The sequence below is a fragment of the Geotrypetes seraphini genome, chromosome 7 (genome assembly GCF_902459505.1).
Source record: "Geotrypetes seraphini chromosome 7, aGeoSer1.1, whole genome shotgun sequence".
In the NCBI taxonomy this organism is placed as follows: domain Eukaryota; kingdom Metazoa; phylum Chordata; class Amphibia; order Gymnophiona; family Dermophiidae; genus Geotrypetes; species Geotrypetes seraphini.
Window position 1 is genome coordinate 105,670,211 of NC_047090.1, and position 541,976 is coordinate 106,212,186.

A 541,976-nucleotide genomic window follows, 5' to 3' on the forward strand; every position below is an offset into this window, starting at 1 on the left:
GGAGGGCTCGTTACAGGGAACAACCCAGAGTGATTCTCTCCTCTGGAAAGAACCAGCGATTGGGGCAACGTTGGCTGAAGGAACTCAGGACTTCAGAGAGGTAAAGCACTCAAGTGAACAACATTTAAAGACACAAGTTACGTTTATTCCACCTGACAAGCCCTCTGAAGTCACTTTAGATTCTCTATGGGACTTAGTATCTAATTTAGGGAATTCCCTTAATCCGCAAATAAAATATTTGGATCAAGAAATAAAAATCCAGAAAGGAGAAATTAATTTATTAAAGCAAGATATGGTATTGTTGAAGTCCGAAATACAAGAAGAAAACAAGGAACTTAAAACAATTAAAAGTAATCAAGATCTACTTGTTAAAGATAATTTAATTATGAAAACAAAACTGGAAGATCTTGAAAATAAGACTCGGGCTAATAATTTGCGTTTAATCAATTTTCCAAAAATTTCATCAATTTCTCCACGAGAAATAATAAAGCGCTACTTTCTGGAGATACTAACAATACCTGAGGATTCTTTACCACCTCTTACAAGGGTATATTATTTGCCTACAAAAAATCAGGATCCTCAAAAGAAAGAAGATGAAGGAATACCGCAGGAAGCACCCTTGGACGTTTCCACTTTATTGGAACAATCAGATAGAGAATTGGCTACTCCAGCCACCCTCTTACTGACTGTAGCTTTGGCTCCAGATAAGGACTGGATACTTAAACTTTTCTTTAAAAATAGGTCTAAGGACTTCCTGGGTCTCCATATTCAAATATTTCCTGATGTCTCTAGGGAGACTCAGAAGAGAAGAAGGGAATTCCTAATGTTGAAGCCAGGTGTGACTCAGATTGGAGCTTTTTTCTTTCTTAGATATCCATGTAAATGTGTCATCAGATATCGTTCCTTTAAATATGTTTTTGCAGAACCAGCTCATTTGATTGCTTTTCTTTCTCTGAAACGTCTTGAATGTGGAATACCAACTGTACCTAAGTGATAATGAGCTCTGCATCAGCACAGATTCAGTAAATTTTCCTTGTAAAATTATTCTTCAATTTAATTACTCTTTTCATTAATCTTGGATTCAAATTGAGGACTAGTGTGTGATTAAGATAAGGAATGTTTTCTTTTTTCCTTTTTACTTTGATCCATTATTAGGATTGGAAGTTAACCTAAATGTTATATTTTCTTGATTATACTTTCTGTACAAGTTATGCTTGATAATAATGTAAAATCTTATAAATAAATTAAAAAAAAAAAAATGGGAGAAACTACCATATGTTTATAAAAGCTTATGACCCCTCTGTCCCCTGCCTTTAAACTGCAGAAGGGGGGGGGGGGACACTAACAAAATGGGCTGGAGGTGGCTGTTTGGCAACACAGGAAAAACTAATAGTACAACAGTACTCAAGGTTTTCTGCATATCAGACTCTCTCATTAACAACTGAGGTTAGTAACTCTTGCCTCTGTTCTCAGAGATGGAACTTTTATTAGACTGTAGCATGATGACTGGTACAGTAATCTTGGCCTTAGAATTAAAAGAACACTTACTTTAGCTAAGCAAGAAAAAATCATTTATTATGCTAAGGTCAAATGCAGTTTTACATTTTTTCAAAAGGACCCTTTCTCTTAACTAATCAAAAATCAGAAAAATACCAATTACAAACTATGCTTCTAAGAACAGCAAATGCTATTTGCAGTAGAAACACAATGATCAAAACAAATCACATATTCAGCAAGTTTAGACAAAATAACCTCTTCAAGCCTTGACATTACCAAATTATTCTTTCACTAACAGAGAAAAGTCTACACTGAAATCTACTCTTAGAATACCCTCACTTTTAGTCAAGAGAAACTTTATATTATCTACTTACTTTATTTTTTTGCAATAGTGCATAATTTCTCCTAAAAGGGAAAAATCCAGAGCGTTAGCTCATTAACCTCTAAATGTATACTGGGGGTTACCCACTAAAAGTGGGAAGAACAGAGCTGGCTTAGCCAAGCACATTCACCCCATGCCCATGTGTTACACCTAACAGGAAGAAAATTTCAGCTGTACTGAAAAAATGATCTTGGCTATAATTGAATTTAACTTCTTTGGTGCTAGTACTTATATGTTTCTCTTTACCAAAAAGTGAACTATTAAGATGCAGACACCCTAACATGATAGGGTTAATGGAATGTGGAATCACCACTGCATTTAATTAAATAACCTCAGCTAACAACTACAGAAAGTAATGTCAGAGAATATCAGCTGTAGCCCCTCAGAACTGGATATTTACAGTGTGATGGCTGGCAGTGCCAAGCAATTAAACTACAGAGGAGAATCCCTGACATTTTAAAACAAAATAAAGACTAATTTGTGATCATCAAGTAGGGTAGATTTGTTAAGTATATTTATATTTTTTATAATTGCAAGTCAAATACAGAATTTATTTTGAATGGGAAGACCATTAAAATCAAAGATAGCTAAAGCAATTGTACACACGGTATATGAAGGAGTGGGCCCCCTTTCTAGGAATTTTACAAGTCACAGGCTGATTGAAGTGCTTGCTACATGAGATACACTGAAACCAGATGGGAATTCTGTCTATCAAAATGCATTTTGTGTGTATCTGGAATGCTGACGTTTATTTAAAAAAAAAAAAAAAATCAACAAAATGAATCCATTAACACACTTGTGTGTGAATTCTTATTGCAAATCTTTGTGATTTGACCATATTTTACAAACTGGGATCAATTTTTGGTTTCTCTAGAGAGCCTGACATCTTTGCCTTATAATAACTATCATTTACAAAGTAAAATCAGGCTATGGAATCTGTTTGGCGACCAGAATTTTGGTAATGAGAAAGGAGATGAGCCCTTATCACTTCATGCTTCCAAACCAGCCTCTACTCCCCAAAAATCTTATCAAAATGGAATCCAGAAATTAAACTTTTCAAACTAACCACGGCTCTCTGCAGAGCCTGACCTAGAACAAGATCTTCTCTTTGATGAGCGAGGAGAAGGAGAGCCAGGAGGAAGGTCTGAATGGCTGTTTTTCTGTGTGGATTTCTTCTCTGGTGTGCGACTGGGAGAGCGGGATCTACCAGCAGATCTGGAAGAGCCAACAGACCTGGACTTGCTACGAGACCTGGAGTAGCTCTTTGAACGTGATCGGCTTCTTAGAAGAAAAACAAAGAAAACCAAAACAGCTTTTAGCAAGGAGTACATTATATGATTAATAAAAAAACAGGCTTGCTTGATGTGTAATTTTTTTTTTTTTTTTGGAGAGGCACAGAAGCACTCATTTTACCTTCTCTCTGTATAAGCATACTGGTGTAATATTCATTGCAGTAGCTCATATATAAACTTCAAATACCAGATTCATTTGGGATAATTTTAACACCTGAAAATTATTTGAAATTTTTCCACCACCTTCAAAAGAAGTGATGTGTTAGATATTAAGCAATTTTACCAAGCACCCAGTCTGCTTTAGAGCAATCTCCTCAAACCGTTCCTGGAAGCATACCTGACCAGCTAGGTCTTCAGGATTACCATTATCTATTGCATGTACACAATGAAATAAGATTAAGGTCTCTTTTACACATATCTATTCCATGCACATCCATTGTGGTAATCCTGAAAGCCCAAATGAATAGGCATGCCTCCAGGAGAGGGCTGAGAAGCACTGCCTTAAGAGCAAAGGGATTTTGGAAGCACTCTGTCCCATTAAGAGAAGGGCTCTCAACCAGTCAGATATACCCAGTAGTCAGGTTTCCAAACTACCTTCAAAGATACACAAGACCCGCATTTAACAGATGCATACACTGCATGGATGTACCCTAAAGACTTGGTTGAGAAACAGTGCTTTGAGATAACACTTTTGATGACTATTAGTTGAAATTGTAACATAGCAATGTATATTTCTCAGAACATAATTCAAAATTACTGGCAGCCAACGGCCTGATGACAAAATTCTGAGTCATGTCACCATTTCTTTATTCCCAATTTCACAGATGCTCTTAAAATTTTACATTTTAATTAATTTTGAGTTTCCTGTGAATCGTTCAGCAACAAGACTGACATTTGGCTACATGGTGGTTTGCACGGGGCTTCAAAGGAAGGAAGGGGGGTGGCAAGTGGCCCCAAGGCAAATCAGTACGGAGGTAGAAAGATATTTTTATCAGTGAAACATCTGGGAGACTGTGCACATAAAATACGAACAGGAAATTAAGACAAATATTAAATATTTGTTAAGAAACTCATTGCTGTTTCTGACCTAGGGACGTCTGTTGAGATGCGAAAGAGGACTCTTTTGGAGGGTGGTTTGGGGGAATAGTTACAAAATGGAGAGAGTAACTCCTCCTTGATGACTCTGAGGACCCAGGAGTCTGTAGTGATGAGATTTCAGTGCTGAAACAAGTTAAATCGACCTCTGATGGGTTGGAGGAAGAGGATGAAAAGGAGAAATTTTGGCCATACTCTATTTTATTCTCCAAGGGGACCCAAAGTGTTTTTATATCATGTAAGATAAAATACATCCATAAAATATGGTTTAGCACATATTACCTGCGCTTTTTGTTATCTTCAATTAATTTAATTTTCCGTCCATTCAGTTCTGTGCCATCCAGTGTGTCCAGTGCATTTTTCATATCATCAAATGATGCAAATTCTACAACTCTGCAACATTAAGAATACATGTTATTGACAACCACAAAAGGAAAAAAACCCCAAAAAACATCACTAAAAGGTTCAATGAATGCGGAAGCATATAAAAAACAGTGGTTACCTATTACTAAACTAACCTATCTAAAGGGTCTGAAGAGTGCAGCAGTGGGAAGGAGGTCATGCTGAGGGAGGACAGCTGGACTCAGATTATGGGGACACTGCAGGATCCATTCTATGAGTCCACCTGCTCTTGAACTGAATGGAAGATTAGGTTTTCACCTTTAATAATCTTCTGTTAACCCCTGGAGGATTCAGTACACTAGATGTTCAATCCCTTCCCGCAATCCAGGAGTTGCAGAAATCCTAACAATTTTCTGAGCACATGCTTAGAGAGAGAGTTAGAGCCCCCTGCAGTTCAGTCTCAAAGCCAAGCAACATGCCTGAACAAATCCATAACAAGTAAAGAGGGTACTCGGAAAGCTCCCCATCAACAAACAATTTTTGAACTGGTCTGCTCTGTAAAACATGAAATTAAGAAATAACTGGCACAAAGGCAATAAAGAAAAACATTGAAGAACAATGTAGAACTAACATGCTGTGTGCAACAAGCACCCACATGAAATAGCCTTCGGCAATATGCATACACAGAAGAGCGAACTCACCACAGGATCTGTCTATTGGCTGAAAGATCCTCAAGCTGTAAGGAGAATAATCGAGGTATAAAACAGGTGATTCAAAACAACTGAGCTTACACAGAGAGAGACGGTCATACTGAATCCTCCAGGGACTAACAGAAAGAAGATTATCGAAGGTGAAAACCTAACTTTTCATTTTGTTACGCCCCTTCCAGATTCAGTATGCTAGGTGACATACCAAAGCAACAGCAGCGTCTAGGGAGGGACAGAAGAGCCTGCCCATAACACCGAAGTCACAAAAGTGGCATCAAAGCGTGCTGCCACATCCACCCAATATAACCAGGTAAAGGTATGAAAAGAGGACCAAGTAGCCGCACAGCAAATTTCATCTGGATGAATCGTGCGAAATTCTGCCCACAAAGCAGCAACACTTCTAGTCGAGTGGGCCTTAGGGGGAACTGGCAGCTGCTTGCCGCAGGTGATTTAAGTCGCGGAAATGGTCCATTGAGCGATCGAGGTCTTAAGACACCGGCCAACCACGTTGAGGCGGAGCAGTGAGGACAAAGATGATCAGACAACCCCAAAATCATTAGTCCTCTCCAAATAGTGGAGCAAAACTCTCTTGATGTCCAATTTGTGCAAGATCTGATCCTCTGTCTCCGAGCCTGTGGAATGAAACATAGGCAAATGAACCTCCTGGCTGACATGGAAGGCGGAAACCACCTTTGGCAGAAAGGAAGGCACAGTACAGAGAACAATTCCTGTGTCCTTGATTCTGGGACAAAAGAGCATGAAGCTCCAAAATACTCCGTGCCGAGACAATGGTGATCAGAAAGATGGTCTTGATTGTCAGGTCCTAAAGAATAACATCCTTTAGTGGCTCAAATGGGGATTCCACAAGACCCTGTAGAACGATGTTAAGATTCCACGAAGGGAAAGGATGACGCAAGAGAGGCTGCAAATGAAGCACTCCTCTCAAAAACCTGGTCACATCTGGCTGAGCAGTAAGCGAACTAGAACCCCTGTGAGCCCTGAAGCATGAAAGGCCTGCTACCTGAACTTTAAGGAAGGTCACCACTAAACCCTTACCTAAATCTGTCTGAAGAAAGGCCAGGACCACCTAAATGAGAGCTAACTCAGGCTCCACCTGATCTTTAGCACACCACTGTTGGAAAGCCTTCCAGGTTTTGGCATAAGAAGCCATAGTTGAAGGTTTCTTGGAATTCAAAAGTTTCGAGATGACCCTATCTTAAAACTGCGCCTCATCAAGGCTGAGCATTCAAGAGCCATGCCGTAAGACCAAAGCGCTGTGGGTTCTCCATGGGCACTAGACCCTGACTGAGAAGGCTGTGATGAAGAGGGAGTTTGTGCTTCCTGTCCCACTGAAGACAGACGAGATCCACATACCAAGGGCGACGAGACCAGTCCAGAACAACTAGAATTATGAGGCTGGCATGTGTCTCTATCCGGTGGATGACCCGACCAACTAGAGGCCATGGAGGGAACATAAAGAAGCCCTTGAGCTAGCCAAGGCTGAACCAAGGTATCCAGCCCTAGACTTCCATTCTCTGTTCTTCGACTGAAGAAGCACCTGACCGAGAACTCTGAAGCCATAAAGTCCAGCATTGCTGACCCCAGCATTGTACAATCAGACAGAATGCTTTCCATGAGAGGGACCATTCTCCTGGGTCCCGAACCTATTGGCTAGGGAAGTCTGCCTGTATGTTGTCGACACCAGCCATGTGTGAGAGATACAAAAGATGTTAACTGCACCCAGCGAAACAATATGTGAGCTTTCTAGCCCAAGGGAGTGCTTCTTGTGCCTCCTTGATTTACATACGCCACCACTGTGGCATTATGAGAACACTTGCACCTCTCTGCCTTCCAGAGTGGGCTGGAGAGAGAGCAACGCCAAATTGCCTGAAGTTCCAGACGATTGATCGATCAATGCCTCTGACAAGGAATCCACTGCCCCTGAATGGAGCAGTCCCCGCAGTGAGCACCCCACCCTGACCGGCTGGCATCTGTCTGAGATCCGAAGAAGCTTGCCCTGGCAGAGACCCTCCCTCTGAAGCCACCAGCACAGACAGCTGCACGCTGGCTCCGTCTAGGGGAGCGCAATCTAAAGGGGATGACGCTGCGGAGACCACAGAGTGGAGGGACTCTTCAACAATTACATTGGCTGCCTGTTGTTTTTAGATTTCAGTATAAAGCAATAATGATTTGCTATCAATTCTTGTATGGTGTCTTACCTGAACTGTTTAAGAGCAAGATGTCTAATTATTTACCATCTAGGTCTCTGCGTTCTGAAAACTTAGCCTTATTAAAAACAAATGCTAATCTAAAATATGTTGAGACCATCAAAATGGTCTGCTGTGCGGGAGTTAAACTGTGGAACTCACTTGTCAGTCAGTTACGAAAATGCTGTGACAAGGGTAATTTTAGAAAAATTACTTTAAAAACGCAGTTTTTTGTAAATGCATTTTTCTAGATACCATTTTTTTGCGATTGGTTGTTTGTTGAACAATTTCTGCATGATTTTCTGAGGATTATTTATTCATGTTTGTTTGATCTTATCTGCTTTATTTAATTATGTACGTAAAGATATGTAAACTGTTTGGGACTGCTTTAACGGAGGCTGCCATGGACCCCAGCACCTGCAGATAATGTCAGGCCGTGAGAGCTGGAAAGTCCAGGAGATCTCTGATCTGCTGTTGAAGTTTCTGTCTGTCTCTCTCGGGAAAAAACACAAGATCCTGCCAGGTGTCAAAGAGAAGGCCCAGATATTCCAAGGTGATGGTATCAACTGGCTCTTCTTGAAGTTGAGAATCCAACCTAAGTCATGCAACAGAAAGACCACTATATCCACTGCACGTTCTCACTCCTGTTGAGACGAAGCTCAGATCAACCAATCATCCAAGTAAGGATAGACCTGGACACCCTGCCTGTAGAGAAAAGCTGCTACAACTACATCACCTTGGTGAATGTGCAGAGAGCTGTCACGAGCCCAAAGGAAAGAGCCGTGAACTGGAAATGTTGCAGAACATGGAAACGCAGAAGCCTGTGATGCTCCAGGAACACTAGAATATGGAGGTAAGCCTCTGTGACATCCAAGGTCACCAGAAACTCCCCAGGAGAAACAGCAACAATGACTGTGCGCAGTTTCTATTCGAAAAAGAGGAATCTGCAGGAAGCAATTGACCAATTTGAGATCCAGAATGGGTTTCCTGTCCTCTGAGCCTTTCTTTGGCACGATGAAGTATATATAATGAGTATCTGCCTAAGCCCAATTTGTGTTCTGGAATGGGTTCTCTGGCTTAGATGTCCAGGAGATGCTGTAAGGTAACATAGATCTTCGACTCCTCCAGCCAACCTGCCAGCAAGTCCAGAAATAAATCCGGAGGCAGGCAAAAGAAATCTATCTGGTGTCCCTTCCTAATGATATCCAGCACCCATTGATCCAAGGATATGCGAGTCCACTCCTGGTAAAACTGAGAAAGCCTGCCTGATTTCTGGTGTCATTGGGGCATTTTAGGAGCAGTAGCTGCCTGCAATCTGGAGGCCTGAGGATGTCTGGCATTGGAATTGTTGTAATAGGGACAATATCCCTGGGAATATCTCTGGAAAAGCCCGAGGATCCTTGATGAAACTGGAGGACGGGACGAAAATTACTACAATCCCTTCCCGAAGTCCAGTGAGACTTGTTCACTGGGAGAGACTTAGGGTAGTGATCAGCAACACTGGCCATGAGGTCATCCACACCTTTCCCAAAAAGAAGCTGCCCCTTGAAAGGAAGTCTGCTTAAAGTTGCCTTGGAGACAGCCCAATGACGGATGTGTAGAAACCGCATAAGCTGAGACCTTACTAAGAACTCGAATGCGATCATAAAAGGCATCCGGCACATAATCCACACCATCCATCACTAGCTGGGGACAGACATTCACTACCGCAGAGAGCATACTGCGAAATCTCATGCGATAGGCACGTATCGCAAAGGTGGCTGTGGCTTCCGCCATCTTGATATCCGAAGCTGCCATTTCAAAAAGCTTTTCTTCAATATAATGTCCACTCTGTGATCCTGGGAGTCCTTAAGCATTATTCCCCCATCACTAGAGAGGGCCATGCGCCTGGTAACCTGTGCCACGGCAGAATCCACCAGGGTTGCTCAAAAAACTGCTGAAAATCAGGAGCCAGCAGATTAAGCTTAGTCATAGCTTTAGAGAGCCTGAAAGAGCTTTCTAGGGTATTCCAATGTTCCATAACCAAAGCAAGAAGCTGTGGATGGGATAGAAAAAAGGAAGACAGCACATTAGAATGGTCCATGACCAAACACTGTGATGTGGAAAGTGGAAATTCCAATTTGAGCTTTCAGAAACTCAACAAGATTAAAAAGTCTGCAGACAGAGGGGTTCTCACCCAAATCCAGATTCTCAGGGGGACTAGTTCCAGCAAGGGTATCAGCCGGATCCAAAATAGAAGCAGTGTCAGGAGACAAGAAAAGCATAATATCCATATGGCAACTAATGCAATTGAGCTCTATCATAGCCGGACAAGAAGGCCCCTGAAAAGGGTTCTTGGCCACCAGTGCAACCTGCCCGACGTGTGCGCCGGCTGCATCAAATGACCTAGATCTGAAGAACATGCTTTCCAGAGGAGCCGAATAAAGTCCAGTGAAAAGTCACACCCCTTGTTCACTGTAGGGCCCTACAGAGGTGCATGCACCGTGTCAAGAGTCCCCAGACTCAGAATGCAGGCGTTTGGGCGAGACTTTTTTCCCAAAATCATGGCCCCAGACTGGCTCCTCAGGCCTGGAAGACCTGGAGGAGGCAAAGCCCGAAAATCCTGCCCCTGCGCTGTGACACGTGTTACACAGTCACTGATCCAGTACCAATCCAGTGCCATTAATGTACACATTCGTCAGTTAGGGACTAAGGAGTCCATCCCAAATGATTTTTAATGAAATTGAGGAATTTTGAGGCAGAAATAAAACTTTGAAAAAAAGATTGATAAAAAAAAAATCACAATTGCTGCCTGCGCCCTGAAACTTGAGAGATTTTTTTTTTTTTTTAACACTAAGGATGCGCTTAAACCCCTGACAAGATCAGACGGTAAACAAACTCCCAGGGGAATGGACCCAGAGTCTCAGAAGAGTGGCACACAGCAGGTTGGCTCCACAGATCTTCCAAAGTTTATCTGTGAAGCAGCAGTCCAGTTCCGCAGGACTGCACTCTTTCCTCCAACAGAAGGGGATCTGATGGGACTCAAGCCACCACAAAAATATGAACTTAAGTGGAAAAATTAAGAAAAAGAAGCAGAGCAGAGGACTTCTGAACAGATTGCTTGCAGAAATTGAAACTTCAGGGGGCTCTAACTCTCCCTCTAAGATGGGACGAGCATGTGCTCAGAAAAGTGTTAAGATTTCTGCAACTCCCGGATTGCAGGATGGGATTGAACATTTGAACACCTAGCGTACTGAATCTGGAAGGGACATAAGAGAAGAGCCAGAATGCCTCCCTGGAAGTGGAGGAGATGAGAGCATCTCAGTGAGACAACCACCAGAAACAGTCTTCAACAAAGTCCTTCTTGGTGGGGTGGGAAAGACGACTACCGCAAGGTCTTGAACACCAGGTTAAGATTCCATGGAGGGAATACTATGCACAGAAGGGGTTTTAGATGGATGACTCTTTTGAGAAAAGGAAACGCATTTCAAATGAGCAGCCACGGAGGAATGAATGAGCCAGGTACCCCTGATAACAGGCAAAGGCATTCACTTGAACTTGCAACGAGTTGTATGCCAGGTCATTCTTGAAGGGCTTCCTGTAAAAAGACAATATGTGAAGCAAGAAAGACTTAAAAGGCAAAAGAGCCTTTGCTGCACACCAGGCCTCAAAACACCCTTCAAACTTGAAAATAGGCCAATGATGTGCAGTGTTTCTTTGCTCGTAACAAGCTGGTAATCAAGTCATCTGAATAATTTCTCTTCTGCAATTGTGGCCTTTCGACAGCCAAGTTGTAAGATCAAACAGAGATTTGTCCATGGGCACTGGCTAATGGGAGAGTAGATTCGGGTGCAGTGGCAGCCAAAACAGCATGTCTACCAGAAGGTACATTAGATCTGGTACCATGATCTGCGTGGCTGGTCCACCAATATCAACTAACTTGGGTGATGTAGTATAAAGTGCAAAATTCTGCCAGTCACTGGCGGGGGTGCGAAAGATATGGCTGAAGAAGTGCCTTGATCCCCTCAGAACTGAACTCTCTTCCTCTGCCAAAGAAGCGAGGGACTTTTGTGTTGCGAAGCAAGCCCATAACATCCAGGGCCAAAGTCTCCCACCTGTTGACCAGGAGCTGAAATGACTTCATGAATAGCTCCCATTTTCCAAGATCTAGGGAGTTCCTACTCAGGAAATCCACTTGAACATTTAGTGCTCTGGCAATGTGAGCTACTGAGAGGATGGAAACGTGATAATATGCCCAATGAGGCAGAAAACAGACCTCTACTGCAAGCTGAGTGCTTTGAGTGCCCACTGTGTGCTGATTTACCCACTGGTCCGATGTGATCTAGGTCTACTCTTTGTAAAAATCAGCTAGGTGACCCGACTAGTAGGGAAGGATCTGGCAGGCTGGGCGGGGTTGTGTTTGTCCAATCAAAAGGACTAGTATGGTTGATATCTTGTCTTCTGCAGTCCCTGAAATCCCCTGGCCTGTATCTCCCGAAGTCCTTAAGACGAGGGTGCGACTGGTCACCATCCTATATCAAAGCTCAGTATTGCCCCCTATCTCTACCTTAAATGTCTTCCTCTCCTATTCGGAAATGTAGTTCTCGCCTCTAACCCCTTGTAATCAAATGTATATGACTCAAGCATTGTTTTGTCTGTTTGACGTCCTGTAAATCTTAATGTTTGCTTGCCATTTATTTATACAGTGGTGCCTCACACAACGAACTTAATCCGTTCCAGGAGCAAGTTTGTTATGTGAAACGTTCGTTGTGTGAAACGCGTTTTCCCATAAGAATACATGTAAAACAAAATAATTCGTTCTGCAGCCCTGTTTTCCCATAAGAATACATGTAAAACAAAATAATTCGTTCTGCAGCCCTACATTTCCCTCCCTCCACCTCACCTTATATGCAGAGTTTGCCAGCTTTCTTTTTCACCCAGCCGCACGCTTTCAAAAAGCTGTGCACGCGCAGCTGCTGAAGTTGATCAATGTTCTCTCTCCTGCAACTTCCGGTTTCCGGTTGCGTCAGAGGAGAAGATTGAACAACAGAGCATGCGCGCATGTGCTGCTCTTTGAAAGTGTGTGGCTGGCCGAAAAAGAAAGCCGGAAAACTCGGCATCTAAGGTAAGGTGGAGGGAGATGATGGAACACTGCATTCAGACAGGAGGGTGCTGCTGTTCCCGGCTCACATTAGGAAGCGGCGAGAGTAGTTCCGCCCCCCCCCGGGCCCCTCGGGCGACTTCGTTGTGTGAAACGAAGTTCGTTATAGGGAGCAAGACAAAAAGTTCGTTATGCGCAGCGTTCGCTGTGCGAGGCGTCCGTTATGCGAGGCACCACTGTAATTTTATTATTGCAAACCAGAAGTTACTATAGGTGGTATAACAAATTTTAATAAAACTTAAAACTTTGTAGATGGGCATAACTCACTAGCCCCTCTTCTACAAAGCTGCACGGTAATGGCCCCGAAGCCCTTTAAATCTCTATGGGCTTTGGGGCTGTTGCCGTGCGGTTTTGTAGAAAAGCGGGTAGGTCTCTGGACTCATCTGCTTGATAAGAGAAGAGCATATATCCACTTCCATAGTTGCTGGAGTAATTAAAGACTTCTGCTGATCTTCTATCTTGGGGTCATTCCATGTTGAGGTCTAATTTTAGAAAAGTGTCCCACCTCACCATCAAGGATTTTAAAGAAACTTTGTATGCTGAATCTTACATGACTCAAACTTTGGTAAAATTTAAGATTCACAAGTGGAATACTTATGGAGATATAGCTTTTTGAAAGGTACCAAACTGTGATCATGTACAGCAGAGGTGTCCAACCTTGGGCCTGAGGGCCGCATGTGGCCCCATGAAGTATTTTGTATGGCCTCAGTTGAGGGCGATGCAGTGTTTTCCTCTGCTGCCCCTGGGTGTTTACTGTCTTGCCAGCTCCCTCCTCTGTTTTACTGCAGCGTTTGCGCATTTGTGCGGCCCCAGAAACATTTTTTCAGCCAATGCGGCCCAAGGAAGCCAAAAGGTTGGACACCCCTCATGTACAGCCCCTGCAAAATTTTTGCAACTTTTGAGTCAAAATATTTCCTTGATTATATAAGCAAAACAAAAGAAACTTGGCAATTTTATACAACATTTTATGATCTATTCAATGGAACTAAGGAAGATTTTCATTTTTGCTTCAAAGGCAGCCCAAAAATGGATGCACTAAAAAATTTCAAAGTTTAACCTTCTATGGCTCCTGTAACAATGAAGCTATCCCCATAAAATTTTGTCCATTATTTTGTGACTTGGCTTTGTTCTCAAATAAAAAAGCTAATCTCATTATAATTTCACTTTAAATTGTGATTTTTTTTGAAAAATGTAAAAAAAAAATTAAAAAAAAATCGGGTATTTAATCAGCTTTTATATATATATATATATATATATATATATATAAAAAGGTCATTTAGAAAAAAATTTCAACTATTAGAAAGAGCATGTTTCAAACCCTATAAAAAAAGATGGTTTTGTTTTCCATCATCAGCATATAATGACAAAAAATAAGGGTCAAAGTTTAACAAGCCACTGTAGACTTATAGAGTATCTTTCAATGTTTATGATAACTATATAAATGTATAATGGGAGGTTACATGATGCAGTGAGGAATGCGGACTTGCTTGGCTGCAGCTCCCTTGGCCCCGCTCTACATCGCAATTATTTTCTGTATATCTGCTTTGTGGCACCTTACTGAATTGGGCATCTGCTTCTTAGTCTATCGACAAATATCTGAAATCTAGCCAAAATACGAAGAAATATAAAGATAAACCTTGCGGAGTGGATGACAATATGGCAGCCCCCTCACCAACCCTACTTGGGGACTTTACAGAGGGTCAGTTGCAGCAAATTACTCTGGCAGTCTCTAAGGCTCTACAACCGCAGATGGAGAAATTGTTGGGGCAGTTAACTCATTTTGAAAAGCTTTTGGTAGAAACGATTCAGTGCATGGGTGAGTTAGAAAAGCACAGTTATTTACCGTAACAGTTGTTATCCAGGGACAAGCAGGCAGCTATTCTCACATATGGATGACATCATCCACGGAGCCCGGATGTGGACAGCCTCGCAGACTTGCTTGTAGAAACATAGAAGTTTAGAGTCAGCCGCACCGTGCATGCGCGAGTGCCTTCCTGCCCAGTGCAGGGTGAGTCTCCTCAGTTCAGATAGCTAGCAGAGAAGCTAACCAGGGGAGGTGGGTGGGCTGTGAGAATAGCTGCCTGCTGTCTCTGAGTAACAACTGTTACAGTAAGTAACTGTGCTTTATCCCAGGACAAGCAGGCAGCCTATTCTCACATATGGGTGACTCCCAAGCTAACCAGAATGGGATGGTGGGAGTGTTGGCAACTTAGGAGAATAAATTTTGTAATACTCTCTGGCCAAAATGGCCATCCTGTCTGGAGAAAACATCCACACAATAGTGAGAAGCGAAAGTATGAACTGAGGACCAGGTAGCAGCTTTGTAAATTTCCTCAATAGCTGTGGATCTGAGGAAAGCCACTGAAGCTGCCATTACTCTGACTTTGTGGGCTGTGACTCGACTCTGTAGTTGTAATCCAGCCTGGGCATAGCAGAAAGAGATACAGGCAGCCATCCAGTTGGAGATAGTATGCTTAAGAGATTGGATGTCCCAACTTGTTTGGATCGAAGGAGATGAAGTTGAGGAGCAGTTCTGTGTGGTTTGGTGCGTTCCAAGTAGAAGGCCAAAGCACGTTTACAGTCCAGAGTATGAAGAGCTGATTCTCCAGGATGAGAATGAGGCCTTGGAAAAAACACTGGAAGTACAATAGATTGATTGAGTTGAAATTCTGAAACCACTTTAAGTAAGAATTTAGGATGAGTACGGAGGACCACCTTGTCATGATGAAAAACTGTGAAAGGTGGATCAGCAACTAACGCTTGCAGCTCACTGACTCTTCAAGCAGATAACATAAGAGATGCTGCTGCTGGGTCAGACCAGTGGTCCATCATGTCCAGCAGTCCGCTCACACGGCGGCCCTTTTGGTCAAAGACCAGCGCCCTGAGACTGGCCCTACCAGCGTACGTCCTTGTTCAGTAGGAACTTGTCTAACTTTGTCTTGAATCCCTGGAGGTGTTTTCCCCTATGACAGCCTCCGGGAGAGCGTTCCATTTTTCCACCATTCTCTAGGTGAAGAAGAACTTCCTTACGTTTGTACGAAATCTATCCCCTTTCAACTTTAGAGAGTGCCCTCTCGTTCTCTCTACCTTGGAGAGGGTGAACAACCTGTCCTTATCTACTAAGTCTATCCCCTTCAGTACCTTGAATGTTTTGATCATGTCCCCTCTCAATCGCCTCTGTTCGAGGGAGATATGAAGGCAATGAGAAACACCAGCCGTAGACATTGGTTCAAATGGAGGCTTCATCAACTGAGCAAGAACAACATTGAGATCCCAAACCACTGGAGGCGGTTTGAGAGGAGGTTTGACACTGAAAAGTCCTTTCATGAATCTGGAAACCACTGGATGAGCGGAGAAGGGTTTTGCTTCAATAGGCTGATGGAAAGCAGCAATTGCACTGAGATGGACTCGGATTGATGTAGACTTGAGGCCAGAGGTGGATAAATGCAAAAAATAATCTAGAACAGAAGATAAAGAAGAATCTTGAGGCTCCTTATCGCGAGAGATGCACCATGTAGAAAATCTAGTCCATTTTTGGTGGTAGCATTGTCTAGTGGCAAGCTTCCTAGAAGCCTATAAAATGTCTCTTACAGGCTGAGAAAACTGAAGGAGAGTTATGTTGAGAGGTACCAAGCTGTCAGGTTTAGAGACTGCAGGTTGGGATAAAGCAGCGATCCTTGACTCTGTGTAAGCAGAGATGGAAAAAATGGTAGAAGGTATGGCTCCCTGCTGCTGAGTTGAAGTAGAAGGGAGTACCAAGGTTGTCTCGGCCACCCGAGGAGCTATCAGAATCATGGTGGCATAATTGTTCTTCAACTTGACAAGAGTCTTGAGAATGAGAGGGAATGCATAAAGAAAAAGATTTGTCCATTCCAGTAGGAAAGCATCTGCCTTGAGGCGATGAGAAGAATATATCCTGGAGTAGAACTGGGCCAGTTTGTGGTTGTGGGGAGCTGCAAAGAGGTGTTCCCCACTGCGAAAAAATGTGATGAAGAGGCGAGAAATTGAGTGTCCATTCGTGAGGTTGCAGAAGACGACTCAATTTGTCCGTCAAACAGTTTTTCGTCCATTGGATGTAGACAGCTTTGAGGAAGATGTTGTGGAGGTTTGCCCAGTCCCAAACCTTCAGAGCATCTTTACAAAGGGAGGGAGATCCCGTCCCCCCGTTTGTTGACATAGTACATGGCGACTTGGTTGCCCATCCGAATGAGGACTTCCTGGTCGTGAAGATGATGTTGAAAATCTTTGAGAGCATTGAAGATCGCTCTGAGTTCCAACAGATTGATGTGACACTGATGATCTGTACTGGTCCAGTGGCCTTGAGTACAAAGACCATCGAGAGGAGCCTCCCAAGTGTAGGTCGAGGAATCTGTTGTGAGGGCCTTCTGATGAGGGGGCGTTTGAAACAGCAAGACTCTGGAGAGATTGGAAGAGAGCATCCACCAGCGGAGAGATTGTCTCAACAAAGGAGCGACTGTAATGTGTCGAAAGTGGGTCGCAAACCTGCGTCTACTGAGATGCCAGGGTCCACTGAGGAATTCTGAGGTGAAGTCTAGCAAAACAAGTCACGTGTACTGTGGAGGCCATGTGACCTAGGAGCACCATCATGTGTCTTGCTGAGATTGAAGAGCGGGAAGACACTGCATGACAGAGTTGAAGGAGAACTTCCAGACGTTGTTGCGGAAGGAATGCTCTGAGTTGGATAATGTCCAGAACAGCTCTGATGAACTGTAGATTCTGAGAGGGCTGAAGTTGGGATTCGGGAAAATTGATTTCGAATCACAAACTTTGTAGGAACCACGTAGTCCGTTGGGTCGCTACAATAATCCCCCGAGATGTGGAATCCTTGATGAGCCAGTCGTCTAGGTAGGGGAAAACCTGAAAACCATGGTTCCTTAGAGCTGCTGCTGCTACCACCACAATGCACTTGGTGAATACTCTGAGTGATGAAGCCAGGCCAAAGGGTAGCACTCCGTATTGGTAATGCAGATTCCCCACCCAAAATCTGAGATATTGACAGGAGGCCGGATGAATGGGAATATGAGTATAAGCCTCCTTGAGATCCAGAGAGCATAACCAGTCATTGTGATCTAGAAGGGGGTAAAGGGACGCCAGGGACAACATGCAAAATTTTTCTTTGACTAAAAATTTGTTGAGAGCCCCAAGATCCAGAATGGGTCGCAGATCACCTGTCTTCTTCGGAACCAGGAAGTAACAGGAGTAAAACTCCCTGTTCTGCTGTTCCAAAGGAACTGGTTCGATGGCACAGAGATGAAGCAGAGCTTGAGCTTCCTGAAGAAGGGTGGTCTGGGATGGACTGGAAGGATACTCTCTTGGAGGAAGCTCTGGTGGAACCTGAGTGAAATGAAGAGTATCCTTCCCTGATGATTGACAGCACTCAGAGGTCGGATGTAATGGTCTCCCATCGGTGATAAAAAAGATTGAGACGACCTCCTATGTGGGTAAGAGAGGACAGAGACAGAACGATGGAGGTTATGCTCTGTGTTAAACAGTCAAAAAGGCTGCACAGCCTTAGGTGCAGCAGAAGGCTGAGGTTTCTGTTGCTGCTATTTCTTGGGAGGTGCTCTATTGTAGGGAGACGGCATTGGAGTATAACGCCTCTGGAAAATTGGAGGAGGGCATGAAGGTTTCACAGGAGCTAGTTTAGGCTTTGATCTGACAACAGAAGCAAAAGACTTTTCATGCTCAGACAATTTCTTAGTGGCTGCCTCTATAGATTCATCAAAGAGGTCATTGCCTGCACAAGGAATGTTAGCCAAGCAGTCCTGAAGAATAGGGTCCATGTCAATGGTGCAAAAGCAGTGGCTCTGGCTGATAATTCAAAGGCATCATAAGAAGACTGAAGATGATGTAATCCGAGTTGTGACAGAGTAGTGATGACTTCTTGGAATTCGAAGTGCTTCTGTGTATCCAAATAGTTGAGAAATTTGGGAAGAAGATCAATGAGGAACTTGAGGTAAGTAATGAAATTAAAATTATAATTAAGGACTTTGGAGGACATCATACCATTTTGGTAAAGCGACGTCCAAACTTGTCCATAGTTTTCCCTTCTCTTCCAGGAGGAACGGTAGCATAAACCCTGGAAGCGTGGGATCTTTTTAAGGACTCCACAAACAGAGATTAGTAAGACAACTGCGAATTCTCAAATCCTTTGCAATGTAGAGTTCTATACCTGGAGTCCAATTTGCCTGAAACAGCAGGAATGGTATAAGGAGTCTCCAGGCAGCATGTGAAAGTTGAGACAAAAGCTTGTGAAGAGGAAGCTTAAGTGACTCTGCAGGAGATTGAGGGAGATGCATGACCTCGAGATACTTAGAGTATTTAGAACCAGCATCTAATTGAAGTTCCAGGTTATCAGCCATCTGGCGAAGAAAAGAAGAGAAAGACAGCTGATCCGCCAAGACCTTGCCTCGAGAGAGACTCGATGACTTCGAGGCAGCCTGGGTAGGAGGTGAAGCCTCACCAGGGAAATGATCATCAAAAGAATATGGAGACTTGGACGAGGCAATAGAAGCAGCTGAGTCCTCGAAGTCTGGAAGCGGAGATCTCGATCGAGGAATCGGTGGTCTGGAAGAGCTGGAAGGTCTGGAATGAGGCTTAGATGAAGAAGGACGCTCGTTGGAAGAAGAGCTATGCCTGGAGGTGTGCCTCAATGAAGGCCTTGATCGACGACAAAAGTGCATAGAAGCAGGTCTCGAGGATCGATGAGACTTTGCCCTAGATATGGAAGCAGGCAATGTTACCGGTGAATGGATAGGGCTAGAAGCTGTAGATCGAAACTCAGGAGGTTTGATGGAGGAATCTCGAAGCACTCCCCAAGACTCTGCTCCTTGTATGGAGTGTGAGGATTCCTGTCGAGGCACTCGCAAAGAATCTACTCCTTGCATAGATGCCAGACCAGACACTCGCAAAGACTCTGCTCCCTGCATAGTGTGTAAAGGGTCAGCTTCAGGCATAGGTAGAGGCTCGACCTCGCGGGAGTCTGCAGGTTGCCCAGGCTGGATTAGAGAAGACCGTGTCGGTCCAAATTTGGTCAGTAACTGAACAAATTGCTTCTCTATCATGGTCTAGAAAGAAGCCAGCCAAGATGGATCTGCATCTGAAACTGGACCACTTGCTGCGGCTTTGCTCCAAGGTGGCAGTGGAAAGTCTTAGAAGTCTTGGAAAGCTTGAGGACTACTGCCGGAACTTTCTGCTGAGCTATCTGAACTGAGGTTTCAGGGGAAGATATAGCAGGTTTACTTGAGGCGAGACATCCCAAACGAGGAAGGTCTGATGAGGCTCGAGGTCGGAGTCGTGGAAGCAGGAGAACCCTTGGTGGAAGGTGGGACCGAGGCAGCGCTCGAGGTCGAGGGTGTGACTTAAGAGTCCATCCCGAAAAGTTTCTCCACTAAAATCCGACGACGTTTAAGGGCTCAAGGTTGAAGAGTAGCACAGTGCTCGCACGACTTCAGATTATGGTCAGCCCCAAGGCACTTGGAGGCACCAATGGTGTGGGTCTGTGAGGGAAATCGCACGCTGGCACTGGCTATACTTCTTGAAGCCCGTTGCTGGCCGGGACATTGGAGGGAAGATAGCCGCAGCGAAGTCGAATGCCAAAGGCTGCAGCCTAGCGGCCTGCTCCGCCAGTCGAACGGAGAATAAAATAGTCTTTTTTTTTTTTAACTGAAAAGAAAGAAATTAACACAGCGATTCGGGAAGAAAAGAAACACAAACCGTGGTGAGAGAAGGCACAAAGTACCAAAGTTAAATGCAGAGTGTCAAAGACGGACTTCACGGCTCTGCGGAAAACTGAGGAGACTCACCTGCGCTGGGAGGGAAGGCACTCGCGCATGCGCGGTGCGGCTGACTTGAAACTTCTACGTTTCTACAAGCAAGTCTGCTTGCGAGGCTGTCCACATCCGGGCTCCATGGATGACGTCACCCATATGTGAAAATAGGCTGCCTGCTTGTCCTGGGATAAGTATAGTATCACTAACTCTTCAAAAATCTTTCCCACCCGATGTCGGCTCACAGGACCATCAGTTCAGTAAAAAAGATGAGACGCCAACTAGGAGAGGTGGGAGGATTGTAGGAATATTTTATTTATTTATCTATTCAATTTTCTATACCGTTCTCCCAGGAGAGCTCAGAATGGTTTACATGAGTTTATTCAGGTACTCAAGCATTTTTCCCTGTCTGTCCCGGCAGGCTTACAATCTATCTAATGTACCTGGGGCAATGAGGGGATTAAGTGACGTGCCCAGGGTCACAAGGAGCAGCGTGGGTTTGAACCCACAACCCCAGGGTGCTGAGGCTGTAGCTTTAACCACTGTGCCACACTCCCCATATCTGCCTGCTGTCCCTGGTAACACCTGTTACTGCTGTTTCTGGGTAAAGGGATTTTCATCGTGATATATTGCTCAGCAAACGTGTCCCCAGGCTCTTAGTTTTATAGGCCGAGTCATCAACCAAGAGGAGCACGACTCGGTTAACAATAGTGTAATACATAAACTTGACAAGGAAAAGTAGACAAATAATTAATTTCCAAACTGTTTAGCAAACAAAAAAGTTTTCAGAACTTTCTGGAATAAAGCAAAAGAACCTAAACTTAATGTAAGCAGTAAAGCATTCCAGAATTCGGTTAATTTAAAAGCAAAAGAATGATTAAATCTCTTAAAGGTTGTTTTTACCACTGAAAGAGGGACATGTAAGTTTTAATTTTTGAGAACTTCTGGCAAGATGAGATCTATGAACATTACAGTCTAAAGGAATCAAAGTAGCAAAAATGCCAAATAGGATCTTAAATGCAATACAAATGCACTTAAATTGAATTCTGAGATACACTGGAAGCCAGGAATGAAGTTCGGTAATACAATGGTTAATATTGGGTATCAAATTATCAAGATGTGGATCAACCTCAAGTAATATGAAGATATAATCAGCGTATGTTAGTAAAATTTCTTGGGTATTCAAATCTTAATGTTTCAATGAACTCATGTAGATGTTAAATAAGATTGGAGACAATGGAGAGCCCTGGAGAACACCACAGAGGGCTCTCCACGATTCTGAATTGGAACCTTTCATACTGACTGAATAAGAGGGAAGATAGAAATTTGTCAAAACAGTCTAGAACAATTTGATCAAGGCCAATTTCTGAAACCAGGTAATGCAGAATATTGTGATTAACTACATCAAAAGCTGCAGAGAGATTGAACTGAAGTAAAATAGCATGCTTCTTACTGGACTGTAGCTATTGAATCTTAGAAACCAGAAGAGTTTCTGTACTGAAATTTGGGCGGAACCCATGCTGAAAAGGCAAAAGAATAGAAAATTTCTCCAAATAACTTGAGAGTTGGGTGGCTGATCGCAAACAAATCCTCATTGGGGTAGATTTAAAAAGGGATGATGGGCATGAGGCACAGATCTCTCCATTTGCCTGTAGGACTGATTCCAGTACTACTTGGCTTACACTTAATGCATAGCATCAGAATGCCTTAATGCTACAACTAAAAAGCACAGTTACTTACCGTAACAGGTGTTATCCAGGGACAGCAGGCAGATATTCTTGACTGATGGGTGACGGCACCGACGGAGCCCCGGTACGGACAATTTTAGAGTGATTGCACTCTAAGAACTTTTTAGAAAGTTCTAGCTCGGCCGCACCGCGCACGCGCGAGTGCCTTCCCGCCCGACAGAGGCGCGCGGTCCCTCAGTTAGTATAAGCCAGCTAAGAAGCCAACCCGGGGAGGTGGGAGGGACGCAAGAATATCTGCCTGCTGTCCCTGGATAACACCTGTTACGGTAAGTAACTGTGCTTTATCCCAGGACAAGCAGACAGCATATTCTTGACTGATGGGTGACCTCCAAGCTAACAAAAAGAGGGATGGAGGGAAGGTTGGCCATTAGGAAAACAAATTTTGTAAAACAGATTGGCCGAAGTGTCCATCCCGTCTGGAGAATGCATCCAGACAATAATGAGATGTAAAAGTATGAACTGAGGACCAAGTAGCAGCCTTGCAGATTTCCTCAATAGGAGTGGAACGGAGGAAAGCTACAGATGCTGCCATCGCTCGGACTCTATGGGCCGTGACAGAACCTTCCAGTGTCAGTCCGGTCTGAGCATAACAGAATGAAATGCACGCTGCCAGCCAATTAGACAACGTACGTTTAGAAACAGGACGTCCCAATTTATTCGGATCAAAGGACAGAAAGAGTTGGGGAACTGATCTGTGGGGTTTCGTACGCTCTAGATAGTAAGCTAGAGCCCTCTTACAATCCAAAGTATGCAGAGCCTGTTCCCCAGAATGAGAGTGAGGTTTCGGAAAGAAGACAGGCAGAACAATGGATTGGTTGAGATGGAATTCAGAGACAACCTTAGGGAGAAACTTTGGATGTGTACGCAGAACCACCTTGTCATGATGAAAGACCGTAAAAGGTGGATCTGCAACTAGTGCATGTAGCTCACTGACCCTCTTGGCAGAGGTAAGAGCAATAAGGAAAAGTACCTCCCAAGTGAGAAACTTGAAAGGAGTGGTAGCCAAAGGTTCAAATGGAGGCTTCATTAAGGCGGAAAGAACCACATTGAGATCCCAGATAACAGGAGGGGCTTTAAGAGGTGGTTTCACATTGAAAAGACCTCGCATGAACCTGGACACCAGGGGATGAGCTGAGAGAAGTTTTCCATGAACCGGCTCATGGAAGGCAGCAATGGCACTGAGATGGACTCTGATGGAAGAAGACTTAAGGCCAGAGTCAGACAAAGAAAGCAAATAATCCAACAATGTCTCCACTGCCAGGGAAGTGGGATCAAGATGGTGAAGAAGACACCAGGAAGAAAATCTTGTCCACTTCTGATGGTAACATTGCAGAGTGGTTGGTTTCCTGGAGGCATCTAGAATGGAACGAACGGGCTGAGACAAAAGAGTATCATGAGAAGTCAGCCCGAGAGATACCAAGCTGTCAGGTGCAGAGACTAGAGGTTGGGATGTAGAAGGGTCTCCTGATGCTGTGTAAGCAGAGAAGGAAACAGTGGAAGAAGAAAAGGTTCCCTGGAACTGAGTTGAAGTAGAAGGGAGAACCAATGTTGCCTGGGCCACCTCGGAGCAATCAGAATCATGGTGGCTCGTTCCCTCTTGAGCTTGAATAAGGTTCTCAACATGAGAGGCAGAGAAGGGAAAGCGTACAGGAACAGATTGGACCAGTCGAAGAGAAATGCATCCGCTGCCAGACGGTGAGGAGAGTAGAGTCTGGAGCAGAATAGGGGCAGCTGGTGATTGTGAGGAGCTGCAAAGAGGTCTATCTGAGGAGTGCCCCATTGAGCGAAGATGGACTGTAGAGTGAAAGGATCGAGTGTCCACTCGTGAGGCTGGAGAATTCTGCTGAGCTTGTCCGCTAAGGAATTCTTTTCTCCCTGAATGTAGATAGCTTTCAGGAATAGATGGTGATTTATGGCCCAAGTCCAGATCTTCTGGGCTTCCTGGCACAAGAGGCGAGAGCCCGTCCCACCCTGTTTGTTGATGTAGTACATCGCAACTTGATTGTCTGTGCACAGCATGAGAACTTGAGGAAAGAGATGTTGGAAGGCCTTGAGGGCATAAAACATCGCTCTGAGTTCCAGGAAATTGATGTGATGCTTCTTTTCCTGGGCTGTCCAAAGGCCTTGAGTTTGGAACTCGTTCAAATGAGCTCCCCAGGCATAAGGGGAGGCGTCGGTGGTGATGACTAGTTGATGAGGAGGTAGATGGAGCAGAAGACCTCTGGAGAGATTCGAGGATATCAACCACCATTGTAGAGACTGACGAAGAGATGATGTGACAGATATGTGACGTGAGCAAGGATCCATCGCTTGGGACCACTGGGTAGCTAGGGTCCATTGAGGAGTGCGCAGGTGAAGACGTGCGAAGGGTGTGACATGAACTGTGGAGGCCATGTGACCCAAGAGTATCATCATTTGCTTGGCAGAGATGGAAAGTTGTAGAAGCACCTGCTGACACAGAGATTGAAGCGTTTGAAGACGGTTGGATGGCAGAAACGCTCTCATGAGGACTGTGTCCAAGACAACTCCGATGAATTGAAGTCTCTGAGTGGGGATGAGATGAGATTTGGGTAGATTGATCTCGAACCCCAGAAGTTGAAGAAACATGATGGTTTGGTTGGTGGCCAGGAGAACAGTCTGAGATGAATTGGCCTTGATTAACCAGTCGTCCAGGTAAGGAAAGACCTGAAGATGGTGAGATCGTAGAAAGGCAGCCACCACAATCAGACATTTGGTGAACACTCTTGGAGAGGAGGCAAGACCGAAGGGCAGCACCTTGTATTGGTAATGACAACAATTGATCATGAAGCGTAGGTACTGTCTGGAGGCCAGATTGACCGGTATATGAGTGTATGCTTCTTTGAGATCGAGGGAACATAGCCAGTCGCCTTGATTGAGAAGAGGGTAAAGAGTGGCCAGAGAAAGCATTTTGAATTGCTCTTTGACCAAGCATTTGTTTAGATCGCGAAGATCTAGAATGGGTCTTAGATCTCCTGTCTTTTTGGGGACTAGAAAATAACGGGAGTAGAATCCCTGCCCTCTCTGATCTAGAGGAACTTCCTCTATAGCGTTCAGAAGGAGGAGGGATTGAACCTCTTGAAGAAGGAGGGAAGACCAAGGAGTGTTGAAAGCAGACTCTCTTGGCAGACTTTGGGCAGGAGGTGTCTGAAAGTTGAAAGAGTAGCCGTGGCGGATGATGTTGAGGACCCACAGGTCCGAGATGATGATTTCCCAACGGCTTATGAAATGTATAAGGCGTCCTCCTATGGGCTGTGGAAGATGAGAAGGAGGAAGATTGGCTATGTTCAGGAGAACCAAGTCAAAAGGGCTGAGTTGACTTTTGAGAAGGAGGAGGTTTCACTTGCTGTTGCTGCTGGGCAGGTCGAGCAGGTTGCCTCTGTTGCTGCCTCTGACGCCTGGGTTGTTGCTGTGTTTGAGGTAAGGGATGAGCCACAAACCTTCGTTGGTAGGCCGATTGTTGATGAAAAGGCCTAGAAGGTGGGGTCTTCTTCTTTGTCTTAAGGAGAGTATCCCATCGAGTCTCATGAGCTGAAAGTTTCTGAGTAGTAGAGTCCATGGATTCTCCGAACAGCTCATCTCCTAAGCAAGGTGCATTGGCCAGTCAATCTTGGTGATTGACATCGAGTTCGGACACTCTGAGCCAGGCCAGTTGTCGCATAGCCACTGACATAGCCGTGGCTCTAGAGGTCAGCTCAAAAGTGTCATAGATTGATCTGACCATGAACTTGCGCAGTTGCAAGAGCGATGAAGAAGTTTGGCGAAAGGCTGATTTCTTACGGTCAGGGAGATATTTCTCAAAAGATGACAAACTTTGAATAAGATGCTTAAGATAAAAGGAAAAATGGAAAGCATAGTTTCCTGACCTGTTCGCTAGCATTGCATTTTGATACAGCCTTTTGCCAAACTTATCCATGGCTTTACCTTCCCTGCCAGAAGGGACAGAAGCATATACACTAGCCCCCGTGGATTTCTTTAAAGTAGACTCTACTAATAAAGACTCATGGGGGACTTGAGGCTTGTCAAAGCCTGGAATTGGTATAACCTTATATAAGGAGTCCAGTTTACGGGGAGCTCCTGGAATAGTCAAGGGTGTCTCTAGATTTTTGTAAAATGTCTCTCTTAAAATGTCATGGAGAGGCAGCTTGAGAAATTCCCTTGGAGGCTGGTCAAAGTCAAGAGCATCTAAAAATGCCTTGGATTTTTTGGATTCAGCCTCCAAGGGAATAGATAAAGAGTCACACATCTCTTTAAGAAAAGAGGTGAAAGAAGTTGCATCAGGTTTGGAAGATGGATCAAAACCAGAAGGATCCTCGTCCCCTGATGAACACTCTCCCTCAGAGAGGAAAGGCTCTTCTGAATCACCCCACAGATCAGGGTACCTCACCTGAAAACTGCGGTCTCGTGACTCCGGTGTGGAGGGTTCTAGGTGTCGAGTTTTATGAGTCGACTTACCAGACCTCTGTGAATCGGTACCGGGAGATGTTAAGGGTTGTGCCGGTGTTTGAACAGCCTGGTGTCTCGGTTCCGGTGCCAAGACTGGCATTGATACCGAAGAAGTGATGTGCCCCCGGTACCGACAAAGTGGATGCCGATAAAGGGGGCTGCTGCACCGTCGGCTCAGACCGGACCGGGACTGGAAGGCTCGGAGTCAAAAGAGCAGGGAGTAGCTGTTGGAGTTGTTCCTTTAGCTGGACCTGCAGGACTGCGGCAATGCGCTCGTCCAATGAAGGCACCGGTACCGCTTTTTTCTTCTGCGGTACCTTGGGTGCCGCTCTACACTCCGAAGAGGAACCCGATGTCGAGGGGCTCACCTCAATCGGAGCGGAGCGCTTCAGTGGGCGCCTCGTGGTCGGCAGGATTGGACTCGCTTCTACTGAGACCGGAGGACGCTCCAACGGGGAAGGCTTCTTAGCCGGCTTACCTGCGGGGTGCGACGCCGGCGCGGTATCGCGCAGTGTCGACGAAGTAGGTGCCGACTGAGATGGAGCCGACGTCGGTGCCGGTGGTGCGGAATCAGACATCTCGGCGCCGAACAATAACTGCTGCTGTATCTGGCGGTTTTTAAGTGTTCTCTTCTTTAAAGTCGCACAGCGGGAGCAGGTAGACGCTCAATGGTCAGGACCAAGACACTGCAGACACCAGTTGTGTGGGTCTGTCAGTGAAATTGGTCGAGCGCACCGCTGGCACTTTTTAAACCCGGGTTGAGGGGGCATGAAAGTGAATACGGCTTCTGCCAAATCGAAGGCCGAGGCCTCAATGATGGCAATAGGCCCCGCCGGGGCTAACCGAAGAAAAAAATTAAGTTTTTTTTTTTTTTTTACGAAAAGAAAAGAAACAACGGAAATAAAATTTCCAAAAGGGTTTACGCGAGCGGGAAGGCGATATTTAGTAGAAAAAAGAACTTTCAACAGCCGTTGAAAAAACGCGTCTTTTTAGCTCCGCGGAAACTAAGAAACTGGGGACCGCGCACCTCTGTCGGGCGGGAAGGCACTCGCGCGTGCGCGGTGCGGCCTACCAGAACTTTCCAAGTTGTTAGAGTGCAATCACTCTAAAATTGTCCGAACCGGGGCTCCGTCGGTGCCGTCACCCATCAGTCAAGAATATGCTGCCTGCTTGTCCTGGGATGCCACTTTTGTAAAACTTGTTTTTCAGAAGGCATTTGACAAGGTTCGGCATGAACGACTACTTCAAAAAATTGAGAGCCATGGAATAGATGGTGAAATACTCGCGTGGATTAAAAACTGGCTAGCGGATAGGAAACAGAGAGTGGGGGTAAATGGACAATACTCGGACTGGAAGAACGTCACCAGTGGGGTGCCGCAGGGCTCGGTACTTGGAGCCATGCTCTTCAACATATTCATAAACGATCTGGAAATGGGTATGACGAGTGAGGTGATAAAATTTTCCAGAAGATACGAAGTTATTCAGAGTAGTGAAGACGCAGAGGGATTGTGAAGACTCTCAAGAAATGGGCAGCGACATGGCAAATGAGGTTCAACGTGGATAAGTGTAAGGTAATGCACGTCGGTATCAAAAATCCTATACACGAATACAAGATGTCCGGGGCGGTATTTGGAGAAACCCCCCAGGAAAGAGACTGGTCGACAAGTCAATGAAGCCGTCTGTGTAATGCGCAGCGGTGGTGATAAGGGCGAACAGAATGCTAGGAATGATTAAGAAGGGGATCACGAACAGATCAGAGAAGGTTTATCATGCCGCTGTACCGGGCTATAGTACGCCCTCACCTGGAATACTGCATCCAGCACTAGTCGCCGTACATGAAGGACATGGTACTACTCGAAAGGGTCCAGAGAAGAGAGACTAAAATGGTTAAGGGGTTGGAGGAGTTGCCATACAGTGAGAGATTAGGGAATTTGGGCCTGTTCTCCCTTGAAAAGGAGGAGACATGATCGAAACATTCAAGATAATGAAGGGAATAGACCCTCTCCGAGGTAGAGAGAACGAGAGGGCACTCTCTGAAGTTAAAAGGGGATAGATTCTGTACGAACGTAAGGAAGTTCTTCTTCACCCAGAGAGTAGTGGAGAACTGGAATGTTCTTCCGGAGTCTTCCGGGAAAACACGCTCTGGGGATTCAAGCCAAGGTTGGACAAGTTCTTGCTGGACTGGAACGAATGCAGGTAGGGCCGGTCTCGGTTAGGGCACAGGTCTTTGACCTGGGGGCCGCTGCGTGAGCGGACTGCTGGGCGCGATGGACCACTGGTCTGATCCAGCAGCGACAATTCTTATGTTCGTATGTTCTCAAAATATTAGTCAACTTCGTTTTCTCACAAGCTTCCTTCCGATTCTTTTTAGAATTCCAGTTCAATTCAAATGAGCATCTTCCTGGCCTCCAGATGCAATTTCAAAGACTTGTCTATAATGCATATTCACTACAAAACAGGATATCTCAATGTTCCAAGATTCTATTATGCTAATACAGTGGTGCCTCGCATAACGGACGCCTCGCACAGCGAACGCTGCGCACAACGAACTTTATGTCTTGATCCGTACAACGAACTTCGTTTCACACAACGAAGTCGCCCGAGCTGCATCCTTCCGCGCAGGCACTGCGCTTAACTGCCCTCTCTCCGCCTGGTTCCCTCTTGCCCCCCCCGACTCCCCGACACGATCGGGGCAAGAGGGAGCTCAAGCCCTCTTGCCCCCCCGACTCCCCGACACGATTGGGGCAAGAGGGAGCTCAAGCCCTCTTGCCCCCCCGACTCCCCGACACGATCGGGGCAAAAGGGAGCCCAAGCCCTCTTGCCCCGCCGATTCCCCGACACGATCGGGGCAAAAGGGAGACCAAGCCCTCTTGCCCCGCCGATTCCCCAACTCCCCGACAATATCGGGCCAGGAGGGAGCCCAAGTCCTCCTGGCCACGGCGACCCCCTAACCCCACCCTGCACTACATTACGGGCAGGAGGGATCCCAGGCCCTCCTGCCCTCGACGCAAACCCCCCCTCCCCCCAACGACCGCCCCCCCCCCAAGAACCTCCGACCGACCCCCAGCCGACCCGCGACCCCCCTGGCCGACCCCCACGACACCCCCAACCCCCTTCCCCGTACCTTTCTGTAGTTGGCCGGACAGACGGGAGCCAAACCCGCCTGTCCGGCAGGCAGCCATCGACGGAATGAGGCCGGATTGGCCCAACCGTCCCAAAGCTCCGCCTACTGGTGGGGCCTAAGGTGCCTGGGCCAATCAGAATAGGCCCGGGAGCCTTAGGTCCCTCCTGGGGGCGGGGCCTGGGGCACATGGGCCCAACCCGACCATGTGCCTCAGGCCCTGCCCCCAGGAGGGACCTAAGGCTCCAGGGCCTATTCTGATTGGCCCAGGCGCCTTAGGCCCCACCAGTAGGCGGAGCTTTGGGACGGATGGGCCAATCCGGCCTCATTCCGTCGATGGCTGCCTGCCGGACAGGCGGGTTTGGCTCCCGTCTGTCCGGCCAACTACAGAAAGGTACGGGGAAGGGGGTTGGGGGTGTCGTGGGGGTCGGCCAGGGGGGTCGCGGGTCGGCTGGGGGTCGGTCGGAGGTTCTTGGGGGGGGCGGTCGTTGGGGGGAGGGGGGGTTTGCGTCGAGGGCAGGAGGGCCTGGGATCCCTCCTGCCCGTAATGTAGTGCAGGGTGGGGTTAGGGGGTCGCCGTGGCCAGGAGGACTTGGGCTCCCTCCTGGCCCGATATTGTCGGGGAGTTGGGGAAGCGGCGGGGCAAGAGGGCTTGGGCTCCCTTTTGCCCCGATCGTGTCGGGGAGTCGGGGGGGCAAGAGGGCTTGAGCTCCCTCTTGCCCCGATCGTGTCGGGGAGTCGGGGGGGCAAGAGGGCTTGAGCTCCCTCTTGCCCCGATCGTGTCGGGGAGTCGGGGGGGCAAGAGGGCTTGAGCTCCCTCTTGCCCCGATCGTGTCGGGGAGTCGGGGGGGGGCAAGAGGGCTTGAGCTCCCTCTTGCCCCGATCGTGTCGGGGAGTCGGGGGGGCAAGAGGGCTTGAGCTCCCTCTTGCCCCGATCGTGTCGGGGGTGCCAGGGACTACACGGAGTCACCCACCGTACCACCCGATTCGGGTAAGCGCAGGTATCGGTGGGTGGCTTATTTGCGGGGGGGTGCCTTATTTTACATTTTTTTCTAAAAAGGGGGGGCTGTCTTATTTGATGGCCCTGCCTTATCATCGGGGAAACACGGTAGAAAAAAAAAAAAATGAACAGTTAAGTCCCAGTTTTTGCCACTGAGACTCTGCCCTCTCACTGTAAAATTAGACTCTACTTAGTCTGTCTTTAAATTTAAAAAATGTGTGTTGTTTTAAAAAACAATTATGTTTTTAGATGTATCTAAATAAAAATAATAACCAAAAATTTATCTTTTTTATGTCATCTTAGCATATTTTATGCTGCAGAACGAATTATTTTTTTTTACATGTATTCCTATGGGAAAACGCGTTTCACATAACGAACGTTTCACATAACAAACTTGCTCCTGGAACCAATTAAGTTCGTTGTGTGAGGCACCACTGTATATTCAAATACATACGTGTCATACTCAGATCTGGGAATGAAAAAGTGCTTAAGAAATTTTGGACATTGTGTGGCTACCAAAATAATAATAAAAAAAAGTTATTATAATTTAATTTTAGAGCCTTCAAACAAAAATTAATCTTTTTATTCCTTTACAGTATAAAAATATATGTATTGTTGGATTGCTTCTAAAGTCAAAATTGTATAAAATTGCAATAATACCATTAAAAATGTAAACTAGCAGTTCAAGACATTAAAAAAAAAAAGATTTTAATTTGTCTTTCTTCTGTCAAAAATTTTCCTTTCTCCTCTCATTTAGTCCAACCATCACAGCACCAGTCATGCCTCCCTCCACAACAGTATTTGCACACCCTGAGTCTGACTACTAGGTGTTAAACTAGCTGGGACTCCCTCTCCAAAAAAGAATTCCACATTAGGAGTCACCACCCAGGAAAAGGATCTAGGTGTCATCTTTGAGGATACAGTGGAACCTTGGTTTGCGAGCATAATTTGTTCCAGAAGCATGTTCGTAAACCGAGTACTCGTATATCAAAGCAACTTTCCCCATAGGAATGAATGGAAACGCGGGTGATTTGTTCCACATCCCAAAAAGACCCCCCCCCCCAACGAGGCCACTAGAACGCTTCATCCCACCCATCTAAACAGACCCCCCCCCAGGCTACTGGCATGCTTACATCCCACCCCAACACATCTGAAAAAGACCCATTCGTCTAGCATGCTTCCATTCCACCCCCCTGCCCAAACCCTTACCGCGACCGGGCACTGGCACGCAGCACCAATCCACAGGGCGTGCCGGTGCCGAAGGAGCCTCCTGGTGATCTCTGCTGGGCCTTGAGCACCTTCACATACTTAAGGCCTTCTGGCTCCCGCTCTCTCCGAGATTCTAATGAGATTATCGGAGAAACCCGAGAATCTCATTAGAATCTTGAGCGAGCAGGAGTCAGAAGGCCTTGAGAATGCGCAGATGCTCAAGGCCCAGCAGAGATCACCGGCAGGCTCCTTCGGCACGGCACATCCTGTGGGTTGGTACTGCGTGCCGGTACCCGGTCGCGGTAAGAGTTTGGGCGGGCGATGCTGGTTCTCGGGGGCTCGCAATTCAAGTCAATGCTCAGTTTGCGAGGCAAGATTTGCTCATCTTGCACACTCGCAAACTGCGTGACTCTCAAACCGAGGTTTGCCTGTATATTGAAACCCTCAGGTCAATGTGCGGCAGCGGCTAAGAAAGCAAATAGAATGTTAGGAATGCTCAGGAAAGGAATGGAAAGATGAAAATGTTATAATACCCTTGTATCACTCTATAGCAGTGTATCTCAAACTGTGTGTTGAGGCACACTGAGGAGGAAGAGATGCGCCTGCCAGCTGACTTCCCTATGCGCTATAGCGCCAGGACTGACCGATTCACCGAAGGCCTGCAGGTTCCCCCTTCTCTCTAGTGTCCTCCAGCTTCCCCCTGGCCTCTCGGTCTCACCTTTAAGTTAATTACAGCAGCCTGCAGAGGATAGCCGGTAGGTAAAATGACTTTATTTTCAATACAGTGATTGAAATGTGTCAGTTTTGAGAATTTATATCTGCTGTGTATATGAAAAATGATTGGAAAAAATTGCATTACAATTAGTAAAGGGATGGGATCTGATACAGAGCTTGGATGGGCCTAGGGAAGTCAGTGATTGGGGTACTTAGTTGATATTTGTTACACTTAGGGGTACTTAGCTTGAAGTAGTTGAGAAACACTGCTAGAGGCAATCAGCTGGCGCCAGTGCCTCCCCTTCTCTCTGGCCCTCTTCCCTGCTGGCACCCCCTACTGGCGTCTCAGGGCCCATCTGGAAGGCATCTGCACATGCGCAAACGTCGACGTGATGATGTCACACACATGTATAATGTCATCATGGCAACATCTGCGCACTTCTGGGTGCTTCAAGCTGTGGCCACTACCTTTAGTGTGCCCTGGCTCGAGAAAGTTTGAGAGACACTGCTCTATAGTATGGCTGCACTTCGAATACTGTATGCAATTCTGATTGCTGTTTATCAAAAAAGATTTAACAGAATTAGAAAAGGTACAGAGAAGGGCAAAGAAATGATAAAAGGGATGGGATGACTTCCCTATGAGGAAAGGCTAAAGCAGCTAGGTCTCTTCGGCTTGGAGAAGAGATGGCTCAGGGGTAATATAGTAGAGCTCTATAAAATACTGAATGAAGTGGAAAGGGTAGATGTGAATCACTTGTTTACTCTTTCCAAAAAGCACAGTTACTTACCGTAACAGATGTTATCCAGGGACAGCAGGCAGCTATTCTCACTAGTGGATGACGTGATCCAACGGAGCCCTGATGCGGACGCCTCACAAGCAGACTTGCTTGAAGAAACTAGAAGTTTCGAGTCGCCTGCACCGTGCATGCACGAGTGCCTTCCCGCCCAGCACAGGGCGCGTCTCCTCAGTTCAGACAGCTAGCATAGAAGCCAACCAGGGGAGGAGGGTGGGATTTGAGAATAGCTGCCTGCTGTCCCTGGATAACACCTGTTACGGTAAGTAACTGTGCTTTATCCCGGGACAAGGAGGTATTCTCACTAGTGGGTGACCTCCAAGCTAACCAAAGTGGGAGAGTTGGCAACTTAGGAGAATAAATTTTGCAATACTGTTTGGCCAAACTGTCCATCCCGTCTGGAGAAAGTATCCAGACAATAATGAGAAGTGAAAGTATGAACCGAGGACCAAGTGGCAGCCTTACAAATTTCCTCAATAGGTGTAGATCTGAGGAAAGCCACAGAAGCTGCCATTGCTCTGACCTTATGGAATGTGACTTTACTGTGAAGAGGAAATCCAGCCTGGGCATAGCAGAATGAGATACAAGCCGACATCCAATTGGAGATGGTACGCTTAGAGATAGGACATCCCAACTTGTTCGGATTGAAGTAAAGGCTGCTTTGTTTACCTCATTGGAATAACTACAAGACGGCATTGTATCTTCCAAAACAGACAATATTCGTTTATTGTTAGTATAAAAACTTACAGTATTACAGCAGCAGAGACATATCTGAAAAATGTATTGTCAGTTCAGAATATGCAATGGAGAGAAGAACTTGCACCCATATGCTTAGCAGGGGGCTAGCAGATCCCCGTAGCATAAGTAAGTGAATCTCTCTGGCTTTACCTAGAATGCACGTGATTTTTATACAGAGAAATTCTTCCTTTGTTCCAAAAAAGTCCATCCCCGAATTCTGGTTATGTAATTCCCTATTGGTACATAAAATAATGTATAGCTAACTCCTCCTCCTCTCAGTCCATGCCTCTCTCACCTCCATCCCCCCCCTCAGTAAGGGGGGGGGCTTGCAGACACAGAGAACTCTTGGTGAACTTTCTTTCCCAAGCGCTGAGATCACTTTATCACTTTGTAGATGTTAATTAGTGGTTTTACAATTCTGTGCATCTTGGGATGGTGTCCTTGTATGCTGAAAGTTGGCAAAGGTGACCTTTCAACAATCCAGCTGCTTGGTTCCCATAACTTGGTTCAGAGACAGGGAGCAAATGTTTTGGTACCAAGTTCTTTCATCTCGTTACACCCACATGAGCAGGGATCCTTGCTCATTATAAATGTTTTATGGCTTTCCAGGGTGCCTGGCATATGAAGTCATACAGCACTGATAACAGTTCAGCAGAACCTTGGAGGGATATCCTCCCAGCAGGGAATGGAAACAAGAACATCATTGTTAGCATTGCAAAGGCTGCAGATGTTTACAGACAGCAAGGTACCGGCTGGGCCTGGCTATGGGAAAATATAGGTCTGTAGTGTCCAGCATACACAAGTGAGAATATAGGTCTATAGTGTCCAGTTGAATCATCTGTATGTCCAGGGTATGCATGTCAGGATCAAAGGAGGCAAAAAGTTGAGGAGCAGTTCTGTGCGGTTTGGTGCGTTCCAAATAGAAAGCCAAAGCACGTTTACAGTCCAGAGTATGAAGAGCTGATTCTCCAGGATGAGAATGAGGCTTTGGAAAAAACACTGGAAGTACAATGGATTGGTTGAGATGAAACTCCGAGACTATTTTAGGAAGGAATTTCAGATGAGTGCAAGGAACCACCTTGTCATGATGGAACACTGTAAAAGGCGGATCCGCAACCAACACTTGAAGCTCACTGACTCGTCGAGCAGAAGTGAGACCAATGAGAAACAACACTTTCCAAGTGAGATACTTCAGATGAGCCTTGTCAATTGGCTCAAATGGAGGTTTCATCAGTTGAGTAAGAACAATATTGAGGTCCCAAACCACCGGAGGCGATTTGAGAGAAGGATTGACAATGAAAAGTCCTTTCATGAATCTGGAAACCACAGGATGAGCAGAGACAGGTTTCCCCTCAATAGGCTGATGGAAAGCAGTAATTGCACTAAGATGGACTCGGATCGAAGTAGACTTGAGACCAGACTGAGAAAGGTGCAACAGATAGTCCAAAACTGAAGATAAGGAGGAAAGTTGAGGCTCCTTATGATGAGAAAAACACCAAGTAGAAAATCTAGTCCATTTTTGGTGATAGCACTGTCTAGTAGTAGGCTTCCGTGAAGCTTCCAAAACATCCCTCACAGATTGAGAAAACTGCAGAGGAGCTATGTTGAGAGGAACCAAGCTGTCAGGTGAAGAGACTGCAGGTTGGGATGAAGCAGAGATCCCTGATGCTGCGTAAGCAGAGAAGGAAAAACTGGTAGAAGGTAGGGCTCCCTGCTGCTGAGTTGAAGTAGAAGGGAGTACCAGGGTTGTCTGGGCCACCGAGGAGCAACCAGAATCATGGTGGCATGGTCGGACTTCAGCTTGACCAGCGTCTTTTGAATGAGAGGAAACGCATATAGAAAGAGATTCGTCCAGTCCAGAAGAAAAGCATTTGCCTTGAGGCGATGAGGAGTGTAGATCCTGGAGCAGAACTGAGGCAGCTTGAAGTTGTGGGGAGCTGCAAAGAGATCTTTATCTGTGGGGTTCCCCACTGAGAGAAGATGTGAGGCTGTAGAAAATGACTCAAGTTGTCTGCTAAGGCATTGTCCGCCCCCTGAATGTAGACAGTTTTGAGAAAGGCGTTGTGGTGAATTGCCCAATTCCAAACTTTCAGAGCTTCCTGACAGAGGGAGGCAGATCCCGTGTCTCCCTGCTTGTTGACATAATACATGGCGACTTGATTGTCCGTGCGAATGAGGACTACACGGTCGTGAAGCAGATGCTGAAAGGCATTGAGAGCATTGAAAATCGCCCTGAGTTCCAGAAGATTGATGTGACACTGACAATCCGTACTGGTCCAATAGCCTTGAGTACGGAGATCATCTAGATGAGCCCCCCAAGCATAAGTTGAAGAATCGGTCGTGAGAACCTTCTGATGAGGGGGCGTGTGAAAAAGTAAGCCTCTGGATAGATTGGAAGAGAGCATCCACCAGTGAAGAGACTGTGTCAGAGGAGTGACCTGGATGTGTCGAGTCAGAGGGTCGGAAACCTGCGTCCATTGAGATGCCAGGGTCCACTGAGGAATTCTGAGGTGAAGTCTGGCAAAAGGAGTCACGTGTATTGTAGAAGTCATGTGACCCAGAAGAACCATCATGTGACTCGCCGAGATGGATGGGCAAGAGGAGACCGAATGACAAAGACGGAGAAGAGCTTCCAAACGTTGTTGAGGAAGGAACGCTCTGAGTTGGACAGTATCCAGAACAGCTCTGATGAATGGAAGAGTCTGAGAAGGTTGGAGATGGGATTTCGGAAAGTTGATTTCAAACCCCAGACTCTGCAGGAACTAGATAGTCCGTTGGGTCGCTAGGACGACTCCCTGAGACATGGAATCCTTGATGAGCCAGTCGTCCAGGTAGGGAAACACCTGTAGACCATGGTTCCTGAGGGCAGAGGCCACCACCACCAGACACTTGTTGAAGACTCTTGGCAACGAGGCCAGGCCGAAAGGGAGCACTCTGTATTGAAAATGAAGATTTCCCACCCAAAATCTGAGGTATGGCGGGAGGCCGGATGGATGGGAATGTGTGTGTAGGCCTCCTTGAGATCTAGAGAGCATAACCAGTTGTTCTGCTCGAGGAGGGGATACAGGGATGCTAGAGTCAACATTACATTACATTAAGGATTTCTATTCCACCATTACCTTGCAGTTCAAGGCGGATTACAAAATAATTATCCAAGATGTATTACAACAAGAACTTACAAAAAAAAAAAAAATAAATAAAAAAATTGGCCATTTTCAAAAAGAGTAAGAAATGGGTAAGGTTTTTGTTTGGGGTAGTTGGCTTTAGTGAGAGGTGGAGTTTGAGACTTGCAGTATTATTTCTTTTTTCAGAGTTTTCTTGAAGAGTATGGTCTTTATTTCTTTTCTAAAAATCTTGTAGTCGAGGGATGCAAAACTTTTCTCTGACCAGAAATTTGTTGAGCTCCCTGAGATCCAAAATAGGGCGCAGATTGCCCGTCTTCTTTGGAACAAGGAAATACCGGGAGTAAAAACCCTTGTTCTATTGAGCCAAAGGAACGGGCTCGATAGCTCGGAGCTGAAGCAAAGCTTGAGCTTCCTGAAGAAGAAGGGCGGTCTGGGCCGAGTTGGAAGGATACTCTCTTGGAGGATGTTCCGGAGGAACTTGATGGAACTGAAGAGAGTATCCCTCCCTGACGATGGAAAGGACCCAAAGGTCGGTGGTAACTGTCGTCCATCGGTGGTAAAAATGATGGAGAAGACCTCCGATAGGGGGAAAAACGGGAAAAGGCAGAATGACTGAGGTTATGCTTTGTATCAGACAGTCAAAAAGGCTGAGGAGCCTTGGGTACAGCAGGCGTCTGAGACTTCTACTGCTTCGGAGGATGTTGCCTCTTGACCGGCTGACAAATGGCAGGAGCCTGTTTTGGTGGAAAACGCCGCTGGTAAATCAGAGGAGGGCGTGAAGGTCGAGGAGAAGCCGGCTTTGGCTTTGGATGGAGAATGGATTGAAAAGACTTCTCGTGGTCCGAAAGCTTCTTGGTGGCTGCCTCAATGGACTCGTCAAAGAGGTCATTGTCAACACAGGGAACATTGGCTAGCCGGTCCTGCAGGTTAGGATCCATGTCGATGGTACGGAGCTACGCCAGCTGCCGCAGGGCCACCGAGCAAGCTGTAGCTCGAGCAGACAGCTCAAAGACATCATCGGAGGACTGAAGAAGCTGCAGCCGAAGTTGGGACAAGGATGCAAGGACTTCTTGGTACTCAAACTGCGCACGAGAATTCAAATAAGGCATGAACTATTGAAGGATGGAGAGAAAAAACTCAAAATAGGTGATGAAATGAAAATTATAATTGAGGACTCTGGAGGTCATCATAGAGTTTTGGAAGATGCGATGACCAAATCTGTCCATCGTTTTGCCCTCCCTGCCCGGAGGAACTTTGGCATACACCTGGGAAGGGTGAGACCTTTTTAAATAAGATTCAACCAGAAGGGATTGGTGAGACAATTGAGCAATGTCAAACCCCTTGTGATGAACAGTCCTGTATCTGGAATCCAATTTGCCTGGAACAGCTGGAATGGAATAAGGAGTTTCCAGACAGCGGACACTGGTTTGATCCAAAAGCTTACGAAGAGGAAGCTTGATGGATTCAGCAGGAGGTTGAGGAAGATGCATGGTCTCGAGATACTCCTTGGAAAACTTAGATCCAGTGTCAAGTTGAATATCCAAATCAGCTGCCATCTGACATAGAAAAGATGAAAGACAGCTGATCTGCTAACGCCTGGCCTCGAGAGGGACTCGAGGATGTCGAGGCAGCGTGCTCCACTGAAGAAGGAGATCTGGATGGAGAAAAAGAACCCACCGGGCCTTTGAGGTCCGGAAGCGGGAGAGTCGAAGCACGTGGTGGGGAATATTGAAGAAAAGGCAGCTTCTGATGAGGTGAAGCATGCCTGGATGAATGCTTCGAAGAATGCCTCGAGTGATGATGCGAGCTGTGCTTTGAAGCAGGCCTCGACAAACGAGGCAAGTGTGTCCCCACCGAAGCCCCCAGAGAATGGATAGGGCTGGAGGCTTTGGAACGAAGCAGGGTAGGCTGAGTGGAAGAACCTCGAGGCACTCGCAAAGACTCTGCTCCTTGCATCGAGTGCATGGGTTCCAATGGAGGCATGGGCAAAGACACTGTTCCTTGTGATGCATGCCGAGATGCCAGACCAGACACTCGCAGAGACTCTGCTCCCTGTAGAGAGTGCATACGACTGAGGCACAGGAGGCGGCTCAACCTCGCGGGAGACCTCCGCATGCCCAGGCTGGATTTGCGAGAGAAGCTTCGGCCCCATGGTAGTAAAGAGCTGAATGAACTGCTTCTCTAATAAGGTCTGGAACGAAGCCAGCAAGGATGGATCTGCGTCTCCAACGGGACCACCTGCACGGGCTTCAATCTCCCTCGAGGCAATGTGAGAGTGCTTGGACTTAGAAGCCTTGGGCACTTTAAGCACCACCGGGGGAATGGGCTGCTGTGCTACCTGACCTGAAGAGACAGAGGAAGGCACTGCAGTGGTACAAACGAGGCAGGTTTGATGAGGCTTGGAGCAGAAGATGTGGAAGCCTGGGGAGCCTCGGATGATGTCGAGGGCGAAGCACCCTTCGAGGACGAAAGCTCCATCGATGACTCCATGCTGAAAAGCTGGTCCCACAGAATGCAACGACGCTTGAAGGCAAGGGACTTAAGTGTTGAGCAAGGCCGGCACGATTTTGGGAGATGTTGAGGCCCGAGACACCGAAGACAGCGTCGATGAGGGGCCGTCAGGGAAATCACGCACTGGCACTTGGAACGCTTTTTAAAGCCGGTTGCAGGCCGGGACATAGGCAAAAAAGCTCCACCACAAGATCGAAGCCGCAGGGCTGCGGCCACGTGGCCTGCCCGGTCGAACGGATGGAAGAAATTTTTTTTTTTTAAAAACAAGAAAAGCACCACGAAAATCAGCGATTCTGAGAAAAATAACCCAAAACCGCGGACTAAAGAAGGCATAAGTGAAAAACACTTCACGCAGAGAGTCAAAGATGGACTTCTTGGCTCCGCGGAAAAGTAAGAACTGAGGAGACGCGCCCTGTGCTGGGCGGGAAGGCACTCTCGCATGCGCGGTGCGGGCAACTCAAAACTTCGAGTTTCTTCAAGCAAGTCTGCTTGTGAGGCGTCCACATCGGGGCTCCATTGGATCATGTCACCCACTAGTGAGAATACCTGCCTGCTTGTCCTGGGATAAATATTAGGACTAGGGGGCATGTGATGAAGCTACCAAGTAGTAGATTTAAAAGAGACTGGAGAAAATATTTCTTCACACTATGTGTGATTGAACTCTGATTTGTTGCCGGAGAATGTGGTGAAATCAGTTAGCTTAGCAGGGTCCTAAAAGAGGTCATGTGGTGAAATCAGCTTAGCAGGTTCCTACATTGCTGACCCAACATTAAGCTAACTGTGAAGTAGAATACAAACTTTACAAGAGAAAAACATTTAAGAATACGTTTAGACCAAAAACACTATTCAAGCAGGGTTCTCTCTATGGGTGCATTCTCATTGTGCCAAAGATCTTTATCTTCATGGAAAAATGTATAAGACATGGCTTACAGGACAACATGTATATTAGAATACTGAGCTATAAAACCTAGACATTTTGCTTAGTTCCCTCACTTTTCTCAAAATTACTGTACCCTTTTGTAAAGGGACTCTGGCCACATGACATCTTGCAGAATTGTTTCGTACACTGATGGTAGTATATAAATTGATTTACTAGTAATCCCAACAAAACTGACAGTGGAAAGCAAAGCCTTACCCTTCATTCTTGTTACTTCTGTGTGCATCCACGTAGGTTACTTCTCCAGCCTTTCTCATAAAATCTTTTAGATCCTGCATTGAAAATATACCATTGAGATAAAAGATCATCATGCTTACACAAAGTGATTTTATACTGGATCTACTGTTAGTAACCTCTATTTTAAATTTGTGCTCTACCAAAAGACAGGCTGACTTAAAAAAAAAAAAAAAAAGAAAAACACAAAACAAAAAACCTCAGCCTCCTTGTCAAGCTATCACCTATAGTGTGTTCCCCAAGCAATAACCCATCTATTTATCCCATAAGCGGTTCAATACTGAAAATGTAGCACACCAAATACCGAAAGATTAAGCTAATGACAGCTTTAAGAAGATACTATAAAGACAATAGTGCTAGAAACATATTACACCAACGCTTAACTTAAAATTTCAATGCAAAATAGGAATAAAGCAACTTCATATGCCATGGAATTAGATTAACACGCTAATGGCATTTTTAAATAAAATATATAAGCTGCCAAATTTAGTTAGTGTATATTAAAAAATTTCCCAAGTAATCACCAGCATTTTAGAGCCCCAAACTACTTACCACAACAAACCATATGCGATGAGATGGTTTAAAGCAGGTACCTTAAGCAAAGAGTCGCTTGTCCAATACCTAGCAGGTCAAGTAGAACTGCTTTTCAGAAATTCTCCCTTACATGAGAAGGGCATACCAAAATGCTGCAGGTAGGATGCACCAGAGCCCCAGTAAAAAGTAGTCTGAGGACACCCTGAAACCACTGGACAATCTCCGGATGTGGCTACAGAACCTGAGGCTGACCTGTGCTAGCCAATCTTGCTCACAACTGGCCAAACCAAGAGCTGGTTTACCAAAACGGGAGGATCATAGGAACCAAAAGGAAACTTCAGAACAGGCCCAGCCCTAGAATTTCAGCCATTAGGAAACCCCAAATTCTTGGGCTGTCCTCCACACAAGAGAAACGAAGGTTAACCCAAAGAAAGGCTGTTAAGAGAGGTTCAAAATGCACTTGGTTAGATATTTGAAGGAAAAAATAAACAAAAAATAAGTAAAAATCTATAAAGCATTATCACTACAAAACATAGGATGGCTCAATGTTCCAAGTTTCTATTATGCTAATATATTCAAATATGTATGTGCAATACAATACATAGATTTAGCGATGAAAAATGTTTTAGAAATTTTGGACATTGTGTGCCTGCCAAAAAGTTGGCATAATTTAATTTTAGAGTCTTCAAACAAAAATCCATCTTTTTATTCCTTTGCAGTATGAAGATGTATGTATTGTTACATTGCTTCTAAAGTCAGAATTGCATAAATTTGCTATGGTACCATTACAAATTTAAACCAGCAGTTCAAGACATAACCCCCCCCCAAAAAAAAAAAAAAAACCCACAGATTTCAATTTGTCTGACTTCTGTCAAAAATTTGGTTTAAGAAAATCAGTGCTATGTACACTTTTGAAAAGGGCACAGTATCTAATATATCTCTCAAATGTTGCTTACTTTTTGAGATTTTACATATTAAGCTACTTTCTGATCATTGCTAGGTCAGCCATTCCAAAAAACACCACCAGGTCATTATACAGAGATTGGTCACTAAGTGAGAGATAATAAAGATCATAGATACCAAGCTACTGTTTTAATAACATACCTCAAACCATAGCACTATGGCTAGGGATGTGCATCCGGACTAGAGGAAAGAGTTAGGGTATGAAGTGCTGAAGCTGCCAGGCTCTGTCTAAATAAAGGAAACCTGAAGGATGTGCAATGAGCAAAATGCTCTCTAATTTTGGTTCAACTTCTTTATAGGTTGAATTAAAATGTGTGTGCTACTAGCCAAGTGTATCTTAGCAAGCAATGTTCTCTCTAAGGTACACGACTATGCACCCCTTTTCACAACCCTGTGCATTTCTGGACTAGAGCACACAAGAGCAGCACTGCCCAACCTCCCTCGTGCCACCACCCCAGCCGATGCTGCTGGTTTTCCAAACAAGCAGCAGCAAAACAGCCTGCCTTACTCTCCCACAGAGCTGCATCAGCAGCCTGTTATGCTTGGCAGCCGACTCTGTCCCAAAACCAAAAGAGGACATCTGAGAGGCGTGACCAGCAGCTGTGTATACTGAAGCTGTGCAGTCCTGCGGGAGACAGGTAGGCTGTGTTGCTGCCACTGCCGATTGTTTAGAGGAAAAACAGCAGTGGTTGGGATGGCAGGAAGTGCTGATCTTGGTGCAAGGTAGAAGCAGAAGCAGCCAGGGTATCAGGTGGGGAGGAGTCAGGAGGGAGATGTGATGAAAGGGGGGGGGGGGTGAGCGAGAAAGGAAGATGTTAGAAGGAAAAAAGGAGCAGATGCTATATCGAAGGAAGGAAAGAGACACAAGGGAGATGGGCAGCTTTATATTAGGAGAAAACAGAGGGCAGATACTGGATGGAAGAAGGGAGAGAAGACAGATGGCGTGGGGAAGAGGAGAAATATGATGGGGAGACACTGGATGGAAATGAGAGAGTTGGGCAGGCGCTGGATGGAAGTAGGGGGAGAGACAAGAGGAGGAAGATACTAATGGAACGGGAGAGAGAAAGGGCAGATACTGTATATAACAGTGAGAGAGCAGATGTTGGGGAAGGGGACAGATAGGAGAGATGCTGGAAGGGGGAAGCGAAAAGGGAGATGCTGCATGGAAAGGTGAAGGAGAGAGGGAGCAAACATTGTATAGAAGGGGAAGATACAGAGAGGAGGGAAATATTAATGGAAGGAGATACAGGGGAAAGAAACTGTAGAAGGAGGGAGACTATTGGGGGGGGCAAACTCTGTATTGAAGTGGGGAGACCAAAGAGGGAGATAACTGATGGAAAGGTAGAGGGAGTATGGAGGCATTGGATGGAAAGGGGGCAGATGCTGGATGGAAGAGGGGAAGGAAAGGAAAATATATTTGAGGGGAGAGACAAAAGAGGGAGATGATGGAAGGGGAAAGAAAGGAAAGATATAGTGGGCAAACATATACAACAGAAAGGGGAGAGAAATACAGTAGAGTTATTGAATCCTGGGAATAAGGAGGATGTACAATGCAAGAGCCAGGGTGAGAGAGAAAGATGGAAACCTGCAGGCAGATCTAGTAAAAAGGAGAGACCTTGAAGACTAGGTATACTTCCCCCTCCAAATTCACAGGGGTTAGGGGCAGAGCCAGCATGCAAATATGGAAAAATCATGAATAACTTTAGGGCTGACTTTGACCCACCCCCACCTCCCTCCCAGACTTCTCCATACCTTGCCTGGTGGTCTAGTGATTCCATTTTTATATTTAGTTGCTGCTATTTAATAGCAGTTTTGTAATGAGTTTTACTTGCCTCTGCCCAGTTGGTTTTTCACCTTAAAACATCTTTCTGGAGCCAATAGTAAAAGCCCAGTTCTGTTGCGATGGTACTGGTGGAGATTTGGCTATTTCACTCAACCCAAAATTGGACTATCTCCCCACACATGGGCTCTGTTCTGGCCTCTGGGTAAATGTGTCATTGAAGCTACAATTTCCATTGAGTCTCCACAAAAGCTTTGAGGTTTTTTTCTGAAATAAAAATCACATGTACGCGCAATGCTAAAGGCGATGAATTCTGCAAAACTCTGGCCCTGAAACAGAAAAAGGCCTATAGAGTGAGAATTTAAAGACAACCAATGTCAGGACTTACAAAAGATATAAATCAAGATGAGAATGTTTGAACATGGTTTGGAGAGGCAGGAGAGGAAGAATTATTGGATGCTGTGGTGGAGAGAGAAGGGTGGGACAGATGGAAAGGGATGTTGGACATAATGGTGGAGGGAGAGATGTAGCATGGTGCAGGAGAGGGGTGAAAGATGGAGAAATATTGAGCAAAGAGCTAGTGGGCAGGGGTGAAAGATGCTGAATATGGTCCAGGAGATGAGATGGTGAGAATGCTGAATGTGGCAGTAGAGGGGGTGGAAGAGATGCACTCTGGAAAGAATGAGAGAAAGAGAGATGGTGGACAGTGACAGAGGAGATATGTTGCACATGGGGGTGGAGAAGGGAGGACAAAATGCTCTGAATTGGTTGGGAAAGGAAATATAGGAAGATTGATCAAGGACAGAAGGGAGTGAGGATGCTGTACAATGGGAGAGAAAAGAGAAATGTTAGACCATGGTAGAAGAACCAATAGACAGCAACTGAAGAATTTGCAGAAGAGAGAGAAACTGAAACCAACTTGATGGAAAAATAAATCTCCAAACACCAAAGGTAAAAAAAAAAAAAAAAGGAATTTATTGACTGAAATATGTTAGCTTTGGGAAATGTTTATTGCAGATGTCTTTGTATTGTGTTCAACAGAAAGGTTTTATTTCTCCAGTGAAGTAATTGCTGACCCTTGCTTGGGGACCCCAAGCACCGCCAGCTGAGGACCTCCACCAAAGATGGCCAAAACTCTACCAAGTGTAGCAGTCACTTTAGCATCCTTGAGCCATTAAGGTGCCAGCATCTGTGGCTTAGGGATGTTGCTACTGCCTGTCAAGCTTGGTAAAAAAGGATTTTTGGCTACTTTCAGAGGAAATCTTCAGCTGACATAGCTTAAGGGTCTTCATCAGGTGTAGTATTTATATTTTATATTTACATTAGAGGCTCTGGAAGAGACCCATTTACAAAGTGTGTATTCTTCCCAATTAATAAAGTGTCTTTGATTACACTGGTCAACATTAAAAAAAAGTTTTTCTTTGCTACTGAGAACTTAAGAAGTATTCTTAGTTAATTCAATGATGCCATGTCAGGTTTCTGAGATACACATTACTGATTTTTTTAGATAGTTTGCCAAATTGGGTATGGCGGTATACAAGAATAAAGTATTATTATTAAATCGGCACAATATTGCGTGTTTGAATTGGGTCTCACCAAACTTGTGTTAATGAGTTTACTCTGAAAACAAACATGAAGACAATAAGGATAAATGTTACAGCATATATTTACATCTCTCAACTCACACAAAAGGGATGTCAGTATGTTCAGAAATGTTTGAGACACTTCCTTTTACGCTTGTACTGTACATTTGTCTCTCTTTGCAAGAACAACAATAGTCTCCCTTTCTCTGATATCTGCTTTCCATCACCTTGATATCTTGATGAAATCTTTCCCCCTGCTCATTGCTGACATCATCAAGATTGGGTGGGAAGAAGTCTATCATTAAGATCTTCTTCAGTTAGAAAGTGAAGTTGTTTTTCATCCACTTCAGGTTCATACAACTCCTCCACAGCAGCAGAGGCACATTCTTCATCTGAACTTTCGGCACATTGTGCTGCAGATGTGGAAGGAGGAATTGGAACTGGATTCTCTGAGTCATGAGGAATGGGTTTAATTGCTGAGGGGCAATCTGGATACACAATTTTTTATTTATTCCTCTGTGAACCAGCAATTTTTGTCATGCAAAAACACAGTCTGAGTGATGATTTGTTGATTCACACTACACCATGGGTACAGTGAAAGGCATCTATTTTGCCTGTAAAGTTGGCGATCAAGATAAAACGTGGGCACCTCATGTGTGCTGCACTATCTGCTATTCCGGATTAACTGTTAATCCGGAATAGCAGACAGTGCAGCACACATGAGATGCCCATGATTTATCTTCGTCGCCAACTTTACAGCCAAAATAATGCTTGAACGCACTTTGAAGTCTGCTGGATAGATTATTTTGCTGATCTTGTGCAGTAAATTGTCCACAGACAAAACAGAAATTATCTAGATGGTTAACACAATCTCATCTGTTCATAATAATTATATCATCTCAAGACAAAAACAAAATATAAAAATTCACAGGTAGAAAAAGCAACACAATCAATTTTTAGTATAAACTTTTAAATTACCAGTATATGTGATCGATGAGCTGTCCTAAAATGCAATATTAAAAATGCAGTTATTTGTTAATGCATTTTTCTAGGAACTGATCTTTGTGATTGTTCTTTTGATGGACACTTTATGTAATTTTCTGATGATTATATGTTAATGTTTGTTTGATCTTATTTGTCTTACTGAATTATGTATGTAATGATATGTAAACTGTTTAGGTTTAAATGGTATATAAATTTTTAAAATAAATAAAAATAAATATTGTGTTACATAAACAGTAAAATACCGATGCGTCATGGTAGAGTTATGAGGAAAATGATATAAACACAATAGTATCTGCCCTTTAAAGTGGCTTTGGAGGCTGAATCGCCTTCCCGTTGCCTGATCCAAGCATCCTGTGGGCAGAAATGGCATATGCCAACACCTTGCTCATGACTGATGATGTCATATAGAGCATCTGCCACCTAATCCATCCCTCCAGTACCAGCCGGGGGCAGACATCCTCCTCCCCAGCAGGACTCCACCTTTACTTGGTATGGCAGGCACGTGCAACAAACGAGGCTGCCACTGCTGCTTTGATCCCCAAAGTTAGCACTTCAAATGGCCTCTTACCTTGCAATCTTGTGCATGCTTAAACATCACTCCTCCCTTACAAGGAAGGGAGTGCATTTAGTTGCTTGAGCCATCGTGGAATCCACCTCTGGCTGACTAATCAGCTGCTGAAATTCTGGAGCCATAGGGTACGTGTGAACTTAGTTTTTGCCACCTTTAGGGAGCTTTCCAGAGTTTCCTATTGCTCAGTGACCAGAAAGGATGTCTGGATGATTAGGAAAAAAGGTGGTCTGAGCATCTATGCTGCTCATAATCATCCACTGTGAAGTGGATGATTGTTGGGGCTCCAACATAAACTCCCTGAGCGTATCTGTAATAACATGTGGGATGGTAGCAGACCTAAAAAGCTGCCTCAACGATCGATGTTCTCCCTGGTCAAGTGCAACTATTGCCTCTTGACTTCTAGTCCCTGACAGGGAACTGGAATCCTCCAGGAAAACCCTGTGCCCTTGGATAATAAAAGGCATGATCTCCAATCCTCCCAGTACTCTCTGCTTGGTCACACAGACTGGGGATCCAGCTTTGGAAGAGGGATCTCCCACTGGTCCAATGCCTATGTGCCCCCAGGCAGTGCAGTGCGCCCCAGACCCATCAAATAAGCTTTCCACAGGAGATTCACAAACTTTAGGGTAAATGCTTAAATAGGTAGCCCTATAGACCCCTGCAGGACCACAGACTGGCTTCTCTTGGACTCCACAGCATCCACAGCATCCACACTTGCATTTCGTGCCTTTGTTGTTTGTGGTCTTTGGAAGGGATTTCCTCCCTACCACTTGGACCCCCTGCAGTTCCCCAGCCCTAGAGGAGGCTGAGTCGGAGGCTCCCATGGCACATAGACACTCCCTCAGTAACCATCTAGTGCAAAACTGGCATCATATAGGGGCAGAGCAAAGCTTAGGTGGGTCTTGGGTGGAGTTTGGGAGGTCTTTAGTTGGGGGTATTCAGTTGATATTTGTTAGACTTCCTTGCTGGCACGCCCTACTGGCATTTCAGGGCCTGTCTGGAGGGCCTCTGCGCATGTGTGGATGTCAGCGTGATGATGTCATGCATGCATGTGATCACAGCAACATCCACGCACTTCTGGGTACCTCGAGCAGTGGCTACTACCTTTAGTGTGCCCCGGCTCAAAAATGTTTGAGACACACTGTCCTAAGGTAAGTGTCACTGAGTTTCCGAAATGCACAGAGCAGGCAGGTATACCTGGGGGTTGCCCTGGGAGCTGCAGCCTGCCTTTGCAGAGTCTGCATCCTCTCCCAGGCAGAGTAGCTTCAAATATGGAGTTCTCTTGGCACCAAAGCCTCACAAAACGGAAGAAAAATACTCCCAAATAATAATACCCAAACAGAACAGATCAACACACCTTTCAGTTCGCTTGCAGAAGGAAAAACTCAAGAGAGCACTATACTCCACTGGTGAAGGAGCTGAAAGATGTGATTGACATCCTTCTGCAACAGTTCACAAGCACGGATTGATCACCTAATGGAACAAATTATTTTATGGTTGCCAGTAACCTCAATATCTGTATTACATTACTGCAGAACACCACTGTTCACATGATCAACAGGAAGATGCTGGACTGGGGAGCTAAGGCTGCATATATTTCTGGAATACTGCTTTAATATGTTGTATTATTTTGGCATGCATTAGTTTGATTTTTTTTGCACATAATTCTCTGGCTCGTATACAGTGTGCATAATACTACCAGTAACAAAGCTACTGGGGAGAGGCAGCTGGTAGATAGAAAGGGTCCTTCCCTATTATATTCCAAAGTGCCCCTGTTTCCCCCCCCCCACCTTTATTTTTTTGCTCTTATAGGGAGAGCAATGTTCCCTCTAAGCAGCGCTAAACATCCAGTAGCAGCATAAATTTTAGGGAAAATATAAGGAGCATGGCTAATGAAATTCTTTCCAACTTCCATGCGTGTGTATGTGTCTGTCACATCAACTTAGTTCTTAGAGGGAACACTTTTGACAAGTATAATGCAAATATCATCAGGATTTCAAAAGTGTCATTTGTTTTAATGAAAGTTATTTTGCATTGTTATTTTAACATGCAATATGTTTTAAATTATTTAAAAAAACCATCAAATAGTTCAGTTTCTCAGTGGTACTTTATAACACTTAGCTGAAATGGTTACAGAATTATATTGTCCTACAGAACTATGTTTGAGTACATGTGAACACAGCTTACAAGGAACATTGGTGATGAAAAGAAAAAAACCTAAAGAACTCATCCTGCAGTAACTACCAAATATGCACATGCTAACTGCTTGCTAAATTATTTTGGAAGTGGTGTGTCTGGGGACCGAGTGGCCATTCCTGTGCTAACCAGTTAGCACTGCTATATCACGGCATGTTAACTAGCCAGCCCACAGATACTTACAACGTAAAAAAATGGGTTGCATTAAGTGTTCACGCAGTAAATTTGATGTTTTGTTTTTAATGGTTGCATGCTAACGGCAAAATTAGAGCATGGCTATTAATACAAAAAGGCCATTTTTATGGCTGCGGTAAAAATGGCTTTACTGTGTGGGAAAACTCAATGTGAGGGTACACGAAGGCCACTTTTTACTGCAGCTTAGTACATCTGAACAAAAGGAGATGACATAAGACAAAAATGAAACCAAAATATGCTACTACATATCTATTTTTGAAGTCTGGCTGAGGCATCTATTGTACTACTGAAAGACTGAAGTCCATAAGGCCTGCATGCCTAGCAAATAACTTCACAGTATAAAGAAAAATTTAAAAGAACACATTAAAAATCTGGAAGTTTCTTCACTTTCCTTTACCTCTAGAAGTGTATATAGAACTGTTGCTTTAAAATCCTTGGGCACAGTCATTTTTAACTGCTGATTTAAGTTTAAGATAAAATTAAAGACATACATACATTTACTTTAGTAAATGTCTTATCTTAAAATGCCATTTACTGTGTTACTATATGTTACTTTAAAAAGGACTAATATTTTGAGCCATCCTAAATACATAATACTTAAAACTTTGTTTTGCTAAGGATCATGAGCAATTACGCTTTGTAACAGACTTATAAGAGATTTCATGTTACTTTTTAAAAATTTGTTTCCCCCCCACTTAATTATGTTTTATGTTTGTTGTCACAAAGAAGCTTGCAAGCATGATTCTTAACACTGCTAAAACAAAAATTTGTTATTTTTAATAAATCAAATCAAACGCACTAGAAAAGTTATAATTCCCTCCTGATTTTTGCTTCATTTTTACCCTCACTATAAAGCAAAAAATAAAATAAAGAGGACAGCAAATGCCAACCTAACTGTAGAGAAATGGAAGCAAACTGAAAATTAATAGGAGACACATTGCCATCTCTTCTTGATTTCGTGTTCTTTTCTCAGACATTAAAAACTGCTTAGAAACACATGCATTGGATAAGAAAATAGTATGCTGGCACTAGAAATGTCATGTAACGTAGCAGCAGCCCAAAGTGAATGGCCAATGATCATTTCTAATTAAAATTGAAGTTCTTAATTTTATTTTCAGCCTATGATGAATTTGTCAGTATTTTATGAAAAGCAACTACTGGTTATTTCATTTTAATGGAGATTCAAATGCATTCAAAAGAACTTTTCTATTTAATAAATTCAAGGCCCTTATAATCAAAAAAGATAAGATCCTCAATTTAAGCCCTACTTTCAGCCAAACTTAGGTAGAAAAGTTTTCAGCTGAAAATTTATCATAATTTAGAAGCTTAAAATTCATGCTTATAGTCATAAATCTAGGCCTTTAAATGCTCCAAAATTAAATTAAGATAAATTGGAAGGTTGAAATATTTAGCTGCATCTGTGCGCTTCTAATTAAGAATATATTTGGTAGGGCTGGTATTTCTGATAGTCTGATGACAAAAACCACACTATTTTGGGGGGGACAGTTTGGTTGTATTGTGCTTTATTAATTTAGGCTAATAATTTGCTTTAGATTTGTAAGCATAATGCTGGAAGAGATAAAATTATTTCCTTGCCAATATCTTTTCAAAGATAGGGTGTATCATTCTGGACGGACGTGTAATATCACCATGCTTGTGAGCCGTGAAGAAGGAATCCACTTCAGCTTTTGAATCCCTCCTCCAGAGGGATCTGCTGCCCCTTCCGTTTGTACCAAAGCAGGCGACAGCCCCAAATAGAAACACATGTGAAGTAGGGGTAAGGGGAAACTCCCTGAATTACAACTCTGTCTGCTCTAAAATTATAACAAAATGTTAAATATTGCCACTGAACAATCAAAACAGAGAAAAAATCATGCCAAACATTTATGGATCTCAAATAATAAGAACATGAGAATAGCCTTACTGGGTCAGACCAATGGTCCATCAAGTCCAGTAGCCCATTCTCACGGTGGACAATCCAGGTCAATAGTACCTGGCTAAAACCCAAGGAGTAGCAATATTCCATGCTACCAATACAGGGCAAGCAGTGGCATCCCCCATGTCTTTCTCAATAACAGACTATGGACATTTCCTCCAGGAACTTATCCAAACCTTTCTTAAAACCAGCTATGCTATCCGCTCATCCTCTGGCAACACATTCCAGAGCTTAACTATTCTGAGTGAAAATGTTTTTCCTCCTATTGGTTTAAAAGTATTTCCCTGTAACTCCTTCGAGTGTCCCCAATGTGTTATACAAATAGATTATTCTTTATACCCTTAAGGTTTGACCGACATCCAAAATTTCAGTTTTGACTCAAATGTTCTGAATGAAACAATAGGCAAGTGCAGGAGAGATAACTGACAGGGCGGGGGTCTGAGCACAAGAAATTCTGAAAAAAGGGACAAAAATAGAAAATAATAAAAATGAAGGAGCAGAAGAAACACATTCCTGTTGGCACGTGTGCAGAAGGGGAAGCTAGGTGGAGCTAGGGAGCACACTGAAGTAGAACAGTCTGAGAAAAAATCTGGATTGGATTCCTTCTGCATATGGCACGAGGCCATTGGGATACCACTCACTTGTCTAGAATGTCTCCCCTATTGCACTGGAAAAGGTTTTAAAAACATCCCCCCTTTCTCGATTACCCTCATAGGCTGTAACAGCTTTACTCATTGTGACTTGTGCTGGAATGTGCTGCAGCCTTTCTCAGCTCCAAAGGTAGCTGGATCTAGCGGAAGAGATCACTGCCTCAAATGAACCTCTCTTAATGAATCTCTTTTCCAAAGTTGAATCTTCAGGCTGCCACAGTTGGACTGGTGTCTGACTGAACCTCCGCGGACATGAAAGAAGTAGGCAAAACATCGCCAACACAATGCGGAACCCCTCTGAGCCCCCTACAGATGCCTGTCAGTCTGCACTCAAGCCCCTACAACGCAGCAGGTCAGCAAAGCTAAAAGGGGAACAAGCCCCTGCAATGCAGGCTATCCAACAGGTACCACTGAGGGACTGGCCTGTCAGCTGCAGACCTCAACCCTCAACGAGCAGAGCGCCAAGCGCTGAAAGAAGTAAAGAATTTGAGAAAAGACCAAAGAAATAAATGGAACAGATCAGAAAGACTCTTTCTGGCTCATGTGCAGAAGATAAAAAAATGAAGGGGGTCACAGAGCCCTCTGGTGAAGGACAGATTCAAAAGCTGGAGTGGATTCCTTCTGCATAGCTCACGAGCATGAGAATATTGCCCGTCCATCCAGAATGATATACCTGTTGCACTAGAAAATCAGTGCTAAGCCCTATTTTTCTCTATCCCAAATCCACCTGTTGCCACCCATTTTTATGCTCTAAATTTAGGAGTTTCAGTGAAACCTTGAGTGTAAAAGTTGGGCATTCAGGCTTGATAAATTTTCCAAAGAGGCCAATTTAGGAGCATAACAAATCCTTTGAATATCAGGCCTTCAGTAATTACATAGGTTTATTTACTTCCAGTCCGATCAGTTTTTAGGAAACAAGTCAAAATCCATTAAGATAGGCACAGTGTTGGTCAACATTGATGAAAGAAAGTTCCCAAGATGAAATTGACTGAAAAGGGCATATCAAGAAGCAGAGCATGAAAAGAAAAAGTGTCCACCAGGATTGAAAACTACACTCAGGGAACTACACTCAGGTACAGATAAATAAATCTGAAGCAAAACTTAAAAAAAAAGGAATTGTACAGGGATTTTAAAAAAGTCTCTTTCACCCTAATCTGAAGAAAAAGGCATTGCGAAATTTGAATGGAGCACTAAAAAGACGCTTTTTGAAATAAAGCAGCACACCTCTGAGAAGAGATTCAGGAAGTGCATTGCGGATGTGGCTGATAGGAAAGAAATTCTATCTGGACTCAAGTGTCTTAATTTGGAACAAATATATATGAAGAAAATTAAACCAATATTTAAAAAACAAAACAAAACTGCCTTCCATCTCAACCTGCAAGCAAATGTTATCACAAAACTGAAATCCAATTGAAGAATGCTTCATACACTGAAGAAAGTCAGAGCACTGAACCACCTATCTAGCTGCATATTGATTTTTCTACTAAAATACCTCATTGAGCAGCTTTAAAACCATACTCCATAAGTATTGGAGAAACAATGTTAGCTTGATACCCCCTTCACCTCAAATGGGGATCCTGCAACTACTTGAAAATGCTTAATTGGATAAATTTTAAATAAAAATCCACAAGCATTCATTACAGATACAGTATGTTTATCTGTACAATAAAAGTTTAAATGACTTTTGGTTTTGGGTTACTGCAGTTATTCTTTACCTACCACAGGGTTTCTGATAGTTCAATGGCTTCCATGGAATGTTAATCTTATGTCAACTATTCTATAAACTATTCCATTTCCCTTCCAAACTCACAAGAATGTGTTCACTGGAATCAAAACTGCAAGTCAAATAGAACATATCCATGTTGTGAGCTCAAAGCGTAAAATTTGTTGAGGGACCTGGATCCATTTTTAGATATGTTTTTACCAATGTAATACTAAAACTACACAATATGTATTAATCTTTTAAAAATGTTTTTAAAATAACTGCCATATTATTTTGTGTGTACATTTTAAAATTTGGTATTGATTTTATCTTTCAACTATCTACCCCACTAATAAAATCATACATCATTGAAAAGCTAAAAGTAAGTTTTCAAAGTTTACCTTCACTGATAAGATAAATAATTTTGGAGATATGCTTAATATCCATAGAAGAAAAGATAGATATTCAGGAGACAAACTGATCCACAGAACAAGTCTTCAGCAAATGGGAACATGGATATCTTAAAGACTTGGGACTATTCATGCTGGTTATCCAGACTGATGCTTCAAATATCTGGTTTCTGCACACAAAAAAAGTGATTTGAAACACCATCCTAAATATAGTTTACAAAATCTTTAACAGGAATACCTTTCTACCACTCACCAGAAACTTGCACTGTGGAGATCTTTGTTTAGATTTAACTATACAAGTACATTTTATACAGACTTAGGCTAGAACTAATAATGGAAAAAAAATCCCAGTTTATTGTGGTAATTCAGTAAAAGTATGTTGTGATGCCATTTGTCAGTGTATTCCACATATATATCAAATGAATATTCAATTTGTTCCCTGTCACGGTAAAAAAATATTCAGGTTATTATATATATTGAAAATGATCACCATGACACCAAAGGAACACAACATTCTTTGTAACTGATATTGATTTTTATCACATCAGTGGAGGGAAAAGCAGGAGGAGGAAAGATAAAAGGCTCACCTGCCAGCTAACACGAGAAGAAAGGTTTTCTACAATAATTCTGTGTTTAGTACGAAGAGGAGGGCCATACCTACTAAAAGAACAAAAAGTAAAATTAATGGATGAGACATGTAACAGTAAATTTCAGCTAGTGATACAAAATTAGAAATTATTTTGATGGAGAAGTTAATCTGGTTTAAATCTGATTCAGCACATTCCTTCTCATCTAAGGATTTATCAGATTTTGTTTTCATTAAGAAATACACAAGATCATAAAACTACTGATAAAGGCACTTCAACACCAGAGCTATTTTCTAAACTCTGACCTAAGTTCCAGACTGAAACTGAACTTTTCAATGAGGAATAGTGTTACTAGAAGGCACTGAATAATGTACTCAAGTGTACCATTTTTAGTATAAATCTCACAGTTGTACATGCATAAGAGGAGTTTCAAAAGGGAGTGCAACATAAAATTCAACAGCAGCAAGTGGACTGAAGTGCATCTTGATGGGGAGAGAATAAAATTTCCTCTTGAAGTCTTGCTGAGTACAGTAGAATCTCAAGTTATCCGGAACCCACGGGAATTGGTGGATACTGGATAACTGTTTTTCTGGTTAATTAAGAGTGTGTTAGAAACCTCATCTAACACTCTCAATCCCCCCTCCCCCCCTGAAGCACCAGGGCGGTAGTGGTCCTGAGCTGAAAAGCCCTCCTCTTTCCCACCCTGAAGTGGCAGAAGCAGGCAGTGGTCCAGAGCTGCAAACTCCCTCTTTCTCTCCCTTCCTTACCCGAGCACAGCCAGTAGCCTCCAAACAGGCTGCTCGTGGTCAGCCCTAGCAGGGCCTTTCCTCTGATGTGTCGGGAACGTGTCAGAGGAAAGTCGAGCAGCCTGTTTTGAGGCCACCTCCTGCTGACTACGCTCGATTAAGGAAGGGAAAAGAGCAAGGGAGTTGGCGGCTCTGCACTGCCACCTGCTTCTGCCACTTCGGAGTTTGAGAGAGGGAGGAGGGTTTTGTGGCTCGGGACTGCTGCCATGGTGGTGCTTCGGAGCGGGAGGAAAGGGGGGGTAGGATTGTGGCATAGGACATTGCCACTAGTGCTTTGCGGGCCTTTTTTTTTATACCAGCAATTTTTTTTTACCAGTTGTATGAGAGTCCCAGTTAATTGAGATCCAATTAACCAAGACTCTACTGTACTTTCATGTTGTGACTACATTGTACAACAACTATACTGAATCTCAGCAAGGCAACATAACAATTGAAGTAAAAGGAAGGCAGGATTAGGTTTTTACCTTGACAATTCTCTTTTATGTAGAACAGCATACAATTCATTATGGATGGGTTATGTACCCAGCTTATAAGAACATAAGAAGTTGCCTCCGCTGAGGCAGACCAGAGGTCCATCTCACCCAGCGGTCCGCTCCCGCGGCGGCCCATCAGGCCCATTGCCTGAGCAGTGGTCCCTGACTAGCTCTATAGCCTACCTCTACTCCTATCCCTATAACCTACCTCTACACTTATCTATTGTAGAAGACACCAATCAATTTTCTCAGATCAACCTCCTTGTCTCCCTGGGCAGTGCCCTCTCTCTTCAGTTTGTACCAAAGCAAGCAATAACCTTTAAAAGAGGAAATGATAACACGGAGGGGTTCGCAGACTACCAATCCTCAATTTTTTAACATCCTTTGCACTGTTAGTCTGACCTTGGCAGCCTTCTCCAGTCTTCCCGCCAGAGCCCACGAGGAGGACCTTGAGTGGGCGATAAAATTCGAGGACGTAGACCCAATTGCAGACTCCCAATCCCCAATAACGTTAACTTTGCTCTGCAATAGGAACCAAAAGGCAGTAAGCGGACATTGCAATTGCAAAACTAAAGGTGGAACTAATTCACCACTACTGGTGTGCAACCAGCACTAAAACTGGAATAGCTCTGTAAAAGCAGTGTGCAGTGGAATTCTAACCCACTGCGGTACAATAATTTTCTCTTCTCTTTTGGCTGCCACAAGCCAAGCCACTGGAAATTCAATCCACACTATTATTCAACGCAGGTTGTATTCATCTCCGACAGGGCAGGACATAAGGAATCATATGCTGTTCTACAGGAAAGAGGATTATTGAGGTGAGAACTTAATCCTTCCTTCCTGTGCAAACAGCATATGATTCCTTATAGATGGGATATACCAGAGCCTAGGGCGGGACAGATTAGCCTGCAACAAGAAATGAGGACCCAAAGGCCATGTTTGCTTGTGCTGACATGTCCACTATGTAAAACTTCGTAAAGGTAGGAAGAGTAGACCATGTGGTTGCCCTGCATATTTCATCAGGCGGCACTGCCCTGTACTCTGCCCAAGAAAAGGCACTTTTGGAAAGTGAGCTTTCAAGGTGACTGGCAGTTGTTTACCACAGCCAATGTATGCCGAGATCGCCATGCAAATCCATTGGGATATAGAAGCCTTAGAGGCTGGTCTTCCCAGAGGATTAGAGTTGGATAAGATAAAGAGATCAAGATATTGGAGAAGCACCCTCTACACGTCCAGTAACCTCAAAACCTTGACCTGTTTTTTTTCACATGTGGGCTGAAATGCAGGAAGCCTTACTTCCTGAACAACATGAAACACCAAAACCACCTTCGACAGAAAGGAAGTCACTGTGCACAAAGACACTCCTGCTTCCATGAATCTCGAGAAAAGGCTCTCTGCATGATGTCAGCAGCTTGGGCACAATACTAGCTGAAGTAATTCCAACCAAAAACACAGTCTTCACAGTCAGATCCATGAGAGACATGTCCAATAATGGTTCATAGGAAGCCTTAGTGAGGGCTCAAAATATAATACAGTCAAACCTCAGTTTACAAGTGCCATGGTTTGTGAGTGTTTTGCAAGATGAGCAAAACATTCTCGCAAATCGTGACTCATAAACCGAGCATTGACTCAATTTGCGAGTCAACCCTGCCCGCAAACGCCGCCCCTGCGAGCCGGCATCGCCCCCCCCCTCGTGAATGTTCACATACCCCCTGCGCAAACCGGCATCCCTAGCCCACACTGAATGCTTACCCCCAATGTGGCACCGGCAAGCAGCACCAACCCACAGGAGGTGCCGGTGCCGGAAGATCGTGACTCTCCCCCAACTGGGCCTTGAGCATCTGTGAAGAGAACGAGAGGCAGAAGAAAGAAAAAGAGAAAACCTCATCACCTATTGTTCAAACTTATGGCGTCCCTCAAGGCTCTATTCTTTCTCCTTTACTATTTAATATCTTCATTGCTACTCTTCTCACATAAGAACATAAGCAATGCCTCTGTTGGGTCAGACCTGAGGTCCATCGTGCCCAGCAGTCCGTTCACACGGTGACCCAACAGGTCCAGGACCTATGCAGTAATCCTCTATCCCCCTCTATCCCCTTTTAAAGCAGGAAATTGTCCAATCCTTTCTTGAACCCCAGTGCCGTACTCTGCCCTATTACACTCTCTGGAAGCGCATTCCAGGTGTCCACCACATGTTGGGTAAAGAAGAACTTCCTAGCATTCGTTTTGAATCTGTCCCCTTTCAACTTTTCTGAATGCCTTCTTGTTCTTTTATTATTTGAAGGTTTGAAGAATCTGTCCCTCTCTACTCTCTCTATGCCCTTCATGATCTTATAAGTCTCTATCATATCCCCTCTAAGTCTCCTCTTCTCCAGGGAAAAGAGACCCAGTTTCTCCAATCTCTCAGCACATTAAAGGCTTTCCATCCCCTTTATCAGACGCGTCGCTCTCCTCTGAACCCTCTCGAGTAACGCCATGTCCTTCTTAAGGTAAGAGTACTCCAGATGCGGACGCACCATCGCCCGATACAATGGCAGGATAACTTCTTTCGTTCTGGTTGTAATACCCTTCTTGATTATGCCTAGCATTCTGTTTGCTTTCTTAGCGGCCGCTGCGCACTGTGCCGTCGGCTTCATTGTCATGTCCACCATTACCCCCAAGTCCCTTTCTTGTGTACTCTCATTTAATAACATTTTTCCCATCGTATAGTTGTACCTCGTGTTTCTGTTTCCCACATGTAATACTTTACATTTCTCAACGTTGAACTTCATCTGCCATCTCGTCGCCCATTCCCCTAGTTTGTTCAAGTCTCTTTGCAATTCTTCGCAGTCCTCTTTAGTCCGAGCTTCACTAAATAGTTTGGTGTCGTCCGCAAATTTTATTATCTCACACTTCGTCCCTGTTTCTAGATCATTTATGAATATATTAAATAGCAGCGGCCCGAACACCGAGCCCTGCGGGACCCCACTCGTGACCCTCCTCCAGTCCGAGTAGTGGCCCTAGCTCAGTCTATTGGCTTTACTATTTTTGCATATGCAGACGACATTCAATTACTCCACCCTGTTGATTCTTCAAATATAAACGAAATACAAGAAATTTAATACCAAACTGGACAAAATCAGTGATTGGTTCCACATAAATAAACTTTCCCTTAACATCAATAAATCCTGTTGCATACTCTTTCCAATCAGGAACAATGAAATAATAAAAGGAAAAGTCTTTATTAAATCATGCCCAATAAAAATGGAATCAAAAATAAAACAACTTGGTGTAACTATAGACAAGGATTTAACTTTTCATGACCAGATAAGCTCCGTCCTAAAAACCTGTTTCTATAAACTTCGGCTTATCCGTTCCCTAACTTCATTTCTCAAAACTATCTCAACCCTTGTTTACTCATTGGTTATTTCTCATTTAGACTACTGTAATTCTCTATATAATGGAATTCCTCAAAAAGAATTACGTTGTCTGCAGCTCATTCAAAATACAGCAATTAAACTTATTCATAAGGTAGGGAAATATGATCATGTTACTCCTCTTCTGAAAGAAGCCCATTGGCTACCCATTGCACACCATATCACTTATAAAATCTTAATGTTGGTCTTTAAAATCACACTTTCCAGTCTTCCATCTTTTCTCGATAAACTCATCGTTCCTCTTCGCCCTTCTCGGACACTTAGATCAGCAGATCAGAATCTATTGACCATCCCTTCCATCAAAGAATTCTACTTTACCAGGAAAACTAACTTCTCCGTAGTTGCTTCAATTTTATGGAATGCTATGCCACCTCAACTCCGCCTTGAAAATTTCCTCGACAAATTTAAGACTTAAACTAAAAACGTTCTTATTTCAAGATGCATATCACAGCCCTTAAATACTTCTTCTCCAACAGCCAGTAAAACTTATCATCAACCGCTTTTAAGAAGCGACCCCCACTCCTGATGTCATATTCCTCCCCCTCTTCACTGTTCTTTTTTGTTGTTTTTAATAATGTATTTATCGACTCCCCCTTCCCCTCTTTCCCCTCAAGTCCAAGTTTATATTTGTAAATTGTCTTTTAATGTTCACTCTTCCCCCACTTATAATTATTATTTTATATATATATATATATATTTTTTTTTTTTTTTACTTATAATTTTTTTAGCATTGTAAACCGGCTAGATGCACATCAATGGTCGGTATATAAAAATTAATAAAACTTGAGCATGCGCAGATGCTCAAAGCCCAGTCGGGGGAGAGGCACGATCTTTGGGCACCGGCACCTCCTGTGGGTTGGTGCTGTGTGCTGGTGCCACATTGGGGGTAAGCATTCAGTTTTTTTTTTTGGGGGGGCGAGCGTTTGTGAGGGGGCGATACAGTTCATGGGGGGGTGGGGGTGATGCCGATTTGCGGGGAGATGTGGAAGTGGCCTCGGGGGTGGGAGGATCTTTTGGGGATGTGGTGGGGTGGAGCAGCACCAGGGGGGGGAGGGAGGTGGAACCAATCAAGCGAGTTTCCCCTACTTCCTATGGGGAAACTCGCTTTGATATACGAGTATTTTGGTTTACGACCATGCTTCTGGAACGAATTATGCTCGTAAACCAAGGTTCCATTGTATTAAGATTCCACAATGAAAATGGATGTTTCACCGGAAGGCAAAGCCTCAGTGCTCCCTTTAGGAACCTGGAAACATCTGATGAGAGGCTACAGACACTCTACCTACTCTAGCCTGAAAGCATGGAAAATTAACTACTAGAACTTTAAGAGACCCAACTACAGTGTTCTCCCTAGGGCATTTTAGCCGGGCGCTCCGCCCGGCTAATTTAGATGACCGCCCAGCTGTTATCTCGATCGCGAATCCTGCTGCTCAACATTTTTTTTTAAAAAACCCTCTCACCGGCTTGGAAATTTTTCTGGGCTGACTCAGCCCAGCCTGACTCGCCGCTGAAAGATCATGTGTTTGACTCCTGCCTGTGAAATAGATACAAATCAATGCCAATTTATAAGCATGGGATGGCACATCAGAAGCCGATCTGAAGGGCACTCCTCAGGTTGCCTCCAGTTTCGCTCAGGAGGGTTACTGAGCTATTTTGTTGTTTCTTTAACCAGGCTTGAACAGGAATATGTCCTCTGCTTGGGAATGTTTCCCTGTCTCCAGAAAGCAGAATAATCCTGCTGTGTTGAGTGTAAACCTACCTCCCACCTCCACAAAGCTGCTGGTAATGCCTCTGCTCGTCAGTCTGGGGACTCCTCTGGGAGAAAAAAAAAAAAGTGTCAAGCTCCCTTTGGTTCCAGCAAGGAGGGTGATCAAGACCATGTGGGGGGTTTCTGCGTCGGGAAAGTTTAGTTTTTGGTCTCTCGGATTGTTATTCGGTTTGCAGCGTCATTTTTCTTTTTCTTGAGAGGGAGCAGAATCCGAGTTGTGCCTCTCCCATTTGAATTTCCTGGCGAAGGAAGGGGGGGGGGTCTGTTGCTCTGCTCTTTCCTAAGTCACAGCAAATGCCCATCGACCCCCAAAAGAGGCAGGATGGCAAGTCATTATTAATCACTTGTATGCATCTATGGGTAGTTTTCTCAATCTCACTGGGTTCCAGTGCTGTTTGCTATTTGAACTGCAGCACTTAACGTTGGCAGCTCAGAAGACAGGTAGTTTTTTTGTGGGTTAAAAAAAAAAACCCCCAAAAAAACCCCCCAACCCTATCCCTTACAATCCAGGGAAAAAATCTTGGCAAATCATCAGATGACAGCTGCTACTTGAAGCTCCTATGCTGGTATGATTTGAAGTGCAGGGATTTTCATGCTGTGCATTGTGCACAGATGTTGGTATGAGTTAATGGTCGCGCAAACAGGGCTATGTGTATGGCTGCTGTTTCCAAGTCCTGCAAGAAGGTAGAGTCGTAGTTCCATGACAGAAATCAAGCTTTCTTTGGGCTATTTTCAAAACTTCAGGCCGATGAAAAGTTTGTGGATGCTTTCTCTTTGGTACACCACATCCATCATGAAACTAAGAGCACTGAGCACTTTCTCTTTGAAAAAGTTGTCCAAGAAAATAAGTATTCCTAGATTTAAACCTTCCTTTTCTGGCAAACAGCATCTGGGTAAATAGCTTAAAAAATTGCTCTCAATACATAGACTTTCTTAAGTTTGGGGACTGGGTAAAATAAGGATTGCCCGAAGGCCACAGACCTCGCACATCTGTGGCATGGCGTCTGCAGGGCATTTTAACACTCACAGACCTCACAGTTCCCACTCACCCTTGAGGTAAGCAAATTTTTAAGGATGTGAGGTAGAGATCCGTGAGGTTCATGGGGCCCGCAGAATCCTCGTTTTACCCAGTCCTCTAGGTTTGTGTGTTGTCACTATGCATGTAATGCACAAAATACATATTTTTTTGTGGTGTTTTGGGGGACACGCATGATTAATTATACTTTTCTTGGGTCTCTTGGTATCAAACAAAGTTGTTCCTTAAGGATCTTTTTCCTGCATATGTTCTTGCCCTAGATGGAAACACTAGGGATTGACTGTCATAGGAAAGGAAGTGTAGAGAGGGTGGACAGTGGATGCAAGGGGCAGAGAGAGGGGTGGCCGTTGTACAGGGCCATGGTGAGACCTCATCTGGAGTACTGTGTGCAATTCTGGAGGCCACATTACAGTAAAGATGTGCGCAGAATTGAATCGGTTCAGCGGACGGCCACCAGGATGATCTCGGGGCTCAAGGGTCTCTCGTACGAACAGAGACTGAACAAATTGCAGCTCTACACTCTCGAGGAACGTAGGGAGAGGGGAGACATGATCGAAACATTTAAGTACCTCATGGGACGTGTCGAAGTGGAAGATGATATTTTCTTTCTCAAGGAACCCTCGGCCACAAGAGGGCACCCGCTTAAACTCAGGGGCGGAAAATTTCATGGCGACACCAGAAAGTATTTCTTCACAGAGAGAGTGGTTGATCATTGGAACAAGCTTCCATTGCAGGTGATCGAGGCAGACAGCATGCCAGACTTTAAGAATAAATGGGATACCCATATGGGATCCCTACGAGGGTCAAGATAAGGAAATTGGGTCATTAGGGCATAGACAGGGGGTGGGTAAGCAGAGTGGGCAGACTTGATGGGCTGTAGCCCTTTTCTGCCATCATCTTCTATATTTCTATGGAAGGGGTAGAGAGAGAGGGCAGAGGCTGGGTGGAAGGGGCAAAGAGAGAGAACAGATATTGCATGGAAAGGAGTGAGGACAAACGCTGAATAGAAAGAAGAGAGCGAAGAGAAGATGATTAAAGCAGAAACAACAAAAGGTAGAAAATTTTTTTTGGTTGCTTTACGTAGAAATCAAGTAGAATTGTAACGGTATTGATTAAAATTTATACACAGGAAATGGAAATAAGGCAGTTTTTTGGGGACTAAACCCCTTTCCTTAGGTCAGGACAGGATACCATAACAGCAGCATACTGTACTGTCTTGAAGAAAGATTTGGCCTCTGAAAGCTAATTGAAAAATGGATTAGTCCAATAAAATGGTATTTTCTTATTTCTCATTATTTGTTTTATTTCTATTTGTTAATTTGTAAAGTAGTGATTTGTTATAGCAGTTTTTTTCAAATTCACATCAACTGTCTTTATATTTTGCACAGTATTAGGGGACGTGTCACTGTTTGTGGTGTTGCACTGTATGCAGAGTCTGGTTTCTTGGTTCAGTTTAACTTTTGTCTACATATTTCTATTTTTAGTTTGTGATTATTCCATATTGGGCAAGGGTGTATCTGTATTCTGTGTGTATGAAAAGGACATGGCTTTCTGTTAGCATCAACTGTACAGGATCAATTGACTGTGCAGGATCTGGCTTGTTTAGTTTTACAATGCGTGTGTTGGTGTTCTAGTGCTCACTGTAGTGTTTAAGATGCTGCCTTTTCCTAGGTGCACCCTTGTGTGACTCATGGATTATTACTAAAAATATCTTTTTTATATAGGAGGAGGGGGTTGTTGAAAAAATGATCAGCACTGGATTGTCATATATACTAGGTATGCCACTGGATTTAATGACCCTATTCTAACTTTTACTGTTGACATAGGTGTTGTCCCACACACACACACACCCACTATAAAGAATTAAATTAAAGTTGTATTAACATCAAGCAGCTTTCAAATAACATTATAAGCAAATAAAAATAAAATATTTTTAATACATTGCTAATTATTACCTGCATCTTTACCTAAACTGTTTTGCCCTAGCTCTCACTTTGATCTTTATCTGCTACTTTTTTATTTCGCTGTAGTGCAATCACACAGGTCTCCTTCAAGGCTCAGTAACACCTCTCCATAAATTATGTGGAAGAGGTCTGGAAGTGGGGATCGCATCTATTTCATATTCTCGGAGAGACCTCAGGAAGGAGCCTAGTGATCAAAACATTATTAGAGGTGCTGTAGAGCCGTTTCTTGTATGACTGGATGAGCTATATTTATTTATTTTTAGTTGTTTAAATTCACGCAAAAATAAATTGAACCTAATGACTTCATTAACGCATTTCTCTTTTTTAAACCTCTATACCATGTGAAAGAGGGCACTTACCGAATTATTCACTTCTAGAATTGGATACTTCTTAAATTTAGTAAAAATATTCTGGCACAAGTGTTAAATCTTAAAAAAGGAAGTCATATTGAGCATTGGAAAATAATAATAATTAACTAAAAAACAGTACACATTTAATTTTCCCCACCACCAAATTTTCCCATCCCGCCCAGTTACTTTTCCTTGCCATGCGGCTGGAAAAAATTTCTGGGGAGAACATTGCAACTACCAAGCACTTCTCCAATCCTTCCTGCAGGAATGAGATCCTACAAGGCATCCTTCCTCCCCTTATGCCACTATCTTGGAACTCCTCGAGTCCTGATACCACCAGATCCACCCAAAAATTTAAACTATCCTTCCCCTCGTCAAAATGTGTCATCTATGCGGGAAAATTAGGGACATCTCTCTCCTTAAGAATCAAAGAGCTTTGGAATAACCTTACTACCCCACTTCAGAACCTGGGCTCCTTTCAACTATTCTGAAAACATCTGAAAACTTGGCTATTCTCAAAAATGTAACACTTTCTTCTCTCTATATTCCTCCTCTAACCCTTACTACGGTGTTCCCTCTTTATACCAAGTTCCTTTAAACCTTCTTTATACTAAGCTCCTGTAACCCTTACTATGGAGTTCCTTCTTCTTACTAAGCTCCTGTAAACGGTGCCGAGCTCTACGATTGTGGAGATGATGCATTATATAAACTTAAGGTTTAGTTTAGTTTATCTCAGGAATACAAGCCCAGAAAGAGTCCAACTGTTTATCCTTGTACCAATGCTGAAAATTATTCCATGCTTTAGCATAGGCCGCCACTGTTGCTGGCTTTCTAGAACTAAGGAGAGTCAACATCACCATCTCCAAATATCTTTTCTGTGCTATAGTTGCTTGCTCAATAGCCATGTCATTAAGACCAAAGTGCTCTGGATTGTCTATTACTATGGGCCCCTGTGACAGAATGCCGTGATGCAGTGGTAGTCTGAGGTGGTTGTTGCACTGCAAGTGGATCAGATCCATGTACCATGGACAATACAACACAGTCAACTTGGGCCTATGAAACTACCAATCCCCGATGGGTTGCTATTCTGCAAATTACTTGGCCTATCAGCCATGGTGGGAAAATGTCAGCAGTTCTCTTGCTAGCCAAGGTTGCACAAGTGTCTAGTCTGATGCTTCCTGACTTGAATCTTCGACTGAAAAACTGAGGGGGCATTCTTCTTGTCTGCTGAGTTTCAAGTTTATTAAAAATATTTTTAAACCGCTTAATTGTTATTCTAAGCGGTGAGATCGAATGCTGCTGCCCCCAGCATCTCACAATGCAGTTGAATGCTCTTTGGGATGATCATTCTCCTGGATCCAGCGTCTGCCCGCTGAGATAGTCAGCTTGGACACCGTCTACTCTCACTACATGTGTTGCTGTGATCGCCTGTAGGTGGACTTCCTCCCGAGATAACAATTGGGCTTCCAGATTTTCCCTTGCCTGTTTGACGTACACCACTGTAGTAGCAATGTCCGAGAATACTCCGACTGCTTTGCCTTTCAGCCATGTCTGGAAAAGGTGGAGAATTAACCAAATGGCTCAACTCCAGTCTATTGATGGACCATGTTTTCTGCGATGGCAGCCATTGGCCGTACACTGGGGAACTCTCACAAGGACCCCCCCCCCCAGCCATAGAGACAGGCATCCGTTGGTAGTATCAACCACAACTATGTGGAAAGGAAAACCTCTCGATAACAACTAGAAAATGACACGGGGACCGTTTACTATGGCAAACCATGGTCACCGCAGTAAATCTGCAGGAATAGACATTTGCAACTGGTTTATCCCAGGAATGGGGACAAGACCTTTCACCGCCCCGCAGGAATTAGGACAAGACCTTTTACCACTCTGTGGGAATGGTAAAGTCTTGCTCCTGTGGTAAAAACTGCACCTGTGTCAGACTCTGCATCACCTCCCCAACTCTTATGCCTATTTTACCTTCAGGAGCCAGACATGCCACGATGAAGACAAAAGGAACCCAAACCAAAGCCTGAGACCAATGTGATTTAAAGAATAAAATTACCAGACAACAAAAGGTAGAAAAAAAATAAATTTTATATTTTGTGATTAGAATATTTCAGATTTGAAATATGTATCCTGCTAGAGCTGGTATAAGAAATAACTGGGGACCGCAAAGCCCAGGCTGTGCTGCTTTAGCTTCCAGCTGGCTTAGGTCTCTTTCTCTCTGACCAGGGGGCAGTTGCCCTAGTTGCACTCTCGTAACACTATTTCTGCCACGTGTGACTGAAGTATTATGTTAGCTTGATTTTTCTATATAGCATTCTGTAGTAATTTGGTTTGTTCAGTTTTAACAATAGTGATGGGGATATTTGTGAAAAGGACGGAAGACAGGGGCTTTGCTGATCCTTACTCTGTATTATTTGGGTTTATAAAATGACAATTATACAGAATATTGTCTCTTTTTATACTTTAATAAAATAAGTTCAGTATAAAATCATAACTATTCGAGGCTTATGTGGATGGAATCTGACAGTATGGGAAGGCGGGGACCAAGCTCGTGGGGACGGGGACCGAGCTCACTGGAACGGTGATAAATTTTTTCCCCCGTGTCATTCTCTAATAACTCCAGCCAGAGCCATAAATTTTTGCTCTGTCACACCTCCAATGTCCAGCTACCTCTTCCTAGAGCGAGTCCGACTGAAGAGGCCAACATGTCAGCAGTGAGCTCTACAGGGGATGCAGGTGCTTCAGTTTGCGTGACTCTGGAAGAAACACTCAGCCCTCTGTGTTGAACAGGATTCTCAGATATTCCAGACACTGGGTTAGTTGGTTGCTCTTTCTGAAATTGATAATCCACCCTAGATTCTGTGAGAGCTGGACTACCTCAGCAACAACTGCCTGGTGGCAGTCCAGCAAGGACAATGCCCTGATTAGCCAATCATTCAAGTAAGGATAAACCTGGATTCCTGCCTTGCGCAGATGGACTGTTGCCAGCACCATTACTTTTAGTGAAAGTGCATAGCGCTGAGAACTGAAAGCGTTTCTTTAGCTCATGGAATCTGAGAAATTTTCTGTGATCTGGCATGAGACTTGGAAAGTAAGCCTCTGTAGGATCCTGACAGGCCAAAAAATCGCCTAGAGCCACCAAAACAATGACTGATCTGTTTCCATCTGAAATATGAGCACTTTCAAGGTCGCATTGACAGCCTTGAGATCTAGGACTAGCCTCCAATTGTCCAAGTCTTTCTTGGGCACAATGAAGTATATAGGGTATCTCCCCCAAGTCCGGAACCTATGGCTCCATTTTTTTAACAGCCTTTGCACTGTTGCTCTGACCTTGGCAGCCTTTTCCAGTTTTCCCATCAGAGTCCAAGAGGAGGTCCTTGAGTGCATGATAAAATTCGAGCTTGAAGCCCCCTCAAATTATGTCCAGCATTTATTGGTCTGAAGAAAGCTATGCCCAAGTTGCCCAGAACTTCAAAAGTCTCCCTCCTATGTGGAGGAGCTCAGAGGCCGACCTGGTGTCATTGTAGAAAGCAAAATAATAATAATAAAAAGACCCCACCCCCCAATTTTCCTCATAGGTTGTTAACAGCCTGTGCTGGAAATGTGCTGCAGTTTGCCTCAGCTCTAAAGATAGCTAGATGTGGGAGTACAAATCATGGCCTAACAGACCACTCCTCCAACGCAGAATGTTTGGGCTGCCAGTCATTCCAGTGTCTCAATGAACCTCAAACCTCCTCCAGACCTGTAAGCATGAAAGTGGAAGGCAAAACACAGCCGGCACCCTGGCTGAGCCCCCTATGGATGCCTGACAGCATGTGCTCAAGCCGTTGCAATGCAGTAGGTGAGCAATGCTACCAGGGTAACAGACCCCCAAGCTCCAAAAAGATTCTGTAGGCTGGCCAACAGGTACCATAGAAGGATTGGCCTGTCAGCTGCAGATCTCAGTCTGCTTCTCCTCCTCACAGGCAGCGCTGAACCCTTAATGAGGGAAGCTCTGAGCACTGAAAACAGTCAAATTCTCAAACAGAACAGAAAAAGACTGGAAAAAAAAAAACCAAGCACAGTTACTTACCTATAACAGGTGTTAAGGGACAGCAGGCATATATAGGTATCATCATCCATAGAGCTGGGAACAGATAGTGCAAATGCGTACTCTCACTTTAAATTGCTAGATGTCTCGTGACTACACGTACTACGCATGTGCGAGTGCTTTTCCACCTGGCGTCAGCTCGTGGGACCATCAATTCAGTAAAAAATCTAAGAAGACAACTAGGGGGAGGTCTGAGGCCTGCTGTCCTGGATAACACCTGTTATAGGTAAGTAACTGTGCTTTATCCCAGGACAAGCAGGCAGCATATTCTCACATGTGGGACTCCCTAGCTGATATGTAAGGGATGGAGGGAAGTTAGTATCTAAGTAGAAAATAAATTCTACAGAACTGCTTGGCTGAACAGACTATCCCGTCTGGAATGAACCTCCAGACAGTAGGAGGATGTGAAAGTATGAATTGAGGACCAGCTTGCTGCTTTAAAAGTGTCCTCAAGGGGAGTCAAAAGGAGATAAGCTACTGATAAGATAAGATAAGATAAGACGATTCACGTGAATGGCAGAGATTATGAAATTGACCAAACTATAAAAATACTAGGAGTTACCCTTGACAAACACCTAACCCTGGAAAAGCATACAGATCTAATGTTCAAAAAAAGTATATCAGTCTTACGGAAGCTCCGCACCATTAAAAAATTCTTCGATGAATCGTCCTTTCGATTACTAGTTCAATCATCTATCTTGAGTACGCTGGATTACTGCAACATTATATATCTAGGAGCTTATAAAAAGACACTTAACAAGCTGAGATTAATTCAGGACACCGCAGTCCGGCTTATCTTTGGTCTAAAAAAAAATGGGAACATGTCACCCCTTACTTCCAGATACTCCACTGGTTGCTGGTAGAATCCAGAACACTCTTCAAGTTTGCTTGAATCAGCTACAAAGCTGTCTTTGGGATGCTACCAACTTACCTCGCCTCTCAATTCATCCTCAACAGCTCTAATAAGAGCTCTCGCAGAATAAATCTCTTTAATTACCCATCCCTGAAATCATGTCATTACAAGAAGTTCCTTGACAGAATGTTATCATTCCAGGCAGCCAAACTGAACACATGGCTCATAAAACCCATACTCGAGGCCACTTCATACGCTGACTTCAGAAAATCACTGAAGACCCTTCTGTTTAACAAATTCTAATCCCAATTCTTGTCCAATCCCCCTCAGCTATCCTCATCCCAATCCTTAATTCTCTTGATTTTAGATTAACTCACGATGGAGAATATAACCACCATTCCGGAACCCGAGGAGATCGTAATAGGAGACCAAGACGATAAGCTGGTCGATTTAGAGGTAAGCCAAGAGGATGTACTCAAGCAGATCGACAGACTAAAGAGCGACAAATCGCCGGGTCCGGATGGCATTCACCCAAGGGTACTCAAGGAACTAAAAGACGTAATAGCGGAGCCACTTCGACAGATATGCAACCTATCCTTAAAAACCGGAGAGATCCCGGAGGATTGGAAAATAGCAAATGTCACGCCCATCTTCAAGAAGGGCGCAAGGGGGGACCCGGGAAACTACAGGCCGGTGAGCCTGACCTCAGTCCCGGGAAAGATGATGGAGGCACTGATTAAAGACAGCATCTATGAGCACATCGAAAAAAATGGGCAGCTAAAACCGAGTCAACATGGCTTCTGTAAGGGTAGGTCATGCCTCACAAACTTATTGTACTTCTTTGAGGGAGTGAACAGCCAGGTGGATAAAGGGGAATCTATAGACATCATTTACCTTGATTTCCAAAAAGCTTTCGACAAGGTGCCACATGAGAGACTGCTTAAAAAGATATGGAACCACGGGGTACAAGGGGAGGTCCACCGATGGATCAAAAACTGGCTGGCAAACAGGAAGCAGAGGGTTGGCGTAAAGGGCCACTACTCAGACTGGAAAGGGGTCACGAGCGGAGTTCCGCAGGGGTCGGTGCTGGGACCACTCTTGTTCAATATCTACATAAATGACCTAGAGGCGGGAACTAAGTGTGAAGTCATTAAATTTGCAGATGACACCAAACTATACAGCAGGGCTCAAACCAAGGAAGACTGCGAGGATCTCCAAAAGGATCTAACGCAGCTGGAAAAGTGGGCCGAAAAGTGGCAGATGAGCTTCAACGTGGGGAAATGCAAGGTCATGCACGTGGGGAAAAAGAACCCGATGTTCACATACAAAATGGGGGGAACATCACTAGGGGTTAGTAACCTGGAGAGAGACCTGGGAGTGATGGTAGACGCAACACTGAAGGCATCGGCGCAATGCGCCACAGCCTCTAGGAAAGCAAACAGAATGCTGGGTATCATTAAGAAGGGTATTACGACCAGGACGAAGGAAGTCATCATGCCGCTGTATCGTGCAATGGTACGGCCGCATCTGGAGTACTGTGTCCAGTACTGGTCGCCGTACCTCAAGAAAGACATGGCGGTACTTGAGGGAGTACAAAGAAGAGCAACCAAACTGATAAAGGGAATGGAAAATCTCTCATATTCTGACAGATTGAAGCAGTTGGGACTTTTCTCCCTGGAAAAGCGAAGACTTAGAGGAGACATGATAGAAACCTTCAAGATCCTGAAGGGCATAGAAAAAGTAGACAGGGACAGATTTTTTAAATTAAGGGGCACCACAAGTACAAGGGGGCACTTGGAGAAATTGAAAGGGGACAGGTTTAGAACAAACGCTAGGAAGTTCTTCTTCACTCAGAGGGTAGTGGACACATGGAACGCGCTTCCAGAGGCTGTTGTAGACAAGAAAACATTAAATGGTTTCAAAGAAGGTTTGGATATATTCCTAGAAGAAAAAGGGATTGGGGGGTATAGATAGGTATAGACCATTGCTCAGGCAATGGGCCTGATGGGCCGCCGCGGGAGCGGACCGCTGAGCAGGATGGACCTATGGTCTGCCTCAGCGGAGGCAACTTCTTATGTTCTTATGTTCTTCCCATTTGTAATTGTATTCCACCCAAATTGTTTTTCCCTTGTACCTCAATCTTTGACTAGATACATCCTTTATATTCAAACCAACTTGGTTCTCTTCCATTTGTAATTTGTATCCCAGAAAGTATCTTTGTTTTCTCCTTACATCTCATACTCTGTATGTATCTTGTTTGTAAACCGCTTTGAACTTATGGTATAGCGGTATATAAGAAACTAGTCTTATAGCCCGTTACATTAACGGGTGCTAGAATATATGTGTGTGTATCTGTCTTTATTTCTTTCTCTCTCTCTCCTTAGCCTCTTTCTGTCTTTCTTTTTCCTCGGCTGTCCACCCCCCCCCTTGCCTGCTCCCCACGCAGCCATAGGGAAACAGTGATTTAATTCCCAAAAAATCACCAAAAGATCTCCACCTAAATTTCTGCACACTCCCCCATCTACTAAAACAAAATGGGACCACAATCCATTCATCTTGAGTCAGTTTCAAAATTAGAATGCTGCCTGCACTGAACTGTGAGCAAAAAAAAAAAAAAAAAAAATTAATGAATCAGGAAATGTGACATGAGCAGCAAAATGTTTTTGCTGAGTGAGTTATTCACTATTAATGTCAAAATTCACTGCAGATCTTTGCACAAAAAATAAATTCCAAAAGACAATTGGTGGAAAAAGTGTTCAATAGTAACTGATTTGGTAATAAATTCTAAGATAGTTTCTTATCAAACTTTCTTTAGCCCTGATAACCAGAAGCTTACTATGCTTTTAGCCTTCGTACAGTTTCAAGACTGACACTGCCACCCCCCCTTCCCACAGTACCGACTACGAACCTGGTGATTCCAGCAGCGTGTGCAGCAGTTTTCACACGCTGCTTCAGGCCCTTCTACTGCCCTGATTTACTCTGGCACATCCCTGATGACATCATAGTTCGTAGTCGGGACCGCGGGAAGGGAAGGGGGGGGCGGGCGGCAAAGGACTCTGCAGCCGCCGCGGCCTTCAGACGCCGACAGCCGCCACAACCTACATCACCTCGGAGGGGGGGATTCTCGCGCATGTGCACTCCTACCTGTGGTGTCCTACAGCGCACAGAAAACGGGCGCACGCAGGTGGGAGTGCGCATGCGCGCTAAGGGCTTTATTATATTAGATAAAATTATTATTATTACTGAAGTCACCGTCGCTCTAACTTTATTTTCCAGTGGCAGTCCAGTCCGAGCACAGCAAGGAGATGCATTCGCTAACTACGTAGAGATTGTTTTTAGTAACAGGTTGTCCTAGTCTGTTGGGATCAAAGGAGACGAAGAGCTGGGTAATTCTGTAAGGTTTTGTTCAATCCAGATAGTAAGCTAAGGTGCATTTACAATCCAACGTGTGGCACACCGCTTCACCAGGATGAGAATGCAGTATTGGGAAGATGAAAATCCGAGACAACTTTAGGAAGGAATTTTGGATAAGTGTGATAAACAATTCTATCTTAATAAAACGTTGTGTAAGGTGGATCAAATACTAATGCTTGGCACGCAGAAGTAATACAGCTTAAGAAGACTACTTTCCAAGTGACGTATTTAAGAAGTGTAGTCGCCAGAGGTTCATATGGAAATTTCATCAAAGTTGTGAGAACAACTTTGAAGCTCCAAGCAACTAGAGTAGATTTGATTTGAGGTTTTGAATTCATGAGCCCTTTCATGAACTGAGAAACCAACAAGTGTTTAGCTAGAGGTTTGTTGTCGAAAGATACATGAAAGACACTGATAGCACCAAGATGAACAAGCTCTGAAGTGGTTTTGAGACCAATGTCGGATAGATTAGAGAAGGTAATCCAGCACTGATGGCAAAGGGCATATGTGTGGTGATAAATTCTGTAGGCGATACCAGAGGGAAAACTGTGCACAAAGTGGTAGCATTGCTGTGTGGAAGGTTTTCTGGAGGTATCTAGGATGGCTGACACTAGAGCAGAGAGGTGGAAGTCATCTATACATTGGGAGCCAAGAACCAGATGCAGAGACTGTAGATTGGGATGAAGAAGGGATCCTTTGTTCCGAGTCAATAGAGTTGGAAATAATTGTAACTGAATTGGTTCCTTGACACAGAGCTGAAGTTTAAAAGGGAACCAGGGTGTCTCAACTACTGTGGATCTATGAGAATCATGCAGCTGGTTCCCGCTGTAGTTTGAACAGAGTCTTCTCTATCAAAGGACTTAGTGGGAACACATAGAGGAACTTATCTGTCCAGTCTAGAAGGAATGCATTGGACTCTAGATCAGTGTTCATCAACCACCGGTCCGCAAAAATTTCCTGCCAGTCCATAAAGGATTCGGGTCCCTCCACAAACTGCGCACTGGGCAGGAAGAGAGGCTCCAGTGCCGGCATCAGCTGACTTGCAACTTCCTATTGCCATTGCGTATGCCGGGCCTCCTGCCGCATATGACTCCTGCCTTTATCTTGTCTCTGCACCCCCGGACCAGCACCAGCAGCTCTGTGTGCTTTTAACTTCACCAGCTGCTTCTAAACAACTGCTAGTGGTAGCTGTGGTGAAGTTAAAAGCACACAGAGCTGCCGCTAGGCTAGAGAGGAAAAATTTGCTGGAGAGGGAAGGAGGGATGAGAGAAGGGGTACTGCTGGACAGGGAAGGAGGGAAAGGGAAGGGAGTTACTATTGGATAAGGAGGAGGAGGGAAGGGGGAAGGGGTACTGCTGGACAGGGAAGGAGGGAAATAGGAAGGAAACAGCTGGCAGGGAGATTAGAAGAGGGGAAGGGGTCAGGATGGAATGGAGAGATCAGATTAAGGAAAGGGGAGAGACAGAGGAATGAGAAAGTAGAGAGAGATTGATGTTGGGAAGGGGGTCAGAAAAGAAATAAGGAGAGAGGGACAAAGATGGTATAGGAGAGATAAAAATGAAGAGAGCAGTGAAGCTGGAATGAATCATGTAAAATGGATGAAACGGGGAGAGGCCCATAGAAAGAAGGCAGATACCATATGGAAAGGGGAGAGGGCAGACAGTGAATGGAAGGGGCAGATGCTGGATTGAAAAGAAAGAGAGAGGGCAGACGCTAGAAGGAAGAGAGTGAAAAGATGATGAAAGGTCAATAAAAGGTAGAAAAAAATTAATTTACAGTGGTGCCTCACACAACGAACTTAATTGGTTCCAGGAGCAAGTTTGTTATGCGAAAAGTTCGTTATGTGAAACGCGTTTTCCCATAACAATACATGTTAAAAAAAATAATTCGTTCTGTAGCATAAAATATGCTAAGATGACATAAAAAAAGATAAATTTTTTGTTATTATTTTTTTTAGATACATCTAAAAACATAATTGTTTTTTTAAAACAACACACATTTTTTAAATTTAAAGACAGAGAGGGCAGTTAAGCGCAGTGCCATCAGTTATCCTGCCCCTCTCAGTGAATTGCCTGGGATGGAGGGAGGGAGAGAAGAAGGCAGATGATGGAAGTGGGAAGAACTTGTGTCGTCAGCATCAGGCACAAGCGGGAAAGCAGCAGTGGTGAGGGGCTAGAAGTTATCTTCCTTTCATTCATGTCCTTGCCACCCCCGTCCCTTGGTCGGTCCCACAATTTCACAATTTCCTGCATATCTCCTCCCTCCATTCTTGTAGCCCATAATCTCCTCTCCTGACATCTCCCTGTCCTTTTACTTCCACTATCTTCCTATCCCATCTCTATTCCCTTTTGTCCCTCTCCCCATGATCAATCATCTCACCACCTCTCTCTTCCCTCACCCTCAGGGTTCAAGATTGCTTCCACTCTTTTTCCTGTTGTTCTCTCTGCCTGTCACCCTATGATTTAGCATCCCTTCTGTCCTTGTCCAATATTTCCCCTTCTCTCCCTCCCTCTCATCCCCTGCTCCAACATACCGTATTTCGACTGCCCTTCCATCCCCAGGCCTGCCAACTTCCACTCATTTACTGCTTTCTCCCACCTCTGCCAAAGCCCGCCCCCCCCCCCCGCAGTGATCGGCAACACCAGGCACCCCCCCTCAATCGGCGAAACAGGGCCCCCCCTCGATCGGCGAAACAGGGCTGGCGACTGCTTTCTCCCGCTGCTGTTGAAGTCTGTAAACAACTTTAACACAAGCCACGGGGCTCTAACAGTGCGTATGCTGCCAACTGCTTCCTTCCTCCTTCCTCTCCCCTCATGATGTAACTTCCCATTTGGTTGATGGAGGAGGAGGAGGAGGGTAGCCGGTAGCGTCACGCACACTGCGCGGAAGGATGCAGCTCGGGCGACTTCGTTGTGTGAAACGAAGTCCGTTGTACGAATCAAGACAAGAAGTTCGTTGTGCGCAGCGTTCGCTGTGCGAGGCGTTCGTTATGCGAGGCACCACTGTATTTCTATTTTGTGATTAGAATATATCAGATTTGAAATATGTATTCTTATAGAGCTGGTATTAGACAAAACTGGGACTGCAAAGCCCAGGCAGTGCTTATTTAGCTTCCAGCTGGCTTAGGGCTCTCTCTGTCCAGAGGGCATATGTGACTGTGGTATTCTGTTAGCATGATATTTCTGTGTAGCATTCTGCAATAATTTGGCTTATTCAGTTTTCTTGATAGTAGAGGGGATATATGTGAAGGGGAGGGGAGACAGGGGTTTTGTTGATCCCTGCTCTGTATTATTTGTATTTATAAAATAACTATTGTACAGAATATTGTTTCTTTTTATACTTTAATAAAATACGTTCAATATAAAATCATAACTATTTGAGGCTTGTGCGGGTGGGATCAGATGGTTTGCAGGGACCGAGCTCACGAGGACAGGCCGGAGACGGGGGGGTTTTATGCTATTTCCGCTGGTCCATAGGTATAAAAAGGTTGAAGAACACTGCTCTAGATGAGATTACAGATGGGAGTAGAAATGTGGAAGTTTGTGATCTATTTGTGGAGTTCGCCAATCAAGATTTCATGTGATACAGTCAAATTGAGTGACCACTCATGAGGTTGAAGGAAACTGCTTAATCTGTCTGCCAGAGTATTCCGTTTGCCTGCTAAGTAAACTGCTTTTAGAAAAATGTTGCAGAAAATTGCCCAGACCATACATGAACTGCCTCCTGACAAAGAGGGCAAGAGCCTGTATCTCCCTGCTTGTTGATGAAGTACGTGATTATTGATCGCCTGTTCTAATTAGAATTACTTGACTGAGGAGGCGATCTTGAAAAGTACGGATAGCATTGCAAATGGCTTGGAGTTCCAACAGATTGATATGGAGGGATCGTTCTTGTGGGCTCCAGGAACCTTGAGTGTAAAGGCCGTTCAGGTGAGCCCCCCCCCCCCAATACATACATGGAAGCATCTGTCATAAGTATCTTCTGATGTAGAGGAACAAGGAATAGGAGGCCTCTGGACAGGCTGATGGGTTGCAACTACCAGTGAAGAGAGTGACATAGTGGGGAGGTGACCTGGAGGCGTTCTGAGAGTCTGTAGCCTACGACCACTGAGAAGCTAAAATCCATTCAGCATCACTGATATGTAGATGTGGAAGCGGGGACACGAACTATGGATACCATGTGACCCAAGAGACACATTAACCATTGAGCTGTGATGGTTCAGAGAGTCAAGACTTGTTGGAAAAGGGGAAGAGCGTCTAGTCTCTTTTGAGGGATGAATGCTCGAATTTGTAGGCAAGCTCAGATAAAGTCTAGATTCTGGGTGGTTGAAAGATAGGATATCTGATAATTCACAGCAAAACCAAATAGTTTTAGAAGATATATGATTACACTGGTTGCAGACCAGGCCGCTTGAGGCGAGGATTTTTTTCCAACCAGTTGTTCAGATAAGGGAACATAAAAGCCATAAGAGCGGAGTGTTGCAGCCACTATAACTAAACACTTTGTCAACACTCTGGGAGCTGGGGCAAGGACAAATGGAAGCACCTTGTATTGGAGATGTTAGCCTATTCAAAATCTAAGGCACTGTCTGTGGGACTGCAGAATGGAAATGTATGTATACGCTTCCTTGAGATCCAGAGAGCAAAGCCAGTCATTCTAGTCTAGTAGGGGGTATAAGGTTCCCAGAGAGAGCACTCAGAACTTTTCTTTGAGCCTGACCTTATCAAAGAGGACCCAAATTCAGTATCCCTTCTCACTGCTACATCCACTCTATCTGGCAATGGTCGTCTTGAATGCTGGCTTGCCTTGCTGAGCTGCATTTGTTAACACAATAAAGAATCTGAAAGGCAAAAATCATTTGTCATTTCTAAGTATCAAGGAGAGATTTCCTCACATCCAATAATTTCAACTCTGTTGTTCTTCTGGGATCCAATGGACTGAAAGGCAGGTAGCCTGACCTCGATTAATACAAAAACGCAGAGACCACCTTTGGTAAGAATGAGGGCAGTTATCACTCCCACTTCTGTAATCTTGGTACAACAGTCAGTCTAGAAGAGGTATGCAGACAGATTGATAGGCTTATAAACGATAAATCCCTGGGACCAGACAGCATCCACCCGAGGGTAATCAAGGAACTGAAAGGGGTTATAGCTGAACTGTTCCAAATAATAGTCAATCTGTCAATCAAATCAGGAAAGATTCCGGAAGACTGGAAAGTGGCGAATATTACACCGATCTTCAAGAAAGGTTCGAAGGGAGATCCAGGAAACTACAGACAAGCGAGTCTGACTTTGGTACCGGGAAAGATGGTAGAGGCGCTGATAAAGGACCGCATCATCGATCACCTTGATGGACACAAACTGATGAGGATCAGCCAGCACGGCTTCAGCAAAGGAAGATCTTGCTTGACAGACCTACTGCACTTCTTCAAGGGAGTACCGTATTTTCACGCAAATAACACGCACCCGTATAAAACGCGCACACGTGTATAGCGCGCAGAAATCACGATGATAAGCACAAAAACTTTGGTATAACGCGCTCACGATTATACTGCGCATGCTGCCCGACTCTCCGTTCACCCCCCTGACTTCCGTGCACTGCCCCGCCTCTCCGTGCGCTGTCCCGACTCTCCGTTCACCCCCCCCTGACTTCCGTGCACTGCCCCGACTTTCCGTGCGCTGTCCCGACTCTCCGTTCACCCCCCCCTGACTTCCGTGCACTGCCCCGCCTCTCCGTGCGCTGTCCCGACTCTCCGTTCACCCCCCCCTGACTTCCGTGCACTGCCCCGCCTCTCCGTGCGCTGTCCCGACTCTCCGTTCACCCCCCCCTGACTTCCGTGCACTGTCCCCCCTTGAAGGTCTGTCCCCATCCTGAAAGCCTGATGCCCCCCCCCCCCGACGTCCGATACATCCCTCCCCCCGAAGGACCGCCGACTCCCCAACAATATCGGGCCAGGAGGGAGCCCAAATCCTCCTGGCCACGGCGACCCCCTAACCCCACCCCGCACTACATTACGGGCAGGAGGGATCCCAGGCCCTCCTGCCCTCGACGCAAACCCCCCTCCCCCCAACGACCGCCCCCCCCCAAGAACCTCCGACCGCCCCCCCAGCCGACCCGCGACCCCCCCTGGCGACCCCCACGACCCCCCCACCCCCCTTCCCCGTACCTTTGGTAGTTGGGCCAGAAGGGAGCCCAAACCCTCCTGGCCACGGCGACCCCCTAACCCCACCCCGCACTACATTACGGGCAGGAGGGATCCCAGGCCCTCCTGCCCTCGACGCAAACCCCCCTCCCCCCCAACGACCGCCCCCCCCAAGAACCTCCGACCGCTCCCCCAGCCGACCCGCGACCCCCCTGGCGACCCCCACGACCCCCCCACCCCCCTTCCCTGTACCTTTGGTAGTTGGCCGGACAGACGGGAGCCAAACCCGCCTGTCCGGCAGGCAGCCAACGAAGGAATGAGGCCGGATTGGCCCATCCGTCCTAAAGCTCCGCCTACTGGTGGGGCCTAAGGCGCGTGGGCCAATCAGAATAGGCCCTGGAGCCTTAGGTCCCACCTGGGGGCGCGGCCTGAGGCACATGGTCGGGTTGGGCCCATGTGCCTCAGGCCGCGCCCCCAGGTGGGACCTAAGGCTCCAGGGCCTATTCTGATTGGCCCACGCGCCTTAGGCCCCACCAGTAGGCGGAGCTTTAGGACGGATGGGCCAATCCGGCCTCATTCCTTCGTTGGCTGCCTGCCGGACAGGCGGGTTTGGCTCCCGTCTGTCCGGCCAACTTCCAAAGGTACGGGGAAGGGGGGTGGGGGGTCGTGGGGGTCGGCCAGGGGGGTCGCGGGTCGGCTGGGGGGGCGGTCGGAGGTTCTTGGGGGGGGGGGCGGTCGTTGGGGGGGAGGGGGGTTTGCGTCGAGGGCAGGAGGGCCTGGGATCCCTCCTGCCCGTAATGTAGTGCGGGGTGGGGTTAGGGGGTCGCCGTGGCCAGGAGGGTTTGGGCTCCCTTCTGGCCCGATATTGTCGGGAAGTCGGCGGTCCTTCGGGGTGGGGGTGCGAGTGGTCCTGCCGGGGGGGGGGGGATGTATCGGACGTCGGGGAGTCGGCCGGGCAAGAGGGCTTGGGCTCCCTCTTGCTCCGATCGTGGATGCGGGTGCGGGTGGGAGCGCGTGCGAGTGGTCGTTCGGGGTGGGGGTGCGAGCTGTCCTGCTGGGGGGGTGAATCGGGCGTCGGGCGGGGTGGGAACTATGTTTGAAAACTTTCGTATACCGCGCTCACGCATATAACGCGCGAGGGGTATGCGCGGTAGGTAAAAACGCGTATAACGCGCGCGTTATATGCGTGAAAATACGGTAAATGGGCAGATAGACAAGGGTTTTCCAGACAACATCATATATCTAGATTTTCAGATGGCGGTCGACAAGGTTCCGCATAAACGTCTACTTCAAAAAATTGTGAACCATGGAATCGAGGGTGATATACTCATGTGGATTAAAAACTGGTTGGCAGATTGGAAACAGAGAGTGGGGGTGAATGGACAATACTTGGACTGGAAAAGCATCACAAGTGGAGTGCCGCAGGGTACGGTGCTCGGGCCTGTGCTCTTCAACGTATTTATAAATGACCTAGAAATTTGCACGATGAGTGAGGCGATTAAATTTGCAGACAATACAAAGTTATTCAGAGTAGTGAGGACACAGAATGGGCCACAAAATGGCAAATGAGGTTCAACGTGGATAAGTGCAAGGTGACGCATGTCAGTAACAAAAATCATATGCACGAATACAGGATGTCCGGTGCTATACTCGGAGAGAGCCCCCAGGAAAGAGACTTGGGAGTATTTGTAGCCAAGTCAATGAAACCGCACAATGCGCGGCGGTGGCAAAAAGGACAAACAGAATGCTAGGAATGATTAAGAAAGGGATCACAAGCAGATCTGAAAAGGTTATCATACCGGGCCATGGTACGCCCCCACCTGGAATACTGCATCCAACACAGGTCGTCAACATGAAAAATGACATAGTACTACTCGAAAGGGTCCAGAGAAGAGCGACAAAAATGGTTAAGGGACTGGTGAAGTTGCCGTACAACAAGAGACTAGAGAAACTGGGCCTCTTCTCCCTTGAAAAGAGAAGACTAAGATTGGACATGATCGAAACATTCAAGATATTGAAGGGAACTGATTTAGTAGAGAAAGAGAGATTGTTCAATCTCTCCAAGGTGAAGAGAACGAGAGGGCACTTGTTAAAGTTAGAAGGGAAAAGATTCCGTACAAACGTAAGGAAGTTCTTCTTCACCCAGAGAGAGGTAGAAATCTGGAACGCTCTTCTGGAGACTGTTATAGGGGAAAACACCTTCAGGTATTCAAGACAAGGTTGGATAAGTTCCTAATGGAACAGAACATACATAAGTAAGGCTAAACTCAAATAGAGCACTGTTATTTGACCTAAGAACCACTGTGTGAGCGGACTGCTGGGCACGATGTACCACTGGTCTGACCCAGCAGCGGCAAATCTTATGTTCTTTTTGTTTTATTTCTATATATTATATTATAGAGTGGACTAACACAGCCACCATACCATTTCACTCAAGGAGATTTTGAAATTGAATGATAGCAATTAGAGGCTTTTTTCCTGTGACTTCTTTGTAAATGTTTAAGATTGGTGAAGCTTAATAGGTATATTTTGATCCTTCACAATTTCAATGATTTCCAATTGATAAAGAAATTCCATAATGAGGAATAGTATTCATGAATTGGTAATCTCGCAATGAAGTTAATTTGGATTACATGATCCAAATTTGTTAGTTTACTATAGGTATTTTTCTTGTTTTCATTACTATGGTCTATCATATTATAGATTTCTTTATTGAAATGTTAATTTCATAAAATAAACCAACCACCAAAGAAAACTCTAACCATTACCAATCAGCACCAATGAAAGATTTTGGTTTTAGGTATACGATAAAAGAGCAGCCATGAATAACAGTTGAAACCAGTATCTCCCGAAGATTTTTCCATTTTAACAACTGAAAATTCAAATGGCCCCAGATGATGAAAACAGGTTTCCATCTTCTCTCGTCTCCACTTATCCAAAGTAGAAGGGCAGTAGGAGTGGTAGAAACAGTGGTAGCAGTCAGTAAAGGGCCTTGGGTCAGCACATTCTCAGGAACCCAGTCTTCTGCATGAATTTTCAATTCAACAGGAAGTGCATTTATGAAGGACAGGTCGTGTGATGTTCATCAACTCACAGACATTCCCCCCTATTTACTATTATTACCAGACACAGGGCTCCTTTTACAAAGCTGCGCTAGCATTTTTAGTGCACGCTAACACTGCAATATTAGTGCGCGCTAACCCCACGTCAAAAACTAACACCAGCTCAATGATGGCATTAGCGTCTAGCGCTCGTGGCAATTTAGCGCGTGCTAAAACCGCTAGTGCAGCTTTGTAAAAAGGAGCCCCCAATCTGCGTTTCCATTTAGGGTACCACTAGTTTAAGTATTCTTGCAATATATAATTTTGATCTTGACTTTGGGAGACAAAACTATTGTCATCTTAAGTAAATTTGATATTCAAATTTATATTGAAAGCATCCACTTAAATAAAAGCATCCACTTAAATAAAATTAATTGCAGTAATTAGACTTTCATGTTTCATGTACAGCCTTTTTCAGAATGTTTTGAATAAGGATGCAAATTTGCGGCAAAAATTAGGAAGATGAACAGCAAGATTTAAGCAGATAGTCTCTCCAGTTTCTTTCATCAATACCTCCACCTATATTATTTATTGGTATTTATTAACTGCCTTTTTCATGAAGAAATTCACTCAAAGCAGTTTACAATACACTGAATAGTAATCAGGTACTTGGTATTTTCCCTATCTGACAAGCAGGCTCACAATCTAACTGTGGCACCCAGGGCAATGGAGGATTAAGTGACTTGCCTAGAGTCACAAAGAGCAGGCTGGGATCAAACTCGCAACCTCAGGGTGCTGAAGCAGCAGCTCTAACCACTAGGCCACTCTTCCACTCCTATTTCTAATGACCCAGTAGGCCTCATTCTGAGTCACAAATAGTTTATTTAGGTCTTATGTTAGGACACAGTAGAATTTATTGTTCAGTGTGGCCTGGTATTTTTCTCTTGCAATTTATGAAAATTGCAATTTATCCCTCTCAGTGTGGTATTGTAGATACCAAGAATGAGATTTTGGTTAACTAGATATCTCAATTTTTTCACTTGACCTATATTTTCTATGCTCAGTAAAGTATAACTACTAGACACCGAGAAGGCCTAGTTTACACAGAAATGCCTATTACAGGTAGTAAAATACATGCCTACTGTCTTCCTATAAAATAAAATCCACAAGTTACCTGGATCCACTGCTACGATACTGATAACTAAATCGTGTAGGAAATCTGCCTCCTCCTCCAAATCTACCTCTTCCCCTACGATTCCTGGCATGTTCAATTGTGACCCTTCAAAAAGGAAACATGTTATTATTTTTTTTAGAAGACAAGACAAACCAATTTTTACTACTGAAAAATAAAGTAAGATGAAAATATAGCTATTGTGAATGTTTTAGAAAGCAAAACTACCACAAAATAAGCAGCTTGCTCTACTAAAAGGCACATGGTCACTCATGTAGTTTGCACTACCACATTTCTATAGAATTCAATCTACAGCAGTGTTCTTCAACCACCGGTCCAAAATTACCTGCCGGTCCACAGGGCCAGCATGTGCATCAGGCCCAAAACAGTGTTCTTCAACCGCTTGTTCGCGGTGCGACTGATGCAGTGTTATCTTTGGGCCGGCTCCCTCTTCCTCACTGATTCAGTGCACAAAGCCACGGGCAGCGGCTCCTACGCACGTCCTGCGCCAGAACTGGAAGCCTTCTCTCTAACGTCGCAACATCAGAGGGAAGGCTTCCAGATGACCCACAACTTAGCTCAGTGTTCTTCAATCGCCGGTCCATAAAATAATTATTTTATTTCTGCCGGTCCATAGGTGTAAAAATGTTGAAGAATTCTGATCTACAGTGATGCCTTGGAATCCGAACTTAATCCGTTCCAGAACTCCTTTCAAGTTCCGAGACAATTTTTCCCATTGAAAATAACGTAAACTGGATTAATTCGTTCCTGGGCCCCACAAACTCAAATTTTAACAGTAAATACACTGGATTTTAGGGGCAGAAACACACACATACAGGCCCGTATTCTGTATAGGATGCCTGTCCCATCCAGAATCGGGCCTACACCCGCCCAAAGTTAACCTGATTCTGTAACAGACGTCCATGTTTCAGACGCCGGTTACAGAATCGGGTTTTAAATGCTCCAACCCTCTCCCCGGACCCCTCCAATGGCCCCCCCCCGAAGATCGCCGGCAGGAGGGTGCCCATCTCCTCCTGCCGACAAAACCCTCGGGGTCCGGCAGGAGGGGTTGGGTACCCTCCTGCTGGCGATCTTAGGTGGGGCCGCTGGCGATCTTAGGTGGGGCCATTGGGGAGTCCAGTAGGAGGGGGTTGGGTACCCTTCTGCCGGTGATCTTCTTGGGGGGCGGATTCTGTCGGCAGGAAGGGTTGAGCACCTTCCTGCCGGCGATCGCAGGTTTTGTCGACATCGTTGGTGGGAGGGGGCTGGGGAGTGGAGACTTGCGGCCGTAGCTGCATCCGCTATACCTGAGGAGCATTTTTTTTTTTTTTTAAGAAAAAGTGCCTCCTGATTGGCTGATTAGACAGCTGTAGGACGTCTACAGCTGCCTACAATCAGGAGCACTTTGCAGAATCAGGGCCACAATGTGCAGGGTGTTCGGATTCCAAAGCAGAGTTTGGATTCTGGGGCAAAATTTACTACAAAAAAAAAATTCAGATTCCAAAATGTTCGAGTTCTGGGGCGTTCGGATTCCGAGGTACCACTGTATACATGTAGGCCACTACGTTACAAATTGCCATTTGTCAAACAAGTAGGTGTAACAGGCACATGGGATCTCTTAGGGAGAGGAGGAGATAGTGGATACTGCAGATGGGCTGACTAGATGAGCCATTGGGCCTTTAATTGCTGTCATGTTTCTATGTTTATTCCATTTGGATTAACCGCTTAGAGAAAATCTGAAAGTGGAGTACAAACAAACACAACAGACACCCTCATTTTAATTAATTTTTTAAAAGATCCTAATTTTACCTTCATATTCTACAAACCACCCCTCCCCATTACCACTCAACTCTGAGAAAACGTTCAATGTTCCAAGGACTTACCACCATCTTGTTTCATAGCTAGGCCTACATCTTAATGAAATTTTTTTTACTGAGCTTGGAAAAACATTCACATGGAATATAATATGATATGCAAACCAATACACTAAACCATCCAAGTGATTTCTTTATTACTATATAATCCCCCACTCCTTCCCAGCAAAAACTGTTGCTTGCCACAAAGAGAACCTGTACACTACTGATAAGTTTCTAAAGTAAACAAAGGCAAAAAAGGGATCACTAATAGCATGGGAAACAGAGCAATACATATGAAATGGACCTAAACCTAACTAATCCTGAAGCTTCAACCAAAACAAGAAAAATGACTACACAGGATAATATGATTAGGGAATGAATGATTTAGGTAAAGGATCACTTACAGGTCATGGACCTGGGGGGCCGCCGCAGGAGCGGACTGCTGGGCACGATGGACCCCTGGTCTGACCCGGCAGAGGCAATGCTTATGTTCTTATGAGTGCTGTGTTCTTATATCCCCTGGCCATTATTAGAGTGGATAACAAATCATGACTAATAATAAATGGTTATCATGAAGGCCACAGTTGTGATATTTTATTGCTGTCTAACTGATATTTTGAGACAAGCCATGGATGCAGATGTTTCATGCTGTATAGTTCAAAAACAAAAATAAAAGCCACACTCTCATACACCTTGATATTCTAGATTTTACTTGCTTGCTTCTATTTCTTCTCGTATAATAAAATAACCCTTTTATTCTTTTCACTCAGCAAGAATATAATATTATTCAATGTTTACGCTTTCTAACCAATAGCCTAAGTGGCTACACTTGAACATCATGTTTCATGTAATGTTCAAGCTTTCAGTAGCCAGCCTCCTCATCGGCCTTTAACATATAGTATTTTATAATATTTCTAAATATTTTTTTTGTCGTGACGCCTTCTACAGTGGACATTTCCTTTGGGTGAAACCTATATCACATTGGTGTCCACCTGGGCCGATGGATGTGAGACTAGCTACTTTTAAAGATCTGATACTTCGAGATCTTGAGAAAATTGAACAAGATCCTCTAATAAGGAAAATCGATCATCATTTAGATTTTTCCATCAAAGGATTGCTCTTAAAGATCTTAAAGGAAAATTGGACATCTCTATTTTAAGAGCTGATAAAGGTGGCTCCACTGTAGTGCAGTCTCGGCAACAGTATGAACTTGAAGCACAGCGAAAGCTGGAAGATCAACGTTTCTATAAACCTTTGGCTAGAGATCCTAAAGATGAACTATATGGGATGATTAAGGATTTAGTGGATTCAGTATTGAAGAAAGGCATGATTATTACTAAAGAAGCTACCTTCCTTAATAACACATATTCCTGTATTCCTTCTTGGATAAAGGGTCGGAGGTCTGAGACCACCGAGATGCCAGAGACCACTGAGGCACTCTGAGATGTAGACAAGCAAATGGGGTAACATGGACTGTGGATGCCATGTGGCCTACAAGTTACATATCTTTCTGGTTGGCAGCGTTTGCAAAGTGGAGATTTGATCACAAAGATGAATTATATTGTCTTGTCTCTGTTGAAGAAGATAAGCTCGCAACTGATTGGTGTCTAATATGGCTCCTATAAATTGGAGATATTGAGAGGGTTGTAGTTGAGACCTTAGAAAATGGACTTTGAACCCCAGCTGTTGAAGAAATTCTATGGTCAATTGTGCTGCCAAACTGCCTGAGGAGACGTGGCTTTGTCTAGTAAACACTTGAGGACCATAAGTTTGAAATGTTACTGCCACAACTACCAGACATTTTGTGAAAACTTTTGGAGAGGACTCAAGGCCAAAAGGAAGAACCTTGTATCGATAATGTTAATGAGCTATTCGGAATCGAAGAAACTTCCTGTGGTCTGGAGGTCTAGAGAGCGTAACCATTTTTTGTGATCCAGAAGGGGATATGTCGTCGCCAGAGATAACAAACAAAACTTTTCCCTGATATTTGTTGAGAGTTCAGAGGTCGAGAATTGGACATATACCTCCCGTGTTCTTTGGAATTAGGAAATACCTGGAGTAGAACCCTTGATTTTTCTGGGTAGGAGAGAACTTCCTCTATGGCACTGAGTTGAAGTAAAGCGTCTATTTCCTGAAGAAGAAGGGCTGTCTGAGATGAAAGAGAAGACTCTTGGAGGGTAGTTTGGAGGAATGGATTTGAAATGAAGAGAGTATCTCTCCTTTATGATTCTTAAGACTCACATATTGTTGGTAATGAGAGTCTATCATGGGTAAAAATATTGAAGATGACATCCAATGGGAAGAAGAAGCTGTAAAGATGTTAAATGAATTATGCTCTCTAGAAACAGGTCAAAAAAGACTGGGCCGGTTTCTGAGACATAGATGGTTGCTACTTCTGAGATTTTGTTGTCTCTCTTTCTTCTGTGGTGGAGGTTTAGCTGAAGAGGTAACAGTATACTGTCTCTTATAAGAATAAGATGACGACTTCTCAGCAGGTTTAGTAGAGTGAGGCCTCTTGGTTTTATTAAGTGTTCCAATTCTGCTCATGTTGAGTCACCTTCTGTGTGGCAGACTACTTTATCTCCAAACAGCTAGTTGATCTTTAAGACTCAGCCATGCCAACCTTCTCGTAGCTATGGCCATAGCTGAAGCCCTAGATGTTACGTCAAAAGCAGTATGAGCCATACAAGGGCCGTTCAAATAGTATCAGACCTTTATTCATAAAAAATACTCGTATTCAGATACAACAATCTTATACTAATCTCCTTCAAAGTAGTCCCCTTGGGCTGCCACACACTTCTTCCAACGGTTCTGCCACTGTCAGAAGCAGCGCTAGAACACCTCTTGAGATTACTCGCTAGAAAATGACATGGTGGCTGTTACCTGCGGCTAACCCGCTGAAACAGTGAAGGGGGGTAGTGCTCATTGCGGGCAGTTAAGGGAGGGAACGAGAGCAGTCACCGATTGCGCGCGACCCCCTCCCTCCTTTCTACCTACCAAATCTATCTTCCTCCCTCCCCCTTACATTCGTGGCGCGTTAGTAAAGTAACTTGCTAAAGCTGGCCAAGCCTGCCTGCAGTCGCGTGTGTGGGCGGAAGCTTCTCCTCTGATGCAACTCACTGTGCTGACGCTTCCTCACTGTGCTGAGGAAGTTGGGATCGCTGTTCACAGTCTCCAGCATGTCCTGTGTGATCTCCAAACAGAGTTACTTCTGCTCAATCGTTAGCAGCTTTGTCACAAACTTCGCTGAAATTCTCCTGAAGCCCAAATCCTCAATCAAAATGGAATGAATGGATCAAACGCTAATGCTTGCCTCGTCTGCAAGTTCTCTGATCGTGATTTGATGATCCTGCATCACTAGGGTCCTCACTTGGTCAATGATGATCTCATTTATGGATGTTGAGGGCCTACTAGAACGTGCTTCACTCTCCACTGATGTGCAGCCATTTCCGAAGCGGTTGTACCACTCCTTTATCTGCGTGGTGCCCATTGCTTCGTCCCCAAAAGCCTGTTGAATATTGCGGATCATTTCCACTTGGGAATCGTCAAGCTTTACATAAAATTTAATGCAATAGCGTTGTTAAACTTTTTCTGTCACTTTGTCAAAAACGAAAATTAGACGGTGCTCACTTACACTTCCTCACTCATCGGTGGTCTGCAGGTGACTGACAGCTTCTGTAGGCGGGAAAAAATTCAAGCATGCGCATTAGGGTCACCTACATATGTGCACCAAACCACACCTCCCGAGCTTTGTTTACGCAAGAAAAATTAAGGTTCTATACTTTTTAAACGGCCCTCGTATACTTTCTGGTTTGAATTAGGGCATAAGTAATGTACTTAAACTCAAGATGAGCTACTCAAATACTGGTGGAATGTACTACTCAAATACTGGTTTCTTTTTTAACAACTGCTTGAAATAAAAAGATATGAAAAAATTGTAATTCAAAACTCTATTGGCCTGCATTGAAATTTGATATAACAGATGACCAAATTTGTCCATGGATCTGCCTTCATGGCCTAGAGAAGCTGTGGAATAGACTCTGGAGATAGATAACTCCTATATAGAATCTAGCTTCCTAGGGGCAATAGTTACTGACAGTGGAGTCTCCCAATTCTTCAGAAGAGACTCTTTCAACAGATTGTGAAGAAGCAATTTCAAAAGTTCCTTGGGAGGCTTATCAAAGTCCAGTGCCTCCAGTAATTCAGCCCTGGGTTCAATATCTGCTTCCAATTTTATGTTTATTAAAATCTTTATATACCGCATATAAAGCCAAAAAGGATCAAAGCAGTTACAATATGATTCAATCAAAATTATGAAAAGAACTCCATTTAAATAGAAAAGAAGAAACATTTCTAATACATAATATCCTATAGCATCCAAATTAATAAAATGAAAATCGTCCCCCCCCATTCTGAGACACTATGATTTGAAAGTAAATCAGAGTCTTGGTCAATGTTTGCAGATTCTTTGCGATGACAGTACCGACCTGATGATACTGAAGGGGCTCATCAGTACCATGATGATCTAGCTGATGTATGCTTCGAAGTGGAATACCAGAATGCTGACATTTAGATAAGGATCATCGATGTCTCGAAGCGCATCAACGTTTCGATGAAGCTTCTCGGAGTCCCAATGAAGACCTTCGAGACCTCGATGTACAGCTTCGATGTGAAGAGTGTTGATGCTTTGATGACGAACGATGCCCCGAGGAAGACAATCGCTGATGCAAGGATTGAGAGAGTCAATGCCTCTTGGACATAGAATGATGCTCCGAAGATGGAGCGTCGACGTCAACTTGAGGAACGTTGATGTGAAGCAGAGCAACATTTAGGAGACAGACTCTGAAGCGGTACCTTGTGGCCTATGAGAACTACGCTCAGGCTGGGCTGGTACCGATGTAGACACTGGCATGGAAATTAGTTTAAACACGTCATCACTCTCTCTGTGTAGAAAGTCATCGACCTTGGAACAAATATCCTGTACAGATACCTGAGACTAAGCAGGTATCAATGGTACTGCAGGGTGTCTGGGGGTGGGAGATCTCAATGAGAATGCGCGCCAGCAGGAGAGAGAGCCTGCACTAAAGGAGAATGCTGATTGAGGCTTGGCCTGCATTGAGGGACTCTATGCTGAAGAGGCCTGTGACACCAGCTAAGAAGTGGTCAACTTCTTAGCAGGCTTACCAGAGGCAGGAATGTCCGATGTTGATGCAGTCACTGTCTGTACCAAAGGTTGCAACTTTTCCTCCATTAGAGAACCAAAAATTCTCTTGCTGAAGCATACGGGCCTTCAACGAACATTTCTGAAGAGTGGAGCAAAGAATGCAGAAGTCCACCTGATGTTCAGGCCCCAAACAATGGATACACCAATTGTGCAGGTTGGTGATAGAAATATGCTGTTGACTGTACTTTTTTAACCCGCTCGATGTCTTAGACATGGACGGGAAAATTTGAGTAGCTAAATTAAACTCAATTTTTATATGCAACAGAAAACTGTTAAATCAAGACCCCAGGCCTTAAAAGAGGACTAGGGGAAATGATCAAAAAATAAGAAAGTCTCTTTTTTTTCTTAGTAATGAAAAGAAACGAATAATCATTAAATACCCGAAGGAAAAATTTGTGAAAATATATTTCACAAACGAACACACTTAGGGAAGGCAACACAGCACTAGAAAAAAATAACTTCGCTCTGCGGAAAATGAAGAAATGAGGTACCACAAGCCCTTGTTGGGCAGGAAGGCACCATTTGCGGGTAGTCTAAAATCTTATGAATTCTTAAAGTGCCGGTGCACTTTTCACTGTCCGTACCAGGTTCCGTGGATGATGTCACCACATGTGAGAATATGCTGCCTGCTTGTCCTAGGAGAATCAGAGCACAGTGCAGAAACAGAGGTGACACAATCGAAAAGTGTAGGGGATGTCTTCTACACAAACTTGTGAATAGATGTGAATAACCCACTGGTTTTTTTTTTGCCTTTTGCACTAGAAGCACCATTAGAAGCATCTGGCTTCAGACCTCAATAGGGAGACAATTCTTATATTCCTTCTTTATGATCTCTGCAGGAACATGAGAGGGGATCTGCCTTTATACTAATGCTGCTGAAAATTCTCAGAAGCCTTTGACATTAGAGTGCTTATTTTTGAAGTACACAGACATCTCATAATGGCCAAAAAAAGCATTCATCTGAACATTTTACACTGCAGTTTGTCCAAAATAGCTAAGAGGCATGTTTTGGGTGGGACTACTACTACTACTACTATTTCTATAGTGCTACCAGACGCACGCAGCGCTGTACAGAGACTAGGACAGGCCCAAAATTAGGACACCTTTCAGCGATAATGGAACAGGAAAAAAAGGGCATTTTTGTTTAGATCGTTTCAAATCACATCCAGGTAATTAAAAGGTGCCCTGACTGAGCAGCTGACCACTGGAGGAATGAGCCCTCCTTAATCTCCAAGTGATTATTGGTCCCTTCCTATCCCCTTAAGAAGGAAAAGTGACAGTTTTATGACAGCTTCAGATATTATGGTCATTCTTAATAAAGCAGCAAGCAAATGTAAAGAGTAGTAGAGTGGTCAGTGCAGTGGACTGTTAACAATAGAATGCAGGTGTTGTGTTCCTTTTAGGGATTTCATTTTACTGAGATTTATGAACTATCTTTAAAGAGATTCACCCAAGGCAATGTACAGCTACAGTTTGGCAAATAACTTACAATTTTATTAAGCATCGTTACAATAGTAAAATAATCAAAAACTGAATCCTAGAAATAGGGATAATATTATACAACAGTGTTTCTCAATTAGGTCCTATAGTACCCCCCCCTTGCCAGTCAGGTTTTCAGGACATCTACAATGAATATGCATAAATTTGATTTGCATACACTGCCTCCAATATATGCAGATTTCTTTCATACATATTCATTATGGGTATCCTGAAAACCAGACTGGCAAGGGGGATACTCTAGGACCAAACACTGTGATACAATATCAAATATAAACATTAAACAGATCATAGCATAAATAGCACAATTACTTAACGCAACAGGTGTTATCCAGGGACAGCAGGCAGCTATTCTCACATATGGGTGACGTCATCGACGGAGCCCGGATGCGGACGCCTCGCAAGCAGACTTGCTTGAAGAAGCTCAAAGTTTCAAGTCGCTCGCACCACACATGCGCGAGTGCCTTCCCGCCCAGCACAAGGCGCGTCTCCTCACTTCAGATAGCTAGCAGAGAAGCCAACCAATGGAGGTGGGTGGGTTGTGAGAATAGCTGCCTGCTGTCCCTGGATAACACCTGTTACGGTAAGTAACTGTGCTTTATCCCAGGACAAGCAGGCAGGTATTCTCACATATGGGTGACGTTATCCAATGGCGCTCCGATGCGGATGCCTCACAAGCAGACTTGCTTGAAGAAACTCGAAGTTTCGAGTTGCCCGCATTGCGCATGCGCGAGAGACTTCCCGCCCAGCACAGGGCGCGTCTCCTCAGTTCAGATAGCTAGCAGAGAAGCCAACCAGGGGAGGTGGGTGGGTTGTGAGAATAGCTGCCTGCTGTCCCTGGTAAGTAACTGTGCTTTATCCCAGGACAAGCAGGCAGGTATAGCACAGTTACTTACCGTAACAGGTGTTATCCAGGGACAGCAGGCAGATATTCTCACATGTGGGTGACGTCATCCACGGAGCCCCGACACGGACAGCTTTTCAAGCAAACTTGATTGAAGCTTTCAAGTTTGCTAGTGCTGCACCACGCATGTGTGTGCCTTCCTGATCCACTAGAGGGCGCATACCCTCCTCATGGTCCTCAGTTCAGATAGCTAGCAAAGAAGCCAATCTCGGGGAGGCGGGCGGGTTGTGAGAATATCTGCCTGCTGTCCCTGGATAACACCTGTTACGGTAAGTAACTGTGCTTTATCCCAGGACAAGCAGGCAGCATATTCTCACATGTGGGTGACCTCCAAGCTAACCAAAAAGGGACGGAGGGAAGTTGGCAATCCAAGAAAACAGATTATGCAAAACCGACTTGCCAAACCGGCCGTCGCTCCTGGACAGAGTATCCAGGCAATAGTGGGAGGTGAAAGTATGAACCGAAGACCAAGTGGCAGCCTTGCAAATCTCCTCGATAGGCGTCGACCTGAGGAAAGCTACAGAAGCCGCCATCGCTCGGACTTTATGTCCCGTGACTCGATCATGCAGCGCGAGACCAGCCTGAGCATAGGAAAAGGAAATACAAGCAGCCAACCAGTTGGACAAGGTGCGCTTGGAAACTGGGCGTCCCAACCAATTAGGGCGAAGGACAAAAAGAATTGAGGAACCGTCCAAGGAGACTGATGTGCGTTGAAGACAAAAAGCCAACGCCCTCTTACAGTCAAGTGTGTGAAGCGCCACCTCGCCAGGAGGCGAGTGGGGCTTCGGAAAAAAGACCGGAAGAACAATGGAAAGATAGAAAGGAAAGTCCGAAACCACCCTGGACAAGAACTGGGGTTGAGCACGCAGGACCACCGTGTCATGATGAAATACAGGAAAAGACGGGTCCGCAACCAGAGCTTGCAGCTCACTGACTCTGCGAGCAGATGTGAGAGCAACCAGGAATACCACCTGCCAGGTGAAATAATTCAAAAGACCTCCATCAAATGGAGGTATCACCAATTGAGCCAGGAACACACAAAGATCCCAAACCACCAGAGGGGCTTTGAGCGGAGGATGTACAATGAAGAGATCCCTCATAAAGCGGGAAACCGTCGGAAGGACGGAGAGCAGCGTCCCATTCAGCGGCCGATGAAAGGCAGCAAATGCACAGAGGTGGACTCGAATAGATGTAGATTTGAGACCAGACCGAGACAAGTGCAACAGATAATCCAGCACTGAAGGCAAGGAGGCAGAGAGCGAATCCATGCGGTGCTCAGCACACCACGCAGCAAATCAGGACCATATCTGGGAAAAGCATTGCCGAGTGGAGATCTTTCGAGAGGCCTCGAGAACAGGAACCAAGCTGAGAAGTGTAGAGACTGCAGATTGGAATGCAACAGAAACCGCAACACTGAGACAGCAGAGACGGGAACATAGGTAGAAGCTGAGTCTCCCTGACACGCTGGAGGAGCAGGGAGAACCATGGCCGCCAGGGTCACAGAGGAGCCATCAAGATCCTGGTGGCGCATACCGACAGGAGGTGTATCAAAGACCCGAGAATCAGAGTAAAGGGAGGGAACGCATAGAGGAACCTGCCCATTCCATCGAGAAGGAAAGCATCCACCTCGATGCGAACTCGGGAGAACATCCTTGAGCAATATCGAGGCAACCAGTGAGTGAGGGGCGAAGCGAACAGAACTACCTGTTGGGTTCCCCACCGAACAACCACATGCCGCAGAGTCTGAGAATGGAGCAACCATTCATGCGGCCGAAAAGGGCGACTCAACGTGTCCACCCGACAATGCTGCACGCCCCGGAAATACACCGCCCGAAGAAAGCAGCAGTGGTGTAACGCCCCCTGCCAATGACGAAGGGCTTCCCTGCAAAGTAACAGGGAACCTGTACACCCTGGCTTGGTCACAGAATACATCGCCACCGAGATGTCGGGACGCACCAGGACCCCGCAATCTTGCAACCAATAACGAAAATCCACCACGGCATTGTAAATGGCCCGGAGCTCCAGCAGATTGATGCGGCTGCGACAGTCCGCACCCGACCAAGGACCCTGAGTCCGAAGGCCGTCGAGGTGCACCCCTAAGCCAATGCCGAGGAGTCCATCGGCAGAACCTTCTGATGCGGGGATACGAAGAGGTGGCCCACCAACGAAACAAGCGTGTCAAGGAGGGAGGCACCACAATGTGCTGGGAAGTGGGATCCCGATCCTGCCATCACTGAGTTGCTCGGGTCCGGCGGGGAACACGAAGATGAAACCAGGCGAACATCGGGACATCCACCGTGGAGATCCCTGATCCCAAAAGGATCAGCATCAGCTCGGCCGAGGCCGAAGACCGCTGAGACACCAGCCGACTCAAGCGCCGACAGGCAGCCTGCCGAGGCAGAGGCAGAAAAGACCGGAGGCGGACCGAGGGGCCACCTTCCGGCATAAACAAACAAGGGCCTTCCCCTGAGGCCGAGACAAGAAGGAGCGCAGACAAACTGGGTCCAGGTCCGCCCAGACGGACTCCCGAGACTGAGGGGGCAGAGTCTGACCCACTCCCTTACTAGAAACTAGTGCAGGTCACGAAGGGCCAGGACCAGACGCAGATGGGAGGATGGGAATGCCCGACTGACAGAAGTGAGGCTATACTCCCGGTGCGTAGACACCCCTCCCGAAGGGAGGGGAGGAATCCCCAGAAGGAGAGCAGCCCGGAGGCTATGCGAGAATAGACAAAAAGACGGCCAGGAGTCGCCGAAGCCGGCGGCTGAACCCTAACCCGGCGCTGCTGCAGCTATTGCGGCTGCTGCGAAGGAGGCCGAGATAACACAAGAAAGGTATCCGGAGGGCCCCTCCGGAGAAGGAGTCCAAACCACCAAGGCAGACGGGATTTAGCTGAAGGCGTCCCGATAGGCGAAGGACCGGTCGCGTTCTGAGAGGCGGTTAGTGGCCACTGCAAGAGAGGCCTCAATAAGCGCAGAACTCACGCAAGTAAAAGCGGCGAGACGATCCTGGAGGTTCGGATCCTCAGCCACACTCTGCGCCAAGCGAGATGACGCATGGCGGGTGCAATAGAGCCGGAGCAGGGAGAGAGTCTCCTCCAGGAAACCAAACTCCGCACTACAAGATTCCGTCACGGCTGCCCGGAATGAACCGAAGAGAAAGCAGGGAACCCTCTCGAACCGGAGCTGGAGACGCCGAGGCGCAAACCCGCAGTCGACGCCGAGGCCCAAAACCTCAGCCGCTGCCGAGGTAAAAAGCCCCCAGCGACGTTGCGGCACCAAGCCACAGACGACTTCGAAACACAAGGCCACAGCCAACCAAAGGGCACAAAGCCCCAAGCGACGTCAAGTCACAAAGCCCCCGTCGACGGCACGAAGCCTCGGCACTGACGAGGCACAGAGCTCCAGCCGACGATGAGGCCCCCAGCCTCAGTCGACGTCGAGGCACAAGCCTCAGGCGACGTCGAAGCACAAGCGTCAAGTGACGCGGAGCACACGGCCGCAGCCGAAGGTACAAAGCATCCTCTGAGACACCCAGCCTCCGTCGACATCGAGACCCCAAGCCCCAGTCGACATTGAGGCAGAAAATCAAAGCACAAAGCCTTAGACGACGTCGAGGCACCCAGCCGCATTCTACATCGAGGCAGGAAGCCCCGGTCGACGCCGAGGCAGGAAGCCCCGGTCGACGCCGAGGCAGGAAGCCCCGGTCGACGCCGAGGCAGGAAGCCCCGGTCGACGCCGAGGCAGGAAGCCCCGGTCGACGCCGAGGCAGGAAGCCCCGGTCGACGCCGAGGCAGGAAGCCCCGGTCGACGCCGAGGCAGGAAGCCCCGGTCGACGCCGAGGCAGGAAGCCCCGGTCGACGCCGAGGCAGGAAGCCCCGGTCGACGCCGAGGCAGGAAGCCCCGGTCGACGCCGAGGCAGGAAGCCCCGGTCGACGCCGAGGCAGGAAGCCCCGGTCGACGCCGAGGCACGAAGCCCCGGTCGACGTCGAGGCACGAAGCCTCGGTCGACGTCGAGGCACGAAGCCCCGGTCGACGTCGAGGCACGAAGCCCCAGTCGACGTCGAGGCACGAAGCTCCAGTCGACGTCGAGGCACATCGAGGTTCAGAAGTCGGCACCGTACCAATGAAACTGGTAAGAAAGGTGCAGCAGTGCGCTCCATAAAGGGCAACCTCAATATGAGTATTCCCATGAAAGGAGGCACGCTTCGAAGGTCTCGTAGAGGCGGGCACGACTGCACTCGATGCCTGGAATGCCTGAGACTCAGCCGATGGCATTACCGAGGTAACGCAGCTAGAAGACAGAAAGAAAGAAAGAAGACTTACCGGGGATCGAAGCTACTCAGTCCGATTCCAACGAAGGAAAAAGGGTCCCCGGCCATCCTGCTCACACGAGGTGAGCCCAGAGAGAGGCCAGGGAAGAAGAAAATACAGCTGCAGCCAAATGAGGCCTAGCCGCATGGCTGAGGCCCAAGAAGGGCCTGCCGGGCAGAAACACAATAAAAAGTCCCTTTTTTTTTTTTTTTTTTTTTGAAAACAAAGAAATACACGATCAAGCAACAAACGCACAGCGACTCCCTAACAAAATAAAGAAGCCGCGGTGCTAGAAAGGCGCTTAGAAGAACGCAGAGAAGAGAGACAGGGCTTTCTGGCTCCGTGGAAAACTAAGAACTGAGGACCATGAGGAGGGTATGCGCCCTCTAGTGGATCAGGAAGGCACACACATGCGTGGTGCAGCACTAGCAAACTTGAAAGCTTCAATCAAGTTTGCTTGAAAAGCTGTCCGTGTCGGGGCTCCGTGGATGACGTCACCCACATGTGAGAATATGCTGCCTGCTTGTCCTGGGATAATCTCACATATGGGTGACCTCCAAGCTAACCAGAATGGGACGGTGGGAGTGTTGGCAATTTAGGAGAATAAATTTTTTAATACTGTTTGGCGAAACTGCCAATCCCGTCTGGAGAAAGTAGCCAGACAATAATGAGAAGTGAAGGTACGAACCAAGGACCAAGTAGCAGCCTTGCAAATTTCCTCAATAGGAGTAGATCTGAGGAAAGCTACCAAAGCTGCCATAGCTTTGACTTTATGGGTTGTGACTTTACTGTGAAGGGGTAATCCAGCCTGGGCATAGCAGAAATTGATTCAAGCCGCCATCCGATTGGAGATGGTACGCTTAGAAATAGGATGTCCCAACTTATTTGGGTCAAAGGAAACAAAAATTGAGGAGCAGTTCTGTGTGGTTTGGTGCGTTCCAAGTAGAAGGCCAAAGCACATTTACAGTCCAGAGTATGAAGAGCTGATTCTCCAGGATGAGAATGAGGCTTTGGAAAAAACACTGGAAGAACGATGGATTGGTTGAGATGAAATTCTGAGACCACTTTAGGTAGGAATTTTGGATGAGTACGAAAAACCACTTTGTCATGATGGAACTCCGTGAATGGTGGGTCAGTAACTAAAGTTTGCAGCTCACTGACTCGTTGAGCAGAAGTGAAGGCAATAAGAAACACCACTTTCCAAGTGAGATACTTCAGATGAGCCTTATCAATTGGTTTAAATGGAGGCTTCATGAGTTGAGTAAGGACAACATTGAGGTCCCAAACCACAGGAGGCGGTTTGAGTGGATGTTTGACAATGAGAAGTCCTTTCATGAATCTGGAAACCACCGGATGAGCAGAGAGGGGTTTCCCTTCAATAGGCTGATGGAAAGCCGCAATTGCACTGAGATGGACTCGTATAGATGTAGACTTGAGACCAGAATTGGATAAGTGCAAAAGATAGTCCAAAACAGAAGATAAGGAGGAATGCTGAGGCTCCTTATGATGAGAAAAACACCATGTAGAAAATCTAGTCTATTTTTGGTGACAGCATTGTCTAGTTGTAAGCTTTCTAGAAGCTTCTAAAACGTCTCTTGACAGATTGAGAAAAATGAAGAGGAGTTATGTTGAGAGGTACCAAGCTGTCAGGTGTAGAGACTGCAGGTTGGAATGAAGCAGAGATCCTTGATTCTGTGTAAGCAGAGAAGGAAAAACTGGTAGAAGGTATGTTTCTATGTTTCTAAGGTATTGTGACAGGGAAGCTCCTGTCACAGTGAAAATTACTGCTAAAACTCCCCAGAATGCAGCACAGGGCTCTGTAAAACCCGGCATGGAGCCAGGACAACTGGCTCAGCCAAAAGAATACAAGCCAGGGCAGGTCCCAGCACAGCTGAAGAGCCAATTAGGGAAGGCTCTGAAAACCACTAATTACCCCTATCACTCCTTTCCAGAGGTCAGGGAGAAACCTGAGACCAATTTAGAGAGGGGTGGAGTCAGACCTGGGAGTTTGCCTTATAGGCAAAGTAAGTTGGCAGACTTAGGAGGAGGAGGGAGAAGGAGAGAGCGAGAGAAGGAGGACACAGCTGTCTCTGATGAGAGAAGCCAAATCACTCAAGGAGTTTCCAGATCACAGAGGGTGCCTAAGACCCAGCATGAGCGTATGGCAGGAAGCCAGCACCTAAGGAAAGGTGGTACAGCACTTGGAAGGTACAGTGACTGGCAGCTTAAACCCCAGAGAGAAAGGCTGGGAAATTATCCCCAGGGAAAGGCTGCAGGTATTTTGGCAGACTTGCAGAGAGGGGGATGGGAAGCACAGCCTGGGAGAAATGAGGAAACGTTAAGCCAGAGTTCCCATGAGGGTGAATGGGAAATGTGCAGTGTCCTGAGTGATAATATGAGTGAAGAGGACATGGACCTGGGGGAATACAGTATTTGAAAGTCCTCAGCTAATCTCCTGAAGAACGTTCTCCCATTGTGTACTTGTTTCACACGGAAGCCAGAGCAGGGCTGGCAAAGCTAATGAGGTGATAAAAATGTGTTAAGAAGATAAAGAGAGCTGAGAGGGGAAAAGGCTTGACGCAAGCCGTTCTCAGCTAGAAAAGCCAGAAGGTGTTAAGATCCAGGGAGATCAATGAATCCCAGTGGGGATACGAGCCAAGGAAGGCATTGAACTGATATAATATTTTGATGTGATAGTATTTTTGCTTTTGATAAGGAGGTGCAATCCCGCTCCTCAGTAAAACACCTGAGACTCACCTGGACTGTAATATAATAGTGTGCAGGATACACCCAAAGGACTGTAACCAACCAAGGTGAATGTTTTCTTTTTGCTTCTGTTTTCTTTTCTTTGTACTTTGGGACACTGAGGAATTCTGAGGTGAAGTCTGTCAAAAGGAGTCACATGTACTGTGGAGGCCATGTGACCCAGAAGTACCATTATGTGTCTCGCTGAGATGGAAGAGCGGGAAGACACTGTGTGACAGAGTTGTAGAAGAGCCTTCAGACATTGTTGTGGAAGGAATGCTCTGAGTTGGACAGTGTCCAGAACAGCTCCAATGAATTGTAGATTCTGTGAGGGTTGAAGTTGAGATTTGGGAAAGTTGATTTCGAATCCCAAACTTTGTAGGAACCAAGTAGTCCGTTGGGTCGCTACAATAACCCCTTGAGATGTGGCATCTTTGATGAACCAGTTGTCTAGGTAGGGAAATACTTGAAGACCATGGTTTCGTAGAGCTGCCGCTACCACTACCAGGCCCTTGGTGAACACTCTGGGAGACGAGGCCAGGCCGAAGGGTAGTACTCTGTATTGATAATGCAGATTCCCCACCCAAAATCTGAGGTATTGATGGGAGGCCGGATGAATGGGGATGAGATCCAGAGAGCATAACCAGTTGTTCTGCTTGAGAAGGGGATAAAGAGATGCCAGGGACAACATTAGAAACTTTTCTTTGACTAAAAATTTGTTGAGAGCCCTGAGATCCAGAATGGGCCGCAGATCGCCCGTCTTCTTCGGAACAAGGAAGTAATGGGAGTAAAACCCCATGTTCTGCTGTTCCAAGGGAACTGGTTCGACGGCATGGAGACGAAGCAGAGCTTGAGCTTCCTGAAGAAGAAGGGTGGTCTGGGATGAATTGAAAGGATACTCCCATGGAGGAAGATCTGGTGCAACCTGAGTGAAATAAGAACATAAGAATCGCCTCTGCCGAGTCAGACCACAGGTCCATCATGCCCAACAATCCGCTCCCGCGGCGGCCCCCTAGATCAATGATCTGTAAGTGATCTATTACTCTAAAGCATTTGTACTGTATAGTACCCCTCTAATTATACCCTTCAATCCCCTTTTCCTTCAGGAATTTGTCCAGTCCCATTTTGAAACCCAGAGATCGGATGTAATTATTGTCCATCGGTTGTAAAAATGATGGAGACGACCTCCTATAGGGGGAAAATGAGACAAGAGACAGAACGGTGGAGGTTATACTCCGTTGTAAACAGTCAAAAAGGCTAAGAAGCCTTAGGTACAGTAGAAGGTTGGGGTTTCTGTTGCTTCTGAGGTTGTTGTTTTTTCAGAGGAGGGCGAGTATAAGGAGCCGGCTTTGGAGCAAAACGCCTTTGATAGATAAGAGCAGGGCGTGCAGGAGCTGGCTTTGGTTTAGGTCTGATTATAGAAGCAAATTATTTTTCATGGTCGGATAATTTCTTGGTGGCTGCCTCGACCTGGACCTGGAGGCTGAGCTGAGGCAGATATGCAAAAGCGGAAGCGTGATGGTGATGGGAGACTTCAACTACCCTGGGATAGACTGGAGTATTGGACACTCAAACTGCACAAGGGAGACCAAATTCCTGGAAACCACGAGGGACTGTTTCATGGAACAGCTGGTCACGGAACCAACACGGGGGGATGCAACTCTCGACCTAATCCTCAATGGGCTAGGGGGACCTGCAAAGGAGGTGGCGGTGCTAGAACCCCTAGGAAACAGCGATCACAACATGATCCAGTGCAAGCTGGAAATTGGACCATCAAAGGTGAAAAGATCCACAGCGACAGCACTCAACTTCAAAAAAGGGAATTATGATGGCATGAGGAAATTGGTGGGAAAGAAACTCAACGGTAGCGAAAGGAAGATGGAGTCTGTAGAAAAAGCCTGGTCCCTACTCAAGGGCACGGTGCAAGAGGCACAGAACCTGTACATCCCCAGATTCAGGAAGGGGTGCAAAAAAAACCGAACAAAAAACCCAGCGTGGATAACAACTGCAGTAAAAAAGGCGATAAGTGACAAGAAAGCATCGTTCAAAAAATGGAAAAAGGACCAAACAATGGACAACCAAATGGAACACAAAGAACACCAAAGGGAGTGTCACCGTGTGGTTAAAAAAGCTAAAAGGGAATATGAGGAGAGACTGATGGGGGAAACAACAAACTTCAAATCGTTCTTCAGATATGTGAAGGGGAAGCAACCGGCAAGGGAAGAAGTGGGGCCATTGGATGATGGAGACAAAAAAGGAGTGGTAAAAGAGGAAAAAGAGATAGCAGACAGGTTAAATAAGTTCTTCACGTCAGTCTTCACGAGGGAGGACACATCCAATATTCCGGAACCGGAGGACATTGTAAATGGGGATCAGGATGAAAAGCTGGTCCAACTAGAGGTAAGCCAAGAGGATGTCCTCAGGCAGATAGACAGACTAAAGAGCGACAAATCGCCAGGTCCGGACGGCATTCACCCAAGGGTACTCAAGGAACTAAGGAACGTAATAGCAGAGCCACTTCGCCAAATATGTAACCTATCCTTAAAAACTGGAGAGATCCCGGAGGATTGGAAAATTGCGAATGTCACACCCATCTTCAAGAAGGGTTCAAGGTGGGACCCGGGGAACTACAGGCCGGTGAGCTTGACCTCGGTCCCGGGAAAAATGATGGAAGCACTGATTAAGGACAGTATCTGTGAACACATAGAAAACAATGGACAGCTAAAGTCGAGCCAGCACGGCTTCTGCAAGGGTAGGTCATGCCTCACAAACTTATTGTACTTCTTTGAGGGGGTAAACAGACAGGTGGATAAAGGGGAATCCATTGACATCATTTACCTTGACTTTCAAAAAGCCTTTGACAAGGTACCGCACGAAAGACTGCTTAAAAAGCTGTGGAGACACGGGGTGCAAGGGGAGGTCCACCGATGGATCAAAAACTGGCTGGCGGACAGGAAACAGAGGGTTGGAGTGAAGGGCCATTACTCGGACTGGCATGGGGTCACGAGCGGAGTTCCGCAGGGGTCGGTGCTGGGACCGCTCCTGTTCAATATATTTATAAATGACCTGGAGGCAGGAACAAATTGCGAAGTTATTAAATTTGCGGATGACACCAAACTCTACCGCAGGGTTGATACCATGGAAGACTGCGAAGATCTGCAAAGGGACCTAACGACGCTAGAAGAATGGGCCAAAAAATGGCAAATGAACTTTAATGCAGGGAAATGCAAGGTCATGCATGTAGGGAAAAAGAACCCGATGTTCAGCTACAAAATGGGAGGATCACTGCTAGGGGTAAGTAACCTTGAAAGAGACCTGGGAGTGATGGTGGACACGTCTCTGAAGGCGTCGGCACAGTGCGCCACAGCCTCAAGAAAAGCAAACAAAATGTTGGGTATCATTAAGAAGGGTATCACGACCAGGACGAAGGAGGTCATCCTGCCACTGTATCGTGCAATGGTGCGACCGCATCTGGAGTACTGTGTCCAATATTGGTCGCCGTACCTCAAAAAGGACATGGCGATACTTGAGGGAGTCCAGAGAAGAGCAACTAAACTGATAAGAGGTATGGAAAACCTCTCATATACTGACAGACTGAAAAAGCTGGGGCTGTTCTCCCTGGAAAAGCGGAGACTTAGAGGAGACATGATAGAAACCTTCAAGATCCTGAAGGGTATAGAAAAAGTAGACAGGGACAGATTTTTCAGATTATGGGGAACCACAAGTACAAGGGGGCACTCGGAAAAATTAAAAGGAGACAGGTTTAAAACAAATGCCAGAAAGTTCTTTTTCACCCAGAGAGTGGTGGACACATGGAACGCGCTTCCGGAGGCTGTGATAGGCCGGAGCACGTTACAAGGCTTCAAAGAAGGTTTGGATAGGTTCCTAGAGGATAAAGGAATTGAGGGGTACAGATAAGAGTAGCGGTAGGTTATAGGGATAGTCTGGGACCATTGCTCAGGCAATGGGCCTGATGGGCCGCTGCGGGAGCGGACCGCTGGGCGAGATGGACCTCTGGTCTGCCTCAGCGGAGGCAACTTCTTATGTTCTTATGTTCTTAAAGAGGTCGTTGCCCTCACAAGGAATGTTAGCTAAGCGGTCTTGAAGGTTAGAGTCCATGTCAATGGTACGAAGCCAGGCAAGACAACGCATAGCTACAGAGCAAGCAGCCGCTCGGGCAGACAACTCGAAGGCATCATAAGATGATTGGAGGAGATGCAGACGTAATTGAGAGAAAGAAGCAATGACTTCCTGAAACTCAAAATGCATTTGGTTATCCAAATAAGCCAAAAACTTTGGTTGAAGAGAAAGAAGAAATTCAAAGTAAGTGATGAAATAAAAATTATAATTGAGGACATTATAGCATTCTGGTAGATGCGACATCCGAATTTGTCCATAGTTTTCCCTTCCCTTCCTGGAGGAACTGTGGCATAAACCTTGGAAGGATGGGACCTCTTCAAAGAGGATTCAACAAGCAGGGATTGATGAGATAACTGTGGGTTGTCAAACCCTTTGCGATGAACAGTTTTATACCTAGAGTCCAATTTTCCTGGAACAGCTGGTATGGAAAAAGGTGTTTCCATGCATCGACCAAAAGTCTGATTCAAAAGCTTATGAAGTGGAAGCTTAAGACACTCTGCCGGAGGTTGAGGAAGATGCATGACTTCTAGATACTCCTTAGAATACTTGGAACCAGTATCCAATTGAATATCCAAGTCTACAGACATCTGTCGCAGGAAAGACGAGAAAGATAGCTGATCTGCCAATGCTTTGCCTCGAGAAGGACTCGAGGACATCGAGGCAGCCTGTGTCAAAGAAGAAGCTTCGGCAGGGAAAAAGGCATCAAAGGAACCTGGTGACTTGGAGAGGCAATCGAGACCGGAACATCCTCGAGGTCCGGCATCGGAGACCTCGAAGGAGGAGTCGGTGGTCTGGTCGAGGTTGGAGTAGATCGAGGCTTCGAGGAAGATGGTCTGTCTTGAGAAGAAGAACGATGCCTGGAAGGATGCCTCAATGAAGGCCTCGAATGTCGATGAGAACCGTGTCTGGAACCAGATCTCGAGGATCAAGGAGATTTCGCCTCGGAAATGTAGGCAGCCGATGCCGATGTATGAATAGGACTAGAGGCTGTAGATCGAAGCTCCAGAGGCTTGGTGGAGGAACCTCGATGCACTCTCAAAGACTCTGCTCCTTGTTTAGAGTATGAGGATTCTCGTCGAGGCACTCGCAAAGAATCTGCTCCTTGCTTGGATGGCAGACCAGTCACTCGCAGAGACTCTGCTCCCTGCAAAGAGTGTGTAAGTTCAGACTGGGGCAAAGGAAGCGGCTCGACCTAGCGGGAGTCTGCTGAATGCCCAGGCTGGATAAGAGGAAGCAGTTTGGGTCCCATGTTGGTAAGGAACTGAATAAACTGTTTCTCTAACATGGTCTAGAAAGAAGCCGGCAAGGATGGATCTGCGTCTGAAACCGCTTTGGCTGGAGGTTCCTTCGAGGTAGTGTGAGTGTGTTTCGACTTAGGAGTCTTGGACACTTTAATCACCACTGGCAGAACCGACTGCTGAGCTATCTGACCTGAGGAAACAGGGGAAGATACAGCAGATGACGTCGAAGCAAGAGCCGCTGCAAACGACGAAGGTCTGATGAGGCTCGAGGTGGAAGCAGTAGGCGCAGAAAGCAATGTTACTTACCGTAACAGTTGTTATCCAGGGACAGCAGGCAGCTATTCTCACTAGTGGGTGATGTCATCCGACAGAGCCCCGATACGGACATCTTGCAAGCATGTCTTGCTTGAAGAAACTCAGAAGTTTCGAGATGCCCGCACCGCGCATGCGCCAGTGCCTTCCCGCCCGATGTACCGGGCGTGTCTCCTCAGTTCAGGTAGCTAGCCTGAGAAGCCAACCCAGGGGAGGTGGGTGGGACGTGAGAATAGCTGCCTGCTGTCCCTGGATAACAACTGTTACGGTAAGTAACATTGCTTTATCCCAGGACAAGCAGGCAGGTATTCTCACTAGTGGGTGACCTCCAAGCTAACCCCAATGGGATGGTGGGAGAGTTGGCAACTTAAGAGAACAAATTTTGTAACACTGTTTGGCCAAACTGTCCATCCTGTCTGGAGAAAGTATCCAGACAATAATAAGAGGTGAATGTATGAACCGAGGACCAAGTGGCAGCCTTACAAATCTCCTCAATCGGTGTCGATCTGAGGAAGGCTACAGAGGCTGCCATTGCTCTGACCTTGTGGGCTGTGACCTTACAGGGAAGGGGTAATCCAGCCTGGGCATAGCAGGAAGAGATACAAGCCGCCATCCAGTTGGAGATGGTGCGCTTCGATACAGGTCGTCCCAACTTGTTTGGATCAAAGGAGACGAAAAGTTGAGGTGCAGTTCTGTGTGGCTTTGTGCGATCCAAGTAGAAAGCTAAAGCACGTTTACAGTCCAGAGTGTGTAAAGCAGATTCTCCAGGATGAGAATGAGGCTTTGGAAAGAACACTAGAAGCACGATGGATTGGTTGATGTGAAATTCGGAGACCACTTTAGGCAAGAATTTTGGATGTGTACGTAGAACCACCTTGTCATGATGGAATACAGTGAACGGTGGATCCGCCACTAGGGCCTGAAGCTCACTGACCCGGCGAGCAGACGTGAGGGCCACTAGAAAAACCACCTTCCAGGTGAGATACTTAAGTGGAGCCTTGTTGAGAGGTTCAAACGGAGGCTTCATGAGATGAGACAGGACAACATTGAGATTCCAAACCACAGGAGGAGGTTTGACAGGAGGGTTGACATGAAAAAGACCTTTCATAAATCTGGAAACCACAGGATGAGCAGACAAAGGTTTCCCCTGTAGAGGCTGATGGAAAGCCGCAATAGCACTCAGGTGGACTTGTATAGAGGTAGACTTGAGACCAGACTGAGATAGGTGCAGAAGATAGTCCAATACAGAAGAAAGGGAAGCTCGCTGAGGTTCCGTGGCATTGGAAATACACCAGGAAGAGAATCTAGTCCATTTTTGGGAATAGCATTGTCGAGTAGCAGGCTTCCTGGAAGCCTCCAAGACCTCCCTCACTGCTTGAGAGAACTGGTGAGGAGTTACGTTGAAAGGAACCAAGCTGTCAGGTGGAGGGACTGCAGGTTGGGATGAAGTAGTGAACCTTGATGTTGAGTAAGTAGTGAAGGAAACACTGGAAGAAGTACTGGCTCCCTGCTGCTCAGTTGAAGTAGAAGGGAGTACCAAGGTTGTCTGGGCCACCGAGGAGCAATTAGAATCATGGTGGCATGGTCTGATCTCAACTTGACCAGAGTCTTTTGAATGAGAGGGAATGGAGGAAATGCATATAGTAAGCGATTCCCCCAATCCAGTAGAAAGGTGTCTGCCTCGAGGCGATGAGGAGTGTAGATCCTGGAGCAAAAGTGAGGCAGTTTGAAGTTGTGGAGGGCTGCAAAGAGGTCTATCTGAGGCGTTCCCCACTGAGCAAAGATCTGATGAAGGGGGTCGGAGTGGAGCGTCAATTCGTGAGGCTGGAGAAGACGACTCAATTTGTCTGCCAAGACGTTGTCTTTCCCCTGAATGTAGACAGCTCTGAGGAAGGCGTTGTGGCGGACCGCCCAATCCCAGACTCGAAGAGCTTCCTGGCAAAGAGGGGCCGAGCCCGTGCCCCCTTGTTTGTTGACATAATACATGGCGACCTGATTGTTGGTGCGAATAAGGACCACCATGTCGTGAAGCAGATGTTGAAAAGCTTGGAGAGCATTGAAGATGGCTCGGAGTTCTAGAAGATTGATTTGATGGAGTCGTTCCGCACTGGTCCAGAACCCCTGAGTGCGAAGACCATCCAGATGAGCCCCCCATGCATAGTTCGAGGAATCGGTTGTGAGAACTTTCTGGTGGGGAGGAGAGTGAAACAGCAAACCTCTGGATAGATTCGAAGAGGTCATCCACCAGAGAAGAGACTGCCGTAGAGCAGGAGTGACTACAATGTGACGGGACAACGGGTCGGACACCTGAGTCCACTGAGATGCCAGGGTCCATTGAGGAATTCTGAGATGAAGTCTGGCAAAAGGCGTCACATGAACTGTAGATGCCATGTGGCCCAAGAGGACCATCATGTGTCTCGCTGAGATGGATTGGCGAGAAGACACCGACTGGCAGAGTAGAAGGAGAGCATCCATGCGTTGAGGAGGAAGGAATGCTCGAAGTTGGATAGTATCCAGGACAGCCCCGATAAAGGGGAGAGACTGGGTGGGCTGAAGATGTGACTTGGGAAAGTTGATCTCGAAGCCCAAGTTCTGCAGGAAACAAATTGTAGTCAAGGTCGCCGAAATGACCTCTGGAGCCGACGGTGCCTTGATGAGCCAGTCGTCGAGGTATGGAAACACCTGGAGACCCATGTTCCGGAGTGCAGCGGCCACCACCACCAGACACTTCGTGAAGACTCTGGGTGACGAGGAAAGGCCGAAGGGAAGCACTCGATACTGCAGATGCAGATGTCCCACCCGAAATCTGAGGAACTTGCGGGAGGCCGGATGAATCGGGATATGAGTGTAGGCCTCCTTGAGGTCCAGAGAGCATAACCAATCGTTCTGCTCGAGGAGGGGATAGAGAGAGGCAAGGGTCAGCATACGGAACCGCTCCTTGACCAAAAACTTGTTGAGGACTCGAAGGTCCAAAATTGGACGCAGATCGCCCGTCTTCTTCGGGACCAGGAAGTACCAGGAGTAAAACCCCAGGTTTTGCTGATCCAATGGAACCGGCTCGACGGCCCGAAGCCGAAGCAGAGCCTGAGCCTCCTGGAGGAGAAGAGCGGTCTGCGTCAAGTTTGAAGGATACTCTCTTGGCGGGTGGTCCGGGGGGACCCGTTGGAAATGAAGAGAGTATCCCTCTCTTACGATGGTAAGGACCCAAAGGTCCGTGGTGATTGTCTCCCATCGATGACAAAAATGATGGAGACGACCACCAATGGGAAAAACGGGTGGAGACAGAACGAGATCGGTTATGCTCCCTGGAAGAGAGTCAAAAAGGCTGAGTAGCCTTGGGTGCAGCCGGGATCTGAGGCTTCTGCTGAGGCTTCTGGGGAGGCTGTCTCTTCGCAGGCTGTCTCGTAGGAGGAGTCTGCCTCGGTTGATAACGCCGCTGGTAAATTAGAGGCGGCCTGGAGGGACGAGACTGTTGAGGCTTGGGCTTAGGCCGCAGAATAGACTGGAAAGACTTCTCATGGTCCGAAAGCTTTTTAGTAACAGTCTCGATAGACTCATCGAACAGATCCGCCCCCGCACAAGGCACATTTGCAAGCCGGTCTTGGAGGTTAGGATCCATATCAATCGTACGAAGCCATGCCAGGCGACGCATGGCGACCGAACAGGCCGCAGCCCGAGCCGAGAGCTCAAGGGCATCGTAGGAAGATTGCATCAGCTGCAGGCGTAACTGGGAAAGGGTCGCCACCACCTCTTCAAACTCGTATCGAGCCTGAGCATCGATAAAAGGGATGAACTTGCGGAGCACCGGCAAGAAAAAGTCCAAATATGAAGAAAAGAAGAAATTGTAATTGAGCACTCGAGTCGCCATCATCGAGTTCTGGTAGATACGTCTACCAAATTTGTCCATCGTCCTCCCCTCACGGCCCGGTGGTACTGAGGCGTAAACCTGGGAGGGATGAGATCGTTTGAGGGAGGATTCGACCAGAAGGGACTGATGAGATAGTTGTGCCCCCTCAAATCCTTTGTGGTGTACGATGCGGTATCGAGCATCCAACTTACTGGGAACTGCAGGGATGGAATACGGTGTCTCAAAACAACGCATGAAAGTCTGGTCAAGCAGTTTATGCAGAGGAAGCCGGAGCGTCTCCGCCGGAGGATGAGGCAAATGCATGGTGTCCAGATACTCCTTAGAATATTGAGAACCCGTGTCCAAAGTTACATCCAAGTCATCCGCCATTTGTCGGAGGAAAAGGACAGTTGGTCCGCCATCGCCGGCCGGCGCGACGGACTAGAAGAAGTGGAAGCCTCCGGGTCCAGAGAAATCTGAGAGCGGCAAGGAGAATAAGAGGTAGATGGTTCCTCATACTCCGGCCCCTCAGGCGGGGATAAATCCGACGAGGAGTATCCCAAACGCTGTATCTTCTTTTGCGGGGACACCTCCGAATGACGTGAGGAGTGGCGAGATGAGTGTCGAGATCGATGCCCCTCTTGGTGTCGGGATGGGGAACGAGATCTTCTATGCATCGCACGATCCCCCGAAGCTTCCAAGGAATGAATGGGACTAGAAGCAGTGGATCGCAGAGGTGGTAAGGATGCGGACTCACGCAGTGCTACCAGGTCTGGTATGGAGTGCGGAAGAACTCTTCCTGCGAAGCAGTATGCCCAGGACTTCGATTATCAGGGGCTGACCCAGCACTCTGCTGTCGAGGAGGCGTAATGGGCTCCAAAGGCGGCATATCACCAAATGAAGGCCGTCTCGAGACTCCCGCCGCCCTCCGCCGATCCTCCTCGTCGAGCAGAGAGATCGAACGACGAGGAGGAGGGGGAGGGGGCGGTCCGCCCCCCTGGACCGGGACGTCACCCTGAATGGAGGCGATAAGCCGGGGTCCCATAGACTGCATAAGCTCGACAAACTGAGCTTCCAGCAGGGATCGCAGCGAAGCCGATATGGAGGGATCCGCACCGAAAGGGGGTCCTCCAGCACGGTCTTCGCGCTCCTTCGCGGCCAAGTGCTTCTGCTTGCTAGCTTTAGGCACTTTGATGACCACCGGAGGGACAGTGGAAGGCGGTACCTGAGCCGAGGAGACGGAGACAGGCACCGATGCCGAACCAGAGGCAGAAGTCGGAGTGAACGATGCCGGCTTCACAATGCCAGATGCAGGAGTCGTCGATGCAGGTTTCGACCGGATCGGCGAAACATCAGTAGAAGTAGAAGCAGACGGCTCTTTGGCAGACTCCATCTTAAACATCGACTCCCAGAGCAAGCAGCGCCTTTTGAACGAGCGCGCAGTGAGCGTGGAACAAGGCCGGCACGCTTTCGGAACGTGTTCTGGACCAAGACACTGAAGACAGCGTCGATGCGGGTCCGTCAACGAAATCGCACGCTGGCACTTGCTGCACTTTTTAAAACCGGTGATTGGCCGGGACATAGGCCGGAAAATCGTCGCTGCAAGGTCGAAGGCGCTAGGCCTAAGCCACGAGGCCGGCCCGGCCGAACCGCCGGAAGAAATAATTTTAACTTTTTTTTTTTTTTTTTTTTAGAAAATATAAAGTAAAAGTGAAATAAATCAAATAAACAAAAAAACGCGGTAGAAAGAAGGCAAATTACTGAAATTCAGTCAGCGCAGAATGAATTGAAACTTCTCAGCTCCGCGGAAAGAAAAGAACTGAGGAGACACGCCCGGTACATCGGGCGGGAAGGCACTGGCGCATGCGCGGTGCGGGCATCTCGAAACTTCTGAGTTTCTTCAAGCAAGACATGCTTGCAAGATGTCCGTATCGGGGCTCTGTCAGATGACATCACCCACTAGTGAGAATACCTGCCTGCTTGTCCTGGGATAAGAAGCCTTGATGGAAGTCGAGGCCGAAGACACCTTTGAAATCGAGGGATCAGTAGGAGACTCCATCTCGAAAAGCTTGTCCACCAGAATGCAACGATGCTTAAAAGCATGAGGCTGAAGTGTTTGGCAAGGCAGGCATGACCTAGGATGATGTTTCAGCACTTGAGGCAGCGTCCGTAAGAGAGATCGCGCGCTGACACTTGCTACACCTCTTGAAGCCTGTAGCAGGCCGGGACATAGACGGAAAAATAGCCGCCGCAAAGTCAAAGCCCTCGGGTTGCGGCCGAGCGGCCTGTCCCGGAAAACGAACGGAAGAAAATTTTTTTTTTTAACTAAAATAAAAGAAATAAAATAAAACAGCGATTCGTAAAGAAAAACACAGAAACCACGGTTGAGAGAAGGCACAAAGTGAACGAAGTTAAAACGCAGAGAGTCAGAGACGGACTTCTCGGCTCCGTGAAAAACTGAGAAGATGCACCCTGTCCTGGGCGGGAAGGCACTAGCACATGCGCGGTGCGGGCAACTCGAAACTTCGAGTTTCTTCAAGTAAGTCTGCTTCTCACGTCGATGACATCACCCATATGTGAGAATACCTGCCTGCTTGTCCTAGGATAAATGATATTATGATATCACTTATACTATGCTGACATTTTAATAGGCAGCATGTAAGCATATTTATATAAACAGATATCATACCCACGAAATCAGCACAGTACAAATGAAACACCTTGTTTTACTCTAAAGGTTACAAAAGATCCTTTAAACTCTGACATAAAATTTCGATGAAATCTGCATTGTGCCATGCACTGTTATGTTCCTGCCATGCACTTATATGTATTGCGAGGCACACAATGAACTGTCATGCATCATAATGCACTGCCATGTTCTGTTATGTGCTGTCTTACCACACTTTGTACTGTCAGGCACTATAATGTACAGTGTTCCCCCGGTCGTTCGCAGTATTTTCCGACTACTAACTACCGACAAGGAGAGGGCAGTGGGAGAGGCAGGCGAGAGAAACCGGAGTGCCGGCGAGTGCAGGAAATCAGTCGCTGTATGCTCTGACCGCCTCTTCCTGCACTAAGTCGGGCTTTATCCAATCAGGAGCTGCTTTCACACGCAGCTCCTGATTGGTAAGGCCAGACTTAGTGCAGGAAGAGGCGGTCGGAGCATACAGCGAGTGATTTCCTGCACTCGCTGGCGCTCTGGCTGCTCTCTCCTGCCTCTCCCATTGCCCTCTCCAGTCTCTCCCATGAAACACCATATTCGCGGTTTTTCAAGATTCGCGGGGGTTCTTGGAACAGAACCCCCCTCCCCCGAATATCGGGGGGAGTACTGGACTGTCAAGCTCTATTAGTTACCACAGTGTCATACCAAATTCATAACTTCACCACCCCATGCTGTAAAAGTCCTAAGTCATCCTATTCAGCCATGCTTCTGAGTACTGAGTTTTATTTTATTTTCCTTTCCAGCTTATGATTTATCTTTAATCTTATCTATTGTTTTGCCTTTTGTCTTTGTTTTGTTCTATTTCTATCATTTAAATTTCTCCAGAATTCTACTGTTCAATGACTCCCCCTTCTGCTTCTATTCCTTTCTCTCCTCTCTTCTACCTTCCAAAGTATTTAGATCAATGCTGTCTTGTTAAAATGTTTATTTTATTTTTATTTTTCCTCTAACTCTACTTTTCACTTCTCTATTACCCTCCAGGTACTTTAGTTAGATTGTGAGCCTTCGGGACAGTAAGGGAATTTTTCAAGTACCTTTCTTATTTCTAATCTTAATGTATATTTTCTGTAAACCGCTTAGAACCTAACGGATGTAGCGGTATATAAGAAATAAATTACATTACAAATTACATTACATTACTATCATGATCCCCTATGTATTGTCCTATCATGTCATGATCTATAATATACAGTTATGCTCTACATTACTATATCATGTTATGTTTTATTATGTATGTAAACTTGTAACACATTCTGAGCTTTCTAGGATGGGATATAAATCCAAATAAATAAATATAGCATTTCATGATTTGGGAAGTTTTTATGAGCTTATGTTGTCTCTCTAAACATGTTATAATAAAATTAATGCTGCTCTTATTAATCAAATTTACCTTTCATTGCACAGTTCTTTACCATTCAGTTCATACACTGCATCATCAGCATCTCGGTGATCCTCAAACTCCTAAAAGACCAACACAAGTATCAAAGCTGGTTTGCAACCCCAACATATCAAAAGTATTCTGTTCTTCCAAACTACCTAACTAAACTTGGTGAAATCATCTATGCAGGTACTAAAAAGGCCAAAGGCAAAAAAACAGCTAACTTTACAAAAATCAATTTCTTAGTAATATGTAGAAATAAAAACAAACACACAAAGGAAAAATATACCTTTTTATTGGACTAAATTAATGTAGCTTATGATTAACTTTGGAAAGTAACCGCAATTTCTTTGTAGTGGGAAAGCCAAGGTCTTTGTCGAGTCCTATCAAATGTTTTATCATTTTGACTTCAAAAGTCTTATGCTCTTGGATTGTCTTAAAATTTCCTTTTAGTATTCTTATCATAAAATCATTGGGGTAGTGGACAGTTTTCCCAAAGTGCTGTTCGACAGAGGTGGCATCCAGATTGGCATTGTAATTTTTAATATCATATCTGTGTAAGTTAATTCTAGTCTTTAGCATCTAGCTTGTTTCATCAATGTAGAACCCTTCTTTGCACATTTTGCATTGGATGATACATACCACATTGGAAGATAACCATGTGAACCCTTATGTAGAATGTAAGAGTCCATGCAGGACAAGGCTTGCAGTTCGGAGACACGCCTCGCAGAAGTAATGGTAACCAGAGACACCGTCTTGACAGTGAGGTCCATGAGGGTGGCATCTTGCAAGGGCTCAAAAGGAGGCCTTGAGAGCCCTTTCAACACGATGCTCAGGTTCCAGGTTAGACAGGGCTGCCGAACCAGAGGACGCAGTCATAGAGCACCCATAGAACATCCAGGTGCAAAGAGAGATTATCTGGCACCCTAGGACCTCAAAGAACAGTTACTTACTGTAACAGGTGTTATCTGGGGTCAGCAGCCAGTTATTCTCACATATGGGTGCCGTCATCCATGGAGCCTGGTCCGGACAGTATGAAAAGTGAACTGTCACTTTAAGTTTTAAGAAATTCCGTGACTGCCCGCACCGTGCATGCACAACTGCCTTCCAGCTCACTGAAGCTCGTAGCACCTCAGTTCCGTTAGCAAGATAAGAAGCCAACCAGGGAGATAGGAAGATTGTGCGAATATCTGCCTGCTGTCCCCGGATAAAACACAGTTACTTACTGTAACAGTTGTTATCCCAGGACAAGCAGGCACCTCCAAGTTAATCAGAATGGGTGGGTGGGAGAGTTGGCAACTTTGGAGAATAAATTTTGTAATACTCTCTGGCCAAAATGGCCAGCCTGTCTGGAGAAAACATCCAGACAATAATGAGTGGTGAAAGTATGAACCGAGGATCAGATTGGCAGCTTTGCAAATTTCCTCAATAGGAGTGGATCTGAGGAAAGCTACTGAAGCCACCATGGCTCTGACTTTGTGGGCTGTGACGCAACTCTGTAGTTGAAATCCAGCCTGGGCATAGCAGAAATAGATACAAGCAGCCATCCAGTTGGAGATGGTACGCTTAGATATTGGATGTCCCAACTTGTTTGGATCGAAAGAGACAAAATGTTGGAGCCGATCTGTGTGGTTTGGTGCATTCCAGGTAGAAGGCCAAAGCACGTTTACAGTCCAGGGTATGAAGAGCCAATTCTCCAGGATGAGAATGAGGCTTTGGTAAAAATACTGGAAGTACAATGGATTGATTGAGATGAAATTCTGAAACCACTTAAGGCAAGAATTTAGGATGAGTACGGAGGCCCACCTTGTCATGATGGAAAACTGTGAAAGGTACCGTATTTTCACGTATATAACGCGCGCGTTATGCACAGTTTTTACAAACTGTGCATAACCTTGTGCGTTGTACAAAACTTTTTTTTCATAGTTCCCCCCCCCCCGACGTCCGATTCATCCCCCCCGCAGAACCGCTCGCACCCCCACCCCGAAGGACCGCTCGCATGCACCCGCACTCCCAACCCGAAGGACCGCTCACACGCACTCTCACCCGCACCCCCACCCTGAAGGACCGCTGGCACCCCCACAGCCTCCCGACCCCCCCCCCCCCATCATGTAGAAGCTCCTACCGGTGTCCTGCTGCTTCCTCTTGGCGGTCCCGGCCCTTCTGTGAGCCCTACGCTTGCGCTGCTTCTTCAAGCAGTCCCGCCCTTTCTCTGACGTCAAGCCCTCTTGCCCCGCCGACTCCCCGACACGATCGGGGCAAGAGGGAGCTCAAGCCCTCTTGCCCCAGCCAACCGTGGCACCCCCGACACAATCGGGGCAAGAGGGAGCCCAAGCCCTCTTGCCCCGCCGACTCCCCAACAAAATCGGGCCAGGAGGGAGCCCAAGCCCTCCTGACTCTGGCGACCCCCCCCCCCCGCCCGCTAGTTGTTCGGGCCAGGAGGGAGCCCAAGTCCTCCTGGCCCTGGCGACCCCCCCTACACCCACTAGTTGTTCGGGCCAGGAGGGAGTCCAAACTCTCCTGGCCACGGCGACCCCCTACCCCCATCCCGCACTACATTACGGGCAGGAGGGAGCTCAAGCCCTCCTGCCCTCGACGCAAACCCCCCTCCCCCCAACGACAGCCCCCCCCCAAGAACCTCCGACCGCCCCCCAGCCGACCCGCGACCCCCCTGGCAGACCCCCACGACACCCCCACCCCCCTTACCTTTGTGTAGTTGGCCGGACAGACGGGAGCCAAACCCGCCTGTCCGGCAGGCAGCCAACGACGGAATGAGGCCGGATTGGCCCATCCGTCCCAAAGCTCCGCCTACTGGTGGGGCCTAAGGCGCCTGGGTCAATCAGAATAGGCCCGGGAGCCTTAGGTCCCTCCTGGGGGCGGGGCCTGAGGCACATGGGCCCATCCCGACCATATGCCCTTAGGCCCCACCAATAGGCGGAGCTTTGGGACGGATGGGCCAATCCGGCCTCATTCCGTCGTTGGCTGCCTGCCGAACAGGCGGGTTTGGCTCCCATCTATCCGACCATATGCCCTTAGGCCCCACCAGTAGGCGGAGCTTTGGGACGGATGGGCCAATCCGGCCTCATTCCGTCGTTGGCTGCCTGCCGGACAGGCGGGTTTGGCTCCCATCTGTCCGGCCAACTACACAAAGGTACGGGGAAGGGAGGTGGGGGTGTCGTGGGGGTCGCGGGTCGGCTAGGGGGGCGGTCGGAGGTTATTGGGGGGGGGGGCAGTCGTTGGGGGGAGGGGGGTTTGCGTTGAGGGCAGGAGGGCCTGGGATCCCTCCTGCCCGTAATGTAGTGCGGGGTGGGGGTAGGGGGGTCGCCGTGGCCAGGAAGGTTTGGGCTCCCTCCTGGCCCGAACAACTAGCGGGGGGGGGGGGTCGCCAGGGCCAGGAGGACTTGGGCTCCCTCCTGGCCCGAACAACTAGCGGGGGGGGGGGGTTGCCAGAACCAGGAGGGCTTGGGCTCCCTTCTGACACGATATTGTCGGTGAGTTGGCGGGGAAAGAGGGCTTGGGCTCCCTTTTGCCCCGATCGTGTCGGGGAGTCGGGGGGGCAAGAGGGCTTGACGTCAGAGAAAGGGCGGGACCGCCGGAAGAGGAAGCAGTGCAGGCGCAGGGCTCACAGAAGGGCCGGGACCGCCAAGAGGAAGCAGCAGGACACCGGTAGGAGCTTCTACATGATTGGGGGGGGGGGGGTCGCGAGGCTGTGGGGATGCGAGCGGTCCTTCAGGGTGGGGGTACGTGCGAGCGGTCCTTTTGGGGTGGGGGTGCGGGTGCGTGCGAACGGTCCTTTCAGGGTGGGGGTGTGAGCGGTCCTGCGGGGGGGGTGAATCGGACGTCGGGGGGGGGCATCAGGCTTTTAGGGTGGGGACAGAACTTCAAGGGGGAGAGGAGAGTCGGGGTGGCCAGAGGAGAGTCGGGGCGGGCGAGAGGAGAGTCGGGCGGCGACGGGAGAGCCGGGCAGCATACGCGGTATACGGGTGTGTGCGGTATACAAAATTTTTTACATATATTTCGGTTTCCCGCACGCTATACCCATGTGCGCGTTTTACACGGGTGCGCGATATCTACGTGAAAATACAGTAGATCAGCAACTAAAGCTTGCAGCTCACTGACTCTTTGAGCAGATGAGAGGGCAATGAGAAACACTACTTTCCAAGTGAGATATTTGAGATGAGATAAAGCCATTGGTTCAAAAAGAGGCTTCATCAATTGAGCAAGGACAACATTGAGATCCCAAACGACTGGAGGCGGTTTGAGAGGTTTGAAACTGAAAAGTCCTTTCATAAATTTGGAAACCACCGGATGAGCGGAGAGGGGTTTCCTTTCAAGAGACTGATGGAAAGCAGCAATTGCACTGAGATGGACTCGAATGGATGTAGACTTGAGGCCAGAGGTAGACAAGCGCAAAAGATAATCCAAGACAGAAGCCAAGGAGGTATCTTGAGACACTCCATGTTATGAGAGATGCACTACGTAGAAAATCTAGTCCATTTTTGGTGGTAGCATTGTCTAGTGGCAGGCTTTCTGGAAGCCTCTAGAATGCTATTCTTCAATCGCCGGTCCACGGACTGGTGCCGGTCTGCAGAAAATTCCTGCCGGTCCGCATAGGACCGGCGAAATCAACATCTTCAATTTCCTGTCGGTCTGCGCAGGGCCGGCAAGATCAACGAGCTAAAGTCTGCGCAGGGCCGGAAGGATCATGGGGAGCCTCCGACAGTGGCTTTCTCCCCTCCCAGCAGTTCTCCTTACTTATCAGTGCAGCGATTCAGGAAGGCAGCCTTGGGGCTTTTGCTGAGTTGCAGCCGCCTCTTGAAGATGCAACTTCCTCTTTCCTCAGAGGCGGCGCGACCCATCAAAGGACATGAGGTTGCCTTCCTGAATCACTACGCTGGCAAGTAAGGAGAGCTGCTGGGAGGGAAGAAAGCCACTGTTAGAGGCTGGGAAGCTGCTGGGCATGGAAAAAAAAAAATGGACAGCTGCTACCGGACCTCGAGGGAAGGATAAGGAGAGATGCTGCTGGGAGGGGAGGAGGGAAAGGAGTCTGGGAAACTGCTGGGCAAGGGAATAAAAAGGGACAGCTGCTACTGGACCTGGAGATGCTGCTGGGAGAGGCAGAGGGAAAGGAATCTGGAAAGCTGCTGGGCAAGGGAAAAAAAGGGGACAGCTGCTACTGGACCTGGCGGAAGGATAAGGAGAGATGCTGCTGGGAGGGGAGGAGGGAAAGGAGTCTGGGAAGCTGCTGGGCAAAGGAAAAAAAGGGACAGCTGCTACTGGACCTGGAGGGAGAATGAGATGCTGCTGGGAGGGAAGGAGGGAAAGGAGTCTGCGAAGCTGCTGGGCAAGGGAAAAAAAGGGACAGCTGCTACGGGGTCTGGAGGGAAGAATAAGGAGAGATGCTGCTGGGAGGGGAGGAGGGAAAGGAGTCTGCGAAGCTGCTGGGCAAGGGAAAAAAAGGGACAGCTGCTACGGGGTCTGGAGGGAAGAATAAGGAGAGATACTGCTGGGAGGGGAGGAGGGAAAGGAGTCTGGGAAGCTGCTGGGCAAAGGAAAAAAAGGGACAGCTGCTACTGGACCTGTAGGGAGGGAGAATGAGATGCTGCTGGGAGGGGAGGAGGGAAAGGAGTCTGGGAAGCTGCTGGGTAAGGGATAAAAAGGGACAGCTGCTACTGGGCCTGGAGGGAAGGAGAAGGAGAGATGCTGCTGACAGGGGAGGAGGGAAAGGGAAGAGAGTTACTGCTGGACAGGGGAGGAGGGAAGGGAGGAAGAAAAAGGAAGGAAACAGCTCACAGGGAGAGACAAGAATAAGATGGGAAGGGGTGTCAGCAGAGAAATAGAGAGGGACAAAGATGCTAGATCTGGTGTAGGAGAGATAAAAATGAAGAGAGCAGTGAAGCTGAAATGAATCATGTAAAAAGGAGAGAGGGCACAGGCTGGATGGAAAGGGGAGAGGGGCATAGAAAGAAGACAAATACCATATGGAAGGATGATAAGTCAGACAGTAGATGGAAGGAGGAGATGCTGGATTGAAGAGACAGAGGGCAGACGCTGGAAGGAAGAGAGTGAAAAGAAGATTAAAGCAGAAACCGGAGACAACAAAAAGTAGAAACAAATAATTTTATTTCTATTTTGTGATTAGAATATATCAGATTTGAAATATATATTCTGCTAGAGCTAGTGTTAGACATAACTGGGTACTGCAAAGTCCAGGCAGTGGATTAGGGCTATCTCTGACCAGGGGGGGCAGTTGCCCTAGTTGCATTCCCTAACCCTGACTGCGGTATTCTGTTAGCATGATATTTCTGTGTAGCATTCTGTAATAATTTGGCTTATTCAGTTTTCTTGATAGTAGAGAGGATATATGTGAAGGGGAGGGGAGACAGGGGTTTTGTTGATCCTTGCTCTGTATTATTTGTATTTATAAAATGACAATTGTACAGAATATTGTTTCTTTTTATACTTTAATAAAATACATTCAATATAAAATCATAACTAAGGCTTGTGCGCGTGGGATTCAATGGTTTGCGAGGACCGAGCTCGCAGAGACTGGGCGGAAACCAGGTTTTTAAATTTCAGTCCTAGTAGTTTGCTGGTCCACAAAATAATTGGGGTTTTTTCGCCGGTTCATAGGTGTAAAAAGGTTGAAGAACACTGCTCTAGAATATCTTGAACAGGTTGAGAAAACTGAAGAGGAGTTATGTTGAGAGGTACCAAGCTGGCAAGTGCAGAGACTGCAGATTGGGATGAAGTAGAGATCTTGGACTCTGTAAGCAGAGACGGAAAAACTGGTAGAAGGTATTGCTCCCTGCTGCCGAGTTGAAGTAGAAGGGAGTACCAAGGTTGCCTGGGCCACCGAGGGGCTATGAGAATCATGGTGCATGATCATTCTTGAGCTTGACAAGAGTCTTGAGAATGAGGGAAATGCATACAGGAAGAGATTCGTCCATTTCAACAGAATCGCATCTGCCTCGAGGCGATGAGGAGAGTACTACTCTGTTAGTACTACCCAATCTGTAAGTTTTTAATTATTGTAAACCGCATAGAACTTCACGGTCCTGCGGTATATAAACTGTAATTATTATTATTATATCCTGAAGCAGAACTGAGGCAGATTGTGGTTGTGGGGCGATGCAAAGAGATCTATCTAAGGAGTTCCCCACTGAGAAAAAATGTGATGAAGAGGCGAGGAATTGAGTGTCCATTCATGAGGCTGCAAAAGACGACTCAACTTGTCCACCAGATAGTTTTTCTCTCCTTGAATGTAGACAGCTTTGAGGAAGGTGTTGTGAAGGATAACCCAGTCCCAAACCTTTAGAGCTTCTTGGCAAAGAGGGAGAGATCCTGTTCCTCCCTGTTTGTTGACATAGTACATAGCTACTTGGTTGTCCGTCTGAATATGGACTACCTGGTCGTGAAGTTGATGTTGAAAGCTTTGAGAGCATTGAAGATCGCTCTGAGTTCCAACAGATTGATAACACCGACGATCCGTGCTGGACCAGTGGCCCTGAGTACGGAGACCGTCGAGATGAGCTCCCCAAGCGTAGGTCGAGGAATCTGTCATGAGTAACTTCTGAAACAGTAAACCTCTGGAGAGATTGGAAGAGAGCATCCACCAGTGGAGAGACTGTCTCAATGAAGGAGTGAGTGTGATATGTCGAGAAAGTGGTTCGCAAGCCTGCGTCCCCTGAGATGTCAGGGTCCACTGAGGAATTCTGAGGTGAAGTCTGGCAAAAGGAGTCATGTGAACGGTCGAGGCCATGTGACCAAGTAGTACCATCATGTGTCTCGCTGAGAGTGAAGAAAGGGAAGACACTTTGTGACACAGTTGAAGAAGAGCATCCAGACGCTGCTGAGGAAGGAATGCTCCGAGCTAGATAGTGTCCAGGATAGCTTCAATGAACTGTAGATTCTGAGAGGGCTGAAGGTGGGATTTTGGAAAGTTGATTTTGAATCCCAAGCTTTGTAGAAACCACATAGTCCGTTGGGTCGCTACAATAACCCCCTGAGATGTAGAATCTTTGATGAGCCAGTCGTCCAGGTAGGGGGAATACCTGAAGACCATGGTTCCTTAGGGACGCTACTACCACCACTAGGCACTTGGTGAACAGTCTGGGAGATGATGCCAGACCGAAGGGTAGCACTCTGTATTGAAAATGCAGATTCCCCACCTGAAATCTGAGGTACTGACGGGAGGCTGGATGAATGGGGATGCAAGTGTAAGCCTGCTTGAGATCTAGAAAGCATAACCAAAAGGGGATAAAGGGATGCCAGGGATAACATGCAAAATTTTTCTTTGACCAAAAATTTGTTGAGAGCCCTGAGATCCGCGGTGAAGAGAAGGCACGAAGTGAACTAAGTTAAGCGCAGATAGTCAAAGACGGACTTCTCGGCTCTGCAGAAAACTGAGAACTGAGGAGACGTGCCCTGTGCTGGGCGGGAAGATACTCGAGCATGCGCGGTGCGGCAGACTCGAAACTTTGAGGTTTTCTACAAGCAAGTCCGCTTGCGAGGCTGTCCACATCCGGGCTCCGTGAATGACGTCACCCACATGTGAGAATAGGCTGCCTACTTGTCCTGGGATAAAGCTCAGTTACTTACCGTAACAGGTGTTATCCAGGGACAGCAGGCAGATATTCTTGACTGATGGGTGACGGCACCGACGGAGCCCCGGTACGGACAATTTTAGAGTGATTGCACTCTAAGAACTTTAGAAAGTTCTAGCTAGGCCGCACCGCGCGTGCCTTCCCACCCAACAGAGGCGCGCGGTCCCCAGTTAGGATAAGCCAGCTAAGAAGCCAACCCGGGGAGGTGGGTGGGACGCAAGAATATCTGCCTGCTGTCCCTGGATAACACCTGTTACGGTAAGTAACTGTGCTTTATCCCAGGACAAGCAGGCAGCATATTCTTGACTGATGGGTGACCTCCAAGCTAACAAAAAGAGGGATGGAGGGAAGGTTGGCCATTAGGAAAACAAATTTTGTAAAACAGATTGGCCGAAGTGTCCATCCCGTCTGGAGAATGCATCCAGACAATAGTGAGATGTAAAAGTATGAACTGAGGACCAAGTAGCAGCCTTGCAGATTTCCTCAATAGGAGTGGAACGGAGGAAAGCTACAGACGCTGCCATAGCTTTAATCCTGTGGCCCGTGACAGAACCTTCCAGTGTCAGGCCCGACTGAGCATAACAGAATGAAACGCAAGCAGCAAGCCAATTGGACAGAGTGCGTTTAGATACAGGATGACCCAACTTGTTAGGATCAAAGGACAAAAACAGTTGAGGAGATGATCTGTGAGGTTTGGTGCGATCAAGATAGTAAGCCAGAGCACGTTTACAATCCAAGGTATGCAAAGCCTGTTCACCTGGATTAGAATGAGGCTTTGGGAAAAAATCAGGTAGAACGATGGATTGGTTAAGGTGAAACTCAGACACAACCTTAGGAAGGAATTTTGGATGTGTACGAAGGACAACCTTATGGTGAAAAACAGTGAAAGGTGGATCAGCCACCAGTGCATGGAGCTCACTGACCCTCCTGGCAGAAGTGAGAGCTATCAAAAAGACCACTTTCCAAGTTAGAAATTTAAAATGCGTTGTGGCCAAGGGCTCGAAAGGAGGCTTCATTAACGCAGAAAGAACCACATTAAGATCCCATACAACAGGAGGGGCCTTAAGAGGTGGCTTCACATTGAAAAGGCCCTTCATGAACCTTGAAACTAAGGGATGAGCTGAGAGGGGTTTTCCATGAATCGGCTCATGAAAAGCTGTAATAGCACTCAGGTGAACTCTTATCGAAGAGGATTTAAGACCAGAGTCAGATAATGACAAAAGGTAGTCCAACACCAGTCCCACTGCTGTAGATATGGGATTATGGTGATGTAACAGGCACCAGGAGGAAAACCGAGACCACTTTTGTTGGTAACATTGAAGAGTGGCCGGTTTCCTGGAGGCATCAATAATGGAACGGACAGGCTGAGAAAGGAGAGCGTGAGCCGAAGTCAGCCCGAGAGATACCAAGCTGTCAGGTGCAGAGACTGTAAGCTGGGATGAAGTAGCGTTTGCTGATGCTGTGTAAGTAGTGAAGGAAACAGTGGAAGAGGTATTGGTTCCCTGGAACTGAGTTGAAGCAGAAGGGGGAACCAATGCTGTCTTGGCCACCGTGGAGCGATGAGAATCATGGTGGCTTGTTCCCTCTTGAGCTTGAATAGTGTGCGCAGCATGAGCGGAAGAGGAGGGAATGCATAAAGGAAGAGATTGGTCCAATCCAGGAGAAATGCATCTGGTTCCAGACGGTGAGGAGAGTAAAGTCTGGAGCAAAACAGGGGCAGTTGATGGTTGTGGGGAGCTGCAAAAAGATCCACTTGAGGTGTGCCCCATTGAGAGAAAATGGACTGGAGAGTCGAAGGGTCGAGAGTCCATTCGTGAGGTTGAAGAATTCTGCTGAGATTGTCTGCTAGGCAATTCTGTTCCCCTTGAATGTAGACTGCCTTCAGGAATAGGTGACGCGCAGTCACCCAGGTCCAAATCCTTTGAGCTTCCTGACACAAGGGACGGGATCCCGTCCCTCCCTGTTTGTTGATGTAGTACATTGCAACTTGGTTGTCTGTGCAAATGAGAAGTACCTGAGGAAAAAGAAGATGTTGAAAAGCTTTGAGGGCGTAAAACATCGCTATGAGTTCCAGGAAGTTGATATGGTGTTTCTTTTCCTGAGTGGACCAAAACCCCTGAGTTTGGAACTCGTTCAAGTGAGCTCCCCATGCATAGGGGGAGGAATCCGTGGTGATGACCAGTTGATGAGGAGGTAGATGGAACAGCAGACCTCTGGATAGATTTGAGGATGTCAACCACCAAAGAAGCGACTGTCGAAGAGACGAGGTCACAGATATGAGTTGTGAAACAGGATCCGTCGCTTGGGACCACTGGGTCGCTAAGGTCCATTGAGGAGTACGCAGGTGGAGACGTGCGAAGGGTGTGACATGTACTGTGGAGGCCATGTGTCCCAAGAGCACCATCATGTGATTTGCAGAGATGGAAGTTTGCTGGAACACCTGCTGACAGAGATGAAGGATGGTGTGAAGGCGGTTTGGAGGAAGAAACGCCCTCATCCGAATAGTATCCAGAATGGCTCCAATGAATTGAAGTCGCTGAGTTGGAATGAGGTGCGACTTGGGTAGATTGATTTCGAACCCCAACAGTCGAAGGAAGTGAATGGTCTGATTGGTGGCTATGTGAATGGCCTGAGGAGAAGGAGCCTTGATGAGCCAGTCGTCCAGATAAGGGAAGACTTGAAAGTTGTGGGAGCGGAGATAAGCTGCGACCACAATCAGACATTTGGTGAATACCCTGGGAGAGGAGGCTAGGCCGAAGGGTAACACCTTGTATTGGTAATGATGTTGGTTGACAAGGAAGCGAAGGTATTGTCTGGACATCAGATGAATTGGAATGTGAGTATACGCCTCCTTGAGATCGAGGGAACATAGCCAGTCTTCCTGAGAGAGAAGAGGGTATAGGGTGGCAAGAGATAACATCTTGAACTTCTCCTTGACCAGACATTTGTTGAGGTCTCTGAGATCTAATATTGGTCTGAGATCTCCGGTCTTTTTGGGTACGAGAAAGTACCGGGAATAAAATCCCAGTCCTTGCTGGTCTTGTGGAACTGGTTCGATGGCATTGAGAAGAAGGAGGGATTGAACCTCCTGAGCGAGGAGGAGGGACTGAGCCTTGTTGGAAGCAGACTCTTTTGGCAGACTTAATGGTGGAGGAGTCTGAAAGTGTAGGGAGTAGCCGTGGGCGATGATAGCAAGGACCCACTGGTCGGAGGTGATTGCTTCCCAGCGAGAAAGAAAAACCTGTAGTCGACCTCCTATGGGTTGAGGAAGAGGACATGATGGAGGAAGACTGGCAATGCCCTGGAGAAGAGAGTCAAAAGGGCTGTGTCGGCTTAGGTTGAGGAGCAGGCTTTACAGCAGGTTGTTGTTGCTGACGGGCCTGTTGCTGCTGTTGACGCTGTCTGTGAGGTTGAGGGGGATGAGGCTGAGCCGGTCGAGCAGAAAACCTCCTTTGGTATGAAGATTGTTGCCTGAATGGACGAGGAGGAGGAGGTTTCTTCTTGTTTTTCAACAAGGTGTCCCACCTAGTTTCATGGGCGGAGAGCTTTTGCATGGTGGTATCCATAGATTCCCCAAACAGCTCATCCCCTAGGCAAGGCGCATTGGCAAGCCGGTCCTGGTGATTTACATCCAGGTCTGAGACCCGTAGCCATGCCAATCTTCTCATTGCCACAGACATAGCAGTAGCCCGTGATGTCAATTCAAAAGTATCATAAATTGAACGGACCATAAACTTCCTGAGTTGCAGAAGACTAGAGGTACATTGCTGAAAAGCAGGAAGTTTATGGTCCGGGATATACTTCTGAAAAGAGGTCACTTGTTGAATGAGATGCTTCATGTAAAAAGAGAAATGGAATGTGTAATTACCTGAACGGTTGGCCAGCATCGCATTTTGGTAAAGGCGTTTGCCAAATTTATCCATGGCCTTTCCTTCTCTGCCAGGAGGGACAGAGGCATATACACTGGCTCCTGCAGATTTTTTTAAAGTTGACTCTACCAACAGAGATTCATGGGGAAGTTGGTGCTTGTCAAATCCTGGAATTGGAATAACTTTATACAGAGATTCCAGTTTTCTTGGGGCTCCTGGAATCATCAAAGGAGTTTCCAGATTCTTATAAAAAGTTTCCCTCAAGATGTCATGGAGGGGCAACTTTAAAAACTCTTTAGGAGGTTGGTCAAAATCCAAAGCATCCAGAAATGCCTTGGATTTTTTAGAGTCAGACTCCAATGGAATAGACAGAGAGTCTAACATCTCCTTTAAAAATTTGGTGAAGGAGGAGTGCTCTGGCTTAGCAGCAGGATCCTGCACCGATGGTTCATCCTCATCAGATGTGTAATCTTCCTCGGTACCGAGGGGATCATCTGAGTCGTCCCACAAGTCAGGGTCCCGTACCGATTGGAAATGGCCCTGGGACAATGGAGTAGATGTTTCAGTATGCTTAGTCTTGCGTACCGATTTACCTGAACGGGTGGAAACGGTACCTGGGGAATGTAGTACGGTACGGGGTTCAGAGAACGGTACCGGGTCAGAAACCATAGGAGTAGTACGCCGCTTCGGTTCCGCTGACAGAACAGGCATGGATAAAGATTTGTGCGGTGCCGAAACAGTCGATGTCAATAAAAGAGGCTGATCGACAGACGGCACCAAAGGCTCAGTCGGTACCGATACTGGAAGGTTCGGAGTCAACAGAGCCGGGAGCAAGTGTTGGAGTTGCTCCTTAAGCTGGACCTGGAGGATAGAGGCAATGCGCTCATCCAACGTTGGTCCCGATGGCACCGGTACCGGTTTTTTCTTGCTCGGTACCTTCGGTGTCGCTCAACGCTCGGGAGAAGTCGATGCCGATGACGAGGCAGTGACTTCGATGGGAGCGGAGCGCTTACGGGGCCGGCGCTCAGTCTGCAGGACTTGGCTCACTGCATGCTCGACTGGCGGGCCTAGAACAGTAGGGGAAGGCTTCTTAGCCGGCTTACCTACAGGAGTCGACACCGGCGATGTATCTTGCGGTGCCGAGGCAGTCGGAGTCGATTTGGAGGAAGTTGTAGACGTCGATACCGGTGCAACTTCCATAGCGGTACCGAAAAGGATCCGCTGCTGAATTTGACGATTTTTTAAAGTTCTTTTTTGTAAAGAACTACAGCGGGTGCAGGTTTCAGCCCTATGGTCCGGACCCAGACACTGGAGGCACCACTTGTGCGGGTCGGAGAGGGAGATAGGGCATGCACACCGCTGACACTTTTTGAAACCCGGTGACGGGGGCATGAAGGGAAAAACTGCTGTAGCAAAATCGAAGCCCGAGGCTTCGATGGTGCCAACAGGCCCCGCCGGGGCAGATCGATAAAAAATAAAAAAATAAAACTTTTTTTTTTTTTTTTACACAAACGGTAAATGAAAAAGAAAGAAACAAACTATGAAGAGAAAAATACGCGCGAGCGGGAAGGCAAGTGAAAAATAGAAAAATCTTCCAACAGCCGTTGGAAACACGCGTCTTCTTAGCTCCGCGGAATTAAGAAAACTGGGGACCGCGCGCCTCTGTCGGGCGGGAAGGCACTCGCGCACGCGCGGTGCGGCCTAGCTAGAACTTTCTAAAGTTCTTAGAGTGCAATCACTCTAAAATTGTCCGTACCGGGGCTCCGTCGGTGCCGTCACCCATCAGTCAAGAATATGCTGCCTGCTTGTCCTGGGATAACACCTGTTACAGTAAGTAACTGTGCTTTATCCTAGGCAACGAAATATTAGGTTCTTACCTCTGCTAATCTTCTTTCTTGTAAATCCACACTTTATTCCAGGACCAGTGGGTTTTATGCATCTCTGACCGCCAGGCACAGTAGAAAGTTTCAAATGATCGAAGCCATAACCCTCCCCTCTGTTAGCATATGCTGGAGCATGCTCAGTAGAATCCAGTCAGTCTTCAAGCAGCCAGGAACATCTACAGAAATAATCAACAAGAGAGAAGGAAATGGGGAACTCCCCGCCAAATAATTAATTCTGCTCACAATAATATATGCAAAACAGCAACAATTAAAACTGAACTACAAAACAATGCTATAGGTAGCCCCAGCCTGCACTGTCAGAAGGGGGCACTAACCCAAGGACCCCCCAAATATAGCGCTACATCTAGGCAGATGGTACTCTTTTTAAAGGCTGATCCGAAACATAAATCCTTAGATCAGACATACATAGGGCGGGTTCCCAGAATAAAATGTGGATTTACAAGAAAGAAGATTAGCAGAGGTAAGAACCTAATCTTTTGTTCTTGTACAATCCTACTTTATTCCGGGACCAGTGGGACACAACAGAGCAGTCCTGAAAATTCATGGTGGAACTGACGAGCTCTCTGCCAACACCGAAGCACCAAAAGCGGCATCCCACTTAGCCACTACACCAACCCTGTAAAACCTGGAGAAAGTATACAGAGTACCATGTAGTAGCCCTGCAAATCTCATCTGGAGGCACAACCAATGACTCAGCCCAGGAGGAAGAGACTCCCCTGGCAGAATGAGCCCGCACCCCAAGGGGGAAAGGGGCTTCTTTCCTACCATTACATAAGCTGCAGAAACGGTCGCTCAAATCTACCTCAAAATGGAAGCCCCAAAGGCAGGCTAGCCCTTGGGGTTAAGACCCGCCAGACAAATAGGTGATCTGAGATCCGAAACTCATTGGTTACCTCCAAATACTGCAGCAAATACTGTCCAGATGGCCCCTGCAGATGCTCATGAGCTCCTTTCTGGGGTTATGCAGAAGTGCCATGACTGTGCTTTGCTGGGGGATGCACTTCTGTTACTCCCCAGCTCAAAACTGGACTTTTTTCCCTGGCCCTCACACCATCTGGGTACTAAGACTGCCCCCCTCCCCAAGACACCAGAGGAAGCTTAGCCAGTGGCTTCCACGCCCCCCCCTCCAATGCACTGCACTGTGTATGAGAGACAGATATCCTCAGTTGGCCATCTCCAATCTGGCATGAATCCAAGGTATCGTGGACTGAGGAGTTCATCACACCTGTTTTAAACACAATTGAGGTGTTTTGAGGCAGATAGAGGTTTTTATTTTCAAATCAGGAAATCCAAGAAAGCCACCGCTGAAGCAATTTTAGTGCCAAAAATGACCTGTGGAAGCTACACTGGGGTCCAAAAACTAGCAATTTGGGGATTTTAGGGGTGGGGCAACCTAACCCCTGAACCCCCCCAAAATTCCAATTTTAAAATATCACCTCCCCCAACCGATTTTGTTATACAGGCTGTCAGTCTGTTACTGTGCCATGCTGTGTGCTGGGAGCTGCATTATGCTGAAGCTGCAGACAGCTTACAGAGAAAAACTTCTGCCTCAAGCCTAGAATCCAGATTGCCTCTTGAAACTAACAAACCGGCCAGAGACTTCAACCCCCATCTTAGCTCATGTAAGCAAAACGGGAAGAGGAAAGCAGTCAGCCCCGATCCTGGAAAAACCACCATGGAACCACAGCCTACGCTCAAGCCCACTGCAGATGAATCTTGAGACAGCCTTGCTCCCAAGGGATCATCCCTGAGCCTTTGAACTTTAGTGCAGGCTGTCCAAGTAACAGACTCCTGAACTCAGAGTCTGCGCTCTCCTGCAGCCAGAGATGCCCCAAGATTGGGATCCTCTGCAGCACCATAAAGCCTCACGACCAGTTAGCAAAAACTAAATTTAATTTAAAATAAACATAAGCAGAAAAGACCAACTCCTATCATCTCGCTTGTTGAGAGACAACTGATGAATTGGAGAACAGCCCAGAGGGATGGGAGGCAAAGCAAAAGAATTCTAATGAGGCTCTCTACAAGAATTCTCACAAGAAGAGATTGACTACTCACAATTTCAGGAATAAAGCATCTGTCGCACTAGAAACCTGGTTTTTCAGTTTCAGCTAAAACCAATCTGCAGCTGAAATTCACCACATAGTTTTGGCCAAAGCAGAGGTGGGCACAATGCTCAACCCCATTCCCCGACCAAAAGCACCACCCTCACAGATGGTAGGGAACAGATTTGTCCACCTATGGTCCACAAGCCTGTCCACCTAGTGCTTTTTTATGACCTTTAGAATTTTGGTCATTCTTGTGGTCTTTACAGTGGGATTCTTGCTTCCTTGCCACAACTCAGCTCTGTAAGATATGAAAACGAATAAAGATTTTTAAAAAAACCAAAACCAAAACTCAGCTCTGTAAGCATGAGACATGTTCAGGGTGGATAAAAATCAATGATTTTTATAAACAAAAATAAGAAAAAAAATTAATTTTTTTAAAATGAAATTTTTTTGAGGAGAAAATCTATCCAAAGATAGTTTTCTATCTAAAATACATTATAGTCCAAAAGTTATTCAACAGGAAATAAGGATTTATTTTTAGGTGTGTAGCATGAGGCTGTATATTCATGCAACGTTTAAATATTTTTCTTAAATTCCATTAACCCATTGATAATGTTACAGGCATAATTTAAATCAAGTCTTTCTGATTAGTGGGGACTGTGTAGCACAGTGGTTAGAGCTACAACCTCAGCACTCTGAGGTTGTGGGGTCAAATCCCTCACTACTCCTTGTGACCCTGGGCAAGTCATTAAATACCCGCATTGCCCCCAGGTACACTAGCTAAGACTTTAAGCCCGCCAGGATAGATAAGGAAATACGATAAAACTAGATGTTTTAGCCCGTTACATTAACGGGTGCTAGAGACTCCTCTTCCTGTATAAAGTTCTTTTTTTTCCCCCACGTTGTAGGTTCCTCCCCCTCCCTTTCCGTCCCACCTTTCGCTTTCTCAACCCCCTTGCATTTCCCTTTGCACGGTCTCCCTCATGCTGTGATCTTGCTTCATCCACTCCTTCTCCTGCGCAGGCCACCGGAGCAGAGAGGACGGGGCAGAGGGGGCTGCCGGCAGGGGCCGGTGGAGAGGAGCTAGGTGGCTTGAGGAGCAGCAGCCACCACCGATCGCAGCCTCCTCGTAAGCTGCTTGCAAGCACGGGCGCTAGAAAGACATGCAGGGATTTGTGAGGTTGCAGCCGGAGAGCAGCGAGATGTAATGCTTCCCCGCGCTGTCCCATCTTTGCCTACCTGGCTTTGCTTTTTTTTTTCTTTTAGTTTTCTTCGCCGATCCTATTCTTTCGTGCATTGTGGATGGCATGGTTTGGAGACGGTGTCTTCAGTGAGTGAGGGGGAGCCATGCCGGGCGTGAAGTGTAAGGGAGCCAACAAGACCGCAGCGACCGTTGTATGCGCGCATGCACACTCCTGCCGGCCACAGACCTACAGATCACGCAGGTAAAGAGTGCGCATGCGCGCTTACCGTTTTATTATAGTAGATACCTGAGTGTAAACCACTTAGGTTAAACTAAACTAAACCTTAAGTTTATATACTGCATCATCTCCACGGATGTGGAGCTCGGCACGGTTTACTTAAAATATAGGAAGAGAAGGAAAAAAAAGGTTTACATGAACTTATATATAGAAGAGAAGAGTAAGGGGGGATAGAATTACATTTTAATGAAAAGCCAGGTTTTCAGTTGCTTGCGGAATAATTGGAGGGAGCCCAGGTTCCGCAGCGGGGTAGTAAGGTAATTCCAAAGACCTGTGATTCTGAAGAGAAGGGATTTTCCCAGTTTGCCTGCATAGCGAATACCGTGTAGAAAGGGGAAGGATAGTTTATACCTTTGGGCAGGTCTGGTAGATTCAGGACTCGAGGAATTATAAGATAGGGGGATTAAGGGAGGAAGGATGTTGTGAATGATCTTAAAAGCCAGGCAGGAGCATTTGAAATGGATTCTGGAAATCACTGGGAGCCAGTGAAGTTTGGCTAGGAGTGGGGAGACATGGTCAGACTTGCGTTTTGCAAAGATCAACTTGGCTGCAGTATTCTGGATTAGCTGGAGTCTTTGAAGACTTTTTTTTGATAGGCTTAAGTAGATGGCATTGCAGTAGTCTAGTTTGGAGAGGATGATGGATTGGACAAGGACGACAAAATGTTGTTGGCGAAAATAAGATCCTACTTTCCTCAGCATGTGGAGGCTGAAAAAGCATGATTTAGCCAAGGAGTTGAGGTAGTCATTGAGGGAGAGAGAAGAATCAATAATGATGCCAAGGAATATATAAATAAAATAAACTAAAACCTTGTTTTATGAGAATAATTTGTTCCAGAAACCTGCTTGTAATCCAAAACATTCATATATCAAAGAGAATTTCCCCATAAGAAATAATGGGAACTCAGATGATTTGTTCCACAACCCAAAACTTTAATACAAAATACTATACTGTATAAACTAAAAATATATTAACCTGCACATTAGTTTTGAAAAGAATCGTGGCTGGTGTGAGGAGACGAGAGAGAGGATAAGGCTTATTGTGTAGCACGACTTTCACTATGACACGACACACGTATTGCAAGATCTTGCTCATTTAGAACAGTCACTACACTCCTGCAATGTCAGAGAGAGAACAACCATCAGCTCAGGGCAAGACTTGTGGACCTAACTGCACGTTGCTGGCCCTTCTCTTCCTTTCCTGGGGTAGCGAACAGGTAAGAGGGCCTGAGCAGCACCGGTGGCGGGGGGGGGGAGAGGGGGGGACTGGCAGCAGGGGGGCGGGGCCACGAGTAACAGCAGAACGCCGGGGGGGCGGGGGGTGGAGGTGTATTTGCTCCATAAGAAGCACCCCCTTTTTGGGGGTAGAAAAAGTGCGTCTTAAGGAGCAAAAAATACGGTAAATCAAATCTACCTTGATCATGTGGAAGTTCAGTTTGATCTCAATTTCAAGCTTCATTAGAGTTGAAACTGAAACCAGGTGACTCAAGTTTTCAGAAAGCCAAGCCATAAGCAAGAAACCCATTGTTTCTTCTACAGCTAAAGCCAGGTGAGGGAAAAGAATTGAATGAAGGCTTTAAGACTTTGCCCCCCAAGAAAAAGGTGGAGTAAGCCTAGTCTAGGATATTAGATACTCGGGCTGAGTCTGGAAAAACACTACAAAACAGAACTCCCTAGGGCCTTCTAGATTGATACAGTTTCAACTACTCTGTCATCTCAACCATGTATGTCTATGCTCACCTAAAAAGCAGCAAAAGCCCAAACTACCGTGTTTCCCGGAAAATAAGACACTGTCTTATATTAATTTTGGGCCCGAAAAGGTAATTCTTTTTTTTTTCATGTACAATGATCATCTCTCCCTTCCTCTCCTCCACCCCAATTCTTCCTTTTTTCCTTTCTCTTTACACATGTGCAGCATCTTTCCTCCCCTCTCACTCATCCCCTTGTGCAGTATCTTTCTATCCCTCCCTCCCATCCCCCTGTGCAGAAACCTTGCAGCGTCTATCCCTCCCCTTGTGCAGCAGAACCCTTGCAGCTTCTATCCCTCCCCTTGTGCAGAACCCTTGCAGTTTCTATCACTCCCTTCCTCCTAACCCTTGTGCAGCAGAACCCTTGAAGCTTCTATCCCTCCCTTCCTACCCCTTGTACAGAACCCTTGAAGCTTCTATCCCTCCCTTCCTCCTATCCCCCTGTGCAGCATCTTTCTATCTCTCCCATCCCTCCCCCCACGCCCCCTGACCCTTTCATCTCTACCTCCCTCCCATCCAAACCCCGACCGCAAGACCAAAATACCTGGCAACAAACGACAGTGTCAGCAGCACAGGCTGCATTGCGGCCTTCTCATGCCCGGGCGTTCCTCTGCCGTATCACTGATGATGTCGTCAACAACGCGGCACGAAATGCCCAGGCGTGAGAAGACCGCGATGCAGCCTGTGCTGCCGTTTGTTACCAGGTCTCGCAGTCAGGGTTCGGAGGGAATTATGGAAGGGTCAACAGGAGACGGGGAAGGGGGGGGAGTGCTACTGCCAGCAACTAGGGCTTATATTAAAACCTACCCCGAAAATCATGCTAGGGCTTATATTCAGGGTAGGTCTTATTTTCGGGGAAAACGGTATGTTTTGTTTGTTTAATCCTGGGACGGTAAATCTCCACTCAAAGACCACAACCCAGCTGAGTTTTCAGGATTTCCCAAATGAAGATGCATGAGTTTGATAAACAATGGAGGCAATGTATACAAATATATTTCATGCCTCTTCATTGAGGAAATCTTGAAAACCTGAATAGATTGTGGCCCTTAAGGACCATGGTTTATCACCCCAAATTAATCTATAGGAGAAAGAGATTCTTAATGAAATTGTATCACATTGACTGCTTCCTTCTCATTAGTAAGCCTGTTAATGTGTTAGAAATAGTCTTCACATAAAAACAACTACAAAACCAAAAGGTTACAAAATTAGACATTGTGAAAAACAAGTTTATGAAGTAGAAGAGCATACTGTAACTATAATTGCTCTATTAATCATTTTTTTATCCTTGTTCCATAATTATTTAACTTCTATTACTATGAAAGACCAGCACCCCATTAAAAGATCCTAACCAAGACTTAACTGAAATTTTAAAAAAGGGGGTCTTTTGAACTAACCAGTTCTTCATGAAAATGTTACTTCATGAAGTTTTTTCAGGGTTTTTTTTTTATTTTAAGCATGAGTACTTGATTATTACTGACCCTTGTTTATCAGTATTTTCTTTGAATTGCTCTGATGTTTAAGTTTAGCATTCTTGTGTGTTCCCGAGTTCCCTTTTACAAAGCTACAGAAGCAATGCTGTCACGGTAAATGCACTGATGCCCATAGAACTGAATGGACTTCACTGCATTTACTGCATCGCTACTGCAGCCTTGCAAAAAGATTCTAAATGACTTACCGTTTCCTTGGGGGGAGGGGGGGTTAAGTATTATCTTCTATTTTCTAGAAAAATCTTCCTTTAAATTTAGTTTAGAAATAAAAAAAATAATTTGTTTTTTAAATGTCAAAGTCTTACCACAAACCCGAAACCATTTTTCAGATTGATCTCTTTTATACGTCCATAACCTTTGAAAAATTTTTCCACATCTCTTTCCCGAGCATGTGGACTCAGGCGCCCAATAAAAACCCGACAGCCACTCATTTCTTCTTATAAGATGAAACTGTTGAGCAGAATATTTAGTATTAGTATAGCAAATATTCAGTACTTTTGCGACTTACAACATTCCTGTGCAAATGATATTCAGTGACCTAAATCAACCCTTATTTAATGGTCACACTGGATCGCCTTGACAAAAGATAAAACATTTCTATATAATTTTTAATTCCTTATGGTTAGAAAAGTAACAGTGATACAGGTAAGGAACACACAAGCAGGCTGGAAAAATGAATGAAAAACAACTATACCTTTGTTTTTTAGTCTTGCAAGATAACATTGAGTCCCACAGGATCAGAATTACAAACCATCAATGCTTTTCCAACCTGCCTGAGTGCTCAGGTGCATCTACTGTCACCTGAATTACTTAACTTCTATAGATTACTCTGTCAAGACAGGTACAACTCTTGTTTTATTTTCTGCTCTTCAAAACGGCTGAGAATGTGACTGCAATTGCTGAAGCAAGGAGAACAGTAACCACTGAGGTTAGAATTCTAGCCTCTGGCCGCCTTTACTCTTTCTTCCCGGCCCCATATCTTGCACCTGGCAGCTTATGCAGAATTTTAGCTGCCTTGGTCACCTTTTCCTAGCCCTGTTCATCAACATAACAGGTCTAACAAATAGGTTTTAAAAACCAAGCTTACAATGCAAAGAATAAATCTAAATACTGATAAATTTCTTGCAACAGTTTGCTCAACTCTTGTTTCAAAGTAAGAGGCACTAAAGCACAGTTACTTACCGTAACAGGTGTTATCCAGGGACAGCAGGCAGATATTCTCTACATGTGGGTGACGTCATCCACAGAGCCCCGATCGGATACTCTCGCAAGCAAACTTACTTGAAGATCTTTAAGCTTGCGAGTGTACCGCGCATTCGTGTATGCCTTCCCGCCCGAGTTAGGGCGCGCGTCTCCTCAGCGTGTCCTCAGTTCAGATAGCTAGCAAAGAAGCCAACCCGGGGAGGTGGGTGGGTTGCGAGAATATCTGCCTGCTGTCCCTGGATAACACCTGTTACGGTAAGTAACTGTGCTTATCCCAGGACAAGCAGGCAGCAGCATATTCTCTACATGTGGGTGACCTCCAAGCTAACTATAAGGGGATGGAGGGAGAGTTGGCAAATTAGGAGAACAGGTTTTGTAAAACCGACCAGCCAAAGTGGCCATCACGCCTGGAGAAAGCATCTAGACTGTAGTGAGAGGTGAATGTAGGAACCGAGGACCAAGGACCAAGTGGCAACCTTACAGATTTCCTCAAAGGGAGTCGAGCGAAGGAAAGCAACAGATGCCACCATCCCTCTGACCTTGGGCCTGTGACTCGACCCGGCAGGGAGAGGCCAGCCAGAACGTAACAGAGAGAGATATAAGTGGCCAACCCGTTAGAAATGGTCCGCTTAGAAACAGAGCAACCCAAGCGAGCAGGATTGAAAGAGAGGAACAGCTGTGGAACAGAGCGACGGGGAGCGGTGCGCTTCAAGTAGAAGGCTAGTGCACACTCACAACCAAGAGAATGCAGAGCCACTTCTCCAGGGTGAGAAGGGGGCTTCGTAAAAAAACACAGGAAGAACCATGGATTGGTGGAGGGGAAACTCTGAAACAACCTTAGACAAGAATATAGGATGGGTACGGAGGACCACCTCATCATGATGGAAGACAGTGAAAGGTGGATCCGCTACCAGGGCTTGAAGCTCACTGACCCGACAGGCTGATGTGAGAGCAAAGGAAACACAACCTTCCAGGGAAGAAACTGCAAGTGAGCCCGCGCTAGCGGCTCGAACGGGGGTTACATGAAAGGAGCAATAACCACGTGAAAATCCCAAACCATCGGAGGAGGTTTAAGGGGCGGTTGAACGCGGAAAAGGCCTTACAGGAAGCGGGAAACCACAGGATGAACAGAGATAGGCTTCCCGTCAAGCGTCAGAAGAAAGCAGAAATCGCACTAAGGTGGACTCGAACCGAAGAGGACTTGAGTCCAGCGCCAGACAAGAGTAACAGATAATCCAGGACAGCAGATAAGGAGGCAGATAGCAGCTCCTGCTGCCGAGTAGCACACCAGGAAGAAAATGGGGTCCACGTCTGATGGGAATATTGTCTAGTAGACTCCTGCCGAGATGCCCCAGGACATCCAGCACAGTCTGGGAAAGCTGGCACGAAAGCATTAAGTCTCGAGGAACCAGGCTGTCAAGTGCAGAGACTGCAGGTTGGAATGAAGCAGGGAAACCCGACTCAGCGAAAGCAGAGAAGGAAAACAGGCAGAAGAAGAGGCTCCCTGGAACTGAGTTGTAACAGAAGGGAGAACCACGGCAGCCGGGGCCACCGAGGAGTTAACAGAATCAGGGTGGCCCGTGAGGACTGGAACCTGATGAGAGATTTCAGAATCAGAGGGAATGGAGGGAACGCATACAGAAAAAAGTACGTCCAATCCAGCAGAAAAGCATCCGCTTCGAGCCCGAGAGGGGTGTAAACCCTGGAGTAGAAGCGGGGTCACCTGTGATTGAGGGGGGGCGTGAATAGATCGACGTCTGGAATCCCTCAACGAGTAAACAATTGACGCAGGGTTACGGAGTGGAGGGACCAATCACGAGGCTGCAGAAGACGACTCAACCTGTCCGCCAGACAATTGTGCTGGCCTAGAACAAAGACCACCCGAAGGAACATATTGCGGCGAATGGCCCAAACCCAGAGCCGCAACGTCTCATGGCACAGGGACAGGGACCCCGTGCCCCCCTATATATAAGACATGGAGACCCGGTTTTCCGTGCGGATCAGCACCACCCGGCCGCGAAGCAGTTGGCAAAAAGCTTTCAGAGTGAGGAGAATTGCACGAAACTCCAGCAGATGGATGTGACAAAGGCGGTCTGCACTAGACCAAAGACCCTGAATGCGAAGACTGGCCAGACAAGCCCCCCCAAGCATAGGCTGCCGAGTCCGTCGTGAGGACCGTTCGCGGAGGAGGAGCATGAAACAGAAAACCTCTGGAAGAGAGCAGCCACCAACAGAGGGAGTTCTCCGACAAAGGAGACACGACAATGCGTCGAGAGAGAGAGTCTCGATTCAGATTCCAAGGGGTCTCAAGAGTCCACTGGGGAATGCGGAGGTGAAGTCCGGCAAAAGGAGTCACGTGAACCGTAGAGGCATGTGACCGAGGAGGACCATCAGAAGTCGAGCCGGGGCCACCTTCCGACATAAACGAACAAGGGCCTCCTACCGAGACCGAGACAAGAAGGAGCGCAGACGAATTGTGTCCAGGCCCGCTCCGATGAACCGCAGAGACTGGGATGGGCAGTGGTGAGACTTGGAGAAGTTCCCCTCGAAGCGAGATTCTGAAGGAGCAAAATGGCTTGAGTTGTCGCATGCAGAACCTCCCGATGAGAGGAAGCTTTGATAAACCAGTCGTCGAGGTAGGGAAACACCTGCAGGCCATGGAGACACAGGGCAGCAGCTACCACAACCAGGCAGTTAGTGAAAACCCTGGAGAGGCTGCCAGACCGAAGGGAAGAACACGATACCGGAGATGGAGATCCCCCACCCGGAATCTCAGAAACCGGCAGGAGGCAGGGTATATAGGAATGTGCGTGTACGTCTTTTTGAGGTCCAGTGAGCACAGCCACCTTCGTCCAAGAGAGGGCACAACGGTGGAAGGGTGAGCATACTGAACCGTTCCCGGACTAGAAACTTGTGCAGGGCACGGAGGTCCAGGATCAGAAGCAGATCCCCCATCTTCCTGGGCACCAGAAAATACCGGGAGTATAATCTCATACGCCACTGATCTGGAGGAACCTCATCGACCTCTCGGAGGCGAAGCAGGGCTCGAGCGTCCTGCAACAGAAGGGACAGTTGAGAATGGCCCGAAGGACACTCTCCGGGAGGCAGGTCTGGGAGTACGTGACTGAAGTGAAGGGAGTACCCTTCCCGGATGATGGAAAGCGCCCAACTGTCAGAGGTAAAGCTGTCCCACCATGCGTAAAAATGATGTGAGACGCCCCCCGAAGGGAGGGGAGAAGACTCCAGAAGGAGAGGAGCTCGGAGGCTCATACTGGAATAGTCAAAAAGACGGTCCAGGCTTCGCTGGAGTAGGCGGCTGGACCGTGGCTCAGCGCTGCTTCAACCGATGCGACTGCTTCAAAGGAGGCCGAGAGATTGCAGGAGTGGTATCCTGTGGGTACCTCCGGAGAGGGATTTTATACTGCCAGGCTGGATGGCCTTCGGCTTAAGGCGCACCAGAGAGGCGAAGGACCGTCCGCGTTCGGAGAGGCGCCGAGTGGCCGCCTCGATGGAAACATCAAATAGCGCAGTACCCATGCAAGGGAGATTGGCTAGACGATCCTGGAGATTCGGATCCATAGCCACACTGAGCCAAGCGAGATGACGCATGGCGATCACAAAAGCCGTGACCCTCAAGGATAACTAGAAGGCGGCATAGGCCGCCTGGAACATATAGAGCCAGTGCTGGGAAAGAGTCTCCTCTAGGAAATGAAACCCCTGACTACGAGAATCCGGCACGTCTGCCCGGAATGAGTGGAGGGCTTCCACACAGAACCGGAAAGAGGACGCGAAGATAAAGTTATAATAGAGGACACGGTTCGCCATCATTGAGAATTGATAAAGACAGCGACCAAACTGGTCCATTGGACAGCCTCCTCCTCCCCCCGCGGGGCGGCAGCGTACACCCTCGAGGGGTTGGACTTCTTCAAGGAAGACTCAACCACCAGGGAGTGGTGAGAAAGTTTAGAACCTTCAAATCCCTGACAGGATCCGGTAGACGTCGACGGCAAGGCACAAAGCACCAGGTGACGTCGAGGCACAGAGCCCCCGTCGATGTACAAAGCCCCAGTCGACATTGAGGCGCAAAGCCCCAGTCGACATTGAGGCGCAAAGCCCCAGTCGAGGCTTCACAAGGTGGCACCATACCAATGAAACTGGTAATGAAGGTGCAGCAGTGCGCTCCATAGAGGGCAACCTCAAGGATGAGTATTCCCATGAAAGGAGGCACGCTTCGAAGGTCTCATAGAGGCTGGCACGACTGCACTCGATGCCTGGAATGCCTGAGACTCAGCTGGCGGCGTTACGGAGGTAACGCATGAAGGAAGGAAAGAAGAGACTTACCCGAGGATGGAACCCTTGAGGCAAAGCAGACGGGACCAGAGGGATTAGATGAGGCCACCACTGGGGATCGATGCCACGGCAGCTCGATACCAAGGAAGGAAAAAGGCCCGGCCGCTCTACTCACACGTGGTGAACCCAGTGAGAGGCCAGGATAGAAAGGAAAACACAGCCGCAGCCAAACGAGGACTAGCAGCAGGGCCAAAGCCCAAGAAAGACCCTCTGGAGAAAAACAAGTGGGAACACAACAAAGTTTTAATTTTTTTTGTTTATTTTATTTTTAATAAAAGAGACGCCGTACAGCAACTTGAAGAAAATTAAAACAAAAGAAAGAAAACCACGGTACGAGAATGCAAGTAAGAAACGGCAGAGCTATAGAACAGGGCTTCTTGGCTCCATGGAAAAACAAGAACTGAGGACACACTGAGGAGACGCGTGCCTTAACTCGGGCGGGAAGGCACACGCGGTACACTTGCAAGCTTTTAGATCTTCAAGCAAGTTTGCTTGCGAGAGTATCCGATCGAGGCTCTGTGGATGACGTCACCCACATGAGAATATGCTGCCTGCTTGTCCTGGGATAAAATTGTATCAAGCATATCTAATATTTTTAAGAACCCAATTATTGGTTTATGTTGTGTCCATATACGATTTCAACAAGACTCTACTGTATGGAATGTCAGTGTTTTAGAAACATATTTATGATGAACATACATTAAGATTTCTAGGCTTTAAAAATACAACCATCTTTTCTCTCATAAACCAATACAAAAACAGCTTCCACATGCTTGACATTTCCTTTGGCTAACCTAACACTATATTTTGCTCATGTATGACTATAAATTCCTCTTCTAGAGTATGTATGTTGGATGTGGCAATACAAGAAAACTGGGATGCTGTTGAACAGATTTAATGTATGCAGAATGGAAAATTTTATTCCCGTTTTCTGTATTGCATTATACAGTAGTTATTGGCATTGCTTTGTAACCCATCCTCAGCCAAATGACTAGACATAAAAAAATAAATAAAAAGACTCCAATATGTAAACAAGAAAAGTAGCTCATTTTAGATATAAAATTCTGCTGAGCTCATATCTATAAAAAGAAGATAATAATTTCCTTTTTCATACATTAACTACATTAAAAGATATATTTCAGCAACCCTGTTCACTTTTTATTTTTACTTCAGCCTACCTTTCATCTATTTACAAAAATTTAGTGCAAGAGAAATGAATAGGAAGGCAGAGCAGTGTACAACACTTGCCATCTGAGCCCATACATTTTTTTGTTTTGACTGTTGCTGATGCTTTCAGTATGCGGGCACCACAGCACTAGCATGTTCAGTCCTCCTCTGGTGGGTCAATCTGCTCTCTCTAACATGTTCTCTTCCTATGAGGGCAAGACCTAAGAAAGTAACTGAACAAGATTGGTTCAGATACTTACTATATCACAAAGCAGCAGTCAAAAAGTGTGCCTTGCTTCTCAATTTTTCGTTGAATTCAGTTTAATATCAATATCTATTTCCCGCTTAACTGCTAAGTTCAAGCAGGATACAAGCAGCATAAAACCTATACATATAAAGGATTATCTATAAAAGCATCATAATTTACAACACATCACAACAGTTGAGTTTGTTGTTGCTGAGAGAGGGGAATCTCCTGCCCAGGGCAGAAAATGGGGAAAAAATAGCCTCCTTGAAGGAGGAAAGAGACATTCACAAACGGTTGGGTAGGGGCAAAGGAAGAAGAATGACACGTTATAAAATGTTGGGAAGCAGTACACATTGTGGAGATGAAGGGGAGAAGGACTAGGAGGAGAGAGCCACTAATCCAAGCCACAGGGCTAACCCGGATCCAGCAACCAATCCCACCAAGAGGGCTGTATCCACCCAGATCCAGCACCCAATCAGTCCTACAGGGCTAGATCCACTTGAATCCAGCTATCAATCCCACCAGAAAAGCAGTCGTGTATCCTGATCCAGCACGTGGAGGGGGAGGGGTACAGGACTTATCAGAGATGGATAGAACGTTAGTGCAGGGGCTCACCGCATACCGAAAGCAGCAGCAACAGTCAAAGTAGTACAGCACTCCATTTAAGGCAGTACCGAGAGAATCTGGGCGAGCAGGATGACCCGTGGGATGCGACTTTCACCTTTTCCCCTACTTTATTTAATAAAAATGTACTGTATATTGTGCATATCCCAGATTTTTAGGTGGCTCGTGAAGGTAATATGTGACCTTATAAACAGCGCAATCGCCACCACACTAATAACAAACAATCCGTATTACTGAAATCACGGCAGAGAACCATGTAAATAGGTTAGACAATTATGTAAATCCATTCAGAGGAAACAAATTTCTTAAAATTTTAATTGGGGTGTTAACTCATCGGAAATAGTCGGGTTGTTTGCTCAATATTGATGGTGCTCAAGCACCCACAACACCGGCTCCTAATAATCCATTTGTTTTTTTTTTTTCATGCATCCATTACTATATCCCATTTCTGGTTTCAAAAACGACAGTAACGTACACTTATAACAGTAGAAGTGCCAATTCATAGAAAATAAAATATTCCAAGCGTTAACAGTAAACCAGATTGCCAACAGGAAAACAAACATTTAAACTGGAAATTTTTAATCCGCGTAGCAAAAAATAACGAAGGTTAGTGATGCTTTAAAGTAAAAAAAAAAAAAACATGAACAACCACCCAATTTACTAAGGCCTAGATTTTCCAGCACAAAACAGCAATATGTCAGAACTGAGATGTTTCCTCCAAACAAAACCACGAGCACAATTCTTAACTCCGGGAAACCTCTTGCCAGGACCAAAGCGGCGGCGCCAACGAAAACGTGCTGGTCCGCCTTCTCCGGTTTCTCTCGAAAGCGGAAACGCGAAGGTGAAAACATACACGAAGTACATCTTCTCTCTCCCCCCCCCCCCTTTTTAAATTTTATTTTAACTAACACCGGCAGTAATTTATCTCCCATCAAGTTTGAAGAAAACCCACCGTTTACAGGTTCTTCCTGGGCCTACCGAGCACCCCTTTTCCCAAAGCCAAATCCAAACTCGGCCGGAAACCCCGGACGCTGCACTCCCACGCGAACATGTCTCCTCAGTCAAACTCCGTGCAACCAGCTTTCATCAAATTAAAGCGTGGGGGGGAGGGGGGGCTCGTGGGCTTACCGAAAACACTATTTTTTTAAAATGGGGTTTTTGTTTTTGTTACAAAAGGACCAAGGGAGCCGAGGCCCTCCACATATAACTGCAGAGTCACAACCGTCGTTTTGGTCGCAGCGGGTGTAGCCTTTAAAAAATGGAGTAAGCTGCTGCTCCCCCCCTCCCCTCGAAGCCGCGTGCCCTCTAAGCCAACAACTTACCCGCTTTAAGACAGAAAAGATGATATTTACTTCACCAACTACCGCCGTGAGCTTCTACACCGTAAAAACACCTCAGGCTCGTTGGAGAAGGAGGAGGGCGCAGGCCTGAGTACCCGTAGCTCCGCCTTTGCTGGATGTGACGTCTTGGGAAACGAGCCCGTCCAACCTGTCGTTACTTAGTAACAACGGAAATGTGATCTTTTCTGTATTTTCATATGCATAATTTTAGTTTTGTGTTGTTTTCTAGTGAATGCTATTGTTAGTTACAAAAATAAATGCGATATAAAAGGGGTGTTTTTTTCAATTCACGAACAACTTATTGTGAAGTAGGCGGCTTTGTAGAGTTTTCACTGCATTCTAGTAGCTGAGGATTACCTGTTCTTACCTAAGCACCGGCTAAGCTCTTTGGGTAGGGTACGCTGACCAGGATTTGCAAAACAGTTCTTGCTTTCAAATATATTTACAGTTTACACTCGAATATAAGTCAATAGGCATATAAGTCTAGACTCCCATCCCCCCCCCCAAAAAAAAAAAAGGGAGGAAAAATGGTTGACTCAAATATGACTGCTCTTAATTTTCAACTGCCCCACCCTGCCCGGATCTGCAGTCTGCCCAGCCACAGTAATCATTATCTCTTCCTCTGTCTAATACAGGGTTGCCCACACTTTTTTGACTCGCGAGCTACTTTTAAAATGACCAAGTCAAAATGATCTACCAACAATAAAATTTTTAAAAAACACAACGCACACTGTACGCATAGAATTGTTAATTATCATTCCTATTCCGGGGTTTTTTTTCAAAGAGGTCAAAGCAGATGACTCTCTGCACTGTCACCTCAGTAACAACCACACAAAAATAGACAAATACCCACCCCCCTCCCTTTTTACTAAACCACAATAGCAGTTTTTAGCGCAGGGAGCTGCGCTGAGCCCAGCGCTGCTCTCGACGCTCATAGGCTCCCTGCGCTAAAAACCACTATTGCGGTTTAGTAAAAGGGGACCATATTGTAAAATATAGACAGCAGATATAAATTCACACATTTTGATCACTAAATTTAAAATAAAATCATTTTTCTTACCTTTTCTGGTGATTTCATGAGTCGCTGGTTGCACTTTCTTCTTCTGACTGTGCATCCAATCTTTCTTTCAGCCTGTATGCTTCCTCTCCTCCACACCTCATTCCCTCCCCCAACTTTTTCTTCCTCTCTCCCTGACCTTTCTTTCTTTCTCTCTTCATGCCCCCTTTCTTTTTTTCTGGTTCTCTTCTTTCCTTCTGTCTCCCTGCCTGCCCCCTTTCTTTCTTTCTTCCTGCCCTTCCCCAAGCCAAAGCCACAGCCACTGCCATCGGGGAACAGGACCCAAACCGCCACCAATGGATAACAGGCCCCGACGCCAACGCCGCCCCATGCTCTCCCTGCTTCGGGCCAACCAGCATTCCTATCCCCGACGTCAATTCTGCCCAGCCAGGCAGTGATTGGCTGGCCAGAACTTCCTCTCCAACGGCAGAATTGACGTCGGGGAGAGGAAGACTGATCGGCCCCATAGATCGCCAAGGCAAAGTGAGTCCTGGGTGATCGACTCACTTTGCCGTGGTGAGCTACTTGTCGATCGCGATCGACCTATTGGACCACCCCTGGTCTAAGAGATCCCACATGCCTGTCCCTTGCTTTACAGAATTCAGACACAGTATCTGTCTCCACCACCTCTTCTGGGAGACTATTCCACTCATCTACCACACTTTCTGTAAAAAAGTATTTCCTTAAATTACTCCCGAGCATATCACCTCTTACCTTGATCCTATGCCCTGTTATTCCAGAAGAACATCATATCTCCCCTCTCCCGCCTTTCCTCCAAAGTATACCTATTGAGATCTTTAAGTCTGTCCCCATAAGCCTTATTATAAAGACCACGCACCATTATAGTAGCCTTCCTCTGGACCGACTCTTTTTGAAGGTGCAGCCTCCAGCATTGTACACAATATTCTAAATGAGGTTTCACCAGAGTCTTATACAGGCGCATCAATACCTCCTTTTTCCTACTGACCATACCTAAGGTGACCATATGTCCTGTTTTGAACAAGACCGTCCCGTTTTTGGATCCCCTGTCCTGTTGTCCCCATACACAGCTTCAGGATGCCGAAATGTCCCATTTTCAAGGACAGCGTCCTGAAGCTGTGCACGGGGACAATGGGATAGGCAATCGCTTCCCCTCCCTCCCTGCCACGCCAAAGTTAGCCTCCCTCCAGTGCCCAATTCACCCCCCCCCCCCGCCTCCCCCCATGTTCTGCCGCTGCTTACCAGTCTCCCTCCAGCACCGATTCAAACCACCATCACCACCACCCCCCTCCCGGTCTGCTGCCGCTGCTTCTTGCCGCCTAGAAGTCTTCTTCCCAACGTCAATTCTGATGTCGGAGAGGAAGTTCTGGGCCAGCCAGGCAGCAATTGACTGGCCCGGAACTTCCTCTCCTATGTCAGAATTGATGTCTGGGGGGAGGGGGGGCGCAGAGAGAAGACTTGTAGGCCTGGTGCTTGTACGGTGCAGTCACTGCACGAGCCTTGATGTTCCTTGGTCAGGGAAGTAGGGTGTGTGGGGGCAGGGGAAGAAGAGTGGCTTGTCGGGGGGCAGGGGAAGCAGGCTGGCTTGGCTTGTCAGGGGACAGGGAAAGCAGGGTGGCATGGCTTGGCAGGGAAAGCAGGGTGGCTTGGCTAGGGTGCGTCGGGGAAGCAGGCTGGCTTGGCTAGGGTGCATGGGGGGGACCAGGGGAAGCAGACTGCGTCAGAGAAGCAGGGTGCCTTGGCTAGGGTGTGTCAGGGAAGCAGGGTGGCTTGGTAGGGCAGTGAGACAGAAAGAAATGAAAGAGAGGATGCACAATCAGAAGGAAGTGCAACCAGAGAGTCATGAAATCACCAGATAAAAGTAGGAAAAATGATTTTATTATAAATTTAGTGATCAAAATGTGTCACTTGAGAATTTATATCTGCTGTCTATATTTTGCACTATATTTAATGGGATCTGGGAAGGATCCGGGGGGGTGGGGGATGAGGAAATGGACCTGGGGGGTCCTGTCCCGTTTTGAGGAAAAATAAATAAATGGCCACATTAGCCATACCTCTTCCTATGCACCCTAGCATCCTACTAGCTTTTGCCACCACCTTAAGATCATCACATACGATCACACCCAAGTCCTGCTCTTCTGTTATGTACATAAATTCTTTATTCCCTAAACTACCGTTCCTTTGGGTTTTTGCAGCCCAAATGCATGACCTTGCATTTCTTAGCATTAAATTTTAGCTGCCAAATTTCAGACCATTTTTCAAGCTTCACAAGGTCTTTCTTCATGTTATTCACACCATCTGGGGTATCTACTCTGTTGCAGATTTTGGTATCATCCTCAAAGAGGCAAATCTTACCTGACAGCCCTTGAGTAATATCGCTTATAAAAATGTTAAAAAGCACAGGTCCAAGAACAGAACCTTGAGGCACACCACTGGTAACATCCTTTTCCTCAGAGCGATCTACATTAACCACTACCCTCTGTCGTCTTCCACTCAACCAGTTTCTGACCAAGCCTGTCACTTTGGGGCCCATCCCAAGGGCTCTCAGTTTATTTATTATAGTCTGTGTGGACCACTGTCAAAGGCTTTGCTAAAATCTAAATACACCACCATCTATGTAATTCTCTGGTCACCCAGTCAAAGTAATTGATCAGATTTGTCTGACAAGATCTACCTCTAGTGAATCCATGTGGCCTTTGGTCCTGTAATCCTTTGGATTCCAGAAACTTCACCATTCTCTTACCTATGGAGAGGACCATGAAGCATAAAGCATAAACAGGCACATCAGAAATTATTGGGCAGGGGGTTAAGCATACCATTTCAATCTATTGGAAAAGATATTAACAAGGGAAGAAACTAATCTCTTTTTCCAGTGCAATAGAAATGATATGCTGAACCTTAGGGACAAACATAAGCAGTTCCCAAAGTCCCGGGTGGGAGAAATAAGCCTGCTTTCAGTACTGAGGATCCAAAAGCAGAATCCTCTTGCGCTGCTACATCTTGCAGATCTACATATCTCTTACGGAGGTATCGCTCTTGATTCCGCCCATGAGGAGGCTACTCCTCTGGTCGAATGTGCTTACTGTGACACCGGCAGTTGGTTGCTGAAGATAATGTAGGTAGAGATCACTGTCTGAATCATTTGGGAAATGGTGGCCTTGGTCTGCCTCGGGTTGACTCTTTGGTTAGTACAAAGAGATGGTCTGATAGATGAAACTCATTAGTCATTTCCAGGTAACACAAGAGAACTATGTGAACATCCAGCAACTTTAAAGCCTTGTCTTTCTTCTTAGAACCTGTAGGTTGAAAGGCTGGTAGCCTGACTTCCTGGTTGGTGTGAAATGCTGAAACAACTTTTGGCAAAAAGGAAGGTAGTGTACACAAGATTCTCAGAAATGGTTCCTCAGAAACGGTGATCCTCAGAAATGGTTCTTTGAATGACAAAGCTTGCAATTCTGAGACTCTTTTGGCTGAGGCATAGGCATTGGAACGGCAGTGGCCACAGGGGCCATGGCCCTCCCTAAAATTGGCAGTCAGAGGTCAGAAGAGTTATGGCTAACGTGAGCATTTATTTTTTTCATCAAAACAGGACCTCTATTAATTTTCAGTCCCGCCCCCAATCCCACCCTAGCCCCGCCCCCAATCCCACCCCCAATTTCTTCCATTCATTTTTCATGTACACATATCTTATTAATTCATAATGGTAACCATAAAATTGAAAAAACCACAAAGCACAGAGACAATGTACGCAGAGAAAATGTTAATTATCATTTATATTGGAGGTTTTCAAAGATGTCAAGGCAGATGACTTTAAAATATGCAATGTCACCTCAGTAACTATAAAAAAAATAGACAAATATAGTGCAAAATATAGACAGCAGATATAAATTTTCAAAACGGACACATTTTGATCACTAAATTGAAAAAAAAAATCATTTTTCCTACCTTTGTTGTGTGGTGATTTCATGAGTCTCTGGTTGCACTTCCTTCTGACTGTGCCTCCTTGGCCATCTGTAGGGTGGTGGTAATGACCATGTCTGAATATCCTTTCTTTGCTAGTGCCATGTGCTCAAGGGCCATGCTGTAAGACTGAAGCAACCCAGATCTTTTAGAGTAATCAGCTCCTGCGTGAGCAAGTCCAGAGACATTTGTCCACTTGTAGGCATACTAGATCCGCAAACCAAGGATGCCTGGGCTTGCACATTGTCCACTTTGGCTACGTGTGCTGCCATGATGGCCAGCAGGTACTTTTCTGCCCAAGCAAATAGTGGTTTTGCCTATAGTTGGAGCGATGTACTTCTGGTACCTCCCTACCTGTTGTCACAGGCTGCTGCTGTGGTATTGTTTGAGAATACTTTTATAGCTCTACCTTCCAGTACTGATTGTAAGTTTCGCAAAGCCAGCCAGGCTGTTCTAGTCTATCAACCACTTCCGCTGAGAGAGTGTCTAATTCCCTTGCACCAGGCAACCACTGTAGTGCGCCCTCCAGACGAACAGGCTGCATCCATTGACAGTGTGACCCAGTAATTGATCTGAAGTGGAATCCCTTTTTATAGAGACTCTGGGTGGAGCCAACAGCTCATGCTGTTGCAAGCTGCTTCTGTCCATATAGAGGAGCCTATAGGGAGTCTCTGGGGAGACCAACAAGACAACAATGCATCCTGAAGTGGACGCATATGTGCCCTTGTCCAGGGCACTACATCTATGGCAGTTGCCATTGAGCCCAGAACCTATAGGTAGTGCCACGTTATAGGTCCTGGCTATGATAATAGGTTTGTAATTTGCCCCCAAAGCTTCTGTCTGTGTGCCTCTGGTAGATAAACTCGGCCTTCTGCTATGTTGAACTGAACTCCCAGGTATTCTAAAGACTGAGTGGGGACTATGTGACTCTTTCAAAAGTTTACAATCCATCCCAGACCTGCAGAGTTTACACAGCTGCCACCACTGCTTTTTCTCCCTCTTCTTGAGAGGGGACTCTGATTAGGATTAGGATGAACCAGCCAGCCCACCCTGCGAAGATGAGCTGCTACCACCACCATCATCTTGGTGAACATCCAGGGTACCATTGCAAACCCAAATGATAGTGCTAACAATTGAAAGTGATTCTCCAACATGTGAAATCTCAGGAACTTTCTGTGTGCTGGGAAAATTGGAATGTGGAGATAAGCCTCCATCAAATCCAGGGTGGCCAGAAACTCTCCCAGCTGGACCACTGCAATGACAGATCTCACTGTCTCCATCCAGAAACACAAAATCCTCATGGCAGCATTGACATGTTTTAGATCCAGAATGGGCCTCCAGTCATCAGAGTCTTTCTTGGGCACAACAAAGTATATCAAGTATCTGCCCAAACACGAGTGTTCTTCCAGAACTGGTTCTATGACTTGAATATCCAACAATCTGTTTAATGTTGCCCAGACTTGGACCACCCAATCCGGTCGGCCCGCTAGAGAATCCATGAACCAGTTGGACAAAAGGTATGCAAACTCTATCTTGTAACCTTCTCTATCAATATCCAAGACCCAGAGTTCTGCTGTTATGCTTTCCCAGGCCTCCAGAAAGTCTGAAAGCCAACCTCCAATTTTCTGAAATGTGGCTGGAGGCCTGGCATCATTGCGGCTTCTTGGCTGCCATTGTGTCCCAGGAGCCTGTATTTTGGATTTTCTGGCTTCCAGAATATCTCTGTCTGGGACCTTGTTAGGTTCTCTGAGGCGAGCCTCCTGAGGCATACTGGCAAAAACATTGGGACCCCCGAAAGGAGCTCCGGTTCTGGTTCTAGATACTTGAGGTCTGTTCAGTAAAGTCCTAGGGCATCGATCTTGTTCACTAACCAAAAGATCATCCAGGCCTTTGCCAAAAAGCATCTGTCCCTTGAAGGGGAGCCTGCATCACCCGCTCATTGTCTGATCCACAGCATGTGTCGGGCAAAAATGCAGTTTGCGGAGACTCTCACCATGACTCTAATTGCATCATAAAGTGCATCAGCCATATAGTCCACCCCTGCCAGCACGAGCTGAGGTAATGGCTCAGTTGTTGTCATGTCCATGTCATGCCATGCCATGCCATGTCATAGCCATGAATGGCAGGTGCATACTACAAAAGAAGCAGCTGATGCTGCCTTAACTCCTAGGGCCAGGGCCTCAAATTGCTTCCCGAGGACCATATCCACTCTGTGGTCCTGTATATCCTTCTGCACGATTCCTCACCTACTGGGTAAGAATGTGCATTTAGTTACCTGTGCCACCAGGGAGTCTACCTTTGGCATAGCAAACATTTGCTGGAACTCTTCATCCAGAGCATACAGCTTAGACATGGCTTTGAGGGAGCCTTCCAGGACCTCCCAGAGTTCTGTAACCAGGAGTTTCATGTCTGGATGCCACAGAAAGGACATGGGCTGAGATCAGATCCTACTAAGAAGACTGGGGCTAAGGCGGATCAATCTAGAGCTCACAAAGAGACTCTGTAATATCTGGCAGGGCCAAAGACTTGAACAGCTGCCTTATGGAGGGATCTTCTCCCGGGTCCGCAGCTGGGATTCCATTCTGATCTTCAACATAAGAGACCGGGTCTCCCAACAGGGAGGCCTCACTTTGAAACAGTAAAGGGATCAAGACTGAATTTTCGTCCTCTGCTCCACTCCCATAGAAGAAGCACTCTGAGGATTCTTAGAGGCATGCTCCAAGGGTTGCTCTTTAGCAGACCTAAATTGCATATTTTAGCCATGTGCATACACCTGCCGGCCTTAGTAGGCAACTCTCCTTCCTCTTTAAAAGGGAGGATATGCCTCTTCTTTAGCTACAAAGCCCCTGTGCCAGTTCAGCACTCCATGCCACTGTTCTGGGGCTCCTGGGGAAATTTTTGCTCCCTAAACAGGCTCAAAAACCATGTGCCATTCCCCAGAGGCCATGTGGGAGCTAAACTTGAAGTTCCCACCTCCCCACTTCTCTCAGTGCTGTACATTGCACAAGGGCACTCTTTTGTCACCCATCTTTTGCAAACAAAGCATGATATAGGGTTTTAGAGTCAAAGAACTCCATCTCTGGCATTTTGGAAGCAAAACAAGGTATTTTGGAGAAGTTTGAGAACTTAGAAAAAAAAACACCCCAAAATCCATTGGGAAAATCCAAGATGGCTACTGCCAGTGAATTATAGTGCTAAAAAGCAGCCTAAAATCACCTTGGGGCTGACCAAAAATAAAAAAAACCAGAAATTTAGAGGAGGGGGTGGGTCCAAGGCCCTAGCTGTAGAAACGGTTAAAAATAGCTGTTGAAGACCCCCCCCCACTTGATTTTTTCCCACAGGCTTTCACAGCTTTACTCGCAGACCATGTGCTGGGGAAATGGTGCTGCTGCTGCTGCTGCCTGTTTCAGCTCCTCTGAGATGTAGCTGTTTTAGGAGAGCCATCTGCTTCCAGTCATTCTTCGGGCTGCCAGTCGGACTTTCACGGACTGATCCTCAACTCCCCCAGCCCACAAATGAAAAAAGGGGGAGGGGAGATGAAATGCAGCCGGCACCGTACCTCGAAGAAATGCTATTAGTGCCTAAACAACCTGTGTTCCAGTCAAAGGGGTGAGCAAACGCCAAGGGAAAGGATCCTGAGCTCCACTGATATTCAGCAGATTGGCTGAAACAGGTCCCTGAAGGATGCATATGCTAGATGCAGATTTAAAATCTGCTCTTCTCCATGCAGGCAGAGTAGACCCTTCATCAAAAGGGATCTCCGATTTCACAAAAAAGACCACGACTAAATCAAGAAACCGCAAAACTATTGCATAATAAAAAAGAAGAAACCAAGCAGATCAGAAGACACCTTTCATGTTCACCTGCAGAAAGAGAAAACGAAGGGGGCAGCAAACTCCTGGGAGAAGGAGGAGATTTTAAAAGCTGTGGTTGACATCTTTCTGCAGTATGCTCGTGAGAATGGACAGAGTACCCTAAGGCAGTGTTTATGAACTCGGTTCTGGAGTACCTCCATGCCAGTCAGGTTTTCAGGATATCCACAATGAATACGAATTAAAGAAATTTGCATATAATGGAGGAAAGGGATGTTACCAGTGGTGTGCCTCAAGATTCTGTTCATGGTCCTATTTTTTTTTTAACGATATTGCTGCAGGGCTGTCGGTAAAATTTGCCTCTTTGAGGATGATACCAAAATCTGCAATAGAGTAGACATCCAAGATGGTGTGAATAATATGAAGAAAGACCTGGCGAAGCTTTAAGACTGGTCTGAAATTTTGCAACTAAAATGTAATGCTAAGAAATGCAGTCATGCAATTGGAAAGCAAAATTCTGAGGGAACGGTACAGTTTAGGGGTGAAGAACCTATGTGCACGACAGAAGAGCAGGATTTGGGTGTGATTATATGTGATGATCTTAAGGTGGCCAAACAGGTTGAAAAGGTGATTGTGGAAGCTAGAAGGATGCTAGGTTACATAGAGAGAGGTATGGCCAGTAGGAAAAAGGAGGTATTGATGCCTCTGTATATTATGTATTTTAATGTTATACTCTGCATAGAACCTTGATAGAAGATTTTAAAAAATTAAGTATAACAGTGAAGAACCAGAGAGAGAGGAAAAGAGGGACTTAGCTGCCAGGAAGTTAGGATTATGATGGCCAGGGTCACTGGTTCAGCGTGCATGGTGTATGCACGCACTTTCAGTTTGTGAGCTTGACAGGATGTATTGGTTTTCTTTGACTACATTTAAAGTTTTCCTCTCTTCAGCTATTGCCGCCCTAGGCAACCTCCTAGTCTGCTTGGTGGTTAAGCTGACTCTGATGATGGCAGAGAAACCCAGGAGAGCTCTGGAAAAAGTACAAGGACAGTCCAGGAATAGAAAGGGAAGCAAGAAATTCCAGCTAAAAGGAAAAAATGAAACCTAAAACACCTGAACTGTGTTATTAAGAATCTCAACAGCTCAAACTAGATAGACCAATTTGTTTTTATTTCCAAGGGGATTTCACCTGGTAAACAGGTATCAATCCAGAGTACTCGCCTACAAATTGTTCAGCAGGGACCTCAGTGGGGAGAAGATTTGGCATTAGCAAGTATGGGGATATAATTTTGAAAATCTGTGCTCCTGGTTTTGTAGATGTAGCCTGCCAACACTGTTCCAGCAAGTGGCACTGCAGCCTGTGAGATTTTTGAAAGAGACACTACCATCTCTTTGACAATGACTTTCGCAGGTGTGGAGGAATAGCCTAGTGGTTAGAATCTTTCTCTTTGCACCCTGAGGTTATGGGTTCAATCCCTACACTACTCCCTGTGACCCTGGGCAAGTCACTTAACACCTCATTGTCTAAGGTACTATTTATTTATTATAAAAAAATTTATATTCCGCATATCCTGCAATTATATGCAGAGTACAATAAGAAATAACAAATTACAACCTTTATATACAACACATATTGCAATAAGACAAGAAAACAACATAGTACAATAAGCATATTACAATACAACAATGCTACCTACAATAAACAACACAAACAAAACTACTTAATTGCTGTTACTTGACTGCTGGTTCATTACTCGCTGTTACTGATTGCAAAAGCACAGAAGAACAGAGAAGTTTTCAGTTGCTTTCTAAACTTTAAAACTGAAGCTGCTCGCTTAAGATCCATAGAAAACCTGTTCCAACAAATAGGGCCCTGAACCGAAAACGTCACTTTCCGGTGACTCAAAAGTTTAACCACAGACAGGGAGGGCACATCAAGACAAAAGCTGATCTCTAGAGCGTAAGCTCCATGCCAGAACATAAAATGTAATGTAATTTATTTCTTATATACCGCTACATCCGTTAAGTTTTAAGCGGTTTACAGAAAATATACATTAAAATTAAAGATATGAAAATAATAAAGGTACTTAAAAAAATTCCCTTTCTGTCCCGAAGGCTCACAATCTAACTAAAGTACCTGTGGATTAATAAATTAATTAAAATAAAGTGTACCAGTGATCATAGCAGCTCTGGAACACCATCATTCAAAAGTTTAAAAGTTAAACACAGAATCTTAAACTCGATGCGAGCCCTAATAGGCAGCCAATGCAAATCTTTTAAAACTGGTGCAATGTGCACAAACCAAGAAACATGTGCCACCAAATGTGCAGTGGTGTTTTGAGCAAGTTACAAGCACCTATGAACACATTGAGATAAACCTAGTTACAAAGCATTGCAATAATCCAGCACAGGATTAATCATCAGCACTATGGTGGTTTTAAAATTAACCTCAGACAGATCATCTCTCAATCCACGTAAAACGCGTAGCCGATAGAATACCCCCGAGACCACTGCTTTTATTTGCGCCTTAAAAGGCAATGCAGAATCCAGTATAGAAACATAGAAACATAGAAGATGACGGCAGATAAGGGCCATAGCCCATCAGGTCTGCCCACTCTACTGACCCACCCCCAAGTCTACTATCTTAGGGATCCCACTCCTGGTGACAGGTTCCCTTGGCTTAACCCTCTAAGGGACACCCAAATATTTGCATTGCCGCAACACAGGGACAGTCGCATTATCTACCATGACGATGACCTCAGAAGGAAATGCTTGTAGCCGATTCTGTCGACCGAAACAGAGAATCTCTGTTTTAGAGACATTCAGCTTGAACTGATTACTATACATCCACCCTTGAATCACCTGAAATGCGCTATGAAGCACTCCAAGGGCCTCAGTCATAGAATGACGAATCGGAATCAAGAACTGTATATCGTCCGCATAAAGTTAGAAATTCAAACCCAGATCTTTTAAGTTCAATCATCTTTATTAGCATTTTAGAATATACATACAACCAAAGGCATGAATGACAGATTCCATGACAGTGATAACAAAATGCATATGGATTAACATCCATGCCTCAGTGCATAATCATAGTAGCAATGAAGCAACAGGAACAAACAACAAAACCAGAACTAATAGAACTGGTCAGACATGATAATGAATTAAACAATATAAATCAAAATATAATGTGATATATCAAAGCTTAGAGGCTAGCTTCAGTGAATAAGATCATCATATCAGCAAAACTATCATAGCATCACAGTAGCTACAGCAGTTGTATCGTTTATAACGATGTAATCACTAGTGTCTTAGCATTGGTAAAGACAGTAGATCCACAGGGGCCACAGCAGTTCATGACTCACTTCCCAGACTCCGTAAATGTAAGAAGAGGCGCCCACATTTTTTCAAATCTGGATAGACAACCTTTCCTAATAGCTGCCACTCTTTCGTATTTGGCGTACAGGCATACAGTGTTCCACCACTCAGCGTGTGACACATTGGAAAAGTCTTTCCAGTTAGTAAGAATGATGCGGAGTGCAACTAACAGTAGAAATTGAAGTAACGGGACTTTATCAGTAGGAATTGACATATATGAACTAGATAGACTAATAATTAATGTCGGATAGGACAATTGCTCCCTGATCTCTAGAAAAGAACAAATTTGTGTCCATACTGAATGCCAATAATCTTGTAAAAAGGGACAATCATAAATCATATGTCGTAATGACCCGATGGAGAGTTTACATGACCAACAAAGACCATTAATCTGCTCTTTTTGTACTTTCGATAGTTTACTTGGTGTCCAAAAAGCTCGATAAACCAGAAAGAAAAAGGTCTGGAATAATGCTGCTGAACTAGTCAGTTTATAGAACATAGTCCACCAAACCCAGATCTTTTAACATTTTGCAAAGTGGTAACAAATATATATTAAATAACAGTGCGGACAACGCTGATCCCTGAGGGACCCCACAGTTAGACTGAGTTAGTTAGATTGTGAGCCCACCAGGACAGATAGGGAGAAATACTTAGTACCTAAATGTAAACCACTTCAAATAGAAGCAGTATATAAGAAATATAAATAAAATACTATGTGTTCCTGTAGAAAAAATAATTTTTGCCACAATCATAACTTAAATGCATAAATACTTTGGGGCTTATCTTTTTCTATTGAGTTATTTTCTTAATTTTATATTTGTTTGTGAACTACTTTAACATAAAAATATGATGGCAGATAAAGGCCAAAATGACCCATCCAGTCTGCCCATTCACAGCATCCATTATCTCCTCCTCTCCCTAATAGATCCCATGTGCCTGTCCCACACTTTATTGAATTCTGTGTCTCCACCACCTGTACTGAGAGACTATGCCACACATTTACCACTCTTTCTGTAAAAAAAGTATTTCCTTAAATTACTCCTGAGCCTATCACCTCTTGACTTCATTCTATGCCCTCTCATTCTAGAGCTTCCTTTCAAATGAAAGAGAATCACTTCATGCACATTTATGCCACATAGGTATATAGACAAAAGCAAATGTATGACACAGATGTTCACAGCCAAATTCTGAATCATCAAAAGCAATCTTTATTGGAAACAGATGTAGATTCGACACAGACAGTGTTTCGGCTAGAAAAAGCCTTTTTCAAGAGTCTGAACAAATCAAAGTACACATGCATAAAGAATAAATTAAAATAAAAGCAATAATTGTAAACTGTATATGCATAAAACATAAATAAAATATAGAATAAAAACCTATTACAATATACATTAAAAAAAACCAAGGCTAAAAACAGATCTTGCTACATAGGTAGTTAAACATTTCTTTGAAAATTAAACTCTTATTCTGCTGTAGGCTAACAGGAGTAAAGAAACTCGAGAGCTAACAACCAGGATGGCCAGAGAGTGGTATGAAGACTTGGGTAAGAAAGTAGAATTTAAGAACATCTTCAAATATAGATATCTGATATATTTAAAAAAAATATAACTGTCAAGTTTGAAATCATGATTTATTCATTTATAAACTTCCCCTCCAACAAAGGCTTAGCTGGGTAACAATACGGAGTTAATTTAGAAAGGACTTTTGTATGCAGTGGAGGCATGGCCTAGTGGTTAGAGCTGTTGCCTCAGCTCCCTGAGGTTGTGAATTTGATTTCCACTGTAGCTCCTTGTTACTATGGGCAAGTCACTTACAAAATACTGTCTAAAATATGTACACTGCTTTGATTAAGTAAACTACACAGAAACAGTAGTATATGAAGCTGTTTTAATAAAATTACATGACATGTATAAGTATGCACTATGAAAAGTATGTGTGTACTTATATACAGCCCAGTGTAGGAATGTTTAGGAGAGGAGCATGGGTGGAATTAAAGTTGCAGACACATGTATTATAAAATACAGACCTACATATAGACTTAAGTTTATTTGGAATTTATAGACCACATTTTGTTTTAACATCAATGCAGTTTACATAAAAACGATTAAAGGAAAGCTTTCATTAAAATAAAGCTAAAAAGGATAACCCCTCCCCCCCAAAAAAACCCTAAATAAAACAAAAAGGTTTAATAGTGGCTACAAAAACAGAATCCTGAAAATATCTCGTAAGTAAATGCTAAATTAAAACGATAAGTTTTTAAAAGAACTCTAAATTTAGGATAAGATGATTCAGAGTGAATTTCAAATAGATAGGGAGTTCCATAAAAATTGAACAGAAGCAAAAAAAAGCAGAATTACAAGTTGATGTTAATTTAACTAACCCCCTCTTTTATGAATGCAAAGCGTGGGTTTTAGCGCTGGCAGCAGCGGTAACTGCTTCCGACGCTCATAGGAATTCTATGAGCGTCAGAGCAGTTACTGCCATTGCCAGCGCTAAAACCTGCATTATGTATTCGTATAAGAGGGTATAAATGCACTGAAGGCGATGACAATTGATGAGCATTGGATGATCTCAAATTCCGATCTGGACAATATGGAACCAGACGTTTTGATAATAACAAGGTTGGCCTGAATGTGTGTAAATGCTAACGTTAAAGCCTTATAGGTCAGTCTAAATTAATTGGAAGCCAATGATATTCCATAAAAAGAGGAGTAATATGGTTATATCTACGCATATTAGTAAGAACTCTATTAGCAGTATTTTGCAGTTTGTGGAAAAAGTTTAGTAATTTCTGTTGCTTTTGTTCTGGTATTTTACAAAAACATCTAGGTGCTTATATCTTTATAAATTAGGCTTAAAATAGGCACCTACCTAGCCTTCCAATGTAAGCAAACCATTTTAAAATTACCCTCCACATGATTGTTGCAGTTGTCTGGGTCTTGCCACGTCTGGGTAGGTAGAACTGACATTTCTACCTACATCATGCTGTGGCTTTCTTCAGGGTGTGCATAGCAGTTGAATTGACAGGATCTGCTGTGATGGATCTTCTTTAGCACCAGATTTTTTTCTTGAAAACCCAATAACTACTTCTTGTGACTTTGGGCAAGTCACTTAACCTCCATTGCCCTAGGTACCACAGCTAGATTGTGAGCCTTCCGAGACAGATAGGGAAAATATCTAGACTAGGACCTGATTTTTAAAAAAAAACACAACTCGCTGTACACGGCCTTGGGTGAATCTTTTTTCATACAGGTGGTTAATAAGTCCAACTAAATAAATAACTGGGATGGTGAGGGACTAGAGAATGAGATGCAGGACAGCAAGCAATCAGAGGAGCAGATATAGGACAGCTGAGGACCAGCAAAGTAGATACAGGGTAGCAAGAGACCATAGGAGATGCAGGATGCTGGGAGACCCATGAAAGAAATGCAGGTTAAGAGGGACCAGATGAGATGCATTTCCTCCTCTGCTCTCATGACATCATACAGGGCTGCAAGGGACCAGAAAAGATACAACATCGCGAGGGACTAGAGAGAAACACTTAGAACAGTAAGGGACACAGGGCCGACATTAGAGGTGGCAAACTGGGGGCCCCCAATCCTCCCTCAAAATGAAGAAGGTATAGGCTGAAGACTAGCTTTGGGACTCCTTCCTCAATTGAAATTGGCTATGACATGACAACTAATTGTGCCCTTGAGAAGTCAAATTGCATTCTGTTTTTATGACCAAAGCAACATTGTCATTTGCTGATCCTATTAAATGGAATGAACTGCCGGTAAGACTGCATCTACTTCAAGATTTAGGCAGTTTTAAGAAATTGAAAGCATTTTTGCTCTGGCATATTGCGGGGTATGATTATCTGCTATAATATGTGTATTTTGTAACTCGCCTAGTTAATAGGCAGGATATAAATTTTAGAAATAAATAAATTTTCTGCTCTGAGCCCCTGAATATCTAATACCAGCCCTGAAGGGACAAGAGAAGATGAGAGACAAAAAACTGACAGGAGAGTGACAGGGAACAAGCAGCTACCGAATAGCCAGGAAACCTAGATTGTGCTTGCAAATACAGATTTTAAAGCCCATAGGTTACCTTTTTCCCTATCTAATATATTAGTAGAAAGAAAGCAATTCTAACGCTTATGCTTTCTCCTCATTTCTTTCCTACTAATCAGGAACAAATGTTGGATCAACTATTCAAATATCTGGGCCAAATAGGAGTTTCATTTCACTTTCTTATAGCCCTTTGCTCCGTCATACAGTGATGTGAAAAAGCATCTCCCTCCCAATTTTCCCAATTGTTGCATATATAGCAGGGGTGTCCAACCTTTTGGCTTCCCTGGGCCGCATTGGTCGAAAAAAATGTTTCTGGGGCTGCACAAACGTGCAAACGCTGCAGCGAGACAGAGGAGGGAGCCGGCAAGACAGTAAACACCCGGGGGCAGCAGAGGAAAACACTGCATCGCCTTCGACCGGGGCCACACAAAATACTTCACTGGGCCACAGGTTGGACACCCCTGATATATAGTATGTTATAATTTATGATCTTTAAACAAAATGGAATATTAGACAAAGGGAACCCAAGTATTGTATACACAATTCCATATATATTAGACTATGAACCCTCTGTGGGAAGAGAAATCCTACTGTACCCAAATGTAATTAGCCTTGAGCCATCAATAAACACAGGACCATATGCTAAATGCAAACAAATCATGTTTGGAATTATCCAAGAAACTATATAGAGTGGAGAAATCTTTTTTTTTTTTTTTTTTAAGTGCTTGTGAATATATTAAGAATGTCAAAATTCAGCAGTGACATTTCCTAGGAAGACCTAGAAAAAAAAACCCTCTTATGAAAGCAAATGAACCTTAAGGGGTTCCCCCCTCCGCTAAAAATCAATAAATCACTTGCTAAATGAAGTGATGAACAAGGAATCATAAAAGCTTATTGAAAAGTCTCTGATTTATATCTTTTAAAGGTTGGCAATGATGACACACTTACCCTCACTGAGAACCCTGTTCACTAATATCTTTTAAAGGTGCAGTCTCCAGAAATGTGTTTCCTTTTGACAGTACTATTCACATAAAGCGAACACTTCAGTGGATTACAGGTCATGTTGTTCAAAGGCAGAGGTTGAAAGTTCTGAAACAATGTAATATTCAAGGCAGGATGATAAGTAGTTGTCAGCTGGCATTGTACAAAAAGCCAGTGTGCAAAGCAGAACAAACAGTATCAACTTTGGAACCAATAATAACAGATGACAATTTTATCTCTGGAGGCAAATTAAAGGAAGGTAGGGCCAGTAACTTTAAAAAAGGTTCCGAGTTTAAAGAGAGAGTTGGAAAATTCTCAGAGAAAAAGTCATAAGAACATAAGAATAGCCTTACTGGGTCAGACCAATGGTCCATCTAGCCCAGTATCTTGTCTTTGCGGAGGCAAATCCAAGTCACAAGTATCTGGTAAAAACCAGAACATGTGAAGCAAACCTGCAGGGGTGGACTGGCACTTAGGGCACCCATCATGAGAGGCATACCTGGAAACATAGGCCCGGTAGGAGACACATGCAGCTGCAGAAGAAACTTAAATTGCTGCTCCTGCAACACAATGAAACGAGTCAGCTGAGGAAGATGTTTCATAAGAAGACAAACTCCTTCCCCTGTAACATGTTGTGAAGGGGAAAGATCCTGGTTCCACACAGCTGCCACAACCTCATAGTCCCAAGGTGTATTAAAACTGCCCAAACTGACTTGATGAAAAGATAAACTGATCCGACTCAAGCGGGATAGGGTCAAGATCTCACACACCACCTCCGCTATGTCTTCGTTCAAAGTAGCAGTATCTAAATATTGAAGATAATGAGACACCTGGCGGTAGAAGAGCCAATCGCTAGCCTCTAGGTAACCCTCCACCTGTAAGATATGGAAAGAACGAGACACTCCCTCCGCAGACACCACATCTTGTACGTAGCAAAGTCCCCGAGCACTCCATCTTTGCAAATAAAGTTTAGAAGCATCAGGATCCAGGTCTCGGTTACCCCACAGGGGCAGCAGAACCATAGATGTAAAAGGCAGATGCATTCGTTTACACAGTCATTGCCAATATTGTCTCATAGATCGCAGCAAAGAATGACTCCTGATAGGAAAAATCTGATGAGGGCACTTAATATGAAGATAATGAAGCAGGTGAGTAGGAGCCATCAATTGTTGCTCAAGAGAGACAGGTGTGTAAAACTGGGTGTTCTTGATCCAATCCGCCAGGTGTTGAAGAAGGCAAGCTATGTTGTATCTCCTTAAATCCGGAAGTGCCAATCCCCCCTCTCTCCCCCAGCCCTACAGATAAAGATAATTGAGCAAGGGTCATTTGAGGTTTTCTATTATTCCAAAGAAATTTGCATAATACAGTTTGATACATACTAATATCCTTATTGGTAATATACAGTGGAAAAGTCTGCATCACATAAACCCACCTGGGAACAAAACCATTTTATAGAGTGCAATTTGACCCCTTAAGGATAGAGTGCAATTTGACCCCTTAAGGACAAAGGAAAATGAGTCCAAAGACCCAGAAGATCCCTTGTCCTGCCCAGTAACAGTGAAATTTTCCTTATAGGCCTGAGATAAATTGCCAGTTATATATACCCCCAAGTATTTAAGTTTGTTCGTCATCTTTTGCAAAGGGGAGTCGTCCAATCCGCATAATCATACCCATCAATAGCTAAGGCCTCCGATTTTTCCAAGTTTAATTCCAATCCCATGATTACCAACTAACTGCAGCGCCCTCTGAAGAGACCGACCGGGCTGAGTCAACAGGAGCAAGATATCATCCGCAAATGCCAGACAAAGCACCTCCTCCCGCCTCACTGATAGTCCGGAAACCAACCAATTCTCACGTATCTGCCTCAATAGAGGTTCCAAGGATACAATAAACAATAAAGGGGAAAGAGGACAACCCTGTCGGGTGATAATTAGTTCTTAATCCACAATTGAACATTGCCTCTTATCCCATGACTTTTTAATTTTCTCAGGAGCCTCTCATGAGGAACTTTGTCAAAAGCCTTCTGGAAATCTAGATACACTATATCAACAGCTTGCCTTTATCCATATGTTTATTCACACCTTCAAAAAAGTCAAGCAAATTGCTGAGGCAAGACCTCCCTCGGCTGAACCCATGCTGACTCTGTCTCATTAAATCATTTTTGTCTACATGTTCCACAATTTTATTTTTTCAAATTGTTTCCACTATTTTGCTTAGCATCGAAGTCAGGTTTACCAGTCTGTAATTTCCTGGATCTTCTCTGGAACCATTTAAAAAAATCGGCGTAACATTGGCCGCCCTCCAATCTTCAAGTACTACAGTTGATTTTAATGACAGGTTACAGATCACTAACAGCAGATCATCAATTTCATGTTTGAGTTCTTTTAGTACCCTGGCATGTATACCATCCAGTCCAGTTGATTTATTACACTTTAACATGTCAATTTGGTTTAGTATGTCTTCCAGGTTCACTGAGATTTCTTTCAATTCCTCTGCCTCATCACCCTTGAAAACCATTTCCTGTTCTGGTAGATTTCTTACGTCTTCTTCTGTAAAGACCAAAGCAAAGAATTCATTCAGTCTTTCTGCTATGGCTTTATCCTCCCTGAGCGCACCTTTTTCTCCTTGATCATCTAAAGGTCCCATAGATTTCCCCACATGTTTTCTGATTTTGATGTACCTAAAAAAATTGTTACTATGAGTTTTTGCCTCTTTGGCAAGTTGTTCTTCATATTCTTGTTTAGCTTTCTTTATCAATGTTTTGCTTTATGTCTCTTCTTATTTTCTTCATTGGGATCCTTTTTCCATTCTTTAAAAGATGCTTTCTTGGCTGTAATAGCTTCTTTCACTTTGCTTTTAAACCATGCCAGCTCTCATTTTCTCTTCTTTCCACCTTTGTTAATACCAGCTCTCGTTTTCTCTTCTTTCCACCTTTGTTAATACAGTAAAACCTTGGTTTGCGAGCATAATTCGTTCCAAAAGCATGCTTTTAATCCAAAACACTCGTATATCAAAGCGAATTTCCCCATAGGAAATAATGGAAACTCAGACGATTTGTTCCACAACCCCAAAACTTTAACACAAAATATTATACGTACTTGTATTGCAAGACCTCGCTCATTTAGAACAGTCACTACAATCCCGCAGGGTCAGAGAGAGAAGAACCATTGGCTCAGGCGTGATGATGTGACACGTGTAAACTGTATGTACTCATATTGCAAGACTTTGCTTGTTTAGAATAGTCACTACACTCTTACAGTGTCAGAGAGAGAAGAACAAGTTTCAAGTTTATTAGCATTTTATGAATCGCCTATCGAAATATCTAGGCGATTCATCAGTTGTGATGATGTGATGCGTGTATACTGTATGTACTTGTATTACAAGACTTTGTTTGATTAGAACAGTCATAGTAACATAGTACATGACGGCAGATAAAGATCTGAACCATAAGTTATACTCATTAAAAAATACATGATTAGATTAACATGTTTCTTCTTTGATATTTCTGGGCCCGTAGACTGTAAGTCACTACACTCTTGCAGCGTCAGAGAGCGAAGAACCATCGGCTCAGTTGTGATGTGTGTATACTGTATGTACTTGTATTGCAAGACATTGCTTGTATATCAAGTTAAAATTTAATCAAATGTTTTGCTTGTCTTGCAAAACACTTGCAAACCAAAGTTATTTGCAATCCATGGTTTTACTGTACTTGGAATACATCTGGTTGGCACTTCCACAATGGTATTTTTAAACAACATCCACATTTGGTTTACACTTCTGACCTTTGCCAAAGACCCTTTTAGCTTTTTAACCATTTTCCTAATTTTATCGTAGTCGTCCTTGCAAAAATTAAATGCTGCTGCAGTAGATTTCTTTAGTGACATCACTCCAGTTATCAGCTCAAATTTGATCATGTAATGACCACTGTTTCCCAGTGGGCCCAACACAGTTACCTCCCATGCTTTGTCCTGAATTCCACTAAGGACCAAATCTAAACTAGCTCCCCCTCTTGTTGGTTCCTGAATCAGTTGCTCCAAGAAGCAGCCATTTATGATGTCGAGGAATTTTACCTCCCTAGCACTCCCTGATGCAGCATTTTGTCCAGTCAATGTTGGAGTAGTTGAAATCAATCTCTACAAAAATAACATACTCTATAGAAACATTTAAGAAGCCCCCCTGGCTATGATATATAACTGATAATTTCCCTCAATGGTATACTCAAACTCAAACTACAGGACACACAAAGGAAAACATTTATTGAAAGTGGAGAAAAAACCTCAGTTGGGCTTCATTGGTTAAAAAAAAAACCCCTCCACAGCTCTAATCCACAGTGTCATGTAACAGTTCACTTTTACTCCTGTGAGCTCATGAGTTGAAGGGCAACACTCTTAGCACAGGGGGGGGAAATATTCCACATAAGTGCAGACACAGTTCAAACAACAGCTTTACATCCAATACCAGACAAAGAAAAGGAAAAGTATTTAGCTGCTGATAATGCTCATTGAATGGCCCCAAGTCTCTCAATGTCCATACCCAGGAACTAGAGCACTATCCCACAAACATGCAAACTTTTTTGAAGAAGTACCCAGGTAGCACAGTGTCCCATTGATTGCCTCAGTGGTGTAGTGAGGATTTTAGCTGTCAGAAACACCCAACAGGTCAGCCTGTTTTTGTTTTTTTTTTTCCCCCCCTTTGGTACAGATATTTTGCGTCTGTTACATACACAAAATACTGTATCTGTCCCATAAAAAAAGCAAAAAAGCCCCCCCCCGTCAATGACGGCCCTCCCTCCCCGATGAACTAGCACCGTGAAATGGCCCACCCACGCCAGCGAAAACAGCAGGAGGCATACCCATTTCATTCTGCCATGCCGAACCCCTCCCCCCAGTAGCAATGCAGCAGGAGGGATGCCCACTCCCTCCTGCCACCGAAGGCCCATTCCCATGCTAGTTGCCCCACCAAACATTCTCTAACCTCTCCCTTTCCTCCCCCAGAAAAAAGGCAGGAGGGATGTCCACTCCCTCCTGCTACCAGAGGGCCCTCGCCATCCCCCACCACCCCCCAAACCCTCCCATACCTTCACAAAGCAGTTGGAGCAGGACAGAAGCTCAGTCCATCCTGCTCTTAGGCTTGCCACTTCAGAATGGCGGGGCTTTCCCTCCCTGATGCATCATGTGAAGCACAGGGAGGGGCCTAAGGCCCTGATTGGTTCAGATGCCTAAGGCCTCTTGTTGAGGGGGTTAAACCTGCACTGAATAGCAACTGGTTAGGGAAAAGAGCATTGGAGCATGCTGGGGAGTGTAGGGAAATAGAAGTCTGGGTAAGGTTACCAGATGTCCAGGAAAACCCGACATGTCTTCTTTTTAGAGGCTGTCTGGGTGCTTGGACGGACTTTCCTAATAATTCCTAGCATCTTGTTTGCTGTTTTGGCTACATCTGTACACTGGAAAGATTTCAGCATATTGTCTACAATTACACCTACATATTTTTATTGGGTGCTGACTCAATTTAACTATGATTTGGATTATTTTTCTCAATATGCATCACTTTGCATTTGTCCATATTAAATTTCATCTGCCCAGTCTTCTAATTTCCTAAGGTTTTCCTGAAGTTTTTCAGTCCATATGTATTTTAACAACATTGAAAAGTTTTGTGCCATCTGCATATTTTAATCACATCACGTTTAGTTCCATTTTCCAGGTCATTTATAATATGTTTTATAAATATGTTAAATAGCACTGGTCCCTGTACAGATCCCTGCAGCATTCCACTATTCACCTTCCTCCATTGAGAAAAATGGCCATTTAATCCCACCCCCTGTTTTCTGTCCAATGACCAATTTCTAATCCACAACAGACCATTGCCACCTATCCTACGACTCTTTAATTTCTTCAGGAGTCTCTTATTTGTTAGCTACCCCTAAACAAAAAGACACAGCAAAATGGAAAACACAGTAAACACAAGATCAAAAAAATCTGTTAGGTTCTAGAACATTGGACAGCGTAGATCCTGAGACTTTGCTGGATGGTATCCAACCACTTGCAACCTCTTATTATCAACTTTCCTGTTTGTTTGTTTGGGGGGTGTAGAAAAGACCTTGGGGACCTCTGCAGTCTAATACTCAAGCGACAACCGCACTAGAGGATAAGGGGGATGGGATTTGCTGTCATCTTATTTATAAACATATTCCAATAAGTTTTGATTTTGTAACCATTTAAAATCAAGGAGTGTTTTTGTGGGCACCTTGTACTGGGAAGCAGCACTCGAATAGTTACGAGTGTTATATTGCTACTGTACTGTTGTAACTAATTATCAGTGAGTACTTCCTCAACTTGATGATCATGCCTGCCTTCATATAGTACTGAAGGCATGCTAACCCTCCAGTGAGGGGCACAACATTTGTAGAAGACTCCTTCACTCTGTGGAAATAGGGTCTGGTAGTCTTTAGCTGCATTCATACTCTGGTTCTAGATGCTTTAGCAGCAGCTGTTTGTAGCAGGTGTCTTAAGACAAAATCTCATTACTAGCAGTTGTTTTCTTTTGGGGTTTCAGGATCACAACCTTGTTTTCTAGCAGAAATAATTACAGTAAATACCATAATCATGCATGCTAAACAAAGCTCAAAGGAGCTCCCAAGCAGGCCCCAAGCAGGTTAAATTTTTTTTTTTAATAGAAACCAGCCATTGCTGTCAATATGGAGCACACATATCTTTGCCATAGTTTTTGTTTTCTTTCCCTCCAAGGATCTAAATATGTCTTTATTATAGTTAAAAGCCGAATGAGTTTAGATGTTTGTATTTTGAATTAACTGAGCATACAGTATAATAAGGAACCTTGGCTTTCATTTCTCCTGGTGGAGGTAGGGAAAGGGATGGAATCTATGGAAATTCAAGTAGCTTTTGAGGGAGGATTAACTCTGCTGCCAAAACAAATAGCCACTTTCTACAAAACATACCACTTGCAGAGTTGCAGACCCTTCATTTCATTTATTAGGACCTGTGCAGTAATCCTCTATCTATACCCCTCTATCCCCTTTTCCAGCAGGAAATTGTCCAATCCTTTCTTGAACCCCGGCAAAATACGGTACTGGGGTTCAAGAAAGGACTGGACAATTTCCTGCTGGAAAAGGGGATAGAGGGGTATAGATAGAGAATTATTGCACAGGTCCTGGACCTGTTGGGCCGCCGCATGAGCGGACTGCTGGGCACGATGGACCTCAGGTCTGACCCAGCAGAGGCATTGCTTATGTTCTTATGTTTTTAGTTTCTAAAATAATTGATCTTGATCTAAAGTCAGCTTTTTGTAATGTTGATTTTTTTGTTATGTATGTTTTATATGGAATCCGTCCAGATATAGATGGCATATAATCAGGGATCTCAAAGTCCCTCCTTGAGGGCTGCAATCCAGTGGGGTTTTCAGGATTTTCCCAATGAATATGCATTGAAAGCAGTGCATGCACATAGATCTCATGCATATTCATTGCGGAAATCCTGAAAACCCGACTGGATTGTGAACCCTCAAGGAGGGACTTTGAGACCCCTGGCATATATGTTAAAAAAAAAAAATTAAAAAAAATCTGGATTACTTATCTTGACCCAATAAAAGGCATCAGACCCAGAAAGATTGCTTACTCTGACTTTCAAGACCGCACAGGTTCTGTGTGAAGAACCAAACAAGCAGAGCATCTTTGAGATTGCATTTTCTTGGTTTTATATAGGGTCAAATATTGTTTCAATAACAAAGTCTTTATCACTAACAATTTACAGAATAACAGATGTTAAAAAAAAAAAAGACACATCCAACTCATCCTGTGCGCCCAGCTAAGGGCTCCTTTTACTAAGGTGCGCTAGCGTTTTTAGCGCATGCACAAAATTACCACGCGCTACGCTTCTAGAGCAACGCCAGCTCAATGCTGGCGTTAAGCTCTAGTGTGCGCAGCAATTTAGCATGCACTATTCCGCATGTTAAGGCCCTAACGCACCTTTGTAAAATGAGCCCTAAGTTTATATCTCACCTGCCGTAGAGCGTGTGCAAGATTTCTCCTTTTCCAGAGCTCTTAATTATTTCTACTATTTGATATACCAACCTTCTAATACAAACCAATCAGGGGGATTTACAAATATGATCCAGTAGTAAAATTGCATACTAGTATATTACCATACGTAAACATCTTACTGATATGACATCACATTCTTTAATTCCACAAATGAATCCCTTAAACCTCTAAAATGGACAGACAGGAAAAATACTTGAGTACCTGAATAAATTAACGTAAACTGTTCTGAGCTACCCTGGGAGAATGGTATAGAAAATTGAATTAAAAAAAAGTCTTTATTAAAAATTTTGTTACGACTCATATCAGTACGAAATACTTGTTCAAAGCAGTTTACATAAACATGTTCATAATCAAAGCATCAATACAGTAAAAGTACAATATAACATTCCATATACAACTGTAATTACCATATTCCCAGACTCTGAGGGGGCCACTGAAAAGTTCTCAGCCCAACCCACAACGCAGGGACAGTCTCCACTGAGGGCAATGCACTTACTCCCTCTTCTACTAAGGTGCGCTAACTGATTAGCGTGCATTAATCGAATTAGCATGCACTAAACCAGGGGTGCCCAATGTCGGTCCTCGAGGGCCGCAATCCAGTCGGGTTTTCAGGATTTCCCCAATTAATATGCATGAGATCTATTAGCATACAATGAAAGCAGTGCATGCAAATAGACCTCATGCATATTCATTGGGGAAATCCTGAAAATCCGACTGGACTGCGGCCCTCGAGGACCGACATTGGACACCCCTGCACTAAACGCTAATATGTCCACAGACTAACATGCACGCATTAGCGGTTAGCGCACCTTAGTAAAAGAGGGCCTGAGCCCAGCGATTTTCCACGTTTGTCATTCCCTATTTTTCTGACAGACCGAAGAGTGTCAAATCACTGGACTACATGTATAACTCTCAGTGGAGACTGCCTCAACTATATTGGTTGAGCTGAGAACTTTTCAGCAGCCCCTCATAGCTCCTCTTCATTAAGCTATCCAACCTGAAAAGGTCAGGTTTTTAACTTCTTTTTGAATTGCTATAAATTAGTTCAATCCTAGACTTTCTTACTCTTCAAAAGATGCCTACTTTCTTACTTCATCCACCTTCTACAGGACTAGTTAAAAGGCTCTTATCTAAATAGACAGCAATTTTACTATGCCTGTTGCCCAAGCATTGGGCCTCCTTTGTCTCTTGCATAATCTACCAGACACAGCCAGACACTTGAGCACTAGCATTTTTGTTAGGACCTGACCTTCAGTTTATATCAGTGGTTCTCAACCCTGTCCTCTGGACACACTTGGCCAAGTTTTCAGGATAACCACAATGAATATTAATGAGACAGATTTGCATACAGTGGAGGTAGTGCATGCAAATTTATTTTATGCATATTTATTGTGGATATCCTGAAAACCTCACTGGCTGTGTGCGGCTCAAGAATTAGATTGATAATCCCTGGTTTATTTAAAGATAAACAGCAGCACTGGGATGCTATGGGCTTTGGGGGAATTCTATAAATGGCACCCAAAAATGAGCACTGGAAAAGGTTGGCCCTAAGGGGGATATTCTATAAAGGGTGCCAAAACTTAGGTGCTAGTAGCAATTGAAAAATGCCATTTAAATGGTGAAAAATGGGAAAAGTAAAGTACCTACCGATGCCTTAATAAAAGGTGCCGGAATTGCGCCTACATAGGTGCTTTAGGCTGCTTAAAACCAAAAAAAGGCATGGCCTGTGCCAGAAGTAGCATTAGGCGGTCTGAAACGACTACATAAGTACGATTTATGCAAAGATAGGCACCAGAAATGTAGGCCCGGAAAGTCCTGCCAGGGAGTCCTGCTGGCTCAGCTGATTGGGGATTCCCCTGCTGCAATCAGCAGAACCAGCACAGAGATCCCCATTTTCTCTCTCCCTCCCTCCTAATGATCCCCCAGCCCCCCTCCACAGCCCCCACCTACCAAACCTACACCACATCCCTGACACCATACACACATCCCTAATACTCCTCTGTCATCCCCAAATACCCCTCTATACCCTCCCTGTAACTTTAGATAAAATATCGGCAGGAGGGATGCCCACCTCTCCTGTTGATAGAGACGGCTCTTCAAAATGGTGGTCCTTCCCCCTCCCAGTGCATCTTGGGCTGCACTGGGATGGCACTAAGTCCCAGACTGGCTTAGGGCCTGAGGCCCCTCTGAAGGCATCCCAAAATGCACTGGGAGGGGGAAGGGCCACCATTATGAAGAGGCAGCCCAATTGGCAAGAGGGAGTGGGCATTTCTTTTGCCGATGTTTCATCCAAAAGTACAGAAGGGTGTGTGGAATTGGGATGTCAGGGGTGTGTGGAGTGTTGGGGTATTGGACTCAGTGGGAGAGGGCTCTCTTTGGAGAGGGTGGGGGGATCTTATAATATAATCTTATTAACGATATATAATGGAACCACAAAATTAAACTACACAAAGCACACTGTATGCAGAGAAAATTTTAACTATCATTTATAGTCTGCTTTTTTCATCTACTGGATGTATAATGAAGCATAGAGGAAACACAACTCCCCTTGTACAAGCACTACCTCTTTTTTTTTTTTAAGGGGGGGGGGTCAATAGGGGTACTTCTGAACATAGGAGGGAAGGACTCCTTCATTGTCAATCAGCTGCCTCCCCTAGTACCTCTGTTACTGATGGTACAGGTACAAGATCCTTTATCCTAAAAACAGAAAAGCTTACTTTTACCACCAAAAGCGGAACCTGGCCCCAAAGTCATTTTAAAGACTTCATTCTAAATTGATACTAGTTGAGTTTTTTTCATTTTACCTCACAATGGTGTGCTTCTGAGGTGTTGCCAGTGGCCACAGCAATTCATATTCATAGCCTGCTGCAGCCCTGCTTGCTTTTCTCTATCGTGTCCAGCCAGGAAGGAAAGAGGAAGAGCTATCAGCAAGGCAGGAGGCAGCAGAGAGAAGCTTGTAAGGCTGCAGCAGGCAATGAATATAATCACTACAGCCACTGGTGACACATCATTCCAAAAACCCAAATTTTCTAAAATCTGAAATGTCTCTGGTCCTGAGCATTTCAGATAAAGGATCTTGTACCTGTATTATGCACACTTTAATACACTTCAAGGAATTATGTAATAAGAAAATCAAAACAATACAACATATTAAAACAGAAAAATATTTGCAGTATTCTGGAAATATATGCAGTTACTTTAACACTTAGCTCCCCAGTCCAGCATTTTCCTGTTGGCCATGTAAACAGTGAAATTCAGCAGCACTGTAACAGAAATTTTGAGGGTTTCTGGCTACCATAAAATGATTTACATATTAATGTTTTTGATAGGTTACCAAATAGCTTCCAGGATCCAGCTCAGCTAGACTTTATTAAGCAGTTGAATTACCAAACATTAGGTAATATACAGTAGACTGACCAGGGGCTGGCTTGAACTGGTCAGTTGCACAGGAGGGCAATTTCCAGGGTGAGCGTTCTTCTCCTAAGGGGATAGAATTCTCAGCTTGCAGTCACAAATTAACTAGACACAAAGGGGTAAATTTTCTATTACTGCGTTTAACTTAGGCGTGCTTTGGACGTCCGATGTAAGTGAATAATTACGGAGTTAAGGGTCTTAATTAATGTTAATTGGGTAATTAACGACACATAGACGTCCCTATGAGGTACTTGACGAACTGACGTCTATCAAAAGCATAGTCCCGTCTCCAGCTCTGGACATGGGCGTTCCGTGGGCGTGCCAAATGGGGACGCTAGATGAGCACTACCTGAGCGAGCAACTGCGTCTAAATATCGAGTATTATGTAGACGTAAGAAACCCTGGTCTAACTTGGATTTCAATGCCGTTTCAACTATCGTAATTGCAGCTCTTTGTTAGACGCGAGGCAGACGTCCGCTGTGTTTTTTCATCAATAATTCCAATAGTGAGTTTGAATAGGTAATTTTCATCTTTTCTCTGTCCTAATAAATATAATGACACCATAACAATGGAACACATTATATTGCATGGATAACAAACCACATTTCTGCCCAAACAATAATATAATTTACACATGGCTTTTACAACCCCCTTTTTTTTCTCAACAAACAGCACTGCAATCGGCTCTCTTTTGAAAGCTAAGAAAAAACAGCACACATTATCAACACTTAAAAAGAGAATAAACAGATACACACCTTAACATTCAGCTTCCCTCATTGCAAAATGGAGGTCTTCAGTTGCACAAAACTGACCTCATTGTGACCTCATCAATCTGCACCTTCAAAGTAGTATGCCACAATTAAAAGATGTGCTGGGTGTAGAACTCACAACCTCTGGATGTTAGGAGCACAGGCTGGCGCCTAACACATAGAGCTACTTCTACTAAGGTCCATCTCACCACCCGTTCATATCATACTTGACTGAGCTGTCTATGCTCATTAGCGATCATATCAGGATGAACTCAAATAAGTTTAAGCAAAGGAATGCCTAAAGATTTGGAAGGCTTTCAAGTAGAAAACAAATATCAACTATGTATTAAAGAATTGCAGCACAAATGACGCTGATCGGCAAGGGCAAAAAAAACACCACTTTTCCGGTATGACGCCTAAACGGAACAGATTACTTACAGTCATATATGCATTAGTACAGTGCTTAGAATGAAGATTAGCGTGTGAGAAAAACGGAGCTCCACCTCACATGTATTCAAGCACACTTGGGAATATGGGTTTGGGGCTCAGTGAAAGCAGCGCTTTTAACCATTGAGCTACCACTCTTTTGTCTCAGCCTACTATGACATTATAGCTAAACTCCTTTTCCCTTAGCACTTCACTAAGATATGATATGACAAGGGAGCCAGAGGCATTGGAGCTGTAGGTCAGTGAGGAAAGGCACTCTCTACCAATTTTCTGGCCTTTGAGGGTTCAAATCCCAGCCTGTATTTTACTTGTGGCATATCTACCTTCCAGGTGCACTTTGATGATGCTTTCCACTTCTTATAGGAGTTGAATATAACATTACTGTACAACTTTGCTGTGTAGCAGAAAAATAAACTTTTCCCCCTTCCATGCTAAGAATTTGAGTTCAACTCATCTTATATTTCTCCTTTTAAACATGGCATACTTTGTTAGTTTATATCATGGTAAAGTATACATTTCTGAAATGGTGAAGAAACAATAATATACAACTGCAGTGTTTTGTCTCACCAAACTGCTATAAGCAGAAGAAAGCATTTGTAGCGCAACACGGTAATGCTTCTGTTCCGAGCTTTGACCTCTGAAACTCCCCGGTTCGACTCCCACCTTTGCTCATTTTAATAAGGTCCTAGTTTTTTCCTATTAGCTCTTATAACAGGGTCTACATGGTGGACTTTGCCATTTGTAAGGTGCACATTTCCCTTTCCAGGCAAACCTAATTTCAACTTACCATGGCTCGGACATCCTAAGCAGTGATGAGAGGAAACCTTTCCTCTGACAGCAAGATGACATTTGTGGATCGCCTGGTTAATGTGCTCTCTTTTTTAAGTACCTTCTTACTTCTCATTTATAATCTTAATGTATATTTTCTTCAAACCGCTTAGAACCTAACGGATGTAGCGGTATATAAGAAATAAATTACATTACATTACATGATCGCTAATGAGCATAGACAGCTCAGTCAAGTATGATATGGAAGGGTGGTGAGATGGACCTAAGTAGAAGCAACTGTAGCTCTATGTGTTAGGTGCCAGCCTGTGCTCCTAACATCCAGAGGTTGTGAGTTCTACACCCAGCACATCTTTTAATTGTGGCATACTACTTTGAAGGTGCAGATTGATGAGGTCACAATGAGGTCAGTTTTGTGCAACTGAAGACCTCCATTTTGCAATGAGGGAAGCTGAATGTTAAGGTGTGTATCTGTTTATTCTCTTTTTAAGTGCTGATAATGTGTGCTGTTTTTTCTTTGCTTTCAAAAGAGAGCCGATTGCAGTGCTGTTTGTTGTTCACTTTTGTTTCCTTGCATCCTAACAGTTCTCAGAAGTGGTGGAATTTGCTGTTTCTCCTCAGCATTCTGCAGCCACAGGTGCATGAGATACTTTCATTTACTCCTAACTACAAGCCATTCTAGTAGGAATGTGTTTCTTTTGATGCAATATAGGCATTGGCCAACAGCTATGAGTTAAATCAAACTTCAGAGGGCTTGGACAGGTGTTGAAGAATGATCCAGTTAGGGGGGGGGGATGTTTTTGGTGGGGGAGGGTGTTCAGCATGAGAGAGAACAGGTTGCATTAAATATTAGACAATGGGCTGCACATAATAAAAGCTGAAGCAAAATATTGATATGTAAAGGCAAGGCTAAAGAGTTACCAGGTGTCCTGGCTGAGAAATGAATATAACCTATTTGCTAACCTTACTCAAGACTTGAACCCCCTGATGTATGGAAGATGAAAAGCAATGCCTTAAGGCATAGAGCTATAGAGGTAACTTTGTTTAGAACATAGAGCTTCGTATCAAAGCTTAGAGATGTGAAGGAAATGACTACAACGTCACTACAGCTGTATATTGCAAAACGACATCCAATGCACATCCAATTAGATTTGAATCCTAACGGTTCCTATGACGTCAGACGCTAATTAGGCGTGCTTTAGTATATAGAAAGCTTTGGCACAGCCATTTTTCCTATGTAAGACCCCCTCATGTGAGTTGGTGTTTGTGGTGTTCCGTTTCCTCAATGATGAAACTTTGTGCTATGACTTGCCTGTTCTCCTTTATACTCCCTTCTGCCTTTGACACTCCTCCCCACCCCCATTATCTGTATTTCTTTAGTTTATGGATTTTTCTGGGTGTTGGTGTGAGGGATTGTTGAGGACTTAGGTTTTGTGTTAAGTGTGGAGGGGAATCAATTGTTAGGGAAAAGAAGGGGCCAGGTCAGGTTACACACAGATGCCCACACCCACCACTCTCCCTGCTTTCATAATGTCATGGTCTGCCCCACCTCCATTTTCCATATCTGCAACTCTCCATGCAAGAAATTCGTTTTCCGTTTTGGAGCCATGCTGTAAGGTGAAGACATCTTTTCAGGCTACTTGTAGAACACGTTCAAACACCCCCCCCATAGGACAGCCAATGAGGTGTGTTGGGCGTGGTTAGGAAGCGGGCCAAGGAACCGCGCCCGAACGGCGCCCAATAGGCATTGAGAAAGTTTTCCCGCCCTACTGACGTCTGACGCTACATAGGCGTGCATGGGTATAAGAAGGTCCAGGTGAGCAGTGTTTCCTTTCTATTCTGTCCTATTGCTTATGCAGATGTTTGAGACTTTACTCTGTCTTAGTCTTTTACATTTTTTTTTCCTATCTCTGCCTCCCATTTCTCTCTATTCCACAGAGCAATTAACAAGCTACATGTCATTCTAATATGTTGTTTTATCTTTTCTAGAAGCAGCTCAGATAGTAAGTCCAGGTGAGAATGATATTTTGTAAGCTACTTAGGTGTCCTTATGATAGAACTAAAGAAACCAACCAGCAAAAACTGACTTCTCTTTATGGGCTTTCATTGTGTGCTATTGTTTATAATAGTTATTTTATTTCTGATATCTCTTACTCTTCATTCCACAGGGCTGACAAAAATGACTGAGAAGACTGATAAAGACCATGCTGGTAGAAATTTTGCTGGTAGAAATATGGATATGTAAGTAAAATGGATGTGTTCATACATCTGAGAGGGTTTACTCATAGAGCTAAAGTTAATTCTTTGTAGAATCAAATTACAGGCAAGTTAAAATCAGGTGAGGAATGGTTCTGTGTACTAACTCATTGATAAGAATAGGTTGGGTGTGTTGGGGGGGGGGGGGAAACACTGCCATTCAGTGGACATCCAATCAGTGTACATGGTTCAGGTGGAAAACTCCTAATGAGTGCCTAATGGCTGCCATTTTTAATAAGGAGTCTAAAGGTATGTTAGCACCTCTGTTACTTCTAGGTGTATGTTCTGCCACAACTTCAGTGTTTAATTTTGGAGACATAGGTCTTTGTTAACAGTTTCTCTCTATTCTTCATTTCAGGTTAACTCTGCTCATCACCTATGTGTTTGCCAGAGAGAGACCAGACGAGCAGCTCAGCACACCAGCTTGCACCTAGCCAAACAGTTGTAGGTGAGAATGATATATGGTAACCTTTATTTGCTTACTCTACTATTCTTCACTTGAGTCACTCTTCTGATGAGTGAAATAAATGTTTCACACTTCTATTGTTCTCTTCACACAGGTATCCTTGATGACTTTCAGGAACAATAGTAAATTGATAATGTTGGCCTCATACCCTGTTTCCCCGATGGTAAGACACTGTCTTATTTTTTTTGGAAGGCCAAAATATGCTCTAGGGCTTATTTTCGGGGGGATGCCTTATTTACCCATGAAGAAGACTACAGTACACAGTTATTGTTGAAAAAAAACAGAATTTTATTACCTGTATATGGTACAGTATAATGGTAATAACGGTAGTTGTCATTACAAACCAGCATAACCAGACAATGTCTCCGACTCTCCAGTCGCCCACCCCGACTCTCCTCTGGCCACCCCGACTCTTCTTTCGCCCGCCCCGACTCTCCTCTCCCCCTTGAAGTCCTGTACCCACCCTGAAAGCCTGATGCCCCCCCCTCGACATCCGATTCATCCCCCCCCCCGCAGGACCGCTCGCACCCCCACCCCGAAGGACCGCTCACACGCACCCCCACCCTGAAGGACCGCTCGCATCCCCACAGCCTCCCGACCCCCCCCATCATGTAGAAGCTCCTACCGGTGTCCTGCTGCTTCCCCTCTTGCCCCGCCGACTCCCCGACACGATCGGGGCAAAAGGGAGCCCAAGCCCTCTTGCCCCGCCGACTCCCCAACTCCCCGACAATATCGGTCCAGGAGGAAGCCCAAGTCCTTCTGGCCCTGGCGACCCCCCCTAGTTGTTCGGGCCAGGAGGGAGCCTAAATCCTCCTAGCCACGGCGACCCCCTAACCCCACCCCGCACTACATTACGGGCAGGAGGGATCCCAGGCCCTCCTGCCCTCGACGCAAACACCCCCCCCCCCAACGACCGCCCCCCCCAAGAACCTCCGACCGCCCCCCCAGCCGACCCGACCCCCCTGGCCGACCCCCACGACACCCCCACCCCCTTCCCTGTACCTTTCTGTAGTTGGCCGGACAGACGGGAGCCAAACCCGCCTGTCCGGCAGGCAGCCAATGACGGAATGAGGCCGGATTGGCCCATACGTCCCAAAGCTCCGCCTACTGGTGGGATCTAAGGCGCCTGGGCCAATCAGAATAGGCCCGGGAGCCTTAGGTCCCTCCTGGGGGCAGGGCCTGAGGCACATGGTCGGGTTGGGCCCATTTGCCTTAGGCCCCGCCCCCAGGAGGGACCTAAGGCTCCCGGGCCTATTCTGATTGGCCCAGGCGCCTTAGGCCCCACCAGTAGGCGGAGCTTTGGGACGGATGGGCCAATCCGGCCTCATTCCATCGTTGGCTGCCTGCCGGACAGGCGGGTTTGGCTCCCGTCTGTCCGGCCAACTACAGAAAGGTATGGGGAAGGGGGTTGGGGGTGTCGTGGGGGTCGGCCAGGGGGGTCGCGGGTCGGCTGGGGGGGCGGTCGGAGGTTCTTGGGGGGTGCGGTCGTTGGGGGGAGGGGGGTTTGCGTCGAGGGCAGGAGGGCCTGGGATCCCTCCTGCCTGTAATGTAGTGCAGGGTGGGGTTAGGGGGTCGCCTTGGCCAGGAGGGTTTGGGCTCCCTTCTGGCCCGAACAACTAGCGGGGGGGTCACCAGGGCCAGGAGGACTTGGGCTCCCTCCTGGCCCGATATTGTCGGGGAGTTGGGGAATCGACGGGGCAAGAGGGCTTGGGCTCCTTTTTGCCCCGATCGTGTCGGGGAGTCGGGGGGGCAAGAGGGCTTGAGCTCCCTCTTGCCCCGATCGTGTTGGGGAGTCAGGGAGTCGGCGGTCCTTCGGGGTGGGGGTGCGGGTGTGTGCGAGCGGTCCTGCGGGGGGGGTGAATCGGACGTCGGGGGGGGGGGGAACTATGTAAAAAAAATTTTGTAGGGAGGGATGAGGGAAGCTGCCTGTGTTTCCTGGTGCGGAGTCACGAGCGAGCGCTGCAGTCCTGTCACTTCCTCCTCTTCACTTCATGACGAGGTGCGGCACGCAGCCATGGAGGCAAATAGGTAGACGGAGGGACCACACGGAGTCACCCAGCGTACCACCCGATTCGGGTAAGCGCAGGTATCGGTGGGTGGCTTATTTGCGGGGGGGTGCCTTATTTTACAATTTTTTCTAAAAAGGGGGGGGGCTGTCTTATTTGATGGCCCTGCCTTATCATCGGGGAAACATGGTAGAACACCATGGCACGCATTCCTGCTGTTATATGCACACAAACTTTTTGTTTTCAGTTAGTCTATTCCCTCACATGAGTTCTAAACAGTAGCAGTGGAGGATTACAGGTGATATTAACCCACACCATCAGCGAGTTAAGGCTATTGCTTTAACAACTATACCACGGTGACATCTAAGCAGCTCAACATAAATGAGGTTAACACATTGCTTCAGGGAAGGGAGGACAGATATGGACCTTGGGGGTTGAACCCCCTGTTTGTGAACCTTGTGTAAACCAGCTTCTCCTCTTTTCTGTTTTCAGGTGTCTAAGACAGGCAACTGCAGTATTGTCAGATGGAGTTTTGTATTACTGAGAGCAGTGCAGCTGTGAGCATCTTTGTGGTTTCCACACCTGCTTAACCAAAATAGTGCAGCTCAAGAACCAGGAGGATAGATTGAGGTATTTGGCCTTTACTTCCATCACCTTCCGTGAAAGGAAGAAAAACCCACGTCTCATTTGGATTCTCCTGGTGTGGAGCCAACTTTTACTAGCAGTAACCCTATTCCTCAACAACAAATCTACCACAGTGACTTATATTCTCTTCCTTATGTAGCCATTTACTTTGGAACAGGGACTGGCTTACTTTGCACATCATAGCTGAGATGTCGTCATCTACCTACAGTTGCATATACCCTTGCATTCACTTGCTTCTTTCCTAGATTATGCAATGATTTGACATCAGAGTGGCTAGCAGGTAATAGAATGAATGACAGACCCCAATAAAGATTGTTAAACTTTCTATATGTCACCTTGTTGTTATATTGAAAAGGGCCCATTCAGCAGTCCCTCCTGAACCCCTATCTACCTTGGACTCTGTCCACTAAACTGCTGATGCTACAAGGTTAAAACCACACAGGAAAGTTTAAACTATAAAAATTTTTTTAATTCAAATATAAAACTTTTAAAAATTTAAACTTTTGAAAAATATAACTATTTACATACAACACATAACGCAGGGAAAGTGGGTGGGTGCCCCCCAAGAGTAGCTTGAGCTACCTCAGGCGAGGGGGGCGGAAGAGGTGCAGTTATTGAGAGGGTGTATGGCTGCTGGCACCATGCCCTCTTTCGGCTACCAGCCGCAAGAGGGCATGTTCCATCCTCTCAACACACCCTCTCAATACCTGCACCTCTTCCAAGAGGGCAGAGTAGGGCTCTATCTCCCTGACCGCCCCCTCCTGAGGCTGGTCGGGCTGCTCCTGGGGGGGAACAGCAAGGAAAGGGGGTGGGATGGGAACAGGAAGGGCAGGAGAGTGAGGGGAAGGGCTATGGGTGGGGGAAGGGGAAGGTCCAACAGGGGATGGTGGTGGTGGGGGTCCAGGGGGCAGTGGTGGTGCAGGCGGTGGAGGTCCAGGGGGCAGTGGTGGTGCAGGCGGTGGAGGTCCAGGGGGCAGTGGTGGGGCAGGCGGTGTGGGTGGTCCTGAGGGCTCCCAGGGAGAATAATCCCCCCCCTCCTCCTCCCCTTCTTCTTCTTCCCTCTCCTCCTCCTCCGCCGAGAACCAGGGTGGGGCTCCCTCCATCAGCTGCGGTGCCTCCTGAGGGGGTGCCTGCGCTGCTGCTTGACAAGAGGGAAACAGGATACAGTCAGATATGTCCACAACACTTTTGAACATGACATTCTTTACTACGTTATTTTCTTCAAATGCTAATAACAGGATGCAAAGCACCTACTCCACTGTAAACATCAAAATGTAGCGTAAGTAAGTAAGGCAAGTAGAACACCATAAAGCCATTGTGACATGATATCACAATAGCAACTTTACTGCAGATTTTATGATTAAGAATGGTTTACAGCTACTCAAGCATTTTCATCTATTTATTCTGGTAGGCTGATCACAAAGAAACACACGCTGGACTCATTACTCACCGGCTTCAGTGTGCAATTCCTCCATCACCCCCTCAAGGAAGGCCCGCTCCTGGCGCCTCAGCAGCCGCCCGCTTTTCCTGAGATCCTCAACCTGGATAATAGAGAGAGAGAGGGAGGGATATGATGAGTGCCATCTAGCACTGTGGCATAACATGTTTACTTAAGTATTGACCTCTATAAGCACATAAAAATGGAGTATACTGCCCTCCAAGAGCCCCTATCAGCTTTGCTGCCTGCCTCCACCCCCTTCTGCCACATGTTTTACATGAATGTATTCACGTACTCCAGCATTTTCCCCTTTCTGTGCTGGAGGCATCACTATCTCTCTACTGTACCTGGGACAGTGGGGGTGGGGGGGGGTTTGAGGTGACATGGGCAGCATCACAAGGAGGAGTGTGGGATTGAACTCACAACCCCAGGGTGCTGAGGCTGTAGCCTATCAGCACTGCCCCACATTACAGCATGTCCTGGTGAGCTTACAATCATGCAGCAGGGGCAATAAAATAGTTTGGTCAGAAGGAGCAGCGTGGCTTGAAACCCCTGACGTCAGGGTACTGACGCTGTCACTTTAAACGTCATGCCACTATCTCCCTAGACCAGCAGATTGATACAGGAAAGGTGAAGGTATTTGTTTTCCTTTGGCAAAGTTGATTTCAAGATGTTTCTATTACAAATGTGAAGCTTGTGACCCAAAAATTAGTTGTGTGCATGTTGTGAATGGAATAGATGCCTTCTAGGAGCTGAATTTGTCATTTGAAATCCTACTACTGCTCCTTTGGATGTGCTTTAATTTCAGTATTCAATGTAAAAGATTTATTATGCACAATTGTAGTTTTTAAAAGGAATCAAGATTTATCCACAAAAACATGACAATTTGATTGAGACAGGTTTCCATCATCATTACATTTGACATGATTATTTGTGAGGGCCTGATTTGGAATACTTACTTCCCTGGCACATGAGGCTCTTCGATTGTACCGCCGGGTCAGGCAGGTCCAGGACTCTCTATACTGCAGGTATGACCTGCGGTGGCCAGGAATCACGAAGTAGTGATGCTCCCGGGGGAGAAACAGCCTGGCCAAGAGTCTGGTGTCAGCTGTAGAAAAGTTTGGCTGTCTCCTGGCAGCCATTTTAGGAGAAATAACTGCGTATGAAGAACGGGTGATTCTATGACGTCACAACGCAAAACAACGCGATGACGTTTTTGTGCCGCTTGGGCGTGCTTCCGCTCTGCGCTACATCTACACTGTTGATTACATCCTAAACCACGCCGATATCGCTGTTATACAAAAAAGTATAGCAGAATGCTTAGAAGCTTACCATGTAAACCTAATGAAACTTCACCTCCCCCAAACACAATGACAAGTTTAGCTTAGCTATGCATGTTTGGGTGTGTGGAAAAAAAAAGAATATTATGTCTTTGGTAACCTTAGTCAGGACTTGAACCCCTGACCTTTGGAAGATACATGCAGTGCTTTTAAGCACTGAGCTATGTTGGGGATTTGGGAATGGGAGTCTCCAGAAATGACTTTAGGTACAAGCTTAGAAGCTTACCATGTAAACCTAATGAAATTTCACCTCCCCCCCATGTATTTAGGTTCACACTATCTACATTTGAACAAACACAATGACAAGTTATAAATTAAATAAATGAAGATTGGGAAGTGAGGTTCACATAGTTTAGCTTAGCTATGCATGTTTGGGTGGGTGGAAAAAAAAAATAATATTATGTCTTTAGTAACCTTAGTCAGGACTTGAACCCCTGACCTTTGGAAGATACATGCAGTGCTTTTAAGCACTGAGCTATGTTGGGGATTTGGGAATGGGAGTCTCCAGAAATGGCTTTACGTACAAGCTTTGACAAGGGGTAATCATTGCAAGTATCTACAGGTGTATTTGATCTGAGAACACCCAATGAACGTCCAAAACGATTTCAAAATTCTAACGGCGTCTATGACGTCAGACGCTACTTTATGGCTAGGGTTAGGGCTAAAGTTAAGTAGCTCAGTAGCTCAGTGAGTAAAACGCGCTGTACCAATCATCCATAGGTTGTGAGTTCAACTCCCGGCTTGTCTTTTACTTGATTATAACATGAGGGGTTTATGCTGCAGGAGTGTGTTGTTGGGGTGTTGCAGGGGTGTCTAGGATGACAGAGAACAGTCACTTGCGTTTTCAACAACGCATTTGAATTTCTTAAGACGAAACCTTAGTGAGCCGGGGGAGGGAGGTCACCGCAGCCTCGCGCCTCAGATGAAAAGGTTCATTTTTTAGGGACCGTGTAAGCTGATCTGGGACAGTCTTCAGCGACTCGGAGCCCTCTTCCCGGCTCGGCAGAAGGAGGAGGCTTTGGCGGTGGTGGTTTTGGTGGTGAGTGAGGGCGGGAGGGGGGAGTCACCTGGCTGCTGCATCTGCACTGCTGCTGGCCACAGACCTACTGATCACAGAGCAGAGATCACAGAAGCACGCAGGTATGTGCGCATGCGCGGCTAGGGTTTTATTATATAGGATATACACCTATCGCATCTCATTTTCATCACAAACACATTAGCGAGACTATACACAATACATTACAAAGTTGAGCTTGGGTTTGATAAAATAAACAGCATAATTTTGACTCTGTATTACATTTATTGAACCATACTTAAGAATATGGGTGTTGCATCCGTGACAACAGTGCTTTACACCATTGAGCTACCAGTCTTTTGCCTCAACTGACTGTGATATGATAGCTAAGTAGAGTATACTTTAGCACATCACTAAGGTATGCTATGACAGGGGAACCAGAGACACAGGTGTAGGTCAGTGAGTAAAAGCATTATATCGATCATCTGTAGGTTGTGAGTTCAACTCCTGGCTTGTCTTTTACTTGTGGCATATCTACCTTCCAGGTGCACCTTGATGATATCACAATGAGATCAGCATTGTGCTGCTTGCTACTTCCTCTTCCTGTGAACTGGAAGCCACATTCAGGTCTAATCTGTGTTTTGATTCTGTTTCTAAGTTGGGCCAGTGTAAGTTATGGGATTTACCTTTGTTCTGAAGAATGAGCTGATTGTTGCAATGTTTTAAGACCAGGAGAGAGTTCTTTCGAGCAAGATATCACTTCTAAACTATCCTCTCTGAAATAATGTCTCTGTGAAATCGAGAGAAAGCTTATTGGATGACTTAGGGTGCCTTTCCTGCCAGTCTTTGTGGAAGTTAAACGAAGTTTATAAAAAGTCTATATGGTGTTCAAAGTCCTATCCTTTCTACTTCTAATAGGAGGTGAGTATGACATTCCTGTACAGCTTTCTGTGTAGCACACATCTACCGGTTCCCATCTTCCATACTGATAATGTAAGTTCAACACCCACTCGGTACGTTTCATCTTCTAGTTCTCCTTTAAAACATAACATATTTTTTTCCCTTGTATTAATGGTAAACTGTAGAATTCTGATATCCTAGAAGAAAAAGATACAACACAGAAGTGTTCTCTGCTAGATTAACTAATATATAGTTTACAAAATGGTATACTGTGTTTTAGTTATCTTTTTCATCATCCTATAATTACAATGCTGAATGAGTGATAATAAAGAGTATAAATAAAGTATAATTAAAAAAAAACAAAAAAAACAAAACCGTACCCACGTCTATCACAGGTCCATAGGAGACGTCTTAATGACGTTTCAGAAACCTGCGTCTATTTTGCGCAAAGAGGTTGTAGGGACGTCTACCGCACGCCTAAGTACCGTTTAATTGGCACTTCCGTTTCCCGGACGTCTAAAGCACGCCTAATTTAGACGTACTAATAGAGAATTTACCCCAAAGGCTGTAACATGATAATTCAGAATCCGATTTATTAATAAAAGATAGTAAATAAAATGGCAGTGTTTGTGCCTGGAGTATAGTTCCCCTTCTCTCCTGTCTCTATACTCGGAGGTTGAGCTTCCAGACTATTACATTTATAGTTTCTTAAACATCGTATCTGCTGTTTAACATCTTTAGATAACACAATACCAAAATAGATCACATGATCTTAGCTAAGAGCTGACTGTTGGAAAACAGCAAAAACATCTTCAATTTAATGCATATATTTATTAATGTGGAGGGGCATAATCGAAAGGGAAGTCTAAGTCCGTTTACGTCCATCTCGCAAGTTGTCCAAAGTAAAAAACAGCTTAAGACACATTTTCGAAAGATATGTCCAACTTTTTTTTCATTTCAAAAATCATCTAATTATACGTCCTGTCGATCTGATTGTCCAAGCCACTAAATCGTCTATCTTTATACCACATTTCCATCCAACTTTCCGTCCAAGTCCAAAACGCCTAGAACAAGCCCTGTTGGACGTGGGAGGGGTCTGCAAAGTGATTTATGGAACACCCAGACATGGCACATAAATAGTGGGGTACCTTACAGGGCACTGCTGTGAACTTCACAAAAAGGGTGCCATGTCTTCTCTTCCCTACAGCTCCCTTATAGGTCATGATGAGCCCCCCAAACTACCTCCAGCATCCCCAAACCCACTTATCTACCACCCCAATAGCCCTTATGGCTGCAGGAGCCACTTATATGCCAGTAAAAAAGGGTTTTGGGGGTGTATAGGGGAGTGCACATGTTTAAGCATCGATGCAGTGATTACAGGGGCTTATGGGCATGGGTTCTCCTTTCCATGAGTCCCTAACCCACCCCCATGATGACTTAAGCTGCCTCTGGGCTGGACGACTAGGCTTTCCTATGCCAGGCGGCCAGGTAATGATGATCTGGAGGCTGAATTTTAAAGTTATGATTAAAATTTTTAGGGGGGGTGTTGGTGATCACTGAGGTAGTATGTGGGGGTCAGTTTTATGTGTTTGCAGTGCTTATCTGGTGACTTTAGGTGGGTTTTTGTGACTTAGACCATGTTTTACATGGTCTGTCACAACGTCCAAGTTCCGTCTAGACTCTGTTGTAAAACTTTCGGTTATAAATGCTATACGACTAAGTGTAAGCCGGCCCACGTCCTGCCCAACTCCCGCCCTCGACATGCCTCCCGAAATGTCCCGTTTAGCTTTGGTCGTTCAGCAGCACTATGAAGGCCTAGGTCGTTTAGAAATACGTCCAAAACCCATTTTTATTATTGGCACTTGGACGGTTTTGAGAAATGTTCGTCCAAGTGCCGACTTAGGCCGGTTTTTGGACATTTTTCTCTTTCGATTATGAGTCCTATAAGCTTTTAATGATCGTATCCCTTATTTCATCTTACCTTAAATATTAATATATCTTACTACTTCCATACCATTACAAACTTACACATTATCACATTTCTTTGTTAGAATATTCTGTGTACATACAATCTTATAATTTCTAAATTTAAACAATGTTTCTTTAATCAGTGTTTTGTATCTATCACTCTGAAACACTACATAATGAGTTTACTTCCCACCTTACCTTTTAATTTATCACTACTCTTTACTAAATATAAATCTTGTTTCCAACTTTAATTTGATTTTCTCTGCATATAGCTGTACAATGCAATTAAGGCATTTAGGGGTCCTTTTATTAAGGTGCGCTTACTGATTTAGCGCGCGCTAAATGCTAAGGCATTCATTATATTCTATGGGTGCCTTAGCATTTAGCGAGCGCTAATCTTTAGTGCACGCTAAATCAATTAGTACACTTTAACTCTAGATAGCAGAAGTGAGCTTCAGAATGTCTTTTTCTCTGCCCTTGTGAACCTATGTGAAGTAAATCATTGTTTATCAGAGTTGGTTATTTTTAAAGGAAATATCTAAGGGAAACATCTGAGCTTTACTTCCCTTCTAGCTAATGACCCTCACCATATTTTACAAAATGCCTTCTGTTGACTACTTCTTTCAGTTCCCTAAAATCTGTTTTTCTGAAAACAACAACAACTTTTATAATGGGATTTATTGTTACATGATTTCTTATAATTCTGAGTCTATTTTCTCTTCCTGGTATCGGTCGACTTCTACAATGGGGTTTTCCCCCTAATATCAATACAGAATATAGTATTTTATTCAATTACCTGTTACAGCCTATTTAACTTTTGATACCATAGTATAGGCCTAAGTATGGAATAAAGGTGGATTAAATTTATTTCCTTATTCCACTGCTCCATATCTCACCTATAGTCTTATTTACCCCATATAATTTTAAAAGTGCTGCTTTGTCTATTCCAGGGATGGGCAACAAGGGCTGCAATCCAGTCTGGTTTTCAGGATTTCTATTTGCATGCACTGCCTACCATTGTATGCAAATGAATCTCATGCATATTCATTAGGGAAATCCTGAAAACCTGACTGGCTTGCGGCCCTCATTGCTCACCCCTGGTCTATACCTTCACATGTTATATTTACCATTTTAGTTCAGTTATACAGCACTGATCTCAGTTTATAGCATGTTTATCCATGTTATTGTCTGTAGCCACATCTGTAAAACTTCGTGAAGATAATGTGTTACCTCTATTAACAGTACCTAATAGAGCTGCAGGCTGAGAGCCATGGGAGCCACTGCTGCTCCCTAACATCTTGGACAAGTCAATTAACTCTCCATTGAATCAGGTACAAACCTACAGTCCTTGAATGTAACTTGTCTTGCGCTAATAATGAGAAAGGTGTGATCTAAATCCAAAACCCAGTACCAGACACATTTTACTGTGAAGTAATACAAAACACTATAAATGTCAACAGGGCTTATAGAGCAATTCTACCGTACCAAAATAACAGTAACTTCCACAAGTCACATAACAAGCACCTATGAGGGGGTGCTGAAAAGTTCTCAGTCCAACCAAGAGAATGACGTGGATATGGTTCAAACAATGATCTGAAACAAAGTCAAGACATAGAATTTCATTTCTGCAAATTGGTACTTAATGAAATAACACTCTTTTCAGCTACAGTGGCAAAATAACATTCAGAATTTAGGAAGCTGGTTGGTTGATCTGAGAACTTTTCATTACCCCCTCATACTTAGGAAAACGTAGCACCGCAAACATTGCAATCAGTACACTTCTCCCTCCGGATTTGCGGGGGATAGGGGCAGAGCCGGACCGCGAATGGTGAAATACTGACCAATCCCCACCTGCCTCCTGCCTTCCCCCCGGCATCCCGGCCTTACCTGATGGTCTAGCGGGCTTTCGGGGCAGGAGAAATCTTCCTACGCTCCTGCCCCGTGCAGATTGCCAATAGGAAATAGCTGCCGTGAGTTCCCGTAGTCTCTTGACTACGACGGGAACTCCCCACACCCATTTTCCCTATTAGCGATCTACACAGGGCAGGAATGTAGGAAGATTGCTCCTGCCCCGAAAGCCCGTTAGACCACAAGGTAATGGTCGGGACGCTGGGGGGGGGGAAGGCTAAACTGTGGGTTTTTTTCTTTTTTTTCCCCCTCCCCAAAAAATCACGAATATGTGAAATCGCGATTGCCGAAACTGCGAATGGGGAGGGGGAAATGTACTAGATATCAATAAACCTATCAGAAAACTAAAGAAGCCAGATTAATACAGATCCATCTTGCACAGTTAATGCTACCAGAAAACCATGTCTCTTTCATATATATAGAACACAGACAGACCCCTCATGCAGTATAACATAACTAACCATAAATTAAAAATAGAAATATGTAGACAAATATTAAACTGAACTCCCAAGAAGCCACAAAGCAAAACCAAAGAAAGAGAAAAAAATGATGCACTTTACAAAATGTAAAGATAGTAGAAGTAAATTTTACACTATAAGTTAACAAATAAAACAATTTGGATAATATGATGATACCAATTTATTGGAATAAATATGTTTTTCAATTCGGTTTCAGTAGCCCCAACCTCTTTCCTCAGGTCAGCACAGTAAATAGCTGTTCTGGCATCCTGTTCTGACCTGAGGAAAGAGGGTTTGGCATCCAAACACTGTACATGAATGTATTAAAATTAGTCCAGTAAAGAAAGATCACCTTATTTCCATGTTCATTATTTATTAACATTTATTAACACAGATATCGCACTACTTTATTCTAAACTAAAAATAAAATTATTTTTCTACCTTTTTTGCCCATTTACTTTTTACTAATCATGTTGGTCCCTAGTCTCTGTATTCTGCTTTCCTTGTCTTCCTCTTAACTCTCTTGCCTTGCCAATTTGCTTTGACTTCTTTGAAGGTGTAAATAAACATGTGGGTAAAGGTGAGCTGGTTGATGTAGTGTTATCTAGATTTCCAGAAAGCTTTTGACAAAGTTCTTCATGAGAGGCTCCTGAGAAAATTAAAGAGTCATGGGAAATGTTCAGTTGTGGATTAGGAATTGGTTATTGGATAGAAAAACAGTTTGTAGGGCTAAATGCCATTTTTCTCAATGGAGGAGGGTAAATAGTGGAGTGCCACAAGGATCTGTAGTGGGACTAGTGCTATTTAACTTTATAAATGATCTGGAAACTGGAACAATGAGTGAGGTGATTAAATTTGCAGATGACACTAAACTGTTCAAAGTTGTTAAAATGTACACAGATAGTGAAAAATTGGAGATAGACCCAGTAAGGCTATTCTTATGTTCAAATGGCAGATGAAATTTAATGTGGACAACTGCAAAGTGATGCACATTGGGAAGAATAACCCAAATCATAGTTACCAGTTGCTAGGGTCCACCATGGGAGTCAGTGCCCAAGAAAAAGATTTGTGTCATTGTAGACAATATGCTGAAACCTTCCAGCCAATGTGTGGCGGCGGCCAAAAAAGCAAGCAGGATGCTAGGAATTATTTAAAAAGGATGGTAAACAAGACTAAAAATGTTATAATGCCTCTGTATCACTCCATGGTGCAACTTCACCTTGAGCATTGCATTCTGGTTGCCTTATCTCAAAAAAGGATATAGCGGAACTACAAAAAGTTCAAAATAGATCAACCAGGATTATAAAAGGGATGGAACGCCTCTCGTATGAGGAAAGACTAAAATGGTTAGGGATCTGCAGCTTGGAAAAGAGACAGCTGAGGGAAGATATGATTGATGTCTATAAATCCTGAGTGGTGTAGAACGAGTACATGTGGACCAATTTTCTACTCCATCAAAAATTCCAAAGATTAGAGGACACTTGAAGTTACAGGGAAATATTTTTAAACACCAATAGGAGGAAATATGTTTTCACTCAGAGAATAGTTAACGTGTTGCCAGAGAGTATGATAAGAGCGGTTAATGTAACTGGTTTTAAGAAAGGTTTGGACAATTTCCTGAAAGAAAAGTCTACAGTCTGTTATAGAGACAGAAATGGGGGATTCCACTACTTGCCCTGGATTGGTAGCATGGAATTTTGCTAGGTACTAGTGACCTGGCATAGCCACTGTGAAGGCAGGCTACTGGGCTAGATGGGCCATTGGTCTGCCCCAGTAAAGCTATTGTTATGTTACTGCCAATTTGTAATTTTTCTTTCCTTTCTTTTTTTCCACTGAACTTTCTTCAATTCATTTTTCTGCCTCTGTCCAGAGTTAATTCTTTCATACAATACACTCTACAATCCTTCCCCCTCTATCTCTTTCCCTTACTCTGGTTCTCCTATTTCACTTCCTCTTATTTCACAGTCTCTCAATAACTCTGTCCTCTTTCTTCCCCCATCCAGCATTTGGCCATCTCTCTTCCACTTCCATCAAGCATCTGCTTCCTCCTTTCTTTCTCTGCCATCTAGTGACTGCCCTCTCCTCTTTCTCCCCCTCCTATCCAGCATCTGTCCCCTTTCTTCCCCTTCCACACATCATCTTCCCCTTCTCTTCAACCCACCATATCCAGCATCAGCCTCCTATCTTCCCCTTCCATTCAGCATCTCTCCACATCTCCCCCCTTTCATCTGGCATCTGCCCCTTTCCTTCTCATCCAAGGTCTATCCCCATCTCCCCCTTTCATCTAGTGTCTGCCTCCTCTTTCCCCTCCCACATCCAGTATCTGTTTCATCTCCTTCTTCAATCCAGCATCTGCCCCTCTCAAACTCCCTACATACATCATCTGCTTCCTCTCTTCTCCTTCCATTTGGCATCTACTCCTCATCAGCATCTATCTATTCCCTTCTCCCTTTCCATCCAGTGTCTGCCTCCTATCTCCCTCTTCCATCCAGCATCTGCTTTCTCTCCCCTCTCACAGTCAGCATCTCTCCTCTAATCCAATGCTTGCTCCCTTTCTTCTATCTTCCACATCCAGCATCTCTCTCCTTTATTCCCCAATTCAGCATCCACTCCCTACCTTATACAGCATTCATCCCCTTTCTTCCCCTCATCTAGCATCTGTCTTCCCAATTCAGTGCCTGCACTCTTTCATCCCCCCACCAACCTGACACCCCACTACCACTGTTGCTTTTAGTCTGGAGATCAGCAGTCATGGCATAAAAAAAGACCGCTTAGCTGCACAGTTCCTGGTTGTCTGTCCCACCCACCTCTGACATCACTTCTTCTGGGGCAGAGCCTTCAATTGGGAGTAGGAACAGAGTGGCTCCATGGTCTTTTTTTCTTTGTTTTGCTGCCGTGGTGATAATGGGAGATGGATTTTTGGGGGTGCCATGGCACCCATGACTCCCCCTGTTCTGACACCTATGTGATATTGTCAACATTTCAGGACACCCATCCTTTTCTATAATGTCTTTGATTGTATCTTGAATCTTCCTGCTGCACAAATTCTTTTAAACCTTAAGAACTGTGAATGATAAAGGGGATGGAACTCCTCTCGTAGGAGGAAATGGTTAGGGTTCTTCAGCTTGGAAAAGAGACAGCTGAGGGGAGATATGATTGAAGTCTACAAAATCCTGAGTGGAATAGAACGGATACAATTGGATCGATTTTTTTACTCTGTCAAAAATTACAAAGACTAGGGGACACTCGAAGTTACAGGGAAATACGTTTAAAACCAATAGGAGGAAATTTTTTTCACTCAGACACTAGTTAAGCTCTGGAATGCATTGCCAGAGGTTGTGGTAAGAGCGGATAGCATAGCTGGTTTTGAGAAAGGTTTGGAAAAATTATTGGAGGAAAAGTCCACAGTCTGTTATTGAGAAAGACATGGGGGAAGCCACTGCTTGCCCTGGATTGGTAGCATGGAATATTGCTACTCTTTGGGTTTTGGCCAGGTACTAATGACCTGGATTGGCTACCGTGAGAACGGACTACTGGGTTTGATGGACGATTGGTCTGACCCAGTAAGACTATTCTTATGTTCTTATGGTCTTTTTTTCTTTGTTTTGCTGCCACGGTGATGTTGGTGGGAGATGGATTTTTAGGGGTGCCATGGCACCCATGACTCCTCCCTGGTTCTGACGCCTATGTGATAATTGTCAACATTTCAGGATACCCATGCTTTTCTATAATGTCTTTGATTGTATTTTGAATCTTCCTGCTGCACAAATTCTTATAAACCTTAAGAACTGTGAATATGGTAAACTGTCCTTCAAAAACATCAGGTGGCAGCTATTATAGTGCAATCTGTTGGTTACATAATATTTTCTATAAGATATTTTCAAAAGGTCTATGCTGATTTGAGAGGTATGTTACAGATAACACTACATCCAATTGGCTCATTTTAAAGGTTGGGATCTAGAACAACATTAGAGGGCTATGAAGATCTGAGAGAATAGTCTGAACAATTAAGTGATTGAAGGAAAGTGAAAAAGAATATGTAAAATTTGAAACTGAGACATGCCTGAATGTTTATAAGAATGCTGAGTAATCAAGTTATTTGTTCTCTCAAAGAAGGCAATACATGTTACAGCCCCTGATGAAGCCTTTTAGCAAAATGGCAGGTCTCCACTAGGCAACATCAAGCTAAGTTTTGGGTTTAAAAAAAAATCAAAGTCTGATACTAAATAGATGAGAATAAACAGGGGAAGATTTTTAAGACCTATTATTGAAACTATGTGTGCCAACCTTTGGGTGTTACGAGACTGCTGAAGTCTTTTCATCCCAAAGTTATATAACATTATATAACAAATATTTACAAAGACTGCATGTTTTCAGGCTTGTTTACAACATTTGGCAAGCTTATTCCAAAAGCACATCATTGGGGGTGTTTTTGGTAGCATCTAAAAATTGCTAACACAAAATAATAAATTGAAATTTTGCTAAGACGTAGATTCACTATACTGGCAGCCTCTAAACATAGATGGCATCAATATGTGCAATAAAAATAACATTAAAAACAAATATTAACTGAATATTACTGCGATTAACTGAAGTTAATATTCTAGAACCAAATTTACCTCTTCAAAAGTGAACTTTAAAATGGTTTTGCCTCTTATGACTAGAGCCATCTTCTCTAACCAAGCCCCAGACATAGTCCCCATTATTGCTTTGTTCCATCGGCTCTGGTATCTTTTCCACTGCTTGAATATTCTGGTGGAAATCCTCTCCGTATTCTAACAGCACCCAAGTTTGGTCCAAAGAAATCCAAATGGGAGTGTAAATAGTTGAGCTCGCGTGACATTCTGCACCCGAGACCTGTAGCTCTTAATCAATTCTCCTATCAGACTTTGTAGTTTTCTGCTTTATTTCTTAGGAAATTGCTATTTTCTTGAAATTCCAAGCTCGTCTTTCTACATTAATCATTGCATCTCCCAACATTTGTGACACCAGCATCTGTTTGACTTGCAGACCAATACATATGCCTCCAGAGAATTTAGCAGCAGACAATTTAGAAAACATTTGACATATTTTCCAACATGTCATTAGGATTTAGCGCTCCTAGAACTACTTGATTAGCCTCCAACTTGAGATGCAGTGGTGGAAACAAGATCTTATCTACTGTAACTAGGGAGCACCTGACATTGGGAGCATCAGACTGCAATTTGTCGCTCTGCAGACAGTTTCCTAAGGCTGGATTCTGTAAAGGGCATCTATGTCGGTGCCCGCCTTAAAAGCAGCCATCAATCGTGTATCAAGTCACTCGACAGCACTGGTTAAAGAATGCACCTAAATTCAGCCAAATTAGGCGGCTGAAATATAGGCCTAGAAAATCCTAGCCTACATTTCAGCCACCTATCTATGTCACCGTGGGATCCTAAAGTCAAGCCGCAGCAGCCATAAGCTGATAGTGACAAAGGAAGTTATTTTTTATATATTTATTCAATTTTATATACCATTCTCCCAGGGGAGCTCAGAACGTTTTACATGAATTTATTCAGGTACTCAAGCATTTTTCCCTGTCTGTCCCTCCAGGCTCACAATCTATCTAATGTACCTGGGGCAATGGAGAATTAAGTGACTTGTTAAGGGTCACAAGGAGCAGCATGGCTGTAGCTTTAACCACTGCACCACACTTCCCTGCAGCTTCGGGGAGTCCTGCTGGCTCAGCTGAAACGGGGGGAAATACCCCTGCCATAATCAGATGAGCAGCTGTGGCATGGGGACCCCCCCCCCCCAACTATGATAGGCAGGAGGGATGCCCACTCCCTCCTGCATAACCCCCAAAGTACACCCCCAACCGAAATAGGCAGGAGAGGCCTTAGGCACCCGGGTCAATCAAGGCCATAGACCTCCTTCAGGAAGGCCTGCCATTGTGAAGAGGCGGGCCTGCCGGCCGGAGGGTGTAGGCAATCCTCTGGCCAGCCACACTACAATAAGTACAGGGGGAGGGTTCGGGGCTTGGGGGGGTGTCAGGGTGGGGGTTTGGGAGTATCAATGGGGGTTTAGACTTTGGGGGGTGTCAGAGTGGGGGTTTCAGGGTTAGGGTGGGTCATGGGTTGGGGAGGGCCTGTTGGCAGGAGGGAGTGGGCACCCCTCCTGCCTATTGTTGGGGAGGGTGTAATTTGGGGGGTTACGGCAAGAGGGAGTGGGCATCCCCCCTCATGCCCCCGGTCCCCTGACACAGCCGCTCAGCTGATCTTGGCAGGGGTAAGTTTAGGCGCTGGTTATTGAATTTCCCTGTTATTGTCTCTACGGTTCCAGGTACAAAGGCAAGGGTGCTTGGTATAGCCACTTTGCAGCCCCAGTAGAAACCATAACATGTTGAACTCTTCTATTCATCACACTTAACTTTTTACAACATTCTAGTAATCTGGGCTGCTCAAACGGATCCACAGTTGTGAAGCAGTATTGCTTCTAAGACTCCTTGATGAGCTGTCGATGAAGAGTCAATACTTTCCGGCGCAATATTTCATGCCAATTTCTTCAAATAGTACAGAGACATCCACACACAGTAACACACAGAATTGGCAACCACATCAAAAATCTAGCAAATGCTATGTATCTTTTTCAGAATGTGGATATTTTGCAACTAGGATCCCAAAACATTTACTTTCAGTCAGGACATTAATTGCTCTGCACCCAATTTGGTAAAATACAAATTTCTTGCTAAATCATCTATTTTCTTCTAAATTGGAAAATGTGGTTGTCCGCAAAGATCAACATCCTGTCCTTCCTAACCAGCGTCATGCTCTTCAATTTCCTCAGTAGTTTCTTCAGTTAGTTTCTAAAAGGAGGAATTAGTAAGTCTTTATTGGGAAGCACTGGAGCAATAGAAGACAGAATATTTGGATAGATAAACTTTTTTTTAAATATCAGTTTCTTGCACATTGTTATATCTACCATGCAGAAGTGGCAGTCATCTAGATGATTGGTAGACTCCTTCTATAGATTTTGGGCATTGACTTTCTGCTGCCTTGAAACTATCCTTCCAGTGCCGATCTGCACCATCCACAAATGACATGAGGCTCCCGTGATTTTTCCGGATCACCCGATGACATCCCAAAATAGATTTCATATGCTTTGTGAAGTTTTGTGTCTCGAGTTTACGTATGTCACCTGTTTTACTACATGCACGACAGTTGCACTCGGGTAATAACTGCAGGTTCTTGTAGCTATAGTTATAGGGGAAAAAATACGACTCAAATATCATTCACTGTCTTCTGTTTGCTAAGTTCTTCCTACTACACTTCCAGAGCCCACATGAACCTTTTGGCTCAGCTTTGGGAACCTATAAAACGCCATCCATGGAACTTGCACTCATGTGAGAATCCATGTAACATTTTTTATAGTCTAAGGATACTTCTTTACAACATTATATATAAAAATCTTTTTTGATCACATGCAACTATATCAGGAAGAAAACACATTTTTCACTATTTCCTACGTTGATGGTACAGAAAAATGAACAGCATCATTAGCATCAGCACGTTGAAATCATATGAAAGATATACAAATCAACCCAAACATTTTTTGTTACACAGTGTAGTGGACTTTACAGATCCATTTCTTTATCATTTGGTTTTATACCTGTGAGCTGTTGACCTCTAGTTTCAATTCTGATTTGGATGTTTTATGAAATTAAAATGTACAAGTGGACTGACCTGGTAGCATATTGGCCATGCTGAGGAAGGTCCTGAATTTCTGCTTCTGGGACCAGAAGGGGCAAGGTGCTATAAAGGCAGCATGCATGGTCAGGAGTAGAGGGTGGAAGGGGTTGTCATTGCAAAAAGGTGACACCTAGTGGCCAGATTCAGGGCTTACCATTACAGGTTGTGAGAAGAACCTTAATATATGGGTTAAGAATCAAGAACATTATTACACTGACCAGACAAGGTACAGTAAGTAGGATATAATACAAAGGAAAAAAAAATCTCCAGATAGTTGAAAATGAAAGTTCTTGGTGCCAAATTCCAGCCCTGGTTCCAACTGAGTTTGATATACAAAAGAGCAGGAGAAACTGCTATGTCAAAAAAAAAAAAAAAAATAAATATATATATATATATATAATTCTAGGCCCATTTCACAGTAGAAATGTTGCAAAAATTTTGCATACTATCTAGTTTATTGTGGTTCATACTACAAATTTGTTTTGGTAGAACTGTTTCACCTGGTTTCAAAACTAAGTGCATATTGAATAAATAAGGCAATGGAAAAAAAAATCTGGATTTTGTTATCACAAGAATGTTTTTAATACGGTCTGTGACAAGCAATATCAAAGTATGTCTCGTTTTAAGCTTCATGACTGAAATCCATAACAACTTCAGCAACATAAAAAATAAAATTGTGTACTGATAACATTGGAGGCATAATTGCATTTTTTTTTTCTTTTCTAAATTAAATATTGAAGACACAGGATATCTTTCTAGAAAATACACATAACTTTTACAAGTTTACTTTTTTGTCCTTAGAAAATATTTGCATTAAAATCAGGAACCATGGAATCCAGGAGCATGTGCAGCCATATGCACTTCAAAGTAGACATATGACAGCCTTAAGACATGCAGGCAGAAAACTCTTTAAATGCTGACATTTTCAAATAATTAAAAAAATTCAATACCAAGAGAAAGCCACAATTGTAATCTGACATTGTGCTCTGTTACCTACTGTATCTCAATGTAAAAAAAATTACATATTTGAACGTTTTTTTTTCCTTTTCTATTATGCTTTCAACTTACCAGCGAAAAATATCATCTTATAACAAATTAGGTGGCTCTTTTTAAATGTCATTTTTCTTAAAATGCTTTGAAGAAAACATTTGTAAACTGGTACCTTATAAGGGCAGGCAGACCTGGTAGAATTAGTATCCTCCCCCAGAATGTGATACAGTATCTCATTATTTAAAGCAACAGGGGGAGAGACAGACAAAAGGAGATGTGCAGAGGCCATTTCTGCATACAGAGAAAGGTGCACCAGGAGAACAAGAAGGTAAACTAGAGAAGGTGGGGGTGGGAAGAGGGGGTTAAAGTCACTTTCGCCATAGAGTGCTGTGGAGAAGGACATGTAGTCTAGTGCGCTGGCACAGCATCATGCCCACTGTACTGGTGCCATTCGAGCAATGCAGTATCTGCTTGATCCTGGTGGCAGCTCCCGGCGCAGCCTCATCAGCAGTAATGTAGTTCTACAGAAGAAAAATTCAACACTCATCAACTTAATGTTCCAATATGAAGAATACAAATAATTAGATATTGTTCTTGCTTAATTGTTGGTTAAATATTATATTTGCAAATGGTCAACAGGCACATAAGCTATATTAGTTATATGCTTGTTTATACGTGCCTCTCAGGTAACAGAAATATGATACATATTCCTGGCCATAATTAGTATAAACATTATTTTTATACAATGGCAATGAATCACCAAGACAATCAAACAAAACACCACTAGATACTATGCATTAATGTCCCCTCTGAAATACAAACCAATCACAGATGACAGAATATGTAATGATTTTTCCATTGAATGCAAGGTTCGTTCATACTGTTGACTCATAGAAATTAGTGCATTGCACATGCTCATTGTGAATAGTTACAGTAGTGTCTTCTGACTTCATTCTTTCTGCAGAAACCACTGCAGAAAAAGCTACAGTCCCAAAGTTCTCTGGCCGAAACATCCAATTAAGAAGAATAAACTCTTCATTCAAAGCACTCTTTCTGCTCCCTTTCCCTATAAAATCAAGCCCATGGTCTTTTATGTCAAGAGAACCTTGCTTGATAAAATCTCCCTCCCCCCCACCCCAACAATCTTATCTTTCCATAAGCCCAAGAGTCCAGTGTTCTGCAAACAAAACCAGATTAAACTAAGTCACAACCAAGAGACCAAAAATGTACTGATCAGCCCTGTAGAACAGGTGAACCATTACAATTCTAGATGGAGACCAGTGTTGAGGAGTAGTGGCTCGTGGCCAGTAGGGGGTGATGTTTATGGGACGGTAATGGAATGGATATCAGAACATGATAGTGCAGTATTTTTGTGGAGTTTTTCTACAAAAGTGCCTGTTTTTCGTATGATTCTGCGTACTTCTAGTTAGATACAAGCACATATGTTAGTTAAGGCCACGCCCAATAGAAGCGTATGACAAACTGGTGAATAAAAATCTAAATCTAAATGTAGCTAAAGCCAGAAAAACACACTACAGATTAATATAAGGGAAAGAATGGTGTTCTTTTTATGTACTTTGCTGTTGGGCCAGATCATGAAGGAAACCAGGGTTACATGGAATCCATTTTGGTTCTCTGTCTTTTCTATATCTTCTCTGTCTTTGGAATCCATTTTTGTTTTCCAAGTCTTTGTTCTCAGCATCGTGGTGTTAATTAATACCACATGTGCTTTAGACTGGTTAGGAAGATAACATGTCCCAAACTAAGATATAACAGGAATTAAATATAGTTATGAATGAAAATTAAGAATGAATGCTTGGCCAAGCAAATATGACTGAAGTATGTGATTGTATAACTGTGTATTGAACAAAAGAATGGGTTTTGGAAAAGCATGTTGTGTATCTTTGCAACCTAAAGAAATCCTAAAACATCTGGAAATGAGTAACAGTTTCTAGTGAAGAGAGGGGGAGACCAGCCCCTCCTCCTCCTTTTCCAGGAAGGCTTCTGTGTAATGGCTATGTAATTTGAACCTGTCAGTTTAGGGAGAGCCCTCTTTTCCTCTAAGGCTGAGAACTTTTCAGCATCTTTTTAACAAATAATGTTCTTAATATACTTTTGTGAAAATTATTATTTATATTCAGAAATGAATATAAGTAAACAAATGTAATGTTCTAATACTTTGTCTAACTTTTAAGACCACCCATGTTAATTTTTATTGGTTGTCAAACTGATGATGTCACAATGAGCCAAAAGTATATAATAGAGGATCTGGAGATCCTGAGGTGAGCTCGTTATCAGAAGGCCAGCATTTGGCAACTATAACTATCTCCCATTAATGTAATGGCTAATGCATTTATGCTGTATTCTTTTGGTGTGCCATGATTGGAGAAAGAAAACAATAAAGTTACTGGTAACTTTACATTAGTGAAATTTTGTATTTTTTATTATTTTTCACACCTTTGAGCTTTCAAGAAGGCATCATGTCCCTTGCTCAGTGTCTAACACCCACCTTGTCTCCAGCTAAGATCTTGAAAGAGGCCATGACTTGGTCGGCAGTGTCTGTATCTGCCGTCTCACGAGACATAAAGTCAATGAAGGCCTGGAATGTCACAACACCTAAGCGGTTGGGATCAATGATGCTCATGATACGAGCAAACTCGGCTTCTCCCTGGAAATGCAAACAAATGTTAACAAGCCTAAGAGAAACAACTTGGCTAATCTCAAAGCAAATGATAGGGAAGGTAGCAACGCCAACATTAGAGCCACAAAAAATGAAGAAGCACAGCAGTATTTTTGAGGTTTTCCTTTGATCCAGTTAGGCTTGTATTCATTTCTGCCTGTCAGCCTTTTGCTATTTCTTTGTGCTTCTAGTTTAATTCTGCTTATTTTACGATGATGTCTCCAGATATATTAAATTTTAAAAACCCCGCAACAACCATAATCCTAAGTCCTGCCTACATAGATACATAGAGTATGACGGCAGAAAAGGGCCGATGGCCAAACAAGTCTGCCCACTCAAAGAACCCTCCCCCTAAAAGAACCCACGTCTTTGGAGGCTGCATTTAAATCTTAAAAACCTACTCTACAGTGGCATAGCCACAGGTGGGCCTGGAGTGAGCCCACCTCACTTATTTTTTCCTCAGGCCCACCCAGCAGCTAGACACACCTGTATGGAATTGTCAGGAATCCCCAATTCCCACCAGCTGTAGAAATCCAGAGCCAACCCAACTACAGCTATCAGCGGCTCAAAAGTGCCGCTGCTTATTTACCTCGCAGTACAAAACTCTACTGCAGAGTTGAAAAAAACAGCGCATATTTGCTTCATGGCCCATGTGAGAGTCAGGGATTCTCCCTCAATAATGATATTATACCACCAGGCAGCAGGGGGCACTGTTCAGAGAGAGAAGGAACCACAACCCCCAGGATGCACTGGGCTCAGCAGCTTTGGGCTGAGCTACTTGAGAAGAGGTGGAAGAGCTGCTGAGTTACAGGGGTGGGACCTGGCAGACATAAATATATCTTTTCCAGTTTAAGATTCATTCAGGGAGGTCCCAGAGTGAGAGGAGGCTTCCAAATCTAGAGGCTGATACAAGCCTCAAGAAACAGACTCTGAGAAAGGAGTCCCTAACAGAGGTCATGAGCTGATACAGAGCTCTGGAAAGACTAATACTTATGAGGGGAGAGTGAAAGCAGAGTGGCTGAGGTAAGCCCAACTTATTATTCTGAGAATTGTGGAATATGTTCATGAGTCTGGCTGGGACTGTTTATTTGAACAGAGAAACAACTTCTTCCCTGATCCTGTAAACAGAGAAACAACTTCTTCCCTGATCCTGTGAGTGAACAGGTTCATAAAGAGTATCTAAATAAAAGTTTTCCTTATACAGTGGTGCCTCACACAACGAACTTAATTGGTTCCAGGAGCAAGTTTGTTATGCAAAAAAGTTCGTTATGTGAAACGCGTCTTTCCCATAACAATACATGTTAAAATAAAATAATTCGTTCTGTAGCATAAAATATGCTAAGATGACATAAAAAAGATACATTTTTTGTTATTATTTTTTATTTAGATACATCTAAAAACATAATTGTTTTTTAAAACAACACACATTTTTTAAATTTAAAGACAGGACTAAGTAGAGTCTAATTTTACAGTGAGAGAGGGCAGAGTCTCAGCGGCAAAAACTGGGACCTTAACTGTTCATTTTTTTTTTTTTCTAGCATCGGGGAAGCGGCAAGAGTAGCTCCGCCCCCCCCAACGCATCAGCAGTAGGCGCCGGGCCCCTGCGAGCTGACGGTCCGCCACTGCACAGGGAGCCAGGCGGAGAGAGGGCAGTTAAGCGCAGTGCCTGCGCGGAAGGATGCAGCTCGGGCGACTTCGTTGTGTGAAACGAAGTTCGTTGTAGGAAGCAAGACATGAAGTTCGTTGTGCGCAGCGTTCGCTGTGCGAGGCACCACTGTACTTTCCAACCATATCTGCCTAAGTGTTTGTGTGAAGGTAAACAGGGGGGTTCCTGGAAAACCCAACAAGGATCTCCCACAGCCCACCCAAAATTTTGGTTCTGGCTATGCCTACTGCTGTTCTTCTGATTATACTGTATACCTGTTGTTGTGTTAACAATATTAAACATAATTATATTAATAATGCCTCATTTGGTGTATCTCTGTGTCTTGACTAGATTATAAATACAACTTCTATTTTTAGATGCTTATCTAAAATTACAAGTTATGTCAGTTACAATGAAGAAGAAATTAGTTCTACTTGTTAAATTTCTTTCCTTAAATATGAACTGACCAGTCCAGGACTTACATGTTATGCCTACTGTCTCCAGCAGATGGAGACAGAGAACAGAACTGTGCTGTATCCTATAGGACACTGTGCAGGTAAGATGAATTAGTATTTCAATAACAAAAGCAGAGGAACACCAAGGTGTATCAACTGTATAAACACCCCTTTCTTCTTCCGTTTCATTTTATCTGTCTCTTTTTGTCTTAAAAAGCCACCCAAAATGAATTCAGCTCCTAACAGTAGGCTCAAAGAGTTTTAAAGTTTCACTGAAATATGTAGAAAAGACCTGGTGTACAGAAAGAGCGGGAGGGGGGATGAGTAATCTAAATTGGTCTGTTAGGTCTAAATAAAAAAATTAGCAGTAAGACCTAATTTCTCCTTCCCTAGCATCCTCAATAGGACAGACCAGAATTTGTAGGATGTAACAGAGCAATCATGGGAAGGAAATAAGAACACATGCAGAAAGAACTGTAGCCCAAAGGAAGACTCTTCTTTGGTCAAAGCATCCAATCAATGTTTTGTGAAGGTAAGTAGCACCAATCAAGTTGCTGCTCGATAAATTTCTGCCAGGGTGATAGCCCACAATTCTGTCCACCAAGAAGTAGTAACCTCTCCCTTTGTGACCCTGGGCAAGTCACTTAATCCCCCCATTGCCCCAGGCATATTAGATAGATTGTGAGCCCACTGGGACAGACAGGGAAAAATGCTTGAGTGCCTGAATAAACTAATGTAAACTGTTCTGAGCTCTCCTGGGAGAACGGTATAGAAAATTGAATAAATAAATAAATAAATAAATATTTGTCTTCTAAAATATATGCAGGGGAAGTCTTCTCTTTCAGCCATCAGACTATAAAAGCCTTGGAAGCTGGTTCATCTTCCTTTGTGTAAACACTAAATACACAACTTCCAATTTAAATATGATAAAATTAAATATAATTATTGTGAAGTGTTCAGACCAATACCCTTAGATTCAGTGATCTCACCAAACTGGGATATACTTGGGACCATCATATCACTCCAATGTCCCTTTGCCATCCTGCTCCATTTATTTAATACAATAGATCTTTCTGTATGTAACGATAAGTAGATAAATTTCACTTATCTTTGAAATGACTTCAATGGGCTTGACGGCAATCTCCTTAACTTCCAGCTGCGATGAGAGTAAAGTGCAGTAAACTTAAAGTGCTGTGTGCTACTTGTGCTTGCCTTAACGGACGTGCTTGCTAAAATTGTTGATACTAAGCCCGACCCCCCGACTCGAGTTTCGGGTCCTTTGTCAGGAGGGGTTCCTGTTAAAAACACAAATTTAATTAAAAACCTAGCTAAAACTTAAATATTTAGATATACTGAATCAATACTTGTATCACTCTTATTTATATAAAGCTCAATCTACTTGTCCAATAAACCTACAATGATAAATCACTCTTACATACCTGTGAGGCTTTCTACTACTGGGTTAACACCGAAAAAAGAGCACGCTGAAATTATGTCCACCTATGTGCATTATATATGCACCACTATGCTTTTAGTCACTCCCCCTACTTCTACAATTGACTAACCGGAAATGACGTTACTTATTTACCGGTAAGGTTAATTCATTAAAGATTTAACCATTCAATTTCTGAATTAAGGCCATGAAGGTGTAAAGTATTCTTATTGAAGATGAGACGTTGTTCCTTTTGCTGTAAGTATTTTGTAATATCCCCTTCATATAAGTCTATATGAATCAAAACCATGTATTTTAATTCCTCCAAAGAGTGAGACTCTTGTAGCCAATGGGCTACCAGGGGGGCGGAGACTCTTCCCGTACGTATGTTGCTTAGATGTTCTGTTATTCTCACTTTGATCTTACGACTAGTCTGGCTAATATATGGAGGACCACAAGGACATACAACATAATACACCACTCCCTGGGATTCACAATTAGTGCCCGTAGACAACATAAATTTTTTCTCTTTGGAGGCTGGAAAAATTACTGATGATTGCTGTAAAACATAACTGCATAAACGACAATGCCCACATGGTTGATGTGGAGGAAGAGAATAATTTCTAGATGACCTATTAGTTTTTTTATATTTCAACATCTCCCCCAGATTACGAGCCCTGGAAAAAGCAAACTTCGGTTTTTCTGACAGAGCTGGATAAAATTGGACAATGGGCCAATGTTTTAATATAATCTGTTTGATGGCATTACTATTGTTAGTATATGGTAATACACATACCGTATGTTCTTCTTTATTTTTAACTTTTGGTTGCATTAACCAAGACCGTTGACAATATTTGGCACGTTTCCATGCTCTCTTAATGATTTTATTTGGATATCCATGTTCAGAAAATTTCTGATACATGATTTTTGCTTGCGTATCAAAATCTTGTTCATCTGAGCAAATCCGTCTCAATCGTAGGAACTGTCCTATTGGTATGCTGTTCCTTAAGACCCGTGGATGGAAACTTTGATATTGGAGGAGGGCATTTCGTTATGCAGTTATGTTTTGCAGCAATCATCAGTAATTTTTCCAGCCTCCAAAGAGAAAAAATTTATGTTGTCTACGGGCACTAATTGTGAATCCCAGGGAGTGGTGTATTATGTTGTATATCCTTGTGGTCCTCCATATATTAGCCAGACTAGTCGTAAGATCAAAGTGAGAATAACAGAACATCTAAGCAACATACGTACGGGAAGAGTCTCCGCCCCCCTGGTAGCCCATTGGCTACAAGAGTCTCACTCTTTGGAGGAATTAAAATACACGGTTTTGATTCATATAGACTTATATGAAGGGGATATTACAAATTACTTACTGCAAAAGGAACAACGTCTCATCTTCAATAAGAATACTTTACACCCTCATGGCCTTAATTCAGAAATTGAATAGTTAAATCTTTAATGAATTAACCTTACCGGTAAATAAGTAACGTCATTTCCGGTTAGTCAGTTGTAGAAGTAGGGGGAGTGACTAAAAGCATAGGGTGCATATATAATGCACGTAGGTGGACATAATTTCAGCGTGCTCTTTTTTCGGTGTTAACCCAGTAGTAGAAAGCCTCACAGGTATGTAAGAGTGATTTATCATTGTAGGTTTATTGGACAAGTAGATTGAGCTTTATATAAATAAGAGTGATACAAGTATTGATTCAGTATATCTAAATATTTAAGTTTTAGCTAGGTTTTAATTAAATTTGTGTTTTTAACAGGAACCCCTCCTGACAAAGGACCCGAAACTCGAGTCGGGGGGTCGGGCTTAGTATCAACAATTTTAGCAAGCACGTCCGTTAAGGCAAGCACAAGTAGCACACAGCACTTTAAGTTTACTGCACTTTACTCTCATCGCAGCTGGAAGTTAAGGAGATTGCCGTCAAGCCCATTGAAGTCATTTCAAAGATAAGTGAAATTTATCTACTTATCGTTACATACAGAAAGATCTATTGTATTAAATAAATGGAGCAGGATGGCAAAGGGACATTGGAGTGATATGATGGTCCCAAGTATATCCCAGTTTGGTGAGATCACTGAATCTAAGGGTATTGGTCTGAACACTTCACAATAATTATATTTAATTTTATCATATTTAAAATCATATAGCTGTGATTAAATTGAAAGTTGATTTAATAATCATCACAGAATAATATTGTATATCTCCCCAGTTGTTAGTGTATAACACTAAATACACAAACATTTTCAGAATAACACCATAAAGAAAAAAACATGCTGTATGGAGTACTCTTTAGACACACACCTTCCAATCATTCACGATTCATAAATAGTGGAGACAAAAAAAGACCACAATAACACAGCTCCTGAATCATCAATAAATCCTTTGGGGCTCTCATCATTGGTCATAATAAATCTCTAAACCTACAATTGCAGCCATTTCGCTCCAATCAATAACAGTGCTCATACATTTACTAATAGTTGATAGGTAAGGTGACCACTCCACAATTCAAATTTTTCAGGCTCAATTAAAAGTGAATTTACAGAATGAGTTTAAGCATAAACACTGGGCATTATTAATCTCAATTAATTAATCTCAATTAACTTTACAATCATTATCCCGTTCAATACTTCTCCCTCTGAAACCACCCCCATGGCAACAGAAGCACTAAACCTGATGGAACAATGGACCACAGAATTCAGACTGAAGCTTAATTCAGATAAAACTAAATTCTTCATAGCCTCCCAACACCCACCTGTCACCACAATACCACTACGCATCAACAATCTCAGCTACCCCATTCAACCTACAATGAAGGTTCTGAGGGTAATACTGGACCAAGGTTTAACCATGAAAGACCATGTAGACTCCCTAGTCAGAAAGGGGTTTTTTACTCTCTGGAAACTTAGATCCATTAGAGCATACTTCGACACTTCATCATTCAGAATTCTGGTACAATCCCTAATACTAAGCCATCTTGAATATTGTAACATTGCCCATCTGGCAATCTCCCAAAAGAAAATGCAGAGACTACAAATAAGTCAGGTTGATCTTTGGGTTGAAGAAGTCCGATCACATTACCCCTTCCTACCGACTCCTGCACTGGCTGCCAATGGAAGCACGTGCGACGTTCAAGTTGGGATGTCTCTGCTTCAAGGTACTATCCGGTCTAGCCCCTAAATATATAACTGACCTCTTCTCCTTCTCAACCAACAGACATAAGAGAAGAACACACCTGAAGTTCGTTTCCCCATCAGCTAGAGGATATAAATTTAAGAGACACCATCAACAATTTCTATCGTATCAAGCAGTCACATGGGGCAAAGACCTGGAAAAACTAATTATACATGCAAATAACTGTGGTGAATTTAGGAAACATCCAAAAACATACCTGTTCTTGAAGTACCTAGGTAACGAATCTGCACAATCGACAATCTCACCCCCCAAATCTGATCCCGTAAACTGTTAACCACTAATCTCTAACTATGAATGTTCCATTCAATTTGTAGAATCTTCTAATTCATTGTAAACCGCATTGAATCTTTCTAATTCATTCTAATTCATAGAATCTTTCTAATTCATTGTAAACCACATAGAACTTCACGGTCCTGCGGTATATAAACTGTTATTATTATTATTATTACTTTGCTCCCTGACCAACTTAGTTCGTTCAGTAAGCTGTGTGTTTTGTTGTCTTTTTATTTATTTATCAGTTTTATACAATATTTTCAAGCATAACATCTTGTACAGTAAGATTGCAATTGGAACTTCAAAAAGAAAAAGAAAGAAAAGAAAAAACACACAATAGGATAGATACTAACATATTCTCCTACATTTAAGCAATCTGTAGTCCACAATTATGATGATCCAAGACTTCAAAAGAGTGACACTATAACAATCAAGAAAAATCAATTTGAAGAAAATCTACATGACTGAAGTCGCAGGGAGTAATTAAACATGTGTCTCAGTTGTTACTTCTATTATTCCATCTTTCTCAAGACGTTTCAAAGCTACAAACTTTGTTAGGTGTGTCGGATCAAAGAAAACATATTTATCTGAACCATAATGAACAATATATCTACAAGGAAACCTAAGGAAAAATTTTCTCCCCACTGAAATTACTCCAGAATTTAATAACAAGAACTGCTTTCTCCGTTTTTGAGTCTCTTTGGTAACATCTGGAAAGATCTGTACTTTCTGACCCAGAAACTCTTTAGTTCTATTTTAAAAGAACATCTTCATTATTTAGTTCTTATCTGGTGCCAATGCAACAGTCACCAACAATGTTGCTGGTTTAGTCAATTCACTTATTGAAGTTTCCATAGTGTAGTAACACCCAATTGTGGTTCCTGTTGTCCCTCATTAGTCAAATGCTGGTCCAATTTTCTAACAGACAAGTAAAATACTTGTGTAAATGGTGGAATTAGTTCCTCTGAAATTGAAAAAATCTCCAGGAAATATTTCTTTAACATTTCCCTGGAGGACATAGAGAGAACCCTAGGGAAATTTAGGAACTGCAAATTATTGGCACGGTAGCCATTTTCAATCATTTCCAGTTTCCGCCTGATATTAATACTGTCTTTAATCACAGCTTCTTGTACTTGTTTGACCTCTTTTTTCAACTTCATTTTTTTGAAACATAGTTTTAACTGAGGTCATTTCTAATTGTAATGCATTCAGTTCTTGTTCCTGTTTATCAATTTTCTTTTCCAGCACTTTGATTTGTGGATTCAGGGAGTTTCCCAATTTAACAACTAAATCTCAGAGAGACTCCATTGTAATTTAAGTGTGGTTTTCAACGGTGAAAGAAGAAATCTCACCTCCCATGATTGTAGTTTGTTGGTCTTGTTGAGCCTCCCTTTTCCTCGATGTTCCAGCCGCAGTATCACTTTCCAGACTCAAAAAGTCTTTTGGTGTGTCCGTCACAGAGCTCCCAGATGAACTAGCCTCCTGGGTTACAGGCACTGTCTCGTTGAACACGCCTGGTTCCCACGGTGAGCTGGTACGCTGCAGTTGGGGAAGGGAGTGTCTCTTGCGTCAGGGCTCAGCGTAACCTCTAACCCAGGGATTCAAGTGGTGTCACTCTATGCCGCCGAGTCCTGCAGGCGATTTCCTGAAGTTATTGACTCCCTCTGAAGGCAATTCAGGAGCTGCTCGATAGTAAGAGGAGGAGGATTTTCATAGCGTCGCGAGGCTCCAGCGGCACTTCTCCCTCTCTTCTTAGGCATGGGGAAACACTCAGACCAAGCTGATAAAATGCGATAAGGTAAAAAATCCAATTTCTACCGAATGCTCAAGAGACGCTTTCCGACATTCAGCCACTCGTGGCCATCTTGGATCCTCCATCATTTTGTTGTCTTTTTATCTCCACTGTTAGATCATTGTGAAAGTAATCAGCAGTTCCACAATATGTTTTGTGTGCAAAAAAAAAAAAATGTTTTGGGGAGGTTTATCTCCAAATATATCATTACGGCTCAAAGGACTTCAAGGCCCTAAAATTGCCTCCCTAATCCTCTTGTCTGAAAGAAGGAAGAATCAAGGTCTGATTTAAATGAATTAGAGATACTACCTGTGAGAGAAAAGAGGGGACAGCGTGAATATAAACCCCAGCTTATGTAAAATAAAGAAAGGGACCCCTGTATTCAAGGCTTGAATCTCCATCACCCTTCTGAAGAATAAAACAGCTAACAAAAACACTGTCTTCAGAGTAAGATCCTTTAGGGTACAACTTCAGAGAGGATCATAAGTAGCTTTTTGTAATGATTTAAGAACTAGGTTAAGGTTCCATTCTGAACAAATAGCTCTAATTGAAAGCTTGAGACAATTTACACCTTCCAAAAGCCACCACATCATCAGGGTATGCGAAGAAAGAATTTTGAAAATAGCCTCTGAAAAGTCAGAGCTACTACCTGGACCTTTAGGGAACTCAGAGAGGAAGGCAGAAATATGTGCTACTGAGGACTGAAAGGGAGAAAGAACTCTTTCAGAACACCAAGATGACTCAAACTCTCAAGTCTCTCACATATGCCACAGATATAGAGCACACCCTACCTTGAAGCAAGGTGGTAATAACTAATTCAACAGAGCCCTTCATATTTAGACTTGACCTTTCAAGAGCCAGGCCATAAGATCAAAGTGAGACGATCCTCCATTTGAACTGGATCTTGAAATAGTAGCCTCCTGTGAGCAGAAGCCACAGCAGACAATTCTCCTAGAGATGAATCAGGTCTGCATACCAAGACCTTTTTGGTTAGTCTGGAGCTATCAGAATCACCTGACTTTGATCTCAAGCAATTTTCCTCAGAATTCTGCTTACTATGGGCCATGGAGGAAACAAAGAAAAGCATGGTATAGCTATGACTGCAGGAGAACATCCAACCTCTCTGAACTGTATTCCTTTTAGCAACTGAATTCTTTGGCACTGCAACTTATGGCCTTAAGAGCTAGATCAGAAGATCCCATGTTGTTATGATGCTAGAGGCTTTGAAAGAATTGATTGGATCTGTGAGTATGACAAGTGCCTCCTTGACCTCCAGAAAAAATACTCTGTCCACAAGTATGTTGAACTGAGCTCCAAAGTATTTTAGAGACTAAGTTGACATCAGCTTGCTCTTGGCCAAGTTGATCACTCAAGCCTGAGATTGCAAAATGTTCACAACCTTGGAGGAGTCTTCAAGACTCTGCTGAAGAGAAGCAGCACTGATTGATCAATAATTAAGAGTAGACTCTAATGCTGTTGTATCACAGGAAGGCTGCCACAATTACCATAATCTTGGAAAAGATCATGGTGGTTATGACAAGTCCAAAAGGCATTGATTGGAACTGATAATGGCCTCCTAGAATTGCAGTGCACAGAAAACACTAATGCAGATTGGAATATGGAAGTAAGCTTCCTCGAGGTCCAGAGAAGCAAGACCTATTTTAAGTAAGATCTATTTTACAAAGCCTCCTGTGTTTAGGAGCTGTAATTCCAGTTTCAAAGAGCATTTGGGGGCCTAGAAATGTATTCAATTTATTTTGTGGTTTCCAAGAAAGATGGTTCCTTCCACCTTCTTGGACCTCAAGAAGGCAAACCATGTAAACTCATGTCAGGGTGAAAACTGTTTGCTCAGTAATAGTCTTGATTTAGCTAGGTGATTTCCTTGCTTCTCAGGAGACCAAGGAGGAGTTCAAAGAGGGCAGAAAACACATTTGCAAACCTCACTGATTAAATCCAGAATCCACTGATCAATAGTCATTCTGGTCCATTCATTAAGAAACCTCAACAGACAACAACTTACCAAAGTTTCCGAGGAATGGACCTGGATCCCATCACTGCGAGGCCTGGAGGCACCGGAAGGACAAGAGCTATGTCCCGGTCCTTTTTATCCCCCTGAAAGGAGGGCTGCCTCTGCTGACAACATGGTCACTGAAAGGACCCAAACCAGCCTATAACACTTCACATCCCTGTATCTCAAATGTGCAGAGGCAAAGCAAAATGTAGACTTGGACTTGTCCTTGGATGCATTAAGGCCTGGGCTTCCCCAGACCCTTCATGAATTTTTCCAAATCTTTGCCAAACCAAAGTTTACTTTGAAAGGGAAGCCTGGCGAGATGAGATTTGGATGCTGAATCCACCACCCAGTTTTGAGCCACAAAAGACATCTTACTGACACCACTAAGGCCATCTCCCTCACACTCAAAGTACTGTAGATTATACAACGCATTTGCCAAATAGGCTAATCCTGTTTCCATCTTTAGAAATTCCAGGGAAGATCAAATCTCATGATCCTACTCACAGACACTGTCCTGCTGGATCCAGCAGAGAAGAGCTCTGGGAATGAAGCAGCACAAACTCACACCTTTACTCCTAAGGAAGCTTTATCAAAGGAAAGTTTAAGAAGATTCTATTCTGCAGTCCTGAATATTCTTAAGTACCATGCCTTCTTCTGTCAAGATGGTTGTCTTCTTTATCACAACAGTTACTAAGGCAATGACATCAACCTTATGCTGTTTAAGCTTCTCTAGTTCATCCAGCATCGAGGGATATAGCTTGGATATGGAATGAGCCACCCTAAGACCAGCATTTGGGAAGTCTCATTATGCTGAAATTAATTCCTGCATAGCTGGATGGATAGAAAAAGCTCTAGGGTTTTCTTAGTTCCTGCCATAATACAACTGCCTAGAAAAGCCAGCTGCTCATCTAACAGAGACAATATAGAGTCCTTCTAAGGATTTCATAATCAGCACAGGAAATCTCTTCTTTGTGAAGAGACCTTAGTGGGAATTTCTCTGTCCTCCAAAGGATCATTCAGACAAGAAGATCTAGAAGTCAGAGAATGTGCAGTTTCAGACTGTTTCCAAGAAAATAAGGATTTTGCATTCCAGTCCTGCAGCTGAACCAATCTTTTCTTAGGAGCCAGATTGAGCTGAATTTGTACAGAATGAGAAGGAATCTCCTGAAGGACCCAAGCTCTCTAAATATTTTCCTAATGGAACAGCAAGACAAAATCTAGAGAAAAAGGAGCAGAAATACCAATTTCCTCCATAGCTGGCAGAGATCCTTCTAGAGAATGAAGTAGTAGTATATGGAAAAGAATCTCAGCAGCATGAGCATAGGAAGGCAAAATGGCTGCCACACCCACATATTCTGAGGGAGGTAAGGTAACCACCAAAGCAGCATTCTTGCCACCTCTGAGCACCAGGTCTCACATAGAGCTGGGACCAGAACTTGCCTCTAAAGAGTTGTCCGACTCCATTTGCACTGGGAGACAAAGTCAAGACCAGCATGGATCTGATGCAGGCCATCTAGGACCATATCAGGAACAGCGCTTAACAGTGTTGGTGCAATGAAAAATAGAGTTGCAGCTTTAAAGGGTAGGCTGGAGCTCATACACAGCCAGCATGAGAGTATCTGTACCCACCACCGACAGCAGCAGCAGCCTGAGCAAGAGGTTTCCTCAGAAATATGTCTTCAGCTCTGAAAGTTTCGGTGTGAAAAAACTAAATGAAAAGCTTCAGCATCTACTTGTCAACAATGTCTCTCTCAATTTTTTTTAAGGGGGGGACCCAGCATCACCAGGTGTACTCTCTAGCCTTGAAGACTATACCCAAATTGTTTTCTATCCCAGCTCAAATGAGAACCAGAGTATTGGCTCAGGAGCAACCTTGACAGAGCACTCCAGGAGCTGCACAGCAAACCATCTTCTACCTGCTGGCAACAAAGAAATACCAATTCAACTGAGCTGCACAGTGCTCAGTGGGACAGATCATAATTCCGTTCTCCTTGCCACCTGCTGTTTTTTAATTGCATTTCAGAAATAAAAAAACACAACATACAAGCTACTGCTTGAATAGGAAAAGGCATATATTGCTAGAAATATAACAAGAAAATATATAAAGAAATAAACACACGATACCCTGGAGACCCCAAAGAGGAGTTCAAGAAAAATATTGGAGAACTAGCAGGAGATTATAGCCCCCCTCCCAAAATAAAGTAATAATAAATAGAAAAAGGGAGGTGAGCTGTTACCATCTTCATCTACTGGATGATAAGCATAACCTGCAAAGTACTGGATTGGTCTCTTGAGAATGCTAAAGGGTTGAGGTTTTTCCCAGGCATGAATTTGTTAGAGAATCAGGCTGCCTAGAGTTTCTTTGGCAGTGTTGGTGAGGCCTTTCTGTTTTTGAGATGTACAAATCATTATTTTGTCAAACAGAATCCTCCAGAGGACTTACTCCCCTCTTCTCCCAGACAGGAATTGTTAGATAAATGTCATGGATTTTATTTCTCCTTTTTTTTTTTTTTTTTTTTTTTAGTATTTATATACCACTTCTAGCCTGAGTGGTTTACATTCAGGTACTCAAGCATTTTTTCCTATCTGTTCCAGTGGGCTCACACTCTATCTAATGTACCTGGGGTAATGGGGGGTTAAGTGACTTTCCCAGGGTCATAGGGAGCAGCATTGGATTTGAACTCACAACCTCAGGGTGCTGAGGCTGTAGCTCTAACCACTGCATCACATCACATCCTCCCACCACATCAATAAAAATCTTATACCCCCAATAGGCAATCCTTGAGCATAAGATAGATGTTTCATTTTGTCGTTCACCACCGATATAGAGAAGGGATGTTAATTTGCGAGGATGATTTATCTTATATGATTATAAAGCACCATGCATTTGGATAAATGGGAAGGATGACTCTGTACAATTTGCATTCATCTACTCCACTCAAGAATGGAGTTTCATTTGAAATGGTAATAAAGGGCATGTTTCAGTGCTAAATTACATTAATCTGCAGTATGCCATGGGCTCTCTCCTGCCTCTCTTTCCTCACACACATACGCTCTAATTTTATATTCAGCTGGGAGAAACTAGAGAAATAATCAATGTACAAATACACAGAAAACTTTGATGAGCTGACGGCAGCTTTTATTATTCACTCCCATTCATTGCTGAAGGCGCCAAATAATGTACACTAGAGCTTTCCAAACTGTGGGTTGGGACCCCAAATGGGCTCACAAAACTCACATTTGGGGTCAAAACAAGCGGGCTCTTCATAGGTGCAACATTATTCTGTACCTCCAGCGAGTCATAGAGTTTTATTTGGCTGCTATTTGAGGATCATAGTCACAGAAAGATTGACAAGCACCAACATATACTTTCTTACATTGTACCAAAATCACCACAAAGAATGGGTCTTAATTCAGTCTACTGGACACTTATTTCTGCATGTGTTAAAAACAAGGAAACACAAGCTGAGTGTTAAACAGACAATATGTAGCTTTCCAAATAATCTTACAGTGACTGAATTTCAGACTGGTAAAATTTGGCAAAACATTTATTTCTCGCATTTCACAATATTCATGTCATGGCTCTTGTGGCCATTTCCGATTTCTTATGAATTTTTTAAGAAAAGCCAAAATTTTACCTTTCACTACATTATGGCCCTTTTCACCACAGGATGCCACACACGTATAATCAACAAATGAACAAGAGCTGGTTTTACTTTACCATGTTGTAACCCATGGAGATAAGGCAGGCACGGAAGTCATCTGTGTCCATGATGCCGGTCTTCTTCTGCGGAGGGGAGCAATGCAAGGAAGAGAAGCATGGCAGAAAAAGCACGAGGCAAGGGGAGGAAATGGAGTGATGGCATGTATGGACAGCAAGAATTATTATTTTTTTTTTTTAAATAGAGGGAACAAGAAAAATGGCATGGAGCAAAGATGGTAGACATTTTGGGGGAAACCAGATGAAGCAGAGGAAGGCAAATTCAGAACAGAAGAAATGGAATGGATTTAAAGAGGGAACAAAGTGAGGAGGGAACTCGCCAGGATGAGCAGGAAAGAATTGTTCAGAAATGAAAGAAAAAAAGTAACAAACAGTGCAGATCAACATAATAAAATGTAAAGATAAAGAGTGATCAAATAGAATAAAGGGAGGAATGGAAATGTCAAAGCAGGACAGATGGGAGAAATAGGGAAAGGAATAGGAAAGGGAAAAGCCATAAAGGTAGAAGAAGAGGAGATATGGGAAACCAGAGTAACACATTACATACAAAAATTCCATCAGTGAGTAGAGACCAGGGAGCATGGAACATTAATATATATACAGTACATATAAATGTTTGATAATGGAAATGGTAGATGGATTGAAAAAAAAAAGAAAAAGGAGAAAAACAATGTTATTTTCTTTCCCTATATTCAACAGTGAGCTGCGTTCCACACTAATATTCAGTACCTGGGGGTCGTTTCCAATATCGTAACCCAAGCTGATGAGGCAGGCTTTGAACTCGTCTGGGCCCAGTGTGCCGGAGTGGTCCTGGTTACGTGTGGTGCCAGGCAACATGACATGCAGTGCCGGGATGGTGAGGAGTGGGGGGGGGGGGAATGAAAAAAGGAGTGGTGAGAAGATGCCAGATATACCATGCGATGGAGGAAAAAGAAAATGGGAGGGAAAAGGATGCGGAGAGATAGGCATGCAGGTGAGAAAGATAGGGAGAAAAAGAATAAAACACAAAGGTGCACAAAGTTAGATTACATGTCAGGTTGTGATCAAAAGCTTTTTGGAAAAAAGTATGCTTAAATATAGGGTGAACGTTAGCAGTGCCTTTGTAAGATTCTCTCATACCCATCTCAAGTTCAAGGCCAGAGACATCAAAAATCACTATTAGATAAAGTAACAGCACCGTCAATGTAAATTATTATTTCTCTTCACTATCACACTAATTTAGGCTGCACTATCAAGTAATGGTACCCTGCATTCCTCTTACGTATGTCCTTCATGATGGAAAGGGAACATCATGTTTTCTCACCAAAACAGACTAAGTAAAAGAAAAAATGGCTTTCTCCCCACCAAAAAAGCTAATCACAGATACACTGAATTGATCCAATAAAAATTTGTCTATAATTTGTTTGTTGACCCTTATTCCCATTGAGATACACAACAAATCAGCCTACTATATATGACACAATTTATTTTAAAGCCATCATCAGATGGTGCTGATTTGTTCTGGAGTTGAAGCACTGGATGTTAGTCACTTTCTATTCTAACTTATCTTTTTACTGTGGAGATGCTACTCATTCCCTGGAAAGGCCTTCACATGAAAAAAAGCCCTCATCTGGATTCCTGCAACATCTTGTCCTTAAGAATGTAAAAAAAAAAAAAAAAAAAAGCCCACTCCGCAACATTATCTACATATTTAAGAGGACTAATTGGCAAACTTGATACCTTCCTCTACAGAAAGGCATGTCAGCTTCAGCTGTACAAAAATCTACGAGGGGCCGCTGTAAAGTTCTCAGACCAGCCAAACAGAGAATGATGTGGAGCCTTGACATCTACAAGTTATTCCACACTTTTCTCGACATTTTTCGTTTCGATGATATGAAACGAAAGGCGTCAAGAAAAGTGTGGAATAACTTGCAGGTTTCATGGCTCCACATCATTCTCTTCTTGGTTGGGGCTGAGAACTTTTCAGCAGCCCCTTGTTCTTCTAGTTCATTTTCTCTTGCAAGGATGTCTTGGAAGCCTGCACTAGCTCAGTGGCTTGATCTGATGCTAACACTGGATGAAAACACCTAGTTCTGCAGTTTAGCAGATGTTAACTTGGGCATAAAAACAGAACCGTGAGAGGCAGTTTTTAACATTTTACTGAGAGAGATGGAAAAGTTTAGGTCTTAAGAAACAATGTCCAAGAAAGAAACCCAAAAACAAATGTAAAAAAAAAGGTGCAAAGCCACATATATCACTAACTAATGAGTGCACCATTAGTGCAAAGGTGCCAAAGGTGCAAAGCCACATATATCACTAACTAATGAGAGCCTGACTCTCACATTCATCTCCTGGTTGATAGTAAGCTAACTGCAGCACCTTCTGTTAAACTTTCTTGAGGATAGAATTTAAAAGTAATCATTCCAGTTCATTGCTAGGGAGGGAACAGATAAGTGAAAATAGTCCTAGGAAAGCTGAAAAGGGCAGGGTGTTTTAATAGTTAGTGGTGTGCTAGGCACGTGCAGCGGCTGGTGGGTGCTAGAAGCATAGAGGAGAGTAAGGGTTAATATGGGGCGTGACAGGTACAGTGGCACAGCTGCCTGCAGCCACTCCTGCCTTTGTCAGCTTTCTAAAAAGAAACCAAATCAACAACAAAAAGCACAAGCCATAACCACAGTCTCTGAAGGATACACATTATCTGTCAATATTTCTTTGTTTGTGAGGATATAGACAGATTTTTATCCATTCAAAGTTAGAAAGATCAATGGTGGCAGAGACAGGGAAGTCCCTATTTCACGGAAAGCAGCAAAGCAAGGGGAAATGCAAATTCCTGGCTCTCTAAAAGCACCTTTCATGCCTGAAGGTTCTCCTTGTTTTGTTTTGGGGTTTTGTTTTTTTTACATTTAATTTTTTTTATTATTCTAACCAGGAAGGTAACGAGCAGAGTGGTTCAAGTCATGCCTGCTCTCTATAGGGAAGCAGACATGGGAAGTAAGCTTTTGGAAGAGCCAGTTTTAACTAAGAAACCTTAACCTGTTACCAGGAAATCACGTCACTAAAGCTGTTCCATCCTGGGCAACCAACCATTGAGAGTAAAAGAAAGTTACAATCTAACATATAACCAGAAAATATTTGGCCCATGAAATAGCCTGACCCTGGTTCTTTTTCCCTTCACTTATTGGGATGAAGGAGAATGTGGGATGAAGGAGAATGTGGAATGAAGGAATTCTTCATTTGTTCCCATGTATTCAGTGGAAGCGAAGAACTCACATTTTTCCCAATATATCTATGCACCGTTTCTCTTTTTCAAGAAAGAAGCCTTCCCTCCATCTCTCCCCTCTCCTTCTCAAAATCTATGTTAAAATCATGCAACAAACTCTTATTATGATGAAACTGTGAATTAGGTTTCTGATGTTCCTTTAATTACATAACAAAAGAGAGACAGGAATTTGGGAGTTCTACTATACTTAAAATAGCCTGCATCAGTCCAGTAATGTTTTACTATAACTGGGCTCTTTCCCCACTGGAAGTAGATGAGATATCAAGATAGAATGAAGTGACCATAACAGTTGCTCTAATGGAGTTCCATGGCACATCACTGGCTCTCATGGGTTTCCCCTTGTAATACCATCAGAAGCCATATGCTGGAACTATTATGAGCTGTGGTCTACTTCAACAGGGGCTATTCTACTCTTCCTGCTACCAATACTACATGTATCATGCTGTCTGACGGACTCATAACTGCTTTCTTCTGCTATTAAAACGAGGCACCTGGATCCTGGCAGTCATTCAGAAGGGACGGGCTTATTGCCTCTGGCAGAGATTCTCAATACTGTTGCTCAAAGGATGCAAACAGGCCCAGTTTTCCAATGTCTACCATGAACATTGGTGAAATATAATTGCATACTGATGGCCCAAGTGCCAGCTTAATTTTCAGACCTGTTAGCACCCTTTCAGGATGGATGTTGAGAAACCCTTGGTCCAAAGACGTCTACATTGGCCACTTCTTGAATGACAAAAGCCACGGGTCAGTCCTCTGTGGATATATAATACAGAAAGTGATTATATAAGCAGTGTTCTCTCCTTATGTACTTTTCATGATACCAATATGTCTTGTGTCCTGTATGACTCTTAAGAATGGGGATATAACTTAACTTTTCTGTTCAGACACAGATATTATTAACTATTAAAGTTAGGCTAACCATTTTGCTGTTCCATTTCTTGAAGTACATACAGGTTGGATGGTCCCTCCCTTCAACATCCTTACATGAGGTAGAAGCCATGAGCTAGAAATTTCAGTCTTTCACTAAAATCTGAATAATCACTTGTGCTGGGGATTTTTGTTTTCACTGTGACTAGAATAGCAGGAAGCAACACTTACCCTATCAAAATGGTTGAAGGAGGCCCTGAATTCATTCATTTGCTCCTGGCTGATGCCTTTGGCGTCCCGGGTTAAAATCTGATTTTCTACTTCATTGATGGTTCTGGCTATGGTGGTGTGTAGCTGTTCCCAGCCCACTCGAATGTGCTAAAAAAGCAAGAGAAGAGCTTGTTGTATTGAGCGCATTATTTCTCCCTTTGTAACAAGGATCAAAGTGAGTAATGCAATCAGGGAAGGCGATAGTCAAAGGCTGTTCCATGGCTAAAGCACGGTTTTATCTGCTGAAGTAGGCTCTTAATTTCTCAACTTCTGTGCAAACTGCAGAAATGGGATGCACAGCAGGTCATTTTGGATAATCAAAATTGTACGCATTGTTTTAGATTGAACACAGGCGCAATCTCCATGGGTAAATTTTACAGGGGCATTAATCACAGCAAAAGTCTGTATGGAATTTGCTTTGATTAATGAGGTAAACCATGCAGGTTAACATAACTGAAATTACATTGAAGCACCCAATTTTGATTAACCCCAAGTTTCTGAAACCCAGCTGACATTTGGAGATGCTGAAATAACACAACGCCTTGCACAAGTCTTTGCCCTTTTAAAGGCTGGATTAAACTGGAAAAGGGTGCTTGACATCACACCATGAGTACAGTTCATATTCGGAGGGGGTGTGGGGTATGCACTTGAGTATAAAGTCCTGAACTGTTTCCATCAATATCCTCTCAGTTGATAGGTGCTTCAGCAGGGGAATAGCTACCATTGAGCAAGTCTGGCGAAATGCAAAGGGTTGGCAAATGGTAGTGGCTGCATGCAGCTGATCCCTCCCTCTTTGTGCCCAGGTCTGGTGTCACTGCAGCTCCTCATTGATCCACCCCCCAGTCCTCTTTCTAGCAGGTCGCGGCAGAGAGTTGCATTAGAAAAACTGGACGCAGAAGAGGAAAGGTCCGAGGAAAGATCCTGCTAGAAAAAGAAAGGCAGCTTTACCACAACCCGCTGCAGACTTGGAAGACAGGAAGATGAGTGAATGAAGTGCTGCAGCGAAGCCAGACCTGGTGCAGGATGGGGAGAGGACCTGCATCAATGCTGGGTGCAGAGCAGTGGGGGGAGGAAGAGGAGCTGGAGTGATGCCAGGTAGTGGGACAGAGGAAAGCAAAAGTCTTGGATCAAAGGAGAAAAGGCAAATGCTGGACTAGGAGGAGGGGCTGATGAGAGAGAGAGAGAGAGAGAGAGAGAGAGAGAGAGAGAAACCTGGATCAAGGAGAGCAAGGAGGAGATAAGAGACCCTGGATCATGGGGGAGAAGGGGGGGAGAGAGACAGACACCCTAGAGCAAGGAGGAAAAAAGAGAAAGAAGGAAGAGAGGCTGGATTATGGAAGATGGCAGTCAGGGCTGGGGGTTGCAGGCAGAAGAGGAAGTGGACACAGGGAGAGGCAGTGAGATAGAAAAGAGATACTAGGTATGGAAGGAGCATACAGGCAGGGACATAGAGGGATGACGCTGGATATAAGGGGAGGAACAGCAGCACATAGGAAGATGCTGGAGAAAGTGAGATAGAGACAGTGAACATGGGGAAGGATAGGAACACAGAGAAAAGACACTAGATAGAACAGATAGGGATAAAGAGGAGACATGGATAAACAGCTAAGAAAAACACAGAGAAAAGTAGGAGACAGTAGGACCAAACCAATGCTTAGTCAATAAAAGTAGAAAATATTTTTTGTTTCTGAATCTATTAATTGTAATATATAAGATTTTGAAAATTACATTTCAATTTTTATTACTGTGACAGCTTTGCTTTTCCAGGGTTTGACGTGGAGCCATGAAACTTACAAATTATTCCACATATTCAACACACTTGGCACGTTGTGTCTGAAGTTTCTGTAACCCTTCCAAAAAATACTCCAATGTCTGGTCTCTGAAATACTACTCTGCTGCTGAAATCATCTCCGAATCACTTGAAAATTGTTACACTTTCAAACCCTTTTTAAGGTTTGAAAACGAAAAATAGTCAGATGGAGCAAGATCTGGTGAGTATGTGAATGAAACAGTACTTGTTTACTTCATAAAAGGACACAAGCAGAAGTTGTGGACCCACAGCTCCTGCTTGTGTCCTTTTATGAAATAAACAAGTTGGTTTCACATCAGTGATCTTCAGTGGAGTGCTCATTGTCCATTCCCACTTCCTTTTGTACTGTTTTATACCCGTGGGTTCTATGTCCTGTTGGACTTTCTGGTGTTTACTATGAACTGAAATCCCAACTGCGTCAAAACATCCATTGTTTTGCCAGCCTTGTGAGCATTGTCTTGCCAAAAAAGAACTTCTTTCCACAGCTTCCCTCCTTTTTTCTTTCAATGCCTCCTTTAATTGGCACAGAAAGTTACAGTATTAAGTGTTTGGCCCCTTAAAAGATAGTCAGTCAATCCTAATTCCAAAATACTGTGGAGAGAGTGCTAGGACCAGTGGGTGGGGGAGAGGGCTGCTGACCTGAAGGGAAGGGAGAGAGGTGCTTGATCTGCAGGGAGGGAAGGAGAGAAAGAGATGCCGATGAACTAAGGGGATGAAGGAAAAGGGCGCTAAATACTGAAAACCCAGGAGAGGGCGAGAAGGAAGAGAGAGGGAGGTATATAGAAGCAGATGGGAAATGATGGGCATGGAGGGAGCATAGGAACAAAGGGAGATGCTGCATGTGGATGTTACATGGACACAAAAGGGCAATGCCAGACGTGGGAGGAGGATATCGACATAGAGGGAAGATGCTAGACAGAGAATAGGAGCACAGAAGGGAGATGCTGGACTTGGGGGAGCATAAGTGCACAGAAGAGTGATCCTTGGCACATGGGGAGGGGATAGGGACATTAATGAATACAGGGAAATGAACTCAGGGAATATGCTGGACAAGGAAGTATAGGAGGCAAAGAGAAGGGAAAGAGAGGTACCCCAAGATGGATGATGAGCATGGAGAAAAAAAATGACAAACCTACTGATCCTGTGACTAGAAAGTGACATCAAAGGGAGAGCTGATGCCGGTGTGAGCAGCAGGTTAGAACTGCCAGTGAAGAGCTAGAGGTACAGGGTGGGGAAGTGAACGTGGGAAGGGGTGGGAAGGAGCAGGGAATGGAGAGGAGAGGTGCCAGTGCCCCCATGAAGAAAGCACCTGAGGTGGTCTGCTCCCCCCCCATCCCTCACGGCAGTGCTTCCATATATTCTGCATGTTTAACTCTCAAAGACTCAGTTCTTCACTATTAAAGTGCCTAGTGAACAAATGAAAGTTTCTCTTCACAGCACTTGGATCTATCTTTTTTTGTGGTCACTACGATGAGAAGCCAAGTCCTGACAGGATTTTTGGGTGAAGACAACTGCTGACTGTCGAGGCCAGCATCAGGGTCTATTGAAGCGGTCTCAAACTCAAAGCCTTTGCAGGGCCACATTTTGGATTTGTAGGTACTTGGAGGGCTGCAGAAAAAATAGTTAATGTCTTATTAAAGAAATGACAACTTTGCATAAGGTAAAACTTGTTATAGTTTATAAATATTTCCTTAATTGCTTCTGATAATTTCAGCTATACACAGCTGAAAGCAGCGCAACATGCAGAAAGTGAAAAACTATCAAAGTATCACCTGTAAGAGACAAGATTTTGGACCAACTATTTTGAGGCCCTCGGTATTATAAAGAATGATTCTTTATGAAAAACTTGTGGCTTCTTCAGCTCTCACCTCCTCCAGCACCGGACACACGCACAAGCTGCACTGCCTCCAATGGTTACCTTACGTTCTGGAACGTTGCCTGCCTCACTGCTGTAACCTCACACAAGCGCTTTCCTGCGTCTGTACGTGATTGTCCTCTCCACTCCAACTCACATTCGCAGATGCAGGAAAGCACTTGCATGAGGTTACAGTGACCGCCGGACGCAACCGCCAGACACTTAAGGCACACGTTTTCCATAAAGAATCATTCTTTATAATACCGAGGGCCTCAAAATAGTACCTGGCGGGCCACGAGTGTATGTGTGGAGGGAACAGAGGGAACAGCAAGGCCATTTGGGCTCACACAGAAAAGGGACCTCTTTGGGAAAAATATTTGCTTCATTTTTTTTTTAACTGAATATGAAATTAACTTGGGAAATTTTCCCTTAATTGTAAACAAGTTTGCACAGCTAAAAATTTGCCTCAACTGCTTCTCTTTCTTATAATTATACATGCGCTCCAGACTCTAGAGCCTTGTAATTTGCATTGGCCTGGGCCTCGGTGCTTCCCTGGTCAGCACATCGCTAGCAAAGAGTTTTGGAGGCACTTACTTCCATGGTATAGTTGGTGTGTTTATTGTCAAAGATAAGTGCTTCCTGGATTTGCTGGTGGTCTCCTTCAAGCTGGTCAATCTTTGGTTTGTAATTCACTATGCTCTTTTCGTATTGTCGCAGGTGGTTAATCTGGTCCTCCAGAGTCCCATGCATCTCAATGGAAATGCGACCAATCTCCTATACAAAAAAAAAACAACACAAAACCAAAAGAGATGCACTATTAGAGGGCAAGCCTCAGCATGACTTTCAACATGTTTACCAGTAGCTAATCCCAGGAAGGAACAGAAAATTGTAATTACATATTATGTAGCCTGGGGGAAAAGATCCTAGGATGCAGAAACAGAATATAGCCAGGATAACTAATTCCTTGCCAGCTTGGGGTTGGAAATTGAAGGTTATTTAGACCAAGAGGTGAGAAAAACTCCTTCTTTAGATACCAATATTCACTGCCATTTCTACTGGTCAAGGTGTTTTATAAGTCTATCTCCTATATGCTTCAGCTTGCATGCTTTTCAATAATCTCACCTCTACTTATACATTTTAAAATAGCCATAAAGACCTGGCTATTCCAACAGGCTTATAGTGTATAGGAGACACAGAATTATCCGTGGTCACCTCTTCCTTTCTCTTCCTTCTATCTAGCTATCCACCACCCATTCCCCTCCCATTTTCAAGCTCTCTATCTCTTCTTCTAAATTGGTTCTTGGTGTGTGATCTTTCCTATTTGGATTATTGTAGAATGACTCCTACAACCCCCAGTGTTGAAGCAATTGCATTGGTTACCTATACAGCAAAGAGTACAGTTTAAGATTCTTTCAATACCAGTATTACAATGCCAGCATCTATTAGACTTAGAACTATCTATTTTATTTAATCAAACTGGGGTCCAGAAAATCTTATGTAACAAAAAATAACCATGTTTGTCTCATAGATGCCGACGCTGTACATTTCAATCTCCAAGCCCAAATTCGTGGCCAACGAGACACAGAAATATACTGTTTTATCTCGATGCTCCAGATGTCTCTTAAGACTATTTTTTGGCTTTTTATTCAAAAATCCGGAAATCAATTTGTACCACTGAGCAGCATACTGGTATAGGGACTTTGGATCATCTGTTGTATTTTTGTCCGTTTATATTAATATATTGGAAGTCAATTTGCGGACAAATAAATTTAGTACTAGATTCAAATGTTCCAATGTCATATGAGGCTATAATTTGTGGAACAATTTTACATGTGAAACCCACTCTAGATAAATATAAGAGTTGTCTATTTATGATCCTAACAGGTATAGCCATTCAATTGATTACAAGTAATTGGAAAAACCATGATAGAATTAATTATACATTTTGGCGGGTGAATGTGTGTACTATATACAAATATGAACGAATTAACGCAAAATGTAGGGGTATTTAATAAAATTTGGAGCCCGTTGACTAAATTTGTAAAAACATAATAATGTACAAAAGGGCTTTATATAATTGCACAACAACACGTGTATAAAAAGCAGGAACAGGGAAAGAATGCATCTACTTTTAAATGATCTTCATGTAGGCATTCCTGAGTGCATAGTCTGCATAAAGTGGAGGCAGAGCTGGAGCTGTGACGTATGCATATCTTTTATAAAATATGTCAGTACATGGAAATATAAGTGTGTGCACTGGCATATGTGTGCTGTTGGATCTGGTTCTGGGTACCTATGTTGCTTTTCCAAAATACAGCGAGGGACATTTTTTTTTTTTTAATGGTCTAAGTCCAATTTGGACGTTTCCTGCAAAATGTCCAAAATCAGAAGGGGAAAATAAAGGTCATTTCTAAAAGTTGAACTGCTAGACATTCAAAAATACATATATTTTGAAAATCATCTACTTGATGTCCAGGTTGCCAAAACATCCAACGTTATACCCCATTTTTGACCCCAAAAAATCATCCAAATTGGAAGCATCCAAAATGGTCTGCATTTGGATGTGGGAGTAGCCAGCAATGTAATGGACTGGCCACCTAGACATGCTAACAGAGCAGTAGGGCACTGCTGTGAACCTCACATAAAGAGTGCCTTGTGTACATCTCACCATAATCCCCTTTTAAGTTATGGTGAGCCCCTTCCCCTCCAAACTCCCCCCAAATCCACTATATCCACCAATAGCCCTTATGGCTGCAGGTGGCACCTATATGGCAGAAGAGTAGGGTTTTTTTTTTTTGTTTGTTTTTTTTGTGGGGTAGCTCACAATTTTCACCATAAATGTTCTGGTTAAAGTGCCTTATGGGCCTAGGTCCTCCTCTCTATGATTCACTAACCCATCCACCAAGTTACTTAAGACTGATACTCTAGTAGGCTTTTCCATAGCAGATGCTGTTGTTCTACGGACAGGTATATACTGTTTTACTCACACTTTTGTGGGGTGGGAGATGATCTGTGACCACCAAGAGAGTTTTGGGGGGCCAGTATTTAATTTATCTAGTGGTCATCTGGCCAGTTTGGATAATTTTATGGCATTTAGACGCTTATAAAACAGGTCTAGCCCAAAACGTCTAAGTCCTGTCTAGGACGTCTCAGCAAAGGTTCTATTATGGCCTGCAAAATGTCCAAATTAGGCACACCCAAAGTCCGCCCATAACATGCCTCCCAATACGTCCACTAAAAAACACCCCAGCGGATTAGAAGTCCCGCTAGATGTCCAGAAAGTAGGTTTCAAAAATCGGCACTTGGACATTTTGGGTCAGCAAAACATACAAGTGCTGACTTAGGCAGTTTTTTTTAGACAATTTGAGATTTTGATTCTGCTCCCAAATGTATTCTTGTTATCTGCATATTCCATATTCACAAATTTGCTTATTCGCACAAAATTGTGTAACTCATTTTCAGTATTCACAGGGCATTTTCACTTATTCACAATCATGCAGAGTGTGTTTCTGGGAGATGTGCTGCGAATTGTGCGAGTATTATTACATAAGAAGATTATTTTTTTTTTTGTAAAAACAGTGCATAAAATACATTTACAAAATGCAGAAAAAACAAGCTATTCTTTACAAGAAGGGTAAACAAAATGATGACTTTATGACATTAGACAGCAAAAATGTACAATAAGCTGGGTTGCACAGGAACCTAACCCCCTTTTTCCCATAAGAACTATGGTTTCTTATTTGTGGTTTTTGTATTCATGGGGTTTTCTAGTAACCTAATCCAGTGAATAGCAAGAATGCACTGTTGGTTTATATCTTAATTGTTACCATATAGGTAGTTCTGTTTAGTATAGAAACTATAGTATAGTTTCTATTCCTGGCCACAACCTTTGCTTCTGGCTGCTCCTGTGAGATTGCAGCATGTTGCAGACAATTCCTCAGAGACCAAGAATCTACTTTTCACTAAACAGAGGGAACTAACTTCACAGAGAATGGGACAGAGGGAATCTCCTCATACACATATCCAGTCAGTGGATAAGACGTTCAGGGAGAACTACATAAAGTTCCAAAGGAATAGCTTTTAAGAACAATATTTGAAAATAGATTACCGAGAAAGAATGGTGGTGGCCTGGAATGCCCACCCAGAAGAGTTGGGACAAACATGTTAACAAATTTTTTTTTTTTAATAAAAGCATGGGATAAGCACCACAGATTTCCAGGAGAAAGGGGATAGTGATAAAACACTTGAGCACAAAGCAGTAGCTACAGTCCAAAATTGCAATATGACATGACTGCATTGTGCTTGCATGGCAGATAAACTGCAAGGGGTGATTAAACCCCAAAACAAATAGATTTGAGAAAGTAGTGGGTTAACCTCATGGTGCAACAGTTACAAGCATCTGCATAGCTAGGGAGGTTGGCGCCCGGGGCGATAACGCCCCCATCCCTTGAATGCCCACCCCTGAGTACCCCTTGAAATCTTTACCGGTGCGAGCAGCATCTTCCACCTGCTGTTCACACTGGCTTCAGCTCCCTTCTGATGTCATATCCAGGAAGTGACATCAGAAGAGAGCTGAGGCCGGCATGAGCAGCAGGTGGAAGTTGCTGCTTGCTAACATTTCAAGAAGTACACCGGAGGGGGTGGAGAGGAGGAGAGGCACTAGTGTTGGTGCCCCTGAAAAGATAGCGCCAGGGGCGGTCTTCCCCCCCCTCCCTGCACTTCCTTACTACGCCACTGGTTACAAGAAGGTGACAGTGCAGAGGTTGGGTGAGATGAAAAGGAGTGTGGGTATCGGGTTCCTTTGGGAATGTGTATGTTTGTTTATCCAAGCTGGACAAATTGCTTCTTGGCCACTCTGGTTTTTCACTTGTCACCATTTACTATCTAATATAATAAAGCCCTAAGCGCGCATGCGTACTCCCACTTGCGTGCTCCCGTTTTCCGTGCGCTGTAGGGCACCGCAGGTAGGAGTGTGCATGCGCGAGAATCCTTGAGGTGGATGTCAGCCGCTGCGGCTGTCGGTGGCTGCAGGCCGCGGCGGAAGATGGCTGGAGCCTGGCTGGAGGAGGACGAGGAGGAGTTGTGAGAGCTCCAAAGAGGCAGGAGGTGAGGAGAGAGAGACAGATGGATGAGAAGGACAGAGGGGCTACTAGGGGGACCAGGAGAGATGGTAGGGGATAGGGAGAGATAGACTTCAGGGAGTGTGGAGGGGGCAGGAGAGAGAGATGGTCTTGGGGTAGGACAGAGGGGGACAGGAAAGGGAAAGATGGCAAAAGAGGTGAAACAGGGTTAGAGAGAGATGGTAGAGGATGTGAAAGGGGGGAAAGGGAGAGATGGAAATGGTAGGACCACTGCTGCTTTGGGGCACTGAGGGAGGAAAGGTTGGTACGTCAGGACTGCTGCTGCCGCCTCAGGTATGTAAAGACCCTGTAAGGAGGGCCAAAAGGGTACAAAGGAAATGGTGAAAGGTGAGGTGGTGGGACTGGGATCAGTGGGAGGCAGGGTCCGGGCATGATAGAGGCGGGGCATGGGTGGGGTCAGAGTCAGGGTCAGGGTATAGGTGGAGCTATTCTAGCACCCGTTACTGTAATGAATGTATCAGGCTAAAACACTAGTGTTATAATAAGAGTGTTATAATACAATGCTTTAATGAAGGTAATTGCATAACAGGAAATCTAGGATAGAGGTAATGGAGGTGCCTATTCCAAGAATATTTTATAAAGAAAGAATAGGGCATTTACTTTCCTATACAGTGGCAGAAAACACACTTGTATTTAAGGCAAGATAATTTATGCCAGCCCTATAGCTGGTGTAAATACCTGAGCCTGGATGTTTGTAAATTATATTCTATAATTTATGCATGTACAATTTGCATACTCTACCTAAACTTCCAGTGCTGCGAGCCTCACACCTCTTATAAATTTCACATGTGCAGGTCCATTTCATATGGGGGAAAGGGAATGGGACTTGTATATTGTCTTTAGAGCATACAGATCACAACTGAGATATCATGCTCAGTCCCAGCAGTATTTCACAACAGGTTCTGCCAATGCAGAGCCTTTTGCAAAATACCTGCAGGAGTGCACATGTATTTTCTTGGCACATACAAGCAGGGCAGCTATTTTGCAAAATATTTACATGAATAAAAATGAATGGCATGACAGCGTTGGCATGTCCACATGGAATGGTGGTTTTGCAACTTCCATGTGGAAATTGCAACGCTCCTATGTGCAGCTGCCCCGTTTTGCAAACCTTCTCATGTAAGTGGTGGCATTTAAGCAGTGAAACTGCAATTGAAGAGATGAGTTCCAAAACCTGTGTAAGTACATTGTTTCAAAAATAAATTCAAACTGGAAACAGATTGACTTTATAGATAGCCATAGATGATATTCAGTGAAAAAAAAAAAAAGTCTGTTCTCTAGAATTCTTAAAAACAAAAACTTGCATTTATACAGAAGCTGTGTATGGCCCTGAGCTGGTATAATAGTTGACTTGGATACTCGTAGTTCTCCCCCTCCTCCAGACCAGGACATGTATTTTTTTGTGAAGTGGAGAATACACGTGTAGATTTTTGCCCCCCTCAACCCCTGACCAAATCACACCTGCTTGAAATCTTTGCAGTGTGGATCTCCATGTATTAAACAGCAGGCTTTCTAAAATTGCAATTTAGTCATGGGCTAGTTTTAAAATAGAGGCACTACAGTATGAAAACAAAAGTAATATTATCAAAGTCAGTCATGAGAGGCCCAGCCTTCAATTTTGCTTTTGCATCGTTATTCCAGCTTGGAAGAAAAAAAAAAAAAAAGAGAGAGATTTTAAAATGTATGCATAAGCCTGTGAATTAATTATGAATAATTAGCAGATCTGTAAAATGCAACTACATTTATCACCAAAGAAACCTATTATATGGTCAAGATGTTATGGACAAGCATGCCTCACTGCTGGGAAACTGCACTATGGAACAGAACAATGAATTTTTGTGACTTCTGTCATCACCATACCTGCATCTTGGTCTGTATCCATGGTCCAATGATGTTGGCCTGGGCGGCAAACTGTTTACGCAGCCGCTCATTCTGCTGCTGGCGAGCGTGTTCCTCCATCAGAGCCTGGTCCCTCCGGGGCACCAACTGCCGCACCTGGGATCAAAGCAAAAGCACTGTTCAAAAGGCCTTCGGAGTCACTTTTGAAAAGAAAGAGACCTGCATGTCTTATACCAGGCTAGGGATGAGCAGCCTGAAAATTTTTAGGTTTTATTCTTCCTTTAAAAAAAAATTTAAAATAAATGTTGCTGCTAATATGCACTTTTCTTGAAGAATATGGACTATGAACTAATTACAGTAGATGGTGCCCAAAATAAGGTGCCAAAAAATCCATAGTGAGTGCTATTCTATAAACGGCGCTCAGAGCCGGGAGCCATTTACAGAATAGTGCTCAAAACCGACTTCCACACCAAACTTTGGACACTAGGATTTACACCAACTGAAACTTGGTATAAATCCTGGTGTGTAGTTTAGGCGCAGATCCCCAGCCTTCGGTAATACCTCACACATGTTTAGTGAACGCCTCTGACCTGTCCATGCCCCTTCCATGGCCATACTCCCTTTTGAGTTGTACCTATATGATTTGTGTACGGATCTGTATAGAATAGCACTTAGTAAGATGCACGCGCAAATCAAAATTGTTGCCAATTAACACCAATTATTGGCTCTTTAGCCAAGTTAGTCGTGTAGATTCTAGGGGTATACAGACATGGGAGAATGAGAAAATCAGCACTAAGCATGATTCTATAAAAGACACATGCAAATTTTAATGGGTGCCAATTAATTTCAAGAATTCATCGTTGGCTCTCAATTATTGACATTAATTGGCTCATTAGCCAATTCATTTAAACATCTTGAGAATGTGGCCAGATTTTGATGTACAAATTTGAACACCATGTATAGAATCTGGAGGATAATATCATCTGCAGATAAGACTATGTGGCCATATCATCATTTTTGTTGACCATATACCTTTTCCAAGATGACACACCCAGAACCACACACAACGGTCTAGATGTGGTCACATCATAGGTGGATACCAAGGCATAATACATGTTCTCAGCTTTGTTTAGTATTCATGTACTTCTTTTCTGTGCACTCATTGATTATTATCTGAAAGAGCTTTGGAAGAAGATGGACTTCCAACTAGAACCCAACTATCATCTCCACGTGCTGTTTTACATGACACCAGAAAACTTCTCTCTATATAGCTGTCCAGCACACAACTTTCTGAGTTTTTAGATTAACATTCGGTATTTCTCACATATCAACATGGTTTTCAGTCAAACTATAGTACAGAGACTTTGCTTCTCTCCCTTATATCCAAAATTCATAATTTACTTAGTAAAAAGTGTTTTGCAATTCTTCTCCAATTTGACTTGTCTATGGTGTTTGATGTTATTGATCATGATATTTTAATACAGCTTTTCTCATCACTGGATTTGAATGGTAATGTCTTAAATTGGTTTAAAGGTTTTCTCTCTCAAAGGTCTTATATAGTAAAGTTTGGTGGGAAAACTTTTCCTTCTTGGGAATCTAGCTGTGGAGTATCCCAAGAATCTCCACTGTCCCCAATATTGTTTAACATTTATATGACTACTTTGAGTGTTTTATCTACTTCCTGGCAAAACTCTACGTAACATAAGAATTGCCGCTGCTGGGTCAGACCAGTGGTCCATCGTGCCCAGCAGTCTGCTCCCGTGGCAGCCCATAGGTCAAAGATCAGTTCCCTGAGTCTAGCCTCACCTGCATATGTTCTGGTTTAGCAGGAACTTGTCTAACTTTGTCTTGAATCCCTGGAGGGTGTTTTCCCCTATAACAGCCTCCAGAAGAGCATTCCAGTTTTCTACCACTCTCTGGGTGAAGAAGAACTTCCTTACTTTTGTACGGAATCTATCCCCTTTTAACTTTAGAGAGTGCCCTCTCATTTTCCCTACCTTGGAGAGGGTGAACAACCTGTCTTTATCTACTAAGTCTATTCCCTTCATTATCTTGAATGTTTCAATGATATCTTTATTTTACAAGAGGAAAGCCCAGATCTGAGAAATTCTTCATCAAATATCTGTCCTGTATTTCCAAATTATTTCATTGGTCATCGTTATTCCAGATGAAATTGAATCAAAACAATGTTTCTGTGGAAATTGGAACAACGAGTGGGGTGATTAAATTTGCAGACACTAAACTATTCAAAGTTGTTAAAACACATGCAGACTGTGAAAAATTGCAGGAAGACCTTAGGATATTGGAAGACTGGGTGTCCAAATGGCAGATGAAATTTAATGTGGACAAATGCAAAGTGATGCACATTGGGAAGAATAATCCAGATTAGTTACTACGGTCTACACCTTGGGGGGTTAGCGCTCAAGAAAAAGATCTGTGTGTCAAAGTGGACAATACACTGAAACCTGCCCAATGTGTGGCGGCGGCTAAAAGAGCAAACAGGATGCTAGGAATAATTAGAAAAGGGATGGTAAACAAGACTAAGAATGTTATAATGCCTCTGTATCGCTCAATGGTGAGACACCTTGAGTAATGTGTTCAGTTCTGGTCTCCTAATTTCAAAAAAAGTTATAATGGCACTAGAAAATGTTCAAAGAAGAGCAACCAAGATGATAAAGGGGATGGAACTCCTCTCGTATGAGGAAAGACTAAAGAGGTTAGGGCTCTTCATTTTGGAAAAGAGATGGCTGAGGGAAGATATGATTGAAGTCTACAAAATACTGAGTAGTGTAGAACGGGGACAAGTGGATCAATTTTTTACTGCATCAAGATTTACAAAGACTAGGGGACACTCGAAGTTACAGGGAAATACTTTTAAAACCAATAGGAGGAAATTTTTTTTTTCACTCAGAGAATAGTTAAGCTCTGGAACGCATTGCCAGAGGTTGAGGTAAGAGCAGATAGCATACCTGATTTAAAAAAAAAATGTTTGGACAAGTCCTGGAGGAAAAGTCCATAGTCTGCTGTTCAGACAGATATGGGGGAAGCCACTGCTTGCCTTGGATCGGTGGAATGGAATGCTGCTACTATTTGGGTTTTTGCCAGGTACTGGTAATTTGGATTGGCCTCCGTGAAGATGTGACACTGAGCACTGGTCTGACTCAGTAAGACTATTTTTATATTCTGGGTCTACCTATTAAGATCTCTCTGCATACTGGTAAAAGTTTACAAATAGAAATATATTCTAGAGTGAGCAGATAAACAACTTAGTTAGAAAATGCTTTTTGAGCTTACGTTCTTTGAAATCAGTGCACTCTTTATTTTATAATCAGCATTTCTCAATTTTAGTTCAGTCAGTTATCTTGGCACAATTGGATCACTGCAATTCAGTGTATAGTGGCTTAAGCAAAGGTAATATGAAGAGATTGTAGTGATTAACATGGCAGCTCGTTTGATTTTCAATAGGACAAAATATGAGCATGCCACACCTCTTTTTAGGACTCTTCATTGGCTGTCAATACAAAAAACAAAAAAAAAAAGACTTGTTTAAATGCACTTGCATGATTTTTAAAATCTTTTATGGCCAGTTATCAAACTCAGTTGTTCCATTAATACCACACTCATTTGCGTCAGAGAAGTCGAAGATCTATAACTGTAAACTATGCTTTATCCTTTCCTTTTTAAAAGGTGTTTACATTAAAATCTGTTTCTCAATCTCTCTTTCTTTTTATGTCTATTTGGAATGAGCTGCCTCTCTGCTTAAGAATGTGTTCGTCTTATCAAATCTTTCAAAAACAATTGAAGACTTTGCTATTTGATGCCCTTTCGAATATTATTTGATTGCCTATTAAGATTTTCTTTTTTAATCTAATTGTAAATCGTGGTGGTGGTACTAGCACCATTAGGGAACAGCGATCACAACATGATCCAGTACAAATTAAACATGGGAACATCAAAGGTGAAAAGAACCACAACGACAGCACTCAACTTCAAAAAAGGAAACTACAAGGACATGAGGAAAATGGTAGGAAAAAAGCTCAGCAACAGCTCAGGGAAGGTGAAGACCGTAAAGGAAGCCTGGACACTGCTAAAAGGCACAGTGCTCGAGGCACAAGAACTGTGCGTCCCAAGGTTCAGGAAAGGGTGCAAAAAAAATCAAACTAGAAACCCAGCATGGATAACAACTGCAGTTAAAAAGGCGATAAGCGACAAAAAATCATCCTTCAAGAAATGGAAAAAGGAACCAACAAAGGAAAACCAGGAAGAGCACAAAAGACACCAGAAAAAATGTCATCAAGAGGTCAAGAAAGCAAAGAGAGAATATGAGGAAAGACTGGCAGGAGAAGCAAGAAACTTCAAACCCTTCTTCAGATATGTGAAAGGGAAACAACCAGCCAGAGAGGAAGTGGGACCACTGGACGATGGAGACAGGAAAGGAGCGATAAAGGAGGAAAAAGAGATAGCTGACAGGTTAAACAATTTCTTCTCGTCAGTCTTCACCAGAGAGGACACATCCAATATCCCAGAACCCGAGGTGATTATAAACAGAGAACACGACGAAAGGCTGATACAACTAGAGGTAAGTAAAGAGGATGTCCTCAGACAGATAGACAGACTAAAGAGCGACAAATCACCGGGCCCGGACGGCATCCACCCAAGAGTACTAAAAGAACTGAGAAACGAAATAGCAGAGACACTTCGCAAAATATGTAACCTCTCCCTAAAAACTGGGGAGATCCCAGAGGACTGGAAAATAGCAAATGTCACGCCCATCTTCAAGAAGGGATCAAGGGGTGACCCGGGAAACTACAGGCATGTGAGCTTGACCTCGGTTCCGGGAAAGATGATGGAAGCAATGGTAAAGGACGCAATCTGCGAACACATAGAAAACAATGGACAGCTGAAGGCGAGCCAGCATGGCTTCTGCAAGGGAAGGTCGTGCCTCACGAACTTGCTGTACTTCTTTGAGGGAATAAACAGCCAGATGGATAAGGGGGAATCCATAGACATCATTTACCTTGACTTCCAAAAAACCTTCGACAAGGTACCTCACGAAAGGCTACTTAAAAAGCTGTGGAACCACGGGGTGCAAGGGGATATCTACCGATGGATCAAACACTGGTTGGCAGGCAGGAAACAGAGGGTTGGAGTAAAAGGCCAATACTCAGACTGGCAATGGGTCACGAGCGGAGTTCCACAGGGGTCGGTGCTGGGACCTCTACTGTTCAATATATTTATTAATGATCTAGAGACGGGGACAAAATGTGAGGTTATCAAATTTGCTGATGACACCAAACTCTGCAGCAGGGTTAGAAACACGGAAGACTGTGAAGACCTGCGAAGGGACCTAACGAGACTGGAAGACTGGGCAAAAAAGTGGCAAATGAGTTTTAACGTACAGAAATGCAAGGTCATGCATGTAGGGAAAAAGAACCCGATGTTCAGCTACAAAATGGGGGGAACACTGCTAGGGGTGAGTAACCTTGAAAGGGACCTGGGGGTGATGGTCGACACATCACTGAAACCATCGGCGCAGTGTGCGACATCCTCAAAGAAAGCAAACAGAATGCTGGGCATCATCAAAAAGGGTATCACAACCAGGACGAAGGAAGTCATCATTCCGCTATATCGCGCAATGGTGCGCTCGCACCTGGAGTACTGTGTTCAATACTGGGCGCCATACCTCAAGAAGGACATGGCGGTACTCGAGGGAGTGCAGAGGAGGGCGACTAAACTGATAAAAGGTATGGAAAATTTTTCATACGCTGACAGGTTAAAAATGCTGGAGCTGTTCTCCCTGGAGAAGAGGATACTTAGAGGGGACATGATAGAAACCTTCAAAATCCTAAAGGGCATAGAGAAAGTGAATAAGGACAGATTCTTCAAACTGTGGGGAGCCACAAGCACTAGGGGTCACTCGAAGAAATTGAAAGGGGACAGGTTTAGAACAAATGCTAGGAAGTTCTTTTTTACCCAGAGGGTGGTGGACACATGGAACGCACTTCCGGAGGATGTGATAGGCCAGAACTCTGTACAAGGGTTCAAGGAGGGTTTGGATAGGTTCCTGGAGGAAAAGGGGATAGAGGGGTACAGATAGAACTTGAGGTAGGTTATAAAAGTGGTCAGAAACCACTTCACAGGTCGCGGACTTGATGGGCCACCGTGGGAGCGGACTGCTGGGCGAAATGGACCTCTGGTCTGACCCAGTGGAGGCAACTTCTTATGTTCTTATGTGTCGAGCCCTATTTTTTAGGGATGATACAGTATATAATAGTGGTCTTAAACTCGCGGCCTGGGGGCCACATGTGGCTCACAAGGTACTATTTTGAGGACCTCAGTATGTTTATCTTAATCACAAAAGTAAAATAAAACAGTTTCTTGATCATATGTCAATTTAGCTGTAAATTACAATATTATTATTAAGATTTAGCCAAAAAGAAAGATTTATAAACTATAAAGAGGTTTACCTCATGCAAAATTGACATTTCTTTAATCAACATTAACTATGCCCTCCAAGTACCTACAAATCCAAAATGTGGCACTGCAAAGGGTTTGAGTTTGAGACCACTGGTATATAAGATGAAAGATTAGATTAGAAAACAGAGCCTGTTGAGGATTCTTTACTATTACTACTACTACGAGTTATTTATTTCTATAGTGCTGAAAGGCGTATGCAGCGCTGTACATTTTAACATACAATAGACAGTCCCTGCTCAGAAGAGCTTACAATCTAATTTAGACAGGACATTTCAGGGTTGGGGAGATTATAGTGGGTATAAGTATCTGACAGCAGTGAGGGGGAGTTAAGAGTTGAAAGCAGTTTCAAAAAAGTGGGCCTTTAGATTGGATTTCACGTTGAGGAGCAGGGCTGGCACAACAGTAAGCATAGCGGGGTGGGGGTAGTGGGGGCGGGGCACAACCTACCATGAACACAACTCAACTATCATGTGTACTGGCCCTGTTTGAACAAGGGGCTCGTCTCTTTAGTTTTAAGCCATGTGGTGCAGGCAGTGGCGGAGCAAGATTAAGAGGCACCCGGGGCAGTGGCGCCCCTCCTCTACCCTCCTCTCTGCCCTCACACCGCCACACGCTCTTTCTTGCCATGTGTGTGGTGCTTCCCTTCCCCCAAAACTGTAATGTTCCTGGTGCGAGCAACCCCCATCCTGCTGTCGTGCCAGTGTCGGCTTGTCCTCTGACGTCACTTTCATGGCGCGGGTCCAGGAGGCGACGTTGGAGGAAGAGCAGACGCTGGTGTGACAGCAGTTTGGGGGTTGCTGCTCATGGCAGAAACATTACAAAGGTACGGGGGAAGGGAAGCGGCGCACACGCATGGCAGTGGAGGGGGGGGGTGCGGTCCACCACTGGCGCTGTCTTGGTGAGGTTGCAGGCACCCGTTCTACTCTTCGCCCCCCCCTCCGTACCCCCTCCCCCTTACTATGCTACTGGATGCAGGAAGGAACTCTAGTGCCAGTCTCACATGACTGAAGCCTTACACTGGAGTGGGGGTGATAGTGGCGGCAGCTGCAGCAAAAGCAACCCCTTGATAGAGAGAGGTGCAACAAAAACCCTGGTTCTGTCTCTGCTGAGAATTGCTGTGGTGTTTTATTAACCTTAAAACAAATGTCACCGTGAAGTGCCAGGAAAAATAGATCAGTGAAAAAGTGTCACAATCATCTTTCCACAGCATTTTTCTTTGCTAGAATAGATGCCACTGTTTGCCTACAACAGATATTCTCATCATCCCTAGAGCTGTACTGCCACTCTATGGTTGGCAATTCTCTTTCGGAAGAGAAACTCCCCTACTTCTGATTAAAATTCCTGCCATGCTTTTCTCTGTCTGTAAGACTAGACTTTCAATAAGATATTTGTGGTAATGTGAATGAGGGTGGGCCCTGGAACCAGGATAAAACAGGTTAAGGTAAACAAAATATTTTATTGAAAGCGTCTTATTCAATTCACTGGTGGGAAAGAAAAGTGAGCTTAAGATAAGTCCTTCTGTGCAAGAGTGTCCCCTTGTGGCTTATTCTTGTGGGCCACAACATGCAACATATGTAGCTGGGTTCTGGTCTGACTCCCCTGAGTTACCAGCACAATTGTTAGCAGTTCACAAAGGCTGGCCTGTGACCAGGCAGATCAAAGATATTAAAGTACAAGCTCCCAAGTCAAATTTGACCTACCTGACTAACAGATGCAACTCGGGGAAGAAGAGACAAAGCTTTGGGGTGGGGCTGGGGGGAGGAACAAGGCAGGGCCTTGTGTCTGGGTTTTTGAGTCTCAAAATATGGTAACCCTAGTTCTTACACGAATAGGGAATATCCTTAAGGGGAAGTGGCAGCGCCCTGTAGACTCTCTCGCAGCATCTAAAAACTGATGCACTGCTTTCAGCCCACATAAACCAACCTGACCACAGAACACAAACTGCTCAGAGATCCGGAAGCCTTCCCTTTGATGTCAGAGGGAAGACTTCTGAATCAGCTGTCAAACAGCTCCAGCACTGTTACCTCTTGCAATAGCTCATGCAGTTCACTAAAGATTACAACTAGAATTGCTCCTCGCTTGGTTCTTTGACCAACTGCTCCTTAAATCTGCCCTCAATTTCATCTAGAAACTTCACCTCCGTAGCATACTCTGATGTTACATTTATCCAGTCAATATTGAGATCAATACTGACGTTTGATTGTGCTTTTGGCAATGTACGATGGTCAAATGCTAGCTGCCATTTAAGTCTGAGGTCTTCTTTCTCCATCTTGGAATTTCTATAATTTTCTGTACAACTGGAAATTTGATTTCCTCTGGAAGATTAGGAGAACAAGAACCACAAATGTTTTTCATAGATGGGAAGGCAGTAGCACTAAAGGACGTAAATTGATGTTGGAGAGGGTGTAGATACCTGGAATGCTCTGAATTTCTGAAATTACAATTTGATCTAAATTTTTATTAAACTTGAAAGAGCAGTATATAATTTTTAGCAGTATATAATTTTTAGCATTGTGGGTAATTGAAATGGCCCAGGGAATACTTTCTTTACCCATCTGAAGCTTCTGAGCAAACCTCTGTGGAACATTTTGCCAGGACATATGACAAAGGAAAAATACATGAACTTAACAAGCACCCACGAGTAGGAAACTGCCCCGTTAGTTACCTAGCTCTGCCTGTTTTACTTGATTTCAAGGAATTTTTTTTTTTAAATAAACCTCTTGCATATTAAGGCACTTTGGGGCTGATTCTATAAACAGCACCTACATTGGCTGGCACCTAGAAAAATGATGCTGGCCACATGTCAATCACACTTAGGTTCCATTTACAGAATCGTGGCCAGCAGCACCTATGTAAAAACTTAGGCACCTGAAATGTAAGCGAGGGTTTTAAAGGACTATCTTTCAGGCACCTAAGGTTTTGGAGAATTGCGCTTAGCGGTGCCTAAGTCACGCTCTACCCATAGAAACTCCCACTTAGGCATTAGGTACTGCTTAGCACCATGCAATAGTCGCCTACCTTTTATAGAATGAGATAGGTGCCTATCGCCCAATTAAAATTTTTTTTTCAATTATTGAGACTATTTAAGGGTATTTTACCAATTAAGTTAGGCGCCTAGAGGTGTCTAATTTTAGGTGCCCTTTATATAATCAGCCCCTTTATGCCTTTTCCTGCATTTCTAAACAATGAACCAAATCCCTGAAAAAACAATACAAATCACAAAGCAAGCATGTGAGAAGGTGAAGAACCTTACATGGTCCCATTTGTTGTTGATTTCCTGAGGGCCGATTGTAGTATATGGATTCGATCCAGCTATGTTCACATGGTAGGTCTGGACAATCTTGGAGACTTCATTGTGGATACCCAAAATAGCCTGTCGCTCCTTGTCAGCATCAGGCAATGTGGCCTTGAACTGTTCATGGGCCGTAGTCAATCCCTGGATGGGGAGAGAAGAGAAGAAGAACATAAAATCTCCATGTCTCTTTCATATTGCTTCAATGATCAAAACCTAAACTGTTACAGCCAGTACATTTTTCCAATCTTTGTCCATGTATAATTAATTATGAATCACTTTCCTCTACCTGAGTTCAGTGGCGTACCAAGGGAGGAGGAGGCGGTCTGCCCCGGGTGCAACCTTAGTGGGGGTGCACAGCTGGCCAGGTCCGGAAAATTCTACCGGGCCGATCAGTCTGCCTCTCCCCGATGTCAATTCTGCCGTCGGAGAGGAAGTTCGGGCCAGCCAATCACTGCCTAGCTGGGCGGAACTTCCTCTCCGACGGCAGAATTGACGTCGGGGAGAGGAATGCTGGTCGGCCCGACACAGGGAAGGAGAGCTAAAATCCACACTACAGTTTTGTAAAAGGGGGAGGGGTTAGTTTGTGATGACATATTCCATTCTAGGCGAAGGTGTTTTCTGTGTTCTGTGTGTTCGAAAGACATGGTTTTCTGTTAGGATTGACAGTGTAGGATTGATCTGTACTAGTCTGGCTTGTTTAGTTTTACAATGGGTGTATTGATGTTGTATTGCTCACTGCAGTATGTAAGATGCTGCCTTTTCCTAGGTACTCATGTGTGACACGTGGCTTGTTACTAAAAATCATGTTTTTTGTAAAGATAGGGGGGAGGGGTACCAAAAAATGATGGGCCCCGGGTGTCACATATGCTAGGTACGCCACTGCCTGAGTTGGAGCAATCCTCTCTCCACTAATTGAACATTTAACTTTTGAAGAAGGCTTGAATGGACACATAGGAGTCTGAATGGACAGTGGGTAGGATCAAAGAAGTGGCTGTTAAAAATTACCAAAAAACTGGCAGTTCACACTTGATTCTTTGGAGGTTACAACTGCAGCATAACCTCCAAAGAAAGAACCATGGTGGGCTGAAAAGCTCTTTGGATAATTTGATGTTGGCCTTATAAAAAGGTATCAGAACCTGAAAAGTTGCATTTTCTCCAGGACTATCATAGGCACTAAAGCTCTGCACAAAAGTGGCTTAATGGTTAGGTTCAATCGCATGACTCTGCTAATGTTTCATATCACTTATGACTACTATTTATCATTTCTATAGTGCTGAAAGGCTTACACAGCACTGGACATTTAACATTCAATAGATTGTCCCTGCTCAGAAGAGCTTATAACCTAATTTTGACAGACAGACAGGACATCTCAGGGTTGGGGAGTTTCTAGCAGAAGGAATGATATGATGGGTATAGGTATCTGGCAGTGAGTGGGAATTAAGAGTTGAAAGCAACTTCAAAAAAATGGGTTTCTAGCTTGGATTTGAATATTGCTAGAGATGAAGCATGACGTATTGACTCTGGCAGCCTGTTCCAGGCATACAGTGTGGCAAGAAAGAAGGGACGGAGTCTAAAGTTGGCGGTGGAAGAGAAGGGACTTACCAGATGAACAAAGTTCACGGGGAGAGTATAGGGGGAGATAAGTGAGAGATATTGAGGAGCTAGCTAGAGTGAATGCACTTGTAAGTCAGTAAGAGGAGTTTGAACTGCATTTGGAAATAGATGAGGAGAGGTAATGTGAATGTGGTGATTTTTGCAAAATATGAGTCATCCATCAGCATGTAGAATGAATCGAAGGGGAGAGAGATAGTTGAGCGGAATACCTGAGAGAAGTACGTTGCAGTAGTCTAAGTTAAAGGGGATGAGAGCATGAATAAGGGTTTTGGTAGTGTGCTTGGAGAGGAGATATCGGGTTTTGGTAATTTTATAGAGGAGGAAGCGACAGGTTTTAGCAGTTTGTTGGATCTGACCAAAGAAGGAGAGAGTGGCATCCAAGATTATCCCAAAGTTGCGAGCTGACAAGATAGAAATAGAGAATGGCGGGAGGGGGGAGGTGGGTTTAGGCAGAAAAATAAGGAGTTCGGTTTTAGCCATATTTAGTTTTAGATGGTGGCGAGACATCCAAGCAGCAATATTGGACAGACAAACTGAAATTCGGGCCTGAATTCCTGTAGAGATATCTGGTGTGGGGAGGTAGATCTGGAAGTCATCAGCATAGAGGCGATACTGAAAACCATAGGAGGAGATCATTGTACTGAGAGAGCAGGAATATATGGGGAAGAGGAGAGGGCCCAAGACAGAGCTTTGAGATACACCAATAGACAGTGGGATAGCAGCGGAGGAGGACACACCATTACATACACTGAAAGTACAATGAGAGAGATAGAAAGAAAACCAGGAGAGAACAGAATCCCAGCAATGACAGAGTATCGAGGACTGGTGGTGATCAACAGTATCAAAGGTAGCAGACGTATCGAGAAGGATGAGTAGAGGCCATTGGATCTGGCCAGGAACAGGTCATTAGAGACTTTAGCAAGGGCAGTTTCTGTAGAATGGAGAAGGTGAAAGCCCAATTGAAGCAGGTCAAGAATATCTTGAGAAGAAAGGAAGTCCAGGCAAACGCGGTGAACAGCGTGTTCAAGTGGCTTGGATAAGAAGGGGACGAGGGAGATGGGGTGTTAGTTGGAGGGGAATGTGGGGATCAAGTGAGAGATATTTTGAGGAGAGGTGTAACTATGGCATGTTTGAAGACATCAGGAACTGTTGCAGTGGAGAGTGATGGGTTGAGGATGTGATAGATGGGAGGGATGACAGTGCGAGCGATGGCTTCAAGTAGGCGGGTTAGAATCTGATCAGAGGAACAGGTGGTGGGTTTGGAGGAGGAGAGAAGGTGAGCAGTTTCCTCTTCTGTGACTTCAGAAAAGGAGGAAAAGGTGGCAAGGGTTGTTGAAGGGAGGTTGGCAGAGTAGACAGCTGGAAGGGGTGGTGGAGGAGGTGACTTGGTTGAAAATTCAAGGTTCATGGGAATCTTGTCATAGAAGAACTCTGCCATCAATGGGGGGGGGAGTAAGGAGGGGGGTACTTTGAGTAGACAGTTGTGTGGCAAAGAGACAGTGAGGGTTGGCACTAAGAAAGTTAGTTAAATGGTTGTAGTATTCTTGTTTGGCAAAAAAGAGGGTAGATTGGAAGGATGTCAGCATGAATTTGAAGTGTATGAAGTCAGCATGTGTGTGGGATTTAAGCCAAAGTAGCTCAAACATCTTTGGCACAGGAGAGCAGGTAACGGCTGTTGGGGGTCAGCTAGGACTGGAGTTTGTCACATCTTACAGAATGTGAAATGGGAAGGGGCAAGGGTATCAATGGAAGAAGAGAGAATGGAGTTATAGGAAAGGACTTCTGATTAAGGGCAGTAGAACTCCTGTTTGGTCAGGAGGACCAAACAAACCAATTTCCATTTCTGCTCACTAAAGTTCTTGGTTGTTGCCATGTGGGAAAGAAAGTTGGTTGTGTCTTGGCCCCAGGGGTCCATTATCAATGCTAAATTTTTAAATGCACCACTGAAAAGTCATAGTGAATATGGCTCCTTTACCTGACTCTTTCTACTCTTTAATATAGTGAGCAGATAAACAGTGTAATAGCAACATTATGCTAAATGAACAAATTTACGTCAAGTATTTCTTGCCCTAAAACATCTCTCCCTGGAGAGCTTGGTGAACTTGCGCAGAAGAAATCAGAGTACCTGGATCTCTTCTATGGTGTGAACAATGAACGTGTCTTGCAGGTCTTCCATAGCTCCCTCCATCCAGTTATTGAAGGGTGCAGCTCTCTTAGCAAACTCCAGATACAGCTGGTCAATAGTCTCCAGCAGCTTTTCCGTCCTCTGAGTGATTCCAAACAAAGAGAAAGTTTTAAAGAGAAAGATTTTCACAACATGAACTTAAGGCCAAGTTTTTTCTTTCTGTCACTTGGCATGCTTAATTGGCTGAGAGAGTAAGACAAGGTTGTACAGTAAACATCAGTACAACAGGGGCAATCTGGGGATCTTTAGGTTAGGAAGGCCTCTCTTACCTCCAAGGCCTCTCTTCGTTTTTGGGTCAGAGCCCCCAGGTTGTCCCACTGATCACAGATCTTCTGACATCTTGCGTTCACACTCGGAGAGTCATAATAATCCAGCTCACTGCCATGAGAAAAGAGCTAAATTCAGAGGAACCAAAAACATGTAGCCTTTTCTGGACTGCAAAGAAGCGACAACTACCAGCATAACGCTGAGAGAAGGAAGCACTATTAAAGGAGTCCCACATTTAGTAGAAGAGGACAAAAATGTGTAAAAGAAGATTCATGATATCCTGATCTTGTATCATTTTACCAAAACCTCTAACATTTTTGGTCATATTTTTGATCTTTTTGGATCTAAAATCTCATGATGATATAGCCTCAGCCTGGCTTTCATTTACATATTTATAGGCAAAATTAGAAATTATTAATTTTAACTAGTGGATTTTATCTAATTAAGAGAGCAATAACCAGGCCTGTGGAGTTTGCACCAATGATCAAAGCAAAACTACACTAGGTACTCTTTCCTTGATTACACCTGGAAAAAAGTATCTGCGGAGATATGTGCCAGCCTTCCTCATGGCATTTTTGAAAATGCAAAACCACGCATGTTGCTGCCTCCCTTGACCTAAGCCTATCTTTGGGAACACTTCTACACAATGTGGGTTAAATCCAATGTATGTCAACTGACCTCCATAGGAGAGTAGGCATTAAAAAAAATAACAACTCATTTCTGAAGGTAATAAAAGTGTCTTGGAATATTGTCATCATAGTTTTTATGTTAACCACTAAAGAGGCACTCTGCTTTTTGTGCTATTTTGCTTCATTACTTTGGAACTCGCTGCTCATGAGTCAAGGGATGATAGCTTCCATCTTAAATTCAGCCCTAGGATAAGATCTGGCTAATTTTCCCTTTCTTTTTGTAGTAAATGAAGGTCTGATTTGTGGATTCCTAAACCCTTCCTGTTTCCACCTTGAAATCTGCATAGAAAATGCCAACAGAAGAGACTATCTTAACTTTTCTTGTCACGTTCCTATGGTCCCTCTATTGTGGCCGATTAGAATCCTGAAAGTTAGATTCCTATGTTAGCCTCTTTGAAAATATGACCGAGTACCCAAAATGTAAGCCCCTAAGTTAGGAGACTGAAATGTGAGATGCAACAAAGGTGAATTTAGGGTGGGAGAAAAAAATTTTGGAGCTTAGCACTGATTTTCAGCACTAGATATCTAAATTGAGCCCCTAAACATCAAACAATTTTAGTGACATTGTCAGGTAGTGAATTGATTTTAGATGCTACATTCCAGGTGGATGAAAAACATATAGAGGGGCATAATCATAAGGAACATCTAAGTCCGTTTTCATCTAAGTCACAAGTCGTCCAAAGTAAAAAACAGCTTAGGACACATTTTTGAAAAATACGTCCAAATTTTTTTCCCTTTCGAAAATCGTGTAAGTATACGGCCTGCTAATCTGATCGTCCAAGTCGCTAAATCATCCATCTTTATACCACATTTTCATCCAAGTCAAAAACGCCTAGAACAAGCCCTGTTGGACGTGGGAGGGGTCTGCAAAGTGATGGACTGAACACCCAGACCTGACACCTAAATAGTGGGGTACCTTACAGGGCACTGCTATGAACTTCACAAAAAGGGTGTCATGTCATCATCTCACTACAGCTCCCTTATAGGTCATGGTGAGCCCCCCAAACCACCTCCAGAATCCCTTAGACCCACTTATCTGCAGGAGCCACTTATATGCTAGTACAAAATGGTTTTGGGGGTGTATAGGGGAGTGCACATGTTTCAGTAACAATGCAGTGATTACGGGGGTCAGTGATCACTGGAGTACTGTGTGGGGGGTCTATATTATGTGTTTGCAGTGCTTTTCTGGTGACTTTAGGTGGGTTTTTCTGACTTAAACCATGTTTTAAATGGTCTAAGTGACAACATCCAAGTTCCGCCGATCCTGTGCTGTATAACTTTCGGTTATATATGCAGTACGACTAAGTCTAAGCCTGTCCACATCCAACCTCGACACTTCTCCTGACACGCCCTGTTTAGCTATGGTCATTCAGCGGCACTATGATAGCCTAGGTCATTTAGAAATACCTCCAAAACTCGGGTTGATTATTGGCACTTGGACGTCTTTCATTTATGATCGCCCAAGTGCCGACTTAGGCCTGTTTTTGGACGTTTTTCTCTTTCGATTATGAGCCCCATACCATCTCTTAGGGATATATTTTGGAGAAGAATGTGAAGTACACTAATGAACTGCTTTTAGGGGATTTTAATATATCCGTTAATCCTGATCTAGGTAGGTAAATCTAGAATGCTATGCAGCTCAGAGAAAATAATGTGCAGGTTGTGAGAGACATTGTACACGATAAATGTAATATTTCAGTGTCGGGAGCAGCGCATAGCATTCAGCGCGCCGGCCTGTGCTAAAAACCGCTTCTGCAGTTTTATAAAAAAAAAAAAAAGGGGGGGGGGGTTAAATTAAAATAATTGCAATAAAATTAATTTAGTGTGGGCTGATGAAGAAGCAGGTGAGTCATGTTAAGAGTCGCCACTGAGGTCTGAAGTAGCTCTGGGTGTAGGAAAAGGATGAGTGTTGGACTTAGTTGATATATTCAGTTCCAATGTATGCCAATCTGTGCCATGCATATTCACTTCAAATCTCCTGAAAACATAGTTCACAAGGCCCAGAACCTTCTCACCATTCAATTAAAGAAATCACAACCTGCAAAGAATCCAGCTTTCTACTCATTCAACTGGACAAGTAGAACTCTGCATATTAGATGGATCTCATCTTGTTCTCAAGCAGGGAACACTTGTGTGTCAGTCTCTTACCTCTCCAACAGGGCAGAAAAGTTTCTGCAGCTACAGAAATGGCAACTAAACATCAATTGTGTACATTCCTTTTAAGTAACTCTCCCACTACACAGTGCTGCTGCAGCAGTGGCTTGTGGGAAAAGTAGATGGATTGGGACTCATACTTCAGTTCTTGTGCAATAGCAGCGATCTGTTCCACACGGTCCTGGTGAGCAGCCAGGTCACTCTCAAACGCTTCATGTTTCTTCAGCAGAGCCTTGATTTCCGACAGGGAGGCCGTTTCATAATCTTTCTGCTGCAGCATCCCTTCTTTTCCTGGAGAGGAAGCCAAAAAATAAATAAAAAAATAAAGAGAGTAGTCCCAGAGTTACATTTACAAGTCATTAGTGAAGCTGTAAATAGCGCAAAGATAGGGTCCCAGAATTTTATAGAATTTTTTTGTTGGCTTTTGTTTTATCCCAAGACTGGCAATCAGATGGGTTGGATGGTCTACCATATCAGTGAGTGGTCAAATTAGGAGCAAATAGATCCTAAAGAAAATACCTACTCTGAGAAAAGAGCTCTTTAACATCCATCCACCATGTTGAAGAAGGACCCACATCTGCTACAACTACTCTACGTTGTGATCAAAAGGTATTCTCCTGCCCCAGAAGAGACATCTTCATATCTCAACAGCATTCATTATAGCTACGATGACCTATAGATGCCTTTTCTCCCCCTTCTCTGGGATGAACTATCCACCAGCAGACTCGGATCAGAAAGTCTTGTACCACAATACTGTGGCTTAAAATGTAGGACAATGGCAGATGAAGAATGGGAATTTTGCCTAGTAATTTTCTCTTCTGGATTTCCAGCTCTGCTGGAGCCAGCCTCTGTTGAGGTATAATACTTCATTCTTAGCTATCCAGGATTTTTCTGTATTTATACATTCTCAAATTCTATCTCTAGCTCAGTCATTGCACCAATAGTCCTTGGTTACAGGAATCCAGTAAAATGCTCCTTAAGCCTTTCCACTACATTTCACTGTTCGGCAACAGCAGTAACTCCCTCACCCAGCAGGAGGGGGGGGGGAGGTGGAAGAGGAGCTACAAACGCAGCCTCTTCAGTACTGGTTTATCTGAACAACAGCTGACACACGACTGGGAATCAAACCTAGATCTTCTGCAAGGTAACGTACAGCACCACCCCAGACAGAAAACATATGATAGCTGGACTGTGTATTTTCTGACAAAAGGGAAGAATGAATCGTATGGCCTGAAGTGGAGCCGAAGTAGGCTGTGAACCAATGACTCATGAGAAGAGAGCAGATGTGAGAGCAGGCGTAACTGTCCATGCCTGCAAGGTAGGTGCAATTGCTGCCATTTTCACTAGCACTTTTTTTTTACACCACTATATAACCATCTACTTGCCCTCTTGAACCAGGTGACTTGTTATAATTACCCTTTTGATAAGGGCTTTTTTAAAGGTGCCAAGATGATATAAGTTTCCTTTATAGAATACTAGAGTAGAAGGGCAAATGTGAGTTTCAAGTTTATTTAAGGCTTGATATACCGACCATCACGTGTATCTGGATGGTTTACAATATTAAAAATTAGAAGAAAAATCTAATAAAATTTAAGATTTAAGTGAAATAAAATAAGAGGAGGGTAAAACTAAAACTATGACAAATTAAGACTTATTAGAAACGAACAGTACTAGAGGATAGGGAAGTTTTAATTACAATGAGTAAATAAAAATAAAAAGGAGGGGTAGAGGGATAGGGAGTAACGAGAGGGAGATGGGGATGTCGCTTCTTAAAAGCTTTTTTTTTTTTTTACTTATTGATAGGCTTCTTTAAAAAGAAATGTTTTAAGATTTGTTTTAAATTTATTTAGGGAATTTTCATTGTGGAGATAAAGTGGCATTGCATTCCAGAGTGAGGGTGCGACTACAGATAAAATGGAGTTTCTAGTATAGTATAGGTCCTTGATTGAAGGTAATGTCAATAAGTTTTGATTCGTAGATCTCAGGACCCTAGGAGGGATATGTGGAATGATATATTTGTCTAGGAAAACAGGGAGGTGGGTGCCACCACATTTACACCAGCCACAGAGCTAATACAAATATTCATGCCTAGATTGCTAACCCCCCTAAAAAAAAATAACCCCCCCAAAACCCACTTGCGTAAATTCTAAGATGTTAAAATTTAAATATGTAACTGTGCATCTTGCCCACACTCTGTCCATATGCACACTCACTTTCAAATTACACACCATTTTGTGGCGTAGCGAAGGTGAGAGGCATCCGGGGCAGTGGAGCCCTTCCGCTGCCCCCCACCCGCTCCTTCCCCGCTCCCTCCTGCCACGTGCACCCCTTCAATGTTTGGGGCGCGAGCAGCAATACCAATATGGTGCTCGCATCATCAGCTCTTTCTCCGACGTCACTTCCTAGGTGCTGGTCCAGGAAATGACGTCGGAGGAAGATCCGATGCTGGCCGCACCCCGAACTTTAAAGAGGTATGGGGAAAGGAAGGGGTGTGCGTGCATGGCAGTGGTGGGATGAGAAGGAGCGGGGGAGGCGGAGAGGAAGACAGGTGTTAACACCCCTATCAAGACAGCACCCGGGACGGACTGCCCCCACCCCCTTATTATGCCACTGACACCATTGCATGTAGATGTCATTTTATAGAGAATAGCGGCATTTATGCCCGTATGGCTGTGGAACTGGAAAAATTCCACCTTAGAAATATACTTATTAATATATCTCTAGTATTAGCTAGGATTATTCTGGAACTAGTAAGATCTTAACTACGTGTACTATGTATGGCCTCTTTGCTGAATCTACATTTCACTGCCCTTCTGGAGAGGAAAATCATAAAAGGTCACTTGTATCTTGGGTAGTGGCCAGTTTATAACCCTAACAAATACTAGGCCTCCAGATCTTCAAAGGGGTGAAGGAGAGTATCATGGAAGAGTAAACTAACCTATGTACCTGTAATAATGAATCTATTTTTATGTATTCATGTGATCCCATTGTGTAGATGCTAAATTCCCTATATAAGGGGCTGGCTTTTATCCAGTGTTTAGAACATACTTTGTCTGCCTTTAAGACTTATGTGTTCTCATATATCGATATATTAATATACAATTGTTAAACTGAGCACAAGCTAGTGTTTATTTCCACATGGCCACACCCATGTGGGCATATCCTGATATTCTGATCATTTGAGAGTGTGTTCTTCATGTCTAAACATAGGCACTCATCTATAGAATTATGACTCAGAATTCCACATTCATCAAATCAGTATCATTAACCTTAGCTGATCTTGTCTTTTCTTCCCAAAAAAATAAAAAGTACATTACCTGCTAGTCAACATACAAATCTCGTTACCCACATCTTCCCTCCCCCATTACAACCAAAAATGAATATTTTGAATTCAAGGCAAAACAACAATGAAGACTGTTGTTTACATCTACAATTACTTAGAAGAAAAAAGAATATTAATACACACACACACAAGGTCAAGTAACATTATATGGATGATGGTGTAACTTGAAAAGAAAACTGGGGCCTACATCCTCTGAGAACTGACTACCATAACATGCAATTCAACAGCCAACAGTATCTGATTCAAGCGTTGAGAAAATACATGCCAAAATGCCAATTACGCTCACAAATGGCAATGAGATTGTCACTTGAACAAACTCATGATGTGCACTATAAAAAGACCTGGATGGCAGCGATCTCGGTAGAATGCAATGAAAGGTTCTTGAGATTATGTTCCGATTTCAAACCTTTAAAAAATTGCTGAAAACCCATCTATTTGTTAAAGCTTTTTATAAATAAGGAGATGTCAGTAGTTCTTTCACAAAGACCAAATTTTGAATTGAGGCCTTGATGTTATTGATCTTATTTTAGATTGTGCATAGATGTAGAATTTGTACATTTTATGTATGCCATTTAAATTATGTACAGTATGTGAATTTGTAATCCGCCTAGTTGATAAATGGAATAGAAAATTTTAAAATAAATAAATAAACTTCTCAAAGGTTGTAAATATTTTAATAGAAAAGCTAGATTCAGAATTACCATCAGTCCAGGCCTCGTGGATACAAGCCTTCTGCCGAAACTTATCAGCCAAGTGGTCCAGTCTCTCTAATCTTCGAATTTCATTCAGCAGCCACTCCTCGTAGCCCTTTTCAGCCTGTTCTAAGCCACCCCAAGCATTGTTTATGTCCTATGCCAAGACAACCAGAAGAACGTTAAGTGGAGAAGGACAGCCTAGAGGTCATGTTTCAGCTATTCCATAAGAAAATAAGAGAATACACACAAGCAGCTATATGAGACATGTTTGAAAAGTGACCTATAGAGAGTGGAGCTATAGAACATAAGAATAAATAGAAGGAAAAATTTGGGGAGCTAATTTTATTTTTTATCTCCTCCCCAGGATGTCTTATCTGAGTGATACAGGTTCAAGCATTGGCTGAGGACTCCTCGTTTTGGCATAACCTTCGTAAAGGGCACTGAATCACCACCCAGTCCTTAGAAAAAACCCAGCCACTCTGGTTTTCAGTATATCCATCAGGAATATGTAAGCGAGAATGTATGCAAATCTTTCTTGCATATTCATTGCAGATATCCTGATAACCCTGGCCGTGTATGTCCTGAGGACTGAGTTGAGAACCACTAAGTTAGTCAGGTTTTCAGGATACCCACAATGAATATGCATTAAATTAATTGGCATGCACTGTGTCCATTGCATGGAACATATGAAGTCCCCTGCCACTGTGCTGTGGCCACGCTACAAAGACAGTCCCATAAATAGCATGGTAGTGGAGTATACAACAGGGCATCAGAGACTTACTCTGATTCAGAGCGAGAAAGACAGAGTGTAGGCAAAGGGAGAATTACAAAAAAAAAGAGACATAGAAGTGGCTGACAGAGATCGGCAAGGGCATTGCCTTAGCGAGAAAGGATATAAAAGGTACTTGTGATCAAACCCATGGAAATGGCAGAATTTGGAATGCAGTTGGAGGAGGTGGAGGGAAAGAGAGACCAGAAAAAGATCTGTTAAAAGAATTACCTCTAAATCACACCATGTGACATGAGAGACAAAACAAAGACCTAGAAAACAAGTCATAGTATAGCAACATCAGAAAAAGGGGAGTACCTGAATCAGAGGCCTATATTGATTATGTATGCATGGTGAAGTGAATCTAAATAAATGCTGGCCCAGGAGATGAGGAGAACCTGATTAAGGTGAACAGAGCACACAGGAGTCAAGGACTGACATGCAACAAGGTGCAAGTAGGGCCCATGTGTTATGTCTTCCATCCAACATATTGAAAAATGCCAGGCAATTGGAAGGTAATTCAACTGAGATTTATAAAGGTATGTCCCCAGTCATCCTACAAAAACACAAAGCAATGAAAGAACTGACATTTTGAAGAAGGACAAATTACAAATGACTGTTTCCATTTGGAATTCTTTTCAGCATAAATGGCCAGACTACATAAGCAAAAATGGCGACAGAGGTCTGGGAAGCCCAAGCAGTGGCAGGAGTGAAAAACTTGTCAAAAGGGAAGGAAGGAAAGGAAGGACCAAGGGAAAAAGAACCAAATCCCTTGGACCCATTGACAGCATATCCAGGAGGGAAGGGAGGGAAGAAATATTCAAATTGTTGTTGAGTGGGAAAAGTGGAGGAGCCTGACCTGTGACACATGGACAGGAATCCTGAATTCTAGCTGAAGAATCTAGAGTCCTGAACAGTTAAGAGGAGGACAAGACTTCTGAAGCTGTGTTTTTAATCATTCCCATAATAAATTTAACTCCCTAATCCCTTATTTGTCACATTTGTCTACTTTGACTAGATTGCAAACTCTGTAGAGCAGGGACTGTCTTGCATCTTTGTGTATAGCGCTGCATCCATCTACTGCTGCTAGAAAAATATGTAGCAGTGGTAGCTTCTGTTGCAGAACTGCCAATTAGTTCACACATGGGAGGGTCCGTAGAAGGAGATGACCATCTGTTAAGAAAGAAGTGGGCAATGATTGAGGGGGAGTAAGAGGGAGGGAAAAATCACTGTGAATACCATATATCTGAATGAGTGGAGACAGTGAAACAGTGTTCAGAGATATTGAGAGGTTGAATTGGAATGTAGTGATGTCACAAACAGCGCATCTAAGAAGAATGGATGAAAAATGATTGAAAGAGACTGTACACCCCAATACGGTGCTAAGTGAGCAGTTCAAGGTCAAACAGGAGTGTCAACCTTGATTTTAAAAAATGTCCCATCCAAGTACAGCTATAGAGGGATGGTGTATGCTTGTGAAACTCAATGAGGAAAGCTGGATTATGTGTAGAGAAACTGTAAGGGAAAGCCTAGACAATGTTGAATATCTACATTTCTAAAGAGAATTGGAATATTTTCTTTTTCAGACGATCTGGTAAACAGGGGGAGGGGAACTAGTTATTTTAGGAAATTTCAACCTTGCTATAAACCTGAAAATCAAGGGGGAGCCAGGAGACATTCAGTTACATTAGTTGCTAGACCTAGTTAACCTAATAAGATTATCTGGAGAGTACAGCATCCCCTGCATGGAAGACTGCTTTTTCTCATGCCGACATAACCTTTATACCCGGATAGATAAGATTATATAATGTTACATAATTTTAACTTAATACGTTTCCCTTCTCCAAAGGGCAAAGGGAGATTACAATTATTGGAACTCTTTTAGGCAGTGTATCGCAAATTGTGTGCCACGGCATGCCAATGTGCCTCCTGAGATTTCAGCTGTGCCGCGGTACACTGGAGAAAAGGAGAGGTGCCTGGCTGACTGTCTATAGGACATGCTTCTCGCAAAGAGAGGCACGTCCTGTATGCAATCTCCCTCTGCTGGCCCTTCTCTCTGCCAGCTCTTCTCTCCAGTGCAGGTCCTTCTCTCAACGCAAGGCCCATTTGAAGGGTCTTTAAGCATGCACCGACATTGGCGCACTGCTTTGTGCATGCATATGATGTCATGACACCAACGCCAACGCACTTGAGGGTGTCTCGAGCCGGGGACACTAGGTTTAATGAGCCCCGACTCAAAAAAAGTTTGCGACACAATGCTTTCAGGTGTTTCAGTTTGCCAAACTTTGGCAAGATATTTTGGGAATATTTCAAAGTTAACACTCTTATTTAGATTTGAGGAAAAATAATACATATTTTCTGGATAACCAAATTTTAATATGTAATGTTTTGAAATTTTTGATTCTTTGATTGTGTACAATTATCCTGGAGGTAACCACTTAGAACAACAAGGTATTAGTGGCATATAAGATTATGTTTTGTGTTATGTTATGTTATCAAATGTGGCCGACTCAAAAGTAAAGCACATTCTGCTCTCAGATCATGCTCCAGTATAAATAAGTTCCTTAGGAATTAGGCAGGGGGAGAGAATGAAGGCTGAATAGTTTGTTTCTTTGTATTCTCCTGGACCCTTCAGTTGTAGGTACAGTGATCTGGCAATACTTGGAACTTAGGGCTAGATTCACTAAGCAAATCAATCATGTACCAATTGGTTTGTGAGCCCTTTGCGACCCGATTTCCCTCCGACCCATTCTTGATCTGTGCATGCAAATGAGGGGAATCGGCATGCAAAGCAGGAAGGATGCAATTCATGACACTTTTTTCCTGACACACCAACTGGCTGGCCGATCAAGAACAAGTGAGGGTCAGTTGCTCTCCTGCTCTGGCCACCCTGTTCTCTGCCCCAATCAGGCTTCTCTGCTCTCTGCCCTGCTCATGCATAGAAAGGTGCTATTTTTTTTTAATTCTGTCTCGGAGTACTGCCTGCCCCGACTCTTTCTCTCTCTCGCTCTCTCTGGCTCCCCGGCTCTCCTGCTCTCTGCCACGACCTGCTCTCTGCCTTCCCCGACTCTCTCTCTGGCTCTCCCGTTCTCTGCCTTCCCTGACTCTCCTGCTCTCTACCGCCCTTTCCTGCAGCACGAGCCTCTGATTTTAACCCACTTTTAACCCGCAGGTTAAAACCACAGGCTCGCACTGCGGGGAAGGGTGGCAGAGAGCAGGATAGTCGGGGACAGTAAAAAAGGTAAACAAACAAACAAAAAAACCAGGCAGCAAACACATGCGCAGACCATCTACAGGCAAAGTAGATGGTCTGCGCATGCATTGGGATCGCTACCTAGCGATCCAGGTCGGCGGGTGGGGACATGCCTCTGATCGCCCCCATTTGAATGTTCTTGGTTCCTGAATTGTTCGGCCCTGCACGGATCGGACACGGATTGGTCACGATTGGGCAGGTTAGTGAATCTAGCCCTTAATGACAATGGTGGGACTAGAGAGCAACATTGTATGGGATGTGCCAAGGTGGTTTTTCAGGGAAGATTTATAATGGGAGCACAATCAAAAAAAAGAGCAAAAGAGAAAACAGGGTGTTATCCCATTTCTCTTTGCTGTGATGATGGGGCTGTTAAGTAAAAAGGTGGCCAATAGAACATAAAATTATGCTAGTCACAGACAATGGCAGGCTGAGGATCATAAACCCTACACCGTTCCTGCTTGTATTGATGGAAGAGTCACATATATGTGAAGGATGTCTGGATTTAAGTTTAAGCACAATAAAATGGTGGCATTGAACAAGAGGAAGAAATGGTGAAGACTTGAGGGAAGCTTTCCTTTCAAGCAAGAAATTCCTTAAACTAACTGGCAGTAAAGCATTATAAGTGACCTCTCTCCAAACCATGAAAGAGAACTACCCTTCAATCTTCAAGATGACAGTGGTCAAAATTATCTAATAACAAAAAACTGCCATCTTTCTACTAGATGCTTACTCTTCCATTCTATATATAAGCTCATGTAAACCTTTTCCTTTCTCTTCTTATATTTTAAGTTCTTGTAAACCGTGCCGAGCTCCACTTCCGTGGAGAGGATGCGGTATATAAACTTAAGGTTTAGTTTAGTTTGAGAGCCTGGGGGAAGCTTTGAGGAAGGTGCAGTGGGAAGTCAACAAATTTGTTTGGGATAGAAAACCACTATCGTTGGGGGTGGGGGAGTACGGTGGGAATTACTATTTAGCAGTCCAACTGAAACACATATTAGAGTGGAAGGTGGGTGGTGTATGCTGATGTCCTACTGAAGCAGGAGTTAGCAGGGGTGTGCCCATTAAGGCGGTATTATGATTGTCTAGGAAAGGGATTTGAAATCTTAATATTTCCAAATCTGTTTACCCTGCATCTATTAAAGGTCTAGATGAATACAAGGAGAAAAAAAGATAAAAGGGGACATAAAGATCTGTTTTGGTCCTATTAAGATATAATATCAACTTCCTCTAGGAAAATAATTTGGCACATATTAAAGGTGGAATAAACAGGGCTAATAGCTTTGACTAAATTTTTTTTCTACAGTTGGAGAAACATCTGAGGTTTTGGAATCTGTAAATAAAAGATGAACTAAGATTGAGAGACTTTCTGTCCTTATTGGAGGGCCATCATTACTTGAGAAGGAGTGGGATAAATGATGGAAGATGCCCAGATTCTAAATGAGTTAAGGGTCAGATTGAGGAAATCAAAAGGTGTGATCATAATGTTTATAGTGATCTGGTCAGAAGTTAGGTAGTAAAGTTTAACATAGTTGGAAAAGATTTAGGAATGGTGATCAGTGACAATATTTTTATGGAGACAAGGAAGGGCACAATCTCAGCCTATTTAAAGGAAAGCTATTATACAGTGATATATGACATCCATTAAATTGAAGATATTTCCAAAAGACTCAGGGCTAGATGCACTAAAGTGTCCAATTGTCTAATGATCATCGCTAAACCGGTTTGACTGGTTTAGCGACTGATTGTATTTGCCGACCCGATGCCCAAAATGGCTCACAGTGTGGTTTTCTGTGCGGTCCTACATTCTCTGATTCTGGCATGCAAATGAGGACATTAATATTAAAACCAGGCATCCGATCGATGCCTTAAACTTGCATGCCAGAATCAGGTCGGTAGGACCAACCCGGAAAAGCCGACAGTAACTATGTTGACAATAGGTCTGCCTGTTCTTTCAATTTTTTTTTTCTATTGGCACAGATGTGCCCATAAAATAAAATGCTGTGCTGTACCAGCACCCCCCTGATGACCCATCCCCCCCCCCCGGTGACCCAGTTACCAAAAAATCAGCAGAAGGGATGCCCACTCCCTCCTGCTGCTGAACAATACAATACAATAAGCTGATTTGGCTCACAACTTTTTGAATTGTAGCTCAATTAGGTAAATAAACCAAACTGCGTTATATTTAGGTACAGTGGGTATATATGTCTGGAATAATTTTCCTTCGTATATTTAAGATGTAAAATTTTAAATTGTTCCTAAATATGTATTTTTTCCAGGTGGCCTTTGGGTGCTCACTGCCAGGTAGTGATGTGCGATTGGTCTGCCTTACTGAACCTGGTGCTGTTTATTAAATGTTGCTCTATAAATGGTAGAATAAGATTTCTTTGCTTTTCTATGATTAATTGGCATTCCTTTTCAGGTTTAGTATGTAAACTGCTTTGACCTATATTTCAGTAAACATTAAAACACCAATGCCAACGTACTGTGGGAAATCTGCATTTTCCACCTTTTTAAGCAATCAGAAATGCCAGGGTGTATTTCACTCTACTTGAATATGATATCTCCTGAAAGAATCACCTGAAGCAGCTATTGCTGTAGCATGTGGTGCCAACTGCAGTACTAGCCTCGGTCCCAAGCAGTAATGGACCGTAATGTATGTTGTTAAATCATTTCTCCTTGTGTAGAGGCAAGTAAATTAAAAAGGGTATGGATGCTCACCGAGACCATTTTGCCCTCTGAGGGCATAAAAGCTGGCCTGTTACTGAGTCGAAGCTTGGTCTGTAGCGTGTTAAAGTTGATTTCCAGTTGGCATTTCTCCTGGACCTTGGGAGGTTTATGCAGCCGCCGGTAATCCCGGAAGTCCTCCAGCTTCTGCTGCATTGCTTGCATAGTGTTCTCGGGGGCTCTGTTCTCCAGCCAGGGGATGGTACGGCGAATCCACTCCAGCAGCTACATGAAAAACAAACAGCAGGAAAAGCAGGATACTTCAGAACGAATGGATAAAGGTAGCCTGATGGCTCAATTGATTTATCTTACTGGTTAGGCTAGTTGGGGGGTTGTAGTGGAAAGTGCCAGGCCCACAAATACATGAATGTAAATTTAAAAATACAATATCAAAGAATTTGTAAGCATCAGTGATATATTTTTCAACCCCAAAATGCTTTCTAGTAAACTAAAGGTCCTTTTATTAATCTGCATTGACTGTTTAACTATGGGAATTACCCCAAGCTAACTATTAACACTGAGGGCTGGCTGCACTAAAGTCTCTGATCATCTAACGATCATCGATAAACCAATTTGACTGGTTTAGCGACTGATCATATTTTCTGACCTGATGCACAAATTGGCTCATTGTGTGGTTTTCCGTGCAAATGCTCATTCTCCAATTCTGCCAGAATTGGGGAAAACCTGACCCTGAAAAGCCCACTCCCTCCTGCCACAGTGACACCCCCCTCCGCCCCAACCAACCCCTCTCCTTCCCCGCAGAAGTAATACCGTAAAATACATGTCTTCTACCCTGTTGAGGAACACATCACTTTGTTCCACCCCAACAGGGGCTTTTGGCATTGCTTTCACTGGCTGCCATCGATAAGAAATAGAGCTTTCAGTTATATAGCCCCAAAAGTGCAGAACCTTTTGCTCATGGAGCTCATGGATTTGAAGGAAGAAATGATACCCCACCCCCACCTGCCATTTTTAAAAGAAACACACCTGGCTTCTTCAGGAGAAATCTTATGCATTTGGTTTATTTACTTGATACACAGCTAATCATACCAAAAGATCAAGCAGTTCTAAAGCCAAAAGTGTTATTAGCTGCTTCTGTTTAAGTTCATGTTTTGTTTGTTACTTGACTTTAGTGGCGTATTATGTAATGAACAGACTGTGGGCTCCTTTCACTAAGCCACGTTAGGGCTTTAACACGCGGAATAGCGCATGCTACTTTGCCGCGCGTGCTAGACCTTAATGCCAGCATTGAGCTGGCGTTAGTTCTAGAAGCGTAGCGCGCGGTAATTTCCTGCATGCGCTAAAAACGCTAGCGCACCTTAGTAAAAGGAGCCCGGTATCTCAATCTGCTCTAGTGCATGGCAAGGGGCAGACATTCATAAAACCAAACTTTATCTAAGCAGGATGACCATCTGGCATAACTGCTGGTATCAAGGAAAAAATGTGTTTTGGGAGAAAATCAACTGAAAATATATAGATCTTCATATAAATAAATATTCACATAGGAAGATCATTTATTTAAACCCTCAACTCATTATACAAAATATATAGATTATGCTCAGTTAAAAGATTAACACCATATTGGCAGTGGTGCAGGGAGAGACATTTGTTTGAGCTCCCCGAAGAGGATCGATTGGCGGTTAGAAGATGAACTCCTGGTTAAATCCGTCGATTGTTCAAACCTTTTCTTACTTTACATTTAGGAAATTATTAAAAACTTACTTATTTGATAAACAAGAATGCTGATTTTTATATTTACAATGAGGCTTTTAAAACTAAAATAAAATCTTTTTTAACCTATGTTTTAATTGATAGCAATATTGAAATTGTATTTTAACCAATGTTGTATCTGATTGATGTATAAAGCAATGCGTTTATGAAATTGTATCTTTCGTTGAAATGTTTTAGTTTTTTCTGTTGTGAACTGCCTAGAACTGTTGGCAGGGCGGTATACAAGAAAATAAATTGTTTATTATTATTATTTCACAAGGCAGCATGGAATTGTGAAACGCTAGCCATCATTGGTGTGCCAGTCCTCTGCACAAGATAAGTAGTTTTGTATTATCTTGTTTATCATTCTTTGCACTGCATAGAGTCATTCTGAATTTGGCAAAAAGGAGGTTTTTTTTTAACGTCCATGAGGTTTTATTGGGGCAGGTCTTGAGCCGCTGCGGAGGCCGGCTTGTGCTGCATTTTCCGAGGCTTTTTTGGGATTGCTTTGTGATTGTTAGATTCCAGTGAAGTTTCAGTTTATTGCACCACATTTGGTGAAAGTGTTATGTTGTGAGTGGCATAATTACTCACATCATAGCACTTTCTGCCTCCTGCCATCTAATATAAAAAAACCCAGTACTTAACTTATAAGATCTTGTAAGTGAAAGACCAGACGGAAGATGCGAGTGTAAAGTTCCACCACAACAACCTGCCAGCATCTGTGTCTTTTCCAGATCCACAACTCCAAGTGACTGTGCTTTTGTATTTGATTTGGAAAATTGCACTGAATTCTGTATTTTATTCTTTCAACTTGCATTGTAATTTGTCTGGAATCAATTTATTGCTAAACAAACAGTAACTAAATTAAATACATATATGAATTAACAAGGGGGGATTCTAAACTAAACTAAAACTTAGGGCTCTTTTTATGAAACCGCATTAGCGGTTTAACGCGCGTAATAACGCGCTAAACTGCTGGCCGCACTAGCCACTACCACCTCCTCTTGAGCAGGCGGTAGTTTTATGGCTAGCATAGGGGTGAGTGCGTGCTAAGGCCGTTAATGTGGCTTCGTAAAAGGAGCCCTTAGCTTTGTATACCAGACCATCTCCAAAGAAGGAGCTCAATTCGGTTAATAGTATTTAAAAAAAAAATCAAAATGAAGGGAAGAAAAAAGAACCAATGAGTGAGAGAAGGCAAAGCTAGGAAAGATTTCTAAGGTGGTTAGAAAACAAAATTGTTTTTAAAGCTTTACGAAAATATTGAAAGGAACTAGAAACCCTTAGGATATGGGTAATTCCATTCCATAATTCTGTTAATTTGAAAATAAAGGATTGACTGTGATTCCTAGTTGGTTTCATCCCCTTGACTGAGGGAAAGGAGAGTTTGTATCATTGGGTGCTTCTTGCAGGATAGGATCTAGCTGTCAACTAAATTCTCTACAATGTTTTTTCCTGTACTGCCACTTTAAGGACTCGGCTTCCAGTTTCAAAAGTGATTATGTTGTACATAATGTTGAGACACTTACATCACTAGCCAGTTTCTCATAGTCTTCCATGAGTTGCTCATTCTCCTGGTTTACAGCTAGTACCTTGCAGATTCGATTAGCTGCCGTCTCCGCCTACAAAGGGAAAAGAAAGGGAGATGGAAAGAGAAAGAAAACAGCCAATAAACATCAAAAGAACCAGGAATCTTTTTGTTTCATGTTACATACCTCGCGGGGAAAAGAAATCTGAGGTGCGTGGAAGGGGAACTGTCCCTGATTTTCCCAACCTCCCATCTGATTTCCCTCACTAGAATATAATTTACCACTTTTTCTATGATTTTTGGGTGGTTCACGTAGCTTTCTTCAAGATGGAAGCAATTTGCTAAAATGCTTGCAGAACAGGACAAGTCCTGCAATGTAAGCCCTCAATAGAGATGGTAAAGGAATTCACAATGCCTTCTTTGGAAGAGAGCAAGGCAAGGTGGATAAGATATTTATGGAGAGAAAAATGGCTAAAGAGTTGAAAAAAAAGCGTGGGATGAACACAAAGGATCTAGAATCAGAAACATAATAGTAAATATTGAAGAACCAAGGCCAGTACTGGGCAGACTTGCACGGTCTGTGTCTGTATATGGCCATTTGGTTAAGGATGGGCTGGACAGGGCGTCAATGGCTGGGATGGTGTAGATGCTGGACTGAGCTTTGACGGAGACTTCAGTAGTTGGAACCTAAGCACAGTACTGGGCAGAGCCTTGGATTGTTGCCCAGAAATAGCTAAGAAGAAATTTTTTATTTTTTTTTAAATTGAATCAGGTTGGGCAGGCTAGATGGATCATTTGGGTCTTTATCTGCCGTCATCTACTATGTTGCTATGTAAATCGAAAGTGTGATTTTCCATAGAAAAGCAGTTTTCCAGAACAAAGGATCATGATACAAAACTGGAGATTGGGGAAATTCATAGGAGAGATTGTTTTACTGAGATTGGTAAATGCTTGGGACAACTTACCAACAGAACAGTAGCAACCAAAACCATGAAAAAACATAGGCAAGTCTGGGACAGATGACAATGATAGCAGCAAATGTTGGGGGCCTAGGTGTTGGACTGAGAAAGCTCATCATACTAGCAAGATAGAAGGCCAGAAAGGAGATAATACAAACGTATGGTATAGCTACATCAAGTTCCCTTGAAAGAAGTCACTCTGTAAGGTCAAAATGAATGAACCAAAATTTAATATATTTGAACTCCTAATCGAACTCTGCTCAGAGACATGAAGGCAGAAAACTCCGCCTCACCACCCAATCATCGAAGTATTCATTACGAATTTGAATTGTTACTGATAGTAGTTCATTATACTCTCACAAACTACTAAAGGTAAGAAGAAACAGATTATTGGAGAATACGTTACTTCGTCCATAGCTATTGAGACTTCACCCCCAGTTTGAAGTTGAATCGGTTCCCTGAAGCAGTACCGAAACGTGGCACGTCGGAACCAGTAAATTTCCTAAGTTAAGTCTCATTTATTTCAATACATCTTCAAGTCATCAATAAGAGACGTTACTCTATTCCTTTAGTAGTTTGTGAGAGTATAATGAACTACTATCAGTAACAATTCAAATTTGTAATGAACACTATGATGATTGGGTGGTGAGGCGGAGTTTTCTGCCTTCATGTCTCTGAGCAGAGTTCGATTAGGAGTTCAAATATATTAAATTTTGGTTAATTCATTTTGACCTTACAGAGTGACTTTTTTCAAGGTTTACTTATCCAGGGTAAGCAGAGGCTTCCCCCATGTCTTAATAACAGCCTATGGACTTTTCCTCCAGGAATTTGTCCAAACCTTTCTTAACACCAGCTACACTATTTACTTTTACTACAACCTCTGGCAACCTGTTCCAGAGCTTAACTATTCTCTGAGTCAGGGGTAGGCAATTCCAGTCCTCAAGAGCTGGAGCCAAGGCAGGTTTTCAGGATATCCACAATGAATATGTATGAGATGGATCTGCATGCACTGCATCCTTGAGATGCAAATCTATCTCATGCATATTTATTGTGGATATTCTGAAAACCTGACCTGGCTCCGGCTCTCAAGGACCAGAATTGCCTTGCCTCCCCTTGCTCTGAGTGAAAAAATATTTTCTCCTATTGGTTTTAAAAGTATTTCCCTGTAACTTCATTGAGTGTTCCTCTAGTCTTTGTAATTTTTGACAGAGTAAAAAATTGATCCACTTGTACCCGTTCTACTCCACTCAGGGTTTTATAGTTTTCCTGAGTGGAGTAGAACGGGTACAAGTGGATCGATTTTCTACTCCATTGAAAATTACAAAGACTAGGGGACACTCGATGAAGTTGCAGGGAAAAACTTTTAAAACCAATAGGAGAAAATATTTTTTCACTCAGAGAATAGTTAAGCTCTGGAACGCATTGCCAGAGGTTGTGGTAAAAGCGTAAGGGAAACTAGGCTGACTTTGTGGGACAAAGGATCCTTAACTACCACCTTCTGCTAAGTTACTAGATCAGCAAAACAATCATATTAAAATTTTTTAATGTGATGCACACAATCTCAGTGAAAAGTAGTGTAAAATGCCATACATTTGTTTATCAACAAAGAAAACCAGTAAGAGGAGTACTGAAAAATTATCGAAAGAACAAGTCTCCCCTGGCATTGACCCAAGAAAGGGGGTGAGGGGAAGAGATAGCTCAACGAGGCAATCTAAAATATTTTTGTAAGTGAATGGGAAGCCCTCAGTGGGGAACTAGCCCCTAATGCACCATCTGTCACAGTCATACACCCAGAAGGGTATTAGCTGTGAAACATCCCCGGGCTGATCCAAGTGAAACTTAAATGTGAATTAACTAGTGCACAAACTAGTGTGCTAAAAGTGAAATAATTAAATAAACAACACGAAAAGCTAGTTAGGTTGTCTCTGCCCCTCATCCGAGGGTACAGCAGTGTCCAAAATCGTCCAAGCCAGCACAGTGGAAACTCCTCAGTCAATTTCTGCTGGTTATCTGGGAAGTGGCCTTAGGCACCTTCTGCTATATCCAAGATACTGAGGGAGGAGCCTAAGGCCCTGATTGGCTTGACCAATCAGGGCTTTAGGCTCCTCCCTCAATATCCTGCTGCTTACAATCTTCTATCAGTCGTGCTTCAGCATCCTAAATTAGTTGGAGCTGGTAGAAATCCTTTATAATCATGTCAATGTAGAGTACATTAAGCAAAATGAAGTTTGGTATATGTTGTCTAAGGGTAAAGAGATTATAGTGTTTCAGTTTGACATGTTGCCTGCTTTTGATATGGTCAGTCATAATATATTGCTCACTAACACCCCCTTTTAGAAAACTGTAGCGCAGTTTTTAGGGCTTTGGTGGTAATAGCTCTGACGCTTATAGGAATTCTACGAGCGTCGGAACGGATACCACTGTGGCTAGCGCTAAAAACTGTACTACGGTTTTGTAAAAGGGAGGGGAGGGGTTTGGTAAATTATCTGAGCTTGGTTTCAATGCAACAGTGTTTAATTGGCTTGAGTCTTTTTCTGAAAAATATAGACTTTATTTGGTGTTCAAAGAAAATTTTCCTTTTCTTGGAAACCTCTGTGTTGTGCCACAGGGTTCTCCAGTATCTCCACTACTTTATAACATCTATATGAGCACACTTTGGGCTATTCACTTGAAAACAGATGAAATAATTTATTCCTGTGCAGATGATATCTTTATACTTATTCCAGCTAGTAATGTTCGAGATCTTACATTTCTCAAGTACCGGTATAATAACTGCATAACAAAAATTAGTTTCTGGACTAAATTCTTCTGTTTTCAACTTAAATGCAGATACAGCCAAGATTCTCTGACCTAGCCTGAATATTGACACTATTCCAGCTCATGTCGTTTGTCACAATACAACTCAACATCCGATTGAAAGCTTGTCATTTCTCTGCACAGCTGCCAGCAATTGTGCAGTGATTTCCTCCATCAGCTTCAGGGCCTTTGCTATAGGCCGGGCCCACCTCCAATGATGTAACTTCCTTTCTCCTCTGAGGTGGGCCCGGCCTAGCAAAAGCCCCAAATCGCTAGCAGCTGTACAGGCAAGTTACAAGCTGTTGCTCATGGGAGGGAGGGTAGGTGCTGCTGTTCATCTGGGTGGGGGAAAGAGTTGCTAGAACTCTTTGAGGGGGAGGGAGAGGTGCTGGCAATACTGCTACTCGTTGCAGAGATGGGGGAGGTGGGAGGAAGGGAGAGATGTTGCTGTTGTTGGACCTGGGTGTTGGGTGGGAGAGGTGCTGCTGGACCTGGATAGCATGAGGGAGAAGAGCTACTGGTCTGGGGGCAGTGGAGGTGAGAAGGCGAGGTGTTGCTGGACCTGGGTGGTGGGGGAGGTGGGAGGGTGAGGTATTGATGGCCTGGGGGCAGGGGGAGGATGAGATGCTGCTGGCCTGGGGTCATGGGGAGGTGGGAGGGCAAAATGCTGCTGACCTGGGGCAGAGGAAGGTAGGAGGGTGAGTTGCTGCTGGATTGAGGGGAGGGGAGAGGTGCTGCTGGACCTGGGAGGTGGGAGGGCAAGGTGCTGCTGGACTGGGGGTGGGGGGGGGGCAGGGGGATGTGGGAGAGCGAGAGAGGTGCTCTTGGATCTGGTGGTGAGAGGAAGGGGGTGCTATTTGACTGGGGAGAGGGCATCTGATCTCAGAGGTGAGACTAAAGTTGGTGATCATTCAACACTTTACATATCAAAATACTAGAAATCACCATATATCTTCCTAGAAATGATGATAGTTCAAGGAATCGCAAAGGCGATCAATTCTCCAATCCATGAATAAGGTCATATATTGCAGGATACCATGTTTAAGAGTTCACATTCCAGAACACCAGGATAGTGGTGTTGAGACAATATCTTCATCATGGATTGACCATTTTCTAAATAAATTTTCTCTAATTGACCACCTAAAGCAGATGGCTTCTTTCAGAGTCTGGAAGGAGATCAGAGACCCAAAACATCTTACTGCTGAAAATTTCTTTGATGTTTTGGACTATCCCCATGTGGATGAAAAGATAACTATAGTGTCAGCGAAGGTTGATATTTGGCCTTAGATAAGGCCCTAGTGAAAACTGCACCACTAAAAAAGTCCTGTTCACAAATGTTTATCTTGGTTCTCTCAAATCTTTAAATACTAAGGACAGAAAAGGCAAAGTCTTACTTGGAAGAGGGCAAGCTCAATTGTAATAAACATGCGACAAAGCACTGCCAAGCCTTATCAGGAGCTAAAAACAATCTCCTCAATGCACTGAGCAGGCTATAGATTCAATGAAGCACCTATTCAGTGCCATTTATTCAATAAATGGCCTGTTGCAACCCCGACAACAGAACTGACTTGCAGAGTCAAAAATGAACTGCATACTTTACCAACAAAATTAAAAGTCTTCACCGGGACCTCCAGCCAGTCCTACCCAGTAGTATCCTACTGGTTAATTAGGAGAACAAAATCTTTGCCATCTACTTACACAAACATTTGGGATTCTTTTATCTCAAAAACAGAGGAGGGCCTTAACAAAAAACACTAAGAGACCTTCAACCAACCACTTGTTCTCTCAATCTTTGCTCATCAAAGATAGTGCAGTAAGCGTGTAGGGATCTCCTAAAAGGGGTCAAACTGTAAATTCTTCCTTTTCTGATGAGCAACTGCCAACAGCATTATAAAGGGCAGTGATGAGCTTTATGAACAGAAAAACTTAACTTGGACGAGCTCAAAAGTGATGTCGCGGGACTGCGGCAGAGAAGACGCTCCAAAGCCGTTCAGCAGCTTGCAAAGATTGCTAGCGCCAGCGATCTTATTGCAGGCTGCTGAAGTTAGAGAGATTGATTCGGGAGGCCAGGGGGAAGACGGAGAGCACAGCAGCGGGTAAGCCACTTCCCGACTGACCCTCCCCACTCGCCCTCTAAAGCAGGAGCAGCAGGCCAGCAAAAGGCAGCGCTGCCGCTCCTGCTTTAAAGGGCAAGTGGGGAGGGTCAGTCAATGAATCGGGAGGTTGATTTTTTGGCAGGGTAAATTGATTCAAATCGATTCACCTGAAATGAATCAGTGAATCGATTCGAATCGTGAAATCGGGCAGCACTAATATCTAACACCTTATATCTAGAAAAACTTATATGAGAACAAATATTCTGCATTCAGCTCAATGACTGACTAGAAGATCCATGTTAATCTAGATTCAGACCCAGTAATGAAATGGAATGTGTCTTCATATTCCTGTTAGGCAGTCTTTATAGACACTGACAGGGGATCACATTACCTTGAGCACAGACCTGTGGGGTACCTCAAGGAGCCATACTGTTGAATATTTTGTTTAATTATCTTAAGCCATTAGCAGAGCTGATCTATGCAAATGACATGCAGTTTCTCACACTCACTGAACCAGACTTATCTAAAACCCTGAATAAATTGACCATTTGAATTACAGCAAAGAATGGGCGATTGTGTGAACTTACTGTAATTAAAACAGAGTTCTTGTAGGTCCCTAACTCAAACAATCACATACCAGACATCAAAATCTTTTTTGGGAGCTATGAACTTCCTCTTATATCAGAAGCCAGGAATCTTGGGGTACAGTTGGAGTCAACATTTATGCTGATCCCCTACATCCAAGCAACCTTCAAGAGCTGCTTATATCATCTGTGACAACTATGCTGTCCCTCATCATACAATGAAGGCGACAAATCTTGTCATAGTGGCTCATGCCATAACATCCATGGCACGATTAATGTCATGTACTCTTCATTGACATCATTATAAAGGATTTCTACCAGCTCCAGCTGATTTAGGATGCTGAGGAACGATTGATAGAAGATTGTAAGCAACATGATCACACCATACAATTTTTACAACACCATCACTGGCTACTAGTACAACATAGGGCTAAATTTAAAAGTCTCTGATCTCTGTCTGTCCTATCAATTAATGTGCTTCCTCCTTCTCTCATATCTCTGTCTCTTTTTCTCCTTCTACTATCTAGCTTATTTGATTGTATGTAAACCGCCCAGATGCGATGTAACGGGTGGTATATCAAGAATTAAATAAACTTGAAACTTGATCTTCAAGATCTTTAAAGGAAATAAGCCAGAGTACTTGAACAACAAGATATCTTTATAGCACCTCCAAAGTTGCTACAGTCCTCCCAAGGAGTCTCCCTAACCATGCCTTCTCTAAAGGAAATCAAATGATATGACACATAAGAACATAAGAATAGCCTTACTGGGTCAGACCAATAGTCCATCAAGCCCAGTAGCCCGTTCTCACGGTGGCCAATCCAGGTCACTAGTACCTGGCCACAACCCAAGGAGTAGCAACATTCCATTCTACCAATACAGGGCAAGCAGTAGCTTCCCCCATGTCTTTCTCAATAACAGACTATGGAAAATATGGAAATACTCTCACACTGGAATGCATTTGACAAAACCTCTCTACTTCAAGAAACAGATGAAAAAAAAAGGCTCTTCTTCGTAACCTTTGATGGAAGAACTAGATCGTTAGTTCTTGTATGTGTCTAACATTGGCTGCACATGCTTGCTTATGAAACAGCAAACAAGTCAGCAAACCAACAAACATTGAAGCAAACAATTTATTAAACAAAGGCCTGATGTGACCACGTTTCTCCTAAGGCTGTGTCAGGGGTAAAAGCTGTCAAAACAAACAATAAATTAAAATCATATAAATGATAGCAAATTATATATTCATACTAAAATTCAAAGAAAAAGCACCCGTGATTCTTTATACATACACAGTACAAATAAAATGTGCCAATTAAACATTAATAGTGAACGAACTAAAGAATACTATAGCCTGTTTTAGAATGATTACCATATTTTTCGCTCCATAAGACGCACCCTAGATTTAGAAGAGGAAAACAATAAAAAAAACCATTCTGAACCAAATTCTGTACTAATATATACCAGGCACTGCATCCTGTGCCCCCTACATACCAGGCTCTGTCCCCTCTCCCCTCCCTGTCTAACACCAGCTCTGGCAGGAATTTCAAATCTGACATATTGTAATTACAAAACAGAAAATAAAATCATTTTTCTACCTTTTGTTGTCTGGTCATTATTCAAATTATGTTGTGGTCCCAGGCTTTGGTTGTCTTCTGATAACTCATTTGCCAAGGTCTCCTTCTTTCTTTTTCCCTTCCCTTCCTCCATCTCAGCAGCTGAAGACAGGCATCTCCCCCAGTGGTCTGAGACAGGAGGTAGGAGAGGGCCAGAGGCCAAAGAGGGGCCCAACAGCTGAAAACAACCATCCAGGAAGAAGGCAGGCCCTGTTGTTAGCATCAATCCAATCATGACACTCAGGCAGGCCCTGATGGCACCAATCAACTGCACAACCATCTCCAGGAGCAGCGTAGCTCCGGCAATGTAAAAAGGAGCTGCATCGAAATCAGAGGCTGAGCCCCATATAGCTGTGTCGCAACCACCAATGTTCATTCACATTCCCTCCCCCAGGGCCCAAGGAAGTTGGCGGAGACTGGAAGGAAACCTTTGAAGTTGGCAGAGGCGAACAGGATCACTACACCTTCTCCTCCCACCTCAACTACGCCGCAGAACGAGGTCCGTACCAGACTCTCAGAAGACTTATGTCCACCTGCCCTACACAGCCTTCTCTACTGATTCTAAACAGCCCTACTGCTACCGCAGCATCTTCGATCTGTCGCGATCCCGCCCCTCCTCTGACGTACGGGTTCATGGCAGAGGGAACATGCTACGGTAGTGGCAGGGCTCCGATTTTGACACAGCTACTTTTAACATTGGCGGAGCTCCGCTGTACTGTTGGAGGGACAAAAGGAACTGCGGGCCCATGGGCCTTGACTTAAAGGTACCGATGGGGGGGGGGGAGGGGTTGGTTATATTCGCTCCATAAAACACACTCTTATTCCACACCCTTTTTGGGGGTAGAAAAAGTGCGTCTTATGGAGCAAAAAAATACGGTAAGTTGTTCAACAAGCATGGGCTTATTTCTTCATATGCTAGTTTCAAGTTTATTATGATTTTATATACCACCTATCAAGGTTATCTAAGCGGTTTTTTACAATCAGGTACTCAAGCATTTTCCCTATCTGTCCCGGTGGGCTCACAATCTATCTAACGTACCTGGGGCTATGAAGGATTAAGTGACTTGCCCAGGGTCACAAGGAGCAGCGCGGGGTTTTGAACCCACAACCCCAGGGTGCTGAGGCTGTAGATCCAACCACTGCGCCACACTCTCACTCTCCCTGACACACTATTAATTTTCATAAGATATAAAGTATGTATGTTTTACATACTGTCATTTTATTCAATTCTTAAGTTTGTTCACTATTAACATCTAATTAGCATATTTCCCCCCTTTCAAAACTGTAGCGCAGTTTTTAGCGCCGGCTGTGGCAGTAATAGCTCTGACACTCATTGTCAGAGCTGTTACCGCTGTGGCTGGCGGCTAAAACCCGTGCTATGGTTTAATAAAAGGGCGGGGGGTTATTTGTATTTCATTGTGGGTTTGCTGCCTTGTTTGCTGTATTATCTGAAGATTAACACCTCGTTTGTATTTTGTTTTGCTTAAGAAACATGCCCCTTTTATGACTTGTCACTTTAGATCTTTTGGGGGGGGATTAAGCGGGTAAAAATGTCAACATTAGATTAGATTTTTCAAATCTAATAAAACAAACAAGAAATCTAGTAGCAGAAGAAAGAATCTTTTTTTCAGTCACTGTACTATTAATCTCAACTACATCTTCTGACAAATTCCACAGCTTAACATGGCAATGGAGTTTAGAAAAGATATGAACGGTTCTTGGAGCAGAGATCCATTAACAATGGTTAGTCAAGTAGATATATGTCTTAGAACATAAGAATAGCCTTACTGGGTCAGACCAATGGTCCATCAAGCCCAGTAGTCTGATCTCACGGTGGCCAATCCAGGTCACTAGTACCTGGCCAAAACCCAAGTAGTAGCAATATTCCATGCTATCAATACAGGGCAAGCAGTGGCTTCCCCCATGTCTTTCTCAATAATAGACTATGGACTTTTCTTCCAGGAACTTGTCCAAACCTTTCATAAAACCAGATACGCTAGCCGCTCTTACCACATCCTCTGGCAACACGTTCCAGAGCTTAACTATTCTCTGAGTGAAAAATATTTCCTCCAATTAGTTTTAAAAGTATTTCCCTGTAACTTCATCAAGTGTCTCCTAGTCTTTGTAAATTTTGACAGAGTGAAAAATTGATCCACTTGTACCCGTTCTACTCCACTCAGGATTTTGTAGACTTCAGTCATATCTCCCCTCAGCCATCTGTTTTCCAAGCTGAAGAGCCCTAGCCTTTTTAGTCTTTCCTCATATGAAAGGAGTTCCATCCCCTTTACCATCTTAGTTGTTCCTCTTTGAACATTTTATAGTGCTACTATATCTTTCTTGAGATAAAGAGACCAGAATTGAACGCAATACTCCAAATGAGGTCATACCATGGAGCGATACAGGGGCATTATAACATTCAGTCTTGTTAACCATTCCTTTTTTAATAATTCCCAGCATCCTGTTTGCTTTTTTGGCCGCTGCCGCACATTGGGCCACTTATTATGTCTCTTCCTTAGATCTGCCAGGCGTTGCCAGAGAAATGATGCTGGGCTTGACAAACTATTGCACTGACTCAGCATGGCACTTGCATGTTTTTCAAAACAAAACAAAGAGAAATCCAACAGGTCTGCAGTAAAAAGGCAAACACCAAAAACAAAAAAAGACTGCAGAATTGAATGTACAAGATACAAGAATGTTTATTAAAAATCTATACAAAATTGTAATCCAAAGAAATGGCTCTCATATACATGGAGTAAGGACCCAACACGGTCTGTGTTTCGGAGAAACACTCCTTCCTCAGGGGGTCAGTCTCATATACATTGAGTACGGATTCAGTGTTCCAATCTATTATATTATGCCGGTTAGATTATTGCAACGCCATTTATCTTGGCATCACTAAGAACTGCCTTCAAAGACTACAATTGATTCAGAATACCGCCGCGAAGTTGATCTAAGGAAAGAGCAAATTCGACCATGTGACTCCTTTGCTTTTCTCTCTCCATTGGCTCCCAATTTATTTTAGAATTCAGTTTAAGTGTTTTATGTATTGTTTTAAAGATTTTACATGGCATCTTTGCTCCTCTTGTTCCTCTGCTATGGAACGTTTATAGATTTTCATATGCAAGAGGCATTCATCGATTTAAACTTTCTCTTCCTTCTAGGAAAGGAATTCAAGGCGTTAAGAATTTTAGCAGCTCTCTGGCGTTTAAATTTCCCCAATTATGGAATGAAATTCCCCTAATTTTGAGGTGTCCCAGCTTCTTCCAACTCTTCCGTAAACTTCTAAAAACCTTTTTATTCGCTAAACATTTTGAAAACTAACTCTCTTGTATTTCAGTGTACTTTATTTTTTTAAAAATTTATTGTTAACTGTGTCAAGCTTCGTTTGGTTGAAGACCCGGTATATAAGGTTTTAGTTTAGTTTAGTTTTTCACAGGAGCTTAACAAACAGACAAGAACTAGTTCAGTGGTGTCATTTGTTAACTCCACTGCACCAGAGTAGCACCTGCTGCTAAAAAGCCATCCTGTTGGATGACTGCCCAGCTAGTCAAGTTAAGAGGCATTACTGGAACAACTGCTTAAAAGGATTTTGCTGGCTGATTCAACACCACTCTATAATTCCTTCTTTTGTGGACCAGCATGGCAAATCAGGATACACAAAGCAGCAAAGCTTCACGTGATATCAAGATTGATGGCTGGATGAAATGGGACGCATCCACACCTTTATTTTGGTATTTATGTCCTGAGTACTTCCCACTGTATTAATTAACTGTTCCCAGATTTAAGCTCCCAAACTGTTCGGTTTTAAAAGATGTGCACTCCCATAACTCTTAGCCTGTGCTAGCTGAATGCATGACTGAAGACATATGGAGGATTTAAGCTGTGATTCATGTGACCAGATACAGTGGTGGTATTCGACCAAGTTTCTACCCAGAGCATGCTACTTTTACGTTGGTATTGTAACCATAAGTATCTGCACCCGACAAGTGTTTGTACTATGTAGAAGAGAGGTAATGGCTCTTTTCCCCTGATGCAGCTATTATGTGAAACAGGGGGCTCCTGTCAGGAATTTATGAAGTCTCAAGCCTTTCTATTTAGCAGCAAGAAGCAAACTCTTTGTTAAGTAAGATGCAAGCGTTGCCTTGTTGTCCCTGGCCAATTTAATAGACTTCATTCTTTCCCATCATCTCTACATTAGTTTTGCCATTTTGGCCTGAGCATTTTGTTAAATTTGAATTTGCAACTTTTTTTTTTGATAGTTTGACTTCTTATGCATTGTGGAGCCATCTTCTGACCAAAGATTAAATGAGCATATAATGAATGCAAACAATGCTCTTCACCTTCAGCTATTACAAGAAAAAGCATCAGCTAAATTTAGAATCCCTTCCATTTTTATGTTTGTAGTATTACCGTACTGTGACATTCAGATCTTGGCTTCTAAGGTTACAAGTCAAGGGTCACTGGGATGTCACTCTAGAACAGTGGTTCCCAACCCTGTCCTGGAGAATCACCAGGCCAGTCGGGTTTTCAGGATAGCCCTAATGAATATGCATGAGAGAGATCAGCATATAATGGAGGTACCAGGCATGCAAATCTGCTCCATGCATATTCATTAGGGCTATCCTGAAAACCCGACTGGCCTGGTGGTCCTCCAGGACAGGGATGGGAAGCACTGCTCTAGAAGGCAGCTTTTTCCTATAACTGTACAACCTTAGAATTATAGCATGACTTACTTTAAACTAAATAACTGTGCACCTTTACAGTAGTATTACTCCTGTGGGAATTCTGTACAACTGTGCAGTGCAGGATTCAAGAATTCCCTTCCTGATCCGAACTCTGTGCTTACTATGCAAACTTCTGCACAGGACAGAGGCAACAGAGATGGCGGCAGCTTGCATGGGTCCTTTCCTCCTCTATGCCACATCAATCACACAGCGAATGAAGGAAGAGTGTGGGCTGTGGGTTTTTCCCCCCCCCCCCTGCTGCCTTAGAACTGGCTGCAAATTTGAACCACCTACGTGTGGAGATGTAGCCTAAAGGTTAGGGTAAAGGGCTAAGACCTTGAGAAACCAAGTTTCAAATTCCAGTGATACTTCTTCGCTTCCTTCCGTGAAGAAACATACACAGCTCATTCTATAGACGGAGGCTGATGCACAATCCAGCAAAGGTCAACTCTAGCTTCCTGCTGGCCCTGATACACAATGAGGTATTGAACCCTGCTGGCTGGCAGGTGAGGAAAAATCTAAATGGATAACCATAGATGTAGGATTTCATTTTGGCCCTTAGCCAGTACATGTATTTAGTTCATTCACTACAACTGCTAGAAGCACTGGTGGTGAGGTGGGGAGACAAACCATGTTCTTGTGTTTCAAGTTTGTCAGCTTTAGATATCTGAATATGAAGCATCTGTAATATTTGTATTTCTTACTGTACAGGAGGAAAAGCATTTCTGATTCTGTTTCTCTAGTGTTGTACTGCAGACACAGTCCACCTTCTTAGGATTTCCAATTCAGATTTTATCTGCATATTTTTATTTCTAATATTTGGTCATTATTTTGTTTATGGTAAGGCCCATATTATGCATATATGCCCAAGGTGAGGTACTTTAAAGCATGCATTTTCTGCATAGGTATTGGTAGCAGTCTAGTTTGATTTTTTTTCCTAACAAGCAGTAGATAATATTTGCAGTGTTGCCTTTTCATTGACTTGGTGGCTGGTTTCAGGTCTCTATGTGGTTACTATAACTCTTAAGGAAGGTTCTGTATTTGAGTATCAGTACCTCTTTTTGCTAGGTATGGTTATATATTTCTTTTAGCAAACTTGGGCCCCCTTTTATCAAGCGGCGTTAGGGGTTTTTTTTATCCGGGGTCGCTATGGTAAAAGCTCTGACGCCCATAGGAATTCTATGGCAGTGGCGTGTGATAAAACACCCTAATGCAGCTTGATAAAGGGGGCTTTGGTTATTTAAGTATTTCAAATTCTCTGCACTAAATTCTTCCTATAGAAAAATAAATCTCTAAGAGGAACTAAAGTGCACTTATATCAGCCGATAACTCATAGCAGTAGAGTTGGCATCCTTAACTCCACTTTTTCCAAGATATTCTTACTTTTTTGTATCAACAGATCTAGGCCCACTTTTGTGAGTTTTAATGCAGGTTATTTATCTGTAGGCTATTATTATATTTAAGATTCTTGATATCCCGCATTTCTGTGATACATCCAGGTAATAGGTAATGGAGTTGCTTTGCAGAGCTTTACCTCTCATTGCCTCCAGGTTTTAAATTAAAACTTTCAAGAGCTAATCAGTGCACAAAAATCATTCACAAACAAAATTCTGCATGCTAATTGTCACCCGATTGTTTTTGCAAGCATTAGCATACAATGATGCAATTTAGTACCTTGGCTTCTTGGTATGCTTAGCAAGTTGTTAGGAGCCTCATGACAAAGATCTAATTTGTCAAAGCTACTCCAGTACTGTTATTGCTAAGGAAATATAACTAGTAGAAAAATCCATGCAGACGCTTTCACGACTCCGTGCTGTGTAAGTACAAAGTGGTTAGGACAACTCAAAACCAGAGATGTGGGTGCTCTGAATCTACAAACAAAAAGGAAAACAGCACAAAGGACCACACACCTCAGGCTGGGGCCTATACCTTTAACACTCAGCAGAGCAGCTGATCATGTGACTTCCCCTTCCCAGCTGGCAGCCTGAAAGCATCTAGGTGAAAAATGAGCAAAGAGTAAGTTTCCTGGTTCAGCAAGAGAATCAAGTACTAAAACGCATTGGTTGATCCTTCATACAGACCAACCAGCATATGAGTACTGTCTGGCTTTTGTAAACAGTCCTAGAGAAACTCACCAATGGATGAGCAATGGTGCACCTGCACAGAACAACACTAGAACAAGGAAATATCTTTTAAAGTGCCCCCCAATCAAAGCATTCAGACTAGTTGTCCTCCTCTCTTGGGAAAGTGTGATGCTTTGGACGATCTTCCCCCCATCACCCAAGACAACTGGAATGATGTCAGTGTGACTCTGAGCCAACTTTTTAAGTTTTCTTTTGACAGCCCCATTCAGATCCAGTGTATTCTTGTAAGTCTGACTTTTGGGGTGAAAATTCCCACACCAGTAGCAGGTAGTCTGCAGTTGAAAGTTCACCTAAATACTATGCTCAAATTATTGGTTATAATTTAGATTTTATAACTGTGAAGGGACTGTTTTTTTGTTGGTTTTTTTTTAAGCTACCGTGTTTCCCCGAAAATAAGCTCTAGCATGATTTTCAGCGTAAGTCTTAATATAAGCCCTACCCCAAATAAAAGTCCTAGTTGGATCGCCCTTGAAGCCCCTCCTGAATGTCCCCAAACTCCCGACTCCATCCCTGGATTCGCCAGCAGCAGCGCTTCCCCGCCCCCCGCTGTGCAGCTGTACCCCACTGACCCTCCCACTCATCCCCTGCACATCTTTCCATCTCTCCCTCCCATCTGAACCCTGCTGATCCTCCCACTGTGAGACCGACATACCTCCCTCCAAACAGTAGCATTGGCAGCACTTTAAACAGGTTGCTTCGCGTTCTTCTCCCGATGGGTCCTCCCTCTGCTGCATCACTGATGTTGTCATCAGCAATGCGGCACAGGGAAGGCTCCGGCAGGAGAAGGCCACGAAGCAACCTGTTTAAAGTGCTGCCGACGCTGCTATTTGGAGGGAGGTATGTCGGTCTCGTGGTGGGTCGGCGTGGTTCTGCTGCATGGGGGGATGGGAAGAAGAGAGGGATAGAAAGGTGCTACTCAAGGGTTCTGCTGCACGGGGGGGGGGATGGGAGGGATGGATAGATGCTGCAGAGGGAAGGCACAAGGGGGTGGGTGAGAGGGGAGGAAAGATGCTGCACATGCGGGGGAGAAAAAGGAAAGAGGATTGGGGTGGAGGAAAGGAAGGGAGAGATGAGCATTGTACATGAAAAAAAATAAGATATCCCCCGAAAATAAGTCCTAGTGCATTTTTTTGGACCCAAAATTAATATAGACATTGTCTTATTTTCGGGGAAACACAGTAGTATGTGCATATTGTTATACACTATGTGTGTCCACAGAAGCAAGGCAGAATCACCTATAACAAGTCAGATGTAATAGGAAGCATGACAGATCCCAGGGTAAGTAGTTAACAGGCAGTCCCTTGGTTAAGAATGTCCGATTTACATCAGACTCGTACTTATGAACAGAGGACCTGCCTCTCCCTTCCTCTGCCAACATGCTCCCTCTTCTCCCTTCCTGCCCAAACGTGACCCTTCTTCTCCCTTCTGTGTCCCAATGCACCCTTCATCGTCCTTCCCTCCGTTCTGCATCCCAAATTCATGCCTCCCTCACGCGGGTGCTTACTTCCACTGGCCAGCTGCCTTCTCTCAGCCACATTTCTCTTTGCAAAGCCACGAGCAACGACTCCTACACATGGTCTAAGACTGACCTGGAAGCCTTCCCTCTGACATCAGAGGGCAGGCTTGAAGGCCACATGTAGGAACCGCAGCTATGGCTTTGTGAAAAGAAATGCAGCTGGGAGGAGGGAGCTGACCAGAGGAGGTAAACACCTGCAGGAAGGAGGGAGGTATGAATTTGGGACACAGAACAGAGGGAGGGAAGGACAGGGTTGTGTTGGGATATGGAAGCGAGGAAGACGGTCACACTGAGAAAGGAAGGGAGGAAGAGGAGGCACGTTGGCATAGGAAGGGAGAAGCAGGGTCATGTTAGGACACAGAAGGAAAGGAGGGAGCACAAACTTCAGACAAAGGATGGAAGGAAGTAAGAAAGGAGGGAGGGGAGCATGAACTTGGGACATAGGATGGAAGAATGGAGGAATTGAGGGAAAGAGATGCTGAGATGGGGAGGGAATAGAAAGGGAGAATTGTTGGGGAAAAAGATGGCGCACATGGAGAAATGAATAAAGAGGTGAATTGTTAGGCATAGGGAGGGAGAGAGAAATATTGGACATGGTAGTGGGAGAGGTGTGAGGTACAGATGCATGGGGAAGATAGATGAGAGGGAGAAATATTGGGTGTGGTGGTGAGGGAACAGTGGGACGGATGAAGAACAAAAGTAAATGTAAACCTCCTATTTTTTCTTTATATTTAAATTACAGTACTTTATTTTTGAGGACTGTTTTTTTAATGTTTAATAGACTGTGTATTGTACAGGATCCGAGTTATATCCAAATTCAATTTAAAAAATGGAACTCGTCTTAACCCGGGGACTGCCTGTACTAGGTATTTCTGGCTAATCAAAGGGATTTCATATAAGATCACATCAAACTTTAGCATTTTATGTGCCTCTATATAATGGGAAATATGATATTTGCCTACAGAAAGATAACCGTATTTATGTTTATTGGCATTTGATATACTGCTCTATCTTGGAGAAGATCAGGGCTATGTACAAGTTTTTTTAAAAAAAATCAGATATCTATCCTGGTGGGCTCACAATCTAACTATACTACCCTATGGTAAGAGGGGATTCAGAAGAGGCAGTAGAGGTGAAAAAGCATACAGGCTTGAAAATAAAAATCCTAAGAGAAGACCTTGTTCTTTGCAGTATGGGCACCTTTGGGTATCAAACTCCTATAACTTTCTCACTTATATTCAAGCAATCATTTACTTATGCCACAATTTCATTGAAAGTTTCATGCACATCACATCTGAATGAGGGGAGAGCCTCAGAACCCCGTGCAGTAATAATGTCAATTACTGCACTAGAAAGGGAAAAGATCTTCACCAGCTCTTGACCCCCCTCCTACTTACAGCACAGTAAATGTTTCAAAATGGTGTCAGAAAAGTCAAAACTACTTAGCTTGTAGGTAGAATGTTCAATGGTATTGAAAATGTGTTTAGTCTCCGCCAGTCCTAGCCGACGGAAGTTAGGCTAGCTGCCGTTTCGCTAGACAAGCTGCGTCAGGGCTCCGGACAGCATAGCAGCGTACTGATTCACACACTTGCTCAGACAGAGGGTCAGTCTGGGGTAGCACAATATATCTGTGTGTATGGGGAACAGTAAGTCCACAAAATGTTGTGCATTCATGCATTCTTGAGATTCCATTGGCACCGATCAACCTTTTTTTTTTTTTTTTTTTAACACAACACTGACTGCCTCAATGATGCTATACAGGAAGGGTTAGGAAGGGAATCCCCTGAACATCTATGGAGGGAGGAGAAGGTAGGGAAGGAGAGAGATGCTGGACACTGGGGGGGGGGGGATGCTGGACATGGTGGAGAAGGGCTTTGGGTTTTTTGGGGGGTGGAGAGGGTAGGATAGGACACACAGCTGAAAATTTGCCTAGGCCAGTCTTGCTCACAGCACTCCACACATGGATACAGCCTAGATGCCCATATGATACTATTTATGCAAGCATATATTATTGGCATCTACTGTAGGTATTCATAAAATTAAGTACAGTATACCATCCAGTGTTCAGTACATCGGAACCAGACATGCAAGCACATCTAGAGCGATTTGAATAGCAACACATTTGCAACACCTGGGCCACACATAACAATCTTCCATCAACACCCAATTAGAGGTGACAATGAACGGCATAATTTAAATGCCTGATCAATATCAAGAGGGAAGTTTTATATGGGGGCACAGTTTCAGAGGGCAGTTTAGTCACTATTTAATAAAGACACACAGATATCTGCTTTGTGAACAAGTGTAAATGCCTACATCCAGATTATTGAAAAGAAGTGCAAATACTAATTTTATAATCTATGCAAGTGCTTGCAAACTCCACCCACAGTCTGCCCCTGTACAAGCCTACTGGCAAAGTACATGCACACAACTAACACGAAAAGATTACCCCCTAGAGGGCTTCTCTGCATTTTTTAAATACTTTCTAGCCATTCAACTCCTAACCCTATCCTTTGGGTGTTATTTTAAAAGCCTTACTACCTATTTGGCAGCACATGTGGGTAGCTGGAGATGCATCAAGACTTCCGTGTGTCAATTTTCAATATGTATATTTATAAAACGGCGGCTTCTGCTGTAAGTGCTGGCAAAATACTTGAGCTCTCCTGCTGGGATTTTAGAAAATGCTGTGTCAGCAGATCCTGTTCTAAAACATTCCAACCTGGCCATCTCTGATCTCTATATTCTCTGTTAAAAAGGCACTTCCCCCACTCCCAAATTCTATTAAATGGCGCTTTAAGTTGCGTGTGCAAATTTGGATGTGTGCTCAATTTGCACACGCTACTTAATTGAAGAAGCTAATTAGCTCTGATAATTGGCTTAACAAGCAATTAGCATTAATTGGCTTTAATTGACCTTTATATGCCTAAAACTTTTGCATGGGATCAAAAATGGGGTGCAGAAATGGGAGGGTCATGGGCAGATCAGGAGAGGCTATTTTAGGTGTGAGGTTTTGCATAATGTTTGTACTGGTGCAAACGGTCATGCCTATAGTTAGGCATGGCTCCTGGGCATAAGCACTATTCTATAAATGGTGCCTAACTTTAGTTGCTGTTTATAGAATAGCGCTTAGGCTTGGTTTTTTTGGTGCAATATATAGAATTCAGTCCTGTATGACTACCTGCTTCTAAACTCAGTCCCAAAGTACTTCCACTGTCTTGTAAAGGTTGATTTTTCTTTATTTTATGCTCGTGGTAAAAGGCTCAGATCACAGCATAGGAAAAAGATGCATGCAATTCTATCTAAAGATCCTGCTAACATCCAAATGAAGGAAAAAACACCTTGGGTATGTCAAAAGTTGAGCAGAAAGCACAGAGGAACAATTTCAACCTTTTTAATACTATATAGCATTAGAAAACAGAAATTAAATTTTCAGATGTTTTGAAAAAAGTTTGTTTTTTTTTAAGTGCAACTGGTATTAACTATATACTGGCAAAAAGTTCTGGGGCCTTCCTTCTGTGTGTCAGTGTGATCACATGCCACTGGTGTGATTTCTGAAACAATTCAATAGTTTGCTTTTCAGGTTTTGGTGTAAAGAAATGGAAATCCTACATCAGTTCAGAAGATATTCACTTTGGGAAGAAGCAGGTCCTGGCCTGAATTTAGAGTTAGATACCAGAAGGATTTGGGTCATTTTCCTTTTTCCTTCACAACACAAGAACTCAATTATGATCACAGAAAGGGTCCAGCCACATGGTATTAACATTTTGCTTATTCTTCCCCCCTCACATCATGTAGCAAGAAGAAATGATTTGAGATGGTCCCTAGGAGAGAGTATGGGTTTTTCTCTTCTTAGATGGGGGTTGGGGATCTGTTAGGAACAAAATCTCACCTTCTGCGCACCTGAGAAGGCGTGGTAGTAACATGAAACATAGGTCATAATGGCCTTTTCATCCGGCCTTAGCGGGCCTATAATATCTGTGCAAAGAAGGAAAAGAAGAGGTTGAAAGGATAAAGTGAGAAGCAGAGCACACCGAATAATACACAGTCACGGGAGAGCTTGAAGAGAAGGGGGCAGGAGAAAACATTCTTCCCCTCACCCCACCATGCACTGTGGGACAGGCTAAACACAGATTCCATGCGGAGAGCTTGGAGTCACATTAGAGAGATAACTGGCAGGGTTTAGCTCAACATTCAAAGTGGCACCTACTTCTCCCTTCTGTCCTCCCATCCCCGTATGACCTCATTTGCTAGCATCACATATCCACTAGTATCAGACCTTCTCTAAGGACAGGGAATTAGTCTTCAAACACTCCTAGTAATTCCTTTAAAGAGTTCTCTGCATTATCCTCATCAATTCAAAATATTCTACTGTCCCTAATGCCTCCTTCCAAGGTAAGAACTGCACTTCTGAGCAAAACCCAAACTCAAGCCTAGATTTGACTTTTGAAGATCTATTTGTAATGGGCTTCAGAGTCCAAGAAAATTAGAAGGTGGAATGATGAGGGAAGAAAGCCATAGTGATGGAGAGACACGCAAAAACAACGTTGAGGAAATCAAACTATCCATGCCTGCCTGCTTTAAAAGTTACTGTAGCTACTTGTTTATAGGTCACAAAATTTATGACTAACTTGAAAATTAAAAGTCAGAGAGGCAACCTATATGAAAGCTGATCCAGCATGTCCCTTCCCTATACTAGGGCCAGTATTTTCTCCCCTTTCCCTTTCTCATGTGACCGCTGTCCTCCATACCTATTTCAGTGCTATGTTGCCAGCACAGGCCCTTCCAGTACAGGCCCATGCTCATAAACATTGCCACATCCCACCCTCCCCCAAAAGGAAATGCTGTGAACATGGGCCTGTACTGGAAAATCCCACACTAGCACAGATTATCTTTGGGAGTTCCTGTGATGCACCTTTGGACTGCTGGAAGAGGTACGAGGGGACAGCGGCCACATGGGAATAAAGGGAAGATGTTGACCATGGGGAGGGGAAGGGGAGGTGCTGGCTATGGAATCAGTGGAAGGAACAGTCTCCTGCCTCACTATTGCTTCCCGATGTAACCTACAGGTACGTCATCACAGATTTTCAGTACAAGTTAGGATAAAACGTATGGGTTACTTTTTGTTGACTGTTGTAATTGGATCAGTTGTTCTAGACATGATGCCATTTATAGAGTTTTAAGGTCTTTATACCTGATGGTTGCTTTAATAAACATGATTTAACCATATGTGAAGCCAACCTATATCTAAGTATCTACAATAAGTTCTAATACCAGACCTACACTTGAATGTCCTGATAGATCTGTAGGACGAGGTGGCCAGCAGAGTGCTGATCTGTTATTAGGGATACAGAGAGTTATTCCAGTCTTTTCAAAAGATGGGACGGGAGGTCAATAAAAAATGGATGTAAGGGAAAAGATGGGAAGGGAAGTCAATAAAAAATGGATGTAAGGGGTTCATATACAGCCATGGCTGTCAGCCTTTGATATAAACTGGTTATGTTATATCCAGGTATCCAGGTCTTGGCGATATTAAGGTTAGCACCCAGATAAGTAACCAGATAAAGATGAGGGGATTTTCGATGTCTTAACTTTATCCAGGCAGTTATTTGGTTAGCAACTTGGTGATAAAGGGAACCTCTGCCTGGCCATTACCTGATATTAAAGCAATCTGTGTAGAATTTTGTCATTATCAAGATAAAACTACTTAAATCTGGAATCAGTTTATTGCCACGTGCTGCAAGTGAGGGTACTGTGCAGCTTAGGTAGGAAAGGAAGACATCTTGATTGGTAAATTAAATACCATTTGCATGTTTTGGAATGATACGTGGTTATAACCGAGATTCCATCATATTTGGTTGCTTAAATGTGGTGGAGACTTGCTAACTAGTGTTTAAGCTTGGGTCGCTGTGGCCCATATAGAGTGGCAGGTGCAGCTCTGGCCACCTTGTAGGCAGACTGGATGGACCGTATAGGTTTTTATCTGCCATAATTTACTGTGTTATTGTATATGGACCTAGTGAGCCGGACCTAATCCAGGTAGGAGTCACTTGTACTCAAATAAGTCCCGCTGACTATCAGTCTCTATTTTTTAAAAAATTATTATTATTTTTAGGTGAGTCCTGAAAATGGGAAGTTTATTTCTGTGGCAAATCATCATCTAGACAGGGTACAGAGTTAGTGGCAATGCTGCACTTTGCCATGTGGAAGGATTTGATTCACAAAACAAGAAGACTCAATGTTCCACAGAAAAAGGAACAATCCAGAAAGAAACAAGCTGTGGAGAAACACAATGTTCTTGCCTTTTCCTTTATTTCTTCAACGTATCATCCAAAAATATCCAATTGATGTGGACATTTTTGGATGATACTTTGAAGAAATAAAGGAATGGTTTGATTCTTTACCAGCCCTTATGCTTCCTGGGCTTGTCAGGGCTGGAGACGTCTCTGGGGGAGGGAAGCCCATCATTGCACAATTGGGACACTTTGTGGCTAGATTTAGAACTCATGATTGTCGGGTTTCTGAATGATTTATGTAGCATAACCCCCAACTGAGGAGTGTCACTACAAAGACTGGATTAAAGTCAATCAGGAAGAGATATCGACTTGGGAGAAAAAAATTGCCAGTTATCTGCAGGTGAAGGCTCATGATGCCAGATATCTGCCCTGACCCAGAAACCGAAAGGAGGAAGAGGAAATTGCCCAAGTCAAAAACAGTACACAGGAAACAATTCTATAATTGTTAAGGGAACCTTAAAACACCTTTTCTTTAATTACAAAAATGGAGGTAAATCTCATATGTCATTCTTCTGTGACTAGGATAAAGGTACAACAAAAATGTGTCCTTTACTATTCTTTAGTGAGATATACCAGCTTCTGTGGTTACAATCAAAGCGATTTACTTATTATATACAGGTACTTATTGTGTACCTGGGGCAAAGGAGGGCTAAGTGACTTGCTCAAAGTCACAGGGAGCTGCACTGGAAATCAAACCCAATTCCCCAGGTTGTCAGACCACTGTACTAGCCATTCGGCTACTCTGAGGATCACGTGATGCTTTGACAGAGCAGGATGTTTTTTTGACTGCTCAGAGTCCTCACACTTCAGCAGGCTAAAAATCTCCATATAACTTGTAAATAGAGTGCCCAGATCTGCAATTGGATATTTCTGAATCTTGTATGGACAGGTTTGTGATGAAAATTGGAAGAGATATGGCCAGCAAATCAAATAAAAAGGACAGAGAAGCTACGCAGTTCTGAAGACAAAATGGCAGAGATACCGACTCCAGTGCCCCTAGAATTAACCAATTGAAAGCAGTGGTCAGCACAGTTTTAACACCAAGACTGGACCAACTTTTCATGCAAATGGCACCAGTGGAAACCCTAATCATTGATATCGTTAATTGAATGGCTGGCTTAGAACAGTAGATCTCTGACTTGGATGATCGAGTAACAGGGGTGTTGCCCGACCTGAGAATACAACTCTTGAAGCAGGCTTCAAAACCCGAGGAACTAGAAATCTGATCCAAAGAGATAACCTAAACTTGGTGGGTTTACTTGACACTTTGCCAAAAACATTGCTGCCTCCCATTAGGAAAAGTGGCTGAATAAAGAATTTGCACTATCTGATAGCGTGTGGCCACTTTGCCTAGAGCGTGCTCATTACATTGGCAGGTTGTGGACAGCTGGCACACACCGAGGGTAGTAGTCATTAAAATTCACATCTACGTCCACAAGATTGAGGTCCTCCAGGGATACCAAAAGAAAAGAGACTCTTTAACCTCTGAATGCACTCTGATAAGAATACTCGATAGCACTACAAGAGAAATGATAGCAATTCCACCCACTTTGTGTATCGTTAATAGACAAAAACATTCAGTTCATGCTGGTCTACCCTTCCATTCTAAAGATTTTCCTCAAGGATTCCTGGAAATTTTAATATGGTAGAGTCAGCTCAAGAGGTCATCAATAGCATTAACCAGCAAAGCTGAATGGATCTGTTGGATGGCCTATAGCCTGATGGCAGGCCATTACTTGTTGTACAACTTTCTTACATAAGGGACACCTTGTGAACTGGTACACATCTGAGCTGCAAAAGGTTTCTTGGGGGTTTCTTTGTTTTAATTGATAATAGTTTTCTGAATTTATCTTAGTAAACAGACTGCAACTGGTTAGGTATGCTGGGGTGTGGAGACCCACAGCATTAGTCGTGACCTGCTCCACAAGGCATGGAAGAAGACCATTTTAAGTGGACTTCGATTGGGATTTGAGGAGAGGGAGAGGGTTAAAAAGGTATGCAATAGGGAGTCTCTTTTTATTGGTTGAGAAGGGAGGGGGTATACAGGAAACATGGAGAGTGCAATTGTTACCTTGTTGGATGCTTGTGTGGATTTGGTATGTGAACTGTGATTCATCATTTGGTACAAAGGAGATTTGCGCGTAGAGTGCATCTTTGACATCGCAGAACCATGGGACCCTGCTCCAGTTCAAATGTGTACAGGCCCTGGGGGTGACTGGGCTCTCACGATGAGGGAGAGAAGCTTACTGCATGTAAAGCCTATTACTAAGTACTGTGAATACTAATTGTTTTATTTCTTGGAACATGGGAGGCATAGCTTCTCCAATTAAGAGATCCAAGATATTACCTGGCTTAAAGCGACATAAGGCTGATATAGCATGTTTGCAAAAAAACAAAAAAAAACAAAAACAGATTATCTGATAGTGAGCATCTTAAATTAAAGCACAGCTGGGTAGGTCAAGTTTTTTCTTCTTCTTCTACTGGTAGACATGGAGGGGTGGCAGTTTTATTTAGGAAACATGTGCCACATGATATTAAGGTGACGGGAAAATATGGGCAGGGACAATTTTTACTTTTAGACCTCGCATTCCAGGGATGAAAATATATATTACTGATAGTATATGGCCCCAATGCATATGACTTAGGATTTTTTAAAGAATTAATTACCAATTGTTCCTCTTACTTAGGACATTGTCCCTTTTTGATAGCAGGAGATTTTAATCTCTCTTTGGACCACATACTGGATAGATCATCTGATTCCATGTATTCGCAGGGTGACCGAGGAAGAACCCTGTCACTTTTTTCCATCTTACTTATATGACAATAAAGATTTTACAAAATATTTGATTGGTAAGTGGCAGACATATTGTGAACTTACTAAATTCTCTTAATAAAAAGTAAGAATCCTTACTTAAACTCCTAAAATAGGCCAACGATAACTATAAGCAGAGACAGATGCTCGACTAGAGATGAAGACTTTAATTCTCAAGAACCCAGAGTTAACCTCCAGAGCAAATCTTGATGGTTAAACTCATAATTGGGCTATCATCGATTGTAGTCTTATTTTCTCTACGAGCTTTATAAATTTATGTTTATTTTATATTTTTTTGAATTTTTAACAATTATGTTGTCAGAAATGAGTTATTTATGCTATAAAAGTGTGGTATTTAGCTCGGGTTAAAGAATACGCACGGCCAGTTCCTCGCACTAAATTCGCCGCGACGGAAGATCTCCGTTTCGCTCTAATGAAACTGTTAAGAGCTTCTTCAGAACAGCAAGTTGTTATAACTTCAATTTTACGATTGCTGAATTTTAGTTTTTTAGTTCACAGTTTTTGCTCCCGACTGTGTGGTTTTCTTAAATAATGTGAACAAAATGGCCAACATAAGCAAGACCCGATATTATGCTGGGAAACCAATATAGTAGTGTTGAGAGAGGACGTAATTTCTTATGTATCCACAAGAAAAAGGCAAAAAGCATTATCATCCTAGAGCGGGCCTTGGATAAAACCAAGAAGTGTTACAGTGTGCGTCCCAATCAACAGAAGAAAATTTCTTGTCCACCCAATTGGCACTTAATTCCTTGTTACCTGACCGTATGAAAAAGTGGCATTTTTATCGAAAAGTTCTTTGCTTACGGCAATAAACCTGGGAAACTCTTAGCTAACATTGCCTGAACTGGAAAGACCATAAACCTATCTTGTCTCCTAAACATAAGGATGGTACAGTAACCTCCAATATTGAAGAAATTATCCAAGAATTCTTAGATCACTTTATTGAGGTATAACGGGCTGATGTACACCTTGATCCAGATCTATTCCCAGACTATTTGGCACACTCTGGCTTTCCTAACCTATCATATACGGCTATACAAGATCTAAATTGATTTAAGCAGCTTAAAGAACTTCATAATGCAATGATAATAATAATTTTTAAAATGCCTCAATACTGCCCCAGGAGGGGATGGGTTTTCTGGTGAATTCTATAAATTACTTTATAGCATGCTGGGAGACCACTGTTGGACTATTTCAATGCAGCACTGCGGGGAGAGAAGTTTCCAAAATATGCTAATGAGGCTTTGCTAACTACTTTTGAAACTTGAGAAACCTCCAATTGTATCACCCAATAGCACTTATAAATGTGGACATAAAGTTGCTAGCTAAAATACTGGAAGAAAGGCTGTTTTCACATTTGCTAGATTTAGTGGGAACTGATCAGGTGGGATTTGTGAAGGGCCAGCAGTCGATACTGAATATTTGTAAAATATTATTGGCTATTTCGCACAGCCAGAAATACCAAATTCCTACTCTGTTAAAAAGCCTGGATGCTCCCAAAGCCTTTAACAAATGTCAGTTGGTTTTTTTAAAAAAATCTTATACTTTAGAACAGGGATCTCAAAGTCCCTCCTTGAGGGTCGCAATCCAGTCAGGTTTTGAGGATTTCCCCAATGAATATGCATTGAAAGCAGTACATGCACATAGATCTCATGCATATTCATTGGGGAAATCCTGAAAACCTGACTGGATTGCGACCCTCAAGGAGGAACTTTGAGATCCCTGCTTTAGAACATACAGGCATCACAGGATGGTTTTGAGTTGCAATTGCTGCCTTATATTATGACCCCTCTTAATTAATGGAATATGAACAGAGATCTTTTCCATAGAGAACGGGATACACCAGGGTTGCCCATTTCCCTCCCTGTTGTTTATTTTAACATTGGAACCTTTGCTTTGTACTCTTCAGAAAGAAGTACAAATACAAGGGCTAATGGTTGGACATACCGAATTAAAAACATTGGCATTTGCAGATGACATTTTGCTGATTTTGACTAACCCCGAGTCTTCTTTAGGATAGGCCACAGGGCTGATTGAAGAGTATGGGTTTCTAGCTGGCTTGAGACTAAACCATAGCACTACCCACGCTTCCATCCATGAGAACTCAATGGGCTAAGTGCTTCCTGTTGCAGTGGGCCTCATAATATATTCAATATTTAGGAGTTTATATACCCCATAATTTAGCCACACCATTAGGCTCCTCCTCCACTCTTTACACAACCAACCTGCACAATATTAAACCCAAAGCATGACCTTGTAACACATGCACAATGCATAAGGGCCATCATTTATTTAATAACCTCTGGCCCAGAAACCTTACGTGGAACTTCAGGGTATTCTAGTGGGACTTACTGACATTTTTAAGGCAGCGCACAATGAAAGGGAATGGATACATAGGTTTTAGAGCAGGGATCTCAAAGTCCCTCCTTGAGGGTAGCAATCCAGTCGGGTTTTCAGGATTTCCCCAATGAATATGCATTGAAAGCAGTGCATGCACATAGATCTCATGCATATTCATTGGGGAAATCCTGAAAACCAGACTAGATTACGGCCCTCAAGGAGGGACTTTGAGACCCCTGTTTTAGAGTAAAGCTTAAGTTTCCGAGAATCGCAAGGGACAGAATTTGAGCGTTGTTGATGCACAAGAACTTTAGAATCTAATTATGAGCCACAAACATTTTTTACCTGCCTCATCGAACCCAGAGTATCTTGCCTAACTTGCTTTTATTTTGGGTACCACTTTGAACAGCTGCAAACCCTACCAAGAGAGAATATATCTGGAGGCTATAGAAAAGAAAGAGGAGAAAAAAAAAAAAATCAAAAGTTTTGGACATTAGCAACAGGAGCATGGAGCTGCTTGGAATCCTGGGATACCTTCTGGGCTCCTGAAAAGGCGTGGTAGAAGCTAGAAACATAGGTCATGATGGCCTTCTCATCAGGGCGGGCAGTTCCAACAATGTCTGTCAAGAAAAATCTGTGGTTAAGAGCATGTTCAACCATCAAACCAAAAAGTGGAATGCAGGATGAAATTAAAGACTCTGGGAAGGGAGGGAAGGAGGAAGGAAGACTAGTAGCATGGAACACACAACTTTAGACAACCAGAAAAAATGGAATTCACATGTTAACATACTAAAGCTTCTCACTTGCAGTGAGGCATTTTATCTTGGATTTGGTTATTCCACCACATCCTAGCCCTATTGCATCCTCACTTATTTCTTGGAAAATTCCAAATATTTACCAGTGTCAGCCCTGAAGATCGCTAGCATACTTCACAAGTATTTTCACTGACCAATCTGTCATCTTAATGATAAAAGGAACCAGGGCAATTACCTCTGGTAAATGAAGCAGAAGGCAGGTAGAACGCCATAACAATGCGTTCTCTTAGGGTTCTCTTTCCAAATGGGTCTCTGTACACACACCTTAAATAGGAACAGTGGCGTAGCCAGACAGCCATTTTTGGGCAGGTCTGAGCCCCAAAATGGTGGACATCTTTCTCTTCTTCTCCCTCCCCCACCCCGCAGCCTGTGCAGCAGCTTCTCTTTCCCTCCCTTTCCACTCTTCCCCAGCCTAGCCCAAAGGTAGCTGTAATCAAGTTTTTAAAGATGCCATTAGGTCTGTCTAATGGTTCCAGCTTTGTCTGATAGGGCTACCGTATGTACTCAAATATAAGATGAGATTTATGGCCCCAAAAATAGGAGTCTTGTCTTATATTTGGATCAGCGTCCACCCTCCTCTCCTTCTGGACTTGTTGCAGGCCTCCACCAGCTTGCTGTATGACCTGGTGGGCCGGGACAGGACAGATCCCTCCTGTCCCGGACTCTACCAATTTTTCTTACCTCCCCCCATGTACCTTTTTGAATCCCTGGTGATCCAGTGAGGTACTGGGCAGGAGCGAGCTTTCCATGCTCCTGCCCCATGCTGAGCCCCTATTAATGGCTGTGCGAGTTTTTGAGGTCAAGCAATGTACCAGTGAGCTTTTTGCACTCCTGCCTGGTGCTGAGCCATTCACTGAATGGCTGCCACCAGTTCTCACGGGGTTTGTGAGAACTGGCGGCAGCCATTCAGGAAGCAACTCAGGGCCAGGCAGGAACGCAAAAAGCTTGCTAATGCCTGGTACACTGCTGGGCCGTGCGAACTAGAGGCGGCCATTCAGGGAGGGGCTCAGTGTGGGGTAAGAGTGCAGAAAGCTCATTCCTGCCCAGTACACTGCTGGACCACTAGGGATTCAGAAAGGTACATGGGGGAGGTGGGAGAGAGGTTAAAAAAATTGTCAGAATCGGCTGGGTCATGAGACAGGAGGGATCCCTCCTGTCACGGACATTGGGGAGAGAGGGTACAGGGCAGGGAGGTGGGACAGGATGCAGAGCCTGGCAGGGAGGGGGATGGGGCTGAGTGCAGAGCCTGGCAGGACAGGGAGTGAGGGGGGGAACTACGTGCAGATCCTGGCAGGGCAGGGCACATGAATATTAACACTCCCAGCTTAGATTTGAGTTAACCTTTTTTTCCTCCTTTTTTGGGATCATCATATTTGAGTATATACGGTAACTTGACAGGCTGATCTAAAGCCAGTCGGCATCTGTAAAATACCATAGACTTGCAACGCGAGAAGTGTGCTTACAACTAGCAACTATTGTGGTGAAATTAAGAGTCCTGCTTAGTGTGTCCACACCCAGAGTAAGGCAAGGTAAAATGCATAATAATATGGATTTACCCCAGAGCTAGAAACACACAAAACAGTAAGAGAAGCACCTGTGTAAAGTATCCTTTCAATACCCTGCTGGAGCTCCAGTTTTACCTTCACTTCTTCGCATCTAAGGAGCCTGTCTGTCTTCATCTCATGCTTTAAGGGTATCACTAGTTTTGCCCCCACCATCTCCAAAATCTACCCTTTCGTGAGCATCTTCCCTTGACCCCCTTATGCTAGCACATCCTTTTCAAAATGTTAACTTCTAGGTCACGCTGCAGATTTTATTTTTAGTCCCTTCCTATTCCCTTTGCTAGTTTTAGACAATTAATGCACAACGCACCCTTACTCCCACCAAGGTCTTTATTATTAGCAACAATAATTGAAGTAAAAAATTGAAAGGAAGCAAGCGCCTTTTAATTGTGTGACCATTAAAACAGATGACATCTTGATCAATAGAAGTGGTTTTTAAACTATTCTATGCAACCGCAAACTATTGCAAAGCCAAGAAAGATTGGGGTCTCACTCTGGAAGAGTTGGTGATCGGCTATTAGGATTTTTCCCTCCCCTAGTTCTAGGAAAGCTCCTATACCCCTAGCAGTGCAAGGAGCTACGAAACAGGAAGTCCCGTGCCAAGTGCACAAGCTCTTAGGTCACTTACCGAGCCAGGGACTGGCAATCAGCGGGAGCGCAGACGCATCCCTGGGGCTCCACTTCACCTCCACGCTGCTCGGGTCTAGCAGCTCCCAAGCAGGATCCACCACCGAGAGCCCTACAGTTTTCAGGCTGTCGGCAGCGGTTTCTACATGCTGCCGGCGGTTGACCCTGAAGTCTTCCCTCTGACACATAATGCAAAGGCATCAGGGGGAAAGCTTCTGGGTCAGCTGCTGGTTGGATGGGCCTGAGCCCAAACTGGGTGGGGGCAGGCCTGTCCATGACTATGCCCCTGAATAGGAGTGAGCCTCATTCTTGTGCCAGGTCTCTTCTTAAGACATGGAAAGAGAACACCACAGATAATGAGTTCTTTCAGGGGCAGTGTCTCCAAATGGGTTCATTTTGTACATCAGGCAGACAGAAGAACACCTCGCCTTGAAATATAAACAGTACAACAAGAAAAGGCAAGGTAGGTGTCTTTTCAACCAAAGTACTGCTCATTGTGTACATACCACGACAGTAATGAATTTCACTCCTAAGCCAGGGTGAGTGGCGTATTATCTTAGTCTTTCAGATTTACTGCTAATGCTTGCTTAGTACTTGTGCCAAACAGAGCTTTCTTCTGGAGTGCATACGATTTTACATATATAGGCAATTTATCCAGGTATGCTTGGAAATTCCTTTTAAATCAGGCTTGTTGCACTCAAACAATGGGAAATATTTCTGTATCCTGAATTCTATGACAAATCATCCTTGAAATACACAGCCTGTACCGGGGTGTAGCCACAGGCGGGCCTAGATGGGTCTGTACCACAGCAATGGTGGGCACATATTACCAGAAGGCCTCTGGCATAGTTCATGCACCTCTGTGAATCTTATAACAGGCTCCTACAGCCACAGGGCTACCACACTGGCTCCCTGGGGAGAGGAGACTTTGCACTGTAATTCACATTATAAAATAGTGCTTATGAAAGTTAAAGTCCTGATTTAACTAGGACAACACATGCACACACAAAACACAGGTATGAATTTAAAAGCCAACAAAGAGACCTTGATGAATTTATACAATGTGTGAGTGAATGCTTTCAGATGAAAGCTGAAACATATTCTTGGGCGAGGAGAGATTTGTACATTTTAGGTAGCCCCTTTTAATTCAAGAAGAGACAAAGTTACAATACTGTACTTGCTAATCTACTGAGAGCTGCAATTTACTGAACAATTAAAATTTCAGTTACCTTCTGCATCCAACATCTTGGGAATGTCGAGGTACTTTTCTGCCACATCAAAAGCTGTATTCAGGTTAGTGAGAGCATCGTCCTGAGCAAAAGAAAAGTCAATGAATAAAAGATGGTATCAACACACACCAAAAAACCCAACAACTTAGTATTGCAACTCATTCATTTTAATGGAGGGTATCAAAAAGAAATGTAAAAAACACACAAGTCAGGGAAAAAAGAACTGTAAAAATGATAAGAAAGGTTTTACTGGTGTCATGTACACTCCCCCTTATGACTCTGGTTCTCAGCCGATTGATCGCCATGCCTTCCCAGGATACATGCAAATTCATTGTCTTCTCAAAATATCCTACACATGTTATGTGAGTGGAGGCAAATTAAATATTAAAAAGGAGGAGGGGAGCCAGGTAAAGCACCGAGAGAGGGGCAATTAAGGAGTGAAGGAAACACAGCTGATCCCAGGCCAAACACAGGGTTTCAAGCATTGGCACCAGGAAAGTAAAATCAATACAGGCCCTACAGTCACTACACTCTCTCCTCCTGCATTTTGCTTCTTGCTACCAGGATACAGCATACAGATGATCTTCTATCTGAAAATATCAAGCAGACTGAGGACTAGATGAATAAGAAGGGAGTAGAGGACAGGAGGTACAGGATTCAGGAACTGCCATGGGGTGACGGGAGGACATAGAAAGGGCTCATGGAAAGAGGTACAGTAGAGAGAGGACTTTGGAAAAGGGCCATAGGAAGAAGATGGAGAAAGAGAAATAGGACCAGAGAAGGGTAATTAGGAGGAATAAGAGGATCCGGAATACAGACTGGTGACAGCAGTGGGGTCAGAGCCAGAAAAGGGTGATGCAGAGATAACAATGGTGAGATCTACCACCCCAAACAGTGAGATTGAAAGCCAAAGAGAGGTTGTTTTTTTTTTTAAGACCATGTATCCCAGATCTGCGTCTTATTGGTTTGCAAATGAAAATACCAACATTAAACATAATGTTTTAAACATATTTGCTTTTCTTTGGTTCCTTTGAAAAGACATACAGAGCAGAAGCAATATGAAGGCAGTTTCAAACTGGCATTTAGCTGGTTACCACTGATGAAAATGAGCAACACCTAAGTGAAAACTGGTTATTTGGGGGACATTCCGGGGGTGGAATTGGCACTTGGTGAGTTACATGCATAAATGGGACCACATAAATAAATCACAGTCCTATATACAGCAGTTCATGGCTGGTAAAGTTCTGCATATTACAATGTGTTAAAAATGTAAGGAGCCCAATTGCAGCTATACATCTAGTATAAATTAAGCATATATTTTCAGTAGTCACCTGTGTAAATTTTCTGGGTCTGGGCTGAAAGTGACCTCCACTCAGTGACTTAAACTCTGTGCATAGGATTCACAGCATGCAGGTGCAGGGAAAAGAGTCAATTCAGGTCAGGGGAGGCAAAGCATGCAGAGAGGCACACTCCCTACTGGTGGGACCACTTGGCTTTTCGGTGACGGGACTAAATGGCGTGAGACAAAGGCGCGCCGACAACTGAGCACAAGGTTGACGGCGTGCCGAAGAAAAGCACTATTTTAAAGGGCTCCGATGGGGGGTGTGGGGGGGAACCCCCCCACTTTACTTAACAGACATTGCGCTGGTGTTGTGGGGGGTTTGGGGGGTTGTAACCCCCCACATTATACTTAAAACTGAACTTTTTCCCTAAAAACAGGCAAAAAGTTCAGTTTCAAGTATAATGAGGGGGGTTACAACCCCCCAAACCCCCCACAATGCCAGCACAATGTCTGTTAAGTAAAATAGGGGGGTTCCCCACCAACACCCCCCGTCAGAACCCTTTAAAATAGTGCTTTTCTTCGGCGCGCCGTCAACCTTGCGCTCAGTTGTCTCGCACGATTTTGTCTATGAACCGGCTTTTCTCCCTTAGGCCTGTCTCTCATGAAAGCAGTGATCAGGATCAATGCACTGGTGCCGAGGCTTTAATGAGTGTGATAAATGGAAGCACCTCACAGAGTGTGAAAGTGAGGGCCTTCAAATACGTGTGATGCGCTTCTAATGAGAAAGCCATGTTATATCGCAATGAGGAGAAAAAAGGCCAAGAAGAATGTGGCAGGAGTGAACCTGGAATGAAAATAAGAATAATAATTGAGGTGGGGCAGGTGGGGGGGCATGGGATAGACAGAAAACATGACTCAGGAAGGGGCCATGGAAAATAGAAGAAGACCCCTCAGGGAGAAGGGAACCTAGGTCGAGTGCTCCCTCCCAGCAAGCTGAGGATAGTGTGAACTTATAAAACTGATGATCACTTGGTTAAAATCTGTTTATGAAACAGTAAAGCCGAGGCTCCTTTGTCACTGGTAGACCTGGATTCAGGAAAATTTGTGGTAAAACGATTATTGTATTTTTCACACTATAAGACGCACCCTAGATTTAGAGGAGGAAAACAAGAAAAAAAACCCATTCTGAACCAAATTGTGCACCCAGCCCCTCTCACTCCCTGCCAGTCTCTGCACCCAACTCCACACTCTTTGCCAAGCTCTGCACCCTGTCCCCCTTCCTTGCCAAGCTCTGCACTCTGTCCCACTGCCCTGCCCTGTAACCCGTCGTCCCCCCTCACCTCTGGTAGTCTAGTGGTAGGCTGGGACAGGATGGATCCATCCTAGCCGACTAACAATTTTTTCCTCTCCCCCCTGCCCTGATAATTTTTAAATCCCCCCGTACCTTTAAAAAAAACCCCACCCAACCGCCCTTTTAAAACACCCCTGCCCCCCTTAATACCTTTTTAAACACCCCTTAAACCGCTTTCTGAATGGCTGCTGTCAGTTCTCACGAGATAGCAGCCATTCAGAAAGCGGCGCAGGCCCAGGCAGGAATGCAGAAAGTAAGCGCCTGCCGGCCGATACACCGCTGGACCACCACGCTTATCTAAAAAGGTACTATGGGGGTGGAAGGGTGTTTTAAAAGGGCGGGCGGGGAGTTTTTAAAAGGGCAGGTGGGCGGTGTTTTAAAAGGGCGGGTGGTTGAGCGGGTGGGGGAGGGGGATGTCAGGTCGTCTTCACTGCATAAGGCACACCGACATTTCCATCCACTTTTGGGTGGAAAAAAAGCGAGTCTTATAGAGCAAAAAATATGGTAGTTCCTGTTGTATAGTAAGTACTTAGTGAACTATAATTTCTTCTGATTGTCGAGCAAAACCATCTGCATGTCCCGCTAGCATCATCATAACAGGAAGGTTCGGTGACCTTGCTTAAAGTCACAAAGAATGGCAAATAGGGAGACATAGTCAGGGGATTCAGACACTGCTGTAATGATAATTCTACACTGCTAGTCCTAAAGCAGGGGTGTCCAACCTTTTGGCTTCACTGGGTCGCATTGGCCAAAAAAAAATGTTTCTGGAGCCGCACAAACTTTGCACTATCCATCGCGTGCAGTCTCCAAGAGGCTGGCACGACTGCACGCGATGCCTGGAATGCCTGAGACTCAGCCGGTGGTGTTACCGAGGTAACGCACCTAGAAAGAAAGAAATACTTACCGGGGATCGACGCTACTCAGTCCGATTGAAGGAAAAAAGGGTCCCGGCCATTCTGCTCACATGAGGTGAGCCCAGAGAGAGGCCAGGGAAGAAGAAAACACAGCTGCAGCCAAACGAGGCCTAGCAGCATGGCTGAGGCCCGAGAAGGGCCTGCTGATGGAATCACAAGAAAAAGTCCTTTTTTTTTTTTTTTTTTTGAAACAAAGAAAATACACGATCAATCAACAACCGCACAGCGACTCCCTAACAAAATAAAGAAGCCGCGGTGCTAGAAAGACACTTAGAAGAACGCAGAGAAGAGAGACAGGGCTTTCTGGCTCCGCGGAAAACTAAGAACTGAAGACCATGAGGAGGGGATGCGCCCTCTAGTGGTCTTGCTGCAGCAAGACACAGGAGGGAGCCGGCAAGATGGTAAACACCCGGGGGCAACAGAGGAAAACACCTCATCGCCCTCGACCTGGGCCGCACAAAATACTTCACGGGGCCGCATGCGGCCCTTGGGCCGCAGGTTGGACACCCCTATCCTAAAGGGTGCTGGGATTTTAAATGGATATGCCAATTTGTTCTTCTCCCAAGCTGAAACTGTCCGAACTGTGAATAACAAAGAATTTTTAAAATGCTGCGCTCTTCCTAGATGCTGTGACTTCGCTTAAAACTAATAAAGGTGAGCTTTTCTCTAATCAATGGACAGAACATGATCACTACAAAGCAAAAGACCTCAATACTCCACTAAATAAAGGAAAACCAAAAACAACCCAGAGCTTGATTCCTGCAATCTTATTTTAGCCGCTTTGGGAGTATGCATTCTCCTCGCCTATGTGGGCCTGGTCAGTGCAGTGTGTATACATTGTGGGGCAGCTTTTACAGGAACTGTGAGTTATGCAAACATGATGTGTCAACATAAAATTCTCTCACTAGCAGCTCAACGCCTAGTACAAATCCACATTCATCTTGCAAGTGTGTTCTCATTAATGAGCATATTCAAGTTTGATTTCTGGCAAGAGCTATATGTAATATCAAAGAAACCAAAAGACAGAAAGGGACTGACCAATGCTTTTTAAATATGTTTTAGATGTAGCACGCCAGTGCAATATACCTGCCTCATGAATTCTGCCTAACCAATGGTGCTATTTAGAGAACATGGGCCATAGTGGGCCTCACCTCTAGAGCACTCTTTTCACTCCCATTTCTGTATATATATAAAACTAGGAAAGAGCAAAATGAACAGCGAGTTTTATGCATGAATGTCCACTGGAAATGAAAGAAAGGCAGCATAGACATCCAACAAAGCGACAAATGTGTCTTCTAGACACATGACTTCTACGAATACGTATCACTAAGGGCTCCTTTTACTAAGCTGCGTTAGGGCATTAACGCCCGCTACAATGCCGCGTGCGCTAAAAACGCTAGCGCACCTTAGTAAAAGGAGCCCTAAAAGTAATAGCCAATTAAGTCTTTGGGGGAACAGGATTGGGGCTGGCTACAGTTACTGCTACGCTCATAGCATGGAGACTAGAAATTAGGGACTCCTGGCTCTGTGACCCAGGAGAAGTGCCAGGCTGTGTATAAGAAAGAGCACTGTCAACCTCGGAGACTAGGGGAGGAGAGAAAAAGCACAGCAAGGTGAATGGGTAAACTGCTCACAGGACAGAAATGTGAATAGGAGAAGGTTTAGCCTGTGTGCGCATTAGAGGTCTACACGGGAACGGAGATTGCGGGAGTCCCGCGGGAATCCCCCCCAACCCACGGGACTCCCACGGGGACCCCCCTCAAGCCAATGGGACTCCCACGGGGATGGAAGGCTTTGGAAGCAGGGTTCGTCCATATAATATAATGGACACATCAGCCGTAGTAAAAGAGGGGGTTTATAAGTTAATTACCTGAACAGAAAACAAAAAAAGGGTTCCGCCAAAGAGATTCCACAAGGAAAACAGCAGCGCAAACACAAAAGAAACTGGAATTGATGATCCTGTCAGAAGTAATTGCTGCTTTTTATGGGGACGGGTGGGGATGGAGGTAATTCCTTGCGGGGATGGGTGGGGACGGAGAGGATCCGGGTGGGGACGGGTGGGATTTCTGTCCCCGCACAACTCTCTAATGCGCATGTGCATACATGTGCGATTGTCTTGCGCTCAATTGACCTCCGCACGATTGTATTGCGCGCGATTGCACAGGATTATACATATGCCTCGTGAGAACATCAGGCTCGGCGTTTGAGCATAACAGCGAGGTATGCGCATACGCATTTATATTGTGCGAACGTCATGCTCGGCATTCGCGCGTAACAGGAACCCCTTCCTCATCAAAAACGGAACTGTTGTAGGAATGGGGTACTTAAATTTACATGCCAGGATGATGTGTACTACAAACAGGGCCAGATTTCAGATTCTGGCACCCACAGAGAACAGCAGGGTTGGAGGTAGGCGAGGGGTGATTTTTGGGCCATAAATCTCATCCTATATTCAAGTACATATGGTGTGTGTGTGAGAACCACGAGACCATGCATTGTAATCTGAATCTGAAGATATAGATATAGATATTCAGATTACAATGCATAGTCTCGTGGTTCTCACACACACTATATATACTCGAATATAGGATGAGATTAATGGTCCAAAAATGGGAGGTCTCATCCTATATTTGGGTCATCACCTAACCCCCTCCCCAACTTGATGCAGGCCTCTGATAGGCCAGGACAGGAGAGATCCCATCCATCTCCTATCCTGGCCCGGCCGATACAAATCATTTTTTTTACCCCCTCCCCCCCCCCCGCGTACCTTTTCAGTTAAACCACTCCCCCCATACCTTTTCAGTTAACCCTGTCCTGCGCACCTACTTCCATGCTCAGGACTTGGCAATTGGGGCTCAGAGCTTGCGGCACACAGGCATGCAGGAGCAAGCTTCTCGAGCTCCTGTGTGGCCCTGCACCGCTAACAGAATGGCTGCCAAAAGTTCTCGTGAGACTCGCAGGACCTGGCAGCAGCCATTCTGCTAGCGATGCAGGGCCACACGGGAGCTCAAAAAGCTCGCTCATGCATGCCTGTGCGCCGTGAGCCCCAAGCCCAGGAGGTGGTGCGCAGGGCAGGAGCGCTATCCTGCATATACACTGCTGGACCACCAGGGATAACTGAAAAGGTATGCGGAGGGGTTAAAAAAATGATTTGTATCAGCCAGGCCGAGACGGGAGATGGAAGGGATCTCTTCTGTCCCAGCCAGGCCTACCACTAGACCACCAGAGGTGGAAGAGGAGGTGGGACAGGATGCAAAGCCTAGTAGGGTTGGGGAGCAGGGTGCAGTGCACAGTCTGGCAGGGAGAGAGGGGGGGACAGGGTGCAGTGCAGAGCCTGTCAAGTAGTGAGGGGGACAGGCTGCATAGTCTGGCAGGGAGGGGGGCTGGCTACATAGCCTGGTAGGGCAGGGAAGGAAGGGGGCTGGATACAGAACTTGACAGGGAGGGGGGCTGAGTGCAGATCCTGGGAGGGGAGGGCGTGAGGGAGAGGACACTGGGTGCAGATCCTGGCAGGACATGGCACTTGAATATTAAGCCCCTGTCTTATATTTGAGTCAACCATTTTTCATCCTTTTTTGGGGGGGAAATGGGGGTCTCGACTTATATTTGGATAGACTTATATTCGAGGACATACGGTATGATGTCCCTTTTATGCAGGACATGCACATTGTATTGAAGGAAGCAGAAAGAGACTCCTTTTATCTGGGAATTTGGCATCTTCTAAATCTGGGCCTGGCTACAAATATCAGCAATTGAAAATAATTTGGTGCTGTCCGCTCTGCAGACTGCCAAATGAAAATTCCTGAAATCCAAACTCTCTAACCATAAGGCAATATGCCACTCTTCTCCCTCAGATCAAGATCTCTCCCTTCCATAGTTCATAATGCCATTCCCCCCACAATATTCTTCCCCCTCCAACTTTCTTTCACACTTCCTCCAGCAAGGATATTAGATGCTTTAGGAAAATCCTCTTTCTTGCCAATGCCCCCCCCACAAAAAAAAAAAAAAAAAAAATCTCTCTGAAGCAACATGAGCAATATAACAGGAAAGGAAATGGCACAAGGTCTCTGAACTCTTGCGTCTTGTGCTCTAAAGGTCCAGCCAGTTCCATCCCCATACAAAGAAGAAATTGTGTCAGAGGGGGTGGGACCAGCTGGACTTTCAGAACCTCCAAGCCTTGCTCTTTCCTGATTTACTCCCATTGTTTCCACCAGCCTTGGGGAGATATACCAGTGCTGCAATGGCACGGATGGAAGATCAAAGGCTAACACCTCATGGGCTTTTCTGGGGCATTTTCTGCAACCTTTCAAAGTTTGGAACTCTAGGTGAGCATCCAGTTTGCCTGATGCTAGCACTGGCCTTGCCCCCTAGCCACTTCTCCCCACTATCAGCCTTCACCGTCGATTTCTCTGTCCATCTCCTGACCTTGCAGTGAGCATTGCCCCTAAAATAGCTGTTGTCCTTGTACACCGAACAGCTTTCAGAGTGAACCACGCTGTGCTATTCTCAAAGTCTTTCGAAGCCTGCATAGGAGTTGAGGCACTACATCATTCGCACACTCAGAGCCACACGGTATAGATTAGGGTTACCAGACGTCCGGATTTTCCCGGACATGTTGCGGTGACGTCGTGTGCACAGGCGTTGCATCCATGCATGCATGCATGCTGTCCCGACTCAGGAACAGGTTAAGGGGGTGGGGCTGGGATCGGGCAGGAGGCGGGCGGAACTGTGAGGCCCTGGGGCGTGGCCATGGGTCCGGATTTTCCTTCAGGACATAGCATAGACAAAAAGACAGCTTTTCCAGGGCAGCATTAGAAGGAGGTGAAAAGAGAAGAGCCCAGCTTTGTGGGGGGGGGGGGGGGGGTTAATCATTGTTTTCTCCTCTATAATCTGCAGGAGAAACTGAAAATTCTGCAAAAGAGAAGAATTCAGCTCTAAATCTATGTTATACAAACTTTCCCTGGAGAACAGTATTTCATCTTGTTGGATTCATTCCATAGACTCAGAATATTTCATTGATAGCCTGCTGCACATTTCACGCCTACACAACTGCCCAGGGATGTTAGTTTCAGCTCAAGCAGCAGGTTTTCAAATACAAACTACGCCTAAGCATAGGAGAAGAGTCAAGGGGACTCATTTCTGGTTCATGGTTTTATTCCCTGAGAAATTTGAACAGATTAACATGAAGCCTACCTGGATTAAGAGGCTGGCGGTGCCTACGTAAGAACATAAGAATTGCCTTACTGGGACAGACCGAAGGCCCATCAAGCCCAGTATCCTGTTTCCAACAGAGGCCAACCCAGATCACCCAGCACAAAACTGTAGCATTTAATATATGTGTTGCCGGAGCTCGTTAGTACCTTTCGTAGCTTGCCATAATCAATCAGCTCTGGACGGTGTCGGTGAATGAGGGCACAGAAGCCAAGGCCATCTTTCCAACTGTAAAAGAGAAAATTAGAGTCACAACCATGCTAAGTCTAATGAGTCACAAAAGACACCGGATCGCTGTTACCTTCTGTACAATACTGTACACTTCTCCCTCCGTATTCGCGGTTTCAGCATTCGCGGTTTCGATTATTCACGGTTTTTAGCTTGCTGGCTTCGCCCAACAAATTACATCAGCTTGCATAAAGAAACTGCTGATGCCAAGCGTTTACCAGAGAAACTCGCCGATTCCCAGCACTTTCTTCACCGTGTTTTGCCTCTCCTTCAGGAACAGGCCAGGTCTCCCACCAAATTATTTGCGGTTTCACTATATTCATGATGGTTTTTAATAGAAAACAGCGAATAACATATGAAAAAGTTATTTGCAGTTTTTCTGTATTTGCGGTTCTGTTAATCCCCTATCACAGCGAATACGGAGGGAGAAATGTATACTTCACAGATGCTGAAGAGAGAGTAAAGATGAATAGCTTGTAACATAGCTTGTAGCACAGAATCCTATGAATGTTGGAGCAGTGTCAGAGCATTTCATACTCTAGGCCACAGTAGAAAAAAAAAAAAGGAGGTGGGGGTGGAGGTTTTAATGAATAAAGCATCTTTAAGAAATCTTGTCTCAACAAACCTTTAGGGATCCACTGCCTTTATGGACTCTGTACTTATCTCCCACAGATTATTAATTGAATTTTGAAGCATCAGAAGCAGCTGAATTTGGGCGCCTCTGCCCGTTTGTAGTATTTATTTGTCTTAATTTAGCTCACACTTTTTCAGTAGTAGTTCAAGGTCAATTACATTCACTAGGTATTTCCCTGATCCCAGAGGGCTTACCATCTGTTTGTACCCGAGGCAAAAGAGAGTTAAGTGACTTACAAAAGATGACAAGAGGCAGCAGCGGGATCTGAACCAGTCGTCCCAGTGCTCTAAACACCTGGTAACTCCTCCACAATACCAGTACACCGATTGGCCCATGTTGTAGCTCTCCTCTTGAAATGCTGCCATTCTAAAAATGAAGACAGTCCATGGCCAGTGCAAAGGTATCAGGAGCCTAGATAAATCTTCAACCTAGCATCTCCCAATTTGATTTAGGCCACTTGGAGTAGCTACCTAATGGTTAATGCAGCGGCTTGAGAACCAGGGGAGCCGAGTTTGATTCCCACTGCAGCAACTTGTGACTCTGGTTAAGTCACTTAATCTTCCAATGTTCCAAAATAAGTACCCATACATAATATGTAAACCGCTTTGATTGTAATTGAAAGGCAGTATATCAAGTCCCATCCCCTTTCCCTTAAAAATTATGATAACCCCTCCCAAAGTAATATGGGTAAATGGGCTATTTAACAAAATGCCAAGTTCACCCACCTTCCCAACTGGTAAAAGTACCTGTGTATGTGAGCAGTGGCCTAGTAAGGGTAGGAGGTGCCTGAGATGGTGGCGTCCCCCTTTGCCCTCCTCTCCACGCCCCCACTCCTTCCATGCCCACCCCGCTCCACACTCACGCTCTCCTTTCCTCCTCCCCGTACTTCAAAATCTTTTCCAGTGTGAGTGGCTTTTCTCCAGCATGCTCATTGCGCCAGCTCTGGATTTCCCTCTGGCGTCTCTTCCTGGCTCCTTGACCCGGAAGCGATTCAGAGGGGAACCAGGCTGGTGCGAGCAACAGGCAGAAGTTGCTTGCGCTTGTGACGATCTAAAAAGGTACAGGGTGGGTGGAAGGAATAGCATGGTGGGGCAGGGTGGGGCAGAGAGGTTTTGGCACCCTGCCCCCGACATGACGCCCGGGGTGGTCTGCCCCCTTATTATGTCACTGTATGCGAGTGTGTGTGTGCGTTTGTGAAGACCTATTATTTTGCTTTGACTGCTTCTGCCTATTGGTGCCTCCCTTCCTGCCTCAGGTGACTGCCTTGAGCATATCACCAGCTATCCATGCAACTCAGATACTACTGTATATTAACAACCTGCTTCTCAGGGTATCTAAAATTTTGGGCAAGGAACCTGTTTCTGTCAAACCCCGTCGGTCACTTTACCTGATATGAAAATTCTGGATATTCACATTCTTGTACGGAGCAGTCTTTCTCTGACACCACAGCAACAAGCCCTCCTTGGCAGAGGTTTCTGTGCAAGAAGCAATACAACACAGATTAACCGGTTCTTATCTTGTCAACAAACTAGAAGCTTCTTATTTGATTATCCCAAGTTGTGTGCAAATGCTCCGACACAAAGCTACGTGCTGTGAAGCAGCTTGAAATATGCACATGTTCTGTATGTGCACTCGTGTAGTGCAATTCTACTCCTGCTCCAAAGTCATGAATGCCTACGCATAGGCTATACATAAGTACATGGTTTTTTACACAATTTACAACAGACATTTGGAAAATGGTTTTTACAAGTGAAAAATACTTTAATAAATTACCCCCATATGGGTTTGATCTTTCCTAGAAGATGAAAATATCCAGTTTTATTTTGCTTTCCAATTGCGTGGAGTTCCTGTCAGCTATTTAGAAGTTCCTGCAATTTAGACTGAGGAATTCTCCAAACAATGTATTTTCAGGTGTAGCCATTTAGCTTCCCATTTGGAAAATACAAAAATAAACTTGAGCAGTGGTTCCCAAACTGAGCGCAGCATCCTGAGGTGCTGTGAACTCACAGGGGTTGTGTCCACAGCATATTTTCCCCACCTCCCTCCTGCTGCCACCCAAATAACTGCTGATTCTGCTTCTCTAGATGAGCAATGCCAGGGGTGGGTGTGTATGTGTGTGTGAGGGGGGGGGAGGGAGGGAAAGAGGGCAGACACTGGACGGAAAGTGGGGAAGAGAAGGAGGGCATGCGTGGGAATGCTGGCATTGGTGGCTGAAGCATGCCTCCAATCTGTTCACTGTGAAGGCAGCAGGGCGCTCAGGCCTTGGGCAGTGGAGCTCTTTAGCTGGCTGAGCGTGGGCATTCCTGCAAAAAAAAATTAGGATTCGGCACCATCAAGGGGAGAGACCTGAGCGGAAACGTGTAGTGTAGGGGTACCATAACCTGAGAAAGAAACTAGAGTCTTTCTAAAATGTTGAATTTCTTAAAAAATGCTGGATGATGCTGAGCAATTCCCAAGGCTCAGAGCTCAACCTCCTACCTCAGTATCCAGTGGTTTCTAATGTAAGATCTGCTTCTGGTGTTAATTTAATGATACCTCTTTCCATCATTAAATTATAAGGCTATGGAAATATGGCAATATTTGGCAGTATCTTAAGATACAGCAAACAAATGTGTGAGGAGTGTCTCTCACTCCTAGGAAAATACATTGGTCACGATTTCAAATTCATGACCAACAGATTTTCTTGCCAAAATTAAAATTTGTGAATGGACTTTCGTGCCAAAATTTTCTGCTGAAATCACCTCAAACCCCAGCCAATCAGGTCTGAGAACCCACTATGTATACAGACAAACTGCAGATTTCACAGCATACCCTGAAAAAAGCCACAGCACGATGGCTGAAATGTTGGTTCCACTTAATGCGGCAAGACCCGGACAACTGCAACAATCTAAAAACATTATTCCATTACAAGCACGCATTGATTTTAAGATTTTGCATCTCACATTTAAATTACTCTATGGGGATGCTCTGCTTTACATGTCACAGTTAAATTTAACTAAGTTTGGCCAAATGTCTAACAGGTTGCTCCACAGAAATGTGTTTGTGCCTCCTTTGGTATTTGTTATCCAATTATTTTCCACTTGAAAAAAACTGGCATTGTTTTTTTGACTAAATAGTAATTTTAGATTTTGTAAAAGAGCAAAGAAGGACAAACTCTGCACAAAGCCAATCAATCAAAAACGAACAGAGGTGACCAAGGTATCCAAGCTGGTAAAAACTAATTGGTAGCTCTTAAGGAACACACATTAAATGAACCTGACAAGGGCTGTGTCTCAGCAAATGCCTGCTTCGGAGATTCACAAGTTCCTTAAAATGTAATACTGTATGCAGTCCGTTGTTTAGAATGTGTACCAATGGATAAGCAGAGCCAGCACCTCAGCAGGCATTTGCCAAAACACGGCCCATATCAGGTTTGTTTGAAGTGTGTGCCACGTGAGCTACCTATTAAATGGGTCCTTTTACTCAGGCGCGCTAAACCCTAACGCGTCCATAGAATATAATGGATGCTAAAATATAAATAGAGACATAAATATAAAAAAAATAAAATATAAATAAAGACTTATAAATATAAAAAATAAGAATATAAATGACGCGTTAGCATTTAGCACGCGCTAAATTGGCTAGCGCGGCTTAGTAAAAGGACTGCAAAGTTTTTGTCAGCTTGGATACCTTGGTCATCTCTGCTCATTCCTGGCTAATTTTAGATTTTGTAAAATATTGACGACTTGGACCCTCCTTTACAAAGCCGCGCTAGCGTTTTTAGCGCCGGCCGCAGCGGTAAGAACTCTGATGCTCATAGGAATTCTACGAACATTCGAGTTCTTACCGCCACAGCTGGCACTCAAAATGCTAGCGTGGCTTTGTAGAGGAGGGGGGTTGGCTTTTTAAGCTATATTTTATTTATGTTTATTAGACTAGATATACTGCTCAAGCTAACAACAGTTCTCAGTGATTAACAATAATCACAATTTTTTTTTTTTACAACAGAAGAAAAAGAACGCTATCAAAAACTGGACAGACCTAGAGCATACATTAAAAAAAAAAAAAAAGTGATGCACCATGCCAAAGTAAATTTCTCACTTGAATACCTGCAAATCCATTTATTAAATATACCCCTCCCCCAATGAATGCTCTGTGCTGCTCCCGAGGCTCATAGGAACTGTATGAGTGTTGGAAGCAGCGCAGAACATTCAGCATGCCAGCCTGCGCTAAAAACCGCTTTCATGGTTTTGTAAAAAGGTGGGGGAGAGGGGAGGATAGTAATTTTGTGGAATTGGTTTTCCAAAGGCCTTCTGAAAAAAAAGTTTTTAATAAAGACTTAAAAACCTTAAAATTGGCTTTAAATGTGGAAAATTTGGGAGCCGATTCCATAGACTTGGTGCTAAGTTAAAAAAAAAAAAAGACTGCTCTGGTCGATTCCCATTTAGTTTGATTTACTGTCTATTTATTTTGTAAGAATAAAGTAGTATATACGCTTGTATATTTGTAAGAGTATTTTTGTATTGTTCCCACCATCTGGGTGGTTATAAACTTATTGTGAACCATATTGAGCTCATGGTCATGACAGTATAGAAGATTTCTGGTTAAATTTAATCAGATTAAAGGTAACCACCTTATTAGAAAACATTTAAGCATACTTTGCTGTAATGCTGAAACGCTGGCATATTTCTGTAAGCTTCTTACTGTAATCAAGCCCTGCTTGAAAATTTTTAAAACTACCAATAAAATAAAAAAAACAGGAGACCTGACAGCATTGAAGCTCAGTATGTTCAGTTGTACTCAAAAAGGATACGATTATCTAGCTACATACAGCGTTGGCAAATCACCTTGGGGACAAAGAAAGCTGTAAACTTGCTTGAACATAGAAAAGAAAATCTTCTCAGTAGAAAAGCAACCATTGAAGTGCAGAGGAGGAAGTTCTAATACAAGGGAAGTGGAAACAAGGGGAGCTCCAGCAGGTGGCGCTCTGCCAAGGCGGAAAAATGGCGAGACTGTTGCTTTTGGATTGCTCAGCGCTCTCTTAAAAACAAGGTACATCATTCTGCCCTATTGTTGCCATTTTGCATAGAGCTTTCACAAGGTATTTCCCAGCAGCAGTTAACAAAATCAAGTGCTTTTACTTACATCCTTGATGCAAATTTTGACAGTGAAACACAAACTCAGCAAAAAAATGATCAAACACAATAAGCTCAGATCATTAGTAGTGTTGAAATGCAAAATAACCCTGCAGTTTAATTAGCAGCTACAGAAAAAAAGTTAGCTTGTCTTTGAACTGCTTGTTATTTTTTTTGCAGAGAGATGACAAAATGAAAAGTGACTATTTGGTGCTGGAAAGCAAACCACAGCCAAGAACTCTATTTTCGCTAAAACACCTTCTGCCAGGTGGATGTTATCCACAGTGTTACTTTGAAAAGCAGAGGGCAAATAACAGTATCCGTCCTTTATGATAAATTGACAGTCTTTCTGCGGATGGGATGCAATTGGAGTTTGTGATTTGGGAAGCAGAACCTGTTTCAGAAACTGGTTTTGATAAGAGGATTTAAATCTTTATTTAGAAGACAGAACTTATCCTCAAGCCTCAGGCTTTATTGGAATGATGAATCAACTAGATTTTGATTCATTAGAGCAACCTGGGCTGACTATTATGATGGTGACCCGTTTAAAGCGCGCAGGACTTTGGCACCGACAAGCCCACGCCTCTTCAGCAGTTCCTGTTAGAGCTCTTCAGGGGTGGGAAACTTAGAAGTGTTTGCGCTCCCGTTAGGCAGGCATAAAAGTGCCACGAGACACCTGCGAGGAGAGGCACCAGGACCGACTGACTGCTTAGAAGACATGCCTTTTGCAGTGAAAGGCACATCCTGTAGGTCAGGGGTAGGGAACTCCGGTCCTCGAGAGCCGTATTCCAGTCGGGTTTTCAGGATTTCCGCAATGAATATGCATGAGATCTATTTGCATGCACTGCTTTCAATGCATATTCATTGGAGAAATCCTGAAAACCCGACTGAAATACGGCTCTAGAGGACCGAAGTTCCCTACCCCTGCTGTAGGCAGTCAGCCAGCGCCAGCACCTCTCCTCCTCCAGCATCTCCCTACTGGCATAGTACTAGCAGGCAGTACTAGCAGGCTCAGGGCCCTGTCTGGAGGGCCTCCGCGCATATACGGATGTTGACTTGATGACATCACACATGCGCATGATGCCATTGCATTGATGTCCGCACATTTTCAGATGTCTTCCAGCCACAGCCACAAGTTTAGTGTGCCACGGCTTCAAAAAGTTTGCGGGACACTGATATAAACCTTTGTGTAAAACATTTAGGGGACAGGCTCGCAGTAGAGTCACATGTGGATGTCCGAGCATGTGACTTCTACCATAAGGCTCCCATGCAGAAAGCTAAAATGTATTTATGTTGTGCGCAAAAAACTTGCAGCCAATGGGGGGAGGGAGGGTGCCCGATGCATGCGCACAAAAGTTTTATGGTAAGCATGGCTTCTTTCTGTGCATGTCCAAAAGAAAACAGAAGAGCCAGCACACATCGGCACCTGCTCAGAGGATTAAGGTAAGGTCTGGGATTCCGGACGAAGGCAGGGGTTGGGTCAGAACCGGCCCGAATATTATTTGCGGTTTTTTTAATATTCGCGGGCCGGCTCTGCCCCTAACCTCCGCGAATATTGAGGGTAGAAGTATAAAGCTTTTAATAATGTATATCGCTTTGAAGTATGATTAAGTGATAAATCAAATTTTAAATAAAACTTGGATGTTATAGTGGATGATCATCTGGAATCCAGTGATCACTGCATGGTATGGTTTAATATTAGGATGGGTATAGAGAGGGCTCAAAAGCAAAGATTCTAGACTTTTAAAAAAACTAACTTTGTTCAGATGGGGAGATTAGGTCAAGGAATTGTCTGGATGGGAATTGTCTGAAAGGAGTGGAAATGCAGTGGGCAAATTTGAAAGGAGTAATTGTAAGAATGGCAAACCTTTTTGTGAGGCAAGTAAGTAAAAGTAAGAGGAAAAGAAGGCCGCTTTGGATCTCAAAAGTAGTAGCTGAGAAGGTAAGGAATAAGAGGTTCGTTTTCATAAACTACAAAAGATCACAGAAAGAGGAAGACAGGCAAAATATCTGGAAAAGTTAGAGAGGCTGGTCATGCAGTCAGGTGCAAATGGAAGGAGAAGAAAAATAGCTGACACAGTAAAACGTGTAGACGAGACATTTTTATAATATATTAGTGATAGGAAGAAGTGCAAAAGTGGCATTGTGAGACTCAAAGGTGAAGGGAAGAAATATGTAGAAGCTGATAAAGAAAAGGCTGAATTGCTTAACAAATATTTCTGTTCTGTGTTCACGGCTGAAGCACCGGGAGAGGGACCACAGAAGACCAACATGAATAGGGATGGAGGAGTAGTAGACCCTGATAGATTTTCAGAGGGTTGTGTTCGTGAGGAGCTACCTAAAATAAAAGTAGACAAAGTAGTGGGGCCGGATGGTGTACATCCGAGGGTGCTGAAGGAACTTAGTGAAGTTCTGGTGGCTCTACTGACTGATCTTTTCAATGAGTCTCTAGAGTCGGGAGTGATACCGGAGGACTGGAGAAGGGTGGATGTGGTCCCTGCCCACAAAAGTGGAAACAGGGAAGAAGTAGGGAATTTAAAGGCCAGTAAGTCTGACATCTGTGGTATAACTTCAGCAGGGACTAGATTGCTAAGAGTCAGAAAAAGCACTGAACTATAAGAAAAAACAGACTGACTCAATAATATACACGATTTTTTGAGCAGTGCTATGGTTATTACCTGTCTTCAGAATCAAGTTCCTTTTTCTGGCGGAGTCTCCTGAAGCAGACACCGAAACGGGGCCGCGTCGGGACCCCACATAGCTTTTGCTATTTGAATCAAGTCAAGCTCTTAAGCTAAGTTGAAGATATTAGTGGCAACCTGAATTGCAAGAAAGTTTCTTTTGACCTATTTGCATACAGTAGTTTCAATTACCGTATTTTCACGCAAATAACACGCACCCGTATAAAACGCGCACACGTGTATAGCGCGCAGAAATCACGATGATAAGCACAAAAACTTTGGTATAACGCGCTCACGATTATACCGCGCATGCTGCCCGACTCTCCGTTCACCCCCCCTGACTTCCGTGCACTGCCCCGCCTCTCCGTGCGCTGTCCCGACTCTCCGTTCACCCCCCCTGACTTCCGTGCACTGCCCCGCCTCTCCGTGCGCTGTCCCGACTCTCCGTTCACCCCCCCCTGACTTCCGTGCACTGCCCTGACTTTCCGTGCGCTGTCCCGACTCTCCGTTCACCCCCCTGAGTTCACCCCCCCTGACTTCCGTGCACTGTCCCCCCTTGAAGGTCTGTCCCCATCCTGAAAGCCTGATGCCCCCCCCCCCCGACGTCCGATACATCCCTCCCCCCGAAGGACCGCCGACTCCCCAACAATATCGGGCCAGGAGGGAGCCCAAATCCTCCTGGCCACGGCGACCCCCTAACCCCACCCCGCACTACATTACGGGCAGGAGGGATCCCAGGCCCTCCTGCCCTCGACGCAAACCCCCCTCCCCCCAACGACCGCCCCCCCCCAAGAACCTCCGACCGCCCCCCAGCCGACCCGCGATCCCCCTGACGACCCCCACGACCCCCCCACCCCCCTTCCCCGTACCTTTGGTAGTTGGGCCAGAAGGGAGCCCAAACCCTCCTGGCCACGGCGACCCCCTAACCCCACCCCGCACTACATTACGGGCAGGAGGGATCCCAGGCCCTCCTGCCCTCGACGCAAACCCCCCTCCCCCCCAACGACCGCCCCCCCAAGAACCTCCGACCGCCCCCCCAGCCGACCCGCGACCCCCCTGGCGACCCCCACGACCCCCCCACCCCCCTTCCCCGTACCTTTGGTAGTTGGCCGGACAGACGGGAGCCAAACCCGCCTGTCCGGCAGGCAGCCAACGAAAGAATGAGGCCGGATTGGCCCATCCATCCTAAAGCTCCGCCTACTGGTGGGACCTAAGGCGCGTGGGCCAATCAGAATAGGCCCTGGAGCCTTAGGTCCCACCTGGGGGCGCGGCCTGAGGCACATGGTCGGGTTGGGCCCATGTGCCTCAGGCCGCGCCCCCAGGTGGGACCTAAGGCTCCAGGGCCTATTCTGATTGGCCCACGCGCCTTAGGTCCCACCAGTAGGCGGAGCTTTAGGATGGATGGGCCAATCCGGCCTCATTCCTTCGTTGGCTGCCTGCCGGACAGGCGTGTTTGGCTCCCGTCTGTCCGGCCAACTACCAAAGGTACGGGGAAGGGGGGTGGGGGGGTCGTGGGGGTCGCCAGGGGGATCGCGGGTCGGCTGGGGGGCGGTCGGAGGTTCTTGGGGGGGGGCGGTCGTTGGGGGGGAGGGGGGTTTGCGTCGAGGGCAGGAGGGCCTGGGATCCCTCCTGCCCGTAATGTAGTGCGGGGTGGGGTTAGGGGGTCGCCGTGGCCAGGAGGGTTTGGGCTCCCTTCTGGCCCAACTACCAAAGGTACGGGGAAGGGGGGTGGGGGGTCGTGGGGGTCGCCAGGGGGGTCGCGGGTCGGCTGGGGGGGGCGGTCGGAGGTTCTTGGGGGGGCGATCGTTGGAGGGAGGGGGGTTTGCGTCGAGGGCAGGAGGGCCTGGGATCCCTCCTGCCCGTAATGTAGTGTGGGGTGGGGTTAGGGGGTCGCCGTGGCCAGGAGGGTTTGGGCTCCCTTCTGGCCCGATATTGTCGGGAAGTCGGCGGTCCTTCGGGGTGGGGGTGCGAGTGGTCCTGCCGGGGGGGGGGATGTATCGGACGTCGGGGAGTCGGCCGGGCAAGAGGGCTTGGGCTCCCTCTTGCTCCGATCGTGGATGCGGGTGCGGGTGGGAGCGCGTGCGAGCGGTCGTTCGGGATGGGGGTGCGAGCGGTCCTGCTGGGGGGGTGAATCGGGCGTCGGGCGGGGGTGGGAACTATGTTTTAAAACTTTTGTATACCGCGCTCACGCATATAACGCGCGAGGGGTATGCGCGGTAGGTAAAAACGCGTATAACGCGCGCGTTATATGCGTGAAAATACGGTAAGTAATCAAGTGTTACAAACTTAGTTGATACACTTTTACACCTTTGAGCTGGTCTCGCTTTTAACATTGATTAAGCAATGATTGGAAGACAAACTCTTTTCCCAAGAGGGGGTAACCTCTCCCTCTTCAGAGTTTTATTTCTCTGAGCTAAGTTTTTGTATAGCGAGCCCTCCTCTTAGGCTGTGTATATTATTGAGTCAGTCTGTTTTTTCTTATATGACATCTGTGGTAAGCAAATTAATGGAAATGCTTTTAAAACAGAGAATGTTGAAGTTTCTGGAATCCTCTGGATTACAGGACCGGAGGCAACATGGATTCACTAGAGGTAGATCTTGTCAGACAAATCTGATCAATTTCTTTGAATGGGTGACCAGAGAATTGGATAGAGAATGTGCGCTAGATGTGGTGTATTTAGATTTTAGCAAAGCCTTTGACAGTGTTCCACACAGACGTCTAATAAATAAACTAAGTGCCCTCGGGATGGGTCCCAAAGTGACAGGCTGGGCCAAGAACTGGTTGAGTGGAAGGAGACAGAGGGTACTGATCAATGGAGATCGCTCTGAGGAAAGGGATGTTACCAGTGGTGTGCCTCAAGGTTCTGTTCTTGGGCCTGTTCTTTTTAACATTTTTATAAATGATATTGCTGCAGGGCCATCTGGTAAGATTTGCCTCTTTGCGGATGATACCAAAATCTTCAATAGAGTAGACACCCAGGATGGTGTGAATAACATGAAGAAAGACCTGGCAAAGCTTGAAGAATGGTCTGAAATTTGGCAGCTAAAATTTAATGCTAAGAAGTGCAATGTCATGCATTTGGGCTGCAAAAACCCGAAGGAATGGTACAGTTTAGGGGGTGAAGAACTAAGTGCATGACAGAAGAGTGGGACTTGGGTGTGATGATCTTAAGGTGGCGGCGAAAGCTAGAAGGATGCTAGGTTGCACAGGGAGAGGTATAGCCAGTAGAAAAAAGAAGGCATTGTGCCCCTGTATAAAGCTCTGGTGAGACCTCATATTGTGTACAATTCTGGAGGCCACACTTTTCAAAAGATATAAAAAGGATGGAGTCAGTCCAAGAAAGAGAAAGGCTACTAATGGTGTGTGGTCTTCATCATAAGGCATATGGGGACAGACAAAGATCTCAATCTGTGTACTTTGGAGGAAAGGCGGGAAAGGGGAGATATAATAGAGACGTTTAAATACCTAAGTTATATACATACGCACGAGTCAAGTCTCTTTCATTTGACAGGAAGCTCTGGAATGAGAGGGCATAGGATGAAGTTAAGAGGCGATAGGCTCAAGAGTAATCTAAGGAAATACTTTTTTTTTACAGAAAGGGTGGTATTTTACGGATTAGTTGATATTGTTTCCCTTAAATTTATAAGTTTAATGGTGAAGGGGGGGATATTTTATTATTACATATTGTATAAGATAATGGAATACACGGTAGGGAGGGGTGGGAAGGGGGAGGGATAAGAGTTTATGTATTGTACCAATGATAGTTTTTAAGTGATGTATTTATTGCTATTTTGATTGAACATATATAACACTTATTGTAATTTTGAAAATGAATAAAGAATTATAAAAAGAAAAAGTAAGGGTGGTAGATGTGTGGAACAGTCTCCCGTTAGAAGTGGTGGAGGCGGAGACTGTCCGATTTCAAAAAAGCCTGGGATAGTCACATGGGATCTCTTAGAGAGAGGAAGAGATAAGGGTTACTGCGGATAGGCAGTCTGGATGGGCCATTTGGTCTTTATCTGCCATCAAGTTTTTATGTTTCTAACTTGCCCACTGGTCCTCCCCCTCCCCACCAATGAGATAGTTAAGCTTTAAAACCAAAGAAAACAAAGTTTACTTACAAAATGCAGAAAGAGTGCATATATTTTAGAGTAGAGAATGACACAGGGACAACGTTTGTCCTCATCCTTGCAAACTCAAACTCCATCCCCACCCTGTCTGTTTAAATTCTGTTTAAATTTATTACTGTTACAGTCCAGGTTTGCTATGGGTTACCACATGTCCCTATCCCTGTGTCACTCTGATGTCGGAGGGAAGCTTTCCAGGTCAGCCGGGGATCCCAGTTACCTCAACAGTCCTCCTTCCAGGTGAGCTGCTTTTTTCCTGCCTTCAGCCGCACTTGTTCTTTGCAGGGATGCGGGCAGTGGCTCTTGCATGCTGGCTGACCCGGGAGCCGTCACTCCGACGTCAGAAAGAAGACTTGTAGGTCTGCCACATGCAGCGTGCAAGAGCCGCTGCCCATGTCCCTGCAAAAAAAGTGTGACTGAAGGCAGGAAGGAGCAGCCCAGCTTGGATGGCCCTGGAGTGAGCAAGGGAGAAAGAGAATATCAACGTTGGACAAAGAGAGAAAGGAGGGGTGGGAAGAAGCATGTTGGGAAGTTGAATGGAAGCCTACCGGGCCGGCTTCGGTGAAGAGGGGCATGCAGCTAGAAAGCAGGAAGGAGGCCTGTTTACAAATGGTATCCCCAGCAGCAGCGGCGAACAAGTAGCTCAACATTGGGGAGGAAGGGGGCAGGCGAAAGCCACTATTTACATGAAGAGATCCATACCATGTAGAGATTTCAGGGAGATACGGGCTATGCTTTGGGCAGGGTATAACTCCATCAGGTTTTATTCAAGAGCCACATAGATTTCTTTTTAAAGTGGATTGTTTTGGTCAGGCCTTTACATGCAGAATTAAAAGCCAATCCCCCCTTTCTTTATTTCTGCCTTCAAAATGAAACCAAATTAAAATTGCAGGCTCGCATCTTAATTGGCAGTACTTAACATGCGAACATTTGCATAGGTACCAACTGTTCAAAATGATTGGGGGAGCCAAACCATACAAATTGCCCCTCCTTGGACACAGTGAGGAAGCTTGCTCAATATTGGGAATGCAAGCACCTACACAGCTGGCATCTACGTAGGTTTGTAAAATGCAATATTTCTATGCAGAAGCGACCTGGCTCATGCTGCTCATTTTATCTATATGGACGGTACCTGTCTAAAATGGCTGCTCCTGATGTCTGTGCTGGCAAATACATGTATGTACCTTCTTGCCAGCAAACATACATGTTTTAGAAAAGATTCGATGTCAGCAGAGCCTTTGCTAAAATACTGCTGGAATTTAGAATATCCCAACCAGAATATCTGAATTTTGATCTCTACTTGAATATTCTATGTAAAATGGGTCTTTATATTTGCACTAGAGAACGGCACGGGGACAAAATTTTCCCCGTCCCCGCAGGAACACATTTTCCCATCCCATCTTCATGAGTTTTGTCGCTGTCCCTGCCCCATTTCTGTAAGCTCTGCCTTAACCGCACAAGCCTCAAACACGTATGATTTTAAAGTGTTCAAGGCTTGTGCCGATAAGGATAGAGGTTGCAGGAAAGGGGCAGGGACAGGAAAAGAACTCACGGGGACGGGAAAATGATTTCCCGCAGGGACGGGGAAAAATTTGTCCCCGTGTCATTCTCTAATCTGCACTCAAATTGCTCTGTTTCCCGATGGAACATTCACATTTTGAAGATTCAAGAGAGAGACTGACAAGACTTACCTTCAACTGAAATATCCTGAATAGCAAAGCGTAGGATGATTGTCCAGATCATTCCTAATGTCATCTTGGCATTACCATCCACAATTTCTGTAAAGCAGACATAACCAAAAGTTGAAGACAAACACTTTCCAAGAGGTGAATGACATCAAGAATCAAAGGAAAAAAAATTGTTAGCAGCTGAATAACTATTGCCAGTACTTTTCCCCCCCAACATATTTAAGCCACAATGGTCTTAAAAGTATTCTAGTTCAAATCCAACCCGTAGTGTGAAGCCTTTGGATTTATGGGCACTTGGAATGGACATAGCCATATAAGTTAGACATTTCGGCCCCGATATTAGGCAGCTGTAGGCTCCTACAGCTGTCTAATCAGCCAATTGGGACGCACGTTTTTTTAATAAATGCTCCTTATATTGAAGGCACTTCCGGGAGCCTAGGGAGGCCTGCAAGACCGCCTAAGTTTGCCTAAGGGCCTTAGGTGAAACTAGGCGGCCCTACGCATCTCCCTAGTACAGGGAGAGACACTTACAATGTAGGCCAGCAAAATGCTGGCCTACATTGTAAGTAGACACGGCCGCTATACTTATCGTGGCATGGGATCTCCCTGCTGTGATAAGTATAGCAGCCGCGGCCGCATGTCCCCACCCTCCCACCCCCCACAATCACCAGCAGGCGGTTGCCCAACCCCTCCTGCCGGAACGCCTCCCACCCGACACCCCCGATTGCTGGCAGGAAAGTGCCCAACCCCTCTTTTTGGAACGCCACCCACCTGACACCCCCAATTGCCGGCAGGAAGGTGCTCAACTCCTCCTGTCAGAAGGCCACCCACCCAACACCCTCAATCACCGGCAGGAGGGTGCCCAACCCCTCCTGCTGGAGGACGCCCCCCTCCGGACCTCCCCACGCTAACACTCCCCGATGACCCACCTAACCTCCCCCGCGGCAACTAACCTCTAATTGTTGGCTGGACGGACGGGTCTTGCTGCTGTCCGTCCAGCCTCGTCAAAATGAGGCGGGCCCGCCCTTTCCGGCCCCATTCCAGCTATGCTTAAGGCCTGATTGGCCCAGGCTCTAGAAGCCTGGTCCAATCAGGCCTTAGGCTTAGCAGGGATAGGCCCGGAAGCGGCGTGCCCACCTCATTTAGACGAGGTGAGTCTGCCAGCCATACGGCAGCAAGACCTGTCCGTCCAACAATTAGAGGTTAGTTGGGGAGGGAGGTTGGGGGGGTCATTGGGGGTGTTAGCATGGGGGGGCATTAGTGTGGGGGAGGGTCCGGAGGGAGGGTGCACTCCGGCAGGAGGGGTTGGGCACCCTCCTGCCGGTTATTGGGGGTGTTGGGTGGGTGGCATTCTGGCAGGAGGGGTAGGGTACTCTCCTGCCGGTGATTAGGCGGGACGTGGACGACAGGCAGCTGCTATACTTAGCGGCTGTGTCTACTCTAACCTGATTCTGTAATCGGCGTTTGTAACATGGACACTGGTTATAGAATCAGGGTTAGTGTAGGCCCGATTCTGTATAGGACGCCCCTCCCAGGTGTTGGGATTTATTATATCGCTTTGGCTGGCAAGCAGGTCTAAAAGGTTTAAAGGCTAAAAATTAAAAACATAAAAAGAAAAGGAACTACATTATATTAATAGGAAAGATAAAAAATGCATCCAAACTTTTTAAAAAAACAACTGTAGAAGACTAAATTAACAGAGTGCTGCACAGCACAACCCATTCCTGTTCAGGCTACATAGGCCTGTTGAAAAAATTTTAAAAATCAGGTTTTAATAGCTGTTTTAAAACACACTAACGATAGCTGTCCACATACTGTTAAAGAGAACAAATCTGAAAAGGCAGGGACAGAGAAATAAAAGGCAAAATGTCTTGTAAATTCATGTTGGGCTACTGAAGGACCATACGGTGGATATAACGTTTCAAACTGAATCTTGCTGTTGTTGCTTAGTTATGAGAGGGTTGTGTCAGATCTGAGCAATGACTTGCAGGGCCCAAAAATTCATAAATCTACTCAGTAGGTGTCTTAACTGGCCAAACCCTCCCCCCCCAAATTGCTCTTGCCACTTTTTAGTTCCTATTTGCCCACCTCCTACAGCTTGCTGGTTTATTCTGTTCACAAGAACCAACCAGCTGCAGGAGGAATGGCAGCACCAGCAGCAACTCAGATGTGTTTCTGCCCAGTCTTTTCTGCTCTAGAGGGAGAGAGAGAGTCATGGGAGAGCCCAACCACCCAAAAAAACAGCTTTTGCCTTGGCTCATAGGAGCCAGCCCTCCTCTCCCTCTGTGGGCCCAATATACATACATACATACATACATATATATATATGTCCGCTATAGGTGAGGTTCTGTTATAAGCGAGTCTGTTATAATGAGATTATACTGTATATAAAGTTCTTTATAAACATGAACATACACTAATAGCTCCTCTGGCTGTGACTGTAGGCTGGTATGTATATATATATATATATATATATAGTCATATATATATATATATATATATATATATATATATATATATATATGACTATATATATATATATATATATATATATATAGTCATACCAGCCTACAGTCACAGCCAGAGGAGCTATTAGTGTATGTTCATGTTTATAAAGAACTTTATATACAGTATAATCTCATTATAACAGACTCGCTTATAACAGAACCTCACCTATAGCGGACAAGGTCCGCTGGTCCTGGCCGAGCGCCATTATAAACTCCTATTGTGGTCCCCAGAGCCGCTTTTAGCTGTAGTTTTATTCGTCTACAATGAACATGCAGGCTCTGCCTACAAGGCACGTGGCATGCCGGTGATATAGTATCAAAATGCAGCCAATAAAAAAAGTGACAGAGTATTTTTCTTTCCAGTACAGTGTTACTGGTTTGTAATCGTTTCGTGCCATGCCAATGTTTTGCTGAGTTTTGTTATTGATGTTGCTGATATGCTTGTGCAGTGACTGTTGTCCATCAATTTACGTTGTTTCAAGTTGCCCTAAATAAAGTTTTTAAAAAATGCAACTCTGGATATAACGGACTGTTTTTCCAGGTCCCTTGAAGTCCGTTATAACGAGATTATACTGTACCACATGACAGCCTAACAGGATCCAAGCGATTTTCAATACATAGTTCATATTCATCAAGAAAAGAACTCCATTAAAAATAGAAAAAGAAAGATTAAGAGCACAAGTTAAAAATTTTTTTTCATAAAATATCATAGCGAACATCTCAATAACAGTTCTAATAATAAAACGATCAAATCTCAATGAGCCATCATAATGCCTACAGCTAAAAATTATCCATTACAAGATTAATCATTACTTAAACACAGATCATAGTCCCAAACTCTGTTCTAAATTGAGAAGGCCAATTGGAAAAAATGTGCTTTTAAATGTCTTTTAATGTTTATTTATGATTCTTCTTTTCTCAAGTCTATGGGCAGATTATTCCATAACTGCGGAACTAAATAAAAGAATGCCCATTGATACTTCAGGCAATTATTCTTCAATTCAATAAAAGGATTTTTTAATATCTTTTTCTCCGACCTACCGAGTGAGTGCCCTGCACTGAGCAGGAGACTTCTGATCTGGAGAGTCATCTCCGCCACAAATCAGAAAACTCCCAGTGTGGGCGACTCAGAAGCAAGCATTCAGTTTCTTCTCTGCCTGCAAGCAACCACAATGTCAAATCACACCCCAACACTTTCTGCCTCAAAATTAACAGCGAGATCTGAAAATGTTTACAGCCGCAGTGCTGGCTGAGAAGTGTGTCAAAGGGGATAGAGGGGGGAGAACATGGCATTAGCTTAAAAATGGCTCCCCCATGGCTTCCCTACATTTTATATTTCTCTTAGATTAAGGAGGTTGTGATATATATATATGCAACTTAAATACCAACTTAAATATATATGCAAGTTAAATACCAGTTTTACAATTCCACAGTTCCACATATAAACTATGCACAGCAGATAGTTACAAAAAAAAATACAGAAAAATAAAGATTACTACATTCAAAAGGAAAATCAAATCATACATTATCAACCCTATATCAAGACACTGATAAAATAGGAAAGGAAAGCCAATAGAAAAAACTGAAAAGTTCTTAACAGAATAAATTAGTTATCTAAAGGCTCTTAATCAGACTATCTTTGACATGATCTTGTTCAATCTTGCTCATTAGAGTTTGCTTCTAAGATTCTTAGGACCGACTGACGCAAGCATGAAATCTGGATATTCAATGTTAGGTCATGTCCAAGCACCAGCATTTCCGGAGCTGGCTAGCTCGGCCAGTTTAAGTGCAATATTCTGAGCTTGGGTAACCAAGCCCCTGCCTGTTTAAACCACTCAGTGCCGTTTGGCCCCCAATATTGAGGAGCACTTAATCAGGAAGAGTTGTCTAATATTGGCTCTGACCCACTGGCGTAGCGAGGTGGGAGGCACTCGGGGCAGTGACACCCCTGCTACCTCTTCTCTCCCCCCCGTCACCATGGATACACCCTTTCCCTTCCCCCGTACCTGTTTAGCTTCCCCGGCGCAAGCCTCATCTCTACCTTGCTGCCCGTGCCGGTGGTGCTCTCTCTGACGTCGCGTCCTAGTCGCGGGACCCAGAAGTAACATCAGAGGGGAGCGCCGAGGCCGGCGCAAGCAGTAGGTTGGAGCTGCTGCTCACACCAGCAAAGAGCTGGAGGCACGGTGGGGGAGGAAGCGAAGGTGCGTGCATGGCGGGGGCGGTGCCTGCGCCCCACCAAGACCGACCCCGTGGCAGTCTGCACCCCCCACATCCCCTTATTATGCCACTGCTCTGACCATCGTGGCACTATCTGGGAGGTCCCAGACGTTTTGCGGGCACTGATGATATTCAGTGCCAGTGCCCACGTACCTAACTGGGCAAGTTTGAAGGACTCCTCAACTTTAGGAAAGCAATTAAAAAACATACCTCGTCACCTAACCCCCCTGCCCTTATCCATTGGATCACAAAGAAATGAATATTGGTAAACATAGTAGAAGATCTCACGCCCTGTTTACTTTCCCATCTGTATAGGGTTGTAAAAACAAGAAATTTCTTGATCATACTTTAGCATTTCAAGCAGCTTCCCACGATAAAGAATTTCGAACGTTACTGCGTACAGCTTGTTCCTATAAACACTTTAGAACTCAGTTGAAAACCTATCTTTTTTCAAAATACCTGGTTAAATAACTTTTCTTGTTCTTCATGATATTGTTTATAATCTTCCGTAAACCATGTTGAACTTACGTTTACGTGGTTAAGAAGCACGATGTTATGTATGCGTCAAGTAAGGAAAACTTGAATTGGAAAATTTTGCACTGAAACTATGGCAAATCCAACCTGTGTGTATCAATTAGGATAAAACTTGTACTGGAAAACTCTCACGGTAAGGATAACTATGGCAAATTGTAACCGGTAAACTGTATATTATGTATATTAGTATTAGACCCGTAGAATGTGTCAAGTTAGGATAATAACATATAACAAACGTGTACTGAAATTTTGGCAAATCCAGTGCAAATCATAATCCGTTAATTGTATACCATGTCCAGTATGTTTAACTTGTAACCTGTTCTGAGCTCCTTGGGGACAATGGGATAGAACAGTGTTCTTCTACCACCGGTCCACGGACCAGTGCCGGTCCACAGGGCCAGCATGTGCATCAGGCCCAAAATAGTGTTCTTTAAACGCTGGTCCACGGTGCGATCGATGCGGCGTTATCTTCGAGCCATCTCCCTCTTCCTAACTGATTCAGTGCACAAAGCCACGGGCAGTGGCTCCTACGGGCATCCTACGCCTGAACCAGAAGCCTTCTCTCTGACGTTGCAACATCAGAGGGAAGGCTTCCAGATGAGGCACAGGACATGCAAGGTGCAATTAGTACTATTATGGGGGCGGGGTCTGGGGTGAAGATTGGGTAGAGATGGGCGGGGTCTGGCCCACGACTTAGCCCAGGGTTCTTCAACCACCGGTCCATGGACCGATGCCAGTCCACAGAATAATTATTTTATTTCTGCCGGTCCATAGGTGTAAAAAGGTTGAAAAACACTGAGACAGAAAAAAAATTAAATAAATAAGTAGGATCGTGTAAACAAAAGTTCTAACTTAGGTATGCAGATAGAGCACTGAATATGACCCACACCCACACAACTACTGATCTGAATATTCAAAGCCAGTGCCTGGACACGGCCAAGCATTGAATAACCAGCTCTATTTTAACTGACGGCGGTCAGTATTTAGCAACATGCTCACTGCTGCTGGTTAAATACTAGTGGGGGAGGGGGAAGAGGGTATGTTTATGCCCAAGACAATACAGATGTGGAGTAAATTGTGCAAGGTCACAGGGTGTCAGTGGGAGAAGCATGTCCCGAGCCCTGGCTTCCCTGGCTCACAACCTGCTTCTCTCACCGCCATGCGACACTTCCACTTCATCTAATAAGCCCACATCCAAATTCTATTAACCGACAGCATTTCACTCAAGGTTTCTCTTCCAAAACATATGCTTGTCAGTCAAGCTTGATATATCACCCAACACTGACGCACATAATCCAATATGCAATAGTCTGCATATTAAACAAAAGTTGCAGTCTTCTAGACACTAAGGGGCTCATAATCGAAAGAGAAAAACGTCCAAAAACTGGCCTAAGTCGGCACTTGGAGGTTCATCGGACAAAAACGTCCAAGTGCCGATAATAAAACCGGGTTTTGGATGTATTTATAAACGACCTAGGCCTTCATAGTGCCGCTGAACGACCATAGCTAAACGGGGCCACCTAAAGTCACCAGATAAGCACTGCAAAAACATAATACAGACCCATATACACTACCCCAGTAATCACTGACCCCCCCCCCCCACCACCATAAAAATATTAATCACAACTAGAAAATTGTGCTTCGAGAACAGTGGTCTCAAATTCAAACCCTTTGCAGGGCCACATTTTGAATTTGTAGGTACTTGGAGGGCCTCTGAAAAAATAGTTAATGTCTTATTAAAGAAATGATAATTTTGCATGAGGTAAAGCTCTTTATAGTTTATAAATCTTTCCTTTTGGCTAAGTCTTGATAATAATATTGCAATTTATAGATAAAGATGCAATTTATAGATAAACCTTTCTTAAAAACTAGCTATGCTATCCACTCGTACCATGACCTCTGGCAATGCATTCCAGAGCTTAACTATTCTCTGAGTGAAAAATATTTCCTCCTATTGGTTTTAAAAGTATTTCCCTGTAACTTCATCGAGTGTCCCCTAGTCTTTGTAATTTCTGATGGAGTGAAAAATCGATCCACTTGTACCCGTTCTACTCCACTCAGGATTTTCTAGACTTCAATCATATCTCCCCCTTAGTCTTCTCTTTTCCAAGCTGAAGAACCCTAACCATTTTAGTCTTTCCTCATACGAGAGGAGTTCCATCTTCTTTATCATCTTGGTCGCTCTTCTTTGAACATTTTCTAGTGCCACTATATCTTTCTTGAGATAAGGAGACCGGAGTTGAATGCAATACTCCAGATGAGGTTGCACCATGGAGCGATACAGGGGGGGCATTATAACATTCTTAGTCTCATTAACCATCCCTTTTTTAATAATTCCTAGCATCCTGTTTGCTTTTTTGGCCGCCGCCACGGCCACATATTGAGCGGAAGGTTTCATCATATTGTCTACCTCTAACAAAGATTAATAACCTTTTTGAAATTGATTTTTATCTGCTACTGCACCCTTTGTTGGGGACAGTGAATGAGAGAATTGAGGATTATGTAAAGCTGCAGAAAGGAAGAACAGGAGATAAAGACTTTAAACAAAACTGTTTGCATGTACTATCTCTGCTGGAGTTACTGACCCATTTATTTGTCTAAGAGATGTTAAAGTAAGCTTGTTGGTTCAAAACACCAAGCCCGGTGTGGTCTGTCTTATTGACTGAAAGGAATATGAAGCAGGTGTGGCGAAACTGCCTACGGCCTCCTGGCTTTTGTTGGTCCCGGCCCCAAACCAATAAAACTTAAATGTGAACAGCCCCTTTTACAGTACCTGGGCATACAGGACTTGACTTACAATAGTTGAAATGTAGATTTTAAAAACAATAAAAACAGAGATGTCAACCTGAAACTAAAATATAGCAGACTGAGTGAACTCCTCTTATGTAATGGCCTACATTAGATCATTATCAGCGTAGGGTTTCACGGTTTCATCCTGCCAGATCAAAAATTGAATATGAGGGATTACAGATATAAAGCACCACATATTAAAATGAAGAAACTTATGGGCTTTCCAAGTTAAAAATTAAGAATAAATTAGTTCTTCACAGAGACCTGTATAACAAGCAGTGAATAATAAACTTAGGCCCCCATATATCAAGCTATGTTAGGGATTTTTATCGCGGGTTGCTGCAGTATAAGCTTCGATGCTCATAGGAATAAAAAACCCTAATGCAGCTTGATAAAAGGAGGCCTTATTGCATTTTTTATGGTGAAATTCTGAGAATAAGTAATTCTTTACTAAAACTTTATATAACTGCTTCTACTTATAAAAAGTATATGTTCAAAGTGGTTCACAATAAAATACATTCAGAATCAAATTATACAAAAACAAATACCAGGGTGGATAAAAATTAATGATTTTTTAAAAATTTAAATTGGATTTTAAAAATTAATGATTTTTTAAAATTTAAATTGGATTTTTAATTTAAATTGGATTATTTTTTTATTAAAATGCTTTATGAGGAAAAAAAAAATCTATAGTTTTCTATTTAAGCTACATTATAGTCCCAAAATTATTTACATCATGAAACAAGGATTAGTTTTTAATTATGTAGCATGAGGCTGTATATTCATGCAATGTTTACATTTTTGTTAAATGAATTCTATTAATTCATTTATAATATCATGGGCAATTTTTCTATCTAGAAGACATACCCCCCTTTTATAAAACCGCAAAAGCGATTTTTAGCACCTACCAGCGTGCTGAATACTCTGCGCTGCTCCCTGCATGTTATCTCTGCAGAGACAAATTCACAATTATGAGACATGCAAAACCAAGCATCTCTAATTACCCCCCTTTTTACAAAACCGTAAAAACAGCTTTTAGTGCCAGCTGTCGCGCTGAATGCTCCGTGCTGCTCCGATGCTCTGTGTCACTTTAATTTTCATTTACCTCTATGCACCTTTCAGAGCAGCGTTTTATAGTTGCTATTCCCGATACAGTTCTAATTATGGAGATCATTTATGCATTTGCATTTTGTTTAAAATATGCCTCTATCTTTATTTGTTTTTTGTTCAACATATTTTGTCTGCTCTGCCAATGATAATGCTCATCTATTGCCCGTAAATCATGTTTTTTAGTTGTGTCTCTTTCATACTAATATACGCTTTTTAGTTTTATTTGCATTATTCTTTTTATAAATCTGCTTTTTACATGATACTAATGTTATATGGTCAATCCTTCATGCCATCTCATCTTTAATCCTATTGCTGTTTATTTGCAACTTAGTGGCTTTCAAGTATTGTTATGAATTTTTAGCATAATTTATCTTTATATACACTCATGCTTGGTTGTATTTTCATGATGTCTCTTATGGTATGTTTACATGATATGTATATTCCATTATCATTCATGACTTTTTAATTTGGTTTTTATAATGTTCTTTACTATTGTTCATCTATGTGATGGTTTTGTTTTATATTTTAGTATTTATGGATTATGATTTATTTCCTTATGATTTTAGAATATACACTTATGTCCATGTCTTTTTATTTTAGTTTATTTGTTCAGTCCCCTGAAGAAGGCATTTCAGACAACTGAAACTGGGATCAGTCTGGACTTTTACTCTGTAGTTTCATCAAGTAAATATACTAGGACTTTTTATATTAATAAAAGTACCCTTTGGTTGTTTTATGACATCTCACTTGCCTTTCTTTGTTTGTTTGACATATATTGAGGCAAGTCTTCTTCCCTTTTGGTCTGTCAGCTATTTGTTTTGAAAATGGCCATTTCCTAGAAGTATTTAATGAGTTTATCTTTTTGAACCATTTTCAAAAAGCAAACGTCCAAATGAAAAACTTACAAAAATGGCTATTGGGATGTAGCAGGGGCTAGCATTCTTAACAGACTGGCCAAACAGACCTCTCAGCAGAGCAGTGGAGCACCTTAGGGGGCACTGCAGTGAACTTCACCTAAAAAGGTCTAACCTCAAATGTCCCAGTTTTGCTCTGGATGTTTTCTGTAATGTTCCATTATTGCAGAAAAATGTCCAAATCATAAGTCCACCCTAATCCTGCCCAAACATACTCCTAACACTTCCTCTTGAGATTTAGATGCACTGCAGTCAAACAGCATAGAAATCAGTCTAAAAAATGTGTTTTGAAAATGGCAATTTATACATTTTAGTAAACAAAAAGTCCAAATGCCACCTTAGGCCATTTTTGGGGCATTTTTCTCTCTTGAAAATGAACCCCAAAGTGACTTGTCCAAGGCCCGTAGAAACTCACTGGTGATTCTCAGCTGCAGTTTCCCTTGTTAACTTTTTACAGCTAGAGTGCGTTGAGGGAACCAGTCTTTAGAGGTGCTCAATAGTCTATCCACTGTAATAAAGTTTCTAGAAGGACTGTTACAACCAGGCAGTTTGCAGATTATGTAGATCAGAGAGTGCATGCAAATCTCTCATAAGTATTCATCATGGATAGCCTGAAAACTGGCCTGGGTTGCCATTTATTACTACACCACTCTACAAGGGGCCACTGAAAAGTTCTCAGTCCAACCAAGAGGAAAATGATGTGGAGCCATGAAACTTACAAGTTATTCCACACTTTCCTTGACACTTTATTTCAATGATAAGAAATGAAAGAAAAAGTGTCATGAAAAGTGTAGAATAACTCGTAAGTTTCATGGCTCCACATCATTCTCTTCTTGGCTTGACTGAGAAATTTCCACAGCTCCTCGTATTATATTATGGAAAGAGCAATTTGCTTTATATATGGCCATACATTTAAAAGTTGAATGGGCTTTGAAGCCTAGAGTGACATTTCTACCCCTAGAAAAAACACTTCACCTTATTTAAAGCAGGAAAACCACTTACAACCTACCATGACATGCCAAAAGGGTATTGATTATATTCATCTTTCTTGGCAGTCAATTAAGCAAATCGAAGCACAGCTATTAATATTCAGAGTATTGGCTGGGATGAAGATTTGAATCGAAAATGTCAATGATCTTAAATATTCATGATTTTTCAGCCCTGAGCCCTCTGGATTATATATAGCACATTTGGACAGAAGAAACAGAATGCAGATAAATATTCATGGCTACTACTGGACCATGCAAGCATCTGGAACACACACACACAAGAAAAGACATCTATTACTTGGACTACCAGATAACAGAATGCAACAGAAGACAACATTAATACTAATTCCAGTATTTAAATTTCACTTTTGGTCTTCAAAGTCCAATACAGGTTATAAAAGAAACTGATAGTAGCCAGGAAGGCACAGGTATTATTCAGTAATTCCTCAGAACCGAGATGTCTTTGAAAGAGAGACACAATACCACATACAGTCTAGTCGCATAGAAGAACGTTTGAAGTGCCAATGGGGTATCAGATTACCCTCCGAGCAGCATAGCTCTAAGGGGTTAATTCCTCATATTTCCCCGGAGGCACATTTCTCACTATTTTTATTATATTTCCTTTCTTCACTTTTTATTTTTTGTCTTTAGTCTTACTTTTTATCTTTAATCTTTCTTCATTCTTATATATAAATAATTTCATAAATATTTTCTGTTCAATAAATAATTTCTTTCAATAATTAAATGTTTGACTTAGCTTAGCTTAGCTTTTCAGCCATTACTGTGAGTCCCCTCAGCCAACACGTTTCGCTCTCTTTCTCAAGGCATCACTCATACAGCCGTCAGCTCTCCAAAGGTCTGTATGAGTGATGTGAAAGGAAATAGCCTCCCCATTGCCTTGAGAAAGAGAGCGAAATGTGTTGGCTGAGGGGACTCACAGTAATGGCTGAAAAGCTAAGCTAAGTCAGGTGCCAGCACCCCCACCATGACGGCACCCATAGTGGTTTCTCTCCCCCCCCCCCCTTTACTACACCATTGTTAGCAATTTCCAATCTTTTAAAGCATCCCTTCTCACATCTGTGTAGGGTTACTGGAGCATTACCAACTGAAAGAGCAGATCTGGAAGCACACCAGTGTAAAAACAAGGAGAAACCCCTTTATCCCCTCTTACTTAGCTTCCTCCCTCCGAAGCAGTTGTGCTACGGGTGTCAGGTCAAAAGCGCGCCGCGACAAAGGCGCGCGCAGACAATTGAGCACAGTGCGGAGGTGCGCACCGAAGAAAATTACTGTTTTTAGGGGCTCCGACGGGGGGGGGGGGTGTGGGGGGAACCCCCCCACTTTACTTAATACAGATCGCGCCGCGTTGTGTGGGCGTTGTGGGGGGTTCGGGGGGTTGTAACCTCCCACATTTTACTGAAAACTTCACTTTTTACCTGTTTTTAGGGAAAAAGTTAAGTTTCCAGTAAAATGTGGGGGGTTACAACCCCCCCAAACCCCCCACAACGCCACCGCAATGTGTATTAAGTAAAGTGGGGGGGCTCCCCAACAAAACCCCCGTCGGAGCCCCTAAAAACAGTAATTTTCTTCGGCGCGCGCCTCCGTCTTGCACTCAGTTGTCGGCGCGCGCCTTTGTCTTCCGCGATTATGTCTATGAACCGTGCTACGGAATGATTCCCTCCCATTAACCTTAGATGAAATTGCACCAAAACACGATATAGTGATTAAACACTTACAAAAAGTTCCATGGTTTAATGACGAATTGCGAGATCAAAAGTGACAACTTAGGAGGACGGAAAGAGAATGGCAGAACTATCCATCCCAATCTAGAACCCTATAAAAGACCTAAACAAGCCTAACAAGTTCAAAGAAGAGCAACCAACCTGTGCGCCGATGGCTGCGGCAGTGGCTTGGGGGAGGGCAGGGAGAAAGAAAGAAGGGGGGGGGCAGGGAGACAGAGAGCAAGAAAGGGGGCATGGAGAGAGAAAGACTGACAGACAGAAAGCAAGAAAGGGGGCATGAAGAGAGAGAAAGACAGAAAGAAAGAAAGGGGCATGGAGAGAGAAAGAGACAGACAGACAGAAAGAAAGGGGGCATGGAGAGAGAAAGACAGACAGAAAGAAAGAAAGGGGGCATAAGAATATAAGCATCGCCTCTGCTGAGTCAGACCATAGGTCCATCATGCCCAGCAGTCCGCTCCCGCGGCGGCCCCCTAGGTCAATGACCTGTAAGTGATCTATTTCTCTAAAGCATTTTGTACTATATTGTAACCTCTAATTGTACTCCTCAATCCCCTTTTTCTTCAGGAACTCGTCCAATCCCATTTTGAAACCCAAAATCATACTCTGCTCTACCACCTCATCTGGAAGCGCATTCCAGGTGCCCACCACCCTCTGAGTGAAGAAGAACTTCCTAGCATTTGTTCTGAACCTATCTCCCTTCAATTTTTTTGAGTGCCCTCTAGTTTTTGTTGCCCCCGCCAGTCTGAAGAATCTGTCTATCTCTACCTTCTCTATACCCTTCATGATTTTGTAAGTTTCTATCATATCCCCTCTAAGTCTCCACTTTTCCAGGGAAAAGAGCCCCAGCTTCTCCAGCCTCTCAGCATATGAAAGGTTTGCCATGCCCTTTATCATTTTTGTTGCTCTTCTCTGGACCCTCTCGAGTATCGCCATATCTTTCTTAAGGTACGACGACCAGTACTGAACACAGTACTCCAGATGCGGTCGCACCATCGGCCTATACAGCGGGAGGATAACTTCCTTGGTTCTGGTATAGGGCGATGGTGTATAGGGCGATGCTGCGACCGCATCTGGAGTACTGCGTTCAGTACTGGTCGCCGTACCTTAAGAAGGATATGGCGATACTCGAGGGGGTCCAGAGAAGAGCAACAAAAATGAGAAAGACAGACAGAAAGAAAGAAAGGGGGCATGGAGAGGGAAAGAAAGAAGGGGGCAGGGTGAAAAAAAGAAAAAGTTGGGGGAGGGAATGAGGTCTGGAGGAGAGGAAGCATATAGGAGGCTGAAAGAAGGGAAGAAATATTGGATGCACAGTCAGAAGAATAAAGTGCAACCAGAGACTGATGAAATTACCAGACAACAAAGGTAGGAAAAATGATTTTATTTTCAATTTAGTGATCAAAATGTGACCGTTTTGAGAATTTATATCTGCTGTCTATATTTTGCACTATGGCCCCCTTTTACTAAATTGCAATAGTGATTTTTAGCGCAGGGAGCCTATGAGCATTGAGAGCAGCGCAGGGCATTCAGCGCAGCTCCCTGCGCTAAAAACCACTATCACTGTTTAGTGAAAAGGGAGGGGATATATTTATCTATTTTTGTATAGTTGTTACTGAAGTGACATTGCATAAAGTCATCTGCCTTGACCTCTTTGAAAACCTGCGGAATATAAATGATAATTAACATTTTCTCTGCGTACAGTGTGTTTTGTGTTTTTTAAAATTTTATTGTTGGTAGATCATTTTGACTTGGCCACGAAGGTAAGGGGGAGGGAGGAAGGGAGGGGAGCTGCTGAAAGACATCTAGTAATCCTTGCAGGCTTGACTGTGCAGGGAATTATTTTTGTAAAATCATGTTTTGTTATGCGACTGGCATTATTTAGACTTTAATTTCTATGAATGAATAGAATGAAAATGATATAAAATTGCTTGCTTTTTTTATGTGCGTGCGCTGAAAGGAAGTGGAGAAAGAGTGGGCTGAGGACGCTGAAGGGAAATGGGGAAGAGAGAGTGGGGAGAAGACGCTGATTTATAAATTGAGAATTGTACAGAATATTGTTTCTTTATATACTTTAATATAATAAGTTCAGTCTAAAACTATTCGAGGCTTGTGTGAATGGGATCAGATGGTTTGCGGGGACGGGGACAAATTTTTTCTCCGTGTCATTCTCTAGGTTCTGCCATGAATCGATTTTGACTACGTGTAGGCAACCGGGGTGTCAGTCAGCTTGACGTAGCCATCGTAGCACAAGCGGGCGTGGGGTATGGCTCTCAAACGAAATCTTAATGGTTGTACTGCTGATCTTTGGCTCTTTTGACTAACGAGTCTAGGTGGATACCTATCTCTCCTAGTCATGCTCCTTGGATCCATTTTTGCAAATGTGACACAGAAACATAAATTTCACCTTAATTATGATCTATACTCTGGGCTCTACCTGGCCTCAGTTCAGAATATCCAACCGAAGAGAGAAAAGGAAAGAAAAAAAAAGGGAAGGAAAACAAACATTTGCTCAAAGTCCAGGTGTCTCTCACCACCCCTGGGCTTTCTATTCCTGAAGACCAAGTTCTCTTCACCAGAGCAGTGCAATCATTAGGACCTTTAATTTAAAAGTCCACACACTTCCCCAAAAAGGAGAAAGAGAAAACAAAACAAACATCCACAAAAGTACCAACCCAAAAGAAATCCAGAACTTTAGCAACACATTGTCATTGCTGCCTGCAATGCAAGTGGTACTGAGCTCCCAAGAGCTCTGAGTTAGGGAAACTGTGGAACTTACTTGTTTAACTCTTGCTTGATTAGCAAAAAAAAAACAAAAAAACCCCAAGTAACAATCTCTCCTCTAATGATCAAACATACAGGTTCTATTCCCCACAATTAGCAGTTTTGCTAAACTTCCATAGCATACAAAGTCCAAAAATCATGTGGCCTAAAACGCACTTCTTTGCTGATAAGCAAAAGCGGAGGAAAAAACATAGTTCTTTTCCTTCCCTTGTATAAAGTTCTTAGGTACTTCCAATGGCAGCCTGCCATACAGTCTCTCAGACAAGAGAAAACTGGCAATGGCTTATAAAAAACTTTCTTCTAAGCAGGAAAAAAAAACAGTAGAAAAAGAAAAAATTATAACCATTCTTTTACAAACACATTAACACACCTCCATGTCTTCTTCAGTCTCACCTAGCTCCTCAGGCAATTCAGAAGTGCTCATTTCCTCTGGGTAATTATAGGCATTGAGTGGGCTCCAGCAGAGTTTGCTCTCCCTCTTTAGCCATGCCCACCTCATTGCCCTGACAAGCCTCTAAGGCAGGGGTAGGGAACTCCGGTCCTCGAGAGCCGTAGTCCATTCAGGTTTTCAGGATTTTCCCAATGAATATGCATTGAAAGCAGTGCATGCAAATAGAACTCATGCATATTTACTGGGGAAATCCTGAAAACCTGACTGGAATACGGCTCTCGAGGACCAGAGTTCCCTACCCCTGTTCTAAGGGACTGTTCTACCCTTCATCCTCTTTTCTGTCTTAACATCGCCACGCCCAAACCACCTGAAACAGCTGACCCACAAGCTTCCCTCTGATGTCAACATCGGAGAAAAGGTTTCCGGGTCAGCTACTTAAAGTGCAGCATGGAAATTGCTGCCTGCGCCATCCCTGCAAGGAGTGTTGCTGAAGACCGAAGGAGCGAGTGCAGCTCAAAACAAGAACTGGATCGGCTTCGGGTGTGGGGATAATGGGCAGGGGTGGAGAGATCCCCAGCAGCAGCAGGGGGCGGGCAGGAAGGCGAGATCCCTGGCACTGGTGGCTTCTATGGATGGGCATGAATATCCTCTGGGGCGGCCAGGCCATGGACCCCCCAATAAGCGGCCCAGTACTGCGTGTTAAGAAACACTGCTCTATGCAATGGGTCTGTCTTAAAGGAACAGGATTCTCTTTAAGGACTAGAAACCTGCCAGGCTTTGCAATGGATCTATTTCTACAGGGAACCTCCTGTCTATTATCAATGCCCTGCCCCTGTCCTGCTCACATTCATTCTCAGAGGAATGATCAAAAATTAGACATCCTATAGGCCAAGATGTCCAAATCATTAAAAAAAAAAATTGGATGTCTAGCAGTTTTGAAAATGGATCTTTCCCTGTTCAGTATTTGGACATCTTGCAGGATACATCCAAAGTTGGACTTGGACATACTATCGAAAATGCCCCTCTAAGTATGGTATTCAGGCAAACTGGGAAAATCCCTTCTCTTCAAAATCACAGGTCTTTGGAACGACCTTACCACCCCGCTGCGGAACCTGAGCTCTCTTCAGTTATTCTGCAAACAACTGAAAACCTGGCTTTTCAGCAAATTGTAGCTCTATCCTTCCCCCCTTTCTCTCCCCCTTTCTACACATAAGTTCATGTAATCCTTTTTCTTTTTCTCTACCCACTATTTTAAGTTCTTGTAAACCGTGTCGAGCTCCATTCTCATGGAGATGATGCGGTATATAAACTTAAGGTTTAGATTAGATTAGATTAGAGACTTAGGGCTGTATTCACTTACCTCACAGATCCTATCCAATCCGTGGGCAATCCGTGGCAGGCCAACTGATCCACAATGCGTCCTCAAGCAAATGGGGGTGATTGGAGGCACGCCCCACACCGACCATATGGATCACTGCAGAGTGATCCTGACACATGCGCAGACCATCGTCTTTGCTCATAGATGGTCTGCGCATGCACTTGCTCTCCGTGAACCCAGCAGTTATCTAAACTTTTTGCTTTTTAATTTTTGACTTTTCTCGCAAGCCCGTGGTTTTAACCCACTGGTTTAAAGTGGGGCTGCTCCAGAACTATCCTTAATTGTTGGAAGTGGTCCAGGGTCATTGTATGGATATATGCAAGTACAACATTATGCGAGTCAAATCATAAAAGGGGGTTTTTCATTGGGTGTACATGAAAGGATTTTACATTTTTTAAATCAATGTAATGATGTTCCTATTTCTGTATCTTTGTTACATAAATTGTGGTGGTATTTGATTCCAAATAGAACATATGAGAATATTATACAAAAATGGAGTGATGAATTGGGAATTCAATTATCACTTCAAGATTTCAGTCAAGCTATTCATTGTTTGCCTAAAATTATTACAGGATATATTTGGAGAGAATATACGTATAGAGTTTTGCATAGAGCATATTTCTCACAGGTACAAGCATTTCATGCAGGATTAGTTAATTCTCCTATTTGTATCAAATATGAGAAAGATTCTAATACTGTACTTCATCTCATGCATTTTGGAAATGTCATTTTGTTAAATCTTTCTGGTCTGCCATCCTATTATTTTTAGGTTCATTATGGAATTGTCAATTGGTGGAATCTCCAAAAGGGGTGTTATTTGGTAAAGCAGCAGCTTGTGGGGTTTTTGGACAGCATAGATGTATTCTATTTCAAAAGGCAAGTATGATTGGTCATAAATTCATATTGCAATATTGGTTACAGACAGATCTTCCTAGTTATTGGCATTGGAGGAATCAATTCCATCGTTTAATTTTATTTGAGGTTTGGGAGGTTCGTAAATTTCCTAGAAGAACACGTTTATTTTGGAAAAATTTGGGACCCTTATATACCAAAATTATCCTCAAAAGCAAGAAGTATGATTCTTAATACTTTATATTAAAGCTATGTAAATGTTCGTTGCATTTTTATATAATTGGTATTTCATTCTAATGTGGGGGGAGGGAATAGGAAGTATGATTTGAATATGTGTTAAATTATTTGAACTGTATTTCTGTTTAATTCATTTATTATAATGTTGTAATAATATTAAAACAATGGGGGAAAAAATAAGGGAGGTAGAGGATAAGGGGGTCGGAAATGGAGGGAATATATTGAGAGATGTAATAGGTAATTTGAAAAATTTATTTTGAAGGAATGATTAACATTTATAGAAGTTAATATGGTAAATTTAAATGTAAAGACTATTTTACTGTATTATATTATGTATTTATTCCATTTCTTCAATAAAATGTTATAAATTAAAGTGGGGCTGCATTGCAGCGTGTTCTGGAACAGAACAGAGCACGCTGTAGTACAGCCCAGCTTTAAACCCACGGGTTAAAACCACAGGCTTGCCCTGCAGGGAAGGGCGGCAGAGATCAGAAGAGTGGGTGCAGCAGAGATCCAGAGTCGGGGCGACAGAGAGCAGGAGAGCCGGAAGAGTCAGGGAGGCAGAGAGCAGGGCGGTTTTGGGGGGGAAGTATGGTTTGGATTTCAGGGCGGCATGGAGCAGGAGAGTCGGCAGGGACGTGAGTGACTGGTCGTCAGCAGTCGCTTCTGTGTAGATCAGACAGCCCAGTCAGTGTTCCTTCATTGGTTTAGTGAATAGCTGCCTTCCTACTTATGCATGCATTTCGCCTCATTTGCATGTGCGGATCAGATGAGGTGTGGACAGGATCGTCCAGAAGGTTAGTAAATTGGGTTGGGGGGTCGCAAAGTGGTCGCAAACTGGTTGGGCTTAGTGAATCTAGCCCAGCTTTACATAGGCAATTAGAAGCCAAAGAAAACCAGGTGAAAAATAGGATCTATGTATGCTTACTTTTCCTTATGTTTCCTACTAGCACCTGAGATAGAGGTGGGGAACAAAGGCTGAAATCCAGTCAGAGTTTCAGGATTTCCTCAATGAATTTCCATGAGATCTATTTGCATATAATGGAAATGGTGCATGCAAATAGATCTCATGCATATTTGTTGGGGAAATCCTGAAAACCCAACTGGATGGCGGCCCTCGTTCCTCACACCTCAAGGAGGTATAATTGTTATCAGAAGCTAACAGGTTCATGATTTCTTCTTGTTACTATTTACCTAGGAAAGTTATGCTATGCTGAATGAGGGTGGCATATTATATAATATTTGTCTATCTGAACCTTTTAATTTGACTAAGTTTTCAGAGACTTCCCAAGCTCAGTTTACAGAGCATGCCACTCTTGTATCTTTTGTATGTGTGAGATAAGATCACAGATATGAGATCTTACTTCAAAAAGAAAGGTTAATTATTTTGTGGTGGTAAATTACAGATGTTACCTAGATGTGGCTCATGCCTGGATGCCTTTTTGCAATTGAAACCATGAGTATTTGCCGTGGGTGCAAGTTTTTTCTTGAAGTTTCCCTGCAAGTGCTTAGTTAAATTCCCTCATACAAGTGATATTTGCTTTGATCCTAGTCAGTTAGAATTTTTTTTTGTTAGACAGAGAAGCAAAATGGTTTCCGGAATGTAAGATTGTGGGGGGGAATAGTTCATCAATTGGGTTTAAGATAGATCAAGTACAAGGGTGCAAATGTATAGTTGCAGAGCGTTTGAAATGTTATTTTTCCTTTTTATTTTATTGTACCTCCTCACTCATTACTGTGGTCTTGTAATTTTCCTGCTTGCTACATTTTGATATGTAATCATTTGAATGCAAATAACGATAAAAAAGAAGTTGTGTAATAAAATGAAAAGATCCTCGATAATCAGACTCCTTTATTTTTCAGTCAAAATGTAATATCTGAGCTCTTGGGAACAAGGAAGAGTGCATGCTAAGTTCTAAACCAATCTTGTTTCCTTATCTGATTTTGTTTTAGTAATGTCCAGCTTGGTAGACTGATCTTCTAATGTCCCCTTGTCATCCGATTCCCAGAACTCTTATCAGCATGAAACCGATGGCTGAGACGGTAACACAAAGAAGAGGTAGTAACAGAGAACGGAGAAAAACATATCCTAAACCAGACATGGGCAACTCCAGTCCTTGAGGGCCGGAATCCAATCGGGTTTTCAGGATTTCCCCAATGAATATGCATTGAAAGCAGTGTGTGCAAATAGATCTCATGCATATTCATTGGGAAATCCTGAAAACCCGATTGGATTCTGGCCCTCGAGGACCAGAGTTGCTCATGTATGTCCTAAACCCAAAACATGGAGGCTACCTTTATAAAATAATCCCTGTCATGAAGTACAGGCTGCACTGGTCTCGTGTGCTCCACAATCTGACATTTAAGCCTTGTTCAATTATAAAGGAACGGGCCACACTCTAGAACAGGGGTAGGCACAGGCAGGTCAGGTTTTCAGGATATCCACAATGAATATGTATGAGATGGATTTGCATGCACTGCCTCCTTGATATGCAAATCTATCTCATGCATATTTATTGTGGATATCCTGAAAACCTGACCTGCCTGTGGCTCTGGAGGACTGGAATATACCTATCCCTGCTCTAGAAGCTTGCACCGGCACTTGACCTTGGCTTAAAGCACCATACCCGATGTCACACATTTGACCTTTTCCAGTTTCTGTTTGCTTCTGCTTTGTTGACAGTTATGACAGGAAATGATAAATGATCAGGATGCATCCAGGCTTCTTTGAAACCAACTAGTTTGAACCATGTCTGCACATCCATTGCTATTCAAGAAAATATGCTAAACTCCCAAAGTATACGCAATAAATATTTCACACTCTGCTCAAATATGTCCCAACGCTGGAGGCAAGGAGGTGAAGAGATGAACTATGGTGAATCAACAGTGGAAATGTACAAATATTCTACTTCTGGCACACTTTAAATTAAGATACAGAAATAAACTATACATAACGCACACAAAACAAAGTTACATAAGGAAGGAGTCAATGGCTCTGATGCCTGAGGCTCATCACCAGAAGATTTTTAAAACTGAGCATTGCAATCTCAAAATGTGGAACTGCATCTTCAAAGGCTATTTTTTAAAGTTATATATTCTGTAGAAATACTTTTTTTCCCCTCTTCTCAAAGAGGTATTCTGAGAATCTTGTAAACACCATGGCAGTTGCTACTTTTGGGCTTAGCAAAAGAGTTAATAAGAAGCCAGTCTGTTACAGCAGGCCACTGGTAATCAAAAAGTCCTTACATGGTTTTTCTTGTTACATATAGCTTTTTGGACCCCAGTTCGTTTACAGAAATTGGATAGTTCTCAGTCCAATAGATGCTGGCATTGTCATCTCGATGTAGGGACATTGGCTCATTTACTGTTCTATTGTCCATTGATACAAGACTACTGGCAGCCAATGTGAGGAAGGAGATCGAGAGGGCTTTAAACTGAGGAGAGGGGGAAAGCCGACAGCTGATCTGATGTTGACGCTTCGGACAACAGTATCCAGAACAGATGCTGAACGGGCTGACTGCAGGGAGGAAGCAGAGGGACCGGAAGATCTTAGAATCAGACAGCGAGGGAAACATCAGGTAAAGGGAGCTTGCTGGGAGAAAACTAATGGGCATGGAGACACAGGGAGACTGGGTGGCACGAGGGCGAAAGCCGAGGGTAATATAGAGGTACCACAAGGCGAGGGGGATCAAACAGAGGCTCAAGGGATGATAGCCCAGGAGGGGGCCGGTAGGGCTAGAAAACCCAGAGGAAAAGTGGGGAAGTGGGGTGGCGGGGATGTGGGGAAGCTGAAAACTAAGAGGGTAAAGGCTGAGGGTAAAGCAGAAGCACAGGGAACGGGAAAACAGCCCGAAATCCAAGGGCAAGTGGCCCAGGTAAATGCAGAGGTGGAAGAAAAACGACGGGACCTGCGGTGCTTATACGCAAACGCAAGAAGCCTCATGGCCAAGATGGGTGAACTAGAAGTCGTGGCCAAGGGGGAGGACCTGGATATAATTGGAATTGTAGAAACCTGGTGGACAGAGGAAAATCAATGGGATGTGGCGCTGCCGGGGTACAAACTCTACAGGAGGGACAGGACCCACAAGAAGGGGGGAGGCATAGCACTATATATATAGAACTCTATCCACTCGGTCGGGATGGATATGGCAATGAAGGTAGAGGGGCTGGAATCGCTATGGGTCAAATTACCGGGAAACAAGGGTGCAGGTATAAAACTGGGGCTGTACTATCGACCACCTGGTACGCCAGAAGGAGTCGGACATGACTTGGAAGTGGAATTGAGACAGGAATGCAGGACTGGAAGTGTAACAGTGATGGGGGACTTCAACTACCCGGGAATAGACTGGAGTACGGGTCACTCCAACTGCACTAGGGAGACAGGATTTGTAGAAGCTGTGAAGGACTGCTTCATGGAGCAACTAGTCAAAGAACCGACGCGAGGGGGTACTACTCTTGACCTCATCCTAAACGGATTAGGGGGGCCTGCAAGAGGGATAGAAGTGGGAGGACCACTAGGCAACAGTGATCACAACACGATCAGATTCACATTAGAAAGAGAGACACCCATAGTAAGGAGGACCGCAACAACTGCGCTGAACTTCAAGAAAGGGAACTATGTTGCTATGAGGGAAATGGTGGGGAGGAAGCTCAGAAACATCTTTAGGATGGAGACTGTGGGAAGCACCTGGACCCTATTCAGGGACACCCTGCAGGAAGCACAGAGAATGTACGTCCCCAGTTTCAGGAAAGGCTGCAAGAACAAGCGATCAAAGGACCCGGTTTGGATGTCAACAGAAGTAAAGAGGGCGATAAAGGACAAAAAAGTATCCTTCCAGAGATGGAAAAAGGACCCAACGGAGGAAAATCACCAGGCGCACAGGAAATGCCAACAGGAATGCCACCGGGAGGTTAGAAAAGCAAAGGGGAAATACGAAGAGGGGCTGGCCAGGGAGGTGAAAAACTTCAAGGCATTCTTCAGTTACGTTAAGGGGAAGCGACCAGCGAGAGAGGAGGTGGGGCCGTTGGACGATGGGGATAGGAAGGGAGTGATTAAGGAGGATAAAGAGGTAGCTGAGAGGTTGAACACGTTCTTCTCGTCGGTTTTCACGAGCGAAGACACATCTAATATACCGGACTCAGAGGAGCTCATGAGTGGGGAACAGGCTGAAAAATTGGAACACATAGAGGTAAGTAAGGAGGATGTCCTCAAACAGATAGACAGGCTGAAATGTGGCAAATCACCGGGCCCGGACGGGATCCACCCAAGGGTTCTGAAAGAACTAAGACAAGAAATAGCGGGCACAATCCAGCATGTTTGCAACCTATCCTTGAAAACTGGTGAGGTTCCAGAGGACTGGAAATTGGCGAATGTCACACCTATCTTCAAGAAGGGATCGAGGGGTGACCCCGGGAACTACAGGCCGGTGAGCCTGACTTCAATTATAGGGAAGATGGTGGAAGCTATGATCAAGGACGGCATTTGCGAGCACATCGAGAGGAATGGCCTACTGAGAACAAGCCAGCACGGATTCTGTAAGGGAAGGTCGTGCCTAATGAACCTTCTGTACTTCTTTGAGGGAATAAGCAGTCGGGTGGACAATGGGGAACCCATAGACATCATTTACCTCGATTTTCAAAAGGCTTTCGACAAGGTGCCACATGAAAGGCTGCTTAAGAAGCTGTGGAACCACGGGGTGGGAGGGGATGTGCACAGATGGATCAAGCACTGGTTGTCGGGTAGACTGCAGAGGGTCGGAGTAAAGGGTCAATATTCTGACTGGAGGGGAGTCACAAGCGGTGTGCCACAGGGGTCGGTGCTGGGGCCGTTACTCTTTAACATATTTATCAATGACCTGGAAAAGGAGGCAAAGTGCGAGGTTATAAAATTTGCAGACGATACCAAACTGTGCGGCAGAGTTAAGACCAGGGAGGAGTGTGAGGACCTACAAAGGGACCTTGACAAGCTGGAAGACTGGGCAAACAAATGGCAAATGCGCTTTAACGTGGACAAATGCAAGGTCAAGCATATAGGGAAAAAGAACCCGTTGTTCAACTACAAATTGGGGGGGGTATTGTTGGGAGACAGCAGACTTGAGAGAGACTTGGGTGTGCTGGTGGATGCATCACTGAAGCCATCTGCACAGTGCGCAGCAGCCTCGAAAAAAGCCAACAGGATGCTGGGCATCATAAAGAAGGGCATAACAACCAGAACACGGGAAGTCATCATGCCATTGTATCGAGCGATGGTGCGTCCACATCTGGAATACTGTGTTCAGTATTGGTTGCCGCACCTCAAGAAGGACATGGCGGTACTTGAGAGAGTACAAAGGAGAGCAACGAAAATGGTAAAAGGGCTGGAACACTGCCCATACGCCGAGAGGTTGGATAGGCTGGGGCTCTTCTCTCTGGAGAAGAGGAGGCTCAGGGGAGATATGATAGAGACCTTCAAGATCATGAGGGGCATAGAGAGGGTGGATAGGGACAGATTCTTCAGACTGAAAGGGACAGCGAATACGAGGGGGCATTCAGAGAAACTGAAGGGAGATAGGTTCAAAACAAATGCAAGGAAGTTTTTTTTCACCCAAAGGGTCGTGGACACTTGGAATGCGCTACCGGAGGAAGTGATCAGGCAGAGTACGGTACAGGGATTCAAACAGGGATTGGACGGATTCCTGAGGGATAAAGGGATCGCGGGATACGGAGGGAGGAGCTGGGATGTAACACAAGTATAAAAAGCTAACTAAGTAATGAGTATAGAAACCAAACCAGGTCGTGCATGTGCAAGACCGGAAGGTTAGGACTTCGATAGGAAGACAGGACTTAAATGAGAAACCAAGGTGGCAAGGGAGCCTCTTCTGGTGATACAGACAGGTCGTGACCAGTCTGGGCCGCCGCGGGAGCGGACTGCCGGGCAGGATGGACCTATGGTCTGACCCGGCGGAGGCACTGCTTATGTTCTTATGATACTTAGATTTTGGAGATCCATTCGGGGGTCAAGTGAACGAAGTATTGAAAAATCCTGTGGCATTGACGTACGATACCATGCTATTTGGCACGTTAATGAAGGCTAAAAGTCAAATATCTTCCCATAATAATAAACTTCTCTTTATTATGACAGGGGTTGCCATACAACTTATTTTGAGGAATTGGAAAACTGGGATCGGTTAAATTACACTTTCTGGTGGGAATCTCTGTGCCACACTTAAAATGGAATGTATGATGGCCATACAACAGGGACATTATAGGAAATTTATGGATGTTTGGGAGCCATTGACAAAATTCTGTAAGGAGTGATTGTTGATTTTCCCTTTGATCATACACGTCCAGGGTGAGTGGGGAGAAACTTTTAATTAGAGTGCAATTGTTGGATATGTATAAAGGGGGGGATGATATATGTATTTGTTAGAATTTGATAGAATTAAGTGCTGTTAAAAGTGTAAAATGTCTGTATATTATGTTGCACTTATTTTTGGCTTTAAAATGAATAAAAATTAGTAGCTCTTTGAGCTACATTTTATTTGAAGTTCCCATGCAAATGCCTTGTGCAACTGCAGGGTAAAGATGATATTTTCTGGGATCCAATTCAATTGGAAAGTTTCCTGAATGTAAATGAACCAAATAAGAATCAGTAACTGTTATATATATTTTTGAGGAGATATATTATTAGTTTCACCTGTATGTTGGAGGAGTCTACCCCTGTTTCAGGGGGAACTCCTGTTTTTCATGATTATATTGTTATATAAAGAAGTTAGCCCTTTCTTAATGTGGGCTAGATGGGAATTTGTTGATTTAATAGTGATTTTTATTTTCCTAATGGTCTGACTGTAAAAATTCCATTCTTTATTGTTCTGGATATTGAACTGTTATAAAAATAATAAATTTAAAAATTTTTAAAAAATGAATAAAGATATATATATATATATATATATATATATTTTTTAAAAAAAGTCCTTACTAACACACTCTTTTACAAAGCCGCAAAAGCATTTTATAGCGCAGGCCGACATGATGAATGCTCTGCACTGCTCCTGATACTCAGTTCCTATGAGCGTCAGGAGCAGCACAGAACATTCAGTGTGCTGGCCTGCACTAAAAACCGCTTCTGCGGTTTTGTAAAAAAGAAAAAAAAAAGGGGGGGGAATAAGTTAGAAAATATAATTATTAAATATTTTCCATCTCAGAGTGTGTGTATGTTTAGGGGAGGGAGCAAATTTTAACAAATTCACCTTGCAGTTTTTCATTTTTGGAAGTCAAGGAATATTGTGTGACCCAATTTGATCATCTGGGTTTGTTTTTTGTAAAGTTAAATCGATAAAAGCATTTCATTTTAATTGCTTCATGAGTAAAGACATGAAACTTTCAGGTTACTTATTTATGCTGCTAATTAAACTTTTTTTTTTTTCATATGTAAAACAAAGTCTAAATCTCGAGTTGACTTTCAAGTCACTCATGAGCCCCTTTTACTAAAGGGTGTTAAGTCCTTAACTTGTGGTTAGGAGGCAAACAGGCCACTGATGAAATGCACTAAAGTGTTTTGCGGTTTGTACTTGGCTGCGCCCCGCTATCCCACTTTTACCGATTAAAAAAAAATTGGGGGGAGGGGGTATGTCATGGACATGGACACATTAACCAGCTAGCACGTTACACTCAATGCACACTAACCAGCTAACGCATAGTTAATATGCGAGCAATTAGTGCTACCTAAATAGGAGGCAGAAAGTGCTCCCCATTAACTCTTGGCAGGTTACGACAAAATAAAATTAAACAAATAAATGTTACAAAGTGCTGTGTAAAATGTGCAGGTAACATGCAGTGAAAGCCCATGTTAAAAAACCCCTAACGGCACATTTGAGCACACCTTAGTCAAAGAGTCCCTTAGATGGCACAGAATGAGATGTGTCAGCCTGGCACGTACAACTTGGGCTGGGGACAGTGGAAAGACAGTGATCCCAGCCCTGTGCCGAGCGTGGTCGCAGCTACTGCACAATAAAGATACCTACTGGCCTCACTGAGTGCATGCAGACCTGGCTCCAGAAAGAACCACGGTATGGGCTCCCAGTCCAGTTCAAAGAGAGGATGAGAATGTGGACCAAATCAGGGAAAAGAAAGTCCAAAGTAGAGAATGACACAGGGACAAATTTTTCCACTTCCCCGTGGGAACTCATTTTCCTGTCCCGTCCCTGGAAGGTCTTTTCCTGCTCCTGCCCCATTCCTGCAAACTCCATCCTCATCTGCACAAGCCTCAAACACTTTAAAATCCTAAATGTTCGAGGCTTGTGCGGTTAAGGCAGAGCTTACAGGAATGGGACAGAGACAGCGACAAACCTGGCTGCCAGTGTCGCACAGAATATCTTATAAAATATGTCTGTTATCCCTTAAGGCGCTGTTTTACAAATCCCCAGCTTTCATCGATAGGGCTCTAATTCCATATGTGTCTACTAGACTACTTCGGCCTAACAATCAACATCTGCTGACTGTTCCTTCACTTAAAACTATTAACATGCGTAGACAATATATTTTTTCAGTCATGGCTCCTCAATTGTGGAATTCCTTACCAATTTATTTAAGGGAAGAACAAAATATTGATAGATTTAAGAGCAAGTTAAAATGCTTTCTTTTTAAAGATGCTTTTGACTGCTAGAAATCTCAAATTAGGACCGCACACATTAGCTCAGACTTTTGATCTCTCCCAACTCGGCAGACGATTTCTGATTTCTTTCAAACCTTTCCTTTTGCAGTTTCCCTTTAATTGTCTCATTTTCTTTCAATTATTGCATTTCTATCCCAGCCTTCCTTATTATTTCTGTCTGTCCGGTAAGTCACGTAAACTAAACTAAATCTTAAGTTTGTATACCGCATCCTCTCCATAAAGATAGAGCTTGGCACGGTTTACCGGTAATTCAATAAATGAGGGAAAGACATAATAAGAAATTAGGGGTTTTAAAGAGGCTAGATAGCTTTACATTTAAATAGGTAGCTTTACATTTTGGAGAAAAGCCAGGTTTTCAGATGCTTTCAGAATAATTGAAATGAGCCTAGGTTCCGCAGCGGGGCAGGGAGGTTATTCCAAAGCTCAGTGAATTTGAAGAAAAGGGATTTCCCTAATTTACCTGCATACATGACTCCTTTTAACGAGGGGAAAGATAGTTTAAGTTTGTGGGTGGATCTGGTAGTGTCAGGTCTCAAAGAATTCCAGGATGGTAGAATTAGGAGAGGAAGAACATCATGTAGGATCTTGAAAGTTAGGCAGGTACATTTAAAGTGAATCCTAGAAATCACTGGAAGCCAGTGAAATTTTGACAGAAGCGGGGAAACATGATCGAATTTGCTTTTTGCGAAGATCAACCTGGCCGCAGTGTTCTGGATCCGCTGAAGTCTTTGAAGACTTTTCTTGGTTAGACTTAGATAGATGGAGTTACAATAGTCTTTGGATTTTGAACGCTGTTCCCATGTACTGTGTTGTAAATTATTTTAGAATTGTGCATCGCCTTGAATGTACGATTAGGCGATCAATCAAATTTTAAATAAACCTGAAACTTGAAAACTCACGGAGACGGGAGGGGGAAATTGAGTTCCTGTGGGGACGGGGAAAAATTTGTCCCTGTGTCATTCTCTAGTCCAAAGCACTGAAGGGACAAATTGAATTAGAAGGCTTAAAGGGCAATTCTATAAGGTGCACTTAAATTAAGGCAACAATTGTGCGCCAGTGTTTACTGAATACTAGCACCTATATAAAGATCGACACCCTTAGTTGGCAAATATATAAGAACATAAGAAGTGCCTCTGCTGGGTCAGACCAGAGGCCCATCATATCCAGCAGTCCACTCACGCGGCAGCCCATCAGGTCCAGGACCTGCATATTAATCCTCTATCTATACCCTTCAATCCCCTTTTCCTTCAGGAAAACATCTAATCCTTTCTTGAGATCCAATACTGTACTCTCTCCTACCACGCCCTCTGGAAGCGTATTCCAGGTGTCCACCACCCTCTGGGTGAAGAACTTCCTAGCACTGTTTCTGAATCTGTCTCCTCTTAATTTATCTGAATACCCTCTCGTTCTTGAAGTCTTCAAAAGTTTGACGAATCTGTCCCTCTCCACTTTTTCTATGCCCTTCATGATCTTGTAAGTCTCTATCATGTCTCCTCTAAGCCTCCGCTTTTCCAGGTAAGAGAGCCTCAGTTTCTCCAATCTTTCAGCACATGAAAGGTTTTCCATACCTTTTATCAATCTCGTCGCTCTTTTCTGAACTCTCTCGAGGATCGCCATATCCTTCTTAAGGTACAGCGACCAATATGTATGTCAGATGCTATTCTGTAAACATAGTATGCACGTTACTAACCCCCGAATTCAAATTTTGGCACCCAAATTTGGGCCTGCTGCCAAATGAGTGTGTATTGTAATTGGTTAACGAGCAATATTTGGACAGTAATAACCAAGTTTTAATTGGCAGCAATTGGGATTTGCGTACACATCTTTCTGCATGCTATTCTATGATACTGGACACCCAAATTCCATAGTGTGCAACTCAAAAACAGGGGAAAGGAAAGTGGATGGGACATGATATACTGCCTTTCTGTAGTTACAATCAAAGTGGATTGGGAGGGGCATAGGCGGGTCAGGGGTGTTCTGAAAAGTTAAATGCGTTGTTACTGAATAATAGGGATAGGAACTTGTATGTCGCCTTTTTGTAGTTATACGGCGACATTCAAAGCGGTTTACATACAGGTACTTCAAGCATTTTCCCTCTCTGTACCTGGGGCAGTGGAGGATTAAAGTGACTTGCCCAGAGTTACAGGGTGCTAAGGCTGTAGCTCTAACAACTGGGTCACCCTCTCCTCCGTTAATGGGTCAGTATGCCCAACTTGGGCACCAGGATTTATACCATGCTTCAGTAGGCCTAAGTCTGGTGTCCAAAGCTAGAACAAGAGGATTGGTGCCAAGCATGATTCTATACAGGCTGCACATACATTCTATATAGGGACAAATTTTTTTTCTTGTGCCCATTTGCGTGCCATAGAATCCAAGCTCTTAGCGTGCAACTCTGTGTGGCCAATACCCTCTTCATGGCTGTTCCATCTAGTGACGTGTGCAACTTAAAGAACATTAAGAGTTGTACACCCCTTAGGACAGACTTTACAGCAACAACTTATTCCATCGATACGGCACAACCAGCTGTGCCTAGATATCAGCGCACCAAAGTCACTTTATGTTAATATTCTACAATGGGTTAGGTATGCCCTAAAGCCATGGACTTAGTACTACACCCTTTTATGACACCTATATTTTGGGACAACTTTATAAAATTGGTGCTATATAGCACTGAATTCAGTTGATGTTATAAGTTGAGCTGTTTGCAATAATTGCTCATATGAAAAAAAGATATAAATAAAAGCCCAGGAATGAAGGTCACTAACTTAAGGCCTAGCCTTCCTTCATGCTGTACATGGCAGTAAGTGGGACTGAGGAACATTCGGTCCAGGTTAGAAGCATCAGTATGGAGAATAAGAAATAAGGTTCCTACTTCCACACTACCTATTTAATGAATATTACCAACAACTGATGAGATAGGCAGAGAGCCAGAAATAAAAGCCAACATTTTTCAACTGCTAGAACTACATCTTGCTTAAGCCCTGAAAAGAGCAATGCATCAAAGACTACAGGAAAGAAGAACCACAAGAAAGCAAAGGGTGGTAAGCTAAGGGTGTGATTAAGAAAGACATAGCACATCAGCAGGGGGAAAAAGGCATCACAATCCATTCATTTATAATAGCGAAAATTGACTACTGTAATGCCCTATTCTTAAACATCACACAAAAAGAAATAAGAAGAATACAAATAATTCAAAATACAGCAATAAAATTAATTTATAATTCTAAAAAATTTGACCACGTATCTCCACTACTGATAGATGCACACTGGTTACCAGTAAATCATAGGATCTGTTTTAAACTAATGCTCCTAATTTTCAAAACTTTAACATCCAATGAACCTCAATTTATCTCTAAATCTCTAATCCCATATAAACCTCATCGATCTCTTCGCTCTACTGATCAATGCTTATTAGCAGTTCCATCTCTAAAAATCATAGGCACCAGAAGAGCAGATATTTTTACTGTCGCCGGTCCACAAAGGTGGAATAAACTTCCTCAATTTATTAGAATTGAAAAAAATATCACAACATTTAAAAAACTTTTAAAAACATATTTATTTAAAGATGCCTTTGACTTTTAATAGTTCCTTTAAATTTCTTACGTTTTAGTATTATTGTTTATGAAGTATGATCAAGCCATTTTGTGCTACCTCTTTTACCCTACCTTTTGTACTTTCCCTTTTTTCTTACAAAACCCGAAATTGTAACTTTTTATTTTTTCCCTTTCCCCTCAAGTACGTTTTAAATGTTTTTTTGTTATGTTAATATAATTATTATGTTAAGTTTCTTATCTCTTTTTATTATATTATGTACATCGCTTAGAAATTGTTATAGGCGATCCATCAAAAGATTGAATAAACTTGAAACTTGAAACTTGATCACGCAAGAAGAATATTTGTAGCTAAAGCATGGATATCATTAACAGAAGGGCCAATATATAGTAACTTCAAGTATAGTCAAGACCAGTGGGTTCACTCTGGGATGAAACAGGCCAGCTGATCACTAGAGCTTCCAAAAACAAAAAAAACAAAAACCCACAACTCTATTTTCAGTTCTTCCTCCTTATTGAGTCACAGTCATTCCTGTCAGTATGGCAGTCTCAAGCTCACTATAAAAAACCATCAAGCACCTATTTCCTCCTGTCATAATTTCCCTCAATGTTGTCGCTTTTCTTTCAATGGAACACACTACTTTATCAAATATGTCCCAGCGACTCTCCTGATGGAACTGCAGTAGGGATGTGCTGTTATTTGAAAACAAAATAAGAAATGGCAAATGACATCATTGAAACTATAGAAAAATAAAATGCTACAAATCTATAAATCTTGACTGATTGGGGATTGAGTCAGTCTGGATTTTCAGATTTTCCAGATTCTCAGGGCTAGATTCACTAAACCTTACGATCCTATACTGACAATCGCAAAACCAGTTTTACTGGTTTTGCAATCGTTCCCCAACCCTGACCCGATTCACTAAACTGCTGCCCAATCAATCTCCTACCCGATCCGATCCATGCAAATTAGTATAACCCCATGCAAAATAGCCAAGCGATTGATTCACTATCAACTGTTGGCTATTTTGAATCGGGTTTTACTATCCTAAAACCCGACTGCTGCAGACCTGTCGATAACACAGTTACCATCAAGATACTGTAGAATAAAGCCTTTAAAACATCAGACGCATATCTAAATCTTTTATAGCAAAAAATGGGGCCACCAAGATGATTAACGTAAACTTTGTATGATGAATTTCCAATGAAGTCTTAATTGTTATTACAACTAATAAACTATCATAATTATTTCTTAACATCAATCTCTACTGCTCGTCTTTATCAACACTCCTCATATTTCCTCTCTGAGTAATTAAACCGATGGCGGGCATATTATAACTATACAGACGTCAGTATTTAGAATCTCTTATGCTATATATATATATATATATATATATATATATATATATAATTTCAAGTCTCCGTCTTGTATATCTTTATAATCATTTATGACTACCACCACTCCCTATCTTATATTTATTTTCAAAAATTTTTATGGCTAAGCTTTTAATTTATAATGCCCATAGATAATATTTCTTAAAAAAAACATTCATGTGAATCATGTGACCAAAAAAATCTTTTTGCTCTATGTCAGGGGTGCCCAACGCGTCGATCGCGATCGACCAGTAGCTCAGGAAGGCAACTCGAGTCGATCGCACTCGTGTTGCCGTCCTGATCTACGATTTCAGCCCCTAGCGAACTTATGCTCCGGGCTCTAACGTGTGCGTGCAGGCTTCTCTTCTCTTCCCTCCGAAACCGGAAGTTATGCCCGGGGAGGGGGAGGGGGAGGGGGGGGGAGGGGGAGGGGGAGGGGGGGGAGAAGGGAAGCCTGCACGCACATGTTGAGAGCCCTGAAGCAAGCGTTCGCTACGGGCTAAGGCGGGAGACATGTTAGTGAAGCATTTCCTCTTCTTGCTGCCGGGTCCTGCCTACTTTCTGTTTCCGCGAAGGCAGGACCCGGCAGCATTTCCCCCAACAGTTCCTCGTGATGCTGGTCGGCCGAAGCAGGGAGAGGTTGGGGCGGCGTCGGCTTTTGGGCGTGTTATTGGCGTCGGCTTTCGGGCCTGTTATTGGTGGCGGTTTGGGTCCTGGTCCCCGATGGCAGTTTGGGTCCCCGATGGCAGTGGCAGTGTCTTGGGGGAGGGCAGGGAGAAAGAAAGAAAGAAAAAGGGCAGGCAGGGAGACAAAGGAAAGAAGAGAAACAGAAAAAAAGGAAAGGGAGGCAGAGAGAAAGAAAGGGCAGGGAGAGAGGAAGGAAAAGTTGGGGGAGGGAATGAGGTGTGGAGGAGAGGAAGCATACAGGCTGAAAGAAGGGAAGAAAGACTGGATGCACAGTCAGAAGAAGAAAGTGCAACCAGAGACTCATGAAATCACCAGACAAGGTAGGAAAAATGATTTTATTTTAAATTTAGTGATCGAAATGTGTCTCAATTTATATCTGCTGTCTATATTTTACACTAAGGTCCCCTTTTACTAAACCGCAATAGAGTTTTTTAGCGCAGGGAGCCTATGAGTGTCGAGAGCAGCGCTGGGCATTCAGCGCAGCTCCCTGCGCTCTAAAAACTGCTATCGTGGTTTAGTAAAAAGGGAGGGGGGTATATTTGTCTATTTTTGTATGGTTGTTACTGAGGTGATAGTGCATAGAATCATCTGCTTTGACCTCTTTGAAAAACCCTGGAATAGGAATGATAATTAACATTTTCTATGCGTACAGTGTGCGTTGTGTTTTTTTAAAATTTTATTGTTGGTAGATCATTTTGACTTGGTCATTTTAAAAGTAGCTCGCAAGCCCAAAAAGTGTGGGCACCCCTGCTCTATGTGAAAGGCAACACTCATCTTAGTGGATCCTGCCACCATCAACGCTGGCGTGTAGTAGAAACTCCCAACGCCCTTTCTTTTTATGGGTGTTTCAACCTCAGATAGGTCTTCCTCGGGGGATGATAAACATGAGCTGCCTCTCCAACATCTTATGCATAGAGTTACTCCAACTGTCTCAATATATACGTATTTATCCTACTGCTTGCCATGAGCTGCCGATCGAACGGAGTTACCTCCGACGAGTGTATCTTTCCGGAATAACTCCAAATTTTTGTGGAGAAAACGTAGCTTTTTTCGCGCCACTATCGCCGGTCAGCTGCTTTTAACTTTGCACAGTTACTGACAGGTCTGCCTGTTTTCTGTTCCTTTTTTTTTAATGGCACTGATATTCTGCGTGTATTACACACACTAAATATCTGGCCAATTAAAAAACACTGTTGAACTGGTGTTTGTTCTAACTCTTTATCACGGGTACATAAGATTGTGCAGTGCCTTTTTGAAGCATGCAGAGCTGTTCTTAAAGGCTAGGGTGACCACTATGAGGACCCATGCCCATAATAGCTATGCTCCCTGCCTTTTCATTATCTCTGAAACACACATGTTGGGAAAAGAACAATCCAAAAATGGCACTAAGTCTAATCAAAACTTCAAAAAGAACAAGCCAGACTGCTACAAATCCTTGTATTAGAGGCCGAATCACCACTGGGACAACAGGGCAGCACCCAAAGGCCCACAACAGTAAGTGTTACATATTCCTCTAGTTTCCAGCTAGTTTAATCATTTTTGATAGGTGGTTAGGGGCCCATTACCCCACGATCACTGTCAGCCTGCCCCAAGGTAGAAGGTGGTATTAGCTCATGCAGGCTGTATATATGAGAAGCCATGAGACTCGTACCAGTATTGACGAAGATGAGAAGATTGGAAGCTTGTGGAGGGAGAAGAGAAACCCATGTAATCTCTCTGGCAAGGGAGGTGCAGAAAGAGAAAGTGGTCAGGTATGGCTTATAGGGAAAAGGGGGGTGGATAGAGATAAGCATTAGCTTGTATAACATGCATTTCTATTTAAGAATGTTCAGATATTGTTCTATTTTAAAGCATTCCACACAAAAAATAACAGCAATGAATTTTGCATCATTTTACTTTCTTCTGCATATAAATGGCTAGCATATAACAGCTAAATCTGCTAACAAAACCATTTCAAATTCCTCTTTTAAGTCTTGGATCTGCCCATCAACAGGTCTGCACAAAGGACTGAAGTCTTCTCATCCTACCTAATCTTGGGTAACTGTGAGCAACTCCTCAGCCCCTGCTCGGGTTACAGTCACTGGCTCTGTGGGATTTAATTTTTGTTCTCCTTCTGATTCATTTTTCCATTAATTTATGTTATAGTGTATATTTATTGTTAGTCATCCTGGACAGAACTCTATACAAGGAAGTAGAATTACTGTATCTTGATATTATCTATCATGAATTAGTATACTGATCACTTGGCTTCACAGAATGAAACAAGGAAGATCAAAAACCAAGGATATCCAAATGTTGAGCTATCTACAAAATATCAACTTACCCTTTGAAAATGGCAGAAAGTCCTTTAATTATGCCTCACTTTTGCTTTTTCAGCTAAAATGTTTAACATTAACCTTCTGTTTTTAGCTTCACTACTTTGCCACCAAACCTATTCCATCCAGCAATCACTATTTCTATCTTGGATACCTGCCTGGCCTTGGGAAACACATCTCTTTTCTTGAAAAGGGGGGTATTCTTCCCCTTTGGGAAGAGCTACTCTATATGCTCACTTGTTGATGCTAAGAACTTACACCCCCTCATCTTTTTGCTAGTATTGTCCCAAGTATTCTAACTGTCTTGCATCCAGTCTGAAGTTTTCATCTCTAAAATGTCTATAGACAATTCTACATTCTGAACTCTTTATGGATTCTAGAAGCATAATCACTCCCCTCCCCCCCACATGCTGGTATCCAGTGCTACTCTCTTTCAATCAAAAAATATTCAAATAATCATTTCTCTTGTTAACCCACCATGCGCTGTGCACAGGTCTTTCACTTTTATCCTTCAAATCAAATTGTCCCCTACACCTAATTCCATTCACTTAGGTTCAGTCACCACCACCCACCTGCCAGCAAGCCAATTAGACTATACACCACTACATTTTTCGTTATCGGACTCCAGTCTTATGGAATTCCTTGCTGCTTAGGCTAAGATGCATACAATTATGTACAGGTTTCAAATATGGCGTAAAACAGGCTCTTCAACCAAGGCTTTTCCTGTCTATTGACATCCAAGGATGAGAACTAAAGTGTGACCCCTCTTTTCCCATTCCTTTTTTGTCACTCCCATTTTACCCTGGTCTCCTATTAATATTATAAACCACTTTGTTAAGAATCAATGAAAAGCAGCGTATAAAATCAATAAAGCAAAATAAAAACCAGTTTGCACAGATTCCTTCTCTGTGGGAGGTTGGGCATATTACAGATGCACACATCGCATGCCATCTGTGCATTATCGTTCAGGCAAATTTGCTAAATTACAAGAAAAAGAATCCGACTAAGACTGTGCCCAGAAGCCACAGTAACCAGCTTTACACTGTTTAATCCTACCTCCCACTTCATTCAAATATACGATTATGTTTAATGTTTATAAAATTTTGTAAACCGCGTAGAACTTTTTGGTAACGCGGTCTATAAGTATAATGTTATGTTATGTTTTTGTTATGTACTAGACACACCATGCATGTAAAATTTAATAGAATGACCAGTTTACCTTCTGCTCCAATTGACACGAGCTTGACACCTTTGCTGGCAATAAAATCCAAAGCCTTGTTCACATTGGAGATTTTATGCACCCGCATTTTGCCTCTCTCCGGTTTGGGTAAGCGTTCACCTATCAATAACAAGCAAGACACTATTAGAAGATTAATAGTTTCACAAATTCAGCAGCTGGACAAAAACAGGATATCCACGTCTTAGGGTTTAGGAAGGGGGTGGTTTGGATTTTTTTTAAATCACACAAGTACATATTCTGCTTCAACCTGAAATTTTTCTGTTCTTGTAATTTTGGAAACATTTCTTGCCTACTGGATTTCTTACAAGGAATACCCAAGTAAACATGGAGGAGGAAATATATAGAAAAAAAATTCCCTGAGAATATACTGCTATGAAATCAGCATAAAAAAATGCAAATCTTGATATCCAATACCCCATCCTAAAAACCCCCAAGTGGGACTTTTAGCTGTTACTGTTTCGGCACCCACATTTCTATGCCACTGTTGGCCATGGCCAAAAGCAGCTTTGCCCTTCACAGAACATGCCCCCACACCAGTGCTAACACAGCAACCATCTCCAGTGGTGGAGGAGGGTTTCACCCCACCACTACACATACAATGTGCTCTTGTACCTCTTACCTGCTCCTAATTTGTGTTCTCTTAAAGAAAGTACGTAATAGAGGGGCTGCTCTTGGCTGGTGTCCTCTCTCTTAACGCTGATTTCTATTTCTTGGGAGCAGGGTCCATACCTGTTCATTGCTATGCAGCTGGGACAGTTCTTGGGAGCAGTTGGGGGTCCTTGAGCAGAAAGGATATATGGGCTGTTTCAGGCAATACTCATGAGTTCCTTAAGAATCACCCTTCATAGGCACCATCTGGGGCAGCTCACATGTCTCTTCTGCTCATAGATCTCTGGCTGCTTCCAAGAACTGCCATGGCTGCACAGCAGCAAACTGGCATGGGCCCTGCTCCTGAGATAAAAGGTTAGTGGCGAGAGGCAACGGGTGACCAGCATGGCCAAAATTATTGGAGATCACAAGTGCTACAACTGTGGTGCAAAAATGTTGGTACTGAAACAGCAACACCGAAAACTCAAGTACCACCAAAAGCCATAGAGCTTAATAGCCTACCAGTTCAGTAGCAATGACAATCTGGAAGGACCTGATTTCAATTTCCAGCTTCACTGGCTGGCTTAGGAATGCTACAGGGGCCGTTTTTTGTTTTTTAAAATTCTTTCTTTTGATTATTCGTTACAATAACAACAAATATTCATGAATATCCACAAAGTATCAATATAAAAATACACTAAAACAAATATATGGTAATTAGTCATCAATGATCTAGTCCACATTATAGTGGTCGCCAGCTTTTTAAATAGGAAATCAAATCTATCTATTTATAATCCACCATCATTGACAGGCATAATTTGTGGCTTACTTTCTGTATCATACAACATCCTCCTAAACTGAAAAATATCAAATTAGAAATTAAACTTTCAGCAAAGGTTTTCCCTTAATAAAGTCTTCTAACTGGGATGGATCAAAAATGACATATTTGTCACTTCCGTACAATATAAGGCACTTACATGGAAATTTTAAAAAGAAGGTAGCTCCAGCTTTAGCTGGAAGAATTGCCTCCTTTTGAGTCTAGAGACATCAGGAAAGATTGTTACTTGTTGGCCACAAAACAGGTCTTGCTTTTTCAAAAAAATATAATTTCAAAATAGCTTGTTTCTCTAACTCTGTCTTGAAACCCACAAGGAGCATTGGCCGTTTATTATATCTATAGAAGATTCAAGAAACTGTGATAAATTCAAACAGAGGCAGTTTTTATAGCCCATAGGAAGAGGGTTGGAGAGGGGAGCGGATAAAGGAAGTCTGACACCCAGTGCAGAGAAAACATTTGTGACCCCCCCCCCCTAGAATGTGTTATGTATATATTTTAAAGCACAGTTTATACTCAAAACATACCATAGATAAGTGGTTCCCAAACCTGTGCTAGTGCAATCCCAGCAAGTCAGGTTTTCAGGATATCTGCAATGAATATTCATGAGTTAGATTTGGGTGCAAATCTAACTCATGAATATTTATTGCAAATTGACTGAGGTTCTCCTAGAACGGGGTAGGCAATTCTGGTCCTCGAGAATCAGAGCCAGGTCAGGTTTCCAGGAAATCCACAATAAATATGCACGAGATAGATTTGTATCTCAAGGAGGCAGTGCATGCAAATCTCATACATATTCATTGTGGATATCCTGAAAACCTGACCTGGCTCCGGCTCTCAAGGACTGGAATTGCCTACCCCTGTCTATTCCAGCATCTTTCTTTCCCTATCCCACCCCTTAAGTCAAAAGTTTCATCTCCATATCCCCAACTGGTCCAGCAGCCAGCATCTTACCCCCCTCCTTTTCTCACAAGATTGCTGTCCTCAACGCAGGAGTTTCTTGTATAAGACCATGCTCAAGTGTGCTGTCATGTCCTGGCCTTTTACTGACAGAAAATTCATCTAGAGAGCTCTTTTAAAAAGATGATATGCTCTTGAGGAGCTTCCGTGCCCCCTTCCAGTGCAGCATCTTTCCTCCCCTCCCTCCCATCCCCCTGTGCAGCAGAACCCCACCGACCCTCGCAACGTGAGACTGACATCGCTCTGAGGCCTCCTAAAGTAGCAGGAGTGGGGGGTTGCTGAATCGATGATTCCAATTTTTTCAGCAAATCAGGCAGCACTAGTGTTATGGATAGAGTCAGGGAGTGTCAGGAACTTTCAGGGGTCGATCTTAACTAGAGCTTATTTTTGGGGTAGGGCTTATATTAAGAGCACCTTTAAAAATCATGCTAGGGCTTATTTTCGGGTAAACAGGATATTGTAAGATCTCGCAGCTAATTGAAACCGTGGGAGGGGAAAACTCAGGCATCTAGGCTTCAATGCTAAGAAATATAAGGTCATGCACCTCGGAAGCGGAAATCCATGCAGGACGTACTTCTTGAACGGAGAAACTTTAACTAGGACTTCAGCAGAACGAGATTTAGGAGTAATCATCAGTGCAGACATGAAAACTGACAATCAAGTGGAGAAGGCTTCATCTAAGGCAAGGCAGATATTGGGTTGTATCAATAGAAGTTTCGTCAGCCAAAAGCCTGAAGTCATAATGCCGTTGTACAGGGCCATGGTGAGACCTCATCTGGAGTACTGTGTGCAATTCTGGAGGCCACATTACAGTAAAGATGTGCGCAGAATTGAATCGGTTCAGCGGACGTCCACCAGATGATCTCGGGGCTCAAGGGTCTCTCATATGAAGAGAGACTGAACAAATTGCAGCTCTACACTCTCGAGGAACGTAGGGAGAGGGGAGACATGATCAAAACATTTAAGTACCTCACGGGACGTGTCGAAGTGGAAGATGATATTTTCTTTCTCAAGGGACCCTCGGCCACAAGAGGGCACCTGCTCAAACTCAGGGGCGGAAAATTTCATGGCGACACCAGAAAGTATTTCTTCACAGAGAGAGTGGTTGATCATTGGAACAAGCTTCCAGTGCAGGTGATCGAGGCAGACAGCGTGCCAGACTTTAAGAATAAATGGGATACCCATGTGGGATCCCTACGAGGGTCAAGATAAGGAAATTGTGTCATTAGGGCATAGAGAGGGGGTGGGTAAGCAGAGTGGGCAGACTTGATGGGCTGTAGCCCTTTTCTGCCGTCATCTTCTATGTTTCTATGTTACTTTTATCCATGGGCACTTGTACCTAATCGTGCTCAGAGTTTTTATTGGTTGCATACTTTAATCCAGAGGAGGATATGGAGTGTATGCATATAGGATCATCAGGTAGGTCTGAATCAGTGCTCATTAAGGCACCAAGAGATAGCAACCGTAAAGGCAAGAGTCTATAGCAAAGGCAGCACTCCTACATCCAATTCTGTACCGAGGAAGCTGCCCAGTTAACACATAGTTGGCCTCTTTGTACTTGTCTGTATCATGGCTTGCCTGTTGAATCTAGTCACACTAGCATTTCCAGGCAATCCAGAAAAGTGCAACTATTCCCATAATTATTTTTATTATTAACAGACACATCAACCAAAGCAAACTCCACATGGGAAAAGAAGGGAAGTGATGTAGTTTTCCAAACACTCCCAATATTCCTTCTTTTTCTTCCTGAGAAGAAACTAGGGTCCACTTAAACCAGTGCCACTAATTAAGAGCTTAGGTAGGAAGTCAGACTCCCACCAAACACAGTTCACTGTGACAAAGAAGTCTGAGATGCTGACTTACCGGAAGGTGTGAAAAGAAGGAAAATTCACTCTTGGATCATACCTGATCAAAAACAAATCTGTCAAAGACTACTAACAGGAGCTACTGACTGAAACAGCAAAAGCTGTCACTGGAGAATAGCCAGAAGCAGTCCGTTTTTTTGGAGTACGGCATATATTTTTCTTTTCCACTCCCCAACCCCCCCTTAAAAATCATACCTTTGCTGATGGGGCTGACCAAGCCCCACCAACCAAAGAAATCCACTGCCTGAACTGGCACCTCAGCAGTGAAGAAGTAAGTAGTGTTCTTCCCCAAATTGCCAGGTACTAAATACCTGTATAGGGCAGACAGTGTCAGAACTTATCCAGATACAAAGTTGTGCTAAATTATCCTATTTGTCCCATGTTCAGGGTCAGCCAAAACCATTAGGCATGACTAGGCGATCATCTAGGCCAGGAGCTTTGGGTCGGGGAGGGGGGCAGCTTCATTCAAAGCAAAGCAATAGTTCTGAAAGCCATCTAAGCTATCTGTTGAAACAAGCGTCCTTTTCACCTTCTTCCTCATTGTTATTCCTGTTTCCAAATAATAAGTAAAATAATTTAGATTCTCCAAAGTCATCAGGCTTATTAATCTTCTAAACATCTCTCACATACATATGCCATTGCTCTCTTTGGGCTAAATATCTTGTTTTAGGGAAGTTTAACAACCTTAAATTCTTAGTCCTATTCAAATTACATTGAAACATGATGGCAGATAAAGGCCAAATGACCCATCTAGTCTGCCCATCCGCAGTAACCATTATTTCTTCCTCTCTCTAAGAGATCCTATGTGCCTATCCCAGGCTTTCTTGAAATCAGAAACAGTCTCTGTCTCTACCACCTCTACTGGGAGACGGTTCCACGCATCTACCACCCTTTCTGTAAAAAAGTATTTCCTTAGATTACTCCCGAGCCTGACACCTCTTAATTTCATCCTATGCCCTCTCATGCCAGAGCTTCCTTTCAAATGAAAGAGACGCAACTCATGTGCATTTACGCCACTATCATATCTCCCCTCTCCTGCCTTTCCTCCAAATTCTCCACCATTTCCAGCTTTACATGACGTGCCAAACTGTGTTTAATAAAAAGGTTCAACTTGTTTCTTGAAAGGAGGAAAATACACATACTTAAGTTACCCAACTTGTTTTTATTATCCAGTTTCTTGTCCGGCATCATTTTGGCCATAAGCTGAGCAGTAAATTATGAAGCTCCATCAACAAAATCAGAAAGTTGGGCTTCAATTGTATAAACACCTTCCCAGACATCTTCTAGCACTACTTTCCTAACACCCTCCATCCTCTGGTCTGGCCTGGTTGGATAACCTTAGAAAAGGAATCAAAGCCTTAGAAGAAACATCAGATCAATCTTGGAGCCTTCAGATCTTGCATTGTCTTGCGGGACCAAACCATTCCCACAGCTAGTGTTCCTCAACAACTCCTGATGCCACTAACTCTTGCTGTGAACGTCCAGGTTCATCATCTAGGTCTCTTAATGGGTGCAGTAGTGTAGAATGGTCTCCAGAGCTCAGCACCAAGTGTGACTCTATTGGGAAGTGCTCAATACCTCCAATCCAGGCCATTGCAGACGTACTAGGGGCATGATGAAAATCCATCATCCCCTGACAACAGCTTGGCCACTGAAGCAACTCAAGATGTCATTTTCCTCTTCCTCATAGCAATAAGCAGGGATCTCAAAGTCCCTCCTTGAGGGCCGCAATACAGTCGGGTTTTGAGGATTTCCCCAATGAATATGCATTGAAAGCAGTGCATGCACATAGATCTCATGCATATTCATTGGGGAAATCCTGAAAACTCGACAGGATTGCGGCCCTCAAGGAGGGACTTTGAGACCCCTGCAATAAGGAGTCCAACAAGATAACAATGGTACCAAGCCATTGAAGAACTGCCACTCAAGTGGCCAATCATGATACCATATTGAATTCTCATCTGCACCTATGCATGTTTATAGCTTAAAACATGCTAAAATTCAGACCATTCTAGGGTCTTTCTTAGTATTGCATTGTGCTCAAGGCTTCAGGAATCCTGGTGCACGGCTCCCTGCTGAAAACCTTTGTTGCAATAAATGGGTACATGAAGCTGGGAAAGAGAGATCATCTCCAGGTAGTTGTACAGGAAGGCTCGTGGCACCAGATTCCAACCCTTGTTTCAACTGAACTTGAAGCCCAAAGGAGAACATGTAAAGAACAAAAATATATTGCTTATAGAAGCATAGAAAATGTATCTACACACATATGAATGAAAACAGATAGCATGAAGTAAAGCAGATTAAATATAGATTAGCATATGGTAAAGTAACACATTGTTTCTATTAGAGAAACAGTACTCAACTTTTATTATTTTTATACTATCTCATTTTACATTTGATTGATTTTTTCTTTGTAGTCACTGGTTTTAATACAGTCTAATCTGTATGCATCCTACTTAACCTGTACCTGTATATAATATGCAAACCACTTTGATTGTATCCACAGAAAGGCAGTTTCCCAGTATATCAAGGTTACAATGCTACAGATGTTACTCAATCTTAGTATTGCTATTTCATATCTAGGAATCCTTGTGCTGATCTCATCTTGGAGCCATGTCCCCTTTCTATCCTTGCATCCCTGATTTTATAACAGCATGTAATTACACCCCCCACCACCCCCCCCCCGAAAACACACATACAACATTGTGGGCTATTGCTATGAATGTTATTTTGCCAGGTTGAAAACTTTCATCCTAAGGGATAGTTAATGACATGCTGAAATCTTCTGCTCAGTGATCAGCAGCAGCTAAGAAAGCAAACAGAATGTTAGGAATTATTATGGATTATTAGGGAAGGAATGGAAATCAAAAATGAGACTATTATAATGCTTCTGCATCGCTCCATGGTGCACTCACACCTACACCTCGAATTCTGTATCAATTCTGGTCACTGCATCTCAAAAAATATATAGCAGAATTAGAAAAGGTACAGAGAAGGGCAACAAAAATTATAAGGGAGATGGGACAACTTTCCTATGGGGAAAGACTAACATGACTAGGGCTCTTTAGCCTGAAGAAGAGATGGCTGAGGAAAGATTTGATAGAGGTCTATAAAATGCTAAAACAAATGATAAGGTGGTATATAAAATCAATAATAAACTTGAAACTTGAACAGGTAGATGCATTTTTGGAAAGAGTAAACAAGCAATTCACAAGTATAGGGGGCACGAAAAAAAAGCTACCAAGTAGTAAATTTAAAATAAATTGGAGAAAATATTTCTTCACTCAAAAGCATAATTAAACTCTGAAATTTGTTGCCAGAGAATGTGGTAAAAGAAGTTAGCTTAGCAGGGTTTGAAAATAGTTTAGATGATTTCCTAAAAGAAAAAAAGTCCATAAGCCAAAATTCCACTGCTTATTTCTAGGATAAGCAGCATAAAATCTGTTTTACTCTTTTGGGATCTTGCCAGGTATGTGTGACCTGAATTAGTCATTGTTGGAAAAAGAATACCAGACTTCATGGACCTTTGGTCTGTCCCAGTATGGCAACTCTTATGTTCTTATTAACATATCTATAAATCATATGGGTATCAGAACAAGTGAGGTGATTAAATAAACAGATGACAGTATTAAAAATTGTTAAAACACATGTGAACTGTGAAAAATTGCAGGAAGACCTTAGGAAATTGGAAGACTGGGCATCCAAATGGCAGATGAAATTTAATGTGAACAACCACACACTGAGAAAAATAATCAATTTTAGGAGTCAGCAGCCAGGAAAAAGATCTAGGTGTCATCATACTGTAGATAATACACTGAAATCTTTTAGCAGCCAAAAAGCAAACAGGATGCTAAGAATTATTAGGCAGGGTTGGATAACAAAACAGTTTTAATGCCTCTATATCACTCCACTGTGCAACTTCACCTTGAGTATTTCAAGCAATTCTGGTCACTGTGTCTCATAAAGGATATAATCGAATTAGAAAAGATTCAAAGTTTTAGTGTGCCTGAGGCAATCGAGCAGGCACACTAAAACAAGTGCCCTTTCTCTCAAGATTATTAGTCAAAAATCTGGCTATCACGTTCTAAAATCTTTCAGATTTCTGAGCCTCTTTCTTACAAAACAATCATTTTAAGAAGTGTATGCTCTAATGATCTTCTCTCTGATGCTGACTAACTTACTTGACACCCTAATGGCTATTGCCTTAAAAGTTTTATGTGCCTCATGGAAAGACTTAAAACAGCTATCTTATGATAAATGGTGGAATTTAGTTTGCTTAACCTACAGATATGAACATTACATGGCAAAAAAAATAAAAAATATCTGACTCTATACATACCTCCATGCTAAAACAGTTTATTTCCTCACTACAAAACAAGACTTGAGGCTAAATTTTGTTCCTAACATCTATGCATCTTTTCAGAACAGGTACTTGCTGTACCTTGTTCACCTTCCTTCCCTTTTTCCTTTCCTCCATATGTTTTGTTATAACTCTCCCCATTTCTTGGAATTTTGTATAGATTCTGATTGTTTATAATTGCTTATTTGATTATTATTATTTGTATGTAAATTGTATTGTACTTTTTGTTGGCATTAAAAACTAAATAAAGTTAAAAAAAAAACCAAAACAAACAAAAAAAAACCTTATAAATAAACTAAGACTGAAAAAAAAAGAAAAAGATTCAAAGAAGGGCGACCAAAATGATAAAGGGACTAGAACTCCTCTCATATGAGGAAAGGCTAAAGAGGATAGGATTATGGAAAAGAGACAGCTGAGGGGGGATAGGATAGAGGTTTACAAAATCCTGGGTGGTTTAGAACAGGTAAAAGTGAAGTACAAAGACTAGGAAACATAATACTTTAAAAACAAATAGGAAGAAATATTTTTTCACTCAATGAACACTTAAGTTCTGGAACTCATTGACAGAGGGTAAAGTTACTGTGGTTAGCATATCTATGTCTGAAAAAAGGGTTGGGGCAAATTCCTAGTGGAAATTCCATAGTCTCCTATTACGACAGACATGGGAGAAGCCACTGCTTGCCCTGGGATCAGTAGCATGGAAGCTTGCTACTGTAAGACTAACAATATTCCACTTCTATCACAAGATTAAAGGGCAGGAGATCACCTTCAGAATACGAGGTGCTACCTAAAAGTTTGGGGAATGTGAACAGCGCGTGTGAACTGAATATAGTATGTCCTTCCGCTGCTGGAGGTGTCTTAGCAGTATGCTTTGTGAATCAGTGTGCCAACAGGCGTGCAGCTGAGTGGTCGCGTTGTTTTGTGCGATTTTGTAAGGTTGTGTTTTAGTGACTCAGTGGATTTCGATATGACGGATTTTAGTGAGCAAAGAATCTGCATCAAACTTTGTTTCAAACTTAAAAAAAAAAAACTGTTGCAGAAACCCATCATATGCTCCAAAAGCCAAAGCAAAACCTTTCTTTGGTACAAACGCTTCAAGGACGGACGAACGAACATCTGTTCATGACGATGACCATTCCGGATGACCGTCAACAAGCACAACACTGGAAACCATAGCAAAAGTTCATGAGAATATCCTTGCGGATCGTAGGCAAACTATCCACAAAGTTTGTGAGATAGTAAGACAGTCATATGGGACAGTTCAATGAATTTTGTCAGACTAATTGAACACGAGGCGCATTTCTGCCCAAACAAGTGGAAAAAAAAAATTGGTTGCTCCGCCGTGACAACGCGCCTGCTCACACATCACTCATTGTTCGACAATTCCTGACTTCCAAAACATTGCAGTGATTATGCACCTTCTCCATTCGTCTGACATTGCCCCCTGTGATTTTTTTTCCTATTCCCCAAAATGAAATTACGACTGAAAGGGTGCTGTTGTAACACAATTGAAGAGATCCAGGCAGAATCGCAGGAGGTCCTCAAGGCACTCACCTAAGATGACTTCCATGGATGCATGGATTCATGGGAAAAACGCTGGTATCACTGTATACTTTCTCAAACGGACTACTTTGAAGGAAACGGCAGAAACTAGGAGTTTCGGTAAGCAATTTTTTTTTTTCAATTGAATTCCCCGGGTAGCACCTCATATAGTAGGGGCTCTCAACCCAGTCTCTGGGATACACCCGGCCAGTTAGATTTTCAGAATATACTATACACAATGAACAAGCATGAGATAAATTTGCATACAATACCTCCAATGTACGCAAATTTCTTTCATACATATTCATTCTGGGTATCCTTACAACCTTGACTGGCTAAGTATGTCCTCAGGACTGCATTGAGAATCACTGGAATACAGTAATGGATCGGAGAGAGATGAGCACCTAGCAAGCATATCTCACCTGAGATGACTTCCAGCAGCAGCATCAATTTGAGCCCATCTCTGAAATCCTCTTCTATGTTCTCAATCTGTGTGCCGGCCTTCCGGAGGTGAGAGTTACACCATGCTGTGAATGTCTGCAACACAAGAGCAAAGCAGTAGCCATGGTTAGCTTTTCTGGAGTCCTCATTACAAGACCAGGTCCTTGCAGGGCTACAAGGACCTAGAATACAAGGTAACAAGGCTTGGGGCTCCTTTTACTAAGGTGCGCTAGTGTTTTTAGCGCACGTCGGAAATTACCACGCACTACGCTTCTAGAACTAACGCCAGCTCAATGCTGGCGTTAAGGTCTAGCACGCAGGGCAATGTAACGCATGCTATTCCATGCGTTAAAGCCCTAGCGCACTTTAGTAAAAAGGAGCCCTTGGTTTTCATTGGCATCAACCAGAATTACATTTACTTCTCATGATTCTATTTAGTGCAGGGATCTCAAAGTCCCTCCTTGAGGGCCGCAATCCGGTCGGGTTTTCAGGATTTCCCCAATGAATATGCATTGAAAGCAGTGCATGCACATAGATCTCATGCATATTCACTGGGGAAATCCTGAAAACCCGACTGGATTGCGGCCCTCAAGGAGGGACTTTGAGATCCCTGGTTTAGTGTCTGAGAAACATGCAGCCTTCGCTGGGATATTTAGCTTGTCAGCAAATTTTTGGTGTCCAAATCACATATAAACTTTCACAGAAAAAGGTACATTTTTATTCCCACACAATGGAGTAATAAGGAAAAGACAATTAAGTGATTTGCTCTGAGGCAAATCTTACATTTGTTTTTCAAATATTCTCTTGATCTATAGTTTAATGCAGTAACTACTAGATCACATCTTCACCAACAACAGCTTTTAAGTATGAGGAACATTTTTGCAGTGTTGATACAACCGTTAGCCACAGATTTCTCAACCCATCTACCAACATACAGTGGGGTCTTATCATACAGTCTTTGTAACATACCTCTTTGGCAGGGGTAGGGAACTCCGATTCTCGAGAGCCGTATTCCAGTCGGGTTTTCAGGATTTCCCCAGTGAATATGCATGAGATCTATTTGCCTGCACTGCTTTCAATGCATATTCATTGGGGAAATCCTGAAAACTCGACTGGAATACGGCTCTCGAGGACCGGAGTTCCCTACCCCTGCTCTATGGCTTCTTTGTACTCTAATGTTTCTCTAAGCATCCTTTTCACTATACTATATTGTTCTTTATGAATTGTACTGCAAGTTGCCTTGAACCTTTGTAGGCACAGGGCGACACATAAATCCTGTATTAGATTGTTTCTCTTGACTAGTGAAGTGTATTATACACATTGACATATATTGACTCCTGAGGTAAGCAATTCGTACCACCAAAACATGGCTCCGTGTCTAGTCTTTTAATAAACCTGGTATGAATTTATAAGCACTCTGGTGATATATTAAGTTTTTTGATATTTTTAGAATTTGATATATATTTTTTCACAATTCCCCACCTACTAAAGTTCCTAAAAAAAAAAAAGAATTTATAAAATGGCAACTTACCCCATCCTTTACTAATGCATAATGCAGGCTTTAGTGCCAGCAGTGGTGGTAACTGCTCCAGCGTTCATAGAATTCCTATGAGCGACAGAGCAGTTACCGCCGCTGCCTGCATTAAAACCCACGCTAAAGGAGGGGGTTAATTTATTTAGGGCTCAAATGCAATATAACCCATTCAGTTCCTCTGGGCTTTGTTGCACTTGCTGTGTCGGGAATCACTACTGCAACTTTGTACAAGAGGCCTTAGTATCAGTTTCGCTTTATGAAAGTGTATTGGGAAAGTTTTGTGGGACATCGTTTGGTATAAATTTTCCTGGTAAAGAATTTGTTGATCACAGTATTTGAGATGACTGGTTATAACAAAACCACTTTTTCATTTAACATTTCTTCATTGAGTCACATTCATTAGGTATAAGACACATGCAATAGGAATACTTTGCTTGCTCACACATAGAGCTCCTCTCATTCACGTTTCTTCATGATATACCACCATTCCTGACAAAGAAATTAGACCGTTTACAGAATTTTAACAGAAGGTTTCAAGGTTTTATTAAAATTTGATTTAATCGCTTTTCTAATTTCTAATCAAGTTTACAATATATATAAAAAAGCATGAACATAATAAAAATGCCATTAACAATACCGTTGATAATTTAAAAAAAAAAAAACAACCCCCCCCCCAAATTACAAAGGAACATCAACTAATAAGGGGGTGGAAGGGGAAGGAACACCATTAGAAACAGGATAGGACTCGTTCATACAAAAATACAAATTTATAATGTTAAAATCATTAAAGTTAAGTAGTAATAAAATTTATAGAGAGACTATATCCCTGGGCGGGCATGCTATACTCCATCTGAAGCAGGGAGGGTTACTCTAAAAGCCACCCGGAAAAAATAAGTTTTGAGAAGTGATTTGAATCTGATAAAGAACAGTTCAGATCATATCAGGGGAGATAAATCATTCCGGAGCTTAAGGGCTAGAAAGAAAAAAGGCAGAGTTTCTATTTGATTCATAGTGTGGTTTTTTGGACGAGGCAACACAAGATGATATAAGTCAATAGAATGACTTGGACTAATTCTGAATATTCAGACCTCATACACCCTGGACATTACTCGAATCACTTTCATGCCCATTACCGGGGTGATGTATTCATCACTGATCTGATGTACATTAATAAAAAGATGTGCATTCAAAATAGTGCAAAAGTGAAGAAGCACTTAACTTAAGCCCAAGTTAAGTGCTTCTTCACATTTACACATTTTGAATGCACGTCTTTGCTCTCTTTACGGTTGTGGCATTCATGATTGTTTTGAGTGAACTTGATATTTTCACTTTGAATCAATATAATTAATGAAGACAAGTAAAGAGGGATGCCTAAATGCAATGTATCTTAAACCATATACTGTAGAGTAGAATAGCGGTAATCAACTCGTAACTTGATCAGCAGAGAAGTATGAGCATGTTTTCAGGCCCGACAAAGAAAATGTGCAGGGAAATTTTTTTTTTTACTATTCGAAGGCGACATATTGTAATTGAAATTTACGGTAGTAATTCTACAATAAACAGGATTACAATAGGTGAGAGTATATGAAGCTAGGGCAATCCACAAGATAACGGCTAGAACAAAGGGCTAGATTCACAAAGCAAACCGATCGTGTACCGATCAGTTTGCGGTCCCTTTACTATCAAATTTCCATCTGGCCTGATTCACTTACCTCTCCTGTGATCCGCTTCAAATCCGTGCATGCAAATGAGGTGAAATGCATGCAAATTGAACAGCGACCCGATTCACTACATCCGATCCGACTGGGCTGGCTGATCACCCGAAGAAGCGACTGCTGGGGACCAGTCGAAAATGTCTTTCTGACTGGAAGCTCTGATCTATACCCTGCAATCTCTCCTGCCTGCTTGTCCCGAATGCTGCCCTGCTTCTTATCTCTGCTGCTCGCCCTCATGCCACCCTGCTCTGTCTTGATCTTCCCCAAATTTCTCCTGCTGCATCGCCGTTCTCCTGCCCTTGCCCGCCCAGCAAGCCCGTGGTTTTAACCCACGGGTTTAAAGTGGGTTAAGACCACGGGCTCACAAGGCTAAAAACTAAAGTTTTAAGTAAAAAAAAAAAAAAAGGTCGCGTCTCAGACAGGCTTGCTCAGACCATCTACAGATGGTCTGCGCATGCGTGGGGATCGCTATAGAACGATCTGTGCAGGCAGATGGGGGCATTCCTCCGATCGCCCCCATCTGCATATTTTTCTTTCCTGAATTCATTGGACCTGCTCAGATCGGACCCGGATCGGGCAGGTTAGTGAATCCAGGCTAAAGACAGGACAGCACAGTGAAAGAAAACCAGACTTTTAAGTATCTGAAAAATTTGCTTATCAAATGAGAGATTAAGATGACTCCTAATGAAAGGAATCAACTGTTGGAATGAGTAGCTTAAAAAGCAAGGGAATAAGAGATGGTTTGAGGTAAACACCTGCAATCCAACAGGCTATTGTCATGCATCCGGGAGCTGAACAGTGAGAGATGTTTTGTTTCTGTAGCTACCAGAGCTGTAACTAAAGAGAAAAGAATGAAAAGCAGCAGGAAAAAGGGGACAGTCTCAGGAACATGATCCCTCCAAAACTGAGGGGCATCATGAGGATTTCGGTAAACTTATAGTTGGTGTGGGGAGAGAAAGCATGGTCTTGACAATCAGGACACACAAAACAAGCTACAGCAGAGCCTCAATATTTGCAGGGGTTAGGGGGCAGAGCCGGCCCACGAATATTGAAAAATCGTGGATAATTTGTAGGGCCAGCTCTGATCCACCCCTGCCTCCCTCCTGTGTCCCAGACCTTCCCTAATGGTCTAGTGGCGACGCGGGGCAAGATCGATGGTCCTATGCTGCTGCCCTGTGCAGAGCTGTCATTAAAATGGCTGCCGTGAGATCCCGTTGTAACTCACGGCAGCCATTTTGATGATGGCTCTGCACAGGGCAGAAGCATAGGACCATCAATCCTGCCCCGCGTCGCTGCTAGACTACCAGATAAGGTCTGGGGAAGGTCCCATGAAGAGTTTTGTTTAAAAAAAAAAATTTTTTTAAATCACGAATAACCAAATCCGCGGATTCGGAGAGGGAAATTTTTAACAAACTGTAAATGCAGGCTCTGGTGCTCATTTTCAAAGCACTTAGACACACAAAGTACCACAGTTTTCTAATTTTACAAAGCTTTTACAAAGCCGCGCTAACAGCTGCCGCGCAGCAACAGCCCTGAAGCCCTTTAAATCTCTATGGGCTTTGGGGCCGTTAGTGCAGCACAGCTGCTAGCACGCCTTTGTAAAAGAGGCCGTTAGTCTGTGTTCAGTGTCATCTGCAAAGATAGGTAAAATGCTACTTGCTTTCTTTGGCTCAGAGAGCAGCCAGCTGAGCTGGCCTGAGGACAATGCAGATAATCTGCCCCCCACCCCCTACACACACATATATACACACACACACACACACCACACACCAGCAGGCAACAAACATGAACTAGACAAGACCACTACCAACACCACAGGCATCCTACAAATTAAATAAAATCAGAAAGATCTGCCCCCAAAGACTACAATTGATTCAGAATACCACTGCAAAGTTGATTTATGGAAAAAGCAAATTCGACCATGTGACTCCATTGGTTTTGAGTCTCCATTGGCTCCCGGTTTATCTCAGAATCCAGTTTAAATGTTTTCGTATTATATTCAAAATTTTATATGGTATTTTTGTTCCTCTTCTATGGAACGTTTACAGATTTTCATATGCGAGAGGCACTCAACAATTTGAACTTTCCCTCCCTTCTAGGAAAGGATCTCAAGGAGTCAAGAATTTTAGCCTTTCTACAGGGGCTTACCTAGCATATGTGACACCCAGGCCCATCATTTCTTGACACCCCCCCCATCTATATGAAAAATATGATTTTTAATAACAATCCACATATCACACAACAAGAGTGTACCTAGATAAAGGCAGCATCTTAAACACTGCAGTGAGCACTAGAACACTAATACATACATTGTAAAACTAAACAAGCCAGATCACGCACAGTCAATTGATCCTGCAGTCAATGCCAACTGAAAACTATGTTCTTTTCATACACACAGAACAGAGATATACCCTCACCCAATATGGAATAATCACAAACTAAAAATAGAAATATGTAGACAAACGTTAAACTGAACCGCCAAGAAACCAGACTCTGCATACAATGCAACACCACAACACCACAAAAACAGTAACACATGTCCTCTAATACTGTGCAAAATATAAAGACAGTAGATATAAATTTGAAAAAACTGATACCTAACAATCACCACTTTACAAATTAACAAATAAAAATAAAACAAATAATAAGAAATAAAAAAATACAATTTTATTGGACTAATCCTCGTAAGCTCGGTCCCCATCCCTGCAAATCACCTGATTCCATCCACACAAGCCTTGAATTGTTTTATATTGAACTTATTATATTAAAGTATAAAAAGAAATAATATTCTGTACAATTCAGCGTCCTCAGCCCACTCTCTCCACTTTCCTTCAGCGCACGCACATAAAAACAAGTAAGTAATTTTATATCATTTTCATTCTATTCATTCATAGAAATTAAAGTCTAAATAATGCCAGTCACATAACAAAACATGATTTTACAAAAATAATTTCCTGCACAGTCAAGCCTGCAAGGATTACTAGATGTTTTTCAGCAGCTCCTCTCCCTCCCTCCTCCTTACCTTTGTGGCCAAGTCAAAATGATATACCAACAATAAAATTTTAAAAACACAAAGCACACTATACGCAGAGAAAATGTTAATTATCATTTATATTCCGTGGGTTTTCAAAGAGGTCAAGGCAGATGACTTTATGCAATGTCACCTGAGTAGCAACTATACAAAAATAGACAAATATACCCCCTCCCTTTTTACTAAACCGCGATAGTGGTTTTTAGCGCAGGGAGCTGCACTGAATGCCCCATGCTGCTTACACTGCTCTCGACGCTCATAGGCTCCCTGTGCTAAAAACCGCTATTGAATTTAGTAAAAGAGGGCCATAGTGCACAATATAGACAGCATATATAAATTTTCAAAGCAGACACATTTTGATCACTAAATTGAAAATAAAATCATTTTTCCTACCTTTGTTTGGTAATTTAATCAGTCTCTGGTTGCACTTTATTCTTCTGACTGTGCATCCAATATTTCTTCCCTTCTTTCAGCCTCCTGTATGCTTCCTCTCCTCCAGACCTCATTCCCTCTTCCAACTTTTTCTTTGTTTCATCCTGCCTCCTTTCTTTCTCTCTCCATGCCCCCATTCTTTCTGTATGTCTCTTTCTCTCTCTCTCCATGCCCCATTTCTTTCTTTCACCCTGCCCCCTTCTTTCTTTCTTTCTCCATGCCCCCTTTCTTTCTCTATGTCTCTCTCTCTCCGTGCCCCATTTCTTTCTTTCTTTCACCCTGCCCCCTTTCTTTCTACCTGCCCTCCTCATGCTACCGCCATTGGGAAACATGCTGCTGCCACCGCTGATGGGGAAAGGCTGCCACTGCTGCCATCGGGAACAGGCCGGCGCCGAGTTCTCCCTCCCTGCTTTTCTTTCCAATGGGGCTGACCAACTCTCGCCGCCCAATGTCAATTCTAACATCGGAGAGGACATTCTGGGCCAGCCAGGCAGCGATTGGCTGGCCCAGAACTTCCTCTCCAACATCAGAATTGACATCGGGTGGCGAGAGTTGGTCGGCCCCGCAGGGAAGAAAAGCAGGGAGGTAGAACTCGGTGCCAGCTTGTTCCCGATGGCGACAGTGGCAGCCTATTCCCCGCCGGCGGCAGTGGCAGCCTATTCCCCGGTGGGTGGCGAGCTGTGCACCCCCTAGGGGCGTGCACCCAGTGCAGATCTCTCCCCGCCCCCCCTGCCTTTCTATGGCTTTTAAATTTCCCCAATTATGGAATGAACTTCCTTTAATTTTGAGGTGCCCCCAGCTCTTTTCAATCTTTCCTTAAATCTTAAAAATTTTTCTATTTGCTAAACATTTTGAAAATTAATCCTCTTGTATTTTAGCTTATTTTTAACTTATTAACCGCGTTGAGCTTCCTCTGGTTGAAGACCCGGTATATAAAGTTAAGGTTTAGTTTAGTTTAGATACAATCGTTATTTTGTATTGCTAGTTTAGGCCCCCATTTATGTAGCTGCGTTAGGCTTTTCTATCACTGGCCACAGCGTTGGAGCTTTTACCGCTGCGGCCGGTGATAAAGGCCCAACGTGGCTTCATAAAAGGGGGTAATTTGCAAAGCAGTATTTAAAAAACTCATATTTTTACATATTTATAACCTGGAATTTATTTATTTATGTATTTAATTCATTTTCTATCCCGTTGCCCCCAAAGAGCTCAGAATGGGTTACAGGTTACACATACTTAAGAGGGGCATAATCAAAAGAAATGTCCAAGTCCAATTTGAACAGAGGGCGCTAGTCACCCGAAGTTGGCAGCGGAAAATGTCCATTCTTGAAAAGTACGTCCAAAAATTTTTTTCCCCAAAGATTGTCTATCTGAACGTCCAGGCGTTTGATCGTGCAGAACGCCACTATGTCTATCTTTACTCAACATTCTCAACCAAAAATTTGTCCAAGTCTGAAATGTCCAGAACAAGACCTTTTGGACATGGGAGGGGCCAGCATTGTGATGGACTGGCCACCCAGATATGGCAACAGAGCAGTGGGGCACCTTACAAGGAACTGCTATGAACTTCACAAAAAGGGTGCCACATAAACATCTCACCAGAACTCCCTTATAGATTGTGGTTAGCCCCACAAAACCCACTATACCCACCTGTCTACAACCTCAATAGCCCTTATGGCTGCAGGTGGCACCTATATGGCAGTACAGTAGGGTTTTGGTAGGCTCACATGTTCCACCATGAATGTAGTGGTTAGAGTGGCTTATGGCCCTGGGTCCTCCTCTCTATGGTTCAGTAGCCCACCCCCTGACTACTTAAGCCGCCTCTATGCAGCTCCAATAGGCTTTCCTATGCCAGGTGCTGATATTCTGGAGATAGGTATGTACATTTTTGTGGGGGTGCGAAGGGGTTAGTGAACACAGGGTGTGTGTGGGAGGGGAGTCTTAATTTTGTCCCTGAAGTGGTTATCTGGCCACTTTAGGTAACTTTTGGGCACTTATACGTGTCTTTACATCATCTAACTCACAACATATAAGTTCCGTCTAAGCAGTCTCATCAAACCTTCAATTATCCCTGCAGGACGACCAACTCTAGGTTGACCCACATCCTGCCCTTACTCCTCCAGAAATGCCCCTTTCAGCTCTGGGTGCACAGCGGGATTCAGAGGCCTAAAAAGTCCCTGGATATGTTTAAAAAGCCGTTTCGACTATCAGCACTTGGACAACCTGTCTTTTAGATCGTCCAAGTGCCGACTTGGGTGGATTTTTAGACGTATTTAACTTTTGATTATGAGCCTCATAGTATACAGTTAACAGGTTACAATTTGCACTGGATTTACCATAATTTCAGTACAAGTTTACAATACAAGTTTTTATCCTAACTTGACACATACTAGGGGTCTAATACTAATAAAGTATACATAATACACAGTTTACACTGCCTGAGCACTTTTTCATTGGTCTTTTATCTCTCTCACTGGGGTGGGATCTCTTAGCACCTCTGTAATAGACAAAATTGACCATTCATTAACAAACTTACATTTTGATATTAACAAGCAGATTGTTTTCTACATAAACATGGCCAGGCTTTTCAAAATTGAAAAATGAGCAGAGTGGTACTCAAAAGATGACCACTGATGGAACGTGAAATAAATATAACACAAAATTAATCAGAAAGAAAAAAAAATTATTTTATGCAGTTTAGATCATAGTCAACCATTGGGTATATGCCATGAAGGGCTATTTTATAAAACTTGTGCCTCCAATAATGCAATAAATACAGCAAACAGTGCCACTTATATACAAAAGCCATCTAAATGCTATTCTATAAAGGTGTACATAAGTGGCATAGCCTGTAACTGTAAAGGGGGAAGGGGGTGTAAATGTGGGAGGAGCATGGGCAGGACACAGGTGTATCTTCCACTTAAACATACAACTTATAGAATGTTGTAAGTCGCATGCACTCCTATAGAAAGGGGAGATCTGTCTGTTGTAAATATTGGCAGCATATATACAAGGCAAAGGAAATAAAATTGTTTGAAGGGCTCTTCTGGTGGGAAAGAAGTGTATTTTGCAACACTGGATATCAGAGGATCTCCCTTAGTATTGGGAATGGTAGAATAAATGTTACATCCTTCTACTTTGGGAGGCCCAATCGACACCTTAAGTGGACACATTTCTTAAGGGTTTGGGGATCCTAAGTATAATCCTTGTCACCTACAGCAAGAAGTTTAGTTTTGAGTCAATGGTGATTTGCTCTGTTGGCTTGTTTAATTTTTTTTTGTGAGAGAATTAGAGGGGATTGGGAGGGGAATTCATTGTGAACAGAGATAGGATGGGTTTTTTGGGGGGAGGAGGGATGGGACTGGATGCAAGGGGATCACCATGTATAACTGCACTGTATTTTCCTTTGTCCTTTTTAAGGGGATACTAAATCTGAAAACTGGTGGATTTTTGTCTTTTTTGATGCTTGCTATAAAGTGGCTATTTTGCGATCTGTATGCTGATATGTCTTGTTGTGTATTGTGCTGTTCCCCATTAATTAAAGTTTTAAACTAAGCTGTATGCACTCTTTGCCACACTTAGGCAGGCCCATTTATGCCTACCATAGACATGGCAGACATGGGTACATCAACATTTAGGCATGTCTAGGGTTTTCATTTGGCTTCAGAAAAAGGAGGATGGATCGAGACATCTGGATTTTACTTCCATTGCTGTCGATTCAGGTTTATACTAGTGTTCTAACACAGAAACCCAGGTGCTTAGATACTATATATAGATCAGTGTTCTTCAACCTTTTTATATCTATGGACCGGCGGAAATAAAAGAATTATTTCATGGACTAGAAGACTACTAAGACTGAAATAAAACCACCCGTCTCTGATCCGTCCCCACAAGCTCAGTCCCCGCAAATCATCTGATCCCATCCATACAAGCCTCAAATAGTTATGATATTATATTGAACACATTTTCTTAAAGTATAAAAAGAAACAATATTCAGTAAAATTGTCATTTTATAAATACAAATAATACCGAGCAAGGATCAACAAAACCCCTGTCTCCCCATCACATATATCCCCTCTACTATCAAGAAAACTGAATAAGCCAAATTATTACAGAATGATACACAGAAATATCATGCTAACAGAATACTGCAGTCACACATGACAGAAATAGTGTTAGGGGAGTGCAACTAGGGCCCTGGTCAGAGAGAGCCCTAAGCCAGCTGGAAGCTAAAGAAGCAATGTCTGGCCTTTGCACTTCCCAGTTATGTCTAACACCAGCTCTAGCAGGATATATATTTCAAATCTGATATATTCTAATCACAAAATAGAAATAATTATTTTTTTCTACCTTTTGTTGTCTCTGGGTTTTTTCTACCTTTTGTTGTCTTTTCACTCTCTTCCTTTCAGCATCTGCCCTATCTCTCTCTCTCTCTTCAATCCAGCATCTGCCCCTTCCATCCAATATCTGCCTTCTTTCTATGCTCCTCTCCCCTTTCCATCCAACCTGCATCCACTCTTTCCATTTTACATAATTAATTCCAGCTTCACTGCTCTCTTCATTTTTAATCTCTCCTACACCAGATCTAGCATCTTTGTCCCTCTCTCCTTATTTCTCTGCTGACCCCCTTCCCAGCATCACTCTCTCTACTTTCTCATTCCTCTGTATCTTCCCTTCCCTTTCCCTCCTCCCCTGCCCAGCAGTTACCCCTTCTCTCTTCCCTTCTCCCCTTATCCAATAGTAACTCTTCCCTTTCCCTCCTCCCCTGTCCAGCAGTACCCCTTCTCCCTTCCCTAATCCCCCTTATCCAATAGTAACACTCTTCCTTTCCCTCCACCCCTGGCCAGCAGTACCCCTTCTCCTTTCCCCCTCCCCCTTATCAGCTAGTAACTCTCTTCCCTTCCTTTTCCCTCCTCTCCTGTCCAGCAGTACCCCTTCTTCCTTCCCTCCTCCCCCCTTATCCAATAGTAACTCTCTTCCTTTCCTTTTCCCTCCTCCCCTGGCCAGCAGTACCCCTTCTCCCTTCCCTCCTCCCCCTTATCAGATAGTAACTCTCTTCCCATCCTTTTCCCTCCTCTCCTGTCCAGCAGTACCCCTTCTTCCTTCCCTCCTCCCCCCTTATCCAATAGTAACTCTCTTCCTTTCCTTTTCCCTCCTCCCCTGGCCAGCAGTACCCCTTCTCTTTTCCCTCCTCCCCCTTATCAGATAGTAACTCTCTTCCCTTCCCTTTCCCTCCTCTCCTGTCAAGTAGTACCCATTCTCCCTTCCCTCCTACCCCTTATCCAATAGTAACCCTCTTCCCTTCCCTCCTCCCCTACCCAGCAGTACCCCTTTTCCCTTCCCTCATTCCCTCTCCAGGCAAATTTTTCCATCTCTAGCCTAGCGGTAGCTCTGTGTGTTTTGAACTTTGCCACATAGCTGCCACTAGCAGTAGTTTAGATGCAGTTTCATCAGGCAACTTCTGGACCTTTGCTAGGTTGGTTCACCTCACATCATCGAAGTGGGCTGGCCTAGCAAAGGCCCCGAGGCTGCCTCATGAATCCACAGCTAAACTACTGCTAGCGACAGAGCTGTGTTGCGAAGTTAAAAGCACACAGAGCTGCCGCTGCTAGTCCAGGGGTGTGGAGACAAGATAAAGGCAGGAGGCATACGTGGCAGGAGGCCTGGCATACACGATGGCAACAGGAAGTTGCAAGTCAGCTAACGCTGGCACTGAAGCCTCTCTTCCTGCTCAGTGTGCAGTTTGTGGAGGGGACCCGAATCCTTCATGGACGAGCAGGAAATTTCTGCGGACCGGCAGTTGAAGAACACTGCTATAGATAACAGGCACTCCCTATGCTGCCTACATCTAAACACCCCTTAAATAATTTTTTCCCTTCATTATTCCTTTGTTGTTAGTAGCCTGTCCTATATAAACAAAATAATTAAGTACACCGGTTTTTAATCAACTATGGCCGTCAGCAGTTAACAACTGCCATGTCTCAGCACACTTCCTGACAGAATGAAAAAACTTTTATAAAGGAAAGCACTGTTGAGAGCAGTCAGCTAACCTCGCTTCCTGTCTGAGTCTCTCCAGAGGACCAGTGAGAAAAAACCCCAAAGTACCTGTACATAGAGATCACATCTGCAGGCCATAAACTCTTCACAGACATGAGTAACTTGCACTTGTGATAGGAAACATTACCTAGAATTTCTAGCTCAGGTGTCTATTTTTATTTCTGGTTTCTACTTAAAGTTTAAAAAGTAGCTAAATCTACTGAAGAACCCAAAGTGGTTCCACTAATTCACAAATACATTAAACTGATATAAGAAAGAGAAAAATGAAAGCAGATAAAACCATATGGCTTACCTAGTCTGCCTAACCATGCTATCTCCTCCTCTTCCTTAGCAATCCAATGTACTTGTCCCAAGCTTTCCTACCAGGAAGCCTTTATAAAAGTTTTTTTATTTCTGCAATATGGGCCTGATTCTAGAGATGATGTCTCGATTGTAGGTGGCGGTAGGCATCCTACTGACATCTAAAGGACCAATCGGGATGCAATTTTGTTTTTATAAAATTGGTGCGGCGAAGGACACCTACAATGTAGGCATCTGACTCACACCTACAGAGAAGTCTAGGTACGCCTACATCTGGTGTAGGTGTTGCTTACGCCTGAAATGGCCATAGGCATGCTTAGGCGCTTCCATAGACGTGAGTCAGATGCCTTAAATGTAGACCTGTAAAATGCTGGCCTACATTTAGGGTGTCTATCTGAAAAATAGACGTAATTCTGGATACAGTGCCTACCAGCGGCACTGCATCCATTTTGCAGGTGTCTACTGTGGCAGGGACCATTTCCAGAATTGGGCCCTACCAGTTTGGATTTGAGACCAACCAGAACTGCACAAAATATTCAAGACCTGGTCGCACTACAGGTTTATAGAGAGGCATGATATTCTCAGTTGTGTTGTGCTCTGCTTTTGCAATACAATAACACCACCACAGCACTCTAGAAATCTGCTACTGCTCCCTCTGTGAGCAGATAATTCTCCAAGAGACTCTGGAAACCTGCTCCACACTCGCCAGCACTAGAAAGCACCTTTCGAGCAATTGGAAACTCACAGGTGGCATCTCCACTTTCACAGCTCAGGTGACCGTGGTCAGGGATCACAGTTCAGATGGTTAGAAGGAGAGGTTATTTCTAGGGAACAAATTTTAAATAACACTGCCTGCAAAATTAATTTAAATGAAAATGAGACACACTCGTATATGGTAAAAACTGGAAAAGAATTGCAAAGCTCCAAACGTCGACAGCATATTTTTTAAAAATTTATTTTCCGCATACAATCTCGGTGGATTATAATAAAACAAACACAGAATATTTCACATAATCTTACAACAAAACAAATGGCAACAAGTAACCCTACTACATCATTCCTTCTTCTAAAATTTCAAATATAAAATCTCACAAAGACATTTCAATCAAAAAGGAATATTTCATAAGAATATAAGAATAACCTTACTGGGTCAGACCAATGGTCCATCTAGCCCAGTATCCCGTCTTCACGAAGGCCAATCCAAGTCACAAGTAGCTGGCAAAAACCCAAATAGTAGCAGCATTCCATGCTACCATCCTATGTTTGTCTCAACAGTAGACTATGGACTTTTCCTCCAGGAATTTATCCAAAACTCTTTTAAAACCAGCTACATTAACTGTTCTCACCACATCCTCTGGCAACACATTCCAAAGCTTAACTATTCTCTGAGTGAAAAAATATTTCCTTCTATTGGTTTTAAAAGTATTACTCTTTAACTTCATCGAGTGTCCCTTAGTCTTTGTAAATCTTGATGCAGTAAAAAAAACCCAAACAAAGAAAAAAAAACCAATTCACTTGTACCTGTTCTACACTACTCAGGATTTTATAGACTTCAATCATATCTCCCCTTAGCCGTCTCTTTTCCATGCTGAAGAGCCCTAACCTTTTTAGTTTTTCCTCATATAAGAGGAGTTCCATCCTGTTTATTATCTTGGTCACTCTTCTTTGAACTTTTTCTAGTGCCGCTATATCTTTTTTGAGATAAGGAGACCAGAACTGAAAGCAATACTCAAGGTGAGGTCGCACCATTGAGCGAAACAGTGGCATTATAATATTCTTAGTCTTGTTAACCATCCCTTTTCTAATAATTCCTAGCATCCTGTTTGCCTTCTTGGCCGCCACCACACATTGGGTGGAAGGGTTCAGTGTATTGTCTACGATGACACCCAGATCCTTTTCTTGAGCGCTGATCCCCAATGTGGTCCTTAGCATCTGATAACTATGATTTGGATTATTCTTCCCAATGTGCATCACTTTGCAATTTTCCAAATTGAATTTCATCTGCCATTTGCACACCCAGTCTTCTAATTTCCTAAGGTCTTCCTGCAGTTTTTCCACAGTCCGCATGCGTTTTAACAACTTTGAACAGTTTAGTGTCATCTGCAAATTTAATCGCTCATAGTTCCAATTTCTAGATCATTTATAAATAAGTTGAATAGCACCAGTTTCACCACAGATCCATGTGGCACACCACTATTTACCCTCCTCCACTGAGAAAAATGGCCATTCAACCCTACCCTCTGTTTTCTGTCCAATAACCAGTTCTTAGTCCACAATTGAACATTGTCTCCTATCCCATTGATGCTTTAATTTTCTCAGGAGCCTCTCATGAGGCACTTTTTTCAAAAGCCTTCTGGAAATCTAGATACACTACATCAACTGCTCACCTTTATTCACATGCTTATTCATACCTTCAAAGAAGTCAAGCAAATTGGTGAAGCAAGACCTCCCTCAACTGAACCCATGCTCTCTACATGTTCCACAAATGTCTATATGTTCTACAATTTTATTTTTTATAATTGTTTCCACTATTTTGCCCAGCACCGAGGTCAGGCTTACCGGTCTGTAATTTCACGAATCTCCCCTGGAATCGTTTTTAAAAGTTGTTGCAACACTAGCCACCCTCTGGTCTTCAGGTACTACAGATCATTAACAGCAATCAGCAATTTAATGTTTGAGTTCTTATAGTACCCTGGAATGTATACCATATGGTCCAGGTGATTTATCACTCTTTAACTTGTCAATTTGGCTTACTATGTCTTCCAAGTTCACCGAGATTTCTTTCCATTTCTCTACCTCATCACCCAAGAAAACCATTTCCGGTTCAGGTAGATTTCTTACATCTTCTTCTGTAAAGACTGAAGCTAATAATTCATTCAGTCTCTCCGCTATGGCTTTATCCTCCCTGAGTGCACCTTTTCCTCCTTGATCATCCAAAAGTCCCACAGATTCCCTCACAGGTTACTATGAGTTTTTAAGAGATTTTATCTCCCTACATAATCTCAAATGGCCTGCCAACTGGTTCTACAATCATGGACCTGCAACTGAAATTGCTGTTGTCTGTGTCCTTTTATAATGAGTCTGTCAATTGATGGATGCCATCATTATCATCACTTACAGGCATAAACTCAAATGGGACAACTCTATAACTTGGATTTTCCAGTGTGCTGATGCAATATGCTGATAATCAAATCTATAATGGCATTCAAATGCCAAGATGCCATTATAGAATACTAGTATAAACCCAAATTGGTTCTCCTAAATTTAGTCATGACCATTAATACCAGTTAATGGCAGATATAAATGTTTGCACATAACTACACCATGCAAACTATATAACTTACAGTATTGTATATATATTATGGGCTAGATTCAATAAACAGCACCCACAGTTAAGCACCAAGATGATCTATGCTTATTGTAAAGAGCACCTAGGCCTTGCTGCATGCCACTGCCCCTCCCCCCCATTCATGCTCAGTTTTCATGCATTATAGTGCCATGGAGGTGCCCAGTTATATAACTTCTCCCCTGATTTTAAAAATTTCCATCATATCTCCCCTTAGCATTCCTTCTCCAAGGTGAACAGCCCTAACCTTTTTAGCCTTTTCTCTTAGGGGAGCCGTTGCATCCTCTATCATTTGGGATGCCCTTCTCTGTACCTCTTCCAATTCTGCCTTATCTTTTTCAAGATGTTGCAGCCAAAATTGCATACAGTACACAAAAAGTACAGGTACACCATGTAGCAATATAGATGCATTATGATATCCTTGGTTTTATTTTCTATGGTTTTCTTATTTGCTTTCTTGACCATTGCCACCCACTCAGCAGAGAATTTCAATAGTAACTCAGAACCATGTCAGAGGACCTTGTGGAAATCCATGTACACCACATCTAGCATTGTCTGCTGATCATATGGCTTTATCTTGTTGTATTGACTTCAGTCACAGAGATGCACTAACAATGATTTTAGAAGAGAAAACATCCTTGTTTTCTAGGTAAAAGAGCAACAGGTTTTCAGTGATACAATATCAGCGGCTTACATAGGAAACTCCCATATTTTGAAAGCCACATGACAGTAGCCTTGACACCAACAGAGATTAAAAATACACAAGTGGCAGAGAATAAAGATAGATTATAAATTTATAATCTAAAGGCCAGGAGCCCTCAGCTATGCAGTCTAAATGTCAAAGTGAGAATCAGAAATTCCATCCATAAGATAAAACTGAATTTTCTCTTGCAGCTCGTTGACCTTTCCAACTGCACTATGAGCAGCCCCTCTCCCCATCCAAATCAAATTCATTTTTTCTCCTGGATGCACAATATCAAGGCCATGCTTCCTGCCAAAATGACTGCTGTATTTGTCCTCTTGCTGCAAAGGCTTTGTTAGTGATAGAGCGAACATATTTCTTCCGTCCTCACCCTTCCTTCCTTTGCCTTGCCCTTCCCATTTGAAGGCTCTGGCAATGGCTCAAAGATGCTCATTCTAGCAAAGCGCTATCAATTCAGTCACATAAAGAACTACTACCGACAGGGGACAGTTTAGCTTCTACGGAAGCCTTTTGCTTGCAATGTCTGCTCTAGTGGTCACTCGGGAATGTGACATGACTCTCTTACCTTCCAATTTTATTGCCTCTCATTTACTCACATGAAGATGCTGGCTTCTATTCTGCAGAATTCCTGAGCTGTATGAATAACTAAATAGCAAGAGATATTTGGTTGTAACATATGGTAGCCCTGCTCTCACTTTCAGGATAAAAAGGTTTAAGGCTTCTAATCTATAAAAGAGGGGTAGGGGTGGAAATCAATATTTCAAAGCCCTACTGTCTTTGTGATCTCCAGACAAAAGCATCAGGCAGTAAATCTATTCGCAGAAGATTAAACTTGAACAAAATTAGAATAGTGACCAGCCTCAGCCCTGGAGCGCCATTCAGACTCTAATCAAGCTGATCTTAAAGTACCTGCAAGTCAGTCTGGTTTCCTGGAGGGCTGTAGTTAGATGTTGTGTAATAGAAGCAGTTTCTGTAAATCTCTAACACTCCTAAATTCAGCATACAGTAGTCTGAAAACCAGACTGGCCAGGAGGTAATTCCAAGACTGGCTTGAGGAACCATAGTGCTACAATCTGCTACTTGTATTAAACACTTGGCATCTAGAATTGGAAAATGGTGACAATCTGTACATAAGAGAACTTAAGAGTTGACATACTGCGACAGACTGAGAAGGTCCATCAATGCCCAAGTCAGATCACAATTACCTGGCAAGATCCCAAAGAGTAAAACAGATTTTATGCCGCTTGTCCTAGAAATAAGCAGTGGATTTCCCCAAGTCCTTCTTAATAATGGCTTATGGACTTTTCTTTTAGGAAATTAGCCAAACCTTTTTTAAACCCTGCTATGCTAATTGCTTCTACCAGCTTCTCTGGCAATGAATTCCAGAGTTTAATTACATGTTGAGTGAAGAAATATTTTATCTAATTTGTTTAAATCTACTACTTAGTAGCTTCATTGCATGCCCCCTAGTCCTAGTATTTTTGGAAAGAAAGGGAAAGGGATTGGGACTTGTATATCACCTTTTTGTAGTTAAACAACCACACTCAAAGTGGTTTACATAAAGGTACTTCAAGCATCTTCCCCATCTCTCCTGATGGGCTCACAATCTATCTAATGTACCTCAGTATTTTATAGATCACTATTACCATATATACTCAGTTTATACCAAATATAAACTGAGATTTTTGGGCCCAAAAATGGGGGGGGTCTCAGTTTATACTCGAGCCTCCTTTTGATGATGGTGCTTTTTTCCTCTCTTCCCCATGATGACTAATGCTGCTATTTTCCACCCCTCCAGATGTCTGGCACTACTATCCTCTAGCCCTCTCTGATGACCGGCACTGCTAGCTCCTGCTACCTCTCTCTTCCCCCCCCCCCCCCTCGATGACCGGCACTCTTATCCTCCACTACCCATTCACCCCTGCCCCAGACCAACATCACCCTTACAGTTCTGATGCTCAGGGCCTGCTGGCTCCTGCCCTTTCTGGGATTCTCGAAGGGAGTCCAGCAAGCCTTGAGCATGCACAGACACTCAAGGCCATTCACTAGCCCAGCAAAGAGCATCGGAACTGTAAGTGCAATGTTAGTTTGGGACAGAGGAGAGCAGGTAGTGGAAGATATGAGTGCCTAAGCCACTGTTCTTCAATTCTCCAGCACTACTGGCGGCCTCCTCTATACTTTTCTTTTGCCATGATCCACCCCACTCTGAAGCAACTTCCTGTTTCTGCTTGGGAGGACCGCAACAAAGAAACGGTACAGAGGAGGCCGCAGGCAGTGCAAGATAATTGCTCCTGCACCGGCAACCTCCTTATAGTTTTCATGGTGAGGGGGGCTTCAGAACCAGGTGGGGAGAACATTTGGTGGAACCGGGGGAGGGGGGATGGAGGGAGGAAGAAGGGAGAGATGCTAAATGGGAGGGGCAGAAAGAAGATGAATGGGAGCACATGAATGGAGGGGAGAGGAAGGAGATGGTGGCACATGGATGGAGGGAAGGGGAAGAGATAGGGTACATGGATGGAGAAAAAGGGAAGAGATGGTGCACATAGACGGAGGAAACGGGAAGAATTGGAAAGATAGATTTGAAATGGAGTCAGAAAACAGAATATGAAAAATAGTACCAAAGAAGGATGTAGTGTAAAAAGTGAAGGAGAGGAAAGAAACAGGAAATACATAAGACCTTGGAAACAGAGTTAAGAGCACAGATGGAACAAGATGATCAGAAAAATAAAATCGCCAGATTATCAAAAGTAAGAAAAATGTTTTTATTTTCAATTTAATGATTGAAATATGTCAATTTTGAAAATTTGCATCCGTTTATTTTGGACCAGTGTTTCTCAAATTGTGTGCCATGGCACAGTGGTATTCCCCAAAGAGATTCCAGAATTTATTTTTTAAAAATTCCCTTCAAAAGTATACATTAGAATAGATGACATGTACGCTGTATATGCAAGAGTCTGTCAATGTTATGAGCGTCTGTGTGCGTAAGGATAGAACCTCCCAGACAAGCATCATTCTTTGAAATGATTGGTCCTTGAAAGCTAACGGCAAGTAATTTTATTTTTATTTTTTTATGCAGTAGTTATCCTAACTTGAGCAACAAAGCAATCAAGGTTTTGTTACTGTTTGGATCCTCTTATCTTTGTGAACTTGAATTTTCAGCTCTGACAAATTAAATTGAAAAAAAAAAAAAAAAAGATAACAACTGCAGATGATGGATGGTGAAATACATGTTTGCTTGTCAACTATCGAGCCATGTTTTGAGTTAATTTGCATTCAAAAACAAGCACATCCATCGCATTGATTAGCGATTCTATTCTATCTACTTTAGTTTTACCAGCGTTATAATTACCCAGACATAGCTTAAAGAACTTTAAATAAATAACTCTCAAATTTAATTTTTGTTGGTTTTGCAATTTTAAAATTTATACTATAATGTGCTGCGAAAAACATTTGCTCCATTTAGTGTACTGGAGCTAAAAAAGATTGAGCGACATTGTTTTGGACTGTTCAGGAAGCAATGCATAGTAACATAGTAACATAATAGATGACGGCAGATAAAGACCCGAATGGTCCATCCAGTCTGCCCAACCTGATTCAATTTAAATTTTTTTTTAAATTTTATTTAATTTTTTTTAAATTTTTCTTCTTAGCTATTTCTGGGCAAGAATCCAAAGCTTTACCCGGTACTGTGCTTGGGATCCAACTGCCAAAATCTCTGTTAAGACTTACTCCAGCCCATCTACACCCTCTCAGCCATTGAAGCCCTCCCCTGCCCATCCTCCACCAAACGGCCATACACAGACACAGACCGTGCAAGTCTGCCCAGTAACTGGCCTAGTTCAATATTTAATATTATTTTCTGATTCTAAATCTTCTGTGTTCATCCCACGCTTCTTTGAACTCAGTCACAGTTTTACTCTCCACCACCTCTCTCGGGAGCACATTCCAGGAATCAACTACCCTCTCCGTAAAGTAGAATTTCCTAACATTGCCCCTGAATCGACCACCCCTCAACCTCAAATTATGTCCTCTGGTTTTACCATTTTCCTTTCTCTGGAAAAGATTTTGTTCTACGTTAATACCCTTCAAGTATTTGAACGTCTGAATCATATCTCCCCTGTCTCTCCTTTCCTCTAGGGTATACATATTCAGGGCTTCCAGTCTCTCCTCATACGTCTTCTGGCGCAAGCCTCCTATCATTTTCGTCGCCCTCCTCTGGACCGCCTCAAGTCTTCTTACGTCTTTCGCCAGATACGGTCTCCAAAACTGAACACAATACTCCAAGTGGGGCCTCACCAATGACCTGTACAGGGGCATCAACACCTTCTTCCTTCTACTGACTACACCTCTCTTTATACAGCCCAGTATCCTTCTGGCAGCAGCCACTGCCTTATCACACTGTTTTTTCGCCTTTAGATCTTCGGACACTATCACCCCAAGGTCCCTCTCCCCGTCCGTGCATATCAGCTTCTCTCCTCCCAGCATATACGGTTCCTTCCTATTATTAATCCCCAAATGCATTACTCTGCATTTCTTTGCATTGAATTTTAGATGCCAGGCATTAGACCATTCCTCTAACTTTTGCAGATCCTTTTTCATATTTTCCACTCCCTCTTCGGTGTCTACTCTGTTACAAATCTTGGTATCATCTGCAAAACAGCACACTTTTCCTTCTAACCCTTCAGCAATGTCACTCACATACATATTGAACAGGATTGGCCCCAGCACCTAACCCTGAGGGACTCCACTAGTCACCTTTCCTTCCTTCAAGCGACTTCCATTAACCACCACCCTCTGGCGTCTGTCCGACAGCCAGTTTCTGACCCAGTTCACCACCTTGGGTCCTAACTTCAGCCCTTCAAGTTTGTTCAATAGCCTCCTATGAGGAACTGTATCAAAGGCTTTGCTGAAATCCAAGTAAATTACATCTAGCATATGTCCTCGATCCAGCTCTCTGGTCACCCAATCAAAAAATTCAATCAGGTTCATTTGGCACGATTTACCTTTTGTAAAGCCATGTTGCCTCGGATCCTGTAACCCATTAGATTCAAGGAAGTATACTATCCTTTCTTTCAGCAACACTTCCATTATTTTTCCAACAACTGAAGTGAGGCTCACCAGCTTGTAGTTTCCTGCTTCATCCCTGTGACCACTTTTATGAATAGGGACCACATCCGCTCTCCTCCAATCCCCAGGAATCACTCCCGTCTCCAGAGATTTGTTGAACAAGTCTTTAATAGGACTCGCCAGAACCTCTCTGAGCTCCCTTAGTATCCTGGGATGGATCCCGTCTGGTCCCATCGCTTTGTCCACCTTCAGTTTTTCAAGTTGCTCATAAACACCCTCCTCCGTGAACGGCGCAGAATCTACTCCATTTTCTCGTGCAACTTTGCCAGACAATCTCGGTCCTTCTCCAGGATTTTCTTCTGTGAACACAGAACAGAAGTATTTGTTTAGCACATTTGCTTTCTCCTCATCACTCTCCACATATTTGTTCCCAGCATCTTTTAGCCTAGCAATTTCATTTTTTATCTTCCTCCTTTCACTAATATATCTGAAAAATTTTTTATCTCCCTTTTTTACATTTTTAGCCATTTGTTCTTCCGCCTGTGCCTTCGCCAAACGTATCTCTCTCTTGGCTTCTTTCAGTTTCACCCTGTAGTCCTTTCTGCTCTCCTCTTCTTGGGTTTTTTTATATTTCATGAACGCCAACTCTTTCGCCTTTATTTTCTCAGCCACTAGGTTGGAGAACCATATCGGCTTCCTTTTTCTCTTGTTTTTATTGATTTTCTTCACATAAAGGTCCGTAGCCATTTTTATCGCTCCTTTCAGCTTAGACCTCTGTCTTTCCACTTCTCTTATGTCCTCCCATCCTAACAGCTCTTTCTTCAGGTACTTTCCCATTGCATTAAAGCCCGTACGTTTGAAATCTAGGACTTTAAGTATCGTGCGACCGCTCTCCACTTTAGCCGTTATATCAAACCAAACCGTTTGATGATCGCTACTACCCAGGTGAGCACCCACTCGAACATTAGAGATACTCTCTCCATTTGTGAGGACCAGATCCAATATCGCTTTTTCCCTTGTGGGCTCCGTCACCATTTGTCTGAGCAGAGCCTCTTGAAAGGCATCCACAATCTCCCTACTTCTTTCCGATTCCGCAGACGGAACATTCCAGTCCGCATCCGGCAGGTTGAAATCTCCCAACAGCAGAACCTCCTCTTTCCTTCCAAACTTTTGGATATCCACAATCAGATCCTTATCAATTTGCTGCGATTGAGTCGGAGGTCTGTAGACTACACCCACGTAGATAGAAGTTCCATCTTCTCTTTTCAGAGCAATCCATATCGCTTCTTCCTCTCCCCAGGTCCCTTGCCTTTCGGTCGCTTGGATATTGATCTTTACATAGAGAGCTACTCCTCCACCTTTATGACCATCTCTGTCCTTCCTAAAAAGATTATATCCCGGTATGTTTGCATCCCATCCATGTGATTCACTGAACCATGTCTCTGTGATAGCAACAATATCTAGATCTGCCTCTAATATCAGGGCTTGCAGATCATGAACTTTGTTGCTTAGACTGCGAGCATTTGTGGTCATCGCTTTCCAGCTCTTTTTCAGCGATAATCTCCTTTTTCGTATGGATTTTTGTGTCGTTTCACTTTCTGTTGCAATACTAAGAAATGAGTTGCTGATATTGCTTATGTTGCAGCCTTTACTACTATCACATCTTTTCTTTTGCCAGGGGTGGTCTCTATAATTGTCCTTCGTACATACACCACCCCCCACCTTCTAGTTTAAATGCCTAGAAAAATATTGTCTAAATTTCTCTGCAAGGTTTCTTTTTCCTGCTGTAGTAATATGTAGCCCATCAGTGCAATATAGCTTCTTGTCCTTCCATGTATTTCCCCATCCTCCTATGTACCTGAAGCCTTCTTGATGACACCAGGCTCTGAGCCATCTATTAAAGTCCTCTGTGTTTTTCACTCTTTGCTCTCCTTTTCCATAAGCAGGCAGTATTTCAGAAAAAGCTAAAGTCTTTACAAAAGGTTTCAAGCCCTCACCAAGCTCCCGAAAAGCTTTCTGTGCTGCAAGTGTGGAGTTGTTGGCCAGGTCATTTGTTCCCAGATGGATAACAACATCAGTGTTAAAATCCTTAGTTTCTTCCTTAATTATAGTCAGTATTTGCCTGGAACTCCTGGTAGCTGAGGATCCTGGAAGACATTTCACTATTTTGGTCTCCTCGCCCTGTATTCCAAGGTTAATGCCTCTGATGATGGAATCCCCCAACAGTAATAGTTTTCTCTTGTGGTGTACTGTGTGCAGTCTTGGCATATTAGGGGTTTTTTTTTGTGTCCATTAGTACTTTTAGTTTGTGGGTTTGTATTTTGAAAAGGGTTTTTTGGGGGTTTGTTTGTTTTCTGCATGTATGACTGAGGCCAGGTGTTCTGGTGGGGATAGAAGTCCAGAAACTTTGGTTGGTGTTGTGGTCCGAAGTAGGAAAATATGTGTCAGCTCTCCCTCAGCTTTTTTGGACATGAAACAGCCCCAATTGAAAAATTAGAGATTACTTATGGCATGATTCCTGACAAACGACACTCACCCAAATTTCTAACCTCGGTTTCTATTCGAGTCATAAGAATTGCCGCTGCTGGGACAGACCAGTGGTCCATCATGCCCAGCAGTCCGCTCATGTAGCAGCCCTTAGGTCAAAGACCAGTGCCCTGAAACTAGCCTTACCTGGGGGGGGGGGGAAGGTTACCTCTGTTTATATTCGGATTGGTTTATATTCAAGTATATACAGTGTATCTCCCCTGAGCTGTGTCTTCTCCCACCTGAAGAGCCCTACCAGCTTTAGCCTTTCCCCATAAGGAAGTCATCCCATCCCCTTTATCATTTTCATCACCCTTCTCTGTACCTTTATTGAAGCAGGTTTTCTCTGAAGAAAGCAGAACAATAATCTCACATGTGGGTGTCATAGCCACAGATTCCCGACTGCAGACACTTAGAAGCATGTGTACAGCATTAAAACTTGAAGACCCAAAGGCAAAGTGAAGAAAATAATGTTTTGGAAATGCACCCCATGACGAAAATCAAAGAAATGAGACAGAGAAGCCACGATTGAATACGTCTTCCTCTCACCACTTATAAAATAAGACTGCTGGTCTCGTACTCACAAGGATGGTGGGAAGGAGAAGGCATCCACGCATGCATGGTGGGACGCTGTCTTTAGGATTTAAAGCTGTACACACACTTCTAAGCATCTGCACCCAGGGCTCTATTTTTAATGATTTTATTTTTCCCCCATTATTTTTTATTTGTACACTGCTCAGACATTTATGCGCAGTATATCAAGACTAAAATAAACTTGAAACTTTCCTGATAATTCCTAGCATTCCCTTATTTAGAAAAAGGGGGAAGGGGGTGGGACTTGTATACTGCCTTTTTGTGGTTAAACATTCAAAGCGGTTTCTCATATACAGATACTTATCTTGTATCTGGGGCAATGGAGGACTAAGTGACTTGCCCAGGGTAACAAGGAGTAGCACTGGGATCGATCAAAAAACCTCAGAGTGCCGAGGCAACAGCTCTACTACTAGGCCATTCCTCACCTCTTCACCTTATTTATTTTAAAATTTATATACCACCTAGACTCTAAGTGGTTTCTATACATAAAACTGTCTACTTATAGACTTCAACAACTGATGCAGAAGGTACTAGTTTCATAGGGATCAAGCGTATTCTAAAGAGCAATCTAATACAGTTTAGATTCTAAACTGTATTAGATTGCTCTAAGTCTGATAGATGTTGGCATTGTCATCTCGAAGCTGGAACTCTAGATCATTTATTGTTCTATTGTCCATTTATTATGGCTTTTTGGAAATCAATTTGGGGCCAAATTAATAGTTTATTAGAAAATCATGTGGCATTATCGTATGATACAGTATTATTTGGTATGTCTATGAGGGTTAACCCTTTCAGGACCAAGGGACATTTGTCCCATAACTTTAAAATCCTATAAATTTTGATTGGGATAGTCTACAGTTCTAAATTTGATATGTACGGATTCCATATGATACTGCCTTTATGTAAACAAACTGGTTCCGACATTCATTCATTAGCGTCGTTGCCAGATTGACGAGAAGATTCACTTGCCACACTGTCCATAAGCCAGAAGTGTGATTTTTTTAAAAAAAAAATAATGATATTTCACAAAAAAAATCAATTGTTTGGCATCTGCAAGCCCTTTTTACCATAAAAATGTCGTCAAAAACACAAAAATTGGCCTACGATCCTTATGGTCCTGAAAGGGTTAAGAGCTAAATATCTTCCAAAAATAATATTTTATTTTAACAGGAGGTGCCATACAACTTGTAATTGGAAAAATTGGAATAGATTAAACTACAGTTTTTGGTGGAATTCAGTGTGTCATATTTATATAATGGAAAGAACATTAGCTATTCAGAAAGGAAATTTTAATAAATTTCAAGATGTGTGGGGGCCATTAACAAATTATTGCAATGAATAGGTATTATTTTCCCTGATATGTACAAATGAAAGAATGGGATGGGGTGGGGGAGGGGGGACTTTATTATATGGTGTATGCGTTATGAGGTACTGAAGGGAAGGGAGGGAAAGAGATAATTCTATGTAATTTAAAGAATTGTAGAGTTTCAAGTGATGTATTTAAGTCAAAATGGTGTTACTTTTTGATGCACTTGATGTAAGTTATAAAAATGAATAAAGAATTAAAAAAACAAAAATGTCGAAATGGTGTTACTTTTTGATGCACTTGATGTAAGTTATAAAAATGAATAAAGAATTAAAAAAACAAAACAAAACTGTATTGCCTCTATAGGCATCAATGAACAACTTGGTTTTTAACAGTTTCTTGAAATTAAGGCAGTCAGTACATAATCCTGACAGCATATTCCAGAGAGAGACACCAGCAACTGAGAACATTCTCAATTTCGTGGCCACATAGCTCACTCCTTCCATTTTCAATATTAATTTCATTCCACCTTCTGATCTCAAAGTTCTGTTAGGTCTATAAACTTCCTACAGAATTTGAGACCAGAAAGGGGGCGATCGATATAAAATCTGGTATACCAGAGATAGAACCTTATAGTGCACCCGTTGTTGCATAGGTAACCAGTGGAGTTTTTTCAGAATAGGAGTGATGTGTGCTATCTTTGAAGCGCCACTAATCAGTCTAGCTGCTGAATTCATTAATAACTGTAGGGTAGAGAATGACACGGTGGCTGTTACCCGTAGTAAGCCGCAGGTGACCCGCCGAAACGGTGTGGGGAGGGGAACAGTGTTCACCATGGCTACGGGGACAAGGCCATTCACTGCCCTGTGGAGTGGTGAATGGCCTTATCTCCGCAGTTAAGGGAGGGAACGTTGCCGCCACCCCATCCAAGCATCTCCCTTCCTCCCACCTTACTGATCGCTGTTGCCCGATTGCTGCTGCCGCCCGATTGCCGCCGTCTGAGCATCTCCCTTTCTCCCTCCCTCGTGCGATGACATCACATACTTCACTCTCATCAACCTCCCGATACCTCCCCATGACTGCCCTCCACTTAAAGGAGCAGCATGGCTAGACAAAGAGACATCTGTATTCAACCCTGCATTCATCTTATTAGCCAAGTACAGAGCATACTCTTCAACATCAGGACAATTGTTAGAATTAGAAGTACCACCACCATCCGTCAAATATCTTACTGTGTGAAATAGTTCCTGAGGTCTATTCAGAGCATTCTTTATGTGTTCCTGAAAAAACTGATTGCAAATATTCTCACAATTTACCAAAAACACTTGTACAAGACAGTTGCCAAGAAAAACGTATAACAATATTATCCATAGAAACCCATTTAGGGGGAAAAACCTCCCCAAACAAATTAAGGATCCCCATGATCTTCCTTAGACCTCAAAATAGAATAGGGAATGGAAAATAAGATAATGGAGATCTATATAGGAAATAATAAAGCAAGGAAAGGCATTAACCAGAATTTCCCCAACAACATAAATTCCTATAAGCTAAATTAAGATGTACTTCTGCCAGTCACTTTCTTTAAGTCCAATAAGGATCTAAGATGCTCTGAGATGAAAAGCCATAACTTCAATCTTAGATATTTCTCCATTTCATTTACACGGATATGCCAACAAAAAAGTAGCCTCCAGTATCTACTCTCTTCTCTTACGGCCAGGAACTCTTCCCTTCTTTCCTGAGTGGATTTTGTTACATCAGTATATATCCAGATGTGTTGCCTACAAAAAAGTGTCACAGATTTCCTAAAGTCTCATAATGGAATTTAAATCCTGTTCAGATACAGACGTTGACAATCAAAGCAGCTCATTCGTTAATTCCTAACATTCTATTTGCTTTCTTAGCTGCTGCACGCTGAGTAGAGCACATCAGTCATGATCAATGCCTTGACTCAGAAGAGTACCAAGTGCTGCATTATTGAGATTTCCAGTGTCAGGTGGAAAGCATCTCAAAGATCCAATATACAGTAGTGGTGACCTCTCATATGTGAACGAGGCTTATTCTGTTCATATATGTGCAAATATAACTTTATAAAATTATTCCCTAGATGTCTCATGGTGATGTCCCACTTTCCTATTAAGCTATCTTTACTAAATTTAGTAGAAATCTATTCCAGCCCAGCCCAGCCCAGCAAATGGGTTGCTAAAGGTGGAGGAGTGTGTGGCGCAGTGGTTGGAGCTACAGCCTCGGCACCCTGGGGTTGTGGGTTCAAACCCCATGCTTCTCCTTGTGACCCTGGGGAAGTCACTCAGTCCTCCATTGCCTCAGGTACGTTAGATAGATTGTGAGCCGACCGGGACAGGTAGGGAAACATACTTGAGTACCTGATTGTAAAACCGCTTAGATAATCTTGATAGGCGGTATATAAAAACCTAATAAACTTGAAACTTGATAGACAAAAAAACAACTTAAGAACATAAGAACTAAAACATATGCACACAGAAAACAGAAATAGACCTCCATAAGTGCTTACAGGAGTCCTGGATCAGGGGGTCCTACAATGGCCTCGTACTAGAAGCCCTATAGAGCAGTGAAGGAACACTGAACAGTCAACTTGTGAGGCTGTAAGACCTATGTCTTAACAATTTACAGCTACATACACACAAAAAGGGGCTAAATGACTCATTCAAAATCTCATCTAGCACACAGAGCAGCTTTTGGTATCACATGCATTTGTACATGTGGGATAATTTTTAGAGGTATTTTACATGTGTATGCCAACATTTATATACAAAAATGTATTTATAAAATTATTAAAACGCCCAGCAAACAGAGCCTTGACTTGAGTTTCCCCTCACCCCACCAAGGACCTAAATACTGGCCCACTGGATTCAGCCTGTGCACGTTTATTTTTTTTTTCCTTACGAGAGGCATAGAGAAATATGGGTGACTAAAATTACGCCAGGTGTACAGCTGGCTGGGTCTCCGCGTGTGCGGATCGCCGGATTTGATGGACCGAAGGTCTGATCCGGAGATGGCAGTTCTTATGTTCCTAAGTGTATCGGGTCAATTTATTTTTCATCAAAATTTTTATAGCTTTGAAAAGCTTTTTTAGAAATGGGAGGTAAGCGTTTCAAACCTGAACCAAGTGAAAAATGTGTGTAGAATTTCAGGCTGTGCTGTAAAAATTGGAACATCTATGTTTAATACCCTATGAAAAAAAATCCACTTACTTCCCCCCCCCCCTCCTTTTACTAAGCCACGGTAGAAGTTTCTACCGTGGCCCGGAGAGCTAAATGCTCCAACACTATGAGCGTTAGCGCATTTAGCACCCTGGGCCATGGTTTAGTAAAAGAGGGCCTTAATTCCCTGAAATACCAGCATTGTCAGCTTATAAATCTTATAAATCCTTATAAAACTTATAAATAAAACTGATTATAAAAACTTATAAATCTTATAAATCTTATAAATCCTTATAAAACTTATAAATAAAACTGATTATAAAAACTTATAAATCTTATAAATACTTATAAATCCTATAAATCAGAAGCTTTACTTATAAATATAGGATAATTTTTTTTTTTTTTTTAAGAGACACATACAGGCTGGTTAAAATTCATCTGGAAGCTGCAAAAGAGTAGGAACAAACCAACATGATAAAATTATAAAATTTAACACGAGTATCTGAAAGCAAGTGATTCCAGAAAATACAATGAAAACCAAGGTCCACCTGCCTTAGAACAGAACCTGCAAGATCTTCACACATTATATCACCAGCCAGTGGTGTTCCAAGGAAACACAGCTGTAAAGCTGAATGCAAGATAGCTGGGGGCAGAAGAAATTGATGAGAGACAGAACAGAGACCAGAAAAAAAAGAATCCTTAGCATTTCATTCTTTTTCAAATTTAATTTTTCAAAGCATCCCTTTGAGTGCTGTGGTGAGAAACCAGGGTGACGGACTGATTTAAATTATTGCAGTCATATTTGAGGTTTCTCTGTAAGATACAAAGATGGAGAAAAGCCCCATTTCTGTTGAGCCATGACAGAGAGAAGTCATTAGAACTTTTCCAGACCCCTTGAACACCACATGAGTAAGATGAGAGCAATTTTATGGCTGTCACACTAGCTACAGCTCAAATTCTTCTGGCTCGTCACTAGTCACTCTATCAAGCACTGAGTAGAGAATGATATGAAGACAAATTTGTGCCTGTTCCCATGGGATCAATCTCCATCCCCATGTTTGAGGCTTGTGCAGATGAGGAAGATAACCTCAGACAACCTTAGGAAAGCTTCAAAAATACTCCCCCACCCTCCCTGTCCCTCATCAAAAATATGCCCTTTTTCTGCATACAATATTAATATATAGCTCTGTGTGTTTTATTACTATAGAAAAGCTATTGGTATTACAAAGTGCTGTTGCATCTCAGAGCAACAGCTGGAGTTCTCATTAGGAAGGTTGGCCAGTTTTCCATATCCATTTTTCTTCCTCTCTCTCATTTGACGGTGTCAGATGAATCAGACTTCTGCACCAACTTTGCATTCCATGGTTTATTCTGTGGACAGTATACTTGTGCAATGGAGATGAGGCACTTCCTCAAACATGGGGGAGGAGGGGGGTGGGTAAGATGAAGGCTATGTACAAAGCCAACACTTTTGCAGTATGTTTTTTTTTATGAACAGGTAATTGCAATGTTCACAAGTGCTACACAATTGATGTGTAAGATAAAGCCCACCACACATATGGAAGTTTGTAAAAGGCAGTAATGAGGGCAGGTGAATGGGGCAGCTGGCTAAGCTATAAATGCTAGGGGAAGCCAGTGCTAGGGCCTACCTTCAACAAAATGCATCTTCAACTTTAAATTCTGCACTGAACATCCATATCTAGAAAGCAAGCAGCTTGAATAGGAAAGAGCAGACAAGCAATGGTACAGGTCTATTCTACCTCACTAATCCTCCAAAGAATGCAGGCTGTGAGGGCTGATCTGCTTGCAAGAAGAGTGAGCTGTCAGCCTGAGAATGACACAAAAGAGACCGGACCAGGTAAAGTGGGTTGATTTTAACTTAAGCTGGGTCTAACCCTCCCAGCACAGACACACCTATCCAGAGCCTCTCCCCACCGAAGGCCAAGAAGGGCAGGCTGCTTACCTAGAAAAAAGGATGAGCAAGTTGAATGGGCCATCCCTAGAAGAGCACACAGAGCAGTTTTGGAGCTCCCTCTCCCCTGAAAAAGAACTGAGCTGGCTAACTGAATGGGAAAGACAGAGACAGAGAGGCAGAGAAAGAGACAGAGAGAGAGAGAGAAAGAGAGGCAGAGAGATAGTACATTTTTTTTCTTCTTAGCTATTACTGGGCAAGAATCCAAAGCTCTACCCGGTACTGTGCTTGAGAGGCAGAGAGAGATAGAGAGAGGCACAGAGAGAGAGAGAGAGAGAGAGAGAGGCACAGAGAGAGAGAGGCACAGGGAGAGAGAGAGAGAGAGGCACAGAGAGAGAGAGAGAGGCACAGAGAGAGAGAGAGAGGCACAGAGAGAGAGAGGCACAGAGAGAGAGAGAGAGAGAGGCACAGAGAGAGAGAGAGAGAGAGAGAGAGAGAGGGAGAGGCACAGAGAGAGAGAGAGAGGGAGAGGCACAGAGAGAGAGAGAGAGAGAGAGAGAGGGAGAGGCACAGAGAGAGAGAGAGAGAGAGAGAGAGAGGCACAGAGAGAGAGAGAGAGAGAGAGGCACAGAGAGAGAGAGAGGCACAGAGAGAGAGAGGCACAGAGAGAGAGAGAGAGGCACAGAGAGAGAGAGGCACAGAGAGAGAGAGAGAGAGAGAGAGAGAGGCACAGAGAGAGAGAGAGGGGCACAGAGAGAGAGAGAGAGAGAGAGAGAGAGGCACAGAGAGAGAGAGAGAGAGAAGCACAGAGAGAGAGGCACAGAGAGAGAGGCACAGAGAGAGAGGCACAGAGAGAGAGAGGCACAGAGAGAGAGAGAGAGAGAGAGGCACAGAGAGAGAGAGGCACAGAGAGAGAGAGAGAGAGGGAGAGGCACAGACAGAGAGAGAGAGACACAGAGAGAGAGAGAGAGAGGGGCACAGAGAGAGAGAGAGAGAGAGAGACCCTCTCCCCTAAAATTAACAATAAGAGTGGCTAGAGTAGGGGTGTCAAAGTCCCTCTTCAAGGACTGCAATCCAGTCCAGTTTTTGGGATTTCCTCAATGAATATGCATGAGATCTATTAGCATACAATGAAAGCAGTGCATGCAAATAGATCTCATGCATATTCATTGGGGAAATCCTGAAAACCCGACTATATTGTGGCCCTCAAGGAGGGACTTTGACACCCCTGGGCTAGAGTAAGCTATTTTTCAAAAGATTCGAGATTTCTTAAAATCGAGGAAATCTGATGCTTCCTTTTTCAAGAGGGGTGGGGAACATTAGGGATGGGAAAACTGCTCTGCGCTTAGCACGATTCTATAAACTACCTCCGGAGTTAGGCGCAGTTTATAGAACCACATGTAGTGTCCTTCCGCATGACTAATATTTAGGCACAGGCATTTATGCCAATGGAAACCCAAACTCCACCTAACTGCCGCCCATGTTACAGGTGCCAGTTAAGAGAATTGCACGTGCCTGATCGAGGAATCCCTTGCCATCAACTGATTGTGGCAAGGGAATCCCCCTGCCGTGATCAACTAAGCGGCTGTGGCAGAGGACCCCCCCAAATCCTGCCCCCAAACCTCTTCTGAAGCAGCTGGGCGGCAGGAGGGATACCCACTGCCTCCTGCCACTGAACCCCCAAACCTCTTCTGAAGCAGCTGGGCGGCAGGAGGGATACCCACTGCCTCCTGCCACTGAACCCCCAAACCCCTCCTGAAACAGTCTGGCAGGAGACATGCCCATTCCCTCCTGCCCTCGAATTTTCAAACCCTTCATGATGCAGCCAGGCAGGAGGATGCCTATTACATCCTGCCACCACCCCCTGGAACTTCCCAACCCCCCTACCAAGCGGCGACATCCTTCTCCAGACCCCCCCAAACATGTAGACCCCCAACATTCTTAAACCCCCCCCCCATATCTTACCAAAAGAAAGTCCAACTAGAGGGATGCTTACACCCTCCAGCCATCAGGTCTGCCACTCCAAAATGGAGTACATACTGAGATATGCTGGGGAGGGGCCTAAGGCCCTGATTGGCTCAGATGCTTAAGGTCCCTCCCATAGGAGAGGTCTTAGGCAACTGGACTAATCAGAGTCTTACGCCTCTTTCCCGGTGCATCCTGGAATGCAATGGTAGTGGCCTAAGACTCCTATTGGCCAAAAAGGTAAAAAAAAAAAAAAAAAAGAATGGAAGGTGGTCTGAAATAAGTACAGAGGATCACTAATGAGATCAGCTGGTATCAAGGTACCATAAAAAAGTAGAAAACCAAGCGGATCAGATGGGCTAGAATAGATACTTCTTAGCTGCTAACACCAATTATGATGTTTCTTAACAAGAAAAAATGTTAGCTAAAGGCTTTTTTTAAAAAAAAATTGCCCTTCTATTCTCCACAGTTCACAATTGTTCAATGACATCTACTTCCACTTCTCTACATTACTCTTAAAGGATCCTAGCACAAACCATTTCACATCAGCACCAACAAAGGGTTAGAAAATATGTAGTGCTTTTTATTTCAAGAGGCTAAAAATGGCTCTCTCCTAAATATTTACAATGGGAGTGCATAAACAGACTGTTCCCAAGGATCAAATTTACATCTTCAAATAGAGTCATTACTTTAACATAGTAGTTCACAACCTGTCCTAAGAGCACACTTAGCCAGTCAGGTTTTCAGGATACCCACGAACCTCTTGCCCTGGTTTAAAGTTGCCATGATTAGATCTGCCATATTGTAAAAGATTTCACATCTTGAAGGACCTCAAAGGTGAAAAAAATGCCTTACAAATTACAATGAAAATCACTCAGTTCTCTGCTTACCTAAGTTGCATAGAGGTTAGAACGTGTGAGAATTGGAAGTTAGCCAAGTCAGTGGCATACCAAGGGGGGGGCGGTCCGCCCCAGGTGCAAGCCATGAGGGGGGTGTTCCCCGCCTTGGAGTCATGGTCCAGGAACTTCCCATCTCATGGCCCGGTCCCAAGGCTCTAGGTAGTCCCCGTGACCCAGCATGTTTCCAGCCTTCTCTCCTGTCCGATGGACCTTTATCTTCTGTGAAACTAAAAAAAAAACTGCCGGCCTTGGCTATGATTCAGCTATGTCGCCCATGGCTCCCCTTCCTGCCTTCTGCATCTGCCAATGACGCAACTTCCTGTTTCTGCCCGGGTGGATTAAGGCAGAGGCAGACACGGAAGGCAGGAAGGGGAGCTGCGGGCGACGTAACTGAATCACTGCTGAGGCCGGCAGTTTTTTCAGCTTCACGGAAGGTAAAGGGCCATCGGACAGGAGAGAAGGCTGGGAACATGCTGGGCCACGGGAACTACCCAGAGCCTTTGCACTGGGCCATGAGAAAGGAAGTTCCCGGACCATGACTCCCAGGCCGGGAACATCCCCCTCATGGCTTGAACCTGGGGGAACATTACTAAAAATATTTTTTACATGGGCACAGGGCCCAAATGCTGGACATGGTGCCAATTGCTTGCTTCCTCCTTCCCCCTCATGACTAACTTCCTATTTCATGGAGGGAAGCCAGCAGTGACATGCACAGCGTCAGGGCCCCACAGCACGGGTTAATTTTTTTTTTGCATGCTGCTGCTGTGGCGGGAGAGAGACGCAGCATGTGAACGACAGGTAGGAAAGGGAGGGAAACTCACTCTCCCCAGTCAGGGGCCCTCTGTAACTGTGGGGTCCAGGGCAACTGCCCCTGTTTTCCCCCTTAATGCCGACCCTGGTCATGATGAAATGACAGAAAAAAATTATCACCTAATCTTATCTATGCTGGAGAAATAACATAAGACTAGGTAATTACAGAGGCTCTTTTATTAAAAAGAAACAAACAAATAAATTCTGCCTCTGGTCAGAGAAATGAATTTTGCAGATAAATGAAATGTGAAAACAGCTCATATGTCCTGACTGAGATGCATGAGGGTATTACTGGCTAGCCATGAGACCCATGCTTCACAGAAGAGGACTTATTCTACCATGTGAGGCTTCAGTAGCTGGGGCACTAAGGAAGTGTGAGGCCTTGCAGAGGGAGGTGGAGCCCTCAGTGGCAACAGAATTTCACATTTCTCTGCCACATACAAGAGCTCAATGAACTACAGAAACAGCCTGTACCGTCTTAAGTGAGGCAATGATGGGGGTAATGAAAACCAGATGCAGATAGGGACTTTTTGCCTTGTTCATGCTAATATGCAGTATATGTCATTTTTCTCCTAGAGAAGTTTTTGCTTCTCCAACTCAAGATCTTAAAAGCTGCAATACTAGCTAGAAAAATCAAACACATCAACACATTCTTACACCCAAGACCTTTCCTACTGATTTTGGTGATGGACCTCCCTATTTTGAACTAGTACAATTTTCTTTCGATATTCCAGTATAAATGCACACCTTTTACTCTATATCCATCAGAACTTTGTTCAAAAGTAATAAAATTGAAAATAAACTAGGAATAATTTTAAGAAAAGGTTATGGGAAATCATGCAGTCCAGAAAACAAGACGGTATTCTGAGCCATCTGCAGCCAATGTTGCTGCTTTACCAAGTTCCAAAATTGAATTGCACCAATGCTGTAATAAATGGAGCTCTCTCCATACCACCCTGCACATTTTTCCCCTCCCTTGACACACACAGATTTTAGGGGGAAACTGCCCCTACAAATCCAGGTTACAACATGTCAATTGTGTCTTTCTACAGTGCCAGCACATGCTTGTGTGTATATTGCTATGTTGACCCAGTTAATATTGTAGATGTTGACAATTGCAAAATAAGTGGTGACACCATACGTAGCTGGCACATAACCCTCCATGCCTTCATGTATTTAGTAAAGGTTCTACCTTGGCCAATCATTATCTTAAAAACTTACCCCCCCAACCCCCTTTTACAAAACTGCAATAGCAGTTTTTAGTGCAGGCCGGTGTGCTGAATGATCTGCGCTGCTCCTGACACTTATAAGAGTTCCTATGAGCGTTAGGAGCAACGCAGAGCATTCAATGCACCAGCCTGCATTAAAAACTGCTATTACGGTTTTGTAAAAGGTGGTGGGGGTAAGTTTTTAAGATAATGATTGGCCAAAGTAGAACCTTTACTAAATACATGAAGGCATGGAGGGTTATGTGCCAGCTACGTATGGTGTCACCACCTATTTTGCAATTATCAACATAACTGGGTCAACATAGCAATATACACATGCATGTGCTGGCACTGTAGAAAGAGACACATCTATTTTTCCTGAAGCTTTCACAGGAGTCAGACATCATTTATGAGTACAGGCTGTGTATGCATGTATGTGTGGAGGGGGAGGGGTGACAATGTACACTGGTGGACTAAGGGGGAGATCTCCCATAATGCCTCCAATAGAGTGGTGCATAACACCTGCACCTTCCTAGACATCCTCGGGAGCAGCTATAAATCCCACCATCTTTTTGTTAAGAACATAAGAAGTGCCACTGCTGGGTCAGACCAGAGGTCCATCGTGCCCAGCAGTCTGCTTGCGCGGCGGCCCAACAAGTCCAGGACCTGTATAGTAGTCCTCTATCTGTACCCCTCTATCCCCTTTTCCTTCAGAAAATTGTCCAATCACTTCTTGAACCCTAATACCGTACTCTGTCCTATCATGCCCTCTGGAAGCACATTCCAGGTGTCCACCACCCGTTGGGTGAAGAAAAACTTCCTAGCATTGGTTTTGAATCGGTCCTCTTTCAACTTTTCCAAATGCCCTCTCGTTCTTCTATTTTTTGAAAGTTTGAAGAACCTGTCCCTCTCTACTTTCTCTATGCCCTTCATGATCTTGTAAGTCTATCATATCCCCTCTAATTCTCCTCTTCTCCAGGGAAAAGAGCCCCAGTTTCTCCAGTCTCTCAGTGTATGAAAGACTTTCCATACCCTTTATCAATCATGTCGCTCTCCTCTGAACCCTCTCAAGTATCGACATATCCTTCTTAAGATACGGCGACCAATATTGGACGCAGTACTCCAGATGCGGACGCACCATCACCCGATACAACGGCAGGATAACTTCTTTCGTTCTGGTTGTAATACCCTTCTTGATTATACCTAGCATTCTATTCGCTTTCTTAGCAGCCGCTGCGCATTGTGCCGACAGCTTCATTGTCATGTCCACTATTACCCCAAGTCCCTTTCTTCAGAACTCTCACTCAATAACATCCCTCACATAATTTCTGCTTCCTACACGCAATACTTTACATTTCTCTACATTGAACTTCCATCAGCCAACTCGTTGCCCACTCCCCTAGCTTGTTCAGGTCCCTTTGCAATTCTATAAATGATATAGAAACAGACGACACCAAACTATTTAGTGGTGCTCTCTTTAGTCCGAGCACCACTAAATAGTTTGGTGTCGTCTGCAAATTTTATTATTTCACACTTCGTCCCTGTTTCTATGTCATTTATAAATATATTGAATAGTAGTGGCCCGAGCACCAACCCCTGCGGGACACCACTCGTTACCTTCCTCCAGTCCCGAGTAGTGGCCCTTCACTCCTACCCTCTGCTTCCTACCCACCAACCAATTCCTGATCCATCTATGTACAAATGTACAAATAGTTTTCACAAAGGAAAATCAACCCTAGGTGATATCCGATCTTATTTGCAATTTGTGTTTGCTGGAGAAGTGACTGATTGATCATGATTTAATTTTAAATCCAGAAAAATAAAATAAAAAAATCAGCTGCAATGTGGATCTCCTGTACAAACAGGCCTTTGCTTGTTCTCCTGAAATTGCAGGTTCAAGCGATTCCCCTTAAAGAAGAAATAACTACTTTGGGATTTTGTTGTGATGATTCTCTGAAAACTGATAAGCAAATTAACTGGTTTTAAATCCTGTTTTTTTAAATATGGATTCAGCAACTGAAGCCTCTTCTGACTCAGGCTAATTTAGTGAAACTGGTGCATGCATCTGTAGGCTTGAATACTGAAATTCCTTATGCCAGGGACTCACTACAACCAATCAGAGGAGACTCTAGTTAATCCAAAATACCACAGCGTATTTGATGGTAAAACAAACAGATCGTGCATTGCCAATTTTAGTGGACTTACATTGGTTATCTATATCAGCCAGAATTAGTTAAGCTCTGGAATGTGTTGCCAGATGTTGTAACAGTGGTTAACATAGCTGGGTTTATAAAAGGTTTGGACAAGTTCCTGGAGGAAAAGTCGTCTGCTATAGAGACAGACATGGGGGAAGCCACTGCTTGCACTGGGATCAATATATGGAATGTTGTTACTATCTGGAGTTCCGGAATTTTGCTTACTCTGAGATTCTGGAATGTTGCTACTATTTGGGTTTCTGCCCGGTACTTGTGAAATGGATTGATCACTTTGGAAACAGGATACTGGGCTAAAGTTCCATTGGTCTGACCCAGTATAGCTATTCTTATGTATAGCCTCTTTGAAAGTTCTTCATCTGTTTTTAAGTCCTTTTATTTTTTTCTGGATACACCAAAGTACCTTTCTAATTTGATAGTCAAACAAGATCAACAACAAACTTTACATTCTTTGCAATTTTGCTTCCTGCAGTGCAGATGATTAAATTAACCATCACAAGAAACAGAGCGTTTAGTTATATAGGACCATCTTTGTGGAATTTGTTTCACAGTAACACAAGTAGTATAAACAGTTATTATGGTTTTCGCAAGCTTCTCAAAACCTGGATTTTTCAGAATGCTTTTCAATGATCTGTTCTGTGTTATGGTTGCTTCTTAATATTATTGGGTAAAAGTGTGTAGGCTATTTCTGTACAGATGATTTTTTTTTTTTTTTTTTAAATTGTAAACCGCTTTAAAACCTTGGTACAAGGCAGTACACTCTGTGCTTTTTATTCATGTAGCAAAGGTCCAGACTCAAAAAAATCAACTGAAATTAAGCTATCCTTCTGTGGTAGATGTAAAGTAGAAAAATGTTTTTCTTTACTACTATCATTTCAGGCAGCTAAAATCTGGAACGCTTTTCTATCTTCAGTTAGATGGGAATTTAAGAGACTTGTTTTGGAGAAAAATAAACTCTTATTTGTTCAGTTGGTTTTTTTTTTTTAAGGGGCTGATGTTAGGTCTAATCAATTAATTATAGAAATGCAGGCACATGATGTCATTTAAATGCCAAATGGACCATCCAGTCTGCCCATCCGCAGTGACCATTATCTCTTCCTCTCTCTAAGAGATCCCATGTGCCTTTCCCAGGCTTTCTTACATTACATTACATTAGAGATTTCGATTCTGCCATTATCTTGCGGTTCAAGACGGCTTACAAAAGATTTATAAACGGGGGTTACAATGGAAGAACAATTGTCATTACTAGAGTAGTAAAGAGTAGATCATTTGACATTTTGAGAGTTGTTAAGAGTAAGTGAAGTTAGGGCTGTTTCAGGAATTTCTTGAAAAGTATAGTTTTTATTTCTTGAATTCAGACACAGTCTCTACCACCTCTTCTGGGAGACTATTCCACACATCTACTACCCTTTCAGTAAAAAAAAAAAAAAGTATTTCTTTAGGATCTATCACCTCTTAATTTCTTTGTTTCGTTATTTTAAGAACTGGAAGTTTGTTTAAATTTTATTTTCCAACAGGCAAACTGATCTAAGTCTTCCCCCTACCCCAAGAATAGGGGAAAAATTTATTAGGAATTTAATTGGCAAAGGCTATATAACAAGCTATTAGCTACATATACATTACTCTCTTTCCGTGACAGGACGTATCTGACATTATGTAAAATATTATGTGCTCATCAACAAACAGAAATATGCTATTCACTGATAAGGCTACATGGTACAACCAAAAGAACCCATTTCATGTCGCAATAGTGCCCCAAAAGGAAGGGGAAGGGCTTGTGGTAATGGTGCTGTGTCCACCAGCATGATCAATCACAATGAGGAAAACTACAGGATAACTCAGATCCCTGCAGCATACCACAAGTGCAGCAGTAACAAGTCAGTGATTGTAGGCTTGCAAAATGCATGCTCCTTCAGGAAACTGACTAATCATCAATTTGGACACAAGAAACAGCAGCTAAAATGAAAGAGCAGAAGTGACAAGAAATTTTCTCTTTATTAATTGGCGTACTTATGCAGAATTCTGTTTTCACATACAAGTATGGTCTTGGATGTGCCCTGCAGAGGGCCCTGGCTCAGGTTTTGTTCACCAAGTTGGCCAGAGCCAAGGGTGCAGCAGTCACAGAACCTGGATTAAAGTTCCTGGAAAGAGCCTGGGTATGTGGCTCCCAGCAAAGGATGGATGCTGCAATCATATTATCAAATTGTATTTATTACATTAAAAAGAAAATCATTGTTCGCATGAAAGTTCAAGGCAATGACTGGACTGTGATGGGATACAAAAACAGGAGGAAATTACAGGCAGTTTTAATAAAATAAAATCTCATGATTTAGAGATCCCAGCCTTGGTAAACGTGAACTGGAAGAAGCTTCTAGGCTAAACAAAATCAATTTCAAGCAGACTTATCCTGAAGACGAAAAAAATCCTGAACAAAACTGGAAATATAAAAGATACAAAAGAGGAAACCCCTACCGTAGCTTGATAAAAGGACCTTAAGTTTTATTTAATGGTTTTTGTAATTGATTTCAGTATGTTTGGTCCCTTAGAGAAGAAAATAATTCGTGAAAAACAGAATTCGTGTTGAGGAAGTAGGAACTTTGTGAAGATCAAGGACTGTTTATGTTGGACATTAGTTGGTTTTTTTTAATTTTATTGCTGGATGATTGTTTTTTTCACTGGGAACACTTTGGCCCTCTTTTACAAAGGCACGCTAAGCGTTTTAGCGCGGATTTAGCACATGCTAAATCAACATGTGTGCTAACTGCTAACGCGTCCATAGGTTAACATGCACACGTTAGCGTTTAGCGCGCTCTAAAAAAAAAAAAAAAACTTAGCGCACCTTTGTAAAAGAGGAGGTTTATATTTGATTTTTTCACTTGAGGACTCTGGCCTGGATGTTCTGTACACACAAAGGAGTATAGATGTCCAAAGAAGATTGGTGAACTCAAATATATATCATGAACATCCTTATTTCTTCAAAAAATAATTCAACGACTCGACATGTACATGTTTCGGCTAGAATGTTCTGCCTCAGGAGTCTTGCAAATAGCGCAGTGAAATAAAACAGGTTCACATAAAGGTGTTTATTCAAACATCCATTGACAGCTAAAACAATTTAAAAATCTGTACTTGGAAGCTCCGTACTGGAAACTGAAGTCCCATTCCTCGTTGGTCTCAGGAAGGGGCAGCGTTGCACATATGCTGCCTGTGGCCTGCTTCAAAGCATTCCTTCTCACCTGTTCCACCTCTGATATCACTTCCTGTTTCTGCCTGGACAGAATGGATTAGAGGAAAATCTTCACACCAGGGTGCAGGCAGCATTTGTGCAACACTGCCACTGGCGAGGATCAACAGAAGATCACCTTTAAAGGTAGACTGGAGTGGGGGAGGGGGTGATGTTGAATTGTGGATGGGGGGAAAGATGTCAGACTGTGCCAAGGACAAGGGCTGGGAGTGAAAGAGAGCAGAAGAGTGTTTAGAGGAGGCAGAAAATGCTGCAATGTGATTAATATTTTTTAATTGCAATTAAATGATTAATTTATTAATCACAAGAGTTAACTGCAATTAAAATGAATCCCTAATTGTTACAGTCCAGACTAGCCCCCACATTCTGGAATGCACGCCCTGAAAGTTACAGCAGTAAAAAATACTTTATGCATTGGCTGCTTCAAAGGGACACAATTATGGCTGCCTTCTTCTCCTCTTAAGACTCTCCGTTCTTTTTGGAATCTCTGACACTGACCCCTTCCCCACTTTCTGGCATCAGTCTTAAACCAAATCCTGCTAGCACAGAACTTCCATTTCCACAAAATGCTAAAGATGAGCACCGAGATCAAGGGCACATCACAAACCTTCATTTGGGCATTGAAACCCTAATGCACATTTCCCACCTAGAGCAGAAAAGGCACAACTGGACATTTGTTGCCCTCGTTCTCTATATGGGCGTTGTATCCCCAAATGAGGGAAGTTGTAGTTTATTTGATCATTTTATTGGGGGGGGAGGGCAATATTTTTTTCATAGCAAGATTTTTCACTTTACCTATAATTTGACATGTTCTTCTCCACAACAACTCGAGTTGGCATTAGCTGGTTCAAACATCTGGAAACACCATAACGGTGGGCACTGGGCAGTGCACTCAAAGCCATTTTTTAAATCATTTTTATCGCCATGTAATTTATTATACTCCTGTAAACATTTTGGAATGCAGAAGTTGTAACTGGGAAGATAATAAATTCCCTTGATGCAACCTTTTATGTGGTACATATTACCACAATACTCAGCTTTTCTCCAAGATCACACCGGTGCCAATTTAGTTACTGTACAGTGAGAGAACATCAAGGCATATCCTACAAAGGTTTTAGCAGGGTAATGATTCCTAGTATGGCCTGGTAAAGATGACTCAGGGCTGCGGATGTTTCCAGATGGGGGTGTGGGGGAGGAGGCATGACGTGAGCTCATGGAAATCCTTTTAAATAGTTGTACAGATTACAAAAAGGATGTCAAAGGAAGGAACAGAGGGTGAGCAATTACTGTGCTATCTGGCATCTCCGGGCCATGAAAAAAAGGGGAGGCGAGAGCAAGCTGTATTGGAAGCTGGAGCCTATTAGGTGCAGGCCCACCACATAGAAGCTGTAAATGCATGGGGTGGTATCCAGGATACAGAGGCACTGCTAGGCCTGAACACCTTCTCTGTGCCTTAGCAACCACACTGGCACCACTTGTGATCCACATTCAACGTACACACACACACACACACACACACACAGAGAAACAGCCATGCTAGGCAGACAGCTCCAAATGCTACCTTGCTTCTTTCAGCTCTATCCCCGCTAGGTTAGTCTTGTTCTTTAATAAACATACTTAATCAAATATGTCCAAAAGAAGTAGAGAACACACTAAGAGGGGAAATATTTTCCTTATTCAGTTGTAACTGAAGGTGAGTTACATTCAGTTACAGTAGGTATTTTTTCAGTCTCTGGAGGACTTACAATCTAAGTATGTACTTGAAGCAATGGAGGGTTAAGATTGCAAGATGCCTTCACACCTCTCTCTTATATTTGTGTGCATTTTATATTCTATCTTCTTTTGGTCAAGCCGGTGTGCACTTTTCATTATAGTCATTCCCTGGGTAGGTTTTTACTTTTATTTAATTTTTTTCTCTTTCCACATCCCCCTCCCCAGTTTATAGTGTGGATTTATTCTCTCAAGGTACAGGTGTGCTGCTGGCTCAGGGATCTAATAGAGTTAACATAACCATAAGAGTTAAATTAATCAACAGAAATAGCCAAGACAGAGATTTAACAAAATCAGACTTTGAATAATAGTACTTTAACAAGGTAGCGAACAACAAAACAAAAGAATGCCTTAAAGATGCTTTTTTCTCTCCTGAGTATCAGTGTTTTAATGTCCTCTCATTCCTTCTGCTTGAATAGTTCAGGTCACCATCACACCCCAAAAAAAAAATCCCCAAAACGATTGGCTACAGATCAGATTTGTATTCATAAAAGAAAGGTATTAACAAGTAATTTTAGACAATCCACTTACCAAAAAGTGTTAAAATTTTCAAGAATTCCTTCCTGTGCACAAAATGGGGGACCCCCTCCCGTTTACAAAGCATTGCCCTCAAGCTTCTGCCAAAACATTACTGGTAAATGGGAAAATTGTTTTATTTTAAAATAACTAATGCAGTTGTAATCTATATTACTTTTGCCTCATTTTGATTTCTCTTTTAGGACAATGCTTCTCACCATGTCCTGGGTGCAGACATTTGGCTAGATCAGGGGTGTCCAACCTTTTGGCTTCCCTGGGCTGCATTGGCCGAAAAAATTTTGAGGGGGGGCCGTGCAAACGCTGCAGCAAGACAGAGGAGGGAGCTGGCAAGACGGTAAACACCCGGAGGCAGCAGAGGAGAACACTGTATCGCCCTGGACCAGGGCCACACAAAATACTTCACGGGGTCGCATGCGGCCCTTGGGCCGCAGGTTGGACACCCCTGGGCTAGATTCACTAAGCAAACCGATCATGTACCGATCTGTTTGCGAGCCCTTTGCGACCCAATTTCCTTCCAACCCCATTCACTAACGCCTGTAGCGATTCGATCCCGATCCTCCCTTGCAAATTAGTAAAACCCCATGCAAAATAGCCAAGCGACTGATTCACTAACAATTGCTTGACTATTTTGAATAGGGCTTTACTATTGGCAAACCCGATTGCTGCAGACCTCAGTTACCGACAGGTCTGCAGGTTTTTTGACAGGCCAGCCTGTCTTTTTTATTCTTTTTTTTTTCCATGGCACAGATATTACACATGCAAAATATCTGCCCCATAAAAAAATAAAATGAAAAGACAGGCAGGCCTGTCAAAAGGCTGAGGGTCCCCCTCCCAACAAATGTGATCCCCCCCGGCGACCCCAAGGGGGGAGGAGCCCAAAGCACCCAAGCCAATCAGGGTCTTAGGCTCCTCACATGATGCACCGGGGCGGGGCCTAAGGCCCAGGCAGACACGTTGCTGGAGTCGGAGGAGCAAGAGGGACTGAGTACCCCTCCAGCTCCCACCGTTTTGGTGCTGGGGGTGGGCCATGCCGGTCAGGAGGGTGGCGAGTGCTGTGCCGGTCAGGGTGAGGGTGAATGGGGAGCCTATGGAGCAAGAGGGACTGAGCTCCCCTCCTGCTCCCAACTTTTAAGTATGGGGGTGTCGGTTCGGGCTGTGCTGGTTGGTAGGGTGTGTGCCGTGTTGGGGGGGGAGTGCCGTGCCGGTCGGGAGGCTTTTTGTCTTTTCTTTTTTTATAGGCCTGATATTTTGCGGCCTATTTAAAAAAAAAAAAAAAAAATAAGGAGGCAGAAGCCCTGACAGCAGTTTCAGGAGGCTGCTTCTCCTGTCACTACTGTCAGGATCTGCGCTTGCTCCAGGATAACTCTCTAGCAATCCTGGCCGTGGGTGGGGGGGGCGAGTCAACGATCGTCCCCATTTGCATGCAGACCTTTTGTGAATTCGTCGGCCTGCATGCAATTGGGAATGATTTGGAGACAGACTTGGGGTTAGTGAATCTAGCCCATTGCCAGTAAGGTTTTTAGGATCATCAACAAATGAATACAGATGAGGCATTTTCAAAAGAATGTCCCAAGTCGGAATTAGGATGGTCTGCTCATAACATCAACAAAAAAAACAGCCATTTTTGAACAGGAAAAACATCGGGAACGTCGGGATTTCCTGTTTGAAAATATGTGAGGATGACTTTTCTGTGCTGAAAACATCCAGAATGTACAGCCATTTTCCAAAATAAAATGTTCAAATTATGAACCCTCCCCTAAAAACTGGAACAAAAACATCTGTCTAGCATCATTTGTACAAAAATGACCAAACAGATGTCCTTGTACAGTATAGGTGTAGCCCAGTGGCCCATGCAGTGAACTTCTAAACAACTGGACCCAGGTACTGATTCCATCTTAAATTCCTTTATGTATTATTGTGAGCCCTCCATGAACAGAAAAAAAAAAAAAAAAATCAACCAAAAATGTACTTTACCTAAAGGTAAACCACTACCATAGCCATCACTCTTGCAGGTCTCTTATAAATTCAGGTACAATAGGTATTTTTGTGTTTCAGGAGGGCTCACATATTTATACAGTGCTCCCCCACAAATTCGTGGTCTGCGATTTGCAGTCCCGGTCATTTGTGATATTTTCCAAACGCAAATGACCAGGCAGGAGAGGGCAGCCGAAGAGGAAGGAGAGGGCAGCCAGAGCGCCAGCGAGTGAAGGAAATCACTCGCAGTATGCTCCGACCGCCTCTTCCTGCATCATCAATCAGGAGCTGCGTGTCAAAGCAGTTACTGATTGGTGAGGCTTGACTTTAGTACAGGACGAGGCGGTCGGAGCATATCGCGAGTGATTTCCTTCGCTCGCAGCTGCCCTCTCCTGTCTCCCCTGCTAAAAACTGTATTCGCGGTTTCTCAACATTCGTGGGGGTTCCTGGAATGGAACCCCCGCGAATATCGGGGGAGTACTGTACAGAAATAATAGAGTTCAAGTGGGAATTCGACCTGGGTCCCGTTGTTCAAAGTCCACTGCACTGACCATAAGGCTATTCGTTACAGTTGTTTGCTGTTCTTTTCGGAATGGCCATAATACCCGAAGCTATTATAGCGCTTGATATCAACTGTCACTTTCTCTTCATAGAGGGATCCTGCCCTCATCGCTCCAGCAGTCAGCTGCTCGATCAGGGCACCTTTTTGTACCCTGGATGTGATTGAAACAGGTCTAGATAAAAGCATCCTTTTTTGCCTTGGATGTTTTAGTTTCTTTTTCTTTTTTTTTTTCTGGTGTGATGTTGACTGTGTAAAATGTCCAAATTCTTCCTTTCATAAATCGTGATTTGGATGTTATGGGCAGATGGATGTCTCGAAAGAACACCTATTGTAGATATGCTTTCAGGAGAAGCACTATTTAAGGATATTGAACCAAAAACTAAGGGCTCCTTTTACAAAGCCGCGCTAGGGCCTTAACGCGCAAAATTGCCGCACGCGCTAGCCGCTTCCGCCTCCTTTTGAGCAGGCAGTAGATTTCCAGCTAGCGCGCACTATAGCGCACGCTAATCTGGTGTGTGCGATATAACCGCTAGCACAGCTTTGTAAAAGGAGCCCTAAATGTTCCAGTCGACTCCCATTCCTTCTCGGTTTGCCAATAAAATATGATATCATTAAGGAGCAGAGACGTAGTTCTTCATAGTTCATAGAACAGTTAAACAGTGAAGTCCTTTCAAGGCAGTTTCAGCCAGGGCAGGATTAATTCTTTGAGGGCCCCTAGGCACACAAGTACACTGGGCACCCCCTGGCCTTGCCCCGTCTCTGCCCCACCCCCATTTATCTGTTTTCTTATTTACTTCTTTATTTCCACTTGTATTTCTTTCTTTTTTTTTAAATTCAAAACAAGCAAAGATTAGCATACCAGTGCAGTTTTTCTTCTATGCCACCCCCAAACATCTCTGAACAATTTCCCCTTCCTTCCCTTCCCACCTACTTACCCAGTACTTTAACTCTGAACCCTTTCCATACATATATAAAAGTGTTCAAATATATTGTAAAGCAGTAATATTATCCAAAATATAAGTATATTAATAACCATGTTTACAACGCCTCAACTCTACGTCAACCAACTGTAATCCATATGTCTGTATAAACAACCAAATTTGTAACTCCTCTAGTACGTTCCACTTCATGTATTTTAACTTGTAATGAAACAAGAAGGCAAGCAGTCCACTAAAGAATCCAACATGAATCAAAAGAAGATCGGTAGAAAAAAAGGAGATTCAAATCAGGTTTATTCAAGGTGCTCCCAAAAACCAAGTCCAATGCATTTTGTCAAACAAGGCTAGTCAATGCTAACAGAAAACCATGTCTTTCATACACAAAGAACACAGATACACCCTCACCCAGTATGGAATAAGTAATCACAAACTAAAAATAGAAATATGTAGATAAAGGTTAAACTGAACCACCAAGAAGCCAAACTGCAAACAGTGAAACACCACAGAAACAATGACACATAGCCCCGTAATACTGTGCAAAATATAAATATAGCAGATGTAAATTTGAAGAACATGACACATTTTGATCACTATTGAAAATAAAATCATTTTTCCTACCTTTATTTGGCGATTTCATGAGTCTCTGGTTGCACTTCCTTCTGACTGTGCATCCTTTTTTTTTCCTCCTGCATGCTTCTTCTCCTCCAGACCTCATCCCAACCAATATCTCTCTCTGTCCCTCCACGAGTCCAACTTTTTCTTCCTCTCTCCCTGTCCCCTTTCTTTCTTTCCCTACTCCCTCTTCCTTTCTTTCTCTCTCCCTGCCCCTTTCTTTCAGGCTTTCTTGTTTCCTGCCCCACCCCTTTTTTTTTTCTCTCTCTCTCCGCCGCTGCTGTTGATTTCGCCAAGCCACCGCCCTCGATTTCCTCCTGCTTCCCTGATGCGACAGGCCCACAAGCCTTCCTGCCAGATGTCAAATCTAACGTCGGAGAGGAAGTTCCAGGCCCGGAACTTCTGAATTGATGTCGGGGGGTGGGGGGAGCAAGGAAGAAGGCTTGTGGGCCCGCCGCACAGGAGTAAAACAGACGACCATCGCGGCTCAAATGAGAAAGCAAGGGCCCAGGGCAGCTGCTCTCCTTGCTCCCCCTCTAATGCCGGCTCTGCCTTGGTGGGAAAGATGAGGCGAGGCAAGAGATCGCTTCTCCCCTACAGCCATAATAGTCCTTTTCAGAGGGGCCCTGACACGGCAGCTGTTCTCACAAGCTGCCGGCGGCTGCCCCGAAGTTTTTCCTCTGCTGCAACTTCCCGTTTCTGACAGGACAGATCACGGCAGAGGGAAAACTTTGGGGCAGCTGCCGGCAGCTTGTGAGAACAGCTGCCGTGTTGGGGCCCCTCTGAAAAGGACAATGTAGGAGTTCAATCAAGAATTTCTTACCGCGGGGCCCCCTGGATCTGTTGGGCCCAGGGCAGCTGCCCCATTTGCTCCCCCCTAACGCCGGCCCTAGAGCCCCCCTGACAATTGCGGGCCCTAGGCACGTGCCTCCTGGGCCTATCTTTTAATCTGGCCCTGGTTTCAGCCACTGCGGATGCAGCCACTTACGGTAAGTCCTACAGCCACTTTTCACTGGTCTTGGTTAGTGTACCCAAGACTGTCAAACAGCAGCCAATGATGCCCATTTCAAATGAAAGAGGAATAGAGAGGTAGTGTGTTCTAGGATATAAAACCTGAGAACAAAACAACCAGGACTTTCATGCAGACACTGAGCAATTTGGCAACAGAGAAGGGCAACTGCTGAAGTATATCACTCACACCACAACATTCTGCTCATTTCTGAGGCCATCACAGACTCTGAGGACATGTGCAAATTGAAGGATCCCTAGCTAGCTGACATACCTGGGTCACGGTGTATATGAAAAACTCCATCTTAGATCAGTGGGTAGTAAAACTAAAAACAGCAACCTGTGACTCCATTTTACTGCTCTGAGAAATCACGTATGCATGCAGGCCTGTACTATGTATCTGTCTTAGTGCCTGGTACAGCCAGGAGGCAGAGGAATGTAGATGCTAGTTAGCCTAAGATGTGTAGATTATAGGATGGATTTATGGTTTTGTTTTTCTCTTTGCTCCTACCTTTTGGTCAGAACTGGTCAAACTGGTTCGGACTGGTTAGGACACTATATAATCTTTGTGTTTGAAATTCTCAGGGTCTTCTGTTTATGCAGCCAGTTCTGCCCAGAAGTCCAGCATATATGCGTGTTTAATAAAAGCCTTTTTAAATCTCTTCAGTCTCTGGCTCAAGTCTCTGCACTAACGGAGGGCCTTATCCTAAAAGGTACCTTCATTTGGCGCAGCCGAACAGGGACTTGATCTACAGACTTGAGCCTGTTTGGCACGATCGTCTCCCTCGGAGGATTTCAAACCTTGCCTTCTACGAGACCCGTAATAGCCGGCATTAACCTGGTGGTTGACCAGGAACGGTTTCTCGTCAAAGACAACGGATTGCACCTCGAGAAGGAACGAATCGGTGGAGATTTCTGGCTCCTGGTTTTGTTGTGCCGGTACCGGACCTGTCTTGGTAAGTGAGAAGTTGATTCCTTCTCTATCCTGTCTCTATCTCTTCTGTCTAGTAACTTCTTAATCAGTTGTGAAGCACAGAGAGGTATATAGGATTCTGGTTTCTGGAAATTGGAACTTTTGTTGGGTGCATATATAGATTGTATAATATGGGTCAGAACACCATCGAGCCCCTTCAGATCATGCTTAAATATTTTACAACTGCCTTTTCTGGCGATTATGGTGACCCTAAGATGGCAAAGTCTACCCTCACTAAAAACAACAAACACTAGTGTTTGGCTTTAGGGATTGCAATGTATTTTGCCTATGATAAATAAACTAAGGTATGCTCATTAGTTCTGAATTGGTTCAGGCTTTTACACAGTCATGCTTGGACTGGATTAACTCTCCTCATCTTATGGTTTAGCACCATTTAGATCAATTCAAAGCAACAAAACAAACACCCCCATCTATGTCCTCTTTCCTTTCCTCCTTGAAGTTCTTTTTTTTTTTTCTTTCTCTCTTTCATTGTTTCTTATACGTTTAATTCTGGGTTTGTAGAGGTTTTTTTTGTAATTTTGTAATTCTTTACTGTTTTCTTCACCCTTATTTTTATTGTTGTCCGAGGCTTAGTATTTGGAATTTAATCAACTTTTTGTCATACTTGTCAAATTAATAAAACAAAAGCTCTGGGGACACCTGACAAGACACAGAGAACGAGAAATTGGTGATGTTGAGAAATTACCCGGGGAGATGGAAATAGCATTTAGGTTGGAAACCTGGGAAAAGTTGGTAAAGCAAGCCAGCATGATTGTTTTGCCGAAAGTTGCAGACAGGATAGTGTAAGTTGCTTAACAGGGTAAAATGCATGTGGATCAAGACAGAATTAAGAATGTGAGTTCGCACTGATGAACGAGAATAAGGACTGTGATTTTAGATATATGTTGCGTGCAGTGGATTTGTTACAGACAGTGAGTAATTTAAAGAAAGTTGAGCCAGATAGTTTACGTGTTCTCGCAGTTGTCAAAGTGGTGTCTGCTGGTAATAAAAAAAGAAAAAAAAAAGCAACCGTTTGTCAGACATGTGGGGTTTGTGTTGGGCACATCCCTGTCTTTGTATCCCAGTGTTGGGGGATTTAAAGTACAAGACTAACAATGATAGAGGTTAAGTATCCATATTTTTCTGAAAATTGAAATATTTGCTAAACATGGGCTTGATAATTCAAGTTCAAGTTTCAAGTTTTATTATTATTTGATGAATCGCCTATACAAACATTCTAAGCGCTGAACAAAAAAAAAAAAAAAAAAAAAAAACATTTTAGAGGACAAACAATTTTAAGACACAAGTACAAAGTTATCTTTTTCTTTTCTGATGTACAGTAGCAGTGCATTCCACGTTTGTGGCGCTGTAACAGAAAACATGTCATTTCTTCTTGTACCCACAATTTTTAAGGAAGGGACAGTTAATAAGTCTTGTGATGATGATCGTAGAGAACGAGGGGCATAATAAGGAATGATCATTCTAGACATGAATTGAGGCTCATTGAAAGCTAGAACTTTAAAAACCAAGAATAATATCTTAAAAGTAATTCGGTGGCTAATAGGTAGCCAGTGGGACTTAATCAATAGCGGTGTAATGTGGTCAACTTTTTTTTTTTTCCTTTATGAATGAGTTTTATTGATAACGGATGGATTGAGATTACTTCTTTTGTGCTAACAGTCTCCCTTGCTTTCCCGTATTGTGTCTTTATCCTGGTGTTCTTTATGAATCCTTTCTTCCCATGCATGTTTGTATAAAGTGTTATTATCAATCAGATTCTAAATACAATTGGAAACAGAAATACCTTTAAAATAAACTTGGTAGCTCAAACTCCAGAGGAAGGGGGTAGTTATTATGTAAGGACAGTGCAGACTAAAGTAGCTACATCTAGTCTGCAGCAGTGCCCACTCCTCAGAGTGTAGCGGGACCCAGGTGGCAGACAAGGGTTCCAGGTCTGCCTGCAGGGAACATGGCTAAGTGACCTCAGGGGTGGTGTCACGTTAAAATGTCTCTTCTTTGTCTTCGCAGTCATACATACAGAGCTGTTCTGGACCTGTTACAATGAGCCTTTTTCTACCCAGAGAAGGAGGACAATGTTCTGCTTTCAGTAACCTTGAAATGACCTTGCACTTAACATTTAACATGTTTCTTTTTTTTTTCCTTTGAATTGACATTGCCATACTTCAGAATACCTCTATATTTAACATTGTACACTGTACCTAGTAAGTTTTGCTTATTTTTCAAGATTGAAGCACACCCTAGCAGTTGCGTCCCTGTCTGCCTTATGAATGTAATTGGCAGGGCACCAAGCCAGAGTGATAACATTCTTACGTTTTCTCTTTTGGACGTTCCAGTAACCATTTAGATGCCTTTTATGATTATGTGATTATTATGCCATGTGTTATATCGCACTTTACTTTGCCACTGTGTGCACACAATTATGATTCATGCTATGATGGACGTTTGTTTTTGTATAACTGTGCATTTCTCTGCAGATCTAAGTTCAGCTCTGAATCCTTGCCAGCTGGAAGAAAAGTTCCACGCCTTTTCTGTTTTCTATGTTTGTTTATGCCCTGTAATCTTTGTGTTGTCTATCTGTTTGGTTTGTGGGGTACCCCAGGGAAACCAACTATACCATTGGCCATTTTTGGAGATTTTTCTCTCCCTTTTTGCATTTTTGTTTTTTTCCTATCTAAATTGCCTTTCTAGCTGTTCACGCCCACGCTGCCCTCTGGCGCCAGCGTTCCTTCCTCACCTCCTCTGGATCCCCTATCCAACACCACCAACTCATCCTGGACCTTTTGGATGCTATCTTGCTACCCTCCAAAGTTTCTATCATGCACTGCCGGGCCCACCGTCGCCTCCGTGATTTCATCAGCCGCGGTAATGCCTTGGCTGACCGCTCGGCTCGCCAGGCGGCCCTCCAAGGTCCGCCCACACCCCCTCTTCTGTTATCCCTTTCCTCCCCTCAACCTTTTCTTCATTCCCTTTCCCCCCAGTACACTGACCCCGAGCGCAAGTGGGCCACGCAGCAACCTGGCCATTGCACCCTCCCATCCGGATGGATTACTATACCCTCCTGTATGTTCCACAACTCCTGGCCCTCACTGTTGTCCAACGTGCACACGATTTTTCTCATGCCGGTAACCCAGCCCTCCGCACTCTTCTCCGACAGAATTTCTATATCCCGAATCTCTCTCAACTCATCTCCCATGTTCTGCTCCGCTGTGTCATTTGCCTCCGACACAACCCCTCTTCTGTCAGACCCTCCGTTCCTGGCCACCAGCCTATCGGTTCACATCCCATGCAAGTCCTCTCTACAGATTTTACCCACTTGCCCCCCTCCCATGGGTTCCGTTACCTCCTGGTTTTCATTGATTCCCACACTGGGTGGCCAGAGGCCTACCCAGTGTGCACAGAGAAAAGTAGGGAAATAGTAAAGGTTTTACTCCATGACATCATCCCTCGCTATGGCCTGCCCCTAGTGATTGGCAGCGATAATGGCCCCGCCTACATATCACAAGTCACACAAGCTGTCTCTCGGGCTCTGCAAATCACCTGGAAATTACATGCGGCCTATCACCCCCAGAGCTCTGGCCAAGTTGAACGCATCAACAGAACTATTAAAACCCTCCTCGGAAAAGCGGCAGAGGAAAGCCGCCTGCCATGGCCCAAACTGATTCCTTCTGTTCTATTTCGCATCCGCTGTACCCCAGGTAAACGCAATCGGTTGTCCCCATTTGAGCTCATGTATGGCCGACCTCCTCCGATAGTCAGCCCAGACCCTGAGTCTCTTGAACAGATAGGGAACGCTATCACAGACGCAGAGATAAAGCAGCTAGGAAAGACCATTATGAAATTACAGAACTGGGTCATTTCTAGAGCCCCGTTACCAATTACAACCCCTGTTCACCTCTACAAACCTGGGGATCAAGTGTGGCTAAAAGTATGGAAGAAAGAACCGCTGAAACCCCTTTGGACAGGGCCTTTCACTGTCTTACTTGCTTCTCCCACAGCTGTCAAATTGTCCCGCCACGAGTCTTGGATTCACTACAGCCATGTGAAGCCCGCTGCTGAGTATATTTGTGAAAAAGGGCCTACTGACCTTCAACTGAAAATCACGCGGCTACCCCACACTCTGGAAGAGTAATCACGCACGTCTGATCCGGAGATCTGACAAGATATTTAATATGAACTCTGTTGTATATTTACTGCTTGTGATTTACGTCTTGCCAACATTGTCCATGTCCCCTACCCCTCCCACGCCTGGGTGTGCCCCTTGTGTGGCACTAGTGGACAATGGGGGCAAAACGGAAAATGTTATTAGATTTCAAACTAATTATGAGTGTAAGGGTCAACTAGTGACCCCTGTATGTATATATAACAAGGTTGAATATTCTATATGTAATAATGGAGATTCACAGATCTGTTTCGACCCCAAAGCAACTAATAGGGATACTTGGATAGAGGTCAGGTCAGTCTGGGATCAGGGCCCCCTGATTCAACAAACCCTGGTCACTAATCCCTATGTCCCGGCCTCAGTCCTCTTTGATGCTTGCCATGCCATGGACCAAAACCCCACCTTCCTTGGACGTTGTGGTGCCCTAGCATGGAGGAGGGAATATATGCACAACGATAAATACATGTGCCTGGCGGGACAGAAGCCGTCCCACTGTGAAGGGTCTTCCGAACACTACTACTGTAACTACTGGAAATGTGTATCCTGGGCTACTTGGGGTATGACCCGACTGCCCACCACCCGAGCCATATTATCCAAAGTGGTGACTACCTCTGACTGTGGCCTCCAGAACTGTAATCCACTTAACTTCACTATCCTACAGCCGTTTAAATGGAACCTCGATGATAGCCTCCGGAAACCTCGCTATCTTGTGGGCCTACAGATATATGGTAAAGGCACGGACCCTGGTACTGTCTTACACATCAAACTCGTTGAGAGACACCGGATCCCTGAACAACACAGCATTGTGTTTCCTGACTTTTAAACTTGACCAACAAGACTTTGTGCCCTCTGTCACCACCTGCAACCTTTTCATACAGTTCGCTGAAGCCATAGGAGCCACCTTAAATCTGACAAACTGTTATGTCTGCGGGGGCACCCAGCTGGCCTCTGAAAAACTCCATTCTGGCAAAACACTGCATACAGCGTCTCGGACCATCCTTTACCACTCGTGTTGGACACCTGCAGTGCCAATCCTTATGGACTAAAACAGCACCTCTCAGCCCGGTTGGACTTATTGGACTGGAGATCCTAAGTTAAAAATACCCAGACGATGGAATACTACTGGCAATGCTACCACATTAAATGTCCACCTCAACCTGCCTGCTTCTGCCCCTTGGGCTGCACCAGAAGGATACTACTGGATCTGTGGGAAAACGGCATACCCCACTCTACCCTCAAATTGGACTGGCACTTGTGTTCTGGGCACTATCAAACCAGCCTTCTTCCTCCTCCCGTTATCCGAAGGAGAACATCTGGCTGTCCCAGTATTCGATCAACGGGCCCGTCCTGAAAGAAGTTTGGAAATCGGTAAATGGGATGACACTTGGCCCCCGGAGCGCATCATTGCTGTCTACGGTCCTGCTACTTGGGCTGATGATGGTATGTTTGGGTACCGGACCCCAATCTACATGCTTAACCGCCTCATACGACTGCAGGCGGTTTTAGAAGTTATCACCAATGAAACAGCTAGGGCCCTGGGAGCCCTGGCCAAAGCGAACACTATGATGCGTACCGCCATCTATCAGAACCGACTGGCCTTAGACTATCTATTGGCCGCTGAAGGAGGGGTATGTGGCAAATTCAATCTCTCCAACTGCTGTCTACAACTAGATGATGAAGGATTTGTGGTTGAAGAGGTCATAGATAAAATTACCAGATTAGCTCACGTTCCTGTCCAGACTTGGAAGGGTTTTTCTGCTGATATGTTTGGACTCAACTCACTGACTGATTGGGCCTCCAAACCGGGACTCTTTAAAGCCCTCACCATAATTTTCCTGGTATTCTCTGTCATACTTTGTGTTCTTCCTTGCCTGTTACCATGTTTATTGAAAACCCTTAACCGTACTATTAGGACTACGATTGACAAAAGTACCACCGCTCTAGTCCTGGCCCTTTCCTCCTATCACCCAGTCCCCACCTCTGATACAGATGGCCCTGACCTCCCATAACCCAGCTAGTCAGCTAGCCTACAGAAGAAAAGTTGGGAATGAAGGATCCCTAGCTAGCTGACATACCTGGGTCACGGTGTATATGAAAAACTCCATCTTAGATCAGTGGGTAGTAAAACTAAAAACAGCAACCTGTGACTCCATTTTACTGCTCTGAGAAATCACGTATGCATGCAGGCCTGTACTATGTATCTGTCTTAGTGCCTGGTACAGCCAGGAGGCAGAGGAATGTAGATGCTAGTTAGCCTAAGATGTGTAGATTATAGGATGGATTTATGGTTTTGTTTTTCTCTTTGCTCCTACCTTTTGGTCAGAACTGGTCAAACTGGTTCGGACTGGTTAGGACACTATATAATCTTTGTGTTTGAAATTCTCAGGGTCTTCTGTTTATGCAGCCAGTTCTGCCCAGAAGTCCAGCATATATGCGTGTTTAATAAAAGCCTTTTTAAATCTCTTCAGTCTCTGGCTCAAGTCTCTGCACTAACGGAGGGCCTTATCCTAAAAGGTACCTTCACAAATAAACTTTGCGAGCACATGGTGAAGCTCATAAATCAGGCACTACAATTTGGCGCAATCAGTCAGCTTTCACAGATCCAGTTCAAAGCAGCAGATGAATAAAAATGAAACCAGCCGGATAAACACACAGAACAATGGCAGGGCTCTTCTGCGTTCCTCCCTTCAGGGTATAAATTGAAGTGATGCCAGGAGGATGCAGAGCTGCAGAAGAGGAAGGGCACCCGAGGGATGGGGAAAAGAATCCCATCAATCAATACAGCTTGTCCCTAGCTGCTAAATTCTAGGGCTACTATTTTTTTTTCTTTCTTTTCAATATTTTAACTCATTCTATCAAACACAATCGGGGTAGGTGCATACAAACATATACTTTGTTGGACTAATGTTATATAATACATGACAGACAAGCAAATGAGCAGCATTTAAAAAGGACCCTGAGGAATTTAGAGCTATACCCAGACAACCTGCATGCTATTCAATCTTTTTTTTATCACAATAGACAGCTTGCTAACAGCATAGACTCCCAGGAGATGTACAGGGTTCCTTCAATACACCTCCTCCATTACACACGTTTTACATTCATCCAGTGGCCGGGGGGGTGGGTTGGGGGGCAGATGCCTCTCCACCCCCTACCCCCACATAATGGGGCGGAGATGGGTGGAACAGGGTGGGCCTGGGGGGTGGGTTTAGGGATCCAGATTTTACTAAAGTAAAATCTGGTACCCCTAACTGCACCTAACCCTTCTTGGCAAGCTTCTACATTCAGAATGTAGGGCAGTTGAATGTCAGCGAATACCAACACTGGTTTCCCTTCTGATTTCACAGAAACTAGTAGTGTGGGTCCAATCAATCCTTTTGGTATAGTAGAGGTAGAATCTCGGGTGGATACTGGTTTGGTATTGGAGCTGCTTGAATTGTGGGGTCCCATGTACTCCTTCACTGGGTCCCTCTGGAGTTTCCCTGTTGCTTGGTGAACTTAATCCCATGTGGGGGGGTGGGGGAAGGGGCATCGCACTCTCCAGCCAATGGGATTACTCTTTTGCCTATGGCTTCCTTCTGTATACCTGTAGTGATAGGAGGCCCAGTCCTTTTATTATTGCTGTAATAGGATGTATTGGGCGATATTTGAATCTCCCAGTACTTCTTGTCTTTTCCAGAATTCTTTTTCTCTGTGGCTCTCTCTTTCATGTGCAATTTTGCCTCCCTCAGGGTTGCAACTTCCTGGCACAGCTTAGCCACTAGAGTCTGCAAATTTTTCTCTTGGTCCATAGTCACCACAGAATCCACTACTTCTCTCAACCTTTGGCATAGGCATAGCACTATCTTGTGTTCTCAAGAAGGCTATTTCTTTTTGTAATTGCCTGATAGACTCTGTGTTAAGCAAGTCACTTCATTCATCTGGGCAAAAGTCCTAGCAGGCAGTTCAGAGATTTTCTTTACCCCTATCAAAACCAGACTTGCTGCCTCCTGCTCCTCTTCTCTGATCTCTTTGAGCAACTGAAAAAACCCAGGAGGTTTTGTTTTTCTTTCACGAAGCCTCAGGTACATGATCATTTTGTCTGCATGAGGAGCACCTCTTACTAGTTGTTCTATCATGGCAGAGTCTTTTCTGAAGGGTACTACCGTATTTCTCCATATATAGGCTGCGGCCTATACATGGGTTTTACAAACCCGGGTATGGGGGGGGGGGGCGGCCTAGTTAAATGGGGCAGCCTATGCAGCAATTTTAAATCATCCCCCCACCCCCAGTACCTTTTTCAATCATTCCCCCTCCCCTGTACTTTTTTCAGAGCCCCTCCTCGCTGGACGTCTGATGGCTCAAATCTCCAGCAGGGCAGGCAGCTGCGATTTCTTTATATTGCCTCAATGCTTGGTCTACCAAAAATAATGTCCTGTGCACAGTAAGCTATTTCCTCTGCGCAAGACAGATTTTCCATCTTTCCAATTCCAAAGGCAAACAGCAGAAGCAACCTAAAACAGACAATGGAATGGGTGGGGCCACTGGAGCCATGGCCCTTCCATTATTTTGCCCAACAGCACTTGCAGATGGGTCCGGAGATTGGTGTCCCACTTATCTAAACATCTAATTTTTTGGAGGGAAACTCCCCTCATTTTACTGCAAATAATTTTTAAGGGTTTGAAAAGTTAAATTTAAAAAACTATGATCATTTCCAACTATATTTCATTCTTTAAAAAATGGAGATGAAAACCATCCAAAAGACAGCACACCATCACAACAATTTTACACAATCAAATGTTGTTCCTTTAAACATATACTATAGATTAGCAAAAAAGACTCAATGAGAAAAACAAAGGAGATATTCTCACAATAATGACAAAAACAAAAACCTCATTTGTGAATGTCTTTGACTTTCTGGATAAGATGCGTCAGCCACACAGTCACTGACTGATTGAATTATATTTGTTATTCTTTTAAAACATGTATGTTATTTTTGATTCTTCAATGCACTATTTTTGTAAAGAAATATATTTTTTAAATTTTATTGTTAGGAGAAATTCAGTAGAGAGAACCAATAGCAGCTACGGTATACCCCGCGGTACCATGTGCAGTGCGCACTTTTGAGTCAAAAAGCATGGGTCTGCCGTTACATCATTTTTTTCTCCATAACACTTTTTTTATATATTAAAAATTGTGACATGCACTGTTGCTATTTCCAATCACATCGATCCAGAAAGACTATTTTTTGCTGGAAAGTAAGCAAAGCTAAAATTAATTTAACTTTTTCAAAATTCAAACAGCTCTATTGTCCATGAATCAATAAGTAAAGCTGTAAATGCAAGAGTCACTTAGGTTGTCCAGTGTGGTCCATATACTAACCGACAGTGCTCTGTTTCATCTCTTCATTAGGGTAGATGCTGATCCCACTGCCCCAAAAAAGTTGCCCAAATGAAGTTGGTCTTACAGCAGTTTGTCCAGAATTTGGAAGGCCCCGAGCTCACGAGTCACATCTGGAGGGCCTCAGAGCATGCGTGGATGTGACACGATGTCACATGTATGAGCACTTGCATGTGACATCACGTTGCATCAGTGCATGCTCAGAGGCCATCCAGATACGTCCTGAAGAAGAGGATGAGGTTTGTGTAGGGGCTGGGCAGGGCCACATGTCCCCTCTGTTTCTTGAACAAATCTGGTAACCCAAGGAACATATGAGGATTGTGGTTACTTGGATAAGACTTTTTGCAGGGATAGAGGCCAAAACAGTAGTAAATATCATTCAGGAATAATCTTAGGGGCAGAGGGCAGAAGAACGCTAAAGATTGTGCATGACCTGTGATAGCACTGTAATAACAGGCAAAATAAGTGATCCAAAGCGATCTTTTTTTTTGCCAACATCTTCTAAAGTTTCCGTACACAGTACATCTTCAACCCAAACACCCTTTGTGCAACAGCCAATAAGGAACCAACATAAATCCAAAAGATTAGCGAACATGTTTTAGGTTACTGAAGATCCCATTTCATTTGAAGCCTTTTCATTCCTGAGGATACAGTGAAACTCAGGATTTCTGAAAGAACTTCTTGCTAAGCTAGTCCTACTACTGCAAATAAACGAGTCCAGGCACTGCTGTGTTAAGCATCAATGCCCTGCCCTTGTCACTACCTTTGCTGAAAGAGGCTGGCCAGAAAAGTAGGAAAAGCTAGGGGGTATGTGATTTTTTTAACCCAGCAAAAATATAAATTATAATGGGGGGTGGGGTTGGAAACTAGAAATAAGACCTGAGCAACAAGCAAGCCATTTCAAGGACTCTGGCAAATGCCAGCTTCAGCATGAGCCATCTGCCAAAAATAATTGACTCACTACTAGCTATCAATGAAAGTGCAAATCACAAAATCCACTCAGCCAGCGGCTGCAATAATATGGACTAGAACAGTGATGGCTAACCTTTTTGAGCCCGAGTGCCCAAACTGCCGCACAAAACCAAAGAATTTCCTCAAAGTGCCAGCACGTCAATTAAACCTTAATAACAAGATTTTAGTATCTAAAAACTCTTTATAAAGTTGCCTGAACTATGTAACATCATTTTTAAAGGTTGGAATCTTTGTATTGTCAGAGAATCAATTTGATTCACAATCCTTTGGTTTTCATTTCAATTTATTGGCAATTTATAATGTTTTAATGATTTCATTCATGGGCCGAATACACACATACTTTTCTCTGTCGCCGCACTCTTTGACCAAAAGATTTGTAAGCCTGCAACCACGTCAAGGTAGACTCTTTCAGCAGCTCCCCTCCCTCCCCCTTACCTTTGTGGCCAAGTCAAAATGATCTACTAACAATAAAATTTTAAAAACACAAAGCACGCTGTACGCAGAGAAAATGTTAATTATCATTTATATTCCGCGGGTTTTCAAAGAGGTCAAGGCAGATGACTTTATGCAATGTCACCTCAGTAACAACTATACAAAAATAGACAAATATTCCCCCTCCCTTTTTACTAAACCGCGATAGCGGTTTTTAGCGCAGGGACCTGCGCTGAATGCCCCACGCTGCTCTTGAAGCTCATAGGCTCCCTGCGCTAAAAAACGCTATTGCGGTTTAGTAAAAGGGGGCCATAGTGCAAAATATAGACAGCATATATAAATTCTCAAAACGGACACATTTTGATCACTAAATTGAAAATAAAATCATTTTCCTACCTTTGGTAATTTCATCAGTCTCTGGTTGCACTTTATTCTTCTGACTGTGCATCCAATATTTCTTCCCTTTTTTCAGCCTCCTGTATGCTTTCTCTCCTCCAGACCTCATTCCCTCCCCAAACTTTTTCTTTGTTTTACCTTGCCCCCTTCTTTCTTTTTCTCTCTCTCCATACCCCCTTTCATTCTGTATGTCTGTCTTTCTCTCTCTCTCCGTGCCCCATTTTTCTTTGTTTCACCCAGCCTTCTTTCTTTTTTTTTTTTTTTGGCTCCCTGTCCCCCCTTTCTTTCTTTCTCCTTGCCCTCCCCTATGCCACCACCATTGGGAAAATGCTGCCACTGCCGCTATCGGGAACAGGCCGGCACCGAGTTCGCCCTGCTTCTCTTCCCCACGGGGCCGACCAACTCTCGCCACTCGACGTCAATTCTAACATCGGAGAGGACGTTCTGGGCCAGCCAGGCAGCGATTGGCTGGCCCAGAACGTCCTCTCCGACATCAGAATTGACGCAGGTGGCGAGAGTTGGTCGGCCCCACAGGGAAAAGCAGGGAGAACTTGGCACCGGCCTGTTCCCAATGACGGCGGTGGCACTCAAGTGGCTAAAGAGACGCAGTTTGCCAGCCTAGGGAGAACACTGGAGGGTGGCCAGCTGTGCACCCCCTTGGGGCGTAAAACCGGGGCAGACCGCCCCCACCCCCACCTTGGTATGCCACTGTCTGTACCTCACTCCCTCCCTATGACCAAAAATTCTCCTTTCTTCCATTCCCCGTGTACACAACCATCTCTTTCCCTCCCTTCCTCTCTCCCAAGTCCTTGCCTTCTGTGTCCAAAAACACATTCCCTCCCCCACCTCAGCATCTCTTTCCCTCCCTTCCTCTCTCCCAAGTCCATGCCTTCTGTGTCCAAAAACACATTCCCTCCCCCACCTCAGCATCTATTTCCCTCCCTTCCTCTCTCCTAAGTCCATGCCTTGTGTCCAAAAACCCATTCCCTCCCCCACCTCAGCATCTCTTTCCCTCCCTTCCTCTCTCCCAAGTTCATGCCTTGTGTCCAAAAACCCATTCCCTCCCCCACCTGAGCATCTCTTTCTCTCCCTTCCTCTCTCCCAAGCCTTCTGTGTGCAAAAACCCATTCCCTCCCCCACCTCAGCATCTCTTTCCCTCCTTTCCTCTCTCCCAAGTTCATGCCTTGTGTCCAAAACGCACTCCCTCCCCCTTTTGTGTTCCCCGTTTGTCTCCCAGCCCATCTTAGCAACTTTCTCAGCAAAATGTAGCTCGAGCCACGTAGGCTTGTCTTCTATTTCCTGCCTGTCCCGCCGCGCACACATAGCCGATCGGAAATCTTCCCCGACTTCAGCGCTGACGTCGGAGGGCGGGCTTTGCTTAAGCCCTCCCTCCGACGTCAGCGCTGACATCAGGGAAGATTTCCGATCGGCTGTGTGAGCGGCAGGGCAGTCGGAGTAGAAAACGAGCCTCGTGGCTCGAGTTATATTTAACCCCGCGGGTCCCCCATCGTCCCTGTTCAGCTCTCTCTCCTGTGCACCCCCTGGTAGTACTGCCCTGATGGCGGCCCTGCGCGTGCCAGCTGCAAGGCCTTCGCGTGCCACAGTTGGCACGCGTGCCATAGGTTCGCCATCGCTGGACTAGAACTACCCTTATCTTTTGTTCCCCCGACCTTGAAAAAGAGTTCCGAAACGCGTCAGGAAGGAGAACCGATAAGGATTTAAGATAAGTGATACACTTTTAAATCTATACTTAAATTATAAATAAGTTATAAATTATAAATAAAGGAAAAACAATAATTAAAAATACAAATATAAATACTTTCCAATAGTGGGGAATAATGAAGAATCCCAACTGACTCGCTTTGAGTAGGTAGAATCAGAATTCCCATTGGATTGTATAGTTTGCTCTAAGTGGATTTTGTGATTTGCAGCTTCAGCATGAGACATTGTGAAAAATCAAGAGAATGAAAATGAGAAACAAACTCAAGAGGAAAGTCCCAGAGTTTTTCACACACATCACAACTGTCAGCTCCCATCAGGGATACAGTGGAATAATAAAACTCTTGTTGAATAATAAAATGTGACCCACGTACAAAATGACTCATATTGTACACCCCACATCATGAGAGCTGAAGGCCAGAAACATTTGGGGAATTATTACTTTCAAGCCTACACAAATGCACAGTAGTTTTTACTAGTAGCAAGGATAAAACCAGAATCATTCAGAATTGGGAAAAGAAACAGGAGTGGATATTTAATCACAAACTTAGAATTAACTTGCACACATACGAATTGTGCTGGGTCTGGCAACAGTTGTACAGTAATAGGCAACTCCATACTTCAGCAGGAATGCAACCACAAAGAAATAGACGTGTACCACACAATCTTTGCAAGAAATACCACTACCTCAGTATTTAAATTATCTCAACAAAAGAATTGGCATGAGTCCATCTGCGAGAAAAAGCAACTTGTTCACCTGTAAATAAGTATTTTCCAAAGGCAGCAGGATTGACATGACACATGTGAAGTCATCTGAAGGAGTTGGGTCAGAACTGCTTCTCCATAGCTCTAAACCAGGGGTGTACAACCTGTGAAGTATATTGTGCAACCCCGGTCGAGGGCGATGCAGTGTTTTCCTCTGCTGCCCCCGGGTGTTTACTGTCTTGCTGCAGCGTTTGTGCGGCCCCAGAAAAAAATTTTCGGCCAATGCGGCCCAGGGAAGCCAAAAGGTTGGACACCCCTTCTCTAAACTTTATTGTAAAGTTCTGCACATGCATCACTCTTCTCACATGCAGGGCCTTGATTCCAAAGCTCGAACGCCTCCTAGAACTCTAGGGGTGGTGGAAAGAACTGTGTGCCTTATCAATTCTGCCATCTATGGAAAACATCTATTACAGTACAGGTAAGCAATCTTCCAGTCTACAAGTAGGACTCGACTCCGCCCCTTCTGCATTGCTCCGTTGTATGCCTGGAGCAACCTGCCTGAATCAGTACACCAGGCTCCATCTCTGGCGGTATTCAAATCCAGGCTCAAAGCCCGTTTTTTCGAAGCTGCATTTGGTCCTAACACTTATAGCTTGTAATACACTATATCTGTTTCTCATTCTCTTTGTAGCCCCTCCCCTCTCTACCTCTTTATCCCTTGTATGTTCCTTCATGAGCACCATATACTGAACCACCCTGCGTCCTGTGTGTTTGTCATAATTTAGATTATAAGTTCTTTCTAGCAGGGAGTGTCTCTTGCGTGCTTAATGTACAGCTCTGCATGCATCTGGAAGCGCTATAGAAATAAACAGTAGTAGTAGAGACACAATGCAAGTCTGAAGAGGACTAAGTAGCTGCTGTGCAGATTGTATGCAGCAACACAGATTTTAACAGAGCCATTGTGGCTACAGCAAGGCCTGATTCGATGAGAATGGAGTTTCTTTGGAGCTAAGAGGAATATCCACCTGTTCATAGCAGAATTGTATAGAAGCCAGCTCATGAATGAGCTCTTTTTTTATGACTTGAAACTACATGAATCCACATTCAAGTATCCAGGACTTGGAACAACCTCCCGCTTCATCTACGACAAATACGATCAAACTATATCTTCAGGGAGCGGCTAAAGACTCACCTCTTCTCCTCAAACACATTATTACAGCCCTAACCTGCCTATATTACCTTGACCGGTGTTCTTGCTCTCAGTAAGACTCTCAACAAGAAAACAAAACTGCAGGAAAATGTACAGGGTATAGGAGTTTATTAAAATAACAAAAATTTTTCAAAAAAATAAGACAAATACACAAGCAACATAAAATATATCCAAAGAACTGGTCTTAATATTCATGTGGACCCGACCCGGTCCGTGGATCGAAGAAAAACTTCTTCCTCAGGGGTCCTACAGAAAATGGAATTGAAAACAAATATAAATTACACTGTACAAATACCATGATGCACATAAGGTAATGTATGGTATTTGTACAGTGTAATTTATATTTGTTTTCAATACCATTTTCTATAGGACCCCTGAGGAAGAAGTGTTTCTTCGAAACACGGACTGTGTCGGGTCGGGTCCACATGAATATTAGGACCAGTGCTTTGGATGTATTTTATGTTGCTTGTGTATTTGTCTTATTTTTTGAAAAAATTTTGTTATTTTAATAAACTCCTGTACCCTGTACATTTTCCTGCAGTTTTGTTTCTTGTTGTGCACCTTTTCTGCAGGTTTTGTTGGTTCTTTTTTGTTTTGCTCAGTAAGACTGTCAGGAATCCACCACATCCTATTATCATCCATCTTATTGTAAATCTCAATTTTATTTTAAACCGCACTGAATCCCAGTTGATATTTACGGTATAAAAGAAACTGTATGGTATGTCGGGTACCCCATTTACACTGTAGACCAGGGGTAGGCAATTCCGGTCCTCGAGAGCCAGAGCTACGTCAGGTTTTCAGGATATCCACAATGAATATGTATGAGATGGATTTGCATGCACTGCCTCCTTGAGATGCAAATCTATCGCTTGCATATTTATTGTGGATATCCTGAAAACCTGACCTGGTTCCGGCTCTTGAGGACCGGAATTGCCTACCCCTGCTGTAGACTATGGAGGGCTCTCTCTCATAAGAATTTGAATGATTTCGGACAGATAGTAGGTAGGACTATTTTCTCATTCATGTAAAAAGGTGGCACTATTTTAGGCAGGAATTGGGTATGTGTTTGGAGAACATATATGTTAATGGCATCATATGTAGGGTTTGAACGTTTACAATGTCCGATATCCACTTAGGCCATTATTTTAAATTTTATAAAGTCAACATTTACACATGGAGGTCCACACCAGGAAGAGATTAAGGGGCATAATTTAGGAATGGCTTGACAAGACTAAAATCTACACATGTATTCCCCAATTTACAAAGAAAAAACGGAACACATTATGTTTGAGGATAAATCTACACATCAGGTTTTGCACTGGTTCAAAAGAAAGTATAGGCATTTTGTTATTGGTTTTCTTTTAATACTCCTTTCAGCCAAGGCTTTACATGAGGGATTAAGAGTCAATTCTCTTGATTGTCCATCTCCAAAATTAAACCATGTTAAAATTGTGGCCTCGCTACTTCATTGGTGGCATTTACACATTTACTCGTAGGTTTGTAAAATGGACCAACAACATTTGGAAGTGGCACCACTTCCATAAAAGTTACTAGGCTCATGCCCACTTTTGTTTTTAACATGCACATCTGTAAAATGGCTGTTCCTGTTGTATTGTACCTGCATCAGCGGATTCTTTTCTAAAATACCACCAGAACTGATCATTCCACAACCAGGCCATCTCAGTTCTGATCTCTATGCTCTCTGTTAAACGCAAATTTCTTTCATGCATATTCATTGTGGATATCCTGAAAACCTGACTGGCAAGGGGGTACTCCAGGACCGAGTTGAGAAACACTGATCTAGAGTACACATCAACTTTCCTTTGTTAAGCATAGGAAAAATGGTGGTATCATGGTCATCTTGAATTTCTCCTCGAGAAGAGTGGCAATCTCCAAGATATGGTATAGGGCATAAGCTGTCTTTTGCAGGCATGAGAAAGTATTTGGCAGAAAATGTTCTCCACCTTTGGCCTAGAGAAGAAGGTGGACGGCCTAGAGGAGAAGGTTTTTTTGCCTCCTGCAATAAGAGTTGAGATCTCCTGCTAAGTCAGGAGGGAAAGAAAAACCATCTAAAACCAAGGTTGAAGTGAATGCCACAGTTTAGAAAACATGTTTAGGGTATACCTTATAAAGAGAACAATAAATGTAGAAAAGAAACCTAAGAACTAGTTGCCACGTAGATGTGTGACATTTTCATAGCAAACAATGGGAGGAAATGAAGTTAATATAGAGAACCAACAGGAAAACAGAAAAGTGGAGAAGAAAAAAAAATATTGAACGACAAAACCGTGGAGTTGCATATATGGGGAAAAGGCTTATTCACTCTTATTTGGGGATAATAAATATTTCCTTAGTCGGATTGCTAATCCTTTGTTTTGTTTTCAAAACACTGACCATAAATGAATAGTACAGTTGAAGACATGGTGTTCTAACTAAACACGCCATAATTAGATATGATTGAATAATGAGGAAGTGAACTGTGTAAATATGCAGAGGTGAAAGAGAATATAACACCACTGGGTTTTGGTTGGGTTTTTTTTTAACACTATTTCTGTAATGGTATTTAATCAGGTGTAGTAATATTGTGGTAAGAATAACAATCCACCTGGAGTGAAAAGATAAACCAACAGAACAGCCACGCTTAGTTACAAGATTTTGCTTAGTTCACATGATTTGGTTGTGTCTGACAGACATGAACATTTCAACAGGAAAAGCTGACCTAGCAGTGTTATAGGATGCATCAGTAGCCATGAAAAGACAGAAAGTGCAATTAGAACCAAGAGCTCCATACTAGCTTGAACCAGAGAAGTTTTAATGAGTTGAGAATTCCAAATAAGATGATGATGACGATGACGACACCACCATTTAATGTTCTTCTGCATTTGAACTTCTCTAGCCTCTATACAGATGGGAAATATTCACTTGAGATGGCATCTCAAACCAAATAAGAAATGGAGGCAAGCTTCTCATGACTCGGTTTTTCTGAACCACCCACATAAGGTCACACGCAGAGTTTGTTTATTTACATTTCCTTCTGTTAAATTATGTCGTTACAAAAGTTTTCTAGAGAACTCTCTTTTCAAGCTGCTTGAAAAGAGAGTTCTCTAGAAAACTTTTGTAACGACATAATTTAACAGAAGGAAATGTAAATAAACAAACTCTGCGTCATTTCACCTCTGAAATTGAATGGTTGGTTCGGTAAAATTATGTTAGGATCTTCTTCTTATCTTGATTTTAGAAAATGATTGAAGACCCAACTATTTGAAAAAATTGTATCCTAACTGGTTTTCTCTTTTAAAAATTCCATGCTTCTTTTATGTAATGTATCACCTTTTAAATTGCATTTTTACTTTACGATTGGTTCTTTATTTGCCGTAAACCGTTCAGAACCATTCTTTTAAATTGTATTTTTCTTTTAAATCATATTCTCCACTGTAGGATCAGTTCCTATTTATTGTACATTGCTTAGAATTGTATTTTCCTTTTAAATTGTATTCTTCACTGTATGACTAATTATTTGTTGTAAACCGCCTAGAACCTTTTTTGGTTAAGTGGTATATAAAAAAATTAATTATTAAATAATTATTAATTACACTACTACCACAGACAGAATAGAACACCACTAAGATGGTTGTTGATGACAACAGAGATGCAGAAGCTTGTTATTTCAGCAGGCTTTCAAAACAACTATACAGAACATGCAATTTTCCAGGTTGCGATTGAGTCCCTGACAGCCAAAGCATAGCAAGTGTAGGTTCTTTAAATGGAAGTGCCCCACCCCATGAAGAGGGTACAATCTAAAATCGACATTGTGGTGAGGAAGTTAGGAGCAGTATCTGAAGGAATTATAAACAAAGAACTTTGACAGTATACTTAAGAACATGAATAAAAAACAACAAAAAAATTAATTTTGTTGTATGAGCTTTGTCGCACATCTGTTCAGCAGAGTGAAAGAAATAAAATTGAAAAACTGAGAAGATGGCTACACATGGCAGGACTGCTTGCACTAAGAACCTTGCACTAAATTCTGAGCTCTGGGAGAGTAGTTCCATCCCGGTGTTGCTCGACTCAATCATGTATGTCAACAGAAAATGTATATGTTCAGGAAGTATAGGAAATAAGTTTTCCAATAATTCCTCTTACTTAAATTGTAAACCTTTTACCAAAGCAAACTTGTATTTTGTCTGTTCTTGCGAGCAAGTTCAGTTCCATAAGACTGTAGAACATCCCACTGTCTTTCAACCTCATCTCTCCAAATGTTTGCTGGAAAATGCAACACAGAGAAGTAGTTTAGGGCTGTGTTTCTCAAGCTGGTCTTGGAACATCTGCCTAGCTAGTTAAGAAACAGATTTGTATCAGCTGGCAGCAGTGCCTAGAGATCTCTCTTATACATATTCATTTGGTTCTCAAAATATTCACAACTAGCTAATACGGTAAGTACTTTAGGGCCAGTGAGCAAAACAGGGGTTGAAGGAAGTGCTTTATTTTTCTATGGAAAAAAAACAACAAAACTGCCCATACTCGTGCAAAGCCAACCTTAGGGGTTAAGGTACTGGTAACAAGGATTTTCTTCAGCTGGTATGATGCATGTAGCCATGTGATCCAGAATAACTCTACCTGGAAGGTGACTGAGGGTCACAGGTTTAAAGCTGGCTTGGAGGGGCAGGACCCCAAGCTGGGTGACTGAATGAGAAATGTAATGGAGTGAATAGAATGGTTTTGGAAGACAGGAAAAAAAAGAGGTGCTACTCTCTACTGGCTGAAAGTAAGCCCTGGTGAAAGATACAGTGTACCCTAGAAGAAAAATCTTCCAGTGCCACTACAATATTAAGCACAGCGAATGACAAAAGCCACTGCAAGAGCATCATAAGAGAATCATAATCATAAAAACAATAATAGATCATGACAAAAGAATTCACGCAGCAAATAATTTCATGCAAACATCCGTCTGGATCTATCACTGAGCACCAACTTAGTGTGACAAGTGCTCTTTTCCAAATGCTTTGCATAGCAACTGTTACCTAGAGAAACCAGCATCCCAACCCAAAAGTCCAAGTCTGAAAGCGCTATATTCTCAGTAATGGAAATGATTAAAAATGGCTGGATAAGACTAGGACTCACAGCCTGCTGTTTGCAACCTATTTCTGTAGTACTATGGTTCCCAAACTTGTTCTAGGGGATCCCCTGCCAGTCAGGTTTTTAGGATACCCACAATGATTACGCATGAGATAATCTGCATGCAGTGGAGAAGTGCATACTAATCTCTCTCATGACTATTCATTGAGGATATTTTGAAAACCTGATGGCTTGTAAACCACTGTTCTGGTACAACCAGGTACTCCCCAGAGTTGATTTTCAGAGCATGCATGCAGCCTGAGGAGTGCAACTAAGCCACAGGACTGTTGGCATCTGCCCAAACTTTGTTCTTGCCAACATGGTAGATGGATGCGAGCTGTATTCGTGTACATCAAAAAAACAAAACAAAACACAAAACAACCACCAAACAAACCCACAAGTTTGTGCCCCGACCAGACTGCAAAGAGAAACATCAAAGCCATTACAAGATTGCCTAAATCAATACATACTTGGATTAGTCCTAAAATGGTTTGTAGAATTCTTAGGAAATAGGATCTACGAAGTAAGAAAAGAAAAGAAAATAAGAAGTACCAAAAAGGGACTGCTTTTTTCAAAGTGCCACGAGGATACCTGCTGTCTCCTTTTTTGTTCAACATCTACTTCCCTGGCAAAAATATTCTCCTCCTCTCAAATCCACACATTTTCTTATGCAGACAATATCTTCCTACTTTGTGCAGCCAGAGACTTTTTTAAGACCACTCTACAACACCTAGCGAGTACCATAGAGGACCTGAGCATTTGGACACAAAAGAACTTCCTTAAACTTAACAGAAGACCAAAGTGCTTTTGGTTTGGGGACTGTAACTTGCTACCATGTACAGATCTGGTACTGGATACCGGGGAGATCATCAATATTGAAAAAAAACTTCAAAAATACTAGGCGCTACCCTTGACTCCCAACTAACCTTTGAAAATCAGATCAACTCCCTGGTTAAAAAAATCTTTTTCAGGCTAAGGCAACTGAGGACAATAAGATCCCCTTTAAGCCAGGCTAGTTTTAGAACTGTTGCACAGGCTGTTTTGCTTCCATACCTAGACTATTGTACTTCCATATACTGCGGCATCTCTGAGAAGGTACACAACAGATTGCAACTGCTCCAGAATGCCGCAGCTAGATTAATTTTCAGAGTAGGCAAATTCAAAAGGGCTAGCTCACTGTTGGGAGAATTACACTGGCTACCAATGAAAAAAAGGATTCAAGATTGCCTGCATAGTCTATAAAGCAATTTATGGTGAAAACTCTGGTGCATTAGTATCAAGATATCAAGATTCCTCATTCTTTCCTTAAAAAAAAAAAATTAATTTATCATTTATTAATATTTCAACAAAATAATTATTGAACAACACTAGAGCCTTATTTTACAAATCAAAGAAATTGTAAACAAATTAAACAATTCCAAACATACATCTGTTCAAAGTATAATTTTTAAGGCTCTTTAACAGTCCTCACTCGGAAGAAACAATTTCACATATCAGAAGGAATGATATTTATTTATTCATTCAATTATTTAGCCCGTCCTCCCAAAGAAGCCCTGAATGGGTTACAAAGTACATCCACAATATCATCAAGACAGGACAAAGATGACATGACAGTAAAACATATACACGAAGCAGCATCTGGTGAGAGTAGGTGGCGTAGGTGCATTGACTCTGATGGCATTCTGGAAGCTTGTCCTTAAGGCGCTGGATTTGTGAAGAGGAAGGTTTTCACGGCCTTCCTGAAGCTCCAAAGTCCATCTAGTGATCTAACTTAAACAAAACAAACAATTCTGAAAATTAGTAGTGGATCATCCCTAAATATTTGAATGAACCAGATCAATAAGATTTACCTGGTACTCTGCATTACCCCCCTCTTTCCTTCTAAGAAAAATTGTAATAGGAGGGATCATAAAACACATAAGAGTTTTGATCTAAATAGATCAAACATTTACAGGAGTTTTGGCCCCAATACTTTCACACCTTCTTTCATTCCCAGAAACCTTTTTCTTCTTGTTTGTGTAGTTCTTGAAACATTGAAATTTTTTTTTTCAGAAAGGAGACTTCTTTATGCCTAAATAAAAGGCAAATAAGTGCTTCCTTTTCTTGTTAGAATACAGATGTTACAAGAAGCGTAGAACACATTATGACTTCCTCTTGAGAATTTTCTAATATATTTGAAAGGTCCAAGGGACTCAAAGATGTTGCCTGAGGCAAAGCCTCAATATCTGAGGAAGAAGGTTTTTTTTAGGAAAAACTGGCAAAAAATATATCTTGAGTACTTAAACACTTCTTTCAGGAATTTATAAAGTATTTCTTTAGGCAACATTGTCATAGGAAAGTTCAAAAGTCTTAAATTCAGTTGTTTTGCAAAATTCTCAAAGTTCTCAACTTTCCTTAATAGAACTAATTTATCCTGAACTATAGAACCACATGTAGATTGTACACTTTGTACTGAATGTTCTAAACTTTTTATTTTTTCTCCTTGGGACTTTAATTCCTCTTCAAATTTATCTAACTTTAATGTTTGAGCTTGAACAAGAGGAGAGATTCCTTGGCATACCTTATAGAGGGACTCTAACGCAGTCCAAATAGAATCCAATGTGATCTCAGCAGGTCTAACGAGAGGCTGGATAGTTGGTGTTTCACCTCTCTCCACTGAGACTCCGATATCCACCCTTGCAAAAGGTTCTCCAGCCAGAGTTTCTTGGTGGGCCAGCCTGCCCAATAGCTCCGAGGACAGCGTTTCACCCACCGCCAATGCTGCCGCCAGCTTTCCCCTCTCTCTTGGCTGCAAGGGAGATGCTGGTCCCGCGAGACTAAGTGAAATCTCACTTTCTAGAGCCGACGCTTCCTCCGTGTCCGGCTTAGCAGGAGTGCCCCAGGGCAAGGATGATATGAAACCTATAAGAACTCCCTGCTGCATGGTTCAGGCTGAAACAGGCTGGTGTCGGGCTGAAACAGCCACCCTGCCTCTTCTTTTCAGCATAAATTTGTTACTCTGACAAGCAGCAAGCACAGGAAATATTTTGTCGGGCAGGAGCAACTCTCACAGCGTCCTACCACTACAACGCCATCTTGTCTCTCACCAACTATGGCCCTTATTTCTTCCATAATGCAAGAAAGACACAATAGAATTCATAATCAAACCTTAAACACGTCTAAAAACCCGCCCATTGGCACTTGGACAACCTGAAAGACAGGTCGTCCAAGTGCTGATAATGAAACCGATTTTTTGGACATGTTGCGGGACTTTTTAGGCCTCTGAGCTAAAATGCGCCCAGAGCTAAAATGGGCTTATCTAAAAACAGGTATAATTGCCAAAAAGGATCTAAAGTGACCAGATAACCACTACAGAGACAAATTAAAGACTCCCTCAGTGTTCACTAATCCCGTCACACACCCACCCACAAAGATTGGAATAAAAATGTTCATACCTGTCTCCAGAACATCAGCACCTGCTATAGGAAAGCCTAGTAGAGCTGCAGAGGTGTCTTAAATAGCCTGGGGGTGGGCTAGTGAACAATAGAGAGGAGGACCCAGGTCCATAAGCCACTCTAACCACTGCATTTATGGTGGAATATGTGCGCCCCCAACCCCCCCCCCAAAAAAAAAAAACAACAACCCTACTGTACTGCCACATAGGTGGCCCCTGCAGCCATAAGGGCTATTGGGATTGTAGACAGGTGGGTATAGTGGGCTCTGGTGAGATGTTTATCTGGCACCCTTTTTGTGAAGTTCACAGCAGTGCCCTCTAAGGTGCCCCACTGCTCTATTGCCATGTCTGGATGGCCAATCCATTACAAAATTGGCCTCTCCATGTTCAAATGGTCTTGTTCTGGGCATTTGGGATGAAATTTTGGTTGATAATGTTTTATAAAGATAGACGTACTGGTGATCTAGATGAACAGTAGTCTAGGCATCCAGATAAGACTATTTTCAGAAAAAATATATATATTAGATGTATTTTTTGAGAATGGGCATTTTCCCACTGCCTACTTTAGGCGTCTAGCACCATATGACCAAATCGGACTTAGATGTATGTTTTTATTATAACCCACCATGTCTTAAGCTGACCTTCCCCTCCCTTTATCATGTTCAACGCAAAAAACTATTTGAGACTACATTCAAATCCTTGGGCCTCAAAGTCTAGAATAGCCTACCCCTATACTTACATCAAGCACCCTCCTATTACAGCTTGAGGAGGATGTTAAGACATCTTTTCTCCTCATATTGACTGATCACTATCCAATATGCTATCTAGAATCTATTTGTTAATGTAGTAACTGATCCCAAATCTTATTGTAAGCCACAATGATTCTTTGTTGAAAATTGCAGGATATAAGAAATTATATGGTATGGTTTTCAACCTAGTCCCTGGGTACCACCTGGCCAATCAGGTTTTTAGGATATCTACAATGAATATGCTTGAGCGAGATTTGCATACACTGCCTTCTTAGTATGCAAATCTATCTTGTACACATTCACTGTGGATATCCTCAGAAACTGACTAGCCAGGTCAGTGGCATAAAGAAGGTAGGAGGTGCCCTCTCTGCCCTCCTGCTCCTTCCCCGACCCCCATGCCACACTCACGCGCCCCCCACCCCATACTTCTTTAAATCTTTGCTAGCACAAGCAGTTTCTCTGACCTGCTACTCATGTCAGCATTGGCTTTCTTTCCGACGTCACTTCCTGGCCCTGCGACCAGGAAGTGATTTCAGAGGGAAGCCAGATCAGCACGAGCAGCAGGTCGGAGAGGTTGCTTGCACTGGTGAAAGATTTAAAGAAGTACAGGATGGAGGGAAGGGAGGGCGTGAGTGTGGCATGGAGGGGGGGGGGGTAGAGAGGTGCTGGGGAAGTTTACCCCACCTGGGGAAGTTCACCCACTTGTCCCGCCTTTACTAAACCACTAAGCCAGGTGGTCCTTGAAAAAACTTAGTTGAAACTTCTTTTTTTAAAAAATTCTTGATTAATTTAAAAATGAACACAAAGTGCAATAGAATATACAAACAATTGGTACAATAAACAGCACTTATATCTAACAAATAATAATAATATAAGTACATATCACTCCCCCCCCTTCCCACCCTCCCTGGATGTGTATGAAACTCAATGAGAAATCAGTCAGGTTTTCAGGATATCCACAATGAGTATGCATGAAAGAAATTTGCATAAAATGGAAGCAGTGCATGCAAATCAAGTTTATGTATATTCATTGTGGATATCCTGAAAACCTGACTAGCAAGGGGATACTTCAGTATCGAATTGAGAAACGCTGGGCTAGATGGACCATCGGTCCAACCCAGTATGGCTATTCTGATCTTACTATACAGCTCTAGCACAGAAAGCACCCGACGGTTTGGCACATGCAAGGCCAGCCAACATGCCTACATTAGCACAAAAGTCACATACTTATCTTTTCCTGATCTTATAGGGAACAGACATAAAGGAACAGAGTTAAAGCCCTTTGGCAATCATAAAATATATTTCAAAATGCCTGGCTAGAATTCAGTCAAAAATGTGCCACAATGCAAAGAATACAAATTAAAGCTTCAGCCCACCACACCACCCCCTCCAGCTTTCCAATATCAATATAAAGGCAAGCCTGGAGGCTGGGAGAGCTATGCCAACACGGCACACAAAGCCATGCAGAAAAGACAGAGGCCCACTCAAAAGAGGAAAGCTTTCTCATCAGTAAAACTACAGAATACAACTCCTCCCCTCATGAGGACTTTCTTCTGGTTACATAGAACTACCTTCCCCACAGCCCCACCTGGTTCGTTCACAAGCGTACGACCTAAATTCAAGTCAGTGGGACTTGTAATGCAAAAATTATTCTTCTTCTGTTATTATAAAATCTGTTCTAGGCAATTGCTGTTTATTGGCATATCCTAATCAAAAGTGAGAAAAAAAAAAATCTATAAATAAATGCCAAAAGTCGATCAATATATTCCAGCTCACTATTATTCATAGAAATTTTCTATGACCTATGAAGCTCTGGGGCAGGCTAGTAAACAGATAAGTGGCCTCCATGAATTACCGTATTTTCACCCATATAACGCGCACACGTGTACAATGCACACACGGGTATAGCGCGCGCAAACAAGGAATTTATGTAAGAAAATTTTGGTATAGCGCGCCCACGCGTATACCGCGCATGCTCCTCATTGAACTTTCATAATCCATGCCAGCGTTTAAGTCCTATTTATCTAACTATTGCTTCGTATGCAAAATGACTTCACAAGAAATATTAGCTGAGCTATTTTAACTATCAGCAAATGCCGCCAGCAGGGAAATTACCAAAGAAGTAATTTTGTTTCCCAGGTTTTCTATTGTACTGCGGTGTTTTCTGTCTTGCTGGCGCCCTCCTCCATCTTCCTGCATCGTTCGCTGAAAGCTGCGGGCAGCGGATCCTATGTGCCTCTTGCAGCTGACCCAGAAGTGTTCCTCTGACGTCACGATGTCAGAGGGAACGCTTCCCAGCCGCAGGAGGCGCATGGAAGCCGCTGCTGCGGCTTTCAGCGTACGCTGCAGGAAGATGGAGGAGGGCGCCAGCAAGACAGAAAACAATTGTATAACGTGCTCACGCATATAACGCGCATGGTTTTGCTCGGTTTGTAAAATCGTGTATAGTGCGCGCGTTATATGCATGAAAATACGGTACATGGGTGCTGGTGACCCAATAGAAGGTGTTCTTTAAAACCTGTGTTGTTACATAACACTAAGGAGCAGGCCAACCTTAAATCTAAGGTGGTTTGCAATTTGGCATGTCGCATCCATTTCAGTGACTTATATTCAATCACCATATCAACATTTTGCTGCAGAACTGCAGACTCTATTTAGTCCCTTGACCGACTACTTTCTGCTTTGCACATCAAAGGCATAGGAATGCTGTAGGACATTTAGGGGGAAATTCTATAAACAGTGCTAAAAAAATTAGGTGCCCAAAAACTGTGGGTTCAGATAGTATTCTGTAATAGCATCTGGGTGCCCAGATTGTTTTAAAATAGAGTCTAAGTTGGCATTTCAGTGCCAACATTTAGATGCCAACACTTACTCTATATAAAAGGTAGCCTAAGTGTGTGATCTAGCCATGCCCAGTCGACATGCACCCTCCCTTGCCAGTTAAGTGAGCACCTAAGTGTACATAAGTATATACGGATGACTACAATACCATCATAGTATACTGTCGGTGTTAAGACAGGCAAATAGGCCTCATTGTTATGCAACAGACTTGATCCCTAATATTTGGGTATTTTTTTCTATTTGATGTATATCTGAGGAAAAATGCACGGGCCTTCTTATGAAAAATAAACCTACTTCAATGGATGTGTTTTTTACAGCTATTATGTTCTGAAGGCTGATATGGATACCTTGGAATCACTAGCTGTTTTGGGAAATATGTACTGACCAAATTACTTTCTTGTACTTGGAGATTTTAAAGAAAGATGTCTGCTCACTTTCTGACTAATGTAACAACACTGTTAAAAATCTGCATATTAAAAGAGGATGGATTGAGACATCCGGATTTTACTTCCATTGCTTTCAATGTCTCTATCCATCCTCCTTACTTCCATTACTTTCAATGGAGGTAAAACCCAGAAATCTCAATCTGTCCTCTAGTTCCCAAGTTTATTTACAATTTGATATACCGACCATCAAACAAACATCTGGATGGTTTACAATTGCTAAAATTAGAGTTTAAAAAAAAAATGCAATAATAGGGAATTTTTCAAGTACCTTTCTTATTTCTAATCTTAATGTATATTTTCTGTAAACCGCTTAGAACCTAACGGATGGAGCGGTATATAAGAAATAAATTATATATTATATATATATTATATAAAAATAAAAATAGAGGAACATAAAAACCACACAAAGACAAAGATATGGACAAAGTAGGTACAATAGGCACTGGAGGAGGGGAAGATTCAAAATTACATCGAAGTCAAAATAAAAATAAAAGGAAGGTAGGGAAGGGAAGGGAGAAAACAACAAGGAGCAGGGAGGGGGGGTTGCTTCTTAAAAGTGGTTGTTTTGAACAATTAAAAATTGGAAGAAAAAGGATCTTATCCAGAATTTTGGTATGCATCTTGAAATAAAAAAGATTTTAGTTTGGTTTTGAATTTGACGAGTAATTTTTTCAATTGAAGGCGAGATGGGATTGCGTTCCAGAGGGAGGGGACTGTGTAGAAAAGATCTTTGAGAAACGGAACAGTCAGTAGGTTAAGATCAGCGAATCTCAGAGCCCGAGGAGAAGCATAAGGAATGAGCTATTTATCAAGATATTTTCTGGAGCCATATGGTAACCCTACCCCTTCTTGTACCCCCTTTATTGCATCCTCAGTCAGGTCCCTGTGCAAGACAGTGCAGAACTATCACTAAGCTAAAAGCTTGGACCACTGGGAAACTTTTTATTGCTATTTAAACATCAGCTGTTTTCCAACTCTCAATGCTGTTGTAATGGAACAAAAACTGTTGCATAGCTGATGAGATCAATGTTTGTTTTATATGCACAAGAAACAGTGCAGAAAGATCAACAATGAAGCCATTGTCATAGGGTACTTTTTTTCTTTGAGATTGTGGGAGACAATTTTATGATTAATTTTAATATTCCAATGTGTCTTCCAAAGGAGAGCCATAACTAATATAGTGGCCAGAGCAACTCATATCTTTTGTATTGATGCCCTCTCATCTTTTTTTTTCCCAGATGGTAGCAAAACCCCTTCCGAGTTTTTCATCCACTTGTACTTCAGTCATTATTCTGCTCTAAAGAGTTTTGTACCCTGGACAATTGACCTTCTCTCCTACCCTTAATTATGGTCTGCTCAAACCTAATCCAACTTCATAAATACCCAGAAAAGTTTGAGAAAAAGCAAAATATGTAAAAGTTCAGGAAATTGTCACATTGATAATGGCAAACTTGTAATTAGTATCAGTCTATGCTGGATCCTGACCTCCAACACAAATTAGGCAAGGTAGAAATGATAGAAGTGGGTGGGGGGAGGGGAATGTATTATTGTTTGCTATACTTAATTATCTATATTACTGAAATTAAATATGTACTTCTATTAATTATGGGGAGGGGGAGAAAATGATTGTTTTTTGAATTATTTGTGTATTTAAAGTGCACTCTATGTAGTGTTTATGTTTCATTGTATGGCACTTGTTAACATTTGAAAATTAATAAAGATTTATTTTAAAAAAATTAAAAAAAAGAAGAACCCAGAACAAAAAGCATTAACATGCCTGAGACTAAGCAGCCCAGAAGAGACAGGCAACTGGTAAAACAAAAGCATCATAAAAAACAACTATGAGTGCAGAACATGGCTGCCAAGTTAACTGAGGGGAACAAGAGTTGATCTCGTGACCCCCTACCTGATAGAACTTCACTGGCTCCCAGCAAGAGCACATATTGGTTTTTTAAAAATTTTATATTACTTGGCCCCAGAATATTTGAGTTCTTATATATCATTTCATATCCCTGAACAGCAGCTGCAATCCACAGGCAAAATTAAGTTGGGCTTATACCATTTGCTAAGCAACTTCAGCTGAGTGAGGAATGACATAGGATTATACCAGGAGGTGGAGAGGGGAGGCTGATGCCTCAAATTATTTACCTGTGAAGTTGATACATTTCACATCTATGAAGACTTTGTTGTTTTCAGAAATTTATATTTTATGAATATAATCTTTTATTGATGTATTGTACGATTGTTTTGAATTCTATTAATCCACCTTGAACTATCATGGTTGAGTAAAACACAAATGTCCAAATTAACTCCCACCCAACCTCCAACCCCCTTTTATTAAGCCATGGTAGAGGTTTCTATCATAGCTTCAAAGCATTTATCATTCTGGGCCATAGTAGAAATCTCTACCGCAACTTAGTAAAAAGAGGGGGAGGGAAGTACATTAAAAGCAATCTGGTGCAATTCCTCTCCCTTATTCCCATCATATTATTCATTTCTATCCCAAACTCAAATGTAGAAAAGCTAAGTTCCTTAACTGTTTTTAATATGATTAGGATTTAAATTTGATGTGTATAGGTATTCAATTTATTGTACCATGAGAAAAATTTTTTTAACTCCCCCATGCCCCCCCTAACATATTTATTTCTAAAATTTCTTAACCGCCTATAATTAAGCAGTTTACAGCATAAAACATTCATAATGATTCAAAAAGCAACATATAACAATAATTTCAGTACACACATTTAACCCACTAAAAATAGCCGGGAACTACAGTAGGATTACATATCACCAATCATTAATGAATCAAGAGCATTATTCATAGTTCAGATTCCTCCTTAAACATCTCCCTTCCACATAGCATCATAGGAAGGAATCTACACACAATTGAGTTTTGAGCATTCGCTTAAACTGTAATCGATTCGAACAGGTCCTCAGGATACCAGGGAGGAGAGTCCATTGTTTTACTCCTGCCAGGGACATCAGTGCTATTCTTGATTTTTCAAACCAGACATATGGCATCACTACAAGATAAAATCCCATTCTTTAAGACACAGCTTGTGATGGGGTTTTAGTTTTCAAAATATTTTAGAATTTTAATGTTCTTATTGATATGCAATTTCCAAGGATTGGTTAAGAACATAAGAATAGCCTTATTAGGTCAGATCAATGGTCCATCTGGCCCAGTATCCCGTCTTCGTAGAGGCCAATCGAAGTCACGAGTACCTGGCAAAAACCCAAATAGTAGCAGCATTCCATGCTACCATCCCATGTCTGTCTCAACAGCAGACTATGCACTTTTCCTCCAGGAATTTGTCCAAACCTTTTTTAAAACCAGCTACATTAACTGCTCTTACCACTTCCTCTGGCAACACATTCCAGAGCTTGACTATTCTCTGAGTGAAAAAAATATTTTCACCTATTGGTTTTAAAAGTATTACTCTGTAACTTCGAGTGCCACCTACTCTTTGTAAATCTTGATGCAGTATAAAAATCGATCCGCTTGTACCCCTTCTACACCACTCAGGATTTTGTAGACTTCAATCATATCTCCCCTTAGCCGTCATTTTTGAGATAAGGAGACCAGAACTGAACGCAATACTCAAGGTGAGGCATTATAAAATTCTCAGTCTTGTTAACCATCCCTTTTCTAATAATTCCTAGCATCCTGTTTTCCTTCTTGGCCGCAGCCACACATTGGGCAGAAGGCTTCAAGATATTGTCTACAATGACACCCAGGGGGTCCCTAGTGTCCGATAACTATAAATTGGATTATTCCTCCCAATGTGCATCTTTGATATGTGAACTGCCTAAAACTATCATAGTTATAGTGATACATAACCACCAGTATTATAAATAAAATAAATATAAGCCATAGAGTTGAAGGATAAATGTAGACCAGGTGGACATAACAGAAATATGGGTATGCTGGCCTACCTACATGGTGACAGCCTTTGCTACATATATATGTTTAATCTTGCTTCATGTTTGGATATTTGAATTAACAGACCTGTGCTCCTTGGTGATTAGCCTATATAGACATCTGTGCTGTTTTCAGTGCCTGAGGCTTTTTTGCGATTCCTGCTTCTAGGCATTCTGAGAGGAGCAGAAATGAAGAATTGGACTGAGGTGGTATAATTAGGGGATCAGGTGATTATGGTAAGAAAAGAGCTGCAATTGTTGGGAGTTGTGTTAGTCAACTAACAGTGCAAGCCCAAATTACACAGGTTATTCAAGTAGTATTCTCTCAATTACATCTTTTAAGAAGACTGAAATCTTTGATATCAATGAGCGATTTTAGAGATGTTTTGCAAAACCTAGTACCAAATAGAATTGATTATTGTAATGCTTTGTATTTGGGAAATACAAATGATAGATTGCAAGCATTACAAATGATTCAAAATGCAGTGGCAGCGGTTTAATAAGTGTGTGGAAATTTACCCAATTTTGAAACAGTTACACTGGTTACCTGTAAAACAGAGAGTGCCAGTTATACTGGTTATCAGTAAAACGGAGAGTGCAGTATAAGGTATTGATGACAGTTCATCGGGTTTTGTACGGGCAAGCACTATTGTACTTAAAGCAAGCATTGTCAATATAATGTGCCTAGTAGGAATTTAATTAAGATCAACAACTGCAATGTTATTAGAGGTTGAGAATGTGCATTAAGGGGTCCTTTTATTAATGTTCACTAACCAATTTAACATGTACTAAATGCTAAGACACCCTTAGGATATAATGGATGCCTTAGCATTTAGCATGCGCTAAATTGGTTAGCGCACCTTAATCAAAGGACCCCTATGTGACTACAGGCCAGTCAGCTTTTTCAGGAATTGTGCAATCAGTAAAATTGTGGAATCAGTTGCCAGGTATTTTACGTTTGTGCAAAAGTACCGTATAGCGCGCGGGTATAGCACGCAGAAACCACGATTTTATGTACAAAAACTTTTGTATACCGCGCTCACGGGTATACCGCGCATGCAGCCCGACTGTCCTTTCGCCCGCCCCGACTCTCCTCTGGCCACCCCGACTCTCTTTTCGCCCTCCCCGACTCTCCGTGCGCTGTCCCGACTATCCTTTCACCCTCCCTGACTTTCCGTGCACTGCCCCGCCTCTCCGTGCGCTGTCCCGACTCTCCGTTCACCCTCCCTGACTTTCCGTGCACTGCCCCGACTCTCCGTGGTCGGGTTGGGCCCATGTGCCTCAGGCCGCGCCCCCAGGTGGGACCTAAGGCTCCAGGGCCTATTCTGATTGGCCCACGCGCCTTAGGCCCCACCAGTAGGCGGAGCTTTGGGACGGATGGGCCAATCCGGCCTCATTCCGTCGTTGGCTGCCTGCCGGACAGGCGGGTTTGGCTCCCGTCTGTCCGGCCAACTACCAAAGGTATGGGGAAGGGGGTGGGGGTGTCGTGGGGGTCAGCCAGGGGGGTCGCGGGTCGGCTGGGGGGGCGGTCGGAGGTTCTTGGGGGGGTGCGGTCGTTGGAGGGAGGGGGGTTTGCGTCGAGGGCAGGAGGGCCTGGGATCCCTCCTGCCCGTAATGTAGTGCGGGGTGGGGGTAGGGGGTCGCCGTGGCCAGGAGGGTTTGGGATCCCTCCTGGCCCGATATTGTCAGGGAGTTGGGGAGTCGGCTTGGGCTCCCTCTTGCTCCGATCGTGGATGCGGGTGCGGGTGGGAGCGCGTCCGAGCGGTCGTTCGTGGTGGGGGTGCGAGCGGTCCTGCTGGGGGGGGGTGAATCGGGCGTCGGGCGGGGTGGGAACTATGTAAAAAAATTTTTGTATAACGCGCGAGGGGTATGCGCGGTAGGTAAAAACGCATATAACGCGCGCGTTATATGCGTGAAAATACGGTACTGTTCAATTTTGTAAAATGCTTTAAAAAAACCCACACATTTATTTTAACAGGCTTACTTTGTTTAATAACGGAAGATATTTTTATAAAGTATTACCTGAAATTTATTGTCTGAAATTTACCTAATTGTGTAGATTAGTTTTAAATGCAGATGTAGATTAGTATTTGTTGTTATTATTTATGTTATGTGCCATGAGTGATTTTTGGGTACATGACTTGTAACTCGCCTAGGCAGTAGGTGGTAGATAAATTTTTAACATTAATAAATTCCTCCTCCCTCCACTTGATCTGAGGAGAAAGAGAACTAGAACTGACAGGGCTGACCACTAGCTTCCACTAGCCTCCACATTGAGGCAGCTACTCCAGCTGCTTTATTTCCCTGTTAAACACAGAAGGCAATAGTGGGTGACTAAGGGGTCCTTTTACAAAGGTGCGGTAGGGGTTTAACGCGCGGAATACCGCGGGTTAAACCGCCTGTCACGCTAGTACCTAACGCCTCCATTGACGAGGCGTTAGGATTTTAGGCTGCCGCGGGGGTTAGCGCGTGATGAAATGTCCGACACGCTAACCCCCGCTAACCTTGATAAAAGGAGCCCTAAGAATTGGACTCCGAGATCTATTAAACCCACTGATGTAACTTCTGTTTTTGGAACTGGTGTGCAAGTACAGCTTTAAGAACATAAGAACATAAGCAGTGCCTCCGCCGGGTCAGACCATAGGTCCATCCTGCCCAGCAGTCCGCTCCCGCGGCAGCCCAAACAGGTCACGACCTGTCTGAATCACCAGAAGGGGCCCCTTGCCACCTTGGTTTCTCATTAAAGTCCTATCTTCCCATCAAAGTCCTCACCCTCCGGTCTTGCCCATGCACGACCTGGTTGGCTTTCTATACTTATTACCTGGTTGGCTTTCTATACTTATTACCTGGTTAGCTTTCTATACTTATTACCTGGTTAGCTTTCTATACTTATTACCTGGTTGGCTTTCTATACTTATTACCTGGTTAGCTTTCTATACTTATTACCTGGTTGGCTTTCTATACTTATTACCTGGTTGGCTTTCTATACTTGTGTTACATCCCAGCACCTCTCTCAGTATCCCACGATCCCTTTATCCCTCAGGAATCCGTCCAATCCCTGTTTGAATCCATGTACCATACCCTGCCTTTATTATCCATTGATAACTCTCTTGGGAGAGAATTAAGTTATTCAAGCAAACTCATTCTGTATGGGCAGAATCCTGATCCAGCTTAATTATTACAAGTGACTTGTTGATTATTTACGGCCCCTTTTATCAAGTGTGCTAGAAGTTTTTTTAGTGTGGGCCGATGCAGTAAATGCTCAGACACTCATAAGAGCGTCAGAGCATTTACCTTGCTGACACATGCTAAAAACCTCTAGTGCAGCTTGATAAGGGGGGGGGGGAGGAGGTTATCAATTATATAATGAAATTTGGATAAATGATTTGGAGTCTCTCATTAATAAAACATAGCCTCAGTAGAACCACAGGTTTAAACTACAAAGACCAACAGAGGCTTTGATAATGGGATTTCTAGCATCTTGGTCTCTCAACCACGCCTTCACCAAAAATGCACATACACCAGTGCTTCCCAAACCTATCCTGGAGGCTGTGCATGCAAATCTAACCCCCTCTTTTACAAAGATGTGCTAAACACGCACTAAATGCTAACGCGTGCATGTTATCCTATGGACGTGTTAGCGGTTAGCGCACGCGTTGCTTTAGCATGCGCTAAATCCACGCTACAGCGCTTAGCGCGCCTTTGTAAAAGAGGGCCTAACTCATGAATATTAATTTAGGATATCCTGGAAATCTGACTGGCTGGGGTTTTCCTGGGACAGGTTTGGGAACTACCATCATACACTGTAGCAATAAAAATACCAGCATCCATAAGCCAGTCCTGTGCCATCTGAAAAAATCTGATTAGTCCTTTAGGAATCCAGAACTGGATTTGGTGAGCTATCATTAACAGCAGCACTGAAAAACCAAACGAAAAAGTCTTTCAGGATTTTTTTTTTTTTACTCTTAGTAAAAATAAAGCAAAACACACTAGGATGAAAGATAACCTCCCCAAACTCCCCACAAGTAGGCAACCAGAAAAATAAAAGTTTAAGTTCCACAAAGTCACAATTTAAAGGCCACCAATTAAATACCAGAAGATTCTTGCCACATGAAATTTAAGAAAACCAATACATCAGCTCTCATCTTTCTAGATCTCTGTCCAACACAGGAAACAAGACATCCACCATCCTGCCTCTTCCCCAACCAAAGAGAGACAGACAAGCATTGACACAGCTCAAAGAAGCCTGCACTACATTCCCAGTCTAAGCAGCTCCAGTACCTCAGCTTTCACTCATGCCCCAGACTACAAGGACAGAACCAACGAAAACAGGAAATGAAGTGAGGGAAAAGAATATATATATATATATATATATATCTATAGACACACATTGCTGTACTGCCTAATAGGGAGCGATACAAGCAATGTGGACACAAGCAGGCATCCATCCAGACCACAAGAGTCTTACTTGGATGTTATATATTTTTATAGTTACAGAACGGGGAGGGGTAGAATCAGGAAGACGGCGTACAACAGATCAGAAAGAGTTTGCTAGTTTATTAGACCTGAAAACTACAGAGCCATATATGAGGCAATCGCCTCCAACTGTATCTGGCAGCAACCAATGAAACACATGACACCGTGTGTGGTAATATGGGTTGTGCAAATAATGCGAAATCAACCTGCATGTCTTTGTTTTTTTAAGTCGTGCAGAAAATACTGTTTTACCTTTTGGAGCATTGGAAGCTCACATGATTTTAAAGGACTCCATGATGCTTCAGGTTTTGAGGAAAAAGAAAAGAAGGTGCCAAGCCTCGAACAACAACAGAAAAAACAACAAAAAGAGGCACTGGAGATGTCAAATCCAACTTGTGGTCACAATGTCTTTTATTAAGAGTTTATTCCAAAGAATACTGATGAATCTTAAAAATGCTAAAACAAACAAATTCCTGACTAGGATCCAAGCTTCTGCGACTCCGACCCCTTCCACAGGGGACAATAATGACCTTATATCGTACTGCAAACAGTGCTTGAAAGAGATGTTGAAATGTTAAAAGAATATAGGAAAGCTAATTAATTGGGTAACACAATAATAATGGGCGATTTTAATTATAAAAAAAAAAACAATTTTTTTTTACCATGAACAAAATAGTGGAACTAGTACTATTCAAATCACATTTTTAAAAAGTGAAAAAAGGAACTTCAGTACAAATACAGGAACCCTGATGAATTCCAAGGGATGGGGGAGGTGTAAACATCACCATCACAAGTCCTGAAAAATTCCACACTAACGCACAGAACTTCCCACAGACTATCAATGTCAAAACTTTACAGTGTCTCAAAAATACTTGGCTGACGGGTTCCACCATTGTCAAATCTTCAGCCCTTATCTACAGTTCAAATGTTCTGGACAAATTCTCCAATCATTAATTGGATGGCTCAAACATGTAAGGAAATTTAAAAGCCCAGCTGGAATAATAATCCAAAGTCCTAATGAGGGCTATTTGTTTGGCCAGTGGGACGCTTCTAGAGGAAATTACTCTCCAAATCCTCTAGTAATTGTGTTGTTTCTGTGAGCAGAATATGTAAGTTCTGCCATTTGGTTCATGGTAGATTATTTTTATTTTCTACCATACTCCATATAATATATCATTGATTGCAATTTCCCCACTATTGACTGGATAACTAACATCAGGGCACATTCGGGAGGTCAAGCTCCTATGGGAAATCAAGGACTGCTTTAAGGAGCAGCTGGTTCAGGAATTAACAAGAGGAGCTCCAAGTCTAGATCTAACCCTTAGTGGAACAGGAATTCTATGAGCGTCAGAGTTTTTACCGCATCGGATGACGATAAAAAACCCCAACACAGCTTGATAAAAGGGAGAAATGGTTTGGTGCAAGAGGTAACAGTGCTGGGGCTATTTGGCAACAGTGATCGCAACATCAAATCTGATTTTGTAATTGGAGTAAGTACACACAGGAAATTCACTACATTAGCATTTAAAACATTCCGGAAAGAAACTAATAAAAATGGGTAAAAAAAAAAATAAAAAAAAATTAGGAGGATCAATTCAAAGGTCATCAAAATTTTATATTAAAAAATGTGGGGGATTATTTTATTTACCCCTTCCCCCTTTTACAAAAATGTAGCATGGGTTTTTTGCTGTTTTAGGATTGAGAACCGATTTAAAGATAGAAAAGAGAAAGTCAGGTTAAATCGTCAATATTCTCAATGAAGGCAGATAAACAGCAGGGTTCCCCAGGGATCTATGCTAATACTACTTTTTAACATATTTATTGTATAAATGACCTGAAAACAGAAACAAGTGAGGTGATCAAATCTGCTGATGATAGTTATTCAAAGTTCTTGAAATCCCAAGAGGATTGTAAGAAATTACAAAAAGGACATAACAAGAATGGGAGACTAGGCATTCAAATGGAAGATGGCATTTAGAAATTAGATTCAGTAAATGGTGCCTAAACCTGGGCACCAAAGGAAAGATTGAATCAGTAGAGACCAGGCATGGTTTAGGAAAAAAAAAATGAACAGAAATGTTAGGAGCAATTTTCATATTATCCATGTGGTTTCCAGCAGGATGGAAGGTGGGTTTTGTTTTGGTTTTTTTACACATATGTTTTTTTACACATATACACGTATTCAACCTAATCCTCAGGGACCACCTGACTAGTCAAGTTTTCAGGATATCCACAATGAATATGAATGAGGATATCCTGAAAACCCAGACTGGCCATGTGGTCCCTGAGGACTGGGTTGAATATCACTGCTTTACACAGATTCTTGAAGGGAGGGGGTCTACATGGTTTGCCTTTTTAAAAATTAGTAGGTGCAATGTACACATGCTTCAAAAATCTATATCACGCTTGTATACTACAGTATGTTTACCAAGCTTTGTTTGCCATGCTATACTAGCCACACTTGTAATATTATGTTTGTATATACAAAACTATGGTTGCCATGCTAAGCTACCATCCTGCGCTTTATCATGCTTTGTCACACCAAACCGTGTTTGTCATATTATGCTTTACCATTCTATGTTATGTACGTAAACTTGTAACCTATTCCTATGAGCGTCAGAAGCAGCGTAGAGTTGAAAGGGGACAGATTCCGTACAAACGTAAGGAAGCTCTTCTTCACCTAGAGAGTGGTAGACAACTGGAATGCTCTTCCGGAGTCTGTTACAGGGGAAAACACCTTCCAGGGTTTCAAGACAAAGTTGGACAAGTTCCTGCTAAACTGGAACGTACGCAGGTGAGGCTGGACTCATTTAGAGCACTGGTCTTTGACCTGAAGGCCGCCGCATGAGTGGGTACGATGGACCACTGGTCTGACCCAGCAGTGGCAATTCTTATGTTCAAGAAGCCAATACAAGGGGAGCTGTTGTTAGACAACACTTTATAAAGCAGACACAAAACTTTAAATTCAATTCATGCAGGTATAGGCAACCAGTGTAAGTCCTGAAGAACAGGACAGGTGTAATATGTTCATATCTAGCCAAACTGAATCACTCGTTTAATCTTTCCAAAAGTACAAGGACTAGGGTGCATACAATGAAGTTAGTACATTTAGTACAAATCAGAAAAAAAAATTTTTTTTTCTCAATCAGGCCGATTCCATTAAGTGTCTAGTGCAGCACTAAATGCGATTTCATAAAAGTTAGGGGCACTGTATAGAATCATGCTTAGTGCCGCCTATGCAATTTTAGATAGATATCAGTAGGCATCCTAATTTTTAGGCATACTGTATTTATTCCGGGGTTTTCTTGGTCTAAATGCCTGTACCTAAGTCAAAAACAGACACCCAACTTGAAAACACAACCACAATCTGTCCGCTAACTACACCTACTTTTTATATTCAAATATATTTATTGAGCTCAACAATAGTAAGTAACAAGCAAAACAAACAAGCTCAGTATTTTAAATAACAAAATCTACATCTTTGAATAACCCAACACAACCCACTCCCCAAAATAAATAAATAACCCCCCTCCCTCCCAGGGTCCTCCTTCCAAATACATTGCAACCCAGAAAAGTTCAACCAGGTAACTACATAAAATAAAGGAAAACAAAATAAAGGAATTCAACAATTTAGCAAGCGGCTTCGGGCCAATGGAGTCATTGTTGTCCAGAAAGGTTCCCAAGTCCGTTGAAAAATCCGGCCTGGAAGAGTAGAAAAATCCAACACATCTCTCCTTTCCCACATCAAAAGGGTAATCATCCGACATCTCCAAAAAGAATAATCAGGAGCTGTATCTTCAAGCCAATGAATCAAAATACATTTCAGGGCCACCACGACAGTCCATTTCAGAAAAACAGTAGCACCCCTCAGTTGAGGAAAAAAATGAGGAACAATCCCAAATAATAGCAAAGGAGAACGACGAATGGATATTTTCCAAATGCGCTCCACAAAGACAAAAACAGCGTTCCAAAAAAACTTGAATAACAGGGCAAGTCCAAAACATGTATCCCAAACTCGCTTCAGAAGCCTGGCATCTCAAACAGGCTGCATTTTCACAAAAGTGAGATAAATATGCCCTCTTCAGAGAAATATACAATCGGAAAACTAACTTATATTGTTGTTCCCAAAAAGTAGTATATTTCCAAAAGGCTGAGAGTACATCTTCCGGCAAATTTACAGCAAGATCACGAACCCAGGCTTCCCGTAAATGGGAATGGTCAAACAAGGGGAATTCATCCCTCAAATGGCGATGATGAAATTTAAGGGGAACTGGAAGTTGAGAACCAATAGTAAAAGCTGTGGAAAGCAGCTCTTGACAAGAGGCAGTCAAAGAACTAGAGGGCAAAGAAAAAACATAGTGATGAATTTGCATATAAGCAAAATAATCAATGAAGGAGAAACCAAACTCCTCTTGCAACTGTGTAAAAGATTTAATTTTCCCATTATCATCAACCAACTGAAAAATATATTGAATCCCCCTTGTCTCCCACCGAGCAAAACTCAGGCCATCTATCCCCGGCAAGAAGGAGCTATTAAAACGAATAGGCAAAAAGGGAGTCACAGAAGCAGAAATAGAATGAAATTTACAGACCCAGTGCCAAACCTTCCGCAAGGGACGGTGAAGCACTTTCATAGTGAGAGACTCAGGCACAAGAGAAGAAAGAGAATGAAAATAAGCACTAAAGTGAGTAGAGCGAAAACAAAAAAGTTCTAAAGCAGTGTTAGTGAACATTGAAGTACCCCTAAAAAAATCATTAATATGTCGCATGCCACAACCCACAGTCAAATAACGAAGATTCAATAAACATAATCCACCCCGTGAACACGGAGTTGCGGCCCTCGTATAAGGTAAACGAGGACGCTTCCCGGACCAAAGAAACCTCTGAACCAAACATATCAGTCTTCTCTCATCCCTAAAAGACAAATAAAGAGGAAGGACCTGAAAAATATATAACCAACAGGGAACAATAAGCATGTTGTAAAGATGTACCCGACCTAAAAGAGAAAAGGGAAGACTTCCCCAAAGATGTAATTTATTCTGAAGGGCCTGAAACAGCGGTTCCACATTCAAGCGATACAAAAGAGATAAATCCTGTGGAATAAAAACCCCCAAGTATTTCAAGGTAGAGTCCGCCCAACGAAGAGGAAATTCACCCCTCCACTTGGAACGCAACTCAGAGGGAATTGGCATGACCAAAGACTTATCCAAATTAAGAGACAGACCAGAATAAAAACCAAATTCGGAAATAAGATCTAATGCTATCGGTAAAGATTCTTCAGGCCTAGTAAGAACCAAAAACATATCATCCGCAAATGCCAACGTTTTCAACTCAATTCCATCAATATTAAGACCCCGTACATTCGCAAAACCACGAAGAGTACACAGCAAAGGTTCTAAAAAAAGAAGAAACAGTAAAGGGGAGAGAGGGCAACCCTGCCTGGTGCCACGAAGAATAGGAAAAGAATCCGTACGAATCCCATTGACAAGAAGCGAAGCCCGTGGATTAGAATAAAGAGAACGAAACGCATCAAGATATAACCCTTTCAACCCAATATATTCAAGAGTACGAAACAAGAAGGACCAATATACATTATCAAACGCCTTAGAAGCGTCAAGACTAACAAACAAAGCCGGAATCCGATATGAATGACAATGGGCAAGTGCAAAGATAACCTTACGAACATTACGGACAGATTGACGCCCCCGAACAAACCCAACTTGATCTTCATGAATAAGCTCAGAGAGATGAGGAGCAAGACGATTAGCGAGCATACGAGCAAAAAAGCTTAAGATCCACATTAATCAAGGATATAGGACGATAGGATTCCAGGGAATCAGTCTCCTTACCAGGTTTCAACAACAAGGAAATAAGAGCCTCATTAGCATTACACGGAAAGGAGCCCTGAGCAACAGCTGCATTAAAATAAGCCAACAAAGGACCACATAAATGAGGGGAAAGAAAACGATAAAAGTCCCCTGAAAACCCATCTGGGCCTGGGGCTCTATCAGAATGGAGAGCTTTAATAGCAGATTCTAATTCAGTTGCACGAAAAGAGTTATTAAGAGAAAACACAATATCATCTGACAAACGAGGAAGACCAGAAGACTGAAGATAATCCATCAATAAGTCCGGGGAAGCATCCACAGGAGCGGCATACAACCGACCAAAAAAATCAAAAAGCTCTTTAGAAATGTCAGCCATTTTAGTCGCCACTCCCCCTTCGAGGTCCGGAGAGACAAAATCGGTTTCCTTGTAGTCTCAGCTTTAACTAAGCGTACCATGAGACGTCCTGGCTTATTGCCAAATCGTTGAAAGCGGTGCTTATAAAAGGCCAGCCGTCGTTGGGAACGAGAATGAAGTAACGAATTAAGCGCCTCCTGAGTGGATAAATAACTTTCACGAGTCTCCCGTGAAGGATGCAATTGAAAGGATCATTTAGCCACACACAAAGCTCGTTCTACTTTTTATAGAATCATGTTTTAGGAGACGTGCACCTATCAATTAAGTCCTATTATCAGTGCTGGTTTAGCCTATTAATCAATTAGGTTCGGAATGCCGATGTAGCTGCCTAACTTTAGGCAGAGTAATTTACACATAGACTCCCAAATTCTATGAACTCTGGAATTCCTTACTAGAGGATCTGGTAATAGCACTTAGCATAGCAAGGTTTAAAAAAAGATTTAGACTATAAACCATTAAGTTGAACTTGGGAAAATCCACTGCTTATTCCTGGGATAAGCAGCATAAAATCTATTTTACTCTTTTAGGATCACCAGGTATTTGTGACCTGAATTGGTCCTCGTTGGGATACAGAATACTGATCTTGACGGACCTTTGCTCCATCCCAGTTCAGTGATGCTTGTGTGCTACTTATATACAGAAAATGCTGTACATGTGAAAGGTGGATAACTGAGCACCAAACTTCATACATTATGAAAGTTTTAAATAAGGAAAAAGGGAAATTAAACATGGTGATTGGTAGTAAAATCCATCTGCAAGTCATCAGTTGAAGTTCAGGGTTAAGCAAATGCCTTATCAAGGTTAAAGAGTCAGGTGGGAGGCAATGTCTTGGGATGAAACGGTCTAGTGGTTATTGCAATACAAGCTAATGACCAAGGAGTTCAGAGTTCAAATCCTACTTCTTCCATTGTTATTCATTGTGACCTCAGGCAAATCACTGTTATTTCCAAAACACACTTAGACTGTCAGCGCTTTAGGGAAGGAACTTATTGTAGCTGAAAATAATGTTGCACACTCCTTTGAGCTAAAATTGGAAAGATGGGTTTAAAATACAAAAAATATTATATGCTTGGCGCTATCCTGAATTATCTCCAATCATAGTACATGGGCTTGCATGCATCTGAGAAGCTAAAAGCTATGCCACCAGTAGGTTCACTACCAGCAGGGCTTCCCAAGACGGACCGGTTTCAGTGGAGATGCCAGACTAATAATGTACCACTCATCTGGGCAGCAGCAGATGGGCAGTGTTTGAATGGCGGAAGATTGCATTTGATGCGACATCAAATTTGTTCTGCGCAGAAGGCCTGGCAATCTACTTCTGTATTCTGCCACGAAAAATTGATGTTCTTAAAATGATGTACGTATATTCTATTAAACGTTTAGCAATTTTTAAAATAAATAAATCAAGTCACTAGGACTCAAACACGAGTCGATGGCACCTATCAATCCTGAATTATAGGGGAAACTTTGGACAACAGCTCTTGTCCTACAACATAGGTACTGGGACCTCTGGAAGAAAGGGCAGTCATGAAATCAATGACCGAATATTAATAAATTGAAAGCATTTCCACATTAGAAACATATGTAAAGTCATATTTTCTTAGAGAGGTAATATTGCACTGTTTCTTCTGTTTGGGTGAATAAATAACCTGGCTTATCACTAAACTTGTCTATACTAGGTACCGATTGGCCCTTATTTCTGTATGCTCAAACCTTTAGCAATGATAAGCTTTCAAGGGAAGTAAGGTTGCTTAACAAAAAGAAAAAGCCTTCTAGAAGGTCAGAACTACTCAGCAGTACTCTCTCCTTCGCTCCAACATAAAATTTGGGCATTTAAGGTGGAATCACAGTTATCTTATGCTAGGATTCAACTTAGGAGTCAGCACCCAAGAAAAAGATCTGGGTGTCATTGTAGACAACGCTAAAGTCTTCTGCCCAGTGTGTGGCTGCAGCAAAAAAGAAAAGAAAAAGCAAACAGGATGCTAAAAATGATTAGGAAATGGGTGATAAATAAGACCAAGATTATTGCTTCCTCACCTCGAGTACTTCACACAGTTATATATAGTGGAATTAGAGTGACCAAAATGATAAAGGGAATGGAACTTCTCTCGTATGAGGAAAGACTACAGAGGTTAGGGCTCTTTAGCTTGCAAATGAGAAGGCTGAGGGGAAATATAATTGAGATCTACAAAATCCTAAGTGGTGTAGAGCAGGTAAAAGTGAATAGATTTTTCACCTTTTCAAAAAGTTCAAAAACCAGGTAGTACTCAATGAAATTACATGGGAATACTTTTAAAACAAATAAGAGGAAATATTTTCCCCCCAAACAATAGTTAAGTTCTGGAATTAATTGCCAGAGGAGATTGTTATTGCAGTTAGCATAGCTGAGTTTAAGAACATAAGAACAGTCTTACTGGGTCAGATCAATGGTCCATCAAGCCCAGTAGCCCGTTCTCACGGTGGCCAATCCAGGTCCCTAGTATCTGGCCAAAACCCAAGGTGTACCAACATTCTATGCTACCGATCCAGGGCAAGCAGTGACTTCCCCCATGTCTTTCTCAATAATAGACTATGGACTTTTCCTCCAGGACAAATTGGACATGTTTCTGGAAGAAAAGTCCATAGTCTGCTATTGAGACAGACCTGAGGTCCTGGATCAGTAGCATTGAATGTTACTACTATTTGGGTTTCTGCCAGGTACTGTGATCTGGATCGGCCACTGTTGGAAACAGGAAACTGAGCTAGATGGACCATTGGTCTGACCCAGTATGGCTGTTCTTATATTCTTAAGATATATTTAGATACATAAAGCATGTGAATTGCTACAGAAATTTTATTAAACAGTACTTAGTAAAGCAGGTACTTCTGGACCGTTTTCTGGAAATACGAGTTGGAATGTGCATGCTGAACGCATAGCACAAAAATAGATTTCTCCATGTAAAATCCGAGTAACCTAATTAAACATTTGGGGGGGGGGGTTGGTATGGATGGAAGGTAGGTTGCAGATGGGGGAGGGGTCTGTATATACAAATGTAGGCATGCATGAATAGAATGGGGATGTACAGTATATATGACTGGGTTTGAAAGCCACGTCTTTTCCTCCCCTCAATCTCCTCTCATATCTCACGTTTGCCCTCCTTCCCTTCCTTCTCAACTCACAGGTCTCTTCTGCCAGTCAGAGATTCAGAACTTCACCAATATTGGATCTTTTCAGCGCCACTGAATAGGTTTCTGTTATGCTGATGGGGAATGGGAACACCACCACTAGCACCACCACTGCAACTGTTTATTGTGCCACTGTGGTTGTGTTCTTCTGTGGGAAGGGGATGGGAGCCCCCAGGTTCACCTCAGAGTACTCCCCCTGCTAAGATACTGTATACCATTCATATAATAGAGGCAGAAACTATAATTTCATGCAAATAAGCAGACAGAGCAACCCTCAACTGGTAGCATTGTTGGAACAATGGAAACCTTAAAACCTTTAGCAAAACATTTATGTAGTTCTTGTACAATACACAATTCATGAGAACTCCATAGAAAATAATGCCTAAACTATGTAACATAGAAGTTGACCCTCTTAAATAGCAAATTAATCACATCTGCAAACTTTACTGGCATAAAACACTGTTAATTTCTGGCCAGTTAAATATAAGCCTCTTCTTTTTCTCCCAAACTGATTAATGTTTCCTTTGGATCCTTTGGACTTTCAGTCCAGATGGAACAAGGACTGAGATCTGGCGCCTAGCACAATGAGTTCATTTGTAACTACTTGAAGCTCCTCTCTCCCTCTTAATTTACATCCCACCAAATTCACCTCGACCAGTCATCTCAGGGATGGTCCTCAGCCAGGGACCATGCATCAAGGCTCCTTCCAGAAGCCTGTAATTATGGGCTATAAATTTAGCCACTAGGCCTTACCACTGTGTGAAGAGTGGAACTCGGGGGCTGTGATCAGTCCCTCTGCAATACACCCAACACTGGCCATTCCAGGGAAGAGAAAATTAGAACCATGCATCAAACCCATGCATTCATTAGCACACGTTTGGCTGCTTAACATGTCTTAAAATGTTTAGGGAGTAGCCTAATTGTTATTGCAGTGAGCTGAAAACCTGGGGAACTGGGTTCAATTCCCACTTCAGCTCCCTGTAACCCTGGGCAAGTCACTTAAGGTTGCCCTAGGTGCAAAACAGACTGTGCAACCACTAGGAAAAGAGAAAGTACTTGCATATATTATACCTTCTTTCTGGGGGTACAATCAAGGCAGTTTACATTTAATCCATGACCCTTTATGAAAGTTAACCCTTAAAGCATGCTTGTTGTGCAAAAACAGGCTACTGCAAAAGTGTGTTGAAGTGTATGTGGTATTTTTGCCTGCTTTTGTGCTAACCATAACATTGATTTGTTTAAAATATTTTGAGGAAGGGTCAAAGAATGTGTGCTCCCGCGTTATCCACCTGGCGTGTTATGATCAGCGTATGCTAACTGGATAATGCAGAGTTTATACAGGAGCAGGCAGTAAATGTGGGCATCCAAAAAGCTGTATGCCACCCTGGGATCTGCACACAAATAAATTAATGAGCCATTAACATCCAATTATTGATATTAATTGGCTCCAATTTGGATTTGTGCACAAATCTGGTGGTGCAAGATTACCTAGTCTGGTAATTTGCAAAATCTATCTCCAAAATAGCACAAATGTGGTCCCACTGTACAATACAATTGCTTGGAGACTGTGCAAAGGCCACCCATCTTGGGGCATCTTTTGGAGCAGCAGCTATTTAGAGTTCAAGAAATGCAGCTGGCTGTCCTTGGGGTGCTTTCTCCTTTGAAATAAACACTCTTCTGTGAGTTTCAGATGGTGAAAGACCACAGAAGACTGGGCGGGAAACACTATTGCAAGAAGAGATGGGATAAGGGCTTTGATGCAACTTCTGGTTTGAAGCACCAGCCTCATGTGCAATAGAGGCTGGTGCAAAAGTATTACAAGCCCCGACTGAACCTTTAAACCTTACACCCACCCTCAATTAACTTTCACGGCCCTCTGTTTCCCATCAAGATGTTGAAAATTAGAAATTTTACAATCTGTCAATTTCCAAAGCCATTTACCCAAAGTAACTATACGCCATTTTTTAAAGATGAACTCAGGATAAGCAGCATAAAATCTGTATTACTCTTTTGGGATCTTGCCAGCTTCTTGTGACCTGGATTGGCCACTGTTGGAAACAGGATACTGGGCTTGATGGTCCTTCAGTCTGTCCCAATAATGCAACTTTTGTGTTTTTATGACCCCCTCCCTGCAGTTAAGAGTGCATGCTGATGACTCCGAGTCTGTGCAACTATCAGATTGCTAACTTAAGCAACCATCTGGTCTGCACAGGGTCAACCCAACCATTCTGCAAGACTATGCAGTCACCTAGAGTGGCAGCTTCTGGGGAAGGGAGGGGGGGGGGAGAGGCAGCAAAAAGCAGCTGCAGTCAAAACAAAACAATAGGTCTTGACAGACACATAAACTCAAAGAATCATTAGCATACTTTTGCCTGCCTTTTTATAGGATTTGTATATGCTATCTCGATTGTTCAGATACCAAAATCATGAAGCAGCTGCAGGTTAGGAGCCTGAAAGTGTGTCTAGGGCACTTAATACCCATGCACTGGCTCCAAATCTGCCTAATAATGGTTGAGGCAGACTTGTGAAGTCTCATCTATGCAGACAATACAGCAGAATGTTTGGTCTCACTCAACCATTACAGTAAGGAAAGTTACAAAAACATGGTACCAATCCTTTACACCCTCATCCAGAATCCTCAGATCCTCTCAACTGAATAATCTAGTAGTCCCTCTCCTTCCACCACATTTGCTTTGACTTTGTTAATCAAATATTTTTTATTGTTGTAGGCCCCACCTTGTGGAATGCGCTCCCCCACCCCAACACACAGACTTAGGCCATGATGAGCTCTCCCTGCAGAACTTTAGAGCTGGCTTACAAATATTTCTCTTTCGCGATGCTTATCCAGTTCGACACCCCTTGCTCATCCCCTGCCTGATGGAATTTCCTGGTTTTCTAGTATGAGAAGCCTGCATTGCAGAAGCCCTGTCTCTTTATCTGTCATATCCCCAGATGTGGTTCCTTCAACTTCACCCCCCCCCCCCTTTTTTACTTTAACTTTGTATTGAGCAATTTGTAAACCTCTGTGAAAATATTTTTTTTTTCTCTGGAGCGGTATATCAAGTAAAGAAACCCGAAACCTACAAGTAGTGAGGTGCTGGCCATATCTATGTAAGGGAGTACCAACAGAGGCATCTGAAACTTAACAAGCTCAGCTAGCAATAAGTAACAGCGGAAGTACTTTTTTATGACACTAGCCATAGAAGAAGCATGAACTTGTGCGTTGATAACTCCTTGTAGGGGAGGGGACTCTGTCTTTTCTCACTCCCCTTTCTTGGAAGTGCTGGAACTCCAGGAGAGTGTGAAGGCTCCAGGAAGTAGGTCCCGAGGTCTGGGAAAGGAAGCCCATATTTCTGTGCGTTGATGTGCATTGTCTTCCGTCGATCTGAGGAAGGATCAAGGAGCCAAAGCTTTGAAACGTCTCAAGGAACTCAATAGGGGAGGAGAGGGGAAGAAAAGCCTGGTTGGGAAAAAAAAAAACTATCCACTAACCAGAGAGAAAGCACAGAAGTCAAAGTAGAAAATGGGGCCAGGTTTCTTTTGGGCGTGAAGACTGCAGTGTAACAAAAAAGATCTGAAGTGCTTAAGGAGTGGACCCTCAACTGTACAAATGAATTTCTTCAGACAGGGTAAACTCCCTTTTTGTTTGGGAAGCCTTTTGGACTGGATATTAGATGAGGTAACTGGCTAATTGCTGGAAGACTGAAGTGAGAGGAGAAACCCACCGAGGAAGGGCCTTGGAAGAGCTCTCTCTCCCCTGCCTACCATAGCCTCAAAGATATGCAGTATTGCATGCTATCTCCTATCAATCAGCAATTGAGCCCACTCAAAAGATGTCCTCATACAGGGCTAGTGTTATACATTCTGGGGCCCAGTTCAAAAATTTAGCAAAGGACGCCAATGCATATTAGCAGTCTGGATCTTCAACTTGCAAGCTTGGGAGGCCCTCTGTAGCTTGTGAGTTTCAAATTTCAAGTTTATTAAAGAATTTGATTAATCGCCTATCCAAATTCTAGGCGATGTACAAATCGATAAAAATTACAGAGTTAGGGGAAACTAACGTAACTAACAAAAAAAAACCTAAATCTACTAAACATAATAAAAAACCAACTTATACAAACATAATAAAACACAAGGAAAGGCTAGGAAAGAAATACAATCTGATTATAAAGAAAAACAATTAAAGTTAAAAACAATAGGAAAGGGAAAGAGAAAACTATCAAATCTTTAGATATAAAGATAAAATGAGTCATAAGCAATTCATTTAGTCATTGAATGCATCTTTAAAAAGAAAACCCTTGAGTTTGCTCTTAAATTTTTCCAAGTTTTTTTCCTCTCTTAAATAAATTGGAAGGGCATTCCATGTTTGAGGAGCTGTAACGGAAAAGATAGATTGCCGCCGTGAGTCCAGGGCAATTGCTCTATTTGCATCCTCCCTCCCCCCCTCCAATGCCAGCCCTGCTCCCTACAGAAGGACTAAAACCCTGCCTCCTCACAGCATAAGGGTTGAAAAAGAGCACCCCCACTTGCTGCAGCTACCATGTGGGACCCTTCGTAAGAGGAGACTGGGAGTGCTACGGCAGTGATGTTCTAAGTCTCCAGCAGGAGAGATGAAAAGAAAGGGTATATAAAGGGGGGTCAATAATTGAGCCACAAAAGCACCTCATTTGGTGCAAGAACATGCTTTAAAAGTTTTATTTGGGGGTCAAAGATTACAAATAGAGTAATGCACACTCTAGCAGCGAAGTCATTAAACAGTGAAAGCTGTCCTTGTCATGTTCATAGCTTTTGATGCCAGCTGGCCTAAGTCAGGAGGAAGAGGCCTGCCCTGTCCTATTTTTCAGCTCTCAAACCGAACAAATTCTGACACTTGTAAAGTGTCCACTTCCAAAGGACTAATTCAACCTGTTACTAAATCACCTGGTCAAACTGAACAACAAAGGAAGATCAGACTGCTTAAAGAAATGCAAAATGCAAAGCTTAAACAGAAAAAGTAAAAGTCAGAAGGGCACCCTCAGATAGTAGGGTGCACAACTAGTGTACTGAGAACAGACATGGTGAGACCCAGACAATTGCAACAACAATCAAGATGTCAGCCGTGAAAACCTAAGAAAACAAAATGCATTTTGTACAGAGTCAACAGTATTCCACTTAGAATTTTCCTGCTACAGCCCCAAACAAACCTTAATATTTCGTCCTTGTTCCAAAAAAATACATAATCCAAGTTACGTATACAGCCAGCTATCTACTGTTAAAAAAAACCTTTAACGTTTGCAAATTACTACATGCTATCCTGCCAATTAAAAATGAATCCAATAGATAGAACCTAAAAACACTGCCGGGCAGGGCTCTGGGTTTCTGGCCCAGAAATATCTAAGAAAAAGGACCATTTAAATTAAATGGTTAATTTATGGTGCATGTATGGTTGGACAGACTGGATGGACCATTCAGGTCTTTATCTGCTGTCATTTACTATGTTACTACGTATTATCCTGGTCCAGATTGGTAGATCACAGTTCAATTACCAGGTCATGTTTTCTGCTCTCAGAGCCAGGACTGCATTCTCTCTCTCCCTTCCCCTCCCGCTTTTTTAAAAAATTGAATTTCTTTTTAATTTTGAGTGTGGGACTTTGCATGGAGAAGCAATGCTGATTTTCTCAGGATCTGCTGGGGCCCAATAATCAGTTAGTCAAAATGGGGACAGGGCTAGGGTTACCAAATGGATCCAGAAAAAGGAAGACGGATTGAGACATCAGGGTTTTACTTCCATTGCTTTCATGGAAGTAAAACCCAGATGTCTCCATCTGTCCTCCTTACTTCCGTTGCTTTCAGTAGAAGTAAAATCTGGACATCTCAATCCATCCTCTTTTATCTGGAGTCATATGGTAACCTTAGATGGGGCTGACAATGGTGTCTGGCAGAAATACTTTGGGTGGCAATAAGGAGAGCAAGCCATAGTGACATTGTCATGCATCATACCCACTACAGCATCATAACCCTTTCTCCACTTTTAAGTTAGCTATAGAAGACAAGAATAAGCTCCACTAGCCTTCTATGCATAAAGAATTCCCCCTTCCTGCCCCATTACAACTAATAGCATAATTCAGGGGTGTCAAAGTCGCTCCTTGAGGGCTGCAATCCAGTCAGATTTTCAGGATTTCCCCAATGAATATGCATGAGATCTATAAGCATACAATGAAAGCAGTGCATGCAAATAGATCTCATGCATATTCATTGGGAAAATCCTGAAACTCCGACTGGTTGTGGCCCTCGAGGAGAGACTTTGACACCCCTGGCATAATTCAACTAAATTATTCTATATAGAAGTAATGACTGGATTCTATAAAGGATTAGACAGAATCTCAATAGACAATCTGTACCTTCAGTTTTGTTAGCATGCATCCCACATTCTCCCAAATACAGCAGGATAATTTCTCTTATCCCACACCAAAACAGAAAAATATCAATTTGTGTGGTTAACTCTGAACCACCATAATATTCTTTCCACTGCCAGACAAGTTGCAAAATAACATACCACCTTTCCTAAAGACACCTTTCCTAAAGACACCTTTCCTAAAGGGGATGATTCTCAATTGTTCACAGAAAATCCGACAGGCCGCTGTCATAGCCGCTACTGTAACAATTTCAAAAAGGTGAGTCATTCTTAAAATTTGCGCATGCAAATGAGGTTCGCTTACATATGCATGTGCCAATCGCTTGTGATAGTGATCGGCACATGTGCAGAATAAATCCACAAAATTAAAGAGAGACCCCAAATCAAAGATCATCAGGAGGGATGCCCATTCCCTCCCACCGCCGCCATAAAGCAACCCCCTCAGCAGCAGGAGGGATGCCCACTCCCTCCCGCTGCTGTCTTTAAGCAACACCCCTAACACAAACACATTCCTCCGGCAGCTGGAGGGTTACCCACTCCCCTCCGCCGCTGCTGTTAACCAACAGCCATAACAACCCTCTTGCAACAGGAGGGATGCCCACTCCCTCCCGCCGCTGCCTTTAAGCAAACCCTAGTAGCAGGAGGGATGCCCACGCACTCCAGCCAATGCCATAATGCCCCCTCACCTTGTTTACAAAGGCTAGTTAGAGGGATGCCTACTCCCTCCAGCCAGCAGGCCCACCTCTTCAAAATGGCAGGCCTTCCCCTCCACGATACATCCAGGGATGCGTCAGGGAGGGGCCTAAAGCTCTGACTGGCCCAGGTCAGGAGGGGAGGGGGGGTGTTGCTCGATGGCAGCAAATTTCTCTGTCAGGTCTGAGCCGTCAAACCTTACTTTCCTGTCAAAGCTTGAGCCAATCAGCGCTCAGGCACTGACCAGAAAGTAAAGCTAGGACAGGTCAGACATGCCGGAAAATTTTGCTCACAGATGTAGGACAGGGAGGTTAGGGAATCACCCGGCAATAATAGAGAATTGCCCAGAGTGTTCATTTAATTATTAATGACCTCATTATAATACATTTGCATGGCAGAGTCGGAGACTGCTAGGAAGCTCAGAAAAGACCACGGTAAGCAGTTTGATAATCTGCCGCTATAATGCATGAATGCTAAACCGGCTGGACCACATTAAGTTTTGAGAATCTTCCCCTCAGAAACTATGCAGTACATTTACTGTAAGAGCACCAACTCCCAGGATTTAAACCAGAGCAACCTTACTATTTTTTTTTTATTTCTTTATTCATTTTAAAGCCATAAGTAAGTGCAAAATAAAATCAATCTGTGGGCAGCAGCGCGTCCTGCGCCACATCTGGAAGCCTTCCCTCTGATATTGCGACGTTAGAGAGAAGGCTTCTGGGTCAGGCGCAGGACGTGCGTAGGAGACTCTGCCCACAGCTTTGTGCACTTCAGCACTGAGGAAGAAGGAGCCGGCCCGAAGACAATGCCGCATTGATCGCACCGTGGACCGGCGGCTGAAGAACACTGTCTCGGGCCTGATGCACGTGCTGGTCCTGTGGACCGGCAGGAAATTTCTGAGGACCGGCACCAGTCCATGGACCGGTGGTTGAAGAACACTGGTCTAAAGTACGTATGCCTGCCTTCATCCAGTACTTCCAGATGACCTTAAACCTGCAAATTTGAATCTTGGGGTTCAATCAAAGGGACTGACAAGTGGATTTATGAATTGGAATATCTGTTAAATTAGTGATACATTTTAATGTCTTCCAAGTGTCTATTACATACCCTGACGCATTATATAGGCTTGAGGGTACCTATAAAAATTTGGAAAATTTACCCCACCCTCGACAATTGGCTTTTGTAAGGATACTAAAGCAATTATTGCTGCTTTCCCCAGCCAAATACATTTTGTAATACTATTTAATGTTTTGTAAAAGGACCCCTGAAAAAACACTGCTAACATACCCATTTGGTACCCATTTGCTTTCTCCCTAAACTGTTTGCAGAGCAAAAATTTGTAGCCTAATTTGTCAAGATTACCTGTTGTCACAGTATTTTGTTTTTAAATTGAAATCATGTCTGGGACCAGCCTGTGCTTATGCCATAAGGAGCACCATGAGTCCTCTAGAGCTGACTGGATGACTGGACCCTGTACTGGCCTGGATTGTCTCCACTAGGTTTGTTTACCTGAGAGATAATCTTGCCTTCTCACTATGTAAACTTACATTTTTACTTGACTCCTTGACTTGGCACATGTAAATTCACCATTCAGCTGCCTTTCTTCTCGGCTACATACCTCCATTGCTTCTGATTTATCATTTTTAAATTTGGTCTGAGAAACTAAAGCCCTAAGAAGGAATGTAGACCCAGGACTGGGGTTAGATACTTGGGGGTCCAAGGCAGAAACTGGGGCGAGGACGCCATAGACCACCTGCAGGCTATGGTCCCTTCAGTTTGAGGCAGTCAATTGCCCTGGTTGTTATCCCCCCCTAACGGGGGCCCTACTCCCTCTGTACTCAGAAATGAATACCAACTGCTTTTAAGAATCGTAATCCCTTTCCCCTTTGCAACCCTATTTTATTTTGATGTATTTTCACTCTTGCCTAGTCCCGGATCCTCCTGTTTCTGTATGATTATGTCCAGTCTATATATATTACTTTTAAGCTTTTCTTTTTCACCCTTTGCAAATTTTATAATATTGTAAACCGTCTAGGTACACATTGATAGATGGTATATCAAACTTCATATACAAAACTTCATTGACCCATATATTAGATCAAGGGTAGGCAACCAAAATCCATAAGGGCCACAACCCAGTCAGGCTTTCAAGATTCCCACAATTAATATGTAAGAGATTATTTGCATATGATAGAAGCAGTACATGTAAATCAGTCTCATGCATATTCTTCGAGGGCCACAACCCAACTGGTTGTGGCCCTCAAAGATCATGGCTGTTCATCCCTGTGCTAGAAAATAAGCAACAGCCTCTGGCTTTATTCATTCTTGACTTTCAAGGGAGGAAAAAAAAAAAAAAGCGCCCACATTTAAACGTTGATCAATTAACAATTCAATCACCAGGGATGCAAGATTCAAAATTAGTTTCCTTCTGCCCTGTGATATAGGCACTTTGTGAGGCTGTGATAACACCACCCTATATGGTGCCTTTCAAATGTCATATTGTAAGTCTTTTTGAAGCTAAAATGCAAGCATATAAAATTCACAAAATTAATACATAATGAACAATTATCCAGCCTAGCTAGTGCTTGCCACATCTGGAAATGTCCCAAGAAAGTGAACCCCTCCCCTCCTTCTTTTATTATCTTATAAAGTGACTAAAAGGGAAACTCGGTATTAGAATTCCAGAGTGTGATCTAATGCAGGACGCCTTTGCCTTAAAAATATATAAAAACTCCTCCTAGCCTTCCCCTCTCCTTTTACGTTAAAGAGGGGAAAAAAAAGTATGAACGTTACCATTTTTGGACATGAGAGTTTTGCAAAAGCCCAACCCTAACAAATACTATTCAAAAGGCCGGAAACCGAATATCCCTTCAGATCAGTTGGAATGAAGGAGAAACATTAAAAAAAAAAAAAAAAAAAGACTTGGAATTCCCGACTGATGTTACTGTCTGGGCTTTTCTACTTTACAACGCCACAGTGGGCTCCTTCCTCCTCCTCCCTTGACAGCAAGAAAGATCCCGCTGCAATTAACATTCAATTGCTAGGTTCTTTTTCCTCTCTTACTCCAACATATTTCCTCACCCTAGGCTACACTTTTTTTTTTTTTTTTTTTGCAGGTTATTTGGGAAGTGCACAATTATAAACGTACCAGCGAGTACAACGTGTAGTGTGATCTGCTGGGTGTACCTGACCAACTTCAAAAGAGAAAGTTCAAGCTTTTTCTGTCACCTCAATTCTGAGAAGGAAAAGTTTTCAGGGCCTTTCACTGCATACATAGAAGGTGAATGTACCTTAACCACTGTTTTGCTTTTTTCATTAAGGAAACTTTTCTGCATTATAGGACAAAATGGCAACAGGTAAATTGTATGACTCGGTATTAAATGACTTTACTGTACAGATCATATTTGCATGGCTCCTGCAGCTCGTAGGCAAAACATCTGTTGCTTTGCTGCGGATGGAAAGAGGAAAGAATACAACAGCGCTGCTTCTCTATCACGCTTATGTATCATTCATAATATATGTATGCATATATAGGTATACCCACATATACACCCACAAACGTTGTTATTACTCTACCACTTAAAAAAAAAACCCAACAAAACTTGTGGACAGGTATGTGCAACAAGCAGACACTGTACTTCCATCTGTAGTTCTATACATATGCAATATCCTGTATTAGATTTAAAGACAAGAGTGGAAAAAAGGAAACCGCTTAATAGTGGGTCTGGGGGGGGAAAAAAAACCAACCCTGGTATTATACAGATTAATATATCACAGTGAGAAGCACCGGAGTGGAGAAAATCCCCCCCATTATGTGAAAGATTCTTGAACAATCGATAATGGAATTCATATGGCGACCGTCAAATGTTGGCTCGCCCAGTAATAAAGGATATACAGCTGTGGCTTAGGGCTAGAAGACCCACAAAAGTCGGTGGCGAACGGCTAAGCACAGCTGGTCCTAGACTTGAGATTCCAGATCTAGAAAGCAAATGCTCGTAGCCGTTCCGTAAGCGCGTATTTCTCATACCTCCCTTCTTCCCTCAGCAAACGTGGACATTACCTTCTTTGGAAAGTAGTAGTAAATCACAAAATAATTAGCCTCCAGGAAAAGATAGGAGCAGTTCGGGTCAATTCCCACCCTCTTCTCCCGTTTCTACATCTCTGTGTAACGCCAACACCTCTTTGATGGATTCCCCCCAGAGTCCTTTGGCGGTTGTTCTTAGCTTTAAAGATTATTTCTCTCCCCATTCCCTAAATTACCTTTCTCTGCTGTTTTTCCCACGCTGGATCCAAAAGCAGGTCCCTGTCCCAGTCGTCCTCAGGTTGCATATAGTCATTGGTTTGCTGAGAATCATAATGATCCATGTTTGGTGCCCGTTGGTTCTTTATAAAGGTGTCTTTCTAGTCCTTTAGCGTGGTTTGATGATGCCCAGTTCTGCCACAGTGTAACTTACAGGACTCCCCCAGCTGAACAGAGACACAATGTTGCAAATCCCAAGACTGCTCCCTACGCGAGACTTCAACCTAACCGCTCATTAGTGGGGAGGGGGGAGGAGTTTGCGGTCTATCCAATCCGAAGGGCAACCAAGAAGCTAGGACACGGTCATTTGAACTCTGCGCGTCCTGTGATTGAGGCTTCGTTGTGTCAGTCAGGACGCTCGGGTTAGGTTGTCAGTTTATGGCTCGCCCCCTTCCCTTAGCTCCCATGTGATGGGTCAGAATCGCGGCTTTTGGCTGGAGCAGCTCTGTTCTGACGCTTGGCCGGACCTCGAGGGGTTTAGACAGTAGCTATAGGAGCATTAGAGCGGCTACCGGGCTCAGGCTGCTTTTCTCATCACCATAACTCTGCAAAAGACTGTTATATTCAGTGTGGTTCGCGCACCGCCATGTTCTCTTGCGTTAGAAACTGCAAGAGGTGATCGTTGCAACTCGGTGGCAGCAATTGTTCATGTTAAATTTTATCCTAAATAATATAGGGAGGGACTCTCCCAGCCTTACTGCAGTTTAGTTTAAGGTGGTCTTGCTGGCAAGTGGCAGCTTCTTAAGCTTTAAATGTTTTCTCTTTTGATCTTATTCCTGTAGATATCTATCCTAATACAAGTTTTTTTTAATGTTCACCTTTGTTTCACTAAACCAGCCACCTGTTACACACAATACCTTGGGGCTGGCCCATTTATTAGATGCCATAAATGAACATTCAGGCCTGTGCCGCTCCACCAAGGGGGTGGTTCCCCTGCCATATTGAACATATCACCTTCATTTTCCTACAACCCCCCCCCCCCCCAAACTGCTGGTCAAAGTACTTAAGAAAAATACATGGGAGGGTTATTTTTTTTACTACATAAGTAAAAGTAAAAAAGTTACTGTCTAATATACTTTTTGAGTAAAATATAACTACAAAGAATGCAACTATTGCTAATGTGTTTATCCCAACAATTTTACTGCTTTACAATTCAATCCACTTTGCTTTTAGTAAAAGTAAATTTTGAAAATGACTGTCAAGTGTACTTGTGAGTCCTTATTAAACAGGCACAGCTTAAAAGGTGTTAACTGCAGTGGCAGAAAGTGGATTAATCAGTCTGAGTAAAATGTTCCTTCAAATCAGACCAGGCTGACTGGGTCTGACTCTGCAGACCCCGATCAAGGGAATTTCTGTCTAAAACACTTGACTTCCATATAGCAAAAAATACTTTATCATCAGAATTATCATGTTCATTAGAAGCGATGTGGTCTAATTCTTCACTTGTATCTTCATCTTCATCATCATACTGGCCGATTACTGAGAAGGCTTTAACAAAGTTGGAATCATTGTCTGTTATTTGTTCTAACAATTTTTCATTTGATGTGATGGCAAACTCTGTTTGAATATCTTTGAGAACTGGTCCCGCAACCACGAAGTAACATCAGAAGGGAACAGAGATAAGCACGAGCAGCAGGTGAACATTTAAAGAGGTATGCCTTGGGGGGGGAGGGGAGGGGGGTAAAGATGCACCGGTGCCACTGTGAAGATGGCACCCAGGGCGGTCTATCCCCCTTACTATGCCACTGGTTCAGCATATCCTGCCCCCCCTTCCCCCCAGGTATTCAGTATCTCCCATTCCCTCTTCCTCACCTCAGGTGTTCAGTATTTCTTATTTCCTCCTTCCTCTCACTTTCTCCCCTTCCCCCACTTCCATTTCCTAACCCCTTAAGGGTGGTGTGGCATGTAGGCAATCAGTATGTGTAAAATGATTCACCGCTGCCAGCATGGGGCCCTGAGCATCTGTGCATGCTCAAGGCATGTGGGGTACTGCCCCCTCTGAAACAACATGAAGGCCTGATACCAACAGCAATGAATTTTGTAGCTGACTGCCTCCCCCCCCCCCTCCCAATTGTATCACTCTAGGGCAGGGGTCTCAAAGTCCCTCCTTGAGAGCCGCAATCCAGTGGGGTTTTCAGGATTTCCCCAATGAATATGCATGAGATCTATGTGCATGCACTGCTTTCAATGCATATTCATTGGGGAAATCCTGAAAACCCGACTGGATTGCGGCCCTCAAGGAGGGACTTTGAGATCTCTGCTCTAGGGTGATGTCTACTGATTAGGCTTCATCCTAACTGCTCCCTGCATTTTTTTAAACCATTATGCAAGAACTGTTGACATGTATGTGCAATAAGCAGACACTGTGAAGGAAAAGAGGAAGAGATGCATGACTCATGGGAAGTGGGGATGGGATTACTTTTTGTAGCTCCTCCTCTCTTCCATCCTGTTTCAGTCCATTTTTGTACATCCATCTGAAATTTGTCCATGTATATTATTGTCCCCCCCCCATTTTTAGAATTGTAATAGCTTTGAAATATTTGGTAAATCAAATTTTAAATAAAACTTGATTAGGGGCATGGGAATCCGGTATGTTACACTGTGGAAGAACAGGGCATCATCACACCACACTAAAGGACTAGAAAAGTACCTTTATAAAGTGCCAAAGGGCATCATGCATGGACCATTATGCTTCTCAGCAATGACTATAAACTGAATAGTGAATACCATCCCCCCAAAATACAGGAGGCTGTTTTGATTATTACCTGCCTTGAGAAAGGGCGGGATGTAATAAAGCTAACATACCATACTAGGCAGTGGGCTAGAGCAGCAAAAACTAGTTGCAGTTGGAGAAAAAAATAAATAGTCTTGACAGCTATATTAACTCGACCGTCAGTGCATGCCTTCAGGAATTAGTAAAAAAAAGGGATTATTAAGAAGACTAAGGGCTCCTTTTACTAAGCTGCGCTAGCGGTTTTAGCACGCACGCTAGACGCTAACGCCTCCATTGAGCTGGCGTTAGTTTTTCTGCGTAACACAGGGGTTAGCAAGTGATAAAAATGCTACCGCAGCTTAGTAAAAGGAGCCCTAAGAATGTTATAATGCCTCTGTATCGCTCCAGCATGTGATATCACCTGGAGTACTGCGTTCAGTTCTGGTCACCTTATCTCAAGAAAGTAGGGGAACTGAATTTTGTCAATGGCTCCCAAATATCCATAAACTTCCTATAATGTTACTGTTGTATGGCCACCATACGTTCCATTTTAAAAGTGTAACACAGAGATTCCCACCAAAAAGTATAATTTAACCGATCCCAGTTTTTCCAGTTCGTCAAAATAAGTTGTATGGCAACCCCTGTCATTATAAAGAGAAGTTTGTTATTCCGAGCAGATATTTGACTTTTAGCTCTCATTAATGTACCAAATAAGATGGTATTGTACGCCAGTTTCACTGGATTTTCCAATATTTCACTTGATCCCAGATCAAGGGACAATAGTACAATAGGAGGAGATGGTGTGAGGAAGAAGGATTCCACTTCGTGAGGAACTGGACAATGTTCTGGGGCAAGAGCAAGCTCTACAGGAGAGATGGACTGCATCTGAGTGCGACGGGAACAAGACTTCTAGCAAACAACGTCAGGAGAGGAATAGAACAGGCTTTAAACTAAGAAGAAGGGGAAAGCTGACAATCGACCAAGCATCGATGATTCGGAAGAAGGTATCCCGTGAAGATACTGAGGGAAAAAAGGCTGGAAGAAACAATGGACAAATTACAGGAGTCGACTAACCCAGAAAAGGAGAATAGAAGGATTGTAACAAAAGAGAAGAAACTAAAGACCGAAGCAGTGGGAAAGGAAATGAAGACAAGAAAATACCAGGATCTAAATTGCATATATACTAATGCAAGGAGCCTAAGAAAAAAAATGGGGGAATTAGAAGCCATGGCCAATGCAGAGGACATAGACATCATTGGAGTCTCTGAAACGTGGTGGAATGAAGAAAACAAATGGGATACAGCACTGCCGGGGTACAAGCTCTATCGCCAGGACAGGTCAGGACAGAAAGGAGGTGGAATAGCCCTATACATAAAAGAAAGCATACAATCGACAAAAATGGATACAGCAGAGACAACCAACAAGCTGGAATCGCTATGGGTTAAAATACCGGGATGGAAAGGGCCTGGAATAAAGATGGGCCTATACTATCGTTCACCCGGGCAAACCGGAGATATTGATGAAGAAATGGAAGCTGAGATGAAGCGAGAATGCAAAAGCGGTAACACAGTTATTATGGGAGACTTCAACTACCCCGGGATAGACTGGAGTCTTGGAAGCTCAAAATGCGCTAGGGAGACAGAATTCCTGGAGGCTATACAAGATTGTTTCATGGAGCAGCTTGTTAGAGAACCAACGAGAGGAAATGCCACTCTAATCCTAAATGGGTTAAGGGGACCTGCAAAGAAGTAGAGGTAGTGGGACCGTTGGGAAACAGCGATCATAACATGATCAAGTGCAAGGTTGAGGTAGAAATACCGAAAGGAAAGAGAACCATAGCGACAACTTTCAACTTCAGGAAAGGAAACTACGAAGCAATGAGGGAAATGGTAAGGAAGAAACTTAGGAACACTTCCAAAAAATGGCAAATGGTAAAACATGCCTGGTCTTTTCTCAAGAACAAGGTGAGCGAGACGCAAAATCTGTATATCCCCAGATTCAGAAAGGGGTGCAAAAAGAGTTGAATAAAAGACCCGGCGTGGATAACTAAAATAGTGAAGGAAGCGATAGGCAATAAGAAAAATTCATTCAGGAAATGGAAAAAGGGCAAAACTGAGGGGAACTGGAAAGAGCACAGGAAGTATCAAAAAGAATGTCACCGAGTGGTTCGAAAAGCCAACAGAGAGTATGAAGAGAGGCTAGCCAGGGAAGCACGGAATTTCAAACCGTTCTTTAGATATGTTAAAGGGAAGCAACTGGCTAGGGAGGAGGTGGGACCGCTGGTCGACGGAGACAGGAAGGGAGTGGTGAAGGAGGAGAAAGAAGTTGCAGAAAGACTTAACATGTTCTTTTCGTCTGTATTCACAAACGAAGACACATCCAACATACCGGAACCTGAGCGATTCTTCAATGGAAATCAAGCAGAAAAATTAACATCCATGGAAGTGAGCCTTGAAGATGTATGCAGGCAGATACAAAAACTAAAAACTGACAAATCCCAGGGTCCGGACGGAATCCATCCAAGGGTTCTGAAGTAATTAAAGGAGGAGATAGCGGAACTACTGCAGCAAATTTGCAATCTATCCCTGAAAACAGGCATGATCCCGGAGGACTGGAAGATACGTTACGCCCATCTTTAAAAAGGGATCAAGAGGTGACCCGGGAAACTACAGACCGGTGAGTCTGACCTCGGTTTTGGGGGAAATGGCAGAAGCACTGATAAAAGAAAACATCGATGAACATTTTGAAAGAAACGAACTTCTGATAACCAGCCAACATGGTTTCTGCAAGGGGAGATCGTGCCTAACGAACTTATTGCACTTCTTCGAAGGAATTAACAAACGGATGGACAAAGGAGACCCCATAGACATCATATATCTAGATTTCCAAAAAACCTTTGACAAGGTGCCCTATGAACGCCTACTCCGGAAACTGAAGAACCATGGGGTGGAAGGAGACATACATAGATGGATCAGAAACTGGTTGGTGGGTAGGAAACAGAGGGTAGGAGTGAAGGGCCACTACTTGGACAGGAGGAGGGTCACGAGTGGGTTCCCGCAGGGCTTGGTGCTCGGGCCGCTGCTATTTAATATATTCATAAATGATCTAGAAACAGGGACGAAGTGCAAAATAATAAAATTTGCAGACGACACCAAACTATTTAGTGGAGCTCGGACTAAAGAAGACTGCGAAGAATTGCAAAGGGACTTGAACAAACTAGGGGAATGGGCGACGAGATGGCAGATGAAGTTCAATGTTGAGAAATGTAAAGTATTACATGTGGGAAACAGAAACCCGAGGTACAACTATACGATGGGAGGGATGTTAATAAATGAGAGTACCCAAGAAAGGGACTTGGGGGTAATGGTGGACATGACAATGAAGCCGACAGCACAGTGCGCAGCGGCCGCTAAGAAGACAAACAGAATGCTAGGCATAATCAAGAAGGGTATTACAACCAGAACGAAAGAAGCTATCCTGCCATTGTATCGGGCGATGGTGCGTCTGCATCTGGAGTACAGCGTCCAATATTGGTCGCCGTACCTTAAGAAGGACATGGCGTTACTCGAGAGGGTTCAGAGGAGAGAGACGCTTCTGATAAAGGGGATGGAAAACATTTCATATGCTGAAAAATTGGAGAAACTGGGTCTCTCTTCCCTGGAGAAGAGGAGACTTAGAGGGGATATGATAGAGACTTACAAGATCATGAAGGGGGTAGAGAGGGACAGATTCTTCAAACTTTCGAATAATAAAAGAACAAAAGGGAATTCAGAAAAGTTGAAAGGGGACAGATTCAAAACGAATGCTAGGAAGTTCTTCTTTACCCAACGTATGGTGGACACCTGGAATGCGCTTCCAGAGAGTGTAATAGGGCAGAGTACGGTACTGGGGTTCAAGAAAGGATTGGATAATTTTCTGCTGGGAAAGGGGATAGAGGGGTATAGATAGAGGATTACTGCACAGGTCCTGGACCTGTTGGGCTGCCGCTTGAGCGTACTGCTGGGCATGATGGACCTCAGGTCTGACCCAGCAGAGGCATTGCTTATGTTCTTATGTTAGATGATCCAATGTCCCGACTCGAGACAGAGGGGGAGAAGGACGCTGAAAGGACATGGGGAAGACAGAGGGGGAGAAGGACGCTGAAAGGACATAGGGAAGACAGAGGGGGTGAAAGACGCTGAAAGGACATGGGGAAGACGGGGGGGGGAGAAGGACATGGGTAAGATGGGGGGGGGGGAAGGATGCTGAAAGCAAATGGGGAAGAGAGAGTGGGGAGAAGACGCTGGCAGGGAAGAAGACAGAGATGCCAAACTATGGGGGGAGCGGAGGGAAGAAGATGGGTGCCAGACCAATTTGGAAGAGGGGTGAAAGGGAGAGGCACATTAACAGAGCAAATGGAAGACGCAGAGAGAAGAGAGATAGTGGATGGAAGGAATTGAATGAGAACATGAGGAAAGCATAAACCAGGCAATAAAGTAGGAAAAAAATTATATTTCTTTTTTTTTTTTGCTTCAGGATAAAGTAGTATATTAGTTGTGTTGATAAAAATTTATAAACATTAGAGGCTCTGGTAGAAACCCGTTTACAAAGTATGTATTCTTCCCAATTAATATTTCCAAATTAATAAAGTCTTTTTGTTTATTTGTAAATGGGTTTCTACCAGAGCCTTTAAATCAGTAGCATAATTAAATGAAATAACTATTTCTGAAGTTTATAGGGATGGGCGGGGACGGAAGGGATTCCTCACGGGGATGGGTGGGGACGGAGGGGATTCCTCGCGGGGACGGGTGGGGATCGAGGGATTCCTCGCGGGGACGGGTGGGGACGGTTGGGACTTTGGCGGGGACGGGTGGAATTTCTGTCCCCACGCAACTCTCTACTCCCGTCCTGTCCCAGTGAGTTTTGTCCCTGTCCCTGCCCCATTCCTGTAAGCTCTGCCTTAACTGCACAAGCCTCAAACACTTATGATTTTAAAGTGTTTGAGGCTTGTGCAGATGAGAATGGAGCTTACAGGAATGGGGCAGGGACAGGAAAAGAACTCACGGGGATGGGAGGGGGAAATGAGTTCCCATGGGGATGGGGAAAAATTTGTCCCTATGTCATTCCCTACCATAGATTCTAGATGCAGGAAACAACTTTGTATTGTTTTGGAACCTTTTTGGATGTCTCATGTCTGTTGCTCGAAGCCACCTTTTAAATGTGTAATTATGATTGTCATGTGCTAGATAAGAGATAGATTTCAGTTTAATGGTTGTTTGGTGGGTGGGGGGATGGAGAAAGGGCAAGGATGTCAAATGTATAATATGCAGTTTGTTGTTGTGCTGTTTTCTGACAAGTTTTGCAATGCTATTTCCTTTTTGAACTACCAGTAATCAAAATTAAAAATAGCCCATCTTTATGGTAATCCAGATTGAGAACCCTCCCCCCCTTAATCTGTTCTAGTTGCTGCTAACACTGTAAGTTCATACACTAATTCAGGGACCAATGCACAAAGCCTCACAGTAGTGTCTCTCAAACTTTGTCAAGCCAATATCTGCACATGCGTGAAGGCCCTCAGGATAGGCCCCGAGCAGTCAGTGGGAGTTGCCAGAAGGGAAGACGCATGGAGAGAAGGAGAGTTGCTGGCGCCGGCTGATTTCCTACAGGATGTTCCCCTCACCGTGAGGCATGTCCTGTAGGCAGTCAGCCAATGCCAGCCCCTCTCCTCCTCCCTGGCATCTCACGGCCCACCTGAAATCTCGGGAGGCACACAGTTTGCAATACATTGCAGTAGATCTTCACTACCACAAAATTAGCACCACAAAAATGAGCATGCAAATCCGGAAAACAAACTAAGATGGCGACAGAGCAGGATGCGCGTCTTAGAGCTCCTGTTCCGGCGAGTTTTATATTTCTTATACAGTTACGGTTGCTTTACCTTTTCGATACCGAAAAGAAGGGGAAGGCATAGGATCACCCCTCTACCTCTGTTACATCCACACCGCGACAAACTATAATAACTTCTTTTACAGTCCCTTCGGTGTTGGGCTTATCTGCTGCAGAGCCGCAGGAAAGGGTCAGCTTAGACAGCAAATTTTTGCTGAGCCCAGCTGGACCTGACGCTCCCTCCCGCGCCTGGAAACGCGCTGTGACGAACCTCCGGTTAGAGGGCTCCCTGAGAATGGAAGGGAGGGAGAACCCGTTGCAGCTGGTAGATTTGGAGGTGGAAGCTTCAACACTTTTAATCTTGTTGAAGCTGAGCGAGGGAGGAGCACCGATGGAGAACGGTGGTGAGTCGGTAGGAGACATGAGCCGCGATAGAGTTCAGTGGCTGGAACAAGATCAGTCTCAGTTGACCTAACTCAAGTCGCTTCTCAAACCACCGGTGATAACCTTGGACTCTCTTTGGTCAGCAATAGAAAACCTACATTTGGTATGTACCAACGTTATTTCACTAACACTTGGGCTTCCATTAAAAATTAATCAACTTGAAACTCAGGTTCAACAGCAAAATTAGAAAATAGGAGGGATTGAACAAACTATGTTGGAGGTCAAAACTTTTAATAAACAACAAGTTACAGATAAAACTTTTTATCTATGGAAAATTTGAAATCTTGAAAATCAAACCAGGAGCCTAAATTTAAGGTTACTGATTTTTCCATTTTCCTATACCTAAATTTATGAACTCGAGAAAGATCTTAAAAAATTTTTTGATCTCCACCTTGAAAATTTCAGAGTCAAATATTCCACCGATTCAAAAACTTTATTTCCTAAAACGAACCATTTTGGAAAAGAAAGAAGAGGAAGAACAAGCACAGTTAGGAATCTCAGAGGTACTGGAATCTTTTGAAATTGAAATTCTGGGTCGAGCTACTTTGATAATATCCTTCGTCTTCCTTCAAGATAAGGACATGATTTTGAAACTATGGACTCCTTTTACGAAGGTGCGTTAGAGCCTTAAGGCATGGAATAGTGCGCGCTAACCGCTACCACCTCCTCTTGAGCAGGCAGTAGTTTTTTGGCTAGTGCGTGCTATAGTGTGCACTATATACGCTAGCGCACCTTCATAAAAGGAGCCCTATATTTTAATTTAAAGCAGATTTTCTATTTGGGTGAAAATGTCTATATTTTTCCGGATGTTTCAAGATGGACCCAAATCCGAAGGAAGGAATTTCTACAATACAGATCTAAAATTATTTCTTTGGGAGCCTCCTTTCAGTTGAAGTTTCCCTGCAAATGTCTTATTAATTACCAACAAAATAAGTATATTTTTTTGACCCAGAACAGTTGGGCTTTATCTTAGAAGGAAAGTACAGGATAACTCATGTCTGTTAATAATTAGCCAATATTAACCGCTCTATTCTTTATAATTATATTTGTATCTACCCTTTTTCTTACTTTGTTCTCCCAATTGTGGACTATATATTAAGTTAGGGATTTTCTATGCTTTATTTCAATGAAAATTGATTGTATTTGTTTCTAATTTTCTTTTCAAAGTTAATTCTTTGTGTGTAATTGATAATAATAATAAAAAAATTAGCATGCAAATTACTGCTGTGTTAAAATCCTGGCAGTAATCTGCAGGCTCATTGCTAACTGTGAACTTTCCTGTCAGTGTCTGAGCAGTGACTTGCTCAAGCACTGATCAGAAAGGTTGACTTTTTCTTTTCTTTTCTAATTATAAATCAAAATTTCCAAGAATACATCTTGCTCCATTAAACACAGGTAGGAAAAACAAATCAAGGTATTAAAATTCAATCTTATGATATCAAACAATCTTAATCCCCTTCTTAGACCACTATATTGGGGAGAATGGTAAGCAGTTACATAAAATGAGAGAAGACAAAAAAGAAATTAATTAAATTTAAAAGGCCTAGTGTATCTAAACAACTGCTTTACTTCTATTATCCTTCTTTCAACATTCCTTGACGATCTTCTTAACATCTAAAAACTCCTTCAGGTGATTTGGAGAGAAAAAGGTGTATTTAACTCCTAAATACCTAATCAAGCATTTGCAGGGATATGTTAAAAGAAACGTGGCTCCTAATTTAATAGTCTCTTGATGCATAGAAAGAAATTCTTTCCTCCGTTCTTGAGTGGTCTTAGTGACATCTGGATAAATCCATATTTTCTGTTCCCCAAATAATTTTTGGGAATTTTTGAAGTACAATTTCAGAATCATGTTAACGTCTTGCTCAAATACAAATGATACTAAGAGAGTTGCTCTATCAGTGTCTGCTGTTATTGTTTGTTCAAGGAGAGCAGTCACATTGGCAAAATCTATTTCGTTATTCTTTTTTCCTCCTTCTTTTCCATTTTCGCCTTTCTCTTCCAGGAATCTTTTTATTTGGTAAATAATAAATCTTATTTATTGAAAGAAAGAGTTTGAGGAAATTTGTAAGTTTTCAATCAAATATCTTTTCAATATATCTAGGGGTAACATTCCCAGGATTTGTGGAAAATTTAAAATACGGAGGTTTAATCGTGTGTTGAAATTTTCAAATTGTTCCAATTTTCTATGTATTGAAGTGTTATCTTTAATTGAGGCTATCTTAAACTGTTGGAAATGCTGTATATCATCCTGCATTTGCTTGGCTCGGACTGTAAAATCCGATTTCATTAATTCCACTGTTTTTGTTAAAGAATCAAGTTTATCTGTTATTGTGGTTACCTCTTCTGTTGATTTTCGCTGAAGGAGAAGCCAAATGCTGTTCAAGGATACCTCCGTGGCAGAGGATGAAGATTACTCCTTCTTGCTTGCAGACATCAGTCGTTCTGCCGAAGATGTCGTGCCCCGCTGGGAGACCCCGCGTCTCCACTTCTGGGATCGCATTTTTCCCGCCTCAATGCCTCAGCGATCACTGGACACAGAGAGTGAAGTGAAGCCGGAGGAGATAAAGATATTTCAGTGCCCGAAAGGGCAAATGACTCCCTCTCGTCTCCGCCTCACGCCGGGCTCTCCACTCCAGATTGAGCAGTTGCGGGGAGGGCTGAAAAAAAACGTCTGTTGAACCGGGGTGGATGCCAGGACCGGCGTGGATATGGCCCTGACCACCCCTTTCCTCTTCGTATGTGGCATTGGTAACCGAGGTATGTTTTGTTGAGGAAAGCAGACGCGGTGAAATCTTAGAACGTCTTTCCCGGCTCCTCACACCGCCACCATCTTGCCACTCCAAGGTTGACATTTTAAAAAATGAAAACACACACAAAACATACTGTGACATACATCAACCTTTTATCCAAGCACCAACAAGCATCCCTAAGGTGACCATACGTCCCGTTTTGAACGGGACCATCCCATTTTCAGACCTCCTGTCCTGTTGTCCCCACACAGCTTCAGGATGCCAAAATGTCCCGTTTTCAGGGACAGTAGTGTCCCGAAGCTGTGCTTGGGGACAACAGGACAGGCGATCACTTCCTGTCCCTACCTGTCGTGCAAAAAAAAAAAAAAAAGCCTCCCTCCTTCCTTTCCCCCAGTCCGCTGCTATCTTACTGCCCTGCTGCTGCTGCTAAAGCCAACGGGAAGTCTTCTTTCCGAAGTCAATTCTGACGTTGGAGAGGACATTCTGGGCCAGCCAATCGCTGCCTGGCTGCCCAGAACGCCCTCTCCGATGTCAGAATTGATGTCAGAAAGAAGACTTTGTGTTGGCTTTAGCAGCAGCAGCAGGGCAGCAAGATAGCAGCGGACCGGGGGAAAGGAAGGAGGGAGGTTTTTGGTTTCTTTTGCATGCACAGCAGGGAGGGAAGGAGGTAGGCAGGCAAGTAGGCTGGCTTTGGCCAGGGAGGGAGAGAGGTAGGCAGGCAGGCAGGCTGGCTTCGGGAGTGGGGGTGGGACAAAGTGTGGAAGGCAGTGAGAGGGACATGGGAAGGAGGCACTGAGGGCACTAAGGACATGGGAAGGAGGCACTGGGGGCACTAAAGACATAGGAAGGAGGCACTGGGGGCACTAAAGACATGGGAAAGAGGTCACTGGGAAGCACTAAAGATATAGGAAGGAGGCACTGGGGCAATAAGGACACAGGACAGAGGCACTGGGGGCACTAAGGACATGGGAAGGAGGCACTGGGTGCAGTAAGGACATGGAAAGGAAGGAGGGAGGGAATAGAAAGGGACAATTGTTGGGCCTGAGTGCAGAAAGAAAGAAAGGATACATAGACAGAAGGAAATGCAACTAGAGACTCATGAAATCACCAGACAGCAAATGTAGGAAAAATGATTTTATTTTCAATTTAGTGATCAAAACGTGTCAGTTTTGAGAATTTATATCTGCTGTCTATATTTTTCACTATATTTGTCTATTTTTCTATGATTACTGAGGTGACATTGCATATTTTAAAGTCATTTGCCTTGACATCTTTGAAAACCACCCCAACGTAAAATAAGAAAATTCTTCGACATAGAGCAATATAGGCTCATTGTCCAATCCCTAGTCTTGGGTCTACTGGACTATTGTAACTCCCTCTATCTGTCATGCCCTGCCAACATGCTAAAACAACTACAGACTATACAAAACACTGCTCTCAGATTGATCTACTCACTGAGAAAATATGACCACATCACCACTGCTTACCTAGACTCACACTGGTTACCAGTACAAGCTTGAATTCAATTCAAACTTTACTGCTTACTATTCAAAGCATTAAATGGCTCTGCCCCCTCCTACCTAAACAACCGCCTAAATCAAATCCTCACTACTAGACAAAGAAGAACTCTGACCCCATTTACCTACCCTCCACTCAAAGGTACTCAGCGCAAGAAGATGTTTGACAACCTACTTGCGACGCAAGCAGCAAAACTCGACCACTCTATTTCCAACCTGCTGACAACAACGAGTGACATCAAAACATTTCAAAGAGAGATCAAAACCCTGCTATTCAAAAAAATATGTCCAGATACCTTAACTCTCACCCCCTCCCTCTCCTCCCCGGTAAATTCCCCTCTCAAAGCCTCCACTTCTCTGGTAATCTTTTCCTTTTCTAATTATCAACCAAGAATACAGTTCCCTAAAATGTAAAGCTCCTGGAAATGTCCTGTTTTCTTAGTTGTTATCCTATTTGTAATATTGCCTAGAAATGTCCAATTCTTATTTGATATCTTATTCGCACTATCTCCTGGAAATATCCAGCTTTCTTATCTCACTTGTAACCAAAAATTGTAACTATCCTGGAAATGTCCAGTTAGCTCTTTTGTAATCCGCCTAGAACTGCAAGGTACAGGCGGAATAGAAGTCAGTAATGTAATGTAATATAAATGATAATTAACGTTATAGTGTGCTTTGTAGTTTTTTTAAAATTTTATGGTTACCATTATGAATTAATAAGATATGTGTACATGAAAAATGAATGGAAGAAATTGGGGGTAGGGTTGGGGTGGGGCTAGGGCAGGATTGGGGGCGGGACTGACAATTAATAGATGTCCCCTTTTGATGAAAAAAATAAATGGTCACGTTAAGCATCCCCCAACCCTACACCTCTTCCTGACCCTCGAAAACATATCCCTGGTGTCTAGCTGCAACCACCTCACCACAACATACATGACCCCTCTCCTCCTAATATTATAAAATAGTGTTTTAGCCCATTACATTAACGGGTGCTAGAGTAGATGTCTGGTTTTTATTTTTTATTTGTCTCTCTATCCTTGGACGCTGTCTGTCATTCTTTCTGTCTGTGTCTCTTCCTGGCCCCCCATCTGTCTATCTTTATTTCTAACTCTATCCTCTTCCCTCAATCCTGCACGTGCCCTTTTTTTCTTTCTCCTCCCCACTTCCTTCCAATGTCTGCTCCCCCTGTCCCTCAGACTTCCATTCAGCAGCTGTCCCTCCTCTCCCCCACACTTCCATTCAGTGTCTGTCTCCCTCTCTCTACCCCTTCCATCTACTGTTCACCCTTTGTCTTGCCCCTTCCATTCACCGCCTTCTCTTCTCTTTCCATCCAGTGTCCGCCCTCTCTCTCTCTGTTCCATATAGCATGTCCTCCTTCCTTTCCCCCTTCCTTTTCCCTTGGTCTGGCATACCTTCCTCCTTCCCTCCATGCCCTGCCATCTCTTCTTCCCTCCAAGCCATTCTCTCCCCCTCTGCTCCCTTTCCTCCTTGAACTTCATCGGGCCACAGCAGCATTCACAATTCATTGCTGTTGCCAGCTTCAGGCCTTCCTCTCAGAAAGTAGGCAGGACCCGGCAGAGAGGAAGGCCTGAAGCCTGCAACAGTAGCGAATTGTAAACGCTGCTGCTGCCCGAAGAGGATAATGGCGCCAGGACTTGGAGCACTTGAGGCAGACCGCTGCCAGAAGAAGGTAATGGTGCCAAGACTTGGAGCACCCGAGGCAGACCGCTTCTCCCCCCTCCCAGCCAAACTCCCGCTGACCCTCCTATCTCTCCCTTCCAAGCGAACCCTTCCGACCCTCCCAGCGAGATGACCGAGCCCTCCCAGCGAGATGACCGAGCAGCAAACCTCCCTCTAGTAGCGTTAGCAGTCGCAGCATGCTAAACAGGCTGCTTCGCGGCTTTCTCCTGCCGGTGAGTCCCTCTGCCGCGTCACTGATGACATCATCAGAGGGACTCACCGGCAGGAGAAAGCCGCGAAGCAGTCTGTGTAGCGTGCTGCGGCTGCCAATGCTGGAGGGAGGTTTGTTGTTAAGGTCATCTCACTGGAAGGGTCACATGGGAGGGAGAGATAGGAGGGTCAGCGGGTCCTGGAGCAAGGATGCTGCCGCATAGTTAGGGGAGGAGTCAAAGCGCGCATGCACACTCTTGCTGGCCACGGACCGACGGATCATGAAACACGCCGGTAAGAGTGCACATGCGCACTTAGGGTTTTATTATAAGAGATAATGCTTTGATGGTCTAGTGGCCATGTGGCCTCCTCTCTTCCCCCTTCCCCTGCATAAATTCCCTCATTGGCTAGTAACCTCCCCCCCCCCCCCCCGCAAAAATCCCTGGTAGTCTAATGGAACCATCCCACAATCCTAAGCCTAGCCTTCCAACCACACTTTTTAAGTAATATCTTGGGGGAAGGGCCCACTAAGGAATTTCTAAACTGGTTCAGGGAGAGGGAGAAGAAGGGATTCTGCTAGGGGCAGGTGCAAGAAGCAGTCTTGGGCAGGGTGGTTGGGTTGGACAAAGAGAAAGGTATTACTAGATATTCATTCATTCCTCTCAACCAATCTTCTACACTGCTCCAGACCTGGCACATGGGTAAGCATTTTAAAATATATCCTATATAATAAAACCCTAGCCGCGCATGCGCACTTACCTGCGTGCTTACGTGATCTCTGATCTGTGATCAGTAGGTCTGTGGCAAGCAGGAGTGCGGATGCGGCGGCCAGACAACTCGGAGAAACAGCACAGCCGCCAACTCCCCCCTCCCGCCCTCACTCACCGCCAAAACCACCACCGCCAAAGCCTCCTCCTTCTGGCTGGCTCACCCACCTTTAAATTAAGAGAAAAGCGCTGCACCGTGCTAATGCTGGCCTCGCCGTCTTCTGTTCACTGTGGCCCACTCTCTCTGACTACTTCCTGTTTCCGCTAGGGTTGGCCACAGTGGATAGAAGATGCCAAAGGCAGCGGTAGCGCGGTGCAGCGCTTTTCTATTAATTTCAACGGTGCGGCTGGGAAGGGGGCAGCGGAAAATACTGATGCTACACAGAGAAGGCCGGGAAATACTGCTGCTTCACAGGCAAGTGTGTGTGTGGTGGGGAAATGCTGCTGCTGCACAGGGTTCTATGTGGGGGGGGGAGGGGCGGGACCGCGAGAAGGGAAGGGGGGGTAAGGGAAATGCTACTGCTGCACAGGGACATGAAGGGGGAGGGAATGCTGCTGTGGCTGCTGCACAAGAAAGTGTGGGGGGGGGGAAGACAGACAGCTAGCACCCGTTAATGTAACATGCTAAAATACTAGTGTATATATATATATATATATATATATATATATATTGTATATAGAGCATGGCCAAGGAATATCTAATGACTGCATTAACATTGCATTTTTTATGTGGTTTTGATAATGGTTTCCGCATAAGTTAATAACTACAGTGAAACCATTTCTGCATTGTTCAGCCACTAAAATCTGCGGTAAAATCAGGTTACAGCTGTTGGTAGTGCTTTATCCATCAGCTCTCATTATATACAACTCACACTGATACTGTTGCTTCTCTGCCAATATTGTCTCTCCACCCTGCGATTTCTCCTATGGTTAAGAAGCAAAACCTTCTGTCTTACTGGAGTGGAAGAGTGACCTAATGGTTAGCTTAGTAGGCTGCAACCCACTGCAACAGGGTTCAGTTCCCACTTTGTGGCCCCGAGCAAGTTATTTAGCCCTTCATTGCCCCAGGTAGAAAACTTAGGGACCCTTTTACTAAGCTGCACAAACTTTAAATCAGTCAAAAAATAGCACATTTGCAAGCCTCTGCCCCTTAAAAAAATTTTTTAACCCCCCTAAGCCCTTGACCTTCACCAAGCTTACTTCACAAGTGCTATGAGACAAAAGGGGAAGAGTGATTCCCACTTGCTCCTGCTTCAACAGCACCAGTTGACCCTAGCAGCAAATCATGTTGGTTCCATGCTCTGGTTTCTGTTTGACTTCTGTTAACTCGTATGCAAGGGTCTCCTGCCAATTTCACATTTTCTTTTTTCTCCGTGCTTATCATCCATCTCTGTTCTCTTCTGTTTCCCTTCCCTCTCCTGGAAGTCTGGCATCTTTCCTTTTTTTCATCTCCATCCCCGCAATCCAGCATTTTTCTAATGACCACTCCCCCCCAAAAAAATCCTCCAGCAACATCCCCCCTCCCCCCACATTCCTCTCCTCCATGGGATCCGATAAGGCAGTACACTTGTGCTCTTCAGGCCACCGGCAGTGTGACTGAAGCTTTCCCTCTTTTACTGCTTCATGCCTAAGCAGGACCAGGAAGTAGTAGCAGAGGGAAAGCTTCCAGCCGTGGAAGGCAACGTGCTTACTTCACTCTCACTGCCGGCAGCCTGAAGAATGAAAGAGCAGCTGCAGCGACGGATCCCACTATCCCCAGATCCACCATCTCTCCTTTTCTCAACTACCCTTTCATCCAGTATCTCTCCTTCTTTCACCACCACCTCAGGGTCCATCATCTCTCCCTTTCTCTTCCTAACTACCCTCCAATCCAGTATCTCTGTCCCCCCTTCCTCTACACCACCTCTTGGGTCCAACTTCTCTCCTTTTCTCAGGCGCCCTTTTCTTTTCCTTCCCTCCCTCTGTCCACCATCTCTCCCCTTCACCTCCCTTCCCTCAGTCTGGCATATGCCCATTTCTTTAGACCCCCTCCCTCCCTCCATGTACTCCCACCCTTCCTTTGACATCACATCCTGTTTTGGTATGGGATGGACTGAGGCAGAGGGAACATGCAATGGAGGCCAAAGGCAGCCTTCTAGAGTCGCTACAGCACCGGTGATCCTCTGCAGGCCGTAATTAGTTTTTAAAGTGAGATGGGAAAATCAGGGGAAAGCTGGACAATGATGAAGAGAGGAAGAAAACATGTCAGCCTTCAGGGAGCTTCCTAAAGCTGCAGGGCTGAGGGTAACATGTCACAAGAGGTCCCCAAAATATTGGGGGTGCTCAGGCACCCATAGCGCTGGCACCTATGGCCCTATGCAGCACTTCCTGACTGACAACCCCCACCACCACCACCACCACCACCACTGTAAGCTCTGACATCGGGCCTCCTAAAGCAGGAACAGCAGCAGCAGCAGTGGACAACCATCAAGAGGCAGTGCTTAGGACAGGCTTTTCACTGCCAGAGCGCTGCCGCTACTGCTTTAGGAGGCCTTAGAGTATGCGGAGAGGAGGGTTGGTCACTGAATCGGTGAGCCTGATTTTTTAAGAAAACAAATCAATTCGAATCGATTCATCAAAGTGAATCGATGAATCGATTCGAATTGGCGAATTGGGCAACACTAGTAAGTACATGTTTCAGCGGAGATGTCAGACTAACGATGTATTTGGGCAGCAGCAGATGGGCAGTGTTGGAGGTGGAGGATCGCATTTGATGCAACAACATCAAATTTATACTGCGCAGAAGAAAGGCCCAATCTACTTCTGTATTCTACCACGAAAAGTTGATGATGTTCTTCAGTATGCTAGGACTCGAACATGAGTCGATGGCACCTATCAGTCACTGAAAATAACTGGTTAGTGTCAAACTGAAAACTGGTTATTTTGGGAGTATTTGGGGGAAAGAATCTGCATTTGGCCTGTTAAGTGCTAATATTCAGCAATAACTAGCCATGTTAACTGCATAAATAGGAGTGTGTAAAAGTCAATCCAATCTTTATGTGGTAATATGGCCCCATATTGAATTTCCAGGTTTACCACTGGCAGCGGTAGCTTATCGATTGCTGTTGGTTGAATATATCCCCCAGATTCTTACCTGTGGCAATGGAGGTTTATGTGACTTGCCTTAGAGCAGAGGTAGGCAATTCCAGTCCTCGAGAGCCGGAGCCAGGTCAGGTTTTCAGGATATCCACAATAAATATGCATGAGATAGATTTGCATCTCAAGGAGGCAGTGCATGCATATCCATCTCATACATATTCATTGTGGATATCCTGAAAACCTGACCTGGCACCGGTTCTCGAGGACGGGAATTACCTACCCTGCCTTAGAGCACAAGGAGCATCAGTAGGATTTGATCCTGGCTTCCCTGGTTTTCAGCCCACTGCTCTAAAAGCATTAGACCACTTCAATCTTGGCCAATCCTGCACATATTGTATTGTAATTCATTGCTTTAAGTCCTAGATCGCACTGGGGAAGAAAATGAGTGTTATTATTCAGAAAGCTTTTCTGCTGCTGGAATTCATATTCATAATTACAAGGCCAAATCATTTTCCAGTTACAGTACAAGCTAGGTTATAAACAAGCATTGGCCAAGAGATATTGCTTTGGTATTTAAATATTTCAGGAATTAATATGGATCACAAGATATATTGAAGCCAGTTAAATAAAGAGCATAGAGCCTGTCTCTGAAAGAGTGGAAGAATTTTCAAAGCTAAGAATATCTGGATTTGCAAGATGTAAGACAATAAATACCAAAATGACTCTCTTCCCCCTCCCCTGTTCTTCCATCACATATTCCACTCAATATGGTTATCCCCTGGTTTCTATAAATCAGGGCTGCCCAAGTCCAGTCATCGAGATCTACTGGCAGGCCAGGTTTTCAGGATATCCACAATGAACATGCATGAGAGAGATTTGCATACCAAGAAGGCAGTGCAGGCAAAGCTCTCTCATGCATATTCATTGTGGATATCCTGAAAACCTGGCCTGCCAGTAGATCTCGAGGACAGGACTTGGGCAGCCCTGCTATAAATGATGCCCAAAGTTGCAGGTGCAAATTTTGGGCTCATGCCCAGTTTAATTGAGTAATGAGTCAATTAGTGCCAATAATTGGTGGTAACAATCCATTATTGCTGTTAATTGGCAACAACTTGGATTGCATGCCCCTCTTGCTGAGTGCTATTCTCTACAGATGTGTGTGCAAATCTTTTGGAATGTAATGAAAAAGGGGATGTGGCCATGGGAGGGGCACAAGTGGGTCAGAGGCGTTCACTAAAGATGTGTACAGTATGATAGAATTTGGAGTATCCAAGTCCAATTTCTATGCGAAGATTTACACTAGGTTTCAGTACGTATAAAGCAGGGGTGCCCAAATGGTCGATCGCGATTGACCAGTAGATCGCAAAGGCAATGCGAGTCGATCGCGTTGCCTTTGCGATCTTTTTCTCCCTGCTGCTTCCCCAAGCCAGGCCTAGCACGTACAAGTGCCAGACTCACAAGACGTCACCTCCGACGTCAATTCTGATGTAGGACAGGAAGTTCTGGGCCAGCCAATCCCCGACATTAGAATTGATGTCGGAGGTGAAGTCTTGTGGGTCCGGCACTTCTACGCACCAGGCCTGGCTCGGGGAAGCAGCAGGGAGAAATCGCGTTGGTGGCTTGGGGGTGGTGGTAGGGAAAGAATCAGGGAAGTGAAGAAATTGGAACGATGGCTTAGGGGGGCAGGGGGAGAAAGAAAGAAAGGCAGAAAGAAAGAGGGGGGACCAGGGGGAGAGAGAAAGAAAGGCAGAAAGAAAGAGGGGGGGCAGGGGTAGAGAGAAAGAAAGGCAAAAAGAAAGAAATATTGGCTTTACAGAAGAAGGAAGTGCAACCAGAGACTCATGAAATCATCAGAGAAAAAGGTAGGAAAAATGATTTTATTTTCAATTTAGTGATTAACAGGGCAGGATTAATTCATCGAGGGCCCCTAGGCACCCAAGTACACTGGGCCCCCTGCCCCGCCCCACCCCTTCATGCGCCCAGGTGGAAACAGGAAGCTGCGTTAGAGGGAAGCATTGGGTAAGCAGCATCACTTCCAAAATTACAGTTCCCGTTGCCTTTCTTACCCGTGTTGCTTGCTTGTCTTACTTTCCGTCGATTGGGGGGGCCGCGTTGCCGATCGATGCTGGAGGGGCCCATCTCTGTTTGGAAAAAACAATGTTGATGCCCCCCCCCAACCATTAGGCACGTGCCTTCTTGGCCTATTGGTTAATCCTGCCCTGATGATCAAAATGTGTCCGTTTTGAGAATTTATATCGCTGTCTATATTTTGCACTATAGCCCCCTTTTTACTAAACCGCAATAGCAGTTTTTAGCACAGGGAGCCTATGAGCATCGAGAGCAGTGCAGGGCATTCAGCGCAGCTTCCTGCACTAAAAACTGCTATCGCGGTTTAGTAAAAGGGGAGGGGGTCTATCTGTCTATTTTTGTTAAATTTTTTTATTGAAGAAAATGATTTTATGAAATATAAAATGAAGGGAGGGTGGGAAATAAATTTAATTTGATAAAGATCAATTGTAAAATCTCAAGTAAACTATCTATGTTACAATGTTAATATCAATATTGATGTTCTTGATGTAAGTTATAAAATGAATAAAGAATTACAAAGCTGTTAAATTGCAAGAGGATTATGGAAAATTGCAAGAGTACCTTGTGAGACTGGGCGTCAAAATGTCACATAACGTTTAATACAGCCAAAAAACCAAAAAGAAGACCCAATATTCCACAGTAAGAGTAATCCAAACGATAAAAACAAAAAAACTGTGGATGAGGATGTTCTGAAAGATGATTTATTTACACTCTTCACAATAAAACTAAATACAAATCCGAGTTTATAATCCACATATATTTGTCCTACCGGACCTTACACAGTCTGTGTTTCGGCGAACATGCCTTCCTCAGGGGTTCAATTGATATAAAAGTCTCAGATAAAAAATGTAGACTAAAAACAGTATATGAGTGTCTTTGAACAGGTCACCAAAATGACTGTTGTGCAGATGGAGTGGCGCGAAAGAATGCTATGGACACGATAAAGATTGATTTCTATTGTTTTATTTTATAATAATTTTCTGTGGTGTTAGAATTTCTATTTTTACAGTTATTACGTTTATGATTTGGTATGATCATGAAAATTTGAAATTTAATAAAAAAAATTATTAAAAAAAAAAGAACGCTATGGACTATAAACTCGGATTTGAATTTGTTTTTATTGTGAAGAGTGATAAATAAATCATCTTTCAAAACATCCTCATCCACATAAGGTTTAATGTCAGCAAGTGCAAAGTGATACATGTGGGAAAGAGAAATCTGATCTAAGGCAACATGTTGCAGGGTTCCATGTTAGGAGTCACATTAAAATGTTTATATATTAACCGTGGAGTATTTTAACTTGCTCACTGGAGATCACCAGGTGGCAGCAGCAATTCACATTTGCTGTCTGCCATCGGCCCCCGTCTCCTCTCTACTGCATATTGCCCTAGAGAAAACAGGAAGTCACATCAGACAGGGTGGGATGCACTAGAGAGGAGACTCTAGGGCAGGGGTGCCCAAAAGGTTGATCGCGAAGGCAATGCGAATTGATCGCGGAGCCAATCCCAGGCTCCGTGATAGACTCGCGTTGCCTTTGCGCTTGAACCTGCTTCCTGATGCCATAAAGAAGATGCTGAAGCACTGGGCCGATCAACCTTCCTCACCCGACGTCAATTCTGACGTCAGAGAGGAAGTTCCGGGCCAGCCAATCACTGCCTGGCTGGCCCAGAACTTCCTTTCCAACATTAGAATTGACATTGGGTGGGGAAGGCTGGTCCCATCTGGCGCATCTACATCCTCTTTACGGCGTGGAAGCAGGGAGAGTTCAGAACGCCGCCGCAGCCTGTTCCCCAATGGTGGTGGCTTGGGGAAGGGCAGGGAGAAAGAAAGAAAGGGGGGCAGGGAGACAGAAAGAAAGAAAGGAAACAGAAAGAAAGGGGGCATGGAGAGAGAAAGACAGACAAAAAGAAAGGGGGCAGGGAGACAGAAAGGGGGCATGGAGACAGAAAGACAGGGAGACAGAAAGAAAGGGAGCACGGAGAGAGAAAGAGAGGGAGACAGACAGAAAAGGGGCATGGAGAGAGAAAGAAAGATGAACAGAAAGAAAGAAAGAAGGGGGCAGGGAGAGAGGAAGAAAAAGAGAGAATAAGGTCTGGAGGAGAGGAAGCATACAGGAGGCTGAAAGAAGGGAAGAAATATTGGATGCACAGTCAGAAGAATAAAGTGCAACCAGAGACTCATGAAATCACCAGACAACAAAGGTAGGAAAAATTACATTACATTAGGAATTTCTATTCCGCCAATACCTCGCGGTTCATGATTTTATTTTCAATTTAGTGATCAAAATGTGTCCATTTTTGAGAATTTATATCTGCTGTCTATATTTTGCACTATGGCCCCCTTTTACTAAACCGCAATAGTGGTTTTTAGCACAGGGAGCCTATGAGCATCGAGAGCAGTGCAGGACATTCAGCACAGCTCCCTGTGCTAAAATCCGCTATCACAGTTTAGTAAAAAGGGAGGGGTATATAGAAAGCTTTTAATAAATTTGGATATCCATTCTACACTTTTTATAGGTTGGCTTTTGTTTGAAACAAAATCAGTACAGAAAATTAGGAGGGACCAATAACAGCAGCCTACAGTGTATATGTGATCTTAAAGCTGGGATTCGTCAAGCTTATTACAGGTCAGGAATCTTACAAGGTTATTTTCACTTTCGATATCTAGCCCAGGATTATAAATACGCATAAAGTCTAAAAAAAAAAAAAAGTACAGCACTCAGATAATTACTTTTGTGTGCATTTTTTTACTACGAGTTTCTCGTTTTCCACTGTGGCTGACCCCTTTCACTGTTCACAGGTAAAATTATAGCAACAGGGAAAAAGGGGTCGTGAGCGGAACATCCGGCATCGCGCGCATACCCCGCCTTAGGTTTAACAATGAGCTCGTGCCGCGCCGACTTTTCGCAGCCATCTAAGGTAAGGTCAGCCGCTCCTGGGGGAAAGGTGAACGTTTTCGCTGCCATATAAGGGCAAACTCGCACCCTTTGACTGTCTGTGGGATGCTGACGTCAGACGGGAGGCAGCCGGCCAGAGTCCTACGTTAAAGGCGTACAGTAGTGCTATGAGGAGGAATCGGGTCGGTGGTTTGTTCCGGACAGATACCGCTGCTCTGTGCTCAACAGCCCTTGCTGTTAGGGAGAGGAAGCAATATCCAACACACCATTTTCTCCTTCCCACTCCCCTACCCTCCAAAAAACAAAACCCTTTCCATGTACTGTTCCGTCATACCTCTCCTACCTTGTTGTAATACAGAACTAATACATTTTCCCAAAAGAAAAAAGGTGCAAGAGCAAAATATGTCCCGCTTTGTGTAGCATGAAGGAAGATCAGTTAGTATAGCTATATCTGTGCCAGGAGGCAGGAAAACTCCTTTCTCCTGTGATATCCCTAACCAAATACCTCTGCTATGTGGGGGCAATCCAAAGCTAGCCCAAGAGTACATGATGCCAAAGGCCAAGCTGTGACTGTGCGCCCCACCACCACTGAAGCAACTTAAAACCATAGCCCCCTGTACTCCAGCATCCCCTCTTCCCTAATCCCACCATAGTTTAGTGTACTATTTCCCTTCCCTAACCTTTCCCCTCCCCTGATAAGCATACCCCTTCCCAAACTTCTCTTCTTAAAATCCTATGTCCACCATTTTCCTCCTCTGCCCTGCTGCTATAAACATAGGCCTATGCTCAAGCACTGCTGCATCCTACTCTGGTTTACCACTTTTTGTCTTAGAGTAACATGCACCACTATACTTTGGTATACAGTGACATTTACAACAAGGGATTCACAGAAGGAGCACAAAGTTCCAGCACCCGGTAGAAAATACTGGGTTGGGAGGGGCCTTATGCGCCTGAGCCAATCAGAGCCTTAGGCCCCTCCCAGTGCGTCTCAGGATGCACCAGAAAGGGAAAGGCCCACCCTTTTGAAGAGGCAAACCTGCCTGCAGGATGGAATGGGCATCCCTCTTGAAAACCTTTGATTTAAAGGTTCAGGGAGTTTCCCAGGGAGACCCCTGCAGCAGGAGACAGGAGGGAGTGGGCATCCCTCCTGCCAATCCTCTGAGCAGTGGCATAGTAAGGGAGACTGGGGGACAGAATGGCCTGGGCACCTTTCCTCTCCACCTCTTGCATACCTCTTTAAATATTTACCAGTGTGAGCAGCACCTTCCACATGCTGCTTGCACTGGCTTCGGCTCCTTTCTGACATCACTTCCTGATTATGGGACCAGGGTGTGACATCAGAAGGAAGCCAAGGCCGGCGTGAGCAGCAGTGGAAGATGTTGCTCATAGAAACATAGAAACATAGAAATAGACGGCAGATAAGGGCCACAGCCCATCTAGTCTGCCCACCCTAATGACCCTCCCCTACCTTTCTCTGTGAATAGATCCCACGTGTCTATCCCATTTGGCCTTAAAATCAGGCACGCTGCTGGCCTCAATCACCTGTAGTGGAAGACTGTTCCAGCGATCAACCACTCTTTCAGTGAAAAAGAATTTCCTGGTGTCACCTCGTAGTTTCCCGCCCCTGATTTTCAACGGATGCCCTCTTGTTGTCGTGGGACCCTTGAAAAAGAAGATATCTTCCTCCGCCTCGATGCGGCCCGTAAGATACTTGAACGTCTCGATCATGTCTCCCCTCTCTCTGCGCTCCTCGAGCGAGTATAGCTGTAATTTGTCAAGCCGTTCTTCATATGGAAGATCCTTGAGTCCCGAGACCATCCGGGTGGCCATTCTCTGCACCGACTCCAGTCTCAGCACATCCTTGCGATAATGTGGCCTCCAAAATTGCACACAGTATTCCAGGTGGGGCCTCACCATGGATCTATACAATGGCATAATGACTTCCCTCTTACGGCTGACGAAACCCCTTCGTATGCAACCCATTATTTGTCTTGCCTTGGATGAAGCCTGCTCCACTTGATTGGCAGACTTCATGTCCTCACTGACGATCACCCCCAAGTCTCGTTCTGCTACCGTTTTTGCTAGGATCTCGCCATTAAGGGTATAAGACTTGCATGGATTTTGGCTGCCCAGGTGCATAATTTTGCATTTTTTGGCATTGAAGTTGAGTTGCCATGTCCTAGACCAGCGCTCCAGCAGGAGTAGGTCGTGCATCATGTTGTCGGGCACTGAATCTTTGTCTGTTGTGCATTTGCCCACTACATTACTTAGTTTGGCGTCATCGGCGAATAATGTTATTTTACCTCGAAGCCCTTCTGCCAAGTCCCTTATAAAGATGTTGAATAGGATTGGGCCCAAGACTGAGCCCTGTGGCACTCCACTGATCACCTCCGTCATTTCGGAGGGGGTGCCATTCACCACCACCCTTTGAAGCCTACCTCCAAGCCAGTTCCCAACCCATTGCGTCAATGTGTCACCTAATCCTATAGAACTCATCTTGCCCAGCAACCTGCGGTGTGGTACGCTATCGAATGCTTTGCTAAAGTCCAGGTACACGATGTCCAGGGACTCCCCAATATCCAGCTTCTCCGTCACCCAATCAAAGAAGCTGATCAGGTTGGATTGGCATGATCTCCCCTTAGTAAATCCATGTTGTCGGGGATCCCGTAGATTCTTTTCATCCAGGATTTTATCCAATTGGTGTTTGATTAGAGTTTCCATTAGTTTGCTCACTATCGATGTTAGACTCACTGGTCTGTAGTTTTCTGTCTCCATCTTTGAGCCTTTCTTGTGGAGTGGAATGACGTTAGCCGTCCTCCAGTCCAACGGGACGCTGCCTGTACTAAGGGAGAGGTTGAAGAGCGCGGACAGTGGCTCCGCCAAGACATCACTCAGTTCCCTAAGCACCCTGGGGTGCAGGTTGTCCGGCCCCATTGCTTTGTTAACCTTGAGCTTTGACAGCTCACCGTAGACACTGCTGGGCGTAAACTCAAAGTCACTAAAAGGGTCAACTGAGCCAACCCTTGTCTGTAGCTGAGGGCCAAGCCCCGGCGCTTCTCGGGTGAAGACTGAGCAGAAGTATTCATTTAATAGTTGGGCTTTTTCCGAATCCTTATCCACATAGTCTCCGTCTGGATTCCTAAGACTTACAATCCCGCCTGAGTTTTTTCTTCTGTCACTGATATACCTGAAGAAGGATTTATCTCCCTTCTGGATGTTCTTTGCCAGAGACTCTTCCATGTGGAATTTAGCCTCTCTGACTGCTGTTTTGACGGCTTTTGATTTGGTCAGGTAGTCTGCTCTAGAGTCCTGCTTCCCTGATTTTTTGTAAGAGATGAAAGCTTCTTTCTTCTCCTTGATGAGGTTTGAGATCTCTGCAGTAAACCACTGTGGCTTATTGTTCCTTCGCCGTTTACTTACTGATTTAACATAGCGGTTTGTTGCTTCTTGTATGGTGGCTTTCAAAGTCGACCACATTTCTTCCACATTATCAGTTTCAGCTTGGCTTTGTAGCGCCTGGTGAACGAAGTCTCCCATTTCTTTGAAATTTGTGTCCTTGAATTTGAGGACCTTGGTCAGTGTGGTAGATTTAGTGAAACCTTTCCTGAGATTGAACCATACCATGTTGTGGTCACTGGAGGCCAATGTGTCGCCCACCGAGACCTCTGTGACACTTTCTCCATTGGTAAGTATCAGGTCCAGTATTGCCTGATCCCTTGTTGGTTCCAACACCAGTTGCCTGAGTCTTGCTCCCTTCATAGTGTTTAATAGCCTCCTGCTGCTTCCGGAAGCAGAGGTAAGTGTAACCCAATCCACATCAGGCATGTTGAAGTCACCTAGCAATACTGTGTCCCCACGCAAGGTGATATTTTCTATATCTCCGATTATTTCCATATCCAGGTCATCCTGTTGTCTTGGGGGTCTGTAAATTATGCCAAGATACAAGCATTTGTCTTTCCCTCTGGCCAAATTAACCCAAAGGGATTCCCCAGTGTACTGGACATCTGTGATTCTCGTGACCTTAATGTCATCTTTAGTATATAATGCTACACCTCCTCCCATTCTGCCCTCCCTGTCCCGGCGAAGCAAGTTGTAACCCGGTATGACCATATCCCACCCGTGGGAGTCTGTGAGCCAGGTCTCGGATATCGCCACCACATCCAGGTCGGCATTCCTTATTTCTGTTTCCAATTCCAGGATCTTGTTTCCTAAACTGTGTGCGTTGACGTACATAGCCCTCCATGTTGTATTTCTGTTATGTCTCAATGGGGATATTTCTGCTTGAGCTATTTGAACACCTTTAGCATTGTTTGCGTTATTTGTGCTTTCCTTAGGCCCAGAACTACAATGTGTATTCCCCATATACCCAGAACTACAGTGTGTACTCCCCTTAGACCCAGAATTACAATGTGACCCATAAATATGATATGACCCTACTCCCGACTTGAAAGTGTGTGCACTCACCCCCGACCCAGAATTTTGGTGACTACTTACCTCAGCCTTAATGTGGTTAAAAAAATTGTTTTTTTCTAGAGGGGGCATGTCATGGGTGGAGGATGGGTGTTCCTGTGCTATCTAACTAGTGCATTCCGATTATTGTGTGCTAACGGATATTGCAAACTGAATATGAGAGCACATAGCATAACCTACCATAAATCTTCAATAATTTCCAGTTCAATGTGGGTAACAAGAGAACTGTACAGTAACAGTGAATTACAATTCAATACAATATCATACCACTTCAGTAAACCATAAGATACAAAGTAGAAACAAGGGCCATAAAATCATTCCCCCAAAATTTATGAAACAGGTTTTTAACATTTTTCTGTAATGTGAATAGGAAATGGAAGATCTGATTAGAGGCAACAATTCCATTTGTCAACATGCAGCCTAATAAGAGAGTGTTCATTCCAATTACTTCTTATATAAACAGCTTGTAACTGATGGAAACGCAAAAAAGTAGAGGCCCGCAATAAGTGAGTAACTGGTTGACTAAATAAAAATGTTCAACTAGATAACTTGAAGCCAGGCCAGAAAGAATCTTATAACAAAAACAGCGAAATTTAAATAAGGTTCTTGCCTTCAAAGGAAGCCAATGCAATTGACAAAGATGTATAGTAATATAGTCCAAATTCTTCAGCCTATAAATCAAGCATACTGCAGTGTTCTGAATTAAACTGTATGCACACAACTTAATTGGCAATTAACACATACTTGATGCTAATTGGTACTAATTAAAAGTTATGGATACAACTTGGAAAATATAATTCTGTAAAAACTATGCATCTTGTCCAAAACATGTACCTAAAAGTGGGGGTGGTTAGAGCTGGATCATGGGCGTGTTTTCGACTTAGGTGCATGTTTTTGACTTAGGCACCATTGTGCATACAAATTAGGCACAGGTATTTAGGAACATAAGAATAGCCTTACTGGGTCAGAGCAATGGTCCATCACGTCCAGGTCACTGGTACCTGGCTAAAACCCAAGGCGTAGCAACATTCCATGCTACTGATCCAGGGCAAGCAGTGGCTTCCTCCATGTCTGTCTCAATAACAGACTATGGACTTTTCCTCCAGTAAACTGTCCAAAGCTTTCTTAAAACCAGCTACACTATCCGCTCTTACTTCAACCTCTGGCAATGCATCCAGAGCTTAACTATTCTCTCAGTGAAAAAATATTTCCTCCAATTGGTTTTAATAGTATTTCCCTGTAACTTCATTGAGTGTCCCCTAGTCTTTGTAATTTTTGACTGAGTGAAAAATCGATCCACTTGTACCCGTTCTACTCTACTCAGGATTTTGTAGACTTCAATCATATCTCCCAAGAAAACCCTGGTATAGATAGGGTGCGCCTAAATGTTAGGAGAACTAGCAATGCATAGCAATACAATTTTATATGATGGACATAAATTGGGCACTAAACTGTGGGGTGCCACAGGGGTCCATACTGTCTTCCATCTTATTTAATATCTAGCTTAAGCCTCTGGCTGAACTGCTTAAGTCAATGGACACAAAATTCTATATCTATGCTGATGATGTGCAACTACTCATACTCACTGATTCAGACCTACCCACAGCTGACTGCCTGTCTACCTGCAACTCAAGAATGGGCAATCAATGACAATCTCTGCTTGAACCCAAGTAAACAGAGATTCTTTGGGTCCCTAACACAAGAGAACAAATACCCGACTTCAAAATATCTTCTGGGAAGTATGAGCTCCCCCTAAAATCACATGCAGGAATCTCAGGATACTGTTAGACTCATCACTCAGTCTGATCCCGCAAATTCAAACAACCTTTGAAAATTATCTCTATCTATGGCAGCTAAGAAATCTCTCTCCATATATTGAAAAGATAAGTCTGACCACGATAACATCACGACTAGACTACTGTAATACCCTGTAAAGAAAATGCAGACAATTAGAAAGGTCATGGAAAAAACAAAAACACAACCACATCAAAGATGAATGGAAAATCCTAATCAAACAATACAATACCAAACTGAAGGAAAAACGAAAAAACTACTACTCCAAACTCATCAGCACCGAAAAACCAGACACAAGAATACTTTTTGACATCTTAAGAAATCTCACCGATACCAAACCATTTCTCGCCACCCAAGGAAACCAAACTCCCACAGCCACCCAATTAGCGGATCACTTCAAACACAAAATCATCACAACCAGATCCACATTCAACAATTCAAGAACCAACATAGAAGAAATACGAATCAATCCCAAAACAGATGAAGCAATACCAGCAGACAGGATATGGACAAACTTCCCAAAGATACAATGGTCAGACTTGAACAGGCTTTACAAAAAAATACAGCAAATCCTCATGTGACTTGAACAACTGTCCCTCATACTTACTAGCAACAGCTTCCACCAAATTTAAAGCTAGCCTCACACTATGGCTTCAAACAACACTAAGTGAAGGTCATTTCCCACCGGAATTAGGAGAAATCATAATTACACCTATCCTAAAAGATCCCAAAGGTCCTATAGATAATCCTGCAAACTATAGACCAATCGCTTCAATCCCTCTATACATTAAAATAACAGAAGGCCTTGTCGCACAACACCTCTCCAACTACCTTGAAGACCATCACATACTACATCCATCACAATCTGGATTCAGATCCAACCATAGCACAGAAACTCTACTGGTATCACTATTAGACATTGCACGACAACACCTCAGCAAAGGAAACAAGCTGCTTCTCATTCAACTCGATCTTTCTGCGGCATTCGACCTAGTTGACCATCACACACTACTCCAGATATTAGACGCAATAGGAATCTCAGGTAATGTTCACAAATGGTTCCAAAGCTTCCTCAAAACACGAACATACAAAGTCAAATCAAAAGAGCACATATCCGAACCATGGTCAAACCCATGTGGAGTACCACAAGGATCACCATTATCACCCATATTATTTAACCTCTTCATAGCATCCCTAGGCATAACCCTAGACGCCCTAAACACAGTATCATTCAGCTACGCAGATGATATAACTATCCTCCTACCCTTTAATATTCAAGACCCCTTATCCACAAACCACCTGAAAATGATAATGGAAACGGTAGAAAAATGGATGTCAAGTCATAAACTAAAACTGAACTCGGAAAAAACTAAATTCCTACTACTGGAAAGGGAAAAAAAACCTTCTCTCACAGAACTAGAAGTAAATACAATCAAGTACCCAATGCAAAGCACACTCAAGATCCTGGGAATTCAACTAGACAGAAACTGCACAATGCAGTCTCAAATCCACAAAATCATCCAAAGAGCATTCTTCACAATACGTAACCTAAGAAAAATAAGAAAATTCTTCAACAAAGATCAATACAAGATATTAGTACAATCCCTAGTACTGAGTATTGTAGATTACTGTAACAGCCTATACCTATCATGCCCAAATTACATGATAAAACAATTACAGACAGTTCAGAACACAGCCCTCAGAATCATCTACTCACTAGGCAAATATGACCACATCACCAAAGCATACCTAGATTCACACTGGCTACCAATAAAAGCAAGATCCCAGTTCAAATTCTACTGTCTACTATACAAAGTAATACATGGAACAGCACCCAGCTACCTAAACAACAGACTACACCGTAACCTCTCACACAGATTAAGGAGAACTCAGAGCCTATTCACTCACCCCCCTCTCAAAGGAACACGACGAAAGAAACTATATGACAGCCTTTTAGCGACACAGGCAGCAAAGATCGATACTACCATCACCAATCTACTGACCAAATCAATAGACATTAAAGCATTCCGAAAAGAAATCAAAACTCATCTCTTCAAAAAACACTTCCCATCATCATAACCTCACAAAAGTATTAGAAAATGCTCTCATGACTACCCTAACACCACCACCAGCAACACCCGAATCCGGACAGTATTATCTCTATTCGTCTAAACAGCAGAATCCGGACAATATTATCTCTATTCGTCTAAACAACCTATCACTATCTAATATCTACTACCAATTTATCCTGGAAAAGTCCAGAACAACAATTGTAACTTAACGCATTCTTGATTATATGTACTGCAATGCTACTGGAAATGTCCAGTCTTCTAACTTGTAATCCGCTTAGAACCGCAAGGCACAAGCGGAATAGAAATCACTAATGTAATGTAATGTAATGTAATGTACATTGGTCTGACTCTAACCAAAAAGAGTTTGCATTAGCTGCAACTAATTCAGAACGTTGCAGCATGACTGATAGAAGGCTGCAAGCGGTGTGACTAAATTATACCCTTCCTGCAAAAACTACACTGGCTACCAGTGCCTTGTAGGGATAAATTTAAAACTCTTTGATTTTCAAGGTCCTCAGACAAAATGGAATTTACTCCCAGAGGGGCTACGTCTCACTCCAGACTACCTCAACTTCAGGAAGCAGGTGAAAGCCTGGCCCTTCATCCAAGCCTTTAATACATAAGGTGATTGACTATAAACTCATTATCCCAGGACAAGCAGGCAGCATATTCTTTATGCATGGGTGACGTCACCGACGGAGCCCCCGGTACGGACCTTTTTAACTAGAAAGTTCTAGTTGGCCGCACCGCACGTGCGCGAGTGCCTTCTCGCCCGACGGAGGAGTGCGTGGTCCCCAGTTTCTTCATTTCCGTGGAGCGAAGAAGACGCGTGTTTTTTCAACGGCCGTTGAAACTACCTTTTTTGCCTTCCCGCTCGCGAATTTTCTTGTTATTTTACTTTTCTTACCTTCGGGTTCCCTTTTATTTTCCTTTAAAAAAAAAAAAAAAAAATTTTTACTTTCTTTTTTCCTTTTTCGAACTAGCCCCGGCGGGGCCTGTTGCCACTATACAGGCCTCCGGGTTTGATTTTGCGGAGGCCGTATTTCCATTCATGCCCCCGCAGCCAGGTTTTAAGAAGTGCCAGCGGTGTGCACGCCCGATCTCCCTCACTGACCCACACAATTGGTGCTTGCAGTGTTTGGGTCCTGAGCATCGGGCGGACTCCTACACCCGCTGTGCCACTCTTAAAAAGCGAACACTTAAGAATCGCCAGATTCAGCAGAACATCCTATTCGGCACCGGGTCTGCGATGGAATCCTCTGCGTCGACGGCGGTACCGCCAAAATCGACACCCACCACTTCGACGACGCCCGATCCGACATCGGCGCCGCTGGCGCCAGGTAAGCCGGCTAAGAAGCCTTCCTCTTCCCTCGAGCGCCCGCCAGCCACAGTGGAGGCACCGACCATACCGGCTTCACGCCGGCCCCGGAAACGCTCCGCCCCGATCTTGGTGAGTGCCTCGTCATCGGCCTCCTCATCGCCGGGGCGTGGAGCGGCACCTATGGAACCGAAACAGAAGAAAGCGGTTCCGGTGCCACCCCTGGATGACCGCATCGCGGCCATCCTCCAAACACAATTACAGGAACAGCTGCAGCATCAACTCCAGCACCTGTTACCCACTATCCTGGCACCGCTCCTTTCGGTACCAGACCGGCCTGCGCCGAACAACCGGTATCCACCTCATCGGTGCCACTTAATACGTCCATGCCGATTCTCTCGGCTGAACAACTCCGTGCCCATCCTGTAGTTCACTCACATACCACTACAGATCCGCCTCGGGACCGGGCGGGGCACCGTTCTTCCCGAGACCGGGACCAACACCGATCTTCCTCTCCCGGTACCGTTTCGGTGCGCTCGGGCAAGTCTCTATCTAAGACCCACCATACCGAGCCTTCCACCCCGGTTTCTCGGCATGCGCACCCGGAGGTCCGGGACCCGGACTTATGGGAAGAATCCCCTCCCGGTACCGAAGAGGATCTCTCCTCATCGGACGAGGAACCCTCAGCGCCCGATACCACTTCCAAACCTGAGCAATCCTCGTTCTCCAAGTTCCTCAGGGAGATGTCAGCGGCTTTGTCTCTCCCTCTAGAGTCAGACTCCAAAAAATCCCAAGCCTTTCTGGAGGCCCTGGATTTTGAACAACCACCTAAGGAGTTCCTCAAGTTACCCGTGCATGACATACTACGGGAAACCTTTTATAAAAACTGGGAGAACCCTCTTACGGTCCCCGGGGCCCCCCGCAAGTTAGATAACCTTTACCGAGTTATCCCGATACCGGGGTTTGATAAACCTCAATTGCCCCATGAGTCTCTCCTTGTTGAGTCCACCTTGAAGAAAACTCAGGGCTCCAGTGTTTATGCCTCCACCCCTCCTGGCAGAGAGGGCAAAACTATGGACAAGTTTGGCAAGAGGCTCTACCAGAATGCCATGCTGGCTAACAGGGCGAACAATTACACGTTCCACTTTTCATTTTACATGAAACACCTGGTCCAACAGCTGTCCGCCCTTCAAAAATATCTTCCAGAGAGAAAGATTCCACTTTTCCAGCAACAAATTTCCAGTCTCCTTCAACTGAGGAAATTTATGGTCCGCTCTATCTACGATTCCTTTGAGCTGACCTCTCGTGCCTCTGCCATTGCTGTCGCCATGCGCCGCCTGGCTTGGCTGAGAGTATCGGATTTGGACATCAACCACCAAGACCGTCTAGCCAATGCTCCCTGTCTTGGGGATGAACTTTTTGGGGAGTCCCTGGATTCCACCACCCAGAAACTCTCGGCCCATGAGACCAGATGGGACACCCTGGTTAAACCCAAGAAAAAGGCTCCACCTACTCGACCTTACAGGCCACAGTCCTCATATCAACGCAGGTTCTCAGCTAGACCGCTCAACCCGCCTTTGCAACAACCTAGGCGGCCCCGCCAGCAACAACACCACACCCAGGCTCGTTCTCAGTCCAACCAACCTGCCAAGCCTCTTCCACCTTCCAAACCCTCTCAGCCCTTTTGACTCTTCTCTCCAGGGCATAGCCAGTCTCCCGCCTTCATTGCCTCTTCCTCAACCAATCGGAGGCCGTCTCCACATCTTCAGCCGTTGGGAGGTCATCACATCGGACCAGTGGGTCCTCAACATCATCCGCCACGGCTACTCTCTCAACTTCCAGACTCTTCCACCAGACAATCCTCCCGTAGAGTCTGCTTCTCACTCCTCCCAAACCCCCCTCCTCCTGAGGGAGGTCCAATCCCTCCTTCTTCTCAATGCCATCGAAGAGGTGCCTCCGGACCAAAGGGGTCAGGGATTCTACTCCCGCTACTTCCTGGTTCCCAAGAAGACAGGAGACCTCCGTCCCATTCTCGATCTCAGGGACCTCAACAAGTGTCTAGTCAAGGAGAAGTTCAGAATGCTCTCCCTTGCCACGCTTTACCCTCTTCTCTCTCAGCACGACTGGCTATGTTCCCTGGACCTCAAAGAGGCCTATACTCGCATCCCAATCAATCCGACTTCACGTCGCTACCTACGATTTCAGGTACAGCACCATCACTATCAGTACAAAATGCTACCTTTTGGCCTCGCTTCATCGCCCAGGGTGTTCACCAAGTGCCTTATTGTGGTGGCGGCCTTCCTCAGGTCTCACAACCTCCAGGTGTTCCCCTACTTGGACGATTGGTTGGTGAAAGCACCTACGTCTCCACTTGTGCTACAAGCCACTCATCACACCATCTCTCTCCTCCATCTCCTGGGGTTCGAGATCAACTACCCCAAGTCGCATCTACTTCCCACACAGCGACTTCAGTTCATTGGAGCAGTTCTCGACACCACACTAATGAGGGCGTTTCTCCCCTCCGACCATCAACGGACCCTGCTCCACCTCTGCCGTCAGGTGCTCCTTCATCACTCCATTCCTGCCCGACAGATGATGGTCCTCCTGGGCCACATGGCCTCGACGGTCCATGTGCTTCCTCTGGCGCGACTCCACTTCAGGACACCTCAATGGACTCTTGCCAACCAATGGTCACAGACCACGGATCTTCTTTCTCATCCCATCTCTGTGACATCGTCTCTTCAGCAATCTCTTCAATGGTGGTTGAACTCCTCAAATCTTTCCAGGGGTCTACTCTTTCATCTACCCTCTCACTCCATGATCATAACCACGGATGCCTCCCCCTATGTTTGGGGAGCTCACCTGGGAGATCTACGCACCCAGGGACTCTGGACCCCGCAGGAGCGTCAACATCACATCAATTTCCTAGAACTCAGAGCCATGTTCTATGCTCTCAAGGCCTTCCAGCACCTTCTCTGCCCTCAGGTTCTTCTCCTGTGCACAGACAATCAAGTCGCCATGTACTACATAAACAAGCAAGGCGGCACCGGATCTCGCCTCCTTTGTCAGGAGGCTCTCAGCATCTGGACTTGGGCCACGGCCCGCAATCTCTTCCTCAAGGCTGTCTATATCCAGGGCGAACAGAACTCCCTGGCCGACAATCTCAGCCGCATCCTTCAACCTCACGAGTGGACTCTGGACCCTACCACACTCCACTCCATCTTTGCTCGCTGGGGCACTCCGCAGGTGGACCTCTTTGCAGCACCTCACAACCATCAGCTGCCCCAGTTCTGTTCCAGACTCTTCTCTCCTCATCGTCTGACCCCAGATGCATTCCTACTCGACTGGACGGATCGGTTCCTCTATGCCTTTCCTCTACTTCCTCTGATGTTGCGGACGTTATCCAAACTCCGCAGGGACAGGGCCACCATGATTCTCATCGCTCCTCGGTGGCCTCGCCAACACTGGTTCTCCCTCCTGCTTCAGCTCAGCTCCAGGGAGCCCATTCCTCTTCCTGTGTTTCCTACTCTACTTACGCAACAACGTCAGTCTCTACTGCATCCCAATCTGTCTTCGCTCCACCTGACAGCTTGGTTTCTCTCGGGCTGACTTCTCCAGAGAATCTGTCTCAGCCTGTCCGTCTCATTTTGGACACCTCCAGGAAACCGGCCACCCTCCAATGTTACCATCAGAAGTGGACCAGGTTCTCCTCTTGGTGTCTATGGCATCATCACGATCCCACCTCTTTAGCGGTGGAAACTGTACTGGACTATTTGCTCTCTCTGTCCAATGCTGGCCTCAAGTCCATCTCAATCAGAGTCCACCTCAGTGCCATCACTGCGTTTCATGAGCCTATCCTCGGAAAACCTCTCACGGCTCATCCACTGGTTTCCCGGTTCATGAGAGGCCTCTTCAATGTCAAACCGCCTCTGAAGCCTCCTCCTGTCGTCTGGGACCTGAATGTGGTTTTATCAGCCCTCATGAAACCCCCTTTTGAGCCTCTTGCCACAACTTCGCTCAAACTTCTCACATGGAAGGTGCTTTTCCTCATCGCCATCACCTCTGCCAGGAGGGTTAGTGAGTTGCATGCACTGGTCGCCGATCCACCGTTCACTGTTTTTCACCATGACAAGGTGGTTCTGCGTACCCATCCTAAATTCCTCCCCAAGGTGGTCTCGGCTTTTCACCTCAACCAGTCCATTGTGTTGCCTGTCTTTTTCCCTAAACCCCATTCTCATCCTGGGGAACAGGCGTTGCACACGCTGGATTGTAAGCGTGCCCTGGCATACTACCTTGACCGTACCAGGGCTCACCGCTCGTCCCCTCAGCTCTTTCTGACCTTCGATCCTAACCGTCTAGGTCGTCCTGTCTCTAAACGGACGCTTTCCAATTGGCTTGCTGCCTGCATCGCGTTCTGTTATGCTCGGGCCGGACTGTCACTGGAAGGTGCTGTCACGGCCCACAGGGTTAGAGCTATGGCTGCTTCTGTTGCTTTCCTCCGTTCCACACCCATTGAGGAAATCTGCAAGGCTGCCACCTGGTCCTCAGTTCACACGTTCACTACTCACTACTGCCTGGATACATTCTCCAGACGGGATGGGCACTTCGGCCAATCTGTACTACAGAATTTATTTTCCTAATGGCCAACCATCCCTCCTCCCTCTCTGTTAGCTTGGAGGTCACCCATGCGTTAAGAATATGCTGCCTGCTTGTCCTGGGATAAAGCACAGTTACTTACCGTAACAGGTGTTATCCAGGGACAGCAGGCAGATATTCTTACGTCCCACCCTCCTCCCCGGGTTGGCTTCTTAGCTGGCTTATCTTAACTGGGGACCACGCTCTCCTCCGTCAGGCGGGAAGGCACTCGCGCACGCGCGGTGCGGCCAACTAGAACTTTCTAGTTAAAAAGGTCCGTACCGGGGGCTCCGTCGGTGACATCACCCATGCGTAAAGAATATCTGCCTGCTGTCCCTGGATAACACCTGTTACGGTAAGTAACTGTGCTTTCTGCACCAGGACTAGCTTGTTACACACACAGTAACTAATCAATTCCTTATAACATAGTAACATAGTAACATAGTAGATGACGGCAGATAAAGACCCGAATGGTCCATCCAGTCTGCCCAACCTGATTCAATTTAAAATTTTTTTTTTTTTTTTTTTTTTTCTTAGCTATTTCTGGGCGAGAATCCAAAGCTTTACCCGGTACTGTGCTTGGGTTCCAACTGCCGAAATCTCTGTTAAGACTTACTCCAGCCCATCTACACCCTCCCAGCCATTGAAGCCCTCCCCTGCCCATCCTCCTCCAAACGGCCATACACAGACACAGACCGTACAAGTCTGCCCAGTAACTGGCCTAGTTCAATCTTTAATATTATTTTCTGATTCTAAATCTTCTGTGTTCATCCCACGCTTCTTTGAACTCAGTCACAGTTTTACTCTCCACCACCTCTCTCGGGAGCGCATTCCAGGCATCCACCACCCTCTCCGTAAAGTAGAATTTCCTAACATTGCCCCTGAATCTACCACCCCTCAACCTCAAATTATGTCCTCTGGTTTTACCATTTTCCTTTCTCTGGAAAAGATTTTGTTCTACGTTAATACCCTTTAAGTATTTGAACGTCTGAATCATATCTCCCCTGTCTCTCCTTTCCTCTAGGGTATACATATTCAGGGCTTCCAGTCTCTCCTCATATGTCTTCTGGTGCAAGCCTCCTATCATTTTCGTCGCCCTCCTCTGGACCGCCTCAAGTCTTCTTACGTCTTTCGCCAGATACGGTCTCCAAAACTGAACACAATACTCCAAGTGGGGCCTCACCAATGACCTGTACAGGGGCATCAACACCTTCTTTCTTCTACTGACTACGCCTCTCTTTATACAGCCCAGAATCCTTCTGGCAGCAGCCACTGCCTTGTCACACTGTTTTTTCGCCTTTAGATCTTCGGACACTATCACCCCAAGGTCCCTCTCCCCGTCCGTGCATATCAGCTTCTCTCCTCCCAGCATATACGGTTCCTTCCTATTATTACTCCCCAAATGCATTACTCTGCATTTCTTTGCATTGAATTTTAGTTGCCAGGCATTAGACCATTCCTCTAACTTTTGCAGATCCTTTTTCATATTTTCCACTCCCTCTTCGGTGTCTACTCTGTTACAAATCTTGGTATCATCTGCAAAAAGGCACACTTTTCCTTCTAACCCTTCAGCAATGTCACTTACATACATATTGAACAGGATTGGCCCCAGCACCGAACCCTGAGGGACTCCACTAGTCACCTTTCCTTCCTTCGAGCGACTTCCATTAACCACCACCCTCTGGCGTCTGTCCGACAGCCAGTTTCTGACCCAGTTCACCACTTTGGGTCCTAACTTCAGCCCTTCAAGTTTGTTCAACAGCCTCCTATGAGGAACTGTATCAAAGGCTTTGCTGAAATCCAAATAAATTACATCTAGCATATGTCCTCGATCCAGCTCTCTGGTCACCCAATCAAAAAATTCAATCAGGTTCGTTTGGCACGATTTACCTTTTGTAAAGCCATGTTGCCTCGGATCCTGTAACCCATTAGATTCAAGGAAATACACTATCCTTTCTTTCAGCAACACTTCCATTATTTTTCCAACAACTGAAGTGAGGCTCACCGGCCTGTAGTTTCCTGCTTCATCCCTGTGACCACTTTTATGAATAGGGACCACATCCGCTCTCCTCCAATCCCCAGGAATCACTCCCGTCTCCAGAGATTTGTTGAACAAGTCTTTAATAGGACTCGCCAGAACCTCTCTGAGTTCCCTTAGTATCCTGGGATGGATCCCGTCTGGTCCCATCGCTTTGTCCACCTTCAGTTTTTCAAGTTGCTCATAAACACCCTCCTCCGTGAACGGCGCAGAATCTACTCCATTTTCTCGTGTAACTTTGCCGGACAATCTCGGTCCTTCTCCAGGATTTTCTTCTGTGAACACAGAACAGAAGTATTTGTTTAGCACATTTGCTTTCTCCTCATCACTCTCCACATATTTGTTCCCAGCATCTTTTAGCCTAGCAATTCCATTTTTTATCTTCCTCCTTTCACTAATATATCTGAAAAAATTTTTATCTCCCTTTTTTACATTTTTAGCCATTTGTTCTTCCGCCTGTGCCTTCGCCAAACGTATCTCTCTCTTGGCTTCTTTCAGTTTCACCCTGTAGTCTTTTCTGCTCTCCTCTTCTTGGGTTTTTTTATATTTCATGAACGCCAACTCTTTCGCCTTTATTTTCTCAGCCACTAGGTTGGAGAACCATATCGGCTTCCTTTTTCTTTTGTTTTTATTGATTTTCTTCACATAAAGGTCCGTAGCCATTTTTATCACTCCTTTCAGCTTAGACCACTGTCTTTCCACTTCTCTTATGTCCTCCCATCCTAACAGCTCTTTCTTCAGGTACTTTCCCATTGCATTAAAGTCCGTACGTTTGAAATCTAGGACTTTAAGTATCGTGCGGCCGCTCTCCACTTTAGCCGTTATATCAAACCAAACCGTTTGATGATCGCTACTACCCAGGTGAGCACCCACTCGAACATTAGAGATACTCTCTCCATTTGTGAGGACCAGATCCAATATCGCTTTTTCCCTTGTGGGTTCCGTCACCATTTGTCTGAGCAGAGCCTCTTGAAAGGCATCCACAATCTCCCTACTTCTTTCCGATTCCGCAGACGGAACATTCCAGTCCGCATCCGGCAGGTTGAAATCTCCCAACAGCAGAACCTCCTCTTTCCTTCCAAACTTTTGGATATCCACAATCAGATCCTTATCAATTTGCTGCGATTGAGTCGGAGGTCTGTAGACTACACCCACGTAGATAGAAGTTCCATCTTCTCTTTTCAGAGCAATCCATATCGCTTCTTCCTCTCCCCAGGTCCCTTGCATTTCGGTCGCTTGGATATTGATCTTTACATAGAGAGCTACTCCTCCACCTTTATGACCATCTCTGTCCTTCCTAAAAAGATTATATCCCGGTATGTTTGCATCCCATCCATGTGATTCACTGAACCATGTCTCTGTGATAGCAACAATATCTAGATCTGCCTCTAATATCAGGGCTTGCAGATCATGAACTTTGTTGCTTAGACTGCGAGCATTTGTGGTCATCGCTTTCCAGCTATTTTTCAGCAATAATCTCCTTTTTCGTATGGATTTTTGTGTCGTTTCACTTTCCGTTGCAATACTAAGAAATGAGTTGCTGATATTGCTTATGTTGCAGCCTTTACTACTATCACATCTTTTCTTTTGCCGGGGGTGGTCTCTATAATTGTCCTTCGTACATACACCACCCCCACCTTCTAGTTTAAATGTTTAACTGTATAATCGACTTGCTTGAGTTTAGCCTCCCATTTGTTTATCCCAATGGACCCTGTACCACCCATCTTGTTTCCATCTAATAACTGCACTCGGCCCCTCAGCTATAGGATAAACTGTATTGTAGAAAAGAATTATCTAGATGTATACTTATTAGTTGTTTTATAAGTACAGTATTATGCTGACATTGTATTCTATCTCTCTTATTTGAATTTCAGTGCTGCTATATTTTTTAAACTGTTTCATGATAGCCCTATTATTAAGTTTCAAACTGCTGATTTTGAGTTTACCTCACTTTGTATTTGGTTTTTGTACTTCTGTTATGCTGTTAACAAGCTGTAAGTTTTAAGTTGAATTGTACTTGCTGTACACCACCTTGGGTGAATCTCTCTATAAAGGCAGATAATAAATCCAAAGAAATAAATATAGAATCGTGCTTAGCATCGCACTAGTCAGCACCAGTGTTTTAGTTGGACATATATAGAATTTGGGCTTTAGCACATACTAAATAAGAAATATTAAGGGGCATATTCTATACACGTCATCCCGAATGTAGGCGGAGGTAGGCGTCCTACCGCCGTCTAACCAGCCAATCGGGACACATGTGTTTTGTTTTTTTAAAAAAAACACCCTGAGGCAGGTCGCCTACACCAGTGTTTCTCAACTTCTTCAAATCAAGTACCCACTAAGTCTAATAAATATCAGCCGAGTACCTCTGACCAGGCTCTGCCCCAGACCCCACTCCCATAATGATAGTACTAATTGTAATGCAATTTCTTCCATCCATTTTTCATATGTACACAATATACTGTAATCCTATTAATACATAGTGGTAACCACAAAATTTAAAAAAGACAAAGCACACTATATGCAGAGAAAATGTTAATTATCATTTATATTCATTATTTTTCAAAGAGGTCAAGGCAGATGACTAAAATATGCAATGTCACCTCAGTAACAACTATAGAAAAATAGACAAATATAGTGCAAAATATAGACTGCAGATATAAATTCTCAAAGCTGACACATTTCAATCTCTAAATTGAAAATAAAAGCATTTTCCTATCTTTGTTATCTGGTAATTTCATGAGTTTCTGGTTGCACTTCCTTCTGACTGTGCTTCTAATATTTATTTATTTCTGTCTCCTGTATGCTTCATCTCCTCTGGACCTCATTCCATTCCCCAACCAACATTGCTCTGTCCCTCCATGAGTCTAACTTTTCTTCCTCTCTCCTCCACCCTATTGGCAAAATGTCTCCCTCTCTCTCTCTCATTGTCCATCTATCTTGAGAGATCCAGGCATCTCTCTCACCCCTCTACTGCCATATCAACAACATTTCTCCCTCTCTCATCCCCTGGATCATGTGTAGCATTTTTCACCACTGCCTACCAGTCCCATGCCCATTTCTCCTATTACCCCTCTCCAGCACCATGCCACATCTCTCCCTCCATCACTATGTCCAATATTCCTCCCCTTGCAATCCCCTTCAATCTGTCCCTCTGTTCCTTCTCCACTACCATATCCAATATTTCTCCCTCTCATCCTTCTATTCTCCATTCATCTCTACCTCACTCCTTTTTTCTCTCTATGCCCAATTTTCCTCTTTCTTCCTTTCCCCATGTGCACCATCTCTTTCCTTCTCACTCATACAGTCATGCCAACCAATTCTCCCTTTCTATTCCCTCTCTCCTATGTCCCAAGTTAGTGCCTCCTTCCTCCCTCCCTTCTGTGTCCCATGTTCATGCCCCTTCCCTTCCTTCTGTGTCCCGAGTTCGTGTACCCCTCCCTGCCTTCCATCCTTTGTCCCAAAATAGTGCTCCTCCCATGTCCCAATGCACTTCTTTCCCCCCTCATTTCTCCCTTTGTCCCAGATCATATCCCCTCTTTCCCTTACTTGCTCAAGCCACACTCTCTACTTCTACCTTTAGTGGCAGTTGCAGGGACGCAGCAGGCAGCGATTTAAATGCTACACATGGCTGACCCACAAGCCTTCCCTCTGACATCAGCTCGAACAAAGAGGTAACTGGGACCCCCCTCCCCCCTGCTGACCCGGAAGGCTTTCCTTTGACATCAGCTCTGACATTGGAGGGAAGCCCTGTGGGTCAGCTTCGGGGGGTGGGCCGGGATCCCCAGCAGCGGCTTCAGCGGAGGGGGCGGGCAGGAAGAAAGGAAGGATCCCCGGCGCCAGTGGCTTCATCGGATGGGTGGGCAGGGAATATCCTCTGCGGCGGCCAGGCTGTGTATCCCCAACAAGCAGCCCGCGTACCCCTAAAGATAACCGGAAACTACAGTTATCCGGCATCCACCAATCCCTATGGGTGCCGGATAACTGAGAGACTACTGTACATGTTTTTAATTAATATCTTAATAACTCTAGAATTGACAATTGATCTACTCTTTACTTCACTAGTAACAACAATTGTGCTTCCATTGTTACCCCCTTTTAATTCTTTTGTAAGCCGCCTTACACTTAACAATGCGAGAAATGTTAAAAGATCTACTACTTACCTCTCTAGTTAATCAATAGTTCTCCCATTGTAACCCCCATTTTATTAATCTTTTGTAAGCCGCCTTGAACCGCAAGGTAATGGCGGAATAGAAATCCCTAATGTAATGTAATGTATTAGGTGGCTTATAATGATTTGTTGAGTAGACACCTTTCTGTTGCCTAATACAAATGCCAGAAAACTTGCCTGCCTTTCAAGGCTTCAGCCTTAGTCACTGGAACACTCAGGCATCTTTCATGATCAATCAGAATACAAACGCCTTTCATAAATCTATGTATGTTCCTGAAATGTATGTTCCTGAAAAGTGAATTTAATTATGTTCATGAAAAATAATTGAATGTTACTGTTCTGTAAATTACATTAAAAAATTTTGTAAGCATAGGGCAGTGGGCTTGCATTAGTGCAAAACTAGTCAAACTTTACTTACAGAGAAATTACTGAAAAGTATAATCCACATTTGCATGTACACAAACCTGTGTCAAAGACCTGTGTGCATACTTAGAATAATTCTCATTGATGTGTATCTTATTAGTCTACTTTTTGATGTGAAAGAAAGCGTCAAAGATAATCTGTGTTCATATGTTGCCTTTCCAGTGTTTTTCCTACATAAAATGTGAAGGGATTTGGTTTGTGTGTGTGTTTGGGGAGGGGGATGAGTTTTTTTTGATTGGAGTTTTTATTCCAGACTATCCATATATGTAGACCATTGGCATACATATATTCCAGGGAGCAGGCTAGATTCATTATGGACAGAACATCTTCTCATTCATTTGATAGTAACCCTGTATTACATTCCAGTAAAGGCAGCATCCTGACAGCACATCCTCCTGTGTCCTGCAGCAGTTCAAGTATAGCTTCTCTAGCAAGTGTAAGAATTTGCACTGGCTTTTACTAAACCATGGTAGATCTTCTTACTGTGGGATGACAAGGTAAATAGGAATTGAATGAGTGTCGGAGCATTTATCTTGCCAGCCAACAGCAAAAAAAACTCTGGGCTAGATTCTTGCAGCCGTTATAATAGCAATTTTAAAAAAGCGAGTCATTCTCCAAAAATGGCTCATGCACATAAGGTTAGCAAAGCTTTGATAAATTTGCATGTGCCCATCACTGGTGAAAGTGATAGGCACATGCGCTGCATAAATGCAACCCCCTCCCCCCAAACCCAACAACAACAACAAATCGAGCTGCCAAAGTCAAGCAAGGAGAGATGCCTACTCTCTCGGCAGTGGGAGAGATACCCACTCTTTCTCGCCGCCAAGTAACACCCCCGAACACCCCCTCAGCAGCAGAAGAGATGCCCACTCCCGCCCCTAAGCAACACCCCCTGGCAGCAGGAGAGATGCCCACTGTCAAGCAACACCGACCCAACACCAACTCAGCAGTGGGATAAGATGCCCACTCTCTCCTGCTACCAAGCAACACCCCCCCCCCCCTGGTAATGGGAGAGATGCCACTCTCTCCTGCCAAGCAACACCCCCTCAGCAGCAGAAAAGATGCCCACTCTCTCCCACCACCAAGCAACCCTCCCCCCCCCGGTGCCTCCGATGACCCCAGCCTTCTCCCCCTTACCTTACTTAGATGGCTGGCCGGAGGAATGCCTACTCCCTCCAGCAAGCAGGCCTGCCTCTTCAAAATGGCATCTGGGGAGGGGCATTAAACAACCAGGGCCAATCAGAGCCTCAGGTCCCTCTCCGGTGCATCCCAAGATGTATTGGGGAGGGGAAGGCCCCCAATTTTGAAGAGTTAGGACAGTTGGCCAGAGGGAGTAGGCATCCCTCTAGCCAGCCATCTAAGTAAGGTAAGGAGGAGAGGGCGGAGGTCATCGGAGGCACAGGGGGGAGGGGGGTTGTGTGGTGATGGGAGAGTGGGCATCTTTCCCACTGCCGGGGGGCTGTGTTGCTTGCTGGCAGGAGAGAGTGGGTATCTTTCCCACTGCTGAGAGGGTGCAGGGGTGCATCGCTTGGCAGCAGGAGGGAGTAGGCATCTCTCCTGCTGCTGGGGATGTGTGGGGGCATTGCTTGGTGGCATGAAGGAGTGGTCATCTCTCCCGCTGCCAGGGGTGTGTGTGTGTGGACATTGCTTGGCAACAGGAGGGAATGGGCATCTCTCCTGCTGCAGGGGAGGGTTAGGGGGTTATTAGTGTTGGATGATTGTGCAACAGGGCAGGAGAGAGTGGGCATCTCTCTTGCCAAATTTCAATTTGTTGTTTTTTTTTTTGGGGGGGGGTAATTTTAAATTGCCTTGTACTACATTGGCATTGCAATATCGGAGTCTGCTAGAAAACTCGGATAAGACCTCAGTAAGCCGTTTTGATAATCCACTGCTAAAATATTTGCACGCTAAACCGGCTGGAACACGTTAAAGGCAGATTTTAGTTTTGAGAATCTGCCTCTCTATCTTGGTTTATAAAAAGGAGCCATTAGTGACAAATTTTCAGAAATTCAGGTGTCTGCACTTTTGTATCAATGTGCACATTAAATCATGTAAATTTGCATTTTGTTTCATAAAAATGTTTTCAAACATATCTGCTGGATAATTTGTTCTGATTTTATTTAATTGTTCATTTTTATAGCGTGCTTCCGAGTTGGGGAACGGCCTGTGAGGTTCGCTGGGGCCGGCCACCACGATCGCGGCCTGGAGCAGGCCAGAAGACGCCGGGATGCAGGGAGGGTAAGTAGGGGAATCAATACAGGGGGCCAGAGGGAGAGGGAAAGGGGGCTGCTTTGGGGGGAGGGGTGTGCTGAGGGGAGACAGAAGGGGCTATGGAGAGACAGGGAGAGGGAAAGGGGGCTGCTATGGGGGAGGGGTGTGCTGGGGGGAGACAGAAGGGGCCATGGAGAGATAGGGAGAGGGAAAAGGGGGCTGCTTTGGGGGGGGTGCTGGGGACAGACAGGTTTGCTCTGGGTGGAACACAGAAGATCATGGAGAGACAGGGAGAGGGAAAGGGGGCTACTTTGGGGGAGGGGTGTGCTGGGGACAGACAGTTTTGCACTGGGGGAAGACAGAAGGGGCCATGGAGAGACAGTTAGGGAGAAGGGGGCTGCTTTTGGGGGTAGGGGTGTGCTTAGGGCAAACAGCTTTGCTCTGGGGGGGAAGACAGAAGAGGGCCATGGAGAGACAGGGAGAGGGAAAGGGGGCTGCTTTGGGGGGAGGGGGGTGCTGGAGGCAGACAGCTTTGCTCAGGGGAGGGGGGAGACAGAAGGACACAGACAGCGGCCAAGGAGAGAGAGATAAACACAGACAGACAGACACACATATATTCGAGCACCCGTTAATGTAACGGGCTTAACGACTAGTTCAAATAATAAAAGAATAAATTTAAAGTAAATAAAAAACCTCAAAGTCCTAAAGCAGTCCAAGCAAGACAATCATTATTATTGTTATTCGAAGATAGTCTATAACTGGCCAAAGATGATCTCTGCTAAGTTCTAAAACACACCGCAGTACAGCTCCGCTTTAAACCTGTGGGTTAAAACTATGGGCTCATGAAAAAGTAGTTTCCAGCTCTGTTAAAAAAAAGTTTCCAGCTCTTCCTTACGCAGAGAGCATGCGAAGACCATCTACAGGCAAAGAAGATGATCTGCGCATGTGTCAGGATCGCTCTCCAGTGATCCATGCGGTCGGTGGGGGCATGCCTCCGATCGCTCCCATTTGAATGAGGACACGTGGATCAGTTGGCCTACCACAGACCGGATAGAATTGGGAAGGTTAGTGAATCTAGACCATAAACACTTATCTGGGTAGCCCACAGGAGGAGCCTAAGGCTCCCGGGCCTATTCTGATTGGCCCAGGCGCCTCAGGCCCCACCTGTGGGCGGGGTTTCAGCCACCTGGGCCAATCCGGCCCCATTCTGGAGCCGGCTGGCCTGCCGGAAGGGCTTGGCACCCGTCTGTCTGGCCAACGATTTCAGGTACGGGGAAGGGGGGTGGGGGTGGGGGGGTCGGCCGGGGGGGGCCGATCGGGGGTTTGGGGGGGAGGTCATTGGGGGGAGGGGGGTTGTGCCGAGGGCAGGAGGGCCTGGGATCCCTCCTGCCTGTATTCTAGTGGGGGGTGAGGGGTAGGGGGGGTCACCGGGGCCAGGAGGGCTTGGGCTCCCTCCTGGCCCGATCGTACTCGGCGGTGGGGGGGGGGGGGCACGATCGCCGGGGCAGGAGGGCTTGGGTCGTCAGGGGGTGCCGCAGGTGCCCGGGGCAGGGGGGCTTGGGTTCCCTCATGCCCCGATGTGTGTGTGTGTGGAGGGGGGGGTTAGGGGGGATTCTGTAACTGGTGTTGTTTTTGACAGACACCTTTTACAGAATCCAGCTTTTAGGCGAAGGACCAACTCCTCCTTTGCCTAAAAGCCCTTGTGTTGGGCGTTTTGGGCTTATGCGTTTTTTTGATTCATTATGGGGTATAAGTGTAGACGTCGTGGGGGTATACTTGTAGACGTAGTGGTTGGTTGGGTGTTTAAACAGCTGAAGGTAGAGGCAGGCCATAATCAAAACAAGGACGTTTGTTTTGGTTATGGACACTTTCCCTGCTTCTTTTTTCCATGTTTAAGGCCTTAGGCCAAAAAGGGACTTAGACGGTTTTTTTGATTATGCCCCTCTAACTCTTTTGGAGCTTCTGCTTTTTTGAGTATTTATCATCTGAATTTTAAGGACTAATTGTTTGGTGATGTAAAAATTTTTTACATCGACTGAACACTGGGTTCAATCATTGGTAAACACATTTGATTTTTGTGCTTTACAGTTAGTATTGTATCTTCCCCTCCATGGATTATTAGTGTTTAATCCCAAACATCTTAAATATATCCCTTTGTATAAGGGACAAGAAGTTTGTCCCCTTGTTAGGACTTCCCATGGGAATCCGACCTGGCAGAAAGTATTTATTAATTCTTGGGCAATTGCATGGGCAGAAGTTCTCATCATTTGGTATGACCCAGAGGTATCTTGTGACAGCCCATTACTACTAGCACATACCGATATCCTGCTGTTTTGCATTCTCGGAGCCCCACGAGGCCTATGGCTATCCTATCTAGGGCCTTTACCCTCGACAGGGTGGCTGGATGAGAATGCCACCTGTGCACCTGACTGCTTCACCTTCTCTTCCAGAGCCACAAAGTAACTTTTGATACATTCGCAGGGGTACCTGGCATTATCATTAGTGCCAACTTGGATGAGCAGCATCGGTTAATAGTCATCAGGCTTGATGAGTCTCAGAAAGCTCTCTGTAACATCTTGGATTTTGGCACCAGGCAGATAGCATACCGCCCGGGACATCATGTCTGGTCTGCAGATGGATGCATGGAATGCTGCTACTATTGGGTTTTTGCCAGGTACTTGTGACTTGGATTGGCCTCCATAAAGATGGGATACTGGGCTAGATGAACAATTGGTTTGATTCAGTAAGATTATTCTTCATAGTTTATTAAAAAAATTTTGATTAAACGCTTAACATAGAATTCAAAGTGTTGTACATTAAAATAAATGGGGGGATTTATATTAAAACAAACATGACTTAGTACAGAACTACTAACATACTGGGATGGGATATAAAACAAAAGGAAAGGGGGGGGGTGAACTCCATTAATTAAAGAAAAGAACAAAATAGGAAATAACGTCAAGGAGAGGAGGTAGGTAAGTTAAAAATAATAAAATCCAAATGGTGAATTACTCGTAAGCATCTTTAAAAGAAAGCTTTTTTAATTGCCCTTAAATTTATCTAAATTTTGTTCTGATCTAATGTATAATGGAAGGGAATTACAAATAGTAGGCGTAAAAGAAAAAGTGAAAGTGTGGCGTGTCCCAATAATTTTTAATGAGGGGACATGAGTATGTTGCGAAGCAGATCTTAAAGTTCTAGAAGGCTCATATGCAATCAGCAGTCTATTAATAAATGCTGGCTCATTGGACTTTAGAGATTTGAAAGGAAGAAGAGCAATTTTGTACGTAGTTCGATGAATGATGGGAAGCCAGTGCATCTTCTTATGAACCTTTATTGAATCAGAATAAATACTGCTTCTTGGTATCAATTTATACACTATGAGGCTCATTTCCCCCCAGACTGTTTATTGATGTTTACGTAAGGAAATGAACAAAGAGAGCGATCCACATAGCATACAGTGTTACATCAACTACAGAAGCACTCAAAGCCAAACAGAGTTAACAGAGACCCTATCCCTACCCCACACGCTCCCCTCCTCAACTGCCGTGAACCGAAAGTCTGGGGGGGGGTCAGAAAATACAGCATGAAATAAAACAAAAAACCACGGGGTATCAAAAACTGAACAAATTAGAGCAGTTTAACATAGTTATCCAGAGAGCCCCAGATGGCCTGAAATGTCTGAGTATGGCCGAGCTGTTCAGCCATAGTTCGCTCATAACGATAAAGCAGGCAAAGCATCTCCCACCAAAAATAAATATTTAAGTGGTCTCCCTGTTTCCAGTTCCGTGTGATCAATTGTAGAGCAACACCCATCATAAGTAGGAGCCTGTCCTGATGGCTTTAAAGTGGACTCCTTAAGGACACGTGCCAAATATCACAGTCCCATAAGAAAGTGGCAATTGAGCCTCCAGGATGAGCAATAGATATGTAGTGACAAGGTAGTCTCAGGCTTCATACACTTGGGAGACATTTATATGTAGCGACATGGTAGGAACAACAAATCCCTATTCATAAACCCCACTCTTAAAAGTCTGTTGGACTATTGCCTTTGGGTATCGATTCATAAAATGTTCTTTCAGACTTTTCACTTACTGTTTAGAAATTCTAGCAAATCAATACATATGCACCTAAATCTTAAGAACTGAGAAAAAGGAAGACTTTTGTCTAAACACTGGAGGACGATTGTTAGAATAATGTAAAAAAGTGTTTCTATGAGTGTCTTTTCTGAAATCTGCAATAATAAAAGTGTTCCCTTGTTTTCTTTGTGTTTATTTCAAAAGCTTGATGCTATGATATAAAAAAAAAGACATTTGTACGTGATGATAAGTCACTGAACTGTGTCTTTGGGTGACAGGAGTTTAACCAAGAATGAAGCTCACATGGAGCCACAATAGGTTCTTGGCCTGCTGTTCTAACCACTGGATTACTCTTTGTGGTTCTTGCGGATACATTAATTTGTTAAATTACATCAAACAGATTGAATATAAATGAGAGTCATGGGGTTACCATGTGACAGCAGGAACTGAATAAATGAAAAACAATTTACTCAGAACTTCTGCAGATTAATTGCACAATTATACCTCCCTACAGGCAGCTGGAATTCTTTACCTACTAGGTATTATGTAAAAAAAAAAAAAAAAAAAATTAGTAGAGCAAAGGATTTCTCATCATCTAAACCAGTTCTCTCCTATCCTCAAATGCTATGAGTCAGCAGAGGCTTCCTCCATAACAGCTGCTTGTATGGTGAGGGCTGCAGACAAGAATTTACAGTTTTGCTATCTGCTTGTTCTCTCCCTGCTTCTCTTTTCCGCTAGAACAGCTACAGGGAAGACATGGAGATGACAACGCCCAAATGCCAAGGATGTGAAAGCAGCAGGAACTGGCACATTTGCAAAGCACTGCCCTCTGCATAAATTCTCACCTGTCTTAGAAAAGAAAAGAGCCATGAACTCATAAAATCTTGGCAAGAATCAACATTTTAAAAGAACACAATTAAGCACAGATTTCCAGCATGAGAAATGAAAGTATGGCAGAGCTGTATCCTGCCAGTGGGATATTTGCTCATTCTTCAGCAGGCCCAATGTCATGCAGGAACATTTTCTCCCCCACCTCCATTCTGACTTGGTTCTTTCCCTCCCAAAAGCAACAAAAGCCTTTCTTTCCCTCTCTCTAGATAGCTGAAAGATAGCAGTGTTTCATGGGGCTGCTTCCTCTTTTCTTCATGTTGGCTTCTATACAGTGGCGTACCTAGCATATGTGACACCCGGGGCCAATCATTTTTTTGACCCCCCCATCTATATGAAAAATATGATTTTTAGTAACAATCCACATATTGCACAACAAGAGTGTACCTAGGGGGAAAGGCAGCATCTTAAACACTGCAGTGAGCACTAGAACATTAACACATACATTGTAAAACTAAACAAGCCAGATCCTGCACAGTCAATTGATCCTGTACAGTCGATGCTATCAGAAAGCCATGTCCCTTTCATACACACAGACAGATACACCCTCACCCAATATGGAATAATCATAAACTAAAAATAGAAATAGGTAGACAAAAGTTAAACTGAACTGCCAAGAAACCAGACTCTGCATACAATGCAACACCACAACACCACAAAAAACAGTAATACATGTCCTCTAATACTGTGCAAAATATAAAGACAGATGTAAATTTGAAAAAACTGATACATAACAATCACCACTTTACAAATTAACAAATAAAAATAAAACAAATAATGATAAATAAGAAAATACCATTTTATTGGACTAACCCCGTAAGCTTGGTCCCCATCCCCACAAACCACCTGATTCCATCCACACAAGCCTTGAATTGTTTTATATTGAACTTATTATATTAAAGTATAAAAAGAAACAATATTCTGTACAATTGTCAATATATAAATCAGCGTCTTCTCCCCACTCTCTCTTCCCCATTTCCCTTCAGCATCCTCAGCCCACTCTCTCTCCACTTTCCTTCAGCGCATGCACATAACAACAAGCAAGTAATTTTATATCATTTTCATTCTATTCATTCATAAAAATTAAAGTCTAAATAATGTCAGTCACATAACAAAACATGATTTTACAAAAATAATTCTCTGCACAGTCAAGGCCTGCAAGGATTACTAGATGTCTTTCAGCAGCTCCCCTTCCTCCCACCCCTTTACCTTCCTGGCCAAGTCAAAATGATCTACCAACAATAAAATTTTTTAAAACACAAAGCACACTGTACGCAGAGAAAATTTTAATTATCATTTACATTCCGCGGGTTTTCAAAGAGGTCAAGGCAGATGACTTTATGCAATGTCACCTCAGTAACAACTATACAAAAATAGTCCCTCTCCCTCTTTACTAAACCGCGATAGTGTTTTTTAGCGCAGGGAGCTGCGCTGAATGCCCCACACTGCTCTCGACACTCATAGGCTCCCTGCGCTAAAAACTGCTATTGCGGTTTAGTAAAAGGGTGCCATAGTGCAAAATATAGACAGCATATATAAATTCTCAAAACGGACACATTTTGATCACTAAATTGAAAATAAAATCATTTTTCCTCCTTTGGTAATTTCATCAGTCTCTGGTTGCACTTCTGACTGTGCATCCAATATTTCTTCCCTTCTTTCAGCCTCCTGTATGCTTCCTCTCCTCCAGACCTCATTCCCTCCCCTTTTTCTTTGTTTCATCCTGCCCCCTTCTTTCTTTCTCCCCATGCCCCCTTTCTTTCTCTGTCTGTCTCTGTCTCTCCGTGCCCCATTTCTTTCTTTCACCCTGCCCCCTTCTTTCTTTCTCTCTCCCCATGCCCCCTTTCTTTCTCTCTCTCTCTCCGTGCCCTATTTCTTTCTTTCTTTCTCTCTCCATGCTCCCTTTCTTTCTCTATGTCTGTCTTTCTCTCTCCTCATGCCCCATTTTTTAATCTTTCTTTCTTTGTTTCACCCTGCCCCTCCCCCCTGTACACCACTGCTTCTATATGAGGTTTGTATAACCCACATGCCTCCACAGCAGAGCCAATCAACCAGCCTCTCCTTACATTGCAGGGCTAAACCAAGACCTTTGGATACCAACTATCCCATAGGGTGACACACAAAAAGACATCATCCCTCTGTAGCAGGTCTAGGAATGTCCAGATAAGGTGTCTCTGGAGGTAGGGGAAGGCTGGTACTGTAAAAGAAAAAGATTAGTCTACTTATCCCCATCTCTTTGGAGATGGGAGATAAGTGGACAATAGCCAAAAATAATTGATACTTGAATACATTTTATTGGGGGTTCATGGCATAGGATGGATTTTAAAAAGCAGGGTTAAATAACAGAGTATATCAAAAAATTTCCATAATCTCAACGTTAATATGTTAAAATGTTACCACACGATGAAGGATATCTTAAAAGCATTTCCAAACGTAACGGCAGATTCATAAAACTCTAGTGCTGTTTCTTTGAAGTGCTGGAGAAACACCAGTTTCTTTTTAGCGACCAATGCTGAACACTAACAGCATGTACACATTATATGCACGCTGTTAGTGTTGACCATTGGTCACTAAATAGTATGAATTTTCTATGGAAAGCACAACTCTTGCACACATGTCCAAGTAAAACCCAATCCATTTCCAAAAAAAAAAAAATTTCCTTTTGGTCTGGGGATCCCCCCTCCCAGCCAACCCAAGCCCCCCAAAGTTATCTCTGGTGGTCCAGTGGCCGATTTGATTCCTCCCACTGTCCCCCAAAATAGCCCTGGTGGTACTGTGACCGACTTGATTCCCCCCCCCAGAGCCCCACCCAAAAAAAACCCCTGATTGTGTAGTGGCTGGGCCTGGCCCCCCATGTCAACAACCTTCCTCCTACCTGGCCATGTGGGCTGGGACACCCCCAAGCCCCCTGTACCTTTTCCTGACAGGTCTGGTAGGTCTCGTCTCATTCCTGAGAGGTCTGGAAGATCAGGTAGGTCCCCCTCACACAGCCAGGTTTGGGGGGGGGGCATGGATTAGCCTCTAGATCACCAGTGTTTCATGGAGGGAGGGGAACTGGATCGGCCACTGGATTACCAGGGGTAGTTTGTGGAGGGTGGGGAGGGGAATCAGCCCGCCTCAGCTACTGGACCACAAGGAATAGTTTTTTTGGTTGGATCAGATTGTATGGGGGGGCGGGTGCTTGCTTTGCTTTTAGTGCTTGAACCAATCAGTGCTCAGGTATAGACAGGAAAACAAAGGTAGGGGGACACTATCAACAGCTCAGAGCTGTCGGTAGTTTAACAGGTGTTTTGTGCTGCTCGTTATTCTGGGCAGTGCATGAAAAATGACAGCTAATTTTAATACTAATGAGCTCATTAGCATGAGACTTTTGGTTACTGCTTCTGTGCATGGGAAAGCAATGCACGCAAGCCTCTGTGCTTTAGCCGCAGAATAAACATTTCATTTAGACTGGATAAAACCAGTTTAAATGAAATGTTGCCAGCATGGTGTGGTGGGGAGGGAAAGGCTTTGTGCATCTGCCCCATAGATTTTTTTTAAAGTCTTCATTTCATCCAGGGCCTTTACACATGGTGTTAAGAGTCAGGAATTCACCTTAATTCCCCATTTGCTCAGTCCCTACCAGGCCCACATAAAACAAAATTAAAATTGTAGTTGCATTAGTTAACTGTTTTCTAAAATTGACTAACTACATGTAAAAACAGAGCCACTTACATACTGTATAGAATTACAGATTGGCCAAAATGCAATATCCAGAGATATATTTAATTCTTCTAGTTTGTGTCATATTACCCAGTATTACAATCACTACATTGGTTACTTATAGAGCTACCTGTTAAGTTTAAAGTTCTGAAGTCCTATTGGTTATAAGCAAGAACAAAGTGGAAATGTCCAATCAGAATGGTGCACAAAAAAGTGTCTTTCAACTCATCTGATAAATCCAATGATCTTTATTCATCCAAACCAATTCAAACATGTTGGATGCTTGAATTGGTTTGGATGAATAAAGATCATTGGATTTATCAGATGAGTTGAAAGACACTTTTTTGTGCACCATTCTGATTGGACATTTCCACTTTGCTCTTGCTTGTTCGATTTTTGTGGAATTGGTTCCCCTGTTTTATTGGTCCTACTGGTTATAGCATCGAGGAGTGGCCTAATGGTTTGAGAGGCTGCCTTAGCACCCTGAAGTTGCTGGTTCAATCCAAACACCACACATTGTGACCCTGCACAAGTTACCCAGCTCTCCATTGTCTCTGGTAACATAGTTAGATTGTGAGCCCACCAGGATAGATAAGAAAAATAATTGATTACTATTCAGTGTATTGATTACTATTCAGTGCATTGTAAACTGTGGAGGAAAAGCAGTATATCAAATAAAGATAACTATAACCATCAAGCAAAAAAATGTATAAGCCAGCATGAATGTTGAAATCAATGAGATGGGTTTGGGGAAATCCATTTCTTATTCCTAGGATAAGCAGCATAAAAGCTGTTCTTGTACAATCCCTCTGGAGCCTGAACTCGTGGGATCTTGCATCCTCTTTAACCTGGGCTGCAGGGCTAATAAAACTTGTTCCCTCCCCTCTAGGCTCTCTGCCTGGTAGCTTCCTGTCATGCTAAGTTTGTTCCTGCAGCCTTGCTGCATGGGTGAAATCAGTTTCTTCTGCTCGCGATTTGTTTTCAATTCTAGTCTTTATTTGATTTGTTTCGCGGGTTTGCCCAAGTGCTGTGCGAGTGATCCTTTGGCGGGAGATCACAGACTTTTTAAATTTTGTCTGTTTCTGGAGTGTGCTCTGTAAGCTTAAACTGCAGTAAGCTCTCTGGACAGCCTGCAGATTGGATCAGGTCTCCGGGATCGGAAGCCATCTCGCCCCTGGTTTGTCCGCAAAGGGGTAGAGTGCAGGCTGTTGCGGTTCTGTGGAGGTACGCCGGGATCGGAACCAGACCGCATGTCTTCCCTGATTTCCCTGAGGGGTCCTGGTGGTCATGATCTGTGGTGACAGGGAAGGTGAGGCGGTCAGAAGACCTGAAAAATCCAGTTTAATCAGCTCCTGAGGTAATGATCTCCTTGCTTGTACTGTGTATTACAGGCTGCCATAGACTTTCATTGCAGCATATGTCTCTATGGTGTCTGTGAGTCACAGAGTTTGGCAAATTTGGGTGGTGCTGAAATCAGGGTTTTGGGTGGTTTCTCTGCATGCCCTGGTCCCTCCACCTGTAAAATCGCCATTTTTCACAGTTCCTTGCATTTTTCCTGGGAAGTTTTAGGGCACAATTGGCACCCGCAGCAGCCATCTTGAATTTTCTTTAAAGTTTTCAAAAGTAGACCTTGCTCGACCACAGGGGTGGGACAGCTGAATTTTCATCCCTTCTGGCGAAACTTAACAGTACGCTGGATCCCCTGTGGCAGGACAGCGTTTCGTAGTGTCCTCCAGACCCCGCTTTGGAGGTGCAGTGTGCTAACAGTCTTCCAACTTCCGGCCTTCTGTCCCTCCCAAGAGAAAATTATGATGTCAGGTCTCTGGCAAGGCTGCCCCGGATCAGGGCACGGCTTTCAGCCTTCCTTCTGGAATGACTAAAGATAACCTCAAACCAGTGAATCCTGGAGGTAATCAGGGAGGGCCGACTACAGTTCTTCCGGCTGCCGGCAGACTTCTTCCGGTCCTCTCAAGAGGGAAATCCGGACAGGGCCAGCAAGTTGTGTGCTACTATGTGCCAGTTACTGGATCTGGCGGCCATAGAGCTGGTCCCAAGGGAGGACTTGGGCTCTGTGAGATACTCGATTTACTTCATTGTGCCATAGAAAGACTCCGAAGATTGCAGACCGATTCTGGACCTGAAAGCAGTCAACGCATTCCTGCGAGTTCCATGTTTCTGGATGGAACCGGTGCATTCTGTACAGACATTAGTGGTGCCCAGGGAGTTTTTGGCTTCCTTGGATCTCACGGAAGTGTACCTCCACATCCCAATATTTCTGGATCATCGGAGGTTCCTGAGGTTTCATGTTCTCGGGAGGCATTTCCAGTTCAAGGTGCTACCTTTTGGTTTGGCGTCGACACCCAGATCATTCACCATAGTCATGGGGGTGGTGGCTGCCCATCTGCGATCACTGGATGTGCTTGTACATCCGTACCTCAACAACTGGCTGATCAGAGCTCCCTTGAGTGTGCAGGGCTGCTTGGCGGTTCGCCAAGTGGTGTCTGCTGGAAATTCTTGGATGGGTGATCAATCTGAAGAGTCGTCTCAAGCCGATGCAGGACTTGGAGTACCTGGGAGTCCGATTCCACACATGAATGAACCGGGTATTTCTTCCAGCATCTAGAAGATTCAAACTCAGAAGTTCGATTCGGGACATGTTAGCGGTCCCAGCACCGACGGCCTGGTAGTGCCTGCAGGTGTTGGGTCTCTTAGTGGCGACCATAGATGTAATTCTGTGGGTGAGACCTCACCTATGTCCTCTTCAGTTATTCCTTCAGTTGCGGTGGAATCCCCAGAGATGTGCTGGGGGTGAAGATGCCTTGGTTGGCTGCAGCGCGCAGCAGTATGCTGTGGTGGTTGAACCCGGTCACTCTGAACAAGGGGCTCCCTCTGGGGGTCTTGGACTGGGTGACCCTGACTAGACGTGAGTCTCTCTGGCTGGGAAGCAGTTTGCATGTCTGTACCGGTCCAGGGCCCCTGGACGGCAAGGGAGAGACTGGAGACTAGAGCTGCGAGCGATCCAGTTAGCTCTGCTGAGAATTCAAGGGAGTCTCTACTGGAAGGCTGTCCATGTGTTCTCGGCCAATGCGATGGCTATTGCCTATGTCAACCATCAAGGGGGCTCGAGGAGTCCCCTGCTGGGCTTAGAGGCTTGGATGCTCTTTGCTTGGGTGGAGCGTCATCTGTTGGCTTTGTTCGCAGCTCATGTGGCCAGCATGGACACCGTTCAGGCAGACTTTCTCAGTCATCAGGCTCTGGACCAGGGACAATGGTCCCTGTCCTGGCTAGTGTTCAAGGCCATAGTGTACCGCTGGGGTCATCCCATCTTTGATCTGATGGCATCTTCAAAGAACAGGAAGGCGGCAGGTTCTTCAACCGCTGATGGGAGGTTGGCAGAGAAGGAATCGACGCTGTGGTTCAATCTTGGCCCGAAGGGGAACTTCTGTAAGTCTTTCTCCCATAGCCCATGATAGGGCGTGTGCTGTGTCGCTGTCTTCTCACAGGGGTCCGATAATCCTTGTGGTTCCGGTCTGGCCCAGAAGACCTTGGTATGCAGACCTTGTGAGGTTGAGCTCAGAAAGGGGTCTGCATCTTCTTTGCCATTGGAGGTTACTCACGCAGGGCCCGCTTTGGTCTTATGGTCTGGCGCTTGAGTGAGCAGCCTTGAATGCCAGGGGTAAAACCTCTGTTTCATCACCCTTGCTTGACCACGGAATTCATCCAATGAGTAGCATATTCTCCTCAAGCATGGAAATTGGCTTATCAGTAAACTCTTTATTAATTGATAAGGATGGAAACTATGAAATCTCAGCAGAACTGGGACATCCTTAAATATATGCAAGTCAGAATTAGGATATCCTGCTTATGACATCTAAAATAATCATCCATCTCATAGCAATTTTTGAACAGGAAGGATATCAAGATTTCTTGTTCGAAAATATATGAGAAAGACATCCTGCAAAACAGAGAAGTAGCCCAGTGGTTAGTGCAGTGGATGTAAACCAATGTACACATATTCAATCTGACTGTAGCTCTTTTTATTTGTAAATGTGATCCCTCCAAGAACAGAAAAATACCTACCTTACCTGAACGTACACCTTCAAGCTTACAGGTATTCCATATCTTTAGGTACAGTAAGTATTTTTTCTGTTCCTGGAGGGAGCCCCAGAAAAAAAATTAATAGAATTACAGAGGGATTTGAACCGATATCTTTTGGTTTGTAGTTCACTGCACTAACCACTGTGGTACTCCTTTGACTTGCTTGCTACATTGGTCAGATTAGCCTACAGCTGATATAGCCTGGTTTTCCTTTCCAGTTTCACTTCCAGGGGAAAGGAAGGGGGACAACAACTACTGGTGGATTAAGGAGAGGCCATGCCTTAATTCCTCCAGTGGCCAGCTACTCCAATCAGAGTATCTTTTTTGTAACTTGGATGTTAATGAAACAGATCTAGATTAAAACATCCTTCATTTTAGACCTGGACGTTTCTGCCCGTTTGAAAATTGTTGTTGGAATTCCTACTTTTGGGCCCTCTTTTAGTCCTGCCCATAACATCCAAAACATGTCCCCTTGTTATTTGAACAGCAGTGTGAAACATCCACATTCTGACTTTCTAAAATAAGAATTTGGAAGCTTTTAGCAGATAGACTTTTTAAAAGGAATTTTGAGGTATCCATTTGCTTTGAAAATGAGCACTGTGGAGGGGCATTTTTGATACGACATTTTGCTCAAAATGGCAAAAAAAACCCCAAGCCCCAACCTATCTAGCTCATAGCCATAATTGAACCATAAAAAGTCTACATTTCTGGTTTAATTATGGTTTTGAGCTAGATGTTTTCATGTTGAACACATCCATCTATAAGTACCATTTTGAAAAAGAAAAAAAAAAAGTCCCAGGGAAAAATGAAGAAAAACAAGCCATCGGGACATCTGTGTGGCAGGTCTAGTAAACTGGCCACCCAGACATCCCAGAAGTTCAGAGGGGCAGCCTAGTGGTCAGTGCAGTGGACTTCACATAAACAGACCCAGATAAAAATTTCACCTAAACCCCACCATTACAATAGCCCTCAGGCTTGCAGGCCACTTAGAAATATCTCCTGTGCATACATATGTATATATCCTCCTCACATTTATCTTCCACAAGGGCTCACATATATGTACTGAAATGAAAAGAGTTAAAATGGGAATTCAGTATCCGTTTTTCACTGTCCACTGCACTGACCACAAAACTAGCTACTCCATCCACTTCCTTATTGCTTTCTTAAGAATGGCCATAATTTCTAGAGATGTCATAGACCCTAGTATCTACTATCACTGTCACATCTTTGGGGGTGAGAGGGTGGTCAGTGACCACTGGGAGATTAAGGATCATGCCTTTATTCCTCCAGTGGTCAGCTGGTCAGTTAGGCACCTTTTAGTAAGTTAGACATGATTAAAACAGGTCTAGATAAGAACTAAGGCTGGTATTGGACAAACTTGTACAGTTTGTGTCCCATATGTGGTGATTCAGTGTAGAATGGGCTGGGAACTCCACTAACTTGGAACATGAGGACATTACTGGCCAGACTTTACAGTACATATCCTGTAAACAACGGGATGGTTGGATAGGCTGGAGTGAGCTTGGACAGCAACTTCAACAGTTGGAACCTAGGACATTACCAGGTGGACTTTAGTCTATGGCCCAGAAATATCAAAGAAGAGACAAATTAACTTAATCATGTATTTCTAATGAGAAAAACTAATGGACAGACTGGATGGACCGTTCAGGCCTTTATCTTTCATTACTGTGTTACTCCTTTTTTGCCCTGGCCCATTTTTTTCTGTTCCTTTATCACTGAAAAATTTCCAGATTTTAAGCCTACCCAAGTCCTACCCAAAACAAGCCTACAACATGCTTCCAATTCTGAGTTTCCAAAATCATGACGTAGACATTTTTGCAAGAAAAATGCCTAACTATCATTTGAATAAGCTTACAATGCACAATTATTATGTAATATTTTTTAGGTGATTTTTTCAATAATATACTGTTTAAACTCGACAGTGATCTTAACCATCTGAGATAATAAACACCTGTTACCATACAGTTTTTTTGGAACCTCAGGCCACCACTCAGAGCTCAAACTCGTTCATTGCTCTAAGCTTTATGTGGAAGCTCCTCATTGGATCCTTTTATATTTTCTAACTTCTTTTTGCTTTTGTGATTAATTTTTTGTTTTTTCTTAAACAGTTTTATATAGACTCAAAGCTTAAAATATTAAGCACTACTTAGCTTGGTCTTGTGGTCTTTGGCTACGGGGAATTTCACACCAACATGTTTCGCTGGATAGCTTTATCAAGGTTTTACCCCTAGGATACAACAAAAGCCAATTACCATCTTAATAAAACACCACCAGATATTAACTTTACTAGAGTGCCCTATTCTCTCGCTTACCTTTCAAATTTACTGCCAAGACTTGTGACCACTTCTCCACAAATATGGCGGCGGCGTTTTTACTTAGAGTTTAAATAGGACGAAGCCCTCATTAGCATAAGTGACGTCATCACGCCACGTAAGCATCACGGGGTGCTACGTCTTGTCAAACTTAATTAGACAGAATATACATGATTTATTACTAAAAGATAACCTTTCCATCCAGATGCACGTTAGATCAAAGAACCCCATTCTAGTTCCACATTCAATCCGTGTGGAATCACTGTATTTAACGCGTATATCCAACGCTGTTCTTTATAGTTCAGTCTTTCTTCATTGTTACCTCCCTCCCACCCACTTTCCATACTATCAATTATTCGCCACTGTATCTGCTCAATTGTATGGTGATGTTCCAAAAAATGCTCCACCATTGGAGCTAGAACATTTTTTGTTTTCAATCGTGACTTATGTTCATTTAATCTGATGTGTATGGGTCGTGAAGTCCGACCCACATATACCAGATTACACGGGCATATAATAATATATATTACTTGTGTAGATTGGCAGTTGGTATATGCTCTGGCCGTGATGATTTTTCCAGTTTGAGGGTCTTTCCAAGTGGTGCCTATGATGGTATGAGAGCACCACTGGCATCGTCCACAACTTGTATGATTTCCTACTATCATAGATTTAAAATTCCCCAGTTTTTGTTGAATTAAAACTTGGCCTATAGTTTTTCCTCTTTTAAAGGCAAACATTGGGATCTCTTTAAACACAGGGTGTAATTGTAATACATGCCAGTATGTTTTAATGTATGTTATAAGTTTTTTTGCTGCCTCTGAGTAAGGGAGCACACATATTAATTTGTCACTTTTTTCTTCTACCACCTGTTCAGAGATTAATAGGTCCCTATTAATATACTTTGCCCTAGTAAAGGCTTGTTTAATAGATTTCGCAGGATATCCCCTATTATGGAAACGATGTTTTAACTCTTCTGATGCTTCAATAAAGTCACTTAAGTTTGATGATACTCTACGGATTCTTAGAAACTGGCTAACTGGAATATTAAACTTTAGGTGATAAGGGTGGCAGCTGGAAAAATGAAGAAATGTATTTCTAGATACAGGCTTTCTATATAATTTCGTTTTTATCTGTAGTTCTTCCTTTATAATCAAGAGATCTAAAAACTCAATTTTATCTTTACTGTAAGAAGGAGTAAACTGAAGATGGGGATCTAATGTATTCATCCATTCAAAAAATTCCTCCAACTCAACTTCCGAACCCTCCCACAAGAAAAAAATGTCATCCAAAAACCTTCTCCATAGAGTGATATGTTGGAAATATTTAGAAGTATATATATTTGTCTCTTCGAATTTCCCTACATATAGAGTAGCTACAGATGGGGCTAAGGAAGCACCCATTGCTACTCCTTGAGTTTGTTGGTAAAACTTCCCTTCAAATTCAAAGTAATTTTTCATTATTACCCACTGTGCTAGTTGCATTAGAAATTCAGTGCTAATCCTTTGAGGGTTCTCCCTCCTATTCAGAACTTCTTGTATGATTTCTAAAGCTCCGTTTTGAGGGATGTTGGTGTACAGGGAAACCACATCTAATGAGACTAAAAAGGTATGGGTGCTGACACTGGTTTCCTGGGATAGGATTCTTAAAAGATGGGAGGAATCCTTTAAATACGAAGCAGTTTTTAATGCTTCTTTTGCTAAGAATATGTCTAGAAATTTAGACAGAGGTTCTAGCAATGACCCTCTAGTATTTACTATGGGTCTACCTGGTGGTTGTTTCAAAACTTTGTGGATTTTTGGCACAAAGTATATATTCGGCGTGCTCGGATATTTTTCTAATAGGAATTGGTATTCCTTTTTAGTGAGCATTCCTTTCTCATAGAAAGCCGTGACCCAATCAAAAATCATTTTCATCAATGGACCAACTGGATTATCCGGAATCCAGGTATAGGCAACTGTATCCGATAACTGGCGTGCTGCTTCTTTTAAGTAATATGTTCGATCTAAGATGACAGTAGCACCGCCTTTATCAGCTCTTAGTATCATACAGTCCTTTTTTTCTTTCAACTGCATCAATGCCTGATGCTGATTATATGTTAAGTTATACATGGGCCTTTGATGAACTGATGTTTTTTCATAGATTGACAGTCCTGTTAGTACCAAATCTCTAAAAGTTTCTACCGCTGGGTCCATAGGGCCCGGTGGAGTCCATTTTGATTCTTTTTTACAGATAGAACCCTCTTCTTCAATCTCCAAAGTTGCTTTATCGGCAAAGAATATTTTTAGTTGTATTTTTCTTAGAAATTTATAGAATGATATTTTCAATTGGAAAAAATCAGGGCGCTGGGTTATTACATATCCTAAACCTAGTTCCAGTACTTCTAACTGTGCTTTAGTCAACTTTACTGTGGAGATATTAATTACTGTAGATTCTATTTCATCTTTCCGTTGTTCACCGATTTTCCCCGTCCTCGAGGGGCCCCTCTGGGTTTCCCCCTTGGGCGTCCTCCCCTTGTTCGGAGTTCGTCCCCCGAGCTCTTAGTAGTAGGAGTCTCAATTGATTCCCCACTTGTATTATCTGATTCTTCAGAAGATGCACTAAAGGCTACTTTCTTTTTAATTGGTCCAGATGTAATTCTTTTATTCCACGTATAGACTTTCCCTAGTTGATAATCTTTTTCATCTCTTTTCCATTTCTTTATTTTAGTCTGTTTAGTGGTATCTTTATATTGAACCAAAACCTCTTCTAGATCATTTCTTTTCTTCTCAAATTCATCTTTCTGAATCGACTCTTTCATCTGAAGTTCCATGGATACAGTTTTTGATCTTAATTCTAACTCTATGTCTGATGTCGTCTCTACTAGTAAAATCATTAAATCCCTAGAACAGCGATTTAATATAGCAGTCCACTTATCCATGGAGAATCTATCCGATGTCATTATCTTAGGCTCTTTTAATATCCGTAATCCACGTGGAATCATTGATTTCTTTAAGTACTGGACTAGGGTGCTTCCATGTACCATTAAGATGGTAATTGGCTTTTGTTGTATCCTAGGGGTAAAACCTTGATAAAGCTATCCAGCGAAACATGTTGGTGTGAAATTCCCCGTAGCCAAAGACCACAAGACCAAGCTAAGTAGTGCTTAATATTTTAAGCTTTGAGTCTATATAAAACTGTTTAAGAAAAAACAAAAAATTAATCACAAAAGCAAAAAGAAGTTAGAAAATATAAAAGGATCCAATGAGGAGCTTCCACATAAAGCTTAGAGCAATGAACGAGTTTGAGCTCTGAGTGGTGGCCTGAGGTTCCAAAAAAACTGTATGGTAACAGGTGTTTATTATCTCAGATGGTTAAGATCACTGTCGAGTTTAAACAGTATATTATTGAAAAAATCACCTAAAAAAATATTACATAATAATTGTGCATTGTAAGCTTATTTAAAAATTATGGCACAAGAAGAACCAGAATTTGGAGGATACTCAGAGGAGCAGTTTCTTCATGTGTTACAAAGACCTGCTCTTCTAGATGATTTAGAAGAACCTTCCATCCAGACATCATGGACGGATCTAGAACAGATACATAGACGTTTAATCAGGGCAGAACTACATGGAAGCACCCTAGTCCAGTACTTAAAGAAATCAATGATTCCACGTGGATTACGGATATTAAAAGAGCCTAAGATAATGACATCGGATAGATTCTTCATGGATAAGTGGACTGCTATATTAAATCGCTGTTCTAGGGATTTAATGATTTTACTAGTAGAGACGACATCAGACATAGAGTTAGAATTAAGAGCAAAAACTGTATCCATGGAACTTCAGATGAAAGAGTCGATTCAGAAAGATGAATTTGAGAAGAAAAGAAATGATCTAGAAGAGGTTTTGGTTCAATATAAAGATACCACTAAACAGACTAAAATAAAGAAATGGAAAAGAGATGAAAAAGATTATCAACTAGGGAAAGTCTATACGTGGAATAAAAGAATTACATCTGGACCAATTAAAAAGAAAGTAGCCTTTAGTGCATCTTCTGAAGAATCAGATAATACAAGTGGGGAATCAATTGAGACTCCTACTACTAAGAGCTCGGGGGACGAACTCCGAACAAGGGGAGGACGCCCAAGGGGGAAACCCAGAGGGGCCCCTCGAGGACGGGGAAAATCGGTGAACAACGGAAAGATGAAATAGAATCTACAGTAATTAATATCTCCACAGTAAAGTTGACTAAAGCACAGTTAGAAGTACTGGAACTAGGTTTAGGATATGTAATAACCCAGCGCCCTGATTTTTTCCAATTGAAAATATCATTCTATAAATTTCTAAGAAAAATACAACTAAAAATATTCTTTGCCGATAAAGCAACTTTGGAGATTGAAGAAGAGGGTTCTATCTGTAAAAAAGAATCAAAATGGACTCCACCGGGCCCTATGGACCCAGCGGTAGAAACTTTTAGAGATTTGGTACTAACAGGACTGTCAATCTATGAAAAAACATCAGTTCATCAAAGGCCCATGTATAACTTAACATATAATCAGCATCAGGCATTGATGCAGTTGAAAGAAAAAAAGGACTGTATGATACTAAGAGCTGATAAAGGCGGTGCTACTGTCATCTTAGATCGAACATATTACTTAAAAGAAGCAGCACGCCAGTTATCGGATACAGTTGCCTATACCTGGATTCCGGATAATCCAGTTGGTCCATTGATGAAAATGATTTTTGATTGGGTCACGGCTTTCTATGAGAAAGGAATGCTCACTAAAAAGGAATACCAATTCCTATTAGAAAAATATCCGAGCACGCCGAATATATACTTTGTGCCAAAAATCCACAAAGTTTTGAAACAACCACCAGGTAGACCCATAGTAAATACTAGAGGGTCATTGCTAGAACCTCTGTCTAAATTTCTAGACATATTCTTAGCAAAAGAAGCATTAAAAACTGCTTCGTATTTAAAGGATTCCTCCCATCTTTTAAGAATCCTATCCCAGGAAACCAGTGTCAGCACCCATACCTTTTTAGTCTCATTAGATGTGGTTTCCCTGTACACCAACATCCCTCAAAACGGAGCTTTAGAAATCATACAAGAAGTTCTGAATAGGAGGGAGAACCCTCAAAGGATTAGCACTGAATTTCTAATGCAACTAGCACAGTGGGTAATAATGAAAAATTACTTTGAATTTGAAGGGAAGTTTTACCAACAAACTCAAGGAGTAGCAATGGGTGCTTCCTTAGCCCCATCTGTAGCTACTCTATATGTAGGGAAATTCGAAGAGACAAATATATATACTTCTAAATATTTCCAACATATCACTCTATGGAGAAGGTTTTTGGATGACATTTTTTTCTTGTGGGAGGGTTCGGAAGTTGAGTTGGAGGAATTTTTTGAATGGATGAATACATTAGATCCCCATCTTCAGTTTACTCCTTCTTACAGTAAAGATAAAATTGAGTTTTTAGATCTCTTGATTATAAAGGAAGAACTACAGATAAAAACGAAATTATATAGAAAGCCTGTATCTAGAAATACATTTCTTCATTTTTCCAGCTGCCACCCTTATCACCTAAAGTTTAATATTCCAGTTAGCCAGTTTCTAAGAATCCGTAGAGTATCATCAAACTTAAGTGACTTTATTGAAGCATCAGAAGAGTTAAAACATCGTTTCCATAATAGGGGATATCCTGCGAAATCTATTAAACAAGCCTTTACTAGGGCAAAGTATATTAATAGGGACCTATTAATCTCTGAACAGGTGGTAGAAGAAAAAAGTGACAAATTAATATGTGTGCTCCCTTACTCAGAGGCAGCAAAAAAACTTATAACATACATTAAAACATACTGGCATGTATTACAATTACACCCTGTGTTTAAAGAGATCCCAATGTTTGCCTTTAAAAGAGGAAAAACTATAGGCCAAGTTTTAATTCAACAAAAACTGGGGAATTTTAAATCTATGATAGTAGGAAATCATACAAGTTGTGGACGATGCCAGTGGTGCTCTTATACCATCATAGGCACCACTTGGAAAGACCCTCAAACTGGAAAAATCATCACGGCCAGAGCATATACCAACTGCCAATCTACACAAGTAATATTTATTATTATATGCCCGTGTAATCTGGTATATGTGGGTCGGACTTCACGACCCATACACATCAGATTAAATGAACATAAGTCACGATTGAAAACAAAAAATGTTCTAGCTCCAATGGTGGAGCATTTTTTGGAACATCACCATACAATTGAGCAGATACAGTGGCGAATAATTGATAGTATGGAAAGTGGGTGGGAGGGAGGTAACAATGAAGAAAGACTGAACTATAAAGAACAGCGTTGGATATACGCGTTAAATACAGTGATTCCACACGGATTGAATGTGGAACTAGAATGGGGTTCTTTGATCTAACGTGCATCTGGATGGAAAGGTTATCTTTTAGTAATAAATCATGTATATTCTGTCTAATTAAGTTTGACAAGACGTAGCACCCCGTGATGCTTACGTGGCGTGATGACGTCACTTATGCTAATGAGGGCTTCGTCCTATTTAAACTCTAAGTAAAAACGCCGCCGCCATATTTGTGGAGAAGTGGTCACAAGTCTTGGCGGTAAATTTGAAAGGTAAGCGAGAGAATAGGGCACTCTAGTAAAGTTAATATCTGGTGGTGTTTTATTAAGATGGTAATTGGCTTTTGTTGTATCCTAGGGGTAAAACCTTGATAAAGCTATCCAGCGAAACATGTTGGTGTGAAATTCCCCGTAGCCAAAGACCACAAGACCAAGCTAAGTAGTGCTTAATATTTTAAGCTTTGAGTCTATATAAAACTGTTTAAGAAAAAACAAAAAATTAATCACAAAAGCAAAAAGAAGTTAGAAAATATAAAAGGATCCAATGAGGAGCTTCCACATAAAGCTTAGAGCAATGAACGAGTTTGAGCTCTGAGTGGTGGCCTGAGGTTCCAAAAAAACTGTATGGTAACAGGTGTTTATTATCTCAGATGGTTAAGATCACTGTCGAGTTTAAACAGTAACTATCATTTGAGCCATTTTTCTCTTTTGAAAATAAGGACTTTAGTGTCACATTTTCTGTTTTTCTTAGACCTATCGGGATACCCTGTAAAATGACAAAAATAACTCCTATACATATTTACATTATTCCAACATAAGCTACACATTTAAACTAGTTTGCAAACATATATTCTGGCTGTGCAAAGGCTGGCTCTTAAAAAAATATCTTCACAAAGAGTACTTTGTTGCAGTGTTCCCAGCATTTACTGACATGATGATAATTTATAGGGGAGTTCATTAATGGGAACAACTAGCACTCTACAGACTTCAAAAATAGAAGTACCAAAAAGATCACTTTGTGTATCTTAAAAATGAGCTATAGCTCTAGGCAGCATGAAGTCACAGCCATTTTACGTAGCACTGTAATTTTTCTGAATGGCTGCAAATATAGCTGGTGTTTCTTTTATAGGGGCTGATAATAAGGCTCCCTATAAATTAGTGGTATTCACTCCCAGTCCTTGAGTGCTACCCAAACAGAGGGATTTACATACAAAGGAAATGCTAAGCATGCAAATCTAGCTCATGCATATTCAAGAGGAATATTCTGACTCAGCAGTTCTCAAGAACTGGGAGTGAATACCGAGACTATAATCAGGGCAGGATTAATTCTTCGAGGGCCCCTAGGCACACAAATACACTGGGCACCCTGGCCCTGCCCATGCCCCACCCCCATTTATCTGTTTTCTTATTTACCTATTTATTTCCACTTGTATTTCATTTTTTTAAAACTCAAAACAAAGATTAGCATACCAGTGCAGTTTTTCATCTATGCAACCCTCAAACATCTCTGAACAAATCCCCCTTCCTTCCCTTCCCTATGGACTGCATATATAATTTGCATAAATTTGCTTGAGAAAGCTGTTGATCAAAAGGCTTCTTTGGATTGGTTTAGGACCTTTTTGGGAGCAAGTGGGAAAGAGACCTTTTAGAGACTTGCGGAGTAGCAAGTGGGAGTGAGGCCTAGAAAAACTGTTAAGTCAGGCCAAGAACACCATATGTCACAGGGGGTGGGGTGGGGGTGAATCCTCTCACCCTAACCTAAAAGTGCTCCTTGAGAAGAGACCTCTGGCTGGTTTCAGCCTCTTACTTTAAAACTGGACTCTGTGTGCTTAAATGGAAAGGATCAGGATTTGAGTCTGTTTTTTGGGCTGATTGAGGATACTGCAGAGGCAGGAAAGGTACAAGGGCACTAGGTACTTTAGGTAAACCTTAAACCTTCCACATTACATTTCAGGTAATCAGACCATCCTCCACAAGATTTTAATTATTAAATTCAACAATCATAATTATTTTATAGCAGCTGCTTTCTATCACCTCTTTTCCCCATACCCAGAAGTTACCACACTGGGCAACTGCCTAGTTGGCCTAATGGTTATGAAGCCCTGTGTGGAGGTAATGTTCACAGCAACTGAGGAACAGTCCCAGTAATGTCTAGCTGCCAGACTTAGGCATCATGCAAACCAGGTCTGGAAGGAACTGCAACGTGTGGCGCCTGGCCTACAACTGTCACTAAGCTGAGTTAGGAGAAAATAAAAAGGAAAGAACCCCAACACATGGCTGCAAATGAACTTTTATGAATTGTAGCTCAGAAAAAAAAG

At 43.6% G+C, this 541,976-nt stretch overlaps 2 protein-coding genes across 5 annotated transcripts; both read right to left on the bottom strand.

The window, feature by feature from the left end:
• Positions 1-1,554: 1,554 nt before the first annotated feature.
• On the bottom strand, positions 1,555-144,081 carry LOC117364326 (serine/arginine-rich splicing factor 5-like). 3 transcript variants are annotated; one of them, XM_033953426.1, is made up of 8 exons: positions 143,924-144,081; positions 135,316-135,460; positions 113,884-113,954; positions 83,696-83,800; positions 55,160-55,232; positions 41,012-41,085; positions 4,549-4,659; positions 1,555-3,157 (listed from the first exon to the last, which is right to left on the bottom strand). In XM_033953426.1, exons 2-8 carry the CDS (start codon positions 135,439-135,441, stop codon positions 2,941-2,943), a joined length of 777 nt encoding a protein of 258 aa, XP_033809317.1. In that variant the 5' UTR covers positions 135,442-135,460; positions 143,924-144,081; the 3' UTR covers positions 1,555-2,940. The 3 variants fall into 3 exon arrangements, with proteins under 3 accessions (XP_033809317.1, XP_033809315.1, XP_033809316.1); XM_033953424.1 differs by having other exon boundaries at positions 1,555-3,160; XM_033953425.1 differs by lacking the exon at positions 143,924-144,081 and adding an exon at positions 143,554-143,687 and having other exon boundaries at positions 1,555-3,160.
• A 53,989-nt stretch (positions 144,082-198,070) lies between these two features.
• On the bottom strand, positions 198,071-471,333 carry ACTN1 (actinin alpha 1). 2 transcript variants are annotated; one of them, XM_033950678.1, is made up of 22 exons: positions 471,025-471,333; positions 363,865-363,979; positions 353,272-353,391; positions 316,041-316,127; positions 303,814-303,901; positions 301,714-301,792; positions 292,807-292,888; positions 289,108-289,193; positions 260,674-260,766; positions 257,429-257,659; positions 250,695-250,842; positions 246,791-246,941; positions 243,810-243,918; positions 243,481-243,621; positions 239,700-239,882; positions 229,991-230,125; positions 223,584-223,763; positions 219,286-219,432; positions 215,655-215,735; positions 214,926-214,991; positions 200,224-200,382; positions 198,071-198,235 (listed from the first exon to the last, which is right to left on the bottom strand). In XM_033950678.1, the coding sequence occupies exons 1-22, from the start codon at positions 471,127-471,129 to the stop codon at positions 198,083-198,085; spliced, it is 2,739 nt and encodes a 912-aa protein (XP_033806569.1). In that variant the 5' UTR covers positions 471,130-471,333; the 3' UTR covers positions 198,071-198,082. The 2 variants fall into 2 exon arrangements, with proteins under 2 accessions (XP_033806569.1, XP_033806570.1); XM_033950679.1 differs by lacking the exon at positions 214,926-214,991 and having other exon boundaries at positions 471,025-471,332.
• Between the last annotated feature and the right edge of the window lie 70,643 nt (positions 471,334-541,976).

Bases quoted from the DNA above. Each gene is read 5' to 3' on its own strand.
- LOC117364326 (XM_033953424.1), bottom strand. From the start codon at position 135,441: ATGAGTGGCTGTCGGGTTTTTATTGGGCGCCTGAGTCCACATGCTCGG. The intron at 113,955-135,315 runs GTAAGACTTTGA...TTGGTCTTTTAG, and splicing joins AAAATGGTTTCGGGTTTGTG to GAGTTTGAGGATCACCGAGA. The intron at 41,086-55,159 runs GTGAGCCTTTTA...TTTTCAATGCAG, and splicing joins CTTCTCGTGTTAGCTGGCAG to GATCTAAAAGATTTTATGAG.
- ACTN1 (XM_033950678.1), bottom strand. From the start codon at position 471,129: ATGGATCATTATGATTCTCAGCAAACCAATGACTATATGCAACCTGAG. The intron at 230,126-239,699 runs GTAAGGTTCTTC...CTTTGATCCCAG, and splicing joins TCAACAACAAATGGGACCAT to GTGCGGCAGTTGGTGCCCCG. The intron at 214,992-215,654 runs GTACTGAATATT...TCCCCTCCGCAG, and splicing joins ATATTGGAAACGACCCCCAG to AAGAAGACCGGCATCATGGA.